Genomic DNA, 576,716 nt, shown 5'->3' on the forward strand with positions numbered 1-576,716 from the left:
AAATATGTAGTAAATGAGATTCATCCTCCCATTCCTTCACCACTGCTGTGAGCAGGTATGTATGCATTGAGGTTCACATTTTTCTTTTCTCTGAATCCTTCTTCACAGTCACCTTTCTGGTTGCAGCAAGCAGTGTAATGCTGGAGGTATGATGTGAATTGAGTAATCTCTTGAGGTGCCTAGTCCTATTTTTCTGGATTTGTATGGTTTTTATGGTTCTGCAGCATTTTGCTTCCTAGGGTGGTGGCCAGGACTACATAAACTTATTCCTTGTCCTGTTTCAAGCAGGCAGTAAGGTGATGAGGAGAGTCCTCTTGTCCTAACCTACAATGCAGATGAATCGGAGCACCACCCCAGACTGCTTGTGTTGAGTCCCCTGTTACAGCCTGGATGAGTCTTGCTTCTGGCAAAACTGAAGGTTTTTTTGGCTAGATCACAGGATACACATAATGGCTTGCGGGATAGTCTTGGCAAATTGCTCCATCCAAGTGGGTTAGAAATTCAAACTTCTGCAGTGTGCCCAGAGAGGAAAAGCAAGCCTTGGTTAACTTCTGAGATGGGGTAAGGAAGTCTGGTAGCCCTTTTCTGTCCATCTGCTACCACTGTGCCTATCTCAAGGATATGCTTTAAACTCCAAACTACTTCTTTGTCAAGCAGCATTGCCTGTAATCTCTTGCATTTTTTCTTTCTCAGTGCAAATGTCACACAGAATGCCTTAATTACTGTTTTCCCTGTGAGAGGTTTAGACTACTTCTGCCATCAGAAACACATCCATTTAATTTCCATGGCTTCCTCTATTATGAACTTAAACAGCTGTATCGTCTTCATCCAGTTCTGTCATATCCTCTTGTCTTGAATTTAAGTTTTGTTAAAGGGTGCTAACAACCAAATGGTATAATCAAACTGCATATTACTAGAGGAGAAATAGAAGTCAAACTTTCATTTTTACGTGTTTGTTTGGTTTTGGTTTTTTTGAGACAGCAAAAACAAAGCTTAGAATAACAAGACCATTATCACAAGGCAGTTTCTTTACCTTATTTCAAACTTAGGCACATTTGCTTATGTTAGATGTATGTCTGGGTGAGGTTGGGTTTTTTTTTTTGACCAAATAGCACACAAAGCCCAAGATGGGTCAATAGCACAAAAAGGGAAGGATTACTGCCGAGTTTATTTTAGCCCATCCAGTCTGTGGCTGAAGGTTTAAGCTATTTTCCCTTGTTAAGGGGAAATCAGATTCGTCCACACCAGGCCTGAGGGTTGGGTCTGTGGGTGACCAGAAATTGGGATGACTGATGAGGTGAAATTTCCAGCCCTCTGTTAAAGCACAGGATCACTCCCTGGTGGCAAGTATTTTTGGTCTTTAGGAGGGATGAGAGACTCCCTGTGGTGTTGCCTACGGTATTTGAAACACTGAGTTGGATAAAGGTTATTCAGTGGCTCTTCTCTTGGCTAACTCCTCCTGTGTTCCTGCATGGATTTTGTTTGGATGAAGTGTTCAGACCAGCACACTGGCTGTCCAGTACGCGTAATTTCTGTTTTCTTTCTCCAGTATCAAAAGAGGTGTTAGGAGGCTCAGAAGAGCTTAGAAGTTTTGTTCAGTCAGAGTAGAAACTTCAGCTCATGCTAAAATTTGTATATGTATTTGTATATATATGTATATATAACAAATGAGAAGCTGCAACCAGCTTCTCATTTGTTAATATCTTCCACAGCTACTCTTCCAGGCCTACAGTGTGCCTCTAAATGGCCTACTGAAGAGATTAACAGCTAACTTCTAATCAGGCATATTTTATTGGCAGGAAAGGCAGATGTGTTCATGTGTGGCTCTGAGCCCATCACAGGCAATCACTGGTGAAGGTGAGGTCTTCACTCTCTCTTACCTAAATAATGCATGGTCACTTCTTTGTTTGTTTATTTGAAATCTATTTGTGTGTCTGTAGGATGACTTAGAATAAGACCATGCATATGATATTATGGTATATTTGTTTTTCCTTTACCTGTTTTATATGTTTTAAGTAAACAGTGTCATATTACCCCAATCACCGCAGAGTACCTTAGGAGCGTTATGAAGCTGAGTCAAATCCCTCCATGCTGCTACCAGCAGGATCAAATTTTGTAATGAATCCTCAGGAAAACACCAACTGTGCCTGCTCAGCTGCATTGCTCAGTGTGTTGGGCAGACAGAGCCAGGGTTTTACCCTGACCTTACACAACTGCTTTTGTGGGGAAAACTAGTGATAAGCATACAATGTGCATTTCTTTTCAGATCCTTTAACCTAGACTATAGTAATTTACTTAAGGTGAATTTTGTTTCTGTTGGCAAATAGTCCATTTTTATATAAATACTTAATTGTACACATTGGCTGACTAGTGCTCAGGTGCATATGACTGGTGGGACAATAACTCTGCTAATGGCTGGGCTGCAGTAAAACATTAATTTGACTGGGAAGACCTTTAGTGAGAGGGCTGTGACATGACCTGAAAGAGACATGAAATGGTAAAATGTCAGTTTACATATGTGAACTTAATGAACAGTGTTACAGTAATTCCTTGTCGTTGTGAACAGTAAACCGGATTTTAAATGGATGAAAATAACTCAGTTCATGCAACTTGCTGAGGCTTGAATATTCAACATTCCTAGTGCTGCACATAGAACATGCACATAACCTCAAAGTAAAGAATATATTTCGAGCAGAAGTAGACTTGAATTTCTTCAGTACATGTTATTTACATTTTTTTTTAAACTCAGTTTTCAGTGTGTCTGTTGTCAACCATATATTCATCAGCCTTGCTGTGGACTAAATCAGTTTTGGCCTAAAATAAATGGTGTCTCTCATGTTTTTCAAGACAAGCTGGCCTAGTGACTTCTACAGTAAGAAAAGAAAATAATTTTCTTCTGGTAATTGAAAACATGTTCTACACTGGCTGGGGAAGATCAATGCTAAGAATGGCCAGTCAAAAAATCATCATTCTTTATACAAAACTGACTTTTTGCCGAAAGTTAAGCTGAAAGATTTTGTTGGCAAGATATTTTCCAGGGAAATGTTTCTAGTTTAAAATGCAAATACAAAAATCCAAAGAAATAAAGACAGTGTTCAACACACAAAACCTGAGCAAAATTTTTTTTTCTTTGATTTCATTGTAATAAAAAAACTCCAGGAAATGTTGACTAAATTAAAATATTTTTGCAAGCTATGCCCTTGAGCCTGCTCCCATTGTTTGATGGATGCTTTGACTAGCTGTGCTTTTGAGGATCTTTTTGAAGAAACAAAAGTGGAAAAGAAAAAAGAAAAAATATTCCTTTCACATATACTGTAGATACATACTGTAATTTGTAAATCTTCTTCTATATTAATTTTATGTAAAACTTTAGCTCCTGTTTTCTCCAGCTGCAGAGAAAAAGCAAAATAAGCCTTAGGTACCAGGGACTCAGAACAAAGGTATCCCTGTGGCACATGCTTTCTTTCAGTAGGACACTAAAGCCTGTCCATAGGAGATATACGTTTTCCTCACAAAACGTAAACATTGAAAAGTTGTCTGAAAGTTGGATTTTGGAGTGGGAATACTAATAAAGGTACTGAAGCTTTAATACTTACAATTTTCAGGAATTTTGCCGGGGTACCTCTTTTAGAGAGAGACCACTCTCTGGGAAAATCTACTATGCATACAGCTCTACCATCTGCCAAGAGCTGATTACCTCTCCTTACCTACCTTAAAAAAGTCTCTAAATATTAATTTTATATTTAGATTGATAGGAATTTTGTCAACCTCAGTAATGTGAATCCCAATCAAAGATGTACAGTGCTGTCTGCTTCACACTGCTATGGGGGGACGAATTTAGATTTTACCCAGATGGCACTTCCGTCAGAGGCAAAAAGCAAGGCTGTGTGCCCTGTGCTGAGGGAGGTGGTGCACTAGCTGACTCATGGTGAAGCTAGAGGATGGACACCCTAGTTTCAGTCATGGTGTTACACACCAATGAAGGCATCCCCAAGCATGGAATATGGCTTAGACAGATGATAACCAAGTACTCAGAAAAGGAGTAGCAATTGGCCCAGAAAGCTTTATTGTTCCTTGGAGAAGCAAAAAGTGCCAAAATGAGCTTTTTGGTTTGTTTCTCTCTTTTTTTTTTTTTTGGGGGGGGGAGCATGTGTTTTTTGTTTGTTTGTTTATCTGGGGGGGGGGGGTTGGAGGGAGTGTTTGTGGTTTGTTTTTTTTTTGTCAGCTAATAAACTGACTTGCTCAAAGTACACAAGCAAATGTGCTTTTTGTACATAGCTGGGTTAATCATCTCACACCCACTGTGCCTGACTTGTTCATAGTCACTACATCACATTCATCTTTAAAAAATGAGAGATTCACTATAGCAACAGAAGAGTCTCACCAGGATTTGCCACGACCATGGGTCTCCTGACTAACTCTGTTCTTTACGACTGACGTTTCTCTACCTGATTGCCAATATAAGAGGGGAGAAAATGCAGTGAAGCCCAGGACGCAGGGTAGCCAAGAGAAAAACAGGAATGAATAATACAAGAGCTGAAGGTATAGGAAGCATGGCACTTCTCTTTCTAAAAAAGGATTTATTTTGTTCATAAAGTTATTATAACAGCAAAACAGTTGCCTTGATCCACAGGTACTGCCCTGTGGGCTGTCAGAGAGCAGTGTTGGAGCTTGTGACTTGAAGTTTCAGGATTAGCTACTGGAAAATGGAACGTTGTGTGAGAATGCTACAGATACAGGAATGGGGGAAGAAAACCAGTAGGGTGAAGTCAGAGGAATGAAAAACCTTGTGTTAGGTCTTGGCCTGAGCTGCACCAGTACAGCTGAAGTTGCCTCTTCCTTTAGATACACTAAAGGCACTTTAAAACACAGGTCTGTTGATATTTCGGTATTTTTCTGCATAAGTACTAGCAAGAAAGATATTAGAAAATGATGAATAGAGGCTTGAGATTAGGTGCTTGATGATTTTATAAATTTATCTCAGGGTGTTTATCACGGGTCAGGGAGTTTCATGTGAAAGAAAGCTCATACAAATTAGGTGTAAGATGATCAGTGCAGTGAGCTGACAGCCCTTTTTTATAATGTCTAGACATTTGGGAACTTACATGTAGACTCAACACTTCTGAAGATTTTATCCTAGGTTACTGCCAGTAGTATGGCTTGCTAATTTGATGTAAACTTACTTAGCTAGATTGAACACAGTTTCCTTGACTGACTGTTTTTGTTTTTTTTTTTTTTTTTCCAGAACTGAGTGGTACAGTTGATTTAGTGCAAAATCAGCCTTGGTTATAAATCACTAGATTTTTAGCAGGGTAAATCATATTCAATGTCAGGAAATAAGTCAAGGTAGACACTGTCAGATGTTTTGATAAGACTTTCCTTGCTGAATGACTGGAAACAGCCAAAGCCGATTGCTTCATTTTAATGGCTATCCTTTTTTAAACCTCACACAAATCTGAACTGGTACTGGCTGGGATTACTTATTCATTATACTTAATTAGATATAAACTTAATAACTGGAAATGTATTTTTAAGGCAATTCTAAATTCTGATTATGACTGGTTTGGCTGACACTGATGAAAATTATTCATATAGCATGGTTCTGCATGCTGTATGCGATATTACCATGAGGACATTGAGCAAGGTCCCATTAGAATGCAAACATCTTTAAAAGATACAACATTGAATCTCTTACATATATACAAATACATCCATTTTACATCTTCAGCTACTGCTACATGTGACATGGTAATTTGTCTATTTATACCTGGTTTGTGCAGCTTCAAACCAGAATAATTTTGCAAGACAATGTCGTGAGACATTTTTCTATGTTTTCCTGGAAATGACAAAAAAATTCCATGGCTCTGCCTCAGATGTGTTCTTGACTGGATGGCTCTACCTGATATGCAGAAGTTCTTCTCAACTTACTAGATCTTTGAAAATGCTTCAACAGAAAATACAAACAAGATTTCAATAATATATTTTAAATTGAGCTTGTTATGAAATTCTGTTCTTACAGAGGATATGTCACTAAACTAAATGAAACAATCTTTTAAATGTTTATTTAAAAGCAAGTTGAGAAATTTGATCTAGAGCAATCCTTTGTATCTGTGACAATTAACTGCCTCTATTCCATGTCTGAATCAGAAAAGCTGTCTACATAGACCTTGTGTATATTCAGTGAAAAGGCATACACACTTCTGCAGAGAGGTTTTCTTGTATCTTTCCACTGACTACATACCAGTGGGCTGGAGATGGGTATGCTCCTGATTTTAAAAATAATGTTAGAGGTAAAGCACATACCACATCAAATGTAGTACGGTAACAATCATTCTAGAAACTTGCACTATAAAGAATTTCTTATGCTACTTGATTCATAATTTGATCCTATTTGGATTACAGACATCCTTGATACTACATGAAAATAACAGGAAGTTTGCCCAGAAGACATTACTTGTTTGGAATAGATTTGTACTGAGTGTTCTTCTTTGAATAATGGAACATCAGCTTTCTTGGTAAGTCCTTTGTCAGGCTCTAGCTGACTAACCCTGCTTCACTGCCAGGCAGTACATCAGAAGAACCCTCCACCCTTTATTTCATATTGTTGCTGAATTGGTTTATGTCCAAAGAATTGAAATTGGTAACTCTGGAGTCACATGAGGAAAGCTGGTAGTGATTTATGGAGCTGATAAAATTTGGATTTCCCCAGTCTGGAGAGGTACCTGGCTGAACGGAGATCCACTATATGAGTCAAAGAGAGTTGAATCCAAAACTGCTATTTCTTAACTGAATTTACTGTTTATGGGAAAAAAAGTGCGCCTTAAGCACTAGAGGCTGTGTAAGCAATACAAACTCTCTTGCATGAGAAGAACAGATTTCTATCTTTCACCTGTCTGCATTATTCTTACTGGAATACCTAGAGAACAGATGTAAACATGAAGGTAATATTACATATGTTCACCCATGTCTGGACAGGGACCAGTGACAAATGGCATTCCTCAGAGAATGAGAGTATTGGGTATTGGGATCAGTGCTGTTTAACATCTTTGTTGGTGACACAGACAGTGGGATTGATGCACCCTCAGCAAGTTTGCTGGTGACACCAAGTTGTGTGGTGCTGTCGACATGCTGGAGGGAAGGGCTCCAACCAGAGGGACACTGACACGCTTGAGAGGTGGGCCAGTGCCAACCTCATGAAGTTCAACAAGGCCAAGTGCAATGTCCCACACCTGGGTAAGGGCAATCCCAAGCACAAACACAGGCTGAGTGGAGACTGCGTTTAGAGCAGCCCTGAGGAGAAAACCTGGGGATGCTGGTTGATAAGAAACTGAACATAAGCCGGCTTCAGTATGCATTTGCAGCCCAGAAACCAGTCTTGTGATGGGCTGCATCAAAAGAAGCATGACCAGCAGGCTGAGCCAGGGGATTCTTGTGAGACCCCACCTGCAGTCCTGCATTCAGTTCTCGGGTCCCCAAGGCAAGAAGAAATGTGGACCTGTTGGAGCTCGTCCAGAGGAGGGCCACAAAGGTGGTCAGAGCACTAGATCATCTTTCCAACAGAGACAGGCTGAAAGAGTTGGGTTTGTTCAGCCTGGTGCAGAGAAGGCTCCAGGGAGACCTCAGAGCAGCTTCCAGTGCCTAAAGGAGCCTCCAAGAAATCTGGAGAAGGACTTTTTATAAGAGCAGGTAGTGACAGGGCAAGGGATAATAGCTTTAGGATGAAAGAGGGAAGATTTTAATTAAATGTTTGGATGTCCTTTACTGTGAGGGTGGTGAGACCCTGGCACAGGTTGCCCAGAGAAGCTGTGGCTGCCCCATCCCTGGCAGTGTTCAAGGCCAGGCTGGAGAGGGCTTGGAGCAACCTTGTCTAGTAAAAGAGGGCATTGGAGCTAGATGATCTTTAAAGGTTCTTTCCAATCCAAACCGTCCCATGATTCTATCATTCTGTGAATGAGTTGGTTGCTGGCATAAAAGACCTCCTCCAACTTTTTCCACAGTTCCATTAGAGTCTGATGAAGAAAAATCGGCTGGACTGTCACCAAGACTTTGAAACGGCATTTACAGTGTACTGGTATGAGGCTCACTTTGGTGTCTTAGATGAAGGTATTCCTCAGTCAGAATTTCGATGAATGTGTCTCGTTTGTCAGCTTTTCCTTCTGCATCTGTGTAGTTCAAGATGCAGTGGCTTGTACTAACCAGAGCTTAGCATGAATCATGGTAACAAGGCTCTGGTCCAAGAGGAAATGACACATCTTTTTTGGATTGAAGGAGGCATTTTTTACTATGGTTGCTACTGATGTATTCATGTGCAATAGCTAGCCTAACATATGCAGGCTCCTTGTTGGCTTATAAGCTAGATAGTTCAGCTTCCTGGATAGCTCCCCACATTTCTTCTCTTCGTGCCAGCACCATTTCTGTCCTGCTTGAGTCAACCTTGAGGCAGCTGCTTGATATGTACATCCAGTTAGTCTAGTACTGAGGTGATGATCCTGACTGGGTCTGCTATGAAGAAGTTGTTATTACTGATGCTGTTCCAGTCTAATACTGAACTCATTGTAGAGTACACAATGTCGTAAAGTGCCCATGGGTGATGCTTTGATGTAACTTATGAGAGTGAAGTAAGTCCTTCAGTCTGAGTGAACATGTATCACAAATGATTTGTTTTTTATCAGTGCAAGAGAGGTCTTACTTCACTGCAAATGTGGAATTGCTGAATTGCATACTGAATTCCCCACAGAGGCCATGGGGTATGGAGAGTTCTGGGAACTCAACCTACTGATTTGAAAGAAAAATTATGTGCTGTAGTTTTACTTATGATAGCATTTACAAGACTGCCTGTTGTGATTTTATAGATTTAAAGAATCTGATGCCTTGCAATAACAATTATGTCACATGTATGTGAAATCAGAGTCTACAGTATCATGTCATAGTACAATGGGCTTTTGTCTTGTAATTGTTACCTGTTGTAAATATTTTGGTACAAATACTCTGAATAATTTAGAAACACTGCCAATTTTAGGTAGAAATAAGAGTTATTCTGATTCTTGCAAAAAAAAAAAAAAAAAGACAGCAACATTAGCATGACCCACTATCATAAACTTCTGTTGCTACTGCATTGAAAGAGCTGCTTCTATCAAACTCAAGCCAGCCAAGAACTCCATGAGGAAAAGAGTTAATAGTACAGCTGCCCTATGATTTGGTGCACTTGTTCCCATTTACTTCCATTACAGTATGATGATTCCTGGATGTCATATCACAGAAAAAAAAAATAAAAATAAAATTGCCTTTTGCCACTCTTATCTATATATAAACAGACACACAGAGAAGGAAATGCTTGAGAGCTGTAAGATGAAAGAAGCGCTGGGAAAACTACTTTTGACAGTGTAAACCAGAGGAGTCAACACAGACTATTTGTGGAGAAGTTTCTGGACCATCTCACTGCTTTTTCTTTTGCTGACACTTTTTAGTACATTGTGGTAGAGAATAGTAATTTTTCTCTGCAGGAAAGAGCTCTCAGCTTTCACAGAGCTCAGAGAGCACAAAGATAAGTGAATGTATGTACTGGCTATTTGACATCTGTCCACAATTACTTGACAGCAAATCTCTAATGCAGCTTTTGACAAAACATGAAGTCAGCCTCCAAAGCTATCTGCCAGCACCTTTGACCTCCATCATGCTGCAGCACTGAACTTTATCTTCTGTATGAACAGGGACTCCCTCACCCTCACCCTGCTGGCCCTCTTTTGTGGATCACCAGTGGTTTCAAGTCAATGTAAAGAAAAGAATCTAAGAATGAATCTAAGAATGCTTAACTTTCCATTCAGGGACCCATTGGGCAGCTACTGTCAGGGTACATTAGAGATGTACTCCAGTTGCAGCTCCATGCAAGAGCAAACATTTGAGTGATTTTGATGAAACACTAAAAAAAATCAATTCAACTAAACAAGAATCTCTGTCCTAATTGAAGAAGAACAGAAGGAAAGGCAAGGATATCCACTGGATAGGAACTATGGATTGCTTGTAGACTAAAACGTTACTCTGTTAGCTGGAAAGAAAGGGAATAGAAAAGCTAGAAGAAAAGAGTCAAGGCAGGGGAAAGGAAAGACTAAGTAGATGGGAGAATTCAAGGATGCAAACCCTAGGCTAGCCAGGGACTTTGTTTAAGAAACATAGAGGAAGACTGAAAAAAATGATGCTGGAGAGAACAGTTAGCTTTTGAAAAGTGAGCAACAACACACAAAGCAGAGAAATCCCCAAAACCCTAAAAAGGAAACTGAAAGAATATCATAAGCTATGGTTAGTGGTAGTATTTTTTTTACTAATAGCTGTAGCAGTTTACATTCAAGCACATTTACTTCCTATTAGGCAAACCCTGCCAAATCTGAGTCTTTCTTACCAAGCATTATTCACAGTAATATGTTCTCAGAACCTTGCTTTATACCACAGATTCCTTAAACTAAGAGCTTTTTGTAACCTTTTTTAGAAAGTCCAGTTGCTTTTCAAGTTGAGCAGCATCACTAAAGCTGCCACATAAAATGATTCACCTCTGTTTTCCAAAGACTGGCTATAGGAATAGAAGCACTATCTGTCACTGCTCTTTGACACATGGTACTCTTTTATATTATCTTTTGTGAGATATCTATGGGTTTATCTTCCTCTTGGAAACAGCACCAGGGACAGCATTGACCTGCAGCCCCTAGGGAAGAGCCGTGGAGAGCCCAGGTGTGTGTGTATGCCCAAGTACAATCCCCATGAATCCAAACAATCCTTTAAAATGGGTCTGTGGACCCAAGCAAGATGAGAGGCTTGGGTATAAAGTCTGGGTCCACACGGGAATGCATTTAAGGTCAAGTATTCCTAGTTTCTGTGCAGAGGAGTCAGGGGTCCTGAAGGCATAGCACTCAAAAAGCATAGATATGCACTAGCAGTTCTTCAAAGAAATTGATTTTCACAGCTATTTCCTTTTGGTCTGCTTTCTGAGTCTGGTAGTGTGTATTACACCAACTGTAATGGGTAAGTGTGTATTACTGGTGGCTGTGTATTGGCAATATTTGGTCACTACTGACCTAGGGGAGAGTAAACCTGTAGTATGGTGAATTACCCATAGTAATATTGTGAGTTAAGGAACACATGCAAAGGGGTTACTATCCATTTTTGATCATATTCAAGAAGTGATATTCCCCATTCCACCGCAATGAGCAGCATTGTCCATGCTCATCACAGTGAAGTTAGACTAGATGACCTTTGAAGGTCCCTTCAAACCCAAACTATTCAAACTATTTTCTAAAGAGCTGCACCAAAAATGAATTTATTTAATGTGTTAAAAATCAGGAGAAAAAAAAAAACAACAAACCCAGCTTCTTTGTTTATGGCTGATATTTTTAATCTCTTCTCACTTTTTTATGACATTCATTATTTGGTAATGGTGATTGTCAATGCATGGAAATCTATTTTGGTGGTTAAACTGCAGTCTCCAGTCTAAATATATACTTGTACTTTGTATTGCTTGATTACTTTAGGTGTTCACATTCCTGCCCACATCCTAGTTTCGTTAATACTTACCTTACTACTGTAAGCCCCTGTCCTGGGTTCAGCAGTAGCAGTCATGTTTCTCCTTCGTGGTAGCTGGTGTAGTGCTGTGTTTTGACTTCCAGCCTGGGAACAGTGTTGGTGAAGTCAATGTTTTCAGTTGTTGCTAAGTGATTTTTACCCTGACCAAGGACTTTGTGAGCCTCATGCTCTGCCAGGGAGGAGGGGAAGCCGGGAGGAAGCAGAGATGGGGCGCCTGACCCGGGCTAGCCGGGGAGGTATTCCATACCACAGCACGTCATGCCCGGGGTGGGGGGTGACTGGGAGTTACCCGGAAGGACACGGGCTTCCGGGTGGGACTCGTTTCTTGGCCAGTGGTATTGTATTCTCTTCCCTTGTTATTTTCCCTTATCATTGTTGTGATTGGTAGTAGCGGTGGTGATTTGTGTTGTACATTGGTTGCTGGACTGTTCTTGTCTCAACCCGTAGGAGTTGCACTGTTTCGATCCTCCTCCCCGTTCCTCTGGGAGTGGGGAAGGGGAGAGCCCCGGGGGGGGGCAGCCCTCTATTGTTGTCAGCCCAGCACCACTCACTGGGAGTGAGTGAACAAGTTGCCTGACTGGGTTTAAACCACTACAGCCCCTTGCGCTATTAAGTTTAAAATGGCTTCAAAATTATTATTTCAAACAATGGTGAAGAGGGGAATGAAGAAAAAAAGTTCTCACTGCTTGCTTCTGTATTTAGTGAAAAGTGCTATAGGTATACATGTGATGGGCTAGGGGCCAGTTACATTATATGCTATTGGGAAGAATATCCCAGATATTTATCAGGACTTGAATGTAAGGGCCTAGAAACAGCTTGAACTGAAGACCATGTCCATTGGGAAAAACTGGTTAATCTTTTAGTTAGGCTAGATTGACATAGTTCTCGCCTGAAGGAGTAAAATTATGATTTGTCTACAGCCCAGATGATTCTTAGGCTTGCATTTGCAAGCAATACAACTGAGAAATACAGTAGTGAAGGAGAATAAAATGTGACCTGTGACAGTGTTCTGTGAGAAATGTGGAAGGTTAGACAAAGGAATCATATTGCAAGAATGTCAGAGACTCATGAAGAGAAGCAGGAGAAGAAAGAGCCACAGAAATAAAGAGAAAACAGTATTTCAAGAAGAATGTGACTGACTTTTCACAAAGGCTTCTGACAGCTGAATTAAGATGGAAGTAAGCTCAAGTAGGGAAACCTTTGAGGTGATACATGTCTTGTTTCATTTTAGATATCCATGTTGTGCATATCTGCCTAGCCATCGGAGGCAAGAAATTAACCTGATCCTAAAGCACACACCTGTCTTTGGTCAGACTGATTACTTGATGCAGTCTTCTGACTGAATTGACCAGGACTGAATACACTCTACTGATTGGATTGACTAGCATGTGTACATAGACACCTAGCTCACAGGTAGATGCCTGCATCAATGACATTTAAAAGCAGGGGCATGAATTATACTCTGGTTACCCCTTGTGCATGTGCTATGCATGTAAGTAAGTCCTGTTCTAAAATCAGCTTCTAGAGGAAGTCTGCAAACTCATTGTCATGTAGACTGTGAAGAGAGAAAACAGGCAGTGTATATACAAGATCCATGGTAATGAGCAAGTGGGAATTTGCTTGCACTAGAATGTACTTAGTTCTTTACTGTCTTTAAGCCTAACAAAGTATGGGGTTATCCAGTGATGCAGACTGTCATCTATGTTACATGGCGCTATAAATCCTGATCCTTCCCACCCTGCCATTTATTGAGTTTACGCTTTCTCTTGCATTTTTTCTGACACATCATTTTTTGCTAAATGAAGACAGGAAGAACAGAGAATGATGGCTATATGCATATATATATATATATATGTTCATCTGTATATGGTATGTGTAGTTGTATACAAATTGGCAGCTTGACTTCCTAGGATCCTTAATAGCAACAGCTGAATGAGAACTTTCAAACGTTCAATTAATTTGAAAATTGAGCCACTCATTTGGGTTGATAAGTATAATTTTAGGCCTTCTATTTTGAAATATTCACACTCCTTTTTAAGTGCCACTGAAAGAGAATGGTATGACTATGTTTTAGCTTGCACAGAGCAGCATGAATGCTGTCCTCATGGCTCTAGATCAGTGCAGAAATTAGCCTGACTCCTTCATAATGCAGACAAAAGGTAAATAGATCTCATATTCATGATTTAGATGCATGGCTTCAGGTGTCAGAGAGGTCACTCTGCTCTGGATTTTACATTATACTCATTGCAATATTAGATCATCCAAATAGGATCTTCTTGTTCATGTCTTAAGGAATAATTGGACTTCATGCAGTTAACTGAATTGGACTCTGACTAAGACACCTCTTCTATGAGTGAAATGGAAATTGAGTTCTCTCAGAGAATTTAAACTGAATTATCTACATCCAAACCACTTAGATATACTTTGTTTCACCATTACTACTTATGGCAGTCACATGGACCTGTAAAGTTGAATTGTGTTAGGTTAATCTCAACCAGTTTAATTTTATCTGTTTTTATCCCAAGCAAACAGTGGCATTAGACATTACAATAACACATAGCACTGTGCCTCCTACAGAGAGTGAACACAATCTGTGTAATTCATTTGTGAGGAATAATAGTGGGAATTTACCCAGTAGCAGTAAAATACAGGTCAGGGCACTTTCAAGGTCCTGCTCTGCTCCAAGACAATACAGCTAATAACTGTTTTGTGCACACAGTGTTGATAAGGAAGACCAGTGATTAGAAGCTGCTTCATAATACCTTGTAGTACTTCATTGCAGGAGTAGACCCACTACAGAAAAGCTTCTTGTCAAAGGGGAAGTAAGAACATCAGAATCCTGCCTTTGGTTGTCAAATTAAAAAAATTACTTAGGCTGTGTACTGTATGTGTCAACAGCTTCAGCACTTAAAAGGAAATAATTTAAGTTTAGCAATGGTTTTCAGCTTTCTGATCCAGAAAGTTTTAAAGAATGCCTCTAAAGGACCCATAAAAGGCAGTTAAGGAAAGCAAAGCTATTGTCAATAGTGTTCTGTTTTTAGGAGAACTACAAATTGCAAGAAAGTTGACAGTTACCAAAAAAAAACATTTGCATTTGTATCCTTATCTAGCACACGAATGATGGAAAAGGATGCAAAATTACAGGTGTCTGGAGGGTAAACACAAATTTGACCGGACTATTGTATGCATTGCGACTATTTGATGACCATTGAATTCCCAGGCTACACAAATGTTCAAGGATCAACATGTAAAAAAATACAACCTCTGTGGCTCTTCCCACCTTGTCAGAATAGGTAGCATTATCACGACAAGTCCTTCAGTGCTAGGCTCACAGAGTTAACTGCAGGAGACCTTATTCAGTACTTTCTTGGGCAAAATTCCATTTGCTCAGGAGTTTGTCTGGGTGAAGATTTTGGTGAAGATAACAGGTAATGTTTATGAATTATACAGGAAAACCAGCTGAAATAGCAATCTTGCCCTTCTTAATGGAATAATAGGTTTTTTTCCCAAGGAGCTGGAAGATTTTTTTATAACCCTTCTAAGACCTTAACTTCAGGTTTGCAATTATGTCTTCCAATAAATGACAGATGTTTCTTTCACCTAAACCTTAATGCCTTAATGAGCTCTTCAGAAGAGCCCACACAAGTGACAACAGGAGAAGGAAGAACAACTGCCTGCTTTAGGAACAGAATAGCTGCTTACAAACTTTTCATGGTGAAGGACCACCCCCAAAGCGTCTTCCCAGCTAGAGGAGATTCTGCATGTCAAGGGCAAGGTTATGCTAGGTAGAACATTGTCCTTTTTTCTTTCTTGTTTCCCTCGATATTCCTTGCCTGCCTACCTCCTCAGAAAGGATGGGAGGGGGACACAAACACTTCATCTGTTAAATCTGTTGGTGGGGCTGAGATGCATGAATATATAATCCATACTGAAAAATTCTACGAATGCTAAATGAGTAGGAGGTTTTCTCTTGCATAGTTTTGTACTGCCTACTGCAACAGGTGGAAGACAGTTTCATTCCTTGAATATACTACCATGTTTTCATGATTTTTTTTTTAATACAGGGTCTAAGGATTTTTTAATCTAGTAAACAGGTAGAGTTTTAATTCCATTTGCAGAAAGGTTCTTTCTTCCTTTCCCAGAAAAAAAATGGTGTGATATTTTTAATATGCAACCTGCAAAGTGCTAAGTATTTTCCTTTTTCTGTGGCTACTGGGTTAGATAGTGCCTTGCAAGTCTGAAGAGGTCATTGTTTTCTCAAATACTTCCTTTTCTTTCATACGTACATGGACAACTGAATCATGGACTGATATGTGTGATTCAGGTATTTCACGTTTGGAAGCAGATACCAACAATATCAAAACCAATGATTAACGAACTTAACTTCTGTACTGCTTTATTCCAGAAAGTTATTGTGGGATAAAATGTCACTTTTTCTTTGAAGCAAGTTACAATCCAGCAGAAGACATATTACTGCCCATGAGGCAATAGGAAAACCGATGTAGACACAGATCATTTCCAGCATCTGTTTGGCATGGATTTTGGTCCTTGTCTGTAGCTTAATGAAGAGACTGTGTGAGCTTATCTGACTTTTTCTAACTATATCAGCTAGCTAATAAAGATGTTTTCGCTCCTAAAAAGCTTGAGTATTTATAATAGATATACATGGTGGAAGGGTTAAGGTTGCATGTAAATTTGTCTTGATGAGTCCTTTATTTTATGGACAATAGTATGAGGCCTCATAAAAGCTTTATACTCTGCAACTGCATTTTTGTTTCAATCAATCAATGGTGTTATGACAGAAGCTGATATAAATTTTACAAAGCAAAGAATGGAAGATAACCAAGAGTTGTTTTAATTGTATACTTCAGCTGTGGGCATTAACAGAGTTATGACCACAACGAGTTCCATGAAAAGACGGAAAACTCAATCATGTTAAGGATCCCCTTATCACTTGGAACTGCCTCCCAGGGGAATGCACATCAATATGCAAGATAGAAAGCAGGTTTTCCAGAGTTACCATTAGTTTATCTTGCAGCAAGATATTTTCATGGTTCTCTTTACCACTATTTTGTCTGGTGAAAGGAGTGGAGCAAGATTAAGCATTATAACTGCTTGTTCTGCTGATAATAGAGAGAAGAAAAATATTTGTAGGACTGCTTTACTCCTACTCCTTGTCAACATAAAGCATTAGCATTAGGGTGAAAAGCTGCAAAAATTTCTTGGAACTAGGGACTGTTCCATTAGCCTACTTTGCTGCTTTTACATGTACTCTTCTTTTTCCTCCTACTCCTACCTAGATCTCCTGAGAGGAAACAGAACAGACCTTTGCCTGGAATGTATAAGTGCTTTAATTTTGTGTTTTATATCCAAAGGGTCCTTGAGAAAATTCTTGCTTTGACCCTATTTGAACCATTAACTGTTATTAAGATATTACCTTTATCTGACACTTCCCACCTCTTAAGCATGTCTGGAGAATCAATACGGTGGTGTCGTGGTTTAAACCCAGTCAGGTAATTCGTTCGCTCACTTCCCCCCCCTTTCTTGCCCTCCCCCTGATCTCGGAGGGACGGAGAGGAGAATCGAAAAGAATGCAACTCCCACGGGTTGAGATAAGAACAGTTTAGTAACTAAGGTATAACACACATCACTACTGCTACCACCAGTGATAATAATGATAAAGGAGATAACAAGGGAAGAGAATACAACACCTCAGCACCAGCTAACCGATACCTTGCCCCCCCCAGCCCCGACCAAGCACCGATCGATACCTCCTCCAACCCTGCAGTCTCCCAGCCCTTCCGGCTAACTCCCAGTTACATCCTGGGCATGACGTGCTGTGGTATGGAATACCTCTTTGGTCAGTTTGGGTCAGGTGTCCTGTCTCTTGCTTCCTCCCGGCTTCCCCTCCTCCCTGGCAGAGCATGAGCCTCACAAAGTCCTTGGCCAAACCAAAGCATCGCTATCAGTTCTGTTCCCAGGCCGAAAGTCAAAACACTGCACTGCACCAGCTACCAAGAAGGAGAAACGTGACTGCTACTGCTGAACCCAGGACAGGTGGAACACAGCATTCTCATTATGTATTAATTTGGAAATGTGAAGATCGTCTCAGAGATGAAAGCATGGAAATGTGGTACCAGTACTTACATTCTGCACCTCTGCTTTACTCCTAATAAACAGCTTCAATAATTCCCATGGTAGTGCTGACTTTCATAATTGCCTTTCGGTTGCTGGACTTTCAGAAAGTGCTTTTTCTTCATGTTCTCCTCAACTCCACTTTCTTCATATGTTTCCCAACTTTAACCCTGAGCTTTACAAAACAAATCTGACGATTTAAAAAAAAATTATATAGGTATCATTGGAAATGACTGTGATTCATTATTTGCAGCTGTTGTGTTCTTGGACATCTGCATATCAGCAGATCTTAACACAAGATTCCTAACAGCATCTGAAGTCCCTGAATGCAATTATTTTCCTTGTAAAGCTGAATCAAAATCATTCCTTAAGGCTGTATCCTGTCACACCTAGGATTTCCCTAGGAACCGTGGACTACGCTTGGACCATGCAAGTCTGGTTAACACTAAACAAAGATTTGGCAGTGACTGAGAGTCTTGTTCACAATATAAGTAGTAATAAAATGAAAAACTGAACACCTGGAAATGGTTTTACAAAATTAGAGATGAAATCTATTGATGTGGAAGCTGATGACTTGTGCTTTTGCCTGGGGAGTGAGAGGTGCACTGCCCCTTCTGAGCTAGCCAGAAGACTGCATGTTTCATAATCACTACAGTTTAAAAGTATTAAAAAAAAAAGTATTGAGGCACCAGTTCCATTAAATTTACACCAAGCTGTGACTATCAGGCTCCAGTCACTTCTTTTTCTTGACCAAAATGTCCATTTTGATTACATAGGCTGTATCTGAATCACTGGCTGAACTCACAGCTTCTGACCTCTGTTTCCAACTAACCAAGACAAAGTGCCTTCTACAAACAACTTTATTAGGTCAAGCTTTTGATAAAAAGCTTTATGCAGCTTCTGATAAGCCTAGCTTTCTGACGTGGTCTGAAAGAGTGAAGACTGGGTTTTGTTTAGCAAAAATGAAGTAAGCATTCTACCTTTACCACTTCTCACTAACCTTGTGCTCTCCTGAAAGCTACATTATTTCTTAAGACCAAAGAGAAAAAAAACAAATGGTTGTTGCAGAATCACAAGATGATAGATATAACTGTCCCACAGGAGTTCAGACATGAATTCTTCCTTGGGATATAATTTAATGAAGGGAAAGAAGGAAAGAAATATCAGAATTTAAGCAAGAATATAAATGTCAGCAATTGTGTGTCACCATATGATGGAAGGCTGTCAAAAATACACTCCAGATGGCCTTCTTCCCTTGACTGTATTTCCAGTAATAATGAAATGATCCTTTATGGAAAATCTTAGTGACAGCTTCTTCTACAGAAGGTTATAAAATAAGCTTCAAGAGGAGAATGTGAAGGACTTTCCCATGGATGTGTGAACCTGCTCATAATCTTTTTACTGAGATTCAGGATCAAAGAAATGTGACACGCAAGGTAGTCAATGATCTAACTCGTTGAAGGTGAGTAAGAAGGAGTTGGCCCATTCTGCAATGCCTCAAAATTTAAAGTGTAATTTGGCATCCTCCAGCCAGGATTCATGACAGACACATTTCATTCAAGGCTCTGTTGCCTAAGCTGACATTCTCCTCTGGCAGCAATCCCACTAAAATTCTTCACAGAGAAATTGTTTTCCACTGAATACCGGATCAGGCGGTTCCATGTTAGTATTGCAGGTAAATACAATATTTTACAGACCACTGCAACCTTTCTCCGTAGATACTTTCTATGAACTGTGAGGAAAAAAACCCCACCAGCCTCACTAGAATAGTTTGAGCAAATAATTGGTGTTGCACTCCTTTGTCGGTCTACTTATACAGCCTACTGTATGGTATCATGTACAGTAAAGTGTGGAACTAGGTATTTGACAACAGCTCTGGGACAATGGTCTTCGAAAGTTAGATGACCTCTTGTGATCTCCTGCTGTTTGGGGTGGTGATGTATAATGAAATACGGTGAGGAGCAAGAGGCCTGGCAGCAGAGGACAACTCTGCCAACCTCTTACTTGCAGCAAGTATTGGTAAGGCACGATGAGAAGAATCCTCAGCACAACTGGGGATTATAGTAAAGCATATAGAATTGTAAATGATGTATTTGTATCTGCTGGACACAAATTCAATGGCAAAATTGTTTTTATTTAACCTTCATTCAAAGAAATAGTCTTTGTACCACAAAGAAGATTTGAACAGACTGATGTCTGTGATATGTGATATGATGATATGTCTTGATTGTGATCTATATGAGCCTTACACTCAGGTCCCGTGTCAGGGTCTAGACTATGTGCAATAAAATTAAAAGCATTTTTCTCTGTGTCATGTTGTTCATTTTTAGGACTTTTCATTGCCATCTCTCACCAAAATATAATTTTCGTGTTAAAACCCACTGCCTGAAATTTGCAGGTGGTTTCCCAGTATTGGACATCAGCAAAGTGTCCCTTAAGAAACCTAGAAGCCTTCTGACCATATTGGGTGGAAATCATCTTTGTATACTTTCTTAGCCAAATATTTCAGTATTGAGGTCCAAAGTCATAGATCCAGTGTGATTTTCACCTCCTGAACCAAAAGTGCAGGGAGGGGAGCAGATAAAGTGAGATTTATTTCCCAGTGCAGCATCTGGCAGGTGTCTCCTGTGGTCTAAGTCACATTTGGGCCTACAGCTAGAAAGAGTTGTTAATTAACTCACTGTCAGCCACTCCAAAAGACAGTGGGAGCTAGACACCACGGACAAACGGATGTCCTGACTGCTAGACTTCAGAGGGCAGACTTCCAGTGAGTGAATTAAGACTCATCTAAGATTTCAGGTGAGCAAAACTGTTTCAATAGCAATTTTGGCCTCATGAAGCCCTGCAATTGCTCCTTGAAAAAGGCATGCAGGACCTCATCTCTAGGCACAGTTCCTTCAGGCTGTGCAAATCTGTCTGTGGAGTTTCAGGACTAGCATTTCTTGCTGGGAAGGTGATAGAGGCTGCTGCTTTCAGGACAGAGACAGAGGTTTCCATCACTGCTGCCTACATGGCTGCTTGCTTAGGGTAGCTGAGGTTTTTGACTCAGCTCATAATTTGGGCCATGAGCCCAGTTGTTTCATTTGCATGAGCAAATAAGGTGCAAATACTTGTCAGCATGCACTGTTGTGTTACGCTCATTTCATCCACTGTTTCCTCCCTAATTAAAGTTCGGTGAAATATGACATATGCCCTTTCTGGAAATTAAATGCACAAAAGACTTTTGTGGCAAAGGAAGAATGGGCTGGGAAAGTGGGATGCTGCCTGCCCAATCTTGCATGGAGACCTTCCTCTCCCAGCTTTTCTGATTTCTCCTGCTCCCTGTGGTCACATCTTCAGGACTCCCTACGTGTTTAATTGCAACCAACTTCATACCAGTGGCTTTCACTAATATATAAAAATATGCAATCAGGCCTTAATGCTGATGATGTGGTGTTATGAGGGGTGGAGGGTTGTGGTGTACCATGAAGCAGAATCTCAGTAATGTTTCTCCTCTCCTCTCTGGTGAGACCCCACCTACAGTACTGTTTTCAGCTCTATAGATCTCAGGACAAGAAAGACATGGCGCTACTGGAGCAAGTCCAGCAAAAGGCCACAAAGAAGATCAGAGGACTGGAGCACTTCTCAACAGGAAAGGCTGAGAGAGCTGGGGCTATTCAGCCTGGAGAAGAGAAGGCTCTGAGGAGGCAATTATTGTGTCCTTTAAATACTTAAGGAGGGTTGTCCTAGTTTCAGCTGTTAACATTTTTTACTTCTTTCTAGTAGCTGACACAGTGTTTTGGCTTTAGTCTGAGAACAGTGCTGATAACACTCTGATGTTTTGGTTGTTGCTAAGTAATGTTTACCCTGATCAAGGACTTTTCAGTCTCTCATGCTCTGCCAGTGAGGAGGGGTACAAGAAGATGGGAGGAAGCAGAGACAGGACTCCTGACTCAAATTAGCCAAAGGGGTGTTCCATACCACAGCACGTCATGCCCTGGGGGGAGTCAGCCAGGAGGCCCAGATCCCTACTTGGGTTGGCCTGGGTATCGGTCAGTGGGTGGTGAGTAATTGCATTGTGTATCACTTGTGTTTATTCTTTTCTCTTTTCTCTCTTTTCTTTTCTTTTCTTTTCTTTTCTTTTCTTTTCTTTTCTTTTCTTTTCTTTTCTTTTCTTTTCTTTTCTTTTCTTTTCTTTTCTTTTCTTTTCTTTTCTTTTCTTTTCTTTTCTTTTCTTTTCTTTTCTTTTCTTTTCTTTTCTTTTCTTTTCTTTTCTTTTCTTTTCTTTTCCCATTTTAGCTTTATGTTCTCTCCCCTTGTTATTTCCCTAATCATTATTACTGGTGGTAGCAGTAGCAGTTTTGTATGGTACCTTAGTTACTAGACTGTTTTTATCTCAACCCATGGGGTTTATATTCTTTTGATTCTTCTCCCCATCCCTCCTGGGGAGAGAGGAAGGGTGGTGTGAGTGGCTGTATAGTGCTGAGTTACCAGCCAGGCTTAAACTATGACAGGGGCTTATAAGAATGACAGAAAGAGGTGTTTTACCAGGGCCTATAGTTAGAGGGCAAAGGGTGATGGGTTTTAAATGGGAAGAGGGTAGACTTAGGTTACATATAAGGAAGAAACATTTTATAATGAGGATGGCAAGATCCTGGAACAGGTTGCCCTGAGAAATTGTGGATGCACCATCCCTGGAAGCTCAGAGTTCAAGGACAGGTTGTAAGGGGGTTTGATGTTTCTGTACATGGGGGGATTGGAACCAGATGATCTTTAACGGTCCTTTTCAACTCAAACCATTCTAGTATTCTGTGATAAGAGCACACAGAATCATAGAATCATAGAATAATTAGGGTTGAAAAGGACCTTGAGATCAACATAAACAAAGCTAATGGGTAAAATACATTCTTTGTGCCCTCAGGGCAGCTTAATAAGGAAAAGTGCATTTTAATTCTTAGAACTTTCTCTGCATCATACCTGGGCAAAGAGCTCATGTTGCACTATTTTTTATTCTTGCATGGACATCTGAAGGTCCATGAAGGTCGTTTCATTCTGTTAGTTCTTTTGGCAACTGAGATCCTATTGTTTGCATCTCTGGCTGGTTCTGCCAATACAGTAGAGAAAGAAATTCTCTGTTATCTTAATTTCTTCCCATTACAATAAGATATTATTGAAATGTTTGGGTTTTTTTCTGATTTTTGATACAATATTCTGTGATCACTTGTTAAGGAGGTTCAGGTCTGACTTGACAAAGATTCTCAAATCCCTTCCTAGATAGAAAGGCTAAAGAGTAAGATACTTGTGTATCAAAATTAAAGCCAGTTTGAGGTTAATTACAAGAACTCTACTGATTAGATCTTAGTCCTAAGGAACATATTTTCATCACTTTTTGTTTCAATGATACTTAATTTTCCCCAAGGACAATCAGCTAAGTGAATGAGGGCCTCTGTCTCCATCTTTCTAAGGAAATGTTTTCAATTTCTCAGTGAACACTGAAAATAAAATGCTACTCTGTAACAGCATTGACCAAGGAGAAATGAGTGATGCTCATGTTTCAATTTCTGAAAGCCAGTCAGATTCAGCAGCCATTACTTAATGTTTTACTCTATTTATACTCAAGGTTCAGTGTTTCTTCCCTTTGGCATTTCCCTCTTCTTTCTACAAATACTATGCTGAGAGGCCAAACTGCAACTGATGCTGCAGAGACAAACCTGCACGATTATGCAGAGACTTACCACACCAGATTTCAAACACCAACGTCAAAAAAAAAAAAATCCTGTTAAAAGTCACCTATGTAATGACCAGATTCCACATTTTAGCTGTAACCTTCATGCTCCTGAGATAAATTATCAGATTCTGTGTTGCAATATGATTTTGTCTCCCAACATAATAGGGAATAGACTACTGCATATCAAAGTACATTGTATAACAAGGCTGTCACTGAACTGGAATGAAGGCAAACTGACATGCTTCATTAATGCTGATGCTGAAACTAAAATAGAAGTATAAAAGCCAGATTCTGCCCTGCGTGTTCAGTCTATTCTGGTGAGCAACATGCCAGATAGGTCTTTCAGCTTGTGGGTTCTGCTGCTGGAGGAATATTTAAACTTCAGCCCTTTCTTCTCCAGAGGAGATTGCAGTAGAAGCATGAGAAAAAAGCAGGATGGGAACGCCTATTTTGGTTTTCCCACAGAACTTGGTGTCTCTGGAGGCTGAAGACTGTAGATGCTTTATGCGGCCATTGGCCTACAAGGAGCAATTTTCTTCTGCATGTTTCATGTAGTTTCTTTATTACAATTAAGGCTGAATCATAATGTAGCTTGCAGGTTATAACATCACACATTCCAATTCTGGCACATGACATCTATGGTGTTGTAGCACAAATTTGGAATAATGTTTGTCAGCCCTGGGCAGCCCTCAAAATAGGTATAGACAGCTACATCCACTATGCTGTTTCATTATGTGTAAGATGAAGTTCACCATGCAAATCCATAACATACAAAAGTGACAGCTGTGGTTAAATAATGAGCAAAACCAGGTTTCTGCTTTCAATTACATTTGCACAGCATTTCCTCTCTTTCCCAGAATTTATTAGACTACAGCTGGAACAAGAATCTGACACCAAGATCAGCACCATGGAAGATATACAGCTTTTCACATTAGAGCAGCAAAGATAATATTTCCATTACTTCTTAGTTATAATCAAGTAGCATCTATACCAAGTACTATTTTACTACTTCGGCTGGCAAATGCATCACATTTTATGTTTTTACAGTTTGCACGATTGAGTTTCAACTGAGAACTGATTTTCAAGCTAAGCACAACAGAGGCATAGATGAGCAACTGCAACTGTACGAAGTTTATAGAAATAAGATGCCAGTCTCTGAAAACTACTTTAAATATTCTGTGCATATGTTCAAGATTGTTAGTAAAAACATACAGATGGGCCAAATCCTTTTCCCACTGAAAGAAGCTCCCATTATGTTGGTAACAAGGGATGTTGCCTTTATCAGGACTTTTATCAGGACAACTTTATCAACTTTTATTTGATAAAACCACACATCAGAGAGATTTACAAGGTATCCAGAGAAATCTTCAAGGCATCCAGAACTCCCTTCTTCTTCCGATTAGTCCACTTAGCCTAGCTGCCATTTTAGTGAATCTTCCTAGATATGACTTGGCATGACGAAAGAAGAGGTAAGCATGCTAAAAAGGAATAAAAATAGCAAATACCAGAAAAGCTTCAAAGCCAAATAAGGTCCTAGCTTGAAAACTCTTTGAAAATATTACAAAACTCTGTCTCTCAAGCAACAACGCAGAAATGGGAATGATGCTGCAAAAGCAGAAAGGATCATTGCTTTGTACACAGAGGAGTTAAACAAAGGTGATTGGGTTTGGATTTTGTTTGGTTATTTTTTGTTGTTTTGTTGTTTGGGTTTTTTTTTAAATGTTGCCTGGTAAGTTGTGAGTTGGAGAAAACTCCAGGAACAAACTTGCCAACAAAATTTTCAAGCTGACAAGCAGCTATTCTTTATTGTGGCGCTGGGAGACACGGGGGATAGCTCCTCCTAACGTGTGTCCCTGTATTGCTGTACAAGCCATCCGTATATCCCCCCTGGGCATACATACATATTCATGAGGCTACATATGGATTACATCATTTTCCAGAAAGTTCCCTGCATGCGTACAGAAATGTGGTGGTGGTCTCTGAGGGTTGTTTACTACTTCCAACAATCTTCATCACTTCTGGCAGCCTTTGAAGCACAGGCAGTAGATGCTTATACCAGCTTAATTGGCTCGTTAGCGACACAGACATAATAATCCTCCTGTCCTCCTACTTATCAGTTGGTGTAACTGTAACCCATCCTGGGCACCTGCCATTCGCAGATACTCCTTATCCCTGCGTCCTGTTCTTCTGGACTGTTTTTCTTAAAACTATGTCAACTATAACAATTTATCTTGTACAAGAATTCTCAGTATGTTCTCTAGCTGTACTCTACTTTTTTTTTCTGTGTATCATGCACCTCAGTAATTTTCCACTGCTGCTGTTACAAAGCCATCAAACTTAGCATTACTTAAAACTGATTCTAAAGGTTTATATATTCCATTTTGTAATTTTGTGTCCCCCGCTTGTCTCATTTGTAAAATTTTGAGGGCATTGCTTTTTTGGCAATTACAGCAAGAAATTAAGGGAAAAAAAGATCTGCTTTGCTGTTGAACTGTGCAATGTGATAGATTTCCATAATTTCTAATATGAAATTTTTAATAGGATTTTGTTTTTCCTGTTATAATCTGTAAATTATTTGTCTGCCTCTATCTTTTCAACAAATGTAATGCTCTTTTTGAAGAGTGCAGTGACCACAATTGCATTTACCTTAGTATGCAATCAAATGTATAGTACAGCCATGGCTATACTATGACTCACAAAGAACAGCAGCTATTTAAATTCACATTTTGCATTATAGAAAACAAAAATATATTTATTAATTGCTATTAAATACAAATGCTATCTAGCACTCCTTTTGCAGTCCAGTCAAGTAGTCTGTGCTCCTAATATTCTAAAGCAAATGTTTAAATCATAGAACCATAGAATCACAGAATAGTTTAGGTTGGAAAGGAACCTAAGATCATCTAGTTCCAATCCCCCTGCCATCGACAGGGACACCTCCTGCTATACTAGGTTGCCCACGGCCTGTCCAGCCTGGCCTTGAACACTGCCAGGGATGGCGCATTTACCACTTCTTTGGGCAACCCATTTCAGTGCCTCACCACCCTCACAGTAAAGAACTTCTTTCTTATATCTAACCTAAACTTCCCCTGTTTAAGTTTAAACCCATTACCCCTTGTCCTATCGCTACAGCCCCTGATGAAGAGTCCCTCTCCACATCGTTGTAGGCCCCCTTCAGGTACTAGAAGGCTGCTATGTGGTCTCTACACAGCCTTCTCTTCTCCAGGCTGAGCAGCCCCAATTTTCTCAGGCTGTCTTCATCCAATATGAATACAGTACTTCCACTGCATAGAGGCATAGGCACCATCACCCACTCCTGCATGCCCGGCAACCCCGTGAGAGAAATAGCTGACAGTAAGCCAAAAGCCAGTTTTGAACATTTGGGCCTCATTTCTGGTTAGAAAACCAATAAACTTTCGGGGGCATCTGTATGTATAATACATGTCATTCTTCCAGTACTTGAACTATGCCTCCTCATCTGCACTTTTTGCCAAAGAGCAGGAAGAATCCTGATAGTTCAGTTTGCCTCAGAAATGGAACTGATGCTGAACAAATGTGAGGCTTCACTCACACTAAAGTCATATCCCATCAGTGAGTTACATCCTTTATTAAACACAGATGGTAATTTTCCTAGGGGCAATGCTAACACTGAGATTAAATCCACACTCATATACAATCCCTTCTACATTTTATCAGTTATTGGCAGTCACCAGCAGTCTGGCTTCTTGATGGGGAATATTAAGCTTTTACAAGTAATGCTTTAGCTTGAGCACTTGGCATCTCTGGAAGATATTTTGCTCTCCCAAGAATGTTTAAACAAGGGAAACCCAAGAAGTTTAAGCAGAAAGCATTGTGTCAATTCTATATGGGAACTGCTGGGACTGAGCTGATATGACCCTGCACACAGACGGTTACCAGAAGTACCCCCATACATGCTACTGCTCTCATCAAGCTTGTCAAGGGCTTAATTGCAGCCCCAAAGCAAAATAGCATTGGGTTTCAGAGAATTCAATCATTTTCAAGCAGCTACAGGTAATTAATTTGGCTGTATTAGAACGACTTATACCAGGTGGACACTCTTATTCTACAGCTTTGGTAGAGCATTAAGTATGTAAGAGATTTTTCTAATACCAAGCCATTAGATTTATTAGTATTATATGATAAACAGATGGTCAATGCCCACCCCCCAGTGACACCTGGGCTGGCATAGTCGTGTTGCAATGTAAAAATAAAGGGAATCCTTTGGGTAGGAAAGGCCAATGCAATGTAATTACACACATCAGTAAAAATCATGCCATATCGCACACTGTAGTGTGAATTCAAGTGAAAAATACTTGGTTTTCAAGACAGCGTATTTAGCAAGAGAGATTGTAGTGATATTTTTCAACTACAAAATAAGATGTATACATGTTTTGCTTACTATTTCCTCATATTTATGGAATGAATGAACGTGTTACAAGAATATCCTTTTCTGGAATTATCAAATTCTTCAATGTGGATGATACTGAGCCAAGCACTGGGAAGGGTATAAGATAACTGCAGATGTCAGATACTGGCATGGGGATACTGGCATGTAACATAGAATGCGTGATATGACCTTGTGAGTATGAGTTTGGGACAGCTATAAAAGGGGCAAATGGCTGTGTTGCAGTGGATCTAGCCAGATAACTGAACACATGGTCACATAATGCTCTTTTAGTTAAAAGCTGACCTTTTCAGCCTTTGCTCTCAACCTGCTCAGTGCATTTCAGAAAGAGCAAACTGCACTTCCTTGTCTTGTACAGTGTGCCAAATGAGAAGGACTTGGTGGTGTGAGCTAGTGACTAGTGTTTCCACAAGAAGAGCATTTTCTCGTGGATTCAGTAACAGCCTGTCTAGACAAGGTGGCATTGGTACCATGCTGAATATATATCTCTACCAACAATCTTAAATGTCTTCTCTTCAAAGGGAGATGTCCACTTTTTGAACAGTTCTGGCAACCAGCCAACCCTGCAATACACAAGCACTGTGTTGGCATCACAGGCAGCTGCAACACCCATAACTGGGTTTTCTGATGATGAGCCTGCTCACCAGCTGGCATCATCCCTGAACAGATTCTGTGCACTTCCATGTTTCCCTGTCACCTAGTGCCAGCTAAAAGGTTAATGCCTGCCAACAAACACCACAGCAATTTTCCTCTCAGTTAAAAAAAAAAGAAAATGTAAGTATCGTTGGTAGCATTTTTATCTGCTGGTATACTCATAAATTGTGGCCGAAATACAGGGTTTATATGTTGGCCTGGTTTGTATGTACTTTTCTGCTATCTTTAACTTATAATAAGGGCACAATTAGGGGTTAAGTATTGAGAAAATCCCTAGTTAACAGATAACAATTAATGATTAATGATAAAGATTAAAGAGTGCAGGCACCTCTGTGCTGCACTTTGCAGTTTGCTAAATGTTACATTTAGCTCCTAGTGCCACACAATTGTCCTATCTTAGGTGCTCCTCACAGGAATGCATGCATATTATTTATGCATCATAGGGGAGCAAAAAAAATTATATATTATCCAAGTAGGAGTATGAGGGTCATTGACTAAACAGTATGAATAATTAAGTGCTTTTTAGTTCATAAAAATTAAGACTGACTCCTACCACTTAATTTTTATTGCTTTTCTCCCTTGCCTTCTTACTGTTCTTCCCCCTAATACATTTGCTTTGTTTAGAATGGAAAAAAGTGTTATGTTTTTCAGACTCTTGCAGAAAATAATAAAAAGGAATGAAGAGTTAGATTCATGGTGTTGCTTCCCACTTCCAGGACTGGGAGAGCTACTTCAACTCTTGCCTCTATCAGGGGTATTTTACAGTCTTCCGGAAGAACACGTTATAGCTCAGTGAGTATTGGATTGTATCATGCACAGTGTGAACAGGAGAGATGGAAGGATGCCTGCTTAGGTTTTGGTTGGGAGGAGGCTTTGGTTGGCGAATATCTGGAAGTCAGCTGGACCTGGTCTGGTCTGTGTTAATGTACTGAAGTAAGGACAGTTTCAAAAAATACACACCAATGGTTCAGCATGCTCACACATGCCTTGCCTTAGCATGCTCTCTGAGTTATTTCCTGGGAGGGGGAAGATTGAAAAATCAAGTCTGTGTCTCCCACATCCTCCTAACTCACCACCAGGCTATGCCCTCTCTCACTGTGAAGTTAATGCTAAAATATGGGTCTCTTTTATTGCATGAAAGGTACTTGCTAGGATGGGCACATATTGTAAATGCTTCAGTGACTGAAGTGCCGTATTTAGGTGAATAAACTCTGCTTAAATAGATGGCACCCAGCTGAAGTTGTACAGATCTCTTGGTCTACATAGGGTCAGTTGCTCCACTGCTTGTGAGGAAACTGTCTCTTTCCATTGGGACCTCCTGTGACAGGGAGGTGGACAGTGCTGTGGTGCTTTATTTTGTTTTCCCCAAGATCCAGCCAGCAGATCTGAATCAGAACTAAGACCTTCCACAGGACCTGCTGATCTCAATGAGTTCCAGACACATCATGCTTCTCCATGGGAACTGTGAAACGGACTTCTGCCCTGAGAGATACCTCTGTTCCCGAAGGAGCCCACAGACATGGTGGCCCTCACTCAGGTTGGTTAGAAATCAGTTTGGCATCCTTTCATGTCCACCTGTAAGTCGGTGTGTCCTCAGAGGAGCACGTTTTAACACTGCATCCAGGGAAAGGTCTCCAGAATCAAAAAGTTGCATCTAAAGTGTGGTGGCTTCTGAAATACTTCTACTCTTTCTCATTCCTTTTCTGTTGCCTCTCGTCCCTCCACTGCACCTTTGCACAACTGGCTGTAAAAACTAGAGATGCATAGGTGCAGATATGTTTAACACTGTTTAGACAAGAGCCCTATTAAGCTGGGCTGGGCAGCAGTTGCCATAGTGATGAACAAATAAGGTCTTACAGCTGAAAACGAGGTAGCAAGTAATTTATACTTCACAACATAGTGGTGATGTCAGGGTGAATTAACAGTGTAAGAAATAGCAACTCTGTATCAAATATTAGCAGAAGAGTTATAAACAGAAGGTGATAGAGTTGATTAAGGACTAGACCCTTCTATTATACAATAAAGGTGAACAATAAGAGTTTTGAAGTAACAGCCTCAAACTGATCCTGAATGCAAAGATGACTAGGTTTGCAATATTTCAGTTTGTTTGTTATAAAGCATAACCTTGTATCATATGCTGCTCTTATGTTAACGTCTGAAGTTTATACTGAAGTTTTAGCTTACCAGGTGTCAGTTTTTCCATTGTTAGAGGGGCCCAGAAAGCCCTTTCCGGCTTTCACAACATTTGTGACCGAAACAGCAGTGCTGGGGAATCACTGGGGCAGGCTCCAAGAGAAACCACGAGATTTTTCTCTCTGCAGCAAAGACTCTAGTGAAAAAATCTTTCTCCTTTTCACTGTATTTCATAATACAAAGACAAAACCACCTCTCCTTTCTCATGGAAGAAGAAGCTGAGTTGCAGCAATCCATTTGTAGGCTACCAAGGGGGAGGGAAAATGCTCCCAAAGCAGTAGCACGTGATGCCAGCTCTTGGTCCGCAGCTGCCCCTGCCATAGTGGTGCCTGTGACATGGCACTGCTGCAGCCCCTACATGCCCTGCACCCCCTTCTTGCCCCACACAGGGTGTCACGGGATTCATTGTAAACCCTTTTTGGCTATAAAGAAAACCAAGAATGTTCACATGGTATGCCTTTTTTTTTTTTGGTTTTCATCTGAAATTCCAGAAATATGCTGCATTGACGAGAAAAATATTACAACAGAAATGTGCTTAGAGGTAATAAAGCAAGGAAGCAGCATTTCAGATGGTATTACAGGATGCTTGTGTGTTCCTTTTCTCTTCATCCTTTTTGCATTATGCTTTATATCAGACTGTTAGACATAGCTAAGCTGTGTATTTTAACGTATATGTTAGTAATACACAAGCTGCAAGACATGGGGAAAATATTCTTCTAATAGAACAAGTTGGCACAAATATTAAATTGCAGCATTTAGTCTCAGTCCCAGATTTTTCATCCATGTAGTGGACCTTTTCTCCATTTCAGGGACAGGCAGATTTCTGGGCTCACAGATTTCAGGAGCAAAAATACACATAGAAGCCCAGACCCCTCCTGCTGAGGTGTATACTTGACCTCAATACTGTTTGATTACTTCAAGTAAATGTGAATAAGATAACCATTTCTGGAAGTTTTACTTCAAAAAGAGAATTAAAGGTATTATAAATCACCTGAAAATTCCAGGAAACAGACTAACACATAGGTTGTTCGGTCATAATTATATTTACAAATATTTCAATACGAAAAGATTTAAAATTAGCAAAAGTAGTGAAGATGCTGATTAGTAGACATATTAGTATCAATATTTGCCCATCCACAAATCTATTTTTATTAGTGTTTGATTGCCAACTGGGATCAAATGAGTACTATTAGAGATTACTCTTTCCTTATGTTAACTTTTGACTGGTGTCAAAAGTTTACTATTTTTGGTGTCCATTTAAGAAGGCTTGTGGGTAGAGTGAGATGTGGAGGAAGTACCATAGCTGATTGTAGCAAAGGCAGTACTTTTCCCGGTATAACCTAAACCAGGTCCCTGAGGAGCACCAGCTTTCATCACTGAAAAAACCTTTTGCAGCACGTGAACTGAACCTGTAAAATCCTTCTGCTGCCACAGCACTGGTGATGAGGTATGCATATTTTCTTGGCTCCTGGCCAATGTAGTTACACGGCTAAAACTTGCTGTTGTGGCTCCCATCTCAAAACTCGGTATGAATAGACAGAACTGAGACTTGGCACATTGGCTCAGGTCCACTGCTGCAGGGTTAGGCAAACTTGGAAGTTAAGGATGTTTCCCTCAGGAGTATGTCAAATGAATTATTGTCAGTGTTCCTACGGAACTGTTACATACCCCTGTTCAAGGCATAGCTCCATCATTTTGAGTAGTGAACACTGCGGGGGGATTCCTGGATTATGTGTTTATAGTATACATCAAAGCCTTATTTTCAAGGCTCCACAGATTCTGATTTTTGAAGCTGTTCATAAGCTGATTTTGTACAATATGTGAAACATCAATGTAAAAGGCCTCAGGTTTGACCTATGCTGAGAATTTTACAAAAAAAATTCCTTATGGATGCCCCAGATTTCAGCATGTTACTAAATTTGAACAATACAGTAGTATTTTAGGTACACTTGGTTTGTCAACATATTGATTTATATGTATATTTCTCAGTACGTGTGCTGAGTATTGTACAATGTACATTACTCAGTACAAAGTATTGGTTTGTGAGTGTATTTTACTTACCTTCACTAGAATTTACAGTCTTTTAAATGATCCTTCTTTGGCTTCTAAGATTCAGATTATAATTTATTACAGCCTAAGATAAATTGATTTATTTCTTTTTTCAGCAGAAGTGGAAATAGAAGCAACACATTTTGATTGCCTTTCATAATACAATTACAAGAGTTTCTACATAATTTCCACAAAGTTTCTAAGACGTCTTTCTTCAAGAATATTATCAACAAAAGAATGATTATTTTCCCCAACCTAGACTATTTTCAGGTAGGTTTTTCATCTGCTTGGATAACCCGTTTCGGAACTCAGTTTATTTTTCTTGCAGTTCTGCAAGAGAAAAGAAGAGTACTCTCAGGTACGCAAAATGTAATGATGTCCAAATGTTTCATCCCAAGTTATTGAAGTCATCAAGAAGCTGGCCAGCCTGTTGTGGTTTTGCTAGTGCTCACTGTATTATGTTTTGCTTTGACAATTGCGTTATATGTTAGACTTCTGATTGTGATGAAACGCTTAACTCATTCGGTATTCCCACAAGGTATATATGTACTTGACAATCCTCACTCAAAGAATATATGGGATATTCCCAATTCCTTCTAAGTATCATGAAGCTTGAGTGACTTTAGTCATGGGGTGGAATATGTGGAATAATTAGAAGTTAAACCTGTATTTAAAATGTAGCATTGTTCACACATAAAGGCAAAATGGACTTTCAGGGGAAGACGTGGCTACACTTGATATGCCAGGAATCGCAATCCACAGAGGTTCCCATGGCAGCATTGATGGAGGATGGATCAGGGTGGAGATTCTGTGGTCACACTCTGTCCTAACACCAGCAGAGATGAGAACTAAGTGGTATTAGAGACTGATAACACTATATACTTGCTACCTTGAGCCAACAGTCTGTCATCTTTCGACAAAATGTTTTCCTTTGTGCAAACTTTGCTTCATTATAACGCATTTTAATACATTATAATACAAAAATACACCCCCATCTCTAATGCAATCCACCTTCAAAGTGAGACCACCCCTCTTTGAGCATGCTCTTTGAATTCTTCATGGTATATATCTTTAAAAGTGAAGAGAGAGAATTTTACATCGGTAATAATGAAGGTATGTATGACTAGAGTCATTCAAGCTCCACCTTAAAGGTGAAAAATAGTATAAAATGGTCCAAGGAAGGGGGAATATTAGGGAAGACATCATCATGGACAAGTCAAGGAAGGTTCCATCAGCAGATTACCCTTGACTCCTGGGGCTGGTTGACGGGCTGGACCTTTCTCCCCCACCATAGGGACGCCTTTGGGTAAGACTTGCACTGTATTAAGTGCTTCTCTGGGAAAATTAGGAATCAGTATATAGAGTTACTTTTTACTTACTTTTACATTTCAAAGCCAGGCTGTATTATTCATAACTTTATCATGCATTTGTATAACCTATTATTTGCACATGCATTTGCAGACAGTGTATTTACCACTGGCAATCCAGAGGAACCTGTATCTGTTGCTTCAATAAACTGCACTGTTTAAGTAGCTAATCATAACAGTGTTCTCTTTGAATGCAACCAAATCCTTCAGTGTGGCCATGTTAGTTCATGAGCACGATTAGGCCAAAGGTGTAGTGCGCTATTAGTGCATCTGGAATTGTGATTGTTCAACATACTGAATGTGACAGGACTGACAGTGGTAAAATGGGCATCACCCAGAATCTAAGCCCAGCTGCACCCAGCCTTTCTAGTATCTGAGAACCAGTTGGAACACAAAAGGGTTTATTTTCTGTCAAATTGTCCTATCTTACTTTTAACATAACACCAGCTCACATGAATTTCAGGTTAGGTACACAAGGTGAAAAGTAAATTATTCAATAAATTAAGATGAAAAGTATTATTATTCAATAAATTAAGATGACCATAGTTTTACTGAGCATCTTTACATGTATGTCTGGAGAAGGTGCTGTAGTTCCTGTGTATTCTTAAATTATGGGCTGGTTTATCCCAACACCGGTACTGCTGCCAGGAATGGTATGTAGTAAACACTTAAGACAAGTTTTTCTGGATTGCTTAATTTAGCACTGATTGGTTTTCAGAGAAGAAGAAAAGAAACAGGAATTTACTTCAGAGAAACACAAATACAGTATACGCTTCTAAATATATAGAATGGTTCCATGTAAATCAATTGTTATGGTAGAGACCTGGTATGCTTCCTAAAAATCCCATCTGCCTTGCTTTACATATAATCCTTTATATATATATCGCGGTTTAAGCCCAGCTGTAACTCAGAAACATGCAGCTGCAATCTCACTCCACCCGCCTTCCTACCCCCCGCTCCCGGAGAGATGGGGAGGAGAATCGAAAGAATGTAACTCTCACGGGTTGAGATAAGAACAGTCCAGTAACTCAGGTATAACACAAACCACTGCTGCTACCACCAATAATAATAATGATAAGGGAAATAACAAGGGAAGAGAACACAACCGCTCACCACCTGCTGACCGATACCCAGCCCTACCTAAGCAGTGACCCATCCGGGAAACTGCCACCAGTTTATATAGTGGGCATGATGTGCTGTGGTATGGAATATCTCTTTGGCTAGCTTGGGTCAGGTGTCCTGTCTCTGCTTCCTCCTTCCTGGCACAGCATGAGACTCACAAAGTCCTTGGTCAGAGTAAACATTACTGAGCAACAAATAAAAACATCGGTGTTATCAGCACTGTTCCCAGTCTGAAAGTCAAAACCACAGCACTGCACCAGCGACTAAGAGGGAGAAAAATGACTGCTACTGCTGAACACAGGATAGTATCCACCCTTTATTCCATGCCATTCACATCATGCTCAGATCCCACTTTTTCAATATACCATCACTCTTGTCTCATATATATACATATATATATACATACACACACACACACACACACACAGAGACACAGTTAGTCCATGGCCCAGTCCCTATAAAGCTGCTGAGTCTGTCTGGTCCAAGATGTCTGGCTCCATCTCTTGTAACAGTCTTTCAGGGCAGGAGAGGCTGTGTGCAGTGTTGGATCATTGCCTGTTGGTGCTAATTGTTCCTTTAGCACAGAACTTATCTGGTTTCATCAAAGTTCATTCTTTGTTGGGATCATGGTCGGAGGGAAGTCAGGGCCAGTCACTGGTGACCTGAAGAGATATGGTTGGTGGGCTATAAAAGTGCTACATAGCAGGCAATAGCATACAATTGAGTTCATTGGCTGTTTGCCCCTAAAATCAAATCCCCCTGAGGTACACATTGGACTTCCCCATCATCCCGCATTACCCACCTTGTATATCTGTGTCTCTGAGAAAAAGCAATCCCACGAGTGGGTTTGCCTTTACCCGAAGCAGGAATAACCCAGACTGTCTTCCCCAGCAAATTCTTTATGTGCACCACAGGAACTTTGTCCCCTTCTACAGTATGTAGAAGTTCTGACTTCTGGGTTGGAGCACAGCTGTTGGCAGATCCTCTGGTGTTGACCAACCAGTTGGGTTTTGGTAAGTGTGCATCCCAATGTTTGAAAGTCCCACCACCCACTGCTCTCAGTGTAGTTTTTAACAGCCCATCATGCCATTTGATTTTCCCAGAGGCAGGTGCATGGTAGGGGATGTGACATACCCACTCAATGCCATGTTCTTTGGCCCAAGTGTCTAAAAGGTTGTTCTGGAAATGAGTCTGACTCAGTTCTCTCTGGGGTGCCGTGTTGCCACAAAATCTGTTTCTCAAGGCCCAGGATAGTGTTCTGGGCAGTGGCATGGGGCACAGTGTGTTTCCAGCCATCCGGTGGTTGTTTGCACCATGGTAAGCACATGGTGCTTGCCTTGGCGGGTTGGTGGCAGTGTGATATAGTCAATCTGCCAGGCCTCCCCATAGTTGTACTTCAGCCATCGTATTCCATACCAAAGAGGCTTTAACCATTTGGCTTGCTTAATTGCAGCACGTTTCACAGTCATGAATAACCTGGGCAATAGTGTCCATTGTTAAGTAAACACCTCGATCACGAGCCCACCGGTATGCTGCATCTCTGCCTTGATGGCCTGAGGTGTCATGGGCCCACCGGGCCAAAAATAATTCACCCTTATGTTGCCAATCTAAGTCCATCTGAGCCACTTCAATCTTAGCCGCTTTATCCACTTGTTGGTTGTTCTGGTGTTCCTCAGTGACCCGACTCTTAGGTAAATGAGCGTTTACATGGCATACCTTCACCACCGCATTCTGCACTCGGGCACAGATATCTTTCCACAGTGCAGCAGCCCAGATGGGTTTACCTCTGCGTTGCCAGTTGCTCTGCTTCCATTGCAGCAACCACCCCCACAGGGCATTTGCCACCATCCATGAGTCAGTATAGAGGTAAAGTACTGGCCACTTTTCTCGTTCAGCAATGTCCAGGGCCAGCTGGATGGCTTTCACCTCGGCAAACTGACTTGATTCACCCTCTCCTTCAGCAGTTTCTGCAACTTGTCGTCCAGGACTCCATACAGCTGCCTCCCATCTCTGATGCTTTCCCACAATACGGCAAGACCCATCAGTAAACAAGGCATACTGCTTTTCACTTTCTGACAGTTTATTGTATGGTGGGGCCTCTTCAGCACGCATCACCTCCTCCTCTGGTGACATTCCAAAATCTTTGCCCTCTGGCCAGTCCATGATGACTTTCAGAATTCCTGGACAACTGGGATTCCCTATATGAGCTCGTTGTGTAATTAGGGCAGCCCACTTAGTCCATGTAGCATCAGTTACATGATGTGTAGAGGAGACCCTGCCTTTGAACATCCAGCCCAGCATGGGCAACCAGGGTGCCAGGAGGAGCTGTGCTTCAGTGCCAATCACTTCTGAAGCAGCTCAACCCCCTTTATAGGCTGCCAGTATCTCTTTCTCAGTTGGGGTATAGCTGGCCTCAGATCCTTTGTATCCCCGACTCCAAAAGCCGAGGGGTTGATCTCGCGTCTCCCCTGGAGCTTTCTGCCAGAGGCTCCAGGCAGAACCATTCTCCCCGGCTGCGGTGTACAGCCCGGTCTGGACTGGTCCAGGGGCTACTGCATGAACTGTCTCATGTTTAATTTGCTCAAAGGCTTGTTGTTGCTCAGGGCCCCATTTAAAATCATTCTTCTGGGTCACACGATAGGGCTTACAATCAAACTACAATTTGGGATGTGCATTCTCCAGAACCTCAGCACCCACGAAAGCTTGTGTTTTTTTCTTATTAGTTGGTGGAGACACTGCTGTTATCTTGTTGATTAAATCTGTGGGGTTCTGGTGACATCCATCTTGCCATTTTATTCCCCAAAATTGAATCTCCTGTGCAGGTCCCTTGACCTTACTCCGTTTTATGGCAAAACCTCCTTTCAGCAGGAGCTGGATTATTTTCCTCCCTTTCTCAAAGACTTCTTCCGCTGTATCGCCCCACACGATAATGTCATCAACGTATTGCAGGTGTTCTGGAGCTTGCCCCTGTTCCAGTGCAGTCTGGATCAGTCCACGGCAGATGGCAGGGCTGCGTTTCCACCCCTGGGGGAGTCAGTTCCAGGAGGAGTCACAACAGTGAGCTTTTCCAAAAAAAAATTTTTAATCTGTAGAAACAACTCTGAAAATCATTTTTCTCTTCCACTTGCTTAGAGATGGCTAATGCTATGTGTTGTGGTTAACTATGGCTCTAGCATGAATTGATTATTTATCTATAGAAGCACCAAAAAGATCAGCTCTCTCTTCTGACATTAAAACTAGTGTCTGTCTCTTCTGCAGTGTGACAGTTTTGTGTTGAACTACACAGTGTTGGAACAAGACAAAAAACTGGAAGTCCTCAAGTTGACAAAAAATGCTTCAGAAGTTTACAGATCACATAAGCTTCAGATAGCATGAGTTAGAATGAGCTCAGTAATAAAATCTATGGCTTGCTGTAATATTGCTTTACAAAATATTTTTTCATTGATTGGCTGATAGCAGTGTGAGTTCTGGTGCTGCTGGCACACTAGAATTCTGATTTTGACACTGCTGGTTTCCTTTGCCCATTGTAAAACGTATATGATGTTTCAGGGCTGAGTAACAATCAAATTAGATGGAGCCAGGTTCTTCGCAGTGGTATATGGGAAAAGGATGAGAAACAATGTACATGAGCTGAAATACGTGGTTCACACTGGATTGGAGAAAAACTTTCTCTCCAGGAGGACAGTGAGGCACTGGCAGAGCTCAGCCAAAGATGCTGTGCAGTGCTTGTCTTTGGAGAATTTTGAGCCCTGACTGGAGAAGGCCCTGAGTGACGCTGTCTGACTTCAGACACTGACACTGTTTGGAGCAGGAGGATGCACTAAAGACCTCCTGAGGTCCCTTCCAGTCTGAATTATTTTGCAATTATGTGATCCAATAAAAAAATAAGCCATGACTTCATAGCTATGAAAGAATCACCTGCTACCAGAAAACTGATCCCTTCCACCTGCCAGGCTGGTAAGAGAAATGGTCTATTACTCACATGGCCTCACACCATGCCCTGGCGGACACATTATGATCGTGCCATCCAGATATGAAAGCAGTTTGCATGGCATGATCATTCTGTTGTGAACATATACACAATCTACTTTTGAATATTTCTCTTTGAACAGAAAAAAGCAAACACACTTTGGTCATCATCCCACAGGCAAGAAACACATAGATAAGGAAATGTTTCTGAAGGAATCAATACTTGCAGAAATTCTAATCTTGCCAAAACTTACAGGCCACTGAATATAAGAAGTGGGAAAGCCGTAAGTCTACTCCAGGCCAGAGGTGAGCTGCTGCAGTAAACAATGTCTGAAGCCTTTAGCTCTTTCCCAAACGTAATTAATGGCAAAATACATTGCAGTCCAATAAGACAGAGCTACAGGAGTGCATTAAGGTGACCATTTCGGAGTAAGGCTGTCTCTTGGCTCATAAATACATTGAAGCACTTAAAGTCACCTTTGAATCCAAGCTATAGTTATTATTACAGTAAAATCCTGGGTCTGCAAACCTCTGAGATGAGACTAATGCGTCCATCATTAGTTGAGCAGATATACATTACTCTACCTGTCAGGTTGCATGACATCCATTTTATATGAGGTGAATTCGAGCTAAGTATTTTGCAGCTCAGCACCTGTCATTCTCAGGCAGTTGGAAAGCAGAGACCTCGAGCTGTTTTGCTGAAGATGAGACTAAGGGCTTTATTGAAAGCCCCACTGAGTTCTGCTGATGCTGCATTAAGCTGTCAGACAAGAGTGTCACCACAATGAAAGTACTGTAGGACAAACCGCTCAGTACCTTTTCCCTAATCATAGAACTAATTCCAGATTAAATGAGGAATATGAGGGGTGCAAATCTGTGACAAATAAATCTGTACTTAATCAGTATGAACTGTGATGCATTTTGGAAAAAAACATGCTCTTTGAGGTCTTACCACATACAGTTAAAACCTGCAAGGAAAAAAGTCAGATGGAAATGTAAGAGTTAGGTTAGATTGTTTAAACATAAAAATATTAAGTTTTTTTTTCACACTTTATCTTATTAGATGTAGAATGTATCGAATCAAAATGTTTTGGAGTTTTGGGTTTTTTTTTTCAAATACAGTTTTGCCAACTGACTTTGAAAACTATTACACAGAACCTCTCAACAATCATAGAAAGAACCTGACTTTCAAAAATATTGTAACTATACTGTTACTACTTTCAAGATGAACTTAGAAAATGCACAGATGATTGTAACTCACTTTTTAACTTGGGACCTTAAATTAAATGGTAATTTAAGTCTGAATGTTCCTTATGAATCTGTGATTTTACACACTGTTTTTCTTGTCATTCTAAAGATGTTTAATGGAGAAAGCATGATTGTTAAACACATAAAATGTGATTTTAATCTATAGAATCTATCTTTAAACTGTGGGGTGGTATGAAGTCTGAACTTTGTCATCAGTCATTTCCAGGACAACAGAAGACGATGATGTAAATTCAGAATTATGACTTCACCATAGGATTAAGCAGGAGAATACGGACAGTGATGGATGCTTATTTAAACACTTATATAAAACAAATATTAGCAGTAAAAGTGAAAGGAGACAATACGATAGCAAAAGGCACATAGTATACATGTCCCTCCGTACAGCTGACAAAGTGTCACACCACTGACCTGAAGGGACTTTCTCCATTTGTCTGCATTGCTTTTTAGTCCAACACCTTACTGTGTCAGGAAATGAGAATGACAGTTACTTCTGATTGCAACCACTGTGTGAAAGAACATCAATTATGAACTAAGCTGATCCACCAAGTCTTTCACACTCAGCTGTTAACCTTGTGTTGGATGACAGTTTGGCTAGATTCAAGAAGTGTAATATACTGAAGACTTCCATAACCTATGGTAAAATACCAGACTTCGCTGCTTGGTTCATTTTTTCTTCTCTTTCTTCACCCTCCTTGCCTTTCAATTTCCCTCTTTTTAACCCCAAACACAAAATTTACTTTAAAATCTGGCACTTTGGCCTTAGACACAAACATGGAGAATTTGTCTGTTCATGGCCTGCATAGGTGTATTCTTTGCTGAGTAAAAAACTGGCTGGATGGAAGAGCCTAGGGAGCAGTGGTGAATGGTGTCACATCTATGTCGTGACTGGTTACTAGTGGTGTCCCCCAGGGCTCAGTATTTGGGCTAGTGTTGTTTAATATCTTCACTGACAATCTAGATGAGGGATTGGGTGCACCCTCAGTAAATCTGCAGATAACACCAAGTTGGGTGGGAGTGTTGATCTGTCTGAGGGTAGGAAGGCTCTGCAGAGGGATCTGGACAGGCTGGATCAATGGGCTGCGGCCAACGGTATGAGGTTCAACAAGGCAAAATGCTAGGTTTGCCAGGTCCTGCACTTGGGACACAACAACCACATGCAATGCTACAGGCTGGAGGAAGAGTGGATGGAAAGCTGCTCGCTGGAAAAGGAGCTGGGGGTACTGATCAATAGAGCTGAACACAAGCCAGCTAGTGCCCAGGCACCCAAGAAGGCCAACAGCATCCTGGTCTCCATTAGCAGTAGTATGGCCAGCCAGGCCAGGGCAGCGATCATCCCCCTGTAGTTGGCACTGGTGAGGCTGCACCTCGAATCCTGTGTTCAGTTCTGGGCCCCTCACTACCACAGAGACAGACATTGAGATGCTGGAGTGGGTCCAGAAAAGGGCAATGGAGCTAGTGAAGGGCCTGGAGTACAAGTCTAATGAGAAATGACTCAGGGGGGACCTTACTGCTCTCTACAACTACCTGAAAGGAGATTGTAGGGAGGTTGTAGTGAGGTGGGGGTCGGTCTCTTCTCCCAGGTAGCAAGGAAGAGGACGAGAGATAATTGCTTCAAATTGTATGAGGGCACGTTTAGATCTGATATTAGGAAAAATTTCTTCACTGAAAGGCAGGCATTAGAAAAGGCTGCTCAGGGAAGTGGTGACAATAAAGAACGTATCAGATAAAACTCCTCTTTTTTTTTTTTTGTTTTCTTGGTTTTTTTTTTTTACAGCCAGAGGTCAGATTTTAAATCAGAAGGGGAGCAAACAAAAATCAGCAAGTAGCTAAAAGACATGACAGGGTCCTCATTAAATAGCTAGCTCAGTGTTAAGTTATAAAGTGGATTCTTCAAGATTACATAAGGCATTCGAAGGTTCAAGGTCCTAAAATCAATCAATGCTAGCCCAAATACTTGATTTAAAGGAAATACAATAGCAACAGAAAGAGCTATTAAAATCAACTATCTGAACCTCTTATATTACATAGGCTATAGGACTTGACTGAGGTAGTGCCATATTTACATTCATAACTACACACCAGGACTACAGCAACTTGCCCATTAGATGCTGGGAGTATGTTTGATTAGCTGGTCAGGAGAGTCGCCTTCTCAGTCACAGGAGAGGTAAGCAGGGCTTCCTTCTTTCCTCACTCCTTGCATTTCGTCTCATCAGCATGACAAGACAGCCTATTAGAAAGCTGCCTTCTCCTTCCTTCAGCACTTGCTGCATTTGGCAGACATGGTGAATTTGGCAATCGCACCACCATCACCTTGGTCAGTTGTACAGCAAGTTTTCTGCTTCCAGCAGGTGTTGTAAGAGTAGATGGTGAGCTTGTCTGTGTAACCCAAATCTGTCAGCAGCTGAGCCCTCTGTCTCTTACATCAACCCACACTAATATTTGAAAAGAGTACCTTCCAGCTACTCAGATACCAGCATCTTCCTTGAGACTCTTCTTACTAAGGTTTAGACAGAGCACTCACTGTCATCAAAGTGGCTTAATCCTGTATTTCTTTGTCAATTAGAGATACAACACTGGGGGAATGATGAGCTGCAGCACTCTGCTTGGCAGATGCTTCCCTGCATTTATGCACCACTCCCTGCAAATGTTAATAGCATGTCTTCTAGTTCTAGATAGAAAAATCTCTGATCCATGTTAGGCTGTGAAAGGCCAACAGCCACATCACTTTTCGGTACATACCCATTTATCTGTGCACAGTTACATTTTGATTGCTAGTAGTTAGCTGGGGTTTTGTGTAGGTCATGGGGATGGGTTTTTGCATTTCTCTTACTTTTTAATCAAAACTTTATGAGCACCAAGTCAAACACCAAACAGAAGTCAGTGCATCAACTTTATTTATCAGCCAAACTTGTAGTCTGAGTCAAACAACTTTATCAAGTTACCATACACGAGGCAACAGTTTACTTCTCTGGCAGTATAAATAGACCTTGACATCAGTGTCAGTAACGCCTGCTTTAGAAATGCACAAAGTACCCAACTGCTAATTAGAATCAGGAACTTAATTCCTTCATTGGGCATAACTAGATCAAGACGTGCACCAATTTTCAAAGACAGAAAAAAACATAGTTTTTAATGAAGCAGAATGGTATGTTCATTGCCTTTACAAATCAAGTAACTTTGTAGGTGTGTAACTTCAGACCCTCCAATTGTTATTTCCACTGGTTAATTCAATCGAGAAAATTGCTTTTCAGTCTAATCAGCTGTTCCCATGTTGGCTTCTTAGCAGAGGAGTTTGTCCTGCTCTACACAGTGCTGCAAGGAGAGGCTGGTGACAGCCATGCCCCTCACCTCTGGCTTTTCTCCACTGCTTCAAATCCCCATGTCCCTTCAGAGGCAGCACAGGAACCAAGAGCCTTTGGACACCACAGAAAAATCCACCACAAAACACTGTTACTCTTCTTTGCCAGCTTGCATCTCTATGCCTCCATTTTTTAAGTATAAATTATTACTAAAAGTAGCCACTTAAAAACCACAAAACTGAAGGGAAGCTCAGCTTTGTGGAGTCCACAGCTGGACTGAAAATTCTGCAGTCAGCATCTTAGCAGAGAATAGTAATTATTTTTCATGACAAGCCTGATATTGACCACATCACCTGTTAAAAAACTCCCTTGTTCTTGGTTTCTCATGGAAATAAGAAACAATTCACTTCTGACCCAAGATGCATTTCCCCAAGAAAGGTTGGAAATTAATTTGACAAAATGATTTTGAGTTTTAGGATTTTGAAAGGACATAAGTTTTTAATTTGGGAGAAAGTCTGGTATTTTTAAAGGTGTTTTTTAAAAGGGCTTATAGTTCCTCCAATGTGTTTCTCATTTGCTCTTCAGAAAAATTACACTCAGACTTCTGGAACCCTTCACTATTGCTGCTGGACTCGGTTTAGCTCCGGGTATGCGTTTTTGCAAGTGATACAAACTCTATAATGTGATCACAGAGTGTTCACAAAGATAGCATCCTTGTCAGACATGCTATGTATGCATGACTGAGTAGGGCCAAAGGAGGAAACTGAACATCACTAACATCCAGCATTTAACTGGAACCTTTCCTATTGCTTGTTAAATGTTTCACAGGTCTGAAGCTGTTCTTTCGCATTCCCACCCTAAACTTTCTCATAAAAATGTCCTGTTTAGTTTTGCTTGTTGTTGTTTTTTTTTTTTTAAGGTGAAATTTTATCTTTTTTTTGGGGGGGGGAAGTGGGGGAGGAGGGTATTGGGGATAGTGGTAAATAATAGCTTTGAGCTCTCGTCAGAGTTTAGGTTTGCTTCTGGAACAGCTTTATGTAATTGACCAAAGGAACAATAATGAATAAAGCTCTTTTTAAGCACTATCAGATACAAACCAATAAAGCTTCCACCAAAAGCTACCTGAAACGCTTAACTTCTTAACAGCAAGTCACCATTGTCATCTGCAGAGGTGACTACACTTTGGATGTGCAGCAGCCTAGGCATACAGTGACCTTCTGTAATAAGTCCTTCATCACTTGCACATGGTTTAAATTATTTCAACTGCAGTTGTTTGAGGAGAAAGTGCTGGTTTTAAGAAGAACTAACCATGATTATTGTGATAAAAATACTGCGCAGTTAAAAATAAACCAGTAGATTGGAGGAAGCAGCATATTGTAGTTTTATGGCTATGTTATAACGTTAAGAATGAAAGAGTGATTGCAGTGTTCTGGTCTCAGATCCAAAGTCCATTTAACCCCACACTGTCTCTGACAGTGGCAAAGCAGGCGGATGGGGAACACAACACATGTACAAGAAAAGAAAAGGGATCTTTTACCTTCTACCTTCTTCTAACTTAAATATTTTACTGCCTGGTTCTTGGTCACTATTGAAAAATACTAGGAAAAAAAAAGACTTATTAGATGAAGAATAATGGACTGAAGCTTATACTCTTAAAAATGAATGGGAGATGTGTTGTTGGTGAATAAAGTTGTGACTTTTTTGCAAAGTAAAACAATATAGCTTTAAGTGAAGTTTCAGATACACCTTGCAGGCATTTGAAAGAGGAAAAAAGTAAACAATAACATAGTTTGCGATAGCATAGAGGCAATCAAATTCTGACTATCTCTTTCTGAAGTGAGAAATTTATAACTCATTATGGTTAGAGGGAAAATTTAATTTTTGGTTTTAAGCATATGAAGCTAGCCCCCAAAAATGAATTAATCCCGTACTCATCACCTCCACAGCTTCACATTTCCTTGATACAAGTCCTGAAACACTCTAAAGGAAATGTTATGGCCTATAATACAGGATTAAGGGGTCTCTGAGCTGTAGCAATTTCACTTATTCTGTAAGCACATTTGGGTAAACAGGCTCATTTTTTTTTTCTTTATATATTTCCCAAACACAAATATTTATGTTTGTGCTTGACTCAAACTGTGTTCCCTTTTATGATAACTTTTACAGACCCTGCTTTCCAGGTCTGGGTGCAGAAATTTCAGGGATATCTAACTGTTTTCTAATATGTTTTTGTTGTAATGTAGTGTGCCTACATCATTGAAAGAGTCAGCTTGATTGGCAGTCTTTTTGTACTTAATCTAGAATCAAATCTGCTTGATTGAATGTGTTTACTCCCATTGTAGTAAGAAAAAAAAAAAAAATCCAGACATTTGGAAATAAACTGATAGAATAGATTCAAATGGAACTCCTATCTTCTAATCCTGCTTTCAAGAACTGGTGAACTTGCAACAACTGATCCTCTGATTTGGCATTCCAGTCAAATTCATCTTAAATTCAGTTTTATAGCTAAACTTAAGATGGGCTTAAACTCATCAAGTGTTGACTAAGTTAACCTTGCAGGTTCTGACTAAATTTCTGAGGATAATTGAATGCATGGCCCATAGTAGAAAAACTGCAGGTTTTTTTTTAATTATATGAATTCTCATGCATTTAAATTAAGCATACTGTGTTTGTTTAACTGACTTCAACAGAAAGGCTTATTTCTTGAACCACTATTTGGAACAGCACTTAACATACTGTCTTCTGAGCAACAACTAGTGTGAATAAATGCTATTTTAGAGGTGAGAGTGTCTCTTAAACAATGCAAGTATGATAACATTGCTACTATATATATCAGAATGACATTCATGGAGCGCCACTGTAAGTTAGGAAACATCTCATATTGGTTGGAATAAAGTACACACACATACCGTTAAAACTGCAGCCTGCTTTGAATAGTTGGCAACTTACCAACAACAAATCCTGTGATTTGCATTTTAACCTTTCTTCTGAAGTCTGATAATGTCTAAGACTTTCTCTGCTGTCTCCCCTGCCTGCTCTCCATCTCTCTTTCCAGGGAGGACACACTAATTCTTTATCCTAGCTGGCAGAACTAGCACTTCCTGGTCACCCATTCAGAATTTTATGTTTTGATGCTGTTTTCCACACTAAAGCACCTGAGTATGCAATGAGTCAAACCCAAGATATAAACTATTTTCCAAGTTGCTGCATTTTTCTGTTTTGTTTAAGTAGTATATCATATTTTCCTTACAAGAAAATTTGCCAATGAAGTATATGTCATGCATATTCACAGAACTTTGGTTAATGGCGTCTTTAAAATTCACACACTAAAATGGCAATGTCATACAACAAATAAAGCCCCATGCTTCAGAGTGACACCTAAAAGACACCTAAAAGTCTTCTTCTGAACTCAGGAGATTCTGTGTTCCCTACATGTAGATATTGAATATTTTGGCATTCCAGTTGTACAACTGAAGGACTTACTGATTTTGTAGGAAAACGCAAGGTTGAACTCAAACCAAGTTCTAAACATTTTGTCAAGCAACCCTTGTTAGCATGCAAAGCTTCTTCAAAATTTAATCCACGGGCCACAAATGCCTTTTGATCTATCAGTGTTTAGTATTTTGGTACCAATATTTGTATGAATGGAGTTCATAGCAAGTAAATCAAAGTGTCCCAGAAGTAAATTGCATATGCTCTCAAAAGAGAAATTATGCAGGCCAACAGGTTCTAGGTTTTGTTTCATGATTCACTAATTCAGATAATGGTCCATTTCTGTATTATAGGTCTTTTTTTTCCATACAAATAGCCACAATTTTAAAAAGGCAGTCTGTCAACTGCTGTAATTTAAACATGACTGGGGCTTGATGGAGTTAACCGGATCACAAAGGCAGCATGTTTCCAGGGACAACCCTTGAATTAGGATCTGGGAAGAGCATACACAGGGAAAGAATGCCAGGCAAGCAAGCCACTGTAGGCAAGCTGTCCTCTGTTGAAGCATCTGTAAAAAATCCTTAACATTTGGTTTATTTAATGACAAACTAATCTTAACTGGAAACCTTCCAGATAACTTGGTTTCATCAGTTATGTATGCTTAGCTCATTTAGTTTGGTAATAAAAATAAATAAAAACAAACTTCTCATAGATTTGGAGATAAATGGGAAAAAGAAACCCTCTGAATCCAGCCGCAGAACATCAAACTGGAAGTAGAATCCACAGTTTATGTCTTCTTAAAAAATCAGTTAATGAATTATCTTCCCCTCTAACTTCAATCTAGCTGCCAAAGAAACATCACACACACTTTCTTATACCTGGTTTATAATCTACATTGCCCCATTTAATGCTATGAAAATCTGTTGAAGATTTTTATTCAGGAATGCTATTACCCACTTTCTTCCTTGAATTAATTTACTGATGAATAGCACTTAAGAGTAGGAACAGAGCAAGAAGCAGAAGAATTTGCAGGAAAGGAAAGCTGTTATTATATGCTGTATCTTCATGCCTACATGGTGAATTTCTTTGCGGTGCTATGTGGTGGTTTTAGGATATACCCATGAAAGAACTGCAGTGGTGCAGTGCTTCCATTAATGGAAGCTGTACAGTCACAAAAGCTGGAAACAAATATAACTGAATTTGGAGTTTTGGATGGTTTTACAATAAGTTGCCTGTGACCTGGCTCCAGCTGCCAAAACACTCAGCATTTGTGTGCCTTGCAACCACCTTCTTATTTTAGGCTATCCGTAACCAATTTATTATGTGACCGGGTAGCTCTCTGCACTACCTCCATCAGGCTTGAATCCAACCCATTTCCAGACCAGAGTCTTGTTAGACTCGTGTTGTACACACTGTTGGAACTGGATGGCAGAAGGATGGAGATAAGAAAATGAGTGGGAATTGTGTCAAATAGTGTAGGAAACAGCTTCTTTGCTCCTTGTCAGAACTGGGAAGGATAATTTCAGAGGATTCTCTTTTAACTATTTTATGTCTACTCACTACAAGCTATGGACTTTCCCAGCTGCTGGTTTATTAACAGTAAATCTTTGTTCTGCTGCTTTTACCTTCCCCTCAGCTGTAAGGGCTTGTTCTGCTCTGTCTGCTTTGCAAGCCCATTTTAGGCTACTTGTATAATCACAGTGATTTGTAGCTCAGTGCTTTATCTACTTTAGGGTTTATAGGTCAGGCCAAAGAGGGAAATAAAGGGAAAAAGCATCAAAGGAAATCATTATAGATGAGATATAGCAGAAGGAACAAACTTTTCCTTCCCCTCTACAACTGACTGTAAAATAAAAACTGTCTTGGGGCTAAATCTATTTCCTGAAGAGAACGGGACAATTTACCAGAATACTGTGCTTGTAATAATGAAATTTTATATGAGTGATCAGAGACGGAGAGAAGGCTGTATGTTCAGCTGCAGATGGAAAAAAAGATTTTGACTTCCTCACAATGTAGCATTTTCAAAAGGGTACTATTCTCCCCTAGGCTGGTCACCTATTTTGTCAGTATCCCAATGCTCTTTAGCACTTTACAAAGGCATACTAAAAAATGTATTTCTTTTGTTGCATTTATTGACTACTAATTTCAGTAAAGTGTTTTTCAAAGTTATTTTCAGTTCAATCTTAACAGGTTGCTCAAATCGGTTCTTAACATTTCTTGGTGTGCACCTCATTGTCCCAATGAGGGAGGCTGGATTGCCTCCTTCTCCCCCGCAGGCTTTTGCCCTCTTATTCCTCTTACTGGCAAAACCTTCATTTCCTGGTTTCCATTAGAGCTGCAAACAGCAGCTAGCTAAGGAAAATCAAATTCAAGATACCACAGCCAAACTAGAAAGTGCAGATTCTGAACAGATCCTAGTAACTTAGCTTGTCACCGGCAACAAACAGGTAGGACTTTCCAGATACAGTCAAGCACAAACAGCACAGCAAACCAGGTTGCTTACCTGGGGTAAGAAACCAGGTCAGTAGGAAGAAAATGAAGGCTGTGACCCCCCCGTGGCCAGCATCCTCTGCTTCCTCTGAGGACTGAGTGATGAGTATTCTTTTACGTTTTTTGGAGTCTGGAATATAATTATTATACTGATACTGCAAACAATGCACTAAGATCTGACCCTGTCTGCAAAGGGTCTGGGTGATTAGAAGTTATGGGTTAAGATAGGATCTATGTGGTGAGAAATTTTAAGTTAAGTTGTACTATAAATTCCATATTATACTATTTATAGGTTGTACTTTATGGATTCTGCTTGTAGAAACTTCGTGCCATTCTAATTATAATACCCTCGTAAGAATATAAAGCTTTAATTGTAACTGCAATTTAGTGCTGCCATCATTTTGCCAAAGATCCCTAAAATCTTTGCCTGTCCCCTCAAGGCTGGATGACAGCATTGCCCACTTCAGGTTCTTAGAGGCTTCATTAATGCAAGCTTTCACCTCCCCCAGTTACGCCTTTGGTATCTAGTTTCATTCCCCAGTGTGAAACCTCTACAACTGATTTACCAGCTAGGACGCATTTTCCCCAGGTTAGAACATAAACTTAAGCCAAAGGGAAAACATTACTTTTACTGGAGCATATGTGAAGGGCTGCTACCTGCACTGGGCCAGTATCTGTTATTCAGCAAAAGTATCACTATCTCAAAGTTTAAATGTACAACCTCTAACGCGCTTCACTCCTATCAGTTGACCAGTGATAACCTGTGGAAGACAGACAGGAGGAGACACAAGCAGCAGTAACTTTCTGAGGCTAATGTTCTGATTCTAATGCTCCGAAGTCAGAATTACTATTGCAGTTTACCAGGGGTTTAAATAACAGGGTCTACTTACATCTCACATTCTCCCTTCCAGCTGCCAAATTTTCCTTTAAACTGACAGGCTTGCAAAGCATTCCCAGAGATACAGTAGCTGTGCAGGAAGGTACAGAGACATGCTAGCAGGTCAGTTCCACTCAACAAATGGAAATTCCTATGTGGACCACAAAAATATGCAATTTCATAGGGAGTTAAATGAAAGTGAATCTGAAAAACAAGGTTAGCTGCTCAAAATCTAGGCCTAAGAGAGAGCGCTTAACCTCCTAAGCATCCTCTGCTACCAGTGTGTCTGGTGGCTGTCTCTGCAGGTGGCTGGTAGGTTGGAACTAAATGATCTCTAAGGTCCTTTCCAACCCAACCCAATCTATGATTCTTTTTAGCCTACAGCATGTATGATTTCGTACCATTTTAATCACCCTTGCCTCTAGCATTTCAACCTTGAGAAAGGTACCTATACCTAGAATCATAGAATCAACTCGGTTGGAAAAGACCTTTAAGACCATCAAGCCCAGCCATTACCCCAGGACTGCCAAGACTACCATATCACTGAGGGCCTCATCTATACAGTTTTTGAATACTTCCAGGGACAGTGATTCCACCACTTCCCTGGGTAGTCTGTTCCGATGCCTGATCTCCCTCTCTGTGAAGAAATATCTCCTAATATCCAATTTAAACCTCCCCTGGTGCAGCTTAAGGCCACTTGTTACTTGGGAGACCGATCCACACCCCACTACAACCGACTTTCAGGTAGTTGTAGAAAGCAATAAGGCTCCCCCCCCCCCCCCCCCCCCGAATCTTCTCTTCTCCAGACTAAACATTCCCAGGTGCCTCAGCCCTTCTCCATCATACTCGTGCTCCAGGCTCTGCATCAGCTCCATTGCCTTTCTCTGGACCCACTCCACCACCTCTCTTGTACAACGTGTCTCTTGCAGTGAGAGGCCCAGAACTGAACACAGGGTTCGAGATATGCTGCCAGGTAGCAGGGAATCTACTTATTACCCCTTGTTTCTCTTTTGGCCATATAACCCTGCCTAGAATTTTAAGGGAGTGCCACTGTGCAGCAGCGTTCTACCTCTGTCGCTCTTCATCAGCAGAGCAGCAGTGCCCCCACGCTGCCCCATTTCCCCGGTGCCTATGCAGCTGAACGCTTCACAGCTTCTGGCTAATTCCACCCCTCGCCCTGTGTTCCCCGGCCGGAACCGAGGCCGCCGATGGGGCGAGGTGCCCTCACAATGCCTGTGACTGCCCACACCGCGGGACCAGGACGAGCCCGGTCCCCGTCTGAGTGACCTCACTGCCCGGAATTCCACCGCTCTGCCCTCCCTCCCGGGTCCTGCTTCGGTCCTCGGTGGCCCTGGGAGCTGCCGGGGAAGGGAGCTAGCCCCGGGCGGACACTCCGCACCTACCCTCACCGCCGGCGGCCTGCCCCGCCTGTAGTGCAGCTCCCTCTCCTCCCCCGCCCACCATTTTCCTCCCTCCCAGGCAGGCGCAGGCGCAGGCAACCACCTCCGCCTCCATCCCCTTCTCCTCAAATGCCCTTTGCTGCTGCTGGCGGAGGGTTATTATTACAGTATGTGGCTGTTCCCTCCTTCTTCCTTCCTTCTCCCTCCCCGCTCCTCAGCGGTCGACCGCCGCCTGCGCGGGGGGACAGCTGCGACCCGCCCCGTCGCTCCCCTCAGCCCCCTTCAACCTCCGGCGCTGCCCAGCCGAGCGCGGACGCTGCCCCGGCTCCCAGACGGCGAGGGGGGGACGCTGGACTGCGGATTATTGCCGACTAAGCAGTCTGGTGCTGCAGCGGCGGTCTGGGGGAGGCGGGGGGAGCTTGTATGTGTAAGGAGGGAGCGGGCGGGAGGGGGGAGAGCTGGCGGCCGGCCAGCTGCCATCAGAATTAGCTCATTGTTCAGTATAACCAGAGCTGGCAACCCCAGTCGGGGTGGGGGGAAGACAGAGATTTTCCCCCAGCCACCCCCACCCCTTTTTCTTTTTTTCTCCTAGGCTGCACTTTAGAAGAGGTGCAGTCATTCTTCCCCACACCCGCTACCCTCTCTCCACTCCCCCAACTGTAAATTCCCTTCTGTAGGATGCTGCCCTTTTTTAATCCACATTTGTTTCAGATCATGTAGAAAGGACAGAAAGTGAGCAGGGAGCGGGGGCTTTTGTCTGTAAGTATATGCAATTCCAATACACAGATTGTTGTTTTTTTTTAATTAATCTTCTCTCTCTCTCTTTGTTTCTTTTAATTTCCTTTTGCCCTTACTTAGCTGGACAGCAGCTTGCCTTTCCTCCCTGTCGGTGCACATTTCCAAACAAGCTTTCTTAAAGAAGATGAGAAAACGTGCAGCATATGTATTTAACTCCTTGTCTTTATGCTTTTAGGATGGATTTCTAGGCTGGGCATTTTTATGCACACATAAAATGGGAGATGAGAAGCGTTTTGTTTTTTTGTTTCGTTGTTTGGTTTTGTTTCATTTTGTTTTAAGGGTTTCCTTTTCCTTGGTTTTGCACTCCACAAACGCCAAAATGCATTTTTGAACCTAATGCACTTGGCTTTTTTAGCATGCATGCATGACTCTAGGATTGGTTTTTAATCTCTCATCTTCTCCCTTGTAAAACGAATCTCCCTCTTCTCCTCCCTGACACTGATTCCTCTCAGGCTGCTGGGCTTTATTTTTAGAAAGCAGTCATTCTTGCAATAGCTTTTTGCGTTTTTGCGTGTACAGCAGTTAAATTTGGGGTACTTCTTTTAAGGGAAAAAAAAAATAATCAAAACCAAGTGTGTTTGGTGAATGTTTAATGATGTGCTTTTTTTCAGACATTTCTCTATACATTTATAGATAAGAGTTTGCAGTTTTAAATACAGTATGTAGCACGTATTTGTATGTAAACATATGACTCATACCTAATCATATTTCATATATACACACTGTAGGTAAGACATGTATAATCAGTAGGGGAGAACTTTGGTTTTTGTCAGTATATGAAAAATTATGAAAGAGGTATGCTACAAATTTGGTCAGTTAAGACAGTTGTAATTTAAGATATCATTTAAATGAGGAAGGGCCAACTTTCTTTTTTTTTTTTTTAAATTTTTCTTCTGCCTATTTAAAATAGTAGGGTGTATGGGATAAGGAGAGAGAGAAAACCGGAGGTTATGTAATGCAGTGCCATTCCAAAAATACCTACTCACTGGGCCATTACATTGTGAAAGCCTGACGCTATTACGCTTGTTTTGTCGTTGCAAAAAAGCACACTTTGGAATATGTCTGGGAACAATGGACCACCTTTACAGTAAGCACAGGGTGATGGGGTTTTGTCTTTTTGTCTGATTTTTGGGTCTGTTAACCATTAGGTATAGGGCTTTTCAGAGATCTGCCAAGCTCTAAGAATAGCTTAAGAGTTCTGGAAATCCAGATACGAGGGATTTCTTTGTCTTATATTTAAGCCTACAGACCACTGAAGTGCAGACACATGACATATAAGCATACATGTGGTTAGAATAATTTGCATGACTTAAATCTTACCCACTAAAGCTTATACTTGGCTCACCCCCTGTTATGCTGGCAAAAAAACCCCAACCTATTAAATATTGCAACAGTTGGAATTACTTCTTTTTTTCATTTTTTATTTTTAAATTGTTTTCAGATTGTTCTCCTTGTGCTACTTGAGAGAAACTGCAGCCCCAAGACTTAACAGAATCAAAAAATGGTAAGAATTAGTTGCTTTAGCAAAGATTCAATATTTTTTTTATAAATATAAACCTTCTTTCCCCATTCCCAATACACATTTATAAATATGACCTTTATAAGACTTATTCTTTGAGGCAATGGGGATTAGCCGTACAATGACTGATGTACTCTGAAAACTTCCATATGTCGGGTCTTTGATATTCTTGCTTTTATTTGAATAAAAATCTGAAATCCCTCTTTGTGCAGTAAGGCTTATTTAATTGAAACAAGAAATGTTTAGGTGAAATGTTTTCCTGTGAAAAATACACATCATAACACATGTAGGAATACATGCAGACAAAACACTACCCCATAATTTCAACCCTGACACCTTCATCCCTAAAGGAAGAAATAGATCATTGCACTTAGTAAGTGAGGCAGGTTTAATGTTAATCTATCAGGGAAGTATATAAGATGCAAACTAAATTTTCTTGTTTGGTAATTTTTTCAGAAGGTTAGCCTTTCTTCACTAGATGATTTTAAGGTCCTTTCCAACCCTAACTATTCTATGATTCTGTGATACAAATCTGCTTCAGAAAAAGTGCCTAGGCCTGAGCCTAACTGAACATACTTACACAAAAGTCAATGAGTTGGAATGTATTTATTTTTCAATATTCATAGACTGGTTTGTGTTGGAAGGGACCTTAAACCTCACCTACTTCCAACACCCCTGCCATGGGCAGGGACACCTTCCACTAGACCAGGTTGCTCAAAGTCCCATCCAACCTGGCCTTGGACACTTCCAGGGATGGGGCATATTCAACAATAACCCATTTCCTTCAGTGCAAATTGTGTTCATATTTTTACTGATTAAAGTCAATTTGTTATGTTATTGCTGACAGCTACCTAATTAAAACGATAAAACATTCTACATCTAAATATTCTCTAAATATGGTATTCCTGAGAAGGACTGTCTTGGAATCAGCAAGCTAAAGAAAATTGGTTTTCACAGTAGTACATAAAGTAAGCAGAATTAGTTTATATGATGTGTAGTCATAAAACATTCTTGACTGAAGGTAGAAGTATCACTGAAGCATACACTGATAAAAATGTAATATATTTTGGGTGCTATGTGATAATACCATGGTCAAAAATCTGTTGATTTATATGGGGCAACAGCTTGTCTTACGTAGGATTGCACAGAGTATACATTAGCTTAGACTATTTTCTGAAGTGTGAGGTTCTCGGGGGGCATACTAAGATTATGTTACATTAGTTTCATTAATTATGTTCTTGTCTGGTTCCTTGGGGTTGTTTTGATTTGGGGGAGGAGGAATAGAAGGATGCTTAAAATAAGCAATACTTCATTATAAAAGTTTTTTTCCTTTTTGGTTCCTTGTTTTATATCATTCCTATCTGCAAAAATAAACTTGCAAATTCTGGAGTTTTAGTCTATTCTGGAACCTACTTTCATCAAAGTGCTTTGCTTATCTGTATATAAATGAATAGTTGGGTGTGGGGAATTAAATGGGAAATGATTCACTGAAACTGTGAATAGCAATCATGTTAAAATACATTTTGTTCACACAATTGTGGAATATTGTATAAAGCAACTTTTCCTACCAACACCAAGGTGACTATCAGCCCACATTTTTAGATTATATGCAGGCTGTTATTTGCAATATATACCTATCTATGGAATAAAAGATTATTTTTAGTTAGGCATAAAATAGTGATTTTTACCAGTAGATGGTTCTGTAAATTTAGCAAGGCTCCTGTAGTAGTCAAGGAAATCAGTTTTGTAAAGTCAGTGTCTGGGCCAGAACTTAAAATGCAACTTAGAACTATCTAAAAGCAGAATATAAAATGTAGTTATCTACCTGTCTAGTCCTGTTTTTTTGCAGTGAAACATAAGTAAAAATCTCACTTGGCTGGTTTTGAAAAGTTTTTGATTTGTTATGAAAAGGCCTAATTCCACCTTTTTTGTGACTGTAATTGTCAATGTAAAAAAGACTAGGTTTTGCCCAGCTTGCAAGGTTGCTTAATATGTGATAGTTGGCAGAATCTTTTCCCCTACCTCACCCTTTTTTCCCTTTCTTTCACTTTTGGCACAGTAACACTGAATGTCATTTTAAGTCAAACCACTGACATACTTTCTTTGCAGTAGTGGATGCACTTGTCTGGCATATTTCTTCTATTTATTGCAAGTGTCTAACCATTCTGATTTGCAAGAAAACTTCATTACATATCAATACTTTCTACACTGAAATACATGATTGTAAAAGTGCTTACCTTGTTTTTAATACATACAGCATAGGCAAAGGCTCTATTCTACTCTCACTGGCCAGTGAAAATTTTGCTGTTATATTTCACCAGGCTGAATCAAACGTTAAAAAAATGGGGACAAATGGCATGTTTTATTCCTTTGCTAAATGGAAAAAGCATTAATTATTTAGTTATGATTACAGTAAAATTAAGAGTGACTAGAATAAATTTGTTAAGTGAGGACAAGTGAATTCTTTGTTTAAGTTTACTGTCTTACTTATTCCATAAAATGCTTCTTAAACTGCTTACAATTAAAAGCAAATAACTTAGCAGGTTAGTTTTCAATGCTAGTTTTCCTAGACTTGGAATTAGGATTCCCTCATACCTGGTTAATTAATCTTCCTTGGGGCTTTATAATAATATCATCAATAATTTAAAAAGAACTAGACATGCAGAAGGGTGTACTTTCTATTTGTCTTAAAATTTAAGTTGTGGACATTTTGAGCCATTTTACACAATAGCAGCTGCCTTTTGAGGATCTACCCTTCCTTTTTGTATAATACATTTCTTTAAGTGGCACCATAAAGAGAAAAAGAACCTTTTATATTTCTGTGCAATGTATAAATTCATAAGGTGATTTTTATTGCTATTTTTCTTTGAAATGCTAGAATTTGTGTATACCACCTTCATGGAAAGCGATGAATATCATAAAATAGAGATTTAGATTTTAGTGCTAATTAAGGAAAAAAGTTCTAACTGAAAAGAAAAAAAAAAGAAAGTTTTAAAATTGATTTGGCCAGTGTCATCCAGTCATTGAAATAAAGGATTTTTTTCAGAAAAGTGAGAGTAAAAAAGTCTTTAATTTCCATTTTCTGTGATGTCGAAGAGTTTTAGCAAAACAAGGAAAGGCTCTTTTTTTTTTAAAATGGTCAATGTTTTGTTTTAAAGAAAGTAATCTAAGATATTTTATACATCTGACAAAGTGGTCTGTTTGCTTCTAAAACACTCAGGTGTGTCCTCTTATCTTGCCTGCATTGCAGATAATTTCTGTAAGTCAGGCTTAGTTCTGGGAGTTTGCAGTAGAAGTACTAAGGAATTTAAACCAGTAACACTAATAAAAGTGTGTACCACTAAACAAATACATCCTTAATAATTTAATTTTGACCTACCTGAAAATTTACAGAAGATATTCTGGAGTAGTTCATTAGTTTAATTCTGATTTATCAGAATTCTGATGACTTTCTTCTTAAGCGCTAGTGGTGTAGTATCTCTAGGCTCAGTGTTGTGCTGTGTCATCCCAAAGGAAAAAGGCCCCTGAAGGAGGTCATTTGGGTCGAACACTTCCTGTGGCATATCCTTGTCTGAACTGTATCAGTTTTGAGGTTATTCTACCATTTGCGTTCTCTGCACTTTCTAGTCTTTCTTGGGGGAAAAAAAAGAGGAAAATGGGATTATGGCCTTTTGGAAGGAAAACAGTTGGGGGGAAAAGGTTTTCTTCATTAAGTCAGAGAGAAATGAGAACCTGTCTTTGGTTGAAGGAAAAAAAATAAAAGATCACCATCCCATTTCTTTCTTTTTTTTTGCAGTTCATAGGGAAATACATAATGTTATTTAAATTAGGTGAAGATATTTACGAGGCAAAGCTTATATTTAAGATTTTGTCCTAGTTTAGCCATTGCAAACCTTTTTCCAATGTGTCATATTATATCCTTACACATTCTGTAATACTCTGTGCCCTTACAATGACTTCACTTTATTTGGAATACCCATTCCTAACTTTAGGGTTATCTGTGGAGAATGGAGTGTCATATTGGTCTCATTTTGGTCTGACAGAGCCAGGCATTATTTGAGCCTTTTATATGCCCTGATGAATAAGAAGAACTACATAGTAGGATGAAACATTATGTCCTTCTTTATTGATCATTGAGACTGGTACTGGAACTGGAATCTCCTTTAGGATAGTTGAGAACTGCTCTAGTTCTATATTAGATCCTCTTCTGTTCATGTGTAGCCATGGGCAGGATTTGGTCAAGAGAAATAATTGAGAGGGATGAAAGCTAAGCAGGAATGTGTATATTGTGTTTTATTATGCTTACATACTGTGCATGAAGAATACATTTGGTGAAGTTTGCTCAATGCTACTTGGGTCCTGAACTTCGGGTGAATTAAAAGCCTTTCCAGCTTAGAAAATAAATAAGCAGAAACATAATTAACTTTTGCCATACTTCTGACAATTCAGATGTTCAACTGCACAGGAAAAAAAAAAACATCTTTACTTGATTCTGACCAGAAAAATTTGAAGGACAAGCTATTTTTTGTCCAAAGCTGTAGATACTGTGGATATTTCAGTGGTATAGTTCATATACATGTTGAAAGACAAAAGCTCTGTATATGTGTGTTTATACCCAGTCACAAACATGCTTGTTCTGGCTGCTAAAATTCTGTAAATAAGCACCTGAACAGAACTGTGTTGACACACAGGATTGGAGGTTTATGTAATGGTTTGGCCAAGGACAAAACTTTAACAAGCTTTTTTCACAAAGTCTGAAATCTTCAAAAATCAGAAGTAAGAATTAAACTACACCTTGTAATACTACAGTCATGACATTGGTCACTGGGATCTCAAAACAATTTTCTTTTTTTTTCTTCTTTTTTTTTTCTTTTCCATCAGAAAGCTGCTTCCCTGCAACTGAGCTCTGGTCCTTGTGTGTATGGCTAAAGAGAGGGGAGAGGGACTACACTTAGTAGCCCTAGAATAACTTAATTAACATAATTCAGTTGCTATCATTGACTGGGACAGGATATTTCAATAAAAATATTTTTGAATATTTGTATTTTGTTTTTATTTCAAATATTTATTCACCTCATTAAACCAAATTGGTTGAGGGTGCAATCTGGAAAGGTGCAAAAATATTCTTTTCAAATGCTTGATGTAGAATAATACTATGAGTCACTGTTTGAGTGTTACATGAAATTCAATTCAAACTGTTGGTCTGGCAAATTCAGAGTAGCACTACTGAATGAAACCCTATGTAGATGTTCCTGGGAGGACTCCTGATGTTTCCTTCTGCAAATATGGCATCAAAATCCCCACCAACTTCCCCCCACCCCCCAAAAAAAACCAAAAGCACCCAAAATGCCAAACCAACATCAGAATGGGTGGTGATTTCTCATCCTTCAGGAAGGAATGTTTCTGGATTAATTTTGTTAACATTAACCTTACCGTCTTTCTAATAGCATAGCATACCTGTGTGGGACTACATTGAAAAAAGTTGAGAGATCACCAAAGGTGGTATAAGCCTCAGCTTAATATGTACATTATCAGAATAACTCCTGGGTTCTTACAGCACTGATGTGTAGAAGGCACACGTTGGCATTATAGAGCTACTCAATAGAGGAGAACAAATTTTCTTTCTTTGTTATAACATGACTATAACTGTGGTAATATCTCCATCATTGAAGAGTGTGAGTTTAAATAACTCTATTCCTGCTGGCAGAAGAAAATCCTATGGAAATATTGGTAAATGTCCCTACCCTTAGTTTCTCAGCTAAGTAATCAATGTGAACAAAACCCAGAAGCAGTACTTGGCAGGAAAAGTTGTTTTCCCGTGTGTCTCCTCGTTAGATGAGTCCGAGAACTCACAGATACTTTATTACTTTCAGTCTGCAGAACATTCATGATATAGTTTGTGGTATTGTATTTGGAGTAGCAGTTGAGCTACATTAAGTGATTATAGATGCTGGTAATATGGTGGCTGCAGATGAATGTTCCATAATGCTTTCAAGCACCCATTACAATATCATCAGCTGTGGTCATTACGTCCCTTTTAATGAGGTAAGTACTGGCTGTACAGTGTGGATTTGTCTCCCATTTCCAAGAATACTGCTTGTGCTTCTAATACTTGCCTGAAATACACTGATTGGGCAAGAGGCTGGCATCTTATGGGGGGGGAAAGGCTTTCCTGGCTGGGCTCTGCAGGAAAGCAGTCAGCAAAGGCAGTGAGCTTGCCGTCACTTGGGGAACAGCATCGCTTGTTGGATTTCTGGTCATCTTTCTGGTATGTGTGAGAAATTTAAACAAAATTAAACAAACAATACAGTTTTAGTCCAAAGCAGTGTACTAAGTCTACTATAAGTTACAGTATTCAGGTTATTAACTTAGAAAATTTATAGGAAATTAAAAAAATTAAATGTGTTTTGGAAGTGAGCCTGGTGTATACATTTTGTATACCCCCAAAAATGGAAGCAGGGAACTGGGAGAGCACACAGGAGTAGTATTATTCTGGGCTGTCTCTGTTCTTATTCTTTCTTCAGGGTTCACCTACTGGCCACTGTTCCTGCCTTAAGACCAAAACTTGGTGGAGTGAGGAGACTGGCTTAATGGACATTTTGGTTAGCCTGTGACCATGTGTCTTTACTTCCTTCTCTATTGCTCCAGTAATTTGTCAGTGTTGGGTATGAAACTCCTGAAGAACTTAACTATGCAGCCTTTGGTCCTTAATTTTGCTCCCACCCTGTGTGTTCACCTGACTTTGTAACAAGAGACTTGTTTTGCAGTTGCTATTAGGAGTAGACACAAATAGTTACTAATTAAACTTTTCATTACCTTATTGCATTTGAAGAGCAAATTGCAAAATCCTGTGTAACTGAAAAGTCTTTAACTCTCAGGCTTATTATGGTTGTCTTTCTGTGTGTGCATGCTAAGTAACAACAAAAGCTACCATTGCAGTTCAGAGGGAAACAAAATGAAGTGGAAAAGGTGCTGGATTGCACTGGGTGTTGAATTTGGTTTTCCGCAGGGCTTGTTCAGTTATTTTGATTTCTGCAATGTTTCACAATTTCATATCCATGCACTGAAATTTACTGGCGAAATAAAGTAGTTTGCATCCATTTTATAGGTTAACAGAATTTTCCATGTATCGTGTTTCTTATTATTGTTCTAGAATAGCATTTCTTTTCCTTTCAAGGAGTGTGATACACTGCTAATGAGTATTTTTGTTAAATTCATTAATTCAGTGAGAAGTTTGATGAGCTTTTTTGACAACGTTCACAATATACCACTTGATTTCTTTCTCTCTTACTCTTCATATGCGTGGTAAATAGTTTTGCAATGGTTCTGCATATTAATGAAGTAAAAAACCATCATGAGAGCACTTGTAGCACACAAGCAAGATTCATTCTGACTAGTGCAGAAAAGTGCAAATTGATCATTCTGCTTAGAAATTGGATTACACTCAGGTGATGTGGGGATGATTCCTCTCCCGGGGAAAAGAAAGTGTCTTCTATGAATAACCTCATACAATCATGTTTGCCAGAAGACAGGTAAAGTCTCTTGAAGGTTCTTACCACCTAAAGGACTTGTCAGGAGTGTGCTAACTATATACTCAAGCTAGATTAACTTGTGTTTTTCTCTTCCTCAGCACCATACTTGCTCAGTTTCAGAGGCTAGTAGGTATATAATTGACTTGGAAAAATGTGCCTGCTCCAAGTGCTTAATATTAACCAGCATCCTTTCCTGCAGCAAGGATCTGTGTAGTAGTAGATACCATTAGTCATAAAAGCATATTTTAGCACAATTTTCTTATATGTATCATGGGACATTGTAAGTACATACATAAAAGATGCAATGTATACTTGTGTAGTATGGATGAGGACAGGAGTGAAAAGCTGGTAACGAGGAGACTACATAGGAGCAGACGCTTCAGTGTAACTTGGATCATAGATGGTTCAAGAACAATGAAAGAAACGATGGATGAAGATGGGCTTATATGAGAAGTTTTGAACTTAAAATCTACAAAAACAGCTTCCAAGTGTTGTGTAGGGGAAGTGTTGTGTAGGGAAGGAGCAGATGACATCCTATGATGTGAGACTGATCCTATTCTGTGAGACTGATAAAAATTAAAGAAGTGATGAACAAGGACTGCAAAAAAACCCTAATGAATAAACTTGCTAATTCATGTGCAGCATGGAGAGAGGAATGCAAGAAAAAGCATACTTGTCTCATTTAGGCTTTTTCATCTCTATATGGTTGTGAGTTTGAGTCATCATATGGGAAGGAATAAAAAGTAGCAGTAATACCTTCCCCATGAAAAAGCAGAGCCAGCAACAGATGCTGATACACAAAAGTCAAAAGCAAGTTCAGGTGTGCAGTTTTCCTGCTGTGTTCTGATACCCTGCCATATGTTAATTATTACAGTAATGACAGGTAAAGCATCACCTCATGAAGGTGAGCCACTTGGAGCAATCCCAGCCAGGAGGAGAACAATTGCATAAATCTTCATCATTTCTCTTAAATCATTTATCTACCTTTATTTGCTGTGTGGTATTATCCAAGTGAAATGATTGTAAATGATCCTCCTCATGCCTGCCCACCCTCTCAAATTTTGAACACCACTGCATGGATGTGGAAAGCGGAAGAGGTAGAAATATCTGCTGCCCTGACAGTGTACTGAAGACACGAAGACAGGTTATTTGGGATAACTGTTACTGTAGTTCAACAAGAGGCTCAGACTTGTGATGGGACAGCCACACAAAAAAAAGCAAAGTCACAAAGTTGGCAGGCCGCACACCTGCTAAACCACATGTTCACAGTATTTTTGAATAATTAAACCAAGGTAATTAAGTTGCATTTTAACTTGGGCAAGTTGTGGTTTCTGATGTTTCAATAGGGAAAGCTTCTTTGCTGAGCCTGTTACAGAGTCAGCCCATCACAACAGCATTTGATCGTGAGTACAGCTTCTTAAAGATACCAAATGTTCATCAGAACTTCAATGGCTCTTTGAAATAAGGAGCCCTGATGAGCATTCGATGTAGCCTGTCATTGGCCTATCCAGAAGAATCACAGGACAAAGTAGATTGATAGCAGACTGCCACCCAACCAAATTTGAGTAGCAGCAACCATGCAGCTCACAGTTGCTGTATGTATTAAATCCTGTGAACTGCGTTTGGAACACAGCAGACATTATCATTGCATGTTTTCAAAATGTTCCCCAAACAGCATTAAACAACTGCAGATGGAAGCATTAGTTTACCAGTTGCACTTAAGTAAATATATTGATCCTAGCACAAACTTTCCTTCCGGTTTTGTTTAAAATGAGTTAGCTTTTTTTAGCAGAATCATTTAGTTGGTCTTCAAGCACTAGTGCAGTAAAATTTTCTGCTTATGCCTCCGGATTGTGATGGTGGGTAACTGGTTACGAAGAGAACTTTTTGCTGGAGTGGGAGGCATTTGAGGGATAGAGATAGGCAGAATGGGCTGGGAAAAGGCACTAACGCTCTAGCTGGTAACTAAGAAACTTTTTAAAAAAATGGAACAGTTATAACTGTTTCCACTTAAAAGGAAACTTGTATTTTACTGCAAAAGAAAGTGCATCGGGGCTTCATTTCAAAGAAATTCTTCTAGACACTTCCAATGATGCTGAGACCAGCTTCAAAGGAAATAATATACAACTTTTCCTCTATGGCCTGCAATACCATTGATTTGTGTCATTGCAACACAGAGCAATGGTGGTGAAAAATTCCCGAAGTACTTCAAAGAAATACAGGTACACAGCTCTATTTGTCCAGCTATACAGCCCATCTCCAGGAGAGCATGGTGGATTAGGCACTACAGACACAAAGGGCTACTAGACCTCACAACAGCCCAAGCAGAGTCTTAGTGCTGCAGAGGGGGAAAGCATGCCCCTTTCATTCTCTGTAGCACAAACCTGTATCATTTTACTCTGCTTTTCCTCAGCACATGGACATCTGTGTCTGCCGTTAGACTGCTAATCCATACAGTAAAGCTTTTTGGTTTTATTTTGTTTTTCTTTTCTGCTGTCCTAGGTAGGGTAGTGTAGAATTACTGGAGATGGTCACCTTTTATTCAGAATTGGTACTTGTCATAATTTCCGTTTTGTTTTCACTCTCCCTCCCACCCCACCCCAAATTGGTTTATATAATAAAGAAATTATCTGAAATTTCTCAAAAGGTGGTTGCTGATGTTCTCAGGGCAGTTGGTCTTCCTCTTGTATTTTGGAAATCCAGACTGCAGTTGAATTTAATTCCTGTAAGTCTTGAACGAGACTTGATGAACAGGAATTCAGTTGTCATCCACATGGAAAAACAACAGCAAAAAAGTAACTCTGTGGTCTTTCTTGCTGTTTTCTTAACTGTAATAACCTTGGGGATGATTAACAGGAATTTGTTCATTTTATTAATTTAATGCCTTAAATTTCTGTGTTTTTTTTTTTGTTTGTTTTGATGGATGTATCTAAATATTTGAAATATGCTGTTAATGAGTAGGAATGAAGAGTGGGTAGCAAGAATTTTATCATTTTAAGGTGACTGATAAGGTAGATTTAGTTCAGGTCTGTTCAAATTATTTTATGTATCTGTTTTAAAGCTGGGCAAAAGTTTGTCCTCTCCTACTATTACTGTTACAGAGGCTTAAAATGGAGGAATAGGCCTTGGAGTCTTGAAATGCTGATTAAACAGAGCCTTTGCTAGCAGTGAAGTATCTTGGTTTGTTGGGCAGAGGGGAAAAGAAGGGTCTACTGCAGAAATCTTTCTGGTTTAGTAACAGTAAGTAGTTCTGTAAGATCCAGAAAGAGCCGGTAAATACTATTTACTCTATTTAGGCATTTCTTTTTCTCCACCTTAGTTTTTTCTGATTTTTAATCTCAGTTTTTATTATTTGTATGTTTTCAAGAGAACAGAAGCAAAATAATTGAAAGCATATTCTTCATAGATCATAATTCCCTATTCTAAGTTGTCCTTGACGTTTCAGGCAAAATTGCTTGCTGTTGTAGAACACTGCTTCAGATGGCACTTCCCAAATCAGTGGGTTTCTTTTCCACCTGACTTCTCAAGGTGGGAGTGAATGGGTTTGCATATCACATGCTCTGCCAGGAAGGAATGCTTCCAAGGATGGTAATGCTGCCAGTTGGATGTTTAGAGGTGATCCACTCTGATAATTTATGGATGAAGTTTACTAGCTTGATTTTTTTTTCCCTAATGATTATCAAATACCGAGGCTATCCATTTGAGTCATCAGATGACTCTTATCCATCATATAGACTTGCAGTAACTTTAGTTTTCAGTCCATCCTAAAGTACAGTAATTCTGTTCTGAATCCGCGTGCTTTCATTTCTTAAGCCAAGCCTGTATTCTCATAATAGTCACACAGGAAGTACTAAGAAATGAAAATATGGTGTGTATCAATGGAAGCATTTATTTAGAAGTGTTTACTTCATGCAAACAGCTGGAATGTTGTAAGCCTTACATCCTGCTCCTCAATGGAGCATTGCTTTCCACTTTTTCTCTCTGTAGCTCATTTTGCAACTTTAATATAAATTGTTCTGAGCAGCTGTAATTGACTAAAAGTTCATGCTGTGTTTTTCTAATGCCCTAGTTACCAGTAGATTTGACTATCTAAGTAATTTCTGTATTTTATGAGCACGTACCCTGACAAGACATCCTCTGTTTTTTTGTTTTGGTGTGGTTTTTTTGGTGTTTTTTTTTTTGGGGGGGGGGGTTGTGTTTGTTTGTTGTTTTTTTTTTTTAATGGGTTTATTTTTATTTTCTCTCTCCCTTTTCTTTTCTTTTTTCCATTTTTTTTTTTTTTTTTTTTTTTTTCCTTCTGGTGAGTTGCAATAATTCCTGAGTGGACATTTTCTTTCTATTCCAGAATCTTCCTCCACTTAGCCAGGATCCAAACCATGGTTCCCCAGCCTTTCAGCATTGCTCACAAGGCAGATACTTAAAAGTCCTTTGCTGCCCATTCAGGACTTTAGTACAATTATATCAGAACATTACTGCTGTCGAGCAGATCCACGTGTTTACCATCTACCAATATTGGCCACAGTAGTTGTTTTTTAAGAGATACTAAGAAAATAGGACATTACTGTGTTTTGGGTTTTTTTCTCCACAGAAAAGTACTGTGAAAGATAGCTGGGGTGTTTTGCACATTTTTTCGTAGTCATAAAGGTCTGCTTTGGTGTTCGTTTTTTTTGTTTGTGTGGTTGGTTGGTTGTTTGGTTTTTTTCCCCCTGGAGCTTAGTTGTGAGTGCATCTTACAATTTAAACATTTTTCCTCCTACCCCATTTCCAGAATCAACCCCCAAACTGCAGTCCCTCTAAATTCTTTAGAATTTAAGTTGAGGATCCTTTAATTGCCATTTAATTGCAGGTGCTTATTTTATTCCTATTAAATTACTAATAAGGATGACAAGGCCTACAGGGTAATCAGAATATATCTCAGATTCCATGGAAAATACATCTCATAATGAATAATACTTTATTCCGATGCTTATTCTGCCTTCCTACAGGAAAATACACATTTTTGTACACTTTGTTGGTTTGAGCATGCATGTCCTGTGGTAGAGCTGAACTGCTATCACTATTTTCCACCATAACTTTTCATACAAAATTATAACTACACAGTAAAATCAAAGCATAGTTGCAGGATGGGTAATCAGTGATTATAAACAGCAACAAGAGAGCTCAGGGGTTACTTGGTGTCTTTTATTCAGGTGTCTCAAATGTTCAATGTGAACATTAACTGATGTGTAATTAATGTGCTGCTATGTCAACCATACCCAGACAGCTTAAGTGTCCTGTTTGAGGTGATACAGTAATCTAAAATACACAATAAAACCTGATGCTTTAATCAGCAGAAAGCACTGTGATCTGTACTGCAGAAAATCTCGGGAGAGTATATCAGAACAGGCACTGCCTTAGGCTCTGTGTTTTGAATTTTCTACTTTATAGTAGAATTCAGGATTTTCTCTTGGAAAGATGATTCAATTTCTCTAAGATACATCTAGTCAAGTTATGACAATAGTCAACACGCAACTCCACAGAAATGAAAACATTCCTCAGATTTCAACATCAATACTGTAGTAAGCAGGTAAGTAAAGCTTGTCCACCAGCAATTTAAGTGACAAGGCAAGTTTTGATTCCCAAAGTACAAACAAATTTGAGTGGTGTAATTTATAATGCTGAGCTCAAAACACTGACAGTTTGACATTCATGGATTGTGCAGCATTCAAGTCACAAAACTCCGAAGTCCTAGGAGGAAAATCCAGCATGAAAATGAATTTCAGGTCTGCATTGTTGTGTGTAACTTGTACCTTCAGCAAAATATTTCAGTGTTTCATGAGAGCGAGAGGAAGAAATGCTCTGGTCTTCATCCAGAAGTTGAGGAAATGGAGCACAGGCAGTTTCCAGCTCAGATTCACCGTAACTGAGATGTATTAACCTGGCAAATATTCACTCTAAGTTCCCACTGTAGTCAGTGGCCAGCTTTGAATCTTACCCTTTTTCAATAGGAAAATTTTTCCCTAACAGTCATAGGCAGTACCTTAACCATTAAATCCTGCTGACAGCTATTTTACAGTATACCTTTTATAACATGTTAGAATTCCTTTGATGTCCAAAATACAGGGTGCTAACACAGAATTATAGCTGTGTCAATGATCTTGGAAATAGTAAGTTCTAGTTCCCAGCTCATTGTGAAAGGATTATCAAAGGTGTGTTGCCCTTGTCTCCTGCAATTATCAGCAAAGGCAGTAAACTTCGTTAATCTTTTGCCAGTGACTTCTTGCAGAAGAGACTGGGCATGTGGTATAACAATATCCTCAGTAAGCTTATTAATATGGACATCTTCTTACACAGAATTTCTTAAAGAGATTTTAAAAGAAAATTTAAAAAAATCATCCTATAGTCCTTTAAAAAAGCCTGTTGAATGCAGATTGCCATAAACAATCCTATAGCTGAAATATATATAGTTGAAACCCCATAGCTGAAATACTCTAGGGATAGATCTTGTTGTCATGGGTACTCAAAAATATGTACTGAGCATAAAACACAACTCTGTGCCAAGCTCAACTGGCATTAGGATCTCCATTTTAGTAATGCTGTCTGTCACATGAAAACCAGTTGATTGCATTTAATGAATCTTTGTCAGTAAAAAAATTGTATATATTTGTGTCACTACAGGTTTATCAACCAAGGTCAATGATCTGGGTAAGCCAGAAAATCTTTCCCACCAGCCGATTGGATGGGGGATTTCCAAAGGTAAAGTTATTTATGTAATTTCTTTCATCTAATAAACAACTAACTGAGATGAAAGTTTTGGGGTGTGAGAAAACCCCCAAACAAGAACCCCCCCACCCTAAAAAAAACCAAAACAAAACAAAACAAAAAATGTATGCCACAGTGAAAGTTCAGTGGATGTTATTTTATGAGTGCTTCAAGAGAGTACCATCACGAGTGTCATGGCATTCTGTTTTTCTTAAACCCCTGGCTCCTTAAGCCAGACAGTTAACTGGAGATTTCAGCTTTCATTTTAAAATGATGTTTTTAGCCTTCAGGCTTGCAGAAAATGGACTCTTGCTGGCTACATTTCAGAAGGAAAACATGCTAATTTTCAGGAGTTCATGTTTTTTTAAGCCTGTCTCATAATTTTACAAGCTGGATGTCTGAGTTTTGAATGCTTGATTTTGGCAATTCTCTTAGCAGTGCAGATGAAAAGGTCAATGATAATGCAGGAGGAGGAGCAGGAAGAGGAAGAAAGTGGTGTGGTTTTCTTTTTCTTTTGTTAAGTTTACTGCTTGTGCTTTACCTGGCTTGAGTAACAAGCATCAAAGCATGGCAGTTTTTGTCTAACAAGTACCCCAGCACAAATACAGAAGATGTGGCTTGTCAGATTCATAAGATTTTGTTTTGTTACCATTGCTGCTTTCATAAATGTGAATCTGGATGTGAAATTTGAGTAGGCAAATGCAACAATCACTCAGAACCACAGAATGTATATGTTTTATTTTTTATTTTCCCTTACATTAATGACACAAAATCTGGCCAAAAAAATGGCAGGTAAGTAAAGGAGGGAAAATTGAGGGAAAATTGTTTTGGATATGTTTCAATTATTGTCTAGGCTTCAGCTCCCTGTTCACAAAACTGCTATTTCATCTTGTTAACACTATATTTTTCACACTTTTTCTTTATAAAGTGACTTCTGAAATTTATAACTGGGATATTTGCAGCCTGCTCTTTGAAGGCTTATGTGCCAGCATGCCAATCTTTAAATTAACATATACTGCAGCACTGCCAATCTTAACATTCAACGTATTTCAAAAGTTCAGCTGAGTATGCTGATAGCAATGCCAGATTACAATGAATGTGCAATATGTGGTCATATTTATATTAATTTGCTAATTTTATGAATCAGCTCTGTGTTGGCTAGATGATTGTTATTCAAAATTCTAACTTTGCAGCTTTCAGTAACTTGTCATTAATCATTAAACGAAGTTGCTCCTGACACAATGGGATGAAGCTGTGAACTATGTACAGCATAGTTAGTAACTGCTGCATTATACTGGATTTATGAATAACTATGTTTTCATGCTATATATAGCTTAAAAAAAAAGTTTTATAAAAGGGATAATTGTTTCTCAACTGGTCAAAAAGTATTACACTTTTTTCCTTTAAAGTGAATGTATTTCTGCTATTTAAATAAAATGCATTTTTCTAGCCTTCATATAATTCTTCAAAAGATATTTGGCATATGCTTACAAGGATCAGTTTTTAGAACTGGGTCCAAATTTTATTTTATGATTGATCTTCAAAAGCGACTTGAATATTAGCTGCACACAATGCAGCTTCCAGCAGAGTATCAGCCTTAACAGAAAAGGGTGTCTTTGGAATCTATATTTTTTCAGACATCCTATACAATTAATCAGGGAAATTGCTGAAGAAGATTCCAGAATGTGCTCAGTCCTACAGCACAATGTTAAACAGCTTGTACTACTGAAAGAATAAAGTGAAATTAAAAGATTTTTTGAAACTTATTTCAGATAAAAGTGCTTTTTTGTTTTCATGCAACCAACAAATACAGAAGGATACATCTCTTAAACACAATTTATTTCCAGACCTAGAAGGGTCATATAGGACTTTTTATCTAGTGATTGTATGGCAGAATTTTAGGACTCAAATTGTTTTCACAGCTGGAAAGGAACTGCCCAACACAATGCTTTTGGAAATTTGCCCAGACCTTTGGTCTGTGTTGTGTTCCTGTTTGTATGTGTAAGGTTATGGTTTTCTTCTCACATCCTGTAGTGATACACAAGTAACAAATATAGAAAAAAAAAAATTATCATGAGGATGGAATTTTCTAAAGTCCTGTGAAGAAACATGTCTGTGCAGTCCTAGAATTTAAATTGTTAAATTGTCTCTTAAAAAAATCCCTGATTTGTCTCTAGCAAAGGCAAGGTATGTTTCTGCTCATATTTCTTCCCCTGATTTTCAGATCCCTTCTGCATTTGAAGTCTGCTCAGTTTCTCCATTTCTTGATGCCCAAACAGGAGAAGACACCATTTGTCCCTAGGAAAGGATTTTACTCTGGGTTCAGCCTGAAAACTGCTCCTTGCTGTGTGTACCGCAGAACCCTGGGGCTTGGGGAGTTCATCTACCTGAAAGCAGAATTTACCCTGTAAATTTTGATAAAGACAGTGGGAGAGCCATGGGGTGGCTTCATTCCCAGAACAAGTAAATGTAGCAAATACAGACATTCCAGTGAAAATTACGGCTTTGAAGAGCCAGGAAAGGAAAATTGCTGAAAATAGCACTTTCTTGGTAGTTCTGAAGCTGGTTTTAGTTCTTAATTCAGAAATTCACAACTCTCAAATCAGAGAAATTGAACATGGAGAAGATAACTTCAACTTCTTACACAAACTGAAAGCATTCTGCTTATATGACAAACATGTCCTAGGAATAAAAGCAATAAAATACCTCTTCAGTTCAGATCTTTTGATCACAAATCCCACAGATCTTTGCCGTAATTTACAATATATTACTAGCGAAACAATCTTTTTTTTTTTACGATCCCATAGTGATGTATTGTCAGCAAAGTACTTTAAGCATGGGCATAGTCTTTAGGCTTCCTTCTGAGGCTTAAACTGAAACAAAAAGTTAAATGCTTTGCTGAATAGGCATAGACTTCAGCCAATGAATGGTTAAGTATCGTTAATAAAAATCTATCTGAGGCAGCTGGCTGATATGGCACACCATCTCCTTACTTGTCCAGGGGCAAGTAACACACAGCAGTCTTCAGAGTGCAGTTTTCAATGAAGTCACTTATTAGCATGTGCTAGCTGTTTAAGCTGTATAGTGTTTAAAGGATGAGAGGTCTACACCGTAAAAGATTCTCATAATAATATGACCTTTCATAGCTGAGATGCATTTTTATGTTGTAGGCCAAGTGGAACTGTAAATTAGAGCTTGGGGTTTAAAAAAGCAAGCAAATGAATGTATAGGTAATAATAGAAATTTATAGGTAAACTTATTAGCATCAGTTTTTTGGGTACCCAAGCTGGTACTGAGTTGTATTTTCAAAGGGGCTTGGTGCCATTTGTTTTTTGTAGCTATGAGTTTTGCACTCACGACACTGAAACATTGTGTCTGCCTTCTGTGCTTCACAGGTAATTGATCATTTTCAGCCAATTTGTATATCAGAACTATTGCACACACACCATCTGCAGGTGTAGGTCTAGATGTGACCTGTCTCAGCTATTATGAAGGGCACAGAAATGGCTTGGTTGGGAAGGAGTGAGAAAAATAATTTTGAGGAACAGTGTAAAGATGTACAGCTGGAGGTGAAAAGATTGTCACTCTGTGTGGCTCTTCCCCTATAACATTAGTGGGAGGGTTGGGGTCTCCCCAGCTGCAACAGATGTCTAAATTCTCCAGTTCAGCAGTGGAGGACGGTTGTTGGCTCAACTCTTCTGCATTTTGGCTGTATTGGAGCACACTCCTTTATCCCCAGATGAAGAGCTTTTCTCAGATGCTGCAAGGCTTGGCTGGTTTTTAAACAATCCTCTGCTGCATGTGGCATTGGTATTTACAATCGATCCAGCAGTGTTTAGTAGATGTTTACTTCTGAACTAAAGCTAGGGAACTATGGAAAGGTAGGATTGGAGGAGGGCCCCACCAGTGAAAGAGGCTTCACTGAAGCACAGCTAATATTGCTTTTCCTTTCTGCAGGGAAGTCTCCCCATCTCAAAAGAAGTAAATCGCAAGAAAAAAAGTGAGGCAGAAGGGGCAAGCCTGGTTCCAGTAAATGGCTACGGACACCATTTCACCAAAATCAAGCACTTCTGCTCTTTTTAGTCATAATTTCTCCATTTGTGTTACATATGGTGTATGGAGTTTATGAGGTCATGGTGTCATATATCGGGAATTGTTTCTGTGTAAATCATCAAGTGTAAGAAGAAACTATGGGACTCTGAGCCTTGCTTTAGAGAATAACAGTGGACAAATATGTACCATAAAAAATAGTTTTTAACATTCTGACTCAAGCAAAAGCTCTCAGAATTTCACACTGTGAATCCATGTTTACAAACATTACAGGTGGGCCCTCAGGCCTAGTTCTACCACAGCAGTGTCTTCCACTACTCAAACTCCACTGCTCACATGCAAAAGGTAAACCTCTCTCTCCATTTCCACAGTTCCAAACTGCTTCTTGCAGAGGCTGAGAGTCCCCCTTTTTTTCATTTAGATGTAACAAGACTAGTAGTTTATTTTCATTGTTTGTCTGTGTATCTCAATATTTTATCCATGTACTCTTTTGATGTATAGAAGTAGTATGAAACTCATGGTTTCCTTGTGGTAAGTGATTGTGATGCTGCCACGGGATTTGAGACACTGATGAATGGTGCTATTTTGGACTTTAAATATGCTCCTTGGCAAGGTAGCTCTGATGGAGTTATTTTTTATTTCCATGTTCTGAGAAGGTGTTGGTACTTTGTTTTTCTGAATGTTGTTCTTTGGACTGGACTGATTTGTTTACTTGTGTCTTCAGTGTGGCTTTCTTATTCAGTGCTGTAGGTAAGAAACTACTTATAGTGTACAAGTGAGGAACTGATTCCCTGTAAGGGTCCACTCACAAACATACAGTTATAGTGGGAGCAATCACAAAACTGTAATTTACATAAAATCCCCTTTCTGACTCCTATCCACCTAATGGAGAAAGATGAGCAATAATTTTCCACCAACCTCTCAAAAATATCTTTTTATTTTTGTCTTTTTTTTTTTTAAGACCTTTTTTTTAGAAAAGGGACAAGTTTTCATGTCCTCTTCAAATTCATAAAATAGGGGATATAGTTAGAAAAACACATCAAATTTCTAGAAGAAGTCCTAAAGGGGAAAGAGTACAGTTCCACAGTCAACATGTAGACTTTACATTTTTGTTCTTGCTCCCTGACTACTTTAAATGCAAAACAAGACAAAACACAAAACTTAACAGTATCATCTACTCATGGAGTGTTGTTGTGTTAGACACAGTCTGAAAGCCCACCTTAATTTTTTATATAATTCTGTCTTTTAGCTCTTCCTTTTATAGGGCAGGCCTTGTTCTGAACTGTTTTAGCTTCTGACTGTTAACCAATGCATGCACTGCACTTCCTAGATTTCTTTTCTTCCTCCACTTTCTGTATCCCTTTTCTTGTACATTTTATTTTCAAATAGATTAGATACATCTACTGTGCTGTATATAGAGCAAGAATATTCAGCAGTTGTGGCATTTATGTATAGTTGCAGTTGTGTACTGCTGAAAACGCAGGCTTTTGTAACAATGTGATCTTTAATAATGCACTACAAGTACCCAATGTATTTTAGCTATTTTAGTTGGATTTGTTCAATAAATATGCAAGCTCTAAGGGTAGCTGTTACGTCTCTCTTTCCTTAGCACAGTAAGGGGAGGGCTCCTCCTCTGCACCTGTTCTTTGCATGAATTCTGAAGGTTGTTTTTTTTTTTTTTTTACTATCTGGTGAAGTAAAGGTGATTCCTTTTGTTGTCTGCTAAACAATAGCTATTAAGATAACCTAAATGCCAGACCTGGATCTGAGAAATGGTAGCTGCTGGACAATGGTAGTCATGAACTTCGCTTTTAAGATCACAGAGTGGCTGGGCCAGATGTGACAGCTGATGCCATTTTTAGTAATCCCAGGAGGAGACTGAGGTGATATCCACTTCTGATAAACAGAGGTAAGATGCTGTTTTCCCTATTCATGCAATATAGTTTAAAAGAGTGTTGACACAGTCCTCTTTTTAAAAATACTTTTATTGAGGAAAAAAATAATATCTGCATTTCCAAGTTTGGAACGTACATTGATTTCATTTTAACATAGAAAACAGAGCAGCATTTTTTAAAAAACACAAGCAGTTATCTACCAATTAGTTCCAGATGTAGGTCTGCCATTGAACTTTTTCAGCGATGAGAACAAATGAAGACAATTCTACATGCCTTGCACTGTCCATTCCGATTGGTGAATTTACTCAGGAATTGAGTTTGGTGTGATGACTTTGGTTGTATCAGAGAAAACCGACCATACATACATAGCACCTGATCTAAATGGCCACTGATTTACTGTAGCAAGCACAAAGAGAGCATGGTATTTTGGCTAGAGCTAACTCTCTGGTTAGAATGCAGTTTTACCTTATCTACCTGTACTGTATGTATTTACATACAGACATTATGTATATAAAAATACACACACACACATCTATACACATACGTAAATGATGAGAAACAATTAAAAGAATTAGAGCAATGATTAATTGATCTTATTTTTCTTACCTGTGGTCCACTAGCTCTGGAAGGAAGTGAACCATTTCTAAGAGAGACATGAAAGGTGATTAAAACATTTTTAAATTCCAGTACTAGTTTCTAGTATTTGAATTTGCTAGACATGAAAAGCTTTTATAGCTAAAATATTTTAAAGGGTTATACACTGCTTCAGAACTTGCAGCTGCTGAAATAATAATTGCTTGACCTTCAGCACTGGTTTTTAAAATTCACAGCAACATACCCCATTTTAATAAAGATGTAAGGATCTGTGGATTAAGGTCTTGGATCAAACTACAAAAAAGTCGTTCTTGAATACAACAAATAACAGGTTTTTTTGTTAATAATAAATATAGAGGACTCCTTACTTATAACAACTTTTAATATGATAACATTTTAGAAACTGGAATTTGCCAAAGATGATTTAATATGCATTATAATTAATGGAGGCTTCCTAAACAGGCAAATGTGACATACACTTTTGCATCAGTAATAGTGGCTGTGGCACACATAGCATTGGCTTCATAATACTAAAAACCTTAAAAATTAATATTAATTAATATTATTAAAAATAATATTAAAAACCATACCTGAAGATAAAAACAAACAAACAAACAAACAAAACAGTGGTATGGCCATTTTAAGGAATACCTCTAGGATTTCATACATGTATTTCCTGTAATACTTCATGAATCATCATTATTAGACATGTTTTGAAGAAACTGTACAGTTTGACTGTCTGGGACAGTAGCTGCATGCATCACATGTTTGCTCCTGTCTGGTGAACATATAATACCCCTTCATGCATACACAGGGTTGAAGGGTGCTTTGCACCCCTACCTCAGTGCTGGAGCTGGGGAGCTGGGGAGCTGGAGAAGCAGGCTGGGAATCTGTCCCAGCAGAATGCTTGACACAGCATGGCACAACTGAATTTTGGTACATGAAGAGTAATGATGAAAGAAATTCTTACCCTTGGGACAGCAATATTTATTTTTTCTATGGCACAAAGAGACCTTGAGCTGGATCTGAAAAAGCTGGTTTAGAGAGATGGTGGTAGGGCAAGGGTGGGGATTGGAGCAGGCTGGGGTTTCTCAGGTTGGCAGGAGGGAGTCATGTAGCTGGAAAGGTAATTAAAACAATTAGGGAAAAAAGCAGTGAATGCGTTTCACAGTCAGTTGATGCAGTACAGCATGATGAGCCGTCTTTTTAAACCCCTCATTAAATAAGTATTTGTGCAATAGAAAGGCTAGTGATCAAATATATTGATTCAGGAAACATTGGATCTAACTGTAAACCTCATAAAAATATACTGCGAGGTATGTGGCAAATCAATCCTCGTCACTCAACAAATCAACAAGAAAAAAACAAAGATGAATTAATTCTGCAAAATAGGAATAATAAAGGACAGATGTTTTTCACAAAGCATTTTAAACTATGCAGATAAAATCACTAATTAGGAACTAGCTGTTGCTACCACCAAGCATTACTTAAATGAAAAGTAAGGCAGAACAGCATGTGTTATCAATTAAATTTCAGTGCTAAAATCCCTGCATTGTTAATTACCAAATGAAGAAAACATTAACCCTTACACCTTGGAGTTTATACTGTCAACAACATCCCAAGGAGGTGGGTTAAAAAAACTTGATTCATACTCATAAGTTTATTCAGTGGAAGTTAGCTAAATTCTGTCTGCATGCATATAAAACCTATGCAAAAGAACATTAACTATTTTAAAATTAATATTACTTTAATGCCAGGCTTAATTAAATGGACTCAAATTAAATTTCTACTATTAAAGATGTAATAGACTCCAATTACGTTTCCACTTTTAAAGATGTACTAACATATAACAAAAAAAAAAAAGGAATTCAACATTCCAGATAAGAAGTTGAAGCCCAAAAAGCAAATTTAAATAGAATGAAAATAATCCCAGATCTGTCTCTACATCATCATATTCCCATAAAAGCAAAAAAAGAGAAAGCAAACATGATAGTTGAATAACCTGGAGTATAACAAGTAAGCCAACTGGGGTAATAGCTTAGCACTACTCAGCACTGGCAAGTCTAACAGCTGGAATAAGACATCCTCCTTGGGCACCCCAGCTCAGAGAAGATGGGTGTACATCAGCCAGACTCCAGAGGAATGCAGCAAGTGCGGCACAAACAACTGCTGGTAGGGAGTGACTGAAAGAAATGGGTTGGTTTAGTCTGAAGTGAAGCTACCAAACTGCTCTTCATGGGGGCAGAACAAGATAGAATAGTCTTCAGTGTCATGAAACATGTTGAGGTAATATCTAGATATCTGGAAATGACTTTCAAAGGTGGAATGATAGAACTTGCTTGAGTAGAGTGCCATGGAAGCAGCAGCTGATGCTCATCTGAGATCTTTCAGATCCTCCAGAACATGTTGGCAAATATCTATTATACTTCATACTGTCCATAACTCAAAGCCAGATGATCCTATCATTAATGATAGATTAGAATCAGGAATTCCTGTCTTTTTATGGCTTCCTAAAAACTTTCCTACTACAGTGTGACCCCATAGATTTCCAAAACTAACCACAGGAGGCTTACATTCCCCATTCACCTTTTACTCATGCTGCAGTCTGAGTCCAGGGGGGCTGTGATCTACGTGCTAAGGCACTAGACCCCATCTTGTGGTCCCTCACATCCCTGTTTTCTGATTCATTTGAGTTCTGGTGAAGTAAAACACAGAAATACTGGAATTTACATGGACTTCACTGCTACAGTCATGAAAACATGGAGAGAATATAGTAAGCAATTAAGGGGAAATAGAAAGTTCAGAAGTTGTGCCTGTCTGAGCTAGAGCTCAAGAGATGCAAGGTTTGCAGAGAAAAAACATGAATGTTACACTCCAATTTGCCATAGATATTTTCTTTTTCAGGTGCAGAGCTCTGAAATACCTTATTGAAAAAGCACAGAAAGCAAACTTGACTCTAGAGGAGAGACATTGGTGGTTTTTCCCCCTACATTTTTTGAGTAAGGAGCTGCAGAAGAGGCAGGCTGGCAGCCCCACTGGTAAAAGATGTAGCAGGAGATGAGGCCAGCTGTGTGAGAACCAGGGGGGTGCGTTGATGCCTCAGCCTTGACTCCTCAGCTGTGCCTGTTAATCCCTGCTTGACCTTCAAGACCAAGACCAATGTCTCTGCCCAAGGACATACCTGGCAACATTCACACAATGGCCACCATGGTTTGACTTTGTGTCTCTAGTCCCAGGCTAAGTGGGTGAAAGTGGTCAAACGGGGCAGGTGCCCTGTAGCTTGCATCCTCCTGAAAAATGAATCCAGTATTTGGATATGTGAATAGTGCTTACCTATGATGCAGAATAAAGAAGAAAATACATCTTACATTTACAGTTTAATCACTATGTAAATGTAACCTAAAATCCTCAGGTAACCCACTAGCATACTGACAATCCTGGCTGCCTACACGTATTCATCTGAACAATTTTGTAAGTGCATTCAGAGCTCTGAGCTACCATCTGTCTGTCAGGGTACGGCCAGAGCTCAAAGTGCTGTGTAGGCCGGTATAAATTATTGCAGGAAGCAGTCTAACTGCAAAATCAGCACTGCTTTAAGAAAAAAATAAAAAAGTCAAAATGATGCTCATGCTGTTTGTGCATTTGCTTCTACCTTGCCCTTTCTGATATTGTCTTATCTCATTTGTCAATTTGTAACATTTCAGAACAGCTTAACTTTGTTTCTGCTCTGAAGGCTACAATTTGGTGTTTTAAGTTGCGAATCAAAAGACTTTGCCCTTGTATGTCACTTGATGTGTACTGCTTTTCAAAGCTTTCAGTTCTTTGTGAGTCATCTAATACTTTCCAGCTGCTGATTCCAGAGGAAAAGATGTGACCCAGCAGATGATGTTTTATACAAAGAAAGAGTTTGCACAGCACTGTTTCAAATCAATAGTTAAACCCAGGTAATTCTATTATTGGGAAATTTACGTGAGTTAGAACAGATTCTGAAAGTTTCAGGAATCCACAGCAATAGGTACTTCTTTCTTCCAAGGCACATCCTCAAGATGAAACTGTTGAGTAGGCTTTTTCAGGGTGTTTTTTGCATTTTTTTTTCTTGTATTTTCAGGTGTTTTTTTTCAGTCTCAAACCTTCAGTTCATCTGAACAGACTTCCATTAAAAATATAAGAACCTTGAAAGCTATTTGTACTGTGATTTATCCTCTCAACACCTCACCTTCCTAAAAGCTGCATTTCTTAGCAGGGAATTTCAGCGTGTTTTAAGCTCCTAAATGAAAGTCTCTGTACCCCTCCACTCAAGACTTACCACTGACCATCCAGCTTTTTACAACCAAACTACTAGACAAGTCCTAGAGGCTGCTAAGTTTAGGACTAGACTGCCACAGGTTTCCAGCTATATCTAGCATTACTTACCCACCAGTTATGCAATCAGTCACATCTCTGACTGTACTGACAGCTGCTACAGTTAAATGCTTTAGCAGCCTCTCAGAGCAGCCTTTTCTCTGGAGGTTTCATTTCCCTGTGAGTCATTTTGGCTTGGCCACTTTTTCCTCACTGCTGTTTGCTTAGAGGTGAGTTTCTGACCATGAGTCACTTGTGCAACTTGACCAGGTGAAGTCTCCTGGGAGGCTTAGAAGCTGTTATGTTTCCAGCACAGACTTCAGTCGGCTGTTCAAAACCACCTGTAGCCTCTAACAAGTTGGTTTTTTTTTCCAAACCCAACAAAATCTGTTTCCTTGGTAGCACACCCAGTTGACAGTGCTATTCACAGGAAGGTTGCCTGAGGACAAGGCTGTAAGGGGCAAAAAAACCCTCCACAAAAAGAGAGGAAGGAGGATATAAAAAGGACACCTGAACATTGCATTTGCAAATAAACAGCAGTAAGTTATCAGTAAGTTAACTGTAGCAGCAGGAAACATTTCTGTCAGATTCTGGAAAGCAAACCACACCAGGAAAAGGTTATGTAAATCGCAAAATTGCTACTATTTAAAAGTGCAATTTGATCAACAAAATCAGAAAAGAAGTATTGCATGTTTTGCACTCTGAAACACAGCAATTTGAGGAAGTTCTTTTCCGTGGGGAGCCCTATGCTAGCAGACTTGCAATTTGCTGTAACTGTTAAAGCTCACAGCATAGCCAGACCACACATGAGAGCCGAGGATAAAAGCAGGGCACTCTTTACTGAGTTTCATTTGCTGTTCGTCCTTTTACTGAAGGATCTGAACATCTAAAGTCAAAAGGGAGGTACTGGGCACTAACTTGGTGGTACGAAGCTTTGCACCCCATCTCGTGTCCTGTCAGAACCCAATGCTACACTTCTCCACTTGTACAGTTCCCTCTGCCCAAGGGGTCATTGAGAAGGAAATTTTAGCAACAGAGGCCCATATCTAGTACCTGTGTGAATCAAATAACCTACACACTGCCCCCAGGCATATTTGATAGCACACAATATCCTGAGGCTGGGGAGAGGAAACTGGAGGAATGGGCTTACTCTAGTTCTGAAAGCAAGATGGCGAAGATCTGGAAGGAAGGAAATGACTCTGTGATAGAAAACAGGGATCTTGATAAAATAATCTTCTGTGATTAATGGTATCTATCCTAATTTCCAAGAAATTAGGTAGAGGGAGAATCTAAGAACACTGTGTGCCAAAACACCAGGGATCTTGAAAAAGGAAGCAGTGCACCTGATCTCATAACTGTAAATACTGAGCTATTCCACTGTAGTTACTAGGTTGGGTAAATACTGAGCTATTCCACTGTAGTTGCTAGGCTGGATAAACAAGATCAAAACCAGGTTCACAGGGTTGACCCATCTTCTGATGCACTCTTGGACATTTCAGCTGAGTGACTGAAACTGTGTAGTTCAGCTCTCGCAGCCCATATGGTGCCACTGACTGTTTCACAGACATACCGGCTTTGAGTGAAAAGGCTGCACTCAGTGCAGGCCAGCTTCACTCAGGGGGGCTTTAGCTGTGCACACTGCCCTGCCATTTTTACCCCTTCGGACTACTGAAAGCTAAAATTCAAGTTTTCTGTCCTTTCTGGGTGCTTGGCTGCTACTGACCAGACATTGAAGCTCTTCATGCATCTTTAGAAAAGACTGTTCAAATCATTAATGGGTTTCCTTTATTATCAAGGTAACGGTTTTAAAATAAAGGGGTAGATTCAGACTAGATATAGGAATAAATTTTTTATGATGAGGGTGATGAAACGCACAGGTTGCTTAGAGAGGTGGTAGATGCCCATCCCTGCAAACATTCAAGGTCAAGTTGGATGGGGCTTTGAGTAACTTGCTCTAGTGGAAGGTGTCCCTGTCCATGGCATGGGGATTGGAACTGGGTGAGCTTTAAGATCCCTTTCAACCCAAACCATTCTATGATTCCATGATTCTATAATTGTGCTGTGATGTTACCTCATCAGAGACTGCGCTGCTCTGGTATTTAGGAATGACATGAACCACAGCTCGTCTTCCTGCTGGGACACTCTGGGACCTGTAAATTTAAACTCCACTTAATCAGTTACTAGGCAATTTTTGGGCAGGGATTAACCTTGTACTGATTTAGGGATTATGTCCCAGAGAAAGGAGTCGTACCACAGGTTCCCTGAACCCTCACTTTTTCTCAACTGCTTTACTGGGCTTTGCACTACTCTAACATGCTTGAGAGGCAAAGATGACCTGGGACTGGCATCAAGAATGGGTCTTTGTTCTGCTGATCCACAAGGAAGGCACAAGGGGACACAACTCTCTTCTGTGGTGACTCCTACCTTGTTCATGCTGTGAAGGCAATGCCCTTTTATTTTGCACTCCTGCCTTGTTCTTGTACAATGCAGTAATAATATCTCCAAGGGCAGGTAAGATTTTTGACTACTTGTGAAAATCATGCAACTTTTCTTTTTTTTTTTTTTTCAGAACAGTACATCTGAACCCACTTCAGAAATCTGGCTTTCTTTCTGCCTCTCACAATTACACATGAAGCACCAAACCTGCTCCTGCACATCCCATGAACAAACCATCCCCATAAGCATAAATTCCACTCGATGATACAGTGCTGTTAGGTAACTGGATTTCTGATGACTGCTAGTGTTACTTATATTGTGGCTTTTGTTTCCCCCTTTGGTGAATAACATGCTGTTTTATGGTTACACTTACAGTCCTGAACTCCAGAAAACACTAAATAATATGTTAGAATAGGAATATCATGCAAAAAACAAAAAAAAAAACCCAACATTTTCCCAGAGACCTCATAGCAATAACAAACTACTGGGGATATGCAAAAGTATTCATGTCAGAATATACAATTACAATACTAACTCATAAAATATGAGCATCCAAACATTTTTGACACTAAAATACAATGAATTAAACTATACTCAGGATGGTATCTGAGGCAAAACATGTATTTAAGACGTCCATTTTGCTGCATTTTATGTGGGTAATTTCTAGTACTTCTATTCTTAAAGCAAACCATGAGAAGTACAGGGGTGAACATCATACTCTCCTGCACTTCATGAAACTCGCTGCGGCAAGGCAGACATCAGGACAGAGGTTTGCTGGATTATAAATAACCACATTTTGCCTGGCTGTGTTGCAGATTATGCAAGTTCATTGTGGAAGAGGAAAGGGGATTAAGGGCCTATTTCTGAGCCAGGCGTTTGTTTTTACAATAAAGGCAGGAGGGAAGGGAGCAGAACAAGTCTCACTGCTGTCTCTCTGGGAGTGAGCAGAAAAGTGAATAGCACTAGGCATCTCTGATTTCCTACGCACCACAAACAATCCCTGTGCTATGGAAAAATATTCCTTTTTGACTATTTGGGATCTTAGAGGGCAACAGCTAGCATGCTGTACCCTCAGTATGCCAGTGTGTCAAAATAACTCAAGGCCACCATGGGTGCCTTTTATTTCCACCTGAGAGATGGGTGAGTTACAAAATGGCTCTGGGTAGCAACCAGTTTCTTAACAGTATATTTTGGAGGCATGTGCTTGTGGCTAACTGGGACTACCCTATTCACCTTCAGTCTAGCAGGCCTTAACTGGTAGTACCCAAAGTACACCATCTCCATGCCAAGCCTGTGCCACAAACTGATTTTCTGATTTCATTCCTATTTCCAGAATGGTATGTGGATGCTACTGTAAAGAAAGCAAACAGAAAGAAGTAGTAGGTCAAAGAAACTACTTTATCCAATGCACTCAGATTTCTCTTATCTTCTACTAGTTGCTAAAAATACGTTTTTATTTTATGAAACAAAATTACATATGTCACTGTCCTGGACCATGGCATTTGCAGGAGTATGCACCTCACGTTGCCCATCTGAGCAGTCATGTATGTCCAGTGTTGTCCTATTTTTTTTTTGATTGATTGCTGTATTGCCCAGCATTCATAAGAAGGGTTAGAGAGAAAATTTAACGCTGAATGAGCTATGCACTCCAGCTTGGTATCTGACCCACACAGTGCTCTCTGAGCATTCACAAAGATTATTAATTCTTATAAAAGTAAGTAGTTTTAAAACTAGAGTTAAAATCCCTAAGGGAGAAAGTTCATGGCTGCACCAGAAAAGCCTACTCCCCAGTGCCAGCATGCCCATGCTGCCTGCTGCCCGCTGCCCAAGACCCAGGAATATGCAGGGTTGTCATAGTTTAAACCCTAGCCAGACAGCTCATTCATTCACTTCCCTCCCCTTCTTGCCCTCCCCCTACTCCCGGAGGGATGGAGAGGAGAATCAAAAAGAATGCAACTCCCACGGGTTGAGATAAGAACAGTTTAGTAACTAAGGTATAACACAGATCACTACTACTACCACCAATAATAACAATGATAAAGGAAATAACAAGGGAAGAGAATACAACTGCTCGCCACCAGCTGACCGATAACTCGCCCCCCCAGCCTGACCAAGCTCTGACCCATACCTCCTCCAACCCTGCAGTCTCCCAGCCCTTCCGGGTAACTCCCAGTTACATCCTGGGCATGACGTGCTGTGGTATGGGATACCTCTTTGGTCAGTTTAGGTCAGGTGTCCCTTCTCTGCTTCCTCCCAGATTCTCCTCCTCCTTGGCAGAGCGTGAGGCTCACAAAGTCCTTGGCCAAACCAAAACATCATTGTTATCAGCTCTGTTCCCAGGCTGAAAGTCAAAACACAGCACTGCACCAGCTACCAAGAAGGAGAAAAATGACTGCTACTGCTGAACCCAGGACAAGGGTGTTTTAAGACGTGGGTATGCTTAAATCCTCCAAAGATATAGTTCCTGATACACCAGTGGAAAAAAGTTGCTTTTGAAAATGTAGCTGTAATTATTCCGTGCCTTCTTTTTCAAGAAGTAAACAGAGATAATACTCATTATTAGGTTTTGAAATGTGGAAGGCTGAAGAGTTCTCTGAGGACAAGTTAAAAATGTGCATTGAAAATAGCCCAAAAACCAGAGCATGAAGTATGGGAAACTGATCAAGTTCACTGATTTCTTATGCAAACTAAGGCAAGTCACTCTGAAAAAAATAACAAAGAAGTAAAAAGAAACCACCTACAGGTTACAATGTTAGAAAGTACTTTTTGGCACTCAAAATATGTAATCCCCCACCTCAACCTGCCTACCCCTGCTTCATGGCCCATTTTTATTACAACTTCTCTGTGAAAACCTATTTTCATGCTGCACAGCATGGCTGCAGGGATGCCTTAATGACTGAAAACCTAAATACATGGTATATCTGATTCATGGAAGTACGAAAGATGCATGCAATGGTTGTCGTTACTCCTTTCTACACGCTGTTACTACAGTGATTCAAGAGACTGATTTTACTGACACTTCTGATCTCTACAGTTATGAAATATCTGCTATTGCTAACAATACTTGTCTCAGCCCACAGGTTTTCACTGAATTATGTTCCTTCAGTCTAGTGGTAAGATTTTGTAGGCTCATTTATAGTTCTTCCTTCTCCCTGTATATATTAAGCCCTGACTTATTTGTTGTGTCCACCTTGTTGTTTGCTGCTTTTTTGAGTCTACTCTTTATGTAAGCTATTCCCTGACTGCCTAAAGTGTTTAAATTACTCACAGCTTTCCAAGACCTTGTTGCAAAAATCCTGTCATAGCTTTTAATAACAATAGTCACTACTGGTACTCAAAGCTCAGAGTAATTACACTAACACAGCTAAGTCTTTCTCTGCCGGAGTTACTCTCCCTGGGTGAGTTGCGTGCTATTCTTACTGCTGGTTCTGAGGTATGGAATTTGGCCATTTTTTTATCCTGTGTCTTGTAATCTAATCCTTAAAGTCATTTGGATAAGCTGATCTGTCTCGAGAGTCAGCAATGCCTTGCAACAGAAGTTTCCAAATCCTGCTACACACCAGAGGGTATTGTGCAGAGGCCTTTACTTCAAGCTGTGAGAGTAAAGAGAATCATAGAATCATAGAATATTTAGGGTTGGAAAAGACCCTAAGATCATCTAGTTCCAACCTCCCTGCCTTGAGCAGGGTCACCTTGCACTAAACCAGTTTGCCTTAGCCAATAAAATTAGCCCATCAGCAAAATTTTAAAGAAAAAATACTGAAAGTTTGAAAGTTTGAAACAGAAGGACCTACTGATATTATACAAACCATATTTTGACAACCAGAAAGGATTCACTGAGAATAAAATCACATCCAACCCATCTCATTTCCTCCACAATAAGGTAGAGGTCTTATGAAAAAACAGTAGAAGCCATAAATCCTGCTCTTCATTAAGTTTTTTGACATTGGCTGATGCAATCTTTTTATAAGCAAACTAGGAAAACCAGGTCAGTGGCTGTAAAATTGGAAAACCATACAAACAGAAAAGTGCTCAGCAATTTGCTACAAAATAACAGGCATACAAAAATATATACATACAAAAATATAAATTAAGGTCTTTGTGCAAATAAACATTTTCAGCAACTAGGATACTGAACTAGGAAGCAACCCTATAGAATTTTAGGCACTCAGTACAGGCAGTGGCACTAGGGAACACCATGAACACTTAAAACTGACAATCTTGAAAATGGATCGATTGATTGCTTGACTTACTTAAGCTTAAGACAATGTCACCCAGTGTTTAGACAAATACCCAAATCTTGGGGTAGAGCTTCTGCAGAAGAGTATCTGGGGACCCTAGTGGATCTGAAGCTACCAGCAGTTTGGTTTCTAGAAAAGCAAACATTGTACTAAAATATACTAATAGAGGCATAACCTGTAAGGCTCATACAGGACTCATTCCACTCCAGTCAGCATTTGCAAAACCTCAGCCAAACTGCTGTATGAAGTTCTGAGCAAGAGAATATGAGAAAGAAAAGAATGTGAGAATAGCCAGAGATCTAGAAAATGTACTCAGCAAGGAAAGACTAAGAAATACGACTGTTTAATTCAGCATGAGGGGAACATGACAACACTACTGAAGTATACAAAAGGCACTTGCAGAAGGACAGGAGAAAAATTGTTTCCTGCAACATGAGAGAGCTAAGGCAGGAAACAGCCTAAATCTTGGTGGGAGCTTTAGGTTTAATGTTAGGAAGTGTTTTCTAACAGCTCAGCCATTACTCTAGGGCATCTTCGAAAATCTTAGATACACTCAAGAAAAATGGCACAAATTTCTTTGGCAGTGTCACAGCCATGCAGGTTGTTCCTAGTGCTGCAGAAAGCTGAACATCTTGGGAGACCAGTATTCCAGTACTAGAGCAGTAATCACCAACAACCATTTTCATTTCACGTATAGTAAACAAGAAAAAAAAAAAAAGGAACATGAGATGAATTATTTAGGGTATTTTAGACCCTATGGGTAAATAAATCAAAAGAGGGATGAGGTTGCTCAGGCCTCCATTTCAATTCAAGTAATTTAAAAATACATAGTGAGAAACATAGAATTGTATTAGAATTAATGATCCAAAGCTTTTGATTTTAATCTATCCTGATTCCAGCTGCTCTGTCTCCTGGTATCTTCATTTTTATCCCAACACCACTTCACCTTCCTGGTTTCAGTGGCCAGAAAAGAAGGACATTGGTCAGCTCAGCTAAGAACATCATCCAGAAAGGAGAAGCATGGTCTGCATACCTTTCATACACAATTTTGCATCCTTCGCTTGGGTAGACCAGCCCTGATGGAGTCAGGCTAAGGAACCAGCTAGCCCCAGTCAGCAAGACACATCTTCCATGTTTGTTCTGGGCAGAAGAAACATCACAGGATGCTTGCAGGACAGCAACAAATACCCACTCCATGCCCCATGCAAGCTGGCAAATGCCTGCCCAAGGTGCTTGGCAGGGAGGGCACATACTGTCCACATAGAATCATAGAATCATAGAATGGTTAGGGTTGGAAACAACCTTAAGATTATCTAGTTCCAACCCCCCAGCCATGGGCAAGGACACCTCACACTAAACCATGTCACACAAGGCTCTGTCCAACCTGGCCTTGGGATGGAGCATTCACAACCTTCGTGGCAACCCATTCCAGTGCCTCACCACCCTCACAGGAAAGAATGTCCTCCTTATATCCAATCTAAACTTCCCCTGTTTAAGTTTTAACCCGTTATCCCTTGTCCTGTCACTACAGTCCCTAACGAAGAGCCCTTCCTCAGCATCCCTATAGACCCCCTTCAGATACTGGAAGGCTGCTATGAGGTCTTCAAGCAGCCTTCTCTTCTCCAGGCTGAACAGCCCCAACTTTCTCAGCCTATCTTCATACAGGAGGTGCTCCAGTGCCCTCATCATCCTCATGGCCCTCCTCTGGACTTGTTCCAACAGTTCCATGTCCTTCTTATGTTGAGGACACCAGAACTGCACACAATACTCCAAGTGAGGTCTCACGAGAGCAGAGTAGAGGGGCAGGATCACCTCCTTTGACCTGCTGGTCACACTCCTTTTGATGCAACCCAGGATACGGTTGGCTTTCTGGGCTGCAAGCGCACACTAAATCCGGCTCATGTTCATTTTCTCATCGACCAACACCCCCAAGTCCTTCTCAGCAGGGCTGCTCTGAATCTCTTCTCTGCCCAACCTGTAGCTGTGCCTGGGATTGCTCTCACCCAGGTGTAGGACCTTGCACTTCTCATGGTTAAACATCATGAGGTTGGCACCTGCCCACCTCACAAGCATGTCAAGGTCCCTCTGGATGGCATTCCTTCCCTCCAGGGTATCAACTGAACCACCCAGCTTGGTGTCATCGGCAAACTTGCTGAGGGCACACTCAACCCCACTGTCCACGTCAGTGACAAAGACGTTAAACAAGACCGGTCCCAACACTGATCCCTGAGGGACACCACTTGTTACTGGTCTCCAGCTGGACATTGAGCCATTGACCACAACTCTTTGTGTGTGGCCATCCAGCCAGTTCTTTGTCCACTGAGTGGTCCATCCATCAAATTGATGTCTCTCCAATTTAGAGACAAGGATGTCATGTGGGACAGTGTCGAAAGCTTTACACAAGTCCAGGTAGATGACATCAACTGCTCTACCCCTGTCCATCAGTTCCTTAGCCTCATCATAGAAGGCCATCAAATTGGTCAGGCAGGATTTCCCCTTAGTGAAGCCATGCTGGCTGTCACTAAACACCTTGTTGTTTTTCATGTGCCTTAGCATGCCTTCCAGGAGAATCTGCTCCAAGATTTTGCCAGGCACAGAGGTGAGACTGACTGGTCTGTAATTCCCCAGGTCATCCATTTGAACTCCATGACTGCCATGATTTCTCAAATATGACGGCCAGCGGCTTAGCAACTTCATTTGCCAGCTCCTTCAGGACCCGCGGATGGATCTCATCAGGTCCCACGGACTTGTGCACGTTCAGATTTTTAAGGTGGTCTCGAACCAGATCCTCTCCTACAGTGGGCCCAAGGTGCTCATTCTCACAGTCCCTGCGTCTGCCTTCCAAGACTTGGGTGGTTTGGTCAGAGCCTTTGCCAGTGAAGACCGAGGCAAAGAAGTCATTCAGAACCTCACCCTTCTCCAAATCCTGTGTAGCCAGTATGTGTATGGCTAAGGGGGAGATCTACAAGGTTGCACTGGAAGTGGAGTATTGCTCAGCTGGACCCTGACAGCAGCAGGATTGTTCCCACCACAAAGGTGCTTTGCTCCCCTTGCTTATCACTTTTTGTTGGCTAAACCCAGGTCTTCTGTAGACTGGCTGGTGGCCACAGCAGCAGCTAGAAGAGGTGCAGTGTGCTGCTGCACAGAGACCAGCTGGGTTTCATGGGACTAACGAGATCATGTAGAGAGATCATGTGCAAGTTAAGCACACAATCCTAATTGAGTTGCTCTAGCAGCAGCCTCATCTGTGTGCTGGCAATGGGTAGAAATGTCCCCTCTTACATAGGTGTAGTTTGCTGTTGCCTCCCAGTCTTAAATTCAACATCTCTAAGAATAGCTGTCTAACACATTTTAACTGAGTTTTCACTTCAGATGGGAAATTTTAGTTATTTTTAATAATATCTGAAAGAAGAAGATTTGATAGGTGCTTCTTTTCCTTACAGCAATCGCTCCCTGCCTAAATGGAAAAGAAATAACAGGAAAGCAACACCATGTTAATAAACAAAAGGCTTCAATGCTTTACACTTCAAATAGTTTTATCTTTTTTTTTATTTATTTATTTTTCTGTACCCAATTTAAAACATTTAATGTATTTTTAAGTGCACTGGTTTCCATGGGCATAAGCAGATTAATATGTAAAACTCTGAACCATGACTGCTTGTCACACTCTGATGGGTCTGTGCTAAAACTAGTTTTGTGGCTGCATGCAACCTAATAACAGCAGCCAGTAGCCTCTGGGTGACCCTCAAGGTTTGATTTTAAGTAAGATGCACTAACTAGCAAACATGAGGGGGAAGACAAACAGTGAGTGAAACACAAGTGACATATCAAACTTGCTACACCCAGTTTCTATTATTTCCACAACCTACAGTATTTATGTTGTTTCAACAATGATTTTTTTACTTCACCTCACTGCCTTAACGGTTAATTAAGAACAAGGAGTTTGGCCTCTTTTAAGACACCTAGTCAGATAATAAGCCAGTTTTTCACCTCAAATCATCTGACTGAAGCACTGCCAAGAAGTGCTGGCAGCTCCTGCCTTCACCCTGCAGCTAGGACCAGCTGCTGTTTTCCCTTGGTGCCATCTTAAGGCATATCAAGGATAAGAGGGTTATGAGGGGCAGTCAACATGGCTTCACCAAGGGGAAATCATGCTTGACCAATCTCTTAGCCTTTTATGAGGAAATAACACGGTGGATGGATGATGGCAGAGCGGTGGATGTGGTCTACCTTGACTTCAGCAAAGCATTTGACACAGTCTCCCACAGCATCCTCACAGCTAAATTGAGGAAGTGTGGACTGGATGATCAGGTAGTGAGGTGGACTGCGAACTGGCTGAAGGAGAGAAGCCAGAGAGTTGTAGTCTATGGGGCGGAGTCTAGTTGGAGGCCTGTAACTAGTGGAGTGCCTCAAGGGTCAGTACTGGGACCGGTATTATTTAATATATTCATCAATGATTTAGATGAGGGAATTGAGTGTACTATCAGCAAGTTTGCTGATGACACTAAGCTGGGAGGAGTGGCTGACACGCCAGAAGGCTGTGCTGTCATCCAGCGAGACCTGGACAGGCTGGAGAGTTGGGCAGGGAATAACTTGATGAAACGTAACAAGGGAAAGTGTAGAGTCCTGCATCTGGGAAGGAACAACCCCAGGTTCCAGTATAGGTTGGGAAACGACCTGTTAGAGAGCAGTGTAGGGGAGAGGGACCTGGGGGTCCTAGTGGATGACAGGACGACCATGAGCCAACACTGTGCCCTTGTGGCCAAGAAGGCCAATGGCATCCTGGCGTGTATTAGAAGGGGGGTGGTTAGTAGGTCGAGAGAGGTCCTCCTTCCCCTCTACTCTGTCCTGGTGAGACTGCATCTGGAATATTGTGTCCAGTTCTGGGCCCCTCGGTTCAAGAAGGACAGGGACCTGCTGGAAAGAGTCCAGCACAGGGCAACGAAGATGATTAAGGGAGTGGAGCACCTCCCTTATGAGGAAAGACTGAGGGAGCTGGGTCTCTATAGTTTGGAGAAGAGGAGACTGAGGGGTGACCTTATTAGTGTATATAAATATATAAAGGGGGAGTGTCACGAGGATGGAGCCAGGCTCTACTCAGTGGCAAACAATGATAGGACAAGGGGTAATGGGTACAAACTGGAACACAAGAGGTTCCACTTAAACTTGAGAAGAAACTTCTTCTCAGTGAGGGTGACGGAACACTGGAACAGGCTGCCCAGGGAGGTTGTGGAGTCTCCTTCCCTGGAGACATTCAAAACTCGCCTGGACACATTCCTGTGTAACATTATCTAGGTGTTCCTGCTCCGGCAGGGGCATTGGACTAGATGATCTTTCGAGGTCCCTTCCAATCTCTAGCATACTGTGATACTGTGTGATACTGTGATACTGTGAGATACGAGCACGGACCAAACTGCATCTCATGTGCTGGGCTGAACATGGCCCCAGCTGCACCCAAGGGTTACCTGCTTCAGGTTCCCTCTGCTCTACCTCTACTCCTGGGGTTTAGAGAGCTGCCTAGCAAAAGCTACATCTTAATTTTTTTCCTAATAGTTCTGCCACGTAAGCACTGCTCACAGCAGGTACACGGGTATGGGTTAGATGCTTTTGACCACAGTGGATGGATAGATGGGTAGAGCTGTCTACTGTGGGGCTGCTGAGGGGCCCCAAACACATGTCTGAAACACAGCTTAGGTGGCCTTTCCACATGCCAAAATCCTTATCAGCCCAAGTCATAAACACTGAAAAGCAAGATATGTGAAATTTATGTATAAAAACCTATTGCTTCAGCTGGAGCTACAGTTCTTACCTACTTGACTACGACAAATAACCTTCACCTTTCCAAATTCTACCAGGTAGTACAGGCTACTATATGGACATAAACCACCTGATATGCTGGCTTATATCTGTGTTCCCTTCGAAGAAGAGGCATGGAAGCAGATCTTTATTTGCATGCTTGCTCCTAACTCATATAAGATGACATTTAACAGGCTAAGGACAGTTTCCGCTGGCTCAGCTGGTAGCATTGAAGCTGCCTTATTCTTTGAGAAGCCACAGGTATCTACCAGGGTAATTGTCCAAAACTTTTACTTTCATGTTAGCATTCAGATCACCCCTCAGAAGTACGTTTGTAGCATCTGCATTCTCAGGAAGATTATAGTAATACATATACATTTAGAAGGCAGTAATTCATTATATATTTAATTGATGTAGAAGTGTAAATCTGTTTCTAGGAATCATTCTTGATCAATAATCCTGAACATTGCTCTCTAGTATGTTTAAGGAGTCAGGCCATACCAAGCAATGGATATATATATGTGAGATTGTACATTCAGTCCTGAAATGGAGTAAAAAATGTTCTTTATTCTAATAAAGAAATAAACAGACAAAAAGAGATTTATTTTTTTTTTTCAGACTTTCCCCAAGGAAATCTGAGATGAAAAACTATTTGTGTTTTCAATATTACATGAAAGCAGTTTATGTCAATTACTTAGCTTTTCTTTGTTTTGTGCATTTTAAAGCACTTGGAGTACTTTGTGCGTTTCTCTTTATTTTAGAGCCAACCCAGCTATTACTAAACTTACTTAAAGAAAGTTTGTGAGCATTCTTCTTCGGAGGTGAAGCCAAGAATTTAGGAAGTTTTACAGAGCTGACTTTCATGCAGATAAGAGGACCACCATCAAACAGTATCTTTTTAAATTTTAACTTCACTTTATGAGTTCAGTTACTTTTGCTATTTGAGATAAAAGACCTAATGTGACAGAAAAATCTTCTTCCTACCACACTGCTTTTTCACAGCTATCAAATGTATCTGTATCTAGTTGCTCTGAGAGACAATGCACTCAACTAATTATGCCTCAGATCTGATATAGTACCTATGCATTAACATAAAACATAACTTACTGGCTTCTAATGCAATGTGGATGAATTGCTAAAAAGCAATTCATAATTATGAAGGAAATTCTCCAAATTCTCATGTGATTCATCTTTATGAATGTTTGAATAGTTTTACGGTATTCTGGGGATATATATATATATATATATATATATTTTTTTTTACTTGGTATAACTTTTGGGGGATAATTATTTTTTTTTTTTAACCTGGGATACAAAATAAAGTTATAGCAGAAACTTTCCATCCCATATTTCCCTTTCAATATATAGTAGTCACTATATTGGGGTTTTAGTGCAGTTGAGTCAAATCTGAACTGACAAGGCCTAATGAATGTCTAACCAGTTTCCTTCACCTGTAGATTTGATCACTTTATACAATGATGTGACTGACAACTGTTTAGAATCCCTGAACTCCAAGTTTTTCCATCAGTTATATACAAATTACAATAAATGAAAAAATTAGTTTTATTTCTATTCCTACAGCCGAGAGATCATGTGTCCCCCTTCGTTTGATGCTGGTGTGGTTACAGGCACAAAGATTAAAAAAATCTGCAGCAGAGAATTTCAAGGGAGAAAATGAAATGAGCAAGGTAAGGAGGAAAAAGACCATTTTGAATTTTTAACAAGCTTTTCTTTAACTTTGTCATGCTCTTCATAGGAATATAATTAGCCCGGTGTTACTAGGTATTTCAGATTAAATATGCAATTGTGCAGTTAGACATCAATGGCAAAGTTCAATCATAATGAATGTTATTCGCTGAAGACTGGTACTTGCTCCCTAGTCACATCTGTGGGAGTAGAAGTCATTGTTTCTCTGGAAATCCTTTATGAAATCATACTGGTTTCAGGGCTACATCTATGGTAGCTGGTAAGTAAAAACAAGAGATGAAAGAGAAGTAACTTCTACTCTGGGATATTAAATTATTCCTTAAAGATATTGTTCATATGGAATACTCATACTGCTAAAAGGAGCTAACAAAAAAAGACATCACTGAGTCAGCACAGTGAAAGTGGGGACTAAGCATAATTTTTGAAAGGGATAATACTGCTTATCTAGCTTCAGAGGAGTACTGCTGTGATTTACGTTTACCTCACACAAAGAAAATTCTTGATCCTGCAGGTCAACACTATACAGAGACAACCACCAGCCCCTCAGGCTTTGACAGAGCATATTTTCAATACTGGTCTGGCATAAAGATGCCGAGAGCAAAACTGGGACAATCTGAATTAAATAAACGTCTTTAAAATGGTGACTTCAGCTCATTTCAGAGGGCTTTTTCTCTTTAGGGTTCAGCCAAAAAATCATTTGTGTTTCACTTGGAGAGTCTCTTGTCTCCATTTTCATCTGGTTGATCCTTTTTAGAATCTTTCCAGTTAACATTTGTGACTCTACGAGCAAACACATAATTTCTAACTACAATGTCAATTCTATTTAAAAACACAAAGTGAAACTTCACGTAAAGAAGCCATTACTTCTGACTTTTATGTAAAGACTCTATGTTTATGTTTTTATATATTATTTGCTGGTGTTGGTTTTGGTTTCAATTTAAAGCCACTGTCAAATTTGACCCTATTCTGCAAATCACTTTGGGTCTGTTTAGAATTCAGCAGGAATAAGAAAGAAGGAAATTTGTCCAGTCCCTGCCTGCTTCTCAAAACTTGCCTCTGGGGAGCTTCTGAACCAAGACTATAACGTATGGCATGTGTGACCATTTATCAGATTTTGTTATCCACAGGGCCTGGCCTTCATATTTCATGAAACAATTCTTTCCTCAGAAGTCAGACTGCATCAAAGTAACTTTTTGTTTGCTTGTTTGTTTTTAAGTGAGTATCTGTGCTACACATTGCCTTCATATTAGTGCTTATTCTGCTCTCCTCTACATTAGTGTTAGCAATGACAGTTTTAAAAGGACAGGGGAGACCACCTCCAGCTGAGTAGCATATAAGCAGTGATACTTTCCTAATAGATTGGAGATACAGGTTTATAGTCCACTAATGACCTAATTTGGACTTAATTTTTGTCCACAAACTTTAGGCATTTATTGACTGTCTTTCCAGATTGAATTTAGAGAAAGGCAAAGGCTACTTTGAACTTCTGCTGTGGGTGAATGTAATCTGAAATTATTGGAACAACCTCGGAACTGCAGCACTGTAATTCTGTTGCACACTGGTGATGTAGGAGAGCAGTTAACATGCCAGAGTAACTTTTAAAAGTCATAAAATGAGCCATATTAAGAAGGGTTGTTTTTTTTTTTGAGACTACTAAGAAATACAAGTTGGTACTTTTCTAACTATTATCTCACAGATTTCAATACAAGTCACAGCACTTCATTAGCTAAAATTTCAATTAATTTGGGAACATTTTACCAAAACCAGAGAATACCACATCCTCCACACATCGTTGTATGGACTCTTCTCTTCCACCCACAAATCTTCTAATTCTGTGCTAAACAAAAATACAGACAAACCCCAGCCTTAAAAGAGAAAGCAAAACAAAAATAGCAATACATACCCTAGTACCTGTCTTCCTAATTTTAACTGGTTCTTCCTACAGCAGGACCATTACTCTCTGAATCAGATACTTCTCTAGAAATTCAATTAATTGTAATGTATTGGGCTGGAACGTCAATCTTCTGTGTAATGTACAAAGAAGAGGGGCAGGAGCAGCAAGCAAGGAACAAATTCAAACGTCAGGCAAGGCAAGAATAGAAGGGCAGGGAAAGGGAGATCATAGAATCATAGCATTGTTAGGGTTGTAAAGGACATTAAGATCATCTAGTTCCAAACCCTCTGCCATGGGCAGGGACACCACATACTAAACCATGTTGCCCAAGGCTCCATCCAACCTAGCCTTGAACACAGCCAAGGATGGAGAATCCACAGCCTCCCTGGGCATCTTGTTCCAGTGCCTCACCACTCCCACAGTAAAGAACTTCTTCCTTATATCTAACCTAACCTTCCCCTGTTTAAGTTTTAACCCGTTACCCCTTGTCCTACCACTACAGTCCCTAATTAAGAGTCCCTCCCCAGCATCCCTATAGGCCCCCTTCAGATACTGGAAGGCTGCCATGAGGTCTCCATGCAGCCTTCTCCAAGCTGAACAGCCCCAGCTTTCTCAGCCTGTCTTCATACGGGAGGTGCTCCAGTCCCCTCCTCATCTTCATGGCCCTTCTCTGGACTTGTTCCAACAGTTCCATGTCCTTCTTATGTTGAGGACACCAGAACTGCACACAATACTCCAAGTGAGGTCTCACAAGAGCAGAGTAGAGGGACAGGATCACCTCCTTCGACCTGCTGGTCACACTCTTTTTGATGCAGCCCAGGACACGGTTGGCTTTCTGGGCTGCGAGTGCACACTGAAACCGGCTCATGTTCATTTTCTCATCGACCAACACCCCCAAGTCCTTCTCCTTGGGCTGCTCTGAATCTCTTCTCTGCCCAATCTGTGCCTGGAATTGCCACGACCCAGGTGTAGGACCTTGCACTTGGCTTGGTTGAACTTCCCGTGGTTGGCATCTGCCCACCTCACAAGCGTGTCAAAAAAGATATCTGTCTTCCATCAAATGTACTAGTGGGAGAGTAAGCACAATCTACTCCCTTAACTTCGGTGTGACTATTCATGTACATAAATGCAGACACACATTTACGTTTTGATGGCCTGAATTTTTAAGAGTAGATCAAAGAAACTGGGGTAGGGAGTCAAGAGGATGTCTGAAATTCTCAAATTCATTCAAACGCATTATTGCATTCGAGTTTACTCTGACTCAGTGGGCATGCTGGAGCAGAAAAAGCACATTCACATACACATACACACGTGTGTATAAACACACATGTTCACACTCACAGTGCTCTGTAGAATCCAAATTAATTCAGTGACACAGTAAAGAGGCTTCACACAGGCAAAATGTGCTGAATGGTAAGCCAAAAAGCTGCCCTCCTTACTATCCAAGTTGAGGGGAACCTGCTGGGACTGTGTGGCAGTGGTGTCCTTAGCAGAAGAAGACAAGAATGAAGCAATCCATCTCTTATTTTCTTCCTTGGTTCCCATTCTTGTAGGGGTGGTGACCATCTTTGACACCTCTCTGTTTTCTCCCATGTTTTTAACACATATGGGATTTTTACATGTGGGTTACATATTCCTTGTTCTTTGTCATGCCCTTCAACCAGCTTCCAGGCTGCACTCCTTCTGTGGCCAGTAATGGATCATTTGTGATTTGTGCTTCCACCCTTCTCCTCCCATTTTGTGCTTGCATCTTCAGGGTCTCTACTGCCATCTTCTGTCACCTTTTGATTGTACACTTGAGGACCTCTTCTACAGTAGGATGATCTCATAGCGATGTTATCAGAGACCTCATCTCAAGCTCCCAAATTCCTGCAGTGTGGATATATCCTCCAGGTGGGATGAGGAGGGGAATTGAAAGAATGTAAATATGAAAGTGCAGCAGGTACAGGGAGCAGTATATAGTCCTGCCTTTCACTGTCTCCAGTAGGGTTTCTTTGATGTCAGGAAGCATGCCTCCACCACATCAGTAGTCTTTAGCCAAACCCCCATGAGAAGCAGGTCACATCCTTCTCATGCAAGAATAAATACTGTAAAATCCAGAACAAACTCTGCCTAACCTTAACCACTTTCAAAGAACAGTTTTTTTCCAAAAAGGCAACAGTTATGTAGAAAGATGTGCAGCTTGCCAGCTATGTGAGAAAGAGATGCCAAAGTCCAATCTCATCTGTCAGCCCCAAGAGTATAGTATCTACCAGCAACTTTCCATGTGGTAAATTAGAGATAAGCATTAGCCACTTTTCTCATCATGAGAACAATGCACCTACATAAATACGCATGAGTCTCTCTAGTTCACCATATTTACTTTTATTGCTAGGTTAAACCATGTGAACATCTTACTGAAGCACAGACATTTTAATCTGATTTGCAATTCTTTTTCAAATAGTGAAAATTCCTCTACCAGCACGCATTAACATAACCTGAAATGAAAGCTAAAGAAATCAGAGGTTTTGAATAATGGTGCTGGAAGAATTTCCCCAGCTTTTATCAGACATCTAACTAAGGACGGTTTTTTCCCTCCATTTATTTTTCAAAGCTCCCTGAGTTATGCTGGGAAAAGAAAAGCAGATGACTGAAAAAATATGTATTTTGAGGTCTATCAACCCCACTTGCTCCCTTGATCCTCCAAAGCAAGTATGCATGACTAATTCCAAATTCTATTTGTTTTCAGGTCTTCCTACCTACAGAGTCGTGCAATCTGATTTAGAGGCAGCTGCATTCCAAGCACTCTGCAATCAAAGAACCCCAATGCTTCAGGGTATTCTGATAGACAATATTTTTCCAATGTCAAAATACCACAGATGGTTATGTAATCATATATACTTCATCTAAAAATAGGAGAGCAAGTTTTGCTACCAGGAAGAAAGGAAATTTTATTTTCCTATCATCAATAAAACCAAACTAATCACAGTACGTTTAAAATTACTACAAGGGGTCTAAAGCACATTAATCTCATTTGTTTAAAAAGGTAATTTGAAAAGTGGGCATGTTTCCACAAGTTTTTAATCAGCCCTTGAATGTATCACAAAATTACTAGCTGCATCTTACGGAGCAACTCAGTTGTATTACAAACTTGATGACAAAGTATCAAGCCGAAGAGAACAAGGACTGAGTCTTGAAATGCCCCAGAAGTCCTGGCCACAGTCCAGCAAAACACTTGTTCACATCCTCCACTTAAAATTGCCACTGCAGAATATTCACTTGCAGAAAGTCAGGTAGTACAGCTGTGCTGTGTTTGCAAGAGAAAGGCCCTATCTATGAAAGAAGTTGCCTGAGATAGCTTTCCCTGTAAACAAATTTGAGGCAAAAGAGAAAACTTTAAATACTTTAAAAGGGAGAAAAGTAACACTGCTACTTGATGTTTTTTTACCCACCTAAGAAACTAGGAAACAGAAAAGTGCATCTAGATCTACCACACTTTCAATGGTTTTGTACGTAGGATTTTTCTTGCTTGAAAGCTATGACTAGAAACAGCAGTGGATTTTGGTCTTCTGGATGGGAGATCAGACTGCCTGGTTGGAGCATAAGCTGCAGGTGCCCAGAAAACCTGGGCAAATATCTTGCATGCATAAGCAGATCAAAACAGCACATCAGAAAGTACTGCACTTGTAGTGAATGGACACTGCACAAAGTGCCACACAAATAAGGTGTGTCACAGCAAACCTGCCACATTGGGATTCATCCAGTTTCTAAGCAGCAAATGCACACAGACTTCAGCTCAGAAATCAGGGAGATAAAGCAGCTGTGAATGCATAGATGGGATATGCTGCTGCCTGGCTTTTAATTATGTAATTCCTATTCACAGATGCAGAGCTAAGTATTATATAGCTCTTAGCAAGCAAACTGTAATGATAAAGTAGTAAATGAGGGAAGACACTAAAACTACAAAGTAACCGTAGAAAACAATTTCAAAGATACAGTGATTTTCCAAAGAGTGTTTATTGCTATAATTTGATCTGTTTCTGCTTCAACAGCACAACATTCAAAAAACTAAACAACCCCCACAAAATTGTAATGAAAAAACAGAAAGGAAAAAAACATCAGAAGTACCACTCAGTGCACTCAGTAAATTTGCTGATGACACCAAGTTGGGTGGGAGTGTTGATCTGCTGAAAGACAGGCTCTGTAGAGGGACCTGGACAAGCTGGATAGATAGGCTGTGGAAAGCAGTATGAGATTCAACAAGGCAAAGTGCCGGGTCCTGTACCTGAGGCACAACAACCCCATGCAATGCTCCAGGCTTGGGGAAGAGTGGCTGGAAAGCTGCTGGGTAGAAAAGGACCTGGGGATGCTGACTGACGGCTGCTGAACATGAGCCAGCTTGTGCCCAGGCAGCCAAGAAGGCCAACAGCATCTTGGCCTGCATCAGCAACAGCATGGCCAGTGGGGCCAGGGCAGTGATCATCCATCCCCCTGTACTGGGCACTGGTGAGGCTGCACCTTGAACCCTGTGTTCAGTTCTGGGCCCCTCACTACAAGCGAGACATTGAGGTGGTGGAGCGGGTGCAGAGAAGGGCAGTGGGGCTGGTGAAGGGTCTGAAGCGCAAGTGTGATAGGGAATGGCTGAGGAAACCGGGGGTCTTTAGTCTAGAGGTGGCTCTGGGGGGACCTTATTGCTGTCTACAGCTACCTGAAAGGAGGAGTGTGCGTGTCAGTATCATGGAGTGTGAGGTGGCTGTCAATCTCTTCTCCCAAGTAACAAGTGACAGGACAAGAGGAAATGGCCTTAAATTGTACCAGAGTAGTTTTAGATTGGATATTAGGAAAAATTTCTTAACTGAGAAGGTTGTCAAGCACTGGAATAGGCTGCCCAGGCAAGTGGTTGAGTCACCATCCCTGGAGGTATTTAAAAATCATGTAGATGTGGCATTTAGGGACACAGTTTTGTGGTCAACTTGGCAGTGTTACGTTTACGGTTGGGTGATCTTAAAGGTCTTTTCTGACCTCAATAATTCTATGACGCTATGAGTAGAAACAGTGACTGTATCTAATGTGTATAGGTCAGAGAATATAAAAAGTAACATCTTGCTCTGCCACATAGCCCACGCTCACTCTTCAGAGGACAAGCAGAATCTAAAGTTAACGTATAATGAATTTTCCAATCAGTACAGGCAGCCTGGTAGACAACACACAAAATAGAACAGACCTGACTTTCCCCTATCTTGCTGACTCCACTTGTACTGAATGTTTTACTGGTTCAAAGGGCTGCTGTACAAACTTTACAAAGCGTCCTGCATGCCTGATTTACCAGACAAAAATCAGAAAAGTAAGCTAGAGCATTTAACTTATTAACTTAAAATTTTAACCAGTCATATAGCATTATCTAGAGTTATTAAAATACATTTTGTATACCGATGCAGAAAATCAGATGTTTATGTAGCAATGTAGATGAGAAGGTGGCAAAATCTATGTATAGGTTTAGTCACCTCTGCTGTTTTTTTTACAGTATTTATTTAAACAATTTCTGTTGGTATTTTAACAACTACAGTTGTTTATAAAAGTTTATAAAAATTTTTTAAAGTTTATAAAAGCAAACACACAATATTACTATTGCAAGAAACTGCTTGACAAACAAGAAGCTTGCCAATCTTCACTATAAATCAGTTTGGTTTCAGAGCTGAGGGCCATGTTCTTACAGGCCCCTTCACAGCTGAGGGCCATGTGATAGACAGGATGAAGAGGGCTGAAAGAACCACCCTCTGCAGGAAAATAAGGCTTCTGAGAGACACTATTCAAAAGTCTCAAAATCTGTCTGAAGATCTTTATATGATAAATAGTCTGCTGGTAAAAAATTTAAAAAAAAATAATCAACTAAAATAAATACAGAAAATGTTTCAAGGTCAGTTCTGTATCTTACCATTATTCTTAAGGGAAAAAGCAGACTGCAGCACCAGTTTGCAGTTATGCAAAAACAAACAAACAAAACAAAAATCTGTTTCTCATGTTAATATGATATTTCAAAATGGTAAATGCTATCTGAGTAATATCTGGCTCAGAATGCACTAGAGGGTGATGAGAATATTTTTGTTTACTAAGAAGGTAATGTTTGAATTGAATATCCAATAACTACTGCTGATAAGCCTGGGTCAAATGTAGGCTGATTTATTTCTTATCTGATATTAGCTCTAAGAAATATCTCCTATTTTAATGGTGAGGTATTGCTTAAGTCTGAGCAAAATATTTGCCATATTTTTGTGTTTTCTATAAATTAGTTTATAAATCTGGTTTTCTTTTGTTTGCTTGTTCAATGCTTGTAATTACATATATGCCTCTCCTTGAGTACAATGATATCTCTAAGCTTCTGTAAGGCACCTCCAAAATAGTCATTGTAATTAAAGCCTTTGTACAAACAAGGCAATTTAAGGGCCTGCCTGCCTTCTTCCACCATAGGCTAATATTTCCACAGGAAAAAAAAAACAAGAAAAAGAGAGTAGCTCAGTGGTGGAAACACTTCAGCAGGATTGATTTGGTTCTGGGTTCTCCTAGGACAGGTATGAGTCAAAGCATCCTGAAGAGGAGCATGAGGACAGTTTGACATGAGAAAGTGAGTCACCTCCAAGTGCAGCACAGTCTGCAGCATAGTCACAGCACTGTGACACTGCCCAGTACTGAGAATGTACTAAGCACCTTATTAACTACAGCACCAAATTATCCCAGATAAACAGCTTTGTTTGCACCAGAGTAAGCACCTGTAGCTCCTATTACATAGCACTGCAATGAAAGGGAGAGGGCAAGAAGGGGGCAAAGCTGAATACCTTTGTACTTCAGCATATCCCCCACATAGAAGTTTTGCAATAGGGAATTTGAAGTACTGATGACTATACTAGAGGAACAATGGTTGCATCTTCACTGTCCTATTGCAGCATTTGACACATCACGAAGACTCTCACCTAGAAAGCCCCCAGTCAGTACACATGCTGAAGACAGCCACCTCTTCACACAGTTTTTGCAGTACTCTTTTTCCATTAGTCAGTCCAAAGACAGCTAAATAATGCTTTCTTCCTCCTTGCCACCCCAGAAGCACTCTACCAAGTGAAGTCTCTGTGTGCCAACACAGAACAGGACAGAGGACTGGATCCACTTCATGCTTGCTAATAAGTGCCACAGAAAAGTTTTGGCCAAGCACTGAGCAGAACTGTATCCACCCTACAACTGACATCCACCCCCTTTTACACATGAGGGCTCTCTTCTAAAGGCTGCCAGTTGGTATCAGAGAAATTAGGAGCAGGACAAGTACTGTGAGAGCCTAGTGGGATAGCTATAGCTGGCCCCATGCAACTTCAAGACCTTTAGTATGAATTTGCACAGGATGTCCTCCTTGGACTGGCACCCAGGAACAGACAGCTGTGTAGTCGTCATCTTCTGAGCCAAGCAAAAAAGGAAAAGAGAAAACGAACTTCAGCAGCAAGGACTCAGAAGTGGAATTGCATAGAACAGTTTTTTAATTATGCCTGTGATTACATGCAAGAGAGAAAAGTATCCCTTGTATGCTGGGTAGGGCACTGTAATAGTGAAGCTCAAAACCTCATACATATTGGTAGGCTGCCATACGTAATCTCGTTAGCCCTTGGAATGAATCTCCTTAGCTCAGAATCAGAACAAAGTTGACAGGGTTATGTCCTTTTTGGGACGGAATTACTTGGCAGCAGCTAACAGCTTCTTGCAATGTTCTCTGCTCTGGCCACTAGATATGTCCCAGCTCAAAAATGGAAGAGTAGATAGAAACAACCCTACAACAGTCAGTGTCAGGAAGACAGCCAAGTGTCACTCATCTAGCTTCCATAAGACAAGAAACAAAGCAGCTTCCACTGAAGATACAAAAGTAAGCAATTTAGAATCAGGAGAAGGAATTACATTCTAGATCAAAACATAAACAATTCGAGTATCTTCTACCTCACTCTGTTAGAGAAACAAAGAGTTTGGATGGATAAAAACAAATTAAAAAATCTGACACATTTTTCATAAATGATACACTATTTGCTGTTGCACTAGCTAGAATTAGAATTAATACAGAATAAATTCATGGTTCATGTCAGAATTTACATCTGAGGGACTTGTGTTGGGAAAAAAATTCTCCTACTGGCATGTTAAACTGTATTACTGGATCTGTGAAGCTCCTACATGTGTTCTTGAAGCTCCTACTCTGACAAAAGCCAAAGCTATCACTTAACGTTGAAAGGTTTGTGCTTTTCTATACCCACTCTAATTTTCTGCTAATTAGAGCATTAAAGTTGAGTGTAGAGACAAGGGAGCTACCGCAGATCTGCACAAACCAAGTGTATTATATAATTCCTGGTTTTATGGCAAAAAGGAATACTTCATGCATTACATTACTATGAAGCAAGGGCAGACCGTTTGACTTGATAAGAGGAAATAATTTTTTTCACCATGTGTGAATGGTTAGTCACTAGATCAGTTCCCAGAAAATCTTTGCTTTGATTGTTTCTGTGGTTCAGAAAGGGTGAGTAAGTTACAGAAAAGATTGACATGTCCATTACCCGCTCAAGGCTTCTAACTTGAAGACTTTCTGGCTAACATTTAACTTGTTATAACAGATCGTCTTCTTATTCTCCACCTTGATTTCCCTGTTAAATAAATCATTATTTAAATTGCCTTCAGTCAAATGCTAGTCTTTGGAGGTGACTCAGAATAAAAATCAAATCTAAGTTTTGTCCCTAGGAGGTGGATCCTACATCTGTCAGGTATGTGAAACCATTTGAACACATTACTATTATGCCACCTGCAGACATGCACAAGCAATGAAAATGGTTATGCTAACTTTATGGTGAGGGTGGTACCTACAACCCTGACTTCTAGTGGTGTACTTCCATTCTGGCTAGCACTGAATAGAAGCACTTAATTATGTATGGCAAACCCATCCCACTGTCTCTACTGAGGGAAATTAAGAAAAATATTTAATTCAGGAAAAGCTAAGAAAGGAAGCCAAGTTACAGTAGGACAGCTCAAAGTATTGTTCACACACAACATCCCAGAAAAGCTCTTTCTTTCACTATAGAATCATAGAATCATAGAATCACAGAATAGTTTGGGTTGGAAGGGACCTTCAAAGGTCACCTAGTCCAATGCCCTGCAATAAGCAGGGACAACTTCAAGTAGACGATGCTGCCCAGAACAACATCCAGCCTGGCCTTGACTGTCTCCAGGGATGGCACATCCACCACCTCTCTGGGAAACCTGTGCCAGTATTTTACTACCCTCATTTCAAAGAATTTCTTCTTCACATCCAGCCTGAATCTCTCCTCTTTTAGTTTAAAACTATCACCCCTCATCCTGTCACAACAGGCCCTGCTAAAAAGTCTCTCTCCATCTTTCTCCCCATCTTTGTTTTAGGCCTCTTTTAAGTACTGAAAGGCCACAATAAGGTCTCTCTGGAGTCTTCTCCAGGCTGAAAAAGCCCAGCTTTCTCAGCCTTTCCTCCTAGGAGAGATGTTCCATCCCTCTAACCATTTTTATGGCCCCCATCTGGACACTTTCCAACAGGTCCATGTCTTTCCTGTGCTGAGGACTACAGAGCTGGATGCAGTACTCCAGTGAGGCCTCAGCAGAGCAGAGTAGAGGGGCAGAATATATACTAGTCTAATCTAGAACACTTTGCATGGCAGAGAAGAAAGCAAGTAGTTGGCACTGAAGTTTTCATCTGCTTCAATGCATTTTCTGACTGTGATTCCTGAGGGTAAACCTTGTGAATCACTACTGATTAATTAGTTAATTCAATGTCTGCATTTTGCTGTGCCTCAGATTCCTGTAGTTTTCTATATATGCTACCCTATCTCTTCACATGACACAATAAATGTTTCAAAACATAGCTGACATATCTACTGATCTACTGCACTCTAGCCTGGCCTGAGCAAAATAACAACGTGCAGAATCTCCTAACTTGTACGACTAGCCACATCCCACCTCTAGATCCCCTGCAAGCACAGTTTGGCATGAGAATGTGTTGATAACTCTAAGGCATACAGGAAGCCAAAGCAGAGGAGAGCAGCAACATCTAAAGCCCATTCAAGAAACAAAATCCTTCTCTAAAGAGGACTGAAGGAACCCCAGTTGTTGCATAGAATGCTCTAACCAACAAATCACGCTGTTTACTTTTCAAGAGCAGTCTCCATCCCTCCTCAGCTGGTACAAGCAGAACATGGCTTCTACACTCAGCTCTGTGCAAAGTAAACACACCTCCTTTTGCCCAGCAAAAGAGAGAAGTCTTTGGAGCAGAGAGAAAAAAAGAGATTCATTCCTTCCCATCTTCATACTCAGCGAAATGTCCCAACCACAAGGACAGATCAAATTTTCATCAAGCATTTTTTTATTCTTTTTCTTTTTTTCCCTGGCTATTGCATTTTTGGCTTCAGAGGAATTGAACTTGAGCTGTCACTGAAGATGCCAACGTCCTGGAAGTTTTGTCAATCTTCTGGTGATAGGAGGCCAATCCCATTCATGCAGAACATAAGATAAAAGGAGGTGCTACCATCGCTGCCTCAGTTAACCTGGATCCTGAGCAGATGAGGGACTACTTTCTGGATTTCTTTACCTTCAGTGAAAGAGATACACTGAGTGGGTGGCAATCACTATGCCTTAGAGCCCTAGTTCCCTGAAAAAAAAAAAAGTCAGTGTAGAAAGAAGGTCCTACATTAAGTGGATTGGTCAGCCATTGTCACTGTAATGCAGGGCTCCAGCACACCTGGCATTGCTTGTCACCAGGTTGCCTGGGACACAATTCCCTTGGAGTTCATCAGTGCTCTTGCAGGAGAAGCCTCACGGTTGGCATACCTGCCCTCTTTCCCCAGGGCTCTACTTCTATTGGTGCAACAGTGACCTCATTTTGCTGCTATCAGGAATTTCATTTTCTAGCTCCTTTACCCCATCTAGTATGTGGCTTTTTTATTCCATTACATACAGCAGAGTTTATCTGTAACCCATGAACAGTTTTAGTCTTTTGACTTTCCAGTGCAATCCAGAACATTCTCTCTACTTTCAGTATTTTCTGCTTCAACTACTTAATAAATAAATTATTTGATGATTCTTTTAAAATTCATTTAAGAGGTCCACCTAGAAACCTGTAAATTTACTTAAGAGATCCACCATTAGCTTGCATAATGATCCGCAAGGAATTCTGAAAGTGCTAAGAGTAGACAAATAACTATCTGAAGACACAGTATAGAAGAACAGGAATCAAGATGCCCAGAAATTCAGCCAGCATTTTCAATTCTGTAGTCATTACCATTTTGTAACATTACCACGTTAGCAGCTCTGAAAGTCAACCAGACTGGAGTTCTTGGAAGTGACACTGGGGTCATGCATATGTTTGTACATACACAGACACCATGCATTGTATATACCCATGGTTTAAATCAGAAGTGTGAGAACATAAAGAGTAGGAAAAGCTTTGCCTGCTTTAATCTACCTAAAGCTGGTACCAGCAGCAGTGTCAGTAAAAAGGGCTTCCAGCACAGGCTAACTACAAGCCTCACACACACAAACTTATTACTGCTAATTCTCTCTATTGGTATCAACAAACCTAGCTTGCTGCCACCTTTGGTACAGCTATACATGCTGTAGTCACACCTGGCTGCCATGCAGACATACTGTAGGCACCAAAGGGCATTTGAACACCAGGTTTGCATACTACTACAACACTTCCCTGCAGCTCTTCACAATAAAAATGAAAATTACACAACCAGTAATCAGCACACTTACTTGTTCTTTTCAATATGAACAAGTTTGGGTTTGGTTTGGTTGTTTTTTGTTTTGTTTTGTTTTTTTTAATTCAGATGAGGAAGAATACTTCTGTAGGTTTTGCAACTGTTCTTTGGAGCAGCTATGTGAACCAAAGGAAGTTCAAAGTTCTTTACTAAGGGCTGCACAACTCACCATGCAAAGTTCAAGTCTGTACATGTTCAGGCCAAACTACTTTATAAAGAAATCCAAACAAACAAATCTCATCTGTGCTGCCTTTAAATGTGATGGGAGTGAAACATGAGAAGCACGAGATAAAAATGGAGCTGTATTTGAATGGTTTGAAAGAGGTAAAAACCAGTATCCTGTTCTGACAATATGAACACATACTCAAATGTATACAGAGCCTTTACCAAAATTGTACAAAATACCAAAACTCACTACCTATCTTAAAAAAAAAACGCCTTAAAAAAAGTACTAGTGTTTTGGGACTTCCTCTTCCTTGGGTACCATTTCAGTGGTCCACAAGACCACTCACTGATCTCAGACAGGTAAGCCAAAACAGTCGTGTTATTTCCAGTTAAAACAGTTTTGCAAACTCAGTATATAAAAGAACTCAGATCACCAACAGCTTAAAATGAAGAGATGAGGAAGCTATCCGAGGATTGTTGCTGGTTTTTAAACCCACTAGGTAGCATTAAGATGACCTAAGTGCCTTCTAAACGTACAAGGAGGGCCTCTTCACATTTGATGAGTTCATTCTATGAAACATCAAATGCTTAGGTGAGGGAGAAACACTATTAAGTATATAGCAACTTAACTAGTACTGTTTGTCAGAGTTACAATAAAATGTGGGGAAAAAACTCCCAACTCTCAAAACAATTTAAACACAAATAAACACAAGGCAGAGATAGAAAAGTAAGATTTCTAACGGCCCTTACCACATTCTGAGAAAAGATTACATAATATATCTCCCAATCTTAGCATGTGAAACAAATGATAACTGGAGAGGGAAGTAAATTGCTTATTATCTGGAAAAGGCTCTGGCCAAAAAAAAAAATGTAGCTGAAGTGGGGAGAAGAAAACAGAACTGTTTGAAGAGCAAGTGTTTACCATCCCTGAATGGATTAGAATATGCATTTGCCATGCCATCTGTTTAATTTGTGATTCAGCCTATTAAGCTATCACACTAAATCAGATTCTGAAGAATTTACCAGGATCTCTGCAGATCTGCTTCTGGTGTGTTGGATGTTTACTAACATGTATAATTACTCAAATAGGTTAATCCCTTCCCCGAAGAATTTGTTCTAAGATGAAACAGCTCAAGAGCTGAGAACATGAACATTAACTACTATAGCTAACTCCTTTCACATCTTGCAGTCATCTTAGGTTTCTCACAGCACTTCCTAGACCTCAGAAAACACATGTGATGTGAAATATTTCTAGAGAAAGCAAAACAATTAAAGAGCAAGGAGAAGTTCAGGAGACTAACAGCACTGAAATACTGACCTGCTCTTTATGAAATGTAATGAGTTGGACTGACTGTGCATTGCAATAACATTACCTTTCCATGAAACTTAAGTAGATTAATTAATCATCTCAAATTTCTACTACCCTGTATATTGTAACTATATTCCTGAAACACTAGGTTTAATGTTAATCTTTGACAAAAGAATACCACAAAATCTTATTTGTAATACTCGGAAGGTTGCTTTGGGGAATTACTTGACTACTGTTGGAAGAAAATCAGGGAAAATTCTGCATATGAACTCAATAGTTCTTAAACACCATGAGGCAGTGACCATCACATTCAGCTGAAATTAAGGACTCAGTATGCTGACTCCATATATATTTGACTATATTACTGCCACAATAATTATGATGCCTACTAATCACAGAGTCATAAAATAGGCCATGTTGGAAGGGACCTCAAAAAATCATCTGCTTCAAACTTTCACGGGAAAGGGAGCCTACATGAGATTATCTAACACCCTGACCAGTTTTGTTTTCATCCAGTGATGAGGCCTCTATCACTTCTCTGGAAAGGCTGTTCCATGTACAATTGCTCTTACAGTGAAAAATTTCTTTCTTTTATCAAGATGAAAACTCTGCCTGTGCAACTTTCACCTGTTGCCCCTTGTCCTCTCCATGTGGGTCTTTGTGAAGAGAAAGCCTCTGTCCTCTTTGTAGCCACCATTTAAATACTGGAAAAATGTGATGAGGTTCCCCCATAAACCTTCTCTTCTGCAGGTTGAAGACTGAAGTCCCTCAGTCCTTCCTTATAGAACATGTTATGCAGCCCTTCCATCATTTGAGAACTTTCTGTTAGCATTTACAGACTGCTATTATAGTAACCTGAAGCAAGTACCTTCCAGATAAATTAATCTTCAGGCCATAACAAAGACTAATCCAAGACGTTAACAACTTGTGTAAATGCTTTGTGAACACTCTGAATTTATATCCATGGAAGTAACAAGAAATTCTTTATTGTGGTTAAAGGGTATCCATGGATACTCCGGGTATGCAAACACTGAGACGTGTACAAGGACCATTATTTGTAAACCCCAATGCTGACAACAGCTAGCTTATTTCCTTACCCTCCACCTGAGGTGCAGGGCAACATGTGAAAGCATGTGCACCTGTGACAAAACTGTATTTTTTTGGTAAAAAGTGTGAAGTGCTCTAGTACTGAGTTGGAAGACAGGAATGAATGTCCTGAATAATCAGAATTGCAACAAAACAACACAAAGAAATAATAAACTGTGCATGAAGTAATAAATAAATGTTAAAAAAAAGATAACAGTCACTGATCAGGAAGAATGCGGTTTTAGAGTGATTGATAAAATAAAATTTATAACGTAAATAATACAGTGTTGGTGTTAAAACAGAAATGCATTGTAGGAACATAATAGTGTGTTGTTAAGTTTAAAGTCCATATTTTCCACTAAGTGCAGTGAATTAAAATACATTGGAAGTAGTTTCTTCTATGAATTAAGCACTCTCTTGTTAAAGATCTCATACTTCCTTTGCTCTCCAGCTTTCAGCCTTCCATAAGTTTTCCACTGACTTTTATTATCTCTTTTAGATACAGAATCCCAACTGCAAGTCAGTTCTGCTATATGCTCCTCTTCAAAGGACTCTTGGCTTGTTTCACCAGTGGTGGTACTACTGCCTTCTTCACTGAGGCACTGTGGGGTACATTTGTGTGAATGACCAAGATACTTGAGAAATCTACTGTTAATTGCTGTGAGTCCTTCATCTCTGAATGGGGGCTGACAAAACAAAGGAATGGAAGGAACTTTATGGCAAGTCTGCCTTTCCATCTATTGCACTCTCAGGAGTAAAACCTCCAAGCTGTACTGGCACCAGAAGCCCTTGGAACAGACAAGCTGGCATGCCATAACGGAGCTGAGAGAATCATTAACATCTTCAGTGAAGAAGACCTTGTCTACAGTTATTAAGGATGCACTAGTTTAGTATTACTCACACTGGTGCCAATATTGTCCAAGATGATGGATTAGACAACTCTCAATGACTACAGCAAGAGGTCCTATCACAACAGACTTATTTCATCTTTAGAGTAAAATTAACATGAATAGCCAGGAGTAAACCAGGACCTCATATTTGACATTGTGTGTTGTTACTGTGTATCCTGTCTTCAGTGTCTCCCTTTAAGGGGAAAAAATGCTAGACCAAAAATTTCACAGGAAATCACTGAAATGGATGCAGTATGACTGAGCAAGAAGGTTTTAATGGAGCAGTGAAACTCACCAAGGGCCTTTTTCTTTCTGTTCTTATTCAAAACCACACAAAATCATTGAGAAATAATGAAATACCATTTACTCTATGCCAGCACAAACAACTCCTCCATGTCAGGCAAAGAAAACACCATCTGTCATCTTTTCAAGTTACAGAATAAAGAACTGACTAAAACATTTTGGGATATAATTTCAAGAAAAGTTTTACCATGGTCTATGAGTAACCAGTGCTACAGAGAACCTCTGTTCCTGGAGATGGTCTCTGAACAGCTCCTGGCTGAACAGAACTTGTCAACAAGCAAATATTACTCTCTCTAAATTAGCAGTCAAAGTTCTACCAATATCTAATGCCCAGAAACAGATGTAGATGTTGGTCTGGTTTCACTGAAGCTACAGATGCTAAGACACTTGGAGTAAGTGGCAAGATATGTAATGCATTTTTCTAGCAGTCACAGATAAAACCTGACAGACACAGATAAACCCTGGATGTGTTTTTCAAAAGTATTAGTCTGTGCAGAAGTACTGGTATATTTTATGTAGGTCAGACTGAAAGGACACAGGAGAACTGCAAGAGGTTAAAAGAAAGGCAAAAGGCATGGTCAAAAAGTTTAGAATTACTTCTGTGTGAGAAATAATTATGTGAAGATTTCTTAAGTGAAGATTAGTAAGCAAGAACTCTTCAGTCTAGAAAAAAGAGACCACGAGGTATAAGACACAGGTCAATTAAATCTGAGTACATGGAAAGTGAGAACGGGGATTAACTGTTCACTGTGTGTTCCAGTGCAAGAGCTAGGGAGGTTACCAAATAAAACTGAAGGAAGGCAGATGCAAAACAAGAAAAGGAGGTGGTTTTCCACACAACATATGGCCAAGATTTTGCTAGTAATACTTTACACGTGTTTGAAAAGTGAGTAGGCATATTCATAGAAGAAAATCCATAAACAATTAGTACTTTAATCTGAGACAAGGAGGCACAAAAGCACAAAATGTAATCAGTTCTAAGTAGTGTTAAGTTTGATGGCTTTGCAATGGAAAATAACTGCGGTGCCTGAAGGTAGTTGACATAGGTTCAGGTCCTCAGGACCTTAGCACAAAAAGTTCAAGAAAAGCAGAATAGAAAAACAGGACCTGGGGATGGGGAGTATTTGGGACTACCAGATGTCCAGGATGGGCACAGTTAAACTAATTGATAAGTAGAAGGACAGGATGATTGCTATGTTTGGGGTGTTAATAAATCCATTAAGCTGGTGTAAACATCTACTAGGGAGTATCCAGGACTAGCAGATGTGCAGGGTGGGAGCGGTTAAACTAACTGATAAGTAGAAGGACAGGATGATTGCTATGTCTCTAATGTTAATTAAGCTGGTGCTTCAAAGACTGACAGAAGTTATGAAGATTGTTGGGAGAAGTAAACGACCCTCAAAGACCACCATCACATTTTTGTGTACATGCGGAAAAATTTCTAGAAAATGACGTAATTCACGTGTAGCCTCATGAATATGTATGTATGCCCAGTGGCCCTATAAGGATGGCTTGTGTAGCAATAGAGTGATACACGTTAGGAGGAGCTATAGCCCCTGTCTCCCGGCGCTGCAATAAAGATTACCTGCTTGTCAACTTGAAACTCTGTTGGGGAGTTTGTTCCTGGAGGCTTCTCCGAATCAAATCAAAGCCATATAAATAAATAAAGGATGAGAGAGTGTATGTGAGAAAATTCACACATGATTTTCTTGTGATATGCTTCTATGGGCAGCTGCCTTTGGCCACTACCACAGAATTTCTTAGACTCTTTGCAGTGTATTATGAAATTCTGAAAATCATTACGGATGTTTTAAATATTATTATAACTGTTTTATAAAAGTAGATGTGAGAGACTGATCTGAAATCAGACTCCACTGTCCGTTGTCTCAAAGATTCTTGGAAGCTGAGATGGGACTCCACCATCCACTGCCTGAGGGATGAGTGGGAAAGAGCTGAGATAGGACTCTTCCTTTCATTGTCTCAAGGATTGGTGTGAGGAATTGAAATGAGACTCCATCAACCATTGTCTCAGAGATGGGTGGGAGGAGTTGAGATAAGACTCTTCCTTCCATTGCCTCAAGGATTGGTGTGAGGAATTGAACTGGGACTCCACCATGAATTGCCTGAGGGATGAATGAGAAAGAGCTGATAAGACTCTACCGTCCATTAAGTCGAGGATTGGTGTGAGGAATTGCTGTCCCTTATCCCAAGAATTGCTGTAGACCTGTGTGCACAGTTGAGCTGGCTGCAAGACCAGAGAAACTGGTCCAGCAGGAAAGTGTAATACGTGACTTGAAGAGCAGAGGTACCCCCCTCAACTCTTTACAAAAGGGGAAAAGGACATCACCAAGAGGCACACTGCCAGGGAGCCATGGCCATGACGATGACTCCAGAAGGACACCTCCGTGAGGACACTCCACAGATGACTACTACGGACCCTTGAGGGATACCCTCCATGAGACATTGCCATGAGAGCAACTTCACGAGACACACTCCATGGTGTACCTTCAAGGGGACTCCAGAAGGACGCCTCCATGAAGAGACGCACCACCGACGGACTCTTGGGGGACACTGCTCTGATACTACGCGACTGTGAACCCTGAAGAACTCCAACCACCGATGACGACAACAGATTCCCGGGACACCCCTGGATCCACGGTGGTGACTATCTCTGTCTCTGTACCCCAAATTCTTGCTTCATTTTCTGCTTTTTTCCCGATCTCTCCTATCGATATCCCCTTTATTACAATAATTTCCCCTTTTTATAACTGCCTTTTTGTAATTTGTAATAAATTGTCCAATTACGGTACTTGACCTCTGAATTTCACTCTTGGGGTCACGAACTGAAACAGGGTCCGGCACTGGGATTTTCTCCAATCGGACCCTGACAGTAGAGTATACTGTTTCAGTAATTTTAGGTACATTATGGTCTTTTCCAACCTAAACAATTCTGCGATTCTACGATTATGCCATAAACAGCATGTTTTCCTTGAGGTATGAATTACCTATTCCTTTTATACCTTTTCTAAATCTAAAAGAATTTGAAAAGGAGGTGAGATTATATTCTGTATTTTCTGTCTGTCTGATCTCTCAGACCATCTCAATAAACATGCAAATATCGTTCATAAACTTATGTTCCTATGTGTGCGACTAGATCCAAAAAATGAACCTATCCAGATACTGCCTTTTATTTATTTTTTTTTTTATTAATCTTGAGCAGAAACTGGTCCCTAAAATATTCTGGATATTATCCCTCAGTAACTCCTACCTCCTGATAGAAAAACACCAAGCCCACAAACAAACAAACAAAAAAAACCCCACCATAACAGGAAAACCCAAACAGATCCACAAACAACCCAAAACTAACAAAAAAAAGCACCAGCACAAGTGGCAGAAACAAAACAAGGATGAAAGAAATAATTGAAGAAATGAGTAGCAGTAGTAGATAAAATATATATATAAGTATATATATAATATATATATATATACCTGCTTACCATAGACCCCCATATTTCCCCTTAATATTAATGGACAAAATTCAAAATTTTCATCTACTGGCCTGTGTGAAGTGTGACTTATCATTAACTGGCTATATATTGTGGGATAGAGAACTTAATTAGATAGGTGCCTTTAAATTCTAAATCCCTTTCCAGTTCTCTGGAAGTAACTTAAACTGCTATCTGTCATGTTGCCACTTCCTGCAGGAGTCAAATGCTTCAAAATTTCTCTACCTGGACATGTGTTTAAATGACACAAAAATCCAGAAATGATTAAAAACTCACCAGCTGAGTATAAAAAAAAAAATTATAGGCCAAAAGACTTGATACGAATGCAGGAATTAATAAATCCAAGAGCTTCCATTCCATACCTTAGAAAATAATTTATGAGCTGTGCCAAGCTTGATCTGTATATGCAATTGCAACAGAGCAGAATTAAACATATCATTCACAGTGAATGGTTCCTAGGATAAAGATGACTATATTGGAAATATTTATAATTGCACTTCACTTTTATAATGTATAAAAGCTGGCTGTGCCACAGGATGATAATCAGTCTGTTGTCTGAACATGGTAACTGTAAGCATGCATGACGGTGTCAGTAACACAATTTCAGCAGGGTATTTTTCAGCAAGGCAATCTACAGACTGCTATGGGCAGAACAAATAAGACTGGTATACTACATTATTTTTGAGCAATATGTAAGTCTACCTCAACAAATACATTCTGAAATCAGGTCAGTATTTCACACATCTTTTATCTATCAGGTATGCATAGAATCATAGAGTAGTTAGGGTTGAAAAGGACCTTAAGATCACCAAGTTCCAATTCCCCTGCCATAGGCAGGTAAACCACACACTAAACCATGTTGCCCAAGGTTCTGTCTAACCTGTCCTAGAACACTGCCACGGATGGAGCATTCACAACTTCCTTGGGCAACTTGTTCCAGTGCCTCAGCACTCCCACAGTAAAGAACTTCTTCCTTATATCTAACCTAATCTTCCCCTGTTTTAGTTTGAACCTGTTACCCCTTGTCCTACTATTTGTCCTACTACTACTGCCCCTAATTAAGAGTACCTCCCCAGCATTCTTATAGGCCCCCTTCAGATACTGGAAGGCTGCTATGAAGTCTCCATACAGCCTTCCCTTCTCCAGGCTCAACAGCCCCTACTTTCTCAGCCTGTCCTCATATGAGAGGTGCTCCAGCCCCCTGATCATCTTCATACCCTCTGGACTTGATCCAACAGCTCCATGTCCTTATTTTCAGCACACCAGAACTACACACAGAACTCTAAGTGGGGTCTCATGAGAGCAGAGTAAAGGTGCAGGATCACCTCCTTCAACCTGCTGGTCTTGCTTCTTTTGATGCAGCCCAGGACATGGTTTGCTTTTTGGTGCTGTGAGCACACACTAAAACCAGCTCATGTTAAGTTTTTCTTCTACCAACACCCCCAAGTCGCTCTCCGCAGGGCTGCTCTAAATCACTTCTCCGCCCAACCCGTAGCTGTGCCTGGGATTGCCTCAGCCCAGGTGCAGGACCTTGCACTTTGCTTGGTTGAACTTCATGAGGTTGGCATCAGCTCACCGCACAAGTGTGTCAAGATCCCTCTGGATCCCATCCCTTCCCTCCAGTGTATCAACCTAACCACACAGTTTAGTGTCATCTACAAACTTGATGAGGGCGCATCAATCCTGCTGTCCATGTTGCTGACAAAGATGTTGAACAACAGAACAGTGATTTCTGAGGGACACCACTCATTACTGGTTTCCAATTGGATATTGAGCCACTGACCACTACTCTGCATGAGCCACCTAGTCAATTATTTATCCACAATGGAGTGGTCCATTTATCAAACTGATGTCTCTCCAGTTTAGAGATAAGGAAGTCATACAGGACAGTGTCAAACACTTTGCACAAGTCCAGGTACATGACAACTGCTCTGCGCCAGTCCATCAGGGGCATCAGCCCGCACATAAAAGGCCATCAAATTGGTCAGGCAGGATTTCCCCTTACTGAAGCCATGCTGGCTGTCACCAAGCACCTTGCTGGTTTTCATGTGCCTTAGCATGCCTTCCAGGAGAACGTGCTCCAATATTTTGCCACTTCTCCTTCTTAAAAATGGGGGTTATATTTCCCTTTTTTTTCAGTCATCGAGAAATTCGCCTGTCATGATTTTTAAAATATGACAAACAAGGCTTGCACCACTTACAATTTATTCTTCTATATGCCACTACAAAAAGCGAAAGACTAAACTGTAGCCAAAGAGACTGATAGCAAGCCATCAGGATTTTCCACTGTTCAAAAAACTACTTTCGCAGAACCGGACGTTAGGACTTGAGAAAATTAACAGGAAAATCCTTTGAGAACATACTTTTATTTCAGAGAATAACAGAAATATAATTCTTCTAGGCTTTTCCCATGTAGTTGAGGAAAACTGCTTATAAAAGTATATATATTTAAAAGTGTTACACAGTTACTTCTGCTCAAGTCCAAATTGCTTAATGTTTACACATCATATAGCTTATTCCATCTACCTCCATCTCCATAGGACAATTTCTTTCAAGGCTCCAGCTTTGAAATTATTTGGCCAGTAGCTGTGTCAAATATCCCAACCCCATTAAAAAACAAACCACCATCCCCACCACATCAACCCTGTACAGTTTACTTGCATTTTTCTCTTCCCATAATACCTCACCACTAGCATAAATTGCTATCTACTAGCAACATAATAAAAACCCCAAATAAACAAAAGAAACGAATTCTAACAAGTTTTATGAACAGCTGGAAAAATACAGCTTTTTATGGAATGGCTCTTCTGGAGATACATTTAGGATTTAGTTTCACATCACACTTAGGAATTGGTTTCTTTCTTCAACTGTTTAACTGCTTGATGGTAGCAGTGGCCTACCCACCGGATGAGCTTTTGGGGTTCTTTTCTTCCCCCTTGAAGTGATATTTCAGGATCCCATCCTAAGACAGGGGTGATCTTTCTCCTGGAAATTAATAATTTCCTAAAAATATTCTACTAGTTGTCTTTCTCTCATCTGCAAATGCCTGAAGGAATCTCCCCATGCTTAACAAAACCCAGTAATTGTCTTTAGTAAGTTTCAAGCTATGTCCTTAATTTCCTTGCCCATGGTTTTATTCTCACATATAAAATCCTAAGGCATATTTTAATAATAATCAGCTGAAAAGGCAAAGCACATGGTACAGAACTGTTTATTTAGACTACACTTCAAACTTTCACCAAAGGTAAGAAAACAACAGGTCATAGGGCTGAAGAAGGCTTTTAACATAATCAGGTTCAGCCTTCTGCCAATTTTACATCTGAAAAACAGTTCAGGCTTTCTGCCTCTGCCTGGAAGCCTGAACCAAAATTATGTTCCTCTGTTAGTTTACTTACTGAGACAAGGAGGCACAGAAGTACAAAATGTAATCAGTTCTAAGTAATGGCTTTGTAATGGAAAATAACTGCCCTGCCTGAAGGTAGTTGACATAGGTTCAGGTCCTCAGGACCTTAGCACAAAAGGTGTGAGAAAAGCAGAATAGAAAAACAGGACCTGGGGATGGGGAGTATCTGGGTGGGCAGATGTCCAGGGTGGGCACAGATAAACTAACTGATAAGTAAAAGGACAGGATGACTGCTGTGTTTGGGGTGTTAATAAACCCATTAAGCTGGTGGGAGTACCCAGGGAGTATCCTAGTATCCTTCTAATAGGGAGTATCCAGGACTAGCAGATGTCCAGGATGAGAGCAGTTAAACTAACTGGTAAGTAGAAGGACAGGATGATTGCTGTCTGTAATGTTAATTAAGCTGGTTATGAACATTGTTGAGAAAAACGACCCTTAAAGACCACCATCACATTTTTGTATGCATGCGGGAAACTTTCTGGAAAATGATGTAATATGCTCAGTGACCATATAAGGATGACCTGTATAGCAATTCGGCGACACGCGTTAGGAGGAGCTATCCCCCGTGTCTCCCGCCGCGGCAATAAGAATACCTGCTTGTCAACTTGAAATTCTGTTGGCGAGTTTGTTCCTGGAGGTTTCTCCGAATCATTACCTAATACTTCCAATATTAAATATGTAATTTATGTCCAGGATGAAGATAAAATCCATAATGTCAAGACTGTTTTGAACTGGCTGAAAAAACCTGAAGCATTTATTATTGTCCATATCATTGGCTGATTAAGACAGAACGTGTGTTTTAAAACAATTACATCATGCTCAATTCATCAGTCAAAAAGACTTACTTATTTTCAACTGTTAATGACATTTTCTCAAAGGAAATAGCTCAGACATCCAAGATAAATGTATCTTTCTTAACTGAATAGTTGCCAAACATGCTTTAAGTTCTCAAAAGTAAGTTCTTAACCTGGAAGTACTCTAAGTAGTTTCCATTATATAATGAAGATAAGGTAGCTACTTTTCTAAGAAAAAATAACATGTAGGGAGTGTGCTTGCTGGAAGGAAAAAAAAAAAAAAAAAGATTAAGACACGGACGAAGGTCTGTGTGCCCTACTGGTTCCATCATCATTCAGAGAAATCATGACTAAAAAACTCCATGGAAAAAGAATATAGCTATAAATCAATTTCTGGGAAGCAAATGTTAGAGAGTTAAGTATTTCAGAACACATACTGTACAGAAGGAAACTGCTTTCAGTCTAGCCTTGAAATTGTGAGGGTCAAAAGAAGTCTTGTTTTTCTTGACAGCAACCATGATGGTGATACAGAAAAAGTAATCTTGATGATGATGACAGCCCTATATATAAACACAGTTAAAATGGTAAAAATGTCTTCAAATTTTTTATGTTCAAATCAACTTGTAAAAGAATTAAAATATTGTAGAAGTAAATGTAACAGGAGCATGGTTTCCAATTCTGCTAATGTCAGGACCATACCAAAGAGACCAAACCGTGGCCATGGGGGATTTCAGGACATGTTTGTGGGAAAATAGCATAAAAGGCTACAGTACTGCCAAGAGGCATGGCAAATTAAAAGAGAAACCAACAAAGACAGTAGATCTAATATCTATTTATGACCAAAAGTGAACCTGATATTTACTCGCTCTTGTTTCTCTTTTTTTGCCTACCCAATGATTTCCTTAAACCCACAGCAGCTGAAGTTGGGGCCAGAGAGTGAGCAGGGCACAGCTCTGCTACTTGTTTAAGACACTTAGAAGAATGCTAGGAGTAAATGCATCTTCAGCATCACTGTGTGGCTGCAGCAACCAGCTCCCTTAAACCTGTTTTCTCCCTTTGGGTGGAGCGAGAAAAAGGAACCATGGCAGAGTCTAAGATTTTAAAGGTATAAATGCAGGAATCACAACACCCTATGTTCCCACAATAATTCCAAAGTTAGAAATTTATGGGTAGTTGGCAAGAAGCTTTCAATGCAGCAAATTTCTGGGAAAAAAAAACCCACTAGCCTTCTAAAGAAAGAATGCTACTTATCGATATAAGTTCTACCAGGCAAAGTCTAACATTATGGCAAATTAATATGTAGTACAGCATCTCTGTTTTGGTCCAACATCTGCCTTTCAAAGAACTGTAATCTCAGCTTTCTATTTTTGTTTCCTTATTACTGTGGTAAAAAAAAATTGGTGTTCTAAATCTTAATCTTATCTTCTGACTGTGACCTGATCATATGTCTTTCTTTTCAAGGAACATTTTTTTGTCAGTCCTAATGGATCGTATGGTTAACACAAAGAAGTCACTTTTGTTATTCATTGACAGGCTTCTATCTACACCAAATTAGAAATTCCTCCAAAAGACCAAGATAATGATATCCAAAGCAGGTATTCAGCAGTTATGCTTTGCTGATACTACTCCCACACACATAAGCATGCACAATTTATAGAAAATACAATGAAGTAACTGCTTGAACTGAAGCAGTCTGAACTGCTTTAGGTACAGTTGCTAATTTACCATGAAACAATATTTCAATAGCAGAAAACATGGGATCAGCAGTTCTCTGTCATATGAAAAAACATGAATTACCATTATGATTTTTTTTTTTTACCCAGCTACACTTTTCTCCTTTTATAACCAGCATGACAACACACTGACCATGATTATTTAACTAGGCTGCAAAGTCGTGAGCTACTACTCATTTCCTGTGTGCAATAAACTACTTCTGTGCACTGGCTCATGGTCTGTGATCTGTGTTTTTTATCCTTGGCCAAGACACAGCTATTCTACCTGCAGAATGGTGCACTTCTTGACCAGCTCAATAAAGAAGTCTCTTTGCCATTGGCACATGCCCAAGGCTGCCTGTCCCAGAAGTAAAACACGTCCGTGTTAGAAAGCAAACAGCTGGGAAGGCAGCCACAAATGAGATTAGGGATGGAAAGAAGAGGCAGTAAGTTCCCAAACAGGTAAAACTAAAGAAAGACCTTGAGTATGTCGTTGAAGCCTGGCCAAGACACATCCAACAACTTTTTAGAGATAAGAAATACTACTTTTAAGACTTTTTTTTGGTGAGAAGCTTCCTGCTTCATTAACAGAAGGTGATTGAGTGTCTACAGGGGGCAGGGGGCAATATTTTTTTTTAGATGCAGAAAGCTCTCTGGCATCTTAGAACATGTACAAATCTCAAGATCCACTACCACAACATGAAGCAGGGAGGACAGACTATCAAGGAAACCAGATCAGGTGAGAAGTTAAAACCACATGTATCCACGGTTCATCACTATTACTGAAACTATTGCTATGAACTGCTACTATACATTATTGCCACTTACACCATGCTAATGATGCTATTGTGACCATTGTTTTTGAAAAAGGAGATGGGATGTTTTAAAAACCAGGCTAGTAAGACTATATTGAAGGAACTAGCCAGGAGAGGAACATAATTCATTCATTTGAAATTGTTTCATAGAAAATACTATAGCAGCTTCTTAATAAAAGGTAACACAGGCAGATGAAGCATAAAGGTGATTTAGACACTTCTACCTTTGACTGTACAAATAAGGAAGAAACAAGTCTCCATTCACATCTAAGTGGTTTTGCAGCCAGCTTTGAGAATAATGTGAAGGCAGAATTTTTGCAAGGGCAGAGTTAGAAAGTATATTAATAAAATACAGAAACCAAGGATTAATCATCATTCAGAAAAAAGCATAGTTCTTCTTCCAGATACAAACAGACTTTATTCTACATTTAATTTTCCTACACATCATATTCCAGTGGGATCCAAAAAGGAAATATTCAGGGCTATTTTTTTTACTCTACGTCTATAGCAAAAGAATAGACAGTATTTGTCATGACCCACAAGCAGCAGGTAAGAGAAAGACCATACTATGGTTTAGCAGAGTTAGATAACGTTAATTAAGGAATATCTAGCAGATTTCAAAACTTTATAAGGCTTTAACAACACTTTAATAGGAAAATTACCCTCCTCCCCTACCGTATTTGATTTTAAACGACACTTTCAAGCGCAGGTGTTTCAGCAAAAAATCTTTATTTTTGCTTTCCTGCCATCTTGTGGCTTAACCGAAAAATGCACTTAGAAAAAAGGTACAATTGCTGGTTTGTGAAGAGATTGCTTTCTAACTATTGCTTGGCCCAAGCTGTGCTCCAGACCACCACCCCTCCTTCCTAAACAGCACTGCAGCTGTAACAGCATGGATATTCAGTCCAACAGGTTTCTCCAACAACCTGATCCCACAGAAATAAATTGTGTTGTCTAGCCTAAATCTCACCACAGAAGCGATAAGCTATTCTGTCTTCCAGACTGTTTCCTTGACCCAGGTCTGGCTAAGGCAGCAACTGTCTTACTGCATTCACTTTTCTATTTAAATATATTAGTTTGAAAGCAATTATGTGAGAAGTGAGCTTGAATTTTAGTCTGGCTTGCTCATTAGCAGTGAAGCATGCAAGATTTTTAGCTACACTTCTCACCATATGGAAAGGTGCATTTGCGAATATGTGTGAGTTCTAAGAATCCAATCACAGCCTTTCAGGTTTACTTCACATTTATGACCATCAGAATGGTCAAGGCAGCTGATATAATATGGCTCATATTAGGCAAACAAACATGAAGTCTTAACCATGAAATCAATTTCTTCAGTTGTATGTGGGCCAACCAGCACAACAAAAATAAAGACCTGCTTTTCATCACCCTCTGATGGAAAAGCAGCATACTGTACACTTACCCAAATCTGGCTGAATATCAGATATGAAGAATATTAGAGGTTCTCTATAAAGCCTTTTTTGTTGTCGCTTATTTTTAAACAAAACAGCAAGAATCATTAGCTAGCTGACAATCTAGAATGGCTTCACTATCTCAACTGCCCAACAGGAAAGCGAGTTGTTTTCCTTATACTTGTGATGCATTTCTATGAAAAATACTCCCAAACAAACACATTTTGCCCATGCTGGATTAGAAAAAGCCTCCTAGCACAGATGTGAAGTCAGCTCTATTTAGTGGTTAATGAGACAGTAGGTGAGTAATATTTGTGCATGTTTTTAGCAATAAATAAACTCTTCAGAGTAAAGATTTCACTGGCTGATGATCCAAAAGAGTCAGACTTCTCCAGCAGTTTTCCTGAAAGCTCAAATGCTCTGCTAGTCTGACTGGAAATACCAGGAGTGGTTAAAGGCTGGTCTATTATATAGTCAAGAAATTTCCTGGGTCATATAACTTCAGATGAGTCAGTAAAAAGTTTAAAGAAAAAACTGGTTTTAGTTAAATATCAGGCTTGCTGTGCAACTTGAAAAATGCTATGTCCAGGACATTTCAAGACCACAGTTTTCCAAAGCAGCTTCTTCTAAAGTTGAACTTCCAACTGTTTTACTACAGCCGAGTTACAACCATGGATACTTGCATTTTGTTTCCCTGACAGAGAACATGAATCAGGTAGATAAGTGGAAAAAAGTGTCTTAGGAGGCAACTGCAGGTGAAAAGTAAGTTCGGGATTTCTCACAAAATCTTCATAAAGAAGCTACTGAAGTATTGGCTGGATGAGCAGATAGTGAGAGGGACTGAAAAATGTCTGAAAAGACAGGCCTAGAGGCTACATACAGTGGCATGCAGCCTGGTTGAAGCAGTGTACCCCAGGGGTCAATACTTTGTCTGATCCTGTTGAACATCTACATTAATGATCTGGATAGTGGGCAGACTGCATCCTCAGCAAGTCTGCAGATGACATCAAACTGGGAGGAGAGGCTGATACACCAGAGGGTTGTGCTGCCATGCAGGAGGACTTCGAGAAATGAGCCCTGAAGAACCTCATGCAGTTCAACAAGAGGAAGAGTAAAGTCCTGCTGCTGGGGAGAAACAGTCCCAGGCAGCAGGACATGCTGGGGGCTGCTGAGCTGGAAAGCAGCTTGGCAGAAAGGGACCTGGGGGTCCTGGTGGACACCAAGCTGAACATGAACCACCAACATCCCCTCTATGCAGCACTGGTGAAGCTGGAGTGCTGGGTCCAGTGCTGGCTTCTCAGAACAAGACAAGACATGGACACAATGGAGAGAGTCCAGCAAAGGGCTGAGATGATGAAGGGACTTGAGCATCAATCCTAGGAAGAAAGGCTGAGAAAATTAGGACTGTTCAACCTAAAGAACAGAAGGCTCATGGAGGTCTCATCGATGTACATAAAAAACCTGCAGGGAGGGTAAAAAGACAACAGAGCCAGGCTGCTGTCAGTGGTGCCCAGTGACAGGACCAGAGGCAACGGGCATACACTGAAACACAAGGAGGTTCCTCCTGAACATCAGGACACACTTTTTCACAATGAGGTTGACCAAGCACTGGCACAGGTTGCCCAAGGAGGTGGTGGAGTCTCTCTCCTTGGAGATATGCAAAAGCCGTCTGGACATGGTTTTGGGCACCTGGCTTTATGTGACCAGGTCAGGCTGGCAGGGGGGTTTAACAAACGACCTGCAGAAGTCCCTGCCAGTCTCCACCATTCAGTCAATCTGTGATTCTATGTGTCTGCAGTGAAGAATAGTTTTAAAAGTCTACGAAACCCATGTGTTTTGTTCAACTCAGAAGGCCTGGGTCTGGAAACTCTGAATCTCACCATGAAACTTGATGCCTATGCAAAGGCCCCAAACTTGCAGAACTCTAACACACGTAGAGCATTTTCTACCTTTTACAGTCAAAAGCAGAATATCTGAAAAAACAAAACAAGACCCAAATCCACCAATGGTTTGAACTGTATTTGCAGTTTTAAGTACTTTCTACTGCTTGAAATTAATGAGAGCTCTTGCATTACTGGGCAGGTTTGAATGGATTTGAGTCTAATGTCCTGGTAACACTGAGCAGAATAACCAGCTCAGGAAAACTGAGCAGTCTTAAAGAGAGTAATGGGAAACACAATGTTCATGACCAAACTGGCCACTGGTCTAGAAACAGCATCAATTGCTCAACCAACCAATCACAGTACTATTCAATATCCTATTGTCCTGGGTTCAGCAGTAGCAATCATTTTTCTCCTTAGTAGCTGGTGCAGTGCTGTGTTTTTCACTTTCAGCCTGGGAACAATGCTGATAACACCGATGTTTTCAGTTGTTGCTAAATAATGTTTACTCCAACCAAGGCTTCTCTGAGTCTCATGCTGGGATGTATTCTAGCTCATTGGAAAGGATTAGGAGTATTCCTCAGGGGCTTGGTAAATAGGAAAACTCTAATGAAATATTGTAACCAACGGTGGCCATTATATACCTTGGAGGATCAGGAAAAATGGCCCAAAAATGGGACTTTGAATTATAATATGTTGTTGCAATTAATATTATTTTTAAGACAACAAGAAAAATGGGATGAAGTGATGTATGCAGATATGTTTTCCACTTTAAGAAAACACCCAGACTGGCAGACAGAATGTGAAATCAATATAGCTCTGCCAGATCCCTAATTTTGGCTTTGGAAAAGGACAGGCAAAAACAGAAAGCGAAGCTGGAGGGATGTTATTTAGCCTGTGACACTGGGGGAATGATGTTTAAAGTTAAAAAAAAACAAACAGAGTAACCAGGAAGACAGGTACCTGCATCACAGGTACCTCTGAGAGGAGCACCCTTGGCATTTGCCCCATCTGTTATTGATAAGGAGGAAGAGGTTGTTGTCACTGGCAACAGAGCAGAAGGACTTGAGAATGTTAAAGAAGTGTGGAGAACGTATAGGAATCAGGAACAGGTAGAAAAGAAAGAGCTGAGTTGTGCTATAGGCATGGCTACAATGGCTGCTTTGGGACAAGTAGAAACTGGTGGAGGAACTAATGTGAGGGGACGAGGCAGAGGTAGAGGAGGAATGTCAGGCAGAGGTGAGAGATTGAATTCTCCTGTGGGATGGAATCAGTGTGCATACTGTAAGGAGGTTGGACTTTGAAAGTGAGACTGCCCAGGGGAGAGTGCCATGGGGTGGCTCCCATGACTGAATTGGAACTCGACTGATGGACCTGGGGAATCTACCCTAGAAGATCCACTGATTAAATCAAAACTAGGGACTAGGGGAAATAAGGTGGAATTTTTAAGTGGATACAGGAGCAACTTATTTGGCGTTAAATCAGAGGAAAATAATTTGTTACAGATGTGGGAACTACTGGCCACCAAGAAAAAAAAAAAAACAAAACAGTCTTTCTGAAACCTTTAGAGTATAAATTGGGAAAACAACTGGAATGCATACATTTTTATACATGCCAAATTCTCCAAAATCTTTATTAGGACGAGAAGCAACATTTAAAGAAGGCAAAATGGAATTAAGAGTCAAAAATGATCAATTAATTGAAGTTTTGATTTTATCTTTAATTCAACAGAAAAGCAAACAGGAGGACTTCCCTGAAATAGAATAAATCCTTAATCAGGTATATCTGGGAGTATGGGCATCTGAAGTTCCAGGTAAGGTGAAGAAATACTTCGCCTGTTAAAGTAGAAATAAAATGGGGGCCTGCCCAATTAGAATAAAACAATATCCCTTAAAATTGGAGGATTGAAAGGGAAGCAAAGAAATATTTTTTTTAAAATATGGATTATTAATTGAATGTGAATCAGAATATAATACTCCTCTCTTGCCATTAAAGAAATCAGATGGGAAAAATTACAGATTAGTTCAAGATCTCAGAGCAATCAACAAAATTGTGGAGGATACTCATCCAGTAGTAGCTAATCTGTAGACCTTACTGACTAAATTGAATACTAATCAGAAGTGGTTTACCGGTCTGGACTTAAAGGATGCATTTTTCTGTCTGCCCCTGGCCAAAGAAAGTCAAAATTTATCGGCTTTTGAATGGGAAAACCCTGATGATGCGAGGGTAGAGGCCACAACTTGTTAAAGTTGTAAAGTAGGTATGCTAGAGATTGGAAGGGACCTTGAAAGATCATCCAGCATCTTTCCTTCAAGAAACCCCTACCGAACGGTTGACTCACGATTGTTTGGACACTATAGAGATAGTATATTTGAGCCAACCAGATCTGAAGGAGAGGACCCTGGAGGGTGCAGATTCCTGGTTCACTGATAGCAGCTTTTTTAAAGATGGTAAATGAAGAGCAGGATATGCCTTAACTACAATTTCAAAGGTAACAGAAGCTAAACCATTACCCTCTAACACCTCAGCACAAAAGGCAGAAAAAATAGCCCTGACTAGAGCCTTGGAGTTGGCAAAGGACAAGCAGATAAACATATGGACTGATTCCAAATATACCTCTTGTGTAGTTCATGTACATGGAGCAACCTGGAAAAAAGAATGAGGACTTTTAAATACCCAGGGAAGACAAATTAAACATGCAATGGAAATTCTGCAATTGTTAGAAGCTGTACAATTACCTAATGAAGTGGCTATCATACATTGTAAAGGACATCAAAAAGGTAACTCTGATCAAGAGATTGGAAATTTGGCTGATTTTGAAGCTAAACAGGTGGCAGAAACAGAAAGAGTTGAGGTGACGTCCTTAATACCTCACAGTAAACTGGTAATTGATCAAAATAAACCTAGGTACTCTAAAGAAGATATGAAACTAATTGAAGACTTGGAAGGACAGAAAAATGAAAAGTGTTGGCTAAAAATACCTGATGGGCAAGTAGTGATCTCCTATAGTCAATTACGGAAGCTGTTACAAGAAAAACATAACAAAACTCATTGGGGAAGTAATGCCTTGTATAAACATTTAAACAGATCATAGGAAGAAATTTATATACCATAGCACAATTAGTGACAAAACAATGTCAACTATTGTTGGAGAGAGCTTGCGTTTCTTCCTTATTAGTTGATGGAGACATTGCTGTTATCTTGTTGATCACATCTGTGGGGATCTGTCTACGTCCATCTTGCCATTTTATTCCCAAAAATTGAATCTCCTGCGCAGGTCCCTTGACCTTACTCCGTTTTATGGCAAAACCGGCTTTCAGCAGGATTTGGATTATTTTCCTCCCTTTCTCAAAGACTTCTTCCGCTGTATCGCCCCACACAATAATGTCATCAATGTATTGCAGGTGTTCTGGAGCTTGCCCCTGTTCCAGTGCAGTCTGGATCAGTCCATGGCAAATGGTAGGGCTGTGTTTCCACCCCTGGGGCAGTCGGTTCCAAGCGAACTGGACACCCCTCCAAGTAAAAGCAAACTGTGGCCTGCACTCTGCTGCCAAAGGAATTGAGAAAAATGCATTGGCAATATCAGTCGTGGCATACCACTTGGCTGCCTTTGACTCTAGTTCATACTGAAGTTCTAGCACGTCCGGTACGGCAGCACTCAATGGTGGTGTGACTTCATTCAGGCCACGATAGTCTACTGTTAGTCTCCATTCTCCATTAGACTTTCGCACTGGCCATATGGGGCTATTGAAGGGTGAGCGGGTCCTGCTGATCACCCCCTGACTCTTCAGTCTACGGATCAGCTGATGGATGGGAATCAGGGAGTCTCGGTTGGTGCGATATTGCCGCCGGTGCACTGTTGTGGTCGCAATTGGCACTTGTTGTTCTTCAACTTTCAGCAACCCCACAGCAGAGGGATCTTCTGAGAGACCAGGCAAGGTGGACAGCTGCTCAATTTCCTCAGTCTCCAAAGCAGCAATACCAAAAGCCCATCGGTACCCTTTTGGGTCTTTGAAGTACCCTCTCTTGAGGTAGTCTATGCCGAGAATGCATGGAGCCTCTGGACCAGTCACAATAGGGTGCTTTTGCCATTCCCTCCCAGTCAGGCTGATTTCAGCCTCCAGCACAGTCAACTCTTGGGATCCTCCTGTTACTCCAGAAATATAGATGGGTTCCACCCCTTGACAGCTTGATGGCATCAGGGTACACTGTGCACCGGTATCTACTAGAGCCTTATACTTCTGTGGGACTGATGTGCCAGGCCATCTGATCCACACAGTCCAGTAAATCCAATTGTCCCCTACCTCCACCTGGCTGGAGGCAGGGCCCCTCTAATGGTCGTCACAGCATTAGACACTTAAGTCGTGTTGAAAGGGATTATTCTTCGTTATCACAGGAGCTGGAGTAAAATCAGCTCTTCCACTCCATCTGGGAAACTGATTACCAGAGACTGAAGCCGTAGCTCTCATGGGACGATCAGTCTTGGCCCTTGCTCCCCTCTTCAGTTCACTCACCCGTTCCTCCAAAGCTGAAGTAGGTTTTCCATCCCACTTTGTCATGTCTTCTCCGTGACCCAGCAGGTAAAACCATAGGGTACCCCGTGGCGTATACCTTCTGTATCTCCTCTCTTGAACAATAGGACGCCTTTTGTTAATAGCTGAGACGTGTGTTGGTACACGTGAGGAGCCGGATAAATCAGATAGATTGTCCTTCAATTGTTCGATGTCCTGGGACAGTTTTTTCACAGCTGAGATGATGGAAGGGGTGAGATTGTCTTTGAACTCTCGGAGTTTATGAACCATTTCATCCACTGTTAGTGGTACTGTCATTCCAGGTCACTGTTGCCAATGAATGGGCATATGATGATGGTGCATTCCGTGTAAGTTTTCGCCACATGGGTCGTGTACATTCAACTTCATCTGGATCTATGGGTGTATCCCCGTTATTCGGCTTGATGTGATAGATCATCTCTATGATGGCTGATTCCCTCAGAGACTGGATGCCTTTGTCTATAGTAGTCCACTTGGCCGAACGACTCGTAACATCGTCCTTGTACGGAAACCTTTCTTTCACAGCTGCCAAGAGCCTCCTCCAAAGGCTGAGGGACTTTTTTTCTCTTGCAATTGCTTTGTCAATTCCCCCTTCTCTAGCAAGTGATCCCAGCTGCTTGGCTTCTGTACCTTCTAGTTCGTGACCATCGGCCCCATTGTCCCAGCATCGGAGTAACCAGGTGATGATGTGCTCCCCTGGTTGACGGGTAAAATCTTTTCGCATATTCCACAGCTCGGTTGAGGTCCGAGGTCGAGAAGTTACCTCTTCTTCTTCTTCTTCGTCATGTGATGATGACTCCTGATCAGATTCTGGACCGGGTGGTGAATTCATTGGTTCTTCATCTCGCTTCACCCTTTTTGCCTCCTTTTTGCTTGTTCTCTTGCGTACAGGGGCAACTGATATTGGTACGAATTGGTCCTCTGGTTTGCCTGCAGTGATTATCACTGTGGTTTGAGTAGCAACTGTACTTGTTGCTGGGGGTGGTGTAGCTACTGTGCTTGGAGCTGGGGTAACCGCGCTGTCTGTTGCAGTTGAAGTTTGAGCAGCTGCTGTACTTGCCACTGGGATAGCTGCACTGTTCATTGCAGCCAAAGTTTGAGTAGCGATTGTTGCTTTGCCCTCAGATCCGCCGACATTCTTTTCCTTTTGAAGGTGCTGGATAGTGTTGAACAAGGCCCTGTAAGCATAGGCCAAGCCCCAGCACGTTGCCGTGATTTGTCCATCTCTGGTATGGCCAGAATGACCACACACCTCATTTAAGTGTTTTACTAATTCTTCTGGATTTTGCAGTTGTTCGGTAGTGAAATTCCAAAGTACTGGAGGGGCCCACTGACCTAGATACTTGCCCATACTATCCCACACACCCTGCCACTCATGGCTGTCCAGCCTCAGGGAAAATCTCTCGGTCCTCCTACATCGTCGTTTGACCCCAGACAAGACCCAAACCTGAATCTGCTTAACTCTTGAAATCAGTAGTGGGTAAAACACACTCTGTATGCGTGTTAGCATGGTGATTCCCATCACCATCAGCAAACAAGTCTCAACAGCATTAAAAGGCCATTCAAAAAATTCAAAACTCTCAAATGTAAATGGTCTGGGGGGACGACTAGGAGGGTAAAAGGATGTCTCCTTCCCAGGTTGAGCACCTGAGAAGGAGAAAAAAGATGTGTAATTGCTAAGCACCTCCATCATATACCTCCCAAAGTATAAAGGTGGTGACCACACTGGGAACATAAGCCAGATCAGTTTCATGATCAATGATTCTATTGTATTACAAGTCATTACCATAAAGTACAATGAGACAAAAACCTTAGCCCAAGCCCCACACTTGAAAAACACTAATACAGCAAGTACCGGATGGACGTAAGATATGATATACTGAAACTGTGAAATCAAGAGGAACAACCTTGAGAGCCAATAAATCAGCATTGTGACGAGTGACTATCAATCCAGTCAGATCTGTTCTTATCTCAACCCCTCGTGCCCCACGTTGGGCGCCAAAACGAACTGTCGTGGTTTAAACCCAGTCAGGTAACTTGCCCACTCACTCCCAGTGAGTGGCGCCAAGCTGACAACAATCGAGGTCCGTGTCTGTCTCCCCCCCCCGCCTCCCCGCACCGGGGCTCTCCCCTTCCCCGCTCCCGGAGGAACGGGGAGGAGGATCGAGAGAGTGCAACTCCTACGGGTTGAGACAAGAACAGTCCAGCAACAAATCACCACCGCTACTATCAGCTACAACAATGATAAGGGAAAATAACAAGGGAAGAGAATACGATACCACCGGCCAAGAAAACGAGTTCCACCCGGAAGCCCCTGTCCTTCCGCGTAACTCCCAGTTACCCCTCACCCCAGGCATGACGTGCTGTGGTATGGAATACCTCCCCGGCTAGCCCGGGTCAGGCGCCCCGTCTCTGCTTCCTCACAGCCTCCCCTCCTCCCTGGCAGAGCATGAGCCTCACAGAGTCCTTGGTCAGGGTAAACATCACTTAGCAACAACCAAAAACATCGGCTTCACCAACACTGTTCTCAAGCTGGAAGTCAAAACACAGCACTGCACCAGTTAACACAAAGGAAAAACATGACTGCTACTGCGGAACCCAGGACAAAACTTTAAAAAAAGAATGGAATAACTCAGTTGCAAAAGAATTTGGAACAGGGCAAGAAAAGAGGGGATTGAAGAATGGGATTGATTGAAGAATAGGGTTGTAAATGAGTAACCTCAAGGATGTTAGGCTTTGTTAGCAACTACAGAGAAAAGGAAATTACTAACATAAGCTTTGCCAGAACCGCCTGGTGGTTACTGATATGACAACTATCCTAAAAAGAAGTGATGAAGAAATAACCACCAGGGGTCCAAGAGCCCACTACCACTTTTTGTATGCATAGAGGATGCATTCTCTAAAAGTATGATGTAATCTAATGAATATGTACATTTAAGGACAACATAATCACAGCCTGGTTGATGCTTGGCAGAGGCACAGTTGGAAGAGTGATCCCCCGTGTCTCCTGGTGCTGCAATAAATACCTGTCAACTTAAAATTTAGCTTGCGAGTTCCTGGAGATTTCTCTGAATCAAAAGCAAGCCTTCAACACTTCCTCAAAAGCCTGCTCAATCATACTGCAACCACTGCTGACTGAAAGCAAGAGTATCTCAAAGTTCCTCACCACATGTGACTTGCTGTGCTTTGAACCACCTCAGGTCTTTCACAGTTGGACAACCCTTTTGTTTTCAGTTCCAGATTCCATGACAACACTTTAGAAAGTGACAGCAGCACGCCATGCGTCAGAAGACGAGCAGACGTGGCTTGGTGACTGTTTCAGGGGCTCCGAGCACACACTGCAATCCTGTGGTAACATGGTATCCGCGGGCCGCATCAGGGTTAACAGGACCGCCAAGGCCAGCCCAGGCCAGGTGACAGAAGAGGGGAGGGGAGGGGAGCGGAGGGAGGGAAGGGGTGAGGCTGGGGAGGGGAGAAGAAGAGAGATACCCCACCTCAGCACCGTCGCAGCCGCCACGCCCCACCACTCCCGCTCATGCACCTCCCGCCTCGCGGAGGTCGCCCCCTGGCGATAACCCCGCCCCTCCCATCACTCCACTTCACCCACCCAATCACGGCGTCGAGCTCCTCTTCTGCAGCCAATAGAGGGGCGCCGGTCTTCCTCCGGCTCGTGACGACATGCCGTTGACATGCCGAGAGGTCGCATGATACGAGAATACAGCGAGCCTCTACCTTCTCCACCCATCTCCTTCCGCGGCGGGTCGCGCGACCATTGGCTGCGGCCGGAAGGCGGATGCACTCTCATTGGCTTCCGGCGTCGGCTGTTGTGCTGTCGGGACGGCCGGCGGTTCCGGCAGCCGTAGGATTGAAGGAGGCGAAGGGTCGCGTACAAAGGTGGGAGCCTTGGCCGGAGCCGGGGCCGGGGCCGGGAGGAGGGGTGAGTGTTTTGCGCCTGTCATGGACTCCTAACGGCCGTGGGGGCGGCCTTTGTCTTGCGGGCTGCGCCCCCTCCGCCCCGCCTCCCCGAGGGATCCTGACGTCATCCCTGAGGGGGTGTATGCGCGGAACGGGCAGGGCAGGTGGTGGTTGTGCTTTCCCTGTTCAGAGTGCGCGGGTTTAGGGCCACTTGGTTGAAAAGGGGGCTGGAGTACCTCACTCCCTTTCTCAGACAGACTGAGAAAGTTGGGGCTGTTCAGCCTTGAGAAGAGAAGGCTGCGTGGAGACTTCGTAGCAGCCTTCCAGTATCTGAAGGGGGCCTGCAGGGATGCTGGGGAGGGACACTTCGTCAGGAACTGTAGTGATAGGACAAGGGTTAATGGGTTTCAACTGAAGCAGGGAAAGTTCAGGTATGAGATATAAGGAAGACATAAGGGTATATTATAAGATACAAGGAAGAAGTTCTTTACTGTGAGAGTGGTGAGGCACGGGAACAGGTTGCCCAGAGATGTGGTAAATGCCCTGTCCTTGTTCAGGTTGGACAGAGCCTTGGGTTCCATGGTCTGGTGTGTGGTGTTGCTGCCCATGACAGGGGGGTCGGAACTAGATGATCTAAAGGGCCTTTCTAACCCAAACTGTTCTGCAATTCTATGATTTAAATGCATCATGCTGTCTTTGACGTCCCTAGTGTGGTGTCTGGTTCTGGTGCTTCTGTCTGTGTAATGGGTGTCTTTACGTAGGAGGAAAGCAAATGGATCTCCTGCCGAACTCGGCACCCCTGGCCACCAGGCTGCGGAACACCCTGGTTCAGTACCACAGCATCAGAGACAATGAGTGGAGGGTCACCAAGAAAACCGTGAGTGAAGGGTGGCTTTGTCCATGCGGACCAATTTGTTCTTTTAAGGAAGCTGCAGGTCACTTGTAGAGGGAAGAGAAGTTGTTGTGCTGGATAACATGGGTGTGAAACGCCTGGCAAATTCTTGTAGGAGTTTCTTATGAGAGGCCCTATGGAACCACCCTTCAGGATAATACATCTGTAGGTGATAGGATGTGATTCTACATTCTACAGACATAACCTATCAGTCCTTCTACCCATTTTCAGGGAAGTATCTCACGGAAAAATCCTACCTGTGTAGGACTATAGGCTTTTCTTTTAGCACTAGCAGTGTTGCAGGTTGCTCACATGTACTTTCCACAGAGCAGCCACAGCCTATAGACTCTGCCAGCCTTTTTAATTACTTTTATCTATAATGCTTGAACCTATCATGCCTCAGCTTCCAAACGTCTTCCTCTTAAAATGTGAGATCATTCTGAATTCTTTCTCTTGTATTGCTTTCATGTTTCCATTGCCTTCAGAGCCCCACATGTTTCTTTCCATGAAAGGGAATGCAGTTTCTGCTTTTTCCAAGCAGTTTGCATACCCTTCTTTGGAGCTGCTTGGTTTCTCTGAGCCCTGCTTCATCAAGCTGAAAAGACTTTGCTGGTACATCATTTCTCGGCTGGTTGAATACATTTTAACCCTGTCCTGCATAGGAGGTACAAGTGTATTTTGGTGTCTCAGTGTAGTAGCGTGGTAGTACTAGTGTGGTAAATTTCTGTCTTTGCCCTTTTGTTACAGTGCTTTGAATGGGTCTTCTATTTATTTTTTCTTTTTATTTATTTTGTGAGCAGATATTGATAAGAGATGCTCAGTTGTTCCAAATGTAAGTTGACTGTTTGTGAAACTAACAAATTCAGTGTCTCAAAAGGGAAGAACAAAGTAAGCAACCCAGGCCATCTTACAGAACACCTGTACCACCTCTGCTCTGCTAAATGGTGTCTTGTAGCTATACTTTTCCTTTAGGAAGTTATCTGAATCTCAGTGTTTGGGATCATCCATTCTCTCTCCTCTCGCCTTTGTTTCCTTCCATATTGTGCCCTGTAAAAGAAACGCACAGCTTTAGCTACCTGCCAGGGACATGTGTTTTGCCCCAAAATATCTTAAACCATTCTGGATGCAGTACTTATGGTGCTATTCTTTAGGACAGTTGGTGCTTAGTGCTTATGTAATCATGATTCCAAATAAAAAGCTGCCATATGGTACTCTGTTTAATACTAAAATTGAGAGATTTTGTAAAGAGGCTCCATCTCAGAGGTAAAACTCAGAAGATATTGGTTTCTTTATTTTCTCTGGATAATTTTCAAATTAGTAGACTACTGCCTGCATGACACATCTAGTCAGGCACCTAGGAGAGAAGGGTAACTTAAGCTTTCTTTTCTGCCATGGTCAGCACCTCCTGCACACTTCTGCTTGGTCATGTGTAACAGGAGTGCGAGCAGAAGTTGTCTTATCTTCCTGTCTGAGTAGTGTAATGGTTTTCCAGTTGCTTTTCAATTGAAAGGCATTACAGAATAATGTGGTTCCGTTATTCTGTATGTTTTCACAGTAAGCTGGCTTGGCCTGCCAAGCCCTATTTCTCCACAGACTTCTAGTATTTGACACTAAGAAACGCAATTGACTGATTTTTTTTTTTGAAAAAAAAATGGAATATTACTAGTAAAAGATGTATGAAACATCTTCTATTCTTAAGAAAAGTGTACAAAAGTGCCCACATCAGTGAGCGCTTTGGTGTTAACCATACTTAATGGTAAAGTTATTTGTTTTTCTTCAAAAAAATTGGCACATTTTCTGGACACTTTGTAGTTGTATATAAGTGACAGTAAAAATCCTATCTTCCATTTTATTTCAGAAAGATGCAACTGTGTGGCGTAAACCATCAGAGGAATTCAGTGGATACCTGTAAGTTTGCCTGCAGAGCAAATCCATTTTTAAGGTTCCACAGATGTGCTTTGTAGATTCATAAATGAAGGAAGCCCTCAGCTACACAGGTACTCCAGAGGAGAAACTAAGTGGATCGTCTAGTGTGCCTGTATCATTTCTTTAGTGTTGTACTTTGGCACTTTAGCATTGCATGCTGTCTAGAACATTGAACAATGAAAACTGGAACACACCACAAAATTCATATTGGCTGGAGTAGGCAACAACATACGCCCAGACCTTTTAGAAAGATGGTCTACAAGCCAAAGAGTCAAGTCCAGGTTCAATAGATCCAAGTGTTATTTGGTGAAAGCCCAGTCAGTACTTAAGACTGTTACAGTGACTCTGCAGTAGAGTAAAATATCAAGTGTATAGTTGTCAGAAAAATGTATGACATAAAGGTCCTTCCTGTGTGAGAGTCTGTCACTGGGTTCTGTAGGTCTAGGTAGAGAAATATTTACTAGAAAAGTACTGTGAAGGGATTAAAAGCTGCGTGAAGAGGTAGTGTTTGAAAGTATCTCAAAGGCACATACGCCTTGTAGAATATAAATCTTATTAAGTCTGCAAGAGCTGATGATCCCAGACACTAAGAGTCTGCTGACTCTGTAGGGTCACAGGCACGCTGGCATCAATGGGTTTTGTAACTGGAACCACTGCCAAGAGGGCAGTGGCTGCTGTATGTAGATGAAGACACCAGGGTTGTATATATACACAGTATCTGTAAGGACAGTTTCAAGTTTTGAAGGACACAGTGAAGCCACTGGCATGCTCCTGTGGTCCTCCTGTTCTGACTATACAGCTGAGATTGGCTCAAACCAGGTAATTATGAGTGAATATGGATGAACTAGTGAATAGAGGAATCTGTTGCTTGAATAGTTGCCTCCTAAGAACAATTTAATGAATGAGTATTTTTAAAATACTGATCCTGGTGGATTCTTCCCATTCAGGAACTGGGTCCAGTATAACTCAAGTAAACAATATCTCTGATGTCCACTAAAAACTATCTAATAACAAATGAATGTACGATAATGTTTTATACAAAATTATTTTGGTATATTTGGTACTCTTATATGCCACCAAAGCATAACATAGTTTCCCATTAGCTTCATTATACTATTGTTACTTCTACTTTATGAAAAATCCTTTTCCCAGTGTATTCCTGCTATCCTTTCTTTTTCCTCATATCTTTACTTGTCCCTTGTGAACTCCTTTTCTTGCCCAGCAACAAGGGCAAAATGACAAGTTAGAGGAATAAACATGATAATTTTTATCTGAGGTAGGAGTTTGTCATTTACAAAATGTTGATTGCAGCAGAGGACAAAGTTTCTGCAAATATTTATTGCCGAGAAGGACAGATGCACCCATACGTCTTTTTTTGTAGTTTTTCTGGTACAATTGTTCACTGACCATAATTCCGGGTATTATAGTAAATGCACTGTTGCAAGGTAATGAAATATTTATAAAGAATTTTTACTTTTAAATGTAAACATATGTTTCTTTAGCTACAAATCTCAAGGAGTGGTGGAAGATGTTCCTAACAGAATAGTGGATCACATTCGCCCTGGACCTTATAGGCTAGACTGGGACAGCTTAATGACGACAATGGACATCATGGAAACATTTGACGAGGTGAGGAATTGATTTAGATTCTTAAGGGAAATGTGTATAGATGCATATGTGGATTTAACTACAGCAGAACAATGATTCCAACAAATACCAACATATTTCTGCATGCACATGCGGTATTGCACATACATGCAGTGCGTCACCTCAGATGAGGGTTTCTGGCTGCACAGTCCTATCCATCAGCTTAAAGTTCAGTTCTATCCATCAAAAAAGGAGTAAAACTTTGTCAGTCACAAGTCTCTTGGACCTGGGAGTTCTGGTAACCTCTGATAAAATTCACATACAGAGAGTTATGGTATGGTATTTGATGTGCCAGTGCCTTTTAATATAGCTTGCTTTCTTCTGATATACAACAGACAAAATTGTGGGTATTAATAATCTGCACATACAGAAACTGTGCGCTCTCCCTCCTCCTGAAAGACTGACTTCACTGTGTGGCGGGGCCAGTGATGGGAGTCAAAATAGTTTATACTGAATGGCAGGACTTACTAAAGAAAGGTAGATTTGAAGCTGATTGCAGAAGAGTTGGAAGCCTTGCTGTGGTTCCTGTAGACATTCAGTACGCCTTCAAAACCCTGTGGACATCTGGCTTTAACAGATTTTTACAGCAGTGTATTTTTGCTAATTGTTCCCTAAAATTGGTGCAAACTCTGTTTTTTTTTTTAAAAAAACATTTTTGAAGAATTGCTTGTGTTCTGGTTTATTTTCTCTTGGTGGATTACAAGTACTTTTGGAGAGCATGTTACTACAGAGGCTGACCTCTTACAATTTATTAATGGACTTCTTTATTATTTATTCTTTTGGACTTCTTAAGTAAGACACATAAGTGCTCATGGCTTTACATTCCTAGGCATGACACAGTTCTCTAGTTTTAATTGGTGTGGTTCCCCTCAGCAAGTTTGCCAATGACACTGAGCTGTATGGTGCAGTTGATAGGCTGGAGGGAAGGGATAGATCTAGAGGGACCTTGACACGCTTGAGGCGTGACTGGTGCCAACCTCATGAAGTTCAACAAGGCCAAGTGCAAGGTCCTACACCTAGGTTGAGGCAGTCACAGGCACAGCTACAGGTTGGGTGGAGAAGTGATTCAGAGAAGCCCTGTGGACGAGGACTTGGGGGTGTTTGTTCATCAGTGAGAAACTGAACAGGGGCTGGCTTCAGTGTGCACTCGCAGCCCAGAAACCAACCATATCCTGGGCTGCATCAAAAGGAGTGTGACCAACCAGTCAGAGGAGATGATCCTGCCCCTCTACTCTGCTCTCATGAGATCCCACTTGAGTACTACGTGCAGTTGTGGTGTGCCCAACATAAGAAGGACATGGAGCTGTTTCAACAAGTCCAGAAGAGGGGCCATGAGGTTGATAAGGTGGCTGGAGCACCTCCCATATGAAGACAGGCTGAGAAAACTGGGGCTGTTGAGCCTGGAGAAGAGAAGGCTGCGTGGAGACTTCGTAGCAGCCTTCCAGTATCTGAAGGGGGCCTACAGGGATGCTGGGGAGGGACTCTTCGTCAGGGACTGTGGCGATAGGATAATGGGTTTAAACTGAAACGGGATGTTCAGGTATAAGATACAAGGAAGACATAAGGATATATTATAAGATACAAGGAAGAAGTTCTTTACTGCGAGAATGGTGAGGCACTGGAACAAGTTGCCCAGAGAAGTGGTAAATGCCCTGTCCTTGTTCAGGTTGGACAGAGCCTTGGGTTCCATGGTCTGGTGTGAGGTGTCGCTACCCATGACAGGGGGGTCAGAACTAGATGATCTTAAGGTCCTTTCTAGCCCAAACAGTTCTATGATTCTATGATTTAAAGGTGCCAGATATTCTCTGTCCCTGCACACAAAACCATTCAGACCTCACTGAAGCTGTTTGCACAGTGTAGAAGCCATGACCTTTGTGGAAAACGCTAGCTGCCTACAAGCATAAATTTCTCTGTATTCATTACACTAAATTATTTTTGTTTTCTGACACTTTGTATTCTGTCACTCAACAAGAACTGCTGTGTGATGCGCTACACCACTGCTGGCCAGCTCTGGAACATCATAGCACCAAGGGAGTTTGTTGATTTCTCTTATACTACAAGCTATGAAGATGGGATTCTAACATGTGGTAAGGCACGTCTCTGCTTAATTCTTATTGTGAAACAGCTGCTTCGCTGAAGATTTGATTCAGATCAAGTTTAGTTTTGCAGTAGGCATTCAAAATGGTGTAAGAAGGCCTCCAGCAAGTGTTTCAAAGGTTTTTTAACCTTTTATAGATTTAAAGTAGTATACAAGTTGGTGGCTTACCCATGAGCCATCCTTTGTGCCAAGTTTCACATATGCCAACTATGGGACAGGAGTGGTAGAGGCAAGTTAAATGCTCTGGCTCAGCTCTTGCAGCAAACTGGGTGGAGTAGCAGCATGCTTAACTTGCCAGTAAATGAGATGAATGTCTATATAATGTCAGAATTTTTGCTGTCGACCTCTCCTTGTCTGTTGTGGAGGTAGAATGAAAAGCAACTTCTGTGCACGAGAATATGCAGAAACTTGAAGTCTGTCACTTCTAAATTTTCCAAACAGAAACTTGTAAATTTTAAATTTACCATACCTTTTTTTTTACCTCTACCTCAAATTAATTTTCCTTTGTTTCTTTTCATTGATAGGTATAAGCCTAGACTGTGGAGAGGTGAGGCCTAACTTTGTCCGTGGATTCAATCACCCTTGTGGTTGGTTCTGTGTCCCTGTTAAGGACTATCCTAGCCACAGTCTTTTGACAGGCTATATTCAGACTGAACTGCGAGGGATGCTACCACAATCTGCAGTGGACACTGCCATGTCTAGTACCCTGGCCAGTTTCTACTCTGACCTCAAAAAGGCACTTAAAACATAGACAAACAGTGACTTAAGAGCTCATGCATTTCTTGCAATCAAATGCTATTGTTTAGCTTAGCATAGGTTAGCTACTGAGTGAAGAAGTGGCACTGTCCCTGAATGATACCTGAACCTTTATACTGAGGCATCCAAACAAGTTTATGAAGTACTTTTTAATGCGATACTTAGCATACGTTCCTAATTCATGGTGTAAGATTCCGTTTCCTACTCAGCACTATGCAGCTGTGTGAGGAGTAGTCTGAATCTGTAAACCTCTGGCTTTTTAGGTAGAAAACACAAAGATGGGGGGAGGGAGGGCTTGAAAAATGCAGCATGAACTCAGCTCTCTTCAATAGTACTGAGAGTGGAGTGCTTAGGATTTTGCTGGCGCAGGTTGCTGTACAGGCAGCATCTCATTGAAGATGTGATTTTGTAATTATATATTTTTATATTTACTTAAAGTTTTTATTTAGTTTGTACAGGTGCATCTGTAATTTGTTTTACAAATTCAGTTGATCATAGGGATATTACATAGTTAAGTTATTAAATGATACTATTTGTAAGAAAGCTATTTGCTCTTGTTAGCAAAAATAAGTATTCATTATTGGCATTTCTTCAGTATTGTAACTGTAACTTATTTAACTATTGTATATAACAGTCTCAGTGCATAGATAAAGAAATGCCCCTACAGCTGATCCAAAGCTCATGTAAGTCATCTGATATATTTCCATAGGTCTTAGCGGACTTCTAATCACACAGTTGTCAAAATAGCAAGTCTTCGATTAATCTCTACAGTGATTAGAGATTCAGCACTTCTAAAGCGTTTTTCACTTACATTTTCATGCAGTTGTGTTCTATGGGTTTTTGTGGTTTTGTTGAGTTTTAGGTTTTTTGTGGGTTTGTTTGTTTGTTTTTTGTTTTGTGTTTTGTTTTGTTTTTTTTCTTCCTTAACTGAAAATCCTGGAATTACTAAAGCAACAGAAAGGATGACTAACTTGCTTCAGGTATAGGTGCTGGTGTAGCCACAATAGCCCAGACAGCTAGCATGCTGGTGCACTGCACTGGAGCGTTCTGTGGTAATGCCCTGAGATTGATCTTTGCAATAACTGAAATCATCATCTGAAAACATAAGCACTGAAGGCCAAAGCTCAAGCTGAGAATTGCTCAGATCTTCTGGAGATGAAGGGTGTAATATTTAAGGATATTTAGCCGCCCAGTGATGCTGACAGGTACATATCAGGGGCTTTCAAAAGACTATTTACTGTCTATGCTACTAGGAACCCAAATTGTCTTTAAAACCTGACATTAAGCTTTAATGTTGGTATGTATCATTTGCTCAGATGAGATTGTAATTATCCCTATGCTTTACCAGTCCTAGTAGAAGCAGGTTTAACATAGTAATTAGGGGAAGTACCTTGGAGTCCCAGTATATTGTGGCCAGTTGTACATGTACATTCCAAGGGCTGGTAATAAACTCTCACGAAAAAAGTGCTCAGATTAAAATTGTTTCCCTGCAATATTGTACCTGTTGACACTGGCCACTGTAGCTGGACACTGAACTCTGAACAGTGAGGACTTTTCTTACTGCTCAAGCATGCTCATGGTTGTAGAAAGCACATGTATTCTGCAGTTGCCTTTAAACTCCTTAGTTACTCTTTCCATCTTTTCTGCCTTTCGTGTTTCCCCCCCATAGTACTGGAAATTCACAAGGGCTACCAAGGACACTAAGGAATCAGTGTCAGCAGATACTCATTTTCCTAAATGCTAGTGTCCACTCCTTTCTAGTACTGTTAGAGAGACAAGTACGAAAACCTTAGCAGTAGTGCTATGTGGGATGAATGCTGATATGATTATAGAGGAAACTGTTTGAAGTGTACCCTATTTATTTTTTCCAGTTATAAAGACTATGTGTATAGTGAATATACATATTCATGTTTGTTTTTTTTTTTAAACTGCTGGGACTAACTAATTGAAGGGTTGTGATACAGATGTATATATAGAAGAAATATTCCATTGCTCTGTAAAATGCCCAGTTTAAGTCTACACAGAGGCCCTTCAGTGCTGGAGAAATGGGTTGAAAGAGCACAGGACACTTTTAGGATGATGCTTGTACAACACTAGGCACTGCAGAAAAGATTAGGAGGTCCCTGTTCCAAACATGCATTCTAAGGGCTCTAACATTTATAGGCTATCTAACCTTACTTAGGGTTCAGTGAAATGGCATTTTATGCTTTCATTGAAGATAGGCTAATGAAGCACAGAACAGCTGAAGAAAGAACTTACGTTTAAATGGAAGAAAATTGCTAGTGTCTGTTTAGATATTTTTAATAAAATTTTCTCCATGCAGATTTCCTTTTATGGGGTTGTTTTTCATAGCAGACCTAGAAATTGAAAAATTTTGTGAATGAGAGGAAAGTTTCTGAAAGCAAAGTAGGCCTTCTAATTTGCATTATAGTAATTTATTCCTTAAACACCGATTGAACTGGCTTTGTATATTTTAACAGACATAGTCTTGCTGCTGCCAGTGACTCTAAACTTTCAAGTGAGTAACAGAGTAGAGACTGCTGGAGACAGAGAACTGAGGCAGATTATTATTTTTTTAATCAGTGAAAGAGCATTGTACAATTCTGTAGTTTTCAGCTGAGGAGAAATCATGAAAGGTGCTAAAGATTTTAAGGATTTATTTTGGGAATCTCACACTTAGAAATTTTTTTCTGATTTAAGAGTGCCGTGATTGACAATGTAAGCTAATTATGTTATTGAATCAGTGCATAATTGATACCCTACAGTCATTCCAAACAGTTGAGCTATAGAGTAATACAGAACAAGAAAGATGTCCAGTTTCAGTGTGTTGTATTTATTTGAAACCAAAATTTATTTTTATATGTCTGAGGATTGAGAGGAGTGTTGTTAGTTCTTGAAGCAGAGCTGTTCTTTAACTAGAGCACAGTCAGAACCAAGAAAGCCACAAAATCAAGTACTTACCCATCAGAACCTCTGTTCCCACTATGTCATTGTTATCCTTCTGAGTTAGTGGACAATCTAGATGGAGCCCAAGACAGTAAAAACAGGAAAGCGGTTGAAAGGACAAAGCACATGAGCCTATGTTTTGCATATTAGGAGACAGTGGGAGATAAAGTAAATCACCTAGTATAGATTTCTGTCATCCTCACAGCAGCAGAATTTCTGCAAGATTGTGAGGTTCACCAGTACTAGAATTTAAGAGTGTTCTAGTTAAACTGAAGTATAGCTATCTGAAAGCGACTTCTGAACGAGGTGCTCAAGAATAGCAGAGACCAGTTTTTGCTAGGGAAATGGCATGTATATAGACACATGAAAATTATTTTTATATGGCTAGTATTTTTGGGGAAAAGAAAAAAAAAAAAAAACAAAAACCCCAACAAAAAAATCACTTTTGAGGGATTTAGGGAATATGATTTTCTAATCTTTGCCACTTTAACTGGGTACATTGAGTTGGATGGGAAAGATGGCTAAAGATGAGGCAGTTTTCATGTTTGGGTTCTGTTCCTTGTCTAACACTTCCAGCATTAAACCTTGCTTTTAGTTGTGCTCCTTACTTGACATCTGTAGAGACTGGACTAAGCTCAGTTTGGGGCAGTCTGGTGTGCTGGGTCTGGGAGGTGGACCAGTGCTTCAGATAGATGCTCTGGGAATGCCACAAATCCTGATCTCAAATTTGCTTAACGTATAAATGTGAAATTTGATGAATTTATAAAATATGATAAGAGTGGTAATTGCTACAATAATCATAAATAACCAGAACTGTTTTGATGATGTGAGCTGGTGATTCAACATAGGAGGTTCACTGCTGTAAAAGTAGCCATAATTCTAGTGAAACCAGTGAAGTTGTGTCTTTGTTCAGAACATTAAAGTGTATCTTAACAATGGTTTTAACTGACTGTTCAGCACTTAAGAGATTGTATTTATATTTTGAATGCAGTTGCAGAATAAATTAAAACATGGATTCAAACAGACTCGTGGTGTAGCTTTTTCAGTACTTGTGCAGGCAAATGTAGCATTCAGTTGCTCTTTGGGGAGTTATTTCTGATTATGTGGTTCATCTTCAGCTCTATGATGATCTCTAATGCTATCAGTTTGCCTCCAAAACTGTATTGAAAGCCAAGAAATCTATCATTCCTTAGAAACTTGATGAGAAAGGTACACAACTCTGATATCTGCTGAATTGAAGTATCTTAAAACTGCATGTACAGGATTTTATCAAAGCTTAAATTCTAAAAATACATACGTTTTTGTTATGACCCCATGATTGCTGTGAAAGAACTTTACCATCTTTTTCTTAGTATAACCTAACTTTTAGCATGTTTAAGAAATGGTTTATTAAACCATCAAAACTAAGTTAATCCAAACCACATGAGCATGTAGCACCTTGCAATTACAGATGTACATTAAGGTTATAAATCATGCTGCAACATGTATTTGGACATGTATTAGCACCTGCAGAAACAAGAGAAAATGCTTGTATCTTATGTAGAACCTTTCCATGTTTGTTGTACTAAGCCTGTGTAAGGGCAGGAGAGTTCTGTAGCATTTGACTTCAGAGCAAAGAGTTGCAGCCTTCTGTCACTGAGGAAAGGAGCTGTGACCTCTGAGATACAGCACGCTCTTGTAGGGCGTGTGTCATGTCACTCTTTGCAAAGTGGGGTGGGAATAGGTATAGAGGCCACTTTTGATCTTCAGAAAATTACTAAGGACATTAATTAGAATAATTAGAAAAAAATAGTGATGTTTAAACCCATTTCTTGGTGAAAGAGAATATTAAGATGGCAGAGATAATAATAAATCTCTGCCAAATATTAAATGTTGTCTAGGAAAGAATATACCCTGAAGTCCTAAACAACAGTTTAAACTTTGTGCCTTCTTCAGTCCTCACTGAGTTGTGTTGGTGGCTCAGTTTTACAGCACAGATAAGGACTGATTATTGTGGGGTTAACCTTCCTCAGGATTGTGCCATTAGCAGGGAGAAAACAGGCACAGATCATAACAGCACATGACAAGAGATACCTGTGCATATTTCACAGCTGACCCATACAAGAAGAGTTATCACAGCTGGGTTAAGGTGACCCAAATCCCAACACATTACCTGGAACTGTCTCTTCCAATGTGATTTTTTAAAAATTGCTCTCTCAGTGATAGTCAAGTCAGTATGACTACCTGACAATCCTCAAAAATGTTTCTTTGATACAGGCAACACAGATGGAGCTATTAGGTCAGTCACTGCCCAAAGTGTAATCAGAAACTGACCTTGCTCAGGCCTTGTGTGGACCAGTTTGGCTGTGCCTTGAGCGCCTGGCAGAAGGCATTTCCTGAGCTCTGTACCTGAGCCTGCTGAAATCCCTGCTGGCAAACACCCAGATCTGAGGCAAGTTATGACCCTGGAGAGTAAATTACCATCCTAAGTAAGATTCCCTGACTTTCTTAGGGAATCAGGTCAATTTCAGTGTTGCTTTTAATTTGGGTTCCAGTCAAGGCAGCATTACAGCTAGGGTGTTACTAATTCAAACTCCAAGGCTCACGAGGTGCAGGGCATTACTTAAAGGGGTGTGTCAGAGCAGCTGCAAACATGAGTACTTTGTTATCTGGGTATACAATGCAACCCCTCCTTGTCTGTATGCCTAACAGAATTTTGGGCTCCACAATTTGGAGGAAGAAGGAAAGAAATAGCAGCATCCCTGTTCATCGGAGTATGAAGGATGTCCCCACAAACCAGCAAACCTTTAAGCAAACCTTCAAGCAAACCTTCCCCAGGAGCAGGGGCAGCCTTACTGGTTGTACAGCCCCCTTGTTCTGTATTCCACCACTAACAACAGATTTAGCTTATTATCCAAACTGCTAAATTTTTTGAGGGGAAAAAGAAGGAGAAAGGCTATGCCAATCTGGAATTTATTCAAGACTGCTATATAAACAGGTAACAATCCATCTTTACATCTCCCTCTAATGATGACTATTGTTCCTTAATCTATGCTGAGCATTAGCTGTCAGCAAATAATAGATGTAAGCATTTCTAGATTTACTAGTTTATTTAGCATCAGATCAACCATGCAAGCCACTTATTAAACTTCTAGGCTTACTGCCATCAAAGCATATTCTCACAGCTTATTAGCATTTCCATGCAAGCAAACAAGCAGGTACCTTGGTCCCAAATACAATACACTGAAATTACCAAACTTTCTGTATTTTCTGATTCAAATTTCTCTCTGGTTTATCTGCAGAGTATCATAAAGGTAACTACACAAACAGGCTTAGTCTGAAGTAAAGGTGTACATAAAGCAGTCCATAACCACATAACCACTTCTATTTAGTGGTTAACATCTTTGCTAGTACAAGAAAACAGTGTTGACAATACAGGATTTCTTGCACATTAAGCGGGAAAAGGAGTCAGGTGTACAGGACACAGAGCTAACATGAGAAAGTCTAATAGATAGGTGACATTTTTCATTTTATTAAGAGTCCAGCCACCCTTGCTCTGAGATCAATGAGCTTCTGTAACAGGCTTATAATACTTTGTGTTTTTTATAGTCAAATCGATAGCACCATTTGTCTGTTTGTCTCAGAAGCAGCAGCACATTTTCAAACCATGCAGCATATACTGTTGAATTAACAGAAGCATAAAATTCCGTGTTTATGATCTGGTCCTCATCCAGCCTCAGAGCCAAGAGCCACCAGGTCTCTTCAAACCAATGGTAAGGGAGACACAAGCCCTTAATGTATCACATTTCTTCAGGTTAAAACCAGGTTAAAACCAGCTTACGGTGTTTCTGTGTGTCTGGAGAAGCCAGACAGACTCTGCTTGGTGCCTCTTAGCTGCAAGGGCATGATGGTATAGCTCCTTGGGACAAAAAAAAACTACTTCCCCCAGGTGAGACAGATACAGGTGAGACAGTCTCTGCTTCTGCCACTCCCTTGCAAGCTGGGTCAGCCATCCTTGGCATCTGAAAGACCATCCTATGTATCTTAGTTTTAGGAATTAGGGTCCGCCCTCCATCTTTCCTTCCCCCTGAGCACTTAATCACTTCAGAGATAATCTCACAAGCATAGGCATCTCAACACTGTGTATTCTGATAAAAAAATCAGACCAAACCAACCCAAACAAACAAACAACTCTCCCAAACAACAACAACCAACCAAATGATCAGCCAAAGCACAAAATAATTTCCTTTGTGGAACATTAAATTTCTGATATTTAATCAGAGGGATTAGCATGACTCCTCATGAAGATGTGGTGTGAACAAGGAAGTGGTTCTTGTGCATAATAGTTTACAGACGCAGCTGGGGGTATCTGTCAGCAGCTAAGTCATTTAACTGTTCTTGTTTCTAAATTCCTCCAGTAAAAAGTCTCTAGTTTTAGTCTCTTTTTTCCTGCAGCCAAGATGGTGAAGATTTGAGCAGAGCAAACAAGGAACCTGCCACCACAATGGGGGCAGTAGGTTGGTGGTGGCAACTAGCCTAGGACCCTTTGCAGGGTCACAGAATCACAGAATCCTAAGGGTTGGAAGGGACCTCAAAAGATCATCTAGTCCAACTCTCCTGCAAGAGCAGGGTAAACTAGAGTACATCACACAGGAACTTGTCCAGGCGGGCCTTGAATATCTCCAACGTAGGAGACTCCACAACCCCCCTGGGCAACCTGTTCCAGTGCTCTGTCACTGTCACAGTAAAGAAATTTTTCCTGATGTTCACATGGAACCTCCTATGCTCCAGTTTACACCCATTGCCCCTTGTCCTATCACTGGACATCACTGAAAAAACCCTAGCTTCATCACCCTGACACTCACCCTTTACATATTTGTAAACATTGATGAGATCACCCCTCAGTCTCCTCCAAGCTAGAGTCCCAGCTCCCTCAGCTTCTCCTCATAATGGAGATGTTCCACTCCCTTAATCATCTTTGTGGCAATTCCCTGTCCTTCTTGAACTGAGGGGCCCAGAACTGGATGCAATAATCCAGATGTGCTCTCACCAAGGCAGAATAGAGGGGGAGGAGAACCTCTCTTGACCTACTAACCACACCCTTTCTAATGCACCCTAGGATGCCATTGGCCTTCTTGGCCACAAGGGCACATTGCTGGCTCATGGTCATCCTCCTGTCCACCAGGACCCCCAGGTCCCTTTCCCCTTCACTACTGTCCAGCAGGTCAGCCCCCACCCTGTACTGGTACATGGGGTTCTTCTTCCCCAGATGCAAGACTCTACACTTGCCCTTGTTGAATTTCATCAAGTTTCTCCCTGCCCAACTCTCCAGCCTGTCCAGGTCTCGCTGAATGGCAACACAGCCCTCTGGTGTGTCAGCCACTCCTCCCAGTTTAGTATCATCAGCAAACTTGCTGAAGGTACACTCAGTTCCCTCATCCAGGTCGTTGATGAAAATATTAAACAGCACTGGTCCCAGCACAGACCCCTGAGGGACTCCACTAGTCACAGACCTCCAGCTAGATTCTGCCCCATTGACCACAACTCTCTGCCTTCTTCCTTCCAACCAGTTCTTGATCCACCTCACTACCTGATCATCAAGCCCACACTTCCTTAGCTTATCTATGAGGATGCTGTGGGAGACAGTATCAAATGCCTTACTGAAATCAAGAAAAAACACATCTACTGCTCTGCCATCATCCATCCACCTAGTTACTTCCTCATAGAAAGCTATAAGGTTGGTCAAACATGACTTCCCCTTGGTAAAGCCATGTTGGCTGCTCTTAATGACCCCCTCATCCTTGATCCCATGAATCACTGTCATTCCCATGTAAGATAGCTTCTCAGGAAGGACACTGCTGCAGCAGGATTTAGAAAATCCTTCAAAGATGTATTTTTCTAAGTATGCATACAGTCATATTTGTCTCAATACACATGCAGTTTGCTTCATTAAATGTTTCTTGACAAACTCCCATTTGCCACTAAAGTTTAATCCGGTCCTCATAGCAAGCTGAAGAAGAGACTGGGGGCCATATTAATGGTACAAACAAAACAGCTTTGATGTCTTACAAATGAAAAGTGGGGTCAATGGGGAGGTTTTTCCATCTAGAGGAGTCTGGTACTGGATACGTTTGTGCTGCTTTCATAAATGAGAGATGGTGATGTCTGGAAAACAACAAAAATCAGGAACCTGAGACCTTGGAGAAAATGCTCATAGACAATTATTCCCAGTCTAGTCAAATCCAAGAAACTCTCTTTGGTGTGCTCAGTAGTAAAATCCCCTGGTGTTTTTGCTGTGGGTATTTACTGTTTAGTGGTACTTACGGATTCATGATGGCACTTAATGCTTGTTCACGTAAAGTTAGCATTTGTCAGTAACACAATCATGCCTTGGGATCTGCTTTTTCCTAGATAACCCTGGTTCTTGCAGGTATGATAGCTATAAATTCTCACAGTGCAGCACAGCTATTTGGAGCTAACATTTTGAGAGTTTTGTTGTTAATATCTGTAAAAACTGTGCCTTAATCTGAAAAGATCCTCTCACACTGGTGCCTTTATTACCAGGACTAAGCCAATTGATTTAAATGTGCCTAATCATTTTGGTTAACCTCAAGCAGAAGTGTAAGATGGAATTTATCAGCAACAGCTAAAGTATTTGGCTCTTAAACAGACACAGATCTTTACCCTGTACTTGTCACACACCCTGTTTGGTTAGTTAAGTATGGTAATTTGATCAGGTAATTTGATAAAATCAGGTAATTTGATATGGTGAGGTAATTTGATCACTGGACATTTGCAAAACCTGCAGCTCCTCTGACTTGTCCAGAAACGAGAGAAATAATTCCTTGGGTAGGATTAAAATCACATTACCTCATCACAAGTAATGTGGTGCCCAACACTATTGCTTTGACACTGGTTGGACTCGAGCTTCCCCCAGGGCTGCATGGTTAACCCATAAGGGCATGGGTGAAAAACTGTTGACATTGTGCACAATTAATTGAAATCTGTTAGATTTATAAAAGCTTTCTTTCAGAAGGAGTAGCTCAAAAGTACATGTCAGATGATCCTGAGGGCTGATATGGCAAAGCAGACCCCTATGCATAGTTCTGCGGGTGAGTAAATATAGCTCTGTGACTACTGGAGCATATTGACTCTGGGATAGATTACATGCCATCTGCAGCTCTAAATCATGTCCAATGGCTTGTCTCAGCTTTTGAGTTACCAGAGTAACAGCCTAAGGTCTATGATACAGTAATTTCAATTACAAGAGCCATTGCAGATCCACCCAATGTAGGGATAAGAAGTATAGTCTTCTTTTCTCTTTGATAGACTTTCCCTGTGTGTACATATGCAGAAGCAATGATTGGCTCCACCCAGTTCTGTGTTATAAAGCAGATCATAATTTGCAGTTCCAGACAACAAATAGGCCCAAAGTTTTATGAACTGACTTCACTGTTTCTGCTGCCAGCAAACGCACTAACTGGCAATGCTGTAAAAAATAAGATGCTAAGTATATCAACCAGTATTACATAAATGATACCAAGAAGATCACTGATCATAGCGCACACAATATTTTTCAGAGTTCCTAAGCCTGATGTGCTGCTCTGGACTGACCAAAACCACATCTTCTCCATGGAAGGAAAAGGATGCCGTTGACAAAAGATCTTCCTGGTACTGAGGGACAGAGCCTGGCATGGTGCTGTTCTTGTGCTACTTTGCTTTTAATCCCTCATCTCCAGCGGTAGCAGCTCATACAGCCAGAAGCCTCTACAGTCCAGGTGCCTTAATTTTCTTTTGGGAACCAAACTCAAGGAGCTGAATTCTTTTCTGATTCTGCACAGCATTTGTTGCAAAACACCAGACTATTTTTGTTAGCCAGGCATAGACTCTTGAGAAAGAAAACAAAAGATGCCAGAAAACAGCGTGAGTCTAGGAAATGGGGAGAGAAAAAGGAAGCACTTCTCCCTGGGTACTGTAACTGGTAATGACAAATCACACCAAGGGTGGGTCACAGAAGAATATATTTATGCTTGAACAGTAAAACGTAAACTCTTGGGGGCACAAACAAGAAAAAGAGCAGGAGCGAGACCACCTGACTGACACAAGGGCAACAGCAGATTTGTCAGGGCAGTGCAGCCGCGACCTGCCAACATCAGATGGCTCTGACTGGCAGCTGACAGCTCTTCTTGGGTGCCCCATGGGGTCCAGGGACAGGAAAAAAGATGAAGCATAACAGGGAAGAAAACCAACAAGCCATTAGCCATGAGTGCATGTTAACACTTGTTCTTGAAACTAGAGTTTCAAATGGAAAAATCAGACATGATAAGCTTTGCTTATTGCCACATAACACTCTGGGATGCTGCAATTTCTCAGTCAGACAGAAAAAAAGCAGCTGATACTATGGGAGGAGCTCTGTGCTACTTAGTAGGAGCAGACACATGCTCTTTAATATACCTTGGACAGTTAACATCTTCCTGATGTACAAGTTAAGGGTTAGTCAGTTCTTGGTCACACGTGCTGTGGATGGAGCATGGCTGGGCAGGGGCCTCTGGTGTGGTTTAGGGCAGCTCTAACCCAACACAAAATGCTGTGCTGGTGTTGTCACCCCGCTTTGGTCCATGTCCTGAGCATGCAAAATGACAAGGGCACTGAAACACTCTTTTTCCAGCTGCATCTTGCTGTGAAGGAGCCAGAGCTAGGGAAAACTCTGTACCATCTGTATTTATTAATCTTTCATATCTTAATATCCATTACACTGAATTTCATTCAGTGATGATCCATGTACACAAGTATGTTAAACACTATGGTTTTAGTTTCAGCTGAGTAATGCTGGCAAAGGGCAAAAGACAGCTTAAAAGCCTATTGTGACTGTTCGCGCAGACATGGCTTGTACAGACTGCTCAGCAGTCTCTGCCTCTCTTTTGATAAATTTATATAGTTTTGTGTGCATGTACATATATATATTTTAATATGTATCTATAATTTTATTGATAAGTTTGGAACTGGGCCGCTTCGACTATTCTGTTCCATTCCTGTTTCTGTACTATGCCTATCCCATAGTATTCGAATGCTTTCCAATAATGACTATATTCATGACTGTGTTGTTCTCTGTTCCATTCTAGAGGGATAGAAGAGCATGCAGTGCGGGTACTTTTTTATTTTGCCTTTGATGGAATTTTAGTTATATGCATGTACATTGTTACATTCTTATATGAGTATTTACAATCCATGGCATGCTCTCCATATTTGCACTGACCCTCCATCAGTCTTCACTGAATTACTCTGGCCTGAAGTTTTATGTCCAGACATAAAGCAAATTTTTGCTTATGCAGAGAATCTAAAGTCTTGTAAGTAAAAGTTTATACATGTTCTGGAACTAGCATCTTTTCATTTCAGATATAACTGTACTATGTAATTATTTTATTTCTATTTTTCTCCTTTTCGTTCCTTATCATTGTATTTTCTTCTTATTTGGCAATGTATCTGATAGGTTTTATTTGATACAATATGGTATTGCACAGGAGCTTAGCAGGAAAGATAAATTTCTCTATACAAAAGCAAAATTAACTCTCACTACTGTGGTTGTATGCTGTAATTGAAATTACTCTGAAAGGGAGCAAAAGACATTCTTTGACCTATTGTTGTTTTATAAAGTAACTTTAAAAGATGTTCTGAGCTGTCTCTTTGTTTACCTTTAATATCTTCTGGACTTGCTTGTATTTCTGCCACTGTGCTCTCAAGTTTCATTGTGTGTCTTGCTTGGCTAGCTTCATTCCTGCTTTTCTCCCATATAAGAATATATTTTCTATTACCTGAATGACATGCCTACATAAGCTATACATTTGTAAGCTGAGCAGCAGCAAGGTAAACTCAGCCACAAAAACCTGAGTTCTTCACCAGGAGAAATATACAGCCTCTACACAAGCCACGAGTCAAGGCACTGAGCTGGGACGCATGAGTGCTCACTCTGTAAGGACGTAGCATACAGGGCACCATGCAAGGATAAACTGAAGTCCTCCACCCTACAATTTCATACGCCACTCTTAAAAACAATCCCAAGAGCTGCACTGCAGGGCTCTGAGTTACAGTATTTCCCAGGCTGAGGGTCAGTTGCCAGTCATTATTTGGAAATGAGTGTTTATTCTCGAGAGTCCTCCTGCATTTGCTGCTTAGCAGATTCTGCTGTCCGTCTCCTAAGTTGAACACTTGCAACTCCTAGCATTTTTTTCCGTTTCCCTGCTGCTGGACTGCAGGACATGCAGTGCTGTCCTCACTTTCCCCACAGCTGCCTCTGTGTTTCACTTGCAGGAGAAGGATTGTTATTTGGTCATTGCTAAGGCCAGGCTGCCAGTAAGCCACAGCCAGAGACTCCCTGCTGATGTAAGCCCCTTCCAGAAAATTTCTGGTTGTCACTTCTATGCTGCTGTATTACCATGTGGCTTTTCAGAGCTCGTTGAGGCATGGAGTCCTTGCAAGGGGGATGCTAGGCAGTTTTTGTCACTCTCCGTATGCCCAACAGACTGCTTGCTTGTGGGAACAGAGCCCTTACTACCCTTCTTCTGAAGCACATGCTGCATCATTTTGCCTTGATGCTCTTTTGCATTCAGAAGTTTGATTATGGTGTATCTGCATCTTTACAGCATGTTTGCACGCTGGGAAGTCCAAACAAACCAGCACCAGGCTTATGCAATGCAATCACCATGTCATCCACAAAATTGCAAACAAAAGTGTTTGAAATGAGAGGAAGTCTGTTCTATTTTAGAGCAAAGCTTCCTGAGCTTGTAAAAAACCCTGTTGTGTAAAGGCAGGACATGGTTAGCCATTTAACAGCCATTGGATCCTCAGCCCAGACTTCAAATATTCAATTGGCTAATGCTGTACTCTCTGAAGGAAAAGTTTTGCTAAGTTTGAAGACTTCAAAAAGATGGCAAGGTTCTCCCTTTTGTGCTTGAAGGACTTTGATAATATGTTGAGCATTTTAAAAACTTAAACCTTAGTATTTCAACAGAAAAGACCATTGGTAATATTTTACCTAGTTTATAACTACATATATGCAACTGGTTTATAACTACATATATGGAACTGGTCCACCTCCAGTAGTTTTTGGGTGTGTTCATATTTTTCGGCCACAGTAAGACAGACACTGGTGTTGAACTCCTGTCCTGGGTTCAGCAGTAGCAGTCATCTTTCTCCTTCTTGGTAGCTGGTTCAGTGCTGTGTTTTGACTTTCAGCCTGGGAACAGAGCTGATAACAAGGATGTTTTGGTTTGGCCAAGGACTTTGTGAGCCTCATGCTCTGCCAAGGGGGAGGGAAAGCCGGGAGGAAGCAGAGACAGGACACCTGACCCAAACTGACCAAAGAGGTATCCCATACCACAGCACGTCATGCCCAGGATGTAACTGAGAGTTACCCAGAAGGGCTGGGACTGCAGGGTTGGAGGAGGTATCGGTCAGTGCTTGGTCGGGCTGGGGGAGGGGGGGGGCAAGTTATTGGTTGGCTGGTGGTGAGGTGTTGTATTCTCTTCCCTTGTTATTTCCTTTATCATTATTATCATTGGTGGTAGCAGTAGTGATCTGTGTTATACCTTAGTTACTAAACTGTTCTTATGTCAACCCGTGGGAGTTGCATTCTTTTTGATTCTCCTCTCTGTCCCTCCGGGAGTAGGGGGAGGGAAAGAAAGAGGGGGGGAGTGAGTGAACGAGTTGCCTGACTGGGTTTAAACCACCAGAAATCCCAAGTCTGAATTATGGCAGACGCCTCCAGGATGTGATTTTACAGACAAAAATGATGCATGTTAACAGTTCTTTCTTCCGTTACATGCATACACCGTAGTGTTGCTGTTCCTTCTCTATGATTCTGTCACACTTAAAGCAGACGTACTGCTTTGCTGAGTCACATACTGGCAATTCATTCAGCACAGACATCCTGATTGTTTTATATTGAGCCTAATAAACAAAAACTAAGCAAGAACAACTGAAACCCCAGAGCACAAGACTGAGCTGCCTCCAAGGCCATGCTGTCACAAAGAGGTCTCCAGCTGCACCACATCAGTTCAGTTATGATATACTATTGTATAATCTGGCAAAAAATAACCTTAAGAATCAGCTGGGACTGCCTGTCAGTTCAACAAGCTGTGCCTTAGGCAAAAATAATTATGCTCAAGCACTCATAGATATGCACACAATGACTGTGCAGCCAGCTTTACTTCTGCAGATTAGAAGGAACTATCCTAAACCAAGGCGGAAACATTACAGAAATCCAGACCCTTCCATCAAACCTTCCCACTGACTGAAGTCAGATGGCTTAACCACTGTAACAGCAGGAGGAGAGTTGTGGCTGAGAAATGTGTTTATCCTGCAGTCACCTCCCAGGAGGTAAGAAAGGGAATAAAAAATAAGTGGATGTACCCATCATCTTTTCCAAAGTGATTAGTCTGACTACTTGTTTCCAAGGGAAAACCTGCAGAAGTGTCTTGCTGGCCTATTTATAGCTGCCATGCCCCCAGCAGCTGTTTCAGCTGACTTCAAAGTGTTGGATTCCCTCAAACCTAGGAAAAAAATGAAGGACGGGTGCACGTACTTTAAATTTCAACTGCACTTAATTAGGAAACCTTTTTGTACATGTTCAGAGTTATAAGAAATTGGTAAAAACTCTCAAATACAATACATTCATTAGCATGCATTCTCACCTAGTAAAGACAGTATCTTTGATTTTCCTTTTTATATTAATCTTGCTTATATTTTATTTATCGAACCTACTATCTGAATAACTTCATATTACCCTTTAATTTCATCAGGAAATGTACCTACTGAATGTTTTATTAATGACTTTTTTCAGTAGCTGATGTATTTTTCAAGGCAAACTGTGCAAAGCCTAACAACATAAAAATGATTAAAGCAAAAGAGGAATGTTAACTTGTAGTAGGATGTTACGTAGCTATCAGTATTAAAAAGTTTAACAAACACAAATGACATTCTTGTACATCAAGTTCTTTTTGCCATTTCTGTAATATATCAATAGCATCACAAAATTCACATGCTGTCAAAGTGATAACAAACAAATGTAAATGGTCATACATACTGATGCATGTTAGTTTTTCAATTTCTATTATTTATGCTCAACGAAAGAATCAAGATACCTGAAAAGCTTGACCCTAATTTTGCAAGATGATTCATGCACATCACAGCTTTTAACTTAAGACACAGGAGCTCTGGTGGATGTAAGATCTGTGCTGGTGGATCACTTTACAGGAGGGGTCCTTTGTTAGGAAAACCTGGACTAATTATGCTGACAAATGGAAACTGGTTATTCATGAGGTTAAACGATCTGGGAAGCAACTAGATTATACTGCTTGCTCGCAGACCTTGTATAAGAGTGTTTCTCCAGAGCAAAATCATTGGGTTGTGGAATAGCTTCCTTTAAGCATTTATAACTTGTATTACAGCAGGTTGTTCCCTTAGGCCCTCTAAAAATGTCTTTTAGCTGCACAGTTTAGAAATTAATGAATAAACATAATGGTTCAAATTTGCATCTCCACTAATCCTCTTTTAGTCTGTTGTTTTGTTTAGCTATACTAGAGAATGAAATGGCAGAAATCTGAATAATTTTGGTTGTCATTAAAATACTGTATATAAATAGGAGAAGTCAGGATAAGGCATTCTCAACACAAGCTTGAGGAATGGACATTTTCATACCTAGTGGAGCTAACATTTCAATTTCTTCTCAGAAGTAGTGGAATGTTTTTTGTATATAGATCCCCAAATGCTTTTTTTAATTTTAAAGATAAAAAGCATTATTTCATACATCAGTTTTAAAAGCATTGGAGTGGTATTTCCTTCCATTTTGTCTGCTGCAGGATTATGAATCTGGAAGGAAGCAGTTCAAAGAAACTCATGACATACAGAAGACAAATTAAGTAGTATTTCATTTCAAATGCTATCTAGAAACACTGGATACATGTATATGAAGTATACGCATTATGATAGGTAGTTATTCATCCCCATGATTTTTCCTGCCGGTATTACTGCAAATAACACTGTTTCCATGACATGCCTTATGGAACTGTTTACTATTTTCATAATCAGTCACATGCATTGAAGGTAGAATCGCCAGCCAGTGTATTTGGCACCCTTAAGCAGAACCAGAGAGACCAAGCTTACAAATCTCTCTTGCTGAATGACAAGTAAGCTGGTGTATGTAATGACAGATTTCAGCTGAAAAAAGGAAACATGTTGACCTAAGACATTTCTTCTGGAGCTTCTTCTGCTTCCTGAATAGGTTTCTCTTCAGGTTTGCTGTCATGGATGGGAGATGGGTTACGGCTGGGCTTGTTGCTGTCATGTGTGCTGTGACTGCTGGCGCTGCCAAGGCGAGTTGATGCCACCACAGCTTTTACTGCAGCCTGAGAAAGAGAAGATCAAGTAAACATTCCTTAAAGGACCTCGTCTGTCAGCACTGCAATATTTGCATCATCCTGTTAGGGAACATAACTTTGTTTAGTCTTCATAGTAATGTCACATTTGGATACCTTCCTGGGCGTGGACAGATTTAGAAGGCCATCTGAAGTACTGGATTGAGGTATAAGGCCAGGTTGGACAGAGCCTTGGGTGACATGGTTTAGTGGGAGGTATGGTGCATGGGGGTTGGAACTAGATGATCTTAAGGTCCTTTCCAACCCTAACTGTTCTATGATTCTATTCTATGATTTGATAAAATTGCTGCATTCACATGATTACAACTTGGCCAACATGAACAGAATTTTTTTTTCAGCTTCACATGCTGCATTTGTTTTTAAACACTACTTCAGGTTTCTCTTGTTGTACATGGCAAAAAGAAAGCTACCTTCTGTTATAGTAATAACAGTATTATCATTACTCATTCCACAGTTCATAAAGGAAAATAATATATCACTATTGACTATCATCTATGCCAAGCACAATGGTGTAGAGCATACAGGTAATTTCATATGCATGTGTGTATAGGCACACACACTAGGGAGAAACTCTCCCATATAAGATGTCACAAAATTAAGACATACATTAAGCCCTTGCCTTGAAGAGTTTTATTGCCTCAAAAAACCCAAACATACAGAGGTGGGGAGCAGAAATACTGATCTCAGTTTATGACAACTCTGGGCATCAAACCAAAAATCTCATTGGGCATCAAAGGTGTAAAAATATAGAGAATCAAAATCAAAAAAATGCAGAAAGGGCATGCATTTGTCTGTGACTTCCTGGGGGTGAATGTAACAGTGCACATAGAATTAATTAAATTTATGATTCTGCTCATGCTCTGAAATAATTTTGACATAACAATGTTGCATGGCATCTTCAGTGAATACAGAGCAGACATACTGTAAGGCTACAGAAATCTTGAATAGAACATGTTCTACATGGGCAAAGTGTCACTGTGAATTATATCTACAGTGTCTGAGATCTTGGTAAATGACAAAGTTTTATTCTTTGCTCTGTGCAGATTCCCTGTCACCATTCCCTAGTAATACTGAAAAATGAGCAAAACCAAAGTTAAGGGTCATTATTTCTGGGCTTTGGTTTTTTCTTTTTTCTTTTTTCCTTTTTTTTCCCCATAGGAATTACAAAGCTCTCTGATGAGATGCATTTTACTGTTATTCCCCAGGGCCACAATGACCATAATTCCTGTGCTGAAGTATCCCTGGAAGTCTCTCCCACACAGACACAACTGAAGAAGAGATTAGGGGAGGAGAAAGTTTCCCAATGTTGTGTCAGTTAGATGGCCAGCTGCCTGCTGTTTTCACCTAAAAATGTTTCCCTGCTTCTTTCTGTAGTAGATATGTAGACTAGATGGTAAGGGAGCATAATGGTGACTTAGAGCCTAATGTTATTTTCAGCACAGGTCCCACCTGCGCTCCTGCCTTGCAGCACCTCATTTCCAGATGAAAGAATGCTATTGCACATTTGCTGTTAGAGGTACCTGCAAATGCATGTTTTGGGCCTGTTAATTTCAATCCACACATTTTATGGACCTGCATGTCTGAAATGCTAATTCTAGATCATCCAAAAGGATGGCTTAAGCTCCTGCTTTGCATTGATTGGTATAGAAACTGAGTGTGGCCTACAGATCAAAATAAGCTGTAGTAGACTAAATATCTTCCAGATCTATGGATGCTCATGAATAAACCACTCAGAATTGTGTTCTTTCTGGTCAGTACTTTAAAGATGTGTAAGCAGTACAGGACAGAGAGATGAACAGAAGGAAGGGAGGAAGAAGAGAAGAAAGGAAGAAAGAAAGGAAAAAAGGTAGGAAATTGCAAAAGCTATGTGCATGCTCAGCAATTCTGTCTGTGTAGATGAGTTTTCATAGAATCATAGAATCGTTAGGGTTGGAAAAGACCTTAAGATCATCTAGTTCCAACCCCCCTGCCGTGGGCAGGGACACCTTATGCTAAATCATATCACCCAAGGCCTCTTCCAACCTGGCCTTGAACACTGCCAGGGTTGAAGCACTCACAACCTCCCTGGGTTTCAATCAACTTCACACATTTTTATATGTTTGGCTGCAGACATCAACTAAATAAGCTTCAACTTCTTAATCTTCATCATTCAAATAAAAAACTTCCATAACTCTATAGAATGTTGTCTTGAAAAGTGTGCAAGGTTTCTGAAAGGCTACTGATCTAACTGCAAGCTTTTATGGCCAAATCAGAGACCATATTCAGAGACTTGCCTTAAGTTTACGCCGGGCATTGAATTCTTGAAGTTTCTTTTGTGCATTGTCCATATGTGCAAAGTTTGCTGCCTTCCCTGTGACCCATGGGTGCTGCAAAGCCTGTAGAGTGGTAAGACGTTTCTTGGGGTCTAAAACAATCAACTTTTTAACCTGCATCACAAGGAAGATATACAGAAGACTGTTAAACTTCATTTACTTTTGTCAAACTTTACAGTTTGGGGCTTTGGTTTTGGAAAGCATCTTAGAGTGTATTTCTAAGTGGCCAACAACAATTTGTATGCAGGTCTTTTCATGTATTTTGTTTCTGGCATTCTTGGTCGTCCATAAATAACATCTAAGACAGCCATTAAGGGGGAAGAGAAAAAGAATCAACTGGTTAGCAACATTTGTAAAAGTATGTACCAATGTGGCCTGTATCCGCCACAGGCATGTTTGTCTGAATTGTCACATAAACCCTAAAAGATTCTCAGAAAACCCCAGACAAGCAGTTCTCTTAGCAGTATCTCCACTTTTACATCTGGACAAAGTTTAAAGTGGATTTGAAAATTTAAATTCTAGTGAATGCAGCTCATGCAGACTTGTACCATGCAGTCACTGCTAGGTACGTAACAAATGAAATGATTCTTTCAGTTGCTGTAAAACATCATGGAACAAAAAGTACTGTACAATTATTACTCTCTTAGCCAACTCTGAAACTAACGCTGTTTATGCTATTCTTTCTGTTATCAAGACCAGGGAAGCTGCACCTCTCCAAACACAACAGTAGGAGCAATAAGAATGTTTTTAAGAACAGCGTACTGCACGTGTACCTCTGGGAGTGGAACTGTACAAACTGCTGGGTACGAGTGTATACAGCCAAGCTGGATTTCATGGGTTTTGCTGGGCAAGTGGTGTTTTAAAAAACAGAAGGGTGAGAATGGAGTAAAGAAGTACATGGCGGTACTCAGCAGAGCCACATTTATGCAACTGTCCATATTCCACGTCCTGTTGAAGCAGAGTGTGAGTGATGCCACAGGGCTGCACCACTGCATTGTGCCCACATGTGAAGGGAGGACTCACTTGAGGACTCTGAAATTTCCCCACAGAGATATTAAAGAAATATGGTGCCCTGAAGTAGGTGCAGGAGAACCGGCATCATGATGAATACCTGCTGTGCATCCACAGAAGAGGTCAAGTTAAGGAGATCACTTCAGCCGAACACTCTAACTGCCTAGAGTACAGGTTTCGAGAGCTGTGGACACCATCCTTGTCAAGTTGCTGTAGTGTTCAAACCTGGAACTCTGAACTTTAGCAAAATGGTAGGCACCAGTTTGGACCAAAGCTCTCTATATAAAATGAATGAGCAGCTTTGCTGCAAGCTGCTGTTTATCTGGGTTTTGATGACACAACAGTAAATAGTATTTTTTTGACCTAAGAAAAAAATCACATCTAATACAACAACTAAAACATACTTTGAACTTCTACAGTTTTTCCATTTGAGGCATTCTGAAGTACTTTAAAAACTTTTGTGGCACAGTTTGTATAAGCAATATGGAACTGAGCACTTGTTTCTTCAGTGCTAATGAAGTAACAGAATTGTGCAAGTTAAGTTTGACTAAAAATCAAACCCAAGAATACCTGTCTACAGATCAATGCCTCCTGGATCCAATTTATGTTATCCAGTAATAAAAGCATAAGGTGCAGGTAGCACGCCAGGCCTTGCATTTTGCTAATGGATCATATTTAAAAGTAATCAATCTTTCCTCATCTACTGAGAGAAAGCTTAAATGGACAGAAAAATGCTGTGAGGAAAAGTAGGGTGTGGGGGGCTTCATTCCTTTTATATTCCTCAAAATTTCAGACTTGAGAACTGCACAAAATACAGGACTTCTATCTTTGTTCCTCTGAAGGTGGTTGCCTTGCAAAGAGGACTGACGAAGCACCTCAGAGCTAGCCTGAAAGGCAGACATAGATGAACACTGTGCCAGCTGCCTACAATCTGTGGATTAGATCACATAAATACCATAACATCCATGGGTCTGAGTGCAAAATTTCAGCAGTGGACTAGGAGAGGGTGTATCACAGCACTATCATATACCAGAAATAAGAAGAAAAGCAAGGAGCCGTTAGTACAATTATTTAACAAATCACTCTGCCTCCACTCAAAAATGGACTCTTTTTGTCAGTGGAAGTAATACTAGACAAATGCATATCCACAGTCTCATTTTTCCTTTACTTACTAAATCCTTGGCATTCAGAGACACATCATCCCACCAGGGGGACACAAAGTCATATTCACAGTTCAGGATTCTCTTAAACATGTACTGATCTCCCCTTTCATCATAAAATGGTTCAAATCCACAAAGTCTGCAAGGGTGAAAAAGAAAGAAATATTTCAAACATTACTTTGTCTTGGGTTGTTAGAAACAGTTTCTAGTGTTATCTTTCCCTACTTCATGTCCTGTAGACCACTTTGGGAAACCAGACATGGAACTAATTCTACAGAGCATAGTAAAACATGGTCATAAGCATTCATAAACACTGGGAAAGGCTGATCAAATTGTAAATTTTCCATTTTCACATGTCTGTAATTGGAACTTTTAATACAGGGAGTTTTCATAAGAGTAGCCATGCAACAGTTGCTATCTATTTACCTTCTAGATTTTATAGCAGCTCTTTGCTCTGCTGGTCTCAGGCTGAAGTACCTTAGACTATTTTATCATTCATCAGTCTGAAACCTTTGCTCATCCCTGCCATCTTCTGTGGGCCTTCTCTAGTGTATGACTTTTTGAAGTGAGTGCAAACCCATTCATCATGGGCACACCACAGAGTTGCAAATTAGTGTAATGATGTTTTCTACTTTTCTTTGCTAAAAACCCTGACCTTGGATCTGCATTTTTTGATTGTTTGTAAGCACAGATATGTTATAGAGCAATTAGCAGAAACCCTGTAGCTCTTCCCTGAAGGATAAGAATTAGCAGAGGAACTATAATTTACCTGTGAATTTAGAAGTTTTTAGATTTCCTGGACTGGTTTTTGATTAAGTTCATCGCTGTATATTCAGTCATCCTATCATCCACAAAATGTAAAAACCTTTAGCAGGTTTTAATAATCAGCCCTCATCTTTACTTCGGTAACCTATATACTACCAAGAAATTTTGTAATCTCACCATGGCTGTATTTATGAATATATTGAATAATACAGACCCCCCAAAAGATCCACACTGCTGGCCCTGGGGAAAGTGAACTCACAGAAGCTATTTCCATTTATATAATATTTTTTTTTATCTCTTCATTGCACTTTAATCATGCCTGCACACATAATCAGATGTTTAAAAATTAATTTCCTATTCAATTAATAAGTACTCTGAGCTGAAGAGGAAGTCTATCTGCTACTCTGCCTCCAGAAAGTGCAACTAGCAATAATACTGTCAGGAAAGTAACAGCAGACCATAAAGAATCTAAAAAACGTTAACCTTCCATTTTAAGTTGCTTTTATATTTTGAAACCCAATCTGTGTGATTCCTGTCTTGAAAAAGGAGACATATGTAAAAGGAAAAAATGTGGTTTTGGGAGTGGTGTGTAGCCATGAACAGCTGCATCACTCTGCACTGCTGAAGAGGAGAAAACTTCCACCATAAGCACATTCTGAGCACATTGTTAATTTCCAAGTCTGGCAGAGATAGACTAAAACAGAACGATCCAATCTCCAAACACTGTGTGCTTAAGTGGGTGGGAGCTGGTCACAGTCCCTCTGCTGCTCCCCATCCTGTTTCCTGGCCTCTCTCACCACCACTTCTGAGCTTAGTTCAGCTGCTGTTCCCATGGAGCACCTTTGCTGAGTTGGTTGAGTGCATTGCTGGGCCACTAACTGGTTAAGATAAAGCTATCTTCTAGATACCAGGTAACTGATGACCTACAGTAAAATCATTTTTAAGGCTTGTTGAGACTGTGTTGGAAGCCTTCTAAGTGATTTTCTATTTGCTCCTGAAAATATTTTCATTGTAATTCACTACTATCACCTACGGTTGTTTTATTAACATTTTTGTTTCAGCAGACAGATTTTTCGCTACATGCCAAATTAGCTGAATAAAACTGAAGGTGCCATTTCAAATTAGAAAAATTAAGCCAGAGTAAGACACAGTGTGGCTCCTTTTCATTTCATTTTATCATGAAATTTCATTGTATTATGCTGATTAATTTTTAACTATTAAATGAAGAAAAATTAATGCAAAAAGCTTCAAAAAACAATTAGAAATGACTAGACAGTGTTTTGTGTCCTTTTAAGTAAGTTAATAAAAAATCACCTTGAATTAGTGTGATAGAACTATCACACTAACGGCCTCAAGCTGTGTCTAGTTGATTCTATGATTCTATGAGCGAGATCTACAATTAAGAAAAAATAGTTAACAGATCATTATATGCAGTTAGACAAAGGCTGTAAATAGGTAGGGATAACTGCACATATTTATGCTACATTTGAGGGTGGTCAAACACTGGAGGGGATTGACCAAAGACACTGCAGACTCACCATCCTTGGAGGGGTTCAAGACTTCACTGAACATGGACCTGAGCAACAGGTTACACTTGTTTTGAGTGGGGAGTTGGACTAGATGACCTTTAGAGAGCCCTTTCAACTTTGACACTGAATAGCAGTGAATAGCAGTGAAATCCATGTGATTTTGACTACAGGCACAGCCTCTCTGTTGACAACTATCTGCATCTCAGATGTGTAGTAGCTGCAAGAATTTCTAACCTGCCGCAGGAATACAAAAGGACTGGTCCTCTTTGCTGTTAAAAATATAAATGTAGCTTCTCTAGAATTATGACAGCTATCGTCAATAGGTCTTCACAGAATCAACTCAGTTGGAAAAACTTTTAAGATCATCAAGTCCAGCCGTTACCCAGTACTGCCAAGTCTACCACCAAACCATGTCACTGAGGGCATCTACATGTATTTTGAACACTTCCAGGGACAGCGACTCCACCACTGGCCCGGAAGCCTGTTTTAGTGCCTGACCACCCTTGCAGTGAAGAAATTCTTCCTAATATCCAGTCTAAACCTCCCCTGGCACAGCTTCCTCTTGTCTTATTACCTGTTACTTGGTAGAAGAGATCAGCCACCTCCTCTGTCCATCCCCCTTTCAGAGAGTTGTAGAGAGTGATAGGGTTTTCACTGAGCCTCTTTTAATCCAGGCTAAACAACTCCAGTTCCCTCAGCCATTCTTCATCAGGCTTGTGCTCTAATATAATTTGCCTCAGGAATAATTTTCTGCCAAAATATGTGTCTAAGTTTTTCTTAATCACATTGTAAATTCACTTTGTATTGGTGAGAAGATAGACCTTTATGCATGTCTTCTGTAGCATAGTAACTCTTACATGCACTCAATTTTGGAGGCACATACGGCAATGTATTTCTGTACCAGTACATAAGTGCAATCCCTCTACTAAACTATAAGACTGAGACATACAACACTTTCCTTCAGGCTGAAGGATTAATGAATTAGTTACGATAGATATACCTTTCTGGTCTCAGCTTCTTATCTATCAGAAATGTTGATCTACAAAGCTTGAAATAGAACAGTTTTAAATGTGGAATATTGTTAAAGCTAAGTGAAAGAGATGGCTAAGTGGATTTGACTAGCACCCTTTTGATCTGGCTTGTTCGTGTAGGTCAAATTTGATTTTGAGGACAGAGGAGAAGAAAAAGGGGAGGAAGAAGTAGAGGAGTATCTGTACTGGTGGTGTGTCCCGCCCAGCAGCTCACACACTTGTGGTTACAACAGTGCAGAGGTTTAACAGCTTGGGGGCATCTCCTGAACAGCTGGAAGGTTTTGAAAGGCTGGATATAGCAAATGACACTTATTATATTCAAACAGGAATTTGCTGTACATTCCTGCTTGGAGCTTGTCTACAGTTGAAAACAAGTTCTGCTTAAGGAATGCTTTCAGTTTCAAGTACAACAGTGATCCTTTAACCACTGAATAACTAGGCAAGCCTATAGCTTAATCTAGGTATCTTTGTAAAGGGACATCAAAAGGCACCTCTTCAATCTCAGGGACAACCCTGCTGGCAAATTTCATACCTTTCTGCTACGCATGGACCAAAGAACTGATGAGAAATAATCACCTGCCAATATCTGAGATGTGACCTACTAAAGACTTGAGCCAGGCTTTGAGATAAAGGTTCACATTTTAAAAGTAGCAGATAACAAAGTGATAGATAGAAATAATGTAGCCTATTATTTATAGGCACCCAAATGTCCTGATTTACAGGACAAAACTTGTTTTCTGATACTAAACTATAGTATCTTCAGTGTTGATACATCCTTACAAGTACTTTTAGTATAAACCCTAGAAGATACAATTCTTTCTTTAGAAAACGTAAAGAAAATAATTGTGTTATTTCACACTATCCTTGCTGGACATAGCTAATGAGTCCTAGAAATGGAAAGCAAATGGCTGTAATATGTAAAATCCTCTGCATTTTTAAGGTGTATGTGTAAAATCCCATTTTCTTCCCATAAAAGGCATCATGCAAGTATTGCATACAACCACACAATCCAGCTTAGCATTGGTGCTTCCAAGGGAATTAATTAAGTTATTAACTCCTATTAAGAGAACGGTCAACACATCAGATACATTTTTTCATTTTCAGCACTCCTCCTTCGACAGATTCCATCGATACAATAAAGTATTTGTAATGCAAGTGGCTACCTTTAAAAACAACTGCCTGAAAGTTTTCTGTAGCTGCAACTTCAACTGTTTAAAATATGTTTGGCCAGCTTCACTAACAGCCCTCTGTCAACAGTGTCTCTGGTTACCTTGTCAGAAGTGGAACACTTCAGTGTTAGTCATTTAACCCACTGGACTGATTTGCAGACAGAGCCCAGGGTTGCTTCCTGCTTCCTGGCTGAGATGCTATGGACAGCAACGCTGGTGCTGCAGCCGAAGCTGTAGCAGTGTCTGTGGCTGATACAAATGGGCAGCTGCATTTGGGGATATTCATAGGCAATGTGGAACTACTGCAAGCACCTTAACTTCTCCTTGTCCCATCTGTAGCTGAGAAGTTACTTAGGATTGTAATATATCTCACAGTTAATGAGAAAAAATCACATACGATGCTTTCTGACACTCATGCTATTCACATTAACAACACAATTCTGCACAGATCTTGCTGTTGTTCAGGAAGTGTTGTATTTATCAAATATATAACCTTAGTGTTTTGCTATGCTTCGCTAGGATTTTACTTCCTTAAGTAAGATTAGGAATATCACCATTAAAGTTCAGGATCTTATGTTTCCAGCTCACAGCACAGCAGCTGCTTACAACTGAATCACTCTGTAGCACTGTCTGCACTTACAGGATGTAAGTGATAATTCCCAGAGACCACATGTCCACTTCAGGGCCATAGGCACATCCCCGTAGTATCTCTGGTGCTGCCGATGACAAAACATATCTCAGTAAAATGAAAGTTGAATACAGAAATAACAATCACAATTTAACCTCCATGCACATTCCTAAGTGTTTTTTAAAAGTTAGGGCCCTCTCCTTTAAGCATTTAGTTAGGCAAATAACTTCTTTCACTGAGTATAAAGCAACAGAAATCATGTCCAAGCACAGCCAGATTAAAATGAAAAGTGGATTTTTGTTTCAAATTGCTTTTTATTTTTGGTATTCTGTTTTGATTGTAAGGCAAGACATGACCATCTCAGGCAATTGCTTCTGCTGCGGTGTGGAGCAGGCAGGAAGGCCAGGCCATCCTGGGGGACTCTGGCCCTGCAAGGGTAAAGATGAGTTAACCTCTGACAAGGCAGCTTGACAAACACTCCTCAAGGAAAGCTGAGTAGACCATTGTATCCCTCAGTATCAGTATTTGTTGCTGTTGTGTGTGACTAAAAATGGGCATGGCTGCACACTCAAATTGTGATGTGCCTACCTTGAGTGCCCCTGGCCCTCTCACCGCCAGGGCTAATAGCTCTGTGCACCCTTGAGGTTTGCCTCTGACTGGGCAAACCTCCCTGGGCAAAGCTTCTGAGGTGGCAGGATGGAAATGCCGCATCTCCAGAGGACAAAATGGAAGTGATTCATACTGAGAGGGGAGGGGGGTAAGAACCTTCCCTGTCTTACTTTTTGGCCACAGGCAAAAGTACCCAACTAATTTGGAAAAAATAATTACAAAGACAACTTTGAGAAACACTTCCCCATGTCAGTAGCCCTTCTTCTCAGCTACCACTGTATCTGCATAAATATCCATCAATGTACAGGATGGCAGCAGAGCCCTTGAGTCCACCACCTCATCAAATGTTTTTACAAAGCATTAATATTGAAGGCAAAGACCATTATTCCCGGTTGCTACATGGTACAAAACCTGGACAAAAACTTACCAGTCTAACCACAGGCTTTTCCCTGCCTTCCTATTCTTCTCATAGGTAAACTGACGAACAGAGAGGGGCTGGTTTTGAGAAATGACACTAGGTCCCAACTGATTTTATCTCTGGTCAGCCTGTAGCAAACAGGACAGCTTACAGGCAAAGCAGCTAATGACCTCATAGAGATGGAGACAGATTAAGAAAAGAGATGTTAACCACTATTCTTCCTGTCGTATTTGTTAATGCCTTGTGAGGGGCTCTAAAGTAAGTAAGAGTTTTTCTGTTAATGGCCAACATGCTTCCTCGCTAGAGAGCATAATGTTTCTTGGGATGTCTTCTTGCTCAGAATAAGAGCTTTTTCTTTTTGGCTTTTCTTCTCCGTGATATTGCAAAATGGTCATAAAAGAGACCAAAGATTTGTCCCTTTAGGTCTGCCTTGCCATCTGGACTGTGATTACACAGCTATACATTTTGTAAATATGATTTTTCAGTATTTCCAGAAGTTTGCTTTTGGTGAATGGATTTGACTGATATATTGTTAGTAGTTTAGATGTTGGCTGTAATTTACAAATCACTGCTCTGCACTGGCTTATCTTTATGCTTATTTTCTGCTACTGTCAGTAATCACTTATGCCTTTCTTGTTAAGTTCACTGAAAGCACAGTGTCTCAGCAAGTTAAGTTCTTTGAGACCATCTTCCTGCTTTCAGTCCTCTGCACTATATTGCATGTCCCAGGGACTGAAGATTGGTAGGTCTTGATGCAAAGGACCCAGACTCCTGTAGGTGTTTTTATTGCTGCGTCCTTTTCTAGAAAAGTTGCTGATAGCTGGGTGGGCAGGATGTGGGAGTTGTCAGTCTGTGCCTATTAATTATTCATAACTCAATTTGGCATTTTAACAATTTTCTTCCTGGATTTCCTCCGCTTCTGGAAAGTAATCCTTGTATATTTTCCAGGCAGCAGGAATTCTGCATGGTCAGTTTTAACTTGGGTCATGAAAGAAGGATTGCAGGTGCATGTCTGCAGGCACAAAGCTCCTGTCTTCTCATCACAGGCATTCGGTCTCAAACCTCCCCAGCAAGTCATCGCTACTCTGAGGGCTCTTCTGTGGGAATAAACCTTAACCTGTTTTTACAGTATGAAAAGACAGTCATAAAAAGGGCTAAATACTATCTACAGTTTTATGGCATTTGTAGTATAACTGTCAACCAGAACATTAATGGCTAATATGTGATGTACAGTTTTATGAAACTGACTGGAATTCAGTGCTACTTCTAAAGCATACTTGGTGCATGTATGTGCTTGGCAGACGATGTCATATGAGGTAATGGACATGTCACCTTAATTGCCTTATCATCTGTAATATGAAACAGCAGAGTAATCTTACGGTCTACTCCAATGCTTTGCTTTTACTGTTATAAAAACAAATGCCAAGTGTCCAGTTTCCACATGGCTTAGCTCAGCACTGTCCAAAACAACCAGATATGCCTACCACCCGCACACTGCTAGCAGCTTGCAGCCTCTTGCAGAAGCCCATTGAGGATCTGCAGTTCAGTGAGACTGGCAGAAATAGGCTTCTCCACAAGATCACATTGGTTGCTCAAGATTAGTATTCTCAGAGGGTAACCCAGCAAGCTTGCCCTGGTGTAATCAAGATCACTAGCCTCTCTGGCCATTAGCTGACTTGCTAACATGAAAGGATCTTGCAATGAAGGTTGAGCAGACTGCAGAAGCAGCCGCAATCCTCTTTTAACAGAGTGGCTCCTTCTTTTGCATGTTCTGACACTGGAGGATCCATTTCTGGCTCATTTTCTGGTTCCAGGAGTCCAAGTGAGCTTCTGCATATGTGGGGAGCTATCTGTGCCGGCTCTAACCACAAAGTTGTGCATAAGGATACTGTACCTGTGGCCAGACAGCATGTTCACGATGCCCTGCTGAAAGCTACCAGGCAACTTCGAGAGGCTCTGGCCAGCAGCTGCCTGCTCAGCTTGGCATCCACCACACAGAACTAAGCCAAGCCGCACCAGGGGTCTGCCCTGGCATGCAGGCCAGAGGCTTGCCACAGGGATGCAGCACCCCTTGCTGTCCCCTGTGACCTGGCAATGCTGCTGCTGAAGAAGGTCTGCTGTATAGAGGGGATGCAGGCTGGGCACAACCCTGCTGGCAGCAGGATGAGAACCTGCCACAGCCTCAGAGCAAAATGCTCTCCCCGTCATGAGGGAATGGCCACTAGGACTTGGCAGCACCTTTTTAAATTCTTTTTTTTTTTTTTAAGATCAGTTGTATGCTTCCTTTCTTTAAGCTTTGGTGGGTTATATGCTTGAGCTCTGGTTTTAGACTTTTGATTTTTTAGGGTTGGTTTTAGTTATATCATCTGTGGAATAATGGTATCTGACATACAGCACAGCTATGGCATTGTTTGCCAGATATTACACCTATGTCAATTGTAGCATTCACTTTCTGACTGAGAAGCATGAACTGTGTGTAAAACAGAAGCGTGTAAAACAGAAGCATATAAAACCATGAGATGAAACACGATTTAAAGAAGTAGAAAGTACCCTCAAAGGCCATATAAACCCAACATCATCAAATATGATTTCCTAATTTCTAAATTACTAAAGGAATTAAAATTACCATCCTTGTGTAATACATTAATTTATGACCCTACTTTAAGTAATAATCTGATTTCTTCTATGTTAAAAAAAAACTTTAAGATAAATTAATTGTAAGCAATATTCAAATATTCATAATTGCTATGAGCTGTATAAATTTTTCATGGTTTCCACTATGCCTTTCATAGTTCAAATTCCTGCTGATGCCTCTCCAGTATTATTTTAGTAATTTCAGCATTTTTACAATGGTTGAACTTACTTCCTTGCGAGTAATGAAATTGCACCATGACATATACTTCGATTATTAAGCTTCAGTGCTGCAGAATATGAGTTTAGAGAAACTTAACCCAGTGCAAGTTCTGAACGTTAGGTTTTTATTTCTGCTTTTTAGGGGCTTTTGGATATTTGACTCTAGGATGAAGCATTTCACCTTGGAAAGAGAAAATGTAACATCCTCACATTAAGTGCAGCATATTATAAGTAATAAAACAACATACCACAATACCCTGGAGTTCCACAAACTGTCTTCATGGTCACCTGATCTTCCACAATCTTGGAAAGTCCAAAGTCAGCTGTTAAGATTATTCAGAAATATTAATGTTCTTACTTCCTTGTAAAATTACTTTTTTTTTCTTTTTATATTTTATATGCAAGTAAATGAACTTTTATGCATTGAATGAACAATACTGTAATTTCCAGAGGTGAGGATCAGTTTAAAGAATCTACCCAGACTATGATCTGAAAGAAAGATTTGTCCATGCAAATGAGTACTCCCGGCTCTTGCTTGACAGAAATGTAGCTTGTATTTTATCCTGAAGACTGCACAAATCACAGTATCACACTATGCTAGAGATTGGAAGGGACCTCGAAAGAAATCCAATAAAATGGTATGCCTAAAGGCATAAAAGCAGTGATCCAGAAATGCATTTTTGGTACATATTCACCTTCCCTTTGTGAGTAATCCAATAAAATTAACAGAACAATTTGGGGTTAAAAAATCATGTGTCAGTAATTTCTTGGACCAGAATATACAGTCCCTGCAAGACAAAATCACAACAATACTTTGATAAAAGGCTTCTAGAAACAGAGCTTGTGCCAGGAGAAGTGATGATCATCCTTTTTTGCAGTGTTTCTACCCTGAATTACTGCTTAGAGAGGAAGAGCCCTCATGATTTACATGTCATACTTGCATGATCCATTTCTTTTAAAGACATGAAAACCAAAGTCTTTATATACTGTAGTTTTCACTGAGAATAAACTGAACTTCTTCAAACTTTAATTCAGGTGATGATAATCTTGCTTTAACAACTGTAAAATAGAAGTATTTTTGTTTTGTTACAGTGAATAACAGAGTGAATATTTTGACTCAAGATCAGAATAAAAAAAAAAAGTTCATCTTTTATTCTATAAATGCATAGTTAGGCTTCACTTCTCCCTAAATGCTTATAATTTATGTATTATTATTTATCCAAACAGAAATATCTTTTATAAATACTTACTGTAAATCAGATGTCAATTTAAACAACAATAGTATTAACCAGAAGATGAGGAATCACAGCATTTAGGAAAATGCTTCAGGAACCCCTACACCACTCTGGCTGTCAAACCAAGGCCACTGGGTGCTGCATTAATCTAGCATGTTACAGCTGTTAGAGGTTTTCAAGGAAAGATAAAAACTAGGATAAAATGTAAATTAAGATACCGTCATCCTGAGGTGACAGTTTCCTAGAAATTTATACAAAACTGCTGAGACTATTTGGTGGAAATGTAACTCCTGAAACCCATGATGGACACCAGCCTGGTGAACATGGCAACACTCCTTGCGTGCTCCCATGTTCTCTGGTAAGAGAGCACAAGGTGGTCTTTCCAAACTGGTTACATACAGCTCAGGAGGATTGCACAGAGCCTCTCTTTGCTAAAGCGAAAACTTGGCATACCTAGCATTTTTGGAGGTCATGCCCTTTTCAACCAGTGACCATGCCCAACAGAACTGGTATAATATGTCCCCATTCAGGAGAGCCTGATCTCACCTTGGCCCTCCTCATTGCCCCCATGGTGCTGACCATGCCTCAGATAGCTTGCCTATGCTCTTTGCAAAGATCACTTCTTATCCCTCAAATTTGTCTTCAAAACAGAAGTCAGCATTGCTCAGTTTGCTTTCTACCATTTATCTGCACATTTGTACTTTCATGCCAATGAATCTTTCCATTTTAAAATATTAGTTTAAAAATAAAAAAACAGGGCACAGAAGTTCAGACAGATGTATGATGATCTCATGATCCTTTTTGTTCCTCTGTTGCAGAATGACTTTAAGAGCAGAACCATAGAGTTCTGGAGGACTGTGCAAGCAAGGCAGGGGGTGGCCCTCACAGGTGGACAGAGACCGGACCTGGGAGGAGAATGTGGAGGAAGCTGTGGGGGCTAACCAATACTGTTATGCCACGAAGGAGTGGCTGAATACCACTCCTATATATGTGTGAACTGCGTCACAAATAAACCAGAAGTTGCTTATCACCCATATTGGGTTGGCCTGTCTGCTTCTCCTCGCCGCTTACATTCCTCCTGAGCTCTTCATTCTCTGACATGTTCTGAACAATTCTATCCATAAATTCTCTAAGCAAGTACCTTGGTTTTAAAAACAAAGTGCTGCTGGAGAAGTAACATGCTATTCATTTGAGTATAAGCATTTGCTTTGAATAAAGTGGTAGTGAGACTGGAAACATCAGTTAGCACGTATTACTGGTACAAAGGAATTAGGGAAGCATACATATAATGCTGCTCACCGATTTTTAGTGGTGCATCTGGTGCTGGTGTTGCATAGAGTAGATTTTCTGGCTTCAAGTCACGATGCACAATCCCATTTGCATGCAGGTACTAGAAAAAGAGCAAGTTAACACATTTAAATGAGAACAAGATATTATGGTCGAGCGTGAGTTAACAGTTAACATCTTCCTAATAATCTAGAGCAGCACATTAATATAATTTGCATTGTGTGTGGCACAGAGTCACTAAACTAATATTCAGTAGCTTTTTTTCTTCAAACCTGTGCAGCACAGGAACTTTGGATGCATATTGTAATCTGAATAGCAAACTAAAATTTGGGAAGGCAAAATTAGCATCACATCCATTTGAGAAGAAAAACATCTTGGAAAGTGTTATTGACTTTTTAAATACAGTGGTAGCTTCTAGGAAATAATCTAACAGATGCTCAGATACAAAGTCTGCCTCAGAGGAAGGTAGTTTCTGCATGTTACAAAATTCTGAGATTATAAAATGGACATACAACTATTAAACAAACACCTTTGAGTAGAAGAGATGCAGTATGTGTCCTGGGCTAATCATAAAATCCTTAAGGTCCTTGGAGCAGACTTCTCAAATGTTTTAAAACCACCCAATTGCAGAGTCTCAAAAATCCACCTGCTTGCTAGAGCACACGCAGTACATGTGAATTTATTCACCTCTGAATTCCTTTTAAGATGCTGTTCCTGCCTTGCACTGAGAAGAAAGAATTTCTGGAATATATGGCTGCTTCTTACACTGCTATAGACAGACATAGAAAAAATACGTAACATATTGATAGACAAAAAAAAAAATGATAAACTAGTTAATCAAATTCTGTATTTCTTGTTGACAAAATATTCAGCAGAAACCTCTGAAGCCTTGAAAGATGCTCAAGGGTAAAACCAGATTACCTTATTTGAAGTCTACATTTCAGTAGCATCTCTTTCAGCTGTGTTTTCACTTAAAAAAAAAATAGTGTCTGCACTGTTATGCTTCACATGACAAATGGTTGACCATCTAGAAAGCACAGCCGAAGTGTGCATTGATACAGCATCTGAGATGAATTTTGACCGCACATCTCATCGGAAATTAGTTTCTATAAGTTGCCAGTGATTAGATAACATTAAGTAAGAACACGTTGTTTCCTTGGTCATTACTTTAGTGGTACTGAGTGCTTTTTAAGTGTGTATTTCTTAGAATGCAATATATGCTTTTTGTTGACAGTTTATAATCCTAAATCTGCAATATTTGTCATGATATGGCTTGCAGAGACCAGCCGAAGACTCTCATCTACTTCAGAGTGAAATCCAAGTGCTTGTCCCAGCTGTGTTTTCGACAGTGAGAGAGCTAATCAGTTATTCAAGGTAAAAAAAGGCAACAGTGTAAGAGAACTGATGGACTGCATGCTGCTACATCATTTAACATCATCGCTTCTGCATGGCTTCACACAGTCATGTTCACCCTGGATAAAAATATATCTTTATCTGCTAGTGGAGACATAACTGTAGCAAAGATGCTTCATGCAGAGGTAATAGTGGAACACAGGGAGTACACCAAAAGCAATCAGGTTGGAGAGGACACAAAGAGATGTCTGAACACTGATGTGTGTTCATGTGCTGCAAATCTATTTAGCTGACTCTGTCAGAGTGAGAAGGTTCAGACATTTCATGACTGCTTGGTGGAAAGCAGACATTTCCTATTCATTTGTATGAAAAATTTTCGACCAGATTTGTGATGAGAATTTTTCCAGCTAAGTCTGCAGGTTTTTAGGAAGTCCTTTTCTTACATGTGCCCACAGTCTTAAAAACATTTTACATTGTGAGGCTGTAAACGTCAGAATTTTCTTCTCTTTCCAGAATTGCATTTTTGAGGAAGGGAAATTTGGGAAGAATTTTGAGAGAGGTTGTCCAACTTTTCCTCTCTTTTAAGGCATAAAGTGAGAGTAGCTCACAGGGCTTCTTCTCAGACATAGCAAGAACCATAACCAGCAACATCCGCTAACCATGCTTGTGCCTCATGACTGACTGGCTTTTTGACATATTTCTATTAAACTTGCATCATAAACTCTTTTTTTATTACAAAGTCATAAGACCCCACATAGGAAAATTTCCCTTCTCTACCTAATTCACCATTTGCAGAAAACTTGCAGGATGGGGTGCCCAGCAAACATGAATTGCCTCAACAACCTAGCCCACATCCTTCTAAGACTGCTACTACAACAGTCTGAGCTCTCTCATGTCCACTCCTCACAACACCTGCAGCTACTCCTACCTTCTCCACCACATCTGCCTTTGTCTCCCCAGCATCCTAGCCCAGAATTTCAGGCCACTCACAGCACCTCTGACTGTTCCCTGTGGCCACAGAGATCCATCATGGTTGCTACAATCTCTAATCTCTGTCCCTGCTGCTCTGTCCTCTCTCTACCACTATTTCTTTTTCTTGACTTCGTATTTGGGCACTGTGGTATGTGGTCCAGCCACGCATGTGGCTGGGGCTGCTCAAGCTGGCAGGTCGTGGGTTTAGCAGACCTACTGTTAGCATCTCTTACCTTTGAAACCTAGCTTCCTGTCACATTTTGTGGAGTTTGGCCAATAAAATCAATAGCTTTTTTTGTGAACTAACATAAAAATGGGCAAAATGGACGCCTTACTTCTCTCCCCCCCCCCCCCCCCCCCCCCCCCCCCCCCCCCCCCCCCCCCCCCCCCCCCCCCCCCCCCAGTGTTTTCAGTGATGCAGAAACCCCATTCTTCAACCATACAAAAGTGCCAGTTAGACTTGGGGATCCGCAGCCTCCCAAGGGGAAAGACTGCTGGCTGGACTTCCATAAAAGGTACCTGCCTCCAAACAAACTTGTTAACAAAGTTCTCCAGTGCATGCAGTGGCCTTCTGTCCTCCAGGCTGAAACACCTATCATTCACTGAGTGTATCTCCTGCTGAATGGGACCTTCCAAGACTGTGTCCATTTTCAGCATTGCCCCCTTTCTTGGTAAATACACTGGGACTTGCTGGCAAATTTTCACCAGGCCCAACAGCTCTGTTCCCCCTGTAGAGCTATTGAAAACTACTTGGTAATCACGTTGTTTGGCCGATATGTGAACAGCATTCTGAATTAAACGATCTTGATTTAAAAGCAGAACTAGTTGAACTGACATAATTCATTTTGTATAACATTTATTTCAATTTATATATGCTCTATTTTGACTGCTCTTCACTTTATTTCTCACATACTGATTTTAAGAAGCACCATGTTCTTTTGCAGGCAGTGCCTCTGTAGCGTAAGTTCAAAGTCTCTATCTGGAGTACAGGTATGGGCATTGTGTACTGTCATTGCAAAATAGATAGCCTGTGCTGTACTATTTACATGTTATGTCTCTTAGTGATTGAATGGTGTGGTTAGACTAGAAGATAAGGTCTCAGGTATAAAGCAAGAGCAGTGTATGGACTCACTTTACAATCTAAGCATGGTTGAATTACATCATTTTCCCCACCTATTAGATATGGACAAGACTTAGAACACCATTTGAATTCTATGGATAGATAAGGGTTTATAGATACATAGCACTTTACAACAATTTAACGTAGCATGCACATGATACGTGATCATGACATGATGCTCTCACAGCAGCTAAAATGTCCTCTTTCTACTTTTTTTTGACTTTCAGTAGATAGTGCCAACCTCTGAAAGAAAATAAAGGCATGACAGTTGTCTGATTGCAGCTTTGCTAATTCATGTTACTGAAATAAGGTATTTCATTATGCAGAAAATCTGTATTTTCATCAAAATTCTCTATTTCCATGACAACACTACATGGATATATTTAGTTCTAGTTAAGTCCTGTAACATCTACATACTAAAATTCAAAATTTGCTTGTAGAATAACAGCATTTCATCTGGCCTGATGAGATGTGGATGGTAGAGGGGCCTCCACAGCATCTCACAGAAAGGCCTGTGGAAGAAGACCTTGTGGAAAAAGTCTTCCCTGTGAAGAGCAGTTTCATCTGAGCAGCTGGCCAGTGACACAGGGAAGAGAAATTATTCTTTCTCATGTACCTTCTCCTTTCTCCTCTGATTTTACTGTTCTTTTGAACCACATCAAGGCAGGTGCTAAAAATAGATACAGTACTGATTTTAAGGAACATATGGCTATTCTATTTAGCAAAAGAGAACGAACAAGTAAAAATAAAATGAAAACCCTAAGCAGTTTGCATTAAATTGGTGAATTTACGTGCAAAAATATATTTGTGCATCCTATGATCACACTTGTTTTTCAATCACTTAGGCCAATGAGATGTAAGTAGGGCAGGCAGGTGAACTGACTGTGTTTCAAAGATATAGTGGGGTACTGCATTATTAGTGTAAAGCATCTCAGATAACCTGGGAGAAATGTATTCTAGGAAAACTGAATCTGACAGTCTTACTACTCTTTGATAAATGCTGAGGACAGACTTAGAATGACGCTAGGTGGCAATAATATACAGGCAATTTTCTGAAAGGCTTACCATTTAAAATAAAGGCTGCCTTCATTGCCTTCATCTTGGCCTTTACTCCTGTGGTATGCAACAGCAACTCGTAACTGAACAACTTCTGTGACTTTAATTGTGACTACAGCAGAACGTATATATATATATATTTTAATTTATTTTTATTTTGTGGGGTTTTGTTTTTTGATTTTTTTTTTCATTTAAGCTTCTTTCTACTTGCTGTGTGAGAGTTCCTTTTGCTCTTTGTTGTTGTTATAAAATAGAAGATGATAATTAAAATTATTTTGGAAATGCAAGGATTATTTTGAGAGGTGTTGCAGAAGTGCTTCTGAGAATTCTTGCTTAAAGAGCTTTGAAAAAAGACACTCTCTGTGATAGTGTCAGAACCCAGCTTCATGGGAATCACTAAGGTACCAGTAACAAAAGTGTGAAATCAACTCATATACACAGCATAATCTCCCCTCTGCCCCCTTTCTCTTACTGCAGTCACACTGGTTTTGGGATTGAATGAACAAAATAGCATATTTACAGAAAGCAAACTCAACATTGATTTCTTTTATGGATGTATTTGAGCAAGTTTTGGATGTCTCTATATAGACAACAACAAAATGGAGTCATAGAAAGGCACCAAGTAATGAAAACTTCTCCAAAGATCTTGCAGAAAGCCTATTCTTTGCACTTGTCTTGCTTCTATTGGTTGCTCTGGGAAACTGGAGTACGCTATTATGTCTGCTGCTTAATAGATTGGCTTCCAAACATTTTCATTTGTTCAGTAGAACAAACAATATTTGCCTTTGTACTTTATATAAGTATGCAGTAACACAACTAATTTGATTTATAAATTCAGATAATAAATCTGTGTACTATTAAAAAATAAGAAGAAATGCATCTGCATAGATGCGTAAATCAAAGTGTTTATTTTCTTTGCTGGTCTACTATATTCAAAGTTATGAGATAGCTCAAAAAGGAAGTTCTAAATTAAGCAAATAGGTCATATAATGTTTCAACTGCAATCTCCACAGTAATTTTATTCTACATTTGGAAACAGCTCTATCTTTTGAATGTTCATGCTTTTAGAAGAGTGAAGCAGCCTTGAGGATGGCAACACTACATGAGGTGTGATCACAGCGAACCATGCACAGTCAGTTCTGTACAATCTGACATATGTAGGAGAGGATAACACAAATCCAGCACACCTTCCCACACAAATCCCAAACAAGCAGGTTTGTGCAGAGAGCTAACTGTTCACAGTGGCATGAAATTCTCCTCTTAAACTATAAGTAGGCTACAGCATCAGAGTAGATTAAAGAGCTCTGTTATAGTGGCTTCTTCTCAAATCCATACAGAAGAGCAGCCCACTTGTAGATTTTTTATTCGGTGAAGAATTAACATACATTAACAATATTCCTCATACAGCCACTCTGCTTAAAGCTGTCTTTTTCTGCATAACTGGGGCGCAGAAGACAAAGATGATGTTTTTCTTCTTGCAATTGCCCAGGCCCCTCGCAGTACCTATGGCACACCCCCCGTGTGCCTGCTCCCTGTCTGGTTGCATAACAAAAAAGTGAAGGGTATACATTCTTTTGAGAAAACTCAGTCATTTGTGATGAAGTTCAAAAGAGCCATGATATTAGATGCAGAGTAACTCCACAGAACTGCAGTGGGCAGAAGCCACTTAACGGGTGACCTGATCTGTTGAAACTGCTAAGGTGAAGTATACCTTTTTCCCTCTACAAGGAGTTGCAAAAAAATAACAAAAGAGCTAAAAAAACCCCACAAACAGCCCTCTCCAGAAAACAAAAGCTGAAAACTAGTAGTCGTGCCCTTGGTACTGGTACACACTACATCACTCTAGTTTTGCACAACTCAGCACCTCTCTGCTTGGCTGACTTCACACAGAGCAGCTCTCGTAGCCCTCCAAAGTGTCCTGAGGTTTTGCTGTCTGTATAGTGGTCTGAAGACAACATTACAAGCATATTACATTGCTGTTACTACTTTGTTCTACTCACTCCCTGTCTTCAGAATTTTTTGCTTTTATTGACCACTCATGTTATAAACAAACACACACAAAAAATATATGAAGCAAGAGTTTTTAAATTTAAAATATGAAAAATATTTTAAAAGTGTTAGAGATACAATTATTTTAAGACAAAGCTAAAAAAAACCCTCAAATGATTCATAAATCCACTTTATGGGTCTTTGTAAATTAATGCCATTCTAGCACATTTAAAAGGAAGCAGAAAGGTATTTTGCAAAATCAGGGTTCTTCCTTCAAGCCAATGGCATAACTCTGCAGAAGTTATTTTCTCTATCTGCCAACTCTGTATGGAATACAAACTTCAGCAACATTACAGTTATTCTAGAAAGTCTAAAAAAGAATTAGATTCTGTATTCCAAGTAGGTTACAGAAAAGCAAGTAATGCTTTTGAGAGCCAGTAATGTCTTCGGTTTTGCCATTAGGAAATAAAAAAAAATACAAATGAAAAACACAATTGGGAAAAGATCTGAAGCTTCTAGCTCAGGCCCCAATGAGCTCCAGGACCAGAGAGCCATTTAGCTGAGGAAAAATGTTCATGGCAGTGTTAAGTTTTGCTAGCCACAAAGATTTGCTAACCATAGCTCTACTATACCTATAATGGGGCCATAATATAATGCCCTAATTAGCCAAAATTACACATTTGTTCATTCTACACCAACATATTTTAGTTTCCTTTCAATAATTTATTTTTCCATATTCTAATCAAAGCACTACATTTCAGGGCTTTTAATTAATTCCTCTCCCTTTTGAAGAGGGATATTTCATAAAATAATGTAACTCTTCAGTGGGTAGGTTAGAATCTATACCACTTACTTATGAAGCATAAGGTGATTTTTTTCTGCTTGTACAGTACAGTTACAGTTGTAAATTAACCCACACCAAGGACTGCTCAAAACTCAGTTGTATATACTGTTCAAATATTTAGAACAGTCTTGGGTAAATTAGCACTGTCAAAACAACTCTTTGTTAGTCAAGACAAAGATTATTTCCATCAGGCAGTTTGAAACTGGTCACTTTGTTTTGAAGGTTGGCACAATTTAATGATATGTGTGCTGGCTGTTGAAAGGTAATCGGCATTGCTGACAGACAGTGACGTCAGCTCATTTACTAGCACCCACAGAGATCTCATAATTAAAGTAGTGCCCATTTGTGAAATTGTCTTCCTGAACATGCATATAAAAAGTCTGTAATTTTTAACACATCACTGTATGAAATAAATACTTATATTTCTGCATTTGAATTCTTATTTATGCATAAATAACTCACAGATGTTGTTTTGGGTTAATTACACTCTTTTCCTTGAATAGTGAAGCTTGGGTTACTTGTGATAGCATCACTTGTTAAGCCTAATATTGATCTTACAGTCAAGAAAGGGCTGCATAGATCACGTATTGAAAAAAAAAAACAAAACAGGTTTATTTTTTTGCTTTTGTTACAGACTTTTATAAAACATAGTTATAAACAGCACAGACCTCAAGGTTTACATGTGTAGCAGTGTTTCCATTTATTTCCACTTTCTCTTCTGCTGAAGGTGAGGCCTCACCCCATACAGTCCAAAGGCCTATTTTAGTGGTGTGCAAACTTGGACTGATCCCAGCCTCACAGTACTGTCCCACATATACTCTCTTATTCTGAAGTGAGGAAGGAAAACAATGTATTGCTTCTGAAGCAACACCATACCTCAGGAACTTCCTCCCTCAAGATAGCTGGGTAGATTTGCCAGCTATCCCACCTTTTCATGTTTTTGCAACATGAAATTTATAGTCAAAACCAGAAAAAAAGTCTGCTATAGCTCTCCCATAATCACTCAGTGCCCTCTTCATCTGAAAAAAGCAAACAAATACCTCACCCACCCATTCACCCAACCAAAAAATCCCCAAACCAAACCAAACCAAAACAAAATATCTTCATGGACAATTTTTTAGGATCCCTGAAAGAGCTGGAATTTGTAAGATCCATTTTGAAGGTAAGAAAGATCCAGATTTCCATGCCAGAATTTTTCTGCAGGTGATGACATTAAGAGCAAACATTTTTGTTGCACTGGACAAGGTACCAGCTATATTTGTGAATAAATCGTATATTAAAAAAAAACCCCACCAACAAACATAAGAATGAGTAATGTCTGCAAAAACAGAACTGGAAGGAGTTAAAAAATTCTTATCTACTAGAAAGAGGAGGAGGTCAGGATGGTAGGCTCTGGAAATTTCTATTGTGTTGGTAACTGCTTCCTTTGAAAGCTATCTCTGATTGCATATTAATATAAGCTTTCTGGAAAGGTTTGTGTAGGCTCTTAAAAGCAAAAAAACAATTCACATTCTGCTGGGGAATGTGACAAACTTATCAAGGCAGCCAAATTTTGGTTTTTTTTAATGAGTGGAATTCTGAAATACCACGTTCTAGCTGAGAAATGCTGAATTGTAAACCCGAATATGTTACCAGCTCCTCTGTTTTCAGAAAGATCAGCAACAGATGAAAATGGGGTGGGGATGTTTAATTTCTGTCCAACAAAGTAATTTCCCTGTGGATTTATTGATATCCAGTGTACAGAAAGGTTAGAAATACTCTCCCTTATGAGATCTACTTATATTGGAAGACTGAGAGATTTCATCTAGAATTCTATTTTTGTCAGTGAAAAATGTTCAGAATCCTGTTTCCACACATATCTTTTCTAGTTTCTATGTGGATCTATTTCCATTTAATTCCAAATTTTGCAATTATAATGGAAATCTTCAAAAGAACCTACAAAAAAAATAATTTCTGTTTCTCAGTTATTGTGCCGTATTCTTCCCAGGGTTCAGGAAAAAAAAAATGCAAAAATATTTAACTGGAACAAATCTGTTCTGCTAGGTAACATAGAATCATGGAATCATAGAATAGTTAGGGTTGGAAAGGACCTTAAGGTCCAACCCCCCTGCCATGGGCAGGGACACCTCACACTAAACCATGCCACCCAAGGCTCTGTCCAACCTGGCCTTGAACACCGCCAGGGATGGAGCATTCACACCTTCCTTGGGCAACCCATTCCAGTGCCTCACAACCGTTACAGTAAAGAACTTCTTCCTTATATCCAATCTAAACCTCCACTAGACCAAGTTGCTTAAGGCCTCATCCAGCCAGGCCTTGAACACTTCCAGGGATGGGGCAGCAACACTTTTCTCTGGGAAACCTGTTCCAGTGTCCCACCACCTTCACAGTAAATAATTTCTTCCTTGTATCTAATCTAAATCTACCCTCTTTCAGCTTTAGTCCATTCTCCCTTGTCCTGTCACTACACACCCTTGTAAAAAGTCCCTCTCCAGATTTCCTGTAGGCCCTTTTTATGTACTGGAAGACTGTTGTAAGGTGTCCCCAGAGTCTTCTCGTCTCCAAACTGAGCAAGCCCAACTCTCTCAGCCTGTATTTATAGGAGAAGAGACCCTCAGGCACACAGATATTTTACCAGAACTCATAGCTATGGAACTAAGTATAAAATCTTAGTATTTTGACTTTACTTTGTGGACAGATTGTATTCTTAGTGTAAGTAAGATATTTCTGTAGCCTGGATCAGCCTACAATCAATGCTGTAACTCTTAAGAGTTGGCAACTTCTGTTTTAAAACTCTGGAATTAAATTCAGTGGCCATCATTATGCATGCTATCACTGCATTCTAGGGGATGGAGATTAGATAGAGTAGCAATATATTTTGATTTTTGTATTTTAATTTAGGGTTGTGCATTTATACAGTGTAGAAGAGATTTAAAGATGAGGGACAGGGTTAAATCTATTTAATCTACTAAAATACAGCCACAGGATAATTAGGAATCTGGCCAACAGTTTGATCTTTATTGATTACTCTGTCAATCAGTATGAGATATAAAATGTATTTATTGCTACAGAGTAACTTCCAAATTCAGGGGATAACGGTATTAAAATCTTGCTTATAAAAATTCTTTTACTCAAAATCTTAGCTAATAAAATTAAAGTATGCAATGAGAAACAAGAATGTCAACTTGGATTAAAAACTTTTTATCTCACATCTCTGAACCTAAAATTAAACTGGTATTGACAGAAACAAGCTATTTTGACCTCATTCAGATGATAACCAGCTACATTTCTATTGATCACAATGAGAACACAATCTGACTGAAGCACTAGAAGCAGAGTGATTGAAAATTATGTCCCTTCTTAACACCCAAGCTTTCACCAGCTCACTCTTTATAATGCCATCATTTATAGGTGTTTCTATTAGAGGCTTCTGGCCTCTATTAGAGGCTTCTGGCTTTCTGTGACTTGAATTATGGGTGTGAAATATGATGAGGAATCATACAATTAGAAATTCAAAACCTTTCACTCTGTTTTATGGTTTAAATAAGCTAAAGAAGTCCAAGCCCCCTTTACCGTTTGCAGATTATGGTTGAACAGATCTGCTAGGCAAAAAAGTGCTAATGGAAGATAAATCAATGTTAAATTAAAAATATTTTGGAACATGGTGTGCCACTCTTACCTCAGATGAACCTCTTATTATCAAACCACAACTGTGCTGGGCACAACAGCAGATGTGAATGTGAACACCACTGATGAAGGAGAAAACAATGCCCACAGAAAATCCTCATCTTCAAAGGTTTTGATCACCTTAACTTCATGCAACAATTACAGACATGAATGTGTCTGGATTTCAGTAAGGTATTTGATACAACTTCAGATCAATTACTGGTTTAGGTGATGGTCACACTGAAGGAAATGGAGTAGCAGAAATGCAAAATGGAAGGAAATTTAATCCAATGGTAGGTAAAACTCTTCCAAGTCATGTGAGGGAACCTCTTCTGGAGAATCAGGGGTCAGTGGAGGACTGGAGAGGCTGCTGTGCTACAAAATGATGCTAAACTTGCCTTGTTCAGCAATGCAAGTAAAACCTAAAGAAGTATTTGACCACTTTCTACAAATATGTAATGGTGAACACCAGAACTGGTGGAAGGAAGGGGTTTAAGATAAGGGTTTCTTGACGCAAAAGAAAAAAAAATAACAACAATCAGAAACTAGCTATGAATATCTTTAGGCTAGAAATGAGGAAAAGGCTCCTCACTGTGACAGCCACAACTATTTGTGCTAACCTTCCAAGAAGTGTGGGGAGGTCAAACCATAAACTGCTTCTAAGGTGATACTCAGTACAGTTATAAGGAAGATCACATGACACAGCTCCTGTAAGGGCAGCAACTGCAGCAGAAAGCTAAGGGGATAAGTGTTGTCTGATAAGTTTGTGACCCTGCGGAGAGAAACTCCTTCATCTTTCTTCAGGAGAGTTTGTGTGATTTGTCAAACTCAACCAGATCATCTCTCTCAAAGCTGTTACCAGAAAAAAACACCCAAATCTCCATTCAGTCTCAAGGGGACAGTGCTGTGCAGGTACCCCTCTTCCATGCCAAAACTGCAGTGACATAGACAGCCAGTTTCTCAGACTCCTTCTTGGGAGGATTTAGAGGCTGTGATGTGCTTAAGCCCAGCTGCATATCCCCCTTCTCCTCTCTGCAATGTTTCTGGTCCCCTGCCCACCACCACCTGGCTGCGTCCTGCTCTGTACCCCATTGCTCTCACTAACCTTGGCATTACCTAGGCATATAGGTGGTGGCTGCAAAGGGACAACAACTGGGGAAGGGGTAAGGGCACCAGAGACAGGCAGAGAGAGTCAGAGTGCTGCAGTCTGAATGTTGAGATGTTGCTGTAGCTCTGTCATCTACAAAGAGAGATTTGCGTTTAAGGTATAGTTTAGGTTCCAGTAGTTTTCTTCTTCATAATTTTCCATTCTTCCACTTTAAAGACTTCTTTTAGAATGTGTTGGGTATTTTTCTTTCTCCACCTTTTATACTACAGCTTTTTGAATAATACTTTATTGCAGTTTCTAGTGGCTTCTGTGGGTTGTGTTGCTTAGCAGAAATAGGATTTGATGCATCACCCCACACATATTCTGTTTCTCAGTTCAGACCAGGCTGCAAGCAGTGCGGCAATGAGACTAGAAGGCCTGACTCTAGCTGGAAGTAGAAAGGCTGAAAGAGAAATGGTGAGCTATGAGGACTTTGTTCCACCAATGAAGTGGAAATGACAACTGCATCCTAATTTAAGTATTGATCTCAATTCAGTGCTTGCCAGAGTAAGGATCCTACTGAGAAATGAACTCTGCTCAGCCAAGGGAGCAGTACACAAAACACTTCACACAAGTAAGTGGAAATGACTTTCCTGTCTGCTCAGTGCTGCACTGGGAGAAATTCAGATGAGGAATGTCTTTTGTCAGGCAAGAACAGCTCAGGATGCAAGCTGTTAACATGTCAAATGGGAAGAATTTAAGCAGCTGATATCTCCAGTTCAAGGGGGAATGTGGAGCAGAGAGATCTCAAAGCTCAGAGGAAGAGAAAAACAGGAAAGTTACTGCTGAAAGTAACATCTTTCAATCTGTGAGTCTCAGAGAAAACTGACAAACATATGCTTCACTTAGACTTTTGGCAAACACAAAAGATAGCAAAGCTCAGATTCTGCATGACCTTGTCTGTGACAAGGTCTCCAATTTATGTACATTCTTTTCCTTATGTTTTTAAATTTGGAAATTAACACTCGTCAGTTTAGCCCTCATAATTCGGCAAACAGATTGCCTATGGTCCATCTTTGCCTCCATTGCTGCTTTTTTAATTTTATTTTATTTTTCCAACTGGTTTCCAGCTACCTGAATACTCTCATCAAGATCTGTGTTAAGCACCAGCTCTCATCCACCTTTATGCATCTTTCTGCACCTTGACAGCACGTCCTGTAACGCAAACAGCTTTTCCATTTTCCTCGCACAGCAAAGATGTACAGTTTTGTGTGATCACTACAGACAAACAGCATTCAGTAGTGGCAGGTCCACTGAGGTCTGTAAAATATCACCTTCTCTCAAAGGTAGTAATCATTTCTGTTACTGGACATCTGTATAATGCTGCCAAGCACACACACAGACACAGTCATGAACTGGCCATGCAAGAGGAGGAAAGGTATTTAAGGGTATTTATACATTACCAGATGTACTACTAGTACATCCTAGATGTACAAGATGAACTCCTAATGTGATGCCTATTTTGCAACACACAAATGTAGTAGTTGGATGCAGCAGGGGAGGTATTCCTATGAAGAGATGTGCTGCAGCACAAGGCTCTTGTTATACCATATGCCAAAAGGCTGATGGCTGTGCTACCATATGCTGTAACACTAAACTTATATATTGAGACTTTTTTGGACTGCAGGACAAGTAGGGATTTTTGGAGAACATGAAAATTCTCATTTTGTCAAGAAAAAAAAATAAGTGGAATGCAATATTTTAAATTTCTAAGGGGATATGTGTAAAGATAAAGTCTAACTGAGTGATTAGGGAAATTTTGTTCCATTTTGAATTATTTCACCTTGAACATAAGTGTCTGCAATGGTATTTGGGATTGGAGTTCTCCCAGAATAGTTGAAATCAGTCTCAACCCTTCCAACAGGAAATCTATTAACCTTGAAGCCCATGTCCTTAGAAACAGAAATGAAACACATGGGCTTATTTAGCTTAACAAAAGTTGTAGGCTTGGAGTGGAAACAACTGTTGTTTCTCAAGACAGCAGGTGAACATCTAGAATGAAGGAGATGGAAGGAGAAATGAGAGCCCACAGGTATTTCCTGATCACTGGGATGGAAACAGGTTTTCTGTAGGAACTGAGGAGCAAAAAGCTGATCTTACGACCACGGCTCATCACTCTGTGAGAAGATACATCTATGATGGCAAGACCACAAAAGAAACTGTCTAAATTATAACTATGGAGAAGATGGAAACAAAAGGTTGAATTTCATACTTGAGCATCTTTCCCAGGCTCCAAAGGGGAGAACCCCTGCAAAGTCAGGGATGTTTTTTTGCAGGCTGTGGAGACAAGAAGACCAAACTTGATGGCTGTGTTTGCTCTACTGCCTTCAGTGCAGCACTGATGATCCACATGGATAGGGGACTCAATCATGGTAAAACCTATACTTTCATATAATGCATGCCTGTGTTTTGGTATGGGCATGTATTTTTTCCCCTGTTAAATCAGTTAACAGAGAGTTTTAAGGCTTCAGCTAATAGTTACGTGCAATCAGCGTTCAGCTTCAGTTAGCTTGCAGAGATGAGAGTAACTGTATTTAGACAAATATGGTTAAGCAAAGGTAGAACAGTGTCAGATATAACAATGCTGTTTCCAAACAAGGAAACAGAGACTATCAGGCACACTGTCAAACGTTAAGATTTAGCAAGAATAACTAAAAAATATAATACTGATGAAATGCCATCATTTTCTACCATTAAAATTACATTTACTGCTGGAGTTACCTCTTTGACAAACTTAATTGTCTTCACTGCACTGTGTTTAAACTATCTCATCTCAGGTTTTGAAAGCTTTTATCACAGAACTGTAACAGTATGCATCTAAACTGTGAGTAAAAGCTCATTACTTTCCACACAAATAAAATACTAGAGAGCCTACTGAGATCAGCCAGTATTAAGTTACAGACTACCATGTTACATGGATGACTGTATACATATACATATATACCAGCACACAGTACACAGAATTAAACCAGACATATTTTTCTTAGAAGAAAGCACATGCATTTAACCTGTTATACACAGGTTAAATTAAGAATGCACATTGCACTGACATCATTTCCATGCGGAGCTGTGCATTTGTACCTAGTGCTGCCAGTCAGCCTCTACTACAGCTGAGAAATAACATCCTCCACCAGTATTTTGAGACCCTGTTTGGTAGGCTGTGACTATCTTGGAAGGGGACACTGGCTGGCTGCCTACCACATGGCTGGTCTATGCAGAGTTCCAAAAGCAAACGGAGAGGTCATGCAATGAGGGATACTGTGGCTGCCAGGAAAGTGTTGCATTTTAGCTGTTCTCTGTGGGCACACCTCTCTTAAAAAATGGTGAAAAAGAGCTCTACCAAGGTTTCATCTGAGGCTTTATTTGCTTTCAGTGTCTGGTGAGAGGGCATATAGGTTTGCAGGTCCCAGTTCAGAGCATTTTCCTTCCCTTTGTGTAAACCTCCATGAAATCAAGAGGGATTAAGCGAGAGGCACGTTCATCCATTGTGCACTAAGTATGACACAATGGATTAACAAAATCCCTAGGATAAGGTGTAGTTTTAGGAAAATGCTTGCCAAACTTCAAGTATTCTAAAATTCAGAAGAGACCTCGAAATCTATGGTCTAAAGGGCTCCAGTCTTTGAGACAGCTACTTGTTTCAACCAAAGCCTATCAGTATACGATACTTGAGGCTATACATATTACACCTTAAAGAATGAATATATTTTTCTGTGCACTGCACATTAGAATATGCGAATCTACAACATCTCAGTCCTTTCCTCAAGACAAGCTACTTCTTTTCAGGAGAAATGCCAAAAGCAAAATAGTAAAAAAAACCCAAATACTAAAAAAAGGCTTTAATTTCAGCAGCCAAGAAGAATTGTTTTCTTGTAAATGGCTGCAGGCCATTTGCATTTATTTTTTACAGCCATATCTGAAGGCACTGTTTTCTTTCCTTTAAGAACACAACCTTCTCAAAGCAAATCGTGCGTAAAAATTGCTGTTGCAATGGTAATTGAAGGCAGAAATACAGAAGAATTCAAACTAACATTCACCCTTAGTGTGCTACTCTGTATTGCGCACCCTTTTAAAACAGTCCCTCTTTTGACCTTCACTTGGAGTCAGAAACTCACACAGCTGTGGTCTGAACATTTCTTCCTTTTTTATCAACCAGCAGGGCACAACTGAGGATCCAAGTAACCCTCATTGCCCCAGGCAAGGAAGCAAGTACGGCTGCTGCTCCTAATACTTGGACCTTCTTTCTGGAGGGGGCAAATTCACCCCAGACAAATGCAGAAGGTGGCAGTTGGGTGCTGTGGAGCAGCTTGTTGACACCTCATTTTTTTGCCACACGGGTAATTTCCAGTGTCAGAAAGGGCTCTGGTAAGCCAGCATGGCCTCTGCTTTTTTACTCAGATTTGATGCTGAGTTTACTCCAGTTTGTCCAGGTCATACCTCACCATAGCACACTTGTTTTCCAACACAATCTTTTCCTCTTTGTAGGGTAAGAAAGCTTAATCAAATGCCACTTAAACAAAGTTTAAAATACATTTATTTATAATACTGGATTTTACTACACTGCATTTATTTAGTGTGCAGAACACTTTGGTCTGAGCAGACCTACCTGAAATACAAAATGGAGCTATATTGCTAAATCACATTAAACAATTTTGTAAGTTAATTAAAATGTAAGTTCTGTACACTCAAAGTCAGTGTTGAAGACCACTGAAAAGGACAAGGACAAGACCACTAGCATTATCAACAAAATCTGCAGCTAAATTTATCTACCCATTAAACTAAACTAAACACACTGCCTATTAGAAATAACACTGGGGTACTGTTAGCAATGTTTCTCTGTTTAGAAAGAATAAAATTAACACAAAATGCAAGGGAAATGCAAACAAAAGGTCTACACTAGATTACAAAGAACAGTGGTTAAACCAAGATCAATGTGCCTTTCCATGTGGTTGAAGTACATTCATTCACAAATATACTGCAACAGTTGCCTTTAAATACCATGACTACATTACACGTAAGATGAATTTTGCTCACAGAGTGATTATCCCAGATGGCTGCCCCAGTAAAGGTCCCAGTGCTAGAAAATCCTTTTAGGGTGCTCTGAAAATATCTTTACCTTTCTCAGACCAAGGCTGCATGCTCAATGACACTACTGCATAGAAATACAGTGGGATCCAGAAACTCCTCTTGCCTCGATACGATGTCTACTATTTATCACTCTCTTTAGAGAAACAGTCTCTTTAAAACTTCTGTGATTTGAAACTGACACCTAAATGATCCTCAGTAGTGTGGACAGGAAAACTAGAGCCTTTTCTTGTGGTCAAATAATAGACAAGGGTAGAAATGGGTATTCCAGTGCATGTAACACTTGATCTATTGGAGCTTCTTTCCTGTCCACTGCAACAGCGATACCAGCTCTCAGTTCAAAGCAAACATTAATAGGGCTAGAAAGCAACAAGAGATTGAACCTACTGACACTGGACAAACCCCATGCAAATCACTAAAGAAAGTAATAATATCTTTCTCTTTGAAAAACAATACCTTCCCCATAAGTTGCAAATGATGTGAGTGTTATTTTCCTGGGACAGACACAACGAAAAGAACAGAGAATTTCAGAGCTATCTCATGCACAGTATCTTCTGGTCACTGTACACTAGTAAGTCATAATTTCTCAGCCAGTCATTCTGACTCTAAGGTCCCATATGTCTGTGTCATTACAGAAACAGCAACCCATGAATCTAATTATCATGAAATGTTAAGTACAATTACCTGCATTGCCAAACATAACAGAAAGAAGAGTAACTGAACAGTTTCTCAGAAGCATACATCTTGACTATATCACTGTTGTATACTTCTTTGTTAATTTCAAATAAATTTTATGCAATTAGGTATAAAATTAAGGAGATATAAAAATGGTTAGCAGCTGAAGAAAATTACAGTATGTAAGGTGCTATATTATTCTCAAATCTCAAGCAGTTACTTCCAGCACAAATCTAGTTTCAAAGGCCTATACCTGCAGTGGAAAGGAAGGACATCAAGCATAAAGCTAGATCCAATTTTGTTTCAGTAGAAAACGCTGCATCCAGAGTGGGGCTCAGGGCCTGTGCCTTTAATCTCCAAACATTTTAGACGCATGCTTCTCTGCAGTTCCCTGCTGGCATGCTGGACTATCATGTCTGATGCATGATGTGAATCATAGACTTTAAGGAAGAGGAGAGCATTTCTGGCTTCCCATGCAGCTTTTTTCATTCACTTATCAGTGTAACTTGTCAGTCCAAAAGCCGTTCCTTGCTCAGGATTAAAAGGAGGAATGACATAGAAGGTCCACTTGGTTTCTGATACTCCCAAGTACATTGGTGAAGGATTGTATCACTCTGCCCTGGCAGATAACCTTCTTTCCTGTGTGTAATTCAATCTCAGAATATTGATAAAATACAAACTACTTTCTCTAACTATACTAAACTGCACACTCCTCCTGAGTGCTGCAATATTAACAGGGCAGCACTAAGCTACAGCAGGAGAGCAGGAAACACAGTGAAGGCTGCCAGTGACAAACATGTCTGCAGTCCCTGCGGGCAAGGGCACACTTCTGTGTACACACGGCTTTTCACACAATGTTTTATGAGTAGGCTTATGTGGGCACTCTGGGGTCTTACAGGTCTCATGTTTGAAAGACTGCCAGGCTCTTCTCATCATCTCTGGCTGCAGGTCAGACTTCTGGATGGGTCTGTGTCAGGGATAATTTTAGCTGATCTTTGGGGAAGGGCTATGAAGGAGGCTTTTGCTCTTATGATTGCCAATGGGAGGGCCAACAGGGAAGAATAAAGTGCTACCTTATTTGGTTGGTGTAATTTCTTTTTACATTTCCAAAGCTGCATGAAAGGACAAAGACCTTTGCCAAGCATGCAACATACTGGACACAGCTCTGAAATAAACCCCAAGTCTCTGAGGAAGTGTTTGAAAACAACAGCCCAGTGAATTATTTCATTTCTTTTGCTCAGCTGTGCCCTACAATATCAAAGAATTTTATTTCCTTTGCCTAGATCAAACACATCAACTCTACCATTTAAACTTACAAATCTAATTGAAAACTCACAGAAAGCTATAAACCAGCCTATGATTTTTCACTATTTAGACATACCAGTCTGTATTTCATGTGGAAAAAAAACAGTTCTAAGAAACCATAAAAAGGACACAACAGAAAAAAAGTCCAGGAAGAACAGTAACTAAAAGGTAACACAGAAATTAACAATTTATTTTTAAAAAGCCACATGCACATTCTGTGTAGCAGTTTAACTACATCACATTGAGTACATCAGACCTGAGGGGTGGTAGCATTTAATGAATCTTTGCTTTCACAGATTAAAGGCTTTCTGTGGAAGATAAAGTTATATGAGTTGCAGATCTAGACCTACCTAAACCCAGCTTGGTCTGGCGTTTGTTTCATGAGGAAGCTGGCAGGAGGCTGAAACACTGGGAGCTGTGCAGCCGAGGGGTTGTGCCTGGCACATCTGTGTGGTGGTGTCTGTGAAACCAGGAGCAGCGTCCAGCCTGTCAAAGCCACACTGCTGCCTGTCACCTCCAAAGCCTGATGCATGATGTGAATCACAGAGCATGTTGAGAGCACTGTCCTGCTTGACAGGGGCACCAGAAAACAGCCTCAGAATCTGGTCCTTAACTTAGATAAGTGGGTTACCTGCCATTAACTTGAAAAGCTCCCCAGAAGAGACATATAGCTTTACTGGCTATTTCAATAGTTATTTCTCAACAAATGCTGTTGTAGCAATGTTAGGCCAACTATTTGTGCTGTGCTTGACTTACCTGATAGTTTGGGAAAAGCCTCCACCACGGTATTTAAACATTTCTTCCTGTCACTAGAATACAATTACAAATATCTTCCATGCATTCCTGAAACAGACACTCAATGTTCTGCTCAGATACAAACCTGCTTCAGTCTGCTGCTTCCTCCAGAGCATTATCAGAGATGGAGAAAAGGAAGCAGGTCTGTATTCTGGCTAAACAAGTCATCCTTTTCAGACCCCTACTTTGAAATTTAGCTTAGGAAATGGGCAGCTTGAACACCTCCATTGATAAAACTTGTGATGACCCAGGACAGGACATTAGCAGTCTCACACAGCAATATGTGTAAAATCATATAGGGCTGGAAATATTTTACATCAAAAGTGACATACTGAACCTGATCCTTGCTGCAAGTTTCAGTGACCACATGGGTATTTAAAGCAAAACTTATAAGATTTTGTCTTTGGCTTGCTTTGTCTGCATGTTACTGAATTTTTATTCATGCTATCAGAGAGTTTACTAGAAAACAGAGCTTTTAATTTTATCTGTGAATTTGTTAATATTTTTCAACTGGTTTGCCCTTCTACACAACCACACATACAAAATGATTGCAGGGCATCATGCTTGCACAGAAAGCCAGATAAGTGCTTCAAAATATCAAAAGAGATCACAGATCTCTTATTGCTAAGAGTATTTTGTCTAAAACTACACTATTCTTACAAACAAAACTCAGTTTATGCTCACCCATTTGATTTACCAGCGGATAAGTGAAAATCAGAACCAATAATTTACAAAATAAATACTGCCAAGACTTTGATGGACACTGAATCATTGCCCAGCCATTCAAATGTATTTCAACGCTCTTGGAGAAGATGAATCTCTCTTTTACATTTCTCCCTCATCAATTTTGCCACTTAATCCTCGCATTTCAAGCAAGGGAAGAAGTGAAGGTAAATCGATCTCTCACGACCAACATGTCCTGTCCCAGCTGGGGTTACAAGCAGCATGAAGAGTTACACCATTCTGTTAGACACAACTGCAGCCCTTTTTCTAATGCCGCTGTGGTTTGCTGCATTTGAATAACATACACGTGTTATTCATTACAGATGCTCTGAAAGCAGCCTTCTGTGCTGCAGCACCCAAGATGGTCCATCACGATGAGATAATTTTAACTACTGGAGTATGCAATAACACCCACATGAGCTATAGCAGCCCATCCTCCCTGCTATTCCACTCTCTGCAAGGACCCAAAACTGAGTGTAGAGTACATTGGCATTACTGAGCTGCACCATTTAGAGAAGAGGATGCAGAAAGCATCCCACATGAAGGTGAATCACTCCTTCAGCAATCCCTGCAGAGAACAAAGATGCTGGCATGCCCCAGCTGTGCACATCTACACCAGCATCCGTACTGGCAGAGAAAGGACAGGAACCCCACTCTGCATGGTGGAAGCACTGCTCATGTCTTCAATGAAGCATGCTTGCAGGAAGACAGAACTCTCATTTCTGAGAGACATGGAGCTGTTAGGTTTCTAGTTTGTGAGTTTGTTGAGTTATTCATCCTTCCACACAGTCATATGTGCAAACTTATTCTAGGGTTTTGTATCAGCACAGAAAACCATGTTGGATTTTTTGTTAGCAGCAATGTTTCATAATACATCTTATCACATCATAATGGAGTTTTACATTAAATCTTGATTTTAAATGAGTGATGTAATTTTAAGGCTTTAAAACTGAGAGGTTTTTATTATGTGCCTTTCAATGTTATTTATAGCAACTTAAAAACATGCATTAATGTGTCACATAGGAAGGTACAAGAACCTCAGTGAAGTTCAGATGCAAGAAAGAGGACTAGCTTGCAGCCCTGATAATTCATGGCACCTAGCTCTACTGTTGTTAAATATTGCACAGTAAAATAAAATCCAGAATTATCGTATTTTATTACCATAAATTATGATAGTAAGTAAAGAGTATGATAATACCTTACACATGGCTAACCACAGTAAGGCAAAGTAATTTTAAATCCTAACCAACAAAATGTGTATGTTTACTTTGTAATTGACAGCATACTGACTTTCTGCTGTTGCTGCTTGTCAGATGGACTCAGCTGAGCAGAGTATTTGGAAAGGCACATTCCAATAATGAAACAAGCTGTTTGTTTACACTCCAGCTGTTGCCCATCACTACTATTGTACATGAATTTGTGTCAGAAAATCCACCAAAAGCCCCACATCCAGCACTGTTCACCAAGCAATCTAATTTCTCAATATCCAGAAATTGAACTACTACTGGTTGTGTACTATGTTTAGGCACCACGTAATAAATCTGGAGGGCCTGTACTCCTGGAAAAGCCCCTGGTCATCCAATCAAGGAGACACTCTGATTCTTGCACATATCCTCTCATTATTTCTACCTTACGAAGTGACATGCACCATAATGAACTCAAGTCTGCTGGCATGATAAGTGTGAAGTGGCACTGATTCCTGAAAATATCAGATTCATTTATTCACCTATGTTAGAGTTTGGATTTTCAGCCACAGAAGTCTATGAAAACTACAATTGAAAAACAGGGGTGTGGGTAATTTAAAGCCAAGAGCCAAGACACGCTCTGGTTTTGTTGCTAGCTATTGAAAAACATTAAAAACGCAGGTAAAGGAGTTCAGAAAGCAATTTGCATGCGCCAGCAAGCTGAGATGAGAACAGCATGTAAAAATCAGTCACACAAATATTAACAAAAATATTTAAGTAGGAAACAAGTATTAGGAAATACTTGTCACAAAAGAGTAAATGAAAAAACAGAAAACCAGACTCATTACAAGATACAAAAAACCCACAACTGCTGAAATTTCAGGACATCAGTAAGGAACCTCGAGGGAATAAATAAAGAATCTTTTTTCACTCATGCTCTCAGGGCCATAGAAATAAAACCACTTATCTAAAACAATGACTGATAGATTATTACACAGCCTGCTGAAGAGTGATCAGCGTCAGCCAATAATAGCTCATGCCAACCCCGCTGGCATGTGAGGAATATCTCCCAAAGACAGCAGAAATTCTCTTAGCATTTCCTCAAACTACAGGCACAGAGATTATGGTAAGATTCTTAATGAAAAAATGTAATTTTGCAAATAGCCATTTTGCTGAGAACCTGCATCTTATCAGTCTAATACTATGGAACTGGAGATTAAAAATTGCACAAGGCTACAAAATCTGAGTAATTTTTTTGCAAATATCTGTAATTTCACAGGTTCATTTTCAATTTACTTCTGAACAATCAATGTATTTTTATCCTTACCATGATTACCAAGGCAGGAGCATCCAGACACAGGGAAACAGTCCTGTCCTCACTTAGGTCTGCAGGCACAACAGGCTTGGGAGACAGAAAAACACAGTCCTGTGAATAGGGAGGGATGAAGAAAAGGGCTGCCTTACACTTCATCAAATCCTTCTGGGGATAAAGCAGTGACTTTGGCAAAGGTGCTGCTACTTATGCCATTGGCTTAGGGAAACAATTTTCTGCCTTGTTAGCACACTGCAGGGACCAGGACTGCTTCTGTCCTCTGGCTGGTGTCCTCGCAAAGGACAGGGGAAGGCTTCTTGTGCACAGGTGCATTCAGACCCTACTCACAACACCAAATTCTCTAAAAGTCATTGAACTTCTGTATGTTTACTCAAACCTTGGAAAAGTTTTAGGGAATTTGATGTAGCGTTTAACCAGATGTCTTTTAGCCCTTAGGAAAAGAATGTACTACCCATCCATGCAGCTGTGGCTGTGTGGCCTGCATGAAAAGCAATAGTTACTGGTGACACTCCTGCAGTGCCAGTTAGCATTTCTCCTCCATTTGTTCATGCACAGATGGGTGGTTTTCTATTTTGGTATTTACTCCAGGGCAATTTCTGGGGCAAGACCTCCTCATATTTCATTGAGGTCTTGACCCTTTCTGTTGCATGCAATTGCTAGGTTTTTACTGTTTCTACACAGTATGTAGGGCACTCAGGATGCTTTAGGAGCTTCTCTAGCTCAGAACACTTCAGAGCCCTGCCAGGCTCCTAAAGTGACATGTATATATTGTCAATTCAGACTGTACATGACTTACGTTCTATGGGGACTGATATTTGGATGTCATGTTCCCGCATGACAGTTTGCACAATATGTGCAATAAAAATTATAATAAAGACTAAAGCATGAGAAAAGCCAGGCTTTTTCCTTTACTTGTGCTTTATCAATTGCTAAAAGTGTGCTTGGTAACATACAGGAGAGAAATGGGTAGCTGTCTAAAGCCAAGACTCAGGCTCATGCTCAGTGTCAGCACAGAGCTACAGAGGTTGTTTTCTGTGCCTTCTTTTCTAAAAGGGATGGCCAGGCCATTGCCAAATGATGGCCAAAAGATCAGTTAATCAGGCACATAGACCCAGCCTTTGGGCTGGGGGAGCACTCTCCTCACACAGTATTTTCAACAGTGCATCTTATAAATGAAGGTACAGGAAAATTGCCCTTCTGCCTGAGATGAATTAGGAAGAGGTCAAATTCTTGAATTCTTAATCAGTTCTTAGACAGCAACTTCCCTGGTAAATGTCAGCCTCTTGGAATAAAAATGAACTGCAGGCACTGCTTGAAAACAGCAGCATTTGGCACTGTGTTTGTGGAGTGATGTGAAATAAAAAAAAGAGTTAATTAATCACTTTCACTGTTATTTCCAAATATTTTTTTTTAAATTAATACTGCAGTAACTTGTTTTCAAATCAAAAGAAGGACTCTTTACTTAGATGAAAGCACAATTTGAGGTCATAACAACTTCGCAAATATGACCCTGACTTTCTACTGCACTGGACATTAAACTGTAATACAGTAGACCTACAGCATGATCATTAGTGCTTGTTCCATTTCCTCTATTAGAGAAAACAACAAATTCAATACCCTCATTTCCTTACTGCTGATTGCAGCATTGCCAGATTCTTTTGACAGTAAATCTCTTTTCTTTGTGTGTTGCAAAGAGAGCTTTGCACTTATCTTAGAGCAGGTCTCCAAAACTGTTTTTCGCAAAATAATTCTGAATCAAATTACTGATAAATCATGCTGGCGTGATAATAAAACCAACCGTACTTCCAACAATTTAAATACACCATTAACAAGAAAAAAATTGTTCAAAGCCTCTTTACAACAAACACAAAAAGTGAATGTAAGCTAGCAATATTATGAAGCTGCTAATTCAAAATGCCCTCACTCTCTAAACAGATTATCCTATGTATGAAACTAGCACATAACATTGTTTCAGAAATAGCACGGTTAGGGCACAAATACATTTCTCTCTCATGAAGTGGCAGCACTTCAGTAGGTTTCTTACATAACTTGACAGTTTACCTATTTGCTTATTTGCTCTTTACAGCAATGTGCGACAAGTCTCCCCAGGGTACTTAAAAAGCCCGTTAAAATCTTGTCATGAAATGGAAGAAAAGGCAGAAATGACTTCCCGGCTTCCATGGAATCATTTCTATATGTGATATGCTAAATCACCCCTCTCCAAGGGGATTAAACTTGAAGCCACTCAAACAAATTTTGAAGAAATAAAGACTTCGTGCCTAGAACACATCAAATGGCGCTTTTTTTAAAATTAAAAAAAAACCCAACTATAATGTCTTAGAATGGATACTGCTACTCCTCCCTACAAGTCATTCAGCTGTACGCCATGTCCATGGCAATACTCGCAGTTCAGATTAAAGGGAAGTATGTATATAACTGTCCTGAAAAACGCACCTTGATATCAGTTCAAACCATTGGTCCTACATGACTTCACTGACTGTGTTATAAGATAGCGTATGCAGGCAGACAAACAATCTCTGCTATTTCATTCCTTCTTTCTGTCTGACACCATCCCTTGATATATAGGATTTATTATGCATATGACACGTTTTTTTATGGAATTTGTTTTCAGAAACATTGCTACTCTTTATTCTGCACTCTACTACAATTACTTCTAAATGGGGTGTTAATGTTCTTTCAGTAGGCTACAAGCAAGACACATCAGACAATATACACTTGTCATTATGGAGACTAATGTCCATTTCTTCTCATACTGTGATGTGCTTACTCAAATAAAATTTTGCAAGTGTAAGTGGTAATAAGATTATAATTACATACATTCTCATCCCCTCATCGACTTGCACTTCCTTTATTGAACAGCACTTTCCTTATTGACTTGTGACTTCAAGTGCACTGTAGAACCCTTTGCAGTAAGCAAAGGATCATGTTTAGATGGTCTCGTACCTTCCTTCAGGACAAGACTTCACAGGGAATTCATAATACCTTTCAATTATCTAAACTTTGTTAAATCAGTTAGTACAACCAGTGTATCTCGTGTGACATTCCTTGTATTAATTTGTGTAACAAAGAAATCACAGAATCACAGACTGGTCTGGGTTGGAAGGGACATTAAAGCTCATCTGGTTCAACCCTCTTGCCATGGGAAGGGACACCTTCCACTAGACCAGGTTGCCCAAAACCCTGTTAAACCTGGCCTTGAATGCTTCTATGATTCCATGATTCTATAATTCTATATTAGAAATGATAATCTTACAAGGAAAAGGCATAGTAAGACTTTATGTTTCATCTATTAAAACAAGGAACCGAATACCCCAAGATATGTGTCACTACAGAAATCAGAATGAACAGGATAGTTCTTCAACATCTTGGGCCACTGACACCAACTGCTCTGGACAACTCCCAGCTCACGGACATGGGTATGGACATCACATCTCCCTGAAGGTTCAAATTCAGTTTCTGTGAGCAATCCTTAGCTCCTGGACAAACTTCAGTAACAGGAGATAGCTTAAGAAATAGCTCGAAGAAAACTGATTCAGAGTCTAGGTTTTCTATGTTGTATTTTTCCCTGCATGAATTGCCATAATAGCAACACAGAATTTACCTTACCTATTGACAACCTATTTACTTGTTAAAAAGAGAACAAATACAAGTGTCCTTATCATACGTGTCCTCGATTACATTGCAAATGGTGCTTTTAACTGCAAATAGCTGCTGTCCCTCTTTTGAACTCAGTGTTTATCTGCCTCTTTGTCAAAATGTTGTTATGCAAGTTTTCCAAAATCAGAGTCTGCCAGAGTACAAGTGTTAAGTCTGAAAACCATCCACCTCTGTTCATTTTTTTCCTGTTGACAGGTTAGAAGGAGAGTGGCAGAAGCAGATCATGTCAGAGAACACAATATGACATCATAATACTTAGCACAGAATTGCAGCCAGAACAGCAAATTGCTTCTTGTCTTACAGTATCAAGCGCTGTCCTTTTACTTACGACTGCATACTCAATGAACATGGCCTACACCTGCAAGTTAGTGGAATACCACTTTTGAGCAAACATTCTGAAAAAATGACCAAATTTTAATTTCCCCTTCTCCCCCCACTCCCTTCCAGCCTCCTGACAACCCCCCCCCCCCCCGGGGTTTCTTCCTTATTTGTCTCAATACACTTACTCTTCTTAAGAGTGTGCCTTTTTAGGCCTGGCTAAGAATTTATTGATAATATGACACATTTGTTCAACATTTCAGAATTCTGTCACATTTAAGACTCAGTTAAGTTCACCTTGTAGCTGGTGGCTGAAACTAAAATCCATCCATTGCATCTATCCCCAGCAGGCACTTATTCGGTGATAGTTGTGGTTTAAGCCCAGCTGGCTACTAAGTACCACGCAGCTGCTTTCTCACATCCCCACAGGGGGATGGGGAGGATTGGAAAAAAGGTAAAACCCGTGGGTTAAGAAGAGTTTAACAGTTAAAATAAGGTATAATATAATGCTAATTCTAATAATAACAATGAAAAGGGTAATTAAAAAAGCAAAAGAGAGAGAGAACAAAAAAAGAGAGAAAAACAAACAGCAGCGATGCATAATGCAATTGACCACCATCCACTGACTGATACCCAGCCTGACCCGAGCAGCAATCTGGCCCTTCCAGGTAATTCCACCCAGTTTATGTACTGGGCATGATGCGCTGTGGTATGGAAAACCCCTTTGGTTATTTTGGGTCATGTGTCCTGTCTCTGCTTCCTCTCGTCTTCTTGTGTCCCTCCTCACTGGCAGAGCATGAGAGACTGAAATGCCATTTATCAGAGCAAGTACTACTAAGCAACAACTAAACCATTGGTGTGTTATCAGCATTGCTCTCAGACAAAATCCAAAACAAAGCACTACACCAGCTCGTGGGAAGAAAACTAACCCTATTCCAGCCAAAACACAGACAATTATATAGAAAAAAATGAAACCTTTTTCTTACTCTTTATCTAATGTCCACTTTTCTTTGAATGCCAAAACCCCCAGATATTTTAACCAATTCTCTTCTATCTCAGCCAGTCCAATTACCTCATTTGCTCTAAGCTCTAATTGTTAGGCAGTCCAACGCTTCAAGGTCTGTCAAATATACTTGCAAGATGCACATTTGCAGGAGGTCCTTACCCACAATCTTACTGCTCATTATCAGACAGATCAAAGTTCACTGAAATGAATAGAAACCTTTAATCTAGATTTTCTCTCTCAAACCTGCAACTAACTAAGTGCCCTCAGTCTTTGTCATCATAGCTGAAAGTTCAGCATGCTGTCTGTGAATTTAAGCTGACAGGAAACTGAATAGAAATGCAGGCATACAATGAAGCTTGGGGTGGTAGAAAATTGAAATAGAAAATGGAAATGAAAACAGAGGGGGTCCCACATATGCCTTAAGGAAAACGTTCCTATCAGGACAAGATGATGGCCAGTCATAAGAAAACAACGTATTATAAAATATGATGGGAAATTAACTTAGAGACTGCCAAGTGAGTTCAAAACTCTGTCCAGATTATATCTAGTAACTACTGTAATTACAAAAACGAAACTGTTAAAAATAATTTCAAATTTAAATATAATAAAAAGAGTAATTTAACTCTCAAGCAGAAACCTATCATTTTGACACTAATGCAGAGCAGGCAAGAAGGAACACAGTTTATTTTTAGTGACAAATATAGGATTTTGAAGATGCACATTAAAAAAATTTAAAAATTTGGTGTAATTTTTTTAAGTTTGAGCACCTAAAAAGAAGATGTCTTTTACAGAAAAAGTGTGTATTTTTGTGACCAGTATTTCAAGGTTTATTTGAATTTCATGTCATCAATAACTCATTCTGAAAGTCAGGCAGTGAAGAATGGCCTTGGGACATCCGGGTGTGGAAATCCATTGATTAAACAAAATAGGAAAACTGCTGCAAAAATAAGCATGCAAGAAACTGATACTGTATACAACTGATCCTTTGAGGAGGAGAGGAAGGATAATGATGTGCTAAGAGAGGTGGCAAATGCATCCTCTCTCAGGAATGAAATTCACCCTGTTATGAGATGTTGGGTAGCAACAGAATCTCCATACCTGTTCTGAACAGCACAGCAAAAGAGCTGAAGAAATTAACATTGGCTTGCCTAGATTTGTATAAGTCTTTTATTTTATGAATGAAGCTATCTCCCAGCTTGAAGAACAATGGAAGAACAATGGAAAAGGCAAAGGTGTGGAAGAGATTAAAAAAGGTAATTTGTTCCCAGAAAGGGCAAATACATCCATGCACTGGGAACACAGATGCAATGAGCAGAAAGAAAAATGATGGAGAAGGGCAAAATGGATGCAGTAGTCTTCAGAACAATACTGGATTTGTTATTTTCTTTGTTCTTGGGAGGACAAACGTCTGATATATTTATGCTGGTTTGTGACCTGGAAGATTAATATTAATTTCCTGTGTGTTACTCTGGCCACTTGCTTAATTCTTGGTAAGCCTTGTAACAGCTAATCTTACAGTACTCAGACATTACAAAAAACAGATAGACCAAGATAGAAGCTTTATAGGAGGGGTTTTATTCTGTGTGCTTTTTTTTTGTTTTTTTGGTTGGTTGGTTGTTTTTTTGGGGGGGGGATTTTTGTTGTTGGTTTGCGTTTGTTTTTTTTTTCGTTTTGTTTGTTTTTTGCTGCTGTTTTGTATTTTTGTTTTGTTTTTTTCTTTAAGAACTTTTACAGAACTTTTTTTAATAGTCCTTTTGGTTAAACAATTTCAGACTGAGTTGAGCAAAATGCTTTGGTGCTTCTAAAGTCCCACTTTACACTTTTGAATAAATCCTTTAGAAGCATTTTGAAAAAACCCTTTGCTAAATGAAGACAAGCCTTCATATGTCAGTGATCCACTGTGAGGACAGATCCATTACTACATTAATAGCCCTTAACAACGGGTTTATAAAATAAGTAGGTAGACTAGTTCAAGAGAGTTCAGCAAACAGAGGCTGAATGCTTCATTTGCTAAGAGAAATTTATAAAACTTGCAGTAGTCAGAACACCTATCTGATGCCAGGAGGGTATTCATTGGCATGGTTTATTGAGGGGATTGTACAATTATTTGGTTTTAAGAATCATCAATAGATATATTTTCTTTTATTCTGGAAAGATTACTCTGCTGCAGAAGTTATTTTCCAGTTTCTAACAGTAACTCCTGTTATGTTCACAAACACCATTCTGCCAAATTTACAGCCCCAATCTATCACAGTATTTTAGCTGGGCTGCAAGGATCCCAAAATGGGAGCTGGCACCTCCACAGCCATTCCAGCTTTTGCTTAGATGTTCAGTATCAGCTATGACACCAAAAGTTTGTACAGTCCATCTTAGCTAGGGATTTGATACCAGGATCTATAAAAATCCAAATTATTGCATGCTCATATAAATCACAGAATCATAGAATGGTTTGGGTTGGAAAGGACCTTAAGATCCTCTAATTCCAACCCCCCTGCCATGGGCAAGAGTGCCTTGCCTTTGCGTGTCACCCGTTCTGTCCAACCTGGCCTTGAATATCAGCTTTTTAGCTTTCATATATCACTGTTCATTTATTTGAGCAAAGCTGTTACAGCTCACATAAGATGGAGATCTTCTTCTGGTTCCTGGATTTTAAAATAAAGAACTGAAACACCTTCTGAAACATCTTTCAGCAAAACTTCATGATAATTTTATGGAAAAGAATTATAAATAATGTAGAACCATCTTAACTGGGGCACTTTGATTCAAAGAAAAAATTGCTCATAAAATAGTAATCTGACCCAGTTCTAAGAAGTTTATACAAATGTGTCATGCTGCACACTAAACTTGACTACATAATTTAGATTACTTTGGATGAGAGCAACTCAGTAAGCACCAGATCATTCAGAAAGTCAGGAAGTGAACACGATGGTCTTGCTGTAGGTCTGGTTACTCCTAGGAACACCAGTTCTCACATTGTATTTAGTGTGAACAGGCTTGCAAATGATACCAAACCATGATTTATAGGATTTTTTTCACAATGGGGTATTCCATTACCATACCAGGTAAATACGCCTGAGTCGGTCTGCTCCTTCTGAATAACTGCATTACTGTTGTAACCGCATTTTCTTTTTCCCACCTTTAGATATCTTCCACAGAGGTCAGAGGTCAACAGTCCTTTCCTCAGTACAGGTCTTCTGACACTGCATCTCTGTGGGTTATCTGTACAGATCCTGCCTTACCACTCTCACGCTTTGGAAGAGCTCTTCAGGCTGACCAATCTTTTTTTTCCACATGATCAAAAATTGATTTTTGTTTGAAAAGTATGATAGTCTGGAAATAGACCCAAAGTCAGTCACGTCTGCACTGTTTGTACACCTCTAAGCATGTATGTCTGCTCCAAGATCTTTGTCATCTTTCTGCTACCTGTCTGCTTCACCCAAAATATCTGCTGCAGACAACCATACAGTGCTACCGGATAGAAACAGAAATATGTTCTGCTGACTCTGAAGACAGATGCCAGGCACAGCAGAAGGCAAAATCTTTAGCATCAATCCCTCCTTAGGTCTTACTAATGTCTTAGTATGACAAAGTAAAATTGTCTCTATGTTACTATTTTGTTTGAAATGCTCCGATTGTCCCAACCAGACTGTTCTTTCTTACCCAACATGTCTCCTCTCTTCTATGCTGGACTTGATCAGTGCCAGCATACAGACTAGACATTTGGCAAATTTCTTAAGTACCTTCCCAGCATCTGATTAGGCGTTTGGGGAACATCTGGTAGGAAATCAGATGGAAGAGCTACAAGCGACTGAGAAGTACACGTAATAGACAGAAATACTCTATGTAGCTACTAAAAGACTTTATTTTCTTGTCTCAAAAATTTTTGTACCTTTCTCTAAGTGATAGAATTGTACAAAGTCCAATGGTGTGAAAACCACATGAAATATAGAGGAAGAAGGTATATTGGGAGTTACGCAAGCTACTGGCACTGAACTTCGATCTCTCAGTATCTACTGTCATTCTGTGTATGCATCTGCAATTTAAAAAGCAGTGAAAATTGATCTTTGATTAGACATGCAGCATACTCTATCCACTTTCGCAGTAGTCCACCCTTCCTCCAATGAGCCTTGTTTGTATAAACGCTCCTGCAGCAGCAAAAACTGTGATGGGTCACCTTCAAGGAACAGCTGCAAATGTAGCAGACTATTTTCATGTCAGTATTCTGCAGGAGCTTGACTCAACTTCTTGTAACTCTTTACACCAGCTTGTAACTCTTTACACAAAAACCCACCACAGTTTGGCCATCTATGCTCCACTTCAGTTGAAAGGAAAGCTAGCACACTCTTGTTCCAAATGACTTACTGTGACATACTCCACAAAAAATGAGCTAGAGACTACACAACTGACAGCAATTTCAAATTACTTTTGCAGCTAAAACAATCAGTGCTAAACTCCACAGCTTTTTTAGTTTGGGCAGAGCAGGCACTCCACTTTAACAGATGACTTAGAGCGTTAAACACATTGCTAATTCCTATCCAGAGTCACTGTGCCCCTTCCTAAAAAAAAAAAGAAAAGAAAAAAAAATCGATACAAAGTTAATTATAGGAGGAAACTTGTGTGGACTGTTTCCAGTGAACTCTGCTACTTTCCCACATGAGTGTGTATTGAGCCACTGTCAATGAAAAACTAGGAAACTAGGCGCTGAGCATATGGTGCTAAACAATACTCACAGCAACTGCCTCCAGGATTTGTTTAACAGCATCAGCAGCATCTCGTTCACTGTAGTAACCCTTTTCCACAATCCTACAACAAAAAAGTGACATGCAAAATCGCATTCAGAATTATTCATTTTGGTAAATAAACCATACTGGCAAAAACTTTTAAAAAATGAACTAGAAAACAATCAAATTTAAACATGACCACGACCCTGGAGTGCCCCCTAAAGAATGGAAAACAACTCTTTTGCAATTCAGGTTACCTTTGATTTCCAGTTAAATGAATAATCGGAGACAAAATACCAGCTAGGTAAGAAGCTCAAGCTTATATGCACATTCAGTTGAAATATTTTGGAGTTTTCAGAGAATCTGAATTACTCTCAGATGAAACTAGGTATCCTTTAGGAACTGCTACTTCAATTTTATATTAAACTCCCGCCCCCTTATTTATTTATTTATTTACTTATTTGACAAAAGAACTGTGCTAGGCACATGCAGATCTGAATTATTCAAGAGAAACAGATGATGTAAAAAATTTACTAGTTTCAAACTATCCCTCAGGTATAATGGGCTGAATGAGTTTCTTTTTCTCCTCCATTAGTCGAGATTTGAGGATCTGTAGTCAAAGAAACATGGTTTCATTCAAACTAAACCTAATTTTTTAAATTTCTTCTTAAGGTAAATGCTATCTTTAGTTTGCATAGATGACACATAATAACTTGATTTTGTAAATGTGCTGACCAAGTGTGGCTTATGGAGAGTTCAGCAGTATTTATGACTTCTGAAGATCCTGCAAATCTGGTTTTCTTTCCCTCTTCATTTTTACATCTGTTCAATCTTGTAAAAACAAACAAAACATCAACTTTCACATTCAGTGTCATCTTCTGGTACCTTACCATGATAAAAACATTAAGAAAGAAAACACATTTCTGTGTTAAGGTAATGTTCTGAAGTGGTGTATTTGAACATGTACGCTGTGCTGCATAGAAATGGCAGCAAGGGAAAATGCAGACTTCTGGGATAGCCTCAAAGCCCAGCTGTGCTACTGCAACTCTTTTAGAAGAACAAGGTCTGGGGCCTGACTCAGGATTTGCATTGCATGATCTCCTAGAACTGCCATTACAGAATGAAACATTATATAAATGCAGAGTTCAGTTAAACAGACCCAGCAGAAGATACAGATTCGGACAATGACATGTAAGAAGTTAATAAAAGAAGAACCTATAATTAGTACTAATACACCATTTAAGTGACCCATCCGTCTTTTTACTACCTTATTTGACTACACCCAGTATTTGTGAGCTGCAATAATTCTCCTTCAGAGAGTTACCTAAAGGTCAGTTCTTTGACCTGAAGTTTTGAATTTTTACCATATTAATTTTTCAAAGACTAAGAAAGCAGACAGCTGTTGTCTAGAAACAACTTGCAGTGACTATGAGACATTTTATAATATTTACTTGCTTTCTGTAAGCACACAAGCAATTGTTGAGAAAACAATGACCTAAAATCCCCATGAAGCAGGAGAGCAAGAGGCCTATAACGTTTGAAGTCAAAAGTCACTGGAAAACCTTCAGGGTCTAGAAACAGATTCTGCTTGTGGAAAGCAGGGTATACTACTCCTGTTTTGCAGTATCATAGAATCACAGAATCATAGAATAGCTACGGCTGGAAAGGAACTTAAGAATGTCTGGTTCCACCCCCATCCCATGGGCAGGGACACCTTGCACTAAACCATGTCACCCAAGGCTCCATCCAACCTGGCCTTGGACACTGCCAGGGATGGAGCATTTACCATTTTTTTGGGCAACCCACTCCAGTGCCCTCATCACCCTCACAGTAAAGAACTTCTTCCTTATATCTAACCTGAATTTCCCCTGTTCAAGTTTAAACCCATTGCCACTTGTCCTATCACTACAGTCCTTAGTGAAGAGTCCCTTCCCAGCATCCTTGTAGGCCCCCTTCAGATACTGCAAAAGCCCCCTTCAGATACTGGATATACAGGTATCTTTTCAGTACTTCTCTTTGAAATAACAGGCTTATACTGAGGTATCTTCAATGCAACTCCTTACAGCTTAAGAAAAACTGTCAGGAAAAAGTGTTGACTAATGTACATATGAAAAGCTTTACTACATACTCATTAGAAAATTAAGAGCAGTAAGAATCAAAGAAAAGATAATAATCCACCAGAAACAGATGTAACAAGCAGGGCACTGTGAAATATAGTCTATACAGGGATATACCTAACCAGCTGCAATTACTTAACACTCATTGTATTTGCAGGTAACTAAATCTATTCATGTGCCACCAGTAACAGCAAGCAATCCGTCTCAAGCGAGAGTTCTTCCGTTTCACAATGATTTTTTGGCTGCATTTAGTATTCTTTCTGGAAGTTTCATTTCTTTCTGGCAGCGCTTCAGCTACCATTCCATATGCACTGCTTTACCTCCTTTGCATTTTTGTATCTCCAGCTCTTCCCCTGCTTTGGTCATCTGTTTAAACTATCAGGGAGAGCTTTACTTGAACTTAAACCACAACGGTAAAAAAAAAAAAAGTGAACTTTATTCGTTGAGACATTATATTAAGCTTTTAGCCTGAAGTTTAGGAAAGAGGTTACAAAAAAATCATAATTACACAGTACAATGGTACATTATACTTGAAAGTAAGAGTCCTCCTTAGCTATTTCAGTCTGAATTATCTTCTTCTGGTAGACTGCATGGCAAGATGTGAGTCCCAGTGACCCTCTTGCTTGGGTGTTGTTGTGGTTTAAACCCAGTCAGGTAACTCGTTCACTCACTCCCCCCCTTCTTTCCCTCCCCCTACTCCCGGAGGGACGGAGAGGAGAATCGAAAAGAATGCAACTCCCACGGGTTGAGATAAGAACAGTTTAGTAACTAAGGTATAACATAAATCACTACTGCTACCACCAAGATAAAGCCGTTGTGAATTTATACTTTACAGTAAATAAATGTAATGAAGTGTGGGCCTGTATGTCAGGACAGGAATAAAAACCTATTGTATAATTATTGTGCAAGAACGTGACTCATCCACTGATGTTACAAGTGAATAACATGCACTGGCAAGCCAATTACAGCTTATGTAACATAGAGCTAACCTTCTAGTTGTTCAGCAGTGTAGAATCCAGACTTATTGAGAATAGAAATTACATTCTTAATTAATAATAATCAAGCAAGTAGAAAACCTAATCTTCTGTAGCAGCAATAAATAAAAAAAAAAAAAGACATAATTCTTGCTAAAGATGAAAATTTATTACAAAGGGCACTCTGTTTTAAAACTAGAACCTGGCTATTAGGCAGTCAGGAACAGTACTGAAACAACATTACCCTTTCTTTTCGGTTCTGTAATAATACTGGGGGATCATTTATGTATCTATTTTTTGCACCCTCCCTGTGATAATTTATGTAAGACAAAAAGTATGTGTGCTAGTTTGCTTTATTAAAACAACACTCCTACCTGAGACCAGTGAAGTTTCTTTACAATGATTTTTTGAATTTCAGCCTACAGTTTAACAATGACTCATTCTCCTTTTCTTCCATAATGGGAAGGAAACATGCAAAAATGTCTTTGTTATTACTGAAGCAAACCCACCTATTTGCACCTACTTTACAGAATTATCTCTAAGAAAAGCACAGAAAGAAGATTAAACTTTCCTTGAGAGAACAGGACAGGAACAGCATTGTAAGGAACTAATTAAATACTGTCTTTGATATGCAAATGAATGAGCCAGGCAGACCAAAAGAGTGCAGGACAGGAAAACTGTGAGGCAAACAGCAGGGAATCCAGAAGAAAGGATACCAAAATGCTTAAAGTCAAAGCTTGAAAAAACACTGAATTTGGTGTCACAGGTATTCAGGAAGCTCAAGACAGCACTTCAAATCAAAGATGACATCCTAAAGCAAGCAAAAATGCAATGCTGATGAAATAAAAGATTCATATTCTAATCCCATTTGTGTAAAATCACTTTTTCATGCTTTTGTGTGCACTTTTATTGAAATATGTTGATTCAGCTTTTTACACTTGTACATGGCAAATCAAACATCTGAGAATGTACTGATTTAATCTTGTCTTTCCAAGCACATGTGAACATATTTGAGACAAATCCACCTCTTTTTATAAAGAGAAGCAGAAAAGTATTTCCCAAAGGCTGCTCCTCACTCCTTCCCACTACCGGGACAAGGGGGAGCAGGTTTAAACTTACAGAGGGTAGATTTAAATTAGATATTAGGAAAAGAATCTTCACTATGAGGGTGGTGAAACATTGGAATAGATTGCCCAGAGAAGCTGTGGATGCCCCATACCTGGCAGTGTTCAAGGCCAGTTAGATGGGGCTTTGAGCAACCTAGTCCACTCAAAGAGGCCCATTGCAGGGGGTTGGGACTAGATGATCTTTAAGGTCTCTTCCAATCCAAACCATTCTGTGATTCTGTGACACTGTTGGAGATGGAGGTGGTGCCAAGAAGCACCCCTGTCTGCCTGCCAAGCCAGTCACTCAGCAGAACCCACCCAACTGCACCCCTGACCCAGAGCCCACAGTTGTTTCACCATAGCAATGATAACCCTCTGTGCTGCCACTCAGACTCAGAGGCGGAAAAGCCTTCTGCTGTCAGGTAACGGAGCTATAAAAAAAAACACAGTGCTGAGCAAAGCCACCTTTAGAATCACACTGCCCAGAAAACCTGTGGAAATGGTATATTTCTTGTGGTGATCCATGCTTTCTTATACACAGTAGGTAGTTGAAATTTGGTTGCTTCCACGTGATTGTCAAACTCATGTATGCATTCAAGTATTTAATAATTTGCAGTAAAGCTTGCCAACTTCCACCCAGCCTTTCTAGCATTTCTCTTCCCTCTGAGTACTGCAAATTTTCTGGCAATATAAATCCTTTAGTTTTGCAGACTGTTTTTAGTGTAACCTCTCGCAACCGCGGAAGTGCAATGCCTGCTATGTTGCTTATGTTTCCATTATGTATATCTGCATTATAGGCTGCCTCAACAGATGCATGAATTATTACTAGCATTCGCCATACTTGTGTAGCCTGCAGGGTAGTTTAAGAAAATCATGCACTGGATTTTACTTCTTCTGGGACATTCTTGTTAAGACTTGGTACTATGCTTTAATTCACCACTTTTTCATGAAGACAATGAAAGCAGTGTAATATCATAGTCAAGGGAGGGAGGGACATAGTGGCCACACTTGCTCTACAGAAACTGTATTACTGACGGGAAAAAATAAAGGAAGAGCACAGTCCTGCTAAACTAAACACATTTAATCTGAAAATCAATGAGTAAAGTGATGAGGACTCCTAACATGTCATTTTAGAATCAATTTTCAGAGCACTATTACAATCATACTAATATACAATTATACTAATATACAATTTTACAGTTGACTGGAATACATGTATCTGAGGATTAATGGCAAGCATGTTAGGCAACAACTGGAAACCATCAATCTCCTACAAAAACAAATATGTGAACATTTCATCACAGAAGGAAAGGAGGCTTTGGTTTTGATTTTTCAATGAGTAACAAAGCAGAGGGTCAGATCTTTTCTATCCAGCAAGAGAAACAGTGCTTGCACAGCTGCAATGATAAAAAAGGAACCAGAGACACCCAGCAACCTGTTTAACAAGCAGAGGACCCATTCAGTGCCAGAGGATGCTAGGCTGGGATAGTGACTGATGCACACACCTCTTCATGCAAGACTGACAATATCTTAAAATCTTGGTCAGCATTGGCTGTTTCCCTGGCAGTGTGACTTCTCAGATAAGACTGAGAAGGTGTTATATGTCCTTTCCTGGGCAGCACAATCCTCAGAGCCTCTCCAAGCCTTGCACTGTAACCACTCCTGAAACTTGTATATGGAGAACACCAGGGGTGGAAGAAGCAATGGAAGCAGAACAAAATGGCACAAGAAATGTGTACTTTACCAGCTCCCTGACCCTGAAACCAAAGCCTCTTTCTCTTTTCTTTTTCTTGGATATGGGAATCCAGTGCAATGACTATTCTGGCAATTTTAAACACAAGCTGTTCTCATGACTCCTTGTGATCAAGAAAATTTGAACTCTTACCCACTTTAGCAAACTTACTTTTTCCTACCCTAAACTGTAAATGGACTAGCACTCCTTACCTTACTTCCCTGCTTCCCTCCCACACAGACCACTTTACCCATCCTCAAGCCTCATGTGAATTCTGAGCAGATAAAGTCTTTTTCTTGCTTCCATTGCCTCAGATTAGTATGCACACTTAGTTTTATGCTAATCAATCTGAACAGGTACTCTAAAATTTGCAGTATTTAGCTCTTTGCCACTATAAATACTATTTCTGCATACTGTGGAATTGGTTGACTTTCAGTATTAAATGAATCTAGAAACATTCATGTAGCCTTCAAAAGGTCTACTAAATCTATTTAGCCATCCAAACCAGTAATATTTTTAATCACTCTATCAATTCACAGCATTACTTATCTTTCTTCATGCTATATCTGTATTTGTTTTTCAGTAACATATATTAAAAAAAACACATCAGTGTTTCTAGGTTCATTTTCATTCTTCCTCTAGCTGGCTTTTATTCAGAACTCTTGTTCCACATTTTACCTGTGGACTGCATCCTGTTACATCATGTACAGTCTCAAGCAAGACACTGGCCTTTATAAATACAAGATCTGTTCCAATGCCAGAATGTGCTAAGAATTTTTAAAAGTATTTGGTTCTTTAAACCAAATGTCAATTTTCCTGAATTCTTTTGTAGTGATATTTTTCTGTACATATCCACTTAATTCTTATGTAAATTCTAATATGTCTTTAAAATGAAAGATTTCTACAAGGTAAAGTGAGACTAAAAATGAGAAGAAACAGGAAAAGAAAATGACATCATTGCAGGAATTACACATTCTCAGTGAATGATTCACAGATCTACTGGCTCATACCTGTATGGAAGCAATTCCAATTCCTGGTTGCTTTGATGAATTTGTTTAGTTAAAAATTAAGGTTTCTATCTAAATATTTATGTATTTTCCATACTACAGCATTGAAAAGTAATAAAAGAAAAAAGCAGCTCTGATTCAGTTTGCTGATTCTTCCTTATTTTACATCCATTTTCCTATTTTAGCACAGACCAGCTGTTACTGTCACTAATGACTCAAACTGTCTGCCCCTGATCTGACAAAAGATAATGGGAAATACAGAAATGTGTTGGAACTGACTCCAAGTCAAACAAACTAGACATTTTTCTTCAGTACCTAATTCAGAAATGAAATGCAGCATTGTGGTCATTTAGGAAAGATATTTTCCTTCCATCATTATTAAGTAAGAGGCTGTTTTTCATAGATTTGGCATGCAGGAGAATTTAGTGAAATATTTCTTATATCCCACACTAGCGGTTGTTTTCTCTTCTGAAACTTTCTTTCTATTTCCTATTCAGCATTTCAAAGCGCAGAACTAAAAAAGTTTCTCATAAAATCTTGAACTATTTCTTTGTCTTTAACAAGAAATCTTTGGATTTCTTTGTCTAGCTATGGGCACCGTGTTATCAGAAAAAAATGCGGAAGGTATTCAACTGACAGCAATTGAGACATAGAAAACATGACCAGGGACTAAAGATTGTAGGGACTGTGAATATGTAGTTTTCCACAGTCCGCCACTGCATGGGAGTTTGCCACAAAGTACAAAGTATTCACTTTCTCTCTACCTGCTGGGAACCAGGCAAAAAAAATTTGGCCAAATTTGAAGAAAGAAAATTCTTAGTCATACTGAAGCCAAATCTAATTACCAGGCTAGAAAGTCACTGGAATAGCTTACATAAGATTAAATGAATCTTACTGCTCAAGAAAAAAAAACCCAAACCCTGGAAGCCCGAGGACAGTTGAAGGACACTGCCTGAGGTCAGGTGAACAACCTGCCTGCTCCAGCCCTTCATGCCAAATCTGCACAGCTGTAGCTGCTGTGAGGTTTTAAACACATTGCTCCAGAGCTTATTCTGATTCATTACTTAATTCCCAAGCAGAGTGCAACAGATGGCCACTGAATTCTGAAACTGGGCACTGTTTGTATAACATACATTATGTTTATGTCTCTCCACGTCACAATCTGCAAGAGCATTCATATTATTGTTAGTCAGTTCAGGATTATTTCAGTCTCACCTGTTTCAGTTCTCTTTTGGCGGCCTTGGCACCTCTCAAAGTGAGTGGGTGCATGATATATTCTTTACTGCAGCAGCTAAGTTTCAACATTGAACTGAGAAGTACATTATCTGTAAAGGATTTGCTTAATTATCATTTAGGACAAGCTTTTTGGTACTCTGGATATTTAGGATAACTGTACTTTCTAAAATATTTTATCTTCTCTTCATACTCTTGTCGTAATGCAAATAGAAAAAAGCAGTAAGAAACAAAATGTACAAAGCACTCACATCCCAAATGCTTTTATAATTTCAGGAAAGGTGTTGAATCAAGGCATAGAACACACATCAGTAGGTTCTGGGTTAGTCAGATTCTTGTATACACTATGTAGGCTACAACTATATAGGCTGTATATATATATATGTATATATATATATATATACACACTCCCCTCAACTTGTCACCTGCGGGGAGCTGTAAAAAACCTCTCTGCATTTCAAATAAATATGAAAGCTAAATTTGTTAATAAAGTAGAAATCAGCTACTGCTGTATTATCTTCCTGTTGATTTTAACAGATATATCTCTCCCACTTCGTCTGGTGTCCAAGCCATGTATATCTACATTACAGTGGTGAGGCTAAGGCAGAAACCCAAGAATATATATGCCAGAGATGAACTAATAACAAGAAGTCTTGGTCTTTAAAATACCTAACAAACTACGAGGTTTCACAGGCTGATGTGTCCTACTTCCAAAAGGCTTCACCAGTTTTCTGAGTGGGCTAGTAGCATACAGGCTGGTCCCGGCTAGGACATACCCATGCTAACAACTCCTGCAAAGTTATCTCAAGGCCAGAGGACATTTTAAATTAAAATGTTTTAAGAGAAAAGCTTTCCACAGTGGTGTTAAGAACCAGGCAGGCTTTAATGTCACATCAGTTCACATTTAGACAGTGGTAGGAAGTCAGGCAGTATATAAGTGCACCATCATCACTGCTTGAATTGTTTAGTCATTTATGAAACTGCAAGTGCATTCCCTTTGGTGGCTGGTGTTTCACCCAATTCTAAGTGCATTTATCAACCTCACTATAGTAGTATCCTATGAACAAACATTTACAAAAGGTCATTTGTACCTCTCATCTTGGATACAATATTGTAGTCGGTAGATACTGGCTTACTTAGAGTAATTCTATCAAGTGACAGAAAATAAGGTGTTGACTACAAAAGTATAAAGCACTATTACAACTCTCTCCAGGAAGGAAATATCAAATTACATTTGAAAGGCCACAAGAGAGCATTAACACACATTTCTTTACTCTTAAATTACTGGATTTTAGCATCACTGCAGCTGAAATCAAGAGACACTAAGTGAGCTATTATGACATCAAGGAGCTTTTTTACCAGAGCTAATTTGTGTGTTCTCATTTCAGAGAGTAAGGCTCAGTTGGTGTAGTCAAGTCAGACCTCCTTTTATTTTTATTTTTATTTTTATTTTTATTTTTATTTTTGCTAGTCCCACTTGAGGGTACTTTAACTTGGTCATATGAAACAGAGTCCAAAGCCCAAAGGAGTGCTCTGACCCTTGTTCAGAAGATAGACTTCCACTGTATGAGACCAGAGCTCAGGAATAAATAAAAGACACTGTTCTACCACTAGTTTATAAAAGACAAACCTCCTGTCCTCCTCCCCCACTTTAGTGACTGATTGATTCCTTGCCTCTTTTTGATGTCCCTCAGTAATTCTAATTTCCATAATCAGAAACAAGAAGCCTGGGAAGACTTTGTAAATTTTGTCCATAAAATGTAATCGGTCCATCATCTCTCTGAAAGGAAAGTTCTTTAGAGCAAGTAAATAATATTTTTGTCATTGTACACCCCATAAAAGAAGATGGTATCAACTTGAATATATATTTCTCAGAGGAAATTAGATGAAATCTGAAATGGAAGTGAGTTAAAATACTGCCAGGCATAAGCAATATTTCTAGGCAATGTTTGGTGCAGTTAATAAGAACATGAAGGAAGAAACAGAAGACTTTGTGATCAAGATGCCAAAATACAGACAAGGAGAACTTGTGGTTTGACATTATTATTTGAACCTGAAAAACGGGAGCTTCTAACAAAAACTATTCTGCAGGTATTCTGTCTAAAATGAAGTTAAAATAGAGGTGATTCAGCTGAAAGGTGCTAATATGAATAAAAGCTGAAAGGAAAAGACGAAGTTAAAAAAAAGTTAGCCGATAAAAGACAGATACCAGGCTTTGCTGTGCTGAAGTGATCAAGAATCTTGTTAAATACACTATGCAATAGAAAAGAAAGTCAAAGTTAAAAGTACAAAAAATCATATTTAAGTAAAGAATAACAAAGGCACAGAGGGCAAAAGGAAGAGACAAGAGAAGAATATACTGAACCAAGCTTAAGAAGAACCATCATTATTCTTAAAGGAAAGAACGATAAAGAAAATTGAAGAAATCCAATGGTTAACATGATCACAATGGTTAACATCGAAAGTGAGACCATTAGCTACTTACTTAATCAAATCTTTGAAGAGTCTAAGATTTACTCATTATTAATTAAAATGGGTTACAAAAGCAATTAGTTTGACAAACAATATGTCTACATAAATGAAATTATTCTGGGTTTGGTTTCTTTTGTTTTGTTGTTGGTTTGGGGTTTGGTTTCTTGTTTTTTTTTTATTTTTTTTATTTTTTTTTTCAGGAAAGCTACACTACTTGTGGTTTCAGTTCATTCTACAGCCCCTTATGGCCACTGCATTTAAACTTTTAAACTCTTTTCCACTGCGATCTTCAATTCATATTAAAATGCTTGAGTCCATTTGTTTGAGCTCAAATTCAGCCTCATCAATCTGAAAGCATGTAGCGTGTTACTTCCATCATCTGCCTTTAGTTTTCTCATGTTCAGTGGAGAAGAGCTGAAGTGGAGAGAAGCTTTCTGATTATAAATCTGCCTTTTAAAATTATCCACATAAAGTTTATTACTTTATTCTGTATGCACAGTATGATGTCATCCCTAATAAAACCAAATTTCAGTATGTCTTTCCATCACTCAAACTTCTCTTGCAAAAGACGTGACTATGCACTGAACATACATGCAATGCTCTTCATGAGAAGATGAGGTGAGAAGATTTAAGACAGGGATGAAAACTTGACCTTTATCTGCTACTTTGCTCCCAGGCCTGAAATTTGCTATCCACAAGTGTAGTGGAAACATGGTCCTTTAAAGACTATCCAAATGCTACAGTAATCACTCCTCTGCATATTTGACAGGCTGTGCTAATTTGGGGTTTTTGTTATTTAGCTGGTTCCTACCCTGGTGAGAATCAGCGTGATGGCAGCCTGCCTCCCATCACTATTGTGGCAGCATAAGAAACGCAGCCATGCTGGACAGACCGCTTCTGGGACACTCACAGTTATACCAGCGGGCTGTCCCTCGGGGCTCTGTCAAAATGCTGCTCGTTTAAATGCACTTCAACCACGCACTTCTGTTTTAAACATGCAGGAATGAAAGAGGAGGGCCAAGCAAATGTCAAAGTTATACAGCCAGCACTGAGCTGGAGGCATGGCGTCTGGAAAGAACTAGAGTATCAGTTAATTTTTGACCTACTGCAGTTTTTGTTTTGGTCAATTTGTCCATTGATCTGTCTTACTTCAAAAGACCTTTCTTACTCACTTACTGGATTGGCAATAACTATCATGCAAACTGGCAATGAGTATTCTAATTTACACAAACTTCTCCAATTTACTGTACAGTTGCATTTGGTTTGTTTGGAATCTTGTCAGGGTATGGCCTAAAGTGTGATTTATGAAGTCTGGGAAACAGATTTCATTTTAAAAATACAACCAAAACCAACCTGATTTCAGCTCTATTAACTCAGTTGTGCTGATACTTTTGTTTGAATTTACCTCCTTTTGGGAAACGCAACTCAAAAATTGTCATAATGAAAGATCATTTTAGCAATAATGTGGATGATTTGACAGAAATATTAAATATGTTGAAGGAAGTGAGTAATTCTATTATCTAGAACTTTTATGTTATGTGGCATGAAATCATTAGCACATCAACAATGGCAATAGGATTCCAGAATGCTAATCAGATCTTGGTTATTTATCCAATAATTCATGATAAGGGGAATGTGTATATGAAAGAGTTTACTAATCCACAGGATAAATACTATTCAAAAGAAGAATGGACATCTGGAGTGGAAAAAACTAGAGCAGTGAAACAGGTGTAAGAGTAACTCCTCCAGAGTACAAAAGTTGTTTTCCTGTCCGTGTATTGGGCACTTATTTACAAAGTCATGTAGCTGTGCATTAAGCACATAATGTCCTCCAAACCCTTGGGGTAGTCCCTGGCCCACACACTCTCTGTACACTATCTCCTCCCAGTGACAGCCCTAAGGTGGATCTCAAGACAGCGTCACAGTTATTTCTCCAAATCTGACACAACCCCACTGCCCAGTGGAAGATCTTTCAGGGTCATTTTGCTTTTTCCTGGGATGGGAGTCATGCAAGCACAGAAGAAAAAGTGCACAAGGCCTCTCTGTAAGTCAGGACATTTCCTTCATCTCTTCATAAAAAGATGCATGGATTGAAAAGATTAATTGAGAAGGGAAGTCTGCCCTAAGGCACAAAGCTAAATTTACTCTCACTAAAATTCTGAGAGCAGCCACTGTATAGCACAATGCAAGTGTTAATCCTTCAGCCCAGACGAAAGAGAGGTGAAGGACAGCTAATGCTTAATTGAAGTGGCCAGTGTAAAACATCCTGGCTGCATATTTCTAACAATTTGCTGTTATTGTTGTTAAGCTTTTTGCGTTCTTTGTTTTATTGTTGGTGGGTGGGTTTTTTAAGGAAATCGGTCAGAGAAGACTGTATATTTTCAGTTTCCAGTTCTGTTGCATATGGAGAAACGAGGATGCTGAATTCACAAGATCTCCATAGTATTAGTGCTCATTTGTAACATCACAGAGGGGGGCACCGCAATTCTAGTGTGTGACTACATGACTTCAGGCAATGCCAAACAGCTTGTCCTAGCCAAACTACTGGATTAATCACAAGATTTTGGGGAAAGATAAGTTCAAAAGCTCAAATCCCTTAATCACTGCTGAATACAGATTACAAAATGTTGTAAATGTTGCAACACTAAATCCTACTTCCATCAAAAAATGCAATTTCCCATCCTGGATCCCATGGCTTCTTTTATCTTCAGTTCTGCCACACACATAGTTGCTGCTCAGGAGCCAATAATTTCACTGGCATCTTTATGTCTTCTTTTTTGCAAACTCGTCTTGTGAAAGACTCCTATAGAGTATCCAGCCTTCCTGAAAACTACCCAGTCTGAAGCCATGTGGATATATAAATGGCTATGTGATAGGTTGAACACCTTGTGCAGTGTCCTGCCTAGCTCATAGAATCATAGACTGAACTAGGAAAAGATCTTGAAGATCATCAAGTCCAACCTGGAACTTGGCCCTTGTTTGTCTTATAGTACGTTTTTCCTGCTTGCTTTGCCAACTAAGATGATACAGGAGGAGCTGCATTTATTATTACCTGTTCAAAAATAGTTCGTATCAAAGTTGTAGCTGTGACCATGGTACAAAAAAAGGTATGTTTTTGTTTCCTCAAATCAAAGATGCTTTCAGATGTAATCTTTGATGTGCATTTATGTAACAGTCCTCTAAAATACTAAACTTTAATTACAGAAGAAAGAAGACCAAATAACTTGTCCTTACATGAGCTGGAAATGACCAACACCAGTGAATTCATTGATTTACTAAAATCAGTATAAAAAGTTTTTTATACCTTCTCTTGCTCTAAAAACCAAAATCCCTATCATTAAAATATCGCCCCAACACTATTATACAATTATTTTATGTATATGCACCTACACGACAAGCAGGTGCAGCCTTAGAAGCAATACCTTCAGAACTCAATACCTGTCTTGCAGAACCTTCATAACCAGAGGTCCTAAAGTACAATAAATACAAAAGAGAACTTCTTTCTTATTACTTTATTTACCAAATTTTTATCTGACATAACAGTATCTTCCGGGCAGGTTAATTTTCACCTATCATATTTTATAATGACATGTCAATGTGATTTGGCAAGTTTTTCCTGCCTCGTATCTGATGCGATGTACCTGCTGAGCACCTTCCTTCAATAGTTTGTGCTTTTCAAAATCTACTGACAATTTCCTCCATTTTCAACTCATGTATGCTTTCAAGAAAAAAAAAATCCTGATAATCACATTTTTAAGCCAACATTTATTTATGTGAATAAACCATATGCTGATGAAATAATTCCAGTAATTACTAACACAGGAATTATGTGCAGAGAAGACATCTGGACTGCAGCATTCTTAGGGAAAGTACCAAGTACAGGTAACTTACCGATCAAACAGCTCTCCACCTGTGACCAGTTCCAAAACAAGACTGATTTCTGTTGGGGTCTCAAAGATCTCCTTCAGTTTTATCTGGTAAAAGATAACAAAAAGGATTTATTTTGCTTATTTGTTTTCTGTCTGTGGCCAATAGCAGGAAGAGGACCACAGTCAATAAAGCAGAGGATGGGACCAACTGGTGCTGGTGTGTCATTTACTTTGCAGTTGAGTGAGTTACTGTGCATGTCCTCTCTCACTGACCTTTTATTTTTTGCTACCTTTATCTCCTTTGCATTCCCCTCCTATTTTTTTTTTTTTTGTTATTTTCATACTTCTCATACCTCAGCAACCTCTGTGTAACCCAAGAATTTAAGATGATAAGTTTGTTAGTGCTTGTCAACACCTGTATGCCAGTCTTTCAGAATAACTGTAGGTAAGACCTTCCCCACCCTCCAAGGACTGACAACACCAGCTTTGCCTTTAATCTAGAGAACTTCTTTTGCATAATATCTCAGTCAATGCTGTTAAAAAATCAACATTTTATTTTAAAGTGTAAGTATAATTCAACAGTCTTCTAAACCAAGCTGCTACAGTGCTCAGGAGAACCCAAAATTTAACACCAGGACTGTAAGGCTGTATCCAAGTCTGTATAGGCTAGCCAGTAACATCTTGAGAACAGAAATAGCTTTAAAAACTACCCCACCAAAAAAACAAAAACAAAAACAAAACCCAACAACCTAAAACAACCCAAACATGCAGTGAAAGAACAAGGCTAAACTTACAATGTTAGGATGTGACAGGCGAAGAAGAACTCCTATTTCTGTGCGGACAATTTTCTTGTCTACCTGGTTTAAAGTCGGGAGGAAAAAGTGAAAAATTTATTTCTATGGTCACCATAGAGGCTTCTAGCTGGAAATTTCTAACTTCCCAGGGAAATATGTAAGAACAGTATATTTCTAGTTGTCATAAGAGAGGGAGGCTGTTCACTCCAGCTCTGCACAGCTCCTTACTTAATATCCCCTTACTGACACACATCAACAGCTCTAATTTGGAGGTGAAAGAGGATGGGGGTGATATGAGGAAAGCAAGTGACTGGAAAACATAGGGTCAAAATACTTTTAAATTAACTTAGGGGACAATGTTTGGGTTGTAAGTCTGTGGTGTGATAACAGAATTTAGTAGTCTTACTAACAAGAGTGACCATCCTTCTAATGAGTGAATTATTTCTTACCATCCTTCTAATTATCAGTTAGTTTGGAAACAGTGACTCCCGAATATCAGCTGGCTTAGGATACTCCTTGTCTGCCCATCCTGTTTTTCTCGCAATAAATTTACGATGTTCACACTGTTCTAAATCTTCGCCAGCTATCAGAAACCTACAGATATGGCTGGTTTCAGCTAGTTTTGTGATTACTGGGGCATCCAACTGTGCCAAAGGTGAAAAGTGCACCATGACGAAGACTGCTTACTTCATCTTGAAGACCCCTGCCCACATGAGGAAGACCCCTGCTCACGACCATCGGAGGGCAGATAGCAAGCACCGAAAGGGAGGAGACTTATGATAATGAGTACCTAAACTATTTGTAACATCCCCGCCAATCTCTCAGGAACCTAACAAATACTTATGTTTGTATGTAATAAATATCTGCTTGCTTAACCCCTCAGTGTGCAAGTCAGGAGGAGCGATCCCCCTTGCACCCAGCGCCGTAATAAACATACCTGCTTTATAACTCTCTTTGAGTTGTAGATCCTGATTTTGTGTTTCAGGAGGATATGGTCAGAGTGATGGTGTTTGTCTTCCCAAATAACGGTTAGATGTGATGGAGCCCTGTTCTCCTGGAGATGGCTGAACACCTGTCTGACCGTGGGAATTGGTGTATGAATTCTTTGGTTTGATTCGCTTCTATGTGTTGCTTATGCTTTACCTATTGATCTGCCTTTATTACTTTTTCTAATTCTCTCTCCCATTCCACTGAGGACAGTGAACAAGTGGCTGCGTGGAGCTGAGCTGCTTGCTGGCTGGGGTTAAACCACAAGAATAGGTTACTGAGATTTTTTATTTTGAGCCTCTGTAAGTAAACTTGTATTATTAATGTAAAGAAAATAGACTACTACTAAAGCTATTATTGTGTGTGCGCATGTCCACACTTCCAATTTGTGTCTATAATCCATCAATTCATGCATATTCTTTAGACTGAACACACTTGCATTGAACTACTGCCAAATTACATCAATGTGCTTGCATTCGCTCTGTTACGTGCCTAAATATTTTGTTTGTACATGCAAATCTGCTGGCTGCAAATACCGATTAGCTGGGCACGTGCAAGCATATGCTTTTAAACAATGAAAGAGAAATGCACTATTGCATATGATATTACTGTTAACATGTTAAATGTGAATTGTTCTATCAAAGAAGCCATACATCTGTTTCTCAAAAAGCACAGTACATTTACAGCCAAACCATTTGATATGTAGAGATGATTTGTGGGATTTTATAGACTTCAGCACAGTAAATCACATGCTGACATACATGTTTAACAGGTACCTTCATCTTTTAATATATGATTTCAATGGTAAAGCTGATCAGATGTAGATAATGTTCCTCAAAGACACACAAGCCTTTGTGAATAGGTTCTGTTCCTCACCTACATTAACTTGGTGGCATCACTGAAGGGTGAAGGATGTTACAGAGGTACAGCTTGCACAATGCTGGTCATTTGCCATGCTACGTTTTATGTCTTGAGTTTAAAACAAGTCATTAGAACAGGCCTTATTATATGTTGTGGTTTAATTATCTGACTAATCTGGTTGCTATTTCTGTTCCTGACTCATTTATACACAGGTTTCTGCAAATATGTTTGATAATTGTTGAATGGTTTATATAAACAAATTTCAGGCTATTAGGTGTTCATGAGCTGCTCATTTCAGCTATTCACTATTTATAGTGTGTTACGGACATTTCTACTGTTCCCAAAGCTGGGTGGAGGACACTTCTAAGACACAAGAACAATGTGTAAATCAAATGGTAAGGCACTTTTTAAAAAAAAAAGTCAGAATAGTTGCATTTTTAGGATTATTTATAAAACTGTACTTGCCATTTTCTTGCTCATTTTTGCTTTTCACCTGTATAGTTACAAATCCCCAAATTTCCTCTCTTCCCAGCAAAAAATGTATTAATCAGCTTTTATTCTAAGTGATGTAACCAGTTTTAGACATCTGGCATGCTGTAAAAGACTTCACATTCATACAAACCATCCTAATAAATAAATTGGAATGTAACAGTCCCTTAGAAATTGACAGATATAAGGTGATAGGACACTTCCTACCTACAGCATTTCGTATTGAAGGTCCTTGAACTTCTTAGGAGTCCTCAGCTGCATTATAAAGATCTGGAATACGCTATGTTGATTACTATTATTATCCAAGTGCAATGCTTGCTGCAATTTAAGAAATTGCATATAAATAGTAAGCTCATGTACCCATCCTTCTCTGAATCAATTCACACCTACAGATCCATGTAAACCTTCACCATCACCCAATAAAGGTTTGATGTACCAGGACTACCATTAATAGTGTAGTCTCTACCACAAATATCAAATTATTCCTTGTGATCAATGTACCAGTTTGGCAAGGATAAAGTTTGTTTTCTAGTTTATTTTCTACACAGGAACTTGTACAAGGTTATATTTTGGATTTGTGATGAAAATGGTGATGTTTTAGTTTATGGCTGAGCAGTGCCTGCAGAGAGCCAAGTCCTCCTCTGCTTCTCATGCTGCCCCAGGCTGGGGTGCAACAAGGAGCTGGAAGAGGACACAGTTGGGAGAACTGACCCCAAATGACCATAGGGATATTCCATACCATGTAACATGGTGCTCAACAGTAAAAGCTAGAGGAAGAAGAAGGAAAGGGGGGATGTTTGGAGAGATGGTGTTTGTAACAAGTGACCGTTTCATATGATGGAGCCCTGCTATTCTGGAGATGGCTGCCTGCCTGTGGGAAGGAGTGAATTAATTCCTTGTTTTGCTTCACTTGTGCATTATTATTAAATTACTATTCAATTTAATGTTATTAAATATAATACTAATTTTATATTAATATAAATTATTAATATTCATAAACAATATTATTAAATTACTATTTAACTGTACATTAAAGTGACTTAAATACTATAGGACTGAAATATAAAACAAACTATCTTAATCATGTTCTTTCTTATTACTTATGGAAATGTTTCCAGCTGGTTTCAACTATATCTACTGTAAACATGCTCAGCTGCAATTTCAAATATATGTGAAGTATAATGGAACAGCTTGGTCAAAACAAACTAGTATTTGAAGGCTGCTTAAAATGAAGGGGGAGGAATTACAAGAAAATGGGGAGGGGTTTTTTACATTTGTAGAAAAACCATGCTATTCATAGGATCACAGACTGGTTTAGGTTGGAAGGCACATTAAAGCTTGTCTAGTTCCAACCCCCTGAAAGCAATTTGTAAGATATATTTTATTTATTCAGTGGTTTTGGTTGGGGTCTTTTTTGTTTGTTTTGATTTGTTTTGGTTTTTTTTCTTTTTCTTTAAGGAAGTCCTTTCTTTTTAAGTGATTTGAGCAAAGAACAAGTTTAGTTTGGCAAATATTTGGGATGATCCTCACCCATGCACTCTAGTCCTGCAGCCATCACAATATTCAGCTTAGAAATTTGTACTGATCCTTAGCTCCAGTCTTAAGTGTTGCTCTGACCAGGTGACATATCTCATGGACATGCAAAAAACCTTTTGCAACTGAAACCCACAGGTTGTGCCGGTTACACAGCTGCTGTGTTGATTTCTACTTTTGCTTTTCCATTCCTCCCTACACATGGTCAGCCTTCCTCTTAGAGGATATAAGACAAAAGGAGGCCACCTCAGTGAAAGAGGGTATATTTTATGTTGAAACAAGGCAGTGTAACCAGCTTCTCAAGTGAATTCTTGGTAAAATTGCCTCTCTCATAGACCTCAGTTTCTGAGGGGCTACAGGGAACTCAGCTTCAGGCCAGCGGAAAAACTCAGGATGCTATGTTTTAAGTCATGAGCTGTTCCTGTTTTCCTGTTTTATTCCAACAGCTGAACTGCAAGTATTGGAGAAAATACTGCGGTTTATATTCTTTTGCCATCTTCTCTTCAACTTTTTTCATCAAACCAATTTTCCCTTAATTCTTTGCTTGAATAACTGTTAGAACTGTGATGATAGAATCACAGCATATGTTTCTTGAAAACAACTTCCTGAAATGCAGAGTGACAAGACTTTCAGAGATCCCCAGCACAAGCCTCAAAGACCACCCATCTCTGCAGAAGCCCTGCCTTCCTGCAGTACAGCTCCATCAAAAGCAAATCTCCAGATTTCTTTAACAGCTGTAAATGACAAAGGGTTTCTAAAGAGGTGGGCTATAATCTCAGGATAGCCTAAGATTTACCTTTGCATCTCTGCTCAGCCCATTTGCAGGGTTGCATCTCTGCTTTAAGCATTAAATAATTTCTTACAAAGCAACACATATAATTTCTATTCCCTGTCTTGCCCCTCTATGTTTCCACGCACTTTAGACACACAAAGCACCTCAGATCTTGCTTAAAGCCATACAGAAGACAAATCATGGTACTCAGGCAGGGAACAAAATGTGCTTGGATGGGTTAGTGAAAGAAAGTGCGCAGCTCAGACTGTTTCACAAAAGTTCCTGTAACATTATTCAAAGCTAAATTTGTATAATCTTTTTGTTTGGTTGTTTGGTTTGTTTGTTTTTTTTTAATAAATTAACCATTTAATGGATATTGCTTAGTTTCTCAAAAGTTTGTTCAACAATGTTATGTATACAGTAGTTTGAGCTTCCTTGAACTCTATAACAATGAGTTGTGCTTTATAATTTCCTCTTTTTATTAGCTGATCCTTGTAGTTCTCAAATTGTGAACACCAGAAATTAGAATTATCTATAAAATAAATGGACTAAGGAAAAAAAGTGATATAATACACAGTCTCTGTCCTTAAAATCTTAACTCAAGGTATGATTTAGGAGGAGCACAGCAATTCAATCTAAATGGCAACAGTAAAAAACACTGTTCTATGGTAAGTGAGTTCTACATATCACATGCATTACAATGTGATACAATACAATGTATTTTAATGCAGATGACATGTTAAATAACTTCATGTGTGTAGGACAGGGTTTTTTTAATTGCAGAATGGGATTTTTTTCCATTTCTGAAGGATGTCATGCCAATACAGACAAAACCCACTTTTTGCTTTCCAAGGACTAAACCAGCATATTACAAATCTATTTTTAACAAAAATTTCCACTTTCAGTAGCTGGTGTCTGATTTCATAGCTTCTAAAGCAAAAAACTACTGGTATCTTACTACAGAAAAAAAACCAGAATCTTTCAGTTCTCTCCTCTTCTGTAGGGTATTTCCATAAAATGAACATTCTTCATTAGAGAGAGAGGATTTGACAGAGTTGTGAATGCCGAATCCCTGGCAGTATTCAAGGCCAGGTTGTATGGGGCTTTGAGCAATCTGGTCTAATGGAAGTTGTCCCTACCCATGGCAGGGGCGTTGGAACTAGATGGTCTGAAGGTCTTTTCCAACCCAAACCGTTCTATGGATTCCCCTTCTGGATATAAGCAGACTTACTGCCTTATTTCTTTACTGAAAATAATTTTGCTCAAAATATTGTTTTTATCTTTGAGAAGAAACATATCAGTCTGTACTACACATGAATGAGATGACGTGGATGACAAAAAGTTGAGCAAACAAGGAGGAATAATCTACATAATAGATAGTACTGCAAATGGAGTGGTAATTAAGAGGTTACCATTCCTGAATAATTACCAAGCAACAGTATATATGGTGTGTATATATGTGTTTGTATGAATAACAGAAGAGAATGTGTGAGCTAGTTGACAAAAATACACCTTTTTAATGGTTAGCACTGATGTGCATATGACTGTTTTCATGTAGATTTACATATGACACCACTCTTTTTCTGGATTTAAAAAAAAAAAAAATCAAAACAATACGCTTCAATATAATGTATTAATACCAGCTTTGTGAAAAAAAAAAGAAAGACCTTAAATATATATGTAAATATATTCCAAGACTTGTAACCTATAGCAAACAGAATAATGTCACAGTACTTCAGACAAATCAAAGCACTATGTCAGGCTCTTGCTTTCTTTGTGTACCAGATATGCCTGTTAAACTTCATCACTCCCAGATGTCAGTCCAGTAACAGTGCTAACAATTACTGCACCAGAGGAGATAGATGCAGATACAGATATAGATATAGATATAGGATTTCATAAAATCTATATAGAAACAAGTCATATGGAGGCAGGAGGCACTGAAATTGTAAATCCTGTAAGGCCACATGGCAGAAAATACAAGTTTTTATTTTATAGCTACAAAAATACATCCTTTTGTCCAAAAGTCAATTAAAGACCAATTTTCTAATTCCAGCTACCCCAATCTGTGATGTACAGTCCCCACCTCACCCACACCCTGTGTCACTTGCCTTCTCAGTCAATTGGGAAGGCTTAGTCAAAAGGAGCACTTCTCCAAGAAAATAGACCTAACTCTTGCATGAGCCTCTTGATTACCACTTATTACCAACTCACTACAACTCAAAATGGAAAACCCAGTCAACTGTAGTCCTTGTATAGTTGGGAATATATATAGTTTATAACATATATGTATGGATATGTTATAGTGTATATATATATTTGTATGTATGTGTATATATTAGATATGTGTGTGTATGTATGCATGTGTATGTATATGCAAACATGATGCAGTTGAGATCTTTTATTTATACCTTTATAGGCCATTATATTCTCCTTCAGACCCTAACTGTAGGTATCTAGATACCCCACTTCCAGGAGGGAAACCTGTTACCTCTACATTTGCTCACACTCCTCTCTGCTCCACAGATGTAAACTATCCTGTTCTCAGATTGTCCGAGCAGTACATTTAGGTTAATCCCAGCACAACTATTCTCAGCATATGTGCTGTCTGAAAACTATTGCTTTGCTTCTGATCTAAAAAAGAGTTCATGTGCCTGAACATTTGTCTGATTTAAAACATCAACTATTCTGCAAGAAGGATGTTGCTTCATAGATACTGATTTTAATTGAAGTACTGACAAAATAGTGGTTAAGCACCACACCCCCTGTGAGGGAAGATGCCCACACAAGAAAAAAAAACACAAAACAAACAACTCAAAATCAAAATGTGAATTCTCCAAAACAGTCACTGTAGCTGTATGCCTCACTGTCTGAGGCACAGAGGGCCTATTACTTCGTAATACTCAATCACTCTTAGGGGACAGTACCTATCAATTAAAACCTAGGAATATTAACCAGGCTATCCTTCAAAGCATTGCTGAGAAGCAAATCAAATAAGTATTATCTCATTTTCATGGATGAGAAAGTTGAAGCCAAAAGAAATACCTCAGCCAGTGGCACAGGCTGAATTTGGAAAACACCAGAACCCAGGCTCCGGACAACCCAGCTCAGAATCCTCCTCCTTTCAGCAGAGCATGTTACTTAATTGCAATGGCATCTCCCACATTACTTCAGTTACAGTTGTTACCTGGGCAAGGCACTTGAAATCTTAATTTAGAAATCGTGGAACAGAGGCCATCTGTTCTCCTCCCTATTTTAAAGCAACTTGCTCAGACTCAGGAGGAAATTTAAAGGCAGAGGTGGAAGACAAGATTTCTTGGAAGACATTTATCTGCCCAGACTGTAAGACAATGTCCAGACTGGCCCTGCTTCATATGCTGCCTAGCACACCAAAAGGAGACAAAGGCCTGCAGATGAGGGGTTTAATCTAATGAATAGCACATAAATATGCTTGCTTCTTTCACGAATCCTGTGTTCTTCCAATATGATCCACATGTTACATGTTGTTTGCAATAGCAACTGTTCCAAAATTAACTGTTCTGAATCACACACAATTTTTAAGTCTCAACCGTACTAACAATTATATTTATGAAATGCATCCTAAAAATACCACATTTTTCTTTAGCACTGAGTCATGAGTTGTGTAGTGAAAGGAAAACCAGCCTCATATTTGCAATTTCAAGTGTAATTTGCTCATTTGATTAGCTTTCCTGAAGTACTATATGATCTGCTTTTGTTTCTTGCTTCGTGAAATGATTTCCCCACAAAAAAATTACATGATTCAAACCTGTTTATTTATTACACATTTGGAATTTAAGAGATCTGCTAAAAATAGCAAAGTCAAATAATGAGTATGTAATACAATCTGACCTTTCAATTATGCTCACAAACTGAGCATAAAAGTTGGATGAGCAAATTAAAGGGAGTAATTTAGCATGCTTATCTACCTGCCCCACATCTGTTGTTTTATAAGCATATTTCTTTTTTTTCTTTGTTAAGAACAATTCAAAATGTAATTTCTTTTACATTATCTGAGAGGTTTTTTCCCACTAACACATCAATTTTTCTTTGGATCACCTTAACCTTTGCAACAGTTGTCTCTTAGCTGCTCTGGAAGTTAAGGTTCTAATCTGCTTGTTAGTTTCCTAACTTTGATAGTCAGAATCTTCAGGAGTAAGAACCAGAAGTGTTCTTTCAATTAAATTTTAGTCACCATTGTGTAATTTAAAGGATTCAAAATTACTCATAAATTTATTCCAAATTTGACAAAACCAAAGCAAAACAGGGAACCAAAGCATTCTGTTTCAGTAGTTTTGAATAAGCAAACCAGCATTTTTTTTCATCCTTTTGGAAGCTTAGAAAATCCTAATTAAAGTTCAAGAACTATTAAAACTCTGAATTGAAAGAAAAAAATCCCCAAAATATTATTGACCAAAAAAGTTTTGTATAAACATGTTTTCTCCTCTTTCTCTTTGTTGGTTTAACTAGCAATCAGAAAAAAAAAACAAAGCCAAAAATCCAACCAACCGAAGAAATAAAATGAAAAACAAAAACCCAACCCTACAACAAACAGAACTGAGCAAATAATCTAATAATTCTATTTGTTTAAGCTAGATAATAAAGAATTATTGATTACAAAATCTCTAAGGACTCACATCCTCCACAAGTGCGTATTCTCAGAATTGGCTGATTTGTTTTGCCCAAAATTTTATTTGCTTATTTAATGTATTAGAATGCATTAGGCAAAATGAAAAATTTAACTTATTATTTAAATGAAAAGAATGAGAAATTTTATGTTTCTTGCAGTCTGTTCCTATCACACTACTTTAGTCCAAAAGGATTGTTTCTTACTTGAGCTGTTCCAATGGGAAAAAAAGTAATAATTTCCAATGCTTTACTTCAAATTACTGTAGCTACCAGCACTCACAAATCTAGAGCTGCTGGTCAGCTACCAGACTCCTAGTCACACACCATGTGTTACCGCTTCTAGAAGGGGACCACCCTTTCCCTGCCCCTGCCCCTGTTTTAACTGACACTCTTCAGCAAGCTAGTTTGGTTCAGTGCACTGTTTAAAGTCAGTCAGTTTGGACACAAAAAAAAACAAACAGCGTATTTGCTTTTCTGTCACTTTCGTTGTTTTCTGATTTCGTGTGCTCTTCAGAGCTCCCTTATGTGTATTTAAGAAAGGCAATCGAAGAAATGGGACTCTGCATCAAAGGCAGTCACAGGGCCTTCTTCGTTTTCTCCCACCACTTTTCCTCCACTATTGAACTGCCATCTGTTTTTTCTAACTGTTTGAAAAAAAATGCTGACAGGAAACAAACTGATCAACATTTTGGTGTACGATTTGTCCTACACTTGGTTATTTTTACATTGAGATACTCTGAGCAAAGGTCAGGACTCCTGCTGTGGAAGTACTGCAACACACAGTTAATTCTGTCTCTGTGATAATACTGTCTTCAAACTGGAACAGACCCACAGTAGCTCATGGCACATAGACATAAGAAACAGCACATTCTTACAGTATTGCCTCCCATGCACTCAGTTTTACAAATAAGCTCAACTGTGTAAAAGAATCAATTGTTCCCATAACAAAATATCAGAAAGCCTGTAAGTTGTACTGGGAGCAAACAACTCAGTTGCGAGAACTGCTTAACCATGCTGCTCATACAATCAAGGCTGCAGTAAGCTAAGCTCTTGCCGCTGTGCAGATAACTTACATAACTATGTTCTTTTACCCTTCCTGCTTGACATTCTTCCTACACTTTTAAAAATTCTATGCTACAGTAAGTCCACCAAAAGTCTAAATTGAATAGTGTCAGACACATATAGATCTGGTATTAATGTGGCCATTGTGAACATGAGAATCTCCACACAGGGAAAAAACCAACAACAACAAAAAAAAGGGGGGGGGGGGACACAAAGAAATATTCTTAAGCAATATAGTTTTCCTAGTGCATTTCAGAATAAGCATTATCAGAAAGAACGCTCCTAAAACATAATAGGAATTGTTGGCATAAAGTACTGATAAAAGCTTAAATTAAGCTCTCTGCATTTCCATAGGAAGGACAGAGTGTAGGGCCGCAGCAATGCAAGCTCCTCGGATGATCTGCTCTTCAATGCACCAGATGCGTATTCAAAAGCAGCATACACAACTGAATTTCCTTGCTAATTTAAACCTTGGCTTACTTTCAAAGACGACAAATTAATGCCAACATTTTACTCATGTGGAACTCACTCATTATGTCTTACCCAGAGACCACCAGTTAATTCAGCATTTAGATATGTTTACACCTACCCACCCATCATTATGTTGCTACATGTGAACATTCCCGAATTTTATGAAGTAATGGGCTATTTAACAGTGGGAGAAACTGAAACAAAACCACCCATGAATAAAAATCATGCCTGTGCCTCACAGCTTGCTTGCCTCCTCTCAGATTTTTCTTCCCCTCTTAGGAACATGAACTGCTCTACCCTACCACCCACGCTCACTCTCTGCTTAGAGTCTCTCAGTCCATTAGTAGCCTTTCCTCTCTAGTCTCTCTTCATGCTTTTCACCGCCTATTTTGTAACACTCACAGAAATAGCTGTGGTAGAAGTGTGACATATATGGAGCTCTAAAAATAACTAATGTTTCAACTGCGTCTCTTGCAAATTTGTGGTGGTGGGGGGGGAATCTCCATGAATTATTTGATTTTACTTGGGTTTGAAGTAGTGTGTTAATCAGTTTCTAAGAAAAATAAATCATGTAATGATATTGTTTTGAGCAAAACAATGTATTAAAGCAAAATTAAATCACAGAACATTTAAATGATTCAGAGCCTGCTGCTTTTCTATAGTGAAAACATTTTTGTCTCAAAAGTTTTGCCCAAATCTAAGTTTATACAGACAATACCAGATGAAGGTATAAGCAAGATTTGTTGGGATCAGGCATTCCAAACAGAGCACTCTTACCTCTAAAAGCTTTTTCAGTGATGAGGTTCAGAAAAAGCTCTGTGACAGAAAATATAAGCTTTGCAGGGTCCTATATCTAGCCCATTTCCTCTTCCCCCCCAAAGAAACAGCACTGAAAAAACCCAGAGAAAATCCCAAACATATCCCAAAGCAAAGCAAAGCAAGGCAAAGCAAAGCAAAACAAAACGAAACAAAACAACTTACTGTCTTCTTCAACATTTTGACGGCGTAAGGTTTCTGGGTCCCTTTCTGCCTGCATCTGTAGACAATGGATGTAGCCCCACTACATTCAAAAAAAAAAAAAATGGGAAGAATAGTTGTACATATGCCTCTTTGAATACGTGAATAAACAGAGTTGCCTAGCTGAAACTACATTTTCTACTCCTCCCAGCCTGGACAAAAATAGCTCATTTTTCCCCAGAGATGCAACCAAAAAGCCAGTGTAAAAACTGCTCTCTGTTGAACAAGTTTACTTCAGTGGTTATTCAGCCAACAGAACTTGCAAGAGCTCAAGATACCTCTTAGTCACACCTTTTTCTGGCTCCTCATATACCCTGGAGGTTTCCTCAGGGTACCAAGGAATGTAATCTGGCACCAAACCTGTGCCAACACATCTTTACTAAGGCAACCCATGTGTAATAATTAATTGCATTTGTATCTTTTACTAAATGTTGGTGGCAGTAATGCAAAGTGAGGCAGAAAAGAAGAGACAATTACTGTGCTGCTCCCTGACCCATTGCCCAAACATCCAAGTTGCTCAAACTGCCACTCACACCAGATGGAGCGAGCAGCAGTTTTGGTTATTTCAGTGGAAACTGGTGGAGCTTGTTCATAGCAAAACCAACCCAGGCCTATATCTTCTAGTTGTCTTCAAGGTGTACTCACTTGAATGTGCTGAATTTGAGCACTCATAGCATAAAATGATGCCTCTGCTTATTAGAAAGCACTTCTCTTGAGTGGGAAGTTGGTTAAGATAGGCTTTGCTGCTGAGGCTGTTTGCTGTGCTCTACTTCTTCTGTCAAGGAAGGGACCTGTACTCTATGAATTGGCTAATGAGACAAAAAGCTCCTGACAAAACCATAATGCTTATAAACAATTCAGTTGCCTCTATATTAAACCAAATTTACTTTAAGATGACACTGAGCAACCCAGTGTCAACCACCATCAAAAAGGATGCACTGAAGTGCTATATGTCAGCACTAGATTTAAGGCATTTTGGGAAGCCTCCTGTCCTCAGGAGATTTGTCACCCACTCTATGACTCAGAACTTCTGAATGTAGATTTTTAAACTAGAGGGGATTGCCATCACCATATACGACTTCCCAAATAACATACATTGCAGAACTGCTCACTGCTGTGAAAGGATTTTATATATACCACACACCAAAGCAGATCTCTCTGAACCAGGAAAAAACTCATCTCAGTATGTCTACAGAACATGGCCACAAGATGCAGGATTACACAACTGGCCTTTGTTTAAACAGTAGAATGGCATAGCCATGTTTGACTGCACAAATAAAGCTGTGACACAAGGTTTATAATTCTAGGTGCACTGCTGCACAAAACCACCATGCATGCTCTGCACTTCTGCCTCCTCAGCACAGGCACAAGTGCCAGATAGTGTTCTGAGCAGGCATGTCTATATTTTTATGAGGACATGAGTAAGCGCAAGAACTGTTAATTGATTGAGAACATTTATTTCAGAAAGACCCTTCATCATGAAAGCTCGCCTACAGCAAGGGTTACATACCTCACTCATCTGAGGGCTTGTCTGCATCAAACACACTAATCTTCACTTCAACTGAAATGCTAAAATGATTTGTATCTCATGTATCATTACATGAATTTAATTAGATCTCCTCTCCTTGGCCAAGTCTCAAAAGGCTCTGTTTAGCACAAAGAAAAAAAGAAAATATACTGCATTTGAAAAAAAACCTTCACATCTTCATCAGTATAACTCACATCACCAGTACAACCAAAAATGTTAACAAATAAAATTCTAAGGACCTGCTATGTTAAGGTTTATGTCTCCAGTATTTCACTACAGCACTGTAATGGTGAGGTCACTGCATAAACTGCTAATCATTCTTGTATTCTGCTTCATTTATTCAGAATGCAGGATAAACCTTAAACCCATTAGTCTGCATATGCTCTAAGTATGCAGTAAAACTCTTAGAAATTATTTTATTTGGCTGAGGGCACAATTACATAAGCTGTGCAGATGATGATTCAGATAACTAGATTATAAATTCCTAAGCACGTCTCCAGGTGTTTGCTACTGCTGCAGTGATGGAGGGCTGCCAGTGTCTTTCAATAATGCTCTTGTCAGTGTTTGGTTTACCAGTTTGTAATGTGGCTCTGCAAAGTCTTCCATGTGAATAAAATCTTAGTCACCAGAACAACCCTGATGATCAAACAGAACTGGCTTAGTGATGACATGGACAGCTACACCAGCAGGGGTAGCATGGCTCCACCTTTAGCAGCTCATTTGACTATCCAAAGCCAGAAGAGAGTATATGACAGCATGGAGAGACAGGAGTTTATGAAGGCATGCCCAGATGAGCAGTTTGCCATCAGGCTCATTAGTCACCATTCAAAATACACAGAGAGGCTAGTTTTGAAATTATTCCCTATTGTAAAGATTTTTGGTAGCATGTCACTGGAGTCCTAATTTGGTGAAAAAAAGAAATGATTACAAGATATCACAAGACTTGGGAATGCATTCAAAGAGTTCTCTTTTGGTTTATGTGCCTATGCCTAGCTCTGACAGATATGTTCCCACCAATGAGGAAAGACATCACCAAGCTAACAGCTAACACTGCCTTCCTTTCCATGCCAGAAACCAGCACCAGGACTCAGGAACAAGATGGTAACCTGCTTACATCATGCACCTGGTGCAAATCTTGCCAGACGACCATTACTAGTACAGATCTGACTCCTTGTCTCTCTGGTAATAACAGGATCTCTTTGCCTCTCCCCATTAAAAAACAAACAACTGGGGGGGGGGGGGGGGGGGGGAAGGGGAGGAGGGAAGAGGGGAGAACTGCTTATGGGTCTTCATGTAAATGTGGAAACAGCTTTCCTGAGCTTGTATGCCTTGGAAAGTCACCAGCTGAAGCGATTCAGGCTTTCATGACCAAAAAGCAGAGGGAAGCTTCAGCTGCAAAAATCTCACGTGACACTGAAAAGTCCGAGAGTTGCTAATTTTAAACTCTTGCACTCATCTTAAGCTTTTCGTCATTAGACCTTGACTGCCACTAACCAGGTTTTCAAAACCTGGTCTGGAACTTGTATCATCTAAACATTACATTGATACATTTGATCAGAAAACACAACTATGCAGAAATCAAAAGTTCCTGTGGCAACATGCCACTTCCTACAGGCACGAAATTTATATCCAGATAGACAGACTGCAGGATTCTCAACATCTCATTCTCCACAGGTGGTGTTCCACTTCATCTGAATGATAAATATTAATGGTGCTATAGAAAAGAGTGCTTATTCTCAGTGGTTAGGGCACTTATTTGACAAAGAGCAGATATTAACACTAGGCAATATTTAATCTTTCAGCATCAACAGTTTCAACAGAAGAAACTGAGAGGACCCTAAGCCCAAGCAGCTAATAATGACTTGCAGAAGTACATTGCAGTATGTGATTGATGGGGAACTGATTCATAATTTAGACTAGAAACAAGAAATTAAGTCTCCCATAATGCAAATAAGTCCAACCACAAGATTATTCACTATATTGTGTTGACATATTTAGATTTGGTCCTGCCAGATCTTCCTTCTTTGTAGTTGGTGAATACGTACGTACACACATACATATATCTGTTATATTTGCATATAAACATATATTTAGATGAAATATACTATTATATATATTTGTGTGTGTTTAAATGTGCACTTACTTCTAAAGAAAACTAGGCTTAAAGGATCTTTCAGCTGTTATGTTTTTGCATCTCTGCCTTGAACAGGCTGTCTGAACTCAAAACGTATACTACTTGAAGTTGGCTGGAACAATACAAAAAAAGTCATAATCCAGGAATATATAGTTGGCCAAGTTAGAAAGCAGTAAAAATTAGAATACCAACATTGCTGGAAACATTGTCATTCTCTTTTATTGACATGTGTTTCTCTCTAGATGGGTGCTTAATGATTCTGTTGAAAATTTGCTTTTAAAACCCCATGTATAACTGTGACCATGCTAAAGAACAAAAGAAAAAAACCCAAAACATTTCACTATGTTTGCTATATGCTTTATTACACAAATAAGTTTCTATATCCAGTTTTGAACTTGCAAAATAAATACAAACAATGCATACATCTTAACTACTTGGTTATAACGGTCAATAAAAACACTTCCATGTGATGCTGCTTAGAACTAGGACAATGACAACTCGTGAGAAATCTCATGATGTTGAGGTTTTCTTGTCCATCATATTTGAAAAATCATATCAGTCAGGTGAAATTCCTGATGATGGGAAAAGGGGAAATACAACCCCCATTTTCAAGAAGGGGAAATGGATGACTCAGGGAACTACAGGCCAGTCAGTCTCACCTCTGGGCCTAGCAAAGTCTTGAAGCAGATTCTCCTGGAATGCATACTAAGGCAAGGTGTTTGGTGACAGCCAGCATGGCTTCACTAAGGGGAAATCCTGCCTGACCAATTTGGTGGCCTTCTATGATGGGGCTACAGAACTGATGGAAAGGGGCAGAGCTATTGAAGTCACCTACCTGGACTTGTGCAAAGCATTTGACACTGTCCCACACAACATCCTTGTCTCTAAATTGGAGAGACATCAGTTTGATGGATGGACCACTTGGTGCATAAAGAACTGGCTGGTTGGCTGCACGCAAATAGCTGTGGTCAATGGCTCAGTGTCCGGCTGGAGACCAGTAATGAGCGGTGTCCCTCAGGGATCAGTGCTGGGACCAGTCTTGTTCAATATCTTCATCACTGACATGGACAGTGGGATTCAGTGCACCCTCAGCGAGTTTGCCAATAACACCAAGCTGTGTGGTTCGGTTGATATGCTGGAGGGAAGGAATGCCATCCAGAGGGACCTTGACACACTTGTGAGGTGGGCTGATGCCAACCTTACGAAGTTTAACCATGTCAAGTGCAAGGTTCTACACCTGGGTCAGGGCAATCCCAGGCACAGCTACAGGTTGGGCAGAGAAGAGATTCAGAGCAGACCTGTGGAGAAGGACTTGGGAGTGCTGGTCGATGAGAAAATGAACATGAGCTGGCTTCAGTGTGAGCTCACAACCCAGAAAGCCAACCGTATCCTGGGCTGCATCAAAAGGAGCCCCTCTGCTCTCATGAGACATTACCTGGAGTATTGGGTACAGCTCTGGTGTCCTTAACATAAAAAGGACATGGAACTGCTGGAACAAGTCCAGAGCAGGGCCATGAAGATGATCAGGGGACTGGAGAACCTCTCGTATGAAGACGGGCTGAGAAAGTTGGGGCTGTTCAGCCTGGAGGAGAGAAGGCTGCGTGGAGACCTCATAGCAGCATTCCAGTATCTGAAGGGGACCTAAGGACGCTGGGGAAGGACTCTTCATTAGGGACTGTAGTGATAGGACAAGGGGTTAATTGGTTTAAACTTGAACAGGGGAAGTTCAGGTTAGATATAAGGAAGAAATTCTTTACTTTGAGGGTGGTGAGGCACTGGAATGGGTTCCCTAAAAAAGTGTCAAATACTCCATCCCTGGAGGTGTTCAAGGCCAGGCTGGACAGAGCCTTGGGTGACATGATTTAGTGTGAGGTGTCCCTGCCCATGGCATGGGGGTTGGAACCAGATGATATTAAGGTCCTTTCCAACCCTAACTACTCTATGATGCTATGATTCTATGTCATTTGCATGGAAGATATCAGAGCTCCTAGACATGCAACTCAGTATTAGTATAGGACTACTTTTCCCACAGTACAAATACTTAGAATCATAGAATAGAATCATAGAATAGTTAGGGTTGGAAAGGACCTGAAGATCATCTACTTCCAACCCCCCTGCCATGGGCAGGGACACCTCACACTAAATCATCTCATGCAAGGCTTCGTCCAACCTGGCCTTGAGCACTGCCAGGGATGGAGCATTCACAACCTCCCTGGGAAACACATTCCAGTGCCTCACCACCCTAACAGGAAAGAATTTCCTCCTTATATCCAATCTAAACTTCCCCTGTTTAAGTTTTAACCTCTTACCCCTTGACCTGTCACTACAGTCCCAAATGTAGAGTCCCTCCCAGGCACCCCCAGCATACTTCAGTGACATGGTAAACTCACTCAGATATTATTCCAACGATTGCATGAAAAATTTAAAGTATTAAAAGTACTGCTGAATCATGAAATTAGACTAAAATTCAATGACTTATCTCTGCATTTTGTTGCTTTCCACACAAATTAAAAAAATTTTTAAAAATATTGAAAATAAACATGTAAAACTTTTTTGTCCTGTGTTGTCCCATCCTTCCCTTTTTTCCCTCTCCCTGCTCCCTTCCCAGCCAATATACTCTTTGTTGAGTATTCTCGATTATTTTTCTTATCGTTATCCTCAGGCGTTACTGAATTCACAGTTATTTTAGAAGGACTCTGTCTTAGAGACTGGGCAGCAACATCATAGTGCTCTGCCTGTGCTAAGGAGTCCAGACAGCAAGCCAAGATGAAAGGCATGGTCACACTTCAAGTACATGCAGTCAAAAACAGTGGTGTCAGGACAAATGGTAGCAAGGCAGGGACACCTAAGAGGGGTGCTAAGGAGGTGGAAGTGATCAGCAGAATTTGCATATAAAAGAGAAAATGGAATTTACAGGATCAGGCTGGACCCACAGTAGAGACCAGCAGAGCAAGGAGAAAAGACGCAGAGTCTGAGCCAGGCGGAAAAAAGCTCTTGCTCCCCCACACCCACAAAAAGCTTCTGCTTTTGAAAAAAAAATGGGAACCAAGAGGAAGCACAGCCAGGTGTTTATGTGGTCACAGGTAGGTATGGTGTGAATGTTTCAAAAGGCAATAATGCCAGGTGTAATGAAGAGTTTAGAATCCTTATGAGTCAGAGGTCTTGATCTGTAAATTTCCTGTTATTTTTTGTAGTATCTGAGGCAGAAGCCCCACTGAAAGCTATCTTCTGACCTTTCAAAAGTAGGTCAGTGTCTCTATGCCATGCTCCCTCATCCCAGGATCTATACTGCATTTTCAATTCACTCAGTACAAATTCAGTCCTCAGTGTAATCTCCTGCAAATTTCATTTGGATGAAATTTGGATTAAATTCCTTAAATTCTGAATTGATTTTTGAAAAAAAAATAGTTTGTGTTTCATGCAGTCACAGAAAGATTACACAATCTTGTTTGTCCAAACAGATCAGGTGAAAGAATTAATGGCCCCAAGAAAATTGTACCTATTATAAAGCCATGGAAATCTGTGCTGCCAAAACTTCAATAACAGATTAAAATCCAATATTAGTTTCCATAAAGACTACCAATTTCTTTTCTAAAGTTTACAGAAGTATAAACTTAAAATACATTTAATCACTCTTTCATATACATACACTAGAAGGTCAAAATGAATTTGTAGGAATGAAATTACTGTTCCTAGACTTCAAAGCTAAATACCCTGTTTGAAGTTAAAGACTGGACAGAACAAAAAATAATTGTCAGAACTACCCGCATATGAAGAAATTGAAATCACATTTAAAAAAAAATGCATATTCCATGGCATTACTATTCTTCCTTTCATATAAAAAAGCACATACATGTAAATTCAGAAATCCTTACAACTTGCATTTCATGTGAAAGTGTATCAAAATAAATTTTCTTTCTACAGTGAACTCACAAGCAATTGCTAAATTATTCAAATCTGATCTAAAAGCTTCTTCAAAACATGAATATCTACACATACAGGACTTTCATATTGTGCACAACTGCAGCCCTCCCTTCCCCCTCATTATTTCACAACTTGTAAGAAGAACAGAAAATTTCACAAAATAAAGATGATGGGGGAGTGGAGGGAAACCATTGAACATGCACCTTCTGTAGGATGTAATAAAACTAACATTTGAAGAAGACAAGGCTGATGGAAAAAACGTACACAGTTCTGGAAAGAAAAGCTAATTTCATTGAATTTCAGTTTTGTCTGGTTTGATTTTGACAAGGAAAACATCCAAACCTTTTCATATTTTGAGTCTATGACTTTTATTTTCTGTGTTGATTTTCTAATATTTGAGGTGAAAGGACTTTTTAGCCATCAATTTCAGTTCAGGCTGGCTTGTAAATGCAATGCACCAGACTGACAAGATATTTTCTATACTCAGCTTTCACTGCATTCAGCATATAAACAGAAGGAGGCTTACATAAACACATTCTCAACAAATGACATACAGTCTTTTTAAATAAGCGATCATCGGACTAGTGCTTGCCAATATTCTTGAACGTGTAGCTTCCACAGGTAGCAACTTGTAGAACTGTAATCCTTCAGATGTGGGCTAGGTTGGCTGGTGAAACACTAAAATGCAGCAGTCCAAACCACCCCTGCTGCAGTGGCTGAACCAGTAGCTGATAATTCCTGCTGGGAGTAAACAGCATATTTCTCAGTAGCTTCCAGTGGGGCTTCTCTCTCAGGTATTACAGGAAATTTAAGATCAAGACCTCTGGCTCACAAGGATGCTAAACTCTTCATTACATCTGGCATTATTGGCTTTTGAAACAGCAGACATTCAGCTAGGGTTTAAATGAGCTGCATTCAGTAATACACATGTTAACAATGGATTATTTCATTCATCTCAAATACTACTTAAGTCTCCATTTTAGGTAGTAGATAACTATCGATGACCAGCAACAGACCACCAACACTGCATATCATAAAGCATTTTGTTGACTGGAAACATACTGCTGAGCCAGACTCACTAGAAGAGCAAGAATTATTACCTCAGACCTTAATTTGAAAACATGGTAGCAAAATTTGAACTCAACTGAATTTCAGAGATGACTGCTTTATTGTGTGTACACTGCTCTCATTGGTGTAACTGAACTTTCAGAAAGTTGGTTTCTGAGAAAAGCTTCAGGTAAATCTGCTGAAATGAAGATATGAGGTGAGGATCAGAGCACTTCATACAGCAGTGTGGAAGAAAAATGCATAGAAAATATGTTAGCTCCTTCTTTTTTAACATTAGCCCTTTACTGAAACTGGGTTAGATTGCACATAAGAGCAACTGTATTTCTAAAACAGCAGGAGACCTCTCAGTAGAAAAAACAATTTCTTTCCTACCGAGCCTGAAAAAACTTGCAGCGGAAAGTTGGCTGAAAATGAATTTGTAATAGTGTGAGGATAAGTTTTGAACATGAAGCTCTTGTAGTCCAATAGATCAGAAACTGATTTTTGATATCTTATTTAGCATGGAGTTTCCTTTCAGACTGCTCTTGTTTTTCAGGGACCGAAGAGTACTTACCTACTCAAATTTAGGCAGCTCAATGAAATAAGGAGGGCAAAGACAAGTGGGTAGGAAAGTGGACTCTGTGAACTCCTACTGATTCCAACAGGACGCAGATTTTTGTCTTTGGTACTGAACTTTGGAAACACTGGGGCAAATTTTCAAAACTAGGTGCTTAGGCTACCTGGGAGAGCTGCAGACCCAAATCCTTGGACTGCCATATTCTTCTGGCATATTCAATTGTATTCTTATACGGCCATAGACTTTGTTGCCTATGTGCTTTTCGTCTATGTGACATGTTCCGGAGCCATTATCGCTCTCTTAGTAGCACACAAAGCCTAACAACTGGAACAGTTCGGTGAATCATAGAATCAGCTAGGTTGGAAAAGACCTTGAAGGTCATCAAGTCTGACCTTTAAAGACTTAGCTCTGAACATAGTTTAGCTCCTTAACTTTTCAGCTTTGAACATACCTCTCTTGGAAATGCACACACCTTATTTGAAGCACTGGTTAAACCATTATCTCATAAGCAGCAGCTTCTCCCATTCCCTCTTAAAAGATACAAATGAAGAATAAACACTGTTTATTTAATCTTAATGAAGAATGCATGTGAGGAGAAAGAACAGTAAAAACTTTAAAAAACTTTGAAACTGGATTGCAAGACCTTCCTTCCTGGGCCACTGCTGAACTGCCAGTCTGTTTTTCTCCAGTGACACATTCCTTCATCAGGAAGTGTTTTAAACAGTCCGTCCATCATCATCTGTCAACATCATTGATCATTGATCAGCATCTCTTCATGAGAATCTCTGGGTGCAGAGGCAAACCAGCCTTTGTCCCACATGACAACATGTGGCAGTACAAAATCTTCACACATCCCTTAATGCCTCTTGCTTTTCCTGGTTGAGGGAAGAGAAGCAGAAGGGAGGTTGTGGAAGTTTGACTACTAGCAGCTTACTCTGTATAGCAAAGGGCAACCTTTTCAAATCAGACAGGGAAAATTTCATGGCTACTCATGTCTACATATCTAAACCAATATTTGAAAAACAAATCTTTCCCAGCTAATTTAGGACAAGTAATTTCTGGGATTCTTCAAGCTCTTGAGCCTGTACTTATCCTGAATAGCTGTCATTTTGGTAAGCTTTGGTAACCCTTGGTAACCCTTTGGTAAGCTTTGGTAACCCTTCTCCTTGGAGGGTTTTGTTCTGCTGAATCATCAACTTCTATGCAATGGCTTCTCTGAAATAAGTTGCTTTTCCCAAGAAATTTATGCACAGTGCCAACTCAGGATCTCTTCCACAAGACAATAAACATTTTAATGTGTGGTAGATTTAGAAGTTCTTCGGCTTTTTTTTTTTTTTTAGCTATTCTGTATATTTTCTTCTTTACACTTGGTGGGTCAGCCATTTCTAATCGTAAGAGGTAAGACTGAGCACATTTCTCACATCCCTTCCTTGGTAAATTCGACCAACGATGCATTTTTCAGCTTTCTCCCTTCCCAGAGCTACTACTGTATACTCTCTTCTGTGTTGCTGCTTCTGCCTTTTGTCAAAATCCATTTCTAGTCTTTCTGTGTGATATTTATACTTACAGGAACTTCAATAGGATATTCATAATATCACAGTGTCTGTGATCACAGACCATCCTAGTAACTATGGAAGCAAGTGCATGTACAGTAAATCACATTTTCAAGAAAGGGACACCACTACTCATTGCTAGACATGAGAGAGCTCTTTAGTGATGGAATTACTTTTTTTTCCAGGAGATTATTCCAGATCTTCTAGTCCAAGATAAAGATACTTCTTTTAGAAGAAAAGTACTTTTAAAATATAAAAAAAAGTTCTTTTATCTTTTCTTGAAGATCCCTGTACCAGCCGCTGACTAAGCCAGCATTTAATAGTCTATGTTAAAGATTGCAGTTTCCAATTACTGCAATTTCCAATTTTAAAGTACTGAAGCTTTTTAGCTGTTGGAGCTGCTCTGTAACCCAGGATAATGATTCTTATCTAATCTATGTCAGTCTGTACCCCTGTACATAAAGAATTCAGCACAATGGTGCATTACAGATTTAAAAAGAAAATAATTCTTCCATGTTTTCCCCTTCATACTGAAATTCAAGCACAGTATACTTCACTGACATACCCGAAGTATGGCGTTTCCAAACTTTATTAGAATGTAAAATAGGATCATGGCTAAGCAGTATTTTCAACATAGTCTATACATGATTTACAGGTTCGTGATTTATTTTTTAAACACACTAAAAAAGTTTTCCCCATGTACTTTCAAAGAGACACTTGCAATAAAAAGTGTGGTCAGTTATGTCTATGCACTGGTTTATGTGCTTGTAAGTGCCATTTGGGTTACAGTTACACAACTAGCTGTCAATGTAAGCAATGAGCTGGTGCCTGCCCTGCACAGCAAATGTCATCTGCAGGCACAGGGTTCAGCATCCACATTAGCCATAGCCTGACACTACTGGACCTGTGCAAAAAGCTGTGAGGCACAAAAAGGCTTTGATAGAGACCTCCACGGACCTTCATGAAGCAGGTTCTTTGAGCGGGCTGACCAGCTACACTGCACACAACTGCGAGAGACAATCAGCATGGCATTCATATGCACGGCATTTTCCTCTGAGGAAGAATCAAGCTGTAAAAGGTATCACATACTCCTGCTATCCTTTCCCATGTTTTGTTTTCTTGATGTTCAAAGAGAAAATACCCTTGATGAGAGCTCAGATACTGCCAATTACTGAAGACAAAATCTGCAAATATGGTAAGTTTTACACAAATTGAAATGCTATTTCTGGGCTGGGACTCTGTGAGTCTCATTTACCAAAACCCATCAAAAATTGAAAAATAAATACCTTCTGAAGACTTAACTGAGTACACACAGTACTTCTTGTTATCAACAAACCATCCATCTATATTGCTAAATTATGTATTTACAGTATTTTCATATGCATAGACTGCATATGAAAATATTGTAAATATATAATTTTCATATTCATATGCATTTTCATATTCATATCTAGTTAATAATGTTTTTATCTTGCAAAAGGTGTTATTACGAAGTTTTAGTCTATGTCAATTATATAAAGAACTTTAATAACATTGGGCTCTCTAAAGCTTTAGTTTCAAAGAGGAAGGCAAAGTATAAAATAATTTTAAATTATTTGATACATTCTCGGGAAAAACAATGTCTAATTTTTTGAGGTTCACAATGAAGCTGAGAACTGTAGTGATAGGACAAGGGGTAATGGGTTCAGACTTAAACAGGGAAAGTTTAGATTGGATATAAGGAAGAAATTCTTTACTGTTAGGGTGGTGAGGCACAGGAATGGGTTGCCCAGGGAAGCTGTGAATGCTCCATCCCTGGTGGTGTTCAAGGCCAATTTGGACAGAGCCTTGGGTGACATGGTTTAGTGTGAGGTGTCCCTGCCCATGGCAGGGGCGTTGGAACTAGATGATCTTAAGGTCCTTTCTAACTAAAACCATACTAATATTCTATGATTCTAAGTTCATCCAAGTTTTCATTCAGAGATTCTTCCCTTATGCCTCCATCTGTAACCTTTGAAAACAGAATTTTTTTCCTCCACTGAATTAATAATAAACCTGTTGGCAATGGCAAATTTGGGAATATAGTCAGGAAACTGACATCTTTAATGAAACAATACTAATGCTTTTTAAACTCTGAATACACTGACAGAAACTTGAAAAACTGTGGCAGGCAAAATGTGGAAGACTATGTCCTATTATAACAGTAAAGACAAGGGGTTATTAATGACAAAATATTACTGATCATGGCTAAAAGCAGCCCTCATCTCTAACAGCAAGCACTTTATATTCCATTTTCTATAAATGCTCAAGGATCCAAAAAGTTTTGCGCACAATGCAGATCACAGTCTCAAACGCACTGGAGGTTCTGTCCCATTCCCTGTCCCTCTGCTCCTGCAGTCTTCCTCTTCTTCCATTTACCTGCTGGAGCTATCAGCAGTTCTGTATCATACTACCCATGATTTGTATTGTTCTTCTCTAAGCATCTCTATATCTTGGGAAAAGTGCATGCCATTAATCTCAGCAACTCTCCCAGATATGTTTAGGGCCAGTTAGTAAATTAGGCAGAATGCAAAATAAAATGCCTCAGAGTAAAAATGTTACAGACTTAGGTGTCTAAGGCTAAGTGTCTATCCTTTCCTTGGTATATCAAAACTGTGATTCAGAGTGATGGAAACTAGGGTTATGCCTACAGGCTAATTCAGGTACTTAGAAACGTTTAGCTATAGAGAAAGCAATGAACATCACATAGGGACTACACACAGAGCCATGTGGCCATGCTTCTATCACAGGATACTGGAATGTGCATCACATGTATGCTCTGGTGCTCAAGAGGGTTTAAACCCACTTCACCCCTCTTTTATTCCCTGGAAAATCCATATTGGAAAAAGATAATTGATTCAGAGCTAGCTTGAATAACACCACACCACACTGAAACCAGTAACACACCCCCCCTAGATCTCTTTTTTTCTCTATGTAAAGGCGCTATGCAAATACAAACAGCAAACAGAACCATCAGAAGGACCATCAAGACATTTTTCTAGTAGTTACAGGAAAACAGAAGTTTTCAATACATGCACTACTCTTGGACATAATTTTCCCAGGAGAATTTTAGCATTCTTTAGAGTTGACAGCCTCAAATGCATTCAGCCTCAAATGCATTCTGCTGCTGCTTGGGAAGCTTAGAAACCTTCTATATGACCTCTCAGAGACAGCAAAAAGTTGAGGTAGGATATAAAAAGTGAAGAGTGGCTGGGTTCTACAACAGCCTTTCAGGTTTGGACATCTGACATAGGGTCAGAAATGGGTCATGGTGATGACATGAAGTTGTACATGTAGACAATAACTGAATAATGTGGAAAAATGTCATTTGGAGTTTAGGCACTCCAAACAGTCTAATATTAAAGAACAGTATAAAAATTCCAGGGTATAAAAAAACTAAGTAACACCAGTTTAGCGACATCTAATAATCTTTCAGATATATAAGTAACAAATTCACTCAAAAGCAGCTGTTACTAAGAAATTTTTCTATCTGTTATATACTCTTGTTTTTACATGGAGCTTGTTATGGGCTACTGCAAGCCACTTCAGAGTTTCAGGTCACGTATTTCAAATTATCTTCATTTCTCTGTATTCCCATTTCTAAATAGGACTCTTCAAAGCCATTGTGTCAGTCCCCTTATGAAAAAAGCCTGGTACCTGGACAACATGCTGCTATCCCACATTTACTCCAACATCTCTGGATGCATTTAGCCATTTACAGCACTTTTGAAGTCTCTTGTCCTTAGTGCCATTCTGTAGCAGCATAAATGCAAAATTTATCTACACAGCAAATTTGCTATCAGCAATGGAGTACAATTAGGACAAGTGTTGTAGTGTAAAACCTGTGAATATGAGTAATTAGAGTATTACATTTATGTTTTCATTGCTCCAAAAGTAAAAAGCAAAGGACACCTTCCTTTAGCATCACTCTTCTAATACAGGACTATTAAAGTATTAAGAAAAATAAATAACAGAAGCAGGAAATGAAAAGGCAATTGAACATGTAGTTCAGGCACCTTTTGCTTTTATCAAACAGTAAAAAAAAACCTCATGATAGACCTCACAAATAGCTCCAGTAAGACTTAAGCTTACTGTGGGGGCTGTTTGGCAGGATCAAGCTAAAATAATAAAACATGAAGTAAATTTCCTGTATTATTGCCCTGAGGCAGTAACTCTCTTTCTTATTAAAAGACTATTTTTGTGGAGGTTTGTGTCAGGGATGTGATTAGCTGAGAAACTGACTTCCAAGTGCTGCATTATTCTTTCATTTGAGTTCTTCAGAGAAGTCAAGTTAGACAGACTTCTTAAGAGCTGCCATATTGGCCTTTTTGAAAGGCAAAACTAAAGTGCTTAAATATAGATGTGTTGTACCTCCAGTGAAAATTATTAACTTCTGACATATTCTATTTGCTAATCTTTCAGCAGGATGGGTATGGCTACAGGCAGAGAAATCAAACACTGCTGCTGCTGAAATGCCAAGATAGCCTGGCCATATGGTGAAACTCAATAGAGAGAAAACGAGAAAGAAATCCTACAAAGATCACCCAGACTCAGAAGACACGCAGTTATCTGGCTGATTCATTTGGGTTGTAAAACAGTTCTTAGTATTGATCAGTGAATTGCTAGCAAACAGTAAGTGCACAGGGCAAATATTGTGAAGTTACACTCAGCAAATACACCTCAGTATATCCCAATTCCAAACTTTCTTGTTGTTTATTGCAAATCCTTCCTCTCCTCTCAAAATAAAAGAAAGAAACAGGACAGATGGAGTTAGGATATTTCTAGTGTGTTGATCAGTGGGAAAACTGAAGTATGTTTAGAAATGCCCTTTTGCCAGAAACATGAGAGATGAACTCTGTTACTTGTACCAAGGTCAGATATCATCCCTTTCTTGGACTGATCTGAGACCATATTGCCCCTGCTTGGGAATCCAGTTTTGTCTCACTGAGCTTCCACTTAATGGTTCCCTGACCATGAATTCAAATGCGCCCTCTCCACTCCACAGCAGTACAGCCAGGATCAAAGAACACAGTCATGAACTCCAAACACTGCAAGAAGCTGAATCCCTTCTTCAGTGGAATTAAAGAATCTCACCAACACACAAGGACTGGAAGCAGTGCTTTAAAATCTAGGTGCATTATCTTTAGCCAGACACTCTCTCATCCTACATTTAACAGAAAACAATGCATGTTATGTTGCATCACCAGACTACAATGGGAACAAAAATGCTAGTGTGGACCACAAGAAGGTGAAGAGAGTGCTACTTATAGGTGCAGAAATTTGCTGAAGTACCCAGTCAAAGCGCATTTTTTTTTTACTTATTTCATTTGCAGTTGTAAATGCTGAATTATTCCCCCCAAAAGGTAATCTAAAGAAAATTTTTCCTTTTTAGTGATAGTGTTTTCCCATCATCATGATTTCTAGAAATCTGCTTGAATTCTAGACATTGACATTTACCACGGCCTACTGTCTTCTAGTAAGCATATATGAATTTCTGCTGGAGAATGTCCATTTTCATAGCAGATACATCTTACAGTCTCACAACACCTTAAGGAAAATTCCTCAAACTCTGGTAATTTCTTTATTTCCCACTATTATGTATTGTAAAAGAATACACGTTATGCATAAAAGTGTTTGTTCTGAATGCAGTTTATAATCAGCTGCAGGTAAAACAGATTTATCAGCCACATCGTATCACCACCTTCCACTTGTATTTGCCCAGTATTTGAAATTCAAAGGATAAACACCCTAAGCCTAAGCCTAGGCTACCCTCAGGACCAGACAGCTAATCACACTACCAGCGGGCATGGCACAGACACGTTCACGAAAAGATCTCTGAGGCTTAAACTCCCACCCACACTTGGGCATGATGCTGTTCTGTGGGAAAAGCACACCAAGCCCACACTGTCTCTTGAGATTACCTGTTCAGAGTTGACTCAACCTAGCCAGTAAAAAAAAAACGGGCAAGCAGGAAGACATCTTTAAAGAAAACTTAGGAGTCATTCACAGAATACTTAGCCAGTATCAAGCTACCAAATATCTTGATGAGCCACAGATGGCAAGAGGTAAAAATGCATGCCATGCTCATTACTATTTACAAGGTAACAGAAATAGCTTTAGGAAAAATGAGAATCTAAACAGATGAAATCCCAACTATTCAAACCTGAAAATAAATGTGTTTGATGCTTGTTCAAAGGCACCATCATGAAGGTAAATGATCAGAGTAATCAGCCTTTGATAATACTCTTAATGCTATTCACGACCTTAAAGAAATCCAGGCTTGTACTTCAGACTCTGACTTCACCAAACATATGACATATTTTATATGCAGTTACTGGTAACGATAATTACAGAAGTTATCGTAGATTAATACACTGTCCTTAATATATGTTACTGGAATATATACATTCACTGCAGTCATACTACAGTAATGCAGGCAGCAGAAGCAGTTCCCACTGCTTCCCTGGAACTTTTATATTCACTTATTGATTTCTGTCAAATAGCACAGATCTTGTGAGAGAGGACAGAGAAGATTTTGTAATTCTAATGTGCTTTTTTTAAAGCAAACTGTAGCTGGAAAACACTGATTTCCTCTGTCTGAACACCATAGCTTCCTGATGAAAATAACAGCTATTGATAACATACTCAACATATTTTTGCAAATATTAAGAAAAAATAAGATCAGCAAGACTTCACATTTAGTATGGCATACAACTAACTACCTTCTTTCCATCTTCATTCCCCTCCTATCACCAAGGGCCTATGCAATTTTGTAAGAGCATCATATTTTATTCCTAAGGGAGAAATACAGCATTCAGCACATTTTCTACAGTTATCAGAATGGTCTAGTGCTGCTATCATTAATAAAATCAAGAGTTAGCTTGTTTTCTCTCAGCTTGCCCTAATAATCTCCCTGGCTGGAATTTAAAGATGTGAAGTCCTTCCCCCACTTTTCAAATCTTCTCCTAACAGCCGCAGTGGTAGAAAGTGAGAGCTTCCTAGTTTGTCCATCAGAGTGAATTTAATTTGCAAAGACATAATTAGTTTGGGTGCTTAGTTTATAATAATGTAGTTTGTCCAATAATGAAACACATTGGCTGCAATAAATGGAAGCTTCTTGCCTCTACTGAGGTAAAAGAAGGGAGGAGATTACTAATAGGAAAGTCCTGTATTGTAATTCCACTACACAGCTGATGGGAAGATGCACCCATCAGTCTCAAACATCAGTCAGTAGAGGGCATCTGAAGAGGAGGGTGAGCTCATGTGAGAAGCATGCTCTGCCAACTGCTAGCACAGAGAACAGGAGAGGAGATCATGCCAATGGCCAGCCACAGGGACGGGAAAGGTGTAGGACCATGGTGGGCAGCCTCCTGCCAATGGAAGGACTGGAAATGAAGGTCTGCCCTGCTTTATGAGCAGTGCTGCAGCTGCCACTGGCCATGGTGAGGGGCTGCATCTTGCAGCTACCACCGTACTAATGATCCCCAAAGGGAACCTTCTTGATCTCACTGAAAGTTCACCATTACATAGACTATTTGTAAGCTCAACCACTTCAGCTACAGGAACTGCACAAAATATAGCTATTTACAACATGATTGCCTAGAGCAGGCTCACAGTCTTTTGTTTTGGCTGGAGTAAATTTTTATTTTTGCCCCCTTTTTTTTTTTTTGCTTTCAATTGCTTCTGAAATTTTGGTTTAAAAGTTTATTGTTGTGTTTTGCTATTTCATCCTCAAAAACATAATTCTGTAAGGGCTATTACAAATGAACACACAAAGTTATATTTGTACTTCACGGTACTAGAAATGGGCAGTACACAGCAGTAATTTGAAATTATTTCCATTTACTCAAATACTTCTGCAGTGTTACGCAGAACTATAACGAAAATTGTTGTTCTGGTTCTTTTTCAGAAATTAATGTGTGAGTCAAAAAAAAAAACCAAAACAACCCATGTAAAAAAAGGACTCCATAGTTATTTTATCGATTTCAAGTAATGTTCATATAATAAAGTGAAAATAATATCCTTATAGTAATTTTAAGAGGATAATATTATTTTAGCTATGACACTCTAAACCACAAAGCTTTGCAGAAAGAGTAATATTAAATATACTGATAATGCACAAAAACATAGACTATTTCATTTCTTTCTTCATCAGCTAACATGACCTAAGTGTATGCTGAAAATGCCTAATGTTTCCCTGTAAAGGCCATCTCACTGAGCACTAGAAAAAGTTTAACATGCGGCAACATTTCCAAAATTAGCTGTTGTACTTTTTAAAGCCTTTACTTTTCCAGCACATTTTAGTTTTAGAAGAAACCAACTCTTTGCCTCCTTGTTGAGTTAAAGGGATTGAAGTGGTTATACAATCAGAAAGAATTTGGCCAAGCACATAAGATGTCAGCCATCAGCACAATGTATTCTGACAAACCAGTTTAAACCTTCAGCAGCTTCAAAAGACTAGCTCAAAGTGAGCTGGGCTCTTTTCAGATGAATTTTCTTCTCAGCCTAACCTGGAGGAGGATCCTAAAGTGCAACCAGGGAATTAGTTCTCTTCAGAGAGGAAAAAGAAAAGTGAAAGGTAAACAGTCAGTTCAAGGTAATTTAGAAAGATGTGGTATTACAAAGACCAGGAGCTGAGACATTGAGTAGTAAACTCCCCACAATATATACATCAGCTCTTGTTAAAACACAGAGCTTTTGAGAAATTATTCCTTATTCGCAGACTCATCAGATGCCTCATTAGCAGAGTCTTACTCTACCTTGGCTTTACCTCCCCGCTTGTGTAACAGTCTGTGAGGCTAAAAGAAGTGCTGAGCACCTTTTCTGAGACTTCAAATTATATGTCTGTCTCAATATAATTTTCTGAGAATCATAGAACAGTTAGGGTTGGAAAGGACCTTAAAATCATCTACTTCCAACCCCCCTGCCATGGGCAGGGACACCTCACACTAAACCATATCACCCAAGGCCTCGTCCAACCTGGTCTTGAACACTGCCAGGGATGGAGCATTCACAGCCTCCCTGGGCAACCTATTCCAGTGCCTCACCACCCTCACAGGAAAAAATTTCCTCCTTATATCCAATCTAAACTTCCCCTGTTCAAGTTTTAACCCATTACCCCTTGTCCTATCATTACAGTCCCTAATGAAGAGTCCCTCCTAGGCTTCCCTATAGGCCCCCTTCAGATACTGGAAGGCTGCTATGAGGTCTCCACGCAGCCTTCTCTTGTCCAGGCTGAACAGCCCCAACTTTCTCAGCCTTCTTCTTTCTATCTGAGCCTGTACAAAAACAGGGAGCAAAACTCATCAGATCAAATGTTTTATTTATTTCCCTTTAACCATCTAAATCCCCTTTGCAGTTAACAAAGAGAAATGGGCAGTTCTGTAACCTGATTCATTCCAGCCTAGGACATTTGGAACAGCTCAGGTGAAACATGACCTGATGGTGTTTTATTTAAACTCTGATCACGAAGGAAGTTTTATATAGGCAACTATCATAGTAATTCCCAGTGGTCAGAAGAAATTGCTTCCACCCTTTCTAAGTATTACATCAATGACTTGGTGAAGGAAGATCACAGCAGTATCTTCTCAAGACTCTCAACAGCAGTAGAAACGTCACCATGATGCCATACTCCCTTGAACAAGAGGTTTTCCATGCCTGTATCAGGGAACAGTGTCTGATACTTTCTTGATAGAGACAATAGCAAAAAAGAAAAAAAAGAATGGACCTCTATACTCTGCCTCCTCACAACATGCACAAAGAAACCATGCTGGGAAAACACCTTGCGCAGTGGGACACACACCAGGAAGCTTCCCATAGCACACCACCATTCCAACAGAAGATATAACAACACAGGGAGGACAGAGCTCTAAAAAAAAAAAATAAATCATCCCAGATGGGGAAACTGAGAAGGACATGTATACATATACCTATATTTATCTATAAATGTGGAGATGAGATAGAGATGGTGAGACGATGAGAGAAGCTGGGAAGGGAAGCATGCTAAAGAAGGAAAAACAGGCAAATGAAGACAAGGTGGTGAGAGGAGCGGGTGGTAGAACATGCAGAGTGGGCCTGGAGAGATGCCAAATGAAGAGCTGGATAGTACGAAAGGACGAGGCCTTAGGTGATATGCTTTAGTGTGAGGTGTCCCTGCCCATGGCAGGGGGGTTGGGACTAGATGATCTTAACGTCCTTTCCAACCCTAACTATTCTATGATTCTGTGAAAGAAAGAGAGAAAAAGGACTTCAGAACAGAAAGAGCATCAAAGATGAAACATCTTGATAGGCTTATGGTAACAACATGCAACGGCAAAGAAGGGCAGCAGAGAACAAAAGCTGGAGAGAAAAATGAAAGCAAAGCTTGAGGAGAACAACGGTATTGCTTTTCAAGTTCAGAATGTGAAAAATAGTATGGGGAAGAATAAAATGAAGAATTTGTATTAGCTTAAGTTCTTTTTTTTTTTTCTGTCTTTTTTCCCATCTTAGCTTAATCGTGACTATCTTTGAGAAGATAGATACAAAACTTGCAAAACAGAATTAACAGTGATGTCAAATTTTAAAGCTCAATGCATCATCAAAAGTGGTCTGAAAAAACAGTGGTATAGACTTGTCACACCCAATGCCATTTCAAATGTTACACATTCAGCAACTGAGGATAAAAATCCACACAAAATAAGTCATCTGTGGCACGTGCATCAAGCTAAAGTATCAAACCTGGCGCTTCCATGTGAGCATAACTCATTACACCTTCACTAAGATATAGTCTAAACAGGACTGTGCCAGTTGTACACACCTCTGTTGTGCAACCGAGCAGTCCGCAGTCTGACAGATGCTATTGTGTTTAACTTAAAGTAAACAAATTTATTTTAATTTGGTATGCCAGGACAAACCTGAAAAATTACCACCCTTAAAGAACATCTTCCTGCTCTTCATGTAATAGTAAACACATTCAGCAAGCTGAAAAAAAAACCCCAACTTTTAAAGAATTCAAATAGTATCAGTATCAATCCACCTTTAACAGGTTGCCTATAATCTTCCTCCTCAAGCCCATCTTCCTCTCTTGTACAAGCTAAGAAATCCCCTTGTGCTCCTGTATATAGTTGTAATTAAAAAATACACCATTTTAACTTGATCTTCTAATAACAACCGACATAATATTTTGCCTTCTTGCCATGTCTTCACCTACCTAATGCCATTCTGTAAATGTCAGTTTTCTATGTCAACCACATTGTTTAGTTTCAAGTTTACTTAATATTTAAATAAAAAAGGAACTGCATTTGCTATTAATTTTGTCATTATTGATCAACTACAGCTTTCCTGATAAGGTAGTGAAAGAATGAATCTTGCAGTAGCCATCAGTCACTCATGGGATGATGAGAAGACAAGAGGATCTAATAGTCCTAAACAGATCCCAGATGCACCTGTCAGGGGTTCTGCAGACAATGACTAGAATAAACCTATGTTATTCTCAATCTTGTTACTGTAAAGAAAAAGCAAACAACTGAATTAATTTTTACAGTAGACTGCCATCTATATTGCCATATAAATGTACTTTTGTTTTTAAGACTGCTAGTTCAAGCAGCTCATTACACAAGGATACAGCAAGGCTACAGCAAGAGCATCAAAGGGTAGTGACTGACATATAATATACTTTTTGAAAGAAAGGAAAGAAAAATAAGAAAATGCAGAAAAGACATGTGAGAAATACTTCAAATAAACATTAATTGGTAAATTGGAAGTGATTTTGAAATACTAGCTTTGAAACACTTATTCAGTCGTACACCACAAGTGTAGTGCCTGAACAGACAACCACAAAGTGACAGAACTCCAGTATATTCTCTTTCTAGTTGCTTTATTAATGCAGCAACTGATGACAAGTATAATGTTTACAGCAAAATTATCTCTATTCATATTATTTTTCCCTACCTTTCTTTTTTCAAAAACCAAAGATATACTAACATTGCTTAAGAGCATTATGTACCCACTTTCTCTAGTTATTTCATTAACAGATGACCCTGGGGAATACATGGAATATCCAGCACTCATACCAAAAAAAAAAAAAGAAAAAATCACAAATCCGTAAACATAGATATAGCTATAACAATAGTACAAAACCACATTAATCTTCCATATTAGTTTGCAGTAACTGCTTACTGCTAGTTTATCTTATAAGATATCTGTGATCACAGCTAATTGGGAACACTAACTGCTGAAATTTACTGGGGAAATCAAGACTTATCAGCAAGCCAATTTGATACTTTCCTGACAGTTTCTGTTCATTGTTAACACATTATATTAATATACTAATAAGCTGGTAAAGAGAAAAAATATCCAATTTCAAAAGCAGGACAAAAAATGCTTGTTTGTTAAATACCATGAAATAGATCTAGATAAACCTCATCTATTTTCAGAAGAACAGATCTGCATGTATAAAATTAGTCTGTTAAGATACTAACAGAGATCACAACCTGTTGCACAGAAGCCTTTAAAATTGCTCTACCCCTTCCTCAAACATGCATGACAATTTACAATTGATTGAAAATTAGAATTTGAAAATATATACAATGTAATTAATGTCTTATGTTTTTATTATACTACATACATGTATTTTTGTTATTATAAATTCCATGCAACCATTTTCTGGGAAAAGGGGATGATCTGTATTTTTTTCTGACAAACAATCTAATTTACTTTCTTATCTCTAATTGTCCCAAAAGTGCTGCCAAGACAGAGTTATGTATTTGAGCAACATACCCTTTTCAGCAAGCTAGATAAGAAGCAAAATATCAGAATTCTTCAAAATACTTTCAGTGCACACAACATTTCATGAGCTATCAACCAGAACCAACTAATAAATACTACCATGACTATTATTTTTTTCTTATACTCTGCTTGTGGATAAGTCTTTGTTACCTGAACAAACCTTACCAGCCACTTAATTTTTTTTTAACTGAATTCACAGACAGGTCAAATCCTCATTTCTCTCAACATGCAAGGTGAAGTAAAAGATGTATTTTTAACAGCCTTTACCTTTTCAAACCACTTTCTTTTAAGAACAAGTATTCTTTTAATAAGTTTTTGTTACTAAATTGTGTGAAAAAGGCTACAGAAAAGATTTGGTACAGTGCACGTTTTCACTGCTCACTAAATTGCTCATGACAACCTTGACAATGTATGTTTCTGTCTAGTAAATCATCAGAACTAAAAAGGTAAGCTGTTTTCCCTGTCCTGTCAGGATCCCTTTTAAAAGGGCTATAGTGCTGTATATGGTAATCATTTGTACCCAATCATCTTATTCATGTTTTGCTCATTACAACAACAAAAGGTATTTAACTTGAATTACAGTAGCCATAATTTAAGAGGGCTTCTCTAACAACCATTCTCTTATAATTTGAGAGCAGAAGTGAACCGGACAATGAGAAAACATTTTTTAATTAATACTATTCACCACTAACTAGGTAACTGATTAGACCCTTCAACCTTGTATCTACCATGTTTCAAATTCTGTGCATGTCTCAGGCAGACAGGCAGGGTTTTTACATGAAAATTCCATCAGGGACATGGACTTACGTGGGTTGGCAGAACACCACAAAGGTTTGGATGGATGCTCTCCCCAGCCTCAAATCACATCTTTACTTAAAACATGAATTTGCAGAACAACTGGAAAATGGTGAGCAACCAGTTCATGATTTAGGAGACGTGACATACATTTTTCATTTTTCTCTGCACTGTGTAGATTTAAAGAAAACTGAGAATCCAGCATTTGACTCTGTATTTCTACATTAAATTCAAGCATGTGTTTCTGATTGTTCTTCAGTCACAAAGATACTGAGATACCAAAATAAATACCTATATTTAATCATGCTGAGGTGGTAACAAAAATTACTGTCCTTCCTATGCAGCATTTACATCCCAGTATAATACATAACTTTTTTTTCAAAATATATTTGAGGTTCTCTTATCTTTTATTGAACTGTATTTAATTAATCATGATAATTTCTTTCAGATGCCATCAGGCAGCCAAAATAATAAAAGGAGACTTAATCTTCTAATTCAGTGACTTATATGAATCATGAACTCTGTATCAAACATAAAAAATTCATTAAAAGTGGGCTTAATACTTATTTAGATTGCTTGCATTTCTTGGGATGATTTCTGGGATAAGATTTAAAATGCAGCAACTCAGGAGAAGCCCAAGTTCTGCTGTGTTTTCAGGCAAAGGTGAAACATTTCTTTTGTTTTGATACACTCTGCCATTCTGGAAGCTTTTTTCTAGGTCAATAACAACCAAAATTAAATTTCTTGGTACTGGTAGAAAGCTGCCCTTTATTATCAGGCTCTTTGCTTTAAGTAGTGTTACCTAACAAAGAGGAAATTGATCTCTACTATTACCTAAGGTCTACGCCTTGCATTAATTCTCGTTCACTGGATATAGAAGCATACTTTCAGTTATGTTTGGTTCACTCATTTCAGTAATAGTTTTTTTTGCACAATTTTTTTTCAATATATCCATAGTGACTATTTGCTTTTAGAAACTGAAAATTTGGCTCAAATTATTACACAGACTGTTAATTGTGTGTATGTATGTCATCAAAAGGCATTTATTGTTTCAAATAAAGTTTCAACATATTTTATTGATGGCATAAACAATACATTTTTATATTTTTGAAATTCTAAGCATTTCTGCATGCACTTGTTTTTCCATCAACCAAACAGAAGCAACTGAGACATACTTATTTGTTTTTCTTTTGCTGAAGCCATTTTTAATTTTTTTTTAACTTTGTCTCTCAGGAAGAAACACCTGCCTAGAAACTACTCTGATCAGCACGACTGGTTCTTCAAAACTAGGAGAAATCAAACCTCAAGGTCAAGTGAAGAGGGAGGGAGTGGTGGTGCTCCATGCACCAAAACAGAGGTTCTCCTGCAGCCCGTGGTGCAGTCCAGGGTAAGGCAAACTGCCTCCTGCAGCCCATGGAGGTCCATAGACAGCAGATATTCACCTGCAGCCCAGGGAAGACCCCAGGCTGGAGCAGGGAGATGCCTAAAAGGAGGCTTTGACCCCAGCTAGCAGGACCTGTGGCTCAGTGGATAGAGGAGCTCAAACTGGAGCAGGTTTGCTGCAAGACTTGTGACCCTACAGGGACCCACGCTGGACCAGCCTGTTCCTGAAAGACTGCACCACATGGAAGGGACCCATGCTGGAGCACTTCATGAAGAACTGTAGCCTGTGGGAAGAACTCATGTTGAAACCATTAGTGGAGGACTGTCTCTTGTGGGAGGAGCCCCACACTGGAGCAGGTGAAGAAAGTGAGGAGGAAGCAGCAGCAGAGACAATGTGTGATGAACTGACCACAAGCCTTTGAACTGAACCTTATAAGATGGGGGTGGGGTGCTATTTTTTAGAGGGTTCTTATTTCTTACCATCCTGCTTGGTTATTAACTCCCAGTCAAGTCTGTTTTGCCTGTTAACAGTAACTGGTAAGTTATCTCCCTGTCCTTATCTCAACCTACAAGCTTTTCATGGGATTATTTTTTCCCCATATCCTGTGGAGGAGAGAGAGTGATGGAGCAGTTTTGTGGGGCACCTCACACATCGGCAAGTTCAATTCACCCCATCGTCAAAGATTCTCAATTTGTACATGTGAGTAAGAAAGGGAAGTTCAAAATCCAAGGCATATATTGTGACTCCAATTACATTTATGTCACAAATTAGGCAGATTTAACCACAAAAGGAATCAGGTTTTGACTGAGCTTCTAGCAGAAACAATGTCACAAAAAGCTGAATCCATTTTAAAGTGGAATATGACTGACAGATGAAAAGGGTTATAAGATGAGACTGCAAAAAATTGTAGAGTGTTGGACTAAGACACAGGAAGTTTTTTCAGAACAAATGTTTTAGTACTTCTTTTATGATATAGATGTTCCAGTTCACAGCTGATGCACAAAAGACTGAGCTTCATGTTTGGAAATTAGTCTTGTATTCAAAGTTAGAAAGGACTGGGTGCTATATTTCAGCTGTGGAAACCCAAACGTCTATCTTGGTGTTATGGGAAGAGCTGGATAAAAGAGAATCTTAAATTTCCAATTACACAAATGCTTTTCAGGAGAGAACATGGAAAAGTCAACCAAAACTGCTAACTGTAAGCACAGACTTACTAACATTAGTAGTTCTAGAAATAAGAGTTCCTTATTTCCTCATTAAGAAATAATATGTAATATAAAAACGGCTTGCAAGAGACTTTCAACTTAGAATTGAAGCTGCTGAATAATATGTCAGAGGTCTTTTGCAGATGAATTTAAACATTAAATCATTGGTCAAAGGACACCGTATGTGTCTTGAAGTCTGTGACCTTTCCTCCCTTCTCCATCTTCTCCTTCTGAACTGCTAAGTCCAGAGGAGCTCAGAGAAGTCAATATACTACTATGACTAAGGAAAAAACAAAACTCAGAATCTGACAACTGAGCACAGGCAATGGCTCTATGATAAAATTAGTTTGATACTACTGTTTCTGTTCTTCCTTTCTCCTAACATGTATTTGTTTTACAAAATACTTCCCAATGCCTACCACCTTACTGCCTTTTGTCTTTGTTGTGCATGCTGCCTTCCATCTCACAGAAGCAGCAAAACACATTATTTTCAAATTTCCTGGTCTATGGTGATCAAGTCATAAAACACCAAAAGAAAAGCAACACAACAGGAAAACATGAGCAGGACTACCACTGACCAATAGAAACACAGAACTTCTGAAACTGAATACACACACAAAATGCATTAAAGAGATCCCAAATGACCTGTGGTATTTAGAGCCCATGGCCTGTAAACACCCACACTTGTCTGCTTGATGTATGTGCCTGTGTGTTCTGCCTTTGCAGTGGACAGGGAGTTTCCCTGGGCAGAGACTGTTGTCCTTCTTAAACACTGTTTTCTAAATTACTGTTCTTGAATTTGTGCTATACGTGTCAATATAAACGCCATGTAAATAATTACACCCATGAAAGGCACCATAAGATATTCCCATCAATAGATGAACCTAATTTGATTAAAACCTGTCTTGATTTAAGATCTTTCAGTTCAAAGAAACTCCTCTCCTCTACTCTATTGTATTTCCATTGCAGAATATTTTATTTCCACCTTTCTAGGAGACACACGATCGTTCCATCACATGCTGTTGCACCAAACATATGAAAGCCTTAGTGAAAATCCACGACCAATCCTACAAAGGTGGTTAGATTGATTCAATAGTACATTGATGCCTTCTGACCTTAAAACCACAGTGAATCTTTCTTATTGCTAAAAGGAATTGTACCATATATTTCACACATACCTGAGCTCTATACAATCATCTTGAATGCTAAATAGAGCTTGCAAACAACATAAAATACAGACATGCTCACATATAAATTTTAAATTCATGTTTATATAAAATACAAATCTGTTCAGATATGCTGAGTCCCATGGGCACGTATCATCATCTAACCTCTCTGGCTACATTTCAGATGCAATACTTCAATTGGAAACTATGAAAACCCTACAGAATTCTGTTCAGGTCCTCCAACTTGTGTAGCCAAAAGGAAAATACCTGGGTATTTGGGGGGCAAAAAAATGCTAGTGCCTGAGAACAGCATTGAAGTCACTGTTAAGATGTATGTCACATCCCTATAACACAGAACTAGGTAGAGGATTCTGATTCAGTCAGGTGTTCAGTAGATTAAATGCAGAGGAATGGCTTCAAATAAGAGTGAGAAATAAACATAATTAAAAAAAAAAACAGACAAAAAAAAACAACAAAACCAAAACCAACCAATCAAAAAACCACAACAAACAAAAAATTACTAAATCAATAATAAGAATATTTCCAGACTTATGCAAAGCCTAAGTCTTTGAAGATAAGGGTTGCTGTCATGGGGCCAGGCAACCTGGGCTGCATTAGGAAAAGCACTGCTAGCAGGTTAAGTAAGGTGTTAAATCCTCCGTTTTCAGTACTGGTGAGACACATCTGAAATATTGGGTTCAGTTAAAGCGAACAGGACTGATATCACACTGCCAGTTCTGTGAGCCAAGTACCCTCCAAAGACCTAGTAAAGCTTTAAAATACTCTAAATTTGTTTTATAAAGAAGATTGACAATATTTGATTGTATGCCTATCAGTGACTAACGATAATAGAGAAAATATGTATGATATATATATTAATATATAACTGATTTTTTGAGATCCTAAATGCTTTTGTGTGATTTGCACATCAATATTACACAGATTCATGTCACTCATAGCCTTTTAAAGGTTCAAAACATCTTCCTATTTTTGCTTCTCAAAGACCTAGTTATACTTTTTAATCACAAGTATATCTGACAATATATTTTTTGCTGACATCTTTTAACACAAATGACATGAAACAAATGTTTAACAGCAAGTTAATATGTATATTGGCAATTAGACAGATTATGCTTAACAATCACCCAAGGCACAGAAACCATGGTCCTGGCCAGGATTAAGACTGTATGAATTCATTGTACAAATGTACAAATGTAAGTCTACCAAGTGTCAATCTACACTGCATCAGATCACATAATTGCAATGCAGAATTTAGACAAGAAGAGATGAATCCATAGAAAAACTTGATAGTTTTATGCAACAGAAAACCAGACTATACAGGGAGCCATGGATTTAATTATCCCTTCTGCAGTTTCAAAACCTGTGAACAGCGCTATTTTGCAAGAATCCGAACTGCCATGGTAGCCTGCTTGGAAAAATTGACAAAAGCCAGTGCGCAAAATCATCATAGAAAAAAATAAAAATCAAAACTCAACTTCCTTTTTCATAAAATGCAACTTTTACTGACCTAATGTCAACAGATAGTCACAAAAATGAGAATGGCAAGGGTCTGATGCCAACAGGATATGACTTAACTTGCCCTCAAGAATATATTTATCCAGAAATGTTGTCTGAGAAGGAAGCTGATATTTTGTTGTTTTATTTCTGATTCATATGTGCTAGATGTGCAAACACAAAGGTAGTGATAAACAGACACAATTAAAACAATGAAGAAATAAACGAATCAGACATACTTTGGATTGTACTGCAAACCCGTAACACTCCTTGTATTTTTCTTCAGGGTTATGCAAATACATACATGCTGGCATCAGGAATAGTTGTGTCAACCTAGCAGTTGATAAGCCTCTGCAGAGAGATTAGAAAGAACAACATATACCCCAAAATTGAAAGAATGAAAATTATTTGAATGCATAGGTAGATGTTAATAATCAAGAGTAGAGCAACCGACACTGCAAGTTGTCAATGTCCCAGAATAAAACAAACATTCAGGGAGAAGCGAATACAAGATCTCCAAAATGCAAAATATTCTTGAAAAAGAATGGAACTCACCTCTATTTCAGTCATACATTAAGTCCCATAGGGGCATGAACATACTTCCTCTGCTTAGTATTAATCACACACTTCTCTCTCAACAGCTGCCCTAGCTTGCCAATAAAAGTTTTTTCTTAGATCCTAATACAAAGATATTTAGATAATAGAAATTCTGCCATATAAGAGCTGTAAATAATTGGTTTAAAGTGACATAAACAATTTTGAAGATTAAATTTCTCTGTTAACACTTTGAGTTTTCCTCTCTGCATCATCTTGCATATGCAAAAGCAAGAAGCATTTACTGTTTGTACTATGGGTACTTGAAGGATTTCACACTTCTAGCATGATATTCCTATTTTTACTGCTAGGAAAAGGCAAAACGGAACTTAAGTTTGATGTGCAAAAATATATTTCTGAATACAAGGTGCTTTTAATCTTGCAGTGCCCAGTATATTTGATCTGGAAACAGTAACTGACTATTCTGCTGCCAGATGAAACTGCATATTTGGACATCAGCAAAGTTTTTAATCAGATAAGCATTAGAGAAAGAGAGCAGATTTTATTTCAATGAGTGCTCTGAGAATGTTTGCTCTGAGTGAAAATGGATGTAAGGAACTCCAGTGGACTAAGAGCTCCAAAGCCATCTCACATTGCTACATTTTGTCTAAGAATGCCTTGCTATATTTTGCTTAACAGTTAAGAAAAATATGTGAAAAAGTTGTCTTTAACCTCAAGCCTACTCAAAGTGACCCTGGATTTAAGATGCAAGATGGTGTGTGAAGTTAGAAGGAAGAATTCTACAGCTGAGAAACCAATCTGGACCATGCCTTCTCAGCTGGCATCCCCTCTTAGAGATTCCTTTTCCCAAAGATTCAAAAAGCTTTAATTTTGCAATGAATTCTAGGGGTGACTGATTTTGTCCTCTCTTTATCATTACTTACTGTCATGAGGGTCTTCTCAAATTGAAGTCTTCTCAGGTAATTTGTTTTCATACATTCTAACCCTAAAAGCAATGAGTGCTGTATTATTACATACATAGCGCCTCACACTGTCATGGTTAAAAGCTTTTGAATGCATAGCAAATATACACAGTCTGACAGTCCCTGCTCCACAGGGGGTGAATTCACCCAGACAATGTGTAGCAAAAACTGTAATGAAGACCTAGTGATTTCAATCAGAATCTAGGCAGAGTTGTACTACAAGCCTTGGTTGTGGAGATCCATACATTAGCATGAGTGACTGCTGCAATCTCAGCACATACCTTGGCATTAATATGCACTGACTTCAACAGTACTACTTGGATATACTGCTTAAAAAGAGGATGTTCCTGTGTAGTGGTGTGAGAGCATAATGCTCTTGTTGAACCTTGGCATACCATCTACCATGTTCAGCATTGTATATGTAAAAACATGCAAAAACATGCAAAGCTTTGTTTACTTCGTATGCTGCAATGATGTGATAAACAGTAAAGCTGCTCAACCTCACCGCAGATAGGATCAGCATGAAATAATCAACATGAAGTTGCCTGCATACCACCTACATCAGATCACTCAAAATCAGAGGAATGTACAATAGGAAACACTTTTTCTACCATTTCTATTCTTTACCAGCTTTGAGTGCCTGTGCCTTTTGAACTGACATCCCAGAAGAACCAATTACCTACTCAGCACAAAACACTAAGATATATGAGAAGGTGAATAAGACTATGAAACAAGGAAAAGCTCATGAGGAGGAACAATAAAGTGACTGGAGGCCAGTCTCAGAGCAATAGCAATTTGCAATTTGACCACACAAGAAAGAACTGAAAGTGATGCTAGATTTAATACTTTTTTTTTAATAATGTAATTATAAATAGAAAACCCCAGGGCAACTGATTAGATGCCAAGCAATCAGGCAGAGAATTTTGGCATCACATGGCAATCAGAAGCATAAGCTGACATGCTGCTAGATAAAATTGAGCAACAAAGGTTCTGAAAAGTAAAAATAAACCAGCAAAAACAGACAAAAAGAAAAAGTGACAGGATCACTTTTTTTTTCTTTTTCTATAACCATTACAATAGCATTCTATGTAGAAATAAGAAATGCAAAACTGCATTGTCAAGTTCAAAAACCAGTGTTAAAGTAACTAAGATAAAAGTGACAGCTTGAATGAGTGGGTAGAAAAAAGTTAAAAAGTTATGTAGAATATAGGCCTAAGGGACGGGGGGAATGTGGTGTGAAAGGAGTAATGGATAAAAAATGGAAAAAAGACCAACAGTCTGGCATAATAAGAAAATGTCAGCTATCAAGGCAGGAGGTGATGCACAGAGTAAGGAGTGAGATCTTTGATTTGTCAGCACTGAAATAATAACTGCGTTTGCATTGGTAGAAGAGATTATTAAAAAATAAACTAGAAAAAGGTAAAAGATAAAAGACCATTCTTACTGAAGCGCTGTATAAAAATGGAGAGTAGATTTGGATGATCCTGTGGTGGACCAAGTGGGAATAGACAGTTTTAGCTATTCTAATCCTCTTCATGAAACAGTGGACCCCTTTCATCACCTTTTGTTGCATGTTTTAGGTGATATGTGACCCCATTTAAATCAATGGATTATTATTTATTTATAGAACAGGGTGCAACTGTTCTTGCACAAAGCGATGATCTTGATTCAGGGTTTTTTTTTCTTTTTCTCCAGGACTGCCTTGAACAAGACAGTACTCCTAAATAAAACCTAAACATTCTATATGACAAGTATTCCCAACCAAGATTACTATTTTACTTTCCTGCTAACAATGCAGCTATTGAATCCAAAAGGGAAAGGGTCTGAAGCTTCAGAAGTTAGCTTTTGTTAACTTCCTCCCTCAAAACCTCCCACCAGCCACCCAAACAGTGAAATCTAAAAACAACACTCAACTGTTCTAATATTTTGGTGTAGCAGGATATATGAAAACAGATAAAGTTGTTAATTACTAAGATGCATAATTTCCCAATATTTGTATGTGTTCATACATTCCAAAAACCTCATCTTTGTTCCACAGAAAATAGCATTTCCCTCAAAATATCATTTTCCTGTCTGCACTTCCAAATGTTTCTTCCTATTCAGACTCTGATTTTTTCATACTTTCTCCCTTATACCAACAGTAGCGTAGGTTCTACAATGATTATGTTTTTCCCAGCTATCTTCTCTCTCCAGCTTCACTACTGCTATAAGCAGAGAAATAAAACAACACAGAAATTCTCTCTGCCTTTTGGGGGCATTATCTTTTTCCAAAAAGCAAAAAAACAAAACAAAACAAAACAACAACAAAACAAAACAAAACAAAACCAAAAAAAACCCACTTTCCTAGCTCAGTGATCACCTCCCCACCTACTCCTCTGAGGTTCCCTCTAAGTGAATCTCATAGCTTTGCAAATATTGATGCTTCTCTGAAAGCTTATCCAAACTCCCCTGGCTCATCACAACAAAAGAAAGCTTCAACCTTTAACCTTTGAGCCAAACTTTTGTTTTTATAAATTTAGAGCCAAACTTCAGAATAAACAAAACTTTGCAAATTTAAACTTTATTTCAGTGTATCCAAGCCAGAGAAAATCATACAACCACTTCTGCGCATTTTAAGAACGGATTATTTAAGTCATACTACTGGTAGAAAGGATTTCTGTTCTGTTGAAGGGAAAAACGGGTTATCATACATATTCGCCACTCACCAGTCTCACAAAGGGGAAAAGAAAACTGACTGTGATTTACAAACAGAGCAGGTCAGCATATAAGACTTCAAATGTTCCTAGGGTGACGTGGAAAAAAGTGCTCAGGTATGCTATTTTGCTATTTAACTTGAGCACGCTGTATCAAAAGTGTTCTCCCTCTTGAAAGCAAGCACAAGGCTAGACTGTCTCAGAAGCTGACTAGCTGTAATTCTTTGTGCGCTTTCTCCTTTTCTTCCGCTATTTACAGTCTCCAGCTGCCCCCCAGTTTGCTTTTCTCTAGCGACAGCTGTGACTGCTCTGGCCCAGCAGAAGCGTCCCTCGTCCTCCAGGCCCAGCTGCCGTTGGTCCCGCGGGCCGTCAAGCGGCTGACGCCACTCCCAGCGGTCAGCACCTTGGTCAGCGCCACCTCTCCGCAGGAGGATCCCCGGGGAGGGCTGCCTGACGTCGCGGTTACCCCCGTGACCTGACGCGGGAATCATTCATCCCTGCCCACACTTCTCTTCCCTAGTAGATCAGACGCTGGTAATAACATATAGGTGCCCTGATGCACTTCACTACATAGCAAGGAAAAAAATTTCCAGAGTTGGCTGGCAACAAGAAACTGGTGATAATTTTTACAGCTTTTGTTGTAATTGTGGTGAAAGGCTGAGGATGGAGTGCCTGTAAAACGTCCACCTTTGTCAGTGGTGTGATGATGTCATTTTGACTTTGGACAGGGAATTCTTACTGATGCAAGTGAGGTTTGTGAAGATTGTCTGATGAATGTGTATTTTAATAACAATTCTGGTCTATTCTAATAATGATAATAACTGGATTAATAAATGATGCTGCAGACAAGCAACAGCTGACCTACGTTTTACACGGCTGTAATTATTCACTATCTCTGTTTCTCCAGTTTATGTTCAAATTTCATTATGCTCAAAACAATGCTGTCGGGAAAAGTATCTGCAAAGTCCAGAACACACCTGTTCTAGATCTGCTACATAAATGTATATACCTTATTACATAAATGCACAATGCTGCAGAAATAACTAAGACTAATCTCACCCTTTGGTTCAAATACAATTTGCAGACATTGCTCTTTATGGAAAGCAGTCTTACTTCTAAAAACACGAAAACTGATTTTGCATAACTTCAGTTAGGAAAGACTTACCAACACATCTTTACTGACTCTCCTTTTATTAAAAGAAAAAATGTAGGCAACCTTACCAGTTGCTTTTGATCCCATATCCAAGTTTGGTAGAGTTTAAAAGTTTCTGAATGACAGATACACAAATGCTGCTGTGTTTTGGATCTCACATTTTCTGGATCCTTACTCTTACACAGCCTCCACCCCTCCTCCATGCAGCTTTCTAAAATAACTGCCGTTCTGTCAGTTGCTGACAGAAGACACATCTGCAGTTACTCTTGACATTTTAATTTTCCTGCCTATTTAAAGATCTAGGATTTGAGTTCATAAATCATTGCAATTATCTTTCTTCCTAGAAAAAAACCCATAATGCATAGAAGCAAACAGTTAAATTTCCAGTCAGCAAAATCACAAGTTGTAGTGAAAATCTCCAGATTACATGTATATCAAAGATATCCATGCAAGCTGTTTAGAAATTAAAAATAACTCACTTCTGAAATAAAGTGTGCCTTAGGTTACATGAAAGTTCTTTTTCCCACAGCAAAGGCCTGGAGTGTACCAAATTTGCTGTCTGATCAGGTGACTGCATTAGAACTTCTCCAGTGGCACTTTAATGTGCGAGTGCTGTGCACAAGTCGTGTGAGCTGCATCTGCCCTCAGGAAAATGCAAGTACCTATGCCGTGTTATGCCGTTATGAAACAGACTTAATTCACTACATTTTAGTAATCATTGCAGCACCTTACACCTTACAAACTAAACCTGATAGAGAACAACTGTGGCCAGTTATCCTGCAAAGAATCATATTACTCAATCTATCCATGTGATGACTTGGAAATTGAGCTTGTTTTAAGGACTCAAGAGATAGTATGGCAGATTTTTAGATGTTTTGTCTGCAATGCAAAAGTGAACAGAAGAGCAAGTGAGCTCATACTCTTTTAACTGAACATAGAGTCATAGAATCATAGAATAGTTAGGGTTGGAAAGGACCTTAAGATAATTTAGTTTGAATCCCCCTGCCATGGGCAGGGACACCTCACGTTAAACCATCTCACCCACATCCTTGGTTGCACTGTGTTATGTGACCCTGATCTATTATAGCTTTTAAACCCATGCTTAATTTTAATCATAAGGGTAATACCACTTACTTCAATTCTCAAGTGCCGTCACAAGTTGACACATTCGTTCAGGCTGAAGAATCATTACTAGTGGTCAAGCACTATTACAAGGAAGAGAGGAAAAAAATCTTTTCTAAAAATCAGAAGTTTTAATCTGGAAGTCTACAAAAATTATTTTTATTTGTCTGTGCAAACTCTACAATGATATTCATAATATTACTGTTCAGAACAGAACCACATCTTTTTGTTCTCTCTTACAGGTTTCTATTTTTATACTACTCTCCTACTGGCAAAGCCTTTCACTCTTAAAAATAAGCTTATATTGTCATTTAAGTCCCCCAAATCTTCATAATTCCCACAAGTAAATTGTATTGATTCACAGCAAACCAGTAATCTTCACAAATACGATCAATCCGAAAACTTTTCCTTTTGTTGCAAATTTAGAGCAGACATACTTACATAAACTAATAAACAAAATGGGGTTTCAAGGAAGGCATTAAAAAAAGATCCATTTTGAAGGAAAAGATTTTTGAGTCTCCTCCAAAGCTTAATTTAGGAAGAGTTCTATGAGAGTCAGACAACTAATCAGAAAAAGATGCACCAGCTACAAGGCTTTTGTGATGTCACTGAAACACGCAGAGCCTCAAAACGTCTTGTATCTTTCCTTTGATCCATCCTTTTCAGGTTTTAAGTTCAAAATTTCTCTGAAAGTAAATTTAGACATCTTTGACAGCATGAACATGAATGGCCTTATGCTCTAAACATATTCCTAATTAATTCTTTGCCATCTGGGTGTTACTCTGCTCCACATATTAATAGGACCTCAGTCAGCATTTTGAGGTATTATGAAGAAAAAGCAAGGTGAGGACACTTAAAATTTTACTAAAAGTATGTTCAGTGTAAAAGTCCAAACAAGAAACTTATCCTGAGAACAGACATTTGATATTTCACCTGTCTGCTGTCTGTACCTCCTCAAGTGTTTGCTCTTTTCTGTGCTTTAATATTAAAAGTATAGGTGTATATATATAACCTTCTTACAGTTAAAATCAGATCCTCATTGGGTGAACTGTTGTAATTGCAGAGAGTTTTGTAGCTTCAAGTGACAGTTTTATTTCAAACACTTGCTTAATAGACATATTTATATATTTAAGAATATGTGCTCATGATTAAATCTCCTAAGGTAATCTTGACTGTGCAACTGTCTACTCTTCATGTTGACAAAACCAGACAGCCACTGGTGACTACTCTCAAGTTTTATTTATAATTCAATGCAGAGCTCCTTCATATTACTATCTATTTTAGTGATAAGTTTAAAATGTGCATCTCATCTAAATGCTATACTCTCATATGACCATGTGAAAATTCTAATGTGTTATCAACATTCCTAAATGTTTTTCACTATATGTACTGAGCAAGCAGTGATAGCGTAAGTGTTAACAGGGTTAAACTGAGGGAAGGTAGATATAGATTGGATGCAAGGAAGAAGTTCTTTACTGTGGGAGTGGTGAGGCACTGGAACATGTTGCCCAAGGTTGTGAATGCCCCATCCCTGGGAGTGCTCAAGGCTAGGCTGGGTGAGGCTTCGAGCAACCTGGTCTAGTGGAAGGTATGTCTCTCCACGGCAGACAGTTGGAACTAGATGAACTTTAAGGTCACTTCCAACCCAAACTATTCCATGATTCTAGGATCATATCTTTCACTCACTCAGGTGACACCGGTCTTGGACTAATAGGACTTGCCTAAGGACCAGCAGGAGGCTCCACAACAGATGCTAGCTTTACACTGAATTTATTCCATGCATGCTTGACAGCTGCATGACAGCAACAGCCACTACAGGCCATGTAATGGGGAAGAGGAGAAAGAAACTTTCACAGCTTGACATAACTGCACTTATTTATTTACTTGCATTCCTAACTATAAAAGTTAATTTCTTGATTAAAATGACAAACACATAGGTTGGGTGATTTCACAATACACCACACTAACTTATGAAATTGCAACTGAAACTGAACAGTAAGTTTAGTCTGTATTTGAAAAAAGATTTATACAGACAGTTATTCATATCTCCACAATACAAGTAAAAACTAAGCCTATTCTTATGAACCACTTAGGGTTTATTTTATATCACCTATAGCCAGTGATTTCTGAAGGTAGAGTTGGTAGAATTAAAGGATTCAGTGGTGCCTTGCAGAAGAAAGGTTATTTCAGGATTTGCACAGACGTTGCAGTCACCTACCATTATCTACAGGACAGAGAAGCAGCTCTTAGAAGTAAGAGCAGAAACTTACGCTGGATTAATTTCTGCTGGAACCTGAATGCCTGAAACAGGCCAAACAATAAATCTACATTGGACAAGAGAACGTGACCTCTATAACTCTTTCCTGTAGCATTTTCTGTAAAAAAAAAAAAAAGGAACAAAAACCAAAAAACAAAACAAACATAGTTATTGCAAAAACAGTGATGTAAGTTGGAAAATCTTTTTTCTTAACATTTAGATGTTAATGATATTTTTTTTTTCAGTACTAGCAACCACTGCATTAGCAACTTCAGAATGCGTAAGTAAACTCTTTAGATATCATAGCACTTGCACTGCTGTGGCACCACTTTCAGATCACCTGTACATGTATTTCAGTGTTCCTCCAGAATCGTGTCTATTCCTTTCAAAACTGAAGGTAACACAGCTCTCCTTTTCTGCCTTCTTTGTTAAGAATTTTTTTCCCTTGTCTATGTATCTGCAGTCACTAGACACACAGAATGATGCTGATAGGGGCAATAATAGCATCTTTCTCTCTCAACCTATGCAAAATACTACAAGACCACAGAAACTCTCCACTGATACCTCATTAAAACATGCTTTGTGAAGCTTGCTAGACAAAGCAGAGGATCCTTTAATCCTTGGTATTAACGGAATTTTAGTTACTCAAAGGAGATTGCAAGAGACTTATCCATGCCCCTATGCAGCCACTGTAGCCTAAATAAAAGACTAACATTACTGGGACCTACAAGTGCTTTCTAGAATAATAAAAAAGCCCTAAGCCTGTTGAGATGTGTAGTGGCATATATACCATTTCTCATGGTATATTCTCATTATTCATTTCAGCTCACTGAAACAGACATTAAGCCCAATAATCCCCAAGAGACAAAGCACACCACCATTCTGTGTGACATTCAAAGCAGAAGAAAAACCAATCAGCTTTCTTTGGGTTATGCATACTGGTAGCACTGCTGCAAGGTCAGAGAAAGTAGGACTGAAAAGCGGCAGAAACATCTGCTTCGAACCCTGATTCCTCAATTGCCCAGGGCTCCTGAGCCTCTTGCTGAAGGGAAGAGATAGAAAAGGGCAGTAAGCTTGGGGAGGAACTCAAGTATTAGGGAATTGACCAAGCAGACAACCAAGGAGCTGAGAGGTGTGTGGGAGGGATGTGGAGAGGAAGAAAAGGAGATGATGACCAACTGAGAGGCCCACAGGTGTAGACCACTCAACAGAGACGCGCCAACTGGACTACCTCTTGAAATCTATCCTGCACTTTTACAATAGCTCATCTAAATAAGCCTTACTGCAAATTAAGACAATGACTTCTCCTGCTCCCTGCCAATGGTTGTTGTGTACTTTCGCACCTTCAGAGATTGCACAGAGCAATTATAAGGAGTCATCTCTGCAAGGTTCTGTATGTACAATGAGATAGCCTGTAGATTCTAGTACCTGATAACAACTAAAATGAATACATTCTGCAAAAGGGATTAAAAATATTTTCTGACGAGACTCTGAAAATCCCGCCTTTTTTTGGCAGTTAACAGAAAAATAACTAAAGAGGTAGAGGTGTGCGTGTTTGTGTGAGTGTACATTCCACACGTGCCTACATTCCTGACAGTGTTATTTTCTGAAAGTTCCTTCCCCAGTATATTTGAAATGATGGAATGAAATTACTGTTAGTGATATCTGGAAAGATACTTTCAAGATAATACGGTTTTGTCTGTAGAACTGAACATGAAAAACTATTTGCTCTTTATCACATTAGCTTATTTGGAATAAACAAAGCTGTGACATACTCCACATACATTCTTAAGTTTCAATCTGTGAAAGAGATACTTTTGTAAATCTGAAGTTAGACAAATTCCCAAGCTTCAGTTATGTTTCAGAGTGCTGTTTCATAGAATCATAGAATAGCTAGGGTTGGAAAGGACCTTAAAATCATCTAGTTCCAACCCCCCCTGCCAGAGGCAGGGACACCTCACACTAAACCATATCACCCAAGGCCTTGTCCAACCTGGTCTTGAACACTGCCAGGGATGGAGCATTCACAACTTCCCTGGGCAGCCCATTCTTGTGCCTCACCACCCTCACAGGAAAGAATTTCCTCCTTATATCCAAGCTAAACTTCCCCTGTTTAAGTTTTAACTCGTTACCCCTTGTCCTATCACTACAGTCCCTGATGAAGAGTCCCTCCTAGGCTTCCCTATAGGCCCCCTTCAGATACTGGAAGGCTGCCATGAGGTCTCCACGCAGCCTTCTCTTCTCCAGGCTGAACAGCCCCAACTTTCTCAGCCTAACTTCATACGGGAGAGGCTCCAGTTCCCTGATCATCCACGTGGCCCTTCTCTGGACTTGTTCCAACAGTTCCATGTCCTTCTGATGTTGAGGACATGAGAACTGCACACAATACTGCAGGTGAGGTCTCACAAGAGCAGAGTAAAGGGGCAGGATCACCTCCTTTTGATGCAGTCCAGGATACGGTTGGCTTTCTGGGCTGCAAGCGCACACTGCCTGCTCATGTTCATCTTCTCATCAACCAACACCCCCAAGTCTTTCTTCACAGAGCTGCTCTGTATCTCTTCTCTGCCCAACCTGTAGCTGTGCCTGGGATTGCTCCAACCCAGGTGTAGGACTTTGCACTTGGCATGGTTAAACTTCATAAGGTTGGCATCAGCCCACCTCACAAGTGTGTCAAGGTCCCTCTGGATGGCATTCCTTCCCTCCAGCATATCAACCAAACCACACAGCTTGGTGTCATCGGCAAACTTGCTGAGGGCACACTCAATCCCACTGTCCATGTCAGCGACAAAGATGTTGAACAAGACTGGTCCCAACACAGATCCGGGAGGGCCACCACTCGTTACTGGTCTCCAGCCGGACATTGAGCCATTGACCACAACTCTTTGTTTGTGGCCATGCAGCCAGATCTTTATCCACCGAGTGGTCCATCCATCAAATTGATGTCTCTCCAGTTTAGAGACAAGGATGTCGTGTGGGACAGTGTCAAATGATTAGCACAAGTCCAGGTAGTTGACATCAACTGCTCTACCCCTGTCCATTAGTTCTGCAGCCCCATCATAGAAGGCCACCAAATCGGTCAGGCAGGATTTCCCCTTACTGAAGCCATGCTGGCTGTCACTAAACACCTTGTTGATTTTCATGTGCCTTAGCATGCCATCCAGGAGAATCTGCTCCAAGATTTTGCCAGGCACAGAGGTGAGACTGACTGGTCTGTAATTCCCCAGGTCATCCATTTTCCCCTTCTTGAAAATGGGGGTTATATTTCCCTTTTTCCAGTCGTTGGGAACTTCACCTGACTGCCATGATTTCTCAAATATGATGGCCATTGGCTTCACAACTTCATTCCCCGGCTCCTTCAGGACCTGTGGATGGATTTCATCAGGACCCATGGAGTTGTGCATGTTCAGATTTTTAAGATGGTCTCGAACCAGATCCTCTCCTACAGTGGGCCCAAGGTCTTCATTCCCACAGTCCCTGCATCTGCCTTCCAAGACTATATGTTTATGCCTTCCAAGACTATATGGATATGTTTAACTACAGATCTGCCATTAGAAAACTCTATTGTAAAATCAACCTATATAAAGCATCAGTAGTTTTTATTTTCCTAATCTGGGTTTCAAAAGCTGTTCCTAAAAAACTCTGTCAGAAGTGTAATCACCTGCAATGGTTAGCTTCACCCACGCTGAACTGCTTTACCGAAGCAGCTCTCCCACTTCTTCTGTTACCTCAGATATTCTTATCTATTAAAAAAACAAAAAAACAAACAAAAAAAAAAAAACAAACTTACATTTAATTAAAAATAATTAGAGAACAAAACAGCTCATTAAAAAGAAGTCCAGCAAAAGATTCTTCCAGTCAGATTTAAATGACACAAGACCATTCCATAAACAGAATTCCATCTGTCTGGTGGCCAGATAGTCTACGCAACCTCCATCCAGAACACTCAGAATGCTCTATTATTCAATAATTGATTTTCAACTCTAACAGCTAATTTAGGTCTTTTATCCTTTATATATAATATTACTCTATTAACAGTGTCAAGCTACGTGAATTGGCCTGACTTGCTTTATAGATATTCTTGGAAGCATAAAACGGTGTTCACATACCTACCATTAGCAAGACAGAACTCATCCTTCAGGAAACAGTTTATAGCACAGCTCTTGCAAAGCTGCTGCAAAATTTCTTTAAATGTGAATCTCTTAATTTTAGCTGTGCAAAAGTATTTGGTTAAATTCCTGCTGTCAAACCATACTCTACAGAGGCACTTTCAGAAGGTGACCCACTTATTTGTAAAACAGGTGTGCAACACAGGCAGGATCAATTACTATTTGTTTCTTTCGAGTGGTAACAGAAGGAGTCTACACAGCTTAAGAAGCTACGCACCTTCTCAAGGTTCTAGACTATTAGACAGATAAAATTTTGGATCTCCTAACTTTGATCCCATTCTCAGAGTTTAAAGCCAATCATAGTTTCTTTCAGGGTCTTCACTACCCATCTTTGTCCTATGTTACATTCAAAACCTTCAATGAATGGTCAGTTCTAAAGATAAGCTGAAAATCTAACATCACATAGTGCCATACAAATGACATCATGTATTTGTGTACTTCAAAACCACCACTGTTGCCACAAACAAACTCAACAGCCAGTATTTAATATTGGGGAAAAAGAGGGAAATTCTTGCGTGACCTCATACATGCAACTTTATATCTCTAAGGTGTGTCTACAGAATGTACTAGCACATGGATAACACCTTTAATTTAGCTTGAGAAGGTAGCTTTTTCAGTAGCAAATTAACAGGAAGAATTTCCATGGATGGTAAATATGCATGTAGCTGTTCAGAGGCTCCAAGAGACTGGTATCTCTGTGTCTTCCCTTTGCCAAAGGCAAACAATGGGAGCTTATCAGTAGTTTATATTTTTTGTCTTCCCTAAAAATATGACTGGTAGCCTTGTTGTACATCTTCTCTTATAACTGTCTTTACACGTCCAAACGCCAAGGGCACAAGCCAAGTGTCCAAATAGTTTTCAGAATCATCATTATTTGGGTTCCCCATTAAATAATTTACATGGCACTGCATAGGAGAAACAACCTCCACTCCCTTACAAGAACTCTGCTTAGTAGGAGGAAAAGAATGATAAAACCAACACATGGAAAGAATTATCATCATTGAAATGTGCAGATGGTGCAATAAAGTTCTTGGTGAAGCAGTGAGCAACGAATTTACTGTGTAGCATCAGGCAGACAAGCAAAGTTTGTTTTCCGATAACTCCGATTCTGCTTGAGAATCTGCATTTAATAAGAACTATGCCTACGAAGCAATCATTTGAATGAATTAAAGACAGCTTTTAGGCCAACATTTCAATTCACTGACTGATGGCAAAAAAGGAAAAGAACATGCAGAAGACTGAATTTAGGAAATTATAGATAAGTTTATGTTATGTGAAAGTACATTTTATGTTGGGTTTGATTGTTAGATTTTTTCTATGTACCAAACTTTGCACATGCTATTATGGGCAAAATTTATTAAATGCAAACCAAAAAGGTGTTTTATAACAAAAGGTTACCTTTTGTCATTTAAAATAATTAACTTTTTATGTTAAATGTATTTTAAATGCAAAACATATCAGCTTTGTTTCATAATGATTGTAATGACAGACTGACTTGAAGAGCACTGTCTGGAGATGAAAGAGTACTTCCTCATCCGTAGCTTTTCAGACTTAAAAATTGTCAGGAAATAACAGTTCCAGTGGTAGATTCAGCTCATACTTGTGACAAGAGAGGATAAAAATCAAGGAACAGCGTTAATCATCTCAGTGCTGTTAGAGTTCAGTCTTATGAAACCCAGAGACAAAAGTCTAGATGACTAATTAATTGATTTTCACACATCATGTTGGTCTTTCAAGAATAAACAGCTTCAGTAAAGAGTCTTCCACATGAGAATCATATGAAAGAAAGGTACACTTAATGCCTGTATTTCACACCTCAGTTTGAATTGAAATCATTGCCAGGCTGGCATACTACTATCTCATCTCAATTATATGGCAGGGCAAATCCTGACATGACTACTAGTTCAAGGTAGAGCCCTCCATGGAGTCTGATGCTATACAATAAATGAAGAATTTCAGAGTTCCAAAACTCTCATTTCATTTTCCAGTCTCCTCTTCAAATTTTTGAGGTGAGTTCATCTTCCATTAATAACTCTTCTTTTGGAGTGAATGAATATGTTCATTTCTAAATGACAGAGGGATCGGATGAAAGAGTATTGCTTCCTAGTAGAAGAAAGTTCTAACAAAATTCGAGGTTGTGGAAAATGCAAAATCAACGATAATGGACTTCTGCATTTTCTTTGAAAAATTTAAAAGTGAGGAAGAATATTCTCAAAGCGGCTTTTCCATCTCCGCTGTCCACAGAGGTGCAGTATGGCAGCTGAGGAAGAAAGGATCTTTTTTCTGTCATGTTCTGAGAAGGATGGCCTGAGAAGATGCACCATTTAAGAAGAGGAGAAAAATGAGAGAATTTATCAAGTGACCTGTAGCTACTACTAGGCATTTACTAGCAAATATGGACTGCAGCTGTTGGCAGAAGTTTAACATTCTAAGAAGAGATGTGGAGTTAACCTCAGTTTGTACCAGGGGAGGTTTACATTGGATATTAGGAAAAATTTCTTCACCAAAAGGGTTGTCAAGCACTGGAACAGGCTGCTCAGGGAAGTGGTTGAGTCACCATCCCTGCAGGTATTTAAAAGACGTTTAGCTATGGTCCTTAGTGACATGGTGGACTTGTCAGTGCTAGGTTTACAGTTGGTCTGCGATCTTAAAGGTCTTTTCCAACCTAAATGACTCTATGATTCCATCCAGGCGAAACTTAAAATGCTCTTTTCACCCTGAGACTCAAAACTGTAACACCCTACATCTTCCACCACTCTTTGGAAAGTCTTCTTACCTAGCTTCAGAATGCTATGCTGTCTATCACTGAAACAAGCTGGAACAAGTATTTCTAAATTAAAAATTAAGTTTTACATTAGTCTTCTAAGTACCTATAATTAATTTCATTTTCAGCAGGGAACACTCTCAGGTGATTCCCATTCCCTCAAAGTCATAATATGAGAAAAACTTGCAAGTTACCTTCTCATCCATCTGAGGTGTGCCTGCATGTGTGCATGCACACACGTGTGCATTTAAAGCACCTACATGAATTACAGAGAGTTCACAATAGCAACTCTTATTTTTTTTAGGGACAACACTAAACACAGTTAGTTTCAGTAAATACTGTCACCTGTTTTACTTCCAAACAGTTAAACAACACTGAGTTTTTCTACAATAAAACTGATACTGTAATGTAAGGTCATAGGTGAACACTAACACAAAGAAAGCTGACAGAAAGGACTAACAATCCAAGGAGCCTGCATTCAAATTATTCATTAGTAGATACTGAAACACTCCTAATAGAGCTTAATCAGGCTGAATGTATGTCATTTAGGCATGAATTTCACTGTCCGGTAATGACAATATTTCTTCCAGCCATTCAGACATACGCACTTCTTTTACAAGCTATATAAATTGTTACCTGAAGAATTTCCAGCACCACTAGAAAAAAGCAAATCTGATTCAAGATTTGTCATCTTCATTCACCACTTCCATACCAAAAACTATGCCTATAACAGTAAATAAATTTTCTCAATCTGCTCATTAGCTAGGAGTTGAACTTCTATCCCTCAATTTCTGAAACTGGTCTGTCCCTTGCATAGTTCATCAAAAAGACAAATTAAATGATTTGTCACAGCATGGGGATGTGGAATAATTTCACAAAATTTTTGCTTGTCTTTAATCATACTGATTTTTCCTTGGCTGGACGTACAGTAGCTAACTCCATGTGGACAGACATGAAAACTAGTAAAAATAAGTGAAGACCTTCACATTGTCTGAAGTGTAGTAAAGTAAAAGGAAGGCATAGGATGAAATCTTGCAGAGGAACAGCAGCCACTTGCTTCTGCTTCACTCTTACCTCAGATCTACTATTTACAGGCATTTGCCTCAAGGGGCAAGAGAGCACCTTCTTACTTGTTTTTTACCAAATGAAAAATATTCTGTGTTGAAAGCATCTCTACAGCATTCTGCAGCACAGGATGGCTATAATAGTGAATAGCAACTGCACTGTAATTATAAATATCATAATTCTGTAAAGAATTTGTGTCTACTGAACAAACAGCCTGTGATAAATCTGATGTTGAACTAACTACAGTTTTTCCAGTGCTAAAACTATTCTTAAACTATTTGGGAGGTCCCCAGACATCCCAAACTGAAGACAGAGAGGGCACAGAAGAGATTATGGAACAGGTAAAATGACCAGGAACACATTATGGGCACTTGTTGAGACTCACTTAATGGGTTAACTTGAATTCATGAAAGAAATAGCTTAAATTAAGGTGATATCTAACCTCTTGTACACCACCAAGCCTTTTTAGTCTGGAAAGAAACAAATATTATAAGATACATCTGGAGGACTGTATGTTTGCTCTGTATTGCTGAAGTCATTTAAAGCTCTAAGATAGGATATGTGGATATGTGGATATGCATGATAACATGCAGAATAATCAATGTAGCTTCTAGAATGGGAAGCCACATCTCAAAATGACAGAACTTCTTTGAAGAATTTGGCAAGCATTTGAATAAAGGACATTTGATTGACTGCCCTGTTCTTAACACTGCTTTCTAGGTACATGCTTCTCACTGTAGCTGGAGACAGGGTATTGGCGTAAACAGATCTTTGTTCTGACTCAGCACAGCCATTCTCAAACTACAAAGGCTCAAATAATTTAGGATGACCAGTTCATTTCAAATTTATATTGCAAAAAATACATGCATACTTAGTCAGTATAGGGAAAACAGGATTTTCAGATGCAATTTTTAATTTTATTTGATTTTGAAATGGCTGAAAGTTCTGAAAACATACACTTACTCTTTTCAAACAAGAGGGCTCCTGTCTCCACAAACAGAATGGAAAACACATTCATGCTTTCATTAGAGTTGATTCTTACCAAAAAGCAAATTTTAAAAGGATAACGCACATATTCAGCCCACTACATGCTCATCTCTGAGAGCAAGAGCTCCAGTTTAGACCTATTTTCCACTAGCCAAGCATTAAGGATGCAAACGAACAAAACATTGGCCCCTAAAGAGATTTTTACTTCAATTTGAGATAAGAATTAGGAGAACTTAGCTAATCCCTTGGTGATGTCAACAGATCAATATTCGAATTACTGCTATTGATGAGTGGACACTGAAAATCAATACAGTTATTCTGAAGACAAGCAGGAAAAAACTCTCCTGAGTTATCAAGACAGCTCCTGGTAAGACGGGCAGGCATGTCATATGGTCTTTTTCACAAAATGATCACATACCAATTTTTGACACATTTCTTGTCTCTGCTACTCATATAGAAGAGGCCACTACAGAACTACTGATGGTTAAATATTTTCTCCTAAATTACAATTTTTGTCATAATCTTGATCAAGCTACTTCTCTCCTCCTTTCATGCAGGAGTCATCCTTAAATTTCAGGGAATAAGTCTACATCACAGGGGTGGTTCTCTGTTGGAGAACTATTATCACCTTTCCCCAGCACCATCGCTTGGACTAAAGAATACCAATTCCTCCACATTATATTTTCAGATAAAAAAATTACAAATAAGTTTAAACAGGACTTTTTGTAATACATATGAAGGCAAGCATTTTATGCCACTGTTGCAGTCACTTTTCACAACTGTAACTATCCTGGATGGATAAAATCCGAGGACAAATCAGGTCCTATAAGTCACAGACCCACATAATTTTCAAGTGCCATCTAAAAACATACTATTTTTCATTTTTATTTTTCATTTTTGTATGACTGTTACTGGGGCTGAGTCCTTCTGCATTCAGGAATCATCAAATTTATCCTCAATCCATATTCAAAAGATGGGAGAAGGAATATGGCATGGTGGCAGAAACCTATCTGCATAATGAAATCTAATCCCTCACTTTCCCTGAAACATTAGGATTTCTATCAGCTTTCTGAATAGCATTCTAATTTCACCCTGTTTACCCAATTTTTCAGCTTCTAAAGTTTGCTCCCATTAAATACAGTATAAAATATTTCTCTTTGCATAAAGATGATTGAGGGCACTTTCTAAAGAAAGCACTGGGGCTGGGAGAAAGGAAGCTGAGAATAGCCATAGCATCCTCATCTGAAGAAGCAAAGAGTCATCAAAAGAACATAAACAAACAGATTCAACCTTGGTATGGGCAATGCTGCAATAATGCTTATTTTTCAGTTTCAGTGAGATAATGGTATAAAGGGGAACAGTTTTACAAACCACTTGCTTCTAGGATTTTCTTCTCCTCTCAAGCAAATTTGCCTGTGCAATCTCACCTTCAACCAAAGGTTGTCAGAAACACACTGCTCTTTACTTCAGTGTTTCTATGTTTTTCCAACATGCATACTTGAGCAATACTCCTTTGGCCTGTTACGCATCTCATTAATTATTGAATTTGGCATAAACTTAGGAATACGTTGATTCAGGTGGGAAGGTATTGGCAATATGGAAGAGGGAAATAATATCAGGAAGGAAAAACTCCACTTACTACCTGGGGAGCAGGAGTAAGAGAAAAGAGATAAAATTCAGCTGTATTAACTGCAAGGTCAGGCATTACAAACAAACAAGAAATTTGCTAATAAATGTAAGTTTCATCAATTGCAAACAGAGCAGGAAAATGGAAGACAGACAGTTTGGGCAATGAACAAGAAGACAGCTACAAACTATCAATATAGCAGCTGGAAGAAAGGCAAATGTGTTCCTGTCCCAATCAATAATGTCCACCGTTTTTTTATTAGAAAAGTCTGAGAGTTTTATAACTGGATTTAGCAAATAAATACTGCTTCTGCAACCTCCATATGTTCCAGTAGGGAAATAAATCCTATGAAATCTTAAGCATTTTTGGTGTAATTTGTAAAACACAGTCTAAGCAGGAACAAAAGACGGCAGAAACAGTTAAAAGAGGGATCTGCAACAAAACTCTCATAAGGCACCACAGTATAAGAGATAAATATAATTTTGTCCTTCAATCCGGATACTTTGAGTCAATGATATCTTTAATAAACACAAAATGTAAAATGTGAAAGTGTTTGTAAATTTTAATTCAAAATTGTTGAAAAATTCCATGCTGTGAAAATGGCCCTTATCCACTTCATGCCAAGATTTCAATTCTTCACCCTAACTCATACCAAAACCAAAATCAAAATTACTAAAATTTATCATGGGATGGAAATTCTAGAGTTTCTTAAATCTGCCAGTTCACCAAGACATGAATACATGGGTAAAACAAACTGTAACAAGCATGACTCTCAACCATGATATATGGTCTTCCAGTGGCCACATGCCATTGTGGGTATGCTAAGGACCATGAAAAATAACAAGGTGGTTGGTGGCAGCCAGCATGGCTTCACTAAGGGGAAATCCTGCCTGACCAATTTGATGGCCTTTTACGTTGGGGCTACGGAACTGATGGAAAGGGGCAGAGCAGTTGGTGTCATCTACCTGGACTTGTGCAAAGCGTTTGACACTGTCCCACATGGCATCCTTGTCTCTAAACTGGAGAGACATCAGATTGATAGATGGACCACTCGGTGAGTAAAGAACTGGCTGGATGGCTGCATGCAAAGAGCTGTGGACAATGACTCAATGCCGAGTTGGAAAACAGTAACAAGTGGTGGTCCTCAGGGATCAGTGTTGGGACCGGTCTTGTTCAACATCTTCGTGAGCAGCATGGACAGTGAGATTGAGTGCGCCCTCAGCAAGTTTGCCGATGACACCAAGCTGTGTGGTTTGGTTGGTATGCTGGAGGGAAGGAATGCCATCCAGAGGGACCTTGACATGCTTGTGAGGTGGGCTGATGCCAGCCTCATGAAGTTTAACCATGCCAAGTGCAAGGTCCTACACCTGGGCTGGGGCAATCCGAGGCACAGCTACAGATTGGGCAGAGAAGAGATTCAGAGGAGCCCTGCAGAGAAGGACTTGGGGGTGTTGGCTGACGAGAAAATGAACATGAGCCGGCTTCAGCGCGAGCTCACAGCACAGAAAGCCAACTGTATCCTGGGCTGCATCAAAAGGAGCATGACCAGCAGGTCGAAGGAGGTGATCCTGCTCCTTTACTCTGCTCTTGTGAGACCTCACCTGCAGTATTGTGTGCAGTTCTGGTGTCCTCAACATAAAAAGGACATTGAACTGTTGGAACAAGTCTAGAGCAGGGCCATGAGGATGATCAGGGGACTGGAGCACTTCCTGTATGAAGATAGGCTGAGAAAGTTGGGGATGCTCAGCCTGGAGGAGAGAAGGCTGCGTGGAGACCCCATGGCAGCCTTCCAGTATCTGAAGGGGGCCTACAAGGATGCTGGGGAGGGACTCTTCATCAGGGACTGTAGTGACAGGACAAGGGGTAACAGGTTAAAACTTAAACAGGGGAAGTTTAGATTGGATATAAAGAGGAAGTTCTTTACTGTAAGGGTGGTGAGGCACTGGAATGGGTTGCCCAAGGAAGCTGTGAATGCTCCATCCCTGGTGGTGTTCAAGGTCAGGTTGGACAGAGCCTTGGGCGACATGGTTTAGTGTGAGGTGTTTCTGCCTATAGCAAGGGGTTGGAATTGGATGATCTTAAAGTCCTTCCAACGCTAACTATTTTATAATTCTATGATTCTATAACTAACATCCTTCTAATCATTACGCTGTGTTGGTTTTGACTAGGGAAAACCACAATCAAATGGTCCTACTAATTATTCGATACAGTTAATAAGAAGTACAATGGCAAATTATTTAAACAAACTGCCTAGTAATTATTTATTGTATTCATTCAAAAATAGCAAACATAGCCAGTTCACAAAATAGGGACTGGCAGAAGACAAAAAGTAAGGTATGTTGGGCTACTTATTTGAAGAATAAATTGCCAGCTCTAATTTAGACAGTTATCTGCAAGGGAAATACATATGAGTGTTTCCATCACAAACAACATTTCATCTTTTCTATAGTCATGCAGAAAAAGAATGTGAAGAGGTTAAAATATTTGGGGTTAATATGTAAATGTGACAAGAACAATAAAAATGGACTAGGCTAGATCTGAAGCTGCTGAAGCTACTTTACAGTAACGTGGGCTATTGTCTTTTAACTAGACAAGCTGAAGATTCAAAGGGTCAAAAAGATGCTGTTATGTCAAGGAGGAGGATAAGCAGAGGAGATTACCAAGGTTGTTTTGTTATTTGAAATGAATGATTCTCGGAAAATAGAAACATATTCTTTTTATGCTACTGCAAATCAAATCAAATCTGAGCAAGTTTTTATAGTAATGAATAAACCTGCTTTTTCACTCAATTTTATTCCTGTTCCACTTGGCTTTGAACACCTGTGATACGAATTATGCATAAAGAAGTTATTTGAATTTAAATGAAAAAAAAATTTACCTACATATTTATTATGGAGTTATTACAGAGGCGTTTTCATAATAGTCAGACCAGAAAACATGCCAGTAAATTTTAGGGTATCTCTTTTCATTGCAGATTTTTGATTACACATTGTCCCAGTCTGGCAACTGATTACTAATCTTACTTAGCTTTCATCAATTATTAATGAAATTCCACAAAGTTAGCAGGTAAAAACATTCATGCACAAGTATCTTGCAGGTCTCTGAACTTAAGATCACAATAATGATGCCAGAGTACTCAACATGTTTTGTATTCAGTTTTAGAAAATCATTATTGTACAATATAGAAAATTGATAACCACGTACTCCAACAGGAAAACAAACATCTGAACAATCAGAATTGCAGTTCATTAATCTAGAAAATATGTCAATAGGGTAAAAAGAAAGGAAGAAAAAAGTCAGTACTCATCCATGGCAGACTTTGAGTCTTTATAAGCCTTACCAAGACATCCATTTTCTCTGCAAAAATATAAAAATATGTAATACCACCATATTAAAAATAAATAAATAAATAAATAAATAAATAAATGTGTGCCAAAAGCATTGAAATAATTTCTGGCCGAAAACAGGATTTTAACACACTCTCATTGGTCCAAAATGTTAGACACCCAGTAAATCAGAAATAGCAAACACTATCTTGTATATACAGAGAATCTGAAAGAGGTATTTTGTTAAGTTTGAATGAAATTCAAACAACTTTTCTCCACACGATAAAAGCAGCTAGAAGGTCTCTATCAACTGAAAGTCGCACAATTCATGCTCAGCCTTTCACAGAAGGGGTAAGAATGTCCACTCCTTTCAAGATAGTATTAAATTTTTTTACAGCTAGACACAAATAAGACCACAGCACATTCTTTGGTACTGGCAGGTGCCTCTGTTAACAAGGATTATTTAAAGAAAAATCAGTATGAATAATATTTCAGAAGTACTTCAAGATAATACCAGACTTCTTATTCCATGGATATTCATTGAGAACTGACACACTTTTTTATTTCCATTCATTCATGAGTGCAAAACTGTTCATAAAAATAACTAAATTAAATTGGAATTCCTGCATTTCATTTCTGACCTAATCTCAACTTCTTTACATGAATTTGTTATTTACTAATATTAGCATTTGAGGTTTCTAACAAATGAACAAATGTCAACGAGCAATTCACAATTTGTGGTGACTGATCTGATTGACTGACACACCCCCTAAGTCACATGAGGCCATGCTGCCTCACTACAGGACATAAAATTAAGACATTTGTAGAACATTTCCGTTTATGTGTTACTCAGTTCTGCCAAAGTCTGTGGAACAATTGGGGTAATCTTTATGAATATAACCACAGTCAATTCAGTATTTTAAGTTGCAGCATCAGTTCCCAAAGGCAGTGAACGTGGCAGACACACATATGCTGTGAAGATGAAAAGACTGAAAACAAGTAGCAATACTGGTATATTTATGATAATCTGAATTAAGAAGAAACTAGGAATACTGGTAGGAGGGAAAAATTATTGCTAGAGGGTGGGGGAGGGAGTGGAAGCAGACATACACCATGTTTTTGAATGATACCTCCTCCTTAAACCCAACCAAGTGCTTTTTTATTATTTTTCTTTCCCACAATGCCTTGAGAGGAGCCAGAAGAAAGATTCATCACATTTTTCTACTGAGAAGAGTTTGGGGAAAAGGACTGTAGAGACGACATCAGTTCTGAGGTAAAGTTGCAGCGCAGGCATCTTATCTGTGGCATACAGATACTCACAGCGAGGTATGCATTGGAGCACATACTATACGTTTGTTGATTGGCTTAAATTTTAACTTTGTTTTTTGAGGCTGTGCATTATAAAACCTGGTCTTGCTTTTACCACTGCTTTATACCCCCAAAAAAGCCATGATAAATAGACAGTTAACTGTGAAAAGGCAGCATGCTTTGGGGGGTTTTTCTTTCCTCAACATGGTTCCCGTCTTCTGTATCTTTTACTTTACATTTTATGGTTCTTGAGTTCTAGCATGGGTAACTGCACACATGAAAGGAAGGCAACTTAAAAGGTACAACTTAAAAGTTGTTTGGGTGATTACTTCACTTGTGTAAGAATTAGCATATTTCTGACCATGTAATTTGGTGGTTCAAGCCAAGTAATTCCTCTCCTGTTATCGCCTGCAACAAAAATACTTATTCAATTTCAGATGTACTGCCTCTCTAACAAGCTAAAAGAACAATTTCATTATGTTTGACCCCTACTTCTGACTATTTTTATCTATGTGTGTACAATACATACGAACCATCAGTTGGAGTTAAGATTGCATAAAAAGAAAGAACACAGACTCCCTTGTGCTTTCACAATGAAGCAGAATTCAAACATCTAGACTTGTGTATTTGCTGTTGACTTGTTCATTTATGCATTCTTACCATGCTTCCTCTCCCCACAATAAGCAGATCTTTACTAACCGGATAACCACCAATTTCACGAGAGATATTCTTTTTACAGTACAATGACACTCATGCTGTGAAAGGGTAATTAAAAGCTTTTTGCATTTCCATTTAGATACAGTGGTGCTGCTCTTGGTTTGTCCAATGTCTTTTGTAGTATTTAGTATTTCCCTGTCTGCCCCATTTAAAAAAAAAATGGGTACAAATGACAGCTTTTACAACCAGTCATTAACTCATTTCACTAACTTGAAAATAAAGAAGTAAAAACTCTCTAATATAATTTTTATTATTAATAGCTCCTCTTTAAGTACAAGAAAGCTGAGAAAATTACACACGATGATCACCTATTCATTCCAGCTACTCAAAACTTCCTCAGCATTTCTATTACAGAAAAAAGGTAACAGCTCTATTTATTGACAGAGCAATGCATTGAGTACACAACCTAATAAGAATACAGATATAATGCAATACTCGGCAATGACTAATTTTCCACTGCCCACTTTAAGTGCTGAATTTTTACTTATACAATATATATTTCATTTAGCTTCTAAGTTAATTAAAACCTGAGCAGGCTGACCTGTGCGTTGTGTCCAATGCATGAAATCACAAGCACCCGACTAATCAACTTGCAGATTAACTACATTAGATTCAAATGCAGTACCACCAGCGCATATAATCAAGTGCAAGAATAATAATAGCAAGAAGTGCAGCGCAGCATGCGCACACCAGTGTTACAAATGGTGGCAACATGCTGGTACCAACACAAACTTTTAAGCAGGTTTCACATCAGATAAGCCATCATCTGGTCCTGTGAACTGGCTGCTCATAAAAGGTTAGAGTGGATTAAGTGCTCCTGAAGTTCATCTTCTGGTTCACTACATTCAGGCTGTTCTGTGCGCTCCAAGAACACCCCTTGATGCAAAGCAAAGCATAGTGAGAGGGGATAATTATGACATTTGTTTCATAAAAGTCACTCCTGATACAAATTAAAACTTCAGTGTAGATGCACCCACAAATTACTTTTTAAAAATAGGACTGGTGTAATACAATGTTACAAATAAAATCTTAGCACTTCTGTAATTTGAGACACAAAAATATATGGTTTAATCAGTAGCTTATTTAAGTTCATATTTAGAAGAAGAAAACCTTTTTTTAAACTGTTTTTTATATAATACAGTTATTACTTAGATCACAGAATCATAGAATATCTCGATGATCCCATAAGGATCATTGAGTCTTATTCACTGCTCCTTGCAGGACTACTTTACATTAAACATGTGAGTAAGTCCAGACACTCCTTGAACTCTGGCAGGCTTGGCGCCATGAGCACTTCCCCAGAGAGCCCATTCCAGTGGTTGACCACCTTCTCAGTGAAGAACTTTTCCCTGATGTCCAACCGAACTTCCCCTGACTCAGCTTCATTCCATTTCCTCATGTCATGCACTGGCCACCAGACAGGAGATCAGCACTTTTTCCTCCACTGTCCTCCATGAGGAAGCTGTAGACTGCCATGAGGTCACCCTCAGCCTTCTCCTCTCCAGGTTGAAAAAAACAGGTGGCCTCAGCCACTCCTCCTAAGTCTTGCCCTCAAGACCCATCACCATCTTGGTCAGCCTCCTCTGGACACACTCCCATAGTCCTTCTGTTGACGTGAGACCACACCAACATTACTAATTGTACTAAAATGTAAGCAATCTGTTTATTTACAGACACAGCATTATGAAACAAGCATAAATATATTCCTGACAGAAGGTAGCTACAATAGGTAGCTTCTCTGACATGACTGTTCACAAGTGTTAACAGGCAAACAGTTGGTCCATAGCTGACTGAATCAATAAACCTACTTTCCATCATGCCATGATGGAAACAATTCCTTAGTCACAATATTAACAAGAATCAGATATAAAACTAAGCCATTGTAAAAAATTGTGTATTTTATTATCTGTTTTCTGAGCCCTAGTAAAGTCTGCAACTCAATGCAAAATTCCTGACTGCAGCAGAGCAATGCTTTTGCCACAAATCCCAGCTGTAAACAGGTTTGAACAACTGTCTGTAAAACCTAAAAAACTCATTTTCTAATAAGCAGTGTCAAGCGTGCCAACAAATACCCAAAAAAGCTTTCTTATTTTCTAAATAAGAAACATGCAGAGAGATAATGTTTAGACAAGCAACTTAGCACCTAAGATAGATATTTGGACAACAGACTCAATGACAATCTTTCTTGGCAAGGTTCAGAATGTCTACTCTAAGAGATTATTTTTCTCCATAGCTAGAGCCTCAAGTGACCTGTATCTTTTTTGCTTTTTCAACATCCATTTTTTTAATTCTGCATCAACCAAAAAAGCTGAAGAAAATTCTCTCCCTGCACTGAATAAAGAATTTTAGTTGTCAAAACCCAGGCTATTCAGCCTGGTTCATGATACCTAAATGAGGAATTTAATCTGAAACACTCGTTTAAGAAGCTATAGAGCTTCCACAGAAAGCATTCATTGATTCATATAATTTTTTACTTTTGACTCTCCGTAGTCGCGCATTTTGATAGGGGCTGACTTCCCCCTTTTTAGAACAGTGTCTCGCTTAACAAAAATCTGACATCCTCTTTCTGCCCAGTTTAGCATTTGATTGTCTTGTCCACAACAGCACTGCTTCAGTAGGAGCAAAGCACGCGATCACTGTACAAGAGCCTATGGTCAAACGCTTAGGCCATTTTTCAAAAGAAAAGATGAGGTGGACAGAACCCCTTCAAGAGGAAAAGGAAGGTAAAATCGTCAACTAGGTTTATGCGAGCTGACGCAATGCATGAAGACGACTGCTTTCCACATCCACCTGCCACCTTAGCCACTATCAAAAGTGCATCATGCTCTCTGTACCTCCTGTCTTCCTACTGTGAAGTGAGGTCCAGTATACCTACCACAGCAGCTGCAAATGAGGCCTCAGATCCACATCTTCAACTTTCTCCATCATCAGGAACTGCCTGCATGAAAATGCTTCCTGTTTACCTGAAGGTGTGAGTGCAATAAGCAAGTTGTATCATGCAACAACATGACCTGGAGGACAGTCAAACCTACACAGGCAGTTTCTGCTCAAAGATAATCCTCATCCTGGTTCAGCCAAGCACTGCATGCTCACATCCAGACATCTAACACCATGTGCCACCAACTGCATGCCTGTGTCTCTTTGGGAAATCCTCAGTTCCATTACCAAAAGTCACAAGCAAGAAAGGAAAAAAAGGTACTGAAGGAGGAACTGACCTACTTCAAAAGTACCCCAAAGCAAACTGAGCAACTGATTTCAAAACAAACATGGCAGTCTGCAAAACAAATTATGTGGGAGAACAGAGAAAAGGCTCTATATTTTTTTTTTTTTTTTAAGGAATGGAAGGGAAAATAATTGGCACACTTTCAAAGCAAAACATGTTTCAACTTCAAAGCATCAAGCACAAAACCAATCCATTTCTATGAAATGATGCTGATACAAAGGAGTTACCTGATTTCATTTACTACTGCCATTAAAAAAGTAGATGCTACTCTGACAGAACTCACAAGTTCTGCGTGAAGAGGGGAGGACTCTGGAGAGACTTTATTGCGGCCTTTCAGTACTTAAAAGGAACCTGTGAGAAAGATGGGGAGAGACTTTTTAGCAGGGTCTGTTGCAATGGAACAAAAGGAAATGGTTTTGGAGCAGAAGAGGGGAGATTCAGGCTGGATGTGGGGAGGAGGATTTTTTGCAGTGAGAATGGTGAAACACTGGCACAGGTTGCCCAGAGAGGTGGTGGATGCACCATCCCTGGAGACACCCAAGGCCAGACCAGATGTGGTTCTGGGCAACCTGATCTAGCTGAACAGGGCCGTGCTCATTGCAGGGGGTTTGGACTGGATGGCGTTTGGGGGTCTCTTCCAACCCAAACTATTCTATGGTTTTAAGAAATCTTCAGTTCGAACAGCACACTGAATTTAAACTCTGTGCTAAAAACTCAAGAATAGAAACTACCTATATGTAAGTTGCAAGTACTCAGTGCCTTTCAGTTTCAGGTCCTCTGCAAGGATCACACAATTGAAAGACTGCCCACAAACAAAAAGGTAACTTTGGAAGATCCTGTTTTATCATTCTTACACAAAGAAAAATGCCTGTAAATTTTCTTGGGGTGTTTTTTGTTATGATTATTTTATTTAACCTAAAAATCCTAAGGCATACTTCCAGCTGCTCTTGACCATTTAACAGATCTAAAATATACCTACAATAACAACATTAGTTTAAATTCAAATAGTTATGTAGTTTGGTGCAAGAGAGTGAATGATAACTAAAATTCCATAACTAAAATTCTAATAAATACCTTTTTCATCATATTGCTGAGTATCAAAAATTGTTACTGAATTTCTTCTTCACTTGAATACCATTTTTAGACTAATCCTGAATTCAGAAACTCTGTACCAAAAAATGCACCAAGGGCTATATAAAGCTAACAAAAGGTTTTAGCCTTTAAGTAACATACAAGTTTAGAACTTAAAATTATTAAAATCTTTTTTCCAAGGGGAAGTGCAAAATAATCTTTTAGATGAAATACACTTACAATGAAATTCCAATGTCAATAATTCACCAGTGTTGCAACTCTCAGAGAATGAATAGATACTCTTTGCAAAACAAAGGCCAAAATTTAAGATTTACAGCATTTTGAATTCCAGTTACGTGGTACACACACACACGCTCCCTTCTCCCCTTACCTCCCCTCCTGCATTGTCAGAAATGAGCTAAAAGGAAGGTGAACTAGCTAGGATTTCAGCTGGACAGAAAAATAGGTGTCCTGGGTCAGAATAAAAGCATGTCTAGCCCAGAACAGTGTCTCTTAATAGTGGCTAAACACAGATGTCTCAAGAAAACTATAGGAATAGAGCAAACCTACGTCAGTACTGTCAAAGAATATTCTCACAATGTTCAACAGATGAATTTACAGTTCAGTAGTTAGTATCTTCATGCTTAATCAGTCTTACCGGATTTCCTGAAGGTAAACTTGCCTAGTTGCCTGTTAAACACACGGAAACCTTTAGCGCATATATATCCACTAGGGGGGAGTTCCACCATGTAACTACACAGTGTGCTGAAACGGCCTTACCTGTGGCTCTTTTTTGACTTGCTAGCTTTGTCGGATGCCTTGTGGAGGTTTCACCAAAGAAAACCGCAAACAAGCACCTCAGCTAGGTGTTCATAGATCTCTTGTCTCCATGTCGGCATCTCGGTAGATCTCTGTCTTAACCTCACTATAGGATATAAACAACCACGTGGTTTCTCCTCCACCCCTGTTTTATCTAAACTGGATTTCATCCACCATTTAAATGCCCTAACGGTCCAATAAGGTTTTTCTGCAATTCTTTATAGGGAACACTGTTTTTAAAACCCTTAATAACTTAGGCCAGAAAATATAATTATTCAACCCCCTATATTTCTGACCATGTTAAGCAACACAGACACCTGAACTGATCCTTGTAGAACTCCACTATTGAAAGTCAGCTGTTTACTCTTACCCAAGCTTTTAGGCATTTACTGTTTTTCTTGGTAGCAGTACCTTCCTTCTCTTCTCCCATGCCTCCTTAGTTGTTGTAAAAGGAAGAATTACTGACCACCATGGATCAGCGATTTTCCACACATACTTTGCAGAAAAGACACTCCTTCCTAAGGGGAATTCCCATACTTGGCAATAGCTGTCTAAATGCAGGTCTTCGCATTTGACAGATGACCTCTTCCAATCTCTGTATTTGTTAAAGATATTTTAGCACAGAGTCTCACGTTGGTTCTTGTAGTGTATTATTTTTATTGTATCTGAACAGATTACATATTCATATTTTTCAGCCTCAGCCAATATACTTTCACCACCACTAAAGTAAGCAATAAATATGTTTTTGTAGATGTACTCAAAATCATCTCTATTATTAAAAGGTTGGAGACAAGATTACCAAGAGAAAACAATAGTTTTATATTACACTTAGGAACCAAGAGGGACTGTTGGATGTCCCTTACAGATTTGTAAGATACACCTAGGCTGTCAGAGGAGGGCTGAGATAAGCATCAACACTCTGGATGCTGTCTCCTAAAGGATCTCAAATCTAGCCTTGGGACCTAAGGACTGAGATCTCACTGCTATACCCATTAGTGTAATTTTCCCTTGGAGCATGTATTCCTCCAAGAATTCTCTCTCCATTCCCTACCTTATAGTCTTTGACTAAGATAGTTATTAACTTCTGTTTTTGCTTTAAATCTTATTTCCTATTTCTGTTTGACAGCAAAGCAGATTTAGTAGCCAACATCTCTACACTAGCTGGGTGTGGTTATCTTCCTTATTCAATCCTTTTGTTAGGGTTTCAGCATCTACTGTCTCACCTTGCAAGGCAGAAAAATCCACTGCACCTCAGCTTTCATTAACCCTTGCTTCCTTAGAAAGAGAGGTCTTTTAAAACCCCTTTCCAAGGTACTCAGTAAACGCATGATGTATCACTGATACAGACTATTCTTACATAAAGTCCACAGTCCCTATCATGCATGCTGAAAGGATTTTAGACAGACCACACGTAACAGTACTAACTCAGATGACAGAGTTGGTATCAACTGCTGCTAATTAGCAGTATGCATGGTTTGGTTTTGGGTTTTGTTTGTTTTTTTTGTCAATTCTGGACACAAAACTGACACAACAATATTTACTGCTTTACATTTTTATGTTTTTGCATAGGTGTGCAGTGAAGTCAAGTATAAATGTGCCAAGTGTACATAACTTATGCCTATTTAATTTCGGCTAGCATGAGTAGCAACAGTGGCAAAGACGTACCTGCAGATGCTCGAGACCTAGCCAGAAAGCCAAGAATGATACATTGTATTTCTACCGATCTTCCTGCACCTATCAGTTACAGCACAACAAGCACAGGTATGGCGGGTAAGCCGCAACTTCCATTGCATGCAAAAATACAGTACCAAGGCAACCATGTTATCACCTGAACATTTCCCACAGTCATCCAGGATTTCACTGTCATTAGACGTCTGGATCCCCCTGTCACTGGCAAAACTAATAATTGCTATTTGTTACCTGTTGACTTACAGATTTTAGTTATTATAAACCCTTTAACCCTTTAAAAAGTTGCTTTCCACTTTTTTTTTCTTCTTTTTTACAGTTTATTTTCTACCCACAGATTCAACATGAACCAACAACTGTAACTGGAAAGTAAAAATTGCACATTAGGTATAGGCAACAGCATTTTACACTGGGCTTTGGTTTTAAAAAAGCTGAACTCTTGGGACCTTTAAGTTGCCAGGCAGAAGCATGTAGGGCAGAATTCATGAATGAACATGCACCACCCGCTCGTCTGTGCTGCACTCCACTGAGAAGACTCCGCTAACAGAGGCCTGTTCACAGACTCCTGTCTCAGCCGGGAGTTCCAGCAGCACAAGGTCTAAGGGTGCTGACAATGGTGATAACAGTAAGAGGTCTCAAATGAAGTGAGACTATGAATAAGCTGGCATTTTAGTGCTCTCAAAGTGATGCCTACCATTCAGCTGATACAGTATTAGGTATGCAAATACACAGGTAACCTGACCAACGTTCATGCGGATCAGCATCTGCCGGAAGGGATTGACACCTTCTCCTGAACATCACTCGTTTCTCTTGAGGATTTGCACAGCGTGGCTCCCAAGAGGTGTAATTTTCCTTCGAAAGGCTACACGTAGTGAAAGCCACAAGCTCTCCCGCCGCCGTTCACACAAAACAAAGTTTTGCCGCTCTCGCCACAGCGAGCCCTGCCGCAGAGGAGTGGAGCCCCAGTGTTAGCCCCGTCCCTGTCCCTGTCGCGACTCACCGTCCCAGCTCGGATTCGAGCTCGAAGTAGTGGGCCAGGGTGTCCTTGTTGGAGCCATCGATCCAGTAGTCGGGAGCGGCGGACCCGGGGCGGCCGGTGGCTGAGGAGCCGGAGGAGGAGGAGGAGGAGGAGGAGGAGGAGGAGGAGGAGGAAGAGGATGATGAGGAGGAGGAGGAGGAGGAAGAAGGCATGGTGACTTTCAGCATGCCGGGACGCCTGTCGGGGGCTGCCCCCTCCTCCGCTGCAGAAAACAGAAGAACAAGGCGGCTGGCGACGATGGGCCTCTCCTTCTCCCTTTCCCTCTCCCTCTCCTCGCCTCTTCCCTCCCTCCCTTCTTCCTTCCTTCCTTTCTTCCTTCCTTCCTTCCTTCCTTCCCCCCCCTCTCTCTTTCTCTGTCCTTTTTTTTTCCCCTTCCTTCCTTCCCCTCTTCTCCTCCACGCCGGGCCGGACCTGGCTGCAGCAGCAGCGTCCCCAGCCGTGAGGGGCGGTGGGGACACCTCCGGAGGGGCGGGCCTGGGGCGGGGCGGGGGGCGAGCACGGCGGCGGCTGCGCAAGGAGCCGCCTAGCTCGGGGGTCGCACCGGTGGCGATGCTTTCCAGGCGGTGCGGGCCCGCGGGCACTCCCCGGTTTCAGGGAGCGAGCCCCAGGGCGGACTGAAAGCAGCATCCTGCCTGGAGCGGCCCCACGGACGGCAAGACGGAGCTCCAGGGGGACACAGCTTCGCGAGGGGAGGAATGGAATCCCGGTGTGCTGCTGTTCGGCCGCGGCCGAGAAGGATGCACCGCCCCCGGCGAGGCGGGTGCACCCCATTATGCTGCACCATTATGGCAGTTCCAAATCCGGGATGAGCTGTCAGGGTGAGACGCGGGAGCTCAGGATTTCTCTGTCAGCGTTCGCTGTGAAATGAAAGCTGGGGAGGAGGGTGTGGAGGCAGTGACTGAACAAAACAATTGGCGCTGGCAAAGAGACTGACAGGTGCACAAACGTGACTGCAAACGAAAAAAATACAGCTTCCCTTCCCACCACAGAACTTAAAGAAGCCATAAAGAAACAAAATCGCTGTGCTGCCGTGCCACTCTTAAACAGGTTATGAAATCTGCAGGTTATGAAATGTATGCAGTTGTGATACAGTATTTTGTAACCCTGGCTGTAAAAATCTTAGCCAGAAGTGCCTTTATATGGGCAGTTTCTGTTGGCATAGTGCTGGAATAAAACAGCAGTTGTGTGTGCCTCGCATGCATAGTATGCCAGATCAATCCTATTCACATCCTCTCCATGCTATTACACCCACTTGTACTGTCATGTAAGCGCAGGCATGAGGTAAAATGGACCACGTGCGACCCTGTGCAGCAGAAATGACAGAAGTCCTCCAATTTTCAACTACGATCCACTAGCCTGTTTTTAAACATTGCATTCCTCACTCAAATAAAGCCTGGTATCCTGTTCAGTGTTGTGTCAGTTCAGGTGTATTAGTGTTTTCCAAGATGGTTTGTTTCCCCCCATAAACAAGTCTGTCTTTTACTATTCCCCAGCTTCCTTACTTAGGAGGGGGCAAGTAATATTAACACTGAATCTCCTTAATTTCTCAAAGACTTTAAAAGAGAAATGCTTCTCTCTTCTTAAGAAGATAATAGAAGAAATATCTGCTAAATCAGGTCTCTTTTCATGGTAGGAAAGGATAAAAAAGATAAATGAGATGAGAGTTAATGCCCCTTCCTCTCAAGTTTACTTTTTGCTGTTATAAAATTAAAATGTAGATCCCCATCTTAATTTGATATTTGTATTATTTCCAAATCCCTATTTGAAAGTCAGGAAAAAGTATCCCAAGTTCTATGCAAGCCAGTTTGATAGAAACTCCAAAATTCCTTCAAGATGAACCTTGTGCCCAAATCACCTATCATGAGGGGGCTGAGATCAGTGCCAGAGCAGCAGACAAGCAGCTGGCTCACTGTTGCTTGTGCTTCTTCCCAACTCCCTGTCTCACTCTGTCTCTGCTGGTCAGCGTAGAACTTTTCTTCATAAAGCTTTGCTTGCTAGGTGACAATTTTTCCTTATGACATTTTCTGACAGCATCTCCTGAGGTAGGAAATGGTCACTGATGATGGAAACATCAGTGTGTGTATGATGTTTGTGCGTGTATGTATGTCTGTGTATGATCATACACACACACACAAATGGCCAATCAGCGCACTTTGAAGACTGGTATTCACTATCATATTTTTCTTTAGTCAAATACCTAACATGTTCTGTAACCCAAAGGCCACATGTTTCTGTTGTAGTGTAGTAAGATTATGTTTTCTACCCACAGATTCCTGTAACACCTGTAATCAGATTCACATCTCAGATAATCTGGAAATGTTTACCATGAACCTTTATGTACTCCTTAATGACTGCCATAGCACCAGGGGATTTTTTATCTTTATTTTTTGTACTGGGCTGCTTATGTGAAAGCATCTGACTTTCCTTAAAACTGTGCCGAAGTGAGCTGGATTGTACAACCTAGTACTTGAAAATTGACTGCACGTTATTCTGCAGGAGCTCCGCTTGCTTAAAAAATTAGAATAACAATATCTGAATATGTCCGTATGGAATTAAAGAAAGTCTTCAGGTTGCGCACTGCGTGTAACCAGCACACTAATGCCTCTCAGTCTCCAGGAAACCAAAGGCAATGCTTCAAAAGCACTGTGTTCCACGCAGATCTATGTTAAGAACATTAAGATTTGCACTGTCATTATTGGACATGAAACTAAACCACAGATAAAACTTCATGTATGTGTTTGTGACATACTATGTGTGAAATTTCATTACGTAGCTACAAATATCATAATTTTCCTGCCACCAAACTCAGGTTACAAACTCAGAGGGAAAAGGCAGGTCAAGGAGGCATGCTTCTTTTACTGAGGGAGCAGTTTTTATGAACAAAAAAGACATGCAACAGATGTGCAGTCTCTTGCCCCTCTCCTGCCACCCATAAATTTAAACCAGATTCTTCCATCAGCTGGGTATGTGAAAAGATTCAGTAAATCAGGTAAGAATGAACACAGTGTAAGGAGAGGGCATCAGAAGTGAGGAGATGTGTTTATGCAAGAAAACAAAGAAGAAGAACAGGGAGATCCTTTGTAGAGTGTCAGTAGGGAAAAAGAATGACAGTAGCAACACACCCTTTTGCTTCAACCCTACTCATACGTTTTGAAGTAAGGAACGTTTTTCCCAATACCTGGAAAAAAACATAAAGAACAATGATTGCCTGAAGATGAACTGTTAGAAAACAATGTGATGCAGCCATCCATGAAACACATTTTGTAGGCCTCCGGTAACAGGGCAATTTTATAGTTATTGCAGGAGGACACATAGAACAGTTATCTTTGCAGCATAGACACAGCACATATCATTCTGTCTCTCTTTAGGTCATTCAGTCCTTGGATTTCTAGAATATAGAAGGATACTTGAAGCATCCCCTTTCATTTTGCAGGATCAAACAGCACCCTTTGGTTCATAAAGCTGATCCACAAGCCTACGTGAGTCATTAAATCCAAATAAACTGAACCCTTGAGGCGAGGCTTCACACATCAAAAGTCACTTAGTAGGACCCATAGAAGGTACACATAGCCCTTCTTGAGTGAAGCACACTTACCTCTCTTATCCCTGCTCACACAAAATTCAACTGGAGGTCATCTGCCATTATTACATAGAATCGTAGAATGGTTAGGGTTGGAAAGGACCTTAAAATTATCTAGTTCCAACCCCCCTGCCATGGGCAGGGACACCTCACACTAAACCATATCACCCAAGGCTTCATCCAACCTGGTCTTGAACACTGCCAGGGATGGAGCATTCAGAACCTCCCTGGGCAGCCCATTCTAGTGCCTCACCACCCTCACAGGAAAGAATTTCCTCCTTATATCCAAGCTAAACTTCCCCTGTTTAAGTTTTAACCTGTTACCCCTTGTCCTGTCACTACAGTCCCTAGTGAAGAGTCCCTCCTAGGCATCCCTATAGGCCCCCTTCAGATACTGGAAGGCTGCTATGAGGTCTCCATGCAGCCTTCTCTTCTCCAGGCTGAATAGCCTGACCTTTCTCAGCCTGTCTTCATAGAGGAGGTGCTCCAGTCCCCTGATCATCCTCTTGGCCTTTCTCTGGACTTGTTCCAACAGTTCCATGTCCTTCTGATGTTGAGGACACCAGAACTGCACACAATATTGCAGGTGACGTCTCACAAGAGCAGAGTAGAGGGGCAGGATCACCTCCTTCGACCTGCTGGTCACACTGTTCTTGACACAGCCCAGGGTACGGTTGGTTTTCTGGGCTGTGAGTGCACACTGAAGCCAGCTCATGTTCATTTTCTCATCAACCAGCACCCCAAAGTCCTTCTCCACAGGGCTGCTCTGAATCTCTTCTCTGCCCAACCTGTAGCTGTGCCTGGGATTGCCCCAACCCAGGTGTAGGACCTTGCACTTGGCATGGTTAAACTTCATAAGGTTGGCATCAGCCCACCTCACAAGCATGTCAAGGTCCCTCTGGATGGCATTCCTTCCCTCCAGCATATCAACCGAACCGCACAGCTTGGTGTCATCTGCAAACTTGCTGAGGGCGCACTCAATCCCACTGTCCATGTCGCCAACAAAGATGTTGAACAAGACCGGTCCCAACACTGACCCCTGAGGGCCACCACTCGTTACTGGTCTCCAGCTGGACATTGAGCCATTGACCACAGCTCTTTGCGTGTGGCCATGCAGCCAGTTCTTTATCCACCGAGTGGTCCATCCATCAAATTGATGTCTCTCCAGTTTAGAGACAAGGATGTCGTGTGAGACAGTGTCAAATGCTTTGCACAAGTCCAGGTAGATGACATCAACTGCTCTACCTCTATCCCTCAGTTCCGTAGCCCCATCATAGGAGGCCACCAAATCGGTCAGGCAGGATTTCCCCTTAGTGAAGCCATGCTGGCTGTCACTAAACACCTTTTTGTTTTTCATGTGCCTTAGCATGCTTTCCAGGAGAATCTGCTCCAAGATTTTGCCAGGCACAGAGGTGAGACTGACTGGTCTGTAATTCCCCAGGTCATCCATTTTCCCCTTCTTGAAAATGGGGGTTATATTTCCCTTTTTCCAGTCGTCAGGAACTCCACCTGACTGCCATGATTTCCCAAATATGATGGCCAGCGGCTTAGCAACTTCATTTGCCAGCTCCTTCAGGACCTGTGGATGGATTTCATCAGGACCCATGGGCTTGTGCACATTCAGATTTTTAAGATGGTCTCGAACCAGATCCTCTCCTGCAGTGGGCCCAAGGTCTTCATTCTCACAGTCCCTGCCTCTACCTTCTAAGTCTTGGGTGGTTTGGTCAGAGCCTTTGCCAGTGAAGACCGAGGAAGAAGTCATTCAGAACCTCAGCCTTCTCCAAATCCTGCGTAGCCAGTTCTCCCGAGAGCTTCCTGAGGGGGCCTACGTTCTCCCTAGTCTGTTTTCTATTTGTTATGTACCAGTAGAATCCCTTCCTGTTATCCTTAACATCCCTAGTCAAGTTTAATTCTAACTGGGCCTTGGCTTTTCTAACCATTGTGAGCTGCTCAAGAAATTTCTCTGGGATAAAATGCTGCCTTGTTTCTAATGCAAAACATTTTCTTTCCCCCTTCCCCCTCCCTTGCTCTTATGCAGTTTAAACTCACACCAACCGATGAAGTGAACTCTAAAATGTACGTATAAGAATATAAACTTTCTGCCAGTGTTAAAACGATGACAGCCATAGAGAAAGTTGAAAAAATGGAAAATATTATTAAAACAGAGTCACAGCCAAAATAAAACAAAAAAAAAAGGAAAAAAAGCGGAGAGTGTTTAATAATGTTGTTTTCCCTTTCAAGAAGGAAAAGACAATTTTACCATTTTTTTGGTGTTTGGATAACAGACATCTGCATACTGGAAATTATATAAAAACTGTGAGAGCAAGGAAATGTTAGCAGTTTCTGAGAAACAGGTATTTGTATGAAGCAAACGCTTTCACAGCAGTAGGCTGGAGGCCAACCTCAGTTCAGTAGTACGTCATCTTGGAGGAAGGTTAGAAGGAGGTTTAGGAATGAGAGCATTAGCAGCTTGGGTGCATATGCAATGAATTGAAGAACTAGGAGACCATACTTCAGAAAAAACTTTTTTTTTTTTTCTATTTCCTGCAATTTATATTTTGTCCAGCATCAAAGCAAACATTAAGGAATCATATGAAGGGAAACAGCTGCCACTCACCTCATTTTAATAAGTGGTTGTGCAGCTCCTTTTGCTGATTTGTGAACAAAAGCCAGCTAAATATTCATCAGATCCCTCTGTGCTATGTTGTCCAGCAGAGAGAAGCAGTCTAAGATACTTGCTTTTTCTTTTTCTGCATAACTATATCCAAATTCAGCAGTGCAATATTTTTTACTACTGTGTTTTGGTTTAAGCCGAGCCGGCAACCCAGAACCACTCAGCAGCTCGCTCACTCCCCTCCTTCCTTGCTCCTCTCCCGGAGGGATGGGAAGGAGAATCGAAAGAATGTAACTCCCACAGATTGAGATAAGAACAGTCCAGTAACCAAGGTATAACACAAACCACTGCTGTTACCAATAATAATAATAATAATGATAAGGGAAATAACAAGGGAAGGGAATACAATCACTCACCACCCACCGACCGATACCCAGCTTGACCTGAGCACTGATCTAACCCTTCTGGGTAACTGCCCCCAGTTTATATACTGGGCATGACATGCTGTGGTATGGAATACCTCTTTGGCTAGTTTGGGTCAGGTGTCCTGTCTCTGCTTCCTCTCAGCTTCCCCTCCTCCCTGGCAGAGCATGAGACTCATAAAGTCCTTGGTCAGAGTAAACATTACTGAGCAACAAATAAAAACATCGGTGTTATCAGCACTGTTCCCAGGCTGAAAGTCAAAACCACAGCACTGCATCAGCTTCTAAGAAGGAGAAAAATGACTGCTACTGCTGAACCCAGGACATGCTGTAAGATGTAAAGCCAGCTCTTCACTACCAGCACCTCAGCACCTCTTGTAGCAGTAGTGAATTCAGTAACTATTCCATTAATGGAGAAGTTAATAGCCGTTGCTACAGTCACAGAGCTGAAACTCAAGGTTCATCCCTACTGCTATTCCATAAGGTAGCTAGTTTACTACCTAGGCTACCTAGTAATTCTTGCCTTTCCAGTTGTATTATTTTACAACCTCCCCTCACCCCAAGCAAAACAATTAAAACCCCATTGTGTTGTGAAAAACAATTTAAACCATCAATTCCCACTGTTGCTGTCCAGTATGGAATAGATATTTTCTGTTTCACTCATTTGGCTCATATTTGAATGGCTGAAGTCAGAGAGGACCCTAGCCGTAGCCATAGTTGTGACTGGTGACTTGAGTGCCACAGGAAACAAGTGCAAGACACAAACTGCTTCTTCCCAGGACATGGTACAGAAGAGGAAAAATAACTACTGTCACTTACGATTTCTGATTGAATTGCTTCTAGTTCTGTAAATTCTGGAAAACTGCAGCTTTTATGAGCAAGAAAATGACTGTAGTTTGTTGATATTATTTTATTGTGCATCTTTCAGATTAAACATCCACATATGGCCTTGTTCAATTGAAATCCAGTCTCTTTGAGTGTCCTGCCCAATATTTCATGATAGCACCCTCACTTTGTGCTAGCAGAAAGGTTTCCAGAAAAGACCATACTCTGTGGAAAAACAAACAAATGGATATCACAACATCATTTGATTATAATGTAAATGTTAACTATTTAGCTACATATTTTGATCAAGCACTAGACTGTGCAGGGGCACAACTGCCTCACCATGGGCTGTACCATGGCTTAAAGGGAATCTCTGCTCCAATGTCTAGAGCATCTCCTCCCCTCCTACTGCACTGATCTGGGGGATCTGCAGGGCTGTTGATCCTATATATTCACACTCCTCTCTCCAGCTGTTGTTGTGAAGAAGTTTTTTTCTCCTGTCTCAAATAAGTTATCCCAGACGTAACAACACCATCACTGTTGGGCTCAGCCTTGGCCAGTGGCAGGCCAGTTTTGTTGCCAGCTAACACGGGCTCTACCATAGATATATATATACATAGATACAGGGGAAGCTTTCAGCATCTTCTCACAGAAGCCACACCAGCAGCCCCCTCACTACCAAAACCTTGCCATGGAGGCCAAATATAATAATCAAAAGCAAAAAGCGGAACAGTTTCATTGCTGATGTGAACAGTTTTTCTTGTTTATTTCTTACTCAGTAGTTTGCTGATGTATATACCCTTATCATAGTTTAGACCCTTGATTTATGTAATGTATCTAGAAGGTTTGGTAACATTTAACTGTACAAACCACTTTACAAGGACTTATAATTTCCTTTTGTTGTCATTAAAAATTTTAGACACATGATTAAGGGCATTCTGATTTCCTCAAGTAATATTTCTTATTTCTCTTTAACCTGAACTGAAATGGAAGCAGTGAAATACTGAATATCAAATTCAGTGAAGAACTCTTCGGTAAATCAAAAATGCTACAATCACACGTCAGTATGTTGTTCAAATGAATCTGTCAAATCTTTGCTTAGATAGTCACTAATGTTCAAATTTAAAAAAAAATAAAGCTGCATTGGACCAGTCTTTATGGTAAAGCTGAGGTCACCCAGAGGATATAAATGATCCTTCAGCATTTACAAGAGTAATGACAGGATATGTGTACGTAAAAACACAGAATTTGAATGCTGATATGCATGTAATTACTGTAGGTGTACAGAAAGCTTTTGTACTTACAAATTCTCCCTTCTTCCATAGAGCTCCTGTGTAGGAATTAAATATTAAAGTCATGAACCAGTACATGGAAACAACCAACCTAAAATATTAAGCTGTCTCCAGGCTATTCTTGCTACAGGTTTTCCAATGCTTCTTGCCTTCTGCCTCTTAGATAGAGATTTCCGATGCTATATTTTTGGTCCTGTTAAGGGTATGATATAATAATGCATCAGAAACTGATGTTGATTTTGTTTGTACTTATGCAATGCCAATGAAGTTGAAGCATATTAGCAGACATAAGTGAAAGGAATACCTGGCCAGTCACTAGTTCCCTTCCAGTACCAGCAGTTGTAAAAATGATTTGGAAAAGGATGGGTTCTTTTGCAGCAGACCTGTTCAGACTTAAACAGGGGAAGTTTAGATTGGATATAAGGAAGAAGTTCTTTACTGTGAGGGTGGTGAGGCACTGTAATGGGTTGCCCAAGGAAGTTGTGAATGCTTCATCCCTGGCAGTGTACAAGGCCAGGTTGGACAGAGTCCTGGGTGACCACGATTTAGTGCGAGGTGTCCCTGCCCATGGCAGGGGGGTTGGAACTTGATGATCTTAAGGTCCTTTCCAACCCTAACTATTCTATGATTCTATAATTCTATATTTAAAAAACAGAAGCCAAATGAACAAAAAGTCATTCTGCCTGAGTCATCTGTACATATTACAGTTTTCTGCTCAGTCATGTTTACATACAGAATTCTTTAAAATGCTGATTTTAAAGTTGAAGCCCTATGAACCTTTAAACAGGACAGCAGCAGCAGGAGTTCATGTAAATTTCAGTGAAGAAAGATTCCAGGGACTGGTTTTGCAACTTATTGCACATTTGCTAGATAGATGTTCTCCATGACAAGATTTCATTACTTCATAGTAGTCTAGTTCATTAAAATACATTTATGAATGATCAGCAATAGTTCACATACTTGAAGTACAGCCAGGTTCAATTTTTCCATTAAAAGAATAACCACCTGACAAATAAAAAGCTGCTTCTGGAGCTGAGCCATTTATATTTATTACTGAAAATAAGGAGTCCTGCTCAGCAATGCCAAATTTAGTCTGTTATATTCAGTACATCAATACCAGATGATTCTTTTTCTCTGCAGTCCAACACAGCAGTGATAAAATATATTCTGTAGGCACCTTCAGTGGATGGATGTAGGCACTGAAACTGCTCCATGTGGTGCTCCATGGAGTGGGAGAGAAATGTTTCCTGGGGACCTCATTTGGAAAACAAAACAGACACTGCAACAGACCAAATCTAAACTTCTCAGGCTTTCAAATTCCAGTGAGTTAGAGTATGCTTCCCATACCAGTCTCCCCAACTTGCTCTTTGCTCTTAAACTGATTAAAATATATCCAAGAGTTTTATAACCATAATACAAACTAGCAGATGAAAGAAGGCAGCAAATAACAGATACATGTCAGTTACAAAATTATCTTCAAGCAATATCTCATTCTGGCAGGTCATTAAATGGCAGGTCAAAAATATCTGTTGCCTCCTGGCAATGTAAGGAGAGTACCATCAGTGAGACGCTATCAACATGCTCTTTTCTTTTTTCCCTGTTCTCCATCAGAGTTTCCTGATCCATTTATCACATATGTTTTATCTTTGAAATCTGGCAATCTTCAATGAATTTACATTTTTGCATCTAAGTCCTGCTTAACTCCCTGAAAAACTGTTATGCTCACACTTGGTGCTCACATCATTGCCATTACCAATACAGCACATGCTCCTTTTGTAACAGCATTAGCTAGTACATAATTTCATTTCAAACAAGAGTCAAACAATGTGCCATGTGAAATTACCAAAAATTATTTAAGACCATGAGATAGCAGAGTTGCTGAAGATGTCTACTGGTCTAAAACAGATATAGGCAGAAAATAGTATGAATCAACGTGGCTGCAAATCTTTACTGTCTTGCTGCTGGTGAGGTTCTCTTCATTTGAAGATCCAAAGACTTTGAACAGGTGGTGCTCTCCCCCAGTTTAAAAAAACATCCAGGACAGATTTTATGTGAGCTAACTCATTGCAGACAGCATACAGAGCATTATCAAAAACTGACTAGGAACACAAAGTTGTCATTACCAGCACAATTGACTTCTGTGATATTTCAACTTTTCCCTACAGCCCCAGAAGCTGCCACTGTACTGTATCCAAATTCAATGTCCAATTTCAAAAATAAAGAAAAAATAAACCAACAAAAAACGCCAAAACCAACCAAACAAACAAACAAAAAAATACCCAAGAGAAAAAAAAAAGTGGTTTTTTTATGATTCTGAGTGACATCTATGGGAGAAAAAAAATGGAAAAGTTAACATCTTGAATGCAAGAATAAAAAAAAAATCAACAGTTATTTTTTAAATCTCAAGAGCCTTCACTGGGGAGATGAATGCACCTTACCTTCCTCTGCTACCTCCTACTAAAATGAATGGCAATTACCAGTTCACTGGTGGGTCTTTGATTAGGTATCCAAGCATGAAGTGGGCTGATAAAGAGACTATGTTTTCTTGTTCAAGCACTACAGACTTTCTCCTGCTATTATTATAAATAAGTCATTTTATAAAACCAGCTTCATGAGCAAATAGCCTTTCTGTGTTCATCATCGCAGATGATCTCTTGTCCAGCTCCTCTATATAGCCTACATCACATTTTCCTTTTTTCTCAGACAGTATCTCAACAATGGTGAACTCATTAGCTTTTGCAAGATAATCCATTTTTTCACATAGCTATAAAGTATAATAAAAATATCAGTTTTAAAGCATGATGATGCTTACAACAGTGGAAGAATGTCTGAACTTTTTTAAGACTAAGAAATTGGTCCTGAGCAGATGGACCACATCTCTACTGAAGTGAGTGGCTTTTGTCCCTGAGGGTCTGCTGGGCTGGGTAGTGGAGACTGCACAGTGATTCAGTGCTCTGGGCAAATACATAATAAGAACTTGTGCTAATCAGCAGAAGTTCCAGATGCAAAGGAGAAGTGGGTAGCATGACAGCAGGCTATCCTAGGCCTAGGACATTCAGGACAGATGGAGAAGCAGGATTGCTACCTGCTACCCAGTGTGTCAAGGAGAGGAGCTTACAGAGTCATTTTAGCACACGCCTTAGGAAGTACATGTGATTTTTAACCCCAGATTTCTACTGATCAAAGTAGTTTCAGTCCAGTTCTACTTGTAGATACCTTCTTTCAGCAATACCACATCTACTACCTACCAATTGCTGCTAGATAGCTACCACATCTGTCTGCTGTCTGGGTCTCATCTATGACCCTAATCTCTCCAGCCACAAACCAGACTGTGTCTAGGTCTTGCAGATTAATCACAGTTAATATTTTTTAATATGTTTTCCCCTGTTTATCCATGTAAACCAAAATATTCAAATCTCAATTAATTCAAGTTTTGTTCCTGAGCTTCAACAAATACAATGTAGTCCTGCTCAGAATGGTGCTGATAGAAATTATCTCCCTCCCAGACTGTTGATTTGTTTATATAACTCCTCTAATTAAAGTCAACAAATGTAAAAATTCCTTGTTTGTGCCTCTGAGTCTCTTCAGAGCCTATGACCGCATTCCTCACACTTCTCACTCACCACGAGGATAGTAACAGCCCCATTCACCTGACAGGGGTAGCCACCAATATTATCTTGCTATATCTGTGTAAAATTTTGGTATACTTTCATGATCTGCCCACACGCATGGGATGGCAGTCTTTTAACCACCTGCTATAAGAATATTATTTCATTGTCCATAATGGAAAAGGCCAAACATTAAAATTGTACAGGAATCTTAATATGCCCAAATTTGACACTTATGATCAAGAGCTGCCAAAGTAAAATCGTGGCAAAACATTTGCTTGTCTGGTTCAGGTCAGGTCCAGTGGTGTTTCTACCAGTTTCTGTAACAGAAATTCCTGGCTGTTGTGGTTTAAGCACAGCCGGCAACCCACAACCATGCAGCCACTTGCTCACTCCACTCCCCTTCCTCCCCCCGCTCCCAGAGGGATGGGAAGGAGAATCGAAAGAATGTAACTCCCACGGGTTGAGGTAAGAACAGTCCAGTAACTAAGGTATAACACAAAATGCTACTGCTACCAATAATAATAATGATAAGGGAAATAACAAGGGAAGAGAATACAACCGCTCACCACCTGCCAACTGATACCCAGCTTGACCTGAGCAGTGATCTAACCCTCCTGGTAACTGCCCCCAGTTTATATACTGGGCATGACATACTGTGGTATGGAATATCTCTTTGGCTAGTTTGGGTCAGGTGTCCTGTCTCTGCTTCCTCTCAGCTTCCCCTCCTCCCTGGCAGAGCATGAGACTCATAAAGTCCTTGGTCAGAGTAAACATTACTGAGCAACAAATAAAAACATCGGTGTTATCAGCGCTGTTCCCAGGCTGAAAGTCAACACCACAGCACTGCACCAGCTTCTAAGAAGGAGAAAAATGACTGCTACTGCTGAACCCAGGACAGTATCCACCCCTTATTCTGTACCATTCACATCATGCTCAGATCTCACGTTTTTCAATATACCACCACTCTTATCTCATATATATATACATATATATATATATATATATATATTTATATATCTCCACACAGAGAGAGAGATCATGCCTTAGTGCATGGACCAATCCCTATAACGCTGCTGAGTTCTTCCGGTCCATGATGTCTGGCTCCATCTCTTGTAACAGTCTTTCAGAGCAGGAGAGAGTGTGACGTAGTCAATCCGCCAGGCCTCCCCACATTTGTACTTCAGCCATTGTCCTCCATACCAAAGAGGCTTTAACCGCTTGGCTTGCTTAATTGCAGCATGTTTCATACTCGTGAATAACCTGGGCAATAATGTTCATTTCTAAGTCCACCCCTTGGTCATGAGTCCATCTCTATGTTACATCTCTACCTTGATGGCCTCAGGTGTCATGGGCTCACAAGGCTCAAAATAATTCACCCGCCCCTTCAGCAGTTTCTGTAACTTGTTGCTGGGGCTCCATACAGCTGCCTTCCATCTTCAATGCTTCCAAAGCACTAGAGGGGCCCAGTGGACTAGATACTTGCCCATACTGTCCCACACACCCTGCCACTCATGACTCTCCAGCCTCGGGGAGAATCTCTTGGTCTTCCTATATCATTGTCTAATCCTAGACAAGATCCAAACCCAACTCTGCTTAACTTCCAAGATCAGACGAAATGGTTGTGGGTAGAACACACTCTGTGTGTGTGCCAACATGCTGATCCCCATCACAGTCAGCAGGCAGGTTCCAAGGGTACTCAAAGGCCATTCAAAACCTTCAGAACTCTCAAACCGTGCTACTGTACTTGTCACTGGGGCTGGTGTAGCTGCTGTGCTTGGAGCTGGAGTAGCTGCGCTGTCTGCTGCGGTCGGAGTTTGAGTAGCTGCAGTACCTGTCACTGAGGTTGGTGTAGCTGCTGTGCTTGGAGTTGGAGTAGCTGTGTTATCTGTTGTATTCAGAGTTTGAGTAGCTGCTGTACTTGTTGCTGGATTTGGTGTAGCTGCTGTGCTTGCAGTTGGAGTAGCTGCGTTATCTGTTGTATTCAGAGTTTGAGTATATGCTGTACTTGTCACTAGGGTGTGTGGGAATGTCTCCCTCCTAGGCTGGCCACCCGAGGAGGGGAAAATAGATGTGTAATAGCTATAAGCTCCTATTATATACCTCCCAAAATATAGAGGTGGTGACCACACTGGGAACACAAGCCAGATCAGTTTCATGATCAATGAGTTTATTGTATTACAAGTCATTACCATAAAGTACAATGAAACAAACCTTAACCCAAGGCCCCCAGCTGATGAACACTAACACAGCAGATACCAGCTGTAAGTAAGGTGCGACATGCTGAAACTGTGAGATCAAGAGCAACAACTTTGAGAACCAATAAATCAACATTGTGATGAGTGACTCTTAATCCAGAGCAAGGAATACTTATCACAAATACAATTAGACATACTCTGGTCAGACGTTATCTCAACCCTTCGTGTCCCACGTTGGGCACTAAAAAAGAACTGCTGTGGTTTAAGCACAGCTGGCAACCCACAACCATGCAGCCGCTTGCTCACTCCCCTCCCCTTCCTTCCCCCACCTCCCGGAGGGATGGAAAGGAGAATCAAAAGAATGTAACTCCCACAGATTGAGATAAGAACAGTCCAGTAACTCAGGTATAACACAAAACCACTACTGCTGCCACCAATAATAATAATGATAAGGGAAATAACAAGGGAAGAGAATACAACCGCTCACCACCCACCAGCTGATACCAGGCTCGACCTGAGTAGTGATCTAACCCTTCTGGGTAACTGTCCCCAGTTTATATCCTGGGCATGACATGCTGTGGTATGGAATATCTCTTTGGCTAGTTTGGGTCAGATGTCCTGTCTCTGCTTCCTCTCAGCTTCCCCTCCTCCCTGGCAGAGCATGAGACTCAGAAAGTCCTTGGTCAGAGTAAACATTACTGAGCAACAACTAAAACCATTGGTGTTATCAGCACTGTTCCCAGGCTGAAAGTCAAAACCACAGCACTGCATCAGCTACTAAGAAGGAGAAAAATGACTGCTGCTGCTGAACCCAGGACACTGGCAAATATTTTTCTCCACTGCACACTCAATCTGAAACAATGTAGGTTACTGGGAAAAGAAGAAGCCTTGGAAGCCATCCAAATTACTCAATCATTCTGACAGTTATTGGAGGCCAACTGCTGGGAAGATTTTGTGAGAGCTAAATGAAGCTGTCCTAACAAGACATGTATGATCACAATATGATACTTCAGCACAGAGAGGTCACAACCTTTAGGTGCCAAATTAATACTGGCATGTTGAGCAGGATGTGTTGCCTTTCAGTCGGCCACTTTGTTTTGCTCATTTTTAAAAAGTTCCCTTGAATTCCTGGTAATAGTAACACATTGAACATTGCTTCATTGATGAAGGAACTCAGGAATACACTAGTGATTTATTTATAGGCACTGAGAAATGGTGACAGATCTGAGAACAGAGCTTTCAACTTTCTGTTCCAATTTTGCATGCAACACAAGAAAATTCTGATTTTCCACAACCCCAGCCTTAACTGCAAGTTTCTAACTTCTTTCAACTTTGCTCCTTCTTGTGGTCTCTGCCTAGTGTATTTAAAACTACACAAGTGGAACTGATCATGGGAATTGGAAAGACTTCAGGCAATTCAAACTGCTATACAGATAAAAAGATCAGATGAGAGCAGTCTGAAATGCTACTGAGAACAAATGCCATTAATGGGAACAAATACAGCTCTGGGACAACACAGAATCTATCATAATAAATGTCACATATAATTTATTAATACCCAGCATTCTCTTTACAGCACTTGAACATTAAGATTTAATAAGCTTTTTAAGCATACAGAGTCCCAGGGAAGTCACTGGGTTCTCAAATATTGTAAGTGATCCCATTAAATAATAAAAACATTTAAACATGTATGCAAAAGAGAAAATACAGTAAACTATAGCCTCAGTGATTTTTCTACCTGTTTAAGTGTTAAACACCAGGTCATATCTTGCAACACAGGTGCTCTGTGTTAACAGTCCAGTGTCAAACATGCTTCACCAGCTGCCAGCTAACTCATCTACAGTGAATGAGAGAATCAGAATCGTAGAACATTTAGTATTGGAAAGGACCTTAAGATCACTTAGTTCCACCCCCCTGCCACAGGCAGGGACACCTCACCCTTTGATCATGACTTCCCAAATGGGGCTATCCACCATTACTACCCATGGCCTCATACGCTGCCAAGAACCTGCAAAAGCACAGCCTCCATCTTTTACAGGGTCTACACAAATTGAATACCTGTCCTCTTGGACTGGATCTCATCCAAAGCATTGTTTACTATAAAACTTCCAAGGAAGAACAATGTTATTTTGAAATGTTCTTCTCTGCAATTAAATAAAATAGAGATTTTGGAGTCTGACAAGATAAGGCATATTACTAACAAAATGCTGGGTTAGGGATATGGTTAGTGTTAGTGTTAAGAGTTAAGGTTAGGATCCATTCTGAGTGAGCATTTTTGTTTTTTTCCAGAGGAAGTATTTGTTAGTTTATGAAGTATCTGAAAACAACAATTTTTTTTACCTTCAGCTTGTCTGTCATTTGCTGCTTTGTGAATGTTTTTTTTTGATACACTTAAAAGATCAGGATAGGGATTCCGAAATGTTTGCCTGTATTTTCTTTTGAGATTGATAATCTGCCAGCTAACTAAGAGGATGATGCAGCCAATAACTTACTCTCTGATGTTTACAGCTATCCTAAGCTGCCTACAATTCAAGAAATAATCAGCCTTCATGGTTATTTATCAAAGCATTCAAAACATGAAGTCATATAAAAATTATTTTTGATTTTCTGAATAAGAATGCCTAACTGCTCAGCATTTATACAAACCTATCCACATTGCTTATGTAGAATGACCATTACAAGGTCATCTGTGCAACTACTTCCTTTTCAATTTTACCCAAACTAAAGGCCTAGAATATCAAGAGAGGGATAGGGAAGCCAGGATGGATAAGGATTAGTTGATTTCTGTCTTTTTCAGTGAAAGAACTAAGGGGAATAAGATAAACTTAGCAAGCAGCCAGAATCAAAGCAAGCAAGAGGAAGTAGCTGTGAGCAGGTAAGCTGTGGGACTTCGTGCCAAAAATGTAGATGGATTCAAAAAAGGCCAGGCAAGATTCATGAAACACAAATCTACTGTTCAATATACCAGAACAGTTAGAAACAACCTCTGCCTCACAGTGTCTATTAATTTCAAATTGGTAAAGGTTAAGAAAGTATTTCAGAAGAAGTATCAGATATGCTTTTTGTGTTTCATTTTTCCTTGGCCACTTCAGTCAGATCTAACAGACCCGTTATTATCATAAAGTTCTCATATTTTTCATCTCAGCATAAAGCAAAACTTAGACAGCAGGTTGGATAAAAAGATGATCCTACCAAAGTGATTTTTCCTATGGTTTATTTTCCTAAATGACTTTCCAGTTCATCACAACTCAGAAAACTTTTGGCCAAGAAAATCTCCTGCTGTGTGGGCACTTCTGAAGACTGATGGGTTTGACTCAGTGAGTATTTGCACATCTAATTAGTTAGTTATGTACATATCCTGAAGCCCACTGAGTTTGGAACTCCATATGCTGCTCCACTATGGCCTAAGAGATGCAAGTAAGTCTGATGTGGGGTTTCTGAGGCCATGTGGTACATGTATGATTGAAGTTACGTGCTGTATATAGTTATACTAAAACCTGAAACTTAGGGAAAATGTCCGGCCATTTTAGTAATGCATCACACTACTAGATATATGAATAATGAATAACCTGAAAAGCAAGCACACTAAAAATTTGGGCATACGGTAAAAACATATCTTCTTGCATTTTTGTTGCTCCTCCATGTACATTTACAACCCTCCACTATATGAATTTCAGGATATGATGTGTGGGCGCTAATGCACAGCTGCACTTATTGTTAGCTCTTTGTCCCCATTCTTTAAATGTAAACTTCCTTTCATTATACGTAAAATGAGTGAAATTGCTGAGGGACAGAGACTCATTCTTTACTATCATTTTGGCTATCCAGATAGTAGTCTTCACTACTAGAGGAGAAAATGAGGGGACAGCTTTTAACAACCTTATGACTAGATTTGTCAACACTCACATGACAACACAATGACTCACATGACAACATAATGATTCACATGACTTCAGGAATTCGAATTCACAGAGCAATTCCTCATTCATTTTCTTTCTGGGTAGAATCAAACCCAGAGGCTGCTACCTAGCCATCTACAAATATGAACACTATTATATGAACTTATTAGGAGCCAGACTTGACCATTTAGTATTCTTTAATTCTTGCTAGAAGTAAATCGGCTTGAGCTGAGGTACAGTAAGGCTGTAAGCCTTTGACTGGGTGGGTAACATATTTTGCATAACAGTGATATATCACTGTATTTCTAAGATACTTAAATCTAAGACATCTATATCTGAGGCTCCTAGAAGACCTTTGAGCTGCCTTTCTATACGTAACAGGTGCTTAAAGAAATCTGGAGAGGGACATTTTATAAGAGCCTGTAAGGACAAGACAAGGGGGGATGGCTTTAAGCTGAAAGAGGGGAGATATAGATTAGGTATCATTAAAAAATTCTTCACTATGAGGGGGGTGAGGTACTGGAAGAGGTTGTCAAGGCAGTTGTGGCTGCCCCATACCTAGAACTGGTGAAGGCAAGGTTGGATGGGGTTCTGAGCAACCTGCTCTAGTGGAAGGTGTCGCTGCCCATGGCAAGGTATTGGAGATAGATGATCTTTAAGGTTCCTTCAAACCCAAACCATGATTCTATGATTCTGTTTCCCCTGTAATTAAAAGCGTTGATCAGAATCAATACAGGTGAACACTGAAGGCTTTTGCCAGAGAGGAAGGTAGGATGAGTTATTAGTAACTCTTAGGTAAAACACTTGAGGAGCACTTTTCACGAAAGCATCTCAAAACCATAGATCACAACATGGAAACTAAAAGATGGGATTTGCTCTCATTGTCCAGTTTACCATGTATGCAGAAATCTTGATTTTCATCACTCCTCTTCCTCCAGCTTTCTCAGGATAGGACTAATACTGGTAGAACAAAGAGCCAAGAGTTAGAATTCTTCTGTACTATTTTTGATCTTTTTGCTGACTTGATAGAGGATAGATCTATTAAGATGGCATGATGAAAAAAGCAACGGATGGCAAGCAAAATATTTAGGCCCAGAAGCCACAACTGGGAGCCCAACCTCTACTCTAGTGAGCACTCCTACATGACAACATACAGTTATTTCTACCTAGTACTATGTTATAAGGTCCATTTCCCTAAAAGTCACACATTTCTGATAACACCTATATTCATGCCTTGCTGTCAAGCTAAATTTATCCAAATCAAGCACTTTAAGTCACTGAATGAAAGAATAACCCACTGAGCAAGTAGAAATTACCATCCACATTATAAAATGGGTGGGAGATGCTCAGACTGAAAATCAGCTCTTCAGAATGTGGTTACTAACAAAATAACAATGAGAAAAGAAGCACTTGCCTTTCAAGTTAGTTTCCAATGGGAATACAAGCAGACTGTAATAAAGGGTAATTCTTACAGTTAGAATCCTAGAGTGGAAATTAGAGATATTAATTGAATAAACCAGATTTTTCCTTTATCTTAGTACAATCTGAGAAACGATCCTGTCATTTTAGTAAGATAGATACCCTCATTTTTAATTAAAGGAGAAAAGCATAACTAAGCAATGTGAAGAGAGATTCTTGTTTAGAAATATGGAACATATTTGTGAAAATGCTGTATTAACCATACGTGTCCGCAATGTTTTATTCAGCTCTTAAAATGTAGATGATATATGGAAGCAGTGGGGTGAATACTGCAAAAATAATTGCACAAAAATTGAGACACGATTGGCAGAAGTAACTGGAAAGGTCATCAATTTATTCTAGTAAACCTTTCCTTTTCTGGCTTGGGGAGGATGATAGCTATAGTTAAGAAGATCTTCAGATCATCTTTTGGGAAAAAAAGTAAAAGCTAAATGAAAAGGAAGAAAATTATACAATTCTCTTAAGCACAGAATTTTATATTTTATTAGATTTAAAATCTATTGTCATTTGTGTGTCACTCTCTGTAAATATTTCTGGTACTCAGTGAGATTAATATTTGTGAGAGGCAAAAAGCCTATGGCCATGTAAGACTCATTTCAACAGAATAGCAGAGACCAGAACATACTTTTCTATTTACAGGCAATTAATTATTTAATTTAATATTCTCCAGTCTGCATAAACCAGTTACTTAACCTTTCTGAATGTAGTTCTCAATCCTGATGGATTAAGATTCAAAGACTACCAATCTTGTTTTCATGAGCTTTGCAAAAGTCTCACTTATTTAAAGCTTTGACTCCAATCTCTTTGCAAAATAACATGCTCTTAAAGACAACAGAAATTTCATTTATGGCTTATGATAATTTTTTTTTTTTCCCCTTTATTACAAAATACTGTCTGGTAGCATATAAACCTGTTTCTTGTCAGTGGCTAGAGATTCACTGTAGATGTCTCTAATCAACAGGAATCTGTCATTTTAATTGACAGTTCACTTATGGCTGTCAGTTATTAAAAGCAGAGAGCTAACACATGTTAGTAGCTACCCAGAGCACAGCATCATTTTTAGGACTGTAACCAGTATTTAAAACAGTTTTTAAATCACAAGAACAACAAACATATGCTAGCATATAAAGCTGTACCTCAGAGTGCTGTTGTAACCAGCCTCTTGCTGATGAAGCACACTAAAATGGTAAGAATATTCTAACCACCACGTTTTGAGTTTGGTTCCTTCTCCAGCAGCAGCATTCAGCTTAACATTAACACTCCACTCTTAGCCACCAGCCAATAGCTCTTGCCAGATTAATTCAAATGAGGTTAGATTCATCTTATCTGAACCATTTCATCTGATGCCACAGTCACTCCATTATGTGTCTGTTCAGGCTGACCAGGCACATCAAAGAAGTCATAGTCCATGCTTCAATTGCATATCAACCTCTAGGGCCATCTTCTGCTAATCCCAGAGCTCCATCTCTGTTTCTCAGTCCAGAGAGTTGAGTTGGGGTGATAATGGTTCAAAATTAAGGTTATTGGTAATACCTGTAATGATCTGGGTCTCCAGGATTTCCTACTCCAACATGTCAAGATGAGGAATGAGTATCTGAGCTGTGCTGTAGTTCTGCTTGAAATAAGCTAGTAAATTTTTCAAAGCCTCTCCTTTCAGCATGAAAGGAAATGGCATGGGCCAGTACAGCACCTCCTCGGTTGTGTCAAGATAGTCTGTTTCATATGTGTATGCTATAATCAGCATCTTCAGAAACCTTAGAAACATTCAGTCAATCTCACTAATAGGCTTCTGTTAAGGAAAGATAAGTACATTTTCTAAATAATTTTATCAAGGAAATGCTTTGAAGATATCTTTGTATTTACCCACTACATCGTTTGTTTCTGCTGCCCTTTAAGATCTTGATGCTAGCAATCATAATACAGAGACATGAATCCCAACTTACATAGAAAACAAGCTACTGCTCTCTGAGAGGCTGAATTCCAGCTTTGGATCCTGTGTTTATAAGAAAATCACTCCCTAAGGCAGGCCAGGAGACAGCTTGCAACTTGCACATTATCATGCATACAACAATGTTTAACATTAGCCTGCTGGGGTCACTTCTGGACTCAGTTGCCTTGTCTAAGCAGAACTTCCCACAGGAACTGTGTCAAGCATAAAGGCAAGATCTTGCTGTAAAGGAAAAGCGGGCTCCTACAGCATGTCCGCAATGCTTCCACTGCTAGGCAGGGAAAAGGAGAAACATGTGGATGCTGGTTTCTACCTACTATCAGCTCTCAGATCCTTGCTTACCTGCAGGATCACTGTACACAACTGTGTTACTTCACTGTCTCCTGTTCCTTTTGTGTAAAAAGTGGCTGTGTTCCTCTCTTCCAAGCATTTTTTTCAGTCATAACTCCTGCTCTGGTATTGAGATATCTGCTCTGATGTTTTCCTTAATTATTGTGAGAGGTATTGCAAAGGGAACAGCAACACTAGAGAGGATATCCTCTTCTGGGCCAAGTACCACTGTAGTGGGGTTCATCCTCTTGCTGGGGACTGACGATCCTTCTCACTTGTGACTGCATGATCCTTTGTAACACCTCAGGCATTGTCCTTGCTAAGGAGTAAGACTTAATTGCAGCAAGTCCTCAGCTCTACATCCCAGTCTGTTTCTTTTACAATTTTGAGATTTCTACTGGCTCCAATCTTAAGCAGCAGTCTTGCTCCAGGAACGCATTTCTAGACACTACCTTTTCCCTTAGACAACTGCACTTTGTGTCTCTTTCTCAACTGGCTACACGCTTTTACAGTCACTCTTAACAGCATTTCTTGCACCTCTCACCATCCCCAGACTACATGTACCCTAGGAAAAGAGTCTTTGCTCAAGCAAAAATAGTGTTACCAAGTGGTTATAAAATAGTCAGGCTGTAGAAACTATTATAAAAAGAAGAATGATCTATGGCTGCAGCAGGGGACATAATATATAATTCTCATGATACATGAGAATGAAACCTTCTGGGATAAAAGGCAAGAACTTTTATAACTGTCAAATATGTTGTGGCACTCACCATTTTTAAAATATTCTTTATCAGATATCCACCTGAAATATTTTCAACTCATTTGGCAGTCTAATTCTTCTGCATCGCATTGCAAATCTCTCAGATGCCAGTAGTAGTCAACATTTCTGCATCTAATTTATTGAGATTTTTGATATGGGATATTTAACAAAATAATAATGCATTGGGCATAATTATATTGTGATTAAATTGATTTCTATAATGTAAATGATACTGGCTTACTGCAAAAGTAATTCACACCTCTGTGCTACAGACCCAGTATCACCCGTGAGCCAGTTATAGAATCATGGAATAGTTAGGGTTGGAAAGGACCTTAAGATCATTTAGTTCCAACCCCCCTGCCATGGACAGGGACACCTCACACTAAACCATGCCATGCAAGGCTCTGTCCAGCCTGGCCTTGAACACTGCCAGGGATGGAGCATTCACAACTTCTTTGGGCAGCCCATTCCAGTGCCTCACTACCCTTACAGTAAAGAACTTCTTCCTTATATCTAACTTAAATTTCCCCTGTTTAAGTTTGAACCCATTACCCCTTGTCCTATCACTACAGTCCCTAACGAGGAGTCCCTCCCCAGCAATACAAAAGGTACACGGCAAGCAGAATGAACAAGCACTAAAATTTGCAAAATCTTAACTGACTGCCGCAGAAAATATATGGACTCAGTCAGAGATCAATATGATCAGACAAAAAGCCGTTTATTACAAAGCCTTAACCCCTTAAATACTATTTCTTACACGCACTTACAGTGATTTGGCATATTATGATTGGATACATGTCTTGAAGACCCTTTGTAACTAGCATATAATTGGTTAAGCACAGGTGTGGGAACTTGACCTGGAAAACTTGCCAACAGTCCACAATTCTCATTGACTCGGTGAATTCCAGCTTCTTCTTACCTTGCTTGTTTAGGCTTCCTCTGGCCTCTCACGGCCTTGCTGTATCTTTCAGGATTATTCAGAATTTACGTACCAATTATGCATTCTCCTGTGAGAACACTGTCTCCACAACTTGACAGCATGCCTGTTGACTTTAACAGTAGCAATTTGCGATGTTTAATAACAGACTATTAAGTAATTACATAGTGCTATACTTGCACTGAATTTTCATTATTAAATTCATGGCTCTTTCTTTGCCCACCTAACCAGCCTCTGGGAAAATCTCTCGGTCCTCCTACATCGTCGTTTGACCCCAGACAAGACCCAAACCTGAATCTGCTTAACTCTTGAAATCAGTAGTGGGTAAAACACACTCTGTATGCGTGTTAGCATGGTGATTCCCATCACCATCAGCAAACAAGTCTCAACAGCATTAAAAGGCCATTCAAAAAATTCAAAACTCTCAAATGTAAATGGTCTGGGGGGACGACTAGGAGGGTAAAAGGATGTCTCCTTCCCAGGTTGAGCACCTGAGAAGGAGAAAAAAGATGTGTAATTGCTAAGCACCTCCATCATATACCTCCCAAAGTATAAAGGTGGTGACCACACTGGGAACATAAGCCAGATCAGTTTCATGGTCAATGATTCTATTGTATTACAAGTCATTACCATAAAGTACAATGGGATAAAAACCTTAGCCTGTAAGCGGCGAGGAGAAGCAGACAGGCCAACCCAATATGGGTGATAAGCAACTTCTAATTTATTTGTGACGCAGTTCACACATATATAGGAGTGGTATTCAGCCACTCCTTCGTGGCATAACAGTATTGGTTAGCCCCCACATTCCTCCACATTCTCCTCCCAGGTCCGGTCTCTGGCCACCTGTGAGGGCCACCCCCTGCCTTGCTTGCACAGTCCTCCAGAACTCTATGGTTCTGCTCTTAAAGTCATTCTGCAACAATTCCCCCCTTTTTCTTTGTGCAAGCAAGGCATTATGGGTTATTCTGTTCACCTGTTTTATCACACAACTATAAACAAGTCTTAATAGCTACGATGATTAACCTAACAATGATACATAAGTGCAATGCTTCAAACAACAGTGTTTGACTCAACCTGTAATGCCCCGTGAAGACAACCATCTAGTTATTCTTAGGATATTGGTCATTTACTATTGCTGGGTAAGCTGAGCCAGGGTTCTCAGCTGTGCATCAAATTAGCATAATCAGAGAGACTCATACAACACATTCCATCAAACTCTTCACATCCATGTCCCTGTTCCAACAACAAAAGGTGCTGCATGTCTCACAGAGTCAACATTAAAACAAATCAGAAATTGCCTTCGATGTAGAATTGTCTGCTTAGCAACTCAGCAACCCAGTCTGCTTAGTTGAGCCAAGGCCCCGGCTGAAGCACTTACAGTGATTTGGCATATTATGATTGGATACATGTTTTGAAGACCCTTAGTGACTAACATAATTGGTTAAACACAGGTGTGAGAACTCAACCTTGAAAGCTTGCCAACAGTCCACAGTTCTCATTAACTTGGTGAATTCCAGCCTCTTATCTTGCTTGCTTATGCTTCTTCGGGCCTCTCATGGCCTTGCTGTATCTTTCAGGACTGTTCAAAGTTTATATACCAATTATGCATTCTCCTGTGAGAACACTGTCTCCACATCTTCCCCCTTTTGTTTTATCCAGTAACAAGTTGCTACTACAGCAAGGCACACACACATTTACATTAGCAGAGTAACTATTACAGGGTGCAGCAGCATGTTAAGATGCTGATGGCAGTGAAGGACTAGCCAAAGAAATTTCTTACCAGTGGAATTCTCCCCCCCTCTTAATTTGTTCCATCACCTGCTTTATAACACTACCATTGTATTAAATTTTTTTTTTTTTTTTTTTTTTTTTCTAGCTTTTGCCTTAGCATTTTCTAGCAGCTACTGCAAATTTCCATACTCTTAACATCTCTTTTACAAGTGACAAATCTATACAATACAAGGTGCAGTTTCTTATTAGCAACTAGCTAGTAAATACAGGTGGTTTTATACACAAAATCACAACCTCTAATATAGCTACTTTACAAGCACACATATTCAGGATGTTACTTTTCAGTTGTCCCCAAGTGATGTTTTGCAGTTATTTGTTCTTTCTCTTCCTCTATCTCATTCTGCTTGGGGTAATCACAGTCAGCTCCTGTAGCTGAGGCATCAGGTTTATCCATTCGTCTGTCCAGCTCATGGCAGGGCTTCACAAACTTTGCACAGTCGCCATGGACCTGTAGGCAGGAGGGCACAAATATACCCCTCCCCCAGGTTATCAGTTCTTCAGAAGTAGACAGGTTAGACAGGTTAAAGTTAAATGTAACATCATTACTCTCTCTCTCCCCCCCTTTTTTTTTTTTTTTTTTTTGAGTCCCTGCAAAAGCCATCATTACTCCCACTACAGTCCCACGTACAGAACAAAGCACAAGGACCCTGTGGAGACTAACAGCAAACCAGCTCCGAGAAGCATCATTGCAGTGCGAGGTGGCAGGCTCAACCTTAGTGGGCGTCCCCGCAGAGGCTCTGCCTCCCCCACATTGTATGAGGCTTGGGCTTTTAAACTGACCAAAATGCACACTCATTCCAACACAGGTGGCCAGCCTGTGCTGGAAGAAGTGGCCAGCAGTATCTACAGAGGTCTCCAAGGGTTGACAGAAACCTGGACATACTTATATTTACCAACTTCTAGTACATGAGTATCACAGAGAAACTGTATGGGCTCCCCCTGTCAATTGCAAGAAAAAATCATAACATATACAGCTTGAGTATAAGAGGATTTTAACACATACGTGGTCACTGTTTGCCAGGCCTCCTTAACTATTTTGAGATCAAGAGCTTCCCACTCTTTAGCCCCCTGCTGTGTAGTAAACACAGGATATGCAGGAATGCCCATTGCAGAAAATTCCCCAGTAATGATCACATCTTTGGTTACCCATTGTTACAACTGAGCGTCTCCAGGGCCAATAAGTCTGAGCAGACCGACCCGGGAGACGAAGTCAGGGTCTGGAAGCAGAGGATATAAATCTGGCTCGGATTCAGGGGATTCGGGGGCTGATCCTGCGCCGAACTCGGGGTCTCCGTTGCTCGCAGCTGTGTCTCTCTTATCAGATGTATCTCGTTCGGTATGTAGCCATCTGCAGACCTGGCTCCTCCGTGACTGAGTTAAAAGTTTTTTCACTCTAGGGCGTAGTGGGTTGGAGAGGCTCGCGGCTCCTTTAAATCTCCCGCTAGCGCATGATCCCTATTTTTTACTGCGTGCTTCACAGTGGCGCCGCAATGGATCCGGCGCCGAGGCACCGCCCTTTTTCTTTCGGATTTCTCGACATTTATCATGCGTATACCTTCTAATATACTTTCTCTGTCCTTTTCAAAGTCCTTACTTTCGGAACTGGGGTGGTGGGGGAGCAGGGGGTTACACCTCCTCCGCGGCACCTTCTGATGAAGGGGGAGAAAAGGAAGGGGGGGGGGTGCGGGGGGGGGGGGGTGCGGGGTGGGAAACCCTGTGCTCCCGCGAGGGGGGGGGGGGGGGGGGGGGGGACGAGTTGTAATCTTCCCCCGGTTTCAACCGACCGGGGACGTCTGTTCCTAGTTTCTCCGTTGCTACCGCGGCAGTTTTCTTTTCTGCCTTGTATCTTTTTATACAGTTCATTACTTCCCTCCTTGGTTTACCGAGTTTCTTTGCCTTTTTATAATCATTAAGCACTGAGTCAAATAGTTCATCACCAAACTTTTGCCACTCACTCTTCTCAAATATTGTATTAGGATCTGCAAAAAACATCTCTTAGCCTTCCTTACAGGCAGTAGACCTGCTAGCTGCTTTAGAGTCTCAGGCTCAATTCCCCGCTTTTATAAAAAGCACTGTAAAAAGTTCAGGGCTCAGTTCCCCGCTTTTATAAAAAGCACTGTAAAAGTTCAAGGCTCAGTTCCCCGCTTTTATAAAAAGCACTGTAATAAGTCCAGGGCTACCTCTCGGTCCATTTTCATGGCCAGCCTTTTCCGGATCGTCTTCTTCTGGGTCGTCCTGTAATCTCGGTCTCCGGATCGGCCTCCCGACGCAGCAGTGTCTGGTATACCCCAGCGGCGGACTTTTTCGACTAATCGCAGCACCCGGGTCCGTCACGCCACCGCAGCAGCATTGCCCGCGCTGCCCGGCCGCTGCCGCCGGCGCCGCTCTCTTGCCGTTCCGGGTCCCCGTCGACCGGGGCCCTGTATCCCGGGTCCCCGTTAAACCGGGTCCCTGTATCCCGGGTCCCCGTTAAACCGGGTCCCTGTATCCTGGGTCCCCGTTAAACCGGGTCCCTGTATCCTGGGTCCCCGTTAAACCGGGTCCCTGTATCCTGGGTCCCCGATAAACCGGGTCCCTCCTGGGTCCCCGATAAACCGGGTCCCTGTATCCTGGGTCCCCGATAACCGGGTCCCTGTATCCCGGGTCCCCGTCGGCCGGGTCCCTTTATCCGGGTCCCCGTCGACCGGGGCCCTATATCCCGGGTCCCCGCTAGTCGGGGCCCTATATCCTGGGTCCCCGCTAGTCGGAGCCCTATAATCCGGGTCCCCAGCGACCAGGGCCCTGTATCCCGGGTCCCCGCTAGTCGGGGCCCTATATCCTGGGTCCCCGCTAGTCGGGGCCCTATATCCCGGGTCCCCGTCGGCCGGGGCCCTTTATCCGGGTCCCCGTCGGCCGGGGCCCTGTATCCCGGGTCCCCGCTAGTCGGGGCCCTATATCCTGGGTCCCCGCTAGTCGGGGCCCTATATCCCGGGTCCCCAGCGACCAGGGCCCTGTAATCCGCGTCCCTGTTCGGGCGCCATTTGTAAGCGGCGAGGAGAAGCAGACAGGCCAACCCAATATGGGTGATAAGCAACTTCTAATTTATTTGTGACGCAGTTCACACATATATAGGAGTGGTATTCAGCCACTCCTTCGTGGCATAACAGTATTGGTTAGCCCCCACATTCCTCCACATTCTCCTCCCAGGTCCGGTCTCTGGCCACCTGTGAGGGCCACCCCCTGCCTTGCTTGCACAGTCCTCCAGAACTCTATGGTTCTGCTCTTAAAGTCATTCTGCAACATTAGCCCAAGCCCCACACTTGACAACAATCGAGGTCCGTGTCCGTCTCTCCCCCCCCCGCCTCCCCGCACCGGGGCTCTCTCCTTCCCCGCTCCCGGAGGAACGGGGAGGAGGATCGAGAGAGTGCAACTCCTACGAGTTGAGACAAAAACAGTCCAGCAACAAATCACCACCGCTACTATCAGCTAAAACAATGATAAGGGAAAATAACAAGGGAAAAGAATACAATACCACCGGCCAAGAAAACGAGTTCCACCCGGAAGCCCCTGTCCTTCCGGGTCACTCCCAGTTACCCCTCACCCCGGGCATGACGTGCTGTGGTATGGAATACCTCCCCGGCTAGCCCGGGTCAGACGCCCCGTCTCTGCTTCCTCACAGCCTCCCCTCCTCCCTGGCAGAGCATGAGCCTCACAGAGTCCTTGGCCAAACCAAAATATCCTTGTTATCAGCTCTGTTCCCGAGCTGAAAGTCAAAACACAGCACTGCACCAGTTAACACAAAGGAAAAACATGACTGCTACTGCGGAACCCAGGACAACCTCCTAGAAGACAACCACCTTGGTCAAGCATGATTTGACCTCATGATTCTCAGGTGATTGCTCTTCATCACCTTGCCCTTTGTGTGCTGGAGATGTATTCCAAAAGTACACGCAGCACATGGTCCACGACTGTTTTGGAGACTGAGATAAGTTTGACCAACCAGTACTTCCCTAGATCCTCCACTCCACCTTTTTTAAAAAAAGGGGAGAACAGCCTCAATCAAGTTGTCAGGGACCTCCTGGATTACGTTTTTTTTTTATCGCTGACAGGCAATGCTATTAAACTAGATTTGTGTAGAAGTCCCATGCAGTTCCATTGTTATGAAGTGACTTAAGCGCACTGTGCTCTAAAGCCTTTCTTCTAACACATTACACCTCCATTGCTGCAGGCCGCTGTGCTTCAGAAAGGATGCTAGTACCCATAGTAAAAGAAGCAGACTGCCTGGGAAGACTGAAGCAAAAAAAGGCATCAAGTATTTCTGCTCTTTTCCATCCAGTAGGATGTCATCCTCAGCCATCAATATGAAAGGAGCTACAGGGATTTTTGTACAGATGATGCTGTTTATTCTAGCCCCATGAATAAATAATCTCAATTAATACTGATGTAAGCACTGCTGAAATAGCTTATGGCGATCTTGTTGAAACTGAATTATTCAAAGAGAACTGGGCAGTCATCCCTTACCCTGTTGTCAACCCAAACCAATGGGCAAATATGAAGGTTAATCTCAAACGTGAACAACCAGCTGCACAACCCTGTGTGATCAAATCTTATGTTCAACAGAAAATGTATCCTGGCACACTCTGAGAACACATTTACCTGGGCTTTAAACTTTGTCCCATGTGACAGGAAGGGACATGTTACACTACAACAGGTTGGTGACTTTTCAGTTCCAGCCATACCAGAAAGATTTTAATGTTTCCAAAGTACTAGGGAACATTGCTGGTTTTAAGGGAGGAATGTCATAACCACTCCTTTAGTGAGCAAAGTTTACAAAACCCTTTTGAGACATGTGAATCTGAATAACCCTCAAGGAGAGTTTGGGGTGCCAATGGATGGGATGAGTTGCTAAATACATGTGGTATTCTGAGACCAACATGGGACAACTCAAGAGACAGTGCTAGATCCTTAGCTATGTAGCTGTAAGGCAATTTGGCTACATGCTAACACAGGATGAAGGAATCCTCTGGACCTAATTTGAGTAGTCAAGTTTATTTCCATAGCTTTTACAAATATAGCAATTGAGTGAGGATTCTACAAATACATTATTTTACTCTGCCTTATTCTGATTTATTCTATGGGTGATTAGAGCAACTGCCAATTGCCTAGGTAGTCTGATCCTTCACAGGGGATGGCCTTTAACACTGGCATATGCTAACACTCACAAAGCCAGCACATCAGGCCTTTTAACACGATAGAGAGTCAGGGCAATAGTATATACCTACACTTAGCCGCATGACTGTTTTGTGAACAGGCACACACACATCAGTGGAGAAAAGGTATCTTCCAAAGAGTGCCACTCAAAAAAAAAACCATAGGTGCTAAGGACATTTAACAACAGCATTTTATTCTCCTCTTATTATGTATTGCTGTCGTGGTTTAAACCCAGTCAGGTAATTCGTTCACTCACTTCCCCCCCTTTTCTTGCCCTCCCCCTGCTCTCGGAGGGACGGAGAGGAGAATCGAAAAGAATGCAACTCCCACGGGTTGAGATAAGAACAGTTTAGTAACTAAGGTATAACACAAATCACTACTGCTACCACCAATGATAATAATGATAAAGGAAATAACAAGGGAAGAGAATACATCATCTCACCACCAGCCGACCGATAACTCGCCCCCCCCAGCCTGACCAAGCACTGACCGATACCTCCTCCAACCCTGCAGTCTCCCAGCCCTTCCGGCTCACTCCCAGTTACATCGTGGGCATGACGTGCTGTGGTATGGAATACCTCTTTGGTCAGTTTGGGTCAGGTGTCCTGTCTCTGCTTCCTCCTGGCTTCCCCTCCTCCCTGGCAGAGCATGAGGCTCACAAAGTCCTTGGCCAAACCAAAACATCGCTTGTTATCAGCTCTGTTCCCAGGCCGAAAATCAAAACACTGCACTGCACCAGCTACCAAGAAGGGGAAAAATGACTGCTACTGCTGAACCCAGGACAATTGCAATCCCACAAAAAAAGTAAAGCAGACTCCTTGCATTAATGTCAAATAAGGCACTGATTGGATTCCTCATTTCTAAAAGAGTAATTTTTTTAGAAAAGATAATTTTTTCATTAAACAAGTAAATTTTACAACTGGTGATGTGCTGAAAAAAACTGATATGCTAATCTAACGTGCTCAGAAACATCTGCTGATGTCAACATTCCAAAGGAGAAACTACTTATACATTCATGCTCCACAAACAATGCTAAACTCCAACACAGTTCATCAACAGAGTTCAAATATGGCAATAAATACTTTGGCTTTTGCCAACACAAATGAGTTATCTTCAAGTTTCATTACTCTGGGACAATGACACTTGCACTATGATGATGTGCACAGACTCAAGACTTTTCCTAACATTCATTTTCAAGAAGCAAGAGTTAAATGTGACATACACTAAGTGTTCAAGGGCTTCAAGTCAGTGATGCTGAACAATGCGTAAACATTTACATCCATTTACATCCATTTACTCTCACTTTGCATTTACATGTTTTTCCTCATAATACCTCTATTTTTAACCTGAAAGAAAATGGAAAGTAAAGATTGCATTGAAGGCTTATTGTGGCTCAAAGAGAAGAAAGCTTTCACTCTTCAGACTTTGAATCCAGCCAGCAACAAATTCAGGGAACAAGGTCCAACTAACCCGTTTGGTGACAAAACAACTGTGTACCAAATCAAAACAACTCTGTACCAAACCATAGAATCATAGAACAGTTTGGCTTGGAAAAGACCTTAAGATCATCTAGGTCCAAACCCCCTGCAATGGCAGGGACACCTCACACTAAACCATGTTACCTAAGGCTCTGTCCAGCCTGGCCTTGAACACCGCCAGGGATGGCACATTCACAGCTTCCCTGGGCAACCCATTCCAGTGACAAACCACCCTTACAGTAAGTAATTTCTTCCTTATAGCCAATCTAAACTGCCCCTGTTTAAGTTTTAACCCGTTACCCCTTGTCCTGTCACTACAGTCCCTAATGAAGAGACAGTCCATCCCCAGCATCCTTTTGGGCCCCCTTCAGATACTGGAAGGCTGCTATGAGGTCCCCACGCAGCCTTCTCTTCAGGTCTGGAATGCATAACACAGTCAAATAAAACAGTGGAAGTACTGAGACCTAACTTGACAGCATTGCTGTGTGCAGGAGTTGGAACACAGATAGGCACAGGTAACAGACTTAAGAAGCTGGGAGCAGTGTGGTGAAGCACAGTAGCACGAAGAATTGTAACAGCAAGCTCCTGGACAGAGGTAGCCTAAAACAGGCTTGGCTTGGTAAAATCTTCAGTAGCTGTCCTCCTTGAAAGAAAACCAAAGATTAATCAGAACTATATCCCTTAATCCAGCTAACAGATTTCCTCACACTCTGTTGCATACGCTATTAGAATGCCAATCAGGTGAAGTAAGTTCTTGCAGGTAACATGAAGCCCAACCTATGAAATCAAGTTGTAATGTGTCCTACCACTTGTATTCAATAACTTTTGACAAATATCACCCTTGATGTCTTGGGTGAAGGAATAATACAGGAAGTACCAGATGAAATACCTATTTGCATCCACTAGCAAGTGGAAATTTTTTTTTTTATTTCTGAAGAAGTTATGAATGGCAAAAAGTTGGCATAGTTTTGGAAAAAAAAAGGACAATATAAAAGGCTAAGAACAAGAAGGCTAAGATTGGAAGGAGGGAGGGAGGGAGGGAGGAGGGAGGGAGGGAGAGGGGGAGGGAGGGAGAGGGGGAGGGAGGGAGGGAGGGAGGGAGAGGGGGAGGGAGGGAGGGAGGGAGGGAGGGAGGGAGGGAGGGAGGGAGGGAGGGAGGGAGGAAGTCACACGTGTGACTCAGTAAAATGAAGTATCTTTTCTGCAAGTAGAAACTGCTCTGTGGCAGCAAAGCATGAAGAACTAGAGCACAATTATTATTTCTCACATTAAAGACGTAGGAGGGGTATGCAGCATTAGAAGATAGCACGTCTGGAGTATACAAACAGAAAATAAATTATTTCCCTTCGTATTTAATTTAATTGTAGGTTGCATTACTACAGGATGTTGTGAAGGGATAAATGGGTTCTAAAAGAGATTAGATAAACTCACAGAGAGCAAACAGGTCTGTCAGAGAATACTGAATACAACTGTTAGAATACAGCTGGGTCATGAAGTATCTAAATAGCCGTCTCCTTGAAAGCTGGCATGATGTGCTCAAAAGGATCTTTTCATACCTGACCTGTTGGATAGACCCTTTGCAGGAGACAGGACACTAGTCTTGAGAGACCCTTGCTCTGATCCAAGAGGAAAGTTCTCTATCTACTGTTCCTTCTACTAAGGCAGATCTGCAACTACTGACTTGCTCAGATTTTTATTTCTAATGCCTTGGTTCAAAAAATGACTCTTAAAAGATCTAAATTAGTTACAGTGAGACCTGTAAGCTCAGGGGTTTATTGTATATTACATTGCAATTTGAGGGATTTGGCACTGCTTCAGTTCCATTCAAGAAACTGGGAGTAATGGGTTCTTGAGAATTGTATCACCAGAAGCTAATAATTCTATGGTACAAAGGATTTTCTTAAATCTCAGTGGTAAACTTCACAAAGAACTCTCAGGTTTACATCAGTCTGTGAACTTCTATAATACTTATTTGATCTCTTCAAGCTTTAATATGAGTCATGGTCTTTAGTCTTTATCCATAACAGCCAGAACAACATAGAGAAGCTGTAAAAGCTGACTTCCCATCATCTCTGCCCTCCTCTGACAACCCTAACAACATCTCTTGCAAATTCAAGCAGCCAAAAAGATGCTGACCTCATGATACATATGGAATTGTTACTTGTTTCAGGAAGTATTCTGTACTGGACACTGCATGTACGTGACTGAGAAATCTGGCCTGCGGGGGCTGAATGTACAAGGCAGACAGACAGAAATGAAAAAAGAATGAAAAAAAAAAAGGAAATTTACATTCCCTTGTAAAAGTCCCTCTCCAGATTTCTTGTAGGTACCCCTTTAGGTACTGGAAGCTGCTCTAAGGTCTCCCAGGAACCTTCTCTTCTCCGGGCTTCTCCAGTCCAACTCTCTCAGCCTGCCTTTTTAGAAGAGGTGCTCCAGCCCTTGGAGCATCTTCATGGCCTCCTCTGGACTCACTCTTGTGCTGGGGGCCCCCAAGCTGAATGCAGTACTGAAGCTGGGTCTCACAAGTGGAGTAAAGCAGGAGAAATGCTTCCCTCTCTATATACCTGCTGGCCATGCTCCTTTAGATGCAACCAGTGTATGGTTCACCAGAGGATGTTGGAGGGACAGTACAGCAGAGCATAAGAAATGCAGGGAATTTCTGGAATGTGTTGATAACTTCCTTCTCCAAGTGACAGAAGAACCAATGAGAACAGGTGCTATGTTGGAATTGGTCTCATAAAAAGGAGGGGATAATGGGGAATGTGAAGCTGGAGGGCAGCCTTGTCTGCAGCGACCATGAAATGGTGAAGTTTGAGATCCTTAGGGAAGCAAGGAGGGTGGGCAGCAAACTCACTGCCCTAGACTTCAGGAGAGCAGACTTTGGCCTCTTCAGGAATCTGCTTGGTGGAGTACCATGGGATAGAGCCCTGGAAGGAAGAGGGACCCAAGAAAGTTGGATAATATTCAAGGACCAGCTCCTCCAAGCTCAGGAGCAATGCATCCTCATAAAAAAAGGCAAGAATGCTAAGAGGCCTAAGTGGATGAACAAGGAGCTCCTGGACAAACTCCAACATAAAAAGGAGGCCTACAGAGGGTGAAAGCAAGAACAGGTAGCCTGGAAGGAATACAGAGAAATAGAGCAGCAAGGGATCAGGTTAGGAAAGGTAAAGCTCTGGCAGAATTAAATGTAGCCAGGGACATCAAGGGCAAGAAGAAAGCTTCTATAGGTTGATGATAGAAAATTAGGGAAAATGCAGGCCCTCTCCAAAAAGAAATGGGAGACTTAGTTATACAGAACATGGAAAATGAGGAACTCAGTGGTTTTTTTTTGCCTTGGTCTTAACCAGCAAGAGCTCCAGGCACACTGCCCAAGTCACAGTTGGCAAAGGTAGGGACTGGGAGCATGAAGAACTGCCCACTGTAGGTCAGGTTTGAAACCATCAAAGGAACCTGAAGTCCATGGGACCAGATAAGATGCATCCGCAGGTCCTGAAGGAGCTGGCAGATGAATTGTGTGAGCCACTATGTGTCATATTTGAGGAGTTGTGAAAGTCCAGAGAAGTTCCCACTGACTGGAAAAATGGGGAACATAACCCCCATCTTTAAAAGGGGAAAAAAGGAAGACTTGGGGAATTACAGGCAAGTCAGCCTCAATCAACACCTGGCAAGATCATGATGCAGATATAGAAACTATGCTAATGCATATGGACAGTAAGGAGATGATTGGTAACAGCCAAGATGGCTTCCCTAAGGGCAAATTGTACCTAACAAATTTGGTGGCTTTCCATGATGTGGCCATGGCACTGGTAGATAGAAGAGTGACGTCATCTACCTGGCCTCATGCAAGGCATTTGACACTGTCCTGCATGACATCTTTGTGTCTAAATTGGAAATGCATGGATTTGACAGATGGACCACTCAGTGGATACGTAACTGGCTGAACAGTTGGAGTCAACGAATTGTGGTCAATGGCTCAATGTCCAAGTGATCAGTGATGAGTGGTGTTCTTCAGGGGTCAGTACTGGGACCTGTGCTGGTCATCTTTGTCGGCGACATGGACAGTGGGACTGACACACCTCCAGCAACTTTGCCAAAAACACCAAGCTGTGTGGTTCGGTTGATACGCTGGAGGGAAGGAATGTCACCCAGACATGCTTGAGAGGTGGGCCAACACTTACCTCATGAAGTTCAACCAAGCCAAGTGCAAGGTTCTGCACCTGGGTTGAAGCACTTTCAAGCACAAACACAGGCTGAGTGGAAAATTGATTTCAGCAGCCCTGAGGAGGGCCTGGGGGTGTTTGCTGACAAGAAGCTCAACAAGAGCCAGCAGTGTGCACTTGCAGCCCAGAAAGCCAAACGTATGATGGGCTGCATCAAAAGGAGCATGACTAGCAGGTTGAGGGAAGAAATTTTCCCTCTCTACTCTTCTCTTGTGAGACTCCACTTGGAGTACTGTGCGCAGTTTTGGTGTTCCCATCACAAGAGGGATGTGGACCTGCTCGAGTGAGTCCAGAGCAGGTTGTGAAGATGATTTGAGGGTTGGAGCACCTCTGCTATAAAGATGACTGAGGGAGCTGGGCTTGTTCAGTCTGGAGAACAGAAGGCTGTGGGAGATCTCAGAGCTGCTTATAATACATAAGGGGGGCTATAAGAAATATGGAAAGGGACATTTTACAAGGGCCTGCAGTGAAAGGAAAAGGGAGTGGCTTTAAACTGAAAGAGGGGAGATTCAGATTAGACATTAGGAAAATTCTCTGTTGTGAGAGTGGTGAGGCACTGGCACAGGTTGCCCAAAGACGCTGTTGCTGCCCCATCCCTAGCCATGTTCAAGGCCAGGCTGGACAGGGCTTGGAGCAACCTGGTCAAGTGGAAGGTGTTTCTGCCTGTAGCAGGTGGTTGAAACTGGATGAGCTTTAAGGTTCCTTCCAACCCAAACCATTCTATAATTCTATGTTTGCAAATAATTTGTTCCAGGATACATGACTAAAGAGTTACGTAATGTGATGACATTAAAATAACAATCACCTGTGTAGAACAACAAAACCGCATTAGAGTTTCAGTCTGCCATATGCAGTGAACACATCTTTCAGCTTTTCTCATCAAAACTGTATACATTTGTACTGGTTACCCTGTTAGTCTCTTGTCCAGAGCATGTAAAATAATGAGGAGATTCTTCTGCTATGAGGCAGAATTCTCAAACAGCAAAGTTTAAGACAGTCACATTCCTGGGCTCCCAAACTGCCCACACATTATTATTTAAAGCCTAAATATCAAGTCATACAAAGAACATCTGATTTATGTAAAAATTCACCCAGCTCAAAGCTTTTATTCTGATCACCTTAAGAAAAGGATCCAAATTTTCATAAGAAATTTAGCCTCCAAAATTAGAGCAAGAAACCTGGTTATAAAAAAATGTGTTGGTTTTTTTTTTGTTTAGTTTAGGATTCAGTGTTTTTTCAAGTTCTATCATTTGTAATACAGCTAAAAATCCTTGCTTTCAGAAATAGGTGTCTGAGGCAAAACAGTGAATACAGCTTGCCAAACCAAGAAAACTAGTTTTTACAAGTGTTATAGGGAAAGCACTCCGATTGCACAGAAATGCATTTTTTTATGTTAATTTCCTTTAATCTTATGTTAATAAAATGCTAATAACCCAGACTTTTTGTTTTATTTTTGTCTCAACAGTAATAATTTACCAAGCACAATATAGGTTTTGGTCTCCTGCACAGAAATTACATTCCTACTTTTATTTTTTTGCAAGCCACTTCTCCATTGTGATTTACATTTTGGTCATGGAAGTACACAGTAACTAGCTACATTACCTATAGCTGTCCAGCTCTTTTGTTCATTGACAGCACACACTGATACAACATGAATATTTAAGCTGCACATATTAATTTTTGCTCTGAGAAAAAAAAAAATCAGTTATGCACATTCTAAAATATTCTGCCATACACAGATGTATAAAATACAGCATCAGAAGTCACAGTATAATTCCCAAAATCCAGTATTTTTTGTAATAAATTGTACTGTTATTCCAAGGGGAATTTTATGCAGACAAAACCCTTAAGCATTTTACAACAAAACACTTTTCATATATGTTAACACACACAGACTCTGACTGAAGAGAGTCCGCAAATGAATCCACGTTTCCTCAAGTTGTGTTGACAACCTGGATACTTCTTCCAAAAGGCTTGGCTCTGATGAGAGAATCTTAAGATGCAACTGAAAACGAAGACAAACAATTAGTGAAAAATATACAGGTAACAAAAAATTTAGATCAATTTCCTCATTCAGTTCCAATACTTTGTTTTCATTAATGTCCCAAGTAAGGGAAGGACTCTTTGCCTTCAATTAATTCCTTCTATTTAATGCTCTCTTTTGCTAGTCTTTTATAAGCCATTTTACTCCAATACTCTATGTATTAGATGGGATAAGCAGCAAAATGTCTTTAATAAGTTACTGCTTTAATAGATCTGCTGCTGCATCTATCCCAATCAATCACATATTCTATTTCCAACCCACATCAGAAATTCCTCTTCAGGCTAGAAAGTCTAAACAGGTGCCCTGAGGTTTATCTGTTTTATGTTGTATCATTTTATCTATTATTGTAATCAAATAAATTTAATTATTTTAATTATTTTTATTAAATGTTACTTAATATTTAATTCTTATGTGTTGCGTAAAGCAAGAAGAATGATGCCAGCATGCTCTATACTGATCCAGGGAGATGATGTCTCCCTAGGTAATAAACAGGAACCTTGGTGAAGCACAAAGAAGAAACCTCTGTCCTGTAGAGAGGCAATGTTATTACCACTTAATGGACAGAACAGTTATTTTCCTGACTACAATTTAAACCTAGAAGCCTTGCTAAGCTCAGAGCTGTTTCACTTGGAACCCACAGCAAAAGACAATGGTGTTCATGTGTCACAGCTGAGTTTGTATTATTTGACTGTACTTCAGATCCCAAGTACATTTCTGAGGCAAATTACCTAGCTGTCCACTAAAGACATAAACAGATTTTGTATTAAAGAAAAAAAAAAGAATTCTAGCATTTAATATTGCAACTATTATAGCCAGTCCAAGGGAGAAGACCCACAAAAACCAAGCTAATAATAAACAGACATGATAAAAAGCCACTGTGAATGAGTATCGAGACTACAACGTGAAATTTACTCCCATTCACCTGCAGTACTTGTTCTTGTGGAAGCTGCCCCACATGTCCTATTTAACCCCCCAAAAGGAAAAGAGCAAGTTGTATTTGTCCAGCATTACATTCTCTTTAAAACCAATCCCTGCTTAATATTGCTATTAAGAAATACTCAGTTAAATAACCAGTATTACATGTACCTGAATGTTTGCAACGTTTTCCTAGTAAACTGTACATAATTGCTTTACCACAGTTTCCTAAACCAGAGTATCCTGATAAGGTAAGCATTTATGCATCAGAAGGGCTTCAATCTTTTGCAGAACCGCTTTCCCTCTAAGAGTAACTGCTATTGTGTTTTACTGCAATAACTTTCTAACTTCCACGCTCCTTGGAATAATTTTACTACTTCTGTGGTGCTAAAGCAGTAACAGAAGAAAGACGGCTCACTGATATGGCAAGTAAGCCAGGCATGTGGTATCTAGTGGTAAGTCCAACAAAATACCTATTTTACTATCCCAAATGTTAATAACATTCCATTCTCTTCTTAAGGCATAGCCTACAGTTACTTATCAATTAACAGCTATTAAGAAGTTAGGTATGTTACAAACAATAAAAACAATTCTAAGTAACAAATACTAGAACAAAACCCTTCTGGTCCATTTCACAACATCTGTGGGTTTTTGTCAGTTTTTTTCTGGACTGTGACCAGGTAAGTTGTCAAATTATTCAATACATGCATTTAACAGTTTTAAAACTACCCCCAACAAAAATCATGTAAGATAATTCTTTCAAGCAGGCAATTTACATTCCTTACTGGACAGCCACCACTTTAAACAGGACTAACATAAAACTTTGTAAGAAAATTGTTACCTTTAAAAATAGTGCAAGGTATGCCTGAGCAAGTTCAAAGTTGTACTTCTTGTTCAGCATCATTCCAATCATTCTCAAAAAGCTTAGCATCGCCTCCATTGAGCCACCACCTTCAGGGGCCAAACACCTTAGTTCTACCTCAATATTAGATGGTCCCAAGCTTTTCAGTAAGTTAAGTGAAGCTGTATCTGTGTTAAAACATTGAGGAATACATCACCAGTAACATCTACAGGAAAGAATCTTACGAATGCTACAAATCGTTCATCTGGACAGGTTTATTCCAAAATTCTTAAGCAGTGACTGTAAGTTTCAAGTTTCTACTGTTGCCTTTTTTGTTTTCCACCAAATGCCATCCAGCCTTCAATTTAATGTCCCATCACATCCTATAGAGAAGCACATCTCTAACAAAACAGTTTCATTTTATTTGTAACTTTACCTTGAAAAATATAAGTAACAACTGTGTATTTATATAACTTCCCTTCCTCCCCCATCCATCTTCTAGCTGTAAAAAAATTCTCATTAACCACATAACTTGCCATTTTACTTCTTTTGGCAAAAAGAGATGGGACCTCAGGTTGTTTAAAATATACCCTAAAAGAGACAAGGGAATACTGTCTATGGTGGGGTGGGGTCAATCTTTTCCCTCATAGAAATGGATGCAATTTAGCAACTCTTTCCTCTTCAAAATGTTCTTCCTCAATATTTCTACAATCCTACCTGATCTTTGAGAATTCCATTCATTTTCTTTAAAAATGCAGAGATAAAAATATAAATGCTTGTAAACACAGCTGTTGGTAAACACATTTTTTTAAATGTCTTCTAATTAATATTTCTTTTCCTAAGAAGTTGCTAGTAAGAGCAACTTTTTACACTCTTACATCATGGTAACTAATGATATTAGGCATTGGCTAATATTCCTTAGGTGGTATAAATCTGTTTGCATCTGTATTTGATTCCTAAGAAAATTATCTATTTTTAAATGTAATTGTGACATTAATATTAAACAGATGTATTAATTCACTGTTGTGCTGTGACATTGAAAAACTAAACTTAGAACCTAACTGTCAAGTTGGGACACATATAATCCAGAAAAGGTGCCCGGCTCAGTCTGTGTTCCACAGTCCTGATCTGACATACAAAACCCTGTCTCCATCCCAATGGTAAGCCAGGATAGCTTCTAGTGTATCACTGCTTACTTGCACAGCCTAGTTACCATTATAAGAGATGCTTGCAAACTAGCAAGCACAGAGCCATGTTACCCACCACCAGCTTCTTCAGCCAGGATCAACAAAGCCTGGATTTGGATTACAGCACGGACCTTGGAGCACACTCTCCTCACAGCAGAGGTGGCCTGAGGCAGGCGCACTGCACCACTACTGCAATGCACTTGCTCCCTGGAACAGCCAGCCTCTAGGTGCTTGGTTAGGTTTTTAATTATTCACGTGATGTTTCACTTTTCTCTGTGCAGCTCTGAAGCACCTTAAAAGAATACTACCAATTGAGGTACTAAAACCACAGTGTAACACCACACCTTGTTTGTGATAATCACATTCTGCATATAAAAATGCTTTAAGTACAGCTGAGTAAGCTGATTATATCAGAAGAGATTAAGGGGTCTAAAAATTCCCAGCAGAACTGCCTCGTGCACAAGCTACCTGTCCTGGGTTCATCTGTAACAGTTATTTTCCTCCTTCTTAGTAGCTGGTACAGGGCTGTGTTTCCACTTTAGTCTGTGTACAATGCTGATAACACACCAATGGTTTAGTTCTTGCTGAAAGAGCATTTACGCTGATAAAGAACTTTTCAGTCTCTCATGCTCTGCCAGTGATGGGGGGCACAATAAGCCAAGAAGGAGCAGAGACAAGATACCTTACCCAAACTAGCCAGAGAAATATTCCATACCACAGCACGTCATGCCCAATATATGAACTGGGGGGAATCACCCAGAAAGGGGAGATTGCTGCTTGGGTCAGGCTGTGTATTGTTCAGTTTATGGTGAACAATTGTATAGTGCATCACTGGTGTTTACTGGTGTTTTTCCTTTCCCTTTTTAGTTTTGCATTCTCTCCCCCTGTTATTTCCCTTATCATTATTATCACTGGTGGTAGTATGAATGGTTTTGTATTATACCTTAGTTACTGGACCATTCTTATCTCAACCTGTGTGATTTACATTCTTTGGCTTCTCCTCCCCATCCCTCTGGAAGCCGGGGGAAAAAGAGGGGAGTGAGTGAGCGAGTGGATACATGGTTCTGAGTTACTGTCTGGGCTTAAACCATGATACTACTGGTGACTGCCCATTTAAGTTTCCAAGCCAGCTATATCAACAATCATTTCCAAAAAATCTAAGTTTCAGCAATTCTGCAGCAGCACCAATTGAAACAGGGAAAACAGCATGTAAATTCCACAGTCAATTTATATGATAATTTCAATGTTAACTGAATGTTAAAAGAAATCCAAAAGCTTATTTTCATATTAATTATTTCTTAAGATTTGAATTATAAAGTAATCAACTAAAGCTCCAAGTTTTCAGAATGTTTAGTGAAGTAGCCCGCGGAAACAGAAATTGGCAGGCAAACTATGTTTTTCACGTCCCAGTTACTATCTCATCAGATCACTCCCTTCCTTTCTTACCCTACAAATAATACATAGCACTTTTTCTGGGCAAGATCATCACAATGCAAATCTAACAATCTTAGAAACACTACCTTCTTTCTCTATATGGGTTTCAGCCAGAACTGGGCTCCATTCTGCAGCAAGCTAGACTACCAACGGATCTTCGATACACATTGGCTATCTACGTATTAGCCTTATGCACAACAAGTCATGCTCTTTGTCTTTGCTACTATACTATGTGTATTTTTTTCTTCACGTGTTACAATTCTGGCATTAGAAAGCAAATGTGTATCAAAATATTATTAGCATCTACATTTTTTAGTGAAATATCTTGTTAACTTACATTCATTAGTTCTCAGGGCTTCTTCAAGATGAATGAAAAAATCAGATTTCTGTGCCAGTACTCCAAGGCTTACTACCTTTGACTAGAACATGAAAGCACAAGAGTGTACATGAACATGCAAAACATATGTTTACATTTTGATTATTTTCCCCCAACAGAACAAAACGCTTTAAGAAAGAAAGCATTATGTAAATGTGTTAAAACTGGTACTTTAAAGTCTTTAAGCAAGATCTCACTTAGCATTAAAACACATAAGCATTTTCTTTTAAAATACACTAGATAAGCACTATTATATTAATAGATTTTTGGTTTTACCTGTGTATCATTTTCTTCCCTTGGAGTAACGTAATGGGGTATAAGACCAGGAACCGTTGGGATGAAGAAAGGAGCTGACTTGGGAACTTTTGGTGGCTCTCTTGGTTTATTTTTTTTCTGTTAAGCAGATACTTGAATTAAAATCATCACCACATTAAGAACATGTAGAAATTTTTTTTTATGAAGAGTTTTATTTTTAAAATACTATGAAAAATGTAAGGACTAACTGAAAAATATGTATATAGGTAAAATATTTTACCACTAAATAAGAAACTACCATTTAGGAGAAGAAAAAAAAAAAAAGCCAAAACAAACCCCTCTCCCAGATCCCAGAAATTGTGAAAAGCACTATATAGTCTTCTACTGAAAAATCTTGAAAAATACCTGAAAAAGTAGGATCAAATTTTGTGACTAGGTAAATGCAGCTCATAGAACACAGGCAAATATATCTGGCTGTATACTACTATTTTTTGCGCATTCCCTCTTTTCCCGGTTATGTGAATGCCCAACAGTTATTTAGAGGCATAACCTGGCACAGCTGTACAGGCACTTTTATTGACATGGAAAGATCTGCTTTCAGACAACTATCTGGAATGTTGCAGAAACAGTAATGGCAAAAATTATGAATTCTGCCTTCTCAAGTTTTCTTGAGCATCCAAGAGAATGGTTAACTGCCTGTTTTGTATTACAGGAGAAACAGCCCTTAATTTACCTCCTTCCTCAAAAATACAATCCAAATACTACAGATCTGCACTGGCATGCCTAATATAATTACCTTGATAATATCAAGACTAAGGAGATTTTTCCACCTTGATTCCGGCAATGAGGAAAGGGTCACCAGCTGCAATCCGAGCTGCTCAGGTGAGGCATATTCGATCATTTCATCACATGTTTCTTCATCTCCTGCCACATCCACATCTGTCAACAACAGACATATTTTATGAACATACATATTTCACATTTATTTTTAAAAATCAAAACGTGACTATGTCTTCTGCAGTTTTTTAAAAACACATGCGTAACAGCTGCATGTATGGGTGCTAGCATAACAAACAGCTGAAAAGCTACAGAAACAATATTAACCCTATGAAATATTAAATTTAAATTGCAAACAATCATAGCTAAAATGCAGAATTGAATAAATACTTTGAAAACTAAAAAGATTTGTTTGCTTTGGCTGAAATAATGTAAAATCAATTTATAGAAGTGGATTATTTTTAAAATCTTGTACAGTGTTTTAAAATACATACTAAACAATTTAAGTTCCAAGTTAAAAGTCTGTAAAACCTTTGCATTTAAAAAATATTCAAACCTGTTCATAGGTATGACTGAAGTGGCACATAAAAATGAAGATCTCAACACTGAAGTACAACAAACACTGAGAGATGTGCAGTGTGTCATTAGGTTTTCTCTAGACTTCCTACATGGTCTTGACCAAACACCTCTACTTACCCTTCCTTTTTGCAAAATATGACATGGTTGAAACCACGAATGTGGTGGAAAAGCCTAACACAGCAAAGAAATGCGAACCACTAAAAGCTCCTGAGCATGTCAACAGGAACTTTACATTTGCTGAAGGTAGAAAATGAGTTAAAACCGTTCAGCTAGAATCAGTTTATAGGATTAAAACATTCTAAATTTTGGAATTAAAATCCTGTCTTCATAATTTAAGTATCTAAAATAAGTATGTGATTAACAAAGCAGTCATCATCGAGTATGTTCCCCGCTCTTTTGGGCAGTCAATATTCAAGGTGTGTTCTTCCTCCAGATGGAGATCTACATGTATAGACAATGCTAAATGTGGGCAGACAAGAGTTCCATCTAGAGGCCCACAAAACTGCTACAAGCCCACAGCTGTTTCTATTAAACATATCAAAAAAGTATTTTAGGCCTTTCTTTCACTGGGACTATCTAGCACAGCTATATGACAGCTGAACCCATTTCTCTTGCCAACACAGGCAATATGAACAAGTGAAGCTACCACAGCTTACAGGCAGACAAAAAAGCTGGAATTAAGTGGACAAACAACAATCCCCTTTACACCCCCAAACAGTAATGTTAATTTCAAACTGGCCTTTAAGATGTCAAAACGGAAGGTATTTACACAAGTCAGATCAAAGAAAGCCACCAAACAGCACACACGTTTTTAACATCTGCAAAATCTCCCTGAAGAGATGGAGATCATTGCAATGTGATTTTTTATGTCTGAACACAGAACTATTACTAGATTTTAGTAAACAATTTAGCATATGAGTTAAATATGCCAAAAATGGTAGAAGAAGCAACAGGCACACTTCAGAGAAACAGTGAGTCTTCACTGAGGAAGCAAACCATCTTCTATCTGAAATATAGTACCAAATTGAAAATTAAATACTCTTTCATGTGAAGATTACCTTCAATGGGGCAGGTAGTCGGGCGTGCCACCATAGAAGGTACATAATCTGCCGAAAGAGGCCGTAAAGAGACAAGTGAATACAGAGAACGGTTTGACCTGAAAAGTAAGACAGACATTTTAAAACAATCTTCAAGTGAATGGGAACAAATATTTTAGACATAATTTTTACTGCACTACGGCAATTCACCAGGTTCTATTCAAGACTAGTTTTCCTCATCTACCAGATAAACAATAAATGAAACACAGTAATGTATCATTGCAAACATCTGAAAGTCTGAAACACAGAAGTTATGCTGGAGTATTATTGTGAAGAACATTTAATAAATGTGGAATTACGCAGTATTACTACTTCAATTATTGCCAGATGCTGCATTTACTTGAAGTTGCAAACCTAACAATCTAAAAAGCTTTGTAGTTAATGTGTACAATACAGAAATGCCGCTTTCACAGAATTTCAAAACAGTACTCTTAGCAAATTTTCTTGAGGTTTGGAACACACACACACATCATTTTGGCAATTTTTTTTTTCAGTCAATATGAACAAGGGCTAGGTAAAAAGAACAAAGCAATTAAGCACAGAAAGGTCTAACAATTGAACAATCCTGAGACAAAACCACAGGCAACAAATGTAACTTGAAATACCTATCAAGCAAAAAAATAAGAGAAAGCAAAAAATAAGAAAAAACGTATCACTTAAAAGATGTGTTACTTCAGTTCTGGGCCTAACAAGTCATTCGCTTTGAAGACAGGTTAGGAGGAAATTGAACTGTGTCCTGGGTTCAGCAGTAGCAGTCATGTTTTTTCCTTTGTGGTAGCTGGTGCAGTGCTGTGTTTTGACTTCCAGCCTGAGAACAGTGTTGGTGAAGCCGATGTTTTCGGTTGTTGCTAAGTGATGTTTACCCTGACCAAGGACTTTGTGAGGCTCATGCTCTGCCAGGGAGGAGGGGAAGCCGTGAGGAAGCAGAGATGGGGTGCCTGACCCGGGCTAGCCAGGGAGGTATTCCATACCACAGCCGTCATGCCCGGGGTGAGGGGTAACTGGGAGTTACCCGGAAGGACACGGGCTTCCGGGTGGGACTCGTTTTCTTGGCCGGTGGTGTCGTATTCTCTTCCCTTGTTATTTTCCCTTATCATTATTGTAGTTGATAGTAGCGGTGGTGATTTGTTGCTGGACTGTTCTTGTCTCAACCCGCAGGAGTTGCACTCTCTCGATCCTCCTCCCCGTTCCTCCGGGAGCGGGGAAGGGGAGAGCCCCGGTGCAGGGGGGGGACATGGACCTCAATTGTTGTCAGCTCGGCACCACTCACTGGGAGTGAGTGAACAAGTTACCTGACTGGGTTTAAACCACGACAAACTGAAATACAATTTACATCTGAGGTGATTTATCATTAAACATAAATAATTTCAACTTACAAGTCCTACTCAGAAGTCTCAGAGAACATTGTATACCAGGACAAGAAGAAAAGCCCCTCAGAAAGCAACACTGTATGAGCACTGATGTTTCCAATAGAATAAAAAAACCAAAACAGTAGAGTCAAAGAAAAACTTTAGGAATGGCATAACAAGAATTCTTTAGAATAATAAAGAAACATTTAGGAAAAGACAATTTAATTATCAGAATATCTTTATGAATAATATATATTATTCATTAATAATAAAATAAATAAAATAAATATCTTTATAACTGCAAAAGACTTCAAAATTTACGAATCACAACACCACAGAATACCTGTCTTAATTAGAAAAAGAAAAGACAAAAGCCCGGAGATGGTACTTTGTACTATCTGTGATACAGGTGATTAAAAGAATTCTTCCGCATCTGAAATTCTATGTAGAAATAGATGTATTACATACCACAAATAAATTCCAAGGTCATCCACATGTGCTGAGGCTAGAAAATCTCCCGTAGGAGACATAGTAAGGCTCACAGCTGCAGAGTCTACCAAAAAACAATCTATGAGGCTAAGGAAAAAAAACACAAAGAAATTCTCAGCAAGATGAGCTTGTTTATCTATTCATATCTGAATTACAGCACAAATTTGAGTGAATGCAAGCAGGATATTGGAAGTATGTATACAAATTAGCATATGATAGGTACTGGAATACAACAGTACTAAAATACTAAGCTTAGCAAATGAACGGCACTGTGCAACAAAACCACTCACCTCGTAAGAGTCTCTAAATCAGCTAAAGCTGATACACGTATGCTACGTACTTAAACATCCACATTCTGTGGAGAACATGATGAACCATGTGTCCACATTCAACTCCCTATGCCTAATACTAACATTTATAGGCCGTAAATGTCACACTTTAAATCAGCCTCATGATGCTCTGACCTCATCTTTCAATACTTCGCCTTGAATTGTCAATTCACTCTCTCAAGATACTTGATATACACTTTGTTAACACTAGGACTTAATCTTTCTAAAGTAAAGAATGCTCTGAGATTATTGTATCTTCAGCCTAATAAACCATTCCTTTCATTACAGCAGAAAGGTGAAAAAAAATCCCCCCCCCCCAAAAAAACAAACAACCCCCCCCAAAAAAACAAAAAACTCCCAACACCCCCCCCCCCCCAAAAAAAAAACAAAACACAAAAAAATACCCCACACATAAAAAGAAAGTTAAAATATCGAATACTACGTGACTATTTTAACAATAAGGTATTTCAGAGTTCTGGCTGATGCCACAAGTCTTGAATGATGCACACCCTAGTAGACTTCCACTCAAGCCTGGGTTTATGGCACTGTTTTTCCTTTGTTGAGGTATAAATTTCAGTTACTTCAAATTGTAAGAAGCAACTGAGTTTGACAACTACTTAACTGAGAAACAAAAAGAACAAATGGAGAGCTTCAATATTTTCTTCTGGTTTACAGACCAAAATCAAAAGCAAAGTGGAAAGTAACAAAAGCAGCTAGTTCTACCACCAGCTCTGTTCACTAACCACTGAAAAAATATTCATGTAACAAAGCAGTTTAAAATGTAAAAATCTTGCGGACATGCATTTTCTTAGGTACTTGAGCACTCCTGTGATGATCCAACAAACCGTATTAAAAATAAAAGCCTTTTTTCCTCTGAAAGGGATATTGTATTCTGAGTGCATGCTATTAAGACACACATTACATGAAAACTAACCAGGTAAAAGTCACATTATTCATCACTTTCAATATAAAATATACAAACACTAAAACTGTAAATGCCAGAACATGTGTCAGTTACACTGATAGCTTTTGCATGCAGCACACAATGGCTAAAAAAATCTTACTACACATACATACTTTAGTTTCAAATCCATCCTCTTACCACAATCTTTACCAGTAACTGAGAAATACTGTTCAATAAAACAACTGTAAGGAACAACTGCAAAACTAAGTTACACTAAATTAATTTTTATTACCTACTGAATTTAAATGATGATTAAAATTACAGATAGGGAGAAGATGAAAGGTCAATCCACTATAGGAAAAAGACATGCTTATAAATTTTTACACAAAGAGTACAGTAATTGTTACATAAATGCCTAGTACCTGAAAGTATTCACCTTTACGCTTCCTGTTTAATTGCAAAAGTGAGACAATGGGAAGTATGAAGTTGCTGAGCTCGTGATATCAACATGTTTCTTATACTATTCTGTCTCAAGTACTCCATCCAAACTATAAATAGCTTGTAGCCTTGATTTCTTAATTTGTCTATTCAAGCTACAGTGCAGAAAGAAAAATTTGCATAATGCCAGTTCCTCCTTGTAACTTTCTCTGCACAAATTGTTTCCTAATTCTCAAAAAGCCCTACATAAAAAACATGCACAAGGAATACTTAAAATAAGGACAGTTAAGCACCATTCCCAAATAAAAACAGATGATCAGTAAGTAAACAGTATGGCGTCCATTACAGTCAGTTGGTATTTTCCACAATGTAGGACTTAAGTCATGTAACAACATGTTTTCCAGCCTTTTGTAAGGACAGTATCATAACTGAGTCTTTAGAATGCACAGTTTATAATTTGGTTCTTGTATTTATAAGCAAATATACCATAGTAGAAGTAAATCAAGCACCTGGCTTTTTATTAAAAGTGGCTCTTCCTTTTCAATACACTGTGCTGAAAAATACCTTTCCTTTGCATTTGGGAAGAACAATTTAACGTAATTGTTTCTTTCCTTTCAAAAGTAAAGTTTGTCACCTATCTGCCTAGATCTTGGCTTGACCGTAATTTCTTGCAGTTCTGAGAGAGAAATCATTTACTTATGTGTTACATCATTTACTTACGGGTTACATGCAAATAAGAACTACTGTTAAAGAAACATATGAATGGATCCTTACTGCAAAATGTTGTGTTATCAAGAAATGAGAGACAAGTAACATCTCTGAAGTTTGATAATTAATGTTGCAATTTTTGTAGTTAATTCTGTAGTTAATAATTTTGGAAGGGAAAGATGGTCAGAAAGAGGAAGTCGTAACAGAACAATCATGCCCTTCCCATTTGTACTAGAAAGAAGACAGCAACTGTCCATCTTGCCCCATGACTAGTAACATTCATCATGTGAGAATAAGTCACTTCTGTAGATTCAACATATTTTTTATAGCAAAATGAAAACTTACAGTATACAAAATTATTTACGAAAATGAATCAACAACAGTAATCGATCCAAATGAAACCATTCAGTTCCAGATATGACTAGAACTGCACACTGTGTAGCACTACTTTAAATTATTAAAAATCTATTTGTTGTGCTGCTAAAGGAATGCACTGGCAGAACTCACAAGTTACTCTTTGGCCTGTTTTTTTTTAAGTTTCTAAACTTCTTGTATTTACTTGAGTACTTGGCCAAATTTCTTTGTGGGAGAATACTGCTCACAGTGATCATAAAAGTATTTTTGGCAGCTGCAAGCATGCACAAATGAAAAAAATGTAACTGAAGTAAAGCCTTACTGTGCGGCTAAAATTAATGTAATTGAGAACAGGCTTCAATTTACAAAATTAACTGCAGTACTGCATCCAAATTTGGGGCCTGCAGCAGAAGATAGACATGAAGTTCTAACAGGTCCAGGAAAACAGTAAGATGACTGGAACATGTTTCCTATGAGGAAAGGCTGAGAAAGTTGGCACTGTCTACCCTGGAGAACAGAAGGCTCCAAGAAGACCTTCTTGCAGCCTTTCAATACTTAATGGGGGCTTCTAGGAAAGTCTGAGGGAGACTTTTTAACAGGCCTTTTCCTCAGAGGACTAGAGACAATGGTTTTGAACTGAGAGGTAGACTGAATATAAGGAAGAAATGTTACAATGAGGGTGGTGAGACACTAGAACAGGTCACCCAGAGAAGCTGTGAATGGCCCATCACTGAAGTATTCAAGTTCAGGTTGCATGTGGCTTTGAGCAACCTGATATAATGAACCTGTCTACAGGAGAGTGGGGTAGGACTAAATCTTTGAAGGCTGCTTCTAACTGAAACCATTCTATGATTCTACAAACGGTTCAGTATATCACGAAGCAATCCACCTTAAACAATCTCTTGCCATTTAGATTACAGCACTACTTACAAGGGAAAAATTCACACTACATGGAAACTCCAGGTTTCATTATTAGATCTTCACTTCAGGACACTTTTATTCTGTACATCGAGAAAAAGGCACATATTGCTAGCATCAGACAGAACTAATATACTGGGTATTGGGTTGTTACACCATGTACAACTTTTGAGTATCACATAGTTTAGGTTGGTGACCATCAAGTCAGAAGGCTTTTTGCCACTTAACAAACCAAAAGGCAATACTAATACATTTCTATTATATGTTTTTAAACTGACTCACCATCCAGAGGGAAGGTCCCAAGTCTTAATGGAACAGTCCATTGATGAAGTTATTAGCCAACGACCATCAGGACTGAAAGTCTAAAATAAACCAGACAGTTTAGTGGCAAAAGTGGCAAGTCAGACCCTACAAGAGGCCCTGTTTTGCACATTTCAAGATTAGACTGCTCCCTAACACCAGGACGACATCATCTGGCCATAAAAGAAAACTGACACCACCTTCCTGAAAGCAAGAAAAAGACAAAAAAGGAAGCTATTTTGGAACAGTTTTAAATATATGACACAGAATACACCTGGATGTTAATAAAAGCACTTTGGTCCATGCTTTTATGTTAATGATGAAAACCACCAAGCATAAAAGTGAAGAAATCAAGTAAGTAGGTACTTACTAGCACTTAGAATTAAATCAGAAGCTAAGAAGTATTTCAGCGAACAGTTATTTTACAAGATGCAAAATGAGGAATTATCAGTGTGTTGTGTAATCTTATATCTGTTTACACCTTTTATTTACCTGGCTCATCGTTTCTATATTTCTAGTTAAGAGCCTTGAACAATTTTGCTACACAGTGTGGTTTTCATTATTCCTAATGCTTTCTTTCGTTAAAACCAAAATCAGCTTGTTGCACAGTTACAGTAAAATCTGAAAACACACTAAAAACACTGTTTGAACCCTATACATTTTGACTTGAAAACTAACATGGCCAAAACTGCTGTAGAGCTAAATACAAGCTTATTATTCACAGCTGAACATAATACTCAGTGACTTAACATATGCAGAGAAACCCACCATCTGTACAATTAATTAGGTATCTGTATATGTTGCAGAAAAATGAGTTAACAATTACCATGTCATTAATCCTTCCATGGTGTCCTGAGAACGTCCTCACAATCTTCCTGGTTTCTATATCCAAAACACTAATACTGAAGTCATCACAGGCAATTCCCAGAATACCACTGCCAAGAATCAGTAGCACATATGATAGTGAATGCTCATAGACAAAAATTAAAAGCAACATCTTAACATTGCTCAAAAAAAATCTTTTACCCTAGGATAGTATCAGATAAATAGAATTACATTCCTTCTGTCTAATAAAATGTTTTGTACTCGTTTTGTCAACTAGTAGTCAGTTGTATTTCAAAGCATCAGAATTTTAAACTTCATTAGAGTATTTGGTTGCAATCCTAGACTTACGTACTTACAGCAAAACAATATACACATGAAATAGCTTCAGTTTCTTACCTATCTCTGTGAAGCAGAATTCCACTTGGAACACATGGAAGATCAGCAGAGTAAACCAGATCTTTAGTTTTGAATTTCCAAAATTTAATTAATCCTTCACTACCAGCTGTGATTGTCAGCTGGTTTAATCCATCCACTGCTACACCCCTAATGGCTCCCTCATGCGCTGCAATCAAGTGAAAAGAAAATCCAAGTTGAGAATTTTAAACACACCAGAATGCCAAACACGATTATGTCGGCCCTAATCATGCTGGCCCTAATATAAACTGCAAACCTATAAAGCAACAGCAAACATACATAAGGATACATCATACGAAATACGCATATATGCAACCATTAAAGTCTGAACACTGTTACTTACATTAAGTCCCAAGTCTGCAGCCAGGTAATTGAAAATAATAGCTTATGTAAAGAACTGGACTTGCTTAGAATTTCAGTTTCACATGCATATATTTTTTCACTTTCAAGCAGGGAGCACAAAACAGATGGAAAAAATCTCAGAGATAAAACCTTGTAACAAGAAGCCAAGTACTGGAAATGAGATTATTCCAAAAACAGCTGAGGCCAGAGGATCTCATTAGATTGCTAACAATTTTGGTAACTGACAATTTTGTATTAATTAGCTAATATCAGAGCTGCTAAAACTAGCACAGATCCTGTCCTTCAGAGTAGGTTTCAAATTACTTCTGATTACAGTGCAAGACAGGACAGTGTAGGATAATTAGAAACACTGAAAATATTCTCACATTCATCTCAAAAGCTGAGATCTTAGACTACAGAACACCAGGCTGTAGTGTGGCAATTCTTACCTCTTTCTTCACCATAATGCCCTCTGTGAATGCCAGACTGCATGTTATACACATCAACCTGTCCAGTTGACAGCCCAATTATAGCAAAGTTTCCACATGAGGTAATGTCAACTGCCTTTTGAGGGGAAAAAAAAAAAGAACAATGAAAGCAATTCTTCAAATGTGTATCTAATTAGTAAAGTTGTAAGAAGATACGTAACATATCAGGAACACAAGAGTAGTAAGTTTTTATTAGACTTCAAGGAAAACTGCACAGAACAAAACAGATTACTTCGCAAAACAACTGAGTGAGGGACTCTTAAAATCAAGTTTGTCAACAAGTAGCATACATAGCTCTGTATCCTTATGCAGGACAACGAAATACTGCCTTAGTGACATCCATCAGAAGTTGTATCTAAGAATATCAAATATTCAACAATCTGCATTCACAGAGCACATTTATCATCACTGGCATATAATCAATTCTATATGACTATGACAGATTAACAGTAAACACCAACCACCTATCTGAATCTGAAAATCTGCAATTAATCTGCATGTTTAAAGAAAAAAAATGCATATGCAGCATTTTTATTAAGACCATATGCATTACAAAACAGGTAGTATGACACAATGAAATGGCAGAAAGCATTTTGCAAATCAACTAAAACATATCTAGGTCGTGCTTTTTCATTCTAAATATTACTTTTGTACAAATAGCTAACAAAACAGCATATACTGTAATGCTGAAGAAACATTATCCTAAATAAACTTACTGTTGCATATGTATCAATAGGTTTATGTTTGCTAAATTCTTCTGGCTTCAGTTTATGAGCTCCCATGGAAGTTTTCTGATAGTTCCAAGTTGTACACGTTATATACCCTTGATGGCAGGCAACAATACCATCCCAGTCACTCTGATGTGCCACTTCTGCAACATAACATATATTCTTTTTAGAAACAATCACTACAGAGTCAAATAAGCTCTTCTGATATTTTTCACTGCCTTTAGGCAAAATAGTTCATATTTACTGTTCTTGGACAGTCAAAAGACTACCATCCAGAAAAAACACCAGGCAAACCATTGTGCGTTTGCTAGTGTAACTAAAATGTTAAAAAAACCACTAACATTTTTACCTTGAAGCAGCAGAAGTAGAATTTAAGGTAGTTCTACTACCTTAATCAGGTAGATCGAATACTAATTTTAGAAGTGCATATATACACACACTCACATATTTGCAAAGTACATACAGACAGCCTATATCACTGAAGTCTCCAAATATAAATACTACATGTAGTCAAACAGCTATTCAAAATTGCAAATCCAAACCTTTCAATGTATGAAAAAATCAACCATCCTCCAAAACAAAATAATAGTTACACTTAGGACAAAACAGACTTCAAACCTGAAGAGGAGGTAATTAATTTAAAGAATTTTGACGAAGCAACGATAATTGCAATTCTGATTCAGAAAGCTAGGTTCATATTTGCATACTTAAATACAAATGAACAGAGTAATTTGTCTTTAAAGCCAGAAACTGGACTTTGAAAAAAGACTCACATAAAGAAACTCAGGAATCAAAATCAACCATGCTAAGATATCGTCAATTGACAAAAATTTTCAACCCCCGTAACCGCTGGTTCTCCATCTTGGCATAATACACCAGAAGATTCTGGCTCACATGCTGGAGATTTTCAAGCCAAGAGCCAGTCAGACATTTGAAATAAAATACCCTTTTCTAAAATAACAGAAAAACTTCCCAAGTAAAACATCATTTTAAACTGTCACTCAACAGCTCATGAGAGGCCACAGAATTTCAATCTCATCTTGATACAGCACAGGCTTTCAAAACAGTAGTTTCTTGAGGGTTAAAAGACAAAATGAAGCCATGCTCAGCTCTGTAATGTATTTCACAGACTACTTACCTGAAGCAAAGACTGTAATTGGTGGAAGTGCCATTGTATCAAGCTTAAGACCTTTCTTTTTTGATTTCTTTTTGTTAATTGAACCTTAAAAATATAATAATAAAAAAAAAGTTACGTGTCTCAATCTCATGGCTATATCTGAGAATAATGGTTTAAAAAGGATTGTGTACCAAATATAAAGTTCCTATTAAACTTAGATAAATTTGGTTTACATTGATTCTGTATTGCTGTTACCTAAGGTTTGAACAGTTAAGAAAATTAATAAGATTTCCTGTCAAAATTTATGTGATGCTGAGCAAATGACTAGCCAATTATATTCACATATGTATTTCTCAATCAACTTGTTCCAGGATCTTGTGCTGACATCTTCAGGCAGAGGTTCCCCCTCGCAGCTAAAATCGCAGTCACGAAGATGTGACTAAATGAAGCAATATGTAACACCCAGCCCTTTCAATAACTAAATATCATGGTTTAACCAACGTCAGAAATTTCAAAGGATATATATACACAATCTATTAATATACATCTGTCTACACAAATCTAAACGTAAATACAGAGATATCAATATATAGATATTTGAAAATAAAAATCTTAGTCTTTGAGTCTTATTTTCTGACCTGTACAAGAAATTACGTCCCTTAAACACAGAACTGTGTGGAAAATGTGGTTTTTAAATTAAACTCTACCTTAAGTCAAAGGAACTAAAGTCAAAAAATACAAATGAACTAGTAATTTAGTCAACTGAGTAGGAGGGAAATGGGGTAGAAAGTTGTAATTGCATATGCTGAAATGTCAGCTACTGCTTTACACATTTTTATTACAAAACTCATGCCCAATGTTTCCCACTGTCAAGCTACAGAAATTACTTTTAACTATAAAAAAATCCGAGAGTACACTTTATATACATCAGGAAGGACTGAGTTTGCAGAACAACTGAGGTGAATAGTCTTCATACAATAGCGAGTGAAAATAAGGCCTACCTAATGTTTTAGCTCCTGTTCACATAAATATTTTTCAGGGTTTCTTTCACCAATATTATGTACTTTCACTAAAATACTTACCGCGTCCTAAACTTTTATTGAACTTTTCATGCACTGTTGAAAAAGACTGCAATGTTCCATCTTGACCTGTCAAGATATCAGCAGATAGCAGTGATGGGCAAAAATCAACTTTCCGTTTACTCATAAGCCAACTGAGCAAATAAAGTAGAATATCTGCACTCAGGAACCTCAAACACCACAATAAAGTATTTACTAAAACTCCTGCTCCGAGTTAAAATACATATTATTAACAGTGGAAGTAATGGAGTATATTTTTTTATGGTCTATATCCCATTCATACTATTTTGCCCCGCACAAGATCAAAATGACACCTCTTTCATGGATATCATCTCCATGTACAATTTCTGTGACCCCTCTCCTTTCTCCACCACAATATCTAGCTGTTCCCAGTTCTTTATGATCAAAACCCTCAAATATCTCCATAGTACTTCAGTAGCTTTCCCATGACCCCACACACTTCTTCACCGACTACGATATCCCATCCTTTATGTTTTGTCAAACAAACATATGCTGTGGCTGGTTAAGAACTCCAGCTAGGTTAGCCAGTAAGCTAACCCTAACAAAAATGGTCAAAGCTGTGCTGTCCATCCTTCCTGTAGACCAGGACACTAATGGGACTTCTCCCCTCTACCCAGAGAACAATGTTCGCAGAACTAACAGGAATTTAGTTTAATTTAATAAAGGGACAGAAAGCTCAAATTTGAAACTGGAAAACAGATGCACTTTGTGGGGGAGATGTGGACAAGGCAGAACCAGAAACTAAAAGAAAATAAAATGGCACAATGCATGTAAAATTAAATGCGGAGATGATTTTTTTTAATCATAAAAATCATAAAACATTTTTTACAACACCAAACACATAAGGAAACCGAAAACTATTAAAAGTGAACTTAAAATAATTTGAAAGACAATTTAACAGTTATACTATTCTATCATCCTTTCCTTACTTCTATGATACAGAAGTAAGGCAGAATGTATGTAATGCGAACTGGAAGAAATATTAAGCTCAATGAAAGCCAGCGACATTGGTGAAATTTCACAAAGTTGATCTGTGGAGATGCCTGTTTTAAGCAAACAAGGGGCACCTGGAAGGCAACCCACAGTATTGCCAGCTCATTTCTGTTGTAAAGTTTTACCACTGGTTCAGAAAACAATGTAGACAGTCTCCTTGCACTGCAAATATATCAGATCTCAAAACTTTAGACCCTTTCCACTTTAGTGGCTGCCTCTGCTCTCTCCATTTTTCAGTACAGTTAACAAAGCACTGAAGGGCTAAAACAAACGTAAGGATTTGCGAAGCAATTCTTTACTGTTCCTATGGTTCATTTGGTGTGAGCTGAATTACTGTCAAGTAAGCAGTTAATTGAATCCAAATTCCTAGCTGGAGGACCAGGGAGTAATTTTAGCACAAGTAGTTTTAGTACAGTGCATTGTTGTGTTGTACTAGGTGTAACATTCATCAAAATGTTATGTTTTCAAAGTTACCCATGTAGACAATTTCATTACTTCAGAGTAATTAGAGATTAGATGAACAGTCTCTATTAGTCCATTACAGAAGTGGTTCTGGGCCACAAAACCATCTGATCTAGTACTTAATCTCCAAAGGCATCTATTTATAGATTTTTAAGTATGCTAGTTTCTAAGGAAGGCCAGTCACACATTTTTACACATTTAGGTTACAGTCTTGGTAACAAGCAACACTCAGAGTACATAACTGAGCTGTAAGAGATTACAAAGACACTGCAACCCAAAAAGCTTGCTTAAATTAGTGGGAAAGGTGGAGTGTCTCCTCTAAGTTACTAACTGCATTATGCTGCTTGTTTTTTCCCTGTCACAACAGAATTTCCCTTGCTCTTACAGGTTTTAATTCTGACCACCTGATAGCTCCTTAGGAGATAATGAAACAACTGATTCATCAAGCATATGCAAATGGACAACAAAAGCAGCTTGTAACCTTTTCTGCTTATAACTACTCTTCAACCTACCCACTGATAATCCTCTGAGGAAACTGCAAAACAGTTTGATACAGTAATAACTGATACCATCTACACTGATCACTTACCACGTTTCATAAATACGCATACGTAACACAACATACAGTCTATTGTATTAGTAAAACAAAGACAATTAGCTTTGCATGCAGGAAATCAGACTGAAGACTGAGAATTCATACCTGCACTAAGAATTTGCTCTCCGTTTTGCCCATGGTATCTGATTTTTGTTGGTGGTGCACTATGCCCCATCCGGCTTCTCAAGACACGTCCTGTACCACCAGGGCCATCAAAAATCCATACCTGTCTCCCAAAAAAAGAGCAGAAAAACAAAGCTGATAAAAATTGTCCTGCCAGTAATTAATACTCTTGGCAGTGGAACAGGCTTAGCTGTGAGCTGGTGCAGCAAACTTCACACATTGGCTTTCATACTTGATCCTAAAACACTCCGGAGGTTTCCCACCACAGCAGCTGAATGTTTCCCACTGTTCATTCTGTCCCTCCACCAACGGCTAATGTGCTGCGCGTCCACTGATGCCAAGGGACTTATCAACAGCAACTGCTCATGACCCAGAACATTTGAAAAAAAAAAAAAAACAAACAAAAAAGCAAACAGATCAAGACTTAAGACAGTGTGCCAGGATGCAAAGCATGTCTCTGGAAAAGTGGATCCACAGCTTTGTTCTTCAAGGCTATCACAAAGCAGTAAATGAAGTAATGACATCATGGTAGCAAATGTTTAAACTGCCCTATTACAAATCAACTGACAGCCAGCAACTTCAGGATCTTGAGTTCTGCTGTATATGTTTGAAAACTGCTTCAATCCAAACTGAACATTTACACTTTGGAGGACTGCCAGAAAAACATAACAGCAGATTGGAGCAGCTGTTGTAACTTACCTGTATAGCATTATCAGCACCATTAGTAATAAGCAGGGGCTCTCCAGGGACAAACGACATACCAGCTATTGCTGTGGAATGGGCATCCTGCATCTGACACATTAGCTTCTTCTCTTCTAGATCCCACAAAGCAATGTGTCCAACTGGGCTACCAGCTGCCATTACTGGGTGTCCATCTGCTCAACAATAACAAAGTTCAAAAGGTGTCCTTACTGACATTCAGCTCATCCTTGCTGACTTCTCACATCTTAAAACTGACACAATGAAAAACTACACTCACAAGTCAAAAAAAAAAAAATCTCAAGCTGATTCTAAAACTATGTTTTAAGTGAACTATTCCAGTATTTCAAGCAGAAAAGAAACAAAAGTTCACAGATAATAAAAACAGGATTTTTTTTTTCTTTTAACCATTTAACAACAAATACATCTAAATCTAGCAGATGATGCCAGAGGTTTTGCTTGGAAGCACAAGAGGTATTGTACCTGTACCATTTTCAAAAGTTACCGTACACCCAAGATGCTTCCCCAAGCTTATTAGCCTACATGCATCAGGATGTGAGTGCTACTGTGTCACAGCTTTGGAAGTTATCAGTCCCTGTTTTAAATCCTCTTGAGCTTTTCAATTAACAGCAAAACCAAATTTCAGAAATGTACTCAAAGACTAAAATGAGTACAAAAGTTCAAAACAATCCAGTAGCATCTACACTACATTTCCTAACAAAGACAGGAGGAGAGAATTAGAAAAGATCTAATTAGAGTACTGTATGCCATACTTTCTGTGCACTGAGTCAGTACACAAGAAAATACTATAAAAACAGCCAGTATGATGAAGATGCATGATCTCCCTTACTTACAGGCAGCTTCTCTAGATTATCTGCAGCCTTTGAAAACTAAAACTCTCAGCCCAAATTTTCATTCTGAAACACTTAAGAGAACATCATTTCATACCTTACACTTAGTTTTAGTGATTTTATACAAACTTTCACTAAAAATGCCATAATTTACCTGTACGAAAAGATATTGCTGTGATGGGACCCCAGTCTTGTTGAAATTTCATCAGAGTTTCATCAAACTTAATATTATGTATAATGATATGACCAGATACAAGACCAACTGCAACAACATCCACTGCTGGAGCCTGCAAGGAAAATAGCAAAGCAACTGAAATGAAAAACAAAAACTTGTTGCTGCACTACCAATACCAATACATATGAAACAATGTATCCTAAGTCCAGGACAAATAGTAAAAACCCAAATAAATCATCTTGCACAAGAACTTCTACATACATCACCTTAATACATGACTGAACACACGACAGACCTAAAAAAAACCCAGAAGATTTTGTGCTCAAGTCTCCATTGGATGAAACAATTCTGTTTCTAGAAGCTGGAATTCCTTTGAAAAACACCCCACTTTAGATTTTCAGTTCTCATAGACTATCAGTCACCCTGCAAGAAGCCCTGTATTTAGAAGTTTTATCCAGGATAACTGCAAACCATTTTCAAAGCTGTGATCAATGCTACCAATCAATTTTAATTCATTTATATATATACAAATATACAGTAAATACTATTATAGCACCTTTCCTTGAATCAGCAAAATCTACATTTTATTAACCTCCAAAGCAAATTAAATTTAGCAAAAAACTACCAGTGCAACAGAAGTTATATGATACACATGCATCTCACAAACCGTTTCTGTGAATTCACTACACTGAGTGAATAGACTACAGATGTTATGAACACAAAACAGCTAAGGTGCTAAATACAACAAAACTAGAGCTAGAGGAAGGGCAGATAATAAGCCTTCGAGTCTACCCCTCTTCAATGAGTAAAATGCTCAAGAGAGTTATTAAAATTACCTGAGAGAATGTAAGCGATATTTGTTGCTATAATTTTAAGCAATGATATTTTGCCTTCTACTCTTGACCAGTTATGTAAGAAAATAAGATACCAAAATTACTAACTTGTTCAAGGGCAGTGACTGCAAAGTGCCATCCTGGAAAGGAATATAAGAGTTTGCTGGAAAACAAACACATAAGAAACATACATCAACTTTTTTTTTTCCCCTACAACAAAATGGCTGCTTTATATGCACTTATACAGGAAAAGTATATAAGCTTTCTGTCCTTATCAGAAATGTGATACTAATAAATAAGGTGAAGAATAAAACTTGGAGTAAATTATTATTGGAAAAAGTTAGCGCCATGCATTAATACCACAAAGATGACATAATGACATAACCTAAATAGGGAGGAAGACCCTTCTATGCCAGTTGCTTCCCATGCATTTCTGCTCTGAACACACCTCTTCAGAATTATTATGATATAAAGTCAGGTCCAACCTCTATTAAAAATAAATCCTTCCTTTGCAGACTAAATTCCCTAAATGAAGACACTCATATTACAAGCACCTTGTTTCTTTTAGAAATGGTGACAGCCAAAGCATGAAGCAGGACTGTTCACTGACAAGGCAGTCATGCAGTACTTATTAAGGGTGAAATTATGGACATAGTGTTTAAGAACATACATGATTAAAAAAGTATTCCATTACCACAGTTACAGGTTGTCATTCTTAAAAGACTGCCAGCAGCCATGTGTTACCACCTCTCATTTTCCTTTCTTGCCAGAGACCATAGAATTTCAACCTTGATATTCCTATTTATTTTTTTGCCTAATTTTGCCCACACCTACCTATAACATACTCTGTATAGGAAACAAATAGTCAAATGTAGATACTGCTTAACACAGCGACATTGCCAAAAGAGTAGTAAAAGTCCCATAAGTTTTTACACAATTAAAAGAGAAACGAATCCATCTAATGAAGACTTTTTATCACCTAGGATGTATTGCATCTCAGCTGCTGTGACAAGCATTGAAAAGATGCAAGAGTACTGTGACTACAACTATTTAACTTTTCTGTATTTTTACGTTATTCCTATATAGCATATACAGCATCTCCAAAACATTAAAATATGAAACAAAAAAAAAAATAGCAGCTGTTTCAGTGAGAGATTATAGCTATGAGATTGAAACACTGAACTATGCAAGCTGAGTTAACACCTATTTGCAGTACATACATCAACAAGCAGGGAAGTTCTCTGTAGCTGTAACTTTTACAAGTCAGAAAAACATCTGACCGTGGAAGGCATGAAATACTGCCATTATGGATGGTGCTCTACCAGGACATGCTCAGAGACAGCTACATGCCTACACATCTCTCACGTGAATACAAGGATCAACTACCTCCACACTACCTGGCAGCACTTCCTTGGACCCACAACAACCAAACAACTAAGCTTGGAAGAAGGGAGGTAGAAGGCCTGAACATGCGTTTACTATTATTCTAATTATTTTCAAGGGAAAGCTATGTGATTCCAAGAAATAATAATAATTTAAAAGCAATTTAAAAAAACAAACAAACAAAACCAATCCTGAACAATCCCTGACATTTTGAAGGAAGAGTAAACACCACACAACTTGAAAGGCATCAGAATTCAAGGAGAAGCAGCAGTTGTTGTTTCTGGAGATAGACCAACTGAAAACCTGTGCCAAAGGACTCGGTAAAAGATTCCATGTACTTAAAAAGTATTATTTTTTGCATATGAAAATACTTGGAGCATTAACTGTATCCAGGTTATTAAGAATCTTACTTGGATCTTATATTCCACAGCTGCAAGCTCCCTTGTTCACTCCCAAGGAGAATTTTATTCAAATAGGTGCTGGGATGCAGAACTGCAGAAACTGCAAAATTGTCCTTATCAAAATCCATTTCAAGATACTGCTCTGCAAAAAAGTAAGGAACAACGTTAATGTTGCTACCCCCTACAAAACCGCAGGTTTGTCACCCCTTCACAAATGTAAAGGCAGAACTGATGGTTACTCTGTACAAATGCCACTGGTGCTTCCTGCATAAAGGATTAGGTAACGCATAACAGGACAGGCCAAACTTCTTTACACTGCTGGCTTTACACAACCTGTTGGCTTGAAGGTATATTTTTTCCCTATAAGCCTACCTAACACAATGATTTGGCAAAACTGCAATGATCTGTATCTTTCTGAAGGATGACTGCTCCTGTCTGAGCAAAACACCTCAAGTGATTAGCATGCCTTTTGTTTGTCATAGCAACTTCAAATCTCTAAAACCTGTCTGCAGCCACTTTCAAGACCCAGCATCCAGGAAATGACACTGGTCACACCAATGAGAATGCCTTCTAAAATAAAAATTTCAGGGCACTGAGGCACGATTTCCTAAGGCACTTTACAATGGCATGAGAAGATGCTGACACAATTATAAGATGATTCATAAGAATTCAGTCTTACCCGGACTGGTAAATATCAAGGATTTCAGAGATGGTGCCAAAGCTACTGTACCACACTCTTTACCAGAAATTGGAACACTAAAATGAAACTTTCGTATAAGCATATCTTTTTACATATATATGGAACCTTACTGGGTCACTGTAAGTGAGATCCTGCACCTCTGTGGTAGAGCATTCATTAATGAAAAATTAGTGAAGAGGTAGGACTTCAGACTACCGCTCAAATAGCACTATCATTTAAGGATACTTTTTAAAGAATAAACTACTTCTGACTACACACATTTAAAAAAAAATAAAATTTAATATTACTGTTAACAATGCTATCCTACAAAGTACTGACTAAAATAAAGTGTCTCTCACCTTCTGACTGTGTATCCCAAACAATAAGAACATTGTCAACATCCACAGAGATGACATGATCACCAAAGGGCTGCAGAAGGTGTATCCTTGCCTTGTGACCTTCATATGTATGAACCACCTACAGTTTCAAATTAGAAACGTTTTCAATATAAGCTGTTCAGATAGCATGCCATGCTTAACGTAATACTTAAGTTTTATAAATAAAATACATGTAAAGTTTAAATAAAATACATGTAAAGACGACACAACTGTAAGTGGAAGACACATAATTTTCTCTGATATTTGAAACTGTTAACAAAAATATTTTAAAGTATTTTAATTATTTAGTTTTATTGTAATTAATTCATATGAATTTAGAATTATTTTTCAGTAACTATTTTTTATCTGTAAGTAGCTACTTTATTATTATACTGAATACATAAAACAAAGGTCAGCCATTGCATTCTATTTCAATCTTTTTATTCTTCCTTCTACAGTTTTTGTTTGTCTAAAAGATATTAAACATCTATGGAAATAAGTCTTTTGTAGAAAATTAACTGTCTTGAACATAACTGTTTTGTACTACTACGCAATAAGTAAATGAATAAAAACCTCTTTGTTTCTGGCAAAAGCATGGAGAACATTGTCATAGGAAGCAAATATCAACATGCGGTCTGCTGCCAAACATGTAATGTCTTGTGGCAAAGCATTACCTGTTAATCAAAGAAAAGAAAATTTGAACAAATTTCAGGTTAATAACAAAAGAGAAAGCCTGATTTTATTTGTTTAGCATGGTGACCCACAAAGAAAGCTCTCCTGTTCCAACATTCGGCTGAATTTCTTAGAGAAGGGCGTATTTCAGATTAACGCACTTTTACCATAAATAACATCACACAACATGAACAACATCAGATCAACAGACCAGGTGGTTATTTTGAAAAACACTTCATAAATTACTGAATTATCACTGTAAGAAAAGGCACATACCAGCTTTGTGAGGGCTTATAAAGAAGTTATGCCAACACAGCATTTCTGTGGACTGTCAAGAGTCCTACAGCCTACTTGGACTGGGAACTCAGATAATAAATGAAAGTCTCATCACTAGCAATGCCTACTAAGTTAAGCTGCTGACCCACTACTTCACCCATTTCCTGATTAAAGACAGCAGGAATCTACTGCTGTAAGAATGCCTCTTACTCCCCATCTTGTGACTGGCTCAGAAAGAGTACCTACTATTGTGATCTGCTGCTTTACTAGCTCAAATGGTAAAAGTCAAAGCTCCAGATCATACTGAGATGCTGCTGATGTGGTCCCAAAAGATAAGACCACATGAACAGTACTCTACATGAGCCATATGCAAGTCTGCTTAGGCCAAGACATTTTTAGACACATCCCAATTAAGAAGTTCAGAGCACCAACCATGTAACATCAGTAAACCAATGTCACTACATGAGAATCACATTGTTCATTTTTAGTATCACAGTTTTGTAAGTAAACAACTTAATTTCTCAAAAAAAATCAAATTATTATGTCTGTAAGAAGATCTAGCCCACTGAAAAGGATTTCACAGAATATGCTATATTTTTATGACTTTGTAAGCTGAAAACAGAAGTTACATTAATGTATTTACAGCTGTAACTGCTGGTTTTCTAAATCTAGTCCAGGTTGTGTGACAGTCACTGACTTCCAAGTTTAGAGATGATCTGTTAAGGGAAAATATTCTGCTTTATGAGGTCTGTGTAAAACTTTGTGGTATACACAATTAAAAAACTTACTGAATCATTTAAATGCTGGCTTGAAGGGACCTTTGCAAATCATCTAGTTCAACCTCCCCAAAAATATGGATTATCACCAGTACTACATACATTTAACTGCAGGTATGCCCAGCTGAGTTCTCGGGGAAGCAGACTGCTCAAGCTCTACACTACAATATGGTTTCCTCTTTGGGTCATTTTCCTTAATTGTTACTGTGACCTTCTCAAGCTGCAACCTGTGCCTGTTGCCCCTTGGTTTTTTGTCTACTATCACCACTACAAATTCAGCAGCACCATCTTCGTAACTGCCCTTCAGGAAACAGGTTGCCTCTAGGCTGCCCTGTATTTTTCCCTTCACAAGACTGATCAAGTGCAGCTCTTTCAATGTCTCTTCTCATACTGCGTGCTGTAGGCCCCGAGACTCCACAGTTCCTCACATCCCTCCTGAAAGAAAAGGGGTGCAGTGGCAACAGGGAGAACCACACTAACTGGTTATTGTACTCTAAGTGTGGCCTCGCCAGCACAAAATGCAGGAAAATAACAACTTTCCCTGATTTGCTGGCCACAGATATAACATAGCCCAGTACATGGCTTGCCTTATTCAGTTACTCCATTGTTGGTCCACATTCAAGCCGCTGCCCCTTTTCAGCATGATGCCACGCAGCCAGTCAGTTCCTGGCTTGTCCTGTCCAGGTGTAGGATTCTGCACTTGCTCTTGCTGAACTTGGCTGGTTTTGGTGGCTCAGGCCTAGCGTTTTGCAACACTTCGCGGATGAAGCTGTGCCATTCTGGGTGTCAGCTACTCCCCCTAATGTAGTACTGTCTGCAGATTTTTACTAAGAGTGCACATCGCCTCGTAACTCAGGCTGTTGATGAAGATGCTTAACAATATGGGCCCTGCTGTTGACACCTAGGGTCCTATGCTCTGTTGCCAACTGGATGTCAATTCATATCCTTTGTATCCAGCAGTCCAACCAATTTTTAACACCCCCCTGAAGACATCTAGTCCCATCCACACGTGTTCTGTTCCTGTAATTATTTTCTTTCAGTAACATGTCCTTCTAATAACCACAAAAACAACAAGAAAGGGATCTGAAATTCAGCTTTACCCACTGCTCACTCCTGAAGACCTAGGGGTGTTCTTGGAAGAAGACGACAAGGACAGGAGGTTCACAAGGTATATCCCTAAGAGAATTCAATTAAAGTTGCAACTGCAGTCTTATTTCCAAGTGGATATCTGGTATTTCTCAAAGTCCTTTCAACATATTTCTGTGTAAATATTAGTACATAACTACAATTAATTTTCCATTTCTGAGTTGAGAATCAAGTGCTAATGCCAGATGTGTTAAAAAAAATACATACTGGAATGAACAATTTGTGCATACTTACTCACAGCAACAATACCAAGCTTCTTCACCTGCAATGAAAACGTTAAGAGGCAATTTTTAGTGATTGGTTGCAATGAATTTGCTATAAATAGAAATTCAAAACTCCAGGAACCAATCTAGAGAAGTAAACCGCATGCCTCACAAGACAGAAAAATCATTCATCTTAGTTTATCAGCATCTACAGGAAAACCCACAGGCAGCAGATCAAAGGGAATGGGACAATACATTTGCCAAAAGACCATCCAGCAACAATAAGCTGTGCTTCTTGATATACTATACCCTAATGCACAAGAAACTAAGCACATATTTAACACCTTGCAAAGCTTAGGAAAAACTGTTTTCACACCATCGCCGATTCTAGTTTATTTTCTCTACCACCACATTATGTTATCATCTGTGTTCACATAAATTTGCTTTAGTTGCAGCCATCACGGTTTTAGTTTACAATCTGTGGACAAGACTGGCGGGAGTGAGTGAACTCTAAGCGCGGACCAGAAAGGCACATGAAAGAAGATCTAGGCTGCCGGCACCGTCCTGTTCACTATAATCACTAAATTCAGTTTTGTCCTGTTTGTATCTGAAAATGTTTTTACTGCACAGCAAGGAGTGAGTTAACACCAGGAGCGTTTATCTTTGAAAGATGCTTATCTGTTACAAGTTTTCATGCGACCTAATGGAATCGATTTAGCAGATTGCCCAAAGAACCCCACCCCCTAATTCCCAACTATCCAAACTACAGGCGAACTTCGGTTTTCCCCAGCGACAAGGGGTAAGCCTCAACATGCGGGTGGCCCTCAGCCACGCGAAGGCCGGGCACACCCACGCTGGCCCCTGTAGCCCGCCGCCTCCCTCCCTTCCCACGGGCAGCCCCTCTCGCCGTCGAGGACTGCTACGGGCGGCCTCCTCACGGCGTAAAGGCGAACAGGCGGCGGCGCGGCTCAGAGCGGCCACTGTCTTGGCGGGCAGGATGCCGATGAAAGGAACAGGGCACCGCTGGCCGTGTACTCACGTTGTAAGTGTGGACGCTACGCCCAACGGCCGTGGCCAGGTAGAACTCTCGGTGCCGGCCGTGGTAGCGCAGGACGTGTGGGACGTGGCCGCTGAACTGGCCGAGCACGCGGAACCCAGCGAACACCCCACAGCCCTCACGCGCCATCGCCACGCCGCCCACTCACCGGAAGCGTGTCTCCCGGCTTCCTCCCAGCTTCCGCCCCGCCCCGCTTCCTCCGCGCGCACACACGCACCCGCGTGCGCACACACCCCGCAGTCAGCCACGCCCCTCCACTCTCACCGTTGCCGCGGTGTGGGGTTGCGCGGCGGGGTGGGCGCTGCGGCAGGCAGAGGGCTGTTACCCGCGTTCGCCTCTGCAGCCACTTCTAGGTTTTATTCTCCTTTCTTCCCTCTTTCCTTTTGCCCCGGGCAGCCCCAGTGTACGGGCCCCAGGGGCACGAACAGTCTCTGTACTACCCAGGGTGTTTGGTTTATTTCATTCTTTTAGTAAATTATATAACCCGCAGGATGACTTCGTTGCTTGACTGACCGGCGGACAATAAATACTCAGCAAAATTTCGGTGAAGGGAAAAAAAAAAAAAAACCATACAAAGCCACCTAGCCCAAATTCATGTAGCTTCTCCACACCGCCATCAGCTCCTGGGCCTTGCTCTCGTCGCACGAGCCTCGCCTCGCCCTCCCGACTGCGCCGCCCTGCCACCGCACATGCGTTAACGGACCGCCGCCGCGGAGCTGCCCTTGTTGCCCCCAGCGCTCTCCGCCGCACGGCTGCCCTGCCGTCCCGGACGCGATCGCGCACCCACCTGTGACGGCCGGTAGCCGGGGCAGTGCCGCTGCACAACGTAGAGGGTGGTCGGCCACAGTGGCGGCCGGTCACCGCAGCCCCGCGCCCTCGCCAGGGCGCACTCCAGCAGCCGGTCCGCCCGCCGGGAGCCCTGCGGGCAAACGGCCGGTCACGCCCCGGACCGCGGACCGAGCCCCGCCAGCCCTCACACCCCTCTCCCGCTAGCACTTTCCCGCGACCCCCCCCCCCCCGCTGCTCATCCCGGCCTCCTTCCCCCCGCTTTCTCCCATTTTTCTCCCTTTCCTCCCTTTATTTCTCTCCCTTTTTCCCCCTCTTTCCCCCTTTTCCCCCTTTTTCCCACCCTTTTCCTCTTTCTTCCTCCCTCAAACCCCTGTTCTTCTCTCTCTTTCCCCGTAGCCGTCGGGGGATGCGTGCACCCCGGCGAACCTCGGACTGCTGCGGGCCCGCGGGCGTGGAAGGTGCGTCCTCGCAGGTATGAAAATCGAGTTGTAGCTCCTGGAGGGAAACAACAACAGGGGATGCTTGTTAAACCCACGGTCGTCGCCGTCGCCTCGGACACCCCGGTACAAACATCCCTACCGCCTTCCCCGCAGCCGTGCAGGGTGTGGGCATCGGCGGTGGGGGCAGCCGGTGCCGGGCTGCTGCGGGGTGCTCCGGGCCCGCTGCGGGACTGCTCGCACGGTGCGCCGTCCCGAGAGCCGCTAAGCGTGTGGACCATTAGCTTCTAAACCGCTCATCACCTTTGCAACCGTGACAACATCTTCAGCGTCGGTGAATCATTACACAAGCGACTTTCAGTCCTACGGGTCTGCAAGGCGCCGGGAAGAGTCGGATAGCGCTCTGGCAGCAGCCGCCCGGGCTCCTGCTCTCCGTCCCTGCCAGTCCCAGCTTCAGCGAAGCACATTTTAGGAAGGTCGCCGGACGAGAGTAGGAGATAACTTCCCTGTCCTGTTTCACAGGCACCGGTTTACTAAACTAGCCAACTCCCGGCTTGCTAATCGAGATTTTCAGAAAGTAGCGGCCGGCTGTCAAGGGTAAAATCGTGGAGGCAGTGCCGTCCAGAGTTTCCCTCCGATGCCACCAGAGAAACCACCAACCTCTTTTTTAAAGGTCATGTATGGATCCAAAACGTTTAGGAGATCCTCTTGTATCTCGTTGTGGTTACAGAGGCTGAAATTGTATCCCCGTGATAGGTCGGCGATCTGAAGAAAGATGATCAAGCCACAAAAGACTGTGTAAGAAAAAGCCAAAAGTTAATTCTCCTGCACCGCTGCGTGACCCTACAAGGCACGGAGAACAGATCTGGGATGCCGGTGCTTCGGGAGCACTAGAAAAACTGGTTGGTTACCCTTGTGATTATCCATGGTGTCTTTACACGTTGTTTTTCTCCAGCTGGGCTTTCAGATCGTTACTGGCTTCATATATGTACCTGAACGCCTACGGAAATGAAGGTTTCCAATTCCATAACCGGGTCTCATTTGGATGTCTCATGCACCTCTTTCCAGAACTTCAGACCTTTCCAGAACTCCAGAACCACATACAGCTGTGGTTTGAAAAGAAAACTGAGGTAATTAATAGTAATCAAACGCAGCATCCAAACCCCGAACAAAACAAACCTGATCGCTCCACAACAGCCAATCTTGCATAAAACAAGTGTGAATAACCTTCCCCATAACTGCACTGGGGACGCTTTCGGCGACAATAGTAACATGCGATTTTCTCTTAAACGTGAGATAAAACTCTTCAGGACACCAGCAGATGGGTGGTTGCTCAGACCCTCTGTACTGAGGTCGCAGGGGCATCTGTAGCACACTGCTTTGACACGCTAGTGCAGGAGTGGATGGATAGTGTTATTTTCCCTGTGTCGCCTACACTTTTTATTTCCCCCCCTCAAAGGTAAATGTTTTACCTTAGAAACTACTTTCCCCGGGGAGCTACTTCGGTCGCGCAAGTTGCGGGTAGTGCAGACGAGGGACATCTGCTTTTCTGTGGGGACAGCCTGGCTGACAGGACAGCCAGATGACCCGGGCACTGTCGACCGGGATGCCAGCTTCAGGTTGCTGAGGGGTGCCCGGGGGAAGAGATCCAAGCTGCCCCTGGCACTGAGAAATGTCCGGGGCGGGGCTCTAGGCTGCTCCGGGCACTGAGGGATGTCCGAGGCGGGGATCCAGGCTGCTCTGGGCACTGAGGAGGAGGGGGCTAGCGAGAGAAGGAATGGACCTGCTGCTTTCCTCGGCCCGAGGAGCCTCCGGAGCCCTTTCCCCGAGAGCGGCTGGCCGACACCGACGCTGTGGTCCCCACCAGGTACTCCCTGCCCCCGAGAGAGTATTTCACATGAAGTGCCCCGGGGGCCGCTGCGGGTCAGGGGCGCTGGGAGGCGCAGGACTCACAGTGCAGAGCCCCGCCAAGCCTCGCTTCGCCTCGCCGGCTGTCCCGGCTGCTCTGAAGCTCAGCTTCAGAGAAAGTTCAAGTTCGTTTTCGGGGAGTGCTTCTCGGGCATAAGTCATGAGGGAAGCCTAGGAGGACTGCCGCGGGAGAAAGGACTTTTTGGGCCAGGTGAGCTGGGGACGAGCCAAAGCACATCTATCAATACTGCATGCCTGTCTGCTTGAGAGGGTTCGCACCCCGCCCCTCTCCCAGGCCTCTCCCTTTTCACTGTCTTTCTTTTCTTTCCGTCCTTAATCTCTCAGCCAAGCCGGGTGCCTGCGGCCCTGCCCGGAGGGTCGGAGCGGGTTAGCGGGAGACGCCTGTCCCGTCCGGTTCCTGGGGGACGCAGAACGGGAGCGGCGGTCGTTCAAAGGGTGTCATGAGACCTGTGACTCTCTGTTATGTGTGTGCGTATACGAATCTTATTCGAGTCAAACCCGACGTTTTGAGACCGATGCCTTAAAAAGATATTGGAGTAATGGAGACGCAGGTGCTCGGAGCATTAGCCTAGCTCGGGAAGGAGGTCCTTAGCACTGGAGGCAGGCTTAACCAGGGTGCTTCCCTTCATCGCTCTCACAGAGTTGCCAAACAAATCAACAGAATTCCAGTTTCCTAAAGGACGGCTTGTTCTCGTACTCCAGAAGCTGATGGGGTTATCTTAACTTGCAAAGCTGTGTGCCTTCATCTCTCTCCGGGTTTGGTTGTGGTTTTTTTTTTTGTTTGTTTGTTTGTTTGTTTGTTTTTTTTTGTCAGAATTTGCTAATAAGCTTCATAAAATTTAGTCAGATAGTAAAAAACCAATTCCTCTAACTAGCTTTGTGTTTCTTATTTTACAGCTTTATAACCAAAGATGCACCCTAACATAAAGGAAGTTGCATGAGAAAAGTCTTACTGTACTCCTGAAACCAGCAACATAAACAACAAAATGCCTATTGTTCCTGCTATGAATTCAAAGTAATATTGATCTAAGGAAGGACTTCAGGATTAGGAACATGTTAATTTTTACTTACCATTGTTCATTTATGTCTACTGAACGGGACATAGCAAACCTATGAATGGTTAAATAAAGCTGTTTATTTGTCCTTTCTAAACAGGATGTAATAATCGTGTGAACAGGTAAAGGGTACAGCTTGGTTTAATGCAAATAACACTGGGTTGAAATTCTTTCCCGTCACTTAATGTGCACATGCTTTCATTTCTGAAGTTGTGCCTCTGAAGTTAGCAGTAGAACAAAGTATCAGCAGACACTAGCAATATAATCAGATCAGCAAATAAAAAATACAGTTTTTAAAAGAACCAGAAAGTTATATAGCTATAGAATATAGTTTGACATTCAAAACGTCTTGGAAGATTATTAAGAAAAAAAGAAAAAAAAAAACTTACTTTCCTATAATGACTGTGTGGTATGTGAAAAGTTTTGTGAATGAGAAGTGTCTGTCAATCGCTTTGATGGTCTCTAATTCCCATACAGCGGTATTCTCAGAAATGGCAAATTATGGTGAACATGTTTTAAATTTCATTTTCTGTTTAAACTTCTTCAGAGATACAGCTTCAATTACCTAGATATGTACCGCGGGGGGGGGGGGCGGGAGGAGAGAGAGAAGTGAGAAGGAAAAGGGGGGGAGGAAAGGGGAGGGAGAGAGGAGGACTTTAAGAAATTTAGAAAAATCTGTCCATTCTTATAATTGTAGCAATTAAAAACTTCTACTTCCTCCAGTCATAAGAATGATGAGATCTCACTTCTGACAGCACCTTTTGACCTGAGCACAAGTTTGAAGGAATTTGAAGTGGTTTCCATTAAGAGAAATAATTCATTATAAGAGGCATTTTTTTCTGATGAACCTTTATACTTATAAGACATCTACTTTTTTCTCTAATTCCTGCTGCCTGGTTGTCTTGAAGACCTTACATTTGTGGCTGTGCTTGAGCAGCAAAAAGATGGGATTGAGAAATAGCTGTTGCTATTTTGCTGCAGGTCGAGATGGTATCTCTGTGCATGGACTGCTGCCAGCCTGAACTGTGAGAGAGGAAGAGTTAGCTGCCAACAAGAAGCGCTGACTTTGGTAAACATTGCTAATCAATATTATTGTATTACTGACATTATAATTCATCAGTTTGACTTATATTTGTTGAGTCAGTTTTTGATTCTTACATCTTAGTACATGTAGCTGAAAGGCAAACCTTACACTTTTCTTTTCGTACACATACGCAATGTATTCCTTCCTAAAATACCTGACTGCTACTACATCCTGCCACTGTATGGAGGATGTTTAACATAATTATACTTTGGATATGTAGGATTTGGGAATTTCTTAAATTATGAAATCATGTCTTTGGAAAAGAGAGGTGGGGGAAGACCAATGATTACCTGAGGGAGGGTGGGGAGATGGGAAGGTCAGTGGTTGAGGGTGTGCGGGGCATACTGTGCGTATCACAGCCCCAGTGCCTAGTGCAGCATGCCCAGGGCAAGGCAGATGCACACAGCCTGGCTGTGACCTGCCCAGCCTTCCCAGCAGTCACACGCCCAGGAGAGCCTCCATCTGTCTGGGCAAACACTGCTCAGTTTTACATTTTCATGGATCAGGCTGTGACTGAAGGGTTCCCTGCTGGCTGTTGCATGGGTGCAGGAGGCACCACATGCTTCTGTGGTGCCCAGTACTTTCTAATCTCTGGTGACAGCACCAAGCCAACTAATGAAACATGCCCTGCCTGTAGCAGCTTGGGGATGTGATTGCCACCATCAAAAAACCTCCAATTAAGCAAAGATGATGATTTTAGAGATTCCCTTCATACACAGAGCATAGTGGTAGCTTAATGACCTTACATTTTTTAATGTTTTTTGCTAAAAGTTTCATTTCAGAAAATTATGTGTTTTGGTTTGCTTTTCTTTTTCCTTTTCCCTTTTTTCTTTCTTCTTTTTGCTTTTTTTTTCCTCACAAATGCTAAAATACGAGCATTGGAACCACACCATGATTCTGGGGATTTTTAGCTCATCTAAGGATGTCCAGATACTTCAGTCTGCATGTTCGTACCTTATTAACATGTTTAACTTTCTTTGAAGTGTAGCATGCGTTTCCTGAATTAATGGTCATTACAACAGTTCTCCCGTCTTTCCCCCCCCCTTTCTTTCAGAAGTATTTCAGCTTAGCTCCGCTATTCTCTCTCAAATTTAATATACATACACTGTAACTTACTGCCTCTATGCTTTGAAATGTAGTGTTCAAGGAGAAACTGAAAAGAAGCATATGGAAGTACTTCAGTCAAGTCCGTTGTGCATGCAAAGTCTGAACAATTGAAGACATCACTGATGTCACAACTGATAACGAACTTTCAGTGTGCTGCCGGAGTATAATGAACTTTGCATCAGAATTGAACTTTGCATCAGAATTGAACATCCACTGTCTATAATTATGATTGGATAAGCCTGACCATATGAAAACCACTTTTTGAATCACCAAAGCAGGGTTAGGAAACTCAATTAAGCTTTTGCTCCTAAGTCATTTTTCATTCAAACTCTAGCTTCCAAGGCATCACATTTAGCTGAGTTGGTCAAAGACTTCTTAGCTAGGAAAGATCAGGAAACATCAGTTCCCTATGTTTGAAATATTTCACTAAGTGTCTGGGGTTTTTCTTATCCAAGAATTATTTCACTAGAAACCAAGTTAGATTAATGATGTGGTTTGTCAAGGGAGAAACCCTGAGGCCCTTATTCAGCAAGGTGAATTAAAAACTCTGGCTTCTTGAGAAAGTCAGTCTCACTGCTGTTGAAAGCAGTGAAACTGAAAGGACATCCTTGCCCTTGATCAGTCACTGGATCCACAATTTCTGGAGAAGTTGAAGAATGACATATATCCAACTGGAAACATTGGTTGCTAAATAACATTTCATTTTTCTGATACACAACTGATAATCTTAAAAAAAACAACAGTTCTCTGTTTCTTCTTTATTTACTCTTCCATGCACTTTGTTGCTACTTTTAACTTTGCACAATGATGATTTTATAGAATGTTTCTGAACATTTTAGTTGCATACTGCTCAACAGGAATACAATCAGACAAACACTGCTATGAATTTGACCTTGTGGGTGTAAATAAACGGTACTGTAAAGAAAAATTTAAATTTCTAAGATTTTTTTTCTTACAGTTATTAGTAAAATAAGCAAATTATTTAAAATATTTTAATCACATGTGACTGACTGAGAAGATGAACTCTACATTAAGCAGTAATAATACTAAGGTATCACATTCAGTATGGGGAACATCTTTAACCTTAATATCACAAACAGCTCCTTATCTTGCCATTCCTATCTGAAGTACAGTATTGACAAGCTTATGTCATTGTGCTGATTTGGTAAAGTTTGGAGGATGTCTAGCCGGTACTAGGAAGGTTCAAATCAGAACAGGATTAAGCTGTTGTATTTCTGGGGCTGCAGAAATGATCAGAATTAATCCTCTTCATAATCACCTGATCCGTTTTGTACCCAGCTACAATATATTTTACTTTTTTATCAAAGGAACATCTAGCTAGATTTCCTCCCCCCTTTTCCCCTCTCAAATTGAGCAGTGTGCCAGAAATCTGCTCTGTATAAATAATACTGAATTATATTATTCCAAGAAAGATTTCCAAGTAGAGAAACAAATAGATGTACAGCCGCAGGGAAAGCAAATGGAAATTCCTGCTAACAACAGCTAAGGGGATGTCTCTCACTTTACTCCTGGTTTAAAGCACCTTCACTCAGAAGTGCAATCCTCAATGCTGCTGTTCAGTTATTGCATATCCCAGGGATACTCAATCCACTTAGGAAGCCTTCTACCTGGGAGTCTTCCTTAATAACATCCCAAATAATGTTAGAGGCTCCTTGCATCTTGTAGCCTTGAATTTGTATCTGGTGCTGCAAATGACCCATGCATCCAAGGAAGCTACAGCACAACGCAGCACCTTACAAGGCACAGTTTTGGCCCGCGCTAGTTGTCAGCCTAAGAGTTGGAGGAATATATGTGCTGAAAACACAGCTGTTTGTTTATTTGTTCCTGCATTCATGGCTTCCTCCATCCTTCCCTTGCCAGCCCAACAGTGGAGAGAGGCCATCCTGCACCTGGGAAGGCAGCAGCATTTCCCACCTGCCCTGGGAGCCCTGAGTAGCAATGTGAGAGGTTGCTGCCTGCCCTCCAGAGGTGGTGGCTTCTTTGCCATTGCTCCTGGGGAAACTGGGCTCTGGAAAAGGAGCTTTTCTCTCCTGCCAGAACCCTTCATCCTGCTCCTTCCTTCATTAGCTGGCCTGGTAGCATGCTCCAAGATATGTCCATCCCGGAAGCCACTGGAGTGTTACGTTAGATAAGGTAACCTGTAGTTTGTGTGAGGCTAAAAAGAGTCCAGGTAAAATGTGCATATCCTTTTATCATTACCGAAAAGGTAAATCTCCTGGGTTCAGCAGTAGCAGTCATTTTTCTCCTTCTTAGTAGCAGGTGCAGTGCTGTGTTTTTGACTTTCAGCCTGGGAACAACGCTGATAGCACCGATGTTTTTAGTTGTTGCTAAGTAATGTTTACTCCAATCACAGACTTCTCAGTCTCATGCTCTGCCAGTGAAGAGGGGCACAGAAGCTGGAAGGAAGCAGAGACAGGACACCTGACCCAAGCTAGCCAAAGAGGTATTCCATACCATGGCATATCATTCCCAGTATATAAACTGGGGGCAGTTACCCAGAAGGGAGCAATTGCTGCTTGCATCTGGCTGTGTATCGGTTACCAGGTGGTGAGAAATCGCACTGGGCATCACTATTTGTTGTTGGGTTTTGTTCATTTGTTTTTGTTTTTTTCCTCTCTTTTTTTTTTTGTTGTTATTTCAATAATAATATTACTATATTATGCATTTTTTTCATTATTAAACTTTTTTTATCTCAACCCATGGGTTTTATTTTTTTTTCCTGTTTCTCCTCACTGTCCCACTAGGGAGGGAGAAGGAGGAGAGAGCCAGCAGCTATGTGGTACTCAGTTGCTGGCTGGGCTTAAACCAGGACAGGGATGCTGTGGCTTTCATACCTACTGCCAAGCAGGAAGCACCAGTTCAGACTTGCAGTTGGTGTTGGTTGGGCTCAGTCATGCTTGGCTGGAGCAAAACCTTTCCCGCATGAGTTCTGTGTGATCAGAAACATAGTGTGTGGTATAGGCATCAAAACAGATCTTGAACCCAAGATGAGTTTAATTTAGCAGGGAGCGTAAACCCTGTGCTTATGTAAAGAAGAGCTCAGGTCTGTGCAGTCTTGACAGCTGCAGTGTGGAGGTTCCAGGCATTCAAAGCAGGGTTAATAGAACAGACAGGAAAGTGGGATAGACTGGCAAGTAAGACCTTGAATTTAGATGTGTGCTTAAGTGGTGCTGCTAGGGAGAAAGTTCTTTCCTTCAGAGAGACAGAAACTTCACCCCTTAGAACCCACGGGAAGCATGACAAGAGTCACATGGCAGCATTGTGCTGACTGACTGCACACAGCCTGATGGGTGGCCATGTAACAAGAACACCTGTGTGACATACAGCTGAGTACACCCATGTGCATCCTCTGCTGTCACGGGGTGAGGGTGGGGGGGCTCTGCTCAAAACGAAGCAGGAAAGAGGGAGGTTGTAGGTTGAGGAAAGGGAAATCATGGGGATTTTTTCTGTCTCCTTGCCCATGGCACAGGAGATGTGGAATTACTGGGAATTACCCGTGGACAATAACGTCCTGACCCACAGGAAATTAAAAGCCAAATATTTGTTTGACTGCAGCTGCCCTGTGCCAGCTCATGGGCAACCAGGACTAAGAGGGAACTGGGGATCAGTCTCTGCTGCAGATAGGAGCAAGGTCTGCTAGGTTAAACTAAACAGAGGGGCATTGTTCTTACAGACTAAATAAGTGGGTTCCAAAAGGTTGCTGCTGGGAAATGCTTGCTTACTAATGCAAGCGTATGCCTGTTTAATGTCTCAACAGAAATAAGCAGCTAGAGCCAGATCATTTTGGCATTTTAAAGTTATAACTATTTGTATGTTGGTAACCAATATATTAATCACGCACTTAAGGGTCGTTCCAAAAAGAACATAAAGCCCTCTGGCACTGACATTTGTGTAAACCAGCCATTTTGGTGGCTTGAGAATTGAAAGATAAAGTCAGCCTTTTTTCTGGTTTTGTGTTACATGGCATTAAAGAAATCAAAGCATTTGCTTTCAACTCCTGCATTATTTTAAGAGGGCTGCATTCTAATGGGAAGAAATGGAGAAACAGCAAAGACATGGTTTGTGGAGCTGGAAGGGGCTCTGGTGTCTGAAATTCCATATCAGGCAGGTACTTCACATGTTATGTGTCAGCCTTCAGTGTGTGCTGCACAGGCATTTACACAAGAATAGCTCTGTCAGAAACTGATTGGTAGCAGGTCTTCTGCTTTTTTAGTTCAAAATACTTGTCCCCTATTAAAACAAACACGAAACCAAAACCAACAAAACAAACAGTAAATAAAAAGTAAAAAAAAAAAAGAAACTGAAAATCACCCTGATACTGTTAAAAGTTACATGCAAACATAGTCTTAAAATACCTAGTGAAAAAGCAGGCAGAAATAGTCAAGAAAATAGTCTTTGGAAAAATTAATGCAAGTTTAGCATCATGTTGTGTAGAGTGAAATAGTGCAAATAGATAAATAAATAAATATAAGTACAGCATATAGATTTAATAACTTAACTTCAAAACTTCAAAGCAAGAGATAATAGAAACATTAACAAATTGTTGTCCAGAATGTAACATATTTCAATGCAAAAAAATACACTGAAGAGTATAACTTTAAAGTACTTTTTTTTCCAGTAAAATACGCTGTTACATGTAACTACAAGAATAAAAGATTAGGAAGCAATAGGGAATTTGGATGTGGCAACTTTTTCAGATAAACAAATATTTTAAAAATTTAAGTTTTTTGAAGGATGAGGCATCTTTGTCTAGGAATATTTTCTAATTCCTCAATTTACAAGTTATTATCTTTCTGCTGGAGCTGCCAGTATATAACTCCTATTTAGATGAAAACATCCAGATGTTAATTGCCAAGAAATGTTTAAAACAGATATTTTGCACATTGAAATGAGATATTTCTCATTTACATTATGATAGCTGCCTGAATGGTAAGATTTGTTTCTTTTAGGAGAAGAAATAGATGGCATGAATTAATTCCTTCTTTCGTCTAGTCCTACTTAGTTCCAAGGACTGTGTGCACAATCTCATTTCCCTGGAGATTGTGGAAATGTGAGAAAAGAATGAAAGAAGTGCTCGTGCTCCTATCTTGAGATAGGGGCCAAAGCAGGAGCCTGAACCTGCTAGCTCTCGAGTCGTCTCAGAACTTTCTTCTTTTTCTCTTGAACCTCAAAGAAAGATGCTCAGGCAGATCTCTGTCTGGTTCTGCACATGGCAGAAATGATTATATGATCATTATAATATGGAATAATTTTAGGTTGGAAAAGACTTTCAAGGTCATTGAGTCCAACTGTAAGCCTAGCACTGCCAAGTCCGACAAAACCATCTTCCCAAGTGCAACATCTACACATTTTTTAAATATCTCCAGGGACGGTGACTCCACCACTGCCCTGGGCAGCCTCCAGTGCTTGACAACCCTTTCAGTGAAGAAATTCTTCCTAATATCCAGTCTAAACCTCCCTTTGCACAACTGAAGGCATTTTCCTCTTGTTCCATTGCTTACTTCTTGGGAGTTGACCAACACACACCTCACTATAACCTCCTTTCAGGTAGCTGTAGGGAGCCATACAAGGTCTCTCCTCAGCCTCCTTTTCTCCAGACTAAACAACTCCAGTTTCCTCAGCCCTTTCTCATCAGACTTGTGCTCCAGGCCCTTCACCATCTCCATTGCCCTTATCCATGAGGTGCTGGACTCACTCTAGCACCTCAGTGTCTCTCTTCTAGTGAGGGCCTCCAGAGCTGAATGCAGGATTCAAGGTGCAGCCTCACCAGTGCCCAGTGCAGGGGGATGATTACTGCCCTGGCCCTGCTGGCCACACTATTGCTGATACAGCACAGGATGCCACAGGCCTTCTTGGCTGCCTGGGCACAAGCTGGCTCATGTTCAGCTCTGTTGTTTTCCCAGGTCCTTTTCTGCCAAGCAGCTTTCCAGACACTCTTTCCCCAGCCTGTAGTGTTGCATGGGTTTCAAGTGAAGCTCTGAGCCTTGTTGAACCTCATAGAACTGACCTCAGCCAATCAATACAGTCAGTCCAGATCACAATACAGAGCCTTCCTACCCTCCTGCAGATCAACACTTCTGCCCAATTTGTTGTTCTCTGCAGAGTTTGTGGGTGCACTTGGTCTACTCATCAAGATCATTGGTGAAGGTATTAAACAGGACTGGCTCCAATGCTGGGCCCTGGGGAACACCGCTTGTGACTGGCTGCCAACTGGATTTGACTTTATTCACTCTCTGGTCTCTGCCATCCAGACAGATTTTTAGCCAACAAAGAGCGTGCCTATTCAAGCCATGAGCAGCAAGTTTCTCCAAGAGAATGCTGTGGGAAATGGTGTCACAGGCTTTACTAAAGTCCAGGTAGGCATCATCTGCAGCCTTTCCTTTGTTCACTAAGTGGGTCATCTCATCATAGAAGATTGGGCTAATTAAGCAGGACTTGCCTTTCATAAACCCATACTGGTTGATCACCTGGTTGTCCTGTACATATGCTGTATGATGGCACTCAAGATGATCTGCTCTGTAACCCTCCCCAGAACTGAGGTCAGCCTGACAGGCCTCGTTCCGGTTCTCCAGATCCTCCTTCTTGGCTTTCTTGTAGATGGGCATCACAGTTCCTATTTCAGTCAACTAGGACCTCCCTGGTTAGCCAGGACTACTGATAAATGATCAAGTGCCTCGGTGAGCACTCGCATCAGCTCCCTCAGTACCCTTGGGTGGATCCCATCTGGCCCCATAGACTTGTGTATGTCTTATTATGGGGGATTCATTCTGCTCCCTGTCTTCCACCTCAGGGGTCTCAATAACTGAAGAAAAATCTGTCTTAGCAATTAAACACTGAGGCAAAGGAGGCATTAAGTACCTTAGCCTTTTCCTCATCCTTTGTCACTGTGTTTCCTTCTGCACCCAAAAAAAAAAAAAGATGGAGATTTTCTTCTCTTCCACTTGCTAATATATTTATAGAAATAGTTTTTATAATCTTTCACAATCTGGCAGTAGCCAGGTTAAATTCCAATTGGGCTTTGCCCTTTGGATTTTTTTCCTGTGTAATATTGTAACATCCTTGTAGTTCTCCTGAGTTTCTTGTCCCTTCTTTCAAAGATCACAAACTCTCCTGTTTCTCCTGGCTCATCTTTGACCAGGATGGCCTGTTTTTGCACTATAATATCAGAGCTCTTGCTCTGTTTTCAATAGTTAAAAAAACTCCATTTGTCCCTAGAAAGGACTCCAGTGTAGATTACACATTTCTGACAGAAAAAGTATTTGTTGTGGTTTTTGTAAACTCTTTGTTAAGTTTGATGAAAGCTGGCAAAACCACTTTAAGTATATGCAAGCAATGTTTATGCAACAAAACTCTAACTATCACAGTAAATGAAAAAATACACTATTTTGATGTATAATTGACCACAGAAATGTTTCAGATAAACTGGATAGGATGAAAAAATGTTTTCCCCTCTTAGATATTAGAAGTAAATAGAGTTAATTGAAAGTATAATTTTTCAGCCTTCCTTTAGCTTTTAACATTGAAGAAAAAGTGGGCCTGAGCAACCACTGGTCTGAATGTAGCTGTAAGGGAGAGAAAGCACACATTAAATTGTTAGACATTCTCCCATTCCCATGTTAGGACAGAAATCCAAATATATCATGACAAATACTGGAAAAAAAAGGTTTAATAAAAAAGTTTTAAAAGTCTAGTCATTGCCTTCTATCAGTTTCCAGATATGAATGCTTTTATCAGAAATAAGATTATGAATATCACAACTCTTAGATCTGGACAAGACAGCTCATCTGTGAGTTTGTGAAGTCCATGACACACTGCTGCTTCATGGGGTTTTTCAAAGTAATAGAGATGAAAAGTTTGAACTTTCTAGATCTAATGTTTCAATTCTGCATCCTATGTGTTTAAAATTTCTGAAGGAGACTTATGCTTTCTTACTTGCAAGGATCAATGGGGAATTACTCCAGTGAAAAGGACTTAATTACATTCCGATAACTCTGGATAAGGTTCTCATGATATTTTATGTTACAGTTACACAGAAGGGGAAAGAAAATGTTGATGATGCCGTATGTATAGAAATCACAAGATATCTTACACCCCAGACACAAAATCACCCAAACAATGTTCAATCTCACTTGCTAACATCACACAAAGATGAATCAGCCATCTGGAAGGAGCATTAGGTCTTCAAAAGTTTCTTGGGAAGGCATTACGAAAGAAAGCATGCCATTCTCAATCTGTTACTTGTTAGGAACAGGAACAAAACTAGCCCCTAATGAGTTCAGATTATGAAATAACTCTGATTACAGATCCTCCAAAGCTTGTTGCACAGAAATTGCAAAAGAAACCACGCCATTTGAACTCTAAATTTTGTTAGAAATGGAAACCAAAGGGGTTCTAGAATAATTGAGATTGTAAAATAGCTTAGGTTACCTGTACCAAAGAGGTATTAGGAAGGCATCCATTCATTTCTTAAAGAAGTCATTTTCAACATATGCATATGATTAATTGAAAATTTTATTCATGATATTATTTTAATCTTTATCTTCTATTCTATGTGAATTTGCCATACCTTTACAATTTAAAAAGAATGTATCTCATACACAGACTAAAGCTGCATGAATATATTGTACACTGCCTTCCTGTCACCAGTAACATTCAAATCAGTGGTAAGTGCCCTGTTCCAATCTTAATAACAGCTGTTGCATTTTAGAAAGTGTCAGAATAGGGTTAACTTCTTAGCCAGTGGAAATCAACAGAAGTACAGAATCAGATAGGTTGGAAAAGAGGAAAAGTAGGAATGTTAGGAAATATATACAAGCCTGTTTCATTTGGTAAAGTACTTTTGGTAAATCTGGTTATATCACAGTATCAAAATGAAAATGAAGAGATTTGCTGTTCAGCAGAACTATCTATTTTCTGCATCTTAATTAAAAATCAAATAAATCTGAGTAATATGGTTAAACAGAGCTAAAAGTAGGGAGAAAAAAAGAAAGTTGTCTGTTCTTTAACCACAGATAAACTTCAGTATAGCCATTTTAGCTCACAAACAGAAATGTCATAGAAGCTCCAGCCACATCCTCTCAGATTTTTTTTTTATTCTACCCTAATTTCCCAATTTTTTGATGTAGTGGTGGATGAGTACAAAGAGGAGAGAAGACTGCTTACTCCATGTAGTATCCAAGGTCATTATTGACTATGTGCTAAGAAAGAATGAACAAGAAAGAGGAAACAGCAGACTGAATAGAACAGATCTTCCAATTATTGTACACCTCCACAAGGCGATACCACCTCAACCATGGGGAACCCTGTTTTCCAGTGGAGATGAGCATGTCTGTGGGAAACAGGGAAAAACCTTGGACAGGCCTAGAGCTAAAGTGGCATTTAACACAGCATTAACATGCGCTATCTGCAAGTCTGAGATTAAACCACATGATCTTCAGCATCCAATTAAAAAAAAAAAAAAGAAAAAAAAAAACCAACCCAGAAACATATTAGGTAGAGGGCTTATGATAGCCTCCCTCTGTAGACATTTGTTCTATCAGAAGAGTGATATTCTGGGGTATCCCTTGAGACTGCTGTCCCATTCTGAGAAAACCATTTCCCCCATTGCTGAATCCTGAATAGAGAATAAAATATTAACCTAGAGAGAAGACAATTAGCTTCTGTCAAAGAAGATTTCAATGTAGGAGCTGGTATAGAAGCTGTCTGGGGAGGAAAAATAAATGGTGAGTGAGGACAGTAGTGTGGTTATCTTACCTCTTTTGGTGGTACTACTTAGAGCAGGAGCTCTGAGTTGGTCTCTGTGCAGCCCATAATTAAGGGCATTTGTAAAGGAATAAGATTATTTGAAAAAATTAAATCTTAGTGAGTGAGATTGCAAATGCACAGGCCTGAAACAGACCCAGGAGAACAGGAAATCACAAGGGGTAGTAGGTTCAAACTTAAACAAGGGAAGTTCAGGTTAGATATAAGGAAGAAGTTCTTTACTGGGAGGGTGGTGAGGCACTAGAATAGGTTAGCCTAGGAAGCTGTGAATGCTCCATCCCTGGCAGTGCTGGATGGAGTGTTGGCCAGGTTGGATGGAGTCTTGGGTGACGTTTCAGTGTGTAGTGTCCCTGACAATGACAGGGAGTTGGAACTAGGTGATGTTAAGGTGATGTTGGAAAGGTCCAATCCTGACTGTTCTATGACTCTATGATTCTACAGCACTGCAAGTAGTCTATTATCCCATCTCAAGTAATTAATACTTTGGAAAAAAATACTAGAAACAGGGCATGTAGAAAATGGGTGCTGCCTAGGCGTACTAATCCAGTTTCTAACAGTCAGTGGTTCAAGGACTTCCCTAGCTGGAGGCTTCTTTCAGGCAGTGATATTCAATAGCCCTCAGTGGACCTACCCTACATGAATTGCTTTCAGCTCTACCTGATTTCATTCCTGTGTTTGGTTTCCATGCCTACTAAGATGAATTATGCCACAGCTTGACTGTATTTTGTAAAAAAACACTTCCATTGTCCATTTTAAATCTGATACCTGACAGTTAGTGTCCCTTTTGTTATGAGAAACAGTGCATATAAATTCCCTAGTCAACCATTTTCTTGTCCCTTGGGAATTTTATGAATCACCCTCTGCAGTTGCCTTTACTGGTGGAAGAGCTGTTAAATCTCCTGTAACAGAGACCTCATCATCTGCTGGCTTTTTTCCCTGTTGTCTTTTTTCAGATGAGGGAACAAGAAATAGACTTGGTAGTCATGATGTAGTTTGTGAATCTGTACAATTGCAGAATCATATTTTTATTTTGTTTTAATTTCTTTTCCTGTATTACCATCAGTGAGGGTGACAGAACACTGGAACAGGCTGCCCAGGGAGGTTGTGGAGTCTCCTTCCCTGGAGACATTCAAAACTCACCTGGACACATTCCTGTGTAACATTATCTAGGTGTTCCTGCTCCGGCAGGGGGATTGGACTAGATGATCTTTTGAGGTCCCTTCCAATCTCTAGCATACTGTGATACGGTGATACCATATAGTACTGTAGCAAAAATATTGGAGCCAACAATACTGAGGGAAAGCTTTAGATTAAAACCGAGTGGTGTATTGAAAGGTGATAACCTCATAAACCTTGCCTTCTTAATGGGTCCCAGTGTTTTATCTGCATTTTTGAGTGCTTCTGCATATTAAGCTAATGGGCCTAATGTCTACAATCTGAACAATTATACCTAATCTAGAAAACACAGGTAGGGCAGTTCCTTCACATATACATTATGCTTCATTTACCACTATTGAATGTCACCTGCTATTGTAGTACTCTATCTATCAACCTTAGTCAAGCTAGTTGTCAGAAGTTGTTCTGAAAAATGTCAATTATGCCATTTGCAAAAGCTGTCATCTCGTCATTCAACTTTTTCTTCTAGGTCATATATGACAGGGTCAACATGAATTTATGAGGGATCTTATTGAAACTGTAAATAATAAATTGTTAAACGTCACAATTTATTCTTAGCATTTATTTCTCAACATTTAACTGGTTGTTAATCAACCTTACATTCCCTGTAAGAAACTTAGTTTCTTTAAGCGACCTTCACAGGAGATCTTGTCAAGACATTTTTGTAAATCTAACTCTGCTGAAGCCTGATGCCTCTTAAAAAAAGCCACACTGTTTCTTCCCAAGTATAACATTTATCTCTGTTATCCGCAGATTGTCTTTTTTATTACTGTAACTGCAAGTTTACTTGGCATTGCAATTAGACTTACCGGTATTTGGCTTTCTGGTCCACTCCTGAAGCCGCATTTGAGAATCTAGTGCCATGCTTGCCGTCTGCCAGTCCTTCTGTACCAGAGCTTATTTGACCAGAGGTTACACACTGCTGCTGCTATCATCTCAGCTATTTCATGTCTTAGCCCTTTCAAACTTTTGGATGAAAACCAGCTGGACCTGATATTCTGTTGTTACTCAGTTTTCAGTCAAAGCATTTTTTTGAGAAAACTAAAATTTTATTTTGGTCCAACTCTTTTGTCTTTTCCTCTGCCAAAAATTGCTCCAGTGTATGAATCTGCATAAGACAACAATGCAATATGTAACTGGCATTGGTATTTTGCTAGAGTATTCCTTTGTTTCTTTTTGTCGGTTAACTCCCCAGCTTCCCGAGCATGCTTTCATTTTCCAGAATAAATTAAAATACATTTGTTACTTTGTTTTTATGTCCTTAAGTAGTTGTTCTGCTCTTTGGGTGCTCTGTAGTGTTTTTGAGTCGAATTTCTCACAAGTCCATGGGACCAGATGAGATTTATCTGTGGGTCCTGAGGAAACTGGTGAATCATTGAATCATAGAATAGTTAGGGCTGGAACAGACCTTAAGATCATCTAGTTCCAACCCCTGTACCATAGGCAGGGACACATCAGACTGAACCATGGCACCCAAGGCTCTGTGCAACGTGGCCTTCAACACCACCAGGGGTGGAGCATTCACAACTTCCCTGGGTGACCCGTTCCAGTGCCTCATCACCCTTACAGTAAAGAACTTCCTTATATCCAGTCTAGACTTCCCCTGTTCAAGTTTGAATCTGTTACCCCCTTGTCCTGTCACTACAGTCCCTAATGAAGAGTTCTTCATGAGGAGTCTATCCCCAGCATCCTTATAGGCCCCCTACTGATACTGGAAGGCTTCTATGAGGTCTCCACGCAGCCCTCTCTTCTCCAGGCTCAGCAACCCCAACTTTCTCAGCCTATCTTCATACAAGAGGTGCTCCAGTCCCCTGATCATCCTCGTGGCCCTCCTCTGGACTTGTTCCAAAAGTTCCATGTCCCTCTCATGTTGATGACACCAGAACTGTATACAGTACTCCAAGTGAGGTCTCATGAGAGCAAAGTCAAGGGGCAAGATCACCTCCTTAGACCTACTGGTCATGCTACTTTTGACAAAGCCCAGGATATGGTTGGCTTTCTGGGCTGCAAGCGCACACTGAAGCTGGCTCATGGTCATTTACTCATCAACCAGCACCCCCAAGTCCTTCTCCACAGGGCTGCTCTGAATCTCTTCTCTGCCCAACCTGTAGCTGTGCCTGGGATTGTTCCAACCCAGGTATAGGACCTTGCACTTGGCATGGTTAAACTTCATAAGGTTGGCATCAGCCCACCTCACAAGCATGTCAAGGTCCCTCTGGATGGCATTCCTTCCCTCCAGCACAATTGAGCCACCCAGCTTGGTGTCATCTGCAAACTTGCTGAGGACGCACTCAATCCCACTGTCCATGTCAGCGACAAAGATGTTGAACAAGACCGGTCCCAACACTGATTGCTGAGGGACACCACTTGTTACTGGTCTCCAGCTGGACATTGAGCCATTGACCACAGTTATTTGTGTGCAGCCATCCAGCCAGTTCTTTATCCACCCAGTGGTCCATCCATCAATTGATGTCTCTCCAATTTAGAGACAAGGATGTCTTGCGGGACAGTGTTGAACGCTTTACACAAGTCCAGGTAGATGACATCAACAGCTCTACCCCTGTCCATCAGTTCCATAGCCCCATCATAGAAAGCCTCTGCATTGGTCAGGCAGGATTTCCCCTTAGTGAAGCCATGCTGGCTGTCACCAAGCACCTTGTTGTTTTTCATGTGCCTTAGCATGCCTTCCAGGAGAATCTGCTCCAAGATTTACCAGGCACAGAGGTGAGACTGACTGGTCTGTAGTTCCCTGGGTCATGAATTTTCCTCTTCTTGAAAATGGGGGTTATATTTCCCTTTTTCCAGTCATTGGGAACTTCACCCAACTGCCATGATTTTTCAAATATGAAATAATGAAGTTGCAAGCCATTATCCATCATATCTGAGAAGTTGTGGCAGTCTGGTGAAGTTCCTGATGACTAGAAAAGAGGAAATACAACTTCCATTAAAAAAAATATTAAAAAGGAATACCCAGGGAACTACAGATGAGTGAGTCTCACCCCTCTTCCCAGCAAGATCATGGAACAGATCCTCCTCAAAACTATGTTAAGGCACAATAAGGGAGTGATTGGTGACAGCCAAGATGGCTTCACTAAGAGCAAACTGTGGTGGCCTTCGATGATGGGGCTATGGTGTTGGTGGACAAGGGAAGAGCAACCGATGTCATCTACCTGGACTTGTGCAAAGCATTTGACACTGTCCTGCATAATATCCTTGTCTCTAAATTGGAGAAAGTACTGATTTGATGGAAAGACCACTTGGTGGATGAAGAATTGGCTGGATGATAGGAGTCAAAGAGTTGTGGTCAATGGCTCAATGTCCAAGTGGAGATCAGTGATGAGTGGTGTTCCGGAGAGGTCCATACTGGTACTGGTGCTGTTCAACATCTTTTGTCAGTGACATGGACAGTGGAACTGATGCACCCTTAACAAGTTTGCTAAGGGTGTTTGGTGCAGTTGATATGCTGGGGGGAAGGGATGCCATCCAGAGGGACCGTGAAGGCTTGAGAGGTGGGCCAGCGCAAACCTCATGAAGTTCAACAAGTCCAAGTGCAAGGTCCTACACTTTGGTCATGGCACTGTGTCCAGCTCTGGGGCTTGCAATATAAGACGGACATAGACCTGCTTGAACGAGTCCAGAGGAAGGTCATGAAGGTCTAAGGCACCCGCCCTGTGAAGACAGGGTGAGAGGTTTGAACTTGTTCAGCATGGAGAAGAGGTTTTTGAGAGACTTTAGAGCAGGTTCAAGTACCTAAAGTACTTACAAGAAATCTGGAGAGGGACTTTTTACAAAGGCATGTAGTGACAGGACAAGGGAGGGTGGCTTTAAACTGAGAGGGAAGATTTAGATTTGATATTGGGAAGATGTTCTGTGTGAGCATGGTGAGGCCCTGGCACAAGTTGCCCAGAAAAGCTGTGACTGCCCCATCCCTAGAAGTGGTCAAGGACAGGTTTTATGGGGCTTGGAGCAACCTTATCTAGTGGAAGGTGTCTGTGCCCATGGCAAGGTGGTTGGAACCAGACAAACTTTAAGGTCCCTTTCAATCCAAGCCGTTCTATAATACCGTGATTCTTAGGAGTTCATTGGTGACTCTGCCTCTCATTTTGACTTGATTCCTGCATTAAAATCTCCTTATCTTCCAACTGATCACCATCCTTCAGCTGTTGAAACCAGTTGCTCTTGTATGTGTGTGCATGTTTACAGTCCTTCTTTATCTGCCATACACATTTACTTGGCTTAGTAAATAGCATTTATCTCTGATGCTTCCAAGTATTTTATATTTTGATCTGTTATTTCTAATTTCCGTCTAAGAAGTTTCATTATTTTCACATAGGTCAATGCACCCACACCCAGCCAATTTAAATAAAGTATTAATACAGCAGATTTTTTTCCCCTTACCTGAGCATCTTGTGGTAAGTTCTATGGGAGTCTAGAGTCTAACATATTGAGTCAGGTTGCTTGGATTTTCCATAGCCAATCCAGGTGAGCTTCTCTTCTTTGACAAGTTAATTCAAGAGTAACAATTTACAATGTCTAAAATTTCAGTCCTTGAGTCATAATCCAAAGTGATATTTCCCTTGTCCATACAGTGGCATAGGAACAACTAAAGTATTCCATTGCTAGAGTATTTTCTCAATTGTATGAAACTTAATGAGAAGTAAATAGTTCAGTAAGCGGCCTTTTAGAATTTGCTTTGGCTTTCTGAATTATCTACCACCTCATCTGTTAGTACTCTTCTCAGTGAATCAGTGTGTAGTTTTAGAAGAGGAGAATATGGAGAAAACTGGGATCTCACAAACTCTGAGTAAGGAGTGGAATCATCATGAAACCATCAACATGGGTCTCACACTGCCCAAAGTCAGCAGACTGTGCCATACTCTTGTGACCTCCTAAAGAGCTGGTTTTTTTTTTAATTATTATTTCATTGTTTTGCAGCTGTTTACATTAAAATAAAATGGGAAGTAAACCATGACTACATTGAACATGACTGTTCATAGCCAAGCAGCTGTGATTGTACTGCTGCTTACAATGGTATTTGATCTGTCTCACCTCCAGGTTACTGGAGGTGGGACGCAGAAAGCCAAACCTGCTCAAAGCTTTGTGACTCCATGCAAACCTCTCACAGACTTCTAGAAACAACACCACTATGTGACTTTCTGGGATGCTTGCTAAGATAGATATGGACAATGCCAGACTGACACACCTGTGGTTTTTTTAGACCTTATAGACATAGTATAGAAATACTCCATCAACCAGAGATACTGAGAATGCCCTTATACTCTTCAAGCCTTGGATAGTTTACCTTCATTTATGTTAAATGACCATTTTAGCACTTAATGTACAAATCATCAGTCTGCTTAATCATTGGCTTTCCTTTGCTAAAAGCTGGATGATAACATTGCAGTAAAAATCTAGCATGAACTATCCACATAGAGCAATCCATGGTCTGTGAAAGAAGGAATGAGCATAGTGTTAATATTTCCTACCACACCCTTGTGTGAGTGCGTTTACTGGACAGTGAAAGCCACCTTTGCATCCAGAACTTTACATTACTCTCATTGAGGACCTTTGTGGCATTTGAAGGCTAATCTGAAGTAATGGTTATAGTAGGAACTACTTTTAAAATGGAAAAAATGAGTCAATGCTTAGCAGAAGTGTAGAAGCAGTAGCAATTCTGTGAATAAATCTGCTGTTGGAGTTTGAAGCCTGTTTAAAGACAAACAAATTAAAAGTCTAGCTTTATGGGTTTTTCTTCTGAACATCTTACCTGCAGATGGATACTCTTGATCATTTACTAGTATTTCCTAGACAGTTGGTTAAAGTTGTCTTGATTAATAGACCATAATCAATGTAGATACTTGAGAAGCAGACACTGGTCAAGAAAGGAGAAAATGAGATAACCCAATTTCCAAGTCAACCATCAACATTGTGTTTATGTGGTATACAGTTTCTATGGAAACTCAAGTGCAAAACTATACAAAACATAATAATAGATAATGCAAATTTCATAGCACATACAGTAACGAGAAAATTTATTTCAATATACGTCACACAGTTTGGAAAAGAGAAAGTTAGGTAGAAACTTTCTGGAAATGAACAGAAAGAAGCAACATGTTTGGTCTATGAGCTTTCCTCTCCTGTGGAAGCCTGAAAAAAATATTTCATTCATATTATCTTAAATTACTAGTCAGAACTACAAGCACAAAATTATAGTTTGAAATTTTTGTTACTGATTTCACAACATAGTATCTGAAAATGATTACTTAATGAAATACAGAAGCTAACAAAAGTGCCTGCATTTTGTTCTAGACATAGCATAGCAATCAAAGTCTGCTTAATTATTATTGTAAGAGAGAGAGTCAACTTTATGGAACTTTTGCAGAAAGTCTGTGGAAATAAGGTAGAAGAAGGTGGAAATTTTATTTACTTCAGGCAGAAACAAGTGAGAGATTCAATGAGTGCCTTAAAGTTGTATTGAAAAAAAACCCAAACCAAACCCAAACCAAATGAAAAAAAAGACCACACAAACATATATTCCAAGAACATTATAGTGAGCTCATTGAGAAATTAATTCAGAGGAAGTTCTGTGAAAACTTATCCCAACTGAACTGGGATCATTTTTTTGATTTGTGATCTGTCTAACCACGCTGATTAACAGCTGGGAGGGTACAAGGAAGTGGGAATTAGTGTCTTCAGGATAGCTTAAGAAATGTTCATGAAACAAAACATTTGGGCAACTGTGACATAGAGTCATCACAATGAATTCAGGAAACAGCAGAGAAGGAGCAAGTAAGATAATGTTTATGAAGAAAGTCTATGAGACAAACTAAAAATAATGAAAAGGCTGTTATCAATTACATGTTGGGCATGTGGTGAAAGCTTTTAATTCTTTGAATCATACTTATGACTCATGCCATAATCAAAGCTCAGTACAATTCAACATGTCATCAAATTCACAGAAAGTACAGCTAAAGGAAGTGCTAATTAGCACCCTGGTGCAGCAGAGATAGCAATAGCACTGGCATCATTGGCTCCTGGAGAATGTAATGATAATGATTAATTTATCTCTCAGTAAGTCAACTCTCAGAACAAATTTTAAAAGTATTTCACATTAATTCGAATTCAATTCTTCTATGCTAAATATATAATACTCCTAGGAGCATTACAAGTTTCTAACTATGCAAACATTAAGAGGCAAAAATCCTGATACTTTACAGCAAGAAACTGAATAATGGCATGGCATCTTTGATCCAAGTAGTTCAGACTTCAAAGTTTTGACAACTGAAACTCATATCAATGCTGTGAAGAGCCTAGGCACGGCTACCAAACATCTTCTCCAGCACATCCTCTCCTCTGCTGTGGTTTGTCGCAGTAACAGTTCTGGGAGTACTTCTCTTATCATACTGGGAAACAAGTGCATTGTGAGAAGCAAAGAAGAGCAAAACACTCTTAGGCTCAATTTCTGGACTCATATAATAGCTTTTTTCAATCTGGTTGGTACAACTTTCCATGAATTATGTAGGAGCATGCAATTTTTCACTTGTTCTGCTAAATAATTTATAATGTAGTCCCTTATCTAAGAGAAAAAATTCTCCAAATTTCACAAGGAGTATATGTTTGTTTGGCAGCAACACATAGAAGATGAGGTGCCAAGAACATTGTTACAGTCTAACTGTACCTGAAAGTCTGCTGTCCCTGGATATGACATCTCTCTTCTAAAATGCAATATAGTCAATATACATCTCTTAAAAAAACAAACAAACAAAAAATGAGTGCCATCACTCCCTCAAATCTAGAACCTACAGGAAATATCTTGATATTATGCTTCCGTAGCATCCCTTGCTGACAAATGACACTTGTCCTTGTCATTCTCTCAAACAGAAAAGACAAGTGTTACAGCATGACCTGGTCTGATAAGAAAAAAGAGGAAGGGTCTTACAGACGTCTAAACATTACTTTGAGGTCCTCATAGCATGAAAAATTGAGACTCCAATAGTTTTTAGGCTTTAATAAAATATGTGAAGCTAAACTATCTACCTTTCATCAGGTGTGAAGACATGTGTGAAGACTGCCAGGTCCAAATCCCACACTTTTTTTTATAGGATCATAAACTCATAGAATCATTGAATAGTTAGGGTTGGAAAGAACCTTAAGATCATCTAGTTCCAATCCCTCTGCCATGGGTAGGGATGCCTCACACTAGACCATGGCACCCAAGAATCTGTCCAACCTGGCCTTGAACGCTGCCAGGGGTGGAGCATTCACAATCATAGAATAGTTTGAATCAGAAGAGACCATGAAAGGTCATTTAGTTCAACCTACCTGCAATAAGCACGGACATCTTCAACTAGATTAGCTTGCTCAGAGCCTTGCCCAGCCTGACCTCGAATGTTTCCAGGGATGGAGCATCTACTACCAAGATAGATGGTAGAACTTCTCTTTTAGTGATGAAGGAGCTAAATGGTTGTACCCCACATGTCCTTAGTTCAAAAGTTGTAGGTTTTGTTGAGTCATTTTTCACAGTGAACGAAGGCAAATTCAGAATTTGAGCCTTTCTCCATACTGAGAGCCTGGGCAGTAATCTACATCAGCTTCATCAGGCTGATGTCACAGTGGTTAGGTAGTTTCAAAAATGCTTTTTCAGCCCAGTGGTCAGAAGCCTTGTGGTTTTTGCTGAGATGTACAACCATGCTGCTTTGTCAACTCTGTATTCAGAGATTGTCTTTATGTGTCCTTATATATATGTGTACATACACATACAAAAAACACGCATATACTTACATCACATGCATGCAGAGGTCTGTCGGGGTGTTACAAAGCTTTTGTCTCAGTAACTATTTTATTATAACTGACTGTGCTGCAGAGTTTTCAAATGTATACTAAAGGAGAGGGAATACTGAAAGAGTGAGGTTTTCTGACAATAGGAGCAGCTAATAAAGCTTCTGTTAGGACACAGAGATGGCATGAATTTAGACTGAAGGTCTATGACCCTGCAGCACTGACTAAAAGTCAAAAAAAACAAATGGTAAAAATAGAGAGAATCTGGGGTACAGAGGAGACTGATTTTTGTGTGTTTTGTTGTTTTTTTTTTTTGGAGGGGCTGCTGTTACTTGAAGGTTCAGGACCTCTCTTCAGCAAAGGAGAAAGTCTCCTTGGCCGTTCTGTCTCTGTCTTTTGGTGTGGAAGGACAGGGGCATGTAAGTTATTCCAGAAGCAAAAGAGAGACCAGAGAGGCCCGACACCTTTGTGTTAAGCAGTTGTGAAAGAAGGGTGAAGTGCCACTCTGCTCTGCATCTCCATTTCCCCATCAGGAAGCCTGGCAAAGTAGGGAAGAAGGACCCACACAGCTGTTTTCCCACCATTTCTGCAGGTAGGGTTAGAGGCACAAGGATTTCATAGGCAGGTTTGGGAGATGGGAGAAGAGAAAACCTGGGATGGTCATCAGAAAAGCAACAGGCTGAGGAAGGAATGAGAGATGTGGAAGCAGAGCAGGGAGAAGTCACATATGCCTGGGAAGGCAGCCTAGGCATAGGGAAATGATTTTCTTGCTAGGCAGTAGGCAGTTGCCAGGTTGCGGCCTGGAGGTGTTGTGGTTTAACCCCAGTTGGCCACTCAGCTGCTCACTCATTGCCCCCGTGGGATGGGAGACTGAATTTGAAAAGTAGAAGTGAGAAAACCTGTGGTTGAGATAGTTTAATAAGTAAAGCAAAAGTCATGCATGCAAGCAAATCAAACCAAAGAATTCATTCACTACTTCCCATTGGCAGGCTGATGTTCAACCACCTCCAGGAAAGCAGGGCTTCAGCATGTGTAATGGTGATTTGGGAAGAAAACCACCATCACTCTGAATGTTCCCCCTTCCTTCTTCTTCCTCCAGCTTTGAATGCTGAGTATGAAACTGTATGGTCTGGAACATCCCTTGGGTCAGCTGGTCCTGGCTGTGTCCCCACCAACTCCTTGTGCTCCTACAGCCTGCTCGCTGATGGGGTGGAGTGAGGAGCAGAAAAGACCTTGGCTCTGTGTAAGCACTACTGAGCAATAACAAAAACATCCCTGCGTTATCAGCACTGTTAGCACAAACCCAAAGCATAGTCCCATACAAGCTAATATGGAAAAAATTAACTCTATCTCCGTCAAAACCAGAAAAGGAGGTCAAACAATTACATCTGATTTTTGAGTCTGGAAAAAATCTGTAAGTTCCTCAGCAGCTGACTACCTGTAATTTTATTCAATTAATTCCAAGACATGCTTTCCAGCAGGAGCTCCTGACTGATGGCCATTACCTTGGACTTGCATTTGGAAGCACTTCTTAACACCAGATTATCAGAAGGGATGCATGCACATTGTGAATGCATAGAGTAGACCCAGGAGTCAGGAAATATTCAGTCTTTCTTGTCTCGTGTTTTCAGGTCTCACAGTTTTTAGTATTTAGTAATAAAGGGTACAACTTTGGTATTTAGTAATAAAGGATACAACTATGAAAAAATTAAACATTTGTCTTCAACCAAAGAGAAAAATTCCAACCCAAGTAAAATTCCAGGTAAAAAAAAATGTGACCTCAGGAGTGCTGTCATATTCTGAGTTTGATTCAGAAGAAACTATAGAATTCTGCTCAAAATTTATCTATAAGAAAATATTTAAAAAATTTAGGAAACTTTTGCTATTTGTCCTACTGATGAGTCAGTATTTCACTGTAAAGTGTAATTGTGGAAACATAGCTGTGTGATGCATATTCTTTTCTCCTAGACTGTGAGTCAGTCAGAGGTAGACAAACCACACAGTCATATAAGCAGAGAAGAATTCCACAAACACAAGAAACAAACACACCTGTGTCTCTTCGAAATTAAAATTCCATCAAATGTCATCAATGTGCATTGAAATCTCACCAGAAAACCCCCAGACATGCAGGGCTAAAGGATGCTACCATCTCCATGCTGCAGAGGACTGCTGTGCTTCAGAGTGACACTGTTTTGCTGTGGTCAAGCAGGAAACCTGGTAAAGCTGGAGGGTTTGTTGCAGGATGGGCAGTGGTGCTCTTACACCTCTCCAAGGCAGAGCCCTAAGTCTTATGCTGGAGCACCTGTCCTATGAAAGCAGGCTGAGAGAGCTGGGCTTCTTCAGCATGGAGAAGAGAAGGCTCTGTAGACCTTATAGCAGTCTTGATACCTAAAGGGGTAAGATTCCAGTACCTGAAGGGGGCCTACAAGAAATATAAAGTGAGATGTTTTACAAGGGCATGTAGTGACAGGACAAGGCGGGGGGGAGGGGGGAAGGGTTTAGGTTAGATATTGGGAAGAAGTTCTTCCCTGTGAGAGTGGTGAGGCCCTGGCACAGGTTGCCCAGAGAAGCTGTGGCTGCCCCATCCCTGGCAGTTTTCAAGGCCAAGTTGGACGGGGCTTGGAGCAACCTGGTCTGGTGGAAGGTGTCTCTCCTTGTGGAGGTTGGAGAGAGGTTGGAACTGGATGACCTTACAAGGTCCCTTCCAACTCAAACCATTCCATATTTCTGTGATTCTACGACAAATCTGTTTTTATTTTTCACCTCTTGTTAGAGATTCCTGGGGATGCTTGTTTAAATAGTGGTGTTTCAGTTTTCTGGACTTTAATTATTAGTTTTTTTTAAGCTAAATATTTATAAACAATAAATTCTTGTCAAACATCAGGAATTGGATCTTTTAAAAATTCATCAAACTATTTGTGAAACATAACCTGCCCTAAGAGTTACTTTATGTTCCTTTTATTGTTTTAGAAGAACTATTCCTCTTAAGGAGAGGAGCGAGAATAAACATGGTATTGGCATTCTTTTCTCAATGCTGTAAAGATAACCTCTCTATTTCATACACAATTTATTCCTGTAACATCAGCTTTGTATCTATAGTGACTTTTTTCTTGCTTTTACATTGTAAGCAAAGATTTAATTTACTTGACTTGTGACCTGGTGCCCAGGACACTTAAGCTTTCTTTGTTACATAACAAAGCTGTTTTTTCCCCTACAGTTTTTCTCCTTTCTTGATTATGTTTTCTTAGGATATTAATATATATATAGAAGATTTTCTGTTTTTTTCCTCTTTGAATGAGCTGCTATAACAAGTTCTGCCTAGCATTACCCCTGTAAGCTTCTCTGAGAATCAATCAACTAAGTCTGTGGAAAAACCCATTATATATGTTGCATCAGAAATGAGGCTTAGAAGACTAAATGTGTGAATTTGTTGGGGGCATCTGTAGTAATCTAGGACAGATGAATACAACTTTGTCTAATTAAATTTGTCAATGAGAAAATAAAGTATAAGCATGTAAGCATTTGCATAAATATTTTTGTAATGAAAAATAACGGTTAATATGAAGTCAATAGTCATTAAGTAAATGCTAAAACTTTAAGGCATTTTTCATGTGATAACTGCTTCATTGCAAAGTGTTAGTGACTATTTAAGACAACAATACATATCTGAAAACATTTTAACATGAGCAATGAAACAAGGTTTTGTAGACTTTTCTAAAGGTCTAGATCATCAGCTTACACACATAATTATACTGTGAAATTTACAGGTTCATAGGGCATTGAACACAGCATAACCACAGCAGCGTGTCAATCTCCTGTAGACCATTTTCCATGAATATGCAGTAGCCATGCAGGGCATCTGGTAAACTGGTTCCAATACAACCAGAAATCATAACCAATTCAGGTAGTATCATATGGCACCCCGCCACATGCATCAGTTTGAAGGTTGCTTCTTGACACTGATGGTAAGGAAGAGTTTGCAAACTCTAAACACAGTGCAGATGAGAGGCCCTATAGAGAGCCCACAGGCAGAGAGAACCACATCAAGTATCAGATAAAACATTGCTTATGTCTCCAGCTGTGAGAAAGAAGGCATTGAGCTAAGCTTCAGTAGAAAATCTGATGGATTTTTTAACCATGGTAGTTTAAGGTGATGGCTTGTTATCCACAGAGACCCATCAGGGAAACAGGACATAATTTAGCTGGGACCTGTCAGGGTCTGACTGGAGAAAACCCCAGTGTAGGACCTGTTTTGTTTGTAATTGCAAGAGTGAACTTAAGATGCAAACAAGGTTAAGTACTGTAATTGGTCATTTTTGTTTATTACAAAAAGACAATTATTATAAAAAGGAAATTAGTATAAAAAAGAGCGATAGGACAGATCAGAAAAAAAATAGAAATGAAGCAAGAATTCAGGGTGCAGAGAGATAGTCATCACCATGGATCCAGCAGTGTCCAGGGGTCCGTAGTCATCATCCTTGGTGGTGGGAGTCCTCCAGGGTTCGTGGCTGGCATCGGAGGAGAGTGGCCCAAAGCGCACATAGTAGTCGCTGGAAGTGGTTGTCCTCATGGAGGGTGTCCTTGTGGCGGGTGTCGCTCATTTTGCCTTTTTATAATGGGTTGGATGAGTGTTCTTTATGTCATGTACTGCATGTTCTTTGTGGACCAGTTTTGTTGTCTTTGCAGCCAGCTCTTCAACTGCACGTCTGCAGCAATTCTTGGGATAATGGACAGCAATTGCTCACATCAATCCTTGACATAATGAACGGAAGAGTCTTATGTCAGCTCCTTCCACCCATCTCTCAGGCAATGGACCCTGGAGTCCCCTTTCAGTTCCTCACATCCTTCTATCAGACAATGGACCTTGGGGTCTTATCTCAACTCCTTCCACCCATCTTTCAGGCAATGGACAGTGGAATCTCATCTCAGCTTCTCATTCCAGTATTTGAGACAATGGGTAGTGGAATCTGATTTCAGTTCAGTCTCTCACAGGACCAAAAGGTGCGTGCAGTAGAAAGTAGACCTGTGAGCTGTTGGTGCACAGATGTGAGATGAGTTTGTGGCAGGTGAGATACAGTTTGAAGGTAGAAGACAAAAGAACATCAGGTGAACTTCTGCAGGGAGGAAGGATACCATCTTCCAAGGAATACTGAATGTTACTATGGGCAAGTTAATATTTTTATTTGACAATACACAGCATTAAGTAATGTATATTTGAGTATGATTGCTTTTTTCTTATTTAGGCACTGCCTGCAAATAAGAATGGGAGTCAAAATAAATAAATATTTGCATCACTTGCAGCAAAAAGGGTCCTTGCAATTTCCTACATGTGATATTTCTGAATGGTAGATTTTGAACATTGTGAGTCATATTAGGCTATTATATGATATCTCTGGTGTTCAGGAAACTTTCATCTTTTCTACAGTGGTGGTTCTTAAAGGAATTTTTTTTTTTTTTTAATAATCTATATAGTCTGATTTAATGATATTTTCTTGCAGACTAAGTAATTTGGATACAGTTCTTACTGACAGCTTTATCCTGTCAGAATCATGTATGTTAAGAAATGCCATTTTTTTCCTTGAATTGCTTGATATTGAATTCTCCCCATCTTAGTTATTGTTCATGCATTTTGGATGTTTGTAGGAAGTCAGACTCATCTCAGTAGTGCCCACTGACAAGACAAGAGGCAATGGGCAAAGCCAAAACCATATTATATTCCACCTGAATGCACAAACCCCACTTTTTACTGTGAGGCTGGTCAAACACTGGCACAGTTCTTCCCATAGAGATTGTAGAATCTCCATTCATAGAGATATCAAACACCATACTGGACATGCTTACAGGCAACCTTCTTTAGGTGATGCTGCTTGACCGGGGGGGGGGTCTGTCTTTATGTTTCCAAGAAGCCTCTTCCAGCCTAAACCATCTCGTGAACCTGTGAGATTTCATATGAAACCTTGCTGCCAGGTTGTAGCATACTGACTTTTGCTCTTACCCCCACATCATTATTTTCTCAGGAAGAGTCAACAGTTTCTAGAGACATATATTGATATGATGTTCGGGAAGCTATATGTCTGCACAGGTTATTTTGGGGGTATTTTCCTTTGAGTTGTTTTCCTCCACATCTGGGAGATTTGAAAGAGATACTGTCAGATAGTTTAAGTCCCACTGGTGTCTAAGCTGCTTGGTCATTACTAGATGTGTGGTAATCTTTCCTTCTATGTTTTAGATCTCTTATGGTATCAGGAAGTGCCATGTACTGTATTGAATTAGTTTTCATTTCACCATTTTTTGTTCAATTTTAGGTCTAGTCCCATTCTTTCTTCTAGCTGAAAACAGAAGGTTGAGGTTGTTTTCTGCCAGAGGTTTTGCTTTTGGAGCAACTCAAGTACTGATTTCATTTGGAAAAAGTTGCCTCTTTAGAACAAGATGCAAACTTTACCCCTTACTTTTAGTTTATATGTCATAAGTTTTTATTGCTATTTATTTATCAAATATGAGAGCTTTTGTATTCTTTTCAGTGACAGGCATATCCTGTTGCTGCTTAAAAATTTGAAAATGTGTATGTTTCCTCCCCTGCTCTTATTTTCTTCTTTAAAATTTTTAGTTTCTGCGTTCACCACCCTGCAGGAGCTGACTCATTGATAAGCATATGTTGGTGCAAGAGAGTTTGTAGAGAGTGCATATTTTAGGCTTTCTGCCTGCCCTCAAATTTCCTTTCTTTCAAGCACTTTTTTAAAAGTAAAATTCTTGCTGTTCTTATGTGTTACTCTAGATACAACCATTTGGTTTTATATCCTCTGCTTGGAAGCCATGTATTGGTTAGGTAGCCCAGGCTGAAAGACCATTCCCACTCACAAAATTCAGAGCATAAAAAAGACTGAGAACAGAGATCCTCACACAAAATACTGAACTACACAACTAAGTCTGACTAGTGTCTGTAGGTGCAGTGACTGGGATATTGCTTTGCCATGCTGTGAACTTTGGGGCAGAAAGATGACAGTGAGAATACAGGCAGAACTTCTCAGACAGAGAAGATGCTGCCATGGCAGAGCAGGGATTGCAGAGCAACGAAAATGTCCACTTTGCTTTCCCACCTCCTGGGAAAATTTGGCTGGTGTCTATTATCTACAGAAAATGCAAAGGAGATCATGGCTTACATCACTAATTTTCTCTTCTAGTGCAAACCACTCTGCAAGGTCACCAGACCTAGGCTTAACTTTTTGTTTTTAGGAATTCATTCATGCGGTTGAGTGATGGTAATGTTAATGGACCACCAAAGCATTTACTCACCTCCCAGCTTAAAACTAATTTCTAATAGATACTCAGGATTCATGCTTGAAATTGCACTTTAAAAACCAGTCACTGTATCTTAAGTTGCAGCAAACAGCAACACATACCAGAACAGAAGTTAACAAACAATAGTTGCAGTACTTGGAGAGCCCTTTCTAGAAAAAAATATGATACATAGACCTTACCCAGAGTACATCTGCACAACATGTACGAGAGCACAGTATTTCACTGAAGCACCATTGATATGACAATTTCCTTTTTATCTGTAGGTAGATTTGAGCACATGGATGGGACATGTGCAGAGCTCAGAAGCCCATGTGTATGCTTTGTTTAATAGCCATGCACCAGTTCTAATCACACTTACTCCTTAGGAATCTTCCTTGGGCAACATCCCTAGACATCATAGATAACTATCTGCACCAGTACGAGTTTAGATACTTGATTTTTAAGTTCTGAAAATCAGACCTTTACATCCACCTGAGGCCAAGTGAAAAGCCTTTCTCACAGCATAATGTGCAGCTACTGTAATTTCTTTCTTCCCCTTTCTTCCCTCAAAAAAAAAAAAAAAAAAAGCCCAATGGTTTATCTATAAAAGGTACCTGTTGCTACAACTGTATTTGGGAGGCAAGGACATAACAAAGGCAGACTGAGGATACAGCCCATATTAGACTGTAGCTAAAGTCCCGACTGCCTTAATTTTCTGCCTCACCCATGATACCCATTATAATTAAGCAACAGGGTTATGTCTGAAATGAAGAACTGAACAGAAAAATTGCCTTGACAAACATGCGGCATTCATCCTGCATATGCTAACTCTTCACAGCACTAATTAGAAAGAGGAGACACTAATTATTTCCTTTGAATTTTCAGATGGAACTTATGTGGGAAGCTTGTAATTAGCTATGGGGAAGTTTGCCAGGATGTAATTTTTTTTTTTTTTTTCAGGAAAAACTCCAAATTGTTGACATTTCCAATATATAATTGCATATAGACCCTTATATCTTAGTCATAATATTTTCTAAATGCTTCTAGCAGTCTCCTGGGTAGTATGCAATTCAAAAGCATGTTCCAAACATCAGGGGTATTAAGGGCGAGGATCAAGCTACCTTCACGTGAGGTCAATGTTATCAAGACAGTAGCTTGATGAAGATAATAAATGCTTTTCAGATCAAATGTTCCCTGGCATTAAGGAATGTGCAATTTAAGAAAAGCATAAAGTGAATTTTATCCGAGAAATACAGATGACCACACCAAGTAACAACAGCATACAAATAAAAGTGAGTTGTAGAAGAATTGTGACTTTTTTTGCAGCTGATGAGATGTTAACTTGTTTATCCTATCAGTTAGTATGTGAAAATTATATAGAACGATGAAAAATAAATAGAGTGTAGAGAAATTCAGACAACTACAGTTAGGACAAAGTAATCTTACCAAGTAAACTGAAGTGTGCCTATTACCAATTACCAATCCAGTTACCAATAACTACCAAATTTATGACAACAGCCTCCAAGTTTTGCTATTCAGAATGAAAATAGTGAATGAAACTGATGAAATAATGATGAAAATAGCTCTAGGAAGCTAATGCCTTCTTATTAGTTTGTCCTCCCTATGGCTGACTGCCCACTGTCTCCTCTGTTTGATACCTCTTCAACAGTTCAGCATCTCTTTGCAGCACAAGCATTGACTATGCTGCAGAACTGTGCTGCTTTACAGTTCCCACCACCCATGATCCCATGTTTCTGAATTAGTTTCTTCAATTCTTTTTCTGCCTTTTTTTTTTCTTATACTATAGCTGCCAACTGAAGGGGAATAAAAGCTTTTAACCGAATGTTTGTAGAGCAGCCAGTCCAGAAGAGCAGTCTACTTGACCAGGGCCATGGAGTACTCCCATAATACAAGGTAACAGTAGTAACAACATGAAAGTTGACTGACCTGAAGCAGACACTGTTTAAGAAACAACTGGAAGCAGCAATCTTTTGAATATGCCCAAACCAGATAGGACTCTCCCCTCTCCCCCTCCCTGGTTTCTGCTTTGCAATTTCATAAAGTGCACTTGTGCACTCTTTTCCAGGTGCTGAAACTACTTAATTGGTTGCTACATTTTCCTTTGCTATTGCCAATATGGGATTAGGCATTTAGATACCATGAAGCTAAAATTATTGGGAATAGCTTTGGATACAGAGCATCAGTAATAACAATTTACAAGCAAATACTTCAAGACTTTGTAATGTCATCAGTTATTTCCTGGTAAAATGCAGAATGCACTAAGATAAGTCTGAGTCACCTTACTCCCTTTCCTGTACTCTCTAATTGGATCATATAAACATAAAGGGCCTATTTAGTACTGTATACAATTTTTATTAGGTTACAATTACACTTCCAGGCCTCCTATCAACATCAGTGAGCCATTAGACAAAGCAATAAATAAATAAGCTGTGACAAAGAAAGGCCACCTCTTGAAGAGCTCAGACTTGAATTGGTGCATCTGAAGACAAAAATGAGTTCAGGTAGTCTGCACCATTTCCCTGTTGTTCACAATGTCCCATATTTCCACTTAAGCCACTTGTTTGGGTTTTTTCCTCCTCACACATTAGGCACAGGTTGTTTTTTACTGACGATTAGGCAGCAGTCAATGTCCATTTTCCTAGTAAGGAAGAAAGACTAGAATATTTTGAGAGGTTGCTTTTATATCTAGCTGTATGAAAATGGAAAAGTTTTTATATTTTTACTGCCTATGTGATACCCCTACAGGATACTCTTCATACTCTATTATGTTATACTTTTTGCAGAAAACTCAGAGGTGTGCTGGCTAGTTTTAGCACTAACAGACTTCATCCAAGATCTTAAGACTGGAAGAAGCCCAACACATTCTGACACAGTTCTCTTAGGCTTGCATTTTTCATAATATCTGCAGTAAAATAAAGCTAAATGTTATTAAACTCCCTGTGAAACTAAAGTCTACACATATTAAAATTAAGAACAGAGGCCACCATATCCTAGCCATCCCTTAAATACTTTTTTTTAAAAACAATCTGGATTGTAAATGTCAATGCCTGTAAAACCAATGCATCAAATCATCAGGATAAGTGTACTGATGTAAGCAGAACTGAGCTCATTCTGCCTCTTCTCAATATAGCTATCCTTTTCTTCCCAGTTATATAACACAAACATAGAAATACTGTAATAATATCTAATTCTTAATAGTTGTAGGCCAGCCATACATGAAACAGCTGAATACTGCCATGCATGATTCCTAGGTGACTTTTCCTTATGAGAATAACTGACAAAACCCACCCTTACCTTAAAGACAAATTTGTTTGCTTTTTCACTTTCATGTCATGTTTAACAGAGCACATTTTTCCTCACACTTCTTCAGGATTTTTGATACTTATGATGAAAGCCAGAATCAGAAGAGTGAAAACAATTAAGAGGAGAGCAGTGGCTTATGATTTTTGCTTACCTTAAGAGAAGGAATTTCTAATTTCAGTGGAAGAAAGTTTGCTGTTAATTAGGTTTGAATTGACAAACATTAGCTAAACAAACAAGCAAGCAAACAAAATACCAAAATAAAAGCAAAGCCATCCCAAACAGAAAAAAACAACAAACCTAACAACAAAACAAAACAAAACAAAAACACAAGCCCCACCCCCTTCAAAGCTATTTAAAGTTTATATAAGCTTCAGTTAGAGAGATTATCTCTGTTGGAAGAATATTTTGGTCTTGGTTTTAAAGTACAAACAATTACACCTATGATTCAGGATGCTGGACACCTAAAAAGATTTTCTCATACAATACTTGTCTTTTGTCACTAGAGATTTTATTAAATGTTAGGATGATGTCAAAATGGACATATATGCTTCACAGGCAATGAAAAAATGCATATCTCTGCCCTGGTTTAGAAGTAAATAGAGGATTATGAGTAATTAGCCAAACAGCCATTCTCTTAATGCCAGCAGCGCAATGAAGATGATGACTAATCAAGTACATTGAAGGGACTTTAAAATCCCATTTGCCGCTTGATTTGATGAGTATTAAAAACAGGCTACTGAAAGCTTTTTATTTCTGTAAAAGTTGTGGTACTACTTCCTGCTATGTGCAATTCTTAAATTCTTAAGAATTCTTAAGAATTAACAATTAATTCTCTCCCCTTCCTTCTAGGTGTTTTGACTTCAGACACTCTCCACATTATCTGTCTCCAGAGCATTGTCTACCTGCATGGTACCTACTCCTTTTTTACTTTTTTTTTTTCCTTTAATTTGTAAACTGCAATAAAAACCACCAGAGCCAATAAAAAACCTTGCAGTTTTCCCAAGCTCTTTAGACAGCCACTGTAATAGTATGTGATCTGGGTGAGGTGAGTTGAGTCCATCAGCCTTTTAGCTGGTTCAGCTGATATCTGGATCTGGGAAGAATTGGACCCTTAATGATTTTGATGAAATTAAACTTATCTAGTTTAACCATCCATTCTCCATTTAATAAAAAACAAACCAAGTTAAATGAGCAAAGTATATCTGCATTTGTGTCGGACCTGGTCCTATATTTACTACCACAGCAAACATTAAATCAACCTCCCTGCAAGGTTCAGAAAGCAAATACACCCTTTAAAAGAGAGAAGAAAGCACCAGGGCTATAGCATTCAGTTACCATCAGCTGCAATTTAAACCTACCTTCCTCATCATTTAGTCTATGAAGTACTGTGCCAGCAGATGATCAGCAAACCCAGGTGAGCTATTTGATAGCACTCCTGCTATTCCTCTGAGCCAAAGGGAGAGAAGGACGCTTGCTTTCAGAAGCTCCTGGAGTCTGAAAGCTGCTCTCAGGTTACCCAGCTTAATAAAATGCACTGCATCCAAGCTAGCCTTGCAACTTCCCATAAGCAGAGGAAATAAGAAATTGACAAGCATCTAGACAGCTAATATCACTCAACTATGGAAGTAAAAGGCAGGAAGAAAGGAAAAGGAAAACAAAATATTTAACAACCATCCTAAGGAGATGAAATGTCTTGACACACAGGGGCGGCACTTAGTTCTTATAATTTGCAACTTTTGAAGCACATTATTCTACCTTCCTGGGGCAAGTCAAGGCACATGGCCTACTTTGAACTCACGCAACTTCTGTCTCACCAAAGGGTCACACTCCAGAAGCTTGAACTTGAGAAAAAAGGATCCCACCTTCCCTGACCCAAAAGAAAACCACAAAAAAACCACTTCCATGTAGATAAGCAGTCTGCCTGTTTCTGCCTATTGGTGGGCACTGCAGCTGGTGGGAACATAAGCACGGCTTTGAGAAGCAGCTGGGGGAGTGCGACCAACACAACCAGGGAAGGAGAAGACCTGGCAGTAGCTCCCACCACTGTCCCACATCTATGGGGACATTACAGAGGTGTTGGAGGCAAACCCTGATTAGGGAAAGCAGTGAAAGCACTGGGTGCAGGAGTGCTAACCTGCAATAAGGTAAAAAAATCCCTGTGGAATATAAAGATAGGTGAGATATAAGGATCTAAGGTCAGGAGCAACGTGCCCCTCCAGGGCCCAGGTTCCAGGTGTGAAGACTTACCAGCAAAGCTTTCTGTTTTGATCTGTTGCACTCGAAGACATCGCTAATCAAATTTTCTCTTGTTTGAGTTCTAGCAAAATTAGCTTGGAGGCATCAGAGGGCTTTTTCACTTTAAGAGATAATGCCAACAGACCTATCTTGAAACACCAGCCAAGCGACTTCTTATCACAGCAACACTAATAATTACTATTAGATGTATGATATATGTGTTCTAAATTTTTCTTTTCTTATTGTAAACCATATGTTATTCTCCTTACCAGTGGGATAAATAATATGCTATTTTTCTTTTGGAGGAGGACTATAAGCTTCATGAAATTCATATCTTACTGCAAAAAAACTTTTTTAAAAAACTTTTTCTTCATGAAATCCATTACAAATATAACTGCAAAATTTGCACAAAATGGCAAAACAAATGTTTCTTCTTAAGGTTTGATCTTAAGGTCATTTCCAACCCTAACCATTCTACGACTCTCAAGAACAGCTCAGACATGGACTGTAGCAGAATAAATAGGAAAACAAATTTTTGAGCACAACCTCTCATGTAATTCTTCCAAGCCAAAACCACTTTGGAAGCCTGTTTTCGAACATGGGTCTTGTAGTGGCCTAAAAAATAGTTAACGTTTCTTAGGCATTGATATGTCCAGTTTCTCTTTATCTCCAGACTTTGCCCAGCTCTTTAAATAAAGTCTTTTCTTTTTACTGCTACCACCCCAATACTTCTTTTAAAAAAAGTCACCAGTTACAGTTATTAACTGTAAGTTTTTGTAAAAAGCTTTGTAAGGGAAGGGGCAATTATTCACAGCCTCAAGAGAACATTAACTTCTTTGTCTGTATTTGTTTCTCCCACAGTTCTGAGGCTACGGGCATACTATGAGCCAGCAGCCTGTGAAATGATATTTAAGGTATTGCCCACAAGTGCCTACAAATATTTCTCTCTTTCAAATTATCTTGGTATCACATTGACTTTCCAGCCATGCCATAGAGAATGCTACTGAAATGGCTTCCAAAATCTCAGGCTTCCTTCTCCTCTTTGAAGTGTTTGGGGTTTTTTGCTTGCAGACCTGTGGCTATGCCTATTAAAGGCTGCCTAGCTGAGGGAACTACCCAAACTGACTGTGGATGAAGGCTGCTAAATTGTAACCCAAAAGGTAAATGTGTGGAGCCCAAGACGTGTGCTGCCTCGTATTTGAGTATTCCATGGTGGTAAACTAAAATCATCACTTTAATATTTCAAGGAAAATTGTGATGCCCTCCTGGGCTCCCACAGAACTAAGAAAGCTGACTTTCCCATCTTTCAGCATTTGTCCCATTGCAGAAAACGACAACAGCTGGTAGCTTGTGCAAGCCTCTTTCCTCTCTTAGACTGTGTGCAGCAGGGAACTTACTAGCACTTTGGTATCATGTTACCTGATTGCCTGAAGACCAGTTCATAGGGAGCTACCTGAGAACTCTTTCCCTTATTAAATACTGAGGTGTAGATGTATGCATAGTTATGTGGCATGAGTTTTCATGTTAACAAAGAGTTAATAAACCTCTCCATGTGGAACACCAAAGCAGTACTCTGTTAAGAGTGTTGAGCAACAGTCTCTTTTTCCAGCTGGAAAAAATGTGCGCATTCAGAAAACCTGATACGCAGTAGCATAAAAAGTGGAAACTGCAGAGGTTTCAATGCTGTTTTAATAGCTGAGGTAGCCTGAACTACATACTGAAATCTTCTCTCAGTTCTGCTGACTTTCTGTTAGTCTGATGTTTAAGAGGCGTTTAAAACTCAACATGAGCTGATTTCCTAAATTGCTTGGATTAAAATATGTCAACACTGTCTCTTTGCTTACATATTTTCACTGTGAAATTTAATTATCTGATAATATCAGTATGAATCCAGCCATGGATCCTCACTCAGTTCTAATCATCACCAGAATTTGAAAAATGTGGTGTATCACTCCTGTTTTAGTAGAAGGTTACAGCAGCTGGTGTTAATGCTTAGTCTACATCCTGACTTGTTTTTTCAGCATGCAATTAAACATGAAATTACAACAGCATGCCTTTTACTTTTAGCTTCTTATCTCAGATTAGTTCTGAGATTTCAAAAATGAAAGTCGTTCTGCAAATATTTATAAGCACACACAACATGTTGTCTCTGGCCCTAATTTTAAACTTAGATTCTTTTTTTCTTTTTACCAAAGACACTATGTTTATACTACGCAATTTGTCTTGTTGCTTAATATTTGCAAAATATTATGACTATATTTATAAAATCTTAGTATTTATAAAAAGGTTAATGGACCTTTGAATAGGAAAGAGGATTTTATGAATTCATTAAGAGAATGGTGGCAAAAGGAGGTGATTTCCTCAGAACAGACCTACGACACATTCATATTTATTTTCAGTGAATCATCTTGTAGAGCACTAATAATTGTCCAGAAAGCTGGACAGGAGTTTTCTAGTTCACACGTGAATAAGAAAAAAAAAAGATCAATATGCTGGTGCAATGAAAACACTTTGTGGTTTGACTTCTGTAGGAGAGTTCCAGGTAGACAGTTTGCTGGAATAGCTGCTGGCCAGCTGAGCACATGGTAAGCCACCAGTTAACACAAAACAGTTTTTAGCAAAGAAGGAAAGAGTCCTGATGAGGTTAAGAGACACTTGAATATTGGATATGAGCAGGATTTAAGATACAGTTTTTTTTCCACATGCCTGTGTTCACGATAGCATACTGTGGAAACTGTAAGTGAATAATCAATGAACAGATCACAGCATACTCAAATTAACTCATATAATATATGAAGGAAAAGAAACAGCACCTTGCCTTTGAAAGACTATTTCTCAGCATCAAAGCATGATGTCTCTGATCTCTCAGTCCTGATTCTTAAGGGGAACCCACAAAATAAATTCAGGTGAGGAGCCTGAAAGCTTGTACTGGCAAAGCTTTAGTAGGTGAGGCTGCAGAGGTGGCCTCTATGAGAAGACACCAGAAGCTTCCCCCATGTCTGACAGATCCAGTGTTACCTGGCTCCAATACAGACTGCCACTGGCCAAGGATGAGCCTATCAGCAATGATGGTAGTGCCTCCACGATAACACACTTAAGAAAGGCTAAAAAAAAGCTGTGTAACAACATCTGTGAGAGAGGGGTGAGAATATGTGAGAGAAATATTCCTGCAGACACCAATGTCAGTGAAGATGGAGGTGGAGGAGGTGCTCCAGTCACTGGAGTCAGTATTTCTGTACAGCCCATTGTACAGACAATGGTGGAGCAGGCCACAGTGCAGCAGATATCCACACTGCAACTCATGCCTCGAAGGAAGCTGTGACCAATTAGAGGACATGCTAGAGCAGGCTCCTGGCATGGACCTGGGGCCCCATGGGGAGAGAAGCCTAAGCTGGAGCAGGTTTGCTGGCAGGGACCCATGCTGAAGCAGCCTGTTCCTGAAGGATGCACCGTATGGAAGGGACCCATGCTGGAGCAGTTTGTGAAGAACTGCAGCTTGTGGGAGGGATTCAAGTTGCAGAAGTTAATACAGGACTGTGTCCTGTGGGAGGGATTCCACGCTGGATCAGGGGACGAGCATGAGGGGAAAGGAGCAGCAGAGACAATGCGATGAACTGATTGCAACCCCCATTCCCTGGGCCCCTGTGCCACTGCAGCAGAGGAGGTGGAGAATCTGGGAGTAAAGTTAAGCCCAGAAAGATGGGAGGGATGGGGGAAAGTGTTGCTCAGATTTGGCTTTATATCTCAAAATCCTACTCTGATTTGATTGGTAATAAATTAAATTACTCACCCCCAATTCGAGTCTGTTTTGCCCACAGTGGTGATTGCTGAGTGATCTTTCCTTGTCCTTAGCTTGACCCATGAACCTTTCATGATATTTTCTCTCCCCTGTCCAGTTGAGGAAGGGGAGTGATAGAGTAGCTTTGGGCAGCTGGCATACAGCCAGGGTAAACCCACCAGAATTCATTTATTTATATATTTATTTAATTTATGCTTTTGCGATAAGTAGGTTTTCCATTAAAAAAAAACCTCAAAGCTGATTCTGTAATAAAATCAGGCAAAATTAAAAAATTACTGCTAGTAAAAAGAGAAAACATAACCAAAACACATTTTTTAATAGCTTTTGTAACAATTAGAATAATAGAGTCATAGAATACTTAGGGTTGGAAAAGACCTTAAGATCATCTAATTCCAACCACCATGGGTAGGGACACCTCACACTAGACCATGCTGGCCAAGGCTCCTTCCAGTCTGGCCTTGAACATTGCCAGGGACGGAGCATCTACCACTTCTTCGGGCAACCCATTCCAGTGCCTCGCCACCCTCACGCTGAAGAACTTCTTCCTTATATCTAACCTGAACTTCCCCTGTTTAAGTTTGAACCCATTACCCCTTTTCCTATCACTACAGTCCCTAATGAAGAGTCCCTCTTTGGCATCTTTGTAGGACCCCTTCAGATACTGGAAGGCTGCTATGAGGTCTCCACGCAGCCCTCTCTTCTCCAGGCTGAACAGCCCCAACTTTCTCAGCCTGTCTTCATACGAGAGGTGCTCCAGCACCCTGACCACCCTCCTGGCCTCCTCTGGACTTGTTCCAACAGTGCCATGTAGCTCTGATGTTGAGGACATCAGAACTGTACTCAGTGTTCCAAGTGAGGTCTCACAAGAGCAGAGCAGAGGGGCAGGATCACCTCCTTCGACCTGCTGGTCATGCTCCTTTGGATGCAGCTGAGCACATGGTTGGCTTTCTGGCCTGTGAGCACACACTGAAGCCAGCTCATGTTCAGTTTCTCATTGACCAAGACCCCCAATTCTTCCCCGCAGGGCTGCTCTGAATCTCTTCTCTACCAATGCAGCTGTGCCTGGGATTGCCCAGACTCAGGTGTAGGACCTTGCACTTCAGTTGGTTGAAATTCATGAGGCTGGCATCGGCCCACCTCACAGGCGTGTCAAGGTCCCTCTGGATGGCATTCCTTCCCTCCAGCATAACAACCGAACCACACAGCTTGGTGTCATCAGCAGACTCGCTGAGGGCACACTCAATCCCACTGTCCATGTCAGCGACAAAGATATTGAACAAGACCGGTCCCAACACCGATTCATGAGGGGCACCACTCATTACTGGTCTCCAGCTGGACACTGAGCCATTGACCACAGCAATTCGCGTGTGGTCATCCAGCCAGTTCTTTATCCACTGAGTAGTCCACCTATCAAATTGATGTCTCTTCAGTTTAGAGACAAGGATGTTGTGTGGGACAGCGCTGAACACTTTACACAAGTCCAGGTAGATGACATCAACTGCTGTGCCCCTGTCCATCAATTTTGTATACCTCTCATAGAAGGCCTCCGCATTGGTCAGGCAGGATTTCCCCTTAGTGAAGCCATGCTGGCTGTCACCAAGCACCTTGTTGTTTTTCATGTGCTTTCGCGTGCCTTCCAGGAGAATCTGCTCCAAGATCTTGCCAGGCACAGAGGTGAGACTGATTGGTCTGTAGTTCCCTGGGTCATGAATTTTCTCCTTCTTGAGAATGGGGGTTATATTTCCCTTTTTCCAGTCATCGGGATCTTCACCTGACTGCCATGATTTTTCAAATATGGTGGACAATGGCTTAGCAACATTTTAGTTTGAAAGGGTCAGAAGAAGCTCTGCAAACCAGACTTTAGGAAAACAGTCAGATACCTTGTATTGAACTGAAAATATTTCTGCCTTAAATTCCTATTTCCATCTGGTGACAACTTATCAGTCTAAACATACATAGAGCATTTGAATCTAGCATGGGATATAAAATGGGAACTTCATTTCTACACAGAAGTCTTTTAAAAGTAATTTTGATTAATAACCTTAATTTCTATCAAATTAGCACCAGCATTCTTTCAAAATTAAAATTCTGAATAATCACCAAGGGCAGAGTTGAAGTCAGATTGTGTTCTGAACAATTCCATGAATTGCTTGTAACAACCTCTTCTCAAAGACATCAGAAGTTGAATAGGTGCATGACTTTGCTAATATTTGCTCAGGAAAGTTTGTGTCTGTTTCATTTGCAAAATTCCTGGTTTCAATTTTGCCTCTGGAGAACTCCAGCAGACACTTTGCAAGTTTTCTTGCAGCATTTTGTACCCTTGAACACAGCTCTTCTCTGCAGTATTTATTAGAATGACTTCTTCTGTCAGGTTTTGTCAGAAATTTTAACTGAATATAAATGTATTTCTGTTTTAGTACTAATAAAAATATAAACTAGATTTCACCCTCTCAAGTAGTTTCTCTTCTTTGAGTGGCTTAATTTCAAATTTTATCTCTAGTTAAATTTTAGCCCTAATGGTTCTTAAGTGTAAATAAATTCTTTAAAACCCTCTATGTTGCCAGTGGTTTCAGTGTAAAGAAACAAATCTCTATGGAATAATTATGATGCTAAATTTTCTTAAATCTTTTAACATTGAGGGGTGGTTGTGGTGGTTTTGTTTGTTTGTTGTCTTTGGGTTTTTTTAATAGTTTGGGGTGGGCTGTGTTTGGTTTTTGTTTGTTTTTTTTTTCCCTTTTTACTTTTGAGACTTCTTTTCCTTTTAGTTCTTCCAAATCACAGAAAGTAATGTGAGCAAACAGAGGAAATTAGGAATGCTGAAATATTAGGATAAAATAACAAAGGGCTTCTAAATCTCTGGCTCAATATATGTGATGTTGCAATTCAAAACAATGAAAAAAGTTTTCCCAAGATAACCAAATAGCTAAGCTATGAATGCCAGAACAAAGCTTCCTATTTCCCGACATCTCCCGATCCCCCAAGCCCCAGCAGCCCTTGCGAGAGAGCGGCTGACGTGGCGGGGGGCGTTCCCACGGTGACGGCGACCACCCCCCTGCCCCTTGCCTCGGAAGAGCCTCAGGGAAGGCAGCGGCTGCCCACCGGGCGCAGGGAGGAGCGAGCAGGTCGTGTTGCTGACCCTGTTGCTGGTGTCCCAGGCTGCTGACCAATGTGGTCGCCTCCAGAAGGAGAGCTTGCAGTAAGGTGACTGCAGCAACTCAGACGGAGACCCCGTCCCAAACCGTGGCTGTTCAGGTCTCTGGGTGCAGGGAGTGCCAGAGCCTGCTGCTGCCGGGGGAGGGAGGACAGCATTCCACCTGCGTGAGGTGTGAGCAGGTAGAAGATCTGCTTAGCCTGGTGGCAAGACTTAAGGAGGAGGTTGAGACGCTGAGGACCATCAGGGAGTGTGAAAGGGAGATCGACTGGTGGAGTAACTCCCTGGCGTGCCGGTCGGAACGGTTCCAGGGAGATACCCCCCAAAAGGGGAAGGACCCCCTGCCCTCTCACACAGAGGGGGATGGCCCGAGACAGCCCCTGCCCTGTAGCTGTTGCACAGAGGTAGGGGACCAAAAAGACGACGAGGGTTGGAAGCGAGTTCCAGTTCGGCGTCGTGGGAAACCCTCCCCCCTTCCTGCCCTGCTTCCCCAGGTGTCCCTCTGTAATAGGTTCGAGGCCCTGGATCTTGAAGGAGAGGTAGGTGAGGATGCGGTGCAAGGCCACATAGGAAAAGGTGGTCGACTTTGCACCTCAAGACTGCCTCTGATAAGAAAGAAAGAAAGAAGGGTCATTGTAGTAGGGGATTCCCTTCTGAGAGGAACAGAGGGCCCGATATGCAGAGTTGACCCTCATCATAGGGAAGTGTGTAGTCTGCCTGGAGCCCAGATCAGGGATATCACTGGGGCGCTCCCCAACCTGGTGCACCCGACAGACTACTACCCGCTGATGATCTTCCAGACAGGTGAGGGGGAAGCTGCCTCCCGCAGTCTGAGGGGGATGAAGAAAGACTACAGGGCCTTGGGGTGGATGGTGAAAGAGTCTGGGGCTCAAGTGATCTTCTCACTCCTTCCATCTTCCACTGATAATGTGGGAAGGAATGGGAAGATTCAGTCCATAAACGACTGGCTTCGAGACTGGTGCTACAGGCAGGGCTCCTCCCCTTCCCTCCCCTCCCCTCCCCTCCCCTTCCCTCCCCTCCCCTGTAAAAGGGATAGATAGTTGCTTTTAAGCAATCTTTTTTCTTACTATACCCAACCAGAAACTGTAGAAATTAGATCATCTTCCTGCTCAAATACTCATATATATCTTTCTGATTGCTTAACCATCTTGTACCACCCTAAAACGTTGCTGGTATGATTTGACACATTTACCAACACATTTGGTAAAAATACTAAATAGCTTTGGCCATTTTGTTTTTCTTTTTTTTTCTTTTTGTTTTCTTTTTTTTTTTACATTTTTATAGTGATTTTCAGGATGATTGCAACTATTTAGTATTATCTGCACCAGTCAATGTGGTGCTAAGAGTAAAAGTAAACTAAATTGTTAAAGAGCACATTTTGAAAAACTCTAGTTCCATTCCAAAGAAGAACATATGGCACCATAAATAGAGATAGAAGAAATGTTAAAAACACAGTAAGGTGGGCTAGTGAGGTAGAGAAATATTTCACAGGGGGCATAAGAAACTAATGATCAGTCATTACCCCAACATACCTGGATTAGGAAGTCCGTCAGAGAAGATATAGAACCAACACATTGCCAGAATGTAGAAGAGGTAGCAGAAAGTGCGGCCTTATGAGAAGACAAGTAAGTTTCCTTTGTATGTGCTCATAGCGGAAGGGCTTGAAGAAATAAACTCTGTGGGGGGATTTATCCTGATGTCAGAGAAGAAACTCGCTGCAAAAGTAGAGGCAGCATGCAAAGCCACCTCTGTGTTAATGTGTTACTGCTCTCAGATAAATGCAAATGACATTCCTAATTCTCTTGCATCTGAAACTGAATTCCCTCAATTCCACCCAGACTGTCACACTGATATTTCGTGCAAGACATCCCACAATCTGCCTCTCCTCCACCAAAAAAGAAAGAAAAAATGTTTCAGAGCCACTTCTTCTACTAAAATAATAAATTATGAATGCTACATATTACCTAATGGGTGGTGAGTATTTCTCTTGGCACTGGACAGTCACCCATTGTGGAAAAGCTTTGTGAATTGCAGGTCAGCTGCTGGACCTACACAAATGTCTTTTTCCTGTTTCTTGCGTCAGTATCTCCCTTCCATCTGAGTGGTGGCAGTTCTGCTCTCCAGCTAGCTATTCACCCCAACCGTGTTTCCAGAGCAACAAAATGGTCCTTCTACAGGGCTGTCCTTCTTGTGGCAGCTCTCTTTCATTCTACAGTAAAACATAGCTATAAATACTTGACTGCTGATTCCTGCTTTAGTATGATTACTGTACATCAGCATGTTGCTTCTTTAGTGTACTGTCCATAGATTTAGTCAATGTACTAGGTATAAAAAAGAAAAAAAAAATAAGCTTCCATCTTGCCCCCACTCACAAAACAGTGGCATCTAACTAGTTAGTATTTGGTTTATGGCTAATGCTCAGTGGGAAAAAGGCAAAGCCACAATGAATGTATGTTTAAAGGCACCCTGATAGGTCAGAATTGTTTTATGCTGGAAAATGTATCTGTTTGGAATGGAGATGAGCATACACTGATTTTCTTGGAATAATGGGCAAGTGATGGCTGGATGCTGGATGCCTCCTGATGCAGAGCCTCATGATGAATAGATGTATACTAGTTAGGAACAGTACTCACAGCTAAGTTCTGATGCTAGTGTGGTTCTGCAAAAAATGGCATATCAGTAAGAAGAAAAGGAAACTATCTGAGCATTGCGAAACAGTTGTCTCAAAATCCTTTTGGAAGCCAATATCAGGATAATCAAGCAGACAAAGATATAAAAGGAAGCTACCACTATAACAAGAGCAAAATGGCTGAATTATATCCTTCTCAGCATATTATTGAGGGGAGATGAAAAATTATTAATCAGAAAAACTTCCAATGGACTTACCCACATCACACCTTGCAGCCTATGGTCTCAACTCACTTTTTTATCTGTTAAAGAAAGCTCAAGGTAGCAGCACCATCAACAGCAGCATCTCGAGGAATCAGAGATCATAAAAGCAAACCACAATTTTCCAATGCAGTCAGGATTTTCCCAGAACAAAAGTTCTTCTCCCAGAGTCAATCTGAGTCACATCTGACAGATCTCACCTCAGTTCCAGGATATCTGATAGGAAATTTGTCACCTGGTTCAAGTAGCTTCTTTTGCAGGGCACTATGCAGGGCTGTGCATGGACATATCAGTTGACTCTAAAATTGATCATCAAATATAGCTTGCATCTGCAAGGAAATTTTGGGCATAACCTGGGTGACAGGATATATAACACTGACTTCTAGATTGGTGCAGACCATGGTGAGAGAGGTTGTCCCTCTGGAGTTCCTGCAGGACCACTGTGGAGCAGATAGATATCCACAATACAGCCTGTGAAGGACCACAGGCTGGAGGGAATTGAGATACTGTGAAGGAAGTCACGACATCTTGAAAAGTCCACACCAGAGCAGGCTCTTGGCCCATGGAGAGAGGAGCCCGTGTTGGAGCAGGTTTGCTGCAAAACTTGTGACTCTGCAGGGACCCACACTGGACCAGACTGTTCCTGAAGGACTGCAACCCATGGAAGGGACACAAGCTGGAGCAGTTCATGGACTGCACCTTGTGGGAATGACTCATGTAGAAGTTCATAAAGGATTGACTGTTGCTGGAGAGAGCACACACTGGAGCAGGGGAAAAGTGTGAGGAGTCCTCCCCTGAGGGGGGAAGGAGCAGCAGAGACATGTGATGAACTGCCTGCAACCCCATTCCCTCCCCTGCACTGCTGGGGCAGAGGAGGAAGGGAAATTGGGAGTGAAGTTGAGCCAGAAAGAAGGGAAGGTAGGAGGAAAGCCGTTTTGGATTTGTTGTTTCTCGTTATCCCTCTCTGTTTAATTAGCAATAAATTAATTTCTCCAAGATGAGTCTGGTTTGCCTGTGATGGTAACTGGTGAATGATCTCCCTGTCCTTGTCTTGACCCACAAGCCTTTTGTTTTTCTCCCCTAGTCCTCGAGAAGGATTGAGAAGATGGAATGACATAGTGGCTGGTGGAAACCGGACAGCCAGCCAAGGTAATGCTCCACAGAACCCTGCATTGTCGATACATAGTTACCGATTTTCCAGGCGCTCCTATTGAACCTGAATTTTAAACAAGCCTTGCCAGATCTTCATATAAAGGTTTGGCTACTTTGTTGTAAAACACAGAGGCTCACAAGATTAACAGTTAATACTGTTTCCAGACCTTCATGAGTGCAGGTACCCATGTGGTAGATTTTTTTTTTTTTTTTTTTTAATGTTACTGTTCTAGTTCTGGAGATCTTAATTTAGCCTTTATTGTTTTAAACATGCATTATGAAGCTCAGGAAACATCAAGGTTTGGTGTGTGTTTGTGTAAGAAAAAAACACATTTCAAGTGATTTATCCTCTTCAGTCTTATTTATATGCAGAATCCAAATAAGGGGAAGTTGTTGAAAAACTAAATGGAAACCAGACATTCCAATATTTCCATATTTCAAAGAATTAGTGGATTTTAGGAACATCTTGAAAAGTCACTGATGTTTTGAACCATCTCAGCATGCTTGTGAAAGAAATTATATGTGTGCTGTTTTCAGACTACTGTTTTACATGTTTCAAAGCTCCATATAACCCACAGGAACAGAATAATTGGAAGAATGGAAAAGAAGAGGACTTAGGAAGACATACACATACCTGGAGAAGTGAGGAAGCATTACCATGCAAGTACTCCATACGAAGAAAACAACCTCACATCATTGTCACAAGGCAGAGTAAGAGGTACCTGAACACTACAACATTTTTTTTCCCACAATGCAAAATCATCCTATTGTATTGTTGTTGCGAAAATACCACTTTTTTTTTCTTTAAATGTATTCTGTATTACTTATTTTCAGCATTGATAATTTGTTAAATCATCTATTACTACAACTATATTAATTTTAAGTCTAATTACTACCAGCCTTTTCTTCTGTTGATCTTGGGAGTAAAATCTAAATGCAAAAACTTCTGGCAAACAAGAACTTCTGTCTTCATCACTGAGGGCACAGCAAATATTTCTACAGCACAACCAGATTTTTATAACCCCAGGCGTGAATCTGTTCCTGTGATGGCTATATGCCAGTTCTTGGAATGCTAATTCACTTCCTAATAAGTAGTTCTTTTGCTTCTGTTATTAAAATAAAAAAAACCTTGCAAACAAATGCCGTAAATACAGAAAGTTAGGCACCTTCTAGAAAATTGTCTTAAGAATTACAAAGAATGAGAAACAAACTTTCTACACTATTGCTACAGAGTTAATATATTTCTTCTACCAACAGAACAACATTTCGTACTGACTGAGCTGTGTGACTTCAATCTCATCCATCTGAAGTGTTAAGGGAAGATTCACCAATGCAGAATACAAATTGCAGTCTCAATGAAAAGTTCAATCTGTATCTTTTGGTGATCAATTTTGGCAAATACTCTACAGCGTGCAATGGGCAGTGTTATGCACAGTGCTGAGTTTCCAGAGTAGCCTTCAGCTAAGCAAAAACAGAAGAGAACTGGGGCTTGGGATTTCACTGGAGAGATATAAAGGACAAAGACAGAAAAGGCAGATATAAAACCCAAGAAGAATTAGAAGATGAGAAGAAGGTGGAAAAACTAAAGAGAGGGTAGACAAATTATTATGTAAAATAGCACAGAAATGGTGCATAAAGTCAGGCAGAACATATAAAAGGAAACCTAGAGAAACTGTAGAAAGTGCCTCCTGTCAAATAGAAAATACTTCTAAAAGAAGAAAGACTTGAAGTTAGGAATAGTTCAATAAATCTGAGGCTTTCTATAACATTTTCTAGGAATCTTAATTAGAAGAACCAAAATTTCAGCTTAATTTTTTTCCCTAAAAATTGCAGCTGTTGACAAAATACTATACCTAACCATGGTCTGCACAAGTCCCATACCAAGCTGTTCTGTGCACTTGCATGGAGAGAGGAAACAAAGTTGACTCCTATGGAAAAGAACAGGTATCATATCAGTGACAAATGGCTGTATTTATGCCGTACAAGAACACAGGCCCAAAATACCTGGCCATGGAGAATGTGTGGGAGGGACAAGGAAGAAAATACAGCGTTCCTACAACATCTAGAAAAGGTATGTCCTCATTCTCTGGGCAGTTCTGCCTCACTGGAAGAGTTAACACACCACACCTCAACCTCCACATCACACAGCTCTGCAACGTGATCAGGAAATCCCCTTCACACCCCCAGTGTCATTTTCCTGATGATTATTAAGCCTGGAATAATCCTGACCAGATAACTGTCTGCACAATCTGCACAGAGTTTGAAGATTTGAGAAATAGCTATTGACACTTGATTTGATGGGGAAGAGGCGGAGTCTGATAGATGACTAAGAATTTGAAGCTACAGACAAGACAGGGGAAGGCATGTGTCAGAGTAGAACTATCACGCTTTGCATTCCCTTTTGTCTCCAGCTATGAGAGGCTGTCCTACTATGGAAGCAGAGCATTAGTTTCCCAGTAAGTATCAGTTACAGAGATCCTCAGTTACCCCTAAATAAGATTACAACTTTTTATGTTGCACCCTGAAAGGTTTTCCTAATACTGCAGTTATTAATTGAGCAAGCTCACATGAATTGTTTTAGGAGGTTCAAAAATTTTTAACTTGTTACATGCCAGCGGTATGTTTCCTTTGCGACCTAAAATGTCTGTTTAACATTTCCATTGAGAAAAATGTTGAAACAATATTTAAATGCACAATTGTTTTCCCTTTTATGGAGTAATTTGAACCATTTTTCAACAGCAGTATATTTATTTGAAGGGTGTCACATTGAGGAAACCTCATTATTAGACAGCACTTACCATACACAAAAGTATCAGAGGGAAAACATGAGTTTCTACAGGATACACTATGTTGGCAAATCAATGAAATTAAACAGCCAGAGAGGACATGACTCATTCATTTTCTTGATAAAAGCTAGCTTTATAAATGTAATGAGTAGCTGTTCTTTAGGAAGAAAAAAAAAAAAGTGTTAGCCAAAGCAAGTGTAATTTAGCACATCTCAAAGCATGTCAGAATGGTTAAGCAACAGTTACCAGCATCAGTAGGTACTTCGCCACCCTTTCTTTGCTTTTTTTTTTTTTTGCTTGTAATGGAAAGAGAAAATAAAAACAACTCTACCCTTGAAAGAAAACACTGTAGGCATTTTTAAGCTGCTGAAACACGTTGCCACATGAGAAGTCATCTCCTTTCCTCCACTGTGCTTGAACAACTGTTAAAGTGACATGCACCCCATCAACATTGGCAAGCACACACTTGGTTTCAAGAATCATCTTTCCCACTGTCTTGTATTTTTTTATTTCTGCCTCAGTTTGCATACATAAAGTTAGGCCATGCGTGAGTCCACTGATACCTGTATCTGTCGAGACCGTAAAACACATCAGTGGTCTGTATGGACATCAAAGATGTCACAGCCATTTTGAATGGAACTGAATAGAGTAAGACATGGGAATCAAGGCAGATGTGCATATTAGTGTTTCTTTCTACACAATGTGCTTGAAGGCTCAAATACTGTGCACACAAATTCAGGGTTCCATTTCAGGAATCAAATACTCACTTTGCAGGAGAAGTAAATCTACTGTTTTTATTTCTGAAGGTACCCTAAACCCAAGAATAGGGAACTCCAACTTGTCTGTTCCCTCTAAAAATTCAGTTTTGGCAGACATGAATTGTCTATACAGAATGGAGTTGGGTCCTGTCCAACAAGTCCTTTTGTTCCAGACTTGCCTTAGTGCCAAGCTTAAGGCTGTGAAATAAGAGCAAGACTCAGAATTTCAGCTAACAGCTAAACCATACCTTCTGATTGTATTACTGTGGGCACAAGTCACATTCAGCCCTACACTTTGGAAACAAAAGAAGAGTGATACAGTATCTCATCCAGATCAAGCTGCCACAGGCAACGGGTACTGCAGCCAACTCATTAGCACTTTGAACTATAATAATGAAAAGATCTGTAACTGCAGCATTAGGCTGGTGTATGATGGAATTTACATCCACTGAAAGGGTGCCTTGATTTGAAGGGAAGATGTCAACTCTTTTTCCTTTTTTTTTTTTTTTTTTCCGATTACAAAAGCTGAAAGAATAACTGGCTTTTTAGTTGAGTTAGTTTCCACGCATCAGGGGAAAGAATGCTGTGCTTAAAACTGTCCTGTGATTTTAACTTATCTCTAAAAATACCCTTTGAAAGATAAAGACAGAAACAGACTTCCAAATGAAACCCTCCCTAAATACTAACATTCAGACATTTCTACTTTATTTTATTAATTTGTTGCAATTGAGAACAGTAATCTTAGACTTCTGTTTATCTGCATTATGACCTTAAGGTTCTTTCCAACCCTAACTATTCTATGATTCCACATTCCATTTTCAATTCTTTCTTTCCCACCCCCAGATTTTGTTCATAGTTTGCCAGACTATCTTTAGAGAGGATGGAGCACTTAAGGTAAAGACCAAATTATCTTTATTCCATAAAAAAAAAACAACCCAAACCAAATCAAACCTGAAGATACAGTTTCATCCAACTCCTTAAAACCAGATTTAAATTCAAAATGCAGACACCTCCAGTTTTTAAATAAATAAAGATCTTACCTTCTTCTATCTCTGCTTGAGAGAACCAAAACTAGACAAATGGTTTATTCATATTTTGCTACCACCCATCTTCCCATACAGGTGAGGGAATGCTGCTGTTGTGTGCTGATCTCAGATCTCTTAGAAACAGCCATTTAGTAAAAAAAAAATCGTGTGTGACCTCTTGTTGTGGTTTAAGCCCAGCCGGTAACTCAGAACCATGCAGCTACTTGCTCTCTCCCCCACTTCTTCCGCCCCAGCTCCCAGAGCGACGGGGAGGAGAAGAGAAAGAATGTAACTCCCATGGGCTGAGATAAAAACAGTCCAGTAACTAAGGTATAATACAAAACTACTACTGTTACCACCAATAATAATAGTGATAAGGGCCCATCTATATGTTGCATCTCTGCCTTGACGGCCTGAAGTGTTATGGGCCCACTGGGCCAAAAATAATTCACCTTTATGTTGCCAATCTAAGTCCATCTGAGCCACTTCAATCTTAGCAGCTTTATCCACTTACTGGTCGTTCTGGTGTTCCTCAGTGGCCCGACTCTAGGGCACATGGGCATCTACGTGGCGTACCTTCACCACCAGGTTCTGCACCCTGGCAGCAATATCTTTCCACAGTGCAGCAGCCCAGATGGGTTCACCTCTGCGTTGCCAGTTGCTCTGCTTCCATTGCTTCAACCACCCCCACAGGGCATTTGCCACCATCCATGAGTCAGTATAGAGGTAAAGTACTGGCCACTTTTCTCGTTCAGCAATGTCCAGGGCCAGCTGGATGGCTTTCACCTCGGCAAACTGACTTGATTCACCCTCTCCTTCAGCAGTTTCTGCAACTTGTCGTCCAGGACTCCATACAGCTGCCTTCCATCTCCGATGCTTTCCCACAATACGGCAAGAGCCATCAGTAAACAAGGCATACTGCTTTTCACTTTCTGACAGTCTATTGTATGGTGGGGCCTCTTCAGCACGCACCACCTCCTCCTCTGGTGACATTCCGAAATCTTTGCCCTCTGGCCAGTCCATGATGACTTCTAGAATGCCTGGACGACTGAGATTTCCTATTGAGTTCATTGTGTAATTAGTGCAGCCCACTTACTCCATGTAGCATTGGTTGCATGATGTGTAGAAGAGCCCCTGCCTTTGAACATCCAGCCCAGCACAGGCAGGTGGGGTGCCAGGAGGAGCTGTGCTTCAGTGCCAATCACTTCTGAAGCAGCTTGAACCCAGTATCTCTTTCTCAGTTGGGGTATAGCTGGCCTCAGATCCTCTGTATCCCTGGCTCCAAAAGCCAAGGGGTTGACCTCGAGTCTCCCCAGAGGCTCCAGGTAGGACCATTCTCCCTGGCTGCAGTGTAGAGCGCATTTTTTACATCTGGCCCGGTCTGAACTGGTCCAGGGGCTACTGCATGAACTATCTCATGCTTAACTTGCTCAAAGGCTTGTTGTTGCTCAGGGCCCCATTTGAAATAATTCTTCTGGGTCACGTGATAGAAAGGGCTTACAATCGAACTGTAATTTGGGATGTGCATTCTCCAGAACCCCACAGCACCCAAGAAAGCTTGTGCTTCATTCTCCTTGGTTGGTAGAGACATTGCTGTTATCTTGCTGATCACATCTGTGGGGATCTGACCCAGGACGCTTTTTCTGCTCAGGTACTGTTGAAAGGGTAGATAGTTTGACAGTGACATCTGTTAGCCCTGAATTACACTACCAAAAATCTTCAGAACATAGCAAGAGATTTCTATCTTAATGCAGAGACAGGCCTCATTTACATCATGTGCACTGGGTATACTTGCAGCTGAAGGCATGTATTTAGCTGAATGACCACCTCAAATGGAACAGACCATGAAGGACATTAGCTTACATACTTTGCACTTACTGTTAAATTCAAAATACAAAAGAAAAGCATGTGTTTTGGTACAGTCTTGAGAATTCTGCATAAACCTGTAAAGCACACTGTAGATCCCAAGTACTACTGACAGGACCCAGACTAGATCTGCTAAAAGAAATGAATGCAGCTGGTACCTTGAAAGAACGTAGTACTTGTACCATCACTAGATCTAAGCTCTGATCTAACTCAGCCAGAAGTCAAGCCTGGTCTGTTGGCCAGTCAGCTCTGTCCTTTAAAAAATGAATGAAAAACAATGTACAAAAAAGGTAATTAAATCTGTACCAGGAAGAGTAAGTTTTCATATTTCAGAATATTAAAAACTTACTTTCTACAGCAAGTCAGTATTTTGTAGTTTTTAGTGGTGCATCCTGCTAAAGCCACCTATTGATCACTCATTTAAGCTAAAATTTGAGTACGCATATGTAAGAGCCAAATGAACAGAAATACTTTTAGCAGCGCACTTAAAAAGGTTAATTTTTTTTTTTTTCATGCCACATTTATTCACATTTTTGCATGGGCAAAATCAACAACTCTGGACAAAGCAGTCTATTACTTCTTTTGGAAAGATAAAGCAAGTACGCATGAAGCATCCAAATATGTTCACTCTAACTGATGGGAAGAGGACCAAGAAAATAACAGTCTGAAGCAAATGGCTTTTGCACCACAGGACAGTTGCTGTAAGCTGGGAGCATGTTTTGTCACTCTGCTTAAAGTTACAGATCTGAGACTCTGATGTAGACTAGAACTGTAAAACTTTCATCAAAGAAAGCAAGAGTGTTTGACACAAGTTAATGTTCTAGCACAGTATCTACTGCTGTCCTGAGTACTCTCTTCCTTCTTGCAGAATATGTAAGTGTATGTCCTCCTTCTCCTATGGCAAAATGCCTTCCCTAAAATTTTATTCCTAGAACATTATTGCCCAGTTTCACTGATACATCTTGCCAAATAGTCTCCAACACACACTTAGTTACTGCTTCAAGGCAACTGTGATGGAATAGTGAATCTAACACCTTGGAAAAGGATGGGTTTTATGTATTGAAAGTTGGAATTAAAAACTTGACTGTATAACGACCTGTACAATCTGGTCTGAGGTCAATGTTGTCCTTGAGTAAAGCAGGAATTTGGACTAGATAACCTGCCAAGATAATTTCTAATCTGGATGATTCTCTGATATGGCTGTCTTCATACTCATGGAAACTTTAAAAACCCAAGTTATTGCACGTAGTTTAATTCAAAATGTTCTGGCACTTAAGGATCTTCAAAAAGTCACTTGGAATTCTATACAATAAAATACACATAAATTGGGGTTTCTTGACATGCCTCTTCAGTGAATTACTTAAAAATATTTACAGTGAATTTTCATTTTATTTCATTGCTTCCATTCTACACACTAAATTTGCAATTAACAATTTTTCAAAATGAAACCAATTCCCAATTATACTTCCACTATAATTTCCAACACTTATGCATTTAAAATACAAGAGTTAAAATAATAATGTAGACCTGAACATGATTTAGTCAGAACCTACAAACAGCAACACCCTTTATGTTTGCCATGACTATTTTCCATAAGTGATAACTACTATACAATGATTAATGATTATAATGCACATCAATTTACAGTATTCACAACAGGCTTATAACATGAAAGTGTGAAAAAGGCAGCAGCCTCTCATACAATTTAAAAGTGACTCTCCACCTGCTTGTTTTATTTGCTAAAAAACATCTTCCCCCCCCAACTTTCAAGATATTTACTCATGAAAACAAGGACTAAATTATTCTGAAAGATAAGAAGTAATCTTCAGACTGGAAGTCTTGATGTGCTAGGGGAAGAGAGCAAAAATTGTACATTTCAGTTGGTCACTTGTACATAAAGAGACTTACTTCTGCTCCACAAATAACAATTCAGCAGAGACTTTAAAATGAAGGACATCAGTGCCAAATAGCAAACAGGTAATGGTGCACATACTTGTGACCTAACAAAAGAGAAACTCAACAAATAGCCCATTATTTTTTTTACACTTTCTATACACTTTGAACACTGACAGTACATCCATTTGTATGAATATTCTATTTTTATAAAGTAGCAGAGTACAACTAAACCCTGAAGTTATAAGTGTAAAGTTGAATAAAAACGGCACTTACACATGCACACATCAGCTTCTAATTTGCTTTATTCACACACTTTAGTTACTGTAAGTCTTACAAACAAACTGCAGGACATCAAATTTGCATTCTCTGCAACTTTGCCCAAACCCAAGTTTTTGTTATTTTGTACAAAGCATAAGATTCCTCTTCGTCATCTTCTGCCACACTGCAGCAAAGTAACGTGTAATAATTCACAGGTGTGTAGGAGACATTTATGTGTAAGTTACTTTTACAGTTTCTATTTTGCTTACAGCGCCATTAACAGTGAAGTTGAAAACATATTTAAAAGACCAGTAAACCCACCAGTCTCTCACTTGCAAGTTCTTATAACTTATGAGAACAAGACCATTTGAACCGGCTAGCAGTTCAAATTAAGTATCAGTTGTGATGTTTATAAAGCATATACTAAGAATTCATCCATTCCTTAATTCAGTTAACTCGTAACAGGAAAGGTAAATCCTCACTCCAGCCATATCTGAAATCTATCCCCTTCTGTATGTATGCACATTATATATATAATTTGTGTCTATAATGTGGAATTTAAACAGTACTTTTTTAATTACACTTAGGAATCCATATCCCCATTTTTAAAACAAGTTCGTTTACAGTGCAAGGAGCACCCACAGAATGGATTCTCCAAACTTAATTTTCTAAGCCATTTTAAACAACAGTTAGGTTAGTAAGTCTCTAACCTAAGCCCACTGTGCTAAATCCACACCTGAACAGATTAAGAAACATTTTGAAGCAGTGTTGAGTAAATTATTTTGGTAAGCTGTAAAACTGCCACATGCAACGTATACTGTACTACAACAGCTCCAAATCCTTTATAAAAACCTAGCATTCCTTCTTCCCGTTTTATAGTATTTATGCAGTCTCTCATTCCCTCATACTGCGTATTGATGGGAAGCACTTCATAGCCAAGGTCCGTATTGTCAATTATTGTGCGTGTCCCTTGAATATGAAGGCGGTGTAAAACTGTCTCCAGTGGGTAAAGCATGACATCAGCACAAAGGCTAGCTGCAAAGCTAGCAATAAGTTCTGGAAAATAAGCATCCAGCATGCTCTGAATGGAAGTAGAGCCCTCAGGTGGAAGGCTGTGGGAATTACCCCTTTTCAGAACAAACAAAACAAGCTTCTGGATGATGGAACTGATGACGTAGTGAAGAACCCCATGTAGAACAGTTGGAAAAGCCAAGACCATCAGAGGAAGCAGACGCTTGCTATGGGGTACTCCCATGCCTACAACTCTGCCAATTCCTTCTTTCACGCAGTCCAGGATGCCAGGATTATCTCGAATTATTTCGCTCTACAAGCGCAAAGAATAGTTACAACCTGTAACCATTTCAAAACCATATTGACATCCACCTCGACACTTTGTCACTGCTGAACAGAGAATTCCTTTATAGACATCTGCACGCTATTGTTATCTACAAAGCTATACTGCTGCAAATTCTTTGCTCTAACACTCTAGATCACACTCAAGTAAACAGTCTTTTAAAACATGAACCCATCCTAAAGTCTTTATTTAATGTACATTTCATTTATTTGTGGTGCTACCAAAGAAATTCAACTTCTGGGCTACTGCTGAAAGTATCAGTCTACAAAACAGTCATGTATTGAAAACACCTTCTTCCAGAGCAAAATGACAGGGAAGTATATCTAAATCAAAAGTCCTTTTATTTAAGGACTACAACTCTAGTTTTTGAACTTGAATGTGCATAATAAAGACTTCCATAGCTAAAGTTGAGCTGACAGATAATTTTTAGTATGAATTTAATAGGTTCAGCTCATGTTTCTGTACCATTATTTGCATCTAAAATAGCACTCTTTACCATGCTGCTTCTTAGAAGATAATTATTTTGTTCACGTAGTGAAAATAATTCACTTAGCAATTACTTACTCCATTATACTCCACCTATGACTGTATGACTAAGCTAAGGACCTTGTTTCCCCTTCTAATGTTTTTACAAACTCTGTGTTTTATCATCTCTGGTACATCCAAAATTCAGGATTTGGGAGTTCTCCTCAATGCCCAACTCTGAATCCTTGCTGAATGTGTCCTGACCTGATGCCTGGATAAACCACCAGAACATTCCTCAGTACTCTGGGAAAGTACTAACAGCCTGCAAAGCCTTCATGATCAATCTGCACAGAAGAGAAACTCGTTCAAATACCTAAGTTGTGTTGTTCCACACTTTAAGAACAAGCATCATAACCCCTAATGAATCCTCTTTTCCCCTATATCATTATAGTCACTGCGCTTCCAAATCTGTGCTTGCTTTTGTCAAGCATGACACCATGTGGTTTGAGAACCTGAAGACAAAAACAGTAATGTGACAGCTACAAATTTCTACCATTTACAGTTATTTTGACGAAATATATTTACTTGAGGAAGTGCATCAAAGGAGTACTGTTGAACAGCATGGTTCACCAGAATTAAGGTAACCAAAATTAATACAAAACTGTTACTTAAAAATCCCAGAATCTTTAACTTTCATAGTTTGTTATTGGTCATTGTCCTCTTGCAGCACAGGAATATAATGTAAATCTGATGAGCCAAGTTGCCTCCCTGGACTGATTAGTACAGCATATTCCAACTGCCTATATTAAATGTCCTTTCTAATGCCAGATTTAGACTTAAGATAGTATGACTAATATACCTATTATAGTAAATATTTTAATCTCAATTAAAATTTAGTCATACACTGTCAAGCAAAACAAATGCAACAACTGCAAAATAAACCTGAATCCAAACCTAAAGAATAACAGCGTCTTTTTTAATGTTGTAAATATATGTTGTTACCTGTACAGTTTCAATCAGGCTTGCAGAATAAAAAGGCATTGCTACCACATGTGCTAAACTGTAGAAATGAAGAAGACGAGAATTATGCTCATTACACTACTACAGATCTAGCAAACTATGCACCTGAAAGTTGACAGTTATCTACCAACTCATGCCCAAGAGAAAATTAACTAAATTATTAAAATGCACATCAACAAGCTGAGACACACTTCAGTCTGAAATTCTGTTAAATCCTATTTCCATGTGACTAGGCTAATTTACTAAAAGAATCTAATTTACTAAAAGAATCTAATATTTTAGTCAGACTCTATACAGGCACAGGGATCTAGTATGAGAGAATATTTTGTGAAAGTGGTGTATGCAATCAAAATCGTTCAAAAAAACCCCAACAACACAAACCTCATAATTAGAAAATTGTTATCAGCACCAAGTAACCATAGCTGCAGATAAAATTAATATACATTTAGCAGCTTCATTAATGTTTAGAAAATTACATAAGGTAGTAACACATGCTATACTTACCCTTTGAGTAGAAGGTGTCCACCTATCTGCTTGAGGTTCCATTTATGTGAAAGCTCCCTAAAAAGAAAAGTATTTGCCTTAACATGGGTAAGAACACATTATTCTCAAGCATTTCTTCCACAGGTATCAACACCCAGTTTTCATACTGCTCTTCTACTATCAGCTTATGTTGCAAGATTTCCCATAGTGGAAAGATATATGAGCAACATACTTAATAAATCATGCTTAAATGTTAGAAGTTATTTGGGCCTATTATGCTATAAAAAAAAAAGCCTTTAATGATTAAAATGTATACAGCTCTCACAGCTACTGCCTTTGAAGTGTTGCAATTATTTCACATCTTTATGTACTAACTCTTCAAGCCATTCTCAGGGAATACTGAATTATTTTAAAATCTCACTAGGGTTCCTTTGTCAACACACTTGTTTTTATGTTTTGGTTTGGTTATGCTGCTCCTTTTGTTTGAGGTTATGTTTACCCAGTTGTTGTTTCTTTCCCGAAAACCTAAGTCACATTCTGATGCAGACAAGACCAAACCAAATAGGACAGGTCAGACTAGAAGCTGAATATTAATCCTGTACAAACCTAAGACTTTTGGCTTTAGCACAACCTGGTAAAACAGAAGGAAACCTACCTGTTTAACACAAAGGTGACTTTAAAATAAGTCCCATTAAAGTAGTATTTCTAATTATGCACTTCAAATTAGGAACATTAGCAAACATAACTACATTCCACTTGACAGAAAGTGTAATCCCACCCGGCTCAAGATACCACTCAAATACCAATGTATTTACCATATATTTGGTAAAGACTCCATTTATGAGGTAAAAAGATATTTGTCTGAAATCATGGACACACTAAACTGTACATTTTTAATAATAAGCTATAAGGTGTTCAGCTTCAATTACTGTCCAGGAATCACACTCACCCACTGCCTTTAGTTACAACTTCAAACAAAAAAACTCTACTCTTTCCCTAAAATTGTATGTTACTGGTAGCTACCACTTTCCCAAATATGTAGGTCAATTACTAAAGAGGAAGCGAAAAGCACTTACTATTATGCATTTTAGACACTTGGATTACATCTATTGAACCATATTACTCAAAGATGTGGAAAATGAAACCAGCCAAACTAATGTGTGAAAGACTAACCTGTCAATCCACTACATGTAACTATTCCTGCAATGGGAGAACGATTACAGAATGAGTTTGTCTAGTACAGAACCAAATGCAACTTGAAAGTGTTAACACCCATTTCTGTGCCCTCTCCTAAGCCAGAGGGAATCTTTCATAATATTATGATATAGAAGTAGAACTGACATCTCACTTCGTTGTTCTTTGGAGTTTGATAATGTAGTTAAATAACCTGCTAAACCAGATTTGGTGGCACTGCTGCAGTAAGCAGTATCTCCCTGTGACAGCCCATACATACACACTATGATTAAAAAGGGAGAGCATCCTGTAGAAAACTGCACGAGGTGGTGCACATACAAGACAAATGCTTTAGCCAGATCACTTCCCCAGTCCAGCTCATTTTGTGGCTGTTCACATACCATGTTGGCACAACAATGGGGGTAGGACAGAGGAAGGAATAAGCAACTACTAGCAGAAAGGACTGCTTCTTTTCGCAGCAGTGCCAGCTCACTTTTCAAGCTACTGAACAAGTGGCCCACAAGATAAAAATACTTCCTTACATTTAACAGAAATCAGAACTATGAAAATAAAAACACTGTATCACATTTGAACTTAAGGGTCTTCTACAGCAGTTTTTAAAAAGCAAGAACAAGTCACACTTTGAGAAAACTGTGAATTTCAGTTATGCATGAGACATCTGACCAAAAAGCTTAAATACACACTCCACACAATTTAAGTATGAAATGCTCTTGATAATGCTTTTGACAAATGCCAAAAACTGAAGACTTACTTTTATTAGTATGCATACATGCATCATAACAGTAGCTAGATTAATGAAACTACGACTTTTTACTTTAGACATGGTATCTGCTCGTATCACACAATACAAACCAAAATACGAAAAGAAACTTATGAATCCTTTAATTATGGTGGAATTACACTGAAGACCAATGTGCTATGCTAGTTCTATACAGACCAGTAGGCAAACATACAAAGCACAGGAAGTCTCTCACTATTTATTAATTACAAGCTTGTTGCCAAGGCAACCACACCATGCTGAAAACACCTATTCAGTGCCTGACTGTTCTAATGAAGTAATTTTTTTCAAAACAGCCTGTAAGTTCTAACATTTTCAATAAAAATCAACAACCAATGATAAATTTGTTAGAATCAGTAAATAAAAACCCCATGCAATACCTTGGCAAAGGTGTAAATTCACTGATGATGCCTTCTGTTCCCAGGGTTATGCCCTGAACAATGAAAGTGCTGCCCATTCCTTTCCAGAGGGCTCTTGGACCCTGCATTTTGAACATGCAACATTTTGATTCTTGCAACATAAAACTCAAAAATCTTTTAACCCGATTTTTATAAAATGTCAGTAAATTCAAACTGCACAGGGCTACAATTCTACCATTAAAATGAATTATCGCCAATTCAGGGGACAACTAATTTTCAGCTCTGAAGAAACTTTTGGTTTTCAGTCATTTCAAGCAGTTGTCAACAATTTTGGAGGCATATCTCTCACTGTGAATACTCTGCGCTATAAGCTTAACACCATTTTCTATGAACAAAATGTTAAATGACATCTGTACAAAACCCAGAAAATCTTTTTTTGCTGTCTTCTGAATTTTAGGATTGCCATGCCCAGTCAGAACTGGAAATTCATGCACTCTATCTTTGGAAATAGTAATTTGGATAATTTCTTTATTCACAAAGATTAACTGTTGTTTCAAATACTAATAAAAAAAGTTTCAGGGGTCTTTTATTTTCTGACATCTGCAAATGTTCCCCACAAAGGACTATGCTACTAAAAATAAAAAAAGATTTTACAATCTTCTTGAAACATTTCTGCCACCATAAAAATAACAAACCCTTACAATGGCCATGTTTTTCACCCTCAGTTACAGAAAGAGTTATGGATGTCAATATACAAGCATGTTATAGTAACCTTCACTGCTCAGATAGAGCCTGACACCAAATACTGACCTGTGTCTTATTGATGCTGTACATAATATTGACAATAGTAAATGGAGTGAGATGATAATTCTGAGCATGATAATTAACCTGTTGAAAATATAAATAGTGACAGTTATAAACACTTTTGGTGATGTTATAACCATACAGGAAAAAGCACTTCCAAAATAAGGACTTTATCCCTGTAAAGGCCAGCTAAAGTGATCAAAACATAAATAAATGCTCACTGAGCTAGGGGAACAGGCAGACCTTGTATTTGTATGCTGAAAATGTAAACACTAAAGCAAGCATGAGCCAGAAAATACTGGAACACAAAGCATCTTGCTTGTAATCGGGGATCTAGAAGTTGCTCTTGCAGACTCTGAAACACTTACTATAATACATTTTCCACCGCCCAAGTAAGTATGAAGAATGTTCAGGGTAAGTTAAATTTCAGAATGGAAAACGTATGCTACAAATAAAAACATGTTAATGTAGCAGCATCTCCCTAAGATTTGTAAGGCTTCCTTACACTTCACAGAGTATGAAAACTCAGCAATACCATGGTACACAGGACCTGTGACTGGAAGAGGTAATATAAAGGACATACCTGACACTGGCGACGTAGAACAATGCAAGGATGTGCCAACACATTTTCTGTAAATAAGCTTTAAAAGAAAAGTGTGTTTAAAGCATTTGAAGCCATCATAAATTTATCAGAAAAGGCTTGTTATTTTTCTCTAACATAGAGTACGTGGTGGTAAGCTACCAAGTATCCATCCAAAATGCCTCATTAATTCACTAGATAATGTAGAGTTTTTCCAAATACTGATTTTACATCTAGTGGGCATAGTGTTCAGGATGTGGAAAACTTTGTCATGCTTGATTAAATGAAGCATATAGTTCAAAGGACAACTGAGCCCTGCTAACAGCTCTCTGTTCCTGAAGGAGATCAACATGTTCCTGCCCTATTGCTCTGCCCATTTGCTGATACTCTCCTGAGCTCAATCACCTTGATAAAGCTGTAAAGAAGTCAAACAACTCTTTACATATTAGGGAGGACTAGTTCTAGTGCCCCCATCAACTCTATTTTAATAAACTGAACAGGCTTATCAAGGGGTCTGAATAAGCAAGCCCAGCCACAGCAAGGGAAGCAGTGGGAGAAGAGGGACAAGCAATTTCATAGGGTGGGATGACTTAATTTAAGCAACTCATTATGAGCTAAAAACGGTCATTTCTTCACTTCTAGTTCTCCTTCTTTACCCCTTGCCTCTCTGGTCCAGTCAGCTGCTGTCTGTTGGCTTTCATAGGTAGTCCGCACCAGCAAATCAACCCAAACCAAACAGCAAAACATATTGCATCAATTTTGTTTTCTGTTTCAGTGAGTCAAACTGGTTAAAAGAGGCTCTGATATGCCTGGGTGAGGGTGATAACAATGGGGTAAGGAGCAGGACAGGCTGGTGGTCAAGTAAAAAGTCCTTCTCTTCAAGTAGAAATACACTATAAGAACCTCAACCGACATAGCTTCCACGTTGCTCTAACTGGATAAGTGACACAAGCATTCTCATACTGTGAAGAAAGAAGCACTTTTCCGTGAGAAGTCTCATATTCAGGTCAACAACTGTGAGTCACAACTTTTTTAAGACAAAAACCCTACTTTCCATGTCTTCACAAGCTGCATCAGTACACTGACAAAGAAAAACCCAACCAGGTGTGAGTGACCAGGAATGCTACAAAAACCTCCTAAACTTATCATGATCCTTACACTTGACAATTTAAGCTCTGAAAATGTTGTTAAAGGCGTGCTAAAATCCACTACTTTTTCAGTGTCACCATAATACAGAATGGTTATTGGACTACTTGGCTACATCAAGATTACTATTCCAGAATACTTTGGCAATATACTTGAAGACATTTTCATCTTCTTAGGAAACATTCACATTACCTAAAAATATTAATAAAAGTGGCAAATGTGAAAACAGTGCTCTGGTGTTAATTTTCAGATCGCTCTAACAGAGTATGCATAACCTGTGCTGAACCCAGGACAACCACACAAAATCCTGTTTCTTTATAGTCATTGCTGATCAAGTAAACAATTCAGTTAATTCAGTTAAGGAGAACAGAAACCTGCATGAATTGCAGGTAGTAGGTTTCTAAAGCCACTGCAACTGTGTGAGTCTACTGGCATAAAAACACAATGCAAAAGTATGCACAGGGATCACAGGACAAGTATAGCTTTACTAATTTTCTGTCATCGAAAATTGTTACAGAACTCTTACCTTGCCAGGCCAATACCAAAGCCTGCAAACCTGTTCAGCTGGTCTGAAAAAAAAAAAAAAACCAAAAAAGACCACCAGGTTATACAGCAGTGATAATCACAAAGCAGGAGAAAATGCCATGCAGATGATCTGAAAAGAGTATTCTTCTACTGTACTTGCTTTACGTCAGAAAATTATGGCACTAAACCACAACATTTGTGGCAACTCTGCACATGGATAAAAAAATTATTGCCCACAGAATACTTGCACTTTGGACTGCATTTGTGTTGGGACATGGTTTTACTAAAATTAAATAAATAAATAATCATTGTCTTAAAACAGATACAGAGGAAAAAATAAAAAATATTTAAAAAAAAAAAGAAAGTAGACAGTGAAACAGAGAATTTTAGCATATAAAAGCCTACCTAAAACCAACCACTGAAAAAGTTAGCCAGCATGACAGTTTACCATAATTCTGAAACATATACTCAGATATCTGAGGTGAAATTAATTAAAAAAAAAACCCACAACAGTAAAAAGAGAGAAACCTTGGGAAAATTAACACTGAAAGTCATTGATGTAACAAACTTCAGTATGATGTGAACTTTCAAGTCAACTGTTTACCTCCACTCCTTTGCAAAAATCTAGTTACTGAGGAACTGTTAAAATCACAACAAGAATAATGGGTTGAATTCTCTGTTGTCTGCTCTTAGGCAGACATTTGCACATTGGGTATTATCAGAAAAAAATTTAAGACGAGTATCAGAACTGTAAAGGCAACTGAAAATTAACGCTCAGTCCTACAATCTACAGGGTGCACAGAACCTGTGACTATGGCTGATGCCAGTAACATCAGTGGAGCTCCACAAAGACATGGGAGTCCTTCTAAGAGGAGTAACTCTCTCCACTTGCGGAAGCTGGACTCAGTGATACAGCAACTCCTTATCAGTCCTCCAAAATGCATAAACAAGAACCAGCGTAACCTCCATGAGCAGGTAGACCAAAAAGAAAAAAAAAGAAAAAGTGGAGTCCAAGTATTTACGAATATTTAAGTGGTGCTTTAAGCAATGCTTAGTCTAGCTAAGGCTATACTCATTACAAAACCTGAACAAATCCACTGCACGCTACAAAAAGAAAAAAAAAAGAATAAAGCAACAGTTCCATTTCAGACAGTCTTTCATAAAAATTTCATACCCAAGTGTATTCGAAATGCTCCAGAACATCCTTTTAATTAAAGGAGACAATGTTCTGTAGCCTAGATTTAGCAAGTTTCTCTTAACTCACCTCAATTTTACAAAGACATTAAATGATGACGGTTTCTGCTCAATTACTGGAAAAGAACATAGCTGTTTCCTCAAATTCTACCAGTTTCACAGTTCCTTTACTATCACAGGTGGAGGACTCTACTTAAGCAGCTCATGCTGTACTTCCTGCATTTTGTCAACGGCACAATAAAACAGCCACAAGACACAAAGTCTAAAACACCAACGACTAAATTGTAACAATATATACCGTCAGACCCGGTGGTAGTTCTTGCCCTTACAGCAAGTGGAGTATTTCTGCTGTTTATCGTTTACATAAGCAATAGGGAGCTGACCACACGCTGCTTAACCAGAAGCCGCAGGGCACATTCTGGCACTCTCAATCGCATATGCATGTAACTACGCGCTGCTGCACCGCAAAGCGAGTGCTGGAGTGCAACAGGCTCTCCTTCTTCTAAAGGACTTTTCCCTCGGCGGGGCGGGGGTCAGCGCCAACACACCCGGGCGGCGCTGGTCCGGACGCAGCCAGGCCGCGGATGAGTCTCCAACCGCCGCCAGCTTGCCCTTGCCCGGCGCAGCTGGTCACTGGTAACGGGGGACTGGGGGCCGTAGTGAAACGAGGGAACGGCGAGAGGCGTGCTACCCCGCCGGGCCAGGCCGAGCCCCCCCTTACCGGCGCCAGGGCCGCCCGGCCCGAGGTTGGGCTCCTCGTTGAGGCCGGCGCCCCCCAGTGGGGTCCCCGCCCCGTACGGCGGCGTCTTCTCGCCCCAGTGCAGGTTGCGGCTGCCAGGGATGTCGGGCGGACTGGTCACCCAGTGGCCCAGCTCCGAGGCACTGCCGAAGGGCCTGGGACCCGACTCCTCCCGGCAGCTACCGCGGTAGCCCAGGCCGTCAAAGCCCTCGGGGCGCCGCGGGTGCATGGCGAGGGGCGGGCGGGGCACGAGGGTGGCAGCGGCGTAGAAGCTGGCACTAACAGCGGCACGACCCCCACCCAACGCCTGACCACCGCCGCCAGCTGCAGAACAGAGCCGCGCCTGCTGGAGCCGAGCACGGGCCACGTGATGCGGGAAGAGGCGGAGCCGGCGGACTGTTCGGCCAACAGCGTCCCTGCTGCCGGCCAGGGGGGTGAGGGTGCCTTCCGGTGGGCCTTCACGGGGAGGCGGAGCCCGGGGCCCGGAGAGGAAAGGAAAGAAAAGGGAAAGGGGCCGGGGGAGGGAGAAGCGGAGGGGAAGGGATCTCTATGGGAAGTCTGTGTGACAGAGCTGGAAGTGGGGCTGTCGACTGTGGTAACAGGGCTGAGCAAACCCCACAGGGGGGACAAGGCAGAGGGGTCAGGACAGTGTCTGCTTGGTGTAACCCCACTGTTCCGTAGCCTGTGCTTCCCATCCTCTCTTAATCTCCCACTAATAAACTGGTTGCTGGGCAGGCTCCCTGCTGAGGAGAAGTGGTCACAGTCACCAGTGGGACTGTGGGTGCTCCCCTTGGCCAGCCACAGGAGTCTCTAACATGGGCCTGATACTGGCTGGACAGCTTCCCTGTGGGGTGTTTGCTCTCTGCTCCTCCTGCCTTGAAAAGTCCATCAAGGTCTCCCACTGCTAGGTCTTGGTCTGACCCCACAGCTTTTCGTTTTTTTTGTACACAGGGTTAAGCCAACATTAGTCCATTTAAGCCTATTAACATGGGCAGCCGGAGTCATCCACTGACTTGTGCTTTCCCACCATTACAGTCCCTTGCAGCTCCACATGTTGTGCTTGGAGGTGGTTTCTTCTGCCCTTATGTGCTAGTTTAATTTACCAGTAGAACTTCTAGTAAAGAGCCAGCATTCACGTGAAAGCAGTCCGTCAGGGATAAACAGCACTTCTGTGCCACAGAGGCAGTGTGGATCCTTCCTCTCTCTACCACCATTTTATTGGGCCATGACATTTTCCTTGTTAACTGAAAGTCTGCTGGCATCATTGAATTTTAATGTTGTAATCTCAAAAATATGTGCAGATGAATCAACTGCCTCTGGGAACAGGGGCCAAAACACTGCAGATTTTTTTTTCTTTTTCTGGTAAAAATCCATATTAAAACCAACCAGGTTACTTTTGTTTCTAAGACATGTTCACTTAGATCAGGTCAACAGATATAGGAATATACATGTCTTTAAGCGTATGTGGTGATCTGATCATGTGCAGCCTTATACATGAAGGTGGTGCCTCTGGATCTCATAGAAGTTACGGTTTTGAGAGAAAATGCTGACCATGAAAGAGTAGAGTGTGTACTATTGATAATACATCCTGCAATAGCCTGACAGCATGAACAATGAAAAGCTCTTGTACATGCAAAGAGAAGTACGTGGAAATAAAAGCATGGAAATAAAGTACATTTGTTTGTTACATGCTTTTAGTTCCCTGTAAAGCTGTAGAAATCATAAAAAAGTTTGAGTTGGAAGGAATCCTTAAAGGTTTAATCTAAGCATCCCTGCAATGAGCAGGGGTGCCTTCCACTACATCAGGTTGCTCAGTGCCCTGTCCAGCCTGACTTTGAGTGTTTCCAGGGGTGGGGCATCTACCACCTCTCCTGGCAACCTGTGCCTCTCTCATCATAAAGAATTGCTTACATATGTCTATGTATTTCAGTTCAAAACCATTAGCCCTTGCCATATCACAACAGGCCCTACTAAAAAGTTTGTCTCCATCTTTCCTATAAGCCCCCTTTAGGTACTGGAAGGCTGTAATAAGGTCTCTCTGGAGCTTTCTCTTCTCCAAGCAGCCCCAACTCTCTCAGCCTTTCCTCCTCATAGTAAAGATGTTCCATAGTCTGATGATTTTTATGGCCCTCCTCTGAACCTATTCCAACAGGTCTTTTTCTTTCTTGTACTTGGGACCCCAGAGCTAGATGCAGTTCTCCAGTTGGGTTCTGACCAGGGCAGAGTAGAGTACAGGAACCGAAACCCCTCCCTCAACCTGCTGGTTACACTTCTTTTGATGCAGCCCAGGACATGGTTGTTTTCTAGACTGCAAGCACATGCTTGCTGGCTCACATCCAGCTTTTCATCCACCAGTACCCCCAAGTCCTTCTCACCAGGGTTGCTCTCAATCTGCTCATCCCCCAGCCTGTATTGATGCTGGGGATTGCCCTGACCCAGATGCAGGACCTTGCACTTGGCCTCATTGGATTTCGTTGAAGTTCACACAGGCCATTTCTCATTCTTATCAAGGTCCCTCTGGGTGGCATCCCGTTCCTCAGGCATGTCAACTGCACCACACAGCTTGGTGTTGTCTGCAAACTTGCTGAGAGTGCATCAATCCCACTGTCTCGGTCATCAATGAAGATATTAAATAGTACTGATGAAGGTATTAAATAGGAATATTAAACAGAAATGCAGGTGTGGGATCTATGCCTTCTACACAGCATTTCCAGACCATCCCCTGGTGTTTGTCAGACTGTGCTGTCATAGCACAGAACTTACTTTCAAATGATCCAGCAGAAGCTAGGGCTGATTTCCTTTATTAAAAAAACAAAACAAAACAAAACCAACCAACCAAACAAACAAACAAAAAAAACAAACAAACAAACAAACAAAAAAAAAAACAAAAAGAACAATTTGGTTGTTCTTTTGCAGTGAGAATGAACTGGCAGCAGGCTTAAGTGCATTGAGCAGGAATTACAAGACACAGAGCTTCTGTGCCAATGATCCCTTAAATTAAATTCCAGCCTCCAGGGGAGAAAAAAGAATGAGGGCTGTGAAGAAGAGAAAGGGTCAAGCCTCATTCACACAGAGATTCTGGGAGAAAGATTGTTGTTCTGAAGAAAAATACAATCTTTTTCCACGTTGGAATAATAAGCCAGATCCTCTTTCCTAAAACAAGGCTCACTGACTCAGTAAGTGTGTGAGAGGGACAACAAATTTGGGGAAATTTGGGGGAGGAAACTGTATGTCACAGAAACATCAGCCATTCCTATACATCATTACTGTACTCTTCCTTGCCCATAAAACCAATTTTCTGAAAAAGAGTGATTTTTTTTTTTTTTTTGGTTTTCAGTCCCAACAAGAATACTTGAGCAGACTTCCAAGGCATTGTCTTACTTTCCTTCTACAAAGATGCTATCTGTAATGTCAGAGACTGTCTCTTGAATCTACAGATTTCTGTCTGTGGAGTCAGGCTGAAAGAGAGATTACATTCTTTGGGGAATTATGTGGGAAATCTGAGCTCCACTCTTTAGGACAAATCCCCTTACAGATTTAGCTTCACAAAGTGGAGCCTGTGTCATTCAGGGTCCTGTATACGGTATGAAGAAATGCATGCCACATAGCAGCTTGCTATCAATTCTGTGTACTCACATAGCTTACTGTAAGCCTGTGTGTTCACAGTCTGTGCACATCGGGCATCTATTCTCTAGGAAACAGCAAACAAGTTTATTTCTCTAGGAAACTGCAGCTATCAGATTACTCAATGGGGAATGCTTTTTCACATGCAAGCCTTCATTGTCTGTCTTATTCAATATCTCACCTACATGTAAGAAAACATTAAATTACGTTTTGCGTCTACACATACTTGACTTATGCTGTTTACTTGTAACAGTGTATGTTTCTGCACTGGTACTGGGAGCTCATCTTTTGGATACTTCCTGCTCTTCTTTTTCCTTGAGTCAGCCCTGCCTCCAGGCACATGAAAGCTTTTATACATGGTGATAGGTGGGAGGAAGTTATGCCAATGGAGACAGCTGTTCAGTCAGCAGAGTGTATACCCTGAGCAGATTTTGCTTAGTTTTCTAAGTCCTGCAGAGTTAAAATCTGTGCTTTCCTTAGGGAAAAAAGAAAAATAAATTGTAGCTATTGCATTGTTATCCAGTTAGTAAAGGACTACTCTGAAAACCTTCTGACTCAGATTTGATTTACACCACATGTTTGAGATCCACACAGTCTGTAGCTGCCCTCTGATTCATATAATGAAAAAGAGCATCCATGCTCCAAGGCAGCCAGGGTTTTCAGCAGCACAGCTTGAAAAAGAGCTGAGTGTTGGGTCTATGTATTGAGTTTATATGACTGCAGGAATGGCTGCTGTGAGGAGACTCCAGAAGCTGCCCCTATGTTGGACGCAGCCAATTCCAGCTAGTTTCCAGGCAGACTCACTGCTGTCCAGAGTTGAGCCATCAGCAAAGCTGGTAGTGGCTTTGTGAGAATATACTTAAGAAAGAGTAAGAAATGCTGCACAGACAGAGGAGTGAGAATATGTGAAAGAAACAGCTCTGCATACACCCAAGTCAGTGCAGGAGGAGGGGAAGGGTGCTCCATGTGCTGGAGCAGAGGTTCCCTGCAGCCCGTGGTGCAGCCCATGGTAAGGAAGCTGTGCCCCTGAGGCCCATAGAGTTCCATGGTGGAGCAGATTCCACCTGCATCCCACACTGGAGCAGATGGGGATGACCTGGAAGAAGCTGCAGCCCATGGAGAGCACACACCAGAGGAGGTTTTCTGTTAGGAGCTGCAGCCCTTGGGAATCGTGTGCATCTCATCCTGAAGAACTGTACCACATAGAAAGGATCCACACTTGAGGAATTCTTAAAGAACTGTATTTCATGGGAAGGACTCACATTGGAGCAGTTCATGAAGGTCTATCTCACATGGGAAGAACCCTATCCTAGAGCAGGGAAACTGTGAGGAGGAAGGAGCAGCATGGGTGAAGAGTTATGAACTGACCGCAACCTCCATTTCCCATCCCCTGGCACTGCTCGAGGGGAAGGAGGTAGAAAAGTCAGGAGGGAAGTCTGGAAAGAAAGGGCAGGGGGTAAGGGAAAGGTGTTTTAAGTTTTGTTGTGTATTTTTCTCCCCCCCCCCATTTTTAATTGGCAATAAAATAATCTTGCCTTAACCTTCCCCAGGCTCAGTCTGGTTTGCCTGTGACAGTAACTGGTGATGGATCTCTCTGTCCTTGTCTTGACCCATAATCTCTTTAATTTTATTTTCCCCTCCTGCCTTGTTGAGGAAGGCAAGTGAGAGAGCATCTGGGTGCGCATCTATCAGTCAGTCAAGGCTAATACAACACAGTCCTTTTTGGCACCCAAAGTGGGGCTGCCAAGGAATTCAAGATAAAAATGGCAACTGTGAGATATAATAGGCAAAACTGTGACTGCATGTTGCCAGAAAGTGGAATAATTGTGGAGATCAATTTTATTGGACAAGTTTTTATCATGATAAAACCCACCTCAAAAAAGAAACTGTCCTTGTCATAACTAATACAGGACTTGTGTGATCTCAGGGAAGTCTTAAAACGGAAGTTTTCCCTCATTTCTGATCTTTTTAGCCTGCAAGTTTGCAGAAAATCAGTAAACCCTCAGTACATTTTGTAGCTAAGGACCAGTACATTTTGTAGGTAAGGACAGGGCTAAGATCTGGAATGTTGTCTATCAGCTATTTTAGAAATTGAGATCCTTTATAGTCTAGGAAAATAATTTTGTAATGTTTTTTAAAGGCACAAGAAGCAAAATTTGAGAGAATGTATCACAGGCCCCCCCTCCCCCCCAGCCAGTTCTCCTTAAAACCTGTGGCATTTTCCTCAAGGACATAAACTTTTGTAACCAAAATGGAGTACTTCACTATTTAAAATAACCAGTAAACAGGGCAAGCAGCTTGAAATCCACCTTGGTCTCAGCCCTGAAAAAATATGTAAAATGGTTGATGCTTTATTTTAGTTTTGAATAGTGCCGCGGAAAAATTATGGAGTCAGAGATCAATGTGATCAGACAAAAGCCATTTATTATAGAGTATCAATCCTTTTTATACTGTTTCTCTGCCTCAGCTAACAATAGCTTGCTGTATTATAATCGGATATATTTTCTTGTAATACACTGCAACTATGGTTACATTTACAATAGCTTGCTGTATAATATTTGGATACATCTTCAATAGCTCGCTGTAGTATAATTAGATACATGTTCTATAGCTTATTGTATGATAATTGAATACATGTACAATAGCTCAGTATACTATGCTTTGATGCATATTCCTGCAGCACACAGCAACTAGTAACAATGTTTATGAGAACTTAACCTTTAAAATTTGCTGTCAGTCCACTATTTTGTATCTTAGCACAGTCCAGTTTCTTCTTATCTTGCTTGCACTGCTACTTTTGCTGCTGCTACTTTTGCTTCTTTACCCATGTCCTCCTTCATCTTCGGTTCATGTCAAGCTCCACGTAGGCACTCGCTGACTTGGGAATGTGGCCATTCTTTGCTAAAAATCCATCCACAGAATAGAGGTAAATTTCAGGTGGCCTTTAGTGAAATATCCATGGAGGATCACGGAGGATCCATTCCTCCTCTTACTGGACAGTGGAAGCTTCAACCTGAAGAACATCTTCTGGAAGTCCTACTTTGTGTCAACAGGAACATTTAGATGCTTGTCACTGTTGAATAAAGACTATGTATTTTAGTGCCTAAATGCTGATCGCTAGAAGCCTCATTCAGGCACTGTTCTTAAAATCTCATTGTTTAGACCCTGTTGCATCAGGCAGATTCATGTGAAGGAAGGGGTGAGGTCAGTGGAGTGCTATCCAGATGCTCCATCTCAACTGTCAGAGAAACAGGATGACAGAGGTGGAAGTATACATTACCCTTACAGTATCGAAGAAACCCTGGGTGGAAAGAAGCCTGCTAGGCTGCTTGAAAGAGGACAGCTCTTCATGCTATGTGTGTGCACTCTGCTTTAGGTAGGTCCTGCTCAGTGTCACTCCCTTCTTTTGGGCAGACTATTCCACAAACTTACTTAAGATGTTAAGTATTATGAAGTCTGTACTGTGCTGATGTCAGATCTTGTTAAAACAGATGAAAAGTTATAGAGGAGGAGAAAAAAAAAAAAAGAAAAAGAGATCAGCCATAAAAATCACTGGCGACAGAGGAAGCTCCCACATGAGCAGCTATTGGAGCAACCTGGACAAGGCAAGAAATAAATGAAAGAGAAGATAAAGGGGTGCAGTATGAAAATTTATAAAGCAGAGGAAACCTCTGAAGTTTTAACCTTGGCTGAAGAAGGAAACAAACATTTTGCTACCAGTTGTGCCCACCAGGTTCTTCTTTTGGGCTGGGATGACTTCTCCCACCTCTAAAATTTTGTCCCTTGATCAATATGAGTATGGGGAATATTTTCTCATATTCCCAGTGTTCTCTTTTACTTAGTATATTCTTCCTGCTGGGCTATAGCTGTTCCCACTTCTAAAGCCCACTCCAAGCTACCTTCAAGCCTTTTACTGCCTATTTCTATTCCCTTAACATTTCCAAGGATGTTAAAATAATATTGCAGACAACTTCATCAGAAATATGCACTTTAGTCTTTCGTATTTTTAAACTATTTTTAAACTGGTTTTGCACATTCACTTTGAGATGGAGAGGAGAACTGGAAAAAATACAAGAAGACCCCATGGTTTGAGGTAAGAACAGTTTAATAATTGAAATAAAAGTGAAATATAATGAACCAACAGCAATAATAATAAAAACAAATAAAGAGAAGAAGCAATAAACCCCACCTTCCAAGAAAAATACAAGTGGTGCGCAGTACAATTGGTTACCACCCACCAACTGATACCCAGCCTGACCCAAGCAGTGATCTGACCTCCTGGCCAGCTCTCCCCAGTTTATGTACTGGGCATAATGTGCTGTGGGATGAAATACCCCATTGCCTAGTTTGTGTCAGGTGTCCTGTCTCTGCTTCCTCCAGTCTTCTTGTGTCCCTCCTCACTGGCAGAGCACGAGAGACTGAAAAGTCCTTGATCAGACCAAGTGCTACTGAGCAACAGCTAAAACATCAGTATGTTATCAGCATTATTCTCAGACTGAAGCCAACACACAGCACTGCACCAGCTACTGGGAAGGAAATTATCTCAACTGAAACCAGGAACCTCTCTGTGTGGTGAGCACAGTCAAGGAGCACAGATATCTAAACAGAGAAAATGACCTCAAGAAAACTTTATCAGAGCTTTTTAGACAACCCAGCAATGAGTCAGACATTGCACATACTTGGACAGGCACAACTTAGATAAATAAAATGGAAAATGGGTCTCCATCTTATTTTCCAGCAACGACAGGATATAGAAGTGTTTATAGAGGCAGCAAGAAGCTGCAGAGGAGCAGCAAAAATTATAGTATTACTACCAGGAGAAGGACTTAGATGGTGACATTAGAAATCTGATATTGAGTTTTGAGAAACAGCAACTGATCAGAGTCTATTTGTAGACATTACCAGCAGTAACACCTGTCACACAGGACCTGTAACTAGCCTTGGTCAAGAAGCCTAAGTGTAATCCTCCTGTCAACTGCTTTTCCTGGGACATCCTTTCTAGAATGTACAAAGAGACCACTGTTGACAGTAAGATTGTCAAAAAGGCTTGTCAACAGATGCTTGTGGTTTGGTTCACCAGGAAAAAAAAACCTCATGTTTTACCCTCAACACTTCTAAAAAGCAAAGAAAGTAAAATATTGCAAGTATGTAACTTTCAGGATTTTTCAGGAGAGTGCTTGGAAGTTTTAGTTTCATAAAGTCATCCTATATTGTCATTATATGTTAAATACATCGTAATTCAAGCAGTGTTTGAGGACATAAATAACCCCTTCCTCCCAAATCAGTGCATTTGTACAGCGGGATGTACCTGTTCTTGCCAGTATGGGCACAGTTTTCACATTTGCGGAAGAGCAGCACCACCTTGTGACACATGTGTGTAACACTCCTAAGGGTTGCATGCCTATGTATTGATGCTGTGCTTGCCATAATGGGAACACAGCTGCTGGGATCTGCGCGGGTCACAGGAGTCGCAGATCCCTTCCCAAATCATGCTGCTGGCAATTACTTCAGCTTTACCCTGTTTCATTGCACTTAATTGAAACACAGGCAGCTGATCCAGCATCAGTCAGCTCCCACAGTACCAGTCCAAGAAGGTGCTGGTAACTGGGCTCCAGATCTAGTTGTTCTGGTTTGTTTGGGAAGGACTACTTCTGTCATTACAGATAGCCTGCTGGTGTACTAGCTCTTAGCATTGTTACAAAATCACCAGGAGTTAGAGTAATCTCTTTTCTTTGCTGGGGCTGAGGAGAAATACAGAAGAAAGGCAAGCAGTGTGTGCATGCAGTGAGACAATGACATGGGGTTTTTGAAGTTTAAGGAATGATGTCTGCCTAGGCTCTGAGCACAGACAGAAAGACTGTACATGGAAATAGTGTAGGCAGTCTTTAACACACTCCCTGTCTGTTAAGAGAGTACACACACCTTCCTGCACATCTGCCCTGCCTGGAGCCAGCAGCTCTCTACAAATTATAAATAGTGCTAACAAGAACTGCAAGACAGAAAGGGTGTGGCAGGTTGTGAGTGATGACAAAGTGGAGGCAGAAATCTGCAGGCTGACCTTAGCTTTGACAAGGTAACGAATCTGTCTAGCTTCAATCAGAAGCCTGATGTCATTGGCCATTTCTTGTAATTTCTGCACATTTCAAAATGAAGACAGTCCTCATGTTTTATAGGCTTCTGCACCTGACACCAGCATCTAAGCAGATGAAAATAAAGGTGACTACTGCCACACTCCCTGTGTGTCATGTTTTCTGTCACTACTTTTAGAATGGGCTGTGAGACAGGGTGCAAATGCTCTAACATGGACAGGGAGTGCTAAACATAGGCATGTAATGTTAAGCATTGACCCTGTGGGTTCCTTGGGTGCCCCAGGGTATCCTGTTGGATCCTTCAGGTGCAAACACCACAGGTCCCACTACAGGACTTGTGTCACATCTGCTGGCCTACTGTAGGTTTGTCTATGCAAAGCTGTCTAAGATGTGCCCACTTCAGTGCAGACCTGGGCCTTGGGGTTTCTGGGTTTGCTTGTTCTGCCACAGTTCCTGGCATTTCACCACCCTGTGTCTTTGTGTGGGATGAACAGAGGAGCACTGTAACTTGTGGAGGTCCTTTGAGCAGGAGCACACCCAGCTACTCATAAAGATGCTCAAGTGTGAGCATTAGTACACTTCTGATAGTCCTGACAGAGATATTTCCTGACATAATTTCCATTTAATTGCATGCTTTTGTGGCAGTGCTGAGGACAGACACAGCTCCTCTCCCAATGAGCTCATTATCTGTGAAAACAGATGACAGACAGATGAAAAGCATCTCAATACAGTTGCCAAGATGAATGAAGTACCTCAGAGAATTCTTTTTTCAAGGTTATTTACTCAAGTAGTTTATTTAGATTTTGTTCTATTAATTCATTCAGCTTTCATACAGTGCTTAGTGCTTTATAGCTGTTCACTAGCTATTCTTGCAATATCACACTAAGGCTGTTAAATGCGATCACCCCCATCTTAGGAACTAGAAAGCTGACAGAGAGGTTAAGTCTTCCCAAAGTCTCACAGTAAGACAATGAAAGATTTCCTGTAAGGTTAAAAGACAAGACTTCATTCCTTCCTACCTGTTTCCAGGCTCCAAATATGTACAGCTTTTTTGCAGTAGCTGTCTCTATTTATCACGTACTTACACTTTCTTAAAATGTGTAGAATTCAAGCAATTACTTAATGTTAAACTATGCATGCATTTCCTTTCCAGACCAGAGTTACAAAGTCAGATTCAGATCTTGCCCAGCCACAGGCACCCAGGGCTGCTATATATCCATAAGAGACTGTTGGTGAAACCACCACCGAAGAAAGAGTGTTAGCAAAAACTGACATTTCTGACACCACTGCCACAGCAGATGTTTGTGCAGGATGTCTGTCTCCACGTTGTTCACCTACTGACACCTGGGGTGCAGGGACAGGAAAACTCCCAACTGACAACTCGGAACAACGGGGTGAGAAGAACCCCTAGTGATGCTATTGGGCATGCGCACCACCGCTGGGTGGAGAAGGTGGTTACAACTCTATAAAATTGGCACCAACCAGGATCGGGTGAAACATTTCCCCCATAGGACTTGGAAACTAATGGGACTGTCGGGATGCTGCAGCTCCAGGGTGGTAGCTATTGCTGTGAACTCTTTTATTCTTTCCTCTTACTTTCCTTCTTTTTTTTTTCCTGTCTCTCCCTCTGTGTCTTTGGAATTTGCAGATTTGTAGGTGGGCACATAAAGTTCCTTGGCACCTGACTCCGTTCTGAGTCTTAATAATGTCACCAACAATAAGATCAAAACTGTGCTCCAGCTTTTGACCAGCATGCGACATATTCGCTCATATTGTGTCTGCTTGTTCTCTTCAAAGTTCTACACTGGCCAGTTACTCTGGAGCTGAGGCACTGGATGTTCCTCAAAATAAGCCTTTCCCAGCAGGTACACCCACTGTTACCTTGACCTGCAGTAATTTTGTGCCTTTTACAAGTTTTGCCCCATCTGCAATTCCTAACACAGCTCTTCCATCTGTGTAACCCTTCTGTTCTGGTCACTTTTTTTCAGACAGCCATCTTTTTTTTTTTTTTAGAGACACCCTGAAAACAGGATATATGTAAGAAGGACCCCAAATTATGAGACTCTGTCCAGAGGAGGCTGACCAAGATGGTGACGGGCCTCAAGGGCAAGACTTAGGAGGAGTGGCTGAGGCCACTTGGTTTGTTCAGCCTGGAGAAGAGAAGGCTGAGGGTGACCTCATGGCAGTCTACAGCCTCCTCATGGAGGACACTGGAGGAAAAAGTGCTGATCTCCTGTCTGGTGGCCAGTGCATGACATGAGGAAATGGAATGAAGCTGAGTCAGGGGAAGTTCGGTTGGACATCAGGGAAAAGTTCTTCACTGAGAGGGTGGTCAACCACTGGAATGGGCTCTCTGGGGAAGTGCTCATGGCGCCAAGCCTGCCAGAGTTCAAGGAGTGTCTGGACTTACGTATTTAGTGTGAAGTAGTCCTGCAAGGAGCAGTGAATAAGAATCAATGATCCTTATGGGATCATCTTGAGATATTCTATGGTTCTATGACTGTTTGCAGTACAAAGACATTATTTATTAATTAATAATCAGAAAAGAGAGCTTTTTTAACAAGCTGTATAGAGCTTTTTTAACAAGCTTCTGTAACAAGCTGCTAGGTGAATCATTAACATGCTCACCACCTTGAGGAGGTCTGAAATGCTCTTTGAAAGCCAAACTTCTTAGGTGTAGGAGTTTGATGTCTCAGTGGGAGGAAGCTTTCACAGAGGAAAGAGAGGCTAAGAGATGATTGTATTGTTCGTTGCAACTTGCCTAGCTCTTTCCACTTTTCCCCTCTTGCCTTCTTAAAGAATATGTGAGGCTGCCTCCCAGGGCTAACATGACCAACATGAAATCCACTCTCTTCTTTTTGAGAGCTGTGTAGTTTATTGCATCCTGTGGTTTCCTACTGCTCAATCTGCATATATGCTGTTGTTCTATTCGAAGCACCCCTATCAAAAGAATAGCCCTGGTAGAGAAGACCTAATGGAGACTGGAAATTTGACCTTGGCTGGCAGAAGACCATGGGTAAACTTGCCTTTACAACCAGTCACCCAGAAGGTCCCTGTTATGTGAAATTCACTGCTTCCTTTACCTGTTTTCCAAGGCTCCCTCTGCCAAGTAGCAGGACATGGTATTATGTGAGTCTCAGTAACAGAGATATCAGCCATGTGGAGAAGTGGTCCAGAGAAGTCAGAAAGCTTTGAATAATTCTTGGGTGCACTAATACAGTCTCTTTTAGGGTTTAAGTGGAAAGGTTAAGGGTTGCTTTGTTCTGAACCACGATGGAGGATGTTGCATGAGAAGAGATATCTCTTAATGCAGTGAGTTAGGAAGGTTTCGTAGCTGTCCTGGCTTTTCTTCCTACATCCAAAGTCTTGAAATGCTGACTCCAACCCCAGCTTGTTCTCCCAATTGACAGAAGCAATCAGGGCATAACCTCGTTAATATATACCAAGGCTGATGGGTCAACTGGCAAATCACTGTAAGAGCACACTGTGGATAAATAGGATTTGATGAAAATATGAGTGAAGCAAGAATTTGCAGAATAAGTGATGATCCTAAAAATACTCCATACTTGATGCCATCTGGAAAAAATTGGCAATGACAATGCTTATCTGTCCTATTTAGGGCTTTTATGCAGCTTATATGGTTTTTATCTTTTTATGAACATTATGGAGGAAAATAACCATTGCCAAGCAGAGTCTTCAAACAATTTAGATGGATTACTGGATGAAAGGAAGGAAGTAATCCTCAGGGAACTGCATGCCATTAAAATTTTGCTTTTAACAAATGTACAGTAGGATCACTATTTTAGATAAGTCAACTATGGTAGTTTACAAGAAACATGTTAATTAGTTTAAAATTATTTGTAATTGGTATGATATTAAGTCTTACAATATAAAGAAAATGCGTCTTAGCATGTGGATTCATATTGCAAAGTGTTCAGGGGCAGAACTGACCTAAGGTCTGTCTTGCTTCCCCCATCCTCAGCCACTCCTTCCTGACTCCAGGCTAAAGCAGGATTTATGATGTTTCTTAGCTGTATCAGTGAGACTGTTCGTGTGATTGTGGTATGAGCTAACATAGGAATCTTAATCTGAAGTGGAATAGTCATTAATTTTGGCAGTAACACTGGCGTAGAAATATGGCTTTTTATCATGGCTGGATATGAACATGATCAATACAGAATGTACATGGAAAGGAAAGGATATCCTGCAGATCTTCCTGCTGCCTAAGCCTCTTTGCCCTTTTCCTAATGCTTAAATGGGAAAATGTACTTCGTACCCCAGCTAAGTCTTCCTTTCTCACCAAGTTTATGCTTTTCTCTCTCCATGCCCTGCCTACCTGGCCTCAAGCAAGTTTATGCTTTTCACTCTCCAAGCCCTGCCTGCCTGGCCAACCACCCCATCCCAATGAGCTTCAGTTCCACTAGAACCTTGGCCATGGCAACACAACTCGTGCCTGGGAGAGAGGGTCCGCCATGGCTGGGTGTCTCCTGTAGGCAGTTGCTTCCTCATTGTCGTGGTTTAAGCTCAGCTGTAAATAAGTCATGAAGCCTCTCTCTCACTCCCTCCTTTCTTCCCTCCCCCTGCTCCTGGAGGGATGGGGAGGAGAATTGGAAGAATGTAAGTCCCATGGGTTGAGATAAGAACAGTCCAGTAGTTAAGGTATAACACAAATCACTCCTACTAACACCAATATTATTACGATAAGGGAAATAAAAAGGGAAGAGAATACGATACCACCCGTTGACCGATACCCAGCCCAACCGAGCAGTGAGCTAGCCCTTCTGGGTAACTGTCAGTTTACATCCTGGGCATGACGTGCTGTGGTGTAGAATACCTCTTTGGCTAGTTTAGGTCAGGTGTCCTGTCTCTGCTTCCTACTGGTTTCCCCTCCTCCCTGGCAGAGCATGAGACTCAGAAAGTCCTTGGTCAGACTAAACATTTGAGCAGTAACTAGAAACATCGGTGTTATCAGAGCTGTTCCTAGGCTGAAAGTAAAAAACACAGCACTGCACCAGCTACTGAGAAGGAGAAAAAATGACTGCTACTGCTGAACCCAGGACAGTCACCTTGGAAAGGTTTAGTGGAATATACTGTAGTGTAGTGTAATGTAATGCAATGTAGAATAGCATAACATGACACGTGTGCCACCAGCTTCAGTGCTATTACCTGGTTCTGTGACCATCTGTGTCCCAAAAGCATGCATATAGGCAATATCTAGATTATGAGCCTCCTGCCCCTCTCTTTATGCAAGGGGTAGGGGAGGAGTAACTGCTTAAGCACACCTGTGTTTGGTATTCAGCTTTTCTCCACTTACTCCTGCTGACTTCACTCCCTAACCCATGACTCCTGAGTCAGTCTTTGACTATAAGTCTATTCACTTTCCATTCCTTCACAGAAGCAGGGCACCCTCAGTCCCCCTGATTTCTCAGGATGTCTCATTTCTGTGGCTCCATTTCAGCAGCAGAAGCTTGTTCATATGCTTTCTTCCGTCTACTATGGTATGTCTACCTGAAACCTTAGCTCCACATTACATCATAGAATCATAGAATAGTTAGGGTTGGAAAGGACCTTAAGATTGTCTAGTTCCACCCCCTCTGCCATGCACAGGGATGCTGCACACTAGACAGTATTGCTCAAGGCTCTGTCCAACCTGGCCTTGAACACTGGCAGGGATGGAGCATTCACAGCTTCCTTGGGCAACCCATTCTGGTGCCTCACCACCCTCACAATAAAAAACTTCTTCCTTATATCTAACTTGAACTTCCCCTGTTTAAGGTTGCACTCATTACCCCTTGTCATATTGCTACAGTCCCGGATGAAGATCCTTGGGCGGCACACAGACATCTTTACCTCTACTTTTCCTACCACTAATAAACTGATTATTCTGATCAGTTTAGGATGGAACATTGTTTGCTTTATGTGTTAAGTAGGTTTAAAAGTCTATTGTCGTAGTAAGGAGTTTAAATCTAGTGATTAAAGCAAATAAATTCCTTTGGTAGTTGCTTTCAATCTCACCAAGTCAAACTGCAACACATTTATCATGGGAAGATACTTGCTAGTTAATGTGGAACTACTTCAGAAAGAAACCCCAGACTTCAGTAATATTCCGTCTGAGAACCCCATGGTCTTCTCGCATCATTTGCAATGCTCTATGAATGCAATATCATCTCTCCCTTCCTCTGCTTAACCATTGCACACCTGAACTCTTGCAAAAGTTGTTACTCCAGTGACAGTGTAGAACAAACTTGTGCTCTGCTTCCTTCATCCTTGTGACTCTGTAAATATGTGCTTGCGTAACTTCACCTGAGCCTGTAGTCTTTTGGAAGCCGAGGGGTTTGCCTGTTCATGAATATAAAGTTATGCACATGCCTGAAGGTTCACAGACTGAGGGAATTCAATGTGTATATAGTGTGTTGTCCCATTCCCTTCAACTTCATGAAGCCATTCATGATAACAGGTAACACCTTGTGGATTTAGTGCAGTTGTTTGGATTAGTAAAATAAATACATACATAAGGCCCCATGAGCAAATTTAAAATGGCTTTCTAGTTTGTTGTGTCTCTGCTTTCTTCTACTGTAATTTTTTTAACTACTATGTCTTTTAACAGAAAAGTGATTGAAACGAGAGGAGAAATAAGGCACAACAGTATGTGAAACAACCTTTGATATTTCTGCAGTGAAGAACTTTTAATTTGTGGAGTGCCTTTAGTGCCTCAGCCTGCAAATGCTGATTCCTATTAGCAAGGTTACAAATATATATAGTATTGAAATGGTTAGAGGATCTGAATCTATTTTTAAAAACTTTTCTTCTAGAATAGAACGCACATTTATAGGTTGTGTACAGTGTGCTTGGTGCATTTTGGGGTTAAGCTATCTGCTTGGCTTTCTGAAAACTGTTGAACCGCTATGGAGCTGGTAATAGTAGAAAGCTGTATTTCAGTGGCACTGCATGGTCTGAACAGTGGAGAATTTAGACCTCAACTGTAATCAGCATTATTTGCTATGTGTCAGAAATATTTTAAATTTCTTTAATGTAGCCTATAATAAGATTATACTAATGCCATTCTCACTATGTGTTTGTATGGGTTCTTCTAGCTAGTTGCACCTAAGCTTCTGTGTGAGTTGTTCTCCCAGGAATAAGGGAAGCAATCAAAGTTCAAATATGTATCTGGTTTGTTTTTAGAGAACTGAAAGGCTCTGATGGCATTTGGGAAACCTGAAGGGATTTTGAGAAGACAATACCTGTCGGTGAGCTGGGCTGCTCTTTGTCCTGCAGTGTGACAATCTTGGTTTTTTTTTCCTTCCTTCTGAAAGATACAGGGACAAGTTTGATGAGATTTTTTTACTTTCCCCATAGTGTTTCATTTATGTATGTATGTATTTATTTAATTAGAAACATTTACTCAGAAAGAATCTTAATAATTAAGTGCAGAGGGTATCTCCAGGAAAATTCAAATGGTACATAAACCACTGGTATATGTGCAGTATAGAACAGCGCTAAGATGACTAAGAAATTGAGTAAATTCTATAATAGTTATCTTTTTATGCTATGCTTTTTTATATTTTTTTTAACAATTGACTATGCTTCTATTTATTTCAAGAAGAGCTTGAAACAGAGGAAGTTCTCCACAGAGGTTAGCGGAGCATAAGTCCTATTAGAGTCACTGGAGATAAGCGTGTAAGCTGCTCTGTTTTTCTTGAACTAAGAAAAATTATACATGCGTGGGAGAGTAACAGAAACTAGCAGAACAAAGAGAAATCTTAGTTGAGACCTAAACCGGCATTTCTGTTATGACAAGTTGAGTTTAGTTCTAGGAATGTGAAACTGTTTGGTAATACATTATCCCTGCATGACATAGGCATGAAAGGGAGAAGAAGAAAAAACACAAACTAACCACACTATATCCTGATTTCTTTTATTAGCACTTTCAAGTCTTGTATTTGTAGAGGTAATTTTGCTTATGGAGATTTTTTTTTAAATTCCTAGATAAGGTTTCTGAAAATTGAAATAGTGTATGTGCATGTTTATATACCATTCCATGTGTTCAACTATATAGTCCATGAAGACTTTACAAAGTCATTGCAAAAGTACAGCAATTCAAATTTATTTTGCTTTTAATTCGAAACAATGAAGATCTTAATTCTTTAGCATGTGAATATCTATCCATCTCTCTGTATAGATTTTTTTTTCTTTTAGTGTAAGATAAATAACCAGTGTAAACTGAGTTTGATCTCTCCTCGGGAGAATGAGAAAATCAGAAAATGCAGGTTAACTGCTCTGCTACTTTTCTTCCAGCTACAGCTAGGTAAGTTGGTAATTTATTTCTCAGAGATCTCTGCATTTCAGTATTTTTATATTAAATTTCTTAGCAGTAACTCCTGCTAACTGGTGCACAGTGCAGTCTTGTGTGCACTGTATAGTATTTATGTAGTAAATCAGCCAGTGTTGTGCATTTGCTCCAATTATCTACATTTTGATTTGTTTTCTGGTATAAAATCAAGAAGGAAATGGAAAATTGCTATAAAATACAGATATTTGAGCAAAGAACCTTACACTGGAAAACATGTGACTGAGTAATATTTATCTCCCCTAACACTTAAGGATTTTATTGTGATGTTGGTCACCTCTCTTTTTACTTTATACCTTTCTAGTCACATTCTAACCTTTACCTTTTGATGATAGCTATCTATTACCACATTTCCAAAATTAAAAACTTTAAAAAATCCTCATTTCTGCTTTTACACTCCCTTGTAGATTCATTGGTCTTTTACTGTTTTCCTCTTTTACATTTTTGGAGGAATAGAGGCAGTTAAGTCTCTTTCCTTCAATGACCCTCAGAGTGACTCATGTTTTTCTGCCTGAGTTTCTCCTTTCAGTCAATCTCACTCACTATTTTTCTCAGTGATCAGGACATTTTCTTCTTAAGAACAAGTGCAGCCATTACCAGTTCGGTGTCTGTTCATTTATTCCCATTGAATGTAACAAAGTCATAAGTGCTCCTTCCTATGCAACTACCATCTCATAGTCCTAGTCATCGTGATGAAATCCAGACAGAGTTTGGAAGCATCATCTTTGATTTCATATGAAATTAATGCCTTTCTTTTTTTTTTCAAACTGAGATTTTAAAAGCTTTTGCCAATTGCAATACACACTGCGCTAGGCTGTCTTTATTAATTACTGTTTTTATCATCCAATAGAGAAACTGGGATCAAGTCAAACCGAGCTCTTGTACACATACTTCCAAAGGAATCCTGTCATACCAGCCAGAATCCTGAAAACAAACCCAAGCAGCACTTATTACAGCTCTGACTGATGATCACCGACTGCTTACAAATAGTACCCATGTTATTGAGCACACTCATGGCCAAACCACAAATGCATTTGCCAAGGGCGTGGAGCTCAGAAATGTGTAGTATCCGTCTGCTTCTCCTACCACACTCATCACAACAACTTGACAGCATCTCTGGAGGCAAATGGCAAATACTTTCTCCCTCGGTTGGTTAACCCTTAGCCACTGATCAAGCTTTTGGACTGTCCTATTCGTGTGTAGCCTCTGCCCAAAAGCGAACAACTCTGGGATTCTGTGGTAACCTTACCAAATGCTTATTTTTATGTGGTAGTTAAAACTTCTGTAAAAATAAGTTTCAAAACTTTGAAGTGCCAAATGCTTGTACTGTACTTATTTATGTTACTATCTGTTTATTTTCCGATTTTAAAAGAGTGGCACTCATACACTGACAGTGTTTTGACTCTATAATGAGTTGCCTCAACATCGTATACTTTTCTATTTAGCCATAATAAGTCACCTTAATAGATGGGAACTGACAAATTCTCTTGGTTCCTGAAGTTGTGCTGTCAGCCAAGTCTTTTAATAATATTTCATGGAGTTAAGAGAGTATTGTTCTGAAAACAAAAAAGCACGTTTCAAAACCAGACTGAGAAGAAGTTACTGCACTTCTAGGACAGTCTTGCAACAGTTCTTCGAACTGGAAACACTTAGCTATTGTCAGAAAAAGAGAAGATTAAAATACCAAGATGTCTGTGTTAAATGTCAGTTACTATTTAATTTTTAAAAACATTTAAATCTGAAAAGTGCCTCAATCCCAAATGATTTTCTATTTGAGAAACAATAACCTTTCAGGGTAGCTAATGAATACTTTCAGGAATGGCCTTTTCAAAGGGTAAGTTGGAGAGAGAGACTTTGTATATGATTCTCCTGGACAAGACCTACATCTGCTTCCCAAACAGATTCACTGCCAATCATGAGGCTGGTCTGTTGCCTCCTCCTCAGGGCATGAAGTTCTGCAAGTATCATATGAAGAGCTAATTAGTTTGTAGTTCAGGTAAGTAGCTCTTTGTCTTTTTGGTAGCAACTACTGAAGGCACTAATCAGAACCTGACTGAGTTTGGCTCAGTTTTGGCAGAAGTTTAGCTTTATATGTGGAAAGATTAGGAGTTTCACTTTTTGTTATAAGAAAGACTAATGCTCTTGTTGCAATTTAATCCCTAAATCCCCAAATATCCGTTAGTCTGGAAGGATGTCTCTTAAAGCACAATACAGTGTTATTTATAATTCTATAAACCACGAATCATTTGATTCAGCTTTTTAGTTCTAATACAGCATATTGTGCAAAAGGTTATTTTATAAAAAAAATATCTTTGTGTCTAAGCCTGAATAGGTTTGTGCACTTTTACCAGCATTAAACATGAGGCTCCAAGCCTGAGAGAATGTAAGTTTCTTTATACTGATCCCTAAGATCACATTTAAAAATATTTGTTTCTAGGAAAGCTGTTCAGGATACCAGATTAAAATGCTCTTAATCAAAGCCACCTCAGCATTATAGTAACTGTCCAATTTTAAATATATGTATTGAGATTTTTATTTGATTGATCAGAAACAAAGTATCTCTTCTGACATATTTTCAGCGATGCAAGGTGCTGTATGTAATATATAGTGTACAAAATATTATGTAACTCTGCATGCTGCTTTATTTGCTGATCAGCTGTGAACAACATATTCTGAAAATTGCTCTTCCTTTGGGCTACTTCATCTTTGCTGTTAGAGATCTTATTTTTTCAAGCTTGATGTGATTTGATGTATAGGTTTTTCTCTTTCATATGTCAAATTCACTTTTAATTCTTTTTATTAGTTCTGAATACTATATTGTAAACTTCATGTTGTCACAACAATCCCCTCGATGATTGCAGCCTTAACATTTAACAGATGAGTGCAAAAAGCCATGACCAATTTTATCAGGCTTCCACTGTAAACAGATACTCGGATCTAGTGAATCAAAGCTTGAAGACATTTGATTCCAGGACAGGTGAACATATAAAGAGTCAGTTATTTTTTTATATTCTCAGTAAAATCCTTTTGTTAAGTAAATTAGTGACTTGAATGTAACAAAAGGGACTTCATTCATGATGGTTCCAAACTCTTTCTTTTCCTTTTTGCAAACAATATAACAGGGTTTTCAAGTAGTCCCTAGATTTCTATAAATACTTTGTATTGTTCAGAACATGCAACTAGTATAAAAATAGCCAAAATTTGCAAAGAGTAATGAATAGTGAATAAATACCAGCAAGCCATGAAAAGACTGAAAACCAGAATTTTTCTAACATATTTCTTGTCACATATTTAGCTCTCTTTTTCTTTTTCTTTTTTTTTTTTTGGTTGATTTTGAGCAAATAACAGGCCTCAAACATAATCTTGCAGTACCTAGAGGGGGCTTACAAGAAAGCTGTAAAGGGCACTCAGTGACAAGACAAGGGGGATGGCTTTAAGCTGAAAGGAGGGAGATTTAGGTTAGATAGCAGGAAAAAGTTCTTTGTGAGGGTGGTGAGATAGTGGAACAGGTTGCCCAGAGAAGCTGCATTTGCCCCATCCCTGGCAATGTTCAAGGCCAGGTTGGACGGGGTTTGGAGCAACATGATCTAGTGGAAGGTGTCCCTGCCTATGTCAGGGGGCTGGAACTATATGAGCTTCCAGGTACCTTTCAACCCAAAGCACCCTATGATTCTGATAAACTCAGTGCAAATTGGAGGTTGTCAATACTCATGTGAAAATTATACAATTTGTGAGGATGCTTGGTCCAAATTCTGTAGGCAAATCCAACACAATAGGTTTTATTTTGGCTTTTATTTTCCTTTTCCTTGGATTTAGCTTGTACATTTTATTGTGAGTAGGGACTTCTGTCAAATCTGAACAGCATAAACAATATGTTTGTCAATGTCTAACACATACACAGTAGATAGAAAGTCCAAAAAAAAAAAAAAAAAAAGAATTTACCATGTTTTCTTCCCTAAGTGTATTATTCTGAACTCTGATTGGTTTTCAGGGTTTTAGTACTTGCTATCATTTTGATTCCCTACTAATAGTCTTATCATCAGAGTATCTTGCTTGCTGCTTCTTCCTTGACTTACACCCAGCGTAATTTCTACTAGCTCTTCTTGGTCCATGGCAGGAACACACAAATGTTTTTAGAGCAATGTGGAGTCTTCTAGTCACTGTGTTAGGATGCCCTCTTGAAGAAATATTTTCTGAACTTGTCTAGTAACATTTGTGTACACACACTTTCAAAAAGAACAGTACAAAATAAGGTCAAAGAATCTTTATCTGTGTGCACAGTCTCTGTAGTCTTTATCTCTGTGCACAGTCGATGCTTTTTTTAGCAGGGAATAATTCAGTGAACTTTCTCCTTCCAAAACTCTGATTTTATCGACATTAGATTATCTTTCCTTGAATCTATCTCAGACCGCAGCATGTTAAACTCCTAGTTTCTGTTAATTCTGGTTGGGATCCATGCATATAAAAAGCAAGCATAAGGTAGTCAGGTCACAAGCTGAAATACCACCCCAATATATGCTTCCGCATTCCCTCCATACTTCTGCCGTTAAAAAAGGACATATATGTATATATTTTAGCTAAAAATTAAAATATATACAATAAAGAAGGGATTTGCTTTAAATCACACATATATAGTTCATTATAATCATGTCTTCTCAAAAGTGTAGCTTCCTAAGAAGACTGGAAAAATAGCAGTGCATTGGCATTCTTAGTGGATTGCATGTTGAATTCCATTCAATTTTGAATGGAAATTTCTCATTCTATTAGCTCATATTTCAGAAAAAAAAAAAAACAATTCAGAGGACTGTAACATAATATATATTTCTTTTTTTTTCTTTTTTTTAATCAATTACAGCCTCGCATCCAAAGATGTTAGTTCTTACATTTTCAGTGGTTTAGATTTGCAGTACTGTCAAATAAGCCATATGAAGGAATACAAAAGAGATTTCTTGAAGAGTAATTTTGAAGTTTTTTACATAAAACTGTGAAAGAAAAGCGTTAAGTAAGTGGAGTTTAAATGCCTATAAGATCATTTTGCTAAGTTTGTGGAACAACACATGGTTTGAATTTTCATTCCTATAGACTATTAACTTCCAGCAAAGAGCTTCTGATTTAACTGATGCATTACCTGCTAAATGTCTCTACTTTGTGCTTCTTTAGGACTTGAGAATATAGCATAGGTCCTTGATAAAGCAAAATTAAGCTATTTGTAAAGTACAAAATAGAGAGATCCCCAATACTGTTTGCTCCCAGTAACCCTTTTCTCCTCTCCCATTCTTTTGACAGTTTGGACAAATGATGATAAAACCTGAAATTATTACTAATTATACCAGACACATTACATTCAATAAAATAATAGCATACCTTTATTTTTCTTACCAATTTAAAAAACAAGCAACTTTTAATATTTTATTGCATATACCATGTGTGGCATTCATGACTACAATGTTGGAATGAGTGTATGATTACCTCTGGACAGACTGTCTACTCTCTAAACCTTCAGGTCAAGAAACCAATATTATCTAAACATGCTAAATTCTAGATGCCTTGAAATCACTGAAGATCATCCCACAAGATCTTTGGACTGTAAGATTCTTCTGCCTATATTGATAGATTACTTTCCTTTGCTTAATTCTGGTATCTTAGGACCTGCTGTCCTTTATTTTTTTTTAAAGTCTTTAATGTAAGCATAAGATTTTAGATTACTTATGAAAAAAGCCAAAAAGCTTATACAATTTTAGAGAATCCAATCCTATCAGACTTACGATGGAAGTGAAGTAACTAGAGGGTGTCCGCAAAGTCTGTCAGCCTGCTGGTCTAAAGAGTTTTTCTTTCTGCTGACATAGATAAGAAAATTGAACAACTTTTTTTATGTAGAATTAATATTAATATGACCTATTTTTTTCCTCAAATTATAACATGGTTGTTCATAGCAATCCTATGTAAAGAATGAACGAACTGGGAGGATGTGTGCTAGGGAATGTACTGACCAGACAGCAGAATTCGTCTTGTATTCCATTTTCTGCCAGTTGAACAATTGGCACTGGCAGTTAACTCAGGAATTGAACAGCGCAGCAAGCCTTCAGAAAAGTACTATAAATGGGGTGACATCAGTTTCACTCTGCAGCTGAACTTGCCTCTGAAACACTTTGTATGTAGTGATGTCATTATGACTCCATCTCTGCAGGAAGAATGTCCCAAAACTGAACCGAAGAACAACACCTCTGGCTTTCTGCAGCTAGTACTGCAGGTAGTATACAGAGCAGAAAAAAGGGGAAACATTTCTGTTACAATTTAGGCACGAGTGACTAAGATCTTGTGGAAATTTATGTTAAAAATTTAGTCTTGCATGACAATCATTAAATTAATGAAAAATGGAAAAGGATTATGGGAAAGACTAATCTCAACAGAAGTAGTAGTGGTCTTTAAAAAAAAAAATATTATTTTAAAATGTATTAAGTAAATTTTACTTCAATGAGCCTCCTTTGAACCATTATTAATATAATTTGAAACAATGATAAATGATAATACAATGATAAAATACGAGCTAAACTATCCCTATTTCTGTAAAGAAAAAATGTACCTTTATAGTCATAGAATCATAGAATAGTTAGGGTGGACAGGACCTTAAGATCATCTAGTTCCAACCCTCTGCCATGGGCAGGGGCATCTCACACTAAACCATGTCACCCAAGGCTTTGTCCAACCTGACCTTGGACACCACCAGGGATGGAGCGTTTGCAACCTCCCTGGGCAGCCCATTCCAGTGCCTCACCACCCTTATTGTAAAGGATTTTTTCCTTATATCCAGTCTAAACTTCCCCTGTTTAAGTTTGAACCTGTTACCCCCTTGTCCTGTCACTACAGTCCCTAATGAGTAGTCCACCCCCAGTACCCCTATAGCCCCCCTTCAGATACTGGAAGGCTGCTATGAGGTCTCCACGCAGCCCTCTCTTCTCCAGGCTGAACAGTCCCAACTTTCTCAGCCTGTCTTCATATGGGAGGTGCTCCAGTCCCCTGGTCACCCTCATTGCCGCCCTCTGGACTTGTTCCAACAGTTCCATGTCCTTTCTATGTTGAGGACACCAGAACTGTACACAATACTCCAAGTGAGGTTTCATGAGACAGAGTAAAGTAGCAGGATCACCTCCTTCGACCTGCTGGTCATGCTCCTTTTGATGCAGCCCAGGATACAGTTGGCTTTCTGGGCTGCGAGTGCACACTGAAGCCGGCTCATGTTCAGTTTGTCATAAACCAACACCCCCAAGTCCTTCTCCACAGGGCTGCTCTGAATCTCTTCTCTGCCCAACCTGTAGCTGTGCCTGGGATTGCCCCAACCCAGGTGTAGGACCTTGCACTTGGCATGGTTAAACTTCATAAGGTTGGCATCAGCCCACCTCACAAGCGTGTCAACGTCCCTTTGGATGGTGTTCCTTCCCTCCAGCTTATCAACTGAACCACTGTCCATGTCACTGACAAAGATGTTGAACAAGACCGGTCCCAGCACCGATTCATGAGGGGCACCACTTGTTACTGGTCTCCAGCTGGACATTGAGCCATTGACCACAACTCTTTGCATGCAGCCATCCAGCCAGTTCTTTATCCACTGAGTGGTCCATCCATCAAATTGATGTCTCTCCAATTTAGAGACAAGGATGTCATATGGGACAGTGTTAAACACTTTGCACAAGTCCAGGTAGATGACATCAACAGCTCTACCCCTGTCCATCAGTTCTGTAGCCCCATCATAGAAGGCCTCCACATTGGTCAGGCAGGATTTCGCTTCAGTGAAGCCATGCTGGTTGTCACCAAGCACCTTGTTATTTTTCATGTGCTTTAGCATGCCTTCCAGGAGAATCTGCTCCAAGATTTTGCCAGGCACACAGGTGAGACTGACTGGTCTGTAGTTCCCTGGGTCATCCATTTTCCCCTTCTTGAAAATGGGGGTTATATTTCCCTTTTGCCAGTCATTGGGAACTTCACCTGACTCCCATGATTTTTCAAATATGATGGCCAGCAGCTTTGCAACTTCATTTGCCAGCTCCTTCAGGACCCGCAGATGGATTTCATCAGGTCCCATGGAGTTGTGTACGTTCAAGTTTTTAAGATGGTCTTGACCCAGATCCTTTCCTACAGTGGGCCCAAGGTGTTCATTCTCACAGTCCCTGTGTCTGCCTTCCAAGACTTGGGTGGTTTGGTCAGAGCCTTTGCCAGTGAAGACCGAGGCAAAGAAGTCATTCAGAACCTCACCCTTCTTCAAATCCTGTGTAGCCAGTTCTCCTGATAGCTTCCGGAGAGGGCCCACGTTGTCCCTAGTCCATCTTTTATTTACAACGTACCTATAGAATCCCTTCTTGTTACCTTTCACATCCCTAGTCAAGTTTAATTCTAACTGGGCCTTAGCTTTCCTAACCCGGTCCCTAGCTTCCCAGACAACATCCCTGTATTCTTCCCAGGCCACTTGTCCTTTTCTTCCACCTTTTATAAGCCTCTTTTTCCATTTGAATTTTCCTCAGCAGCTCCTTATCCATCCAATGAGGTCTCCTGGCCCTCCTGCTGCACTTCCTTCTAGTTGGGATGCAACACTCCTGAGCTTGTAGCAGGTGATCCTTGAGTATCAACCAAGAGTCTTGGGCCCCCCTGCCCTCTAGGGCTATATCCCATGGAACCTTACTAAGCAGGTTCCTGAAGAGGCCAAAGTCTGCTCTCCTGCAGTCCAGAGCAGTGAGCTTGCTGCACACTCTTCTCACTGTTTGAGGATCTCGAATTCGACCATCTTGTGGTCGCTGCGTCCAAGGCTGCCCTGGAGCATCACATTTCCCACCAGCCCTTCCCTGTTGGTGAGCACGAGGTCAAGCATGGCACCTCTCCTTGTCGGCTCCTCTATTACTTGCAGAAGGAAGTTGTCTTCCACCCAACTGAGGAACCTCCTGGATTGCTTGTGCTGGGCCGTTCCGTCCCTCCAGCAGATATCGGGGTGGTTGAAGTCCCCAGTGAGAACAAGGGCCTGCGAATGTGAAGCTGTTCCTATCTGTAGAGTGCTTCATCCGCAGATTCCTCTTGATCAAGTGGTCTGTAACAGATCCCCACAGTAATGTCTCCAATCGCTGTTCTCTCTTTAACCCTGACCCACAAACTCTCTGTTGACTGCTCACCTGTCCCCAGAGAGAGTTCCATACTCTCCAGCCTATCCCTAACATAAATAGCAACTCCCCCTTCCTGCCTGTCTTTTCTAAAGAGCCTGTAACCTTCCACTCCAACACTCCAGTCATAGGAGCCATCCCACCATGTTTCTGTGATGCCAATTATATCATACCCCTGTAGAAATGCACACATCTCTAATTCCTCTTGTTTGTTCCCCATGCTATGGGTGTTTGTATAGAGGCATCTGAGCCGAGCTCCAAATGAAGCCGGCTCATTGGCTGAAGTCACAGATAATTGTTTCTGAGACATACAATAATTATTGACTCAAAAAATCTTTGACAAAAGTCTTTAATAAGGTAATATTCTGGAAATCATCTAGCAGGATCAGAAGTATATGACTGTCCTGGATAAGAAACTAGCTAAAAGTTTACAAACAAAGCAATGGTTCCTGGATTGTTTTCTGTATTGGAGAAGTCCTTTTGTGACACACTAGAAGTGATATTGCCTAATCTATTTATCAATCACTAGATAAAAGTGTATGAGGAGTGAGAAGACAGATTTTGCCAGTAATACATAATTATGTCAGTTTTGCAAAAAGAAAAAATCAGCTGTGGAACAACTCAGGGAGACTCAGTAGAGTTAGATGAGTAGATAAGAGATGGTGGTAAAAGAAGGCATGCTGAAAGGAGTAATCTCAAATAACATGGGAATGTGTTAAAATGCTAATGGAAAGAGTTTGAGATATTGTCAAATACTCTTATTGTTTAGAAGAAAGATCTGTATAAAATCAAAATGAAAAATAATTCTACCACTCTTCCACAGTCTTGGGTTTTAAATCAATTTACTCAGAAGAAATGATATGTAGTCATTTATGACTGATGCAGTGGAAATAACCCCTCTGTATATAGCGGGATATATAGAGAATTCCTCATCTGAAATGCTGTACTCTGTTCTGGTAGTCCTTTCTCAAAGTGATAAGATGATAGGAATGTTAAGAGTCAGCAAACTGAATAGATTTGTTGGCTTACATTAAAAAAAGAAAAAATAGAAAGTAGTAACTGTTATTGTACACTATGCACTTCATCATTTCTTGTAATGAAGGATAAGGAGAGATACAAACAGATCTAAAGGATTTAAATTCAGAAGTCTTAGAGAGCACAGAGCTCAGTGAATTATGTGAAACTTGGCAAAATCTTCACCTCAGGGCAACATTAATCTTTTCATTAGAATAAATGTATACAGGGCATATTATGCAGATTGCTAGAAACTGAGAGTTCGAAAAAAAATTGCCAGTGCATGAATTGTTTCCTAATTGTCAGAATTTTTACACTTCTGAAATACCTGATTGCAGTTTGCTGCTAGAGACATGACACGGGGACACATGTTATAGTAGAGTAGAACAGCAATTCCTGTGTTCAGAATAAACTTGCCAGATCAACACTAAACCATCTCCATCCCTAGCTGAAGTGATTAGAGGGAATCGGTTGCTTGACAACCATGCTAGCCCTAGGTCATTTTTGTAATATTTATAAGATGATGTTCTATTTGCATTAGATTCATTAACTATGCTTTTCAGAAGGCATGAAGGAAGATATGGGTAGCTGACTTCTGCTGATCATCGCAGATAAAAAAAAAAAAAAAAAAGCTTAAAAAACAATGGTGGGGGTGGCAAAAAATGGAGATTGCAGCAAGTACAGAAATGAAGCAGAGGCATTTCATGCAGGAGGGATAAAAGAATGGCTGTAAGTAAAGTCTGGCCTGTGATCCAGCCATTTCCTCCACACCTCACCTCCTACTGGACGAGCTCCAGACTATCTATCCAGCTATTACTAATGGTATTTGTACTTGTGAAGTCACATGTTTCCCTGAAAAGAGTCTGAAGCTTTTCAGTGGTGTGTCTTTGTAGGCCTAGGTTGAAAAGAATGGCAGTTTATAGCTGATAATGTAACCAAAGCCAGAGAGAAGAGGAAAAGAAGGAGTGGGTGATTTGGAAAGATGAAATATGGGAGGACAGGGAGAAGAAAATAAAACAAATACAGATGTAAGACTCTGTTTGCTCCAATACTGGTAACCACCTCACTTTTCTTCTAAGAAATATTTAGTTAAAAAAATGTTGTCATGAAATATGTCCGATAAACCATTAAGTCATCATACCTTTGAGTCATAAACATGATGTCATTCTTAATAAATCTAAATCTGAGTTACAGAATTTTTTGGTGCCATTAATATTCTTATGGCTGGTCCTTATATTGAAAAAAAAGTATCTAGTAATAGGTGACTTTTCTTTCCTTGTAGATGCTTGCTTGTGTTTTCGGTTTTGTGACTTTTTTTGGTTGCAGAACAATGTATTGAATTCCAATGCCTGCATTTGTGAAGCTTTGCAACAGTCATCTATTGGTTAAAAATATCTACATTGTATTGTCATTAAATATGTTAAATTGAGCTGTGGCAGCCTGTGAGAAGCATCCAATTAAGCTGTTCACTTTCTAAACATAAGGCTACAAATGAGCAGTCTTTTCAATAAGGCATCACAGGCTGCCTTTAGTGTCTGTAAAATAATTGATAAGACAAAAGTTATTTGTAAAATACATACTAAAAATAGAAAAGTAGATTAGAGAGGATGATTTTGCCTTGGGACTTTCCTCTGGTTGTGGGAAAAAAAACAGTGTACTTTGATTTAATTATTACATAGCCTGGGGAAACCTGAAATGCCATATCTAATAATTCAATTTTCTATTTCTGACATATATTATGTATTACTAAATCTTGAAAATCAGAGGTGGAAAACACATTATAGACTTTGCTCACCCAGAAACCATTACAGGACATTAAATAACGCTGGAACATGGAAAATGACTCTTTGGATCTATCCAAATTATCCTTGTTCCTGGTGAATTGATACACCCATAGACTTGTTTGAAGAACGTGCCTAGGCTGCCATCTGTGCAGTCAAAATGAACAGCAACAGCATTGGCTCAGTCTTGAGCACAGGACAAAACAAAACATCGCATTTCCCAGGACTAGCCTGTGTTGCTGACTCCTCACTGGCACATGGGCTATAGGCTAGGTTTGGTGTACATATTATCAACCATTTCCCGATCCTCAGTGCATACCTGCCTCAGATCATAGATGGGTTCTGACACTGTGGTGAGCCATTGACAGTAAGAAACTGCCAGGACCCGGAGGTGTCTCCTCTGAGAAGAAGCCAAGTCTGCTCAGCTGCTCAGCTCTCAATCTGCCGCATTGACACAGGGGAGATACGTCAGCTTGCTGCCAATCTTGTGTTTCCCCAGCCCTGAGCATGTCCAAGGACTAATCTAGGCTGCTGTGGAAGTCACTGTATCCCAAGTTACATACTACATACCTCTTTTGTAGCAGCTTTTAGGTTCTGTTTTGCCTTCTATGTATCCCACCTTCTGCCACTTGCAGATTATTTCTTGCCTGTCTTAACTTATTGATGTTAGTTTTAATTCACCACTTTATTTAATTGCTGATTCCAGTGCACTGCTTCAGAATATACCTACTGGTTATTAGCAAAGCCCTATGTACAAGCTGGGCCTAAACTCCATGGGATATTGGCTCAGCAGACTAGAAATTATTTGGTCATTCAATTTACATTTAAAATGTGCACCTTCATTGAATTAAATATGAAGCTAAGCACTACAAGATGTAAAGTGGTCCCTTTTTTTTTTTTTTTCTTAAACCTGGGATGAAATTACAATTAATTTCAGTGTACTTACATTGCAATATTTGATGAGACATAAAATCATGGAATCATAGAATGGTTAGGGTTGGAAAGGACCTTAAGATCGTCAAGTTCCAACCCCCACTGCCATGGGCAGGGACACCTCACACGAAACCATGTCACCCAAGTCTCTGTCCAACCTGACCTTGAACACCACCAGGGATGGATAACTTACAGCTTCCCTGGGCAGCCCATTCCAGTGCCTCACCACCCTTACAGGAAAGAATTTCTTCTTATATCCAATCTAAACTTCCCCTGTTTAAGTTTGAACCTGTTACCCCTTGTCCTGTCACTACAGTCCCTAATGAAGAGTCCCTCCCCAGCATCTCTATAGGCCCCCTTCAGATACTGGAAGGCTGCTATGAGGTCTCCACACAGCCTTCTCTTCTCCAGGCTGAACAGCCCCAACTTCCTCAGCCTGTCTTCATATGGGAGGCGCTCCAGTCCCCTGGTCACCCTCATTGCCGCTCTCTGGACTTGTTCCAACAGTTCCATGTCCTTTTTATGTTGAGGACACCAGAGCTGTACACAATACTCCAAGTGAGGTCTCATGAGAGCAGAGTAGAGGGGCAGGATCATCTCCTTCGACCTGCCGGTCACTCTCCTTTTGATGCAGCCCAGGATACAGTTGGCTTTCTGGGCTGCGAGCGCACACTGAAGACAGCTCATGTTCAGTTTGTCATAAACCAACACCCCCAAGTCCTTCTCTGCAGAGCAGCTCTGGGTCTTTTTTCCGCATAGCCTGTAGCTGTGCCTGAGATTGCCCCAATGCAGATGTATCTCATCTTGACTTTGCATTGACGTCAAAGGAGGAATCCTACAGATGTGGAACCTAGCAAAGGCCACCTAAACCACTTTGAGCATTTCAAGGCAGAGGAAATAGCCTGGAAAAGGCCCCAGTGCTTTCCAGTGGAAAGGAGGGCATGTTTTGCAATATGGCCGAGGACTAGCTCATATTGCAAAGAGTTCTTGTGCTCCTATCCTCACCACCTGCCACCTCCCCTGCTGCAGTGGCAGCTTTCAGGGGGCCCTGTAGTAGGAAGAGCTAAATAAGCACATTTAGTTTACAACTATAAGCCATATATCTTAGCACATAAGCACATAACAATTCTTGTGAAAAGTGAAGAGTGTTCTGAGAGTGCATCTCCTGGGTACTTGTAAGGCAAGAGAGAAGTGGGCAGAGTAGATGCTGGGAGCTGCTGGTGGCCCTGAGCTCTGAAGTCTGCAGACAGGCAGGCACCCAGTAAAGTGAAATTAGGTGTTATCACTGTAGATAGGTGGTTAGGTTCCAGTTTCACACTCATAAAGTAAAAATATATTTGCAGGAACACCAGCAGTGGTGTTTCTGACTGGCTTCAGACTCTAGAAGTCAGCGCTTTGAACTATGTTATCAGCATTATTTAAACAGTTGATGCAGTTTGAACTGCCCAACAAGAACACCCCCACTGTAAGGAGATCTTACAGTGGAAAGAAACAATTTACAAGTTTGTATATGACCCCATATGAAGAAAAAGGCGTGAAATCCAGGTTTGGTGGAAAAATTCCAATCTGAGAAACAGGATTTCACATATGACAGAAATGAGTATGCATCTAAGAACTCAGCAAGAAGTTAGTTCGTTATTAAAAGAAGCAGTTTACAAGCAAAACATTTTGTGAAGATTTAGATCATTTAGTACAATATCATTATGAGAGTTTTATCTCGAATTCTTATTTAAAATATGATAATACATTTTGTATCATAAATGCAAAGCACTGCAATCAATTTGATAAGAAAGGAAAAACAAAGCTGCTATTTCGTTTTCATCTCTTTTCCATGTTTTCTATATTTTGCATGGTGTAACTTGGAAATCAAAGGCAAATTAATTCAGAAGTATGATCTGTCAAAAAGTTTAGGAAATAAGAACTAGCTAGAGAAATTCTTGCCATATGTACATTATGTACTGAAACAAGAAATCAACTTCTCTGCTATATACTGTTATATATAAAGAATATACATTATTTGTTTATTTCCCCCTGTGGCTTTTCACATTCATCAATGCTTTCTACAGAAGTAGGAATAAAAGTTTGAAGTTTTAATAATTAAAATACTGAGACAGTGAAAGCAGTAACATAAATGTTTAACTAAGTTAAATCAGGCTGTGATCTTGCATACTTTTACGTAGTCAGACACTGACAATGTTCATTAAAAATAAAAACATTACAGTTTTTATTCTGGGAGGCTTGCCTGGATATCAGAGAAAATCTTCCTACCAAGCATAATTAGAATTGCCAGCTTTTGAAGTATATCTTAGTATTTACAGGGATCACCTAAAGCCCAGTCAAATCAATGGAAAAGCTTCTGGGATATGTCTCCACTGTGCAAACCACAACAATATTAAGTGATGCCTGACTTGGTACTAAGTGAGCTGCATTGTGCAGAGCCTTGAAAAAGGCAGTAATTAGGGACTAGGAAGAAGTGTAGTAACAGAGCAGGTTAAGCCCCAAACAGGCTTCAGTTCCAGAGGCATCTTGCTCTGTCCCTGCAGCTATACAACGCACGGTAAACCCCTACTATGTTATGAAGCCATGTGCAGTTTGGCCTTGGACTCACAAATTTAGTTTCTGATAATCAGGTCTCAGTATTTATGTGTTTCTTACCACATTATTTACCCAGTAACCTGCAGTAATATATTGTCAGTAACAAACAGAATATGTTTTAAAATACAGTCTACTGCTTTGTTGCTGAAGTACCAGGTAATGCTCATTTCTCCCCCTAAGTTCAATTGAGGCAGCACACTTCTTGCAACCACCAAAGAGTACTTGGGGATGGAGAGGAGGCGAGACTGATGGCAGCAGGGCCAGGAGTTTGGCCCAGGTCCTGAAGGCCATGTTTCTCCCCAAGTGCTCTAAAGGTGCAATTGTACATCAGCTCCAATGGCTGTTTGGGCAGCCCCACCATGTCCTCTGCCACTGTCCACTACAAGTTTTGGGGCCATGGCTTAAACTCATTCATAGAGCTGATCTCTCTATAACCACTTCCCCCCGCCCCCAACTTTGGTAAAGTTAGTTTCCAAACACACAAGCTTTTTGAGCTGATTTATGAGCTAATCACATTGAGCTCCATACTACGGTGGGGCTGGGCCCATGCTGCTGTTTAAGAGCATGATACCATGTCAAGGCGACTGGATTAAACTGCTGTGAAGCCACTGCCTGAAAGCAGATTTTTTTTTCAATCTTGCTGCTAGAGATCTTGGAGAGCAACAGGGAGCACTGAAAAGTGTTAAGTGCAATTTAATAGTATTTACCTTATACAGCATAGTAATGTAATGTCAAATAAGTAAATGGCTTACATATAATCAAAAGGATGATCTTGTGTCTGAGTTCCCAGTCCTAATGCTTCTTAATAACACTTTAAAACATAGCAGGAAAATACAGAGATTTTAACTAGCTAATAGTTGTGTAAATCTAAATTTCTGCAAGAGGATTTTTAGCAATATAGTGAGGAGTAGTTTAACTGTAATACTGCTTTGATGAATTTTATGTTTTACTTTTTATCTTCACTAAAATATTTGCAACTATTTTGAAAGAGGAGAACAATAAACACCATATTCTGCAACCTAAAATGATTCCTTGTGGGCTTCCTAAGCCAAAAATAGATAATGCGTAGAAACAGAAAGAAATCAAAGAATCAAATCAGAAAGATATTATGACAATAACATATTTGGCATTTTGTAAGTTCCAAAGAGAAGGTTATGGTGCTAATGTAATTTGTCCTACATTCCAAATGGAAAATGTAGAAATTATAAAACACACTGAAAGTCCTATTTTCAATTATGGACTTTGATTTTGAGAGTTATCCTTTGTGCTGTGGTTCTTAAAATTGTCAGGAAACGAGCATTGGCTAAAAGAGCTCAAAAACCTCTTATAATTGGCATCTTAATGAGGTTTGGCTGCTTTTGGCTTGAGTTTAGCAATCAATTTTTGTCCACATTTAATCTGGATTCATTTTAGCACCGGAAGTATGCTTTAGAACACATTCAGTAATAAAGAAACAGCCCCCTTTAGCCAATCAAAATGTACAGATGAAAACAAGAGCCTCAGCTTAGTATATTTACTGACAACGTTAATACTGCAATCTTCAGTCAGAAGTGGCTCACTCCTTCTCAGCAGTGTAGATGAAACTGGATTTTGTTGCCTTAGAGTTTAGAGAAAAAAAAAAGTAAGTCCCAGACAAATCTGCTTGCTGTTGATGCAGAGAGGTTTGGAAATGAGATCTGGTGCATGTGTGAAACTGTCCTTCTTCAACAATCACCCTAACCTGCACTGTCAGATCTCTTTCTTAGGATCACTCACAAGAGAAGATTCCTGAAGTCCTGCAGACAAATCAGTTTGTAAGACCTTTTCTGACCCTTCTGGGGTGATTTTACTCAGGTTATTCTGCCACTGCAGAAAACTGCCTAGTTTTCCTGGGACTACAGCTGATCCTATCTTCTGTGTTCCAAACTGCTGCCTTCTCATTTACTACACCAATGCTGAGAAAGGCTCATTTTAAGTCCCTAATGGTGAAATTCCTGGTGCATGAAGGCAGCTGATGATGTCAGCCTGCAGCGTCATTTCTGGAATGGTAGTAATAGCAGAAAGGAAAGAAGGTTCTGGCTTTTAAGCTTTTCGTAGAAATGGCTGAATGTATGCAAAATATTACCAGATCTAATTATTATGAATTTTCCTTATTTAATGACCATAACGTGGTAGCATTCAGGGTATTAAACACTTCATCTGGTTATAAAAAAATTCATAAGCAGAAGTCTAAAAAAAAACCCAAACATAATTATTTTAGTCTGCAAAAATGTAAATGACAAAACCCCCACATAGAGCAAAGTAATGCATTTTCAGACTTCCCAGCCATTTTATTGTTACATAGTTGTCATAGTAGTATCCTTGGCTAAAGTCACAGATTTGCTGAAAGAGGTGGTAAAGAGTTATTTTTGTTAGTACGTGTTTAAAATGCATAAGAAGACTATAATTATAGGTATGAATGCCTACTTTTACTTAAATCCAGAGGTTAACACTGATGCCTCATTAGCTCATACTCTTCAGTTTTGCATCAGCAAGCTTATTTAATATTGTTTCTAAAACATGCTCTTTTCTTTCAAACAAGGCTGGTTTTCACATGTATAAAATATGTTCCATCAGCTGAATGAACCAAATTTTTTTTTTAAACTTTTCTTTAGCCTTTTACCCTTTTCCTTCCAAACTCAGAAAATTAGGTCTTAGCACTTTAATTTCTGGGGAACACATTGAATCCTCCAGTAGCTTGAAATGAAGTAATTATGCTGTCTCAGTGCAAATGTGATACTCAAGAAGGTACAGTTTTCTTAAATTATATTTCTGAGCCTTTCTATCTAAGCTGTGAAAGCCAGCTTGATTGCTCTCAACTATGAAATTTGGAATGGAGCCAACATGTAAATTACTTCTATTTCCTACTGGAAGAACAAAACTTTAGAAAAATATACTGACATTATCAATGAAGTGGCTACATTTTCTGTTTGAACCTCCTCTTTTAAAGATAAATTTGTAAAATTGTAAGCAACTTTCATCTCACACTTTTCTTTCTTCATTGTTTCTTTTTAAATTGCACAGAAATAATAGCGAATATTATTAAAACAAAATATAATGATCCCAAACTGAAAAGCTTTACATGAGTTCTTATTTATACTTTTCCTTAATTAGTTTTATTAAAAACCACACAGAATATTAATGGAACTTTCAAAATAAACTTGGTTTAATTTTCCAAACAATAAGTAGTTCTGTAGGGATTATGTATATATGTGTATCCTCTCAGAAAATTTCTAGTTGCAATGACCTTGATGTTTCATAGCATGAAGTTACTAAAGTTTTGCAAAATTCAGTAGCTGGCTGAAGAACAGTGTGCACTGAGAGAGACAGTTGTAATTCAGAGCCCTATCAATTTAAAAAGGCAGGGATCAGATGCTCAGTCAAGATGTACATACTAGGTTATCACTTGGCACACAATCAGCTCCAAACCTACAAAGCTCCAAATCAGTACATGCTGCTCACCCGTCAAAGAGGTAGGGACATGAGGAGAAACAGGGAGACACTGTGAGGAAGAAGAAATGTCAAGGACAAGAAGAAGATGCTGAGTGCACTGAAAGTATAGAAGTGGTTAGGAGGTACATATATAAACCCACAAAAGAGAGGCTTCCTTCTGTGCTGTGTTAGAGGTACTCTCAAACACTGAATCGTGAGTGGTAAAATTTAGACAAGAGGAAAAGCTATGCACTTACCTGTACACTAAATTGTCTTTACTTACACTTAGAGCTTTAGGTAGAATAAGGTTCATGTAAGTAAAGCTTTATTAAGGAATTATTAATTTAAATTAAAGGAATTTAAAATGGGCTTCATATATATAATTTTGGGGGGGGGCAGCTGAAATGTAGACTAAAAAAAGTGAGATTTAATGCTGTAGAAAGGAAACAGGATGATGGAAGCAATATCTATGATGTACAGTCCACAAGGCTAGTGTATAGTGTATTTTATTTCGTAGGAGAATTAGTGCTCTGTCTCAGGTGCAGGTCATTTCCCATAGAAATAGAACTTCAAAGAAGTCTGCTCTTGGGATGGTGGACTGCCATATTGTACCTCCTTCAAAATTACTGATGCTGACAGCTACAACTTTCCATGAGGAAAATGCAAAAACTGGGCTGCCAGTTTAAAAAAAACATATTATTGTTAGAATATATGTTGATTTGGAATAATACAAGAATCTTAGAATTTCTTTTTACTTTGCATTCTTCTTCAGTACTGATAGAAACCTGCAGACTTTTTAATGGTATCGGAAAACAGACATTTCTGTAGGTCTCATATGTCTACTTTTTTAAATCTGCTGAGGAGGAAAGGAGTTTTATGTTGGTAATACACAGAATTCTACAATAGTTTGGGTTGGAAAGGACCTTCAAAGGTCATCTAGTTCCAGCCCTCTGCAATGAGCAGGGACGTCTTCCAATAGTTCAAGTTGCCCAGAACCACAACCAGTCAGGCCTTGAATGTCTGCAGGGATGACACATCCATCCCCAGTCTCTCTGGGCAACCTGTTTTACCACCCTCATTGCAAAGAATTTCTTCCTCACATCCAGCCTGAATCTCACCTCTTTTAGTTTAAAACTGTTTTCCCTCATCCTGTTGCAACCGTGCCTGCCGAGAAGTCTTTTCCCATCCTTCTTAAAGGCCCCTTTTAAGTACTGAAATGCTGCAACAAGGTCTCACTGGAGTCTTCTCCAGTTTGAACAAACCAATCTCCCTCTGTCTTTCCTCAAGGCAGAGGTGCTCCATCCCTCTGATCATTTTTGTGGCCCTTCTCTGGATCCTCTCCAACAGTTCGTGTCCTTCCTATGCTGTAGACTCCAGAGCTGGATGCAGTACTGCAGGTGGGTTCTAATGAGAGCTCCTTTGGATGCAGCCTAGCATATGATTTGCTTACTGGGCGTTATTATATCAGATAATAAGATTATATGTATATATAAGATTATATGTAAACAGGATATATTATATGTTTTAAAATAACAGTAATACACTATTGTATCATTGGACCAGCAATTCCTCATTTTGACACTTAACTGATTGGGTGGGAACTGCATGAATGTCTCAGGCCACATAGAATCATAGAGTCAGAACAGTTAGGGTTGGAAAGGACTTAAGATCATCAAGTTCCAATCCCCCTGCCACGGGCAGGGACACAACACACTAAACCATGTCACCCAAGACATCAAGCATGTCACCATGTCATCCAACCTGGTCTTGAACACTGCCAGGGATAGAGCGTTCACAGCTGCTTTGGGCAACCTGCTCCAGTGCCTCACCATCCTCACAGTGAAGAACTACTTCCTTATATTTAACCTGAACTTTCCTTGTTTAAGTTTGAACCCATTAGCCCTTGTCCTATCATTATTAAAATGACTAAAAGGAACGTGAAATGTAAAATATCCTGTTCCTCAAGATCCTCTGAAACGGAGAATGATGATTTGGAGATGAAAGACTATGCTTTTCTCTTGTACAAAATAAATTAATATTCTTTTCACCGGCTGTAAAGAGGGAAAGCTTTATAATAATTCTAAAATCAATCATTATTTCTTTTTCCCCATATTGATAATTTGGAAAGGGAAGGACCATAAGAATTTTACATATAGTCTCCAAAGAAGTAATGTAATTGTTCACGGACATAAACTACTGATGCTAAAGAATGTACTGTAAGTTTGTACTGTGATTCTAACCCTGAGGGTACAATTCACCTGGCTAAGAGCAGACATCCATATTTAAGCTAACTCTCTCCTAAAAATGTGCTTCTGTAGAGTTGCGGTTATCTCCTGTTTATGCAGTGGGGAAGAGCTGGACAACTGTGGTGTGTGATCCACGTGTGCTGTATAAGGTACCTGTACACATTCCCAGCCACTTGAAATACATGTAGTGGACACCTAGTACGCAGCAGCAGCTAATCCTCTTTACAGATCTATTCCTACTGGTCTAAATCCATTTAATTAGTACAGATCTAGCCACATGTAGGGCGTAGGACAGAAAGGAATTTAAATGTGGTAGCTAGTATTACATGAGAAATAAGAGCAGAACTACCTACTTACATTGTCTCTGCTATTCCAAGTTTAAAGGGAAAGGCTAGGACAGGAAATGAAGGGTCAGCAAATCTGCCAAAGCCTCCCTCACCAGCATGCCTAAGCGTATGAAAAACGTCTCATACCTCATTGTAGAAGGAGCCTTTCCCTCTCATTCCAATATTATGAAGAAGTACAGTATCATTCAAGTGGTCTACTTGAAGATCAGTACCAATCTTGACATGTTTCTACTTTAATACAGAAATTTTCTTGGACCTGACAGTGAAATCTTGTCTCACACTAGGAAATACCAACATTTCTCTGCATTCCCAAGTTCTCTTTCCTGGCTGTCCTTCTTCAGCCTCTGAATTGGTCCTTGACCAACTGATGACACAGATCATAGTCCAGCTGATGTTTTGACACAGGCATCTGCGCTGCTCATAGCAGCTGCCACTGACTTGGCCTGTGGAAGAAAATGAGCCTCCCATAAGTCCAGGTGAAGGCAGTTAAGAAACTGATGAACACCTCATCCACTTCAAAATATTGGACTTTTTTCGCATATTCCCTACAGTGGTGTAGGTAGATGTACTGCTTTTGAACAAACCTTCTCACACCTGCCATGAAATTTTCCAGCTCTCAACATCTGAGTCATCAAAGGTAGCTACGTGACTTATGTGAATACCACAGTGTACCAGTACCTTTATTTCCATAGCTCCTGTCCTGCTTTTGCTGCCAGTGATGCTGGAAATTTATTCTCTTGGTATAACCGTGGATTAATCCGCCCCACTCCGGGATCTCTGTCAAGCACCAAGGCAGTTGCTGTTCAGCTGGCTATCCCTCATTCAGTTTTCTCATATCCTTCTGTGTGGTGTCTGCCTTTCCTCAGCCTTTTGGCCTGCAGAAATAGCCAGTGGCACCTAGAGGTCAGGAAAAACGATGCCATGGATTGTGTGTCCATGTGCTCTTTCTCTTCTTGCGAGTGGTATGTGGCAATAGCTTGGAAAACATGCTTTGGGATGCTGCCCCCTATCTCTCTTTACCATCTCTGTATTAGTCAGTTTCTGCTCACTAGCTGTTGGGTTACTCTAATTGCCCTGGAACCTGATGTGCCTCATTCTAGGCCAGCTGGGTCCACTGCTAAATGAAAACTCCCCTTTTCCCCAAATACTGACTCCTGCTGCTTTCTATTTTACATGATCTGGATTTTCCATGAAAGTCCTATAGCTTTATCTCTTTATTGTCGCTGCTTATACTGTTCTGATCCAGGCACCAAGCCAGGTGTACGAAGAAGCATAATTTGCAGATTGCTATAGAAGTGTCTTACTTGAGAGATGCCTAGCTGGTGTGTCCTGGGATTACAAAAGTTAATGGTTATGTGAAAAGAAAAAAGCTTATTGCAGCTGTCGGTAAGCAAGAGTTGAATCATGACCAGTTTTGGCCATGGTTTAAATGCCTAGAATAACATAGGTATGAGCAGAGAATTTATGTGAAGGAAGCTGTCCAGACCTGTATCCTCATGTGGACTTCTGAATGCACTTGCCTGCATGAGTGAAGTCAGCAAAAATATTTGTTGATGGTAGAGGGCAGTTCAGGTGGGCAGCTTCCAAACAGCAAAATATTTGAATCAGAGTTAGTAATCTGCTTTTAGAGAGCTAAATTGCACCCTGACTTCCCATCTCACTTGAGATCTCTAGGTGTTACTGCAGTATAAATAATTATAGCACTTCTTCTGATAAGTGAAGGAGGTTGAGAAACTGACTGGGAGAAAGACTGATTCTCTCATCTGTAGCATATGGATTATCAAGATGGGGGAGAGTTCGTGCTGAACTTGGAAGATTTGTGTGAGGCTGTGGATCCATTTTTCAATGCAGTATTTTTGAGATTTCTTTTCCTACACAGAAGCTGGCAGATAAAGCAGAAAAAGCAAAGATTAAAGCACAATGACAGGCAAATTTGGAGAAATTTGCATAGTAACTGCCTGGCTAAATTTTGCCTGTGAGATCTATAAAACTGTCACTTTCATGAACAGAAGATTCACACAAATCATTAGCCAAAAACTGAGAGAAGCCATCACTTTTTCACAGAAAAAAATAGTAGAAAAATCCGTACATCTAGTAGAAACTGGTATCACACAAACTTTTAAAAGATAAAATCATCTTCCAAACAGGTTTTGTTGTATATTCACAATAAGCTCTTTAATGTTAATTCAGACAATTTTCATAAAACTCTGTAACAACTTTTTTTTTGCTTCAAAGCTGTTGTATTGTAGCACAGAAATTGCACTTATATTCAAGAACACTCAAGTTAACAAGGTTATGTAATTTTTAAAGTTGTCATGATTTTTCCAGTATGTGTTATACTCATCCGTATTGAAAAATATATGATTTTATGAAATCTATGTAGATACTTTGCATTTACACCTTTACAAAGTGAGTAGAATCCAGTCAATTTGCTAAAGTAGTACCATTTCAGTACTTCATTTTTTTGCTCCAATTCACTCACATTATGAGTTTATTATCTGTAGTGCTAAATACTCATATTCCTGGAATCCTAAATGAATACTGAAAAAAATTTACTCTTTGCCAGAGTATTTGGCACAGCATTATAAAATGCATGCTACTCTTTATATGGATTTTATTTTGGCTTTAATAATGATTTTTTTGATAAAGTACTTGAACTCTTTATTCTCTCACCTGCACTAACCATAACCAAGATATAGAGTGTCAAGATACTTTTAAAAAATTAATCAGTGGGAAAACTATGCATTCAGAAGAACGAATGATTCTGTGGATACTTGCGCATCCAAACATACATGAGATTATACCAAATTAGATCCTCCTTATCTAAAGTGGTAAGTAAACATTCCAACTTAATTTTAGGATTCCTTTATGCTTATCTCTATCTTCTCATGAGTCCCAGAATCATGGGACTGTTCCCTGTTAAATCTTAAGATTGCTTATAATTAAAATTAAATTACATTATGAGATATTCTGGGACATTTAAGCATGAGAAGTTCTGCTATTTCCTATTTGTCCTGGGGCATAAAAAGATGTACTGTCCATGCTCACCTCTGGAAGAACAATTTTCAGACCTCTCAAATTTGAAGTTCAGACAATTCTAAGTAATCTATTTTGAGTAGTACAATATGGAGAATAAAGAAGATCTCTCTGTATACCTATAGATACAGAAAGAAGTATTTGTGTCATGCAGGCTGAATTAAATTCTCTCAAGCCTTTTAAAAGGATGTTCACTTATCAGGATTGTTTCTGCATGGAATATTTAATTTTAAGAAGGTTTTACATGGAAAATAGCCTGCAGATGAACTGTTCTGCCGTCAAAATATTTATGTCATCTGGATTTAAATTAATGGGAAGATGCCTTGAAATTTATAGAACACATTGATGCTGAATTCAATGGAAAACTTAAAGAAAAACATGTAAAAGTTCCAATGGATCATAAGGCTAGTAAACACTATGGAAACACAGATCATTTCCAGGAACAGTGCAAAATTGCTTAGTGTTTAGAGGTTTTTGTCATATATAGTTTATCCTCATTTTGTGAGGTCTGAAGTTTCTTCCCTATAGAATTCAGAATTCAGGCTTGCAAGATCAACACATATCTTAGTACATTTTCCCACTTCCCTAGCTCTTAAAAATTCTGTTAGGGGGGCCCATCAGGCCCCACAGCTGGTTATTTTTTTTTTTTTTCCTCCTATGAAAATTATATTTACAGTAAAAAGCATCTACCAGGGATTCTGCAAGAAGATTTTAATTTTTTTTTTTGAAGTATTTCTTTTTAGTATGAATAATTCTTCAGGCCAAACCAGTTTGGAGCTCCTCAGGGTTTTCCTTGCTTTTGCTATTATACATGAGTAGCCACCTTGAAGTAGAATGGTCTCCCACCATGATGAGTGGTGGGAGTAGAGTGGTCTCCCACCAAATATGAAAGCAGGAAATCAATTTATTTTCTGAACTTTTGTGTCAGATGAACAGCAAGAAAAGGGAGAGGAGAGCCCAGTCCTCATCATACTGGAGCTTGTGAGAGTTTCTGGCACTGACAAGGAGATGTTAATTAAATAAGGAACCACAACTAACATAGGAAAGCAGTCAACAGCACAAATTAAGATAAATGCAATAGAAAGGAAAAAAACAAAAATGTACATGAAAAGGGAAGACACCCAAAGCTGCTTTACATCTCTAAATTATTATTTTGAGAGGTATCGAAATGTAAATAGGAAGGCAAATATTTTAAAAACGTTAAATTTAGATTCTGCTTGAAATATGGTTATTGCTAATTACTTGTTAAGCCATTTCTGAAAGCGTTCTTACACATTACCATTTATTTCAGGTAATGAGAAGACACTGTTGGAAAAAGGGGAGAAAAAAGTGACATTGAAGTATCCTTAAGCTTCTTCTAACTTTAAAATGGCATATAGATTGATCCTCCAAGGTGTTGGATACCTCATTCAGGGGACTGAATAACTTGGACCTACATTAGAAGCAGAAATGAATTTATTTCTTGTTTCAGCTCCAATGTATTTATTAAGCTAGTATTTCTGATACAGACATGTAATGGTAGGGGTTTGCATGATATTTTGTAGTACGTGTGTGCACACTGTATGCAGTGCATCAGTAGGCTGCTGCTGTGGTAAGACTGCAGAGTCATTGCAGTCTCGCTACTATCATTTGTTGCCATGGCCGCAAGTAATACAAAATATGAGGTACAAAGATTTAGACAGGTTTTAAAAATGATACCACTTTTTTCCTAGTTTGTTTTTTTTTAAACAATACATGATTATAGAAAGCACCTACACACAATAACAATACCTCCCAACTTCCTGTGCTGCATAAGGAATGCCAATACTTACATCTATATATATAACATTCAGTGGCTAATCTTGCAAATAGTTCAATTTCTTTTATCCATTTTCTATTGGCATGCATGTATTAGACTCTCAAATATCTCCTATGCATGCAAGCGTGCTAAGTTCAAGACCTGTTAATTACTCTGCTTTTTCAGTGCAGAGTACATCATTAATGACAGGAATGAAGACGTTTCAGTAACAGCATCTCTATATTAATGCTGAATGTGGAATTTTAAAGTCATATCAGAAATTAATAAAGAATAACTTTACGTTATGAAAATTGAATTGGCTAGCAATCAAGATTTAGCCAAAATACATGCACTCTTTAATTGCCTGCTGTGAAGGGAGACTTTTACATGGTGATTCGTTGTTAATTGAGACTTTCATAGGCAACAGTTAGTATTTGGTTCATAGAAATCTAGTTGTCAAGGCAGATGGCTGTATGCAGATCCTGGGTTGCGTGAACTGCATTATCCATGGATCATGTGTGCAATATCTTATTACAACACAAGAGGTCGCACAATATTTACAAATCTATGCAATGAAAAAATTGATAATGATTTTGTCTGAAACCAGTAAAGTTAAATCTCATGCGCTAAGTAAGAGGCAAACAGAACAAATTGTAAAAAAACAACACGGTAAGTTTTGTTTTGTTTTGTTTTTTTTCCATGTTAAAGCACTTTCTACTATGAGACGTATTCAAATATCCCTTCAGATGTACATTTCATGCTGAAGGCAGGGAAAGCCATATGCTGTGCTGTGGTACCTTCTATATCAGTATCAGTACATGATGCAACCTTGGAAGAAGGATAAGATCAGACTTTTCTTGGCGTGGTAGATAACATAATCAAATGATGCACGATGCATCGGATGCGATTAGGTGATCAAATAAGCATGCTTGGCAGCTCAGTGAAAAGCGTTAAAGCTGAGTTTAACTGGACAAATTACTGCTCATTCAGCAAAATGTTAGACACAAAAAGAGATTTTAATTTTGTAGAGACTGCAGCCTGAATTTGTGAAACAAGATCGCTTCCTAAAGACACCACCCAGGAATTTTTGACAGAAGTCTCAGCATGGCACAAGGATGGAATTCCTGGTATCTTGTGTGGTAGCAATATCCCTCTGTGATTCCTGTTTACTCTCACTAAATTTGAGGCAAGCAGAGGCTAGTGAAACAGAGTATGGAAGAAATGTGGAGGGTAGAGAAGGCTGGGGGCTTAGTGCAGTGCCACCCTATGGCAGGGCAGGCCTGGAACAGCTTTGCTGCCATGGTAAATATCTGTGAAGACTGGAGTTTTGTGAGGAAGTATAAAGGAGCTAATTCTTTAGTGACTGCCCTAAAGTATGCATGACCTTACACAGGCAGGGATGTGAGCATACTGCTTGATGCCAGGTATCTCAGCTTCTAACAACTTCTCAGTTGCTAACACTTTTTTCTGGATCTATCACATAATGTGAAGGTTATTTCTGAGTAATATTTCTGCTTCACAAACTTTGTCTGTAATAAGGGAATGATAAGACCATAATTATTGGCACACAATAGCCTATCATTTACAGGATTAAAAACTGCTTAGTTGTGTACCTAGCTTACAGGCTATTATAACTTAAATAGTGTCCCTTGGTTAAACAAGTCCTCATTCACTCAGGTATTCATTCATTCATTCATTCATTCACCTCCAGTATGAAGATAGGCTGAGAAAGTTGGGGCTATTCAGCCTGGAGAAGGCTGCATGGAGAACTCATAGCAGCCTTCCAGTATCTGAAGGGGGCCTATAGAGATGCTGGGGAGGGACTCTTCATTAGGGACTGTAGTGACAGGACAAGGGGTAACAGGTTCAAACTTAAACAGGGGACGTTTAGATTGGATATAAGAAAGAAATTCTTTCCTGTTAGGGTGGTGAGGCACTGGAATGGGCTGCCCAGGGAGGTTGTGAATGCTCCATCCCTGCCAGTGTTCAAGGTCAGGTTGGACGAGGCCTTGGGTGACATGGTTTCGTGTGCGGTGTCCCTGCCCATGGCAGGACGGCTGGAACTAGATGATCTAAAGGTCCTTTCCAACCCTAGCTATTCTATGATTCTATAATTAAAGATAAGGAATAACACCGGGCAGGAACTGACCAGTATCATTTTAGTTTTCTTCTCAGAGTTTAAATACAAATGCTGTTTACTGTATTAATAATTTTTAGTACTTGCATTTTTTATTTCTTTTTTCCTAGGAACTCACAAAGCTTCTCAACAAAAGGCAAGTATACTTATTTCTATTTTATAGACAGAAAAACAGAACTAAAAGCTTAAACTGTCATGAGGAATGAACAGCCCCAAAAGAGAAAACCTGTTTCAAACATATAGCCTGAAAAGGCTTACCAAGCTTCTTTTCCAAGTGCAGTCCTTTGTATCTTAAGGAAGGTCACACAAAGATAATCTCCAATGTCCTCTCTTTTATATAGTTGTTTATTTTATGTAAGCTTGTGTCTTTTGTAGAGGTACATAAGTTACACACATTGATCTATTTTACTCTTCAAATGAGCATAAGAGAGGGACAGTAATTTAATATGTTTTCCTGTTTCATTTTCTAAAGTACCTTCTAGGGACTGCAGACTCTTGGGCATTTATTTCTTACAGCAGAAGGATGATCTTTTCTTTAAGTACCTGATATTCAGGAAACCTTAATTTGGTTGGATGAACTCCCTTTGTGACCTTGAACAAGCTGTTTTATACCTTTACACAATACCTTTGCACAGTCCTTGAATTTTTCTCAAAAAGACGTGTAATGCTCCTACGGTCATTGGGGAAAGGAGGATAATTGGTAGATAACAGCTGCAGTGATTCCTGTCTAATTAAGATTCCTGTCTAAAACCAATTTATTCCAGAATTTTTTTTTTTAAAAAAAAAAAAGAGAGAGAGAAAATTTAATTCTTGAGGAGGAGGATTTTTTTTTTAGAGAAAATCAAGGGGTTGAAACAGATGGGAAGAGGGAGAATGTAGCACATCCTACAAGCCTTATGTCGGGGCAAGGCTAGAGATGGAGTTTGTAAATGTTCCTCATTACAGAGAGCTTGCAAGACCAAACAGAACGATTTAAAACTTAATCCCCACTTATCTTCAATGCAATGAGGAAAGGGCATCTATAGCATTATCACTATTACTTAAACTGTCAGACAAATGCTGTGCTTTGTTTAAAATAGTTATCAAATAATGAGGATACCTTCATGGGAATAACGGAGGTGAGTGGATAAGAAGCTGTGTGAAGTATTTTAGGAAGGCATTAGGAAGAGAGGTACAGCATAAACAAATTTGCACGCATTTGCATGGGAAATGTGAGAAATAAAGTCTGTGGGTCCAGAACAGATGGGAGTAAAGTGCTATATTGCTTCATGGACTAAAGCAAACCAGAAGCAGTGTGACCTATGGGTGATAAGTAACTCTGAGCCAGCAGTACTGTGTGGGGTTGGTCTAGCAGTGACCACTCTGTGGTGCGGGGCATCCTGTGAGTACTCACACAGCAGACACCCAAGGACTTTATGGCATGTGTGCTGCATAAATAACAGCCTTGAAAGCAAACACCCTTCACCTCCTTTGTGACCAATTCCAACACATGAAAAGGTTGCAAGCAAAATGATAAAATCATGCCTAATTAGGCTAATTCTGAATAATTTTCCTTAGGGAATATGGAGACAAAAGAACAGCAAATGCTCTCATAATAGTGACTTCTGTTCATTAATAAGCATGTCTTGAATACATGGGTCATTAGAGAAAGAAATAAAGGGAGAAACTAGTACCATCCTGACATCTTGTAAAATCCCTTCAGTCACCGAAAGTGCGGGGAATGTCTAGCACACTGTAGTGATAGTCTATTACCAGCCTATATTAAGATATGTAACCATTTTAAAAAATAAAATAACATCAGTAACTAGAACTTGAAGGAATCTTCTCTGAAATCCAGGTATGTATGAGGTATTCAAATGCAACAAGTTCTGCAGACTCTGCTGCTAATAAATTATACACGATACATACCTACACTTTTCAACAGCAGATTGCAGCAGGTTCTGTACCTAGTTTTGTTTTCCTTATATCAGAGTATACTGTTCTTTGTCATAGCTATGAATGCCTAAGTAAAAGTAACAAAGCAGAGTAGAATTTAGAAAACTAGACAAGTTCAGGACAGACAAAGCATATCATAGAGGTAAGTAATTTAATGAAGCTTAAATTTTATAAAATTTAGATGCATGGTGCATAATAAATTATCCCTCATCGTTTACTAGATTGAAGAGCAGGATCTTTTGACATGCAAGAATTAGTGACTGTTGAATTGCCCTGGGTAATTAAAAAACAATTTCAATCCAAATTCAGTTCTCTGAATTTGCTGAGTCTCCGATTCATTCATACAGCCTCTCAGGAGACTTAATACAACCTGTCAGTTGCATGAACTGAAGTGCCTGCAAAGTGAGAAGCAGTAGAGTGCATGGGACTGTTTGCCATTTGCATGAGCCTTGTGCTCCTAAGCTCTGCTGTAGAGTTACTTAGAGTGGGAAGCTCCAGATGGTCAGCTTTTCCTATGATCAGACTCATCTGGCATCATAGGAGCTCTTTATGTGCAAGATCCTAGAAATACTGGCTTTATTTGCCCACGCAGATTTACTGCAAATGTATAGCCATTCTGAACTATTTTAGTTCAAAACCATTTTCACAGTAAGAAGGAATTGAACATTCTGAAGTTGTAATAATTGATGATAGTGTTCTGTAGTATATTTAGTCCCGTGTTTCAGGGCAAGCACTAATTTTCAAGTCTCTGGGAGAGGGATGAGACCAAAACCTTGTGGAAAAATTCCACATCTCTGCCATCAAAGGGCTCCAGCACACCACAAGGACTGAATGATAAATGTAGTCAGAAGCAAGACTAGCAGGACTTTCTGAGCCCTGTGTTGGAGATCATCTAACAGATTTCAATAACCTTACAGAGAAAGTAGTTACACAAAACCACAGACATACATTTAATTAATTTTATATGCAGTTTTTCTCACACTGGTAAAATTAAACCCTTTCAAAGGTGGTTGGAGCTTTGCATTTGGATATATAGGCACTGATGGGTTAAGTTTGACTCTTGTTTATAGAGTTTATTTATTCTCATCCACTTAAGTGCAGTCCCTGTGAAGTCAGCACACCTCTCTTGAGCTGCTGCAGATCCTTTGGAGAACAATTGGTAAAAAAATTCTGACAAAAGAAATAATAATACTGGCACTTGAATTACATAGCTGTAAATAGAAGTGCTTTGGGCTGTATTCCACAGTCTCATAAATGCAATCTCACAGGTATATGTTTACCATAAAGGAGAGCTCTGCATGAGCTCAGGGATATGAGGCTGGAGATCTGAATCTAGATCCTGAGGCTCAAGTCATCTTGACAGGTGGCCAATCTACACTGCTGATGCATAAACCACACCATTGTGTGAAACAAATGTGTGCTGCTATAATAGTTCAGAATTGGCAATTGTTCTTCACCAATTCTAAGACTTTATTGTCATAAAGTTCATATCTGGGTAAAGCAAGAGCCCATACTGGGTAGACTTGGAGCACATACTCTATAATGAAAGCATGTCCATAAGAAGGTAAAACTTCCTGCTAGACAAAGCAGGAAGAGAACAATCCTGAAGAAACAGAGTGGGTAAGCTTTTTTGAGATGTTGTGAGAAAGGCATCACATTCATTTGCAACAGTTTGTTGAAAACCAAAACAATGTACACATTTTGAAAGCGACAGTGATTCAAATTCAAATATAAAGTCCAAAGGAAAAAAATCTCACCATTTTTTCAATGATAAGTGTCTGAGACTGAGCAGTTTCTTTGGCATAGCCTCATTGTTTGAACTTCTGTAAACTGCATGAAGCATCTTCTGCTCTAAAAGGAAGAAATCCACCACACAAACCACTAAGGATCATCCACCAGCTTGACATAATTCTTACTGTAATAAGTTTTGTGTTTAAATGCTAATTACACTTATGTATCCTATTAAAAAGATTTATAATGGTAACAGAAGCAGATAAAATGTTAAGTATTTTGTATTCCTTCAATATATCAATAAATTGTTGCTTTTTTTTTTCTTGAAACATACAAATCTTATCCCAGTTTGGTTTTATTAAATTAAATTTATTGTTGATAGGAACTTTGTTCCTTTACTTTAAGTTGCCTTTATTTTCTGAGTACTTAAACAGCAGAAATGAAATGTACTGTTCTGCAGGGAAATTCATGAAGCTTAAGTTTAATTTTTTTCTTTTAGTATCCTGTACTTGTGAACTAAACTAAAACCTAATTTAGAATGATTAAAATTAATTTTTCATTGGATGGTTTTCCTGTATGCTTTCTGTTAATTTGATCATTAATCATATGACGTCAAGCTTTAAATATGTGTTGTTCAGCAGAGTTATTGTATGAAAAAAAATATTTAAAGCAATTAAAGAACTCTGCAGAACAAATAGTATGCATGTATTCCTTTATAAGATGAGCTGTTCACAAAAAAAATAGAAGATACTGACAAGTAATTTCAGGCACCTCAGCAACCAGGAAAGTTGATTTCCAACATTTTTACTTAACTGTCAAAGCTTTAGCAATACACATCACTGGAAAGAAGAAATCTCACTCAAAAGTTGATTCTCCTTCATTTTGTTTATTTTTGTCCAAACGATGCATCTTCTTAGACTGAGGCAAGAATTTTGTAAGATATTCTTGTCTTCTTTTTTTTTCTTTCCCTTGACCCTCTTTAAATATTGTAACTCCAATCCAGATTCTTCTTCTATTTTTGTTCTTACGGAAACAAAGCCAAATATGAAATCTGTGCTTTCAGTGCTAGTGGATTTTCTAGGCCAGAAGAGGAAAACAAAGACAAAGGGGACATGCTTTTTTCTAACAGAGGCAGAGTCCAACTCAGTTTCTCATTATGGGTGTAGAAGGATCAATAGTGGTTCAACAAGCTCTACACCACGAAGGAGGATGGTGTCATGAAACTGCGCATCACTATCCATGTGTGGCATGTGCGTCCTCCTGTGTCAGCTGTGTTAGTGCTCCATTGATCTGAGATTTGTGGCATGAAATGATGCTATCTTGAATCCAAGCAGAAAGATGAGAAGATAGCTCTCTGTTGTGAAGTTCTTGCCACAGGTGGCTTAAGAGCTAGCTGTCTCACAGTCAGACCATACCTGGCTGCCTGTATGAAGATGTGCCCAAACCTTCTCCAACCGTGTATATATATAACACTTCAGCATTTTATACCACATTTCCTACTCCTTAACAGTAGTTGTATTCTGTTTTTGCCACGTACGAGTGACATGCACTGCAATGTAATGCTTTGTTTTTACTTTGGCGTTGAGTTACTGTATGATTTGATAACTATTTAAAATCATCCCAAGCCCCAGTGACCTCCAGCCTTTAGTGCAGAACTCCATTCTCAATACGTGACTTCCTTTACATGCACTGACAACCTTGGCAAGATCTAGGGAAAAAAGCAGAGGCCATACCAAGGTTCAGACTTAGTTTCTTTCTTTTATTCCAACAGGGCTGAGGCAGGAAGAGTATTCTTTGAGCAATTTCAGATTTAGAAGAAACTTTGTCCTGCTTTGACCCACCCAATACATCAGCAGACAAAACTGCTACAAACACCTTTGCATGCTTTGGCTGTACAAACACTCTGCTGTTAAGAGCATCTGCATCTGTAGAATTTTTTGCATTTATTGCTAGGTTTGGCAAACATAGTGCATAAAATGGATTAGAACACTATGTTACATGTGAGAAAATTGTGTGAGAATTGTCTAAAATTATTGGCATCCAAAGATGTATAGTGTCTGCCCTATTATTAGTTTTTAACCTCAGGACTAGATGACATTGGTATCCCAAATGACTCATGTAAAGCTAATAACTAAAATAAGCCGTATTCACTGTTTCTAAAATGGAATCTGCTAGATATTTAATCAGATCTTGTACATGACCTCTTAAAGAGTAAATTTATCATCCAAAATCTTCCCTGCTACTTATTTTTATTATTTCACAGTATCACAGTATGCTAGAGATTGGAAGGGACCTCAAAAGATCATCTAGTCCAATCCCCCTGCCGGAGCAGGAACACCTAGATAATGTTACACAGGAATGTGTCCAGGCGGGTTTTGAATGTCTCCAGGGAAGGAGACTCCACAACCTCCCTGGGCAGCCTGTTCCAGTGTTCCGTCACCCTCACTGAGAAGAAGTTTCTTCTCAAGTTTAAGTGGAACCTCTTGTGTTCCAGTTTGTACCCATTACCCCTTGTCCTATCATTGTTTGCCACTGTGTATGTTGATGACAGGTGCATATTAAGCGCTGTCCCAGCTTTGAAAGATGTTGTGAAGGGTATAGTTGGACTTTGTGGAGCTCAGAGCCCAAAAAGAGAGAAATTGTTAGGGCAAAAGGAATAAACAGTGGGAATTTAATATTTAATATGTACATGTGTGTGTATATTTGAGTCAGCTAGTTCAGTGAAGGCTGCAGAACAATGTAATGGATTTTGTTTAAATAAATGAAAAATGGTTGAGAAATATAATTGTTCTACTCCTGAGTAAGACTTTTTTTCGTTTTTGGTGTTATTGCCTTTAGTATGCCTTCAGTCTTCAGGGAAAGTAATTGTATCTGAGCTGCTGCATTTTTGTATGAGCAAGTAATAAAATAGCTTGAATTTGCTGTGGAGTAAAATTTGATTTTAATATGATCTTTAACATAAATACATCCTTAGTTCTAATTGTATTTTCCAAAGTTTTAAAAATTACATTAAAATAATTTAGAATTTGAAGAAACGCATAGTAGAAAAATGTCCTAGATATTTGTCCATTAACTGATAGGAAAGTGTTAAAAAATATAATGGAAAATTAAACCTGTCAATGCTTTGAAATAAAACCTAACATGGTTCTGTGTGTTGTTTTCTCTATGCTGCTGAAGTATTTTCAACCATTTTACTCCGGATCGTTTTTACCTTACCATCTGCTATATACCTCCCTTAATTTCATCCTGCATGAAGTCTACATAGATTTCTCTGAAAAACACATTTATAAGTGGAAATCTCAGAAACACCTGCTTGCATTATCTCTACAGATATCAACTGTATCTACTAAAATCTGTAGGTGGTTCTGTGTTCCTCAGTGAACTCTGACTCACATCCCAATTCACAATGTAACTTAAAATTGTAATTTTTTAATTTAGATAAATTAAATTAAAATGATAAATTGTAATATATGCAGATCTATTAGACATGTACTGTTAATGTAAGAAAAAATATGGGTGTTTATGTCACAGGACAGTGATAGTAAGGAACATTAGACCATCTCTTTTCTGTCTAAGTGAATAGTTTTTGTGTTCAACATGACAGGACATCTAACAATCAATGTCTCAGCTGTTGAGACATGCATGTGCTTCTTTGAGGTACTCAAAGGTGTTCTGGTAGGTAACACTGATAGAATTTTTTTTATTAATTACTCAAACTCCTCCTACGCCATTGCTTTAATTCTTTTATTACTCAAAATGCAGTTTAATAAATCTGTCTCTATTTAAAGCCATATTGTTATATAGGTGACAAAGAAAATCCTCAAAAAATTCTCCCAACTATAAACAGTGTAACGTTATCAGCTATAAATAAAATTTTCTGCAATGCAAACTCAAAAGCACTTTCTTGCTATTCCTAAAGATTTAGGTGACATTAGTCCAATTCTTGAGGACTTTTCTCAATGATTTGCTTGAAATGTGTCCAGCCTGATTCATTGACAGTTCATGTTTTTCTTGTTTACTTGTCAGCAAACAGTGACAAATCATTTTTCTTCCTTTCTAGTTAGAAAACTAACTTGCATGTTACACTGAGGATGGTATGCTGTAGCCAAGGATGTCTAATTCATTTCTCCCAGCAGATGTTTATAATTGCTAGCCATAAGAACAGATCTCATTCATTAGAATAAAGTGGCATAAACTGTAAGTTGGTCTGTCTCTGTGGTGTACAAACTACTTCAAAATAGGATGCAAATCCCATCAGAATACTTGGAGCTTTTCTGTCTGCCTCTATGTCCAAAGATATCTCCACTCTGCCAACAGTCATGGACTCAAGTAGGTTAAATTTGAAGTCTCTTATTATAATGGCCTAACATCCACAAACACAATAGAAGTGTCTGAATAACCTGCAGTAATATTTCTGAGCTCTGTCAGCGAACTATTTCTTAATGAAGGAAAACACAATGAGTAGAGTGGGTAACATATAACTTAACATACACTCTCTTTTTAGCACCCTATGGTATTTTGTCTATTCCTGTAATGTATCTAGAGAGAACTTGGTAAATTAGGACTTCTCAAGGCGTAGATTTTGTCAGACCTTCACACTGAACTCAATATATCTCCATAAACACTTAGAATGCTTCCACTTCCTCTGTAGAATTTGATATTAACTGACTAAAACAAATGTCAGCATTCACCCCATCTAACTGGTTTTTGCAAACTTGGACACTAATTATCTCTTAATAACCAGTAGTTTTTATATTTAAAAAATCAATTATTATTTTATTCACCATTAAAATTTGCTTCTTTTTCCTTCTGTTCTAAAATATTGATGTTGGATTCAGCACTATGTTTGTTGGTCCTTGAAGAGGTGGCTAAAATAAACTTGTACTGCTTGAAGATTTTAATGGACCTGGTGAAAGAGTTTATTTTCACTTCAGTGTGTCTTCAGAAGCAGGTAAAAGCAGTGATAATTCAGATATAGGAGAAAGAGTGTTTGTTAGAAATTCTAAATTCAACATAAGCAGAGCATTTATTTTCTTCACTGTGTAAAATAAAAGGTCGTGTTGACCTTAGTACTTTGAGGTGGAAGGTAGAATAAACAGACTAGTTATTAAAATAGATTAAAAGTCTGGGAAATAATTCTTTATTATAAAATAGAGAAATGACATAGTGGTTATTTTCTCTACTAGATTAGTAACTCCAGTTATTCTGAGGAGTTAACATGAATAAATGTGACATTAGATTTTAGTATGGTGTTCAGATCCCACCATGAAAAAGAAGGCCAATGGTATCCAGGGCTCCATTAGGAGTACTGTCAATAGACACCTCTATACCTCTATACACACTGACTAGTCACAGTGAGGTCACACTGGGAGTACAGGGTCCATCTCTGAGCTCCCCAGTGCAAGACAGATATGGAGAGAGAGTTGGACTAGAGAGTCCAACAAAGGGCATGATAATGTTAAGGGACTGGAGTATCTCTTCAGGATATTTCTTTCTCTACAAGGAAAGTCTGAAAGGGCTGGAATTGGAGTGACCTTATCAATGTATATAAATACCTGCAGGGAAGGTGCAAAGAACATGTAGGCAGGATCTTTTCATAGATGCCCAGTGACAGGATCAGAGGCAATGAGCACACATTGAAATACAGGAAGTTCCTCCTGAACACCAGGAAACACTTTTTCACAGTGAGGGTTGCTGAGCACTAGCACAAGTTGCCCAAGGAGGTGGTAGTCTTCCTCCTTGGAGACATTAAAAAAACATCTGGACGTGGTTCTGGGAAATCGCCTCTATATGGCCCATTTGGAGCAGTGAGCTTGAACCAAATGACATCCATTTGTCCCTTCCAGCCTCAACCGTTCTGTCATTCTGAGCTTCTGTCACCAACATAATTAGTTTTTTAGATAGCTGAAAAAAAAATCTTTTCTGGGAGCCCTAATAATATAATAAATTTTCTAGATGTTTGATCAAAGCTTCAGATTCCTTCAATCAGGAAGAAAAGTCCATGAGATATCTGTCATCTTGACCCTGGGAAAGCTGAGTGTATACATCTGTACTCAAAGCTATATTTTTTAAGTGATATTACCTCAGAGCTATAAAAAATGGCTTTCTTTGAATTCCGTGATTTTAGAGTGTCACAAAAGCATCCTGGAGAACTAAGAGAATCAAATTTTTCTGAGCTTTTCCAATACCACCAGCCAACTGTTTGTAAGCACCTAGAAAGTCAAAAACCCATTTCTTCCACCTTTACACATATGGTAATGTTAGAAAGCAGGATGAGAAGAAATTCAGCAATAGGTAACAGACTTTGGTGTTAAGCTTTCATTTCTAGAGATTTGGAGAGATTTTTGTAAAAAAATCAAAAAATACTGAACTTCTATTTAGTTTATTCTCACTAAAATTCCTGAATAATGCCACTTGCTTTTAAATGACAATTCTGTAGCCCATATTGTATTTTCAGATTTAATTCTAAATAAAAATACCTTCCAAGTCACGATTTTTTTTTGCTAGCTTGTAATACAAAGAATCCATTAACCCACAGAGAAACAATGAAAGTACGGCACTCATTGATTTTTTTTTTTTTTTTTTAAATGGGAGAATAATTCTGGTAATTTCAAGGTTTGGGGTTTTTTTCTTATTGCTAAGAGTGCCATTTGCCAGCAGAAACTCTTTTTGATATACCTAAGGAAAAAAAAAACCAACCAAACAAAAACCCAACATTTTTTTATTTAATTAACCATTTAAAATTAATATTCTCTGGCTGTTCTTTCAAAATATAATAGCAGCATGGTGGTCAAAGGAAGTAAAGCATACCAGCATCAGGCACAGGATCAGTTACATATGATTTTTCATTTCCCAAGTAATAGTGACTTTGTTCCAAAAACAGTAGGAGTGGCTTTCAAAGACAGATTGAGTTGTGTGAGAAGAAAACTCTTACTCCACGTGTAACTCACTGCTTAGTTCAGTTGCTGAATGAACTTCAGAAGCAATCATGGACACGTAAGGGTCTTTTCCCACGTCTAGTGAAGCCAGTGAAAAGACTTCAGAAATTCAGTGGATTATAGAACCACATGCAAATGGTTCCCAAATACTTAGTACCACTTCAGTATGCTTCCAGTTTACAAAGTCTGCTTTGTCTCAGTAAGAGGCAGAATGTAGAGAACCATGGATAAGTTTTTTATTACAAGGTACAGTAATAATAATTGTATTTATTCATTATTGAAACCAATGTTTTTGTTTTTATCAGCAATCTGATTACTACAACTTATTGGCATACTTCTTACCTTTAATTTTAGTTATCACATTTTGATTCTGAATTTAATAACAGTGGAATTATTCTCATTCATATGGCATATAATCTAGTTGCACGAATGATGATGATTCACAGGCATGAAAAAATGAACTGTAATTGGCTTGTAATGATAACTTATTGTAGTAAGTTCATACATTGCAGGCCAGAATTAAGTGAATAATGAATGAAAATAAGAAAAATAAAACCCACTTTCTATATAAATGTCCTGGGTTCAGCAGTAGCAGTCATGTTTCTCCTTCTTGGTAGCTGGTGCAGTGCAGTGTTTTGACTTTCAGCTCGGGAACAGAGCTGATAGCGATGTTTTGGTTTGGCCAAGGACTTTGTGAGCCTCATGCTCTGCCAGGGAGGAGGGGAAGCCAGGAGGAAGCAGAGACAGGACACCTGACCCAAACCGACCAAAGAGGTATTCCATACCACAGCACGTCATGTTCAGGAGGTAACTGGGAGTTAGCCGTAAGGGCTGGGAGACTGCAGGGTTGGAGGAGGTATTGGTCAGAGCTTGGTCGGGCTTGGGGGGCGAGTTATCGGTCGGCTGGTGGTGAGGTGTTGTATTCTCTTCCCTTGTTATTTCCTTTATCATTATTATCATTGGTGGTAGCAGTAGTGATTTGTGTTATACCTTAGTTACTAAACTGTTCTTATCTCAACCCGAGGGAGTTGCATTCTTTTCGATTCTCCTCTCCGTCCCTCCGGGAGCAGGGGGAGGGAAAGAAGGGGGGAGAGTGAGTGAACGAGTTACCTGACTGGGTTTAAACCACGACAATAACTTACTTATTTTGTGCAAGTAAATCTCTTTCAAATTTTTGCTTATCTACATTGAAAGAATAACTAAAGGTCTGAAAATGAATCAAATCTTAGTAGAAGAGTCTGTTTTAAATATTAGAAACAATCTAGATATACACATTTTAAAGACATACAAAACCATAAGTCAAGCATAAAAATTCCTGCATATTTTGCAAAGATTATGTATATCAGTCAATAGAGACCTATCAGTGTACAAGAAAAAGCATTTTAAAGGGATATCACTTACATATATACAGCTCAAGAGCATTATATGTGGTACTGATACGCATGATTTTAGGCTGCTTACTCTAGATCTCTACTACAGTTAGGAAGATCTTTTTGGTATTGTACCTGTATTTTCCTCCTAGTTTAAATCTGCTTTTTTTTGTTTTAAATCTATCACACATTGAGAACAATCAGCTTTCCTCTTCCAGACTCAACAACCCCAATTCCTTCAGTTTTTTATCAGAAGGCATTTGTTCCAGTTTCTGATAATTTTTGTTTCTGAAAACTTACCATTAAGTATGCTGGACAAATGATTTCGCATATTGTATATGTTTACTGGCTTGTACATGTCTCGTCATACAGTATTTGACTCAACCAGAACAGGTAACTGTTAGTAACAGGGGGCAGGGGTGTTGGAACTAGATAATCTTAAGGTCCTTCCTAACCGTAACTATTCTATGATTCCATGATTCTGTTGTTACTTTCAGAAACTTATTTCTAAAAAGATGTACTACTTTTACTTGTCAGGTTTAAAGAAACGTTATAAAAGTCAACTTCATAACAGCATACTTAACCTCAATGTATAATTTCACTTCTATTTATTTTTAATTAAGAAAAATAGTTTCAAAGCTTGAGGCTGCCAAAAGGGGAAGGTAAGACAGACTTAATAAAATCCCTCTTCCTATAATGCCATAGTAGTGTTTTGTGGTCTATTGTCACAAGACTTTTATTTTCCTGTGCTTTTTTTCTTTTTTTTTTTTTCAAACTGCTTCATACAGCTAAGATTGAAGAAATTGAAGATTAAAGAAAGCCCAATTGTATGTGATTTGGAGTTGTAAACAACCACAGTAAAGGTGATGGAGATAATTCAGGCTGGTAAACACAAAAATGGCACTAATTATGAATGACAATAAATAAATTGTTCCAGACCACGTATCCTGAAATAGGTACATGGTCTTACTCAAAAAGGAACTTGTTCAAATGCAAATAGAAGGATATTTTGGTCATAGATCTGTAGCAACTTTTATAAGAATAAAAGTGTAATGTATACTAGGAAGATGTTAAAAAATTCCTTTCCATCTCACAATACAGACAAGAAGATCACAAAGCGTAGAGGACCTATCTACACCACAACTTAATCTGGAGGAAAATTGAGTATGAGGTCAGTTCTGGACAACTTTAAAAAGATGTAGAAGTGATGGGCTAAAGCTAAATAAGCATACACACCGATCTACTTCTGATTAAAATAATAGGTTTCAGTGAAAATGAACTTACAGAATAGACAGACACAATGCAGTGAGGTCACTGACAATATAACTGCTCCCGTTTTCTGGCTCAGATTTCATTGTCTGGGTCATAAAAACTTGCATGGAAGACAGAAGGTAAGAATTTTGCTTGAAAAGCAGCAGTTTCAACAATGGTTTTGTTGAAATTCGAGTATTAGTTTCTCCATGAAATGCAGTGTTGGAGTATTTTTTATTGTACCCCTTGAGGGAAATTAAACACACATTTGTGTTTAAATATAAAGAGATTTAATGAGCTATGCACTATGCAAAGTCCTGCTGCCATCAATGATTCTGGCAATATCTGCATGTATGTACCATGAGCTGATTCCTTACATACACTAGTGCTAGCATCCATCATGAGAACATCAGCATGGGGCACCACAGCCCTAGGTTTGGTTCATCCTACAGCACCCTGTATGTTTACCAAAAGTGGCCCCAGAGTACTTGTATTCCACTATTGTTACAAGGTATGTTTTTCAAACTTTTAACTTCTAATGCTGTTTATACATCACCACTTTCTCTCTTTTGTACAATGCACAATTGCTAACACAGTGAGTTATACCATAATATATTTGGTAAAGCTTTGATACTATGTGCAATGTTGTACAAAATGTGGAAACCCAAGGGCTTTCACTGAGAACTTTTATTGTGAAAGGTCAAATGGACAAAAATGCAGTGTATTTAACTAATGAAGTACGGAACTCATTTGGTTAATTTAATTATTTATTGTAACGTGCATGGTAGAATGCAGATTACGAGCCTTCTGGTTCTGCAGATTGGTTACATTTTCAAATCTGGATAAATGAAATTATATTTTCATTTGTGAAAAATAATTTTAAGGGCCGTGGTAGGACAGAAGTGTTATATTAGTAGATTTTCTGCAGTTCATTTCATCATCAGGAATTTACATATGGTCACAAGGTAAATTCTGCAGAGAGGCAGAAATTCATATATGCTTACTGACCTCGTAGTGCCTTTTCTCTCCTACCATTCCATTCCTTTTACATTCCTTCAGTGCCTACTTCATTTTTTTCCTGTGCTGCTTAAGAGAATAAATAAATAAAATACCTTGAGTGGGGTGACATGCATAGAAGTTAATTCCATCTGAAATTGACTGTTCATGAAGACAGAAATAGTCAATCGCTATTTTTCTCCTGGGTTCCACACTATATATAGGGAGATGTTAGAATCTACAGTCAAGCCAGTTATTTTCATTTTCAGAAATGTCAATGTGCAGAAGAATGTTTCTCATTTAAAACTGCCTTGATTTAGGAATTGTTTTGGCTCTTGTATTTGTACTACACAGATATAAAGAAGTTATAAACTGAAATCAGCTATTAAATTCCTAGGTTTGGAACATATTAAATTAGTGGTGATCTAAGCACTCCAGAAAAGTAAATGGGAAACTCAAAATAGCACTTTAAGTCTCTTGATTCAAACTCATGATTTTCCTGTCTTTTTTTTTCTTTTTTTTAATTTTTTAGTTAATAATTTAGTTAAGAATGCTAGACTTTTTGTATCTTTTCCAGGATATCATTTGCTTAGATGTCAGGGTGATTTTTCTTTTTAACTTATTTAGAATTCCGTGTTTGATAGCTGCCACAAGGACATTGACAGAAAAAAAGGAGTGCTGTGTGATGCTGTAGGGAACCTGAACGAGTAGCTCTGGAACAGTCAAGTTTCCAAGCAAATGTCTAGATATGGTTGTTAAACTGTAGTCCACGTTTTTTATGACAATCCAACATATTGCCATCTGTCTTTTTAAACAGATTGGGGGAGGAAGGATGAATTAGTTGTGTGACATCTAAGCATGATAAGTTCTCTTCACAAATATTCTTCAAGAAGCCTGTAGCTGGGTTTAGATCAACAAGAGAAGAGCTATATGGCTCTCTTATTGAATCATCAATGGCTTTTAGAAGGAATTGTGACTTGCTGGAACTTATTTGAGTGAATGTTTTTATGATTTGCTATCATTCTGGTAGATTTCAAAGCAAGTCACATTCAGTTTTTATTGGTTTTCTGTCATACTTCATATGGATGATAACTTCCTCCTGCAAATGGTGGATGAGCCAACCAGGAGAGGAGTGCTGCTGTATCTCATCCTCACTAACAAGGAGGGTCTGGTCAAAGCAGTAAGGGTTGAGGGCTGCCTTTGTTGCAACAACCACGAGATGGTGGAGTTCAGGATCTTGTGTGGTAGGACTAGTAGAATAGCAAGTAGAATTGCAACCCTGGACTTTAGCAGGGCAAACTTTGGCCTTTTCAAGCAATTGCTAGGGGAAATCCCATGGGCAAGGCTGTTTGAAGGTAAAGGGGCCCAAGATAGTTGGTTGGCATTCAAGGATTGCTTTTTCTGAGCTCAAGATAGGAGCATCCCGACACGTAGGAAGTCAAGGAAGAGGGCCAGGAGACCTGCGTGGCTAAATAGGGAATTGCTGGGTATTCTCAAGTGGAAGAGGAGAGTTTGCAAGTCATGGAAGGAGGGGCTGGCCACTTGGGAGGAATATAAGGCTGCTGCTAGAGGATGTAGGAAGGCAGCTAGGATGACTAAGGCCTCCTTAGAATTAAACCTGGTGAAAAGGGTCAAGGACAGCAAAAAGAGCTTTTTCAAATACATGGCAGATAAAACTAACACCAGAGGCAATGTAGGCCCACTGATGAAAGGGATGGGTGCCCTGGTGACAGAAGATACAGAGATGGCAGAGTTACTGAATGCCTTCTTTGTCTCTGTCTACTCTGCTGCAGGCAGTCCTGAAGAGCCCTGTACCCCTGAGACCTTAGATGAAGTCAGGTCGACGGAGCGGTTTGCCTTAGTCAATGAGGAATGGGTTAGAGACCAGTTGAGCAATCTGGACATCCATAAATCCATGGGTCCAGATGGGATGCACCAGCGGGTGCTGAGGGAACTGGCAGAAGTCATTGCTAGACCACTCTCCATCATCTTTACCAAGTCTTGGGAAACAGGAGAGGTGCCTGAGGACCGGAGGAAAGCGAATGTCACTCCAGTCTTCAAAAAGGGCAAGAAGGAGGACCCGGGTAACTATAGACCGGTCAGCCTCACCTCCATCCCTGGGAAAGTGATGGAACACCTTATCCTTGGTGCCATCTTAAGGCATATCAAGGATAAGAGGGTTATGAGGGGCAGTCAACATGGCTTCACCAGGGGGAAAGCATGCTTGACCAATCTCATAGCCTTTTATGAGGAAATAACACGGTGGATGGATGATGGCAGAGCGGTGGATGTGGTCTACCTTGACTTCAGCAAAACATTTGACACAGTCTCCCCCAGCATCCTCACAGCTAAATTGAGGAAGTGTGGTCTGGATGATCAGGTAGTGAGGTGGACTGTGAACTGGCTGAAGGAGAGTTGTAGTCTATGGGGCGGAGTCTAGTTGCAGGCCTGTAACTAGTGGAGTGCCTCAACGATTTAGATGAGGGAATTGAGTGTACTATCAGCAAGTTTGCAGATGACGCTAAGCTGGGAGGAGTGGCTGACACGGCAGAAGGCTGTGCTGCCATCCGGCGAGACCTGGACAGGCTGGAGAATTGGGCAGGGAATAAGTTGATGAAATGTAACAAGGGAAAGTGTAGAGTCCTGCATCTGGGCAGGAACAACCCCAGGTTCCAGTATAGGTTGGGGAACGACCTGTTAGAGAGCAGTGTAGGGGAGAGGGACCTGGGGGTCCTAGTGGATGACAGGATGACCGTGAGCCAACACTGCCCTTGTGGCCAAGAAGGCCAATGGCATCCTGGGGTGTATTAGAAGGGGGGTGGTTAGTAGGTCGGGAGAGGTCCTCCTTCCCCTCTACTCTGCCCTGGTGAGACCGCATCTGGAATATTGTGTCCAGTTCTGGGCCCCTCAGTTCAAGAAGGACAGGGAGCTGCTGGAGAGAGTCCAGCGCAGGGCAACTAAGATGATTAAGGGAGTGGAGCATCTCCCTTATGAGGAAAGACTGAGGGAGCTGGGTCTCTATAGTTTAGAGGAGACTGAGGGGTGACCTTATTAGTGTCTATAAATATATAAAGGGGGAGTGTCACGAGGATGGAGCCAGGCTCTTCTCAGTGGCAAACAGTTCTTTGCAGTCACTGCCATCTGAAATAAACTTCTCTTGCTTCTCTGCTGCATTCCATCAGTGGTCCCTAAAACCTGAAAAAAAACTGAACCTTTTTCTAAATGCATTTATTGCTCCCTCTGTTGCCAAAAATGTCTTTATTTTTTTTAGCAGCTATTTTTATCTATTACTTTTGATATGATAATTTCTTATTGAAAGATATAAAATGTTTTGTAGCATATGTTCCATGTATAATTCACTAGGAACATGGGCTAGATTGTGTACAAATCATGTCATATATTGTTCATTTTTATGTTTTGTGTGATACCTTGCTCTTCACAAGTTAATCATCCAATGGTTCTTTTGTGATCCTTGACTACAAATTATCTGTCACTCTGTAATTGTTTTCTCTTATTTCTTCTGTTCTCCACTCTGCTGTCTGTGCACTTAATTCAGAATTTTGTGCCTGAAGGACAAATTAACTAACTGTAACTGTCACTTCCAGTATTTTTAGATGTAGGTCTGGTTTTAAAGGTCTTCACTAAAGACTTGTTAAGATGATACTAGGCTTGATACTGCATCTTTTATAATTTTTTAAAGTAGATTTTTCATCTTCAACTCATTGCATATTTTTCTTTAAAGTTCTTGGCCAAATTCTGCTGATGTGACACTGGTAACATATAATGCTATCAGAATCTTGGTAATTATATTCATACTCCTGCATACTAGTGTTAAATTTTCTTAGTTTGTTCCTGAAGCCATACATAATCATAAGCAGTTGGGTAATGGAGCTGCTTCTTGGAAATGGATAACTTTCAGCTGAAAAAAGTACTCCTGCCTTATTTGGAACACTCTAAATAGAAATATTCTATTCAGAATATTATCAGCCCCCAAATGATTAAGTTTAGAAGACCAGAAACAGCGTTTGTTGGAGCTAGTAAAAATTATTCAGTATTATATTATCATTATGATTATATACACAAGTGTGGTTGTTTGTTTTTTTTTTTCTTATGATTTAATTCATTTGCATGGATATACTATCTGCTGGGCCGATGTGAGAAATATTACATATGGAAATTTTATTTCCACTAGCTTTAAACTATGCATGTTTTATATTTAAATGGGGTTTGTAGGTTCCAAGTTCCTGTAAATTTGAACAAGAACCAAAAACTTTGTCAGTTTGTATCTCTAATTCTGAATAGCTCATATGCAAACACCAAAATATCCTCTAGGCTCTTTTTTTAAAGTCAAATATTATTACACAGTTGCCTCCACTACTAACTGTCTGATCCAGTCATCCAGAAAGGTGCTGTGTTCCCTTTCATGAATCACTAATTCAGCTATAGTCAGGATGCTTTCAGTAGCAGTTAACAATGTTGAACATCTTTCAGAAGACATTTTAGTATGGTATAGGCTCAAGTTGATAGATGACTAATAGCTACACTTTCGCATGCAAATTATTCTGAGAATTTTAAGCGAACCTTAAAAAACACTAGTTACTGCTTTGTAAGGAAACATGAAAAGATGTTAAAGGATGACTGTGTCTACTTAAACTTTTTAATGCTTTTAATATACAGAGTGCTCTTAAGAGTTCAAGTGATTTCTCTGTGTTTCAAACAGAAGGGAATTGCTTTTTCTTTCCATAATAGCTGAAGTACAGTTAGCTGAGATAATTTCAAAATAAATATTTTTGTGAGTGTAGAAACTGAATGGAGACTGATCTCCTTAACAACAGGCATAAGTGTTATCTAACCTCCCCCTAAGTTTTTCCTGCTCTTTTCAACATATACATAGCATAGTTTTCTTGGACAAACATATTCAATAGCTTATGCCAACAAAATGCATGAGCTGAGAGATTTGATTCTTCTGTTTCAAAATTAAATATCCTCTGTAGGAAGTCTCAAATCAGTAAGCCAGATTTTTTTGCAACTCTGCCCACAAAGATCTGAAAACACATTTTGGTGGCATTGTGAAAAGAGTCATTTCACAAAAGGTTTTTACTTCTTTGTTACTTTTTGAAACATATTCATCTGATAGCAAAATTGTTGCATGTTTCATGCAGCTAAATGTAATTATTTGCAGGTGAGGAGCTATTCTGGGTTATTCACTATGGGCTAGTTTACAGTTCCGCTATGATCTGTGATGAACTCAGTGAGTTCAAAAGGATTCTGGCGTGCAGTAGGGAAAGCCTTACGGGAAGAGAAGTGTGTAGGAAAGGAGAGCAGAGTCCTCTGCTCTGTAATAGTAGCTGAGGTATACTCACAGATGAGGAGATCACCCCTTTGGTATACCAATTGAAGTTCATCTATTGATTTTATTTAGTTGGTTTTTTTTTTTTAATGAAAGACACAGGTAGTTTCACTTACAGGAATATCTTCTGATTCACAACTAGCAAGGACACTGCTTAGTGGTATACATGCCTTTAGCCTTCTTGATTCCTGTTAGGACACAGAAATATTATTTAATGACTGTTATAAAACTGTTATGGTTTAGGTGACCTATTTTAGATTTGCTTAGTAGAAGAGGCTACTCTGGATTTCAAATCCCCAGAGAATCCAGTTGCATTTTTAACAGAGGACCATGTTATTAAAAAATAACACCAAATTAATGAGGATTTTGTTTTACCTACTTACTCTCAAGCAATTAACTGCTGATCTTTATGTTATGCTGATATTCATAACAGCAGGCAGACAGTAAGAAGTAAAAAGACTGTTATGCAAGTTGCTGCTCAGAAACAAAATTCACACCCAGAAAGTGTTTCCTAAAGTCCAACCTAGTTACCCCAAAATCAATGCTGAACAAAGCACTGGCCATGGAACTGTGGGGCTGCATATCACTATCCTCACAGCACTATTTGGAAAGTCCATTCTAAACACAGTGCTGTTGTGCTGGCAAGTATACAGGCCCCCAGAAATATATGTATGTATATATGTATTTATATGTGTATGTATGTGTTTATGTATATGGAACATGAGGTTTATACATTAAAATCTTGCTACAGGATTCCAGCGTGTACCAGCTTGGAAATAGGTGTTGTGCTTCATCGCACATTAAAGACTTAAGCTTTAGCCAAGTATAGAATAAGTCATTAACCATTTATATAGGTACTGGGAACCATTCGGGTCAAGCCCAGGAGTTATTACTGAATTTTAATATCCAGTTTGCCAGGAAGAAGGGCTAAGACCTTTTCTTCTTCAATACATGAATAATGAATGAGCACAGGAACAATTTTTTATCTAAATAATCCCAAAGTTTGGTCTGCATTACAAAAAAATCACACATCCTACTGGCCTGGTCTTCCTTCTGCAAGTACAGCCCAAAGTTGTCTGGGGGAAGATGTGGCAGAAACCAGCTAAGAATCTCTGAATTTTGAAATTATGAAATATGAAATATGAAACACCTGCCAGTTTCATATGAGGTAAAAGAAAACTGTAAAACAACCAAATTAGGTAATTTCCCCTTCTGCTCACATATTTTAGAAACACTGCAAATATTTGGTCTGCTTGAGTGTTTAAGCTTAGGTTTCATACATCTTGAGGACAACTAAAAACATCATGATTCCCCTTCACAAGCTAGCTATCACTTTTTCAGGGCTCTCAAGGATATTTTCGGTCATATTTAGCTACCATTACTTTTTAAGGGATGGTATTGGTATTGGTATGTAAAAGTTAGTAATGAAAAAACATTTTCTGGTATACCTGGCATGTAGAAGTAAGATTATGAGAGGCAAATCATACAATATATTTCCAAACAGGTGCTAACCTAGCAAGATCTAAAAAACTGAGCTCTACAGCCTCCTTTGAGGAATTTCCCCAGGCCTTCACTATGCTTACATCCTTAATACCAAACGCTTAACCTAATCCTTAAATGCAACTAAAATCTTTCTGAAATTTAAAATCATTTCTTAGCGTGTTCACCATAAGGCATTAAGAATAATCTCTTTCCTGTTTCGCTTTAGGTTAAAGCACAGCAGCTTGTTCCACTTTTTACACAGTATTTTTTCAGAATCTCTGATAATTCCTTCCACTTCCATGAAACATTTTCCAATTCACCTAGGTTTACTTTAAGTATAGTTGACTAAATCTGGACACAACACTCTAACCAGTCTTTACAGGCCATGAGTAAAGGGGAAGAGTGATTTCCTGTGCTCTTTCACAATGGAAGTCAAGACAGAAAAAAACTTCACACTCTGTTTTACAGATGGAAAACAGAGGCCCACGGAGATCAATGATGTGGCCTGGACAAGGCAGAAGGGAAAGTTTTGTGGAAATCAGCAAGTTGACACAGGATTTGAACCCGAATTGCATGCTTAAATCACAGAACATTCTTTTACTCAACGATTAAGCAGTGACACCTGAAAAGTATTGTAAAAATAAATGTTTAAAAATTAAATTCTTGATATTAAAATGGAGTTGACTGGAAGATGAGCCTACATTTGTGGACTGACAAAAATCCCAACTTTTGTCAGTACACAGTTGAGATTTATTCTTCAGTGGGCTGAAAAACAGCTTCTGAGCTACTTTATGAAAATGAAACTATAGAACACTGTATGCCTGTCACACTTCATAATGTTGTGGTTAGGCTGCTGACCTAAAAGTCCAGGCTTAACTTTCTGCTTCAAGGTTTTTCATTGTGGAAGATTTAAAATTAAGCACAGCAAGGATTTGACCTCAGGTTTACCATGTTACAGACCAGATATAAGGAAAGTCCCATCAAAAAAACATTTGACATGAGCTGATATATTTCAGCTCAAGTAAACAGCAATATTTCACCAAGATTTATGTAATAACTAAAATTATGAACAGAAACCATAACAGTATGTTAAAGGAAAAGGTTGAGATCTGGATGAATAGAAAACATGTAACTACATGGATTGTTCTTAGATATAAATTCCAAGTATTTGTCTTAATGTAGAAATAAGGGCTCCGTTTGTTTTTTTTGCGTTTCCTTTACTGATGTCTGCATCACTTTATACAGAAGTTAAGGGAATACTGCAATGCTGGGTATCTGGGTGCAATGGGTATAATTTTAATATCCTTTCTTTTCATGCATGGGAAGCAGCAAAACATGGATGCTGAAAAAGTGATATCTCTCTCATAGAAGATTACTTCTGATACCTCCAAAGAAGGAGACTCCACTATCAGCCTGAACACAGTGCTTGACTACCCTCACAGTGAAAAAGTGTTTGCTGATGTTCAGATGGAGCCTCCTCTGTTTGTGCAGTGCATGCCCATTCTGTCTTGTCCTGTCCGTCACCACTGAAAAGAATTTGTGGCCACCTCCTCTACACTCTCCCTTCAGGTGTTTGTAGACATTGATGAGGTCTGAGACAAGGAGGCATAAAGCACAAAATGAAATATAAACTTTTGTAAATAAGTAGAATTATTTCTAGGTAACATTAATTTTGATGGCTTTATAATGGAAAATAACTGAGGTGGTGCATGAAGATAAATCATTGTAGCTGACATAGTTTTAGGTCCTTATGACCTTAGTACAAAAAACGTATGAAAAACAGGACCTGTGAGTGGGGAGTATCTATCTGGAACTATCAAATGTCCAGGATGGGCGCAGTTGAACTAATATGTAGAAGGACAGGATGATTGCTATGTCAGTAATGTTAATTAAGATGGTGCTTCAAAGGCTGCCAGAAGTTCTGAAGACTGTTGAAAGAACTAAAAGACCCTCAGAGACCATCACCACATTTCTGTACGCATGTGGGTAACTTTCTGGAAAATGATGTAATTCATACGTAGCTTCATGAATATGTATGTATGCTCATTGACTATATAATGATGGCCTGTGTAGCAATACAGTGATACACGTTAGGAGGAGCTATCCTCCGTGTCTCCTGGCACAGCAATAAAGAATACCTGCTTGTCAACTTGAACACTTTGTTGGAGAGTTTGTTCCTGGAGTTTTCTCAGAATCAGGTCTCCTGTAAGCCTTCTTTTCTATGAGCTGAACAGTCATATCTTTCTTGCCTTTCCTCATTGCAGAGCTGCTCCAGTTCCTTCATCACCTTTGTGGCCCTTCACTGGGGCCCTTCACTGAACTCTTTCCAATATCTCCTTTTCTCTTGTACTGGGGAGCCCACAAGTAGACAAAGTACTCATGGGGTTGTAATGCAGGATTCAGCTCAAAATTTCTCTATCACCAATATTCTCAACCAAACAGCTTTTCTTTTACATGTGGGGCACAAACAGTATTATATAAGTTACTGTTTGTCCGCTTGAATTGACTGTTTTGATTCAATCAGTAAGGAAATTGGGAATCTGATTAGGCTTAGAGGAGGCAAAAGCTTCTATAAAGAGCTTTGTGACAACACTGCATTTAACTTAATGGGAAGAGATTAAGACTGAAGGAGATACATTTAGATATTTGTGACGGCATAACAGTTGAACAAAAAAAAACATGTATAGTAATAACTGAAAGCTAAAGACAGATTTCTCCCTTGTTTCCCTTGTTCCACACAAAAAAAAAAAAATTCCTAGAAAGTATGTTTTTTTAGGGTTGGGCTTGTTGTTTTTTTTTCCAAATGTGCTTTAAATGTCATGAATCTTTTGAATGAAATGAGGAGAGTTATAGTTAAGGAAAATAAGCTTGCTGAAAGCACTACCAGTAGAGAAGATGAATTACGTCTTAAATGCACTGCCTATACTTATTGCCTTAGGAAATTAGGTAAGAATGTCTGATCTATTTAACCAAGATGGAAATAGTACAGAGATTCAGCATTCAACTCATTAATAGCCTAAACAAAAGAAGAAATTTGTCTTCTATTTGCTGAGTGTTCTTAAATACTTGCCTTTGCCAAAGAGAGCTGCAAGGTACAACTTACTTTGCTCTTTGAAAAAGAGTATGTATACTGATTAGGAGAACTCTAAACAAAATGAACAAATCTTAGCAGCTTGGACTGTCCAGCTCATTTCCTGACAGCCTGTAGTCTGTAAGAGGAGGCTGAGTAACTTATAAAAGAACAAGGGAAGCATAGGGTTGTCTTTCTCCTCGTTTATCCTTTCTTATGGCTATCACTGGCTTAAGGCCCTCTTGAGCAGGCATCCAGATGATGAAGTTTAATGGAGATTTCCTCGATAAATTTGTCTAATCTGTTTCTGAGCCCATTTACACTACTGACCTCCACAACATTGTATGACACTAAGTTCCATAATTTATGTATTAAGTGATAAAGTATTTCCACTGAGTGTTTTAAAATTCATGATTGATTGGGTGACCCTTAGGAATTGTCCTGTAAGAAACAGTGAACTTATTCACCTTCTTCAAACTATTCAAGATTTTATAAACTGCTATCATATATCTTGTTGCCTTCTATCCAGCTTGAATTCTCCTAGCCCATCATGCCCCCTCATACAAATGCTGTTCCATGCATCTGATATCTGATCTGTTTTGTCCCTTTTTATTCTTTTTGTTTGTTTGTTTGATTGGTTTCTTGTTTTTTTTTGTATACTTTGAAGTTTTATCATAACTTTCTGATTCTGAAAAATGAAGGTTATGATAGTAACACTAAGTATTCAAGACGTAGGTAAATGGTATATTTTTTGTAGTGTAGTGACATTTTCCACTTTCCTCTCTGTTCTTTTCCTAGCAATTCCTATTTTTTGTCTTGACTGTTGCTTGACAATGAGCACAACATTTCCAAGGACATGTCCCCAGAGGCACAAAATTCCTTTCCAGAATAGTAATAGCTAATTTAAAAGGAGCAAGAGCAGGCAGCAAATGCTGAGGGCAGTGCTCTTTGAGCAGTGATAGGTAGTATTTCATGACTAGTAGCATCCTGGTATTATGAGTAGTCTAATGATTGGGCTTGAATCATAAACAGGGCCATTTCCACACACATTTCAGTGCCCAGGAGGTTGCATTTGAGGAGGTACAGTGCAACCATATGCTGTAAGGAGCAATGTACAGCCTATGAACCCTCTCCGGTCCCCAGACATATGCAGAAGGCGCCACAGAGTTCTTCTGCTCTGGGTGCATCTCCTCTAAATATGGGTTTATGTCCACAGCACTAGAAGCATGAACAAAAGATGAACATAGCTTCTTACTCTTCCTGGAGGTTATCAAGCTGTAAACCAGTCTCTGGTGTCAGACATATGTTAGGTTCAAGTCACAGACATTACTTTGTTTGCTTCCTGAAGATGAATAATGAATACTTCTACACATTAAATTCAGACTTGGAATAAACAGCTGCTTCTCTCACCAAAATGTGTTGGCATAAAGTAGATTAAACTTGTTCCTATGGGAAAGAGACTTCCAAGCAGAAGAGAAAGATGGAGAAAATAGTGAAATCCTTCCTTTTGGAAGGTGTAGCTGAGACTATCTTTCTTTTCTTTTTTTTTGTAACTCATGGCTTTATCTCCTATCACACAGGAAGAGCTATATTCAATTCCTGTGATGTATTAAAATGCTTAGTGAATTGGGAGGCAGGGCTCAGACAGCGAGATTAGTCTGCAGGAGAAGATGGGAATATCAGGTTTCGAAAATTACATGGTGCCTTTGGCTAGATATCTAAACTATGAAACAGAAATAATTTGCAGTCCCAGATCTGCTTGCTTGCTGTGTGACATCCCGGGAAAGTCACATCACTCTGCTGTTCTTAAAGGGCAGTGAAAATACAGCAATAATTTTAAAGAATCAAGCCAAAGGAGCCACCAACAGAAGCTTTTAAAATTCTGACTTTTAGTATATTATTGAAAAATAGAATATCAATATTAGCTCAAAATCTTAAACGACATTGAACTAGACGACAGATAATTTTGGACTGTTTTGTACTATGAAACAGAGAAATAGACTGTTCAGCCTGCCTACAGAATTGTGCAAGGCAACTACAAGTATTTGCTGCCATATGCTGACCTCCATGCTTACTACTGCAAGCTAGTGACTCTTTTGCTTCATGTACGTATTTAGAAGGACTATTTCTTCCCTCTATTTTATACAGAATTTTGAGGGGTTTTTGTGTCCTTAAATATTAGTATATTAAAATACAGGTAAATTCTGACACACGGTTGCTGACATACTAGAGCTCAAAAAGTGCAAAGCTTGCAGGTTCTGCAGCCAATATAGTCAATTCAGAAAACCAATCTGTATTCAGAGCAACAACATCATACTTTTCTTAATGGTTTGTTTCAGTTCTGAAGGATGATGGGGATAGTTCCCAGCCTATATTATACATGGCAAGTGTAACAAGTGTACTATTTTTCTTTATTTGAGAATACAGTGAGAATATTTCTGAGAACAGGAGAGTTTTCATACCCCAGCTAAGTAAGATTTAAGTAATGGCTTTAGACACATGAAGGAACTGGTTGTGTTTAGCATTACCTGTACCTTCTTTTAGACCTGCAGAAAGTTCTCTGTATGGGAAAAAAAAGTTTAAAATATATTAGCTGGCAGTAGGAAGAACGTACATGCTCATCCATCCTCAGCAGAATCATAAATTGTCCTAAAACATGTCATGGAAGAGGTCAGTCCTTCACATCCTAAATTGCTAACTTGATCAATACAGTGTAATGGAGAAGAAGCCTTTGGAAATTTTGGGCATCAGATTAAGTTGTTGATTCCTGAAATATCATATTTGTGTAAGGTTTGCCATCTATCCACCCTTAGCAGAAATTTGGATTAAGTTTGGACCTATAAATTTGATTCCATGATGTAAATGCTGAGAACATAGTTATAAAGGTATGTGAGCCAGGATTGTACAGAGAAGAGAGACACCCTTTGCTTCTATCTATGCTTACCCATATTGGTGCCAAAAGATTTTTCTGTCTCAGTGAGATGAAACATGACAAAAGACTTACTGAAAGCTAGGTACAGTTTCTACAGAGGCTTTGGATTCTCATATCCCTTTAACTCTACTTTCATTGAAAGTTATTCTTTTTATGATCTCAGCCATAGTCCCTTCACTATAAGACTTCTTGATCTACTACTTTGTTTTGATACTTTTCCCAGTAGATTATTATCTGTTCCCCTCCTAGTTCTGAACTCATTAGTGGTGTTGAAATGACTAGCTGGAGACAGCTTGTAGGCAGTAAACAGAAGGTGTAACAAGCATCCCAGTGCCCTCTGAAATGTAGAAAACTACTTTTTTGCAAGATAAGCACTTTCAGCTTACAAGAGTAATTTTCAGACCTTAGGATGACAGTCTTTCTTCATATCCCGCAATATGCATAAATGAAAATATTCAGGCATATAAACGGAATTAATGAATTCAGTTCATTATGACATCTTAACTGAAGCTACTCCCAAGGATGATAACATACTTTGGAGTCATTTTGGGTTTGATGTGACTGGCTCCCTGTCGGAGTCGCGGGAGACAAGCCTCATGCTATCATGGTCAGCAAGTCTCGTTTATTTAGCAAAATACAGCCATTTTTATAGTCTCAGTGTTAGATACAATTTCTGCTAGGGTACAGCAAAATCATTGGTTAGTTTGTGCTGACGCAGGGGTTTCTAAATAACCGCGACCGCTTCTTGTTTCAACATGTTTCAACTTGCTCAAGCATTACCATTGCGCTATCTCAGCAAGCATACATCCTGTCCTTGAGCAACCATTGACCACACAGTTGCTGCTGTGTTCTTCGGCCTAGATCTTGACTAGTTGCACAGTCTCGTGGCCTTTGTCCTGCAGCCATTCTGCTGTCAGGCTCTCTACAGCTCCCGAAGTTATATTTGAAGGATATTGTGGCTGCTGGGGAGAGTCGATGGACCCAAAAATGTACCATTCCTTGGATGGCCTGTGGATTTCTGACAACCCAAAACATTCCATTGTAGGCTACTGTCCACTACACTTTTATAAAGAGGAAAATGCTCACTAATAGAATTTCTTTCTCCATAAGCTACTATAATCCAACAATCCTGTGTTTGACTCTCATGAGTTTCCAAAGGAATGATGTGAGCCAACACTGGAGTATATTCTTATTATCTTCATGTATGCTGGTAAGAAATAATTTTTACTAGTTTTGTTTTTTCCTTCCTGGAAGTACTTGCTCTACTCAAATGGGAAAGCGCTGAGGTTGTTCAGAGAAGCAAAGCAATTTAATGAGTTCATGGAAGGTGAAAGAGATGAAATTACAGGTGTTTGACCTAGTGCACTGCCTGCATTCCTTGAAGTTCCCAAACCTGCACTCAGCATGGGGGTTTGTGATATTTTAATGGCTCCTTTCCTCTCAGCATATGGAAATGTGTTTGTGCATCAGACAGCTCAGAGAAGGGGATTTGGTTTTTCAATAGTCAGCAAACTTCACCCCTGTGTAAAAGATAGTGTTTCTAGAGCTGGAAATGATTAGACACTGCAAAGAAGCTAATCCAATTAGTTAAATGAGCAAGATGTTAAACTGTATTAGCACAGAGTTCTAAGCTTCTCATGATCCATGGAAGTAGAGAATACTTTTTCAAAGAAATCTCCAGGCTTCCATTTTGTCTGGCTGTTTCCTCTACTAGTCTGTCTTCCATCTGTGTTGTGTCTTTTTTTGAAGTGAATCGATGATGGAAATAACGTTTTGATGCCTCTAGGATCCTCCTCATGGTGAGAAAATGGGAAGAATTAGAAAAATCGAAAAAAAAAAAAGGGGGGGGAATTATCTCCCTCTCCCAATCATTTACATCAATTGTTCTTTGCTTGTTTATGCGTTTTTTGGAGTTGTTTAACTTTTTTTTTTTGGGGGGGGTTGGTGCGCATCTAGTGCTTTCTTTTTTGCATGACTGTGCAACTCTTACTGCACTGGAAAGTTCTTGTTCATCTGTACATCCTCAAAATAGCAGCTTACAGAAAAATGACACACCAAAGAACACAAGCCTTCTAAAGTCTTGAAACAATATTAAGCTCTATCAAAGCTCTTCATCCCATCGCTCACTGCAGAAGTTGTGATATCATCAATGTTCCATCAGCACCTTAGAGGAAATTTTAGAATCAGTTTCTGCCTTTAATTACTCATGTGCACGGTATGAAACTGTCCTCTTTCACACCCAGCTTTTCCTTGCAGAAAACACTGCTAAGGGTTAAGAAATATGTTACCTGCAAGAAGTGTCTCAGAAGGATGGACCACAGGGATCTAAGGCAGCAAAACCATCATTGTGCCTATTATCTCCTAAGGATTTTATTTCTGTGAGCATCACTCTTGTTTTTTTAGCAGACACACCTGAAGGGTAACATATGACCAACATGCCTGTATTCACTTACCTGATAAACTTGTTATTGGCAGAAAATATGTGGCAGAAAATTTCAAACCGCAATGGTAATAAGCACTTTGTATCATTCAGCTGTAGAATGAAGAAGCTTTTTGTATGCTGAAGTATTGGGCTTGATACATTTTACTGATTTGTTTTTCACCACCTATTCTCCGAAGGACAGACAGGGACAGCAGCACAAGTGAGGTCTCAGAGAGGATGCAGAATGTGCTGTTTGCATGTAGGAGGAACACAGAGGGTTTACTGCAAGAATACAACAAATATTCAGCTTTCAGGAAGGAAATGAAACCAACAACCTTTATATGGCATATTCATTTCCTTATTGAAATAATGATCCTCTGCAGACATAAAACATGACTTTTATATATACTTATCAAAAAGTTCAATTATTTCAAGAAACAGCTCTGATTTTTTTTTCCCTTGTAACTCTGCTCTTGTAATGGTGCACATTCTCCTGGCCCATAAGGGTCTGCTATGGCACTGTCACAAGGCTCATGGGCAAGATGCCCTGCGGATTGATTTCTAACTTTTGCAAACTAGTTTGGGACTGTGGGAATTAGATGACTCCAGCTGTTCCTTCTACTTCTGTGCTCCTAAAAGGGCTGCTTTTACAGATACTTAAGTGCACTATCAGCTGTATCTCATACAAGCAGCCTCTAGACTTCTGGGGTACATTTGATCTGGATTATGCCTTTCCTAAGGCACATGACTTCCTACAGGTGCAAATCTCAAGTAAGCACAATTTACATGTTTGTAAAGAGCTACAAAATGTAAAAACAAAAAAAAAGGAAAGAAAAGAAAAATAAAGGAAAAGAACAGGATCCTAAATGCTGAGACTTTCATCTGGTGTATCTGTCATCCAGGCTAAATTGTGGCCTTAATGTATGTGAGAAAAAGAGAAAATTGCCACATACACACAGTCACATAATAAGCAAATGTTAATTGGTGTGCTTTGTGCATGATAGCTCCTGGGAGATTTGCAATGAGCAAGGCTTTTCTGTATGGGCAATTCCACAGCATATGCTAGCACATCTAGGAGGAGTCATCATGTCTAAGTGCTTTCTACCGTCTGCTTGAAAAATTGAAATATTGAAAGATTTTTCTCTGTTTCCCCCAGGGCATATATGTATGGAACTGATTTTGGTCCTGTCTTTTTTGACCCATGAGGCTAAATGTTATGTTCTTTATAATTTGCAAGTTCTCTGTGGTGAGTCTTTTGTAGAGAAAAATACATAAATGCATGCATTGACACATAGTAATGCATATGTATATACACAAATACATAGAAAATATGCTGTATAGTTTTCTGTGGGTAAACTATACTGGAGAAAAGATATCGAAGGAACATAAAACAAAACAGTTTTTCTGACAAAGTCAACTTTCCAGTTCTTTGGTTTGTGTTCTTTACAGACATGGATTTATCAGTCACCTTAGTTTTTAGGCTGTCTTCCTCCACTGCAGCCCCTGAAGCCAGATACTTCAGGTCTCTCAGTCTCTCCCATTGTTTTTGTGGTCTAAAATGCCTTCTTGGCTCCAGGTATTGATGTAAGTATTCTGTAGCTGCTCCTTGCTACACCTAGTGACAGTGGCTCATCCATTTACTGGGGATGATAGAAGCCAATGGTACTCTGGACACGCTCTATTCCTCCAAAGATTTCTAGGAGAACATGTGATGATAGCTGGATCTGCAAAATTATGTAACATCCTAATGGAAGAGTTTCAAGGTTCAAATCCAAGGTAATAAAAAAAAAAAAAGGATTGCAGATTAAGACCATGGCCAGGGAGTAACTTCTGACCTAATTTACATCTCCTTTGACCATCATGATATGCTGCACTAATATGCTCTAAGGAGGCACTTGTCTCAAAAAAGACTGTGCAATGGAAACATTCACAGGCAGAAACGGTATCTCATGTAAGGAGGAGCTCAGTGCGCTAACCCTAAACCAAACAGAAGGAATTTTATCATGTAGAACATTTGAAGATGAGCTACCTTATCATATAGAACCTTTGTGCAAATGCTGGACCTATGCTCAGAGAAGCCAGCATAGAACTTAGCTTCCCTGTTCAGTTTCAGTGCAAGATTTAGGTGCTGCATTGCTGAAGCCTGAAGCTCTTACTTTTAGATATTCAGTGTCAATCTAAAATTCACAGCTGGGTGTCTAGGACTGTAAAAAGTGGATAAACAGCACATCCACAGAGTAAAACCCCCTCTGTATACTGAAGAGGAAATTTCATTATTTCCTCTGGCTGAGTCTAAGTGAAGGGTATATGTGCAAATTGACCTTTCTCTAAAGCTTAGGAAATTGACCCAGGGCTATACCTGTCTGAGTTGGAGGTTCCAGTGGGTATAAACTTACAGCTCTTTAAATGCCTGCCGCAGAAACTGGTGGTGCCATGCACCTTTCATTTAGTGACCTCATGGCTGAGAGCAACATTTTCTTTGCTTTTTCAACCAGGAGGCAGCAAACCCCACATCCCCACATCTTCTATCAGTAATCCTGATATTGCTAATTTGTGATTTAGGTGTGGAAGTCCTTTCACAAAGTTATTTCATGTCCTCTGCAAATATGAAAGCAAAGCAATCAAAAAAGAAAGAAAAGAGAGGACAGGTATGGTAATGTCAGATTTGCCATTAACAGCAGATAGTAAGTTCCAATATATTTGGTCTGTGTCCAGAGTTATCTTGCAAAATCCAGGAAGAGCACTATACGTATTAAAAATAGAAAAGTAAACGTTTAACTGTATTTCTCACATTATATAAGAAAGAGGACACACAAACACACACATACATAACCACCTGCTTCTAAAGAGCAAATTCTCAACACAGAAGGAATTTTTATGGCTGATATAAATACTGGAAAAGTAAGATTTATAACAGAAGTGCTGACACTGCTGTAATGATACAATGATGCTAGCAGAAAATTTTCTGAAAAAAACTAAAATGCGTAGAACCTGAAGCAAATTGTAGAAATAAGTTGTATACTAACTTCCTCAACTAAGTTCATGTGCCTGCAAAATGATATTAATAAACACATCACAAAAATAGGTCTGAATGATACTAAGAATGATTGACATGCAAAGAGAAAAAAACACGCTTTCTTCGATCTGCTTATCCTTACAGGGATTGATGGTAAATAAAAGGAATTATGGCTGACTTGTAAAGGGCTGCATAAAGATTTATAATATTCAGTAAATAATTTGTCATTGGCATTTTAAAGTAAAATTGACAAGATATGACATCCTGTTTGCTTCCAGGAAAGATCAGCTTATGTTATGTACATAAAGATTGGCTGATTAAAACATTACATGACACTTTGAAGCTAACAGTTTCAATTACTATATCCAAAATATGTTCAATTACTATATCCTAAATTATATATTACTAAATATGTATTATGGACAGCTGACTTGATGTTCTAACTTAGTGGAAAAATGTAATTAAAAAATAGGCAAGGACATCCTCACCAACTTGAGACGAACAAGAAGGGAAACAAGATGCTGAAGGGCTTGTGTTTTTGTTATGGAAAAGTACACTTAAATGAAAGATCCTCCTGTCTCTCTTTCTGAAACACAATCAGAGTTTGCAATTTGTTTTCTTTATAAATCCACAGTGCTCCTGAAGTGAAGAATGATTTTGGTCTTCTGCAGATAGGGTTATATTGCACGTATTTCTGAAAACCTCCATGGAGTTTTGCGCCATCCTACTGAAATGATAAAATTTCAAGTCACTGATTCTTACACATCTCATTTGCCAGTCAACATTAGCTGTTCTGCATGTAGTCAATTCACATAGGCCAGTTGCAGTACTCAAAAGATCTACTTTACTCACTTGTGCACAAAACTGCCTGTTTCTGAGTCCCTTGACTGAGGAAGTCAAACTGCCTACACACACAGTTACCAACCAGCATGGAGTCCTCAAAGTCTTTGAATATCCTTATGAAAGACTTGGCACTTAAGAGTGCTTCACAAGGACCTTTTAAGATTAGAGAAAGTTAAGATTTATTACGTCATCTCAGAAGTAGTGCTCCTAATTGAGACAACAATATGCATTACCTTACATTCATGGTTTCATGTTACTGACAAATGAGAATGATTTTTTAACTATGTTGATAAAAACAAAAACATTGACATAGAAGTTACAGAAAACCAAGCTAAAGTCTACATAATTTATGGTTCTCTGTAGATGGATTGGGGGTCAGATCATTTTTGCCATCACCTCGTTTCAAGCAGCTTATTACGATACGTATGATTTCAGGGATACTTTTTTTTCTTATTTTCTCTTTGTTTACCAACTGAAGCAGATGGTCCACAAATCCTTCACAAGTTCAAATTCAAAAGCTCCATCAGCTCCTGGGACTCACCCCCACTACATGGGCTGGAGATTTGTCAGCATGCTGTTCCAGCTCTGTTTGCCACCTGTTGGTCCCAGCATGCCTGTACAGACACACCATATAGTGCAGCATCCATATTACAAAAAGGGGGAGGGGGGGGGAGAGGGAAAAAGTGGCACACCCCTATTGAAAAGGCACTGATCCTACCCCTCCATACATTCTGTTTGCAAAAACAGAGATTATTTCATGGTGGTGATACTTACATTTATTAACATCAGAGACTGCCTTGATCCTGAGAGTTCATGTCTGAAAAGGTTCTGCAAAATATATTCTGAGAAAAAAAATTAATCTCTCTGAATTGGGTCTGATCTTTAAAATGAAACTTTTAAACCCTTTGCATTTACACAGTCTTGTCTGTGTGTTATCTCAGCCCAGTGCATTATGAAGTTAAAAGCAAGCTTTTAAATAAGTAACTGTCTTGCTTGAGATTAAAGTGCATTCCGAAAATAATTTAAATTGGGTGCTCTAGGTGTTTTGCTCCTGAGGGTAACCATCAATCAAAATTAAATGAGATCATTCAGTACTGTACAAAGTGTTTAAATAAAGATTTTACAGGCCAATCATGGCCTTCTGCATACAAGGGAAATTCCAGCAATATTAGCAAACAGACGTTTTATCCCAGGAGGACTAGGTATAATATTGACATTTCAACCATACAATAAAAAAGTTCTGTAGGCAAAGTATTAGTCATATTATTTGCCCAGAGTGAATACAAGTGACTTACAATTCCACGTGTATGACTGAAATCTTCAGGGTTATTTCGTTATGCAAAAACGACCCTAAAAATGTCAAAATACTCTTGGGCATCAAAAAAGGCTTTCTCCTGAATATGAGAGCTCAAAAATAGTCACGCTACTCCGTCATATTTCCAGAGACAATATGTGCATATTCTACCTATTGGCCAAGAGTGTAACTACTAGATTTCTGTAAACAACACTGTGTTTAAACAAACTTGAAATGGTATATGCATATAGTGAAATCAAAGTTGAAAATACAGCTCAAGCAAATGGTACTATAAGACTGTTTTGTTTACAAAGGGAAGACTGTATACAAAAGTCACAATGACCTTAGTGGTGATGGAATTTTCAATCATGAGGATAGCTACTGTCTATGTTTTACTCACTTTTCTAAGCTGTGACAATTTTCTTGTATCTTTCAGTGCTCATGATACACCAAGTTCATTCATGTTTCCAGTTTCTTGAAGATGAAAGGCACCAAGAAATTATAATTATAATAGTGGTTTTGCAAGAGAAAAATTTTAGAATCTATTATCCTAATTTTTAAAATTTAGAAATTCTCTCATTATAATGTTATTAATCATAATTATAATTATTATTAAGAAACCACTTTCATTTTGTAGATATTCTTTTGCTCTCAAGATAAACTGAGGCCAAGAGGCATCATACTGTTCCTTCTCCATATTATCCTTTGAAGGTCAACACCAAATATGACTTCTTGACCTGAAAGTAACTGTCCAAACGATTTCTCATCAAAGAAGCATGCTACGATATGAACAGAGAATTTGTTCTCTCCTTAGTGTTCTTTCAGTGCAACTAATCCTAAAATCTGAACCCTTTTCAGGGATGGTAAAATACTGTGTGAAACTATAACAATATGTAAATGTACTAAAGCTTTTGGCAATAGATAAAGCAGCCTCTTTCATTCATGTGCATTAAAACCACAATGTGTCTCACATTGGAGATGAAGCATGACTAGAGTCCGCTTCGTAAATAAGTGAGAATACAACCCAGAAACTCTTTGCAGTAGTTTGCAAAACGGTATGAAATTGCTTTGAGATCCAAAAATTAATGGATTCTGACAACAGGAATAACCTGTATTCTGGAAGGAGTATGCAGGCTTGGCAGTTTGCTAACCTGGCGAGGAGGGGCTTTCATGAAGATAGAATCCCAGACCCTCATAGCTGAGATTAACATTATTCAATGAATAGATGTGAATTTCAAGTTCAGAAATGTTCTGTATATAGCCTAATCATGGGTAATTGAAATTAGGACTGCCAGCTCTAGCTATCAGTGTTCTCTCATTTCTCAGTAACTTAATTTGGCTGGAACTACCAGCCATCACAGCAGAACTCCACCCTTAGAGTAGCTGGGTCTGACAGCCCCAGCCCTCTAGAAGTGTTTGCAGCACCTAAGGATCACTTTGGCATATCAGCATTTGAGTATGCCGCTTTCTTCTTACATACTCTGACATTAGCACATGGTGCTGAAACTGGAGTACTGGAGCAGTACTTTTCACATTACCAGCATTGTTGGAGTAGTGTGGAGTATCTGAAAGAGGAAAGGGACACAAGCCAAGGAGGCTGTGATACTTTAAATTGGCTGATCATTTAGCCCAAAGTCTGCAGAAAATGCAGTTATGCTCAATCCAAATACACCATCCCTTGTTGTCCTTCCCCTCTGAACCCCTATCATCCCATTTTGTGATCACGAGACACTGGGGAGTACATGAAATTGAAATTACTTTTTTTCGGTTGTCCTCTGGGAATTCTCTAGTCTTTTGAGGTTATTTGAACTAAATCCTGTTTCAGCAATGTAGCAAGGAATCTGCCTCTGCACATAACAGAATACTAGAAATATGAAGGCAGTTTTACTGGGTTCCATGCTGTAAAAGATTAGAGTTCGGTCACAGCTTCAGCGCCCTAACTTGTGGCCTCCAGGCCACATCCTCCTACATGCGTCTATCTCAAAGGGGAAAATGTGGCTTTTCATCCTTGTTACAGTGCTACTAAAGTTAGACTTCTGCTATACATTGTTCTTAGGAAAATCTTCATGGAGAACTTGAACTTTCAGCTAAGGCATGTATGTGCAACAAAAATTATAAACCTGGGAAAAATATCTTCCCAAACACATAAACAACATGGTATTGGTGGATCTGCACAGTGATTTTTTGAAATCTAATCATTGAGCAGGTTCTTGTTCAGTGCCCGACCTATATCTTGACAACCCAACAGAGCCTGTGCTTGCCAGGTTGTGTGAATGGTACACGTTCCTTCTTTGAGCAGACATGTCATTGAATTTCTTGGTGAGAAATATGGTTTAATTTTTAATAAATGAGGAGTCTTCTGTATTCTATTGATCTTCTATTGATTTTTCTTACTGATACCTAAATACTATTAATTTCTAAACAAACAAACAAAAATATGCTTAACAGCTGCTTTATTTTGGTCAAAAGATGTTTATTTGGTTCTCTTTTATGTTATAGTGGAATCCTACTTTAGCTCTACAAAGTAGATGTTTGGAGCCTGGTGTTCTCTTGGGCATCATCCAGCAACCCAACAGCAGCTTTTTCCATTCAATTTCCACCCAATTTTCCCCACAAGCCTGTGACATCCTCTGCCACTTGGGAGGAGGATTCTCATTTCTCAAGTACTTTCCTACTGTCTTTAAGCTTTCCTAATACCTATGAGAGAAGACTTGCCCCAGTGTATACTGTTGGTCTTGCCCCAGTGTATACTGATGGTCTTGGAAACACTGGTAACACTAGTTACTGAATCTCAAGCAACACCAGAGACAGAAGCACTGAGCAATGCTAGCTTGGATGTACTCACTGCTGTAAGGCATTTAATTTGGAATAAGGCAGGGGAGAAGTAGAGTTAAAAAAAAATAAAAAAAGAAAAGAAAAATCAGATTCCTTTAGTCATATGTTAAATACTATTTGCATTTTAAAAAATCTTGAATAAAATAAAATCTCAGTCAGATGGGTAGTGCATTTTCCTCTCCCACATATTCAGCTATTTCTGTACTGACTGATGTGCATGTGTATCTGTGAAATTTATGCTGACACCATAATATTTAGAGATTTGTGAAGTTTCTCCATTTTTTCTTTTTCCTCTTTTTTTTTTTCCTATTTGGCCAAAACTAAGACAAAAGAAGACAGCAATTTTGACAGAGTGCCTCAGTTTGTTACTTTAAAAAGTGGCACACAGGAAAATCAGGAGGAAAGATAGTTTATTAAAATAATTTTTCATCCTAGGCAATCAAAATTCTGCTTGGTATTATTTTATCCTTTTCTGTAGCATGATTTTTGGTTTTTTATGTTATTCTGCAAGAATGAGAAAAAGCAAAGCAAACCAAACAAAGTAAACCACACAACACTTTGGCTTCATCCTGATGACAGAAGGAACTAAAACTTAGCACTTGTTCCTGTTCAGCCATATGCTATATGCCTGCAGAGCCCAGCTAAATCTACTGTCGTGGTTTAAACCCAGTCAGGCAACTTGTTCAGTCACTCCCAGTGAGTGGTGCCGAGCTGACAACAATCGAGGCCCCCCCCCCCTTCCCCCCGGGGCTCTCCCCTTCCCCGCTCCCGGAGGAACGGGGAGGAGGATGGAAAGAGTGCAGCTTCTACACGTTGAGACAAGAACAGTCCAGCAACCAATGTACAACACAAATCACCACTGCTACTACCAACTACAAGAATGATAAGGGAAAATAACAAGGGAAGAGAATACGATACGACCAGCCAAGAAACGAGTCCCACCCAGAAGCCCGTGTCCTTCTGGGTAACTCCCAGTCACCCCCCACCCCGGCCATGACGGCTGTGGTATGGAATACCTCCCTGGCTAGCCCGGGTCAGGCGCCCCGTCTCTGCTTCCTCACAGCTTCCCCTCCTCCCTGGCAGAGCATGAGCCTCACAAAGTCCTTGGTCAGGGTAAACATCACTTAGCAACAACCGAAAACATCGATATCACCAGCACTGTTCCCAGGCTGGAAGTCAAAGCACAGCACTGCACCAGCTACCACGAAGGAAAAACATGACTGCTACTGCTGAACCCAGGACACCTACACATTCAGCAGCTCCCTCAGACAGATCCCATTGCCCTGCCCTATCTCCAACATGCAAAGGAAAAGAGATGACGATTTTTGTCCCAGATTAAACTGAAACCTGCATCTGAGTCAGTATAAAATCTAGAAATAGAGAGAAAAAGGTTATTTCCTGCAATTATTTTTTGGGTCTGCAGAACTGAACAAGCAAGGCAAAAGAAGGAAGTGCTGGGGTCTACTTCTTTAGACGGCACATCTATGTGACATGTCATTACTGAGCTTGACTCAATTTCCTGACATCGAAGTGACTAATAGGTAATTTGTTCAATTGGATGACTGTGCTCAGAATGTTTTTCTTTGACAGAGATAATATGCACATAGTTCTGCCTGGCAAAAAATACAACAGGGTCTAGAAAAGCAGTGGTATTTTACTCCTAAATGGGAAAGAATTATTTCCTTATTATTGCCTTTTTCTTCTCTGACTTTTTGTAAAATGTTTATTAGATGCTGGCCTATTAAGTAGTCTGTCAAAATCATTAGTCACAAAGGGCTTGGTTTTGTTCTTTTGTTAAAGAGGAGAAAAAATAAAAACAAATTCAAACCTTTCTAATCTAATCTTTGGCTGAATACCGCAAGCACGATCCTGCTTTTTTGGAATTCATTAGCAAAATTTCTTTTTACTTCTAAAGTAGAATTTCCATAATGTTCCTCTCAATAGCTTTTTCTTCTCACTTTTTTGCCAGCTACCTCTTTCTCTCCCCCCCACCCCCCCGCCTTCACTAAGCAGAGCTGAATAAAACAAAATAATACCTGCCTCTAGACTGTGATCTCACTCGTATACACTCAGTGTCTTCACTCAGTGGAATTGCATTGTATTTCACAATTCTTCTCCTTCACACCACTCATGATTTGCACTTTCCTTTCTTCAAAGTTCTTTCCTTATATTTCTTAAGGTTTCCTCCCCCTCACATACAATTCCGCCTTAAAAGTACAGAGCTGCTTCAAGTGGAAAAAATATATCTTAATAGCCACATTAATTTAACTTCCAAGCAGCTTCCTCTTTCCTTTTCAGCTGCACTATTGCAATTTAAAGATTAGTAATTGTTAAACATCCACTACATGCAAAGTGAACTGCTCATAACTGTTAACAAGAACAGAGTGGCCAAATCTTGCAATTTTTCTCTTGTTTTTGGATAAGGAAGTTCAATCAAAGGAGCAAAACCCTTATACCAAGATAAGCAAACAGGAAGATTTCTCTCCCTCGTGGTTTCAGTGGCTTGGACAGCACTATGTTGTTTATAGTTGGATTTTCAGATGAGTGGGCAGGACTTGTCCCACCACCCCTTGCCCTGTCTGAGATGGGAAGCCCCCACTTCTGAGCGTCTGGCCCACGATGTGGTTAATATCCAAACTGACCTTTTTTCTTGCTCTTCCTTCAGTTTCAAGTATAACACTCTGAACTCACTCATTCAGTTACATAAATTGTCCATCAGACATTTTTACATCCAGGCCACAAAAGCAGAGTCAGCAAAGGCATGTCACAGAGCAAAGTATGTCACTGGAAGAGCTGAATCTTTTCAAAGCATCTCTTCCTTCTTTTTTATCTCTCTTCTGTATCTTCTTTGGCTTTTGCTATTGAAAACTATTCTAGATAAAACACAGTGGAAACTATTAAAGAAACAACATTACTTTAATGTTGCCTGAGCAAAAAGAAAACTAATACACTGTTTTCATTTTTTCAAATACCATTAAGTCTTTTTTAGTTGTGTGATTCCACTTACGTAAATAGTACTCATACACACACAGTACCTAACTGAGACCACTGTCCTGACTGTCTTCTACTCAGCTGGTGATGCAGAACTAAGACACTTTACTGAAATAACTCAGCCAGCGAAAGTTGGAGTCCATTCAGTCCAAGAAGCATAAAGGACAAATGTAATTTCAAGAACCATGGCTGAGTGTACCATTACAGGAAGATACAATGAACAAGGATTCATTCTGTGCAATAGCTCCATTAGTTTATCCATTACATAGGATTTCTTATTTTTAACCATTAACCTGATCATAATAATAAAAGCTTTGCAATATTACAGGTAATGGCTAGATTAGGCATAACTCAGGATGACAGATACTCAACATTGTCACACAGGTAGAGAAATTTCTTGTTCAGCTTTCTTATTTGAAACATGTACATGCAACCTGGCCTTGGAACAAATCCTTCCATCACAAGATACCACTGAGGTCCCTTGCACAGATGTAAAAAATGTATTCACTACCTCCTAATTATTTTATTTTAATAATCAATAAACTAGATTATGATGTTGCTCTTTCCTGTGAGCCAAACTGTACCTAGCTAGTGCTCATTAATTATCAGTGCCTACTCAGCTTTACTACAGCAAAAGCTGGACCTTTGTGTGTTTGCCAGGTACTAAAGGCACATTTTTTTTTGTTTTTACAATTTCGTTGAAGCAAATGCTGGGGAAGCCTTGCTAGAGCAAAGGTAGTCAAGAAAGAACTTAAGTACTACCATTGCTACTTTTACTTCAGACTCTAAAATGTTATGCTTCCCTTTGGTCTGGCATGATAATGAATTATTCTAATCATCAGACTATTATTTTACTTAAAGCAGTAATAATTTAACAGGGGAAGTTATTCCAACTAGTGAGGGAGAGCTGTCTTAAAGCACACAATGTAAAAAGAGATGGATGTATAAATGTAGAAAGCAGAAAAAAAGCAACTAAATGAGAGATATAGATGAAAAAACCCACCCCATACACAGAAAGAACAAATAACGCAAACTGCATCACTTTATGCTCAAGCTTCATTTTCATTTTTGTTACCGTAATACGGTAGCTCAGTGTGTGTAAGGAGCCCTTTTTAGTTCCTGCTGTAGGTCTTACAAAATTAGATCACAGTTTTCTGCTAGTGGTTGATAGTTGCAGTACATAATAAAGGATCACAATGAACTTTCAGGTTAAAATTCTTGGATTGGTTTTGAGACGTTGGAGAATGTATATATGTAGTTATTACTTACTTGATTGCACCACAGCTGCGTCATTAACAGACATTTCTTTTTGAGTCCAACACATCTACATTCTTTAGTGTTTTCTCTTTCACTTATGGTCACTTTTTTTATGGCAAGAATATACCACAGAGCATAAAATTAAAAAGTATCTTGTTCTCAGGGAAACTGAACATTAAAATGATTGCTTAACATTTTCTAGCTAAGGCAGTTTTGGGACTGCAGTCAATGCGAGTAAAGTGACAAAAGGTGCGGTACTACTGAGTCAGTAAGTCTCACTCTTTCTAAGAAGCTATTACTGAGTCATAGCAGTTCTGGGAATCAAGATGTCCTCTTACATAGCATGTGTTCAGGGCTTCTTACTCACTGGAGTTATTAAGCTCCTGTTGCACATTTCATAGGAGACTGATCATCATAGCCATTGTCTTGAACTAAGGCCAAAATGCAGTAAGAGAACTCGTTATTTCAGGTTATGTGTATCTCTGTGTGTTGGAGATCATTTTTTCCTCCTCCAGTTCACTTTAACCACTGTTAAGACCTGTTAGCTAGAGAGCAGCAAAAATGTGCTCTTCCCCGTCCCCGTCCCCTTCCCCTTCCCCTTCCCCTTCCCCTTCCCCTTCTCCTTCTCCTTCTTCTCCTTCTCCTTCAATCTATTGCTCAGAGCTTTTAGTTTATTTCCAGGCTTTCCATAGTCACAGTAACAATTATGGAAAAATTCTTATATGTTTTCAATAACTAGATATTTCCTGATCTACAGGGCAAGTTACACAGTCTGTGACACCAAACATAAAGGAGACACAGTGATAAACCATGAAGGCAATACTAAAGTATAGTAAGAACTGGTGTACTGCAGAGATACTGGATTGCTCCAAGCTCTGAAACATCCAGTGAGCAAGAACACTGGCTTCTCTGTCTTCCAAATAAAAAATCTTTAAATGAACATTAAAAAAACAACCAAAACAACAACAATGAAACCAAACCAAAAAGAACCCAACCAAACACAAAACCAGAAATCTCAGAAACTGTCAGCTTCATAGTGCTACCCATCTGGTCTACCTGCAGACAGCAGAGCTGTCTCAAATTCCTTTCTATACCACGCTATTGCATTCCTCCTGAGGGAAAGATTAAAGCCACATGCCTCAGGAGCTTCATCTACCACATGGATTTCCACAAGAATTTTCAGGCTGTGCACAACAGCTGCTACCTGACTCTGCTCTCATCTGTCTTAATGATTCCCTTCCCTAGGCCTGTCAGGACCCAAATGCAGAGCATGTGTTGTGAGCTCCCAAAAAGGAGCAAGCTGAACCCTCTTCCAGTTGGCCTTCCTTCATAAAGGACATCACCAAGTGCTCCTGTTATTTCCTACGTTTCCTTCATGGCACTGATAATTTCACATTTAATACAGAATAAAGCTTGTTTTTTATCACATGAGGCTTTAAGACAGTGACTGGCAGTGACAGACTGACAATGACTGACACACATGCAACTCACAGAAGACTCAGGGGAGGGCATGCAGTGTGGAGTGCTTGTGGAGGATGCCTGGAATGAGGATGAAAGGACAGAGACGTTTGTTGCCGAAATTCTGCCCTCCACCTGGTTATGCTGTCCTCTGACGGCAACCCACTCAAGTGGAAAACCATGCTCCTCTTTCCCCCCCAGGCTCATTAAAGCCTATCCAAACAGCAACATGTTCATTTTCAGAAAGGACTGAACAGCCGTATGTTTTTTTCAAGGACCATGAAGGCCAGAGCTGGGCTTTTTCTATAGCTGATGTTTTCCTTCACATAGCACAGACCTACCATACATAAACTATAGCATAGTTACTCACCCTAAAGGCTTATTTCTGAGCTGTGTGTGCAACCCCTCTAGTAAAATCTGCAGCTATTGTGAAGTCCCAGGTGAGCAATCACACACATCTATCTTACTAAAAAAATTGCTAATACAAGAAGATATTTGTCAATGTTTAAGGCTATATGATCTACACAAAATCTAGCCCTCTTGTCTCCTCAGCACACTGTTTTACAGAAAAAAAATCACTATTGTACAAACACTTTCAAGATTTTATTGTTTTGCTGGGGAAGCAGTGCCTACAGCATCCTTAGTTACTGTGAAACAGTAGTTTTGCTTTACAGAATAAATCTGCTATTCTTACAAATGCAAGCAACACTGGCTGAGCTAGGACAAATCTCTGGGACTGCATTAGACCACTCTCAAAGGCTATTGTTACAGCAGTTGACAAAAACTTTCTGTTGGACTAAATTGATTTATAATGTAGCAGAAATCTATTGACAGTAGCAAGAGAATGTCTGTGTCTGAGTCTTTGTTCCTGCTGTCCAGAATACGTGGGACTTCATTTTCTAAAACCTTAAGCCTCCACATGTACCAACAGGCCATGAATATATACCATGAATATACACCATTTGGTAGGTATGACAAATCTGAACAAGCAATTCCCTCTGGTTTCCAGGAGTTTTTAATATTTATAGTAGAAATTATAAAGAACTAGAAAACAGATGTGCTAAAGAGAACATTTGATTTATAGTAGATGAACAGTGAAAGTAACACAATCTAGAAAATGAATGACAATATTGAGTATTTATGTAATTAATCATACAAGTCTACATTTGAATCTTCAGGGATTATTTCCTTTTGGCTGAAGTAGGCATATCTTCAGAAGATTTCAAACCCTTCAGAAGTTTTTTTAACCTTACCTAAAGAGCAGGGTATTACTGTCAACACCAAGGTCAGTTTCTCCTTTCCTTTCAACAACCTAATTTGAGCCACAAGATGGCAACCTAAAGCAATCTTCCATTAAAATGACGTTGTATGTGATGTCTGTTAGAAATGCCTTCAAAATACTTCTGTTAATCCATGCTGTGAACCTGTAAGAATTCTGGTTTTGAAATGATAATGCCAAAGTCTGCAAATCGTGCTATATATTTTGACTCATATCAAGGAGTTAAAACTATGATGATTTCTAAAATCTGCAACATAATAATAGGATTATTTTGGCAGAGAAATACCCTCAAAATTGTCTGAATGCGGATAAGTAATATAATAAAGCAAAATTAAAAAAAAAACAAAAAAAACAAAAACCAAAACCCCCAAACCCCACAAACTACAAAAACCCCAAAAGACAGTACAGTAAAACTTATTTTTATTTTTAGTAGCAATAATGTTCATAATTGAAATATTCGGGAAGAAATGTCTCAAAATGAGCTTAAGACTTGAGTTCTCCAGGCAACAGTTGCAGCTTCCTAGCAATTAACTTAGCAGCTATTGTTTTCTATGAATCAGAACTAATGCAAATCCCCTAGTAATGCAACAAATCTGATATTTTATCCATGTGCAGTACTTCAGCAATTTACACTTATTTTAATTTCCATATGAGATTATAAACAACTATACTGGTAGCTCTAGTGCATGGAAAAGAGTGGAATGGATTTAAGGTGTTATACACTGTTTCAGTATTTACATTTATTTTTGTCTCAATAGGAGATTATTATTACTATGTGATTACTGTAGTTCAAATGAGTAGCTCACGGAGGGGAGCAGGCAGGTACACATCTAATATCAAATGAATTCAGATTGTTCTCAAAACAGTACATCTGAGAGCAGCTGTAGGTATTATTTGATTTAGCCCTTCAAATATAACTGAAGCAGCAAAGCAGCAAGAGCAATTCTTAGGACTGGACATTCAATAATTAAGAGAGGGTGAATATACTCATGAATTTTAACTAAAAATCTAACTAGATTTAATCTGCTTGTGATTTACTATGCCTGTGATTGTACACTTCGTGTCTATTTATGCATACATTTACAAATAATCACATCAAGGATTATACAAAAAAATAATGAACTGTACACAAATATCAGGAAACAAATCACAGATGTGCAATATAGATCTTGCAATAGCCATGAATATTTTCAGTAGGTTTTAGACAGCAAGAACAGTGTTATCTTCTTAGGTGAGTGAAAAACAATGAAGTTTTTCCATCTTTACGGTGAGTTTTACACACTAATAAATAAAATGCAGGATTTCAGAATGCTGAATTCTTCCCAAAAACTTGCTACTATACGGAATTCACACACCAAGGATAATAATGAATTAAGCATTTTTTTTTAAACCAAACGTATATAATAAAAAACCACATCCTCTTTAACAAAAAGAGTAACAAACAGAAAACAAAGCCATTGCTTATTCAATCTAGTTGTTCCCTACTAGCAATTTGCTCAACAAAATTAGTTCATTTTGTAATAGTTCTAAGTAAACATTTTGTAAATGAGAACGTGTATAGACCCAAGCCAATAGCATTCAAGAGATCAAAACTCAGAAACCTCCATGCCTGTGTCTACAACAGTGACATTACTTATTTTACCTATTTGAATACTGCTTCCATTTTAGTATGAAATATTTGTTGATCGCAAATCATTATATGTTTTTACAAGATAAGAAATTCAAGCAGAAGACATTTTAGATCAAAATTAGCCTGCAAAATGAACCTGCTTTATGGCTTATTTAAAACAGGATAGGTTTTAAAGAACTTTATTTTATTTGGATTGTTACTTTTCTGCGGTTTTCCCTGAGGCATATTACAGCTGTGAGGAGCAAACAAAGTCATCAAGGCTACCTCAGCACTTTATGTTCTCCCACCAGATTGATTTGAAACTTCACACCTTACCAGCTGCCTCTGTCTTCTACCTTATGCAAAGCAATATAGTTTGATGAAATATTGAAGATGATTGTGTGAGAATTTAAAAGGAAGATATTTTAGGGGAGTTATGCAAAAATGCATCTCCTCACAAGTTGGTGAAACAATGCCAATTCAGGATTCCCCCAAATCTGCCGTGCTTTGGAGTGAAATGCTAGTCACACAGCAAAGCTGCATTATCTGGGGAAGAAATGGAAAATAGGATATTCTGCTAACCAGGAGGCAGCAGCAGTGTATTTGAATGCTCTTACAGGGTAAAATTCCTCTCAGTCCAGTCAGTGGGCATTCGGCCATGAGACACAGGCCACTGGTTGAGAAGAGAGGTATCATTTGAGCCAAGCTACAGCTCTAAATCCTGGGGCAGGCTGTCTGCCTCTGTGTGAGTTTCACAACTGAAGTACAAATGAGAAAAGAAAGGCAGGACAGATAAAGCTGCCCCCAGCATGCCCCAATGAGGCATGCTGAAGTAAAGAAAAGGAATGACAACGTCTCTCTTCTTTCTATAAACCATCTAGTGCAAATGTGGAGCTTATTACCTTACTAGGCCTAAGAACTTGGTAACAACCATCCTCTCCCCATGCACTTGTCACTCACAGAGTGCCTCTAGCTGCCCAGCTAAAGTCACATCTCTCCCCTGGTAATGCAGATTAGAGCTTTGGAAGAAAGAAACCCCATGAATACATACAGAATTTTCAAGCTGTGTTTCTAAACTTAGACAGAGGTGGCTGCAAGACCTAGCAGCTAAGGATGTGTATCAAAGTCCTGCCCGTAGCATCTGATCTCCAGAATGAAAATTGCTGATGTACAAAATAATAAGGCATTAGTAATTGCAGGATAACAGACTGCAAAATTGTATTAAAAGGCTGTGTAAGAAGAAACTGTATGATACTATCCAAATATAAAATACAGTAAAATTGACAAAGACTTGGAATTGTTGGAGAAAATAAATTGGTTAAACGAATTCTAGTATTTGTCTATAGGCCACCATAAAAAGGACTATATGTATTGCTTTTTTTCTTATCTTTTCCTTCTCTCTTCACAAAACTGTAATGACTCTGGGGGTGCTAAATGGCATCTGTCATGGTAAGTATGTATCTCTTTATCACTTTCTCTCTATATATATGTATGAATGTGTGCAAGCACAAATGTCAAACTAAATATTTAAATATGCAATGAGAAAATATGCGCAGTTATTTACATAAGTACCACAGCCTCTATACTGCAAAAGCAAGTTTAGTTGATTCATGTTAGTGCCATGCAATTCGATATCCACAAAGTAAGCTGGTTTTCAAGCTGGAGACTTAAAAATAAATATAGAAATTCCTTAGTCACTAATGAAAGTACAGATTCTTTTAGTTCATTATGAGCACTACTTGAGCAATTTGCTGTAATACAAGTGTCTTAATAAATATTTTTTTCACAAAGTTTATCTGGTAATTTAGAGAAGGGAAGATCACAAGAAAAATAAAAGCCCTTAGCAAAAGAGATTTGGAGTCATAGTATCCCAGCAAGAATCACAGGCTGCCTGCTCTACCAAATGACACCTTACCTCTCGCCTCCCGTTCCAGGGCAGAGCGTATATTTTAAGCTGTTACAGACAAACATTCTGACTGGGACATAATAGGCCATGAGCCTATTTCCTTGTCTTTATAGGTGGCTTACCCTGGGATGTGAACAATCATTTTCCATGTACTCTGGAGAAATGAATGTCAGAAATGAACATCGTGTTGAGTTCTCACCCCCCAGCCTTGTACAGATATGCTACAATGTTGTTGCCATTTTCAGTGGGGAAAAAGGAAATTAAAAACTGGCACTAAGTGATGCTGCAGCAGTGTAACGAAGGAATTGCACTGCAACAGAAGTTAAAAAATGTATCAGTGAACCTGCAGCAACGTGAGCAGTCCTTTCCATGATAACTATCTAAGTAAGCTCATACTGCACAGACTCCAGTTTTTCCCTTTTTGGTTTCTTGGGTTAGGAAGAGTTTACCTATGCATCCATTGGCTTTTGAAGCCCTGATATATCTAAGGACAAAACACCCATCCTTCCTCATCCAAAAACCTTTATACCTGAGCAACCTGGCAGCTGTAGCTCTGAAATTCTACTATCCCAGAGACATGTTGAGCTCACACACTGTAAGTTGCAAATTTTTCCCCTTTTTGAGTATGGTGCACAACCTCTTTATTCTCACATTTCCTCCTGTAAAACGGACAGGTATGTACATTTTTGCCTGTTCCTGAAGTAATGCATTCTTATGCTGAAAACGGAATGCAAAATTTGACATTTTCTTTTTTTTTACTGAGACTTTTAAAAATATGCCAGTAAGTAAATTTTTCTTGAAGAGTGAGAGAGAAGGGAGCTGCACTCATATAGACTTTTCTAAAATATGGATTGTGAATTTCACTTGACTAATGCAAAATAAGATGTATGGCTGCATAAACTTGTGTACATTCAGAAGTGAATGTTTGTGGTGTTGGCCTTGATTGCCTATACTGTTAAACAGTGTGTCTGCCCTCTGTAAACTAATATGTTTCCGTAAACAACTGCAAAGTAAACTTACCTTCCTTCTTCAGAACATACTTTTAAAATTCTCCTTTGTTGCAGTGCCTACTAGAAGCTTGACAACAGCTGTTAAGATGCTGGTGATCTGAGGCTACCAAAAGTCAGGTTGACTGTTGTTGTCAAAGTGTTTCTTATTCCAACAGTCTGTCTTTTTCCATCTGCTGCATGCCACTTCCTATAGCAAAATCTCATGAGTAGGGAGAGATTTTGTGTTTTCTTATGTACAGCATCAAGCACAGTCACAGCTACTAAAGAAACAAATGAAAAGAAGGAAAAATATAGTGTCCATAGATGAAATCAGAGAAATCTTTGCAGCATGCAAAATAAACAAAAAAAAGAAAATAAATCAGCAAGATGTTAACAGGAAGAGAAGGACAGTTTCATTCTCCATATGCCAGAAAAAATAACTGTCTGATTTGTGTGAAACAAATAATTTACATAAAAAGAAATCCCTTTTTTATGCCTTATGGGTGTTTGATGCCACTGTGACCCCTGGCAATAGTTTCATTATCCCTCAGCAGAGAAGGACCACCAAGCCAGTTACTGAGAAGGTGACTATTAACCTGCCAAGAAGAAGACCCTAATGGGCAAAGAGCTTTAGTCTTGGCTACTTTGTTTGCCATGCCTGTCATAGCAAGTGGAAGCTGGAGCTGTCATCCCGGTGCAGAAATCATGTTTGTCTTTGCAATCCAAAAGCTCATTTCATGTGATGCTGAAGGATCCATGATTAACAGATCTTTCTTCTTGCTGAGAGGAAATAGATAAGTTATGTGTCACTGCAAGAACACTGCTTCTGCAATTAGCTGTGCAGCTGCCCTTAGTGAAATCATTTTACCTCCTCCTATTTACGTGAACAGCGCCAGCAGCTCAGTTCAGACTGTGGCATTACTGAAGTAAATTCTCAGTGATTTCAAAGGCACAAGGTCATCATGTGGGGAAATGTGAATTTCTTCCTACTGGGCTTTCTCCAAAGAAAAAAGTTGTCCTAGAATTCTACCTTGAGTACTAAATTAGTTGTGATCTTAGGCAATTATTTATTAAACCCATCAGACAAAGCTGGAAAATAGGAACACATTTGCTATAACACATCATACTCCATCAATCGGACACTATTTAAAACTAAGCCAGTGACAATTTATTAAATATTGTGTTAGCTACTTTGTCATCCACTACTTTCAAAGATTTTATTTTTAAATTCTAGTTATCTGAAATGATTTATTCATGGGAGTATGATATTGACTTTATAGCTTACTTCAATGCTCTTAGTATTGTAAGGGCTCTTTTTGGATTAAGGGCTTGAGACGCCAACTCACGTTTGCTTCTTGAAGCATAGTGTTGCTTTTTATTGCTAGACATAAGGTTGGTTTGTTTGTTGAACTGAGGCAAAGTAATGGCATTCTGGTTGGCTAATGAAGTGAGACCGGATATTTTGCCTATGAATCATTATGGCAGAAGTAAAAGCATTTTCTTTAGCAGTAAAACAACTTGTGTTTGTTTGTGGTTTAATTTCCAGGTCTGAGAAATAAGGTGCCTTGTAGACATTTGAAACAGACAGTGTTAACTAATAAAAGGAGCAGTAGGAGTCTGACCCTCTGATTCTCAAGCTGTAGGCAGCCTTGGTTAGTATTAATTATCAAACAGTGAATCTATGTTGTTAGAAATGTAAGGTGTCACCAGCCTCCAAACAGCAGGTATAACTAAAACAGGTCATAGAAACATTAGTCAGCACTTCCCTGTAAAACTGCAGGATCTCACTTTCAGAACCTACTAAGGGAAGATGAAATGTTACCTTTAGTATATCACATTTCCATTTTTTCCTACTGTAGTTTCAATTTTAGCAGTGACAGTCTGGGTATGAGTTACAGCCACATTATAAATCATGGGGATAGAAAGAAAGTCCTTCCAGAGAAAGGACCCCTAAAACTTTCTGATGCAGTACGGTTACTGCATCAGTATGCTGAGTAGAAAAAGAAGTAGTCAACTGACTACATAAAATAAGGCAAGCCAAGTTGCACACTAGAGGCAAAGAATTATCTTTTCAGGCATACAAATGTCTCACAACCATAGCTCATACTTAAGAACTCTTCAAGAGACGTGGCGATTTGATGCAGTGTATTACATATGAAGGTGCCTAAGGAAATGGTGTATGTCTTTATATTGGCAAGCTATCTAGCTTGCTGCAATTCACCCCCAAGCACAGCAAAATTTTTACATTTTCATCAGAGCCTGACACAATGAATAGCTCTGGTGCTGGTTCTTCATATAAGAAGGAGTATTATTGTATCCACAGATGATGACTTTAAGTGTGTAAGTATTCCTAACTGCTGAAAGTTCTTAACTGTCTCATCTAGCACAGAAGCGATTCTGTAGTTTCTTGGAGTTCTGACATTGTCCCAGGTGATGATACAATCACTCTCTCCCAGTGTCTTCAAAACCAGTTTCTTTGATCTCTTTGGACTCAGCTAGGGAGTATGTCTGGCTAACAGTGTAACTGAGTGTTTTTCCCTTTGCAAACTAGTATTTCATGCTTAGCAACTTGGATACAGAGTTTTTCTCTCAACTGTTTTCTGCTGTATAAGGATTGGGCCAATAGCAGTCTTAGTGATAAAGACTTAGTATTTTATCAGAGTTTAAGATTAATCACAGTCTGTAAGCTGAGGCAACTCCACTGTGGCTTCATTTGTTGGCAGAAGCAAGGTTCACCAAATATTGGATCGCATTCCAGCTGATTAGACAACACTTGCCTGTTGGCTACAGAAATTAAAACATCTATCTAGTGTAAACTGTGTAGACAACTATTTTGCCCCATTGAAGTCTTCTTACGTGCTGCTTTGGTCTGGTGAATAATGAAAGCATCCAAAAATCACATCCCCATGTTGTCATCTGACAGAGGGAAAGAATGTCCAAGCCTTTCACATCTAATAACCAATACATCTTTGGTAAATAGTTATAATCTTAGAATCATAGAATAGTTCGGGTTGAAAAGAACCGTAAGATTATCTAGTTCCAACACACCTGCCATGGCCAGGGACACCTCCCACTAAAATATGTCATCCAAGGCTCTGTCCAGCCTGGCCTTGAACACTGCCAGGGATGCAGTATTCAGAGCCTCCCTGGGCAAGCCATTCCAGTGCCTCACCACCCATACAGTAAAAACCTTCTGTCGTTACCAGTCAGGTAACTCGTTAACTCACCACCCCCCCCCCCCCCCCCCTTCTTTCCCTCCCCCTACTCCCGGAGGGACGGAGAGGAGAATCGAAAAGAATGCAACTCCCACGGGTTGAGATAAGAACAGTTTAGTAACTAAGGTATAACACAAATCACTACTGCTACCACCAATGATAACAATGATAAAGGAAATAACAAGGGAAGAGAATACATCACCTCAGCACCAGCTGACCGATAACTCGCCCCCCCAAGCCCGACCAAGCTCCGACCGATACCTCCTCCAACCCTGCAGTCTCCCAGCCCTTCCGGCTCACTCCCAGTTACATCCTGGGCATGACGTGCTGTGGTATGGAATACCTCTTTGGTCAGTTTGTGTCAGGTGTCCTGTCTCTGCTTCCTCCTGGCTCCCCCTCCTCCCTGGCAGAGCATGAGGCTCACAAAGTCCTTGGCCAAACCAAAACATCGCTATCAGCTCTGTTCCCGAGCTGAAAGTCAAAACACAGCACTGCACCAGCTACCAAGAAGTAGAAAAATGACTGCTACTGCTGAACCCAGGACACCTTCTTCCGTATATCCAATCTAAACTTCCCCTGTTTAATTTTGAACCCGTTATCCCTTGTCCTATCACTACAGTCCCTAATGAAGAGTGTGTCCCCCCAGCATCCTTATAGGCCCCCTTCAGATACTGGAAGGCTGCTATGAGGTCTCCACGCAGCCCTCTCTTCTCCAGGCTGAACAGACCCAACTTCCTCAGCCTATCTTCATACGGGAGGTGCTCCAGTCCCCTGATCATGCTCACTGCGTTCCTCTGGACTTGTTCCAACAGTTCCATGTCGTTTTTATGTTGAGGACACCAGAACTGCACACAACACTCTAAGTGAGCTCCCACAAGAGTAGAGTAGAGGGGCAGGATCACCTCCTTTGACCTGCTGGTCACACTGTTTTTGACACAGCCCAGGATACAGTTGGCTTTCTGGGCTGCGAGAGCACGCTGCTGCTTCATGTACAGTCTCTCATTGACTAAAACCCCCAAGTCCTTCTCTGCAGGGCTGCTCTGAATCTCTTCTCTGCCAGGTGGAGGACCTTGCACTTGGCATGGTTAAACTTCATGAGGCTAGCATCAGCCCACCTCACAAGCATGTCAAGGCCCCTCTGGATGGCATTCCTTCCCTCCAGCATATCAACTGAACCACACAGCTTGATGTCATCAGCAAACTTGCTGAGGGTGCACTCAATCCCACTGTCCATGTCAGTGGTGAAGATGTTGAACAAGACCGGTCCCAACGCTGATCCCTGAGGGACACCACTCGTTACTGGTCTCCAGCTGGACATTGAGCCAGTGACCACAACTCTTTGCGTGTGTCCATCCTGCCAGTTCTTTATCCACTGAGTGGTCCATCCATCAAACTGATGTCTCTCCAATTTAGAGACAAGGATGTCGTGCGGGACAGTGTCAAATGCTTTGCTCAAGTCCAGGTAGATGACATCAACTGCTCTGCCCCTGTCCATCAGTTCCGTAGCCCCATCATAGAAGGCCACCAAATTGGTCAGGCAGGATTTCCCCTTAGTGAAGCCATTCTGGCTGTCACCAAGCACCTTGTTGTTTTTCATGTCCCTGATCATGCCTTCCAGGAGAATCTGCTCCAAGATTTTGCCAGGCACAGAGGTGAGACTGACTGGTCTGTAGTTCCCTGGATCATCTATTTTCGCCTTCTTGAAAATGGGGGTTATATTTCCCTTTTTCCAGTCATCGGGAACTTCACCTCACTGCCATGATTTTTCAAATTTGGTGGACAGTGGCTTAGCAACTTCATTCCCCAGTTCCTTCAGGACCCGCGGATGGATTTCATCAGGTCCCATGGACTTGTGTACTTTCAGGTTCTTAAGATGGTCTCGAACCAGATCCTTTCCTACAGTGGGCCCAGGGTCTTCATTCTCACAGTCCCTGTGTCTGCCTTCCAAGACTTGGGTGGTGCGGTCAAAGCATTTGGCAGTGAAGACCGAGGCAAAGAAGCCATTAAGAACCTCAGCCTTCTCCAAATCCAGGATAGCCAGTTCTCCTGACAGCTTCCAGAGAGGGCTCACGTTGTCCCTAGTCTGTCTTTTATTTGCAATTTACCTACAGAATCCCTTCCTTTTATCTTTCACATCCCTAGCCAAATTTAATTCTAACTGGGCCTTAGCTTTCCTAACCCGGTCCCTAGCTTCCCGGACTCCATTCGTGTACTCTTCCCAGGCCACCTGTCCTTTTCTTCTGCCTTTTATAAGCCTCTTTTTTCCTCTGAATTTTCCTCAGCAGCTCCTTATCCATCCAAGGAGGTCTCCTGGCCCTCCTGCTGCACTTCCTTCTAGTTGGGATGCAACACTCCTGAGCTTGTAGCAGGAGATGCTTGAATATCAACCAAGAGTCTTGGCCCCCCCCTGCCCTCTAGGGCTTATCCCATGAAACCTTACTAAGCAGGTTCCTGAAGAGGCCAAAGTCTGCTCTCTTGAAGTCCAGGGCAGTGAGCTTGCTGCACGCTCTTCTCACTGTCCTGAGGTTCTTGAATTCAACAATCTTGTAGTTGCTGCATCCAAGGCTGCCCTGGAGCATCACATTTCCAAACAGCCCTTCCCTGTTGGTGAGCACAACGTCAAGCATGGCAACTCTCCCTGTCGGCTCCTCTATTACTTGCAGAAGGAAGTTGTCTTCCACACAATCGAGGAACCTCCTAGATTGCTTATGCCAAGCTGTACTGTCCTTCCAACAGATATCAGGGTGGTTGAAGTCCCCAGTGAGAACAAGGGCCTGCAAGTGTGAAACTGTTCTTATCTGTCTGTAGAGTGCTTCATCCACAGAGTTCTCTTGATCAGGCAGTCTGTAACAGATCCCCACAATAATGTTTCCTATCGCTGTTCTCCCTTTAACCCTGACCCACAAACTCTCTGTCAACTGCTCACCTGTCCCCAGACAACGTTCCTTATTCTCCAGATTATCCGTAACATAAACGGCAACTCCCTCTCCCCGCCTGCCGTGCCTGTCGTTTCTAAAGAGCCTAAATAACCATTAGTATCACCAAACATTCTGTTATATTAACATATCTGCCTGTTCCAGGTGTCACCAATTAATATTCTACAATACTGAGTAAATTACCAGTTACCTTTTGGTTGCTTCTTCAGACATACAGAATGCCATTTGTGTTTTATGTAGCTGTAAAACTGAAGCACTTGGTAAAAGATCAGTAAGTGCATAAATGTCAGCAAATGGAAAGAACTGAAGAGAAACCAGATTTTTTTTACAGATTCAAAGCAACAAACCTCTTATCTAAGAGGTGAAAGAGGCTGAAATATAAGTGGTCATATACCAAGTGAGTTACTGTGATAAGAGACAGGCTGTCTCAGGAGTCATCATTGTATGCCCCTTTTATACATTCTCCTCCTCCTCCGTCTCCCACAGCGTTGTTTCAGGTGTATTTTGGAGGGCAAAAGTTTCTGCAAATATGTTCCTTTGGACCATCTGCATTCCATTGGACAACTACCACTGCCTTTTAAATTTATATGGGAGCAAAGGAAAAATTGATACTAGGAATGCTAAAGAGGAGGAATGACAGGTACGAAGTACATCATTCTCATGTAACTCTCTGTCATGATTAATATTCAAAAATCCACTGCTTGAGGAACTGAGTATCTGCAAAACAGAAATGCTGAATTAAACAGAGTCAGCTTTAAAGTGGAATGGTTTGAAGAACATAAAGTTTGTACTAGGTAAGGTGGGTCTGAGAAGCCTGTTAATTTAATCAGACATAGAGATAGCAAAAAGATAGTAAAAAGGCAGTTTTACTAAAGAACTATCTTTCAGCTGGTCTGTTTTTCATTACATTATTGTAACAACACTCTAGAACCCTTTCTTGCAGAATGCTTAATTTATTTATATTTAAAAGCGTATATAATAAATTACCCCATCTCAATAAATTTCAGAGGACAAACCAAAAGATAAAATACATTCTGTAAATAGAAATTCAAAAGTCCTGTTTAAACATATGATCACACAAATAAGTTACCTTGAGGTAAGATGGAGTTTAACTTCAGAGTGTTTCACCCACTCCACAAAGACCACCTGGACACACTTTCACCCTGTGACAGGCCGAAGACAAAGGTTATATCACTCAGTGAAACAAGGTCTACCCAGCTGAGCTTACTGGCAACCAATGACAGTGCTTGGTTGAATGCTTTGATTATAGTTGATGCATCTGCCTTAAAATTATTAGGTTATACTATTCACGATACATTGAGGAGAGAAAATCAAAGTCTAGCAGCTGTTGGATGTCCAACACACACCAATGGATTCAGTGTGGTACTGAAAAGTGACAGATGACCATAAAAAGTTAGATAATCAGTGAGCCATGAAAGGAACCTGTCCCCCTCTAAAAGGCAGCTGCCAAGCAGCAGACTATTGCAAGACTGCTTCTTGTAAGGATGTATGTGATGTATGTAAGTGATGCAAATCAGAAATTTGTATTATCAGAATTGCAAAGCAAGAAATCAGAGCTGTGTTTGGCTATTGCGAGATATGGGGAATGAGTACATATAGATCTTTGCTTACCTTGAGCCTCGAATTTTCCTTTACTTTTATGTTGTCAGTTAAATTTTTTAAAAAACACTTTTTTTTTTTTTAAGTCAGAACACTGGATCTGTCAGATATACACACTCTGATATTTGCCCCACGCAGGCTTTGTTCAACCTAAGGTCAGTGGGTCTTCAAGCAGACAATGGGGGGTGCCTGCCTGCATGAAGAAGCTAAGTTACTCTGAAGATAGATTAATAAGAATTGGAGGACCCTTCTACTGGGTTACCATCAGCCCATAAAGGACATATATTTCAAAATATTACAGCTTCCCTTTAACTGACAAATTGACTGTAACATTTCAAAAGTATTACAACTTCCCTTTCTAGTGAAGGACACCCTGGCATTCATTCAGCCATTATTCTCCTTGCTCTGGGAATTCTTACCTCAAATGAAAAGGCCACTGCAGCTACTTCCTGCTGTGGAAATAGGAAAGTGATTGTGGTCCCCCTCTTCATGCAAGTAGTCCTCCTAAACTGACATAGATTACTCCAGCTCTCTGTCAGTTAGAGAGCCCTTCTGGAAAGAGAGTATTCCCAGAAAAGAATTATGTCCATTTTATGCCCTCCATGGCACAAGGACATCTGGGAAAACAGTTTGTTTCTCAGTTCTGTGCTGTTATTCCCAGTATTTTATGGTTTACTTTTTCATAAAACACTTTTACAGAGCTTGTTATGTAAATGAGCTTGTTATATAAAAATAATGAATTCTCTGATATGAACTATTTCTGCCATAAGGGGAAACAGGTGCTATTCTTAGGATTACTGGTATATCTTTCCAGACCTCTAGAGAGAGGTATTAGTTCATAATTTAACTCCACTTTGTCAATATTACCCTAAAGCCTGCACTTGCACTTTAAATGGAACACTTTATCCTGCAGTGAAATGATATTTTACTCATTCCCAGGCAATTTCAGGGATATTTGGTGAGCCATATTCTATGCTTTTAGTGTGATCACATAAAGGGATAAATTTGCTGTATAAGTTTTGTTCTGTGCTCCTCAGTGAAGCTTTCAATTATACTCCTGAAGTGCTCCTAGAAAAAGGAAAGAATATTTCTAGGCTTTAGAGAAAGCACACTAAACAGTTGATTTTCTTTTATAAAGAATTAATTTTATAGCAAGCTTTGAGAGAAAACTATCATTAGAATCAGAAAAAATATTAATGTCAACTTCACAGAGAATTGTACTGATACATTTTTGTCAGGATATACATTTGTGACTTGATTTTTGGCCTGTACTATGAAAGGGTACATCAACAGAATTATGGTGAGAAAAAAATCCACAAACCTTTTTCATAAACTATAGAAATTTCAATTTAATTGAACGATTCACATCTTAAGATAGACATTGTAAGGTATGATATTTTTAAAATCATGCATTAACCCACCAGATTCCTGACTGCAGTCAGCAGAGGAATTTCAATATATGTAAATATAAATGTAAATATAAAAATAAACATGTATTAGTAGAGTTTTAGATATTTTTTCCTGTATGTTCAGAAATTTATTTCAAGAACAGACTGCACCGCGTATTAGTTGATTTCTAGGTTTTGCTACGTAACAAAACTGTCTTCACTCACACATAGTGGCTAATTCACAGATGACTTCCACAGATAATAGATAGATAGATGATTTCCCAACAGACCTAAATGAGGTGTTTATAGCAAAGAGATTATCTTTTCTAACCATACACAAAAGGCAAACCCAGCAGCACAATGAGCTGCATGATTTAAAAAAATGATTACCATTAAGAAGGAGGGGATACTTCAAAACGTATTCCAGTTAGGATAAAGAGATATTAAAAGTGACAGTCAGAGGTATTGGGAATGAAATTCAGCCTATCACTGTTCTAATTATTTTTGCAAATCCAGAGGGGTTCTGAGCTGCTGCAAAAGAGAAAAAAAAAAAACCAAACAAGTCTTGAGGTTTGCCTTACGTGTTTCCTCGAATTTTAGCTGTAACATCACATAGAATGACTAGAGCATGTCTCAGAGATGACAGGATTTCAGATACATGCTCATATTATTGCCGTATTCACCTGTATCAGCCACCATACACAGACCTGAGCCACTAATGGCCCAGTTGAGGAAGTGGAGAAAGCTACACCACACCTTTTCAGGGTGAAGCATAACTGGCTTCAATTTATGTTAAAACACTCTCCTGTTAACTACAGTGTTCCAGGAACATCTGTGGAAGCACCTCAGATATCTGTCTTTGCAAGTGGAAAGAAGAGGTGAGGGCTCTACTTTCTGACTTGCAACAAGCTCTGTTGTGCTTGGTCGAGTCAGTCATGAGTAAGTTTTCTCCCTTTCTGGTAGCACACTGTGTTACCACTGAATGTGCACATGTCAATACAATGCATATTTATTATTAAAAAAGAATGATTAAATTCTTAAGTAAAAAATTTACATCTATTTACCAATACTATATCATTAACAGTAAAAGATTTTTATTAATGAGCTAGTCGAGTACATACATGTATAACTGATTACAGGGGACGCAACTGTTCCTTTATATAGTATTACTCATAACTGGCATATTGTAGAAATGTAAAACTGATAAAGTTCCGAGTATGGCTTAAGCAGATAACATGCCTCTTTACAACAAGATACCATTTTTGCAGACAAAAATTATCAACATTCTGAAGGTTCATTGATGCTGAAACTTTCAGAATCAAGCACAGAAAATGCAGTGATTAAACATCCTTAATGCCAGTTATTTATTAATTAAAATTGCCTATCTCTGGCCTAAAAGAAAATGCAAAAATATTTGTACTTCCACAAAGCTGAAGGAGTAACAAAGCTATAAAGGCTTCTCCGCATTTAATGTAGGGGAATTAGCAAATGCTGCTTCTGGCCTTTTCAAATCCCCCACTTCATTTGATTATCTCCCCTTTGTACCTTGAGGATATCCTCTGCTGTTAAAATTAGAAAATGAAGTGTTCTGAGAAGAGGAACCAGTGCTCTGCAATTGCATCTTGAAGGGATTGAGTGTTTGCTTATTCTGTGAAATACAATTTAGTTATAAGCAATGCTTCATGCACTTTAGTTAATGGTTTTTATGAGTCTTAAATGACCTAAGTCTTCCCTTGCTTGTCCTTGTAGCCTCTAAGGGACACTGCTACCCATCAAGCAAAAATTAATTCAGAAAAATACACTGTTTCAGTTGATCTCTGTTAAGTTTCTGATTACATATGAGAAAAACAGGGCATTTTTCCTCAGATCCCATTGACCTTTGTGTTGTCTAGATAGATTAACACAAATCCTATAAAAAAGAACATGGCTGACATAAGCAGCATGAACAGATGAAACAAAGTGGTTGCAATGACAAAGTGATGAAATGTATGCATTTCATCATGGGCCCTGATGCCACTTTCTTTTATTTTGATTAAGCTGCTTAATGAGACTTTCATGTATAAAAGTAATTTTGCCCCATTTTATCAGCTTCCAGCCCTAAAGGATTTACCTACAATTTTGTCAGATTTTATTTATATTTGCAACAAATGGGATCGAAATCATAATGAATGCTTTCATTGATAATGATGGAAAACACAAAGAACTAAGGCAACTGCTGAGCCTACTTTTATTTGCATGTAGAAAGCACACATGAGATAAACTCAGATAAACACATTGGAAGCCCAGCCAGCCAAAGAAGTCATATTTCCAGATATGGATTTGGAATGCCATCTAGCCAGCCATAGCAACATGAAAACAAAACTGTTAAAAACCAGCTTCATTCATTGTGTTCAAATATCACCTTTCTTATTCTCTTTGAAATCAGTGCAGTTGTCCTCCACACAGCAATGGCAGGTTGCTGCTTAAGCTACTCATGTATGCTGTCCCCTTTCAGTCTGAAAGAGACCTAAAGGGAACCATTGCTACTGCAAATAATGTGTTATAAGTAGTATCACCTCTCACATTGCAGCTAGACAGATGCTTCTTTTCAGCCCAAAGGAAACTACAACTGCAGATCATGACTTTTTCAGACAAACAGTAAGTACTGAAAGGATGGAGGGGCAGTATAGCGTTTGCTTGTCAATTATAGCAAAAATAGTAATGAAGGTGTGTCCTGGGTTCAGCAGTAGCAGTCATGTTTCTCTTTCTTGGTAGCTGGTGCAGTGCTGTGTTTTGACTTTCGGCCTGGGAACAGAACTGATAGCGATGTTTTGGTTTGGCCAAGGACTTTGTGAGCGTCATGCTCTGCCAGGGAGGAGGGGAAGCCAGGAGGAAGCAGAGACAGGACACCTGACCCAAACTGACCAAAGAGGTATTCCATACCTCAGCACGTCATGCCCAGGATGTAACTGGGAGTTAGCCGGAAGGGCTGGGAGACTGCGGGGTTGGAGGAGGTATCGGTCGGAGCTTGGTCGGGCTTGGGGGGCGAGTTATCGGTCAGCTGGTGCTGAGGTGTTGTACTCTCTTCCCTTGTTATTTCCTTTATCATTATTATTACTGGTGGTAGCAGTAGTGATTTGTGTTATACCTTAGTTACTAAACTGTTCTTGTCTCAACCCGTGGGAGTTGCATTCTTTTCGATTCTCCTCTCTGTCCCTCCTGGAGCAGGGGGAGGGCAAGAAAGGGGGGGAAGTGAGCGAACGAATTACCTGACTTTGTTTAAACCACGAAAAGGTGTTTGTTAATTGGCATAGAGTTAGTTTGTGGTTTTTCCTCTCAATCAAAAAATCCATGAAACATTAGTACTGAGATATAAGAGATCCTAAAAACCGAGGAAGAAAACAACCCTACAAGTTTCAGAATATTGAGTTGTCTACAGTTCAAGTGCCCCCTTGGAGCTGCAACAACCAGTGATGCTGCAGAGACTGTACACCAGAATGGCCTCATCAGGGTGTACAGCAGAGAAAGAATAGCAAAAAATGTTTTCCTAATATGGCAAGAAGCCATGCTACTTTTGTCAAGATAGAACAGTTAGAAGTATGAGGGAGCAGGATGCAACAAAGTCTTCAGGCTGTTTTGTGAAAGAAAATTGATACAGGGCATGAAACTCAGCTGCACCCTGAGACCCTTCCTAGATTTCATGGTCTTTGGCCAGAGAGGACCTCACAGATCATCTTCTGTGGCAGCCATAACATCAGTCAGCTTACCTTCTTGCCCTCAAAAATATCCTGTCTTCTGGAAGTTACTGGAAGGAAAAAAATACTAAACACATTTGGTATTCTTCCAGACAAGGGCGCCAAAAACTTTGATCAAATAAATTAATCTTTGTTTATTTCAGGCAAAGGAAAAACACCTACTTTGGTTGAAAGCCAGGTGTCATTACTAGAAAGTTTTTTTTAGGGTCAGTGGATGCAATCTGAGGTGCTTAAGTACAGGCACAAGATAGGTTTGCATTTTTAACTCCTCCTTCCTTGTTGCAATTCAAGTATAATTACCAAAGGCAATATGTGAAAAAGTGAAAGCATAAAATGATCTAAATGCTTTGAATTAGATACATGGAGTGGAGGAGGGCAAGATCAAATTCCACCTCCCTCCTCACGAGTACAGACAGTGCAATAGCACCTGCACAGTATTTATGCTTCTCTACCCTCTGTTTTTTGTGTTGGTGATGGCAGATGTCCATGTCAAATAACATGTTATGTGAAAGAGCAGGATACACTGGGTACCACTACTCATCCTTTTCCTCTCAGGACCCACTGCATGCCTGCAGCTTTATTCCTGCTGCTGTCACTACAAATAGCAAATATATATTTATGAATAAATTTCCTCAGAACTGAGAGAACCTAGTACCCAAGACCATGTACAACACCTGCTTTAAAATGATCATTCAGCTAAAATTACAGCTAATTGTTTCAAAACAGTAAGAGATAAATTAAATAAATGGGATTTTCTGTGTTTATCTTTGTAGTTAGAATAGAAAAAATAAAAGTGAACATTCTCCCAAGAACCCTATTTCTGTACAAATATGTTCAACAGCCAATCCCCATGAAACAGAATTACTTGATAAACACATCTCCAGATTCACATGGAATTATGGTTATAAAATAAATCATTAGGATCTTGAAGAATCCGAATTCCTAGGGAAACCTGAAAAGTTATGGTTGGAATATGTTGTTCCTCATGGGGAAAAAGATCCCGCCTTGAATCACAGCTTCAGCTGCATGCATCCTTCCACAGGGACAACCAGGTAGCAGACATTAAACTTGTGCATTGAGAATAAAACAAGATTATCTGAAGACCAGACTTGATCCATTGTGTAAAAAGTAGCATGCCTGCACCGCAGTATGGCATAAAGTTTATTCTTTGATATTTTTCAGCTACTACCCCTCCAACAGCAGCCAGATTTTGGCTATCAGAGCTCTGACGTATATAAAGCCACTAGTTACAGCTGCTGAACCAAAACCCCTCTCCAACTGACAGATTACGTCATTAAATAGGATACATTCTATGAAATTACTTCAGTGGCATGAGAAGGCTGAATAGATTTGCAGAGAACATAAATGAGTACTATGGAAACAGATAATATCACTATAATAATGTTTCCAGCTTTGCACTGAACATTCCTTTTGTGATTGTAAAACTGATAAAATTCCATTAAATGAGATAATCAAAACAGAAATGTGAGGTTTCTGACTGTTATTGTGAATATTTTATGAAGACAGTGATTCAGCATGAAAAGCATGAGACATAGGTCAGGCTCAGGTTGCAAATACTTTAAACTAAAGCAGCTTAGAGATAAAGCACAGTTATATCCTTTTCTAGCAGTAACATGGATAAACTGGCATGACCTACTTCCTGCATAACCATTCCCTTCTGAAAGATGCACCAGAATTTTCCTTGACTGCTGCACTGCAGTTGTTCCCTCATTGTTCTTCCTCAAGAAAGTCTCCTTTGTAGGGCATATTGGTGGCTAAAGAAAAGTTTCTGGTGGACTTCATTATTACTGGAATTCTCATTCCTAGCAGAGATAATGAAACCTGGAGCAGTGTTACATTCTTCTATAACATTCATGCATGGAAGCACAGTATTTACAAGAATAAGGAATATCTTTTCTATGTTGACAATGCTTACAGCATCAGCTTGTATGCTTCTTTCTCTTGCTGATGTGTCATATTCCAAAAGTAAAATTCTCCAGTGTCAAAATCACAACAGACATCAATAGTGGCTTCTGTAAAAAGATGTAATTATTCAACATGAAGGTATCATAGCTACACTGGAGCTTATGAGCTGGAGGGATAGAGACACTAAGGCTAAGGATTTTGGATATTCAGCAATGAAACTTGATTGAATCTCTTTTTTTTTTTTTTTATTAGGCCCAAACCAAACACTATCCGTAGCTTGAGGGATCAAGACATCTGGAAGTATACTTTGCATATAAAATCATTAATATACAATGGTAAACATCTTGGGAAACAACTGGGAATACTTTTCATGCACAAGGCCGGCTGTATAACCTTTGTCCCTCACTTGCATGAAATAAATGCTATGTTCTAAATATTAGATCTCCTGAGAAGGAAGGAAATTGGTTTCTGAAAAGGTCAATAAACGGTATTAATACATGCTCTTAAGGTCCTTTACAAACCTAACTATTCTATGATTCTATGATTACTCCACACTATTTGAGAACTTATGATGGTTAGAATCAAAGACAGCTGAAATGTAGGAAGATATCAAGAATGGGGGAGTTTGGGCATTTTTGCTTGTCTCTGTGTGTGAGTACACACAGAAGATATGTACCAGATAACATGGAATCAGATTTAAAGCAGATCAGGTATAAACCATCTGTTGACATGAACCCACATTAATACAAGGTTTGCTAGCTACACATACAGAGCACGTGTAATGGATGGGAACCTAGCTGAGAGCTGATTCCCTCTCATGACTGAGAGACATGACAAAGGATGTTGTTTGCCACTGTGTATTTGGCGGAGTATGTATGTTTATGTCCATTGTGACTGTTTGTTGGAAAGAGACAGGAAAACACAGGTGTGCAGCTGTTCTACGACCCACACTGGGTCATCTGTCCAACACTCTCAGAGTGGACAATAGTGAGATCAAGAGAAATTGCATGGCCCTATGAGTAAACGATTAGAGGTCTGGCATAATGCCGGTTGTTTTGATGAGGGTATAAAAGCAGGACCCTCTTGTGGCCATGAGAGAAGCCTCACCTATGGGTGGATGTACAGTGCAGGAATTTTCCCAATTACCTAAGACTCCTGGCATTGGCTGCAACAGGTCTTCCCACCTGGAAATGTGGACCTGGATGATGATTCAGTAGTAACTGCTGATGTATTTCTTCTTAGTCTCTAGTCTCTCTATAGAGTAATGATTTAATGCATTGTTAACTTTCTTCAGTACTTATATACCTATATCTGATTTGCTTTATTGTACTTATTCACTATATGTAGAGAGATGTTTACCCAATTCACGCTAGTGTTCTTGCTTGAGTGTGCTTATTGGCGTTAGTGTGCTTGTTTATTAAATTCTGCATATCATGCAGCTATACAGTGTGTGGTCACTTTGTGGCATACCCTGTCTGTCACCAGAACAGCATGTCATCCAAAGTCACCATGCATTTAATAACTTTCTAGCTAAACAGGTTTCATACTAAAAAGTTATTCCAAAACTAATGTGTCTTAAAAATAATCTACTGTATGTATATCCAAATTAAATACTGATATACCACTATCTTCCACATGTACACAAAACTTCAGTTCGAGAATAAATATTTCTATCTGCATAATGCTCATCTAAAGCAGAGGTAATACAGTCTAGTGACATATCATACACCTGGAAAGTAGGAATCTGAAGTTAATGATTCATGTAAGAAAACAGCTTTGTTTGTTTCCTTCACTAAATGATTAAATCGCTTAGACTACCTTCACCCAAAGTTTTAATTCTCTTTTTATTAAAACAGTACTGCAGCTGATGTGTGGCAAAGATGGACTGACTCACGCTATCCAGCCTTGAGCCACAGAGGCAGGCTAGTGCACTAAACTCAGTGAAGCTAAGGTCAGGAGAAAGCAAAGCTACTAAAAGGTTTTTCCAGCTGCAAAGATCCTGCTGGAATAACTGAATTAGACTTTCCAAGGTTGTAATCAGGTCATACAGAGGAAAAAATGGAGAAATGCCCCCAGAAATATTAGCTACAGGATTTTAACAAACAGTTCAGTTGCATATCACAGGTAATATACAAGAGGAAATAAGCATCTTAAGGGCACTTAATAACACTGGAATAAATTACATTGGAATGAAATCTGAGTACTCAAGGCCTGGCTCTTACCACACACCTCCTTTTGGTGAACAAGATGCATGCATCTGAAATAAAATCTCAGGGTGTGAAATAATTTTTTCCCCATAATGTTGCATGTATACATTTACCTATTAAGGTGTGTATGTATAAACGTATAAATATTATTATTATGTACAGAATAAACACACTACATTGTGAGCATTTACTGCATGCACAATAATGTAATACTTCAAAATTATTTTTGCTAACATGTAGTCAAAATCTCAGTTTCCCTAGCCAGCATCAGAGTAGTTTCTTTCAACTTATGCATAATATGACGATGCTGCACCATCTTTCACATCTTTAGGAAGGCTACCAACAACAGTGCTATATTTTTGGGGTCAAAGAATACTATTTGGGAATGTGAGATGTCAGAATGCATGAATGAACATGAAGAACCCATTTTAATACCTAAGGCTTCATTATCCCACCAGAGTATGCGTGACAGAGTTATTGTGATAGAGATAAGATATTAATAGTTAACTTTAAAAGTAAAACTAAAACATTCTGTTCCTGAAGACAGTGCCTAGAGATGGATTTAAGCATTTATAGACAACTCTATTATACATCGCACCAAAAAAAGTGTAATTCCTGCTACATGAAAATTCAATGCCCTTATTATTACACTGGTCCTTTAACTTACTAACAGCATCTTATAAAGAAATCAAGAGACAGAAATTCAGGTTTTTGCAGTAAATAGGTGATTCCAATTGTAACTTGCTTTATCACCTCAAGCAAGAAGGTTGACAGAGTCAGAGGATGATGTTCATGAGCATAGTGTGAGCATAGTTAATATTCCCAGAAGTAGGTGTCGTGGAATTAGGTTCGTAGGAAGCAGAGACAGGACACCTGACACAAACGAGCCAAAGGGGTATTCCATATCACAGCACATCATGCCCAGTATATGAACTGGGGGAGTTACCAGGAAGGGACCAATCACTGCTCGGGTCAGGCTGGGCATTGGTCAGCAGGTGATCAGAAGGTGGCATTGTGTATGACTTGTGTTTTCTGAACTTTCTCCTTCATTTGTTGTTCTCTGTGGTATTGTTGGTATTATTTCTATTATCACTATATTTTACTTTATTTCAATTATTAAACTGTTCTTATCCTGTGGGTTTTACATTCTTCCAATTCTCCTCCCCATCCCACCTACAATGCAGGAGGGAATGGTGGGAGTGAGCAAGTGGCAGCTTGGGACTTAGCTGCCAGCTGGGATTAAACCACAATACTTCTACAGGACTTGATATTCTCAGAAACCTTCCTTTTCTCCTGCTCTAAACATTAACTACTGCCACCACAGCACTTGCACAAGGTGCTTGAAGGCAGCACTTCCATTCTGATCAAATTTTCTTGCACTTGATTTTGTCACTAGCATTCTGCTGCCAATGAGGGAATGGAATCCTATACTTTGGCTCCAGTAAAAACCAAATGGCCTGCTTTCTTTTCATTGTAGAACCCTAAATTACAAGACCATTTTTAGAAACATACCTTTTGCCTATTTGTTTCAGAGTGTCATATCCTTGTGTCTTGTTTTTTATTTTGGTGAAGTACACACTACCTGGCTAAAAGTAAATGAAGGATTTATTTTTTTTTTTCAACACCTCCCCATTTTTATTTAAACCTTGCCTTACAGTCTGTTGAAAAGTACCTCTGTTTAGCCGGTCATCAAGGTGTGGCTAGTGTGATTCATCAAGATGATGATGCTTCTCCTTTCGCTTCTGCTCCAGTCATCTAAAAGCTTTAGCTGTACATCTCCAACTTGCCAAATTGAAAGGAAATATTACTCACTGTATTGCGTACCATGACTCTGAGCTGAGTTTTTATGAAAGGAAAAGGAAAATAAATTCCCTTTCACTGTGTGTGTTCAAAACTGTCTTTTCAAGATGTTAACCCTTAATATGAAAAAAAAATAGCCTGGAACAGAAATATGTTAGAAGCCGAGAAGAGGAGAAAATTGATAACTAATTTAAAAATATAAAAAAGACAAGGAAATTATAGAGATTATTTACAAACAGAAAAGCTTTTTCCCAAGCATGACAAAACTTTACTGATTTTTTATTGTCAATGTGAGAGTTTCAGTAACAGAAAAATTCTTCAGGCATGTAAAAAATATTTGGTAGAAAGTTTTTCATTTTCTAAATGTCAGAATTTTATTAGAAGTTCTGGCTTACTGTTTAAGTGTAAGCTAGATGACCCTTGTTGCTCCTCACCTAGGTCATCTCTGCCTTGAAGTTCACGTTTTAGCTTTTGCCTTATTTGCAGAGTCTAGGTGAGCAAAGCTAAAGGAGATGAAGAAAGCAGGTAGAAAATCATTCAGGATGTTCTTTCCTTTTTTTTTTCATATCGCGTAAGGATCTCAATAAATGGATTGTCCATAGGAAAAGAAAGTGCTAATAATTCAGATGTCTAACGGCAGGACATAGAGAAAGTCAGTCAATGATTCAGGGCAAAAAGATATTAAAAACTTGTAATGAAGAGGTAAGGGCTGTATGTCAGAAAGCATGTTAGGAAGGAGTAAAGTTTCCAAGAGCAGATATGTTGAGATGCACCAAGTCATCCAAGGCTGTATGAGCATCAAAATAGGTATTTCTGTGGGCCAATACCTTTTTTGAACTATTTCCAAAGACTAACAGAAGACAAGACAGAAAAAAGGGTGTCATGAAAACTCTTCAATCCTACTTAGGCTTCACTGTATTCTCTTCAAAAGAGACATATTTTTCTTTGAGCATTCCACGGTTAGGCAGAGAAGATTCATAGTTAGGTGTGAAAATGGAAAAAAGGGTGTTACATGAAATCTTTGGTGCTTGCAGTAGAACCTCTGCTTACAGAAATAAATTAATACCCCTTTGTATGTTTTATTTTTATTTCATAGGCTTCAGCACCACAGTCCAAGGTCTGGTAAAATTCACAATTTAGTCTGTTTTATTTTTTAATTTTTTTTTTAAATCAGATACAGGTTTTGCTTGATCTGCCATTTCACTGACTCTCTAGCTGTGACGATAGACATCCACATACAGACAGGGCTTAGTACTGGGGCAAGTGTTAATATCTTTATTTACTGGGTGAGGGAATGAGGAGATCCAGTGCACCCTCAGTAAATATGCAGACGACACCAAGTCAGGCAGGAGTGCTGACCAGCTTGAGGATAGGAAGGCTCTGCAGAAGAATCTGGACAGGCTGGATTGATGGGCTGAGACTAAATGTAAGAGTCTTAAAAAGGTAAAGTGCTGGCTCCTGCATTTAGACCACAACAACCCCATGCAGTGATACAGGCTGAGGGAAGAGTGGCTGGAAAGCTCTTCTGTGGAAAAGGACCTGGGGATGCTGATTGATGGAGCTGAACATGAGCCAGCTTGTGCCTCATGAAGGGCAGCAGCATCCTGGCCTGTATCGGCAACAGTGTGGCCAGCAGGGCTAGGGCAGTGATCATCCCCCTGTACGGGGCGTCAGCATCTCCTAGTCTTTGTGTCTGTGTCTCACGGCAGCTATCCTCTCTTCTTCTCCAATACAGGCAATTTCTTCCATGGATCTCTATAGATAATATTGCATTACACCAGCAAATAGTTGCACAGAATAAAACAGCCCAACCAATTGTCCTGGGTTCAGCAGTAGCACTCATTTTTCCCCTTCTTGGTAGCTGGTGCAGTGCAGTGTTTTGACTTTCAGCTTGGGAACAGAGCTGATAGTGATGTTTAGGTTTGGCCAAGGACTTTGTGAGCCTCATGCTCTGCCAGGGAGGAGGGGAAGCCAGGAGGAAGTAGAGACAGGACACCTGACCCAAACTGACCAAAGAGGTATTCCATACCACAGCACGTCATGCCCAGGATGCAACTGGGAGTTAGCCGGAAGGGCCGGGGGGACTGCAGGGTTGGAGGAGGTATCGGTCGGAGCTTGGTCGGGCTGGGGGGGCGAGTTATCGGTCGGCTGGTGGTGAGATGATGTATTCTCTTCCCTTGTTATTTCCTTTATCATTATTATCATTGGTGGTAGCGGTAGTGATTTGTGTTATACCTTAGTTACTAAACTGTTCTTATCTCAACCTGTGGGAGTTGCATTCTTTTCGATTTTCCTCTCCATCCCTCCGAGAGCAGGGGGAGGGCAAGAAAAGGGGGGGAAGTGAGTGAACGAATTACCTGACTGGGTTTAAACCACGACAGTTTTTTTTTTGGCGCCCAACGTGGGGCACGAAGGGTTGAGATAACGACAGATTTGACTGGATTAATAGTCACTCGTCACAATGCTGATTTATTGGCTCTCAGACTTGTTTCGCTTGATCTCACAGCTTCAGAATGTTGTAACTTACGTAGAGCCGGTATTTGCTGTGATAGTGTTTATCAAGTGTGGGGCCTGGGCTAAGGTTCTTGTCTCACTGTGCTTTATGGCAATGGCTTGTAATACGGGCGGGCTCCAGCAGCAGGGTGGGACGGACGTGGCCGTGGACTTGTACCTGGCCGTCCGGCTGCTCTTCACCGTCCTGGCCCTCACCCTACTCTCCATCTTCGTGAGGCTGCGGGGAGCCGAGGGGGAGCGGCCCCGGGAGCCGGCGGCTGCTGAAGCGGCCCGGGAGAGCGGCCCCGGGCACCAAGCGGCGGCGGGAGCGGGGCCGGAGGCCGCGAGGGGACGGCTGCCGGTGGAGGAGGTCGGGGTGGTCGAGGAGCAGAAGGAAGCGGCTGCCGAGCAGCGGGAGAAGGCGGCGGAGGAGCCGAGCCCCGCGGAGGAGCCGAGCCCCGCGGCCGAGCCCAGCCCCGCGACGGCCGACAGCGTTTCCCGGAAGCCGCCCGCCGAGCCCCAGGAGGATGCAGGAGACCAGGCAGCATTTCCCAGCAAGGCAGAGGAGGAAGAGCTGGACTCAGGAAAAGAGAAGCTGGCGGTGGGAGAGCCGGCAAGCACAGCAGCTGCACCAGCCCCAGTGACAAGTACAGCAGCATCGTGTGAGAGTTCTGGAGGTTTTGAATGGCCTTTGGGTGTCCTTGGGACCTGCCTGCTGATTGTGATGGGGATCAGCATGTTGGCACACACACAGACTGTGTTCTACCCACAACCATTTTGTCTGATCTCAAAAGTTAAGCAGAGTCAGGTTTGGGTCTTGTCTGGGGTTAGACAACAATATAGGGGGACCAAGAGGTTTTCCCCAAGGCTGCCCAGCCAGGAGTGGCAGGGTGTGTGTGACAGGATGGGCAAGTATCTAGTCCACTGGGCCCCTCCAGTGCTTTGGAAGCGTCGGAGATGGAAGGCAGCTGTGTGGAGTCCCCAGCAACAAGCTGCAGAAACTGCTGAAGGGGACAGTGAATTATTTTGAGCCTGGTGGGCCTGTGGCACTTCAGGCCATCAGAGCAGAGATGCAACACAGAGATGGACTCATGATCGAGGGGTGGACTTAGCAATGGACACTATTGCCCATGTTATTCACGAGTGTGAACACTGCACACAGTCTCTCCTGCTCTGGAAGACTGTTACAAGAGATGGAGACTGACATCATGGACCAGATGGACTCAGCAGCTTTATAGGGACTGGTCCATGCACTAAGATAAGAGTGATGGTATATTGAAAATGTGGGATCTGAGCATGACGTGAATGGTATGGAATAAGGGGTGGATAATGTCCTGGGTTCAGCAGTAGCACTCATTTTTCCCCTTCTTGGTAGCTGGTGCAGTGCAGTGTTTTGACTTTCAGCTTGGGAACAGAGCTGATAGTGATGTTTAGGTTTGGCCAAGGACTTTGTGAGCCTCATGCTCTGCCAGGGAGGAGGGGAAGCCAGGAGGAAGTAGAGACAGGACACCTGACCCAAACTGACCAAAGAGGTATTCCATACCACAGCACGTCATGCCCAGGATGCAACTGGGAGTTAGCCGGAAGGGCCGGGGGGACTGCAGGGTTGGAGGAGGTATCGGTCGGAGCTTGGTCGGGCTGGGGGGGGTGAGTTATCGGTCGGCTGGTGGTGAGATGATGTATTCTCTTCCCTTGTTATTTCCTTTATCATTATTATCATTGGTGGTAGCGGTAGTGATCTGTGTTATACCTTAGTTACTAAACTGTTCTTATCTCAACCTGTGGGAGTTGCATTCTTTTCGATTTTCCTCTCCATCCCTCCGAGAGCAGGGGGAGGGCAAGAAAAGGGGGGGAAGTGAGCGAACGAATTACCTGACTTGGTTTAAACCACGACACCAATGCAGTTAGTACCAAATAACAAGACTCCCTTCAGTTTTGGTTTAGTTTCCAGTAGTACAAACCATGCTTGCAGCCCAGAGATGACTATCTAAAGGGAGGATGTGGAAACTTAAAAGGTACAAACATATTCCAGCAAATGGCCTCTGCTTACCAGTGAAACAAGACAATGCACTTGTTCAATGTATTTCCAGGAGAATGACAGGTTTTAAAATCTTCCTCTGGTGAGTGCTGCCCAGGTCAAGGTAGCTGACAATACATTTTTTCTAGAATCAGTTTCTCCTGGTGGGGAATCATTATGTGAGGCACTAAATTGAAACTCACATATTTTCACACCAATTTAGGATGAATTTGAATACAGGGTTGTAGCTTTTGTCTCAGTATCAAAGAATATTTTCTCAGTTCTTCCTTGGGGAAATACAGAAAAAGGTATCAGCACTGAATTTCTCTCACCTTACACAGATCAGTCCACAAGATTGTTTAAAGAAAAAAAACAAACAGGGTGAACTGCTGGATTGCCATTCTGCATCTAGTTTAAATTTCTCCTGCTAAGATTTTTCTTATTTAAATAACAACAGATTAGCCATAGCCAAGTTTCCTCTCTTTATTTTTTATATGCTAGATTATACGCTCTTAATTTCTTCTCCATGGAAAAACTTGTCCTGAATGGCACTTTCTAAATAGCCACAATAATTCATTAATTTCCAGATCACAGCTGGCAGCAACAGGCAAGATTCCTCTGCAGATTTCCAGGCAACAGCAAGCAGAGAAACCTTGACATCCAGTTGCTGATTCTTTTTGAAAGAATATAGCAGAAAACATTATTACATGAAAATTAAATGACAGCAATGTATCAGTGGCGGAAGTATGAATGCCCTGTCAAAAACAGTGTGGTACTACACCCATAAAAGGCTTAACTTTTCCAAAATTTCACTGAATATAGGTTGGTTTGTTTTTTTTTTTCCCTAAACCTACTGGATAAGTGCTATATTTGCTAAAGAACATCTCATTTTATACTGTTGCCCTTAATGCATCAAAACTGCATCAAGACTTGCCATTTGAAATCAGAAACTGTATTTCCATATCCAAGGTCATTTTTTTATTGCCACATATATATTTGTCCTGGGTTAAAATAAATGGGTTGCACAAACCAGACAGCTTTCTCATGCACTCATGGCTACATTTCAAGGTCATAACCAAGCCTACTGGCAGCTATTTGACTTTCACTGCAATGTCTGTTTCAGCTTTGAATTTCAGTTGCAGAAGGAGCTATCAATACCAACTAGAAGTAGCATTAGCAATTGCAGACGACAACAGAACTTTCCATGTCTCATCTTTCTCTGCTTCAAACACCAAGAAATATTTGTGAGGAATGCATCTACAAGCATTTAGATACTCGGCTCTACAGTTGAAATTCATCTTCATAACCTTTACTTACAGCAGAGGCTCTACCTTGGGAAAAAAATGCCCACGGCTGTAGCAGTTAGGCAGGCAAAAGAGCCTGGGAAAAAAAAAAAAAATTAGAAAAATGCAGGGAATGGCCAGATAGGGTTTTAGAAATGAGATTTATGTGGTCAGTGTCAAATAGCTGATGGGACAGAGCATTAATTAAGTATTAGCAATGAACCTGCTCTGTTGCTTTTGAGAAAAGATGGAATTCTGCTGACTGTGCAGCAGAAACGGCCTTTGCAGAACTTTTAGCGTGCTCTTTATCATTGTCATCATTGTAACCTGTAAAGATTTACACCCTTCAAAACAGCATCAGCATTAGTTCCCCCTCTCACATACATCTCATCTTACTACCAATCAATAGCAGATCAGTCTAGATGTTTCAATTACACCCAGCATCACTGTATCTTGAAATGCTTTCTTAGTTTTAAACCACTAGAGGATTCTGGGGAGGTTTTAACAATATCTGAAATTCTAATGGTATATTTTCAAATACAGTACATATCAGTGTGGGTAGCAACAGATAAGAAATAAGTGAGAGGTGTATTTTTCAAATATTTTGCCTGATATTAGTCTGGCAGATCAGGTGCTGTATGAATTTTATAACAACGAAAAGTAACTTACCCCACATCTTTTTTCGTAACACTTACGAACACTGAAAGAATCTGCCAAAATCCATGGTTAATCTCTGATTTGTTCAGACTACTGAAAAGATCATGATGCCTTCTCTTGAAAACTGAAGAGATTTACACTGGAGGTAGCAGTGGTGGTAAGGTGCTTGTAGCTGGGTTTTTTTGTTCTTGTATTTTTTATCGCTTTGATTATAGAAACAAAATTTTAAAATCCACTACAGATTTTGGACAGCAAAGGTTTAAAGCAACAATAAATAAGCTGAAATATTTATGAGACACTCAGTGCTATCTTGTTGAATATCAGTTAACATTAGTATTCATGCATACACAAAATCTAGAGGACAACATTAGCCTTTCAAATGATGCACTGATTTTTATATGCAATATGAAACTCAAACGAATACTTCTTTTAACTCTCTCAATTGTATTAATAATGTAAGTTACAATGTAACTGTATTTTTTGTTAGAACAGGACTGGTTTGTTTGTATAAAAATAAGTTATTTGAAACTTCCATATCCAAAATCTCAACAACCGTCCACATACAATTAATATGGTGTAAATGTTCTCAGTTATTTAAAAATATTTGGTTGCATACTTATGTAATGTCCCTATAACATATGGCAATTAGTTATATTGTATTTAAAGTACCCTTATAGCATCAAAATATGTTTTTAAAGCTCAGGCTTATTTTTCAGCAAAGCTTTCATTCTCCTTCCACAGAAATGAAAAACATATGAAAGGCTGACATTTGCCTGCTTAGCTTAAAAATCGAATGCCTATTGAATTAATACAAATGGAAAACAGAAATTTCAGCTGTAATACACAAGCCAGTTTAATTTCACAAAAATTGAATTAAATAATCATATCTGTGTCTTCTGATGTTTGGATGCAATACTCTATCCCTACTTATTTAACATTTTGGGTGTTCCTGATAACAGGACTGCAAACACTGATAGATTTTTCATATTTTTCTTCAGAATTCAACAAATGACCTTGCCTCACAGATACACTCTCTGAAACATTCTCCCTGAAGCTAGTCAGCACAGTAAAAGTGCTTTTGCACCAAGTGCAAGTGCTAAAGGCTTATTCTTGGAGTACAAAGAACCTACTGTAGAGAAGCTTGAGTATTCACTGGGAAAAACAGGGCAATTAGTCCTAAAGCAAGCCTGTTTAAAGTCAATAAATCCTAAAGCAAGCAAGCCTGGGGATCTTAGCAATACATGCAAACAGTGTCCTAGACTGCCTCAAAAGAAGCATGACCAGAAGATCGAAGGAGATGATCTTTCCCCTCTACTCTCCTCTCGTGAGACCCCACTTGGAGTATTCTGCACAGTTCTGGTGTCCTCAGCATAAAAAGGACATGGAACTGTTGGAACAAGTCCAGAGGAGGGCCATGAGGATGATCAGGGGACTGGAGCACCTCCTGTATGAAGACAGGCTGAGAAAGTTGGGACTGTTCAGCCTGGAGAAGAGAAGTTGCATGAAGACCTTATAGCAGCCTTCCAGTATCTGAAGGGCACCTACAAAGATGCTGCGGAGGGACTCTTCATTAGGGACTGTAGTAATAGGACCAGGGGTAATGGGTTCAAACTAAAACAGGGGAAGTTCAGGTTAGCTGTAAGAAAGAAGTTCCTTATATCTAACCTGATATCTCATATTAACCTTATATCTGTATAATATATAATAATATATATAATATATATGTTATATTAATCTTATATCTGTGAAGGTGGTGAGGCACTGCAATGGGTTGCCCAAGGAAGTTGTGAATGCTCCATCCCTGGGAGTGTTCAAGGCCAGGCTGGATGTAGCCTTGGGTGACATGTCAGTGCTCAGGGCTAGCACATCATGAGACCAGCAACTTTTTTCGGACAGCTGTTGCACATCAGGTGATGACAACGATTTTGAGTCACCTCCTCCTTAAATCCAAATTAAAAACTTGAAAAAAGTTGGGGTTTGCAGTTTACATGGATATTGTAGCATGTTTTGCAGATTTATCTAGTGCAGAACCAGAGACAGAATCATAGAATAACAGTTTGGAAGGGATTTCAAGGATCATGCAGTCCAACCTTTCTTGGCAAACCATGACCTAGACTACATGTCCACCACCCTGTGGAGTTGAACCTTTAAAGCATCCAATGCTGCCCGATCCACCGTTTCCTTGTGAAGATTATTCCAGTGGCTGATTGTTCTCATTGCCAAAAATTTTCCTCTTGTGTCCAGTCAGAATCTCCCCAGGAGTAGCTTGTGCCCATTACAGGAGTATCTGTCTTCTTTGTAGAGACCCTTTAAATATTGAAAAATTATGAAGCTCTCCTCTGAGTCCTCTTCAGGATAAACAATTCAGTTATTTCAGCCTTTCTTCATACGGCTTGCCTGTCCCTTGACCATTTTTGTAGCCTTCTCTGGACCTCCTCTAGCTTGTCCCCTTTTTTGTATAGAGGAGACCAAAGGCTCAGCCACTTCTAAAAGGGCCAAACACAGAATGCAGCTATCTGTGTGCTTGTGCAAAATCAGGAGTAGACTGGAAAACCAATCAACAAAACAAAGTATTTCATATTACGACATGTATTTTTTATATTGAAAATATGGCCTGAAAAACAGTAGACCAGAAATATGCGAATGTAATTGTGTATTACAGGAAAGAACATACAGTGTCATAAACTGAAAGCTTACTGCTCTTCTCTCTGCAATCACTGTGTAGTAACTATAACAGTTCTGAAAATTTTCCAAGAGTTATCTTTAATATAGCATAATCTGCCAATGAAGTAAAATTAAATTTTAAGAAAAGATCAGGAGCAATGCATAACTAAATATTTCATCTTGAGGACTGCACATTATACTACAAGCTCTCATGTCAGGTTTCCTAGGATAACTGTGAGCTGCCTACAGAGATTTTTTTTTATAATTAATCTTTTCTGGAGTCTCTAAAAGTCAACATCAGCATAAAGCAGGAGCACTCATCAACATAAAACAGGAGCACTAAGTATCATCACATAAAATAGACATCTTTCATTAGGAAATGAAACATACATATTACTCAGTTAACTATTCATGTTCAATGGAAAATTCCTGTCACAATCTACACAGCCATCAATTGCAGACTCATGTACCAAACTCAGATATAGAATCACAGAATCATAGAATTGTTAGGGTTGGAAAGGACCTTAAGATCATCTAGTTCCAACCCCCCTGCCGTGGGCAAGGACACCTTACTCTAAACCATATCACCCAAGGCCTCGTCCAACCTGGTCTTGAACACTGCCAGGGATGGAGCATTCACAACCTCCCTGGCCAACCTATTCCAGTGCCTCACCACCCTAGGAGGAAAGAATTTCCTTCTTATATTCAAGCTAAACTTCCCCTGTTTAATTTTTAACCCTTTACCCCTTGTCCTGTCACTACAGTCTCCAATGAAGAGTACCTCTCCAGCATCCCTATAGGCCCCCTTCAGATACTGGAAGGCTGCTATGAGGTCTCCATGCAGCCTTCTCTTCTCCAGGCTGAACAGCCCCAACTTCCTCAGCCTGTCTTCATACGGGAGGTGCTCCAGTCCCCTCATCATGCTCGCCGCGTTCCTCTGGACTTGTTCCAACAGTTCCATGTCCTTTCTATGTTGAGGACGCCAGAACTGCACACAAGACTCCAGGTGAGGTCTCACAAGAGCAAAGTAGAGGGGCGGGATCACCTCCTTTGACCTGCTGGTCACGCTCCTTTTTATGCAGCCCAGGATACGGTTGGCTTTCTGGGCTGCAAGCACACACTGAAGCCGGCTCATGGTCATTTTCTCATCAACCAGCACCCCCAAGTCCTTCTCTGCAGGGCTGCTCTGAATCTCTTCTCTGCCCAACCTGTAGCTGTGCCTGGGATTGCTCTGACCCAGGTGGAGGACCTTGCACTTGGCATGGTTAAACTTCATAAGGCTGGCATCAGCCCACCTCACAAGTGTGTCGAGGTCCCTCTGGATGGCATTCCTTCCCTCCAGCATATCAACCGAACCACAAAGCTTGGTGTCATCGGCAAACTTGCTGAGGGCGCGCTCAATCCCACTGTCCATGTCAATGACAAAGATGTTAAACAAGACCTGTCCCAACACCAATCCCTGAGGGCCACCACTCGTTACTGGTCTCCAGCCGGACATTGAGCCATTGACCACAACTCTTTGCGTGTGGCCATCCAGCCGGTTCTTTATCCACCAATTGGTCCATCCATCAAATTGATGTCTCTCCAATTTAGAGACAAGGATGTCTTGTGGGACAGTGTCAAACGCTTTACCCAAGTCCAGGTAGATGACATCAACTGCTCTACCCCTGTCCATCGGTTCTGTAGCCACATCATAGAAGGCCTGCACACTTTCAAAATTTCTGCATGCATCAAACCCACAAGCAGTGAACAACAACATAAAAAGCTCTTCTGGTTAAGGAATTGGATGGGGATTAAATTGAAACTACTTCAATCCTTTTTCTTCATCTGTCATTATGTGTGCAATGAATATAAAGCCACATCTTCACTGACGCAGCTCACATGTGGTCCTACCACACCACTAAACACACCAGAAATTTATTCTCATTACCAGAATCCAGCAAGTGGGACAAACTTTAACTTTTGGCTAGCTAGGCAACTTTCTTACATTAAAAAAATGGTACTCATAACGTTTCTTTGCAACTGTCATCTACCAGTATTCTCTGCTTATGTTCACAGTTTTCATTAGAAGGTAATAACCTCTGTCATCTGGACAGTGCTTCATCCCTTTATAAAAAAAAAAGATAATGGACTCTGCTATAATACAAGTAAACAAGAACTGATATTAGCTCATAAGATGTTTTCCCACTAAGAAAGGTCATTTCTTTGTGTAGATATACTTACTGTGATGTAAGTAACACAGTAATAGAACTTTACTTTTTAAAATAACCCTTTTCACTTAACATAGCAATTATAGCAAACCAGCATAGCATCACATTACTGATAATAATATTTTATTCATTACATTTATTGTCATATAGGAGGAATAAAAAATGCAAAACATGCAAGAAAGATTTTAAAAATGCAAATCTAGGCAATCTAAGTTGCTACTAAGACAACTCTAATTTTACCCACTTATATAAGTACATTAACAGAGTAAGATGTCATGTGGTACAAGACAGGATGACACCATGGCATTGCGTTAGCACAGCCCAGCACAATCATGATGATTCACACCTCCTTAAAGCTGACATTTGCAGGGGGATGCAATTCTTCTCAGCCACATTGCTTCAATATCATTCTCCTGCTTCAATATCAAGTCTCCTGCTTCCACCACTACTTGACACATGCCTAGCAACCTGTATGACCCAGGAAAATTAAATGTGCTGTTCTTATACCTGCTCAAATAACATTGCCAAGCAGGTGAAAAGCATGTCAGAAAACACCCTGGATAAAAACTGTAATGCATTTAAAGAAGAAGAGAAAGATCTTCCCATGCCCTAGCACTGTGAGGTATACATTGCACAGGCAGTTCAAACAGCTACAGCATGAAATTTAAGGGGCCTCACTGCCTTTCTTCAGGCCAGCAACATTACAGGGATAAACTCTTTGATTCCCAATGCCAGTGGCAGCAGCAGAAAGAGTGTGCATTTGACCTGCGTGAATGACACGGGAGGTTTAGATTGGGTGTCAGGAAGTAAGGGCTATGAAGTATTGGAACAGTTTGTCTAGGAAAGTGGTGGAGTTACCATTCCTGCAGGTATGTAAAAGACCTGTAGATGTAATGCTTAGGGAGATGGTTTACTGGTGGGCTTGACAGTGTTAGTTGAACAGTTGAAGTCGATGATCGTAAAGGTCTTTTCCAACTTAAACAATTCTATGACAATACAAAGCACAGCAGCTTTTCCCAGCATAGCATAAGCTGCTACCACTTCCAAGTCCTCTGAAGGGAAAGGAAGGTGAGTTGGTGTGACGCGCCATCTGAGAATTTTTAATTAGTAGGAAAAAAATACTGAGAAAGATAATACCTACATGAGGCCTGAAATACACTACTACAGATTATTGGAACTCCACTTAGCGTAAAGATGCAAAGCCAGGTAAACAGTGGTGGCACATGGTAGCCCACAGTTAATTTCACTTATTGTGCAATAATCTTCTAAATAGTGATAATAGTAATAACAACAGCAGCAAGGAGGAAACTAAGAATAAGGTTTGGTAATTAAATACCTTGAACTTTCTGTTAATGAAAAAATATAAACACCCTATTTAGAAAGCACTGGTTCAGGACTCATTTGTCAGTTAGAACATGGGTGACAACCTTAACCTATTGTTCACACCATGTGTTTTCATTTTCACTTTATTACAAACAAGTTACTGTGTGAGTATTTGGAGTCTCAAAGATAAAGATATACTGAAATTTAACTTAAGTTCCCTACCAGTACACCTAGTGATATTTATAATGGGTATAGTTATTGAGATGTCAATCTAACACTGTTCAGATGACTGCTATACATTTTAGTGATAAGACTGCTATACATTTTAATGATAAGACTGCTATACATTTTAGTGATGAAACTGCTTTGTCTTACATGTACAGCACAGGATAGTATTAAATCACCTGTGTTAGAGAGGGTGAAGTTTTTACAATAAAATAATCATATAGTAAAATGATTATATTTGAGAAATTTATAAATCAATGGCGAGGCTTTGTATATTAGAAGACGTTGTAACTTTGCCGTTTTGTATCATAGTTATTCTGTAACTAAATGACACAATGGTAGTCCTGGTAGCAAGAGCTAACATAACTGTATATGGTGAGGGGAGTATGGGGGTATGTATTGTAAAACTCTACCCAATCAGAACCTAAGTTTAAGATAGCCAAAAAGGGCATACCAGAAACATCCTGGTGAAGATAAGAGAATGCTAACGTCCACAAGACGACTGGGACCTGGCCAAGTAGAGAAAAGGTGAAGAGGACAACCTGAGGAAGACTTCTTACTTCATCTGAGGAAGACTCCTTACTTCATCAGGGCGACCACCAGAGGGGGCTGCGCAAGCGCAGAAAAGGCTGATGTCGTAATAGATTGATGTAGCAATCTTTGATGCATATATATTAGTCAATGATGTAATCTGTGTTGAATATGTATTAGTTACGAAATTTTTAGTGTATAAATTGCGAACGCGATGTGATGGGAATCGGAACCAGATTTGGGTGCGTACCCCTGGTTCCCGGCGCCTCAATAAAGCACCTCATATAACCATCCCGGTGGTTATGTGTCAGTTCTTACGCTAACACTTTGGCGACCCAGATGGGACCTCGCGGGCAGTGCTGAGGCGGATCGCGTCTCGATCCTGCTCCCGCCGGCACCGAGAAATTCTCGGGAAGCCATCGGCTGCGACCAACCTCCGCTGCTCACAACGGACCTCTGATACGGTAAGAAAGGTGCTTTTGATCTGGGTTACGGTACCGATTTCTAGTAAGTGTATGGTATTGACCTTTGGTAAAGGTCTGGTAAAAGCCCGTCTGTTATACGCAGTGAAAAAGCTGCGTTTGGCTGGGGTAGTAGTAAAGCCTGCCTGTTAGACGTGGCGAAAGCTGCGCTTGATTGGGGCTAGAGAGCTCTCGGGGTAAAAGCCTAGGCGCCGTCCGTTAGACAGTAGCGAAAGCTCTGCAGGTTCGGCAAATGTGGCTCGGTATCAGTATTTATGTTGCAGGCGCAGCATCGGTGTAGATAAGTGTTGTAACTTAGTGGTGTAAAGGAAACCTGTTTTCCTTAGGATTTGTGGTACAAAAGGAAACTCCTTTGTACTCACAAGATGCCGCCGATTCCCAAGTCCTCTCCACTAGGCTGGCTGCTAAGCCATTGGAAGGAAGGGGGATTTGGGCAAAGTATGCGGAAAAGTAAATTGATTGATTATTGTAACGTTTGGTGGACACAGTATGAACTAGGGGATCAGGAAAAGTGGCCTGAAAATGGGACTCTGCAGTACAATACTATATTGCAGCTGATGTTGTTTTGTAAAAGGGAAGGAAAATGGGATGAGGTACTGTCCTGGGTTCAGCAGTAGCAGTCATTTTTCTCCTTCTTGGTAGCTGGTGCAGTGCAGTGTTTTGACTTTCAGCTCGGGAACAGAGCTGATAACAAGGATGTTTTGGTTTGGCCAAGGACTTTGTGAGCTTCATGCTCTGCCAGGGAGGAGGGGGAGCCGGGAGGAAGCAGAGACAGGACACCTGACCCAAACTGACCAAAGAGGTATTCCATACCACAGCACGTCATGTCCAAGATGTAACTGGGAGTTAGCCGGAAGGGCTGGGAGACTGCAGGGTTGGAGGAGGTATCGGTCGGAGCTTGGTCGGGCTTGGGGGGGGCGAGTGATCTGTCAGCTGGTGCTGAGGTGTTGTATTCTCTTCCCTTGTTATTTCCTTTATCATTGTTATTATTGGTGGTAGCAGTAGTGATTTGTGTTATACCTTAGTTACTAAACTGTTCTTATCTCAACCCGTGGGAGTTGCATTCTTTTCGATTCTCCTCTCCGTCCCTCCGAGAGCAGGGGGAGGGCAAGAAAGGGGGGGAAGTGAGCGAACGAGTAACCTGACTGGGTTTAAACCACGACAGGTACCATATGTTTATCTATTCTTTGCTTTAAGAAATAATGATGAGTGGCAAAAAAAAAAAAAAAATCCTGTGGAATAATGGATGTGAAGGTAAATGCTAATCAACAGTAGGCAATATTTTACAACACCAGAGGGACATTGAAAGTCTGGATTTAGTAGTGACCCCATCAGCCCCACCGGCTTCAAATGGAGGAAGGCGGGGGGGGGGGGAGAAGATGACAGTGAGGAAGAGAGTGATAGTGATCTTGAAAGCATGGGAAGTTGCCAGCGTAGGCAAGATCAGAGGGCAACCCTCCCCGCTACTCTGGTTTCACACAGGACTCGCTGGAGGGGAAATCGGGAAGGAAAAATATGAATCCAGGTACCTAAAGCAGTGCTGGTGCCTTTAAGACAGGGGGTGGGAGCTGAGGGCCTGGTGTACGTTAAGGTACCTTTCTTGCCTGGAGGTTTAATCATCTGGAAACAATCAGCAGGAACATATGGAGAAAACCCTGATAAAGTAGCCCGTGTAATGAAAATGATTATGAAAACTCAAAATCCTATTGGGAGAAAAAGAAGTGAAGTTTTTAATAGACGCAGGGGCTACCTATTCAGTTTTAAAGGATTTACACAGGAGGTTAGGGGAAAGAACTACGACAACTGTGAGAGCCACAGGGAAGGAGGAAATACGGCCATTCTTGCAGCCCCTAGATCTGCGATTTAGAGGGAAGGAATTAACACATGAATTTCTATATGTAGCTGAATGCCCCATTCCCCTTTTAGGACGGGACTTACTGGCCAAATTGGATGCAATGATCATTTTTGAGAATGGTGAATTAATAATGCAAATCCCTGAATCAAAAGCAGGACAGATTTTGGTTCTTAAAGAAAAGCCTATTGCTCAAATCCCAAAGGAGGTAGAAGAGGCTGTAATACCAGTAGTTTGGGAAACAGAAATCCCAGGAAAATCAAAAGCAACTCAACCAGTAATAGTGGAACTAAAGGATGGGGTTAGGCCAGTAAGAATTAAACAATATCCACTGAAGCTAGAAGCAAGATATGGGATTTTAAAAACAATTGAGAAATTTTTAAAATATCGAATATTGGAAGAATGTAAATCAGAATATAACACTCCATTTTTTTCAGTAAGAAAACCAAATGGTGAATATAGGTTAGTACAGGATCTGAGGGCAATAAATGAAATAACAAAAGACATCCACCTGCTGGTGGCAAGCCCTTATACATTGCTAACATCTGTGAAGGAAAAATATAAATGGTTTACAGTAATTGATTTAAAGGATGCCTTCTTCTGCATTCCCCTTGACAAAAGTAGCAGGAAACTGTTTGCATTTGAATGGGAAAATCCACAGAATGGACGGAAAACACAATTGACATGGACCAGACTTCCACAAGGATTCAAGAACAGTGCGACCCTCTTTGGAAACCAATTGGCTAAGGAACTGGAGGCATGGACCACTCAAGGAAAGGTACAGCTACCGAGATCACAATATCTCTTATTGCAATACGTAGATGACATCTTTATTGCAACAGAACAAAAATCGTTATGCATAAAGGTGACTATTGAAATCTTAAACCAGCTAGACCTGAACGGGTATGAGGTCTCAAAAGAAAAGGTGCAAATTGCATGCACGACTGTGTTGTACTTAGGATGTGAAATTTCACAAGGGCAGTGAAAGCTGGGAATCAATCGCATAGAGTCAAAACTAACACCAGAGGCAATGTAGGCCCACTGATGAACGGGATGGGTGCCCTGGTGACAGAAGATACAGAAATGGCAGAGTTACTGAATGCCTTCTTTGTCTCTGTCTACTCTGCTGCAGGCAGTCCTGAAGAGCCCTGTACCCCTGAGACCTTAGATGAAGTCAGGTCAATGGAGCGGTTTGCCTTAGTCGATGAGGAATGGGTTAGAGACCAGTTGAGCAATCTGGACATCCATAAATCCATGGGTCCAGATGGGATGCACCCGCGGGTGCTGAGGGAACTGGAGGAAGTCATTGCTAGACCACTCTCCATCATCTTTACCAAGTCTTGGGAAACGGGAGAGGTGCCTGAGGACTGGAGGAAAGCAAATGTCACTCCGGTCTTCAAAAAGGGCAAGAAGGAGGACCTGGGTAACCATAGACCGGTCAGCCTCACCTCCATCCCTGGGAAAGTGATGGAACACCTTGTCCTTGGTGCCATCTTAAGGCATATCAAGGATAAGAGTGTTATGAGGGGCAGTCAGCATGGCTTCACCAGGGGGAAATCATGTTTGACCAATCTCTTAGCCTTTTATGAGGAAATAACACGGTGGATGGATGATGGCCGAGCGGTGGATGTGGTCTACCTTGACTTCAGCAAAGCATTTGACACAGTCTCCCCCAGCATCCTCACAGCTAAATTGAGGAAGTGTGGTCTGGATGATCAGGTAGTGAGGTGGACTGCGAACTGGCTGAAGGAGAGAAGCCAGAGAGTTGTAGTCTATGGGGCGGAGTCTAGTTGGAGGCCGGTAACTAGTGGAGTGCCTCAAGGGTCAGTACTGGGACCGGTATTATTTAATATATTCCTCAACGATTTAGATGAGGGAATTGAGTGTACTATCAGCAAGTTTGCTGATGACACTAAGCTGGGAGGAGTGGCTGACACGCCAGAAGACTGTGCTGCCATCCAGCGAGACCTGGACAGGCTGGAGAGTTGGGCAGGGAATAACTTGATGAAATATAACAAGGGGAAGCGTAGAGTCCTGCATCTGGGCAGGAACAACCCCAGGTTCCAGTATAGGTTGGGAAACGACCTGTTAGAGAGCAGTGTAGGGGAGAGGGACCTGGGGGTCCTAGTGGATGACAGGATGACCATGAGCCGACACTGTGCCCTTGTGGCTAAGAAGGCCAATGGCATCCTGGGGTGTATTAGAAGGGGGGTGGTTAGTAGGTCGAGAGAGGTCCTCCTTCCCCTCTACTCTGCCCTGGTGAGACCCCATCTGGAATATTGTGTCCAGTTCTGGGCCCCTCAGTTCAAGAAGGACAGGGACCTGCTGGAGAGAGTCCAGCGCAGGGCAACGAAGATGATTAAGGGAGTGGAGCATCTCCCTTATGAGGAAAGACTGAGGGAGCTGGGTCTCTAGTTTAGAGAAGAGGAGACTGAGGGGTGACCTTATACGTGTCTATAAATATATAAAGGGGGAGTGTCACGAGGATGGAGCCAGGCTCTACTCAGTGGCAAACAATGATAGGACAAGGGGTAATGGGTACAAACTGGAACACAAGAGGTTCCACTTAAACTTGAGAAGAAGCTTCTTCTCAGTGAGGGTGACGGAACACTGGAACAGGCTGCCCAGGGAGGTTGTGGAGTCTCCTTCCCTGGAGACATTCAAAACCAGCCTGGACACAATCCTGTGTAACAGTATCTAGGTGTTCCTGCTCCGGCAGGGGGATTGGACTAGATGATCTTTTGTGGTCCCTTCCAATCTCTAGCATACTGTGATACTGTGAGGCAATTTTTGCCATTCCAGAACCGCGGAACCTACATGAGTTAGGGACATTTTTGGGTATGGCAGGGTGGTGCAGATTATGGGTAATGGACTATGGACTCATTGCTAAACCCCTGTATGAGGCCCAAAAATCACCTGTTTTTGTTTGAAATAAACCGCAGAAAGAGGCCTTTAAGAAACTGAAAGAGGCGTTAATGAAATCTCCCGCTTTGGGACTCCCAGATCTGGCAAAGGACATTAAGTTATTCGTCCATGAGAGACAGAGATTAGCGCTGGGAGTGTTAACTCAGAAACTTGGAAGCTGGAAGAGACCAGTAGGATATTTCTCAAAACAGCTGGACCCGGTAAGTGCAGGATGGCCTGTATGTTTGAGAGCAGTAGCAGCGGCTATTGTTCTAATACAGGAGGCCAGAAAACTGACTTTGGGAAAACACATGGAAGTGTTTGTGCCACATATGATGACTGTCGTCTTGGAACAAAAAGGGGGGTACTGGTTATCCCCTAGCAGGATGATGAAATATCAAGCAATTTTAACACAACAAGATGATGTAAGCTTAAAGACTACTAACCTGTTAAATCCAGCAGCCTTTCCAGGAACGGACCTAGAAGGAGGGACGCTTGAACACAACTGTATAGAGGTCATCGAGCATACATATGCAACTAGAACAGATTTAAAGGATGAACCTCTTGAACAACCTGACTGGGAACTTTTCACAGATGGCAGCAGCTTTGTGGAAAATGGAACACAGTATGCAGGATATGCTGTAACAACACAGCAAAAGATCACTGAAGCAAAAGTGCTACCCCCTGGAACATAAGCACAACAGGCTGAACTCATAGCTCTTATGAGAGCACTGGAACTGAGTAACAGCAAAAAGATAAATATTTGGACAGATTCAAAGTACGCGTTCGGCGTAGTACATATACATGGAGCATTATGGAAAGAACGAGGGCTTCTATCTTCTCAAGGGACTAATATCAAATATCAAAAAGAAATTTTGGAATTAATAATTGCTGTGCAAAAGCCTAAACAGGTGGCCATCATGCGTTGCAAAGCGCATCAAGGAGGAACTTCAAAGATACCTGAAGGAAATACATTGGCAGACCGGACAGCTCGACAGGTGGCCTGGAAGGTATGGAATATAATGGCACTGATACCTCTCAAGGTAAGCCCACTCCGTACCTATCTCTCACAAGATCCAAACTATTCAAAGGAAGATGAGAAATTGGCAGGACTTTTAAACGCTCAAAAGAATTTTGAAGGATGGTATACAACAGTAACCGGACAAATAATAGTGCCACCAGCTATAATGCAAAAAATTCTACAGAACGAACATCAGAAATGTCATTGGGGTGCAGAAGCATTGGTGACTTATTTAAAGCGATGAATAATTTCCACACAGATGTTAACCATGGCAAAATCAGTAGGGTCAAAATGTGAAATTTGTTTGAAAAATAACCCAATAGTAAGGAAACAGGTTGAAATGGGAAAGATCAGAGTAGGGATGGAACCAGGAGATTATTGGCAAATTGATTTTGTGGAAATACCAAAGACACAAGGGTACAAATATTAGTAGCGGTTGACACCTTTTTTGGATGGCCGGAGGCCCTTCCCTGTCTCACCAATCAGGCAAAAGAGACAGTAAAGTGGTTGCTCAGAGAAATTATTCCACGATTTGGTGTTCCTTTAGGAATATCATCACACAAAGGCCCACAGTTTATCGCAACAATAGTACAGGAGATAAGTAAACTGCTAGGAATATCATGGAATCTACATACTCCTTGGAGACCTCAATCTAGTGGGCAGGTGGAAAAGATGAATCAGACAATAAAAAGGCAAATCAGTAAAATATGCCAACAGGCCAAAATAAAGTGGCCAGAGGCACTGCCCATATCCTTGTTGCGAATCAGAATAAAACCTAGAAGTGGAATGTCAGTAAGCCCCTATGAAATCCTCTATGGAAAACCATGAGGCACCAGAACCTAATCCCAATACCCACATTAAAGGGAATCAGGATGTTTACAATTATGTGCTATCTCTAGGTAAAACCCTAACCAGACTGAGAAGCACCCTGGTGTGGAACAGGCCATTGTCCTTGGAAAATCCAGTGCATGACATTCAGCCAGGAGATCAAGTATACATCTGAAATTGGAATGAGGAACCATTAAACGAAAGGTGGGACGGACCTCATCAAGTACTATTAACAACGTTCACTGCAGTAAAGGTAGAAGGGGTGGATTCTTGGATACATTATACGCAGGTAAAAAGAGTTCCAAAAGTCTGGGAAACACAGATACTAGGGCCTACGAAACTGAAGCTGAAATGTAAATAAGATGTCTGGGTTTTGTTACAAAACTTTGATCGTCATTTGGTCATTAACACAATTGACATTTAGTCCTATCCTAGGAATTTCTGAGAGAAATGGTTTAACAAAACTTAAAACAAGATGCCATTCTGACCTGCAAGTTCACGGAAACCATTCCGATGGGACCAAAGCTAAACGGTTCTATAGGACTGAATCTGCAGTTAGCCACAGCAAAATCGAAGTTATGGGAAAAAGAACTAAAAGATCAGTGAATTCCACACAGATAATCCAATCATATCGCCGAAATCCTGAGGAAAACCTAATGATAGGTCTGATTAAGGATTTCACAAAAATGAAAAACACAAATAGAATAACAGCATGTTTGCCAATACCCAAAGCAGCTGGAGAACCGATTGAATAGGGAGTAATACCGTTTTCACTTTCAAAAATTAACGGAACAATCACTTGTCAGGAAAAAGAGGTAACAAGAAATGTAACAGTGATAGAATATCAGGAAGAAGGTGTCTTTGGGGATCCTGCAATTTTGATATTAAAATCAGTATGTGAAAGATACCAAAATGCTCAGTTTACCTCTATAAGAGACGAGTGGAGAAAGTGTGTCTATAATAAAGGGAAGAAGATAAACAAACAAGAAAAAGTATGGGAATGTGAAAAAGCCAATGGTTTAAAACAAAACTGGGACACGGCTTGGTCAATGAGAATTTTGCAGAAATTTCAATATATTGGAAACACATTTTGGTGCCTTAAATGGACAGAAAAGCAAAATGTGACAGAAAACATAAACATCAATAATTTGCTGTCCATAAACAGAGTTAGTCGAGATGTTATCAAAAATGTTCCTTGGTGGAATTGTACCAAAATTTTAGATTGCGACTCTGACCCCGAAGAAATCACAATACCTCCAGTTAAAGTTGCTTTAATGGCAGGATGTGCATGTCGAGGACTGAGAATTGGAGGAAAAGCGATACAGGTCCCAACCGACAATGTAGACTGTAAATATTCTACGGTGCATAGCATAGGACATTTTGTTTGGGCAGCAAATGATGGAACTTGGACTACCCACTTATCCGTGGACGGTCCAGCTAAAGAAATCATTTTAGGATTACCAACTCTTTGTCCAATTTGGAAGAGGTCACCATTCAAAGGCAGATTAGAAACCCTGCAGATTCGAACAAAAAGAGACATAGGTGATAACAACAGTGATGATGAAGACACTTGGCAGGAGCCCTCCACAGGAATTAAAATAGGATGGGCTTTTGAATCCCTATTTGCCCAAGTAGTGGCATATCGAAATAAAGAGATGATTGACAGTCTGGCCAGACAAAAAGGGTAGCCAGAATAACAAAGAAAGGATTCAAAGACTTAAATTAGCAATTACAGGCAACAACTAAAATGACTTTGCAGAACAGAATGGCATTAGACATGTTGTTACTTAAGGAACATGGTGTCTATGGATATTTAAAGGACAGAGTGGATCATTGCTGTATTCACATTCCTAATGTGACTGCAGATATAGAACACGATATTTCCCAACTAACCAACATTGAATGAGAAATAGAAAAAGAAAAAGAAAATGCTGAACAAGATTGGCTAGGGACAATATTTAACAGTCTGGGCCTTCACCTTACTGGATGGATTTGTTTCCTTATACAAACAGCAACTGTAATATTAATTGTGTTTCTGATAACATATCTGATGTATTTTTGTATCCGAAGGGAAAGAACTCGCAACAGTGCCTGGACTCATCGAATCATAGGAGCAGTAACTAGGGAACATCCAAAGTACCCCACACCTCCACCTACCTATCAGGAGACAGCTACCTAAGAGAATGAAAATACTTGCTGAAGTTAAATGAAGTATTTTCAAAGCAGGGAAATGTTAGGGTGAAGTTTTTACAATAAAATAATCATATAGTAAAATGATTATATTTGAGAAATTTATAAATCAATAGCGAGGCTTTGTATATTAGAAGACGTTGTAACTTTGCCGTTTTGTATCATAGTTATTCTGTAACTAAATGACACAATGGTAGTCCTGGTAGCAAGAGCTAACATAACTGTATATGGTGAAGGGAGTATGGGTGTATGTATTGTAACACTCTATCCAAGCAGAGCCTAAGTTTAAGATAGCCAAAAAGGGCATACCAGAAGCATCCTGGTGAAGATAAGAGAATGCTAAAGTCCACAAGATGACTGGGACTTAGCCAAGTATAGAAAAGGTGAAGAGGACAACCTGAGGAAGACTCCTTACTTCATCTGAGGAAGACTCCTTACTTCATCAGGGCGACCACCAGAGGGGGCTGCGCAAACGCAGAAGAGGCTGATGTCGTAAGAGACTGAGGTAGCAATCTTTGATGCATATATATTAGTCAATGATGTAATCTGTGTTGAATATGTATTAGTTACGAAATTTTTAGTGTATAAATTGCGAACGCGATGTGATAACCAGGTTAGCTCAGAACAAGCTGCTCAGTATATCAGAGACATTAAGGCCACACTAGTTCAGCACTTCACCGTAGCTTCAGTGAAGTTAATTAGATGCAGGATAACATTCCAGTAATGGGACTATTCATCTTCTGATATTGTTTTGTTTGAAGCAAATCTGGGTGTCTCTACCCAAACAAAGCTGTATGGGTATGCTTCTGTGTCAGCTTCTACAACAAGCAAAGACCTCCAGTCTCTGGCCTCTGTATAGAACATTGGGTAAAGCAAATGACAATGAGCTGTCTTGTGTCTCTGGACTAGACCTACATGAACAAGAAAAAGCATTCTGTAACTACAATGGCTTTTCAGAAATTCACTAGAAACTATGAGAGAAAAGAAAGCATTATATCCAAGGAAAAAATTCAAGGAGAAGTAGGAAATGCATGCACACACATGCTCTGTGAAGGCATTTCAGTTAAAAAGGTCTGTGTTTCTCTGTAATAGTGGTGGTAGGAGTGTGAAACATCAGAAATGGCATATGAACTGTAGCACTAGGTGGGCTTGTGCAGTAGTTTTGTTTTGATACAATATTCTCAAAATTCTTAAACAGCTCACTTAGTATGAAGCAGCACACTTTCCCCAGCCACTACTGTGAAGTTCAAGCTATGTTTCCCATGCACTTCTACTTGTCCAGCCCTAGCACCAAGATTTCTTTCTGAATAAATATCTAAAGCAAATTCCAATTCCTGTGAAAGGCATCAGACTGAAAGCTCTGCAGATGAGACTGCCTGAGTTATACTTGGACTACATGCAACCTGGTAATGACAGTTATGTCACACTGCCTCTCCTAGATGCGATTGAACCATCAAGACCACATCTGTGGAAGTGGGTAGTGTCATTCTGAAAGCTGTAGGAAAAGCTAGTGTCTGCAAGATACAGTCAGACAAATACATTTGAAATAAAGCTTAGTTTTAAAAACCAGCGTCATTTACCTCTAGGACAAATCACTTTCTGGTATTTAAATATTTAGATACAGATAAAATGCCTTCATGGAGGAGATGTCTAACATACATTAACTGCTAACAAAATTATTACAATTGTGCCATACATTAACTCGTATACGCACGCATATAGCCTGTTAATCTACATGGAAAGAGAAGCACAGGCTTCATTATGTTCAATACTGATTACTGCATTGCTACTGATTCTTACGATAGTGACAATGAGAGTGAATCTATCCTATATGCAATATTTTTGTGGCATTATTAGGTAGCTGATAATGTTTAAATTCTTTTTTCTTTGATACATATTTGAGCATAATTTGTTTTTAAAACTACATTTTGTAAAAGTCAGCCTAGAGAAACAGCTATGTAGTCATGATTTTTTCCAGTGAAACCCATCACTGCACAAAAGGTACTGCCAACTCCAAATAAGACCTTTATAATGGTACAGAATGCATTATAGTAAACACTTCCAGTGTCTGAGGAAAATCCTGACGCTTGGAAAGCAGTGTGTTTTGGGGTTTGTTTTTCTGGTTGTTTAAGGTCATCCCCCTACAGAATTTTCTGCTAAAAGAACAGCAATGCTGCTGTCTTCTTTTCTTGAAGACTCTGGTGGGAAAAGAGCAGCTACAAAGTAAATTTTGCTATTGCAGGAGCCCTGCCGCCATAGGCTGATTAAGGCAGTACTAATTGCCCTGGGTTATATTTCACTACCAAGGTAAATGCCAGTTTTAACACACCGTACTTTGCAGCCACTATATTTCCATATTTCTGCCTGTTGCTTGAATTCAATGGATGTTATGTGTGTGAATTACATTGTGCATAAGAGCTGAGCTCAAGGTGCATGCTGCCTGATGGGCTTTTGCATTCCAAATCTTACCTATGCCAAAGCTGTCTAGCTCACGGGAACTGGAGACTGGAAATGCGCAATGGCTCAGTACTCACTGCCATTCAGCTTCTGAAGAGTGCTCTGCAGACTGGGGTAAGCTTGCTCTTGCCTTCATACAAACACTGTGAAAATGCGCGAGTTATGTATTGCTGAGAAGAAAGGCATTCCTTGCCTCTTCTCCTCAGGCTTATCTGCTGATCCCCAGGTGTGTCCAGACCCACAGCAGACTCAGCATTGCTAGGGGTTTGTGTCACAGTGCTTGTGCCACTATCTCATGAACTAGGAGTAGAACTGCAGCTGGTCATCCTGCCAGCCATAATGCTTAACAGGCAGCTTATTTCCTTTGAGCCCTGAGATCCATTTAAATATGTAGGCCAAATGACAACTAGATGTGTATTCATACAGTCTTTTTTTTAAACTTAGATAACACTTCACTCATCTATTCTTCGTTGGAACTTACCTGTTTTAAAACACTATTGCAATATACTTTATAAAAAGTAGATTCAAGCCCCTTCTTACAGAGCTGTATTTCCTGTTGTATAGGTGTGTTGTGGTTTAAACCCAGCCTGTAATTCAGTACCATACTGCTGTTGGCTCACTCCCCCACCTTCCTCCCCCCGCTCCTGGAGGGATGGGGAGGAGAATCTAAAGAATGTAACTCCCATGGGTTGAGATAAGAACAGTCCAGTAACCAAGGTATAACACAAACCACTACTGCTACCACCAGTAATAATAATGATAAGGGAAATTGTTAACAAGGGAAGAGAATACAACCGCTCACCACCGACCAACCGATACCCAGCCTGACTCAAGCAGTGATCTCCCCCTTCCGGGTATCTGCCCCCAGTTTATATAGTGTGAATGAAGTGCTGTGGTATGGAATACCGCTTTGGCTAGTTTGGGTCAGGTGTCCTGTCTCTGCTTCTTCCCTGACAGAGCATGAGACTTGGTCAGGGTAAACATAACTTAGCAACAACTGAAAGCATCAGAGTTATCAGTGCTGTTCCCAGGCTGAAAGTCAAAACCACAGAACTGCACAAGCTACTAAGAAGGAGAAAAATAACTGCTACTGCTGAACCCAGGACAAGGTGACATAAACATACTGCATAATTCAGAAGAATCCCCACATGTGTTAACACGCATTCAGTCCTTTTGTTTAACAACTGTTATTGTTCTATATCATATAGGCGTGAAACACACAAATTACTGAGTGACTGCAGTGCTAGTTGCTGAGACACAAGGCTGCTGGATGACTGTAACTCTGTCAATCAGTCAGCACCATTTCCTCTGAATTTCTTTAGGGGGTTCTCCCAACAAAGAAAAATGGTTTTGAAGTTTTGCTTTTAACTGCTTGCTACAAATGCAGTTCATAAGAAACCCATGCTGTTAACCTATGTTGGAGCTGAAGACAGCAAGCTGTGAACCAACAGTGCGTAAAAGTTGGATGAACTCTGCAGAGTAAATTAAATATGTTCAAGTACCTACACTCTTTAATAGATTAACCATTTAAAGGTAATTAATCTTGCAACTACTCCAAATCTTTTTCAAGCAAGACAGCTTAAAGTTATTTCTCCCTCAAAATCATTGCAATTAGTGTGTACAAGTTCAAAACATCAGCTTTTAAGAAAGCAACTTACCTAACATCCATAATTTTTCAACAGAGTAGTCTATCTAGGCACTCAGATTCCTCTTTTTATCTGAGTATCTGTGACGTATTTACTGTGAGGGTGGTGAGGCTTCTCCAGGTTTCCTGAAGAAGTTGGCAGTGTTCAAGGCCAGGTTGGATGAGGCTTGGAGCAACATGCTGTAGTGGAAGATGTCCCTGCCCATGGCAGGTAGTTGGAACTGGATGAGCTATAAGGCCCTTTCCAACCCAAACCATCCCATGATTCTTGAGTTCTACGACCCCTAACAAGTGTTACAGAAAACATTCAGGTCAGATGATATGAAAACACGAGGGCCCATGTTTTTGAAGGAAATTCTGCCACAAATCCCCAAAGGAGTTATGTGGGTGGTGCTCTAAATAGCATCCTAAAAATGTTTTTTATTATGTTTTTCAAACTCATGTTTCTACATTTGCATATAAACATACTTAATTACAATTCATTTTTTTTTAAATAAGATTTAATTTAAAGCTTTTTCTTTTTTTCTTAATATAAACTGCCAATAGTATTCTGTAAATGTATGCTATCCAGCACAAACTCTTGCCTGACTAAAAAAAAAGTGAGCAATGATCTATAACTCATGTTGCTCTCTTCTTTGAAGCACTGATCTTTGGTTTAGATCTGCATGCCTGGAAATACAGAAGAGAACACAAACTACAACATTAAAAAAAAAACCAAAGCATGGAAAACATTATCTGTATAGCTTGTTACAGCTGTTCTCCCAACAGCTGTTTTCTTTTCTTTCCTTCACCCCTGTTGTCATTTCTCACAGTGCACCTCTAATCTAAGTCACTCAAATTATAGAAAAAGCTGGTCAAGAAATCAGTTTTTCACTGAAAAAAATGTAGAAATGCTGAACCCAGAATGTTTCACAAGGATATTTCATTTTCTATGAGACGCCTGCCTGCTCTCTGCCAGTTCAGCATCATTCTGTGGGGATGTCTGGGTCCTTAGGGCTTCAAACAAGACCAGCCTTGCAAATGAGCTCCCAGCTGGGATCTCCAGGGACTCCAGGCTCCCAAAGTCAAGAGCCCCAGGAGCCTCCATCTCTATCTGAAGTGTTTAGTTCAGATGACTGATTTCTCAAAAGAAAGGAGTCTGCAGTCCTGAAATCTCCCATTTGAGATTTTTTCTCAGGGTTTCCCACCACCCCCCTACTCTGATAGCAATCTTAGAGTTGTAGAGTCCCTGGAAGCCACATTCTGTCAAAGGTCTGCCAGATCTTGAGAATGCTTTTCAGTGCAGGGTTCTCCCTAGGCATTTTTTTTAATGTGCTGCTCGGTCTTGTTTTAATGCCAGAATGCTTCCTTTCTGTGGAAAATTTCAAATTGTCTGTTCTTTTTCTGAGTCAATATTTAAGCTTTCTTATGGCACTGTAATTTCCCTGGAGATGGAAATCCTAAGCTTTGAAGTTTTATCCTTCAGAGATACTGGGAAGAGTTTTTCTGGAAGTCTGGCATTCAGGGCATAAAATGTTGCACCATGAGTCACAGGCAGACCTCCTCATCTGAGTTGCAGCAGAAGTATTCCATGTCACAACAGTTCCCATACCTTTAAAAAGGGATAAACATATCTCTCTGAACAGTTTTTGTCTGCCTGTACTGTCCCTAGGCAGACATATAGACCCCCTTAATCATTCAACAAGTATATGAGAGTAGATGTAATCATAAGGCAAATGTCTTAGCAAAACCTGCATGCAAATTCATTAAATCCAAGAATTATGTCTATGGCAAAATGTCCATGCTTTCAGAATAGCAACCTGGTTGTAGAAAGATATCCTGTAACACATAATTATTCAGTTTGCTCATACAAATGCCATAAAACAAATAT

The 576,716-nt window shown here is 39.9% G+C and overlaps 6 protein-coding genes across 11 annotated transcripts; 2 read left to right on the forward strand and 4 right to left on the reverse strand.

Annotated features, from left to right (window-relative positions):
* Positions 1-35,689: 35,689 nt before the first annotated feature.
* LOC134156298 (ribonuclease H-like) lies at positions 35,690-420,241 on the reverse strand. Its single transcript, XM_062604247.1, has 2 exons — positions 420,077-420,241; positions 35,690-37,339 (listed from the first exon to the last, which is right to left on the reverse strand). Exons 1-2 carry the CDS (start codon positions 420,173-420,175, stop codon positions 36,668-36,670), a joined length of 771 nt encoding a protein of 256 aa, XP_062460231.1. The 5' UTR covers positions 420,176-420,241; the 3' UTR covers positions 35,690-36,667.
* On the forward strand, positions 52,188-74,180 carry NREP (neuronal regeneration related protein). Of its 3 annotated transcripts, none has more exons than XM_062604253.1 (5): positions 52,188-52,343; positions 52,672-52,719; positions 54,200-54,262; positions 68,467-68,544; positions 72,508-74,180. In XM_062604253.1, the coding sequence occupies exons 3-5, from the start codon at positions 54,260-54,262 to the stop codon at positions 72,631-72,633; spliced, it is 207 nt and encodes a 68-aa protein (XP_062460237.1). In that variant the 5' UTR covers positions 52,188-52,343; positions 52,672-52,719; positions 54,200-54,259; the 3' UTR covers positions 72,634-74,180. The 3 variants fall into 3 exon arrangements, with proteins under 3 accessions (XP_062460237.1, XP_062460236.1, XP_062460238.1); XM_062604252.1 differs by lacking the exon at positions 52,188-52,343 and adding an exon at positions 52,369-52,387; XM_062604254.1 differs by lacking the exon at positions 52,188-52,343 and adding an exon at positions 52,485-52,569.
* On the forward strand, positions 133,677-144,311 carry STARD4 (StAR related lipid transfer domain containing 4). The gene is made up of 5 exons (XM_062604260.1): positions 133,677-133,898; positions 135,772-135,821; positions 137,342-137,468; positions 139,459-139,573; positions 140,109-144,311. Exons 1-5 carry the CDS (start codon positions 133,794-133,796, stop codon positions 140,333-140,335), a joined length of 624 nt encoding a protein of 207 aa, XP_062460244.1. The 5' UTR covers positions 133,677-133,793; the 3' UTR covers positions 140,336-144,311.
* CAMK4 (calcium/calmodulin dependent protein kinase IV) lies at positions 156,069-296,231 on the reverse strand. Of its 2 annotated transcripts, XM_062604243.1 has the most exons (12): positions 295,930-296,231; positions 233,782-233,860; positions 221,979-222,041; positions 221,207-221,289; positions 206,684-206,756; positions 196,946-197,044; positions 173,717-173,807; positions 171,431-171,505; positions 167,315-167,390; positions 162,193-162,319; positions 159,971-160,123; positions 156,069-157,667 (listed from the first exon to the last, which is right to left on the reverse strand). In XM_062604243.1, the coding sequence occupies exons 1-12, from the start codon at positions 296,133-296,135 to the stop codon at positions 157,503-157,505; spliced, it is 1,290 nt and encodes a 429-aa protein (XP_062460227.1). In that variant the 5' UTR covers positions 296,136-296,231; the 3' UTR covers positions 156,069-157,502. The 2 variants fall into 2 exon arrangements, with proteins under 2 accessions (XP_062460227.1, XP_062460228.1); XM_062604244.1 differs by lacking the exon at positions 196,946-197,044.
* On the reverse strand, positions 333,738-364,716 carry WDR36 (WD repeat domain 36). Of its 2 annotated transcripts, XM_062604233.1 has the most exons (23): positions 364,531-364,716; positions 363,523-363,550; positions 360,992-361,092; positions 360,401-360,518; positions 359,372-359,504; positions 357,687-357,741; positions 356,725-356,857; positions 355,720-355,895; positions 355,003-355,123; positions 352,830-352,895; positions 351,769-351,852; positions 350,619-350,773; positions 349,864-349,978; positions 349,055-349,220; positions 348,660-348,768; positions 347,816-347,895; positions 343,862-343,969; positions 342,006-342,103; positions 340,388-340,530; positions 339,613-339,729; positions 339,298-339,379; positions 336,340-336,527; positions 333,738-334,544 (listed from the first exon to the last, which is right to left on the reverse strand). In XM_062604233.1, the coding sequence occupies exons 1-23, from the start codon at positions 364,675-364,677 to the stop codon at positions 334,395-334,397; spliced, it is 2,673 nt and encodes an 890-aa protein (XP_062460217.1). In that variant the 5' UTR covers positions 364,678-364,716; the 3' UTR covers positions 333,738-334,394. The 2 variants fall into 2 exon arrangements, 1 of the variants encoding a protein (XP_062460217.1); XR_009961878.1 differs by lacking the exon at positions 333,738-334,544 and having other exon boundaries at positions 336,461-336,527; positions 340,422-340,530.
* Positions 420,242-423,150: 2,909 nt separating the features above from the next.
* Positions 423,151-434,058, reverse strand: SLC25A46 (solute carrier family 25 member 46). Of its 2 annotated transcripts, none has more exons than XM_062604245.1 (8): positions 433,748-434,058; positions 431,834-431,876; positions 430,165-430,222; positions 429,588-429,665; positions 428,799-428,899; positions 426,468-426,524; positions 425,946-426,003; positions 423,151-424,448 (listed from the first exon to the last, which is right to left on the reverse strand). In XM_062604245.1, the coding sequence occupies exons 1-8, from the start codon at positions 433,992-433,994 to the stop codon at positions 423,870-423,872; spliced, it is 1,221 nt and encodes a 406-aa protein (XP_062460229.1). In that variant the 5' UTR covers positions 433,995-434,058; the 3' UTR covers positions 423,151-423,869. The 2 variants fall into 2 exon arrangements, with proteins under 2 accessions (XP_062460229.1, XP_062460230.1); XM_062604246.1 differs by lacking the exon at positions 433,748-434,058 and adding an exon at positions 432,638-432,753.
* Positions 434,059-576,716: the final 142,658 nt, after the last annotated feature.

Source organism: Pezoporus occidentalis, unplaced genomic scaffold (genome assembly GCF_034315485.1).
Source record: "Pezoporus occidentalis ecotype Australia unplaced genomic scaffold, CSIRO_AGI_Poc_V1 ctg84, whole genome shotgun sequence".
NCBI lineage: Eukaryota > Metazoa > Chordata > Aves > Psittaciformes > Psittacidae > Pezoporus > Pezoporus occidentalis.

Excerpts from the sequence above, each read along its gene's own strand:
- NREP (XM_062604253.1), top strand. Across the intron at positions 68,545-72,507 it reads TGGATGGGGGATTTCCAAAG|GGAAGTCTCCCCATCTCAAA; the intron begins GTAAAGTTATTT and ends TCCTTTCTGCAG.
- CAMK4 (XM_062604243.1), bottom strand. The coding sequence starts at position 296,135 with ATGCTGAAAGTCACCATGCCTTCTTCCTCCTCCTCCTCCTCCTCATCA. Across the intron at positions 167,391-171,430 it reads TGGAACTCCAGGGTATTGTG|CACCAGAGATACTACGGGGA; the intron begins GTATGTTGTTTT and ends TGTCATCGGCAG. Across the intron at positions 160,124-162,192 it reads CTCTGAATGCCAAGGATTTA|GTTAAAAAGTTGATTGTTTT; the intron begins GTAAGTAAAGGA and ends CTTGTGATGCAG.
- LOC134156298 (XM_062604247.1), bottom strand. The coding sequence starts at position 420,175 with ATGAACTCAATAGGAAATCTCAGTCGTCCAGGCATTCTAGAAGTCATC. Across the intron at positions 37,340-420,076 it reads TGTCACCAGAGGAGGAGGTG|GTGATGCGTGCTGAAGAGGC; the intron begins GTGCGTGCTGAA and ends CCAGAGGAGGAG.
- WDR36 (XM_062604233.1), bottom strand. The coding sequence starts at position 364,677 with ATGGCGCGTGAGGGCTGTGGGGTGTTCGCTGGGTTCCGCGTGCTCGGC. Across the intron at positions 351,853-352,829 it reads CAATAAAAGTTTAGGACGCG|GTTCAATTAACAAAAAGAAA; the intron begins GTAAGTATTTTA and ends TATATTTTTAAG. Across the intron at positions 348,769-349,054 it reads ATTCTGCTTCACAGAGATAG|TGGTATTCTGGGAATTGCCT; the intron begins GTAAGAAACTGA and ends GATTCTTGGCAG.
- SLC25A46 (XM_062604245.1), bottom strand. The coding sequence starts at position 433,994 with ATGCACCCGCGGCGCCCCGAGGGCTTTGACGGCCTGGGCTACCGCGGT. Across the intron at positions 431,877-433,747 it reads GCCGGGCGGCCCTGGCGCCG|ACCAGCTGAACAGGTTTGCA; the intron begins GTAAGGGGGGGC and ends TTTTTTTTTCAG. Across the intron at positions 429,666-430,164 it reads TTCTACGTCGCCAGTGTCAG|GTTAATTATCATGCTCAGAA; the intron begins GTATGTCCTTTA and ends TATTTTCAACAG.
- STARD4 (XM_062604260.1), top strand. The coding sequence starts at position 133,794 with ATGGATCTCCTGCCGAACTCGGCACCCCTGGCCACCAGGCTGCGGAAC. Across the intron at positions 133,899-135,771 it reads GGAGGGTCACCAAGAAAACC|AAAGATGCAACTGTGTGGCG; the intron begins GTGAGTGAAGGG and ends ATTTTATTTCAG. Across the intron at positions 137,469-139,458 it reads TCATGGAAACATTTGACGAG|AACTGCTGTGTGATGCGCTA; the intron begins GTGAGGAATTGA and ends TCACTCAACAAG.